Source organism: Drosophila santomea, chromosome X (genome assembly GCF_016746245.2).
Source record: "Drosophila santomea strain STO CAGO 1482 chromosome X, Prin_Dsan_1.1, whole genome shotgun sequence".
In the NCBI taxonomy this organism is placed as follows: Eukaryota; Metazoa; Arthropoda; class Insecta; order Diptera; family Drosophilidae; genus Drosophila; species Drosophila santomea.
Window position 1 is genome coordinate 18,120,429 of NC_053021.2, and position 558,303 is coordinate 18,678,731.

The 558,303-nt window shown below is 42.5% G+C and overlaps 30 protein-coding genes and 2 long non-coding RNA genes across 64 annotated transcripts; 15 read left to right on the forward strand and 17 right to left on the reverse strand.

Annotated features, from left to right (window-relative positions):
- Window positions 1-14,236: 14,236 nt before the first annotated feature.
- On the reverse strand, window positions 14,237-15,307 carry LOC120456749 (protein CWC15 homolog). Its single transcript, XM_039643740.1, has 2 exons — window positions 15,060-15,307; window positions 14,237-14,989 (listed from the first exon to the last, which is right to left on the reverse strand). The coding sequence occupies exons 1-2, from the start codon at window positions 15,188-15,190 to the stop codon at window positions 14,347-14,349; spliced, it is 774 nt and encodes a 257-aa protein (XP_039499674.1). The 5' UTR covers window positions 15,191-15,307; the 3' UTR covers window positions 14,237-14,346.
- Window positions 15,308-15,395: 88 nt separating this feature from the next.
- On the forward strand, window positions 15,396-21,085 carry LOC120456748 (von Willebrand factor A domain-containing protein 8). Its single transcript, XM_039643739.1, has 7 exons — window positions 15,396-15,739; window positions 16,705-17,132; window positions 17,197-17,517; window positions 17,580-18,151; window positions 18,209-20,320; window positions 20,374-20,808; window positions 20,869-21,085. Exons 1-7 carry the CDS (start codon window positions 15,547-15,549, stop codon window positions 20,966-20,968), a joined length of 4,161 nt encoding a protein of 1,386 aa, XP_039499673.1. The 5' UTR covers window positions 15,396-15,546; the 3' UTR covers window positions 20,969-21,085.
- A 21-nt stretch (window positions 21,086-21,106) lies between these two features.
- Window positions 21,107-52,351, reverse strand: LOC120456750 (neurogenic protein mastermind). 6 transcript variants are annotated; one of them, XM_039643744.2, is made up of 11 exons: window positions 52,108-52,351; window positions 50,551-51,264; window positions 35,015-35,133; window positions 34,793-34,935; window positions 34,559-34,731; window positions 34,247-34,441; window positions 33,568-33,814; window positions 29,999-30,246; window positions 29,143-29,412; window positions 24,871-25,115; window positions 21,107-24,810 (listed from the first exon to the last, which is right to left on the reverse strand). In XM_039643744.2, the coding sequence occupies exons 2-11, from the start codon at window positions 50,640-50,642 to the stop codon at window positions 23,771-23,773; spliced, it is 2,772 nt and encodes a 923-aa protein (XP_039499678.1). In that variant the 5' UTR covers window positions 50,643-51,264; window positions 52,108-52,351; the 3' UTR covers window positions 21,107-23,770. The 6 variants fall into 6 exon arrangements, 4 of the variants coding, with proteins under 4 accessions (XP_039499678.1, XP_039499676.1, XP_039499677.1 ...); XM_039643742.2 differs by having other exon boundaries at window positions 33,499-33,814; XM_039643743.2 differs by having other exon boundaries at window positions 34,793-34,950.
- LOC120456751 lies at window positions 25,552-27,102 on the reverse strand. Its single transcript, XM_039643745.1, has one exon. The coding sequence runs from the start codon at window positions 26,796-26,798 to the stop codon at window positions 25,656-25,658; it is 1,143 nt and encodes a 380-aa protein (XP_039499679.1). The 5' UTR covers window positions 26,799-27,102; the 3' UTR covers window positions 25,552-25,655.
- Window positions 52,352-52,740: 389 nt separating the features above from the next.
- Window positions 52,741-54,713, forward strand: LOC120456466 (B-cell CLL/lymphoma 7 protein family member A). Its single transcript, XM_039643314.2, has 2 exons — window positions 52,741-53,367; window positions 53,686-54,713. The coding sequence occupies exons 1-2, from the start codon at window positions 53,022-53,024 to the stop codon at window positions 53,802-53,804; spliced, it is 465 nt and encodes a 154-aa protein (XP_039499248.1). The 5' UTR covers window positions 52,741-53,021; the 3' UTR covers window positions 53,805-54,713.
- Window positions 54,610-196,511, reverse strand: LOC120456465 (low-density lipoprotein receptor-related protein 2). 3 transcript variants are annotated; one of them, XM_039643312.1, is made up of 15 exons: window positions 196,242-196,511; window positions 167,571-168,202; window positions 78,763-78,918; window positions 78,165-78,296; window positions 70,601-70,873; window positions 70,228-70,482; window positions 67,783-70,101; window positions 62,044-67,704; window positions 61,770-61,981; window positions 61,311-61,717; window positions 59,746-61,250; window positions 59,363-59,675; window positions 57,112-59,298; window positions 56,797-57,044; window positions 54,610-56,727 (listed from the first exon to the last, which is right to left on the reverse strand). In XM_039643312.1, exons 2-15 carry the CDS (start codon window positions 167,968-167,970, stop codon window positions 56,507-56,509), a joined length of 14,289 nt encoding a protein of 4,762 aa, XP_039499246.1. In that variant the 5' UTR covers window positions 167,971-168,202; window positions 196,242-196,511; the 3' UTR covers window positions 54,610-56,506. The 3 variants fall into 3 exon arrangements, with proteins under 3 accessions (XP_039499246.1, XP_039499245.1, XP_039499247.1); XM_039643311.1 differs by having other exon boundaries at window positions 196,230-196,511; XM_039643313.2 differs by lacking the exons at window positions 167,571-168,202; window positions 196,242-196,511 and adding an exon at window positions 161,412-161,566.
- LOC120456467 lies at window positions 141,916-142,263 on the reverse strand. The gene has a single exon (XM_039643315.1). It carries the CDS (start codon window positions 142,261-142,263, stop codon window positions 141,916-141,918), a length of 348 nt encoding a protein of 115 aa, XP_039499249.1.
- LOC120455704 (ataxin-8-like) lies at window positions 175,384-182,620 on the forward strand. Its single transcript, XM_039642112.1, is given in 5 exon segments — window positions 175,384-175,467; window positions 180,449-180,502; window positions 180,581-180,618; window positions 180,673-180,762; window positions 182,515-182,620. Coding segments are annotated over 5 exon segments (372 nt in total).
- A 7,309-nt stretch (window positions 196,512-203,820) lies between the features above and the next one.
- LOC120456653 lies at window positions 203,821-246,317 on the reverse strand. The gene is made up of 3 exons (XM_039643585.2): window positions 246,185-246,317; window positions 205,701-206,202; window positions 203,821-204,156 (listed from the first exon to the last, which is right to left on the reverse strand). The coding sequence occupies exons 2-3, from the start codon at window positions 206,171-206,173 to the stop codon at window positions 203,973-203,975; spliced, it is 657 nt and encodes a 218-aa protein (XP_039499519.1). The 5' UTR covers window positions 206,174-206,202; window positions 246,185-246,317; the 3' UTR covers window positions 203,821-203,972.
- On the forward strand, window positions 207,187-208,133 carry LOC120456654. Its single transcript, XM_039643586.1, has 2 exons — window positions 207,187-207,265; window positions 207,336-208,133. The coding sequence occupies exons 1-2, from the start codon at window positions 207,197-207,199 to the stop codon at window positions 207,819-207,821; spliced, it is 555 nt and encodes a 184-aa protein (XP_039499520.1). The 5' UTR covers window positions 207,187-207,196; the 3' UTR covers window positions 207,822-208,133.
- LOC120456655 lies at window positions 229,701-230,212 on the forward strand. Its single transcript, XM_039643587.1, has 2 exons — window positions 229,701-229,923; window positions 229,987-230,212. The coding sequence occupies exons 1-2, from the start codon at window positions 229,744-229,746 to the stop codon at window positions 230,158-230,160; spliced, it is 354 nt and encodes a 117-aa protein (XP_039499521.1). The 5' UTR covers window positions 229,701-229,743; the 3' UTR covers window positions 230,161-230,212.
- Window positions 246,318-246,893: 576 nt separating the features above from the next.
- Window positions 246,894-249,473, reverse strand: LOC120456299 (translocon-associated protein subunit alpha). The gene is made up of 2 exons (XM_039643046.2): window positions 249,219-249,473; window positions 246,894-248,547 (listed from the first exon to the last, which is right to left on the reverse strand). The coding sequence occupies exons 1-2, from the start codon at window positions 249,280-249,282 to the stop codon at window positions 247,703-247,705; spliced, it is 909 nt and encodes a 302-aa protein (XP_039498980.1). The 5' UTR covers window positions 249,283-249,473; the 3' UTR covers window positions 246,894-247,702.
- A 923-nt stretch (window positions 249,474-250,396) lies between these two features.
- LOC120456665 (40S ribosomal protein S28) lies at window positions 250,397-250,983 on the forward strand. Its single transcript, XM_039643605.2, has 2 exons — window positions 250,397-250,705; window positions 250,772-250,983. Exon 1 carries the CDS (start codon window positions 250,487-250,489, stop codon window positions 250,682-250,684), a length of 198 nt encoding a protein of 65 aa, XP_039499539.1. The 5' UTR covers window positions 250,397-250,486; the 3' UTR covers window positions 250,685-250,705; window positions 250,772-250,983.
- A 525-nt stretch (window positions 250,984-251,508) lies between these two features.
- On the reverse strand, window positions 251,509-252,394 carry LOC120456664. Its single transcript, XM_039643604.2, has 3 exons — window positions 252,141-252,394; window positions 252,015-252,086; window positions 251,509-251,955 (listed from the first exon to the last, which is right to left on the reverse strand). The coding sequence occupies exons 1-3, from the start codon at window positions 252,314-252,316 to the stop codon at window positions 251,622-251,624; spliced, it is 582 nt and encodes a 193-aa protein (XP_039499538.1). The 5' UTR covers window positions 252,317-252,394; the 3' UTR covers window positions 251,509-251,621.
- A 417-nt stretch (window positions 252,395-252,811) lies between these two features.
- LOC120455705 (cubilin homolog) lies at window positions 252,812-265,409 on the reverse strand. The gene is made up of 15 exons (XM_039642113.1): window positions 265,312-265,409; window positions 264,962-265,252; window positions 264,594-264,777; window positions 263,640-264,392; window positions 262,821-263,573; window positions 262,072-262,767; window positions 260,266-262,002; window positions 260,047-260,209; window positions 259,618-259,982; window positions 258,872-259,553; window positions 256,485-258,811; window positions 255,913-256,407; window positions 254,048-255,841; window positions 253,296-253,971; window positions 252,812-253,212 (listed from the first exon to the last, which is right to left on the reverse strand). The coding sequence occupies exons 1-15, from the start codon at window positions 265,407-265,409 to the stop codon at window positions 252,917-252,919; spliced, it is 11,310 nt and encodes a 3,769-aa protein (XP_039498047.1). The 3' UTR covers window positions 252,812-252,916.
- A 216-nt stretch (window positions 265,410-265,625) lies between these two features.
- Window positions 265,626-274,849, reverse strand: LOC120455915 (lysophosphatidylcholine acyltransferase). The gene is made up of 8 exons (XM_039642425.2): window positions 274,331-274,849; window positions 268,942-269,087; window positions 268,387-268,872; window positions 268,176-268,313; window positions 267,645-267,921; window positions 267,474-267,575; window positions 267,271-267,412; window positions 265,626-267,209 (listed from the first exon to the last, which is right to left on the reverse strand). Exons 1-8 carry the CDS (start codon window positions 274,538-274,540, stop codon window positions 267,103-267,105), a joined length of 1,608 nt encoding a protein of 535 aa, XP_039498359.1. The 5' UTR covers window positions 274,541-274,849; the 3' UTR covers window positions 265,626-267,102.
- On the reverse strand, window positions 269,203-270,190 carry LOC120455917 (transmembrane protein 256 homolog). Its single transcript, XM_039642426.1, has one exon. It carries the CDS (start codon window positions 269,974-269,976, stop codon window positions 269,425-269,427), a length of 552 nt encoding a protein of 183 aa, XP_039498360.1. The 5' UTR covers window positions 269,977-270,190; the 3' UTR covers window positions 269,203-269,424.
- Window positions 274,850-280,916: 6,067 nt separating the features above from the next.
- Window positions 280,917-284,373, forward strand: LOC120455517 (hexokinase type 2). The gene has a single exon (XM_039641790.2). The coding sequence runs from the start codon at window positions 281,243-281,245 to the stop codon at window positions 282,881-282,883; it is 1,641 nt and encodes a 546-aa protein (XP_039497724.1). The 5' UTR covers window positions 280,917-281,242; the 3' UTR covers window positions 282,884-284,373.
- An 11,112-nt stretch (window positions 284,374-295,485) lies between these two features.
- Window positions 295,486-298,719, forward strand: LOC120455221 (ADP-ribosylation factor-binding protein GGA2). Of its 2 annotated transcripts, XM_039641191.2 has the most exons (5): window positions 295,486-295,645; window positions 295,721-295,878; window positions 296,511-297,105; window positions 297,170-298,158; window positions 298,223-298,719. In XM_039641191.2, exons 1-5 carry the CDS (start codon window positions 295,609-295,611, stop codon window positions 298,433-298,435), a joined length of 1,992 nt encoding a protein of 663 aa, XP_039497125.1. In that variant the 5' UTR covers window positions 295,486-295,608; the 3' UTR covers window positions 298,436-298,719. The 2 variants fall into 2 exon arrangements, with proteins under 2 accessions (XP_039497125.1, XP_039497126.1); XM_039641192.2 differs by lacking the exon at window positions 295,721-295,878 and having other exon boundaries at window positions 295,507-295,645.
- LOC120455223 (protein LST8 homolog) lies at window positions 298,568-300,500 on the reverse strand. Its single transcript, XM_039641195.1, has 2 exons — window positions 300,288-300,500; window positions 298,568-300,219 (listed from the first exon to the last, which is right to left on the reverse strand). Exons 1-2 carry the CDS (start codon window positions 300,399-300,401, stop codon window positions 299,392-299,394), a joined length of 942 nt encoding a protein of 313 aa, XP_039497129.1. The 5' UTR covers window positions 300,402-300,500; the 3' UTR covers window positions 298,568-299,391.
- Window positions 300,501-300,755: 255 nt separating this feature from the next.
- LOC120455222 (lysine--tRNA ligase) lies at window positions 300,756-303,292 on the reverse strand. 2 transcript variants are annotated; one of them, XM_039641194.1, is made up of 4 exons: window positions 303,136-303,292; window positions 302,041-302,707; window positions 301,028-301,975; window positions 300,756-300,956 (listed from the first exon to the last, which is right to left on the reverse strand). In XM_039641194.1, exons 1-4 carry the CDS (start codon window positions 303,165-303,167, stop codon window positions 300,867-300,869), a joined length of 1,737 nt encoding a protein of 578 aa, XP_039497128.1. In that variant the 5' UTR covers window positions 303,168-303,292; the 3' UTR covers window positions 300,756-300,866. The 2 variants fall into 2 exon arrangements, with proteins under 2 accessions (XP_039497128.1, XP_039497127.1); XM_039641193.2 differs by lacking the exon at window positions 303,136-303,292 and adding an exon at window positions 302,842-303,019.
- Window positions 303,293-303,364: 72 nt separating this feature from the next.
- On the forward strand, window positions 303,365-317,428 carry LOC120455217 (E3 ubiquitin-protein ligase HECW2). Of its 3 annotated transcripts, none has more exons than XM_039641182.1 (5): window positions 303,365-304,089; window positions 304,139-306,642; window positions 306,746-306,912; window positions 315,133-315,321; window positions 315,378-317,428. In XM_039641182.1, exons 1-5 carry the CDS (start codon window positions 303,702-303,704, stop codon window positions 316,450-316,452), a joined length of 4,323 nt encoding a protein of 1,440 aa, XP_039497116.1. In that variant the 5' UTR covers window positions 303,365-303,701; the 3' UTR covers window positions 316,453-317,428. The 3 variants fall into 3 exon arrangements, with proteins under 3 accessions (XP_039497116.1, XP_039497117.1, XP_039497118.1); XM_039641183.1 differs by having other exon boundaries at window positions 304,151-306,642; XM_039641184.2 differs by lacking the exons at window positions 303,365-304,089; window positions 304,139-306,642; window positions 306,746-306,912 and adding an exon at window positions 310,925-311,218.
- A 3,394-nt stretch (window positions 317,429-320,822) lies between these two features.
- Window positions 320,823-351,712, reverse strand: LOC120455219 (tyrosine-protein phosphatase non-receptor type 9). Of its 4 annotated transcripts, none has more exons than XM_039641186.2 (8): window positions 351,642-351,712; window positions 336,253-336,669; window positions 335,948-336,178; window positions 322,296-323,209; window positions 322,066-322,226; window positions 321,772-322,001; window positions 321,495-321,702; window positions 320,823-321,433 (listed from the first exon to the last, which is right to left on the reverse strand). In XM_039641186.2, exons 1-8 carry the CDS (start codon window positions 351,696-351,698, stop codon window positions 321,207-321,209), a joined length of 2,445 nt encoding a protein of 814 aa, XP_039497120.1. In that variant the 5' UTR covers window positions 351,699-351,712; the 3' UTR covers window positions 320,823-321,206. The 4 variants fall into 4 exon arrangements, with proteins under 4 accessions (XP_039497120.1, XP_039497119.1, XP_039497121.1 ...); XM_039641185.2 differs by lacking the exon at window positions 351,642-351,712 and adding an exon at window positions 343,357-343,629; XM_039641187.2 differs by lacking the exon at window positions 351,642-351,712 and adding an exon at window positions 338,256-338,460.
- Window positions 351,713-351,932: 220 nt separating this feature from the next.
- LOC120455220 (nose resistant to fluoxetine protein 6) lies at window positions 351,933-355,572 on the reverse strand. Its single transcript, XM_039641190.2, has 6 exons — window positions 355,168-355,572; window positions 353,861-354,263; window positions 353,721-353,794; window positions 353,123-353,652; window positions 352,396-353,052; window positions 351,933-352,329 (listed from the first exon to the last, which is right to left on the reverse strand). Exons 1-6 carry the CDS (start codon window positions 355,451-355,453, stop codon window positions 352,060-352,062), a joined length of 2,220 nt encoding a protein of 739 aa, XP_039497124.1. The 5' UTR covers window positions 355,454-355,572; the 3' UTR covers window positions 351,933-352,059.
- Window positions 355,573-358,464: 2,892 nt separating this feature from the next.
- LOC120456059 (histone acetyltransferase p300) lies at window positions 358,465-376,244 on the reverse strand. 4 transcript variants are annotated; one of them, XM_039642645.2, is made up of 13 exons: window positions 376,103-376,244; window positions 375,173-375,760; window positions 374,698-375,066; window positions 370,505-374,608; window positions 370,125-370,414; window positions 369,889-370,046; window positions 368,085-368,165; window positions 366,716-367,664; window positions 366,321-366,551; window positions 366,018-366,248; window positions 365,513-365,916; window positions 363,879-365,397; window positions 358,465-363,650 (listed from the first exon to the last, which is right to left on the reverse strand). In XM_039642645.2, exons 1-13 carry the CDS (start codon window positions 376,155-376,157, stop codon window positions 362,754-362,756), a joined length of 9,876 nt encoding a protein of 3,291 aa, XP_039498579.1. In that variant the 5' UTR covers window positions 376,158-376,244; the 3' UTR covers window positions 358,465-362,753. The 4 variants fall into 4 exon arrangements, with proteins under 4 accessions (XP_039498579.1, XP_039498577.1, XP_039498578.1 ...); XM_039642643.2 differs by having other exon boundaries at window positions 368,085-368,195; XM_039642644.1 differs by having other exon boundaries at window positions 370,505-374,626.
- Window positions 376,245-376,615: 371 nt separating this feature from the next.
- Window positions 376,616-380,933, reverse strand: LOC120456061 (AT-rich binding protein-like). Of its 3 annotated transcripts, none has more exons than XM_039642648.2 (2): window positions 380,813-380,933; window positions 376,616-377,908 (listed from the first exon to the last, which is right to left on the reverse strand). In XM_039642648.2, exon 2 carries the CDS (start codon window positions 377,399-377,401, stop codon window positions 376,616-376,618), a length of 786 nt encoding a protein of 261 aa, XP_039498582.1. In that variant the 5' UTR covers window positions 377,402-377,908; window positions 380,813-380,933. The 3 variants fall into 3 exon arrangements, with proteins under 3 accessions (XP_039498582.1, XP_039498580.1, XP_039498583.1); XM_039642646.2 differs by lacking the exon at window positions 380,813-380,933 and adding an exon at window positions 379,292-379,469; XM_039642649.2 differs by lacking the exon at window positions 380,813-380,933 and adding an exon at window positions 379,339-379,460.
- A 935-nt stretch (window positions 380,934-381,868) lies between these two features.
- On the forward strand, window positions 381,869-383,254 carry LOC120456929. 4 transcript variants are annotated; one of them, XR_005616885.1, is made up of 4 exons: window positions 381,869-382,392; window positions 382,462-382,614; window positions 382,666-382,790; window positions 382,838-383,254. It is a non-coding gene; the product is annotated as an uncharacterized LOC120456929 (long non-coding RNA). The 4 variants fall into 4 exon arrangements; XR_005616888.1 differs by having other exon boundaries at window positions 382,671-382,790; XR_005616886.1 differs by having other exon boundaries at window positions 382,462-382,601.
- A 1,452-nt stretch (window positions 383,255-384,706) lies between these two features.
- On the forward strand, window positions 384,707-386,178 carry LOC120456927. Of its 4 annotated transcripts, none has more exons than XR_005616884.2 (4): window positions 384,707-385,145; window positions 385,216-385,368; window positions 385,425-385,544; window positions 385,592-386,178. It is a non-coding gene; the product is annotated as an uncharacterized LOC120456927 (long non-coding RNA). The 4 variants fall into 4 exon arrangements; XR_005616883.2 differs by having other exon boundaries at window positions 384,708-385,145; window positions 385,216-385,355; XR_005616881.2 differs by having other exon boundaries at window positions 384,711-385,145; window positions 385,420-385,544.
- A 5,663-nt stretch (window positions 386,179-391,841) lies between these two features.
- LOC120456926 (transcription factor btd) lies at window positions 391,842-395,103 on the forward strand. 2 transcript variants are annotated; one of them, XM_039644065.1, is made up of 2 exons: window positions 391,842-393,086; window positions 393,680-395,103. In XM_039644065.1, the coding sequence occupies exons 1-2, from the start codon at window positions 392,338-392,340 to the stop codon at window positions 394,890-394,892; spliced, it is 1,962 nt and encodes a 653-aa protein (XP_039499999.1). In that variant the 5' UTR covers window positions 391,842-392,337; the 3' UTR covers window positions 394,893-395,103. The 2 variants fall into 2 exon arrangements, with proteins under 2 accessions (XP_039499999.1, XP_039500000.1); XM_039644066.1 differs by having other exon boundaries at window positions 393,683-395,103.
- Window positions 395,104-428,226: 33,123 nt separating this feature from the next.
- On the forward strand, window positions 428,227-457,185 carry LOC120456613 (transcription factor Sp9). Of its 3 annotated transcripts, XM_039643529.1 has the most exons (4): window positions 428,422-428,481; window positions 428,902-429,324; window positions 453,734-454,059; window positions 454,476-457,185. In XM_039643529.1, exons 2-4 carry the CDS (start codon window positions 429,211-429,213, stop codon window positions 456,196-456,198), a joined length of 2,163 nt encoding a protein of 720 aa, XP_039499463.1. In that variant the 5' UTR covers window positions 428,422-428,481; window positions 428,902-429,210; the 3' UTR covers window positions 456,199-457,185. The 3 variants fall into 3 exon arrangements, with proteins under 3 accessions (XP_039499462.1, XP_039499465.1, XP_039499463.1); XM_039643528.1 differs by having other exon boundaries at window positions 428,227-429,324; XM_039643531.1 differs by having other exon boundaries at window positions 428,227-429,324; window positions 454,491-457,185.
- Window positions 457,186-482,401: 25,216 nt separating this feature from the next.
- LOC120455735 (obg-like ATPase 1) lies at window positions 482,402-485,622 on the forward strand. Of its 5 annotated transcripts, none has more exons than XM_039642151.1 (6): window positions 482,402-482,491; window positions 482,559-482,603; window positions 482,732-482,922; window positions 483,940-484,000; window positions 484,207-484,588; window positions 484,845-485,622. In XM_039642151.1, exons 3-6 carry the CDS (start codon window positions 482,742-482,744, stop codon window positions 485,412-485,414), a joined length of 1,194 nt encoding a protein of 397 aa, XP_039498085.1. In that variant the 5' UTR covers window positions 482,402-482,491; window positions 482,559-482,603; window positions 482,732-482,741; the 3' UTR covers window positions 485,415-485,622. The 5 variants fall into 5 exon arrangements, with proteins under 5 accessions (XP_039498085.1, XP_039498086.1, XP_039498087.1 ...); XM_039642152.1 differs by having other exon boundaries at window positions 482,420-482,501; XM_039642153.1 differs by having other exon boundaries at window positions 482,427-482,491; window positions 482,559-482,623.
- Window positions 485,623-499,929: 14,307 nt separating this feature from the next.
- LOC120455834 (carbonic anhydrase-related protein 10) lies at window positions 499,930-546,968 on the forward strand. The gene is made up of 9 exons (XM_039642303.1): window positions 499,930-500,270; window positions 508,633-509,025; window positions 529,313-529,363; window positions 533,189-533,325; window positions 533,458-533,670; window positions 542,219-542,314; window positions 542,468-542,689; window positions 546,109-546,292; window positions 546,402-546,968. Exons 2-9 carry the CDS (start codon window positions 508,968-508,970, stop codon window positions 546,422-546,424), a joined length of 984 nt encoding a protein of 327 aa, XP_039498237.1. The 5' UTR covers window positions 499,930-500,270; window positions 508,633-508,967; the 3' UTR covers window positions 546,425-546,968.
- Window positions 546,969-558,303: the final 11,335 nt, after the last annotated feature.

The following is a 558,303-nucleotide window of genomic DNA, read 5'->3' on the forward strand; positions in this document are numbered from 1 at the left end:
AAAGATTCGCAACAATTGCGAAAAAATCATGAATTTTTAAGTGCGAAGCCCTAAAAATGCGCGTGTAAATAATAAATTCAAAATTATTGCCAAACAGAACCACAAAGTGTGCACAGGCCAACGTCGCCCGTTGCCATCTGGTGCCCCGGGAAGATCTCCAATCTGCAATCTCCGATCTGCGATCTGCGACAGCTCTAGTTCCATTTTCATTTTCGCTTTTCATTTTTCATTTTTTCACCTCTTCTGCGGTTGCTCCATGGCATATACATAAATACTTACATACATACATACTTAAAGTGGAGAAGCCCCCGAAACCCCGCTTCAAACTGGGCTTACTGGGTGCCGCCATTGTTGCCGTCGGCTGGAGCTGGCAAATCAAGACGGGGCAGTCAAGTGTTAAATTGCAAAAGACATTTCCATTGTCGGCAATTGCGAAACGAGCGAAACCCTAGACAACAGACCCGAGCCGAGCTGGATTCCACCGATAATCCATACCCTATAGCCCATCCACTGCAAATAATCGATCCACTGAACTGATCTACAATAATTATTACATGGAAACAAGGGCCTTATAGATAGGCACTTCTGTAGGAAGCTTTTTTATTACAACGAAATATCTACAAACCTTGAATAAACATCGGATGTGATATTCCATACCATAGCATACTTTCAAAGGCAATTTTAAAGAATCTTAAATTACCTAAGGTACTTACGGTTTCAGTGTAGAAGCCAGATCCAGGCAAGCGTTAAAGACATCCTCCGCAGCACCGCCTGATTGGTAGTACCCCCTTTCCAGATCCTGAAGCTTCTCCGGGCAGAAGCCCGACACACGTCTCATCTTCGGAAGACCCCTGCTCCGCAAAACCCTCGACTATGTGGCTGCAGCTTTAGTAAGTGATCCACTCGCAGATCTTGCGGTGGCCCAGAACAAAGGCAACCAGAAGGCGAGGCTAGTAACTTTGTCAGCAGTTTATGATGGGCGACTTGAATTACCAGTGCGTTGAGGAGGAAGCTGAAGCTGAAGCCCGATCCGATCCATGAGCTAATTAACTCCGGGTTTCAGCATCAAAACATCCAGCAGATGTAACTACCGTGTGTGGATGTGGATGTGGATGTGTATGGATGTATGGATGCGAATCTTGGGTGGTCCTGTCCAGCGCTTCGAGGACGGAAAGTGAAGCCTGCTCATGAATGGATGCGCTTATGAATCGAGCTGGGTTACAGAATGGCAAGGTGAGCTAAAGATAGACCACGTTGTGGCTGAAGAATGTTGACCCAGTTATAGAAAGAATAACCACTTGAATTTCATGGAAATTATTTATCACTGCTATGATATCATCAGCCAAATTTCTTTAATTTAAGCTCATTTAACCTTTACATTACGAAATCCACTCAAATGTGAATCATCTATATGAGCATTACACATGAAGATTTGATAAAATCAATGGGAGCTTACGTACACCGTATGAGAATCGCCGAGGAAGGCGGTACCTTTGAGCATCGCTCAGTCTCTCCCTCTTTCTCTAACTCTCTCCCACTCACTCACCCTCTTTCTCTCACTCTCTAGCTGCTTCCCACTCTCGATGTGACTTCATTAGCTTTGAGTTGACCAAAAAATAAAATGCAATAACGGTGAATGAAAGTAGCAACTAAATGGCGGTCCCCTTCCCCTCTCTCCCCCCGCCACCACCATCACTGCCCTGAATTTTAAGCTCAAATAATTACACAAAAAATACAAGTGCGATTGCCATCTCGCTCTGACACGCGTTAAGCTAGACTAACGGCATACATATGTATGTACATATGTAAATGTAAGCGTAACGGTAACTGTGCTACTTTCAATGCGAATTTCACTGCACTGCACAACCGGTTGAAATTAAGTATATTTCGTTGTTTGTTTTTGGGGTGCGTGTTTTCCACAAATAAACCAAAATGAATTCCGCAACAACAAAACGAAACGAAGCAGAACGCACAGCAACAAGAACAACAGCAACAACGAGAAAACGAGCTGTTAAGCGCCACCCACAAGTATGCGCAAAACACACAAAAATCAAAGGAAAAAAAACTCGAATGAACTCGGACAAAAAAGAGGAAAAGACAAGAGAAAAGCAAGCACAAACAAAAAAAAAACAATAAGCAAGTAACCACCCACAAAAAAGAGAGCGAGTTGCGGTAGCAAAGAAAAGAGAAACGTGGAGCTAAGAGAAACAAAATGCGAAGAGAGTCACTTCTTCATTTCATGTGCTTCATAAACAATATTTATGCATTTGTAAACCAGTATTAGGGATTTATTTGAATATTGAAAGGATCTTGATTTAGAAGTACTTAATAATACTACATGTAAATGGGGACTTTTGGCACCAACTCTTTTTCAATCAACTCTTTTTTACACATTGAGCGCCTCTCTTTTAGCCGCTTAACTTTATCGTCAGCTTAACTGGGAAAAAAGGCCCGAAGTGAATCATTCGATCTTTGGGTTTTTGGCCGTTGACAAGTGCGTTACTATATGCTCATTTGAATGGCTATTAAGCCGGTGACCCTGGCTTATCATAAAAATATACAACCTAAGCTAAGATATGTGTTAGCCCAGTTAGTATCTATTGAATGCTCTGTTAGCCAACTTCCGATTTGGATTTTACCCAGACGCCGAAGGGATTTTCCCAACGACGACACGCTGACGTAGCCGGCACACGCCGCGTATGAGTAATGTATGTAAATTTGGATCGAGGGTCCACAAGCCAAATACGCAGATATACTTGTATATATCTAGATCGTTAGAGCGTCGCAGAGGCGGGGCGGTGTGCGGTGTGCGGGGGCGGGGGCGGGGGCGGGGCCAATGGGGCATCATTAAGTTGTCGAAGTTGGCGGCACGCACGCCACACGCTGTTGCATTTGGCCAAAACGTAGATTTTTTGCACGGCCAGCGCTAAATTGTGGAAGACACCTGGCCAACGGCCTAAGTAAATCGCTAAATCCCAGGAGTACACTGCGAAAAAATGCTATTCATTAGAGTAGGAGCACCAAACATTCATCAACTACAAGTGGATTATGTTCGAAATGGTACACTTTCATTCCGAATGTCTGCATGCCAGAAGCACAGCCAATCTTGCGAGTATTATTCAGTGCAAGAACGCCAGTGTAAGTTCTCTCAGTGTAGCCCCACATTGAGCTGCAGCTTCGATTTCGTATGTAAATTTGGTGCTTTGCCTAATTTGCCTTGTTCGACTTTTTGCCGGGCAGCAAATGAAATTAGTTGCGCTGGCCGGGCAAACAAACACATAAAAAAATGTGGGGGGAAAAAGGGAAAACAGCATAGAGGAGTTTGGGAGGCGGTGGCGAGGGGAGGGGCGGGGGGCGTGGCCGGGCGGTGGGCGGGGCGGGACGACTAATGTGTTGGCATGTGTCAGACGCGCGTCAAACGCAGCGACAGGGCGCAAAAAGCGGGCACAGGATGAGGTCAAATGAGCTGGGCTCATTTGGATTTTGGATTTTGGATTTTGGCCAACGCACAACGCACTCAGTCACCTGCAGCATCCCCAACTGGGCTGAAATACAGTGAAATACAGTGGCTTAATTAAATTGGAATTGAGTAACAAATACCTCTAATTATGTCAACTGGAGTGCGTAGCATTTTGATATGGATTTCTTTTCCAGATGTTTTCCAATTTGTAATAGTCTAAAGTTTCTCGGAACTTGGTGACTATCTAATCTGTATAATGTATTAAAATAGTCCAATCGATGAGTAAATAACTTGCCAATAGATGATGAATCCCAGAAGCCAATCTGCTGGCCAAGATGAATACGACCTTCGGACGAATGAATCAATTCCAGCAACGCTGGCTCATAACAGCGGCAGCATAATGCGAATACCCACTTGATTCATGGCTTATTCACGAACAGTTCAAAAGCTTCGATTGTGCAGATCTATTTTTAGGTGGGTATACAAACAATCAGCATGATGCTACAATATCTTTATGGTTTTTGTACTCTTATGATCTAGAAATGAATCTTTTTCACAGGTCTACTTTGTCATATATGAAAACTTGTCACTCCAAAGTTTAATTTCATTTACAAGAGCATAGAATTAGACAAATTTTCCTATACTTTTTATTCTCAGTGAGCATGTTTCTCATCCTTTTATTATTTCACATACTTTTAAATAAGTTTTAACACCAGTAAAATTATTGACCTTCTACCTTAATTTTCCCAGAAGCGGTTTCCCAGTTGGTTGCTAAGTGTACTCACTTCCTTTTGCTTTCAGTGCACGCGTTGCACGCATTCTTGTGAAGGTCATGAGGTGGGCGTGTGTGGCAGTGGGCGTGGACGTGGGCAAAAGTGCGGTGGCTTCTGCATCTGTTGTTGTTATTGTTGCTGCTGCTGTCAACCGCCAGGAACTTTCGATGATGCGTCGATGATGCCAGTCCCATGGAGGGCACTGTGTGGACAGGGGTCAGAGGTCAGGAGTTAGGGGTCAGGAGGGTTGCAGGTTGCTTTGGGGGTATTACTGGGATACCGATACCTGTGAACTTGATTAGCGGTTTTCGGGCGCTGCCACTGCCACAGCCGCCACATATATTCCCCCAAAAAAGCCGCGTCGAGTGATTAGCGATTGCTAGTTGCTGCTGCTGCTGCTGCTGTTGCTGCCACATCATTATAGCTACTTTATTAGCCTTTTGATTATTTTAGCGCCAATTTGTTGTGCCCGTTGCTTTCGCCACCGTTTCAATTGGCCCAAATGCCCAGGAGGTATTCGTATGCCGAGCGGCTAACTTGGCAGGTTGTCAATCTGGCTAATCACTGACAGTTTTCCTCTTTTCCTGTTGAAGTTCCTTTATTTATTCCATTTTCTGTAATCATAAGGCAAGTTTAAGTTTATTCACTAAAAAACAAATGAATATGAGTACTGATATATACAATTAGCGCATAAAATCGGAAAGCATTTAGTTAGCGCCAACTAATGGGTATTCCCCATTTCATTTGTTTTCAATTGCCAAATGGCATAATTCTACTTTTTTTTTCTTCTTTTTTTCTGCTGTTTTTGGCGCCCAACCACATTTGCTTTGATGTTGTTGTTGATTGTTGTTGTTGTTGTTTGTTGGGGTTTCGAAACCGCTTATTAAATATACGCAATGCAAATAAAATAATAGCCAACTGGGCGCAAAAAGCACTGCGAGGGGATAAACAAATTTATTTGTTGGCTAATTGAAAAATGAAAATGACTTTTCCCCTTTTCCCTCTGCGTGTGTGTGAGTGTGTGTGTGTCCCTGTGTGTGTGTGCAGCGGTGAAAGTGGCTGCATGTGTGGTTGTGAGGGTGTTGGGAAAATTGGGGGCTTAAACAGATTTGGTCAAGACAAATTCACAGATCAGCCAGCTAAATGCTTTGAATATTGTGACCAAAGCTGGCTATTGCTACATTAAATTCAATAAATAAATATTAACTTTTTCTCAGCATTTCATTTAGACGCCCTTTTCGCTAAATTACAACCAAAGAACGATCTTTTGGTGAGCTCAAGTATCAGTCTGAATCTGCTGCACGTTTGGGTAAAACCCGGGCGTAAACAATTTATTTTTGCGCCAAGCTCATTTGTTTATATGGCGCAATCGGGGAATATAAACAAAAAGGCGGTCAACGAACACTCAATGCTCTACAATTATGTTTAATAAAATAATATTATAAAACAAACATTCAAGTCATATTACATAAAAGTGGAGTGGAGGCTATTGCCTTAAAAACGATTTAAATTTTGTTATAAAACATATTAAAAAATATAGATATATGCTTAAGAAGAAGCTACATCAAACGCTTCATTAACATTAATATATGCTATATGCGTGATTCATGGTATTGTGAATACATTTCGTTTAATCATCGCATAAAACGATGATGGAGTAAATATTTTTAAATTCTTATGATATTACATAGTGCAAACTTCCATTATTTTAAATGCAAATGTGCCAGAAAGGTGCACACAATTTACTTAATTACTTAAGTCATTAAACCCTTTTTTGACCATAAATTGTTAGCAAAATAAAGTTGGTATACAACTTTTTCGGAATAAAGGTGTGTAAAGAGTGTAACAACTTTTCTGTAGAGATATTCAAGTAGCCCAAGTTTTTGCAGACAATCAATAGCGATAATAGCCACTCGTTTCCCCCTGAATTCGAATTCGAATCCGATGAGCGAGTGAATCATCCAAGTCGACTCAAACGCGGTGACGATGGATGACAAGACAGTCGACTGTCCAGCCAAGTGGTCGGTGCCCAGGCCTATAACTACGAATATATATATATATATATTCACGATCCGGCGATCTGAGCCCGTGCACGTAATCCACGGAGATCCATCCACGAACTTAGCGCCCATTCACAAAGCCCCAAATCCCCATTTGTATGCACGGCTTGCTGCGTTGGGTAGTAAAGTCCAAAGAAAAGGCCGGCAACAAAGTTGGCCAAAAGAGTGGTGGTGCACTGAGAAAAAATAAGTGATGAGCGCTTTGTTAACAAACCAATTTATAAAAATATATAGTAAATGATTATAGAAATAGGATAACATTAAATGTATTTCATGTAACTAAGAAATTGTATTATTTGTATTTCATGTAACTTAGAAATTGTATTATTTGTATTTCATGTAACTTAGAAATTGTATCATTTGTATTTCATGTAACTTAGAAAGTGTATCATTTGTTTGGAGGGCGTAGCGCACATGTAGCTGCGCATTTCTCGCAGTGCAGCAACATTGCAAATTAACAATTAACGCAGGATATTTGGTGCAACCGCAGGTTGGCCAGTTGCAATCGCCGGGTTAGCCGCGAAGGAGCCAAATAGAGATTGCCAATTTGGCGGCCTCTCACCTCGCGATTTTGGCCCATTCACGGGCATAAATCAAAGCCAACAAACCGGTTCCGGTTGCTTTCGTTTCATTTCGATTCGTTTCGATTCGTTTCGATTCGTTTCGGGCCAAGAACATCTGACGATCGGATTGCAAGTCGCAAGACGAGAGAGAGTTCTCTGTAGAGGTAGGTTAGTTCTGGAGCTGCCTGATATACCCGCCTGATATACCCCATATACTGCTACTATACATTTAGTATATAGATATATATACATACATATAGCTGAAATCTGTCACTGCCAGATGCGCGTGCCACATTGAGTCATCTGAATAAGTTCGAATAATTTCGAATCGGGGCTTTTTGCTCAACTGCCGAGGTGGTGGGAAAAAAGCAACTACAACGCGTGGCGGCTGAGAAGAGCATTTGATTCTGGGGTATTGCTACTGCAAAAATACCCCATAATTGGGAATTTAAGCGAGTTGCATAAGATTAGCAGTTACCCATTACCCATTAACTATTTGCATTTTGTAACTCAAGTGGTTCATTGAAGCTAATAAATCCAATCGGAGTCGCCACGGCGTATGAGTGATATAATAATTAAATATTAAATATTATAAATATTAATTATTTATATATCGCTGGCCATATAGAATGTGAAATATTTACTGGTGTTTTCACAATTTCGACCCGGCTTCGCCCTTTTGGGTCAGAATTCCCACTGTTAGCCCGGCTTTTACCGGCTCGCACATTCGTGGAAGCGTGCGAATTCCTTGAATTCAGGCCGTAAGTGTTCTATTAATACCCCAAAAGAGCAGTTGGGTGCGGAAAAGGGATTGGGAAACGGGATTGGGAATGGGAATAGGATTGGGAATGGGATTGGAACTGGCATTGGCCGAAGGGCATTTTTCAATTTGAAAAGTGAGCCCCAAAACCGCAAGGTGCCTAACTACCTCTATTTATTGGCTCACATAATAGATGCAAAATGCAAAAGGGTCCACTGTCCTTCCACGGGCTCCTCCATTGATGCACTGAAAAAAATTAAATATATAAACAAGTGCTAGAAAGAGTGAAATAGTGTACTAGAAATAGTGAAATATATTGTTATGCTACTGTGTAGTTAAAAGTTGATAAGTAGTAGTAAGCAATAACTTGCTACTTTCCAGTTAATGCAAACACTTTAACTTTTGTGTATTCCACTTTTAATTGAGTTTTTCTCCCAGTGGAGTGCAATCCTGTCCTGACTTTTGCTCTCCTGCCCTCGGACTTCTTACGCCAATTGGCAGGCCCAAGTGTGGCCCCCATTTGGAAATGCAAAAAGGCACCGGATGCACCGATGCAGTTGCACTTGCACCCATCGCAATGGCGACCCCCCTGCAACCCCACCACCCAACTCGCCTCACTCACTTGCAACTCCGTTTAGGTGTGCAGACAACGAAACCTACAATTTGATTATCGCAATGAGAAGTGCAGCACTTGGCAACGACAACGGTTCACTTGGGTCCGGGAATCCGGGTGGCCGAGCATCCGGGGTCTGAGTGCTGAGGTCCTTGTCCCAAGGAGTTGGGGCATCCTGCAACCAGGAGCACCAGGAGCACCAGGAGCACCCTTCCGAGTCGCGTTCGCATTTTGTCAACATGTGTAGCTGTCTGTTTTAATGGTCAATTTCTCACTCTAAATGGCTGCTGCTGCCGGCCGAAGGAAGGCCAGTTTTTGAAAAAGGAGCACGAGTTCCTGGTCCTTCTGGCTGTGAAAAATCCACAAGGCACAGAGGCCCAATATTACACTCTATTGCAAGGCAAAGATTAGATATTTATACCCTTTCCCTGTTTACCCTTTCTTAAATTACTATTAAAGTTAGTTAATTATTGGAGTAAGGTAAATGCAATGGGATAAGCCATCAGTAGTACATATGCCTATTAAGCTAATAAGTATCCTTTTCTTGTTTAATTTGTTATAGGTACATCTATTGTTTGAAGTGTATGTAGTAGTCGTTGTTAGAAACTCAGCTCCATAGGCCTCTGCAATTTTTTCTTGGGCCCCCTTTTCCGTCCGGAAGATGCGACTGGAACGCATTTTGCGGCTGGGCCATAGGTTCCTCTGGATCTGCATCTGCATCTGAGTTCGAATCGAAATCTCTGGTTCCATCTCCGCTCCATCTCCTGCTCCATCTCCTGCTCCATCTCCTGCTCCATCTCCTGCTCCACCAACGACACCCCAACCACCGACTCCAATTGGGGAACACATCTCATCTCCATCTCCTGGCGACGCAAAGAGGAACCCGGAGGAGGATGCCCACAGCATTTGGTGACTTTTGCCGTTGGCCGGAAGTGTTACCCAGGCAAAGGAAGTAGTTAACCGACCGAAAGTGGGCGTGGTGGATGGTGGGACAGCAGCGCCACTGACCAGGGCATCCAGCGTGGAATCTCCATGCGCTCCATCTTCTAATGGCAGCAAATCATTTACAGATGTCGCAACATTTTGCATAAAAATTTTCCTGTCACAGACACAGGACACACAAATAGTCCGGCCGTTAGAAGCTGCTGCACCACCTGGTGGAAAAGCAGCTAAAAGCTGCTGGAAAGTGTGGGAAATGCACCACCCAGCCAGTCAACCAGCTAGCCAGCCAACCAGCCACCCACCATTAGTGACCTTAAACGCTTTTCCAAGCAGGAAATGCATTTTCATTTAGCAGCGGAAGTAGCTGCAAATGAGCTTTTAGTTTTTCCTCACCTTTGCGTTCTCGTGCGTCCGCATTTCCGGTCCATCGTCCACCTGATTCACCTGACTCACCTGGTTCGCCTGGTTCGCCTGGTCCACATCCTCCCACTGCATCCACAGCCTCAACCACCTGTTGCTGGATCTGCTCAAGCATTAGCATTAGCGGCCAGTCAATGGCCCATCGATGTCCTCTATGTCCTGGATGTCCTTTATGTCCTGGTTGTCCTGGTTTTTCGCTGCGAGTTGGGGTTTGAGTTGCGCTCTGGTTTCCGTCCAGCGCCTCCCTCCCTGCGGAAATATGCGTCTGCCACACGTCCGCCAAATGACGACATGTGTGCACTCAAAAAAAATTATAGGTAGTTTGAGGAATTTTGACTACAATAATGCAAATAATGGTCCAAATATGGAATGTGAGCTCGTTATTGAATTTCCAATCGAACTGCATTGAAAAATGGAAACTCAATTTTTTTGCAATTTTTATGCAAATTTTGATGATATACAGAATAAAAAATTTTGATAAAAAATTAATTTTACAAAGTATCTCAAAAAGTCTTAGTATTGGTAATTAGGAGTTAAAAACAGTAATTCTTACAGCTCTATGACCATTTTTAGCCAAGTTATGTTAAAGTTTCCATTTCTTGGTACCCTTTTTTGGCAAGTGCACCCACACAAAACCAGCAAAAATTAGTTTTTAATCTCGTTAGCTCAGAACTTGGAATAAGTTTGCTCTGCATTTCCAACGCCGGCCAAAAACCCTGATCGTTTCTCAGATCGAGGCGACCGCACTGTTGCATTTCCCTATTTCCCCGTTGAGGTTGGGGTCACCACTCCGGGTCACCACACAAGATTCGCAGGTTTTGCGGGCCAAGGAAATGGTATTCACATGGGTGAAGACCATGTATAGATGAATATTTGCATAATGATATTTCATGATAATTTGCATAATGAATATTTCAATAAAATGTTGCTTAAAGTAGTACTGTTTTCATTGTCATCTCATTTCTTTGCATAAAGACATCAACTGATTGGCTCTTTTGATCCTGGACTCCTTTCTACCCCTAAGCCCAACAAAAAGTCCTTTTCGGGCAGACGCGATTTACAAATGGCCATGGCGAGTAAATATGTCAAGTGCAGGCGGTCAGCCAGAAAATTCCAACAACAACAAAAATAAACAAAAAAGGTATGTGAATAAGAGCACACACTCACAGTCACACACTCACACTCACACTGACACTCAGGGAAAGGCCACAAAAATGCGTTGGCCTTTTCGGTGCCTGCATTTCCGGTTGCACTCAGTGGCCAACGGTTGCAGTGTAAATTGGTCAACTAAATTATGCAGCATCAGTTGCAGTTTGCCGTCGGCTGTATCTCATACCCGGATTATCCTGGGCATCATCCAGGTCCCAGGACAACCCGGCGACACCAGGAGCAACAGCTGAGTCAAATTTGCATTCCATAAAATTTTAAAGCTAAATAAAGTGTCGCCACCTCGGGTCGTGTTGCTGCATGCTGCATGTTGTTGCTGCTGCATGTTGCATGTTGCAAGTGCAAGCCATGTTGCTGCTGTCTGCAATGGAAATTGAATCGAATACTTTTGTGGAGTTAGGATGGCAATTTGGTTATTGAGAGGAAACCCTTTGAGCTTAAAGCTAATGTATTGCCATCCTGGAAAAGTCAAGTGTTTAGAAGGCTAAAAATTTAAGAATCAGAAGTTGTAGCAATTTATTTATTTATTTAAATGTTATTAATTCTAATGCTAAATTACAGCAATTATTTCAAATACATACAACCGTTTTCTTGTTTAATACATTTTTACTTAGTCAAAATAGTAAGGAGATATGTGTAATAATTTCCGATTCAAAAGCATAAACTGTTAGTTATTTATTTATATTTTAAACTCTAATAACATAAACCCAATTGAAATGCAATGTTTATCTGCCCAACGAGATTGTTCAATCGAATTGCACTTTCAATAATTTTTCGGGGTCAAATGGGCGGATGGCCGCCTTTCGGTGTTGGCCATATTCTCGCCGGCCAGAAACATATGTTCGCGGTCTTTATTTGGTGGTCAACCGGTTCAGTGCCCCACCCCTTAACCCATTGATGCCCCCTTAACCCACGGTTTTAAGCCCAGCTATTTGTCACTTGCAACCGCGACGGCCATTTCCGTCGGCCAGTCGCCATATTTATGCAGTTGGTCGCTGGTTTGCATGTAGTTACTCGCGTTTTTTTCGCTTTTTTTGGGCTCTTTTCAAGTTTATGCAGTTGCGAAATTGCTGACAATTGATAGGCCATGGCAGTGGCAGTGGCAATGGCACTGGACGTGGATGTGGATGTGGCAGTGGACGTGGAAGTGGCAGTGCCAGTGGACCAGTGCCAGAGGACCAGGCTCCTCCAGTCTTGACTTGCCCCTCGTTCGGTGGCCACAATTTAGCGCGCGGCGACTACCGAAAAGCAGCAGCAACAGCCAAGCACACTGAGCCAAACAGGTGTATACTTGGGGGTTTAGAAATATTTTATTCCTTTAGTCAAATGTACCTTACATGTAAAAAACGAATCATATTTAATATGAAAGTTGTGTGTTAAATGTTCGTAGCTTACAAATTCAACAAGCAAGGATTACATATTTTTATGGGTATTAAAAAGAGGTGCTATGAACCTAATAAACTGATTGAACTAATAAACTAAACAATGAAATATTTATTTATGACATATTTTTTTCTCCCTGTGCATTTGGCAGCTTGAATGCAGATTGGCTACGAACTCTTTCACTCACTCTCTCTCTCTCTCTCTCGCTCTCTCTCTCTCTCTTTCTGCTGATGAATGCACAAATAATGGGGATGCATAATGCCAAACAGGAAATAAATTATGCTCATTCGGAATCGGAGAATCGGGGAATCGGGCAGTCGGGGATTCGGCATTCAGTTGCAGTGCCTCCACTGCCACTAAACACCGTAGGAGGCAGGCAACCTGCAACCAGAAACTTGCAACCTGCAAACTGCAAACTGCGAACTGAAAACTCCAGACAGCGGACTTCAGACGGAATCAGAGAGTCTGAATCAAAATCAAAATCAGAAGCAGAAGCAGGCAGCGTAATGGCAACAATCATCATGATTACCATTAGCGGCATCATCATTCCGATACTGCTAATCATCATTGTCAATCATAAGCCAGAGCACTAGTCAGCAAAGTTAAGTTTATGCCCCCCAGAAGTAACAGCATGTTTTCACAACTCATGAATATTGAATATTCAAAATATCATATTATATATTATATTATATATTATATTATATATTCATCGTATATCATATACGGCAATCATTTAAAAATTAACATATTATTATAACCAAGTTGTTTAACTCGCAATAAATGTAAATAAATAAATCATTAAAATTGCTTTAATTGTAATTGTAAAAATGTTAGTAATTGTAATTTATTTGATTAATAATTGTTTGTTAACAATTGTAATTTATTCGTTTAAGTTTTTTTTCTTTCTTACTCATAAATACCCCTTCTTTTGTGCATACCCTGTTGTTCGAGACCTTGCTGACTAGTGTAGCAGGCTAATTTTGTTTGATTTTGATTCTGATCGAATTAGCGTAAAATTGAGCGTTCGTCAACTTTTGGGAGCGGGGTCGCGACCAGTCGCTGATCCCTGCCAGCTGCAGAGGGGGGCACCATCATCCATATGGTAGTCGGATTCAGTTTCAGATACTGATGCAGATTCTGATTCGGAGTCATTGACAAGTCGGAGTTCAGATCCTCAGATCCTCAGATGGCGCAGGCCGCGTGCGGGGCATTAAAGAGGCGTGGAAGTCAAGACCCTCCGGATGATTTGCATTCGCAATGGCTTCTGCTGCACTGCAAACAATTGCGACCTAGATTTTGAGTTTTTAGAAATAAACGTAGTACGATACAGATTTGTAGAGGCATTCTTCTGAAGATTCAAGAAAATTAAAGGCTTAAAATCTTAATTGAAATCATAGAATGTTGCATCTGCCTTTAAATTTCGATTTAATGTTTTATACCATTGCACAGTATTTTGAGCAGTGTAGCTCGGCGTAATTGACCAAGTTATTCTGCGCTTGCTTGGCCCGGCTCCTTGGGGCAAATTGATTTTGCTTCGTGCCTCATCAGCAGCGACAATTGCCCTTGCGATGATCGCCATGATGATTGGGCTTCCTGGGCTTCTTGGGCTTTTCTTCGTGCGCTCACGTAGCAGCTTCCCCTCGCTCCCCGCTCTCCTGACCCTCCGCCTGACCCCCCTTGACATCCTGGCCCGCCGCCTCTGGTGGCTGCTGCTGTTGTCCCTCGAACGGCTACCGATGTTTTTTGCGGTTTCACACTTTGGTTAGGGTTCCTGCCCTTCGCACTCACACTCGCACTTGGACTTGGACTTGGACTCGCGGTCAGCCGCCAGTCATTGGGTCACAGCCCGCAGGAAGATGGCCCAAAGTAGCCATTCGCCAAATAAAGTCGACCTCAATTGCAACGCATTGCCAAGCAATACAAATTATGAGCCGCTGCTCAAAAAACATAAAAACTTGAAAAGCAAAGGCTTTACAATATGTTCAGATTGCTTCTCTAAATACTACGTACAAAATCAGGCATTACTTAGCCTAGAAAGATGGTCTATGAACACTACTTCATCACAATCTAAGGATAAACACACCGAAAAACAGAGTTGGCTTACGAAATGCGAATTTTAATGAAGAGTTTGGGGGGCGGAAGGCCCAAGAAAGTTGACAATTGGTTTACTTAAACTAATACAAAAAAAGCGAGTCCTATATGCGGCTACTTAATATACTTGTCCATGAACTTTTTGTGAAAATCGGAGCGCAGGGCATCGTTGACGAAGTGCGTCTTCTTGTCGGGCGCAGATCTGGCGCAGTTCTTGAACACCACATCATCGTCCCAGCGGCGCTTGATCTTCAGATCGCCGCCCAATCCGGACGCACGTCCCGCTGCCGAGGCGGCGGTGCCGGGCTCATAGTTGATCAGCGGATTGCCGGAGAGGATGTTCTCCATGCGAATGCGTTCGTCCTCCTGCTTCTTCTCCGACTCGCGACGCGCCGTCTCCTGCAGGCGCTCCTGCTTGATCTTCTGCAGCTCGGCCAGCAGGGCGGCATCATCGTCATCCGAATCGCTGTCCGAATCGGAGCTATCGTTGTCCAGCGGCTCATCGGCGTCCAAATTAGCGGCCTGCTGCTGCGCCTGCAACGCTTGCTGCTGCACTGCGTCCGGTTTGGCCCGCTTCGCGGCACTGCTGCCTCCGCCGGCGTTGTTCGCCTCAATGGCCTTGCGCACAATGGAGGGCAGCGCCTTGCCCGACGACGAGTTGGCTCCGGATCCAGAACGGGCCTCCCGTTCGCGCTCCTCCAGCTCCTTGCGGAAGTCACGGTTGCGGATCTCCTCGCTGGTGCCCTGGCCCGTCTCCCTGCGGGCAACACACGTACGAATTAGACGGGGAATTTAATAAATTACAAATAATTACTTGTATTTCTTACCTGTATTTCAGTTTCGTGTGGCCTGGCAAATCGCGACTGGAGTACTGCTTGCTGAGGGCACTCAGATCCTTTTCGCCGCGACCGGAGCCACCGCGGGCGGGATCGAAGGTCGGACGCGCTGCTGTGGTCATTTTTAACTAGCTAGCTCTACGTTTAGTTGTTTAAATTTAATGCAAATGTAATGAATTCTTCAATTGCGTGCTTCGTTTGATGTATCAACAATGCCACCACGCGGGCTACGGCCACACTGTCCGATAGGCCTTTTCGATACACGCTTAGTGTGGACACCAACCCCGATATGCCTACATGGGCACCACTGGCACAACAGCTGTTCGCCCATGGGCAGCACTGTTCCGGTAAACACGCGCGGAACACCGCCGTTTTATCCCACTAAATACGCAGAAAATCCAAACTCTTTGCGGCGAATTGCCGCGATTTGCAGTTTGTTTTAGCCAGCCCCCCTTCAACCCAAACGCCAGCGACGGCCATGCTGGCCAATCTGCGCTCCTGCAGCGGCCACCTGTTGCATCACAGCCTCCGAAATGCCAGAATTCCACGACGAAGCTGGGCGAGCACGACGGCTGGAAAGGATCAGCCGGTGGAGGACAGCCTGACCATTGGCGATGTAAGCGTGCGGCTGCGCAAGCCCAAGCATCCGCAACTGGTGCCGCAGCAATACGGTGAGCATGGGGATGCCGGGCAGTGGGTATCCCAGATCTCTGGCCAGTGCAAAGGTCAACATGAAGATCTTGGCCTTGCAGAGCCATTTCGTCATCATATCATGTCGTTATATCATCTTTTAGAAGCAGATACATCCGTAACTATAATGTAGTTAAGAAAGATCCTTTATTGTGGATCAGAGTGGGCAATGATTCAAACGTTTTGTAAAACATAAAGGCTGAACTTTATAACTTGAACTCAACAAAGTCGAAAACTTTAGGAACTAGATGTCCAAGATGAAGGCACTGCACAAAACGAAGCAGCAGGAGAGGCTGAGTAATGGACATGGCAAGTACACGGACCTTTGCGACGAGGCCAAGTTCTTCAAGATGTCGAAACGTTCGCATAATTTCGTGTGCCACTTCTACGACAAAGATAGTGAAGAATGCAAGATTGTGGACAAGCAGCTGGGCATCCTGGCGGCCAAGCATTTGGAGGCCAAGTTCTGCAAGATGGAGGGCGCGAACGCTCCTTTCCTCATCTGCAGACTGCGCATGAAGCAGTTGCCGTCGATTCTGCTGGTGAAGGACAGAAAGGTCAAGGATGTCATCGTCGGATTCGAGGAGCTGGGCCCCGACAAGCTGGAGTCGCGCATCGCTTCCACGGGCATCATCCAGTCCGGGATAAAGGCGAAGAAAACGCCGAAGGAAAAGAATGGAAAGTCCATGGCCAACAAATAAAAGCCCACGGTTTCGATGAACCACTGATCTGGATGAATTCCTATGTGAAAACAAGCCACACATATTATCATTATATATCTTATACGTGGCTAAATCGCCGGCCGCTCCATCATTATTTTTTGTGATAAATTATATGTACCGGAGTTATATATACACATAAGTTATAAGTTAATAAACTCTGTATTTGGAGCATATATTTATGTTTGAAAGCAACCTTTAATACTCTTTTCGTTTCGATTCCATAGTGAAATACGCCGAGGATGGCACCCTTCAGCTGTCGCAATCGGCACTGCACCACCTGCGCTGGATGCTGCAGAAGGATGCACTGCGTCAGGACATGTTCCTGCTGGGACAACCGGGTCCCCTGCGCCGCCAGCTGGCCATGCAGTTCCTGGAGCTGACGCAGCGCGAGGTGGAGTACGTGGCCCTGAGCAGGGACACCACTGAGAGCGACCTGAAGCAGCGCCGTGAGATCCACGACCGGGCGGCCATCTTCCACGATCAGGGTGCCGTGCGAGCGGCGCTCAATGGTCGAGTGCTGGTCCTCGATGGAGTGGAGCACGCGGAACGCAATGTGCTGCCCATACTCAACAATCTGCTGGAGAATCGCGAGATGCACCTGGAGAGCGGCAAGTTCCTGATGTCGCCGGAGCGTTACGACAAGCTCCTAGAGGTATGTTACCTGTGTGCCATGTTCCTAGTCTCCTGATCCCTGCTAATCGCTACTCATTATTCAGAAACACTCGCGGGAGCAGCTGGACGAATGGGGTCTGCTACGCGTATCGGAGCAATTCCGGGTGGTGGCCTTGGGTCTGCCCACCCACAAGTACAAGGGCACCCCACTGGATCCGCCGCTGCGCTCCCGCTTCCAGTCCCGCAATGTGACCACATATTCCTACGGCGAGCTGTACGAGGAACTGCAGCAGGAGGCGCCCTCTGTGCCCGGCGAGCAGCTAAAGCAGCTGCTCACATTCGCGTTGACCCTGCAGCAGGCGGATCCTGCGCTCCAACTGCCCGACTTTCCCATCCACAACCTGGCATTGGGTGTCAAGATGCTGGTAGGTGAAACTCTGCTCTTACCTTTCCGCATAAAATGCTCAAATGTTTTGTGCTCCTGCAGAAGGCCAATCCCTCGCTGAGCCTGCACGATGTCATCAGTCGCATTTATCCATATCAAGCCATGCTGAAGCCCGACCAGAAGAAGCGCGTCGAGGAGCTACTCAAGAAGCTGGATATCCAACTGGTGCCCAGTCCAAGCATTAAGAAAATCGAAAGTCAGTCCCAGGAAGACTCCCAGATCCACATAAAACTGGGCGCACTTCAGCTTAATCTGCCTGGCGGACAGACTCCTCCGGCTGCTACCAACTTTGTGGATTTGCCGCATCAGAGGCAGGCACTCGCCAGTCTGCTGCAAGCCTACGCTGTGGGGGATGTGTGTCTCGTTGGTGAGAAGGGTGTCGGCAAGCTGACCCTGACCCAGGAGCTGCTCCGCCTCCTGCAGCAAACCTCAGAGCCCATGATGCTGTACGAGGACATGACCAGCAGGGATATCGTCCAGCAGCGTATCACGAGTCCCCAAGGAGACACCGTGTGGAGGGATTCACCGCTGGTGCGAGCTGCCAAATCGGGATCCGTGGCGGTTCTCAATGGACTGCATCGCCTGCACAAGAGCACGGCCAGCGTTTTGCAGCGGTGAGTTCGACATATCTCCATTAATGTGATGTATTATATAGAATACTTCTTATCCAGCCTCATCCACGATCGTGAACTGCAGCTGTGTGATGGCACCACTCTACTGGGAGCAAATCGCTACCAGGCACTGCTCCAGCAGGGATTCTCGAAGGAGGAGCTGGGTAAACTCGGTTTCCTACCCATGCATGAGTCCTTCCGCGTGGTGGCCTTGGCGGAGCCTCCGCGTCTTGGCGGCGGCCAACCCAGCTGGCTGACACCCGAGCTGCTCAGTCTGTTCCTCTACCAGGAACTGCGTCCCTTGCGCCAGAGCGAAGAGGACGAACTGCTGGGGCAGCTGTGTGGCGGAGATCTCCCTGCGGGCATGGAGCCACTGCTGAAATTGGCCCAACTGCTGAGATCCTCACAGGAGCCGCTGCTCCAGGGACTGGCGGGCACCCTCTCCACCCGGCAACTGCTGAAATTGGCCCGCCGTTTGGCAGCCTATCCGGAGAGTGAGCTCAGCGATGTGCACGAAATGCTGCAGAACACCTTCCTGGCCAGATTTATGCCGGCCCTGTCACGGGGTGCCTTGGAACAGGCCATCCAACAGGTGGGCATCAGGCCGCGTGGGAGTAAGGCGACAAACAAAGCAAATCAAATAGCTGTGGAGGATAACTCGCTGCGGATCGGCTCCACACGCTGGCCACTGGGCAATCCTACGCAGGCGCAGCTATCCAAGGTGCCACACACCTTGTTCTACGAGATGCCGCAGCATGTGCAGCTGCTGGAGCGTCTGCTGCAGGACTACCTCATCGGCGAGCACCTCCTCTTGGTTGGCAACCAGGGAGTGGGCAAGAATAAGCTGGTGGACCGCCTGCTGGAACTGATGCAGCGTCCTCGAGAGTACATCCAACTGCATCGCGACACCACGGTGCACAGTCTGACGCTCCAGGCGACGCTGAAGGATGGCCAGGTGTCGTACGAGGACAGCGCCCTGGTCCAAGCTGTACGCACTGGTCATGTTCTTGTCGTGGACGAGGCGGATAAGGCGCCAGTGAATGTCACCTGCATACTGCGAACTCTGGTGGAGAGTGGCGAGATGGTGCTGGCCGATGGACGAAGGATTGTGCCACCGGGAGAGGGTGGAAGGGTGCCCAACTCGATTGAAACCCATCCCGATTTCCGGCTAATAGTCCTGGCCAATCGTCCGGGCTTCCCGTTCCTGGGCAACGACTTCTTTGCCGCCCTGGGCGATGTATTCAGTTGCCACGCCATCAGCAATCCCGATCCGGATTCCGAGATCTTCCTGCTGCAACAGTATGGACCGAAGGTGCCCATCAAAACGCTACGCACCCTGGTTAATGCGTTCGGTGAACTGCGAACTCTCGCGGACGAGGGAATGCTCAACTATCCGTACTCCACACGCGAAGTGGTGAGCATTGTGAAGCATCTGGAACGCTATCCGGAGGAGAACATGTCCGAGGTGGTGGGCAATGTGCTTGACTTCGATCGCTATCAACCGGAGGCACTGCAGCAGGTCACCCAAGTGCTGGCCAAGCACGGCATCGAGTCCTACGCCGAGGAAGAGATCCAGGCCATACGCAAGCAGAAGATCCTGCAGGCATCTGTGAATCGGCACAGCGGACTGGGCGTCTCCGGTCCAAAGTTCGGCAAGTTGGATCCCAAGAACGAACCGCATGTCGGCGGCAACACGTGGGCTGGTGGCAGTGGTGGGCGTGACACCGCCGGACTGGGTGGCAAGGGTGGCCCGTTCCGGCTGGACAAGGGCCACAAGGTCCATCAGCTGAGCGACGAGGAGAAGGCCGATGTGCCCGAGGAGATCAAGCGGGCAGCCCGCGAAATGAATCGCAAGGCGTTCGAGGAAAAGCTCAAGGAGATCAAGATGTCCGCCCACGACCACCAGCTGTATGCCCAGTTCAGCGAACCCAATCGCAAGCAGGTGCAGCAACTGAAGGCCGTCCTGGAGGCCATGCAAACGAAGAGCAAGGAGCGCCAGTGGCAGAAGTACCAAACCCACGGCGATCTGGATGACACGCGGCTGGTGGAGGGCATCACCGGCGAGAAGAACATCTATAGGCGACGGGCGGAGGCCAATCCCTGGGCTGATCATGTCCAGGAGAAGCCCAATCGACTCAAGCTGGTCGTGGATGTATCGGGTTCGATGTACAGGTAAGTTTGATAGCGTTATCCTTATGCTGCCCACTTAAATGCACATCTTGCAGGTTTAATGGCTACGATGGACGGCTGGACCGTCAGCTGGAGGCCGTGGTCATGGTGATGGAGGCCTTTGAGGGCTTTGAGAAGAAGATCGTCTACGACATCATCGGCCACAGCGGCGAGGGCTGGGAGATTCCGTTCGTGACCGCCGGCAGTCCGCCGAAGAACGACAAGGAGCGATTCGAGGCCATCCGGATGATGCACGCCCACTCGCAGTTCTGCTGGTCCGGCGACTCCACGGTGAAGGCGGCGCGCGAAGCCTGTTCCACGCTGGGTGCGGAGCAGGACTACGACAACGCCATCGTCGTGGTCCTCAGCGATGCCAATCTGCAGCGCTACGGCATCGCTCCCAAGGATCTGGCTGTGGCCCTCAAGCGGGGCGAGCCGAAGGTCAAGGGCTATGCCATCTTCATTGGCAGTCTGGCCGAGGAGGCGGATGAGTACGTATGACGCGGACTGTACTTAAACTTTACTATATCTGCACTTTTCATCACTTTCAGAATCAATGCTGAAATGCCGGCTGGTCAGAGCTTTGTGTGCATGGACCTCACCAAGCTACCTCACATCCTGCAGCAGATCTTCACCTCGTCGCTGCTCTAGTGCAATTTCTAGGATTACGTTTATGTTGAACACAGTGTTGATAATTCCAATTAATTAATTAGTTAAGCCTAAATTGAGTCTAAAATAAATCTATATTTTTGTCAAACAGAAAGTAAACATCGATTTGGTTTTGCATTTTTATTTGTATTGTTTATTAATTGCCTTGCTGTTTATGCTTGCTATTTGATTACTTGTCATATAATTTACAAATTACTTAAGTATTCAATACAAAAAAAAAAAAAACAATTTAGAACTCGAGGATTTCGCTGGCAGGGATTACTCGCATTCTGACGGGGATTACAGGGGTGGTGGTATACAAAAAAAAAACAAGTCGTGGTTTACATTAATTAAATTTGGTATAAAAATCTAAAACAATTTCATTCCCTTCTCATTCACATTACATTTTACATTACACATTTGTTTTTTTTTTTTGTTTTAATGATTTTTCTTCTCTTTTTTTATGTTTGTATATGCATTTCGGTATTTATATTAAATATTGTTGCAAATTCATGAATTAATGTGATAGCAAAAAAACGCTTAAATATACGTGTGTATAATATATACTCTTGATCCGTTAAATAAGGTGTGCGAAATTCGTGACGGGAACAGCCATATATGTATATATATATATATATATATATGTATAAGGTAGCCACCAAAAATTCTTGCAACTGGAAGTGTTCATATTCGATTAATTGAAGTTTTAATTAAAAAACGGAAGGAACTGCCCGCTCCAGACACTTATGTCGCGCACCTTACTGCATAGTCTATACAAGTTATGATCCTTGCACAATTCTCATGATCTATGTGGCCAGGGAAGAGGGTCGGATTCGGATTGGGGATTGATCGCCTTACACATGTATAATTCTCTCTCTCTCGTTCGCGATCGATCGCGCGAGTGTAGTGTATATATAGCTAACTTTCTTACAGATATTATCGCTTGAAATTTGCCATTTGCATTTTAATGAGGAGTAAAACAATCGAGCTGAAACATGCCATCGAATTGATCCAAGAACACACAAACACACACTTGAAAAGGGGGGGCAACGGGGATTGGTAGTATAAAAGCTAAGTTCACTTAAAAACATAACAACAAAGTTGGGCCTATAAAGGCAAGTTGGTAGTCTCGAACCGAAGAATTCTCATGCGTTGTTACACTTATGTACAGGAAAATTAAAACTGATTCAAAGTGGACGACATTCAAGTTGCACGATCATTAAATCGCGGCTCCAGATTAGGGCTCTCTTACGAATTCTAAGTAAATGAGGGCACCAAAAAAAAAACATTAAATCTCGTCTGGGAGTGTTTGACGACCCGAGTACAGTGCGTTTCGGAGCTGTAGGCGCAGCGGTGTGATGGTGCGAATGCCATTTCGTTCTAATCATGGTCCTGAGTACGAAACTATGTGGGTTGCTGAACCCAAAGAATGACTTCGAATGAAACCTTAGGCTGCTGAATGAATAGTTATTACAACAAGCACATATAGCCTCGTAACGCACTGTACTGGGCGACGACATAACCTTTCGCTTCACTGGACTGCGGAATGGAGAGGAGGGAGGTGTAGTTCTTACAAAACGGGTTTCTATTTACAGATTATGATAAATTAGGAGATGCTCCCTCCGTACAACCCGTAGCATAGACATATGACATATGACCGTCCGGATCCTGGAGTTCGTTGAACGGACACTCGCTTAGTTCGCCAACGCATTATATAATCTCTGGATACCTAGCACAAATCGGTTCCTCCTCCGTCTCCCTCCACATTCTTCACCTATGTACACAAATGACAAAGTTATCTGCACCTGGGCACCTGACGTAGCATATCCTATATACAATATATGGCATAAATAGATATAAATTTATAAAGACTAATGTTAAACACACACATTACAGACGCACAGACGCACAAACTGGCACACGCACACAAACACGTACAAATTTTGGCGATTTTCATGTTGATTGCAAAAGGTTTCCATATATGTGTGTACTATATGTATAATAGATATAGCAGATCGGCAGGGCGAATACAGTGCGTGGCATTAGCTTGGGGAATTTCCTGCACCCATGAAACGCACTGTATCTGTATCCACATGCTCGTGTTTAATTTATCTCATATTCTCATTTCCATCTCCATCTCCACTCTATTTTCTCATTTTCGATCATATATAGAAAGCATTAAACGTATAAATAACTCCTTTCGATATCCGATCGATCGTGCAATAAAAAATTAAAATTAAAATCATAATAACAAAGCGTAAAAATTACATAATAAAATGACTTAAAATTTAGCAATAGCTACAACAGCAGTGCAACTTATATACACACACATCTGGTGTAAATAGCTCTCGTTTCGTTATAGATACACCCTTACATGCTCATCGTTCAAATCATTCGGTAAAAAAGACGGGATAGTTCCCTTTCCTAAAAGAAGGTTGAAAATTTGCGTTTGTTCTGGTTCTGGTTCTGGTTCTGAATCTGGTTGTGGTTGTGGTTCTGGATGTTCTGGTGCGGATGTTGGTGATGCTGCGGCTGATGCTGATGCGGCTGCTGCTGCTGCTGCTGCTGCTGGTGATGATGATGGTGGTGCTGATGACTATTGGTTCCTACTCCATTGCTTATCGGTTTGAGGGGCAAGACAGGAACACAGGCATAGGCAGCCGGCTCCAGTTGGGCATTGTAAAACTGCCCCTGTGGCTGCGGACCGGCGATGGCAACTGGAGCAACTGCAGCAGCTGGAGCAGCGGCTGCTGTCCCCGGCGCTTGGCTGGCGGGTGGCATCAGGAGCACGGGCACCACCACGGGTTATACGGAGATCTCGTAGTTCATGTCGTAGATGCTGGCCCTATCCGGAGTGCCCGAATTGGTGGCGTTGCCCTGCATTAGGTGACCGGCAGCTCCGCCGCCGCCCGCCTGTTGATTGTTTCCCACCGACCCGCTGCCGGGAATTCCGCCGTTCTGCTGCTGTTCCATTGACTGCATCTCCATGGAGTCCGCCATCTCTAGCGCTCGCACAAAGCTCATGGGCCGCGTTGGCGTCTGCTTTCGCTTGATTTGTGGCGAGGGCTGCGTCTGCAGATTGCCACCGCCCTGATTTCCCAGCGGATTGGGCGGAAATACGGCCACTCCGCCGCGCAATGCTGGCTGATAGCCACCGCCACCAGTGGCGGGATTACTGGCGGTCACGCTGGCTAAACTACCACTGCTGCCGGCTGCTCCGGCCGCTCCTCCGCCACCGTAGCGCAGTATATAGCTCTGGCCAGCGCCGGACACCTGTGGCATGGTGGTGGGACTCGTCGGATTGGAGCGATGATATGAGGCTGCTGCCGCAGCCGCCGCTGCCTGCTGTTGTTGCTGCTGCTGCTGCTGCTGCTGGATGGTGTAGTCCTGGAGTCGCGAGTGCGTCATGATCAGCGGATGTGCTCCTCCGCCCGCCGTCATGTACTGGGCATGCGGCATCACACCGACGGCGGCTCCGCTGCTGGACAGCGTGCCCGTACTGCTGCCAATCCCGCTGCTGACCACCTGTTGTGCCTGCTGCTGTTGTTGCTGCTGCTGCTGCTGCTGTCCGGCGTTGCTAGTGAATCCCGGCGACGTGTCCTTCCACATGTAAACGCCGCGCTGCGGACTGCCGGCCAGCTCTCGTATATTATCCACCGTATTATTGGACCGTGCGTAGGACAATTCACCGCCGGCAACGCCTCCGCCGGCACCCTGGCGCACCAGTTCGCCCTCGGAGAGGAAGCGCCTCTGTGGACTGCCGCCGTACGCCGCCTGCGCCAGAGCGGCGTGTTGCGGATGCGCCGCATGTACCGCCGCCTGCTGCTGCTGCTGCTGCTGCAGAGCTGTGGAGGGAAAAGGAGAGTTGCATAAGGACTTCACATGCCGCTCTAAGTAGCACTCACCTTGCTGCTGCTGTTGGTGCTGCATGAGGACACGCTGTTGCTGCAGGAGCAGTTGCTGCTGCTGCTGCTGGATGCTGGGCGCCTGCGGATGTTGCGGCGGCAGGCCGCTGGTGTACTCGTAATAGGCCGCTGCTGCAGCCGCCGCAGCAGCCTGCTGTTGCTGCTGCTGCTGCTGCGCCACCGCCTGTGCGTTCAGTCCGATGAAATCGGGGCGTCTCGGTTGCGTGGGCGTGCCCGGGTTAGATCTGTTGGGGAAACACGAGGTACGAAAATGAGTCAAGGACTGGCTAAGTAGGACTGGTTTGCAGCAATCTTAGTAGTAGTAAAGCATGCTGAGAGCGCAAGCACAAAAGCTGCTGCAGAGTTAACGTCTGGATGTTAAAACTGAACTTCTCGGTTAACTGACGGTTAGAAAAACGATAGCAAATCGATGAGCGAGGTACAGATATATACTGGATGTGCTGATCCGATCTGATGTGGGTGATGTAATGGCCCTAAACAGGGGTTAAAACAACAGCTTGGGGTTAAGGTCGTTTAGTAACAGAGAAGGACAGTTATTGGCACACGAAACATGTTTGCTGACTGTTCCAGGTTCCAGTTAATTCAATATGCTTTTTAGTGGCCCAAAAACCCAAATGGCGTGTAAGTAACCACTGTTTTAATAAATGTAATTTGTTGTACCACTATTGTGCTTTAATTAAGAAGCCACGCGCACATTGCAAATGACTATGTTAACACTAGTGCATTGGATAAGCGATGAATCCTCGGCGGACCGGTGACTAGAGTTATCGCATCGCTTGATGATGGCGTCCACGAATTTCTGCACTGCCTCCGCCACCGCCACCGGCCAGTCCCATGGTGATGGTGCCCAGGAGGCCACTGTTTGCCACACGCTGGACAAACACAACCACTGTGCGCGGCACATCCGATCGCACCACCTGCACCACCAGGTGCAGCAGATTGACCACACAGTAGAGCAGGCCGCAGATGAGGATCAGCGGCGCCATGACTAGTTTGGTCTGCACTGAGTACCGGGTGGTGTCCTCCAAGTCGAAGAACTCCCACAGATTGGCGTTGCCCAGAAAGCGCTTTCGCAGCCCGATCGCCCGGTTCTTCAGCCAACTGAAGTACCAGCACAGGAAGAAGAGGACGTGGGAGGCCACGCAGCCGAGTACCAATCCGGTCAGTGTGATGTAGTCCATCTTGGAGGACGCTCCATTGCCGGTGGACGATTGCAGCAGTCCGCTTCCGTAGGCCTTCAGCAGGGTCTGGGCCAACATCCAGCTCTGCTGGGAGGTCAGTTCACACTGATCCGTGGCGGATGTCCTGCTCTCCTGTAATTCCATTGAATGCGGCCTGCCACGATGCTTCTTCTCCCGCCTGAGGGCTTCTCGATCCTGCATAGGTTCTGGAGCATCCCTACGCTCCAGCTTCTTGTCAAGCCCTTTGACTTGGATGGCAAACTGGGAGGATGACCTTTTCGCTGTGGGTTTCATTGTGGGAAAGCCCAACTCGCTCCTCCGGGGCAAGCGCAAGCCGCCGTTCATCAGCGAGGCTCTGTCACCCAAACTGACATGCTTGGGCAAGACACCCTTTCGATCCGGCCGCATTGCACCACCATCGCCGCCGGCTGACTCGACGATAGATTTGGCATTCATCGAGTGGCTGGAGCCACCGGTCTGCTTGCGCTCCTGGGAGCCACCAACTCCTCCACCTGCCCGGAGCCTCGAGAGCTGCACCTGCGGCGTGGCCGTGGGCGCGGGTGGCGGTAATGGTAGCAGCCCATTCATCTCGTACCGCAGGCCATTGAAACTGAATTGGCGGCGAGATCGCAACTGTGGTGCGGTGGCCACCGAAATGGGCATCGTCTTGTCCAGCAGATTCAGAGATTTTCGATGCTTAGAGTCCGAGTCCTGTGCCTTGTTCATGGTAGCCTGGCTACGTAGTCTTCTATCAACACTAGAAATTTATAGATGGCTCTCGATTCCTCTAGGCGTTTTGGTATCTTCCCAAATTTCCTCAGACTTCCCAGATTTCTATGAATTTCTCTCGATTTATAGTTGATTCGAGCGCTCCTGAGTTGATCTTACGAACTTGGAACGTGGAGGAACAAAATTAGAGAGCCGAATGCCGAAAAAGTAGAAAAGGTATACTACAAATTTTCTGGAATTTGCTCCAATATCGAATGTGTTTCAGAGAGCTAGATTCCGAGTAGATTCCGTCCTAAGTGTACAATACCTTGTGTATATAGCTTATCATTGACAACTTCGAATTCAAAGGTCACTTGGATCCTATCGATTAAATATGCCTCTCTATCGGATTATGAATTGTAAGTTGAAGACAGATCAGAAAATTAGTTAAGAGTTAATCCAAAACAGAGAGTAGACCATAGACCGCAGAAGAAGAAATCCATAATTTAAGCTAAAGAAAGTACTTTAGACAAAGACCACAATTGAGAAATGAGAAAATGTCGAAGAATGTAGTCATGTGGAATAGGAACACCTGAACCGAGGGTTAAATGCGAATGTGAGGGGGTGAGAGAGGGTTAAAGGCGGACGCAAAACGAAAACGGCAACCAAAATGAACGGAAACGGAAACGAAAGTATGAAAGCGAAAACGGAACGGAAACGAAACAAAACGAAACGAAAGAAGAAAGTAAAACTCACCTCGCGCGGCAGAAAGAAAGTAGAAGTAGGTGCTTAGTAGAAGTACGAGTAGGTCTACGGATAACGATTCAGATTCAGATTCAGATCGGATCGGTTTACAGGGTGCACTTGCAGAGTGGTTCGCGAGTGGTTCGAGTGGTTCAAGTGGTTGCCTGTGGATCAGTGGTTCGGGTGAAGGTGGAAAGAAGAGCGAAGAACGTGCGGAAGGAAGAAACGACGACGACAAAGTGTGTGGTTTATCTCAGATGAATCTCAGATGTGCAAAACGGTTCGGAACGGTTCGGTTTTTGGTTCAGTTTCCGGTTCAGTTAACTTTTATCTTGTTCCCCTCTGTATTTCGATATCATTTGATCCTTTTTCGGGCTTAACTTACAGACTTCTTTGCTTATTTAGTATTTAGTAGTTTATTTTTTTGTATATTTATTTTCTCTTTTTTTGTATTAAACTTATAAGGTAATCGTATTTTTTATTTTTGTTTCTTGGGTTCTTTCGGTTGTTTCTTGTTGGACTTCTTTGTTTTGGTTTTTATTTTTGCTTTAAGCTAAGCCTAGGAATTAGTACTGTTCTCAGAATTTGAGTATTGACTACATCGACCAAATCAATAGATCACGCGAAAAAAGGAAAAGAAAAAGTGGGAAAAAATAATTAATTAGTTCATAAGATGGAAGTAAAAAGGAGCCGGCTGCGAAATGAGTGGTAAAACAACCAAATTGATGAGCGGTACGCAAAGGTGCAACAGATATAAATATATAGATATAGATAGATAGACGGGGTGTACTCGTGTATGGAACTGGGGTTATTGACCCACAGGGCATCTCTTTCTTTTTCGCCCTCTATAGCCATCCCTTTTTATTCTACTTATCAAGTGTGCGAAGGGGAAGGCGACAGAGTGAAGTATCCTAGTTCACAGATATTAATTCCAGCGAATATCTATATAACTACACATACATACATACATATATAGCTTTAAATTTCGTAATAAGTTCTTTGGATTCACACGCCTACAAGGAAACTATAGTGGGCGGCAAACTTATAAAGCAAATAAACAAACTAACGGTGAAGCTAAAGCTTGAGGTGTCGGCTTATCAAAAGCGTTGAAACTAAACACCCACTAACACTAACACTAACACACACACCTACATGAAAACTTGCTCACACACACACACACACACGAATCGCTTAACCCTTTAAGATAAACAAAAATATTTAAAAACTAATACTAATTTAGAATAATTCAAAGCTTTGACCATCTATAATATGTTTTTAAATATATTATTGAACATTTTGAAGCAGGAAAAAATTAAAATGTATTCTAATCTTTTGGCGATAAATCAATCAATTAAATTAATTAATTAAACTAGTATTATGGAAAACAACGAATCTTTTAACTTTTTGAATTTCCAACTGAGCTTGAGCATTTAACGGCCATTTGGCTGAGCAGGGGTTAAGCTGTAAAAGCAGCAACAACAACAAGAGCGAAAACAACAACTACGACAACAACAACAGCGGGGGGCGGGGGTTCAACTCGGTGGTGGGGGTGGTTGGGGATTCGGGGGGGACCGTGAAAACATATGGCGCATAATTGGATCTGGAGGCGCACACTCACCTTCGCACTGGACTCGCCATCACGAGGGGCGTGGCCACGCCCAGCGGCTTGATCCGCTGCTGCATTGTGGGCGTGGCCGTGGTCGTCGCGCTGCGTTGATTTTGTGCTGCCACCGCCGCCGCCGCCGCTGCAGCCGCCAGCGCCTGTTGTTGTTGCTGCTGCTGTTGCTGTTGCTGCTGCGGTCCATTCACGCCGATGGCGACGCCATAGCCAACGGGATGGTCCGGCGACAGGGCGTCGCTCGTGTAGCCCCGCTGCGGATCCAGACCCCTGCGGATACATACGATACATGGGAGAGTAAGTGGTCAGCATCCTTGGCTAATGGCTTTAAACATCTTGAAAGCACTATGTTAGGGCAACTCAAAAGGAGAGGGATGCAATCCAATCTTGCAACTAACCTAGAGGCTATAACCTATGGCCTATATAGAGCCTATAAATAATTGCCAGCATATAATGCTGCACAACGAGTCGTATACGCAACATATTTAAGGGGTATATTTAGAGCATATGCATATTTCGTAAATGTTGGGCAGGGGGGGAAAGTAACTAGCCCGATAGGAAGTGCAATAACAACAAAATGCACTTCATTATGAATCTGTATTAAAACATTAAACATTAAATACTTCATTACGAAGCTGTATAGATATTAAACATAAAATACTTCATTACGAAGCTATATAGATATTAAACATTATAATAAGTGGACGTTTAAATAAGTACAAGTTCACATAAGTATGAGTTCAAATGGCGACTCTTCTAGCTGCTGTCTAATAGAAGTAAGGCCAAGTCTAGCATCTTTTCTTGCAGTGCAACCTGTGGCTAATGGGGCTAAGACTACTATGGCTAATTAGCTCACCTGGGCCTCGCGTGCGGACTGTGACGCGGATGGTAGAGACGCATGTGGCGCGGCGAATCCCCGCCGCCGCCGCCTCCTCCGCCGCCCGTGGAAACGCTGCCGTTCAGACCGCCGGCGTCGCTCACCTGCGGCAGATAGAAGCTGCTGGAGTTGTGCCGCTGCAGCGGAGGCGTCGGCTCGCAGTCCTGGCTCTGGGAGGCGGGCGGCGGCTCCAGGTCGGTGTCGGAGCACTCACGTCCGGGCGAAAGCTGCGATGTCGTAGATCAGAGGATTAGTTATTGGACCATAGAAAGGCATTGGCGAACAGGCGAAAAAGAGATGAGATCGACACAGACTTAGGCCTACATTTAGTTGCGATCATTTCCAAAATAACACAAAAAAAAAAATAAAATTAATATATATTTATGTATAAATGAAAACACTGAACAGTGGAAAGTAGAGAAAAACTGGACTGGTTAAAGTTTCATTTTCACACATTTCAATTGGGTTTCGCTTAAGAAAAGTTCAACGAACTGTAGGATTTCAACACGCATAAGTAACATTTACTAAAAACGCACACGAAACTGTGTTCCATTGGGAATGATTCTTTTAAAGAGTATTATTTAATTCGAAATAGTAATAAATCCTGTGAAAATGAAAACCGTAACGAATAACAAACGAAATGAAGGAACATGAAATGAATCGAAACAAGGGAACTGAGGGAGATTCTTATTTGATTTTTTTTTTTTTTGGGTGGGGAAAGGGGGATCGTGGACAGTGGGGTGAGGTGGGTGGTGTGCCTCCTCCTTCTGGCCCCTCGCCCCCTGCTGTAATTAATTGTAGTTGAACGCAAACTGTGGCCTAAGTGGAAAGGAAAGCCCAACGTGGAAATACTTTCCGCAGCATAATTAACTTCACAAACAGGAGTCGGCGGGAAAAAAGTGTGGAAAAGTGGAAAAGTCAGAGAAGAAAGAGGGGAAAACTCGAAAAAGCACTGCGTAACGACTTAAATTCTCCAAAACGAAAGAGAAACGCAAAGAAAGTTTCTTATTCTAATGAAAATCGACAAGTTGGAGTTTCAGTTTAAAGATTATTATTATTCTGATAATTAAAACGGATTTAAAATAAATAAATGCTTACTGAATGCCAAATTTATCTGTGCAAAAATACTAATAAATTATTTTATAATTATTTATAAATTGTGGATCAGACAGGTGGAGAGAAAGGGAAAACTGGACAGATCCAATAGATTCAATAAAGTGAAAAATAGTACGGAGTATGGGTGGAAATGAAACATTTGTTGAGAAAAACCAGAGAGAAATTAACATAATAATGGGACAATAAATTAAAATCAATGATTTTCCAGGGCAATTCAAATATCAATCGGTAAATAATGGATTCGTAAAAAAAGAATTCAATTTTTTGGTGAGTTTTTAATATCGTTTTTAAAAGTCTTTTACCTTTCTCGGTGCTTGCAGTAAGTGTAGTTTTTGGTTTTGTTTTCTTTTTTTCATTAGCATTTGCTGGTTTATTTGGAGATGCGACCAATTCTTTTCGATATAAGTATGTATGCTATATACTTCTATATATATATACTGATATAACGACAGCTCTGGGCGGCATATACAAACGGAAATCGAAGGGGTTAAGGTGCCCAGTAAAAGTGAAAAACGAGTCAACTAAATAGCAATAATAGTGGGAAATGCAGCAGGAAATGCAAATGATGGCGGAAAATTCATAGGGAAATTCAAATTCAGCAACTCAAAATGCCAACTAAAGGAAATTCCAACCGCATGCATGCAAAAGTGGGGTTAATGCGGAGATAATTCCAGAAAACGGGAGGGTGGAAAAACTTAGGTGGGGAAAACTAGGAGAAAAGTGACACACACACACACTTACACACACAACCCGCTCCGGTGAGTCCGAAGTCTGTGATTTTAAATTGAAAATTATTAAACCCTCCACTTTTCTCAGTTGATTGTATTTCGAGAACTTAATCTGCAACCAAGTTATTTTTAATTGGTTTTTGTTCAGTTTGCAGAGTTCCCAAAAGGGACGTGAAAAGTTGATATTCTTCTTTTGATATTTTATTTGGTTTTGCAATTATTGTTTATTGTTTAAAATAGGCTTTAAATCATGCGGACCGACTTGGACAAAGTTCTAATATTAAAATAATACAAATTATTATAAACAAAAAGAAAAACTTGATTGGGCTTTTGAAAAGCTTTTTTCAAAGGTGTTCACATTTATTTATGGGCACACAATTATGTACAGTGACACAGCTACATTTTCCCCTGCTTCGCGAGTGTCCGTCTGCCGGAGCTTTCACTGTATTTTTTATGAGATGTCAAGGACAGTGGAAGGCAATTACAATGGGAGGGGTGGCGAAAGGGGGGAAAATGGAAAAGTTTTGAGTGGGTGAGCGTTGCTTTCTCTAAATGGTTGTGCATCATTTGGTTTGCTTGTCCTTCAATTAAACGGGCGTGGCACTAACTAACTAACTTACTAACATCCCGTTTTGTTGTTTCTTTTTTTGTTGTCTTTTGCCAGGAAAAGCAGGAAAATAATAATAGTAAATGCAACCGGAGAAGAAGAAGGTGAAGAAGTTGAAGCGGCAGCCAAAAAAGTTTTGCAGTGCAGAGGAAAGATTGAAGGATGTGTGCTGAGGAGCAGCAGCTGGGAAAAGCGGAAAAACTTTTATTCGCCCACGCAGAGAATCGGATGAAAACAACAAGAACAACAACACAAAGATACTCCACAGATTTCTCCGCAATATAAAGCTCTCTACATACATATATATACAAATACATATACATATATGTAGATGGGATATATGTTTATATTTATATCGATTTTGTAGTTAATTAGTCAAAGCATTAAGCGGGTGAAGGGGGCGCTTTTGGGGTGTGGGCGGGGCTAGGGGTTATTATGGGATTACAGCAAATGATAAATCAACGAAATGAGCAAAGGAAAAAAGTCGAAACAGAAACAGAACCAAAAACCAAAGGAACCAAAAAGTAAGAGGTCAAGAAAGAGGCAAATGGAAATGGAAAATTGTTTACATTGAAGCGAGATGGGAAATGAAAACAAAATCAAAAAACTATACATAAACATAAACAAACAACGGTTAACGGTTACAATTACAGTTAAGTAAACACAAATTACGATTACAACAACATGAACTAAGCCAAACAACAATAACAACAACAACAACAACAGGTGGATTCAGCAATCGCTCAAGGAAAATAAACATTAGTTGGAAACTAGCATAGGTAAGCAAGTAAACCCTTGCACAATAAATGAAAAATTATCACTATTATTTTGTAGACATTATATTACGTTTAAAAATGTATTTTTTTTAGAAACAAGTTGAGCAGAGGGATTGCTGTATTGCCACCTGAGGCGCACTATTAGATACAATAGTTATAGGATACATAGATATATGGAATAGGAATCTGAGTTTCGCATAGCAACTGCTTCGCTTTTCTCGGTGATATTGCAAAATCTTGTTGTTTACCCACCTTACTGTAAAGCGTTGTGCTGCCCGACCGTTGATTATAACCATTGCCCTCGGCCATATAAGTCTTTACCTGTATTCCCCGCTTCTCGCGACTCGCATCGTAGAAGGAGCGTGGTGAGTACTGCACCGCAGTGCCGCGCATACCGCCCCCGCCGCCCGCTCCACCGACGCCGCCACCGGACACCGCGGCGGTACCATTGCCGCCGGCCCCGCCCCCGCCGCCCGTCTGCTGGCCGCTCCTGTCGTTGCAAATGGTGCTGATCGCCTGGTTCTGCACCTGAGATCGCCGCGAGGCGTACTTCTTCGGGTTGAGCAGGCTGCAAAGATGAAGGATATGCAAGTTCGATCAATAAAACATAGAAATATACATAGAAATAAATATAAGTTAAGGGCGGCCACATAGAAAAGTATTATGAAACCCCAATAGAGTAGTAACCCACTCTTTATATTCCAAAAGCTTTTTAATATCCACATATTACATACTATTTACTCTTTGATATTCTAGGAGTCCATACCCCCAGGTGCAACGAAATGTCAAGATAATTGGCTATTAAGCGCAAAGGCTCGCAATCTACTGTACTATCATTTCAATTTGGGTCGAATTGCCTCCCCCCCCGGGGGCCATGTAATTTGAAGTCCATAATTGGCAGTTCAATTTGGTTATTTATTATTGTAATTTCCGCACGCCCCCGAGCGGTAGAAGTGCTACAGTGGGGCCTGCCTGTGAGGGTCACCTCAGGTAAACTCACCTGGGATACTGAGGTCCGAACTGTGTGTAGCAGCAGTTGTGCCAGCAGCCGCGCGAGAACGGATTGTAGCCGCCCTTGAACTTTCCGGTCACCTGCTCGTTGGTTGTCCGACCCCGCGACACCAGGACCATGTGGAAGCCGGTCAGTCCGAAGATGGGGATGGCCAGTATGGTCACCAGGCCCATCAGGATAATGCTATATACGGAGAAGAGAGGGTTAAGGCAAACCAAGGGGGGATTTTGAACTTCAATTAAGTATGAGTGCTGGGGATATAAATGTTATAAAGAGTGTTGTGTTTTGGCAAAAGGATACGCTACGATGGGCGCCGTGTCCTTGATGTTGGGCATGATCTTCAGCACGTAGACCAGGCACAGCGAGAAGATGCTCAGCATGTGAATGGACAGCGAAACGAGGAAGAAGAAAAAGAATCTGTAGTTCCGCCTGCCGATGCAGTTGTTCACCCACGGACAGTGATGATCAAAGGTCTAAAAACGAAGATGGATTCAGTTAAGTTACAACTTTAAAGTTACTAATATACTAACTCACCTCTATGCAGTGATTGCAAACGGAGCAGTGGGAACAGCGCGGCGGACGATAGAACTTACAGGTGACGCACCACTTCATCTTGACGGTGATCCCATTGATCTCCGCATTCTTGTAGAGCGGGGCGCGCAGCTCCTCCTCGCAGTCTTCGTCGGGCGAGGCTAGAATGCAGTCAAGTTTAGGCCGTGACGACTGGCTTTGTCCCCTGCTCAGCACGCTACATACCTTTGGGGATGATGCCCGGGTCCATGAACGTGGCCAGCGTGAAGTTGGCCAGCACGAAGAATGTGATCACGCCCTGGTAGGCCAGCACCCATGGATGGCTCTTCACGTAGTACTGGCAGCTGCAAAAATCGAATGGCAAAGGGTGGTTTATTAGTATATACTTCAATTTACAAGTAAAACATTGTACAGCTTATATTTCCCTTAAAGTTACGAGCCAATCATTAATAATTCACCATCTTTAAGAGCCTTTGAGCCTAACTGCACTTTTGAGACTCGTTGCTAATCCTTATCTGGACTGTCCAGTGGGTCGGTTAGTGCGCTCGTCTAGTTTCAACCCTAATTAAATCCGCTTACCAAACTGGTTTACAAGGAATGCATGCACACATGCAGCTGGCTGGCCAAAAGTGGATCGAAATCACTCGGTTGCCGCACAGGCATTCCATTCATAACGATACTGCCCCATATCCGGGATTAATGCCACAACCCAAGAACTCTGGTGGCAAATTTGATGGCTTTGCAATCGCCCATTTGCGGGGGCGGTGGCAGCTTACCATTCCGTAAAGTAGGCCAAAATTCGTTGGAAAACCCAGGCCAGCCACATTGTTGACCACTAAGCAAGTGGTGAACGCCAGCCAGGTGCTTTGATGCCCCAGGAGGCCAGGCATCAGCAGTATAGCATTATAGCATTATAGCAGGAGAACCATGGAGCACCAGGAATCCAGCAATCCAGAGGGCCGAGAGAGCCGGAGGCCATCCAACGGTTATCCAACGTAGCCTGCCACGTTGTGTCGCCGCAATCACTTTGGAGTCTACTGAACCGGAACTGTTTGCTGGCTGAAACCCCAAACTGGACCGACTTTCCCTGTTCTTACGTGTATATGCCACCCCAAAGAACTCGACCCGCATCGGAATTAAAATGAACCGAACCCAAACGGAATGTGAGCTGAACCTTAACCCGTTTTTGACCCTGTTTGGCGCACAGAGAACAAGGAATTTGTAATTTAAAACAAGAGAGAACCCTCTACGCATTCGATGGAAAGCAATATGATTATGAACTATTATATTTTATAACCTGAATTTCCTGTACTTTAAATGTGCTCATATATATTCAGATGACGTTTTTCCAGCGTTTTAACTTACGCAATAAAAATCTGTTATTGTTTACCCGTTCTCCTTTGCGAATGCCACAGTTTTTGACGCAGGTGCTCCAGGGGTTAAGTCAACCGCAGAGCCATGAATGTTGCAAAGTTGCAAGGGCGATACACACGTGTCCTTTAGCCCATTTCCATTTCCGTCTGTCCTCGCACCTCCCCCCCCCCCCCCAAACTTCCCACCCATCCCCCTGCAGCCTTTTCCCGCCCCGCCCTTCCATTCCCTTCCCTTCCCTCCACTCCACGACCTCTGCTCTGATGCATTTGCAATGATGTGCGCAACTTTCTGGCGGTGGTTTCGGTTTACGAGCTCCGTGTAACGGGTTACTTAAGGTGAATGTATTACTTTCTTCCGGCATTTCTCACTGCATTACGGTGCTCTTCGCCTTCCGGCTCTCTTTTACCGGATTGCCGTTGAATTCTAATGGATAAACTTATCCCTAATGCAGCCATCATCATCACTCTCCGGCTCATCATCAATCTGCACATCGCATTCAACCCTCTGCAATTCTGTAGTGCAATTGATGATACAGTTGGCCCTCTGGTTATTATCGTACTAAGAATATATTTTAGATATTTATTTAAGATTATTTAGAACTTCGAGGGATGGCAGTTCGACTGTCATTTGTAGGGACTTTTCACTTCTATTGCCATTATCATCATCTGTACTTTCTTCTGCCTTTTCCGGATGCCTTCAACTTCATCATCGTCGGCAGTCCTTCGCTGCATTATAATTGGCAGAATGACCTCAGACTGTCAGTTATCCGTTTCCATTTCCATTTTCTTTGCTTTTTATTTTGCTGCCAGTTAGTTTCGCACCGGCTCTCTGGACACTTTTCCCCCGAAGTCGAAAGGATTTTCTTTTTTTTTTTTGTGCAGCAGAAGAAAACCAGTCCAGATTTTCTATTTTTCGCTCACGGCGATTGCTTAGAAATGTTCACACCTCACTATCTATCAAGTTGTATCTGTATTTGTATCCGTATCTGAATGTGAAACTGAATCTGTATCTGTATCTGCATATGTATCTGTCTCTGTATATGTATCTGTATCTGCATCTGTATCTGTGTGTTAGACGCTGCTTCTGGTTTTGATTTATTTCGGCATTCTTATCGCATTTATTCCAACGCCTTACAGTTGTAACAAAACAAAGAGCTCTATCTCATCCACTGGCATTTGCATACAATTTTTAGAATGCAAATAAAACCGGAACGTAGAGACTCTCAGCACGTGCCAGGGATTTATGTTAATCGCTCAGAGACGTAGAACGTAGGCAAAAAATAGGAGGTTGAAAATGGTGAAAAAGTGGGTCCTAGAAGATGGAGAAACGTCGAGAATCGCTGGGGTAATTAATTAAACCGATGTTATTATGAGCTGCAAGCCACACTTTGTTAATTTATTCCTCGCTTATGCAGTTTAAGGCATTTCTCCCACACTTTCTATTAAATTCTCCCGTCAGAAGCAAGATTTCCATCATGAATTTCTATCGGCAAAATGCTGCTTTAAGTTTTCTGGGAAAACGCAAAGTTTGCTTTTACACTTAATCTCTATGTCTGTTGGACAAATACGACACTTTCTGCACAGATTTCAATTATTTATGTCTACACAAATCGAACAAAGGAAAATTAGATATATTTATTTATTTTCACCATGGCATAAAGATTGCAGCTGTCCAAACAAAACTTGAATTGCATGACTCCCATTAAGGCGTCGAGCTATAAACACCAAAATGGAACTATCAATTGGCCAATTTTAATGATCGCACGGCATAGCAGCCACTGTTTATATACGCTTTATATATGTACATATATATGTGCAGGAATCTGAATCTAATCGACTCGCATCGAATATCAAAATGACAGCTCACCTTCCACCTGCTAACAGCCCATCTCAAATGCATATAGAAAATCCACTTAGCAACGTGATTGTATTAAATAATTAAGGGCGGTGCCGAATTGGCGGTTTAGTGGAAAATATAGAAAATCAATAAATGGCTAGTAAGTCGATAAATGTTTCGATACAAGTAATTAACATTCAAGCTGAGCAGCAGCACATATCCAGTAGAGAATCATATGCAAACAAATATTTCGAGTCCCAAACAGCCAGCAATCTGTTATCTTCGAGCTGATGCCCGATTCCAAGTCAGGTGTATAGCTATATAACCCACAGATACACACATACAGAAGTAGGTATAGGTATATTACACTTGTTTGCTTTACTTTTCAATTTAGCAAAAATGTTTGCCAAGTCTCTGGAGGCAAATCTGTTTACATTTATGCAAAGTCAGGCCAGAAAAATGGGGCGGTGGGCAGTGGGCGGGGCAGCAAGCAGAGCGTGGAAAGAGTTGGCCCAGAAATGACAAAAAAAAAATATAAAAAGGAATGGAATAAAGTACGGCAGGGAAAGACAGGCTCAAGGATTTGCCGCCTTCTTATGACAAATAATTCATTTCAATTTCCTGAAAGGAGGGGGCGCGCCAAGGGAACAACTATGTGGAAACCGAGCAACAACTGGGGCAAACTAGCAAATCAAATTAGTGACAGCAACGCCACAAGGACAATAGGCACACACACACATATGTACATATATAGTATACTCGTATATATGTATATACGCAGGCAGGATGTGGTTGATTTCAATTAATGTTTTGCGCCATCAAATTGAAACAAATTGCCTAGGAAAACAAATAAACAGCGCTGCGCATTGATTGAAATGTAATTTCAGTGAGGCGCTTGCCTTTCCAGGGTGGCACTCATTGTGGGGTTTATTAAGTGGTTGGAGCTTAACTCGAAGGAAAATGGAAACTTTAACGAAGGTCCTTGTGCCTTATTACTTAAGCGGTATATCGTCTTATTGCCCAGCAATTCGCGTCCTTTTCAATCGACATACCCCGGTGTGATGGCGTCCCTATCAATTTCAATTTCCAATTCCCGACTAAATTCCAGCAGAGTTGAGATATTTTACTCCCTGCTCTGTCTCAACCTCCACTGTCTTGCATCACAGTGGCATTGTCAAGGTGAAGGCAACCCAGTGGGTGGTTGGTGGACACCATTCACCATTCACCACCCACCACCAACTGCCCACTAAAGAAACAGAGACTGCCAACAACTTTTACTTGGAGTATTTTTCAAGAGCATTTCCGGTGCAGAGGGGTTTCGCTAAATCCGGTATGTTTTATGGTAAATTCTAGCGGCCAGGAGAGCTAAGGTCCAGGGGTCCGGGAATATTTCACGGAGACACTTGCAGGAAATTGAATTCCTATGTTAAGCGCTTGCCACAAAGACAGACGACTGGGTAGCAGCGCAGTGGGGCGAGGATATTGGTAGCCCAATGGCAAAACTGTCACATTCAGGCGAAATGCGCCAAGATTACGGAGGGATGGGTATGGAAATGGAAATGGGAAGCACCCTGCTCCATTTTCAACGTGTCATAACGATGGAAAGTCAATTACCACAAGGGAAACTCAACTGAAACTGGCGGAGGTCAACCATGAACAAACCGCAAAAGCGATTCCAATCGTCAATTAATTGACTCGACATATTGGCACCTTCACATGCAAAAAAAAAAAACCTATATATTTGAGCCAAAGGAACTGCGATTTATCAAGGATGTGAGTCCTCAAGGAATCATTAATTAGAGATTATTTTACAAGACAAGTATTTGATTAAAAATCAGTAAAATGAAGTGAGGATGAATCATTACCTACATTATTACCTTCATTATCCATCAAATCGCTTACTCATTTAGCCTGCATTTACTAAAACCGCACTCTTATGAAAGCTTGTCAATACAGCCATACGCCAGCGAAACGCACTGTACGGTGTAAGGCAGCTTGGCTGATTGTTAGTAGCCCGAAAGAAGAGTAATAAAAATAAAAAGAATAAAAATCAGGCGACGAAATGGTTAAAATGGGAAAGAGCGCGAGACAATTTCGCATTCGATGGCAGCTGCATTAATTAAAAACTCAAAAAATGGCACTGCTTTTTATGCGTCAAGCTAGTGCACTGTGCAACAGGTTCTAAGTTTAGTATGTGATCATACTTCCTATGATTTATGATCTTCGAAGTTTGCACATTTACAACTAGCACTTGACTTGATCCACAAGCAAAGAAACGGCACTTCATGTATGCCACATTCTTCTTTGTGAGATGACAAAAACTGCATGTTTTGTAGCTCAGTGTTGGGCAATGATGACGAAAACTGGCGAATCGTCGCTGCTGTCGTCACATTAACCCCTCTGCGCCCAAGTCATACTCTACTTTCCGCTCTTCTGTCGCCGCTCGCAGGGTATAAAAATATCCTACTATCGCCAAAGCGAGCAAAATAAACGACGGCCGAGCATTAGTCACCATCATCAACAGTCGAGTGCGAAGACCGAACTACAAAAAACAAAAAAAAAACAAAAAAGTAGGGAAGAGTAAAAGACAAACAAAAATGTATTGGATTCGACTATGGACAGCCGTCGCCTCGACTTTGCTTCTGACTTATCTATGGGGCCTCTTTTTTCACCCGCTGTTTATTTTTTTTTTTCGTTTTTTTTAGTTTTTATTATTGCACATGTGGCCGACTGGCCGTCCCATTCGCATAGTTACAGTGAGGGTCAACATCATGGTAACTTACGCGCTTAGAAGTCCGTTCTTCAATCTTGAAATCTTGAAAACATCATATATATGAAATCTTAATCACATCACATATAGAACACTTATATTCTTAGGCTAAGACGATTAAAGCAGCTTTTCAAAGTTGAAAGTTCTATGTGAAATGAAATGTATTAAACCATTTCAAGGTGCGAGCATATATTTATATTTGAGACAACATGCTTTTCCAGACCTTGCCCTAGGTCTTTTGCGTTTGGCGGAAGTCAGCTGAGGTGCTAAGGTCTCGCCCCGCGCTGTAGTTGGCCTCCAAACGGAGGTTCTCCGAGGCGACCCGATAAAAGGTGCCAACCGATAAGGGGGCTGCAGTGGGTTAAGGGGGGCGGGGCGGACATCATTATGAGGACCATGATTCGTTATTTCGTTTTTGTTTTCGCCGCACCAAGAAAAAAAAAACCCCAGGGAGAAAGAAGAGGTGTGAAGAAGGTTAAACGGCCCGGCTTTTATCAGTTACCAAACACACCTGCCGCCCCTTCGCTTTCCGCTTTGCTAGCCGTATCAATTTCTAGTGATTTCCATTTTCTGCAAAATTAGCAATAATAGTATCCAATTGCCTTTAACTGGGAAATTGACCATTTGCCTGCGGTGATAACAAAGACTTTTCAATGACGATAGCATTCACACCAAGATAATTGTTACGAAAATACCTGATTTGCAGGTGTTTTCCGGTGGCTTCAACTGCAAGTGAAACACAAGTGTTTCACACATAATTGTGCGTTACTGATAAATTAGTTGGGTATAGAATCATTGGTTCGTAATGCACATTCGTTGTCAGCCAGAATAAACATTTAATTAAACCGTGTAAACTCCCTTTTGTGCAATGCAATTACATTGCAATTATTTCGACCACAATTTAGCTAATTTCCAAACGGCATTTCCACTAAAGCCACAAATATTCGAGTTGATAATCCAAATATACCAATATGTTGTCATTCAAAATGTAATTTATTGTCACCTTTTTGGTTCACCCCTGGGGCACATTTCGGGCCACTCTAAGCAGTCGGGCATCATTTAGCCACAGGTAAAAATAAAAATGTGCCAGTTTATTCGGTTTTTGCTTCTTTTAGCCGCCTTCAAACGCAATTATTGGGCAATCTTCAAGGAAAAATGAGAGTGTGGAGCGACAGGTGGGGAGGGGGGGCGTAGTGGATGGTGTCGGAAAATTGACACGGGGGTGGTGGTGGTGGTGGTGGGGTGGAAAATCCAACCACACAGCACAAAAGCGCCAACGAAATGTAATAACAAGTTGGCGCAACTTTTTGGACTAGCGCAAGTTTTTCCCCTAGAAAAAAAGATAGAAGAAGCAAAAACGATGGGTGGCATAAGAGGGGAGGGCAGGGAAAGGGGGAGGAGAGGGTTTCTAGTTACCAGGAGATTGGGGCCAATGCGGGATAAGCAGGCAAAGTAAGGGAGACAGCTCCCATCTCCCATATTCCATTTTTTTTTAATAGCTGTCTATGGCAAGTCCTTCAGTTTGTCATGCGCCCTGTCAAAAAAAATTTATGTAACTAAGGCCAAAGGGCGGGGGAAGCCAAAAAAAATTGATTTTCCTGGTGGGCAAACCAAAAAAAAACTGTGGCAAAGTGTCGTTTTTGGGCTGGAATTGGTTTGGAAAATGTTGAAAATACCCACAAGTTTTGCGAAGGTCAAGAAACTTTGGTTTTCGGCCCATGGAAAAATGTGAAACAAATTCATTTGGACATATAGACACGCATATATCCAAAGTTGGTATGGGGTCTTCTATAACCCAATTTCCTAAGTTTTTTGTTTATTTTCATTGACAGTACGTGTGCGTTTGTTGCGCAAACCAACGCTTGAAATAAATGTATTATGGAAAGAACAAAAGAATTTGAGTTCTTTAATTGGCTTTGCCAAACTGAGTGAGTCAGGTTGATTAATTTCGAAATCTTTTGATGATTAACCTCTACAGCTTGTGAAATATTTTCTAAACCAGTTTCAAGTATGTTTTGAAACTGAAACTTCTATAAACGCACTCCATACGCTGATAAAATCGCCGGATATCCACAGAGTTTGCCTATTTCTAAAACTCGATTCTCTAAAACGAAACTGAATATTCCGCATACAAAAGCGAAATTCAAATCTTTAATCTGGTTTTCATTTCGTATATATAATTTGGATTTATTTTACTTTTGCTCTCTGTTTTTGTTTTGGAATTTTGTGCGTATTTATGAGGGGCCGAATGAAATTAAATTTGGATGGATGGCCTCTGGGGCGTATGCGTAATATGTTTGAGTGCATACGTATACGTGATATGTCCGTGTAGCGAGTGGCAAACAAATTTTATGCGTTTGTTTGCCAACTAAAAATACACTTGGCCCTTTCGATGCCGACAGTTTCACTTTGTTTTTCCCCCTGATTTCCATGTTGACATTTTCCCATTTCCAACTTTTCATTTTAATTTTCAGCTCTTCTATAATCATCACTCGCTCTGCCAAAACTTTCTTAAACTTTGCGTGAAAATGTGCCTAATTAAAAATGGAAATTAATATTTAAAAAAAAAGGGAAGAAAAGAGAGCTGAGGATTGATAGATAAAGAGCATGAATCGGAGCGGAAATAGGCATTCAACAGGAAATTATTGGACCGAAAACAAATAAAAAAACTTGTCAACGTGATAGCCACTTAATCCGCTCAATAAACAGTTGAATGATAAAAAAAATTAACGCTTTTTCTGACTGGCCATGGGCAAAATTGACTCAAAGTTAATGGGAAATGTACGCAAAAATCATGGAAAACGTCACAGAAAAACGGCAAAAGGCAAATAAGACTCAAAATGCCCAGCGTCATTGACATTGGCCAACAAAGGGTTAAGAGCAGGCATAATTGCAAATGAGTAATGGTTAAAAGCAGCGTTGACAATTGAGTTTCATCGATTTCTTTTCATAAGAAAGCGCCGAAGAAAGAGAGGTCTACTACCGCGTAGAAAGAGATGAGGAATTGCAGCTACCTTTTCTTGGGCCCTTTAAAGCTACACTGCAAAACAATCAGCAGAGGTTTGTTGTCTATCACACAGAATTTAACTCATATAAAAGTCTGGGAATATACATAATAGCAATACATAACTTTCTCTGCATTTTCGAATAATTTCCAAAACTTTGTGGCATGTGCTCTTGTGCAGGTGTGTAGATTAAAGCATTTTGCCGGCTCAAGTTGAGGGTGGGATATGGCCAAGAACAACAACAATGGTGGCTATAACGAAATGGCACAACAACAAGAACAACAACCATTCCTAGCAGCATTCAAATGACACCCACACATGTTCAAATCCAGGGGCGTAGTCATTTCATTTCTTCAAGTAAAGTGTGGTAGTTATCAACTGATTTATATATGCAATCCATGTATATTTACTTATATTTAGCTAGAAATTCTACTTTATACTTAGACTCCTACAAAATATTTGTGCATTACTCATGTTCTTTTTAAACTTAACTATTTTTGAACATTTTGCTTTGCTTTTCTGATATATGCATGCATTTTCGAGTGCCCCCTTTTGAGGCAAAGCAAAGTACGCCGCTGCTTATAGCCATAGTTTGCAGGCGGTGTAAAAAATGGAAAACAGGAAGAGGGCGGTGGATGGTGTATGGTGCTTCAAGGAGGCGTGGCAATGGCAGTCGGCTCAGCTCACCTCGCTGAATTTGCTTTTCCTTCTAGTTTTTCGCTGGCAGCTTCTTCTTGGCCGTTAGCTGTTTTTTTTTTTATACGTTTCTTGTTGTATTTTTTTGTTGTGTGATACTGGCATTTGTTTGTGCTTAGTTTTGCTTTTTCCCTACAGTACATAGTACATTTCTTGCTTTTTTTGCACATTGCTTTTTATGGCAATGGTCGGCGGATATTATCAACGGCAGCAGAACTGCAAATGCTTTTGTTATTATTGTTATTATTTATCAGGGCGGCGACGGCGTCAGAAATTTATTTTCATTAACAAGTCGGACAGACGAAAAATAAATAAAATCCAAAGCCATAACAAAAAGTAACTCGAGTCAGGCAGACAAAGGAAAACTGAGCAAAAGACTAGTAAAAAACGAGCATAAATCCAGCCATGTGTGGGAAAAAGTTCCAGGAACTCGAGTTGTTTTTCGCCTTTTATTTGTCATTAGTTTTCATCAAACTTCTGTCGCTGTGAAGCAGAAATTTATAATTAATCCAATGCCAGTACGTAAGTTAAATGTTGAGCAGGTTTGCAGAAATCTCTGAAATATTTACAATAATTTAATTTATGGAAGAGAATTCCTGGTCAATTTATCGGATTGGCCAGTGGAATGCCCATAATAATTTTATTTGAAGTGGCAAAATACCTGCACAAATTTACTCGCAAAAGTGTTAAACCAACTATTTTAATGTGTTAAATCTTTACGCACAAGTTTGTGCCGCAAAAACGACTAAGCTACACAAATTTCATTAAGCACAATATTTCGCTTTTACTAGAACAACGCATTAAATGCAACTAGTAACTGGCTGGTAATTGCATAACGTTCGGCACAAATATGTCAAAGGTAAACACATTATCCCACCAAAGTGATTATAAACCCGAAGCCTCCTACATAAATATGTATATGTATAGTATATGCGTTTGAACAGCAAGGTTATTGAATATATGTTGTGGTAGCAGTAGTTCTAGGGTATAACATATATTGTCGATGTTGTGGGCATCTGCGAAGGTTGAATCACAAAATGTGTGAGCGTACACGGTGAGAAAAGAGGGAGATCCGGTTTTGTAATGATTAATCATTATATTGATAACATAACCAATGTAATTTAAAACTTATTCAAGTATTTTGATTTCATTTCGAATAAATTCAGGAGTAAATGCCACATAACTCAAACTCGAGTGACATTTTCTCCCAGTGCAGTAGCTGTAGTAATGTGGGCCTGTGTGGACGCTATTCAGCTGCAGCACACCTGCAATCAAGTTGGTATTTACGTATAATTTATATCGCGTGGCTGCCACAAATTCGATTCAATTAGAAAACGCTCATGGAAAATGCTGAAAAGCCATCAAACATGCGGGCGTACGGGGGGTGGGGAAAATCAAAGGAGCCAAGGCCGCTGTTTCAGCATCAAAGCCAAAAAGAGTGGGCGGCATCCACGGCGTGGGCGTGGCTGGCTCGGGTCACGACCTGCGTGCAATGACAGACACACCCACCCACAAACACACAAACACACACACGTTTACACACCCACGTGCGTAAGTGGCAGGTGGAAATGGTTTTTGTTCATGTAACTTGATTAACATGAAATTAAACGATCAACGGAAAAAGCATTTGCCAGGATTTCCAGTGAACTGCGTTGTGCCACCTGCTGTCGCATAATTTTCCAATCACTTAAATAATATTTACCAAAAAATGACAGAAATAGCATTTACATGTACAAAAGATTGACGAGTTAGAGAATATGATCACTTTTTCAGTATATTTCTGCGCCAGCTTTGCTCATCACAAGTGTCGCCTAATTGCGAGTGAAAAGAAAAACTTTGTTTATTATAATTAGTGGACAAATACACACAAAACGCCGAAATGAGGGGTGGTTGGGTGTTTTCCATCAAAAAGCCACAAGGAAAAGCAAAAGCAACACCAAATGAATATCTCAAGTGGATTCGAGTGAAAAAATAGAGGCAAACTGGGGAAAACGGCCCAAATACACTGCCAGACAAAGGAGATCATTTCGTTTCCAATATTCATATGCTATTAATTTTTGTAGAATTTTCCAGATTTATCTAAAGCTAAGGCGTAACCTCTAAGTGCTTTGCGTTTATGCCTTTTAGTTTAGGGTGGCTAATTGCTGGTCGCTCAGTGTAAGTGACAGTAATAAGCAATAAGTAAAATGAATGAAGAAAATCAAACCCGGGGAGACCGCTGGGAAAAAGTCGAGGAAAATGTGTGCGACCGGGCAGCGTTGCTCTACAAGTAAGTAAACTTGGGGCAAAAAATAGAAATAAATAAATGTAGTCCTTGAAATGCTTTTAGCACAAATTACAAACAACATTTAATTGGGTCGAGTGTGGCGTGGCTTGGTTGATTTTCCTAGGCGCTCAACGAAGCTTAACTTTACTGACCGAAAGCGGTTACTTTGGTAGCCTTCTCATCTTTTTTGCTCTCCCTTCCCCGTATATTTGATTAAAATATACATATTCTGCGAAAGACTAAACCGGGTTTATCTCTTCGCCAACCGTTTTTTCAACCCCTTTTTCGCTTCCACTACCACTACCACTTTTCTCGCTTTTCCGCCACCTGCAAATTTTCTTTTGATCAAAGTTGTCAGAGCAACAAAACGGAAATTTAATTACTTGAAAATTGTGTAATTGAAGTCACTTTCCCTGGGCAAACCCAGGCAACCCCCTCCCCCTCCCTCCCTCGCTGCGCGCTTTTTTTCCAGCCATTTTCCTATAATTATCTAGCTTCTACTTTATCACTTATCTTCGGGCATCGCAAAATCTCTGGCTTCCAACTAAAAGCAGTGAAGTTTGAGTTAAAGTTAGTTTCTTCTTCGATTCGTTATGGTTATTACTCTGCACTTAAAATAGTTAACTATTCTATAAGTAGATTTGCTGGGTAATTAAAAAGATTCGTGGTGAAGTGCTGGTTTAAAAAGGGATTTTCTAGAAATGAAAATAGCTGACTTATTGGAGCAGAAAAAATCTAGATTTTTGCCACAAGGAAGTGTTGTTTTAAAAATGCCAGAAATCGTATTGTTCTGTGTGTGAAACGGGTGGATTAGGTGGGTGGCATTGGGGCTGAGTGTTATGGAGAGCATTGGGGCTTGAAAACTTAACGACAAAACAAAAACAATAGCAAAAACAATAACAAACGCAAATGCAAACGCAAACAGAAAAAGCGAAACAGCGAGGAATAATCATCACTCTGAGTGGCGCGGCTTCTAGAATTTCAATGAGGCGGTGGGATGTGGGCGGTGGGCGGTTGTGGGTGGCAGTGGGCGTGGTGCTGGCCATGGGGTTTGCGTGGGCGGCTAAAACTATTGTCCAAGCTGTTGTTGTGACGCATTTGTGTTGCCGTAGTTTTTATCGTTGTTGCTTCCCTTTAATTTGTACTTTTTGTTGTTGCCATGTAGCAACAGTTTTGGTCTTGTTGTTTTTTTTTTTTGTTTTCCGCCCTGCCGTGTTTTACTTAATTTTCTTTTTTTTATTTCCCCGATTCGGTTTGTTTTGTCAAGCGTAGTTTTTCTGTTCTTTTTGTTTTTGTAGTAAAAGTAACAAAGGCAACCTGTGGCATTGAGTGGGAAATCCAAAAGCAAAAAAAAACTGTATACAACATATATAGAAAAAGAAGCGAAAAGGGAAAAACTAGCCATAATGAAATATATTCCGTAATTGGACTTTTGCCAAACGGACCCGAACCTCCTTATCCGAAATTCCTACACCACACCCCATATCAGATGACGTCGCCGGCTAATCAAACAAGCGTTGAAAACTATGGCAGCGGTACACTGGCGAAAATGATGGGACATCATTGCACTAGAAGTTCAACTGACTAGGAGTTACACTTTAAAAGCGCCTAAACTTATCTTCTAAATTTGTAAATACTTATTTAGCATTTAATACTATTTTTACTTAAATGCTTTTCTTTACTTTCCAGTACTACATCGCCTTGCAGTGCAGTTCTCTCAGTGTACTGAAGCTGGTCTAAGCTGGTTTTTGAGCCTAGGCGATATTTAATACGCCAGCCGCGTGCCCAAAACTCCAGATAACAACAAAGCACAAAGGGAAGGCATAATTAAATAAACAAATTCCCAACGCAGGCAGCCATGGACGAGGGGGGAGTGGAGGGTAGAAGGAAAGAAGGGATGAAGGGGAGGGGCGGCAAACAAAGTGCAGAACTCAAGTGTCGCCGCAAGAGTCAAGTGAAAATGTGAAAATGGAAAAGTGCGGGCTGCGAAGAGCGGGGCGTGGCTCCTCGCTGCTCTCCTGTGACTGCGAATTACTCAGCTGGCTAAAACAAAGAGCCAGTCAGTGGCAGCAGCATAGATAACTGTAACAAAGGAAAAGCCGAAAAAGGCAGCAACAAGAACAAAGGTGGCGGAAAAGTGCACAGAAACAAAACGATACCATCTACGCAATCATAACAGAATGATGTATTAATATTTAATGACTCATTAAATTAAGCATAAATGTTTGAAAAGCAGCCATATGCCCACCGAAAACCAAGTGTTTCTTTATAATGAGTAAACAAAGCAATTTCTCTCAGTGTGCTGAAAAAGAGGGAAGGACCTAAAAACAAAGTAGGTGACGATGAAGAAGAACCAAACGGTCCTCAGGTGATGTTTGAAAAACGGTTTCCATTTGATGGAAAACGGGAAAATGCCAAGCACTGCAATTGCAACTGCAATTGACCACGAGAGTTCGTCATTAGGAAAAGCAAGAGGGAAAACTAGGGAAAACCTTTGGAAAGCTGTGTGCTTAAACGGGGAACAAGCTGTCGACACTGGGGAGGCATTCGGCATTCGGCATTCGGGGCTCTCAAACGGACTGCTTAATTGCTATTTTGGTTTCGTTTCATGTGCTAATTGTGCACATGCTATGCAAATTTGTTGCTCCCTTGGCCTTCTCGTCGCCTCCCAAAAAAAATAATAAAAACGAAAAAAAATGAAAAAAAAATGAGACAAGCTTAAGTGTTTACACCATGCGGAAGTATCACGATGTGGCTGGCTGCGAAATAACTCAATTTTGAAGCGTTGAATAATTTGGAATGTGCTCAGATAAAGCCGCAAATTAGTTGCAAAAAGAGCCAATCTTATGTGTTTTCTTTGAAAAGTTTAATGAGCTCAGTTTCCGTTTAAGTTGGTAGGTTTTCCATGCAAATGATTCTAGATGGCTCCTGGCTAAAACTTAAATATGCATTCAATATATTGAACCTACATATATTAGTTTTTTGCTTATTTTTCAGGTTTTCATTTAATTATCAAAACCTATTCATTGCATAAATGGAAAATCTGTCAGTCTGTTTTTTGATCCATTTTCCCCCCGGCATTTGGAAAACTGAAATTCTTTTTAAAACCGCACAGAGCCAACTGCAAATTGAGTGGTAAAAAGGGGGGCGGAATGCCAGCGGTGGGGAGTTGGGGCGGTAAAATAGCGACTGAGAGATGACTAAGACAAGGAAAATTGGGGTGGTGGGGGTTGGTAAAGTGGGAAAATGGGAAAATGGAAAAATGGGGCCAGACTGGATAACAACGAGCTGCTGTCCCACATATAATAATGCATTACGGCCCGTCGTTATAATCCACGAAAATGCGAGCAAAATAAATAAAGTGCCAGCAACAAAACTGCAAACTACAAAGAAAACAAAGTGGGTGGGGCCAAGATGGGTGGTGGGTGGAAAACTGGCTGGCAGACGAAGGCCGAAGGGTCGTCTTGTACTACGCTGCTCCCCGCGGGAGGGGGGAAAAGTGCGCGTGTGTGGCTACAGTAAATATCGCCTTAGGCACATTCAATATTCATGGACTTCTCGCGAAGCCAGCGCCAACTACCATATATTTAGTGGCATAGTACCACTTGCAGATCGCAGATTGCTCTACTTTTGTGACAATGGAAATGCTTTCACTGAGCGCCACATTTTCTCGAAACTCAAAGGTATTTGCCCTTTTTAAGGATATGTAGTAATATCATTTGGATGAAACTGTTGAATGTTGCTTTGCCATTCAAGATTATAATATTAACTAATAGTATTATATCATTTGGTTGGGGTAATGAAGTGTACTTACGGATAGAAGAAGAAGAGAAATGTGGTCAGAAGCAGCACAATCCAGGCGAAAGTCGCAGGAATGTAGCGCGTTTTCACATCGCATTTGGGCATTTTCCTATTTTCCTATTTGTTGTTTCAGTTGTTGATGTTGCAGTCTCTCTGTATTGCTGATGTGTTTTTGTTGTTGTTGCTGGCCAATGTTGCTGCTCTTGCTCTTGTTGTTGTTGTTGTTGTTGTTGTTGTTGTTGTTGCAATGTCGTTGACCGTTTTCTTTTTTTCTTGGCAATGAAATGCGTTTTGTTGTTTTTGTTGTGGTTGCTGCCGCTGATGAGTTTGCCGTTTGGTTGCAATTGCAGTTGTTGTGGTTGACGTTGATGTTGTTGTATTTGTTGTTGTCGCTTGATGACGTTTCTTGGCTTGGCTTTCTCTCTATCTATCTCACTCGCTCTCTCTCTCTGTGTTGTTTTATTTTGTTTCTTTTTTTATGTTGTTTTAAGGGGCCTTTTGGTAAGAGGGGGTTGGCGGGGGACGAGGGGCAGAGAGAGAGGGGGCGGGAAACAAGCGAGACGGCGAGACGAAGCGGCGACGCGTGAAACGGGATCGACGACGTCGACGGCGTCAGAGGCAGCGACGCCGGCAGCGCGGCTTTCAGATTCGCGGGAAACGGAAAATCGGGAAAAATCGGGGAAAATTCAGCTTCGACTTTTCAAAGTTCTGGCTTTTGAAGCGGCTGCTGTTTTAGGGAAATTGTAAAAAGAAATTTGTAAATGAATCGGATTAGGTACACTTAAGAAAAATGTTCACTTTACTTTCACTTTAAAAAAAACCACATTAAAATGACACACTACACTCACATTTCATACATTCGCTATCATTCGCTATTTTGTTTATTTTTGAATCCCAAAAATCTCACTACTGGAGGAAATTTATCAATTCAATATAAATGCATAAACTTCTAAAATAAAATATAAAGTCTTGAATATCATATTGCTTTGCACTTAAATAAAATTACAGTGAACGTTTAACTTATCAAATGACAACATAGAATGAAATAAAAGCACACAAGCATAAATTCCTTAAACTTGAATTACGAAATACTCAAATCATTTATATCGCCCGTTTCCCTTGTTTACTTTAGTTTAAATTCCTGCCATTTGAGTTGTTTACTTTATTTTAAATTTTTATAATTTATTCCAATTTGTTTGCGTTTCTCTCTCTCTCCCTTTTTCTCTTTCGGGCGAGGGAGCGATTCTTGTCTTGCGTCTGCATTAGTGTTTTATTAGTGTTAGTGTCGGTGTTAGCTTACGCACACATTTCTGATATCAATTATCCAGTGGGAAAATTCAAGAAAAAAAAAAAGATCGTTGGCTTTCTCCTGATTTCCGTACAATTTTCAATATCGTGTGCGTTTGTCGTTTTGCCTTTTTCGTCTTTCCCCACTTTTTTTTTCGTTCTCTTTTCCACCGCTGCTTCTTCTTCTCTTCCTCGGCCTCCTATTGCCCTCTCACTCGCCCTCCTTGCTCTTCACATATACCAACACACACTTGCACGCACACACATACATTCGCACACGCACGTTGTTGCTGCAACGTTTTTTTTTTTGTTTTTTATTTCGGCGTCGCCTGCAATTTCATCTTAATTATTGCTCTCGCTCGCACGCACTGCGAGTATTAATTCGCGAAAATAACTTCACTTTTCCCGGCTTTGTGCGATTTTTCATTCCATTCTAATGGGCGGCGAGCGTTCGGTTCGGATTACGAAAAAATAAATAAAAAAATAAGCGGAGCGTACGCATAATTTCGTCGGTCGGTGGAAAAACATCGAAAAAACATCGAGCCATCGATGGGGCATTGCAGCATCGGAATATCGATACGTCGATGATTTAATATCGGCAACTCGATATGTATTGAATATCGATGTTTCCCCCATCGCTTACACATTGGTAATCGAAAATATACTAGATTATACCACATAGAAATATTGGCGTTGCCAGAAAGAAAAAACTTAACGGATTTGGTAATTAAAATACAAACGTGTTTGTAAAAAGGGTAAAACTATCCTTAACTTTAAATAGCTTGAAAATTTTGCAGCTCAAAGAACAATCATTACATTTATAAATTACAAACGATTTTATAAGTTGGCGCATTTTGGGCCATATCTGTAGCCAATGGTCACACTGCAGACGGTCGATACCCCTCAAACATTCGATAACCTCAGTTGAAAATCACGCCTGCAATCGATTGTTTATTTTTTTTGTATTAAAAAATATATTTGCGAATTGCCAAAAAAAAACTGAACTCTCCACTGGTCAACTAGTCCAGCACCACTGAAATCACGACACACAACTCGCCTAGAAAGCCAGAAGACTAGAGCTCTATTCTAAAACAGGCAGAAGTCGCAGAAAACACATAGCGGCTTTTCGCGAGACGCCGACTGAGGAAAAGCGAGGAAAGCAGGAAAAGCCAGACCAGGCGCCATTTAGCCACAGACATGTCGCGCAGCGTGCGGGCGGAGACACGCAGCCGGGCGAAGGATGACATCAAGCGGGTGATGCAGGCGGTGGACAAGGTGCGCCACTGGGAGAAGAAGTGGGTGACCATCAGCGACACCACCATGAAGATCTACAAATGGGTGCCCATCGCCTCCGCCAGCGAGAAGAAGGCCAAGCTGGAGTCCTCGCCGGGATCGGCAGCTGTCCGGCGACCACCAACCGGCTCCGGTGCGACGCCCGTCGGCGGCAGCAAGAGCGATAAGGAGAACTCTCAGAAGGGCACGCCCACGCCGCCGCAAATCACTCCCAGCTATCAGGGACTCACCGCCGAGGACTCCAACACCTGTAAGGATATACAATTTTGATCGCTCTGTGCTGGTTCTATAAAAACTATTAGTAGTAGTAGGGTTTCTATGTCAGAATTTAGTCATTCCTTTCTGCTCTGCCAAGCACTTTGCTTTAGGCGTCAAAAAGTCTGAGGATATAGTATATAGGTGGTAGGACCTTTAGGAGTGCCTTCTGTCTCATATATTTGCGGAGCTGCATCACGCGTTCACATCAACGATATTGTTTAGATTTGTTTATACCTATGCTCAGCTGAATTTATCCATTAAAAAAACATGTTTACTCTGTCTTATTCATGCGATCCTTATCCATACCCAGGTTTCTCCGTCGTGTCCGACAGCCAGGGCGCCGACTTCGTGTCGAGTATGCCCTTCTCCGAGGATTCGAACTCGCAGGGCAGCGATGGACCCGTCAAGCGATTAAAGACGAGCGACTAGCCAAACATTCGCAGCCACAGCGTCTACAGCAGCAGCAGCAACTAACTAAGAGCCCTAATTAAGTTAGGTTAGCACCGAAAGCACCGACAGCACCAGAGATGGATTGTGCATGATGACGACGAGAGTATCTGCCTCAGCCCAAGACTTAAGCAATTCTCCTACACTAGCAGTTTATGGCTGTCAGGTGTTCCCGCCGCAAGCCTCATTTATTCATCATCAAAGCGGGAGTAGCTGATGGTCGATAGGTCCATAGCATTAAGCTCAAATGTAAACATTTATTTATTAGAAGAGAATGCGAATCGATTTGAGTACGAACCTAGAATGGATATATAATTTTGTAATAGCTGCTTTAAGATAACAAACAGCCAGTCTGAATGTTGTAAATCGTGTAAAGTTTTTTGACTTTCAATTTCTTAACGTTTTGACAACAAATAGGAAATAAATAATCGTACTAACATAAGGCCACATTTTTTGTTCCCCATAAAACTGACTCGAAAACGATTAATGTAACTCGTCCATCAGTAGATTTATACCATTTCGCTTGTAAACGTTTTTCTACGCATTCAGTGAATGCAACAGACTTCAAATCGAAGCGTTTAAAAGCGAATATTGGTGGCTTCTAGTTTGTGAATGAATTGATCAAAGGAAAGTCAAACTGAAAACGAATATGAACCCTTGATAGATGCACAAAGATTAAGCGAAATTGAAAACCCAACCAGTAAACCTCTTTATGCTACACTTACCAATTAAAATGTGACATTAACTTTAACTGCCAGCAGGGCGCGAAAAATATGTTCGCTGAACGTTTTACATTTTTTATGATTTTTCTTTATTGAATGTTTTAGTTTTCATCATCTTACAATTTTCCCCCCGTATGTATAATAATAAAAAAAAGGTTTATTCTTTCAACAAATAGTTTTTCATTTCATTCGTAGTTTTACTCTTATTATGTTCTGGTTTTTCTTTTTCGTTATCCATTATGTATGTAGCTTGACATTAAATATACAATTAACTTCACATATAGCGTTGTATATGGCCCGATTGGCGTATACAGCTTTAGTTTCTCTCATCTTTCACTAAAATTTATGCTAAAAACACGCTTAAATGAAGGGAAGCACAGATTTTGCACAGATTTTGCACAGAGAACGAAAATGAAAAAAAATGCACACACATTACGACTTTCGAAGAGAAAGATAAATCATAAATCATAAATCATAATACAATTCATAAATCGATGATATAATTAAAAAATAAAATATATTTATATATTTATATATGGTGTGTAAAAAACACGCGCGACAAGTTTCAACTGCACACACAAAACGAAAAAAAACGAAAATAGAGAAAAAAATAGAAAAGCAGATTGGATTGCGCGAGAAGCAAAAACAAAGGTGGAAAATAAAGGAAAAGCTTCGCTTTTCTTTGTTGCACAGTGTGGGCGGGGGAGGGGGAGGGGATTGCACGTATCTCTTTTGTTTTTGGAATGTATTGCGAATTGGAAATCTGGAAAAGCCCCTGGTAGTCTGGATTATTAGCACTTTCCTGCGTCCTGTCTGTGTGTGTTTGAATAAATAATTAAATTATAATTATAATTATAATTAATAGATATACATATGTGTGTTGGGGAATGGGGAATGCATGTTTTCTATCCTGGATTTAGCACAAAAGTGTTAGCTCTTTCGCTCGATACATTTAGGTTCACACATACATACACATATATACATATATATATATTTATATATATATATATAAATTGTTGTATATTTTTTAGCTCGCTTTTTTTTGTTTGTTATTTTTTAGAAAAATATATAGAAATCCTAGCTGGGAATCGTCCCCTAATTGCCTTGTGTATACATATAGATATTTTGTTTTCCGATTTACATACATATATAGTTAATATTGTCATTTAGCTTTCAAAAAAATATACTTCTTGCCATTTATCGTTTTTGCTTTTTGCTTGCTTTTTACAATCCACCTGTTTGCGCAAAAGTATCTCGATTAGCAAAAAAAACATTAGTTTCGCACAAAATAAAAAAAAAATACAGTGGGCTACAAAAATTGGCTTTACAAAAGTTGCTGTGTTTGCTCTCTTAGTGTTTTTTTTTTTGTGTACATTTATAGTTTTGTTTTTTTAGTAATTATTTAATAATAATTGCAACAGTTTTTGTTTTTAGTTGGTTTCTCTTGTGGGGGGTTGCATATGTTTATCAATTTTTGGATATGTTTGCTTATTGGCGTCCCCAGTCCCAAAGGACCTGCTCCTCCTCCTTATCCTCCTACTACTCCTCCATCTTCTTCTCCATGTCGTGTTGCTCCTCTCTGTGGGTGGTGTGTGGTTTCTGTTGGGGTCACGGCTAGACCTTGGTGGTGACCTTGCCAGCGGTGGCTACCTGCCAGGATTTGTGATGTTTACTACTAGAGCGTCCCTGTCCCTGCTGCTGATGTTGCTGCTGTTGCGGCTGCTGTTGCTGCTGTTGCGGCGGCTGTGCCTGATGCTGCTGCTGATGTGGCAGCTGCAAGTGATGTTGCGGCTGCTTTTGATGTTGCTCCCTCCTCTGCTTGACCAGTATGTGTTATGTCTGCAGCGGATAGCTGTTCTCGGGATGTTGCTGCTGCTGCTGTTGCTGCTGCTGCCGGCGCTGCTGGCGGCAAGTGGCTATCGCAACTGCCGCCGCAACGACAGCCGATTGACGGGCTTGATATCAGCACTCGGACTTATCCTCCTCCACCAGGAACTGCGTATCCTTGCCGGTGTCCGCCGAAGGATCCAGCTCCCTGGTGCGCAGCTGCAGCTGCGGCGACGCCTTGTGCGTAATGCTGCTGGGCGCGATGATCGCCGAGGCGGGCTCCGTGAACGAGCCGCCCGCATGGTGGCCCATGGACTTGCCCTTGGCCGACGGCTCGCCGGGCACATCATAGATGCCTGTTGGCGAGAAAGCGATATCTGGATTAGCTACTATCCGTGCTTGTGCTCGGTTAGGCAATGACTCACCCGAACCGTTGCCCATGCCCGGATCGGCGGTGGTGCCCGATTGCACGGCATCGTACATCGGATTGGCAAAGTCGCGCGCCTTGTTCGCGTTCACCGTCTGCAGATTGTAACCCTCGATGGGCGCCACATCGCCGGCTCCCGGCGCAGAGGCACCTGGGAAGCCGCTCTCGTTGAACTCCACATTCGATCCGTGGCGGAAGGTAACGCTCTGCGACGAGGTCATCGCCGGCATGCGAGCCAGTTTGCCACTGCGAATATGTAATTAGAAATTAGTATATCAGAATGATGATATTCAGGAGTTCCTTAGGTACTTACAATGGTCGCTTGCGGATGACGTACCAGGCGCCGGCGGCGGCCATCATCACCAGCAGGATGACCATGATGGGCACCACGACGGCGGTGACATTGGCGCCACCATGGCCAAAGGCGCCCGTGGTGCTCGTCTCGCAGTGCTCGCCACGGAACTCGGCGAGGCACTCGCACACCAGCTCACCCTGGGCGTCCTCCTTGCAGAGTCCACCATTCTGGCACGGGCAGATACGCGGAGCCGGACGCGGATGCTCGGCGGCAGCATTGCAGATGACCTCGGCGGTGCTGCGGTGCGAGGGCGGCGGTCCAGAGGCGTCTGGGCAGGCACAGCTATGGCCGCCCGGCACCAGCAGGCAGAGGTGGGAGCAGGTGGAGTTCTCGCACGGATTGGGCAGCGAAGTGTTGTACCGCTTGTCGTGGTACACCTTCAGGCCGGACGGATTGACAAGATTGCGATGCAGCACCACCTGCACTCCGCGCCCGAACTTATCCTGGCGCACCAGCTCACCCGTATCCCGGGTCATCCAGAACATGTTCGACTCGAAGAGATCGAGGGACACCGGATGCCTCAGTTGGTCGCCCCTCACAATCGCCTTTCGGCGTGAGCCGTCGGCTCTCATCGATTCAATGGCATTCAGCTTGGTGTCCACCCAGTATATGATATGATCCTGCGAGTAATCGATTGTCAGGCCGGCGGGATGTCGTATCTGCTCGGTGATCAGGGGACGCCGCTTGGAGCCATCCATCCAGGATACCTCGATCTTGGGCGCTGATCCCGCATCCGACCAGTATATTCTACCCAGCTGCGGATTCACAGCAATCGAGGTGGGTACCTCCAGTCCAGCATTCACGATAGAGCGACGATAGCGACCATCGGTCTTGGCAACCATGACACGTCCACGCGGCTTGGAGCCCGTCCTGTCCATTTCGGTCCAGTAGAGATTCGAGGCCAGCCAGTCGACAGCCACAGCCGTGGGTTTCGAGCCGCCCTTCATGTTCAGATCCTGGGCGAAACCGATCTTGGCCCTGCCATCGATCGCATTGACCATGTAGGATCGCTTGATGGTCTTGTCGTAGCTATCCGCCCAGAAGATGATCTGCTGCTGTGCATCGTAGTCCAGTGCCTCGATCCTCTTCTCCGCCGCTATCACATCGAACTCCTCGCGCTTCTGCAGATCCAGACCTCTGATCTCCTGGCCATTGGCAAACACGAGGATGACATCCTCCTTCTCCGCTCGGCACACGCCACTGGCGCCGTCCGTCAGATGGAATCCCTCGCGGCAACTGCACGAGTAGGTGCCATTCAGATTGTGACACTGGTGGGAGCACGTGTGCTGTCGCGTCAGGCATTCGTCCACATCGGCGCACTTCTTCTTGTTGTCGACGGCTATGATGTAGCCGGGATAGCAGGTGCAGATGTAACCGCCATCCGTGAGATTGTGGCAATGGTGCTGGCATCCGCCGCGATTCGCTTCGGAGCAGCTGCTCGTGTGGTGGCAACCCAGCTCATCACTGGCATCGCCGCAATCGTCGGAGAAATCACACACCTGGGAACGTTCGATGCAGTGCTTGTTGGCACACTGGTATTGGGTGTAGAGGTCGCAGGGTTTCTGTTTGCTGGCACAGAGGGTCATGTTGTTCTCATCGCTGCCATCGCCGCAGTTGTCCACACCATCGCAGATCTGATAGCGGGCCACGCAGCGGTGATTGGAGCACTGGAATCGCCGCAGGGTGTCGCAGTTGAAGTCACTGCAAACGCTGGGATCCTCATCGCTGCCATCGCCGCAGTCGTCGGTGCCGTCGCACAGGTCGGACAGCGAGACGCACAGGTTGTTGTTGCACTGGAAACGCGATTCCGGACAATAGCGTCCGCCGGGGAATCTGGGCGGGCAGCCCACCTCATCGGACATGTCGCGGCAATCGCGATCCCCATCGCACCGGAAGTAGGAGGCAATGCAGTGACCGGAAGCGCACTGGAAGGTGCCATTCTTGCACTGGTAGCCCTCGCAGTGCATCTCATCGGAGTTGTCACCACAGTCGTCCTCGTGGTCACACTGCCAGCGGGATGAGATGCACTTGCCATTGCCGCAGCGGAACTCCGACTCGGAGCACTCCCGGTAGCGACCCTTGCACACCGCCTCATTCTCGTCACTGGCATCGCCACAATCGTCTGCGAAGTCGCACATCCATTGCCTGGAAAGATTAGATTAGCATCTGGCATTGGGCTGCGGCTGCAAGGATCATTTGGGTTACTCACTTGGGTATGCATCGGTTGTTGCCGCACTTGAAGTCCGTTTCCGGATTGCACTTGGGACAGTTCTCGGGCAGCTCATCGCTGTTGTCGCGACAATCGTCCTTGCCATCGCAGAACAGCCACTTCGGAATGCAGCGGTAGTTGGACTGGCCAGGACACCGCTGCCAGCCGGTGGTGCAGTTCCTCTGGCGGCACATGTACGCCGGTTCATCGGAGTCGTCGCCGCAATCATTGTCGAAATCGCACATCCACAGCTGCGGAATGCAGCGGCCATTCTTGCAGGAGAACTCGGTTTTCGGGTCACAGGTGCGTTTGACTGAAATTGCAAGTATACACCGTTAAAAATAACACCTAGATATTGAATTAGGGTTACAATTGATACGTACAGCACACGGCTGGATCCTCATCGCTGCCATCCTTGCAGTCGGCATCTCCGTCGCAGCGCCAGCTATCCAGGATGCATCTGCCGCTGGACTTGCACTTGAAATCGGACAGTGGACAGGGTAGATCGCAGTTTTGCTCATCGCTGCGATCGCCGCAGTCATCCACACCATCGCAAATGGTCGCCGATGGTGTGCAGTTGGTGTTCTTGCACTGGAACGTGCCGGCGCGACAGTGTCGTGGAGCACAGGTCGCTGGCTCATCGGAGCCATCCTTGCAGTCCTTCTCGCCATCGCACTTCCAGAACCAGGGTATGCACTTCTCATCCCGTCCGCCACACAAATGCTGCCCGGCCGTGCAGTTGGCCACGCAAGTCTTCATGTCCCTGGCCAAATAGAACTGATTGGGACAGGCGCACTTGAAGATCGGCGCACCCTCCTCGATGTATCCCTCGATGTTCAGATAGGTGGACTCCGGCGGCGGTGCAATCAGGCAGAGATGTGAGCAACCGCCATTGTTGGTGCCACAAGGATTGGTGTACGGCAGCTGTCGCAGCGGATGATTGATGTGCAGGTCGTAGGGACGATGGGTGGTATTGCGCAGCACCGTATAGTTGGCGCCATGGAACTTGTTGGCCCTCACGATCGCCTTCAGGTTCCAGTCGCTCCAGTAGATGTAGTCGTCGAAGAGGCTCAGTGCGAACACATGAGGCACCTTGCTACCGGAGAGCACCGTATGGCGATGTCTGCCCTCCAAGTCAGCATATGCAATGTAGTCCAAATGGGCGTCGGCCCAGTAAATGCGATCGGTGAAGTAGTCAATGGAGAGGGCATTCGGCCAGGCGATGCCATCGTTCCAGTTCAGGATTCTCGAGAAGTTCGAGCCATCCATGCCCATTTTGGCAATGTAGGCCTGCAGATGCCAGGAGGTGAAGTACAGATACCCGATGCCAGGATGCACGACAATGGCGCGCGGATCGACGACTCCGCTTCGCAGGGTCTTGCGCTTGGTTCCATCCAATTCGGAGACATCCAGATTCTTGGAGTGCCTGTCCAGCCAGTACAGTTTGCGACCCACCCAATCGATGGCGATGCCCTCCAGGCCATGGGAATCGTGCCTGATGACAGCCTCTCTCTCCGGCGGCATCTCATCATCCGCCTCGCCGTACTTCGCCCTGAAGATCGTCTTGGCCGTGACATCGCAGAAGTACATGTACTCCTCGCGTATATCAAAGTCAAGGGCCACCACATTCATCAGATCCTGGTGCATGAGATTGTACTGATGGCCATCCACCGACATATTGCGCACGTAGTACTTGTTGGTGAAGATCAGCCACGGCGGGATCCTGTCCTTGCGCTTGCACGTGTGCTCATCGTTCTGCCTCTCGTAGTAGGTCTCGTCGCACTTGCAGTAGAATCCACCCGGCGTATTGGAGCAGTGCTGGGAGCAGGCTCCCGGCTGCTCCAGGCACTCGTCCACATCCGCGCAGGCTTTGCCATCGGCCAGAAGTCTGTGGAATAAATCAAGTATGTCATATGTATATCGAAATACCATCGAAATCAAATCTCACTTGTAGCCCTCGTTGCAGTCGCAGTAGTAGCCCGTCAGCGTGTCCACGCACTTGTGGCCACACTGGTTGATCTCCACCTTGGCGCACTCGTTCACGTTGCAGTGGGCGGGTTCGTCGGACTCGTCGGCACAATCGGGATACTTGTTGCACACCAGACTGTAGTCGATGCACTGGCCATTCGTGCAGGCGAACTGACCCTGCGGACAGGTGATGTTCTCCTTGGTGCAGCCCACCTCGTCCGAGTGATCACCGCAGTCGTCCTCGCCATCGCACCTGGACTGATTGCGGATGCACTTGAAGTTCTGGCAGGTGAACTCCTGCGCCGAACAGGTCTTGTACTTGGAGTTGCAGAACTTGCCCTCATCGGTGCCATCGCCGCAATCGTTGTCATGGTCGCAGATCCATCCCTGCAACACATTTATTAATATTTATTGATGGATTCAGGTGTTTTTGACTCACCTTGTTGATGCAACGTCCATTGCCGCAGGTGAACATGTCCTCGCCACACGGCTGCTGGGTGGCACAGTTGTGCAGAGTGGTATTCTCATCGGCGCCATCCACGCAATCCGGATCACCATCGCAGATCCACTTCTTGGGAATGCACTGGGCACGCTGCCAGGACTTGTTCTCCACACAGGTGAACTCCGTTTCCTCATCACATTTGCGGTCATCTGAGAAAGTCAATTGATGTGTAAGATTTGTTTTTTGGATTGGTTATAGCCAAGATACTCACTGCACTGGTGCCGATTGTCCTCATCACTGTTGTCCAGACAATCGTTGTCGCCATCGCAGATGTAGATCCTCGGTATGCAGTTGCCATTGTCGCAGGTGAACAGATCGCCAAAGCAGGTGCGTCCCTCGGACTTGCAGTAATCTGGTGGCTCATCGGCTCCATCACCGCAGTCATCGTCACCATCACAGTACCAGGTGGCTGGGATGCAGCGGTGGTTGGGACAGCGGAAGCTGTTCGTCGGACAAGTGCGTTGGCCACAATGCAGGGGATCCTCGTCGGAGTTGTCGCCACAGTCGTTGTCGCCATCGCACAGCCAGTAGGGTTCCACGCAGATGTTGGTCTTCTCGCACTTGAGATGATTCGCCGGACAAGTGGTGTTCATGGGACACCGTTCGTGCGTCTCATCCGATGTGGCATTATCCTTGCAGTCATTGACACCATTGCACACCTGAGCCTGTGGAATACACCGTCCGTTGGCGCAAGTGAACTCACCATCCACGCAAGGTGGATAGGTGCAGCCGAGCTCATCGGAACCATCCTTGCAGTCGTTCTCGTGATCACACTTCCAGGACTTGAAGATGCAGCGTCCGTTGTTGCAGCGGAACTCGTTGGGCGAGCAGGAGTGGTAGGCACAGTAGTTGGGATCCTCGTCGGAGTTGTCGCCACAGTCGTCGTCGCCATCGCAGGACCACATCCTCGAGATGCATCTGCCGTTCTTGCAGTAAAACTTGCTGGCCTCACACGTATTATTACGCGGTGCACACATCCTGCCCTCGTTCACCACCTTGGTGCTATCGTCGCACTTGCACTCGGCCTTGCCATTTGGAGCAGGATGACAGCTCTGGGCACAGCCGCCGTTGTTGATCCTGCACGGATTCACATTGCACTTCTGGCGATCGGAGCTGTAGATGCGAATGTCTCGCGGCGAATCCTCCAGTCGCTTCACCATCTCCACCATGTTGGCTCCCGTGTGCTTCTCGGCCCGGTAGACACCTCTCAGCTGGAGATCCGTCCAGTAGATGTAGTTCCGGAACACGGTTATGGCGAAGGGATAAATGGTGGCCGCCACCAGGAGCTCTCTGTTCTGACCATCCAGATCGGATCTCTCGATCTTCTCCCTTACCGCATCCGTCCAGTACAAGCGTCTCTCATCGTAATCGATGGCCAAACCGCTGGGCTGCGAGAGATCCTTATCGACAATGGCTCGCTTCAGAGAACCCGCCATGGTGGTGCGGAAGATCTTGCCGGAGGTGCCGAACCTGCCCCAGTCCGTGAAGAATAGGGTGCCGTTGCAGGGATCGAGGACAATGGCTCGCGGTCTTTCGACGCGGGCAATCATCACCAGTTCGCTGCCATCCAGGTTCATGGCATAGATCGAGTTGTTCGAGCTGTCTGTCCAGTAGATCTTCTGCTGGGTCCAATCGTAGGCAATGCCCTCGGGATTGATGCCCTTGTTCAGGACGACGGTGATGTCATCGTGTCCCGGCTTATTCGCCTTGGTGTACGCTATCTTTGCCCATGGACGGATTTGTGTGTACAGCATTCGGTTGTGGGCAAAGTCAAAGTCCAGACCAACGACATTGGTGAGATTCGTTAGCGGAGTGAAGGGCACTTCCGTGGAATGGGGATCGAGATTGACAGCACGTATCTCAGTTCTTGTGGCAAAGACCAGGTACTCATTGACCACCTCGCACTTTCGTTCATCGGCGCTCAGCTTGCCAGTGGCACATTCGCAACGGAAATTCCGGCCAGAGGTGCCAGAGGTGGCTCCACCTTCCGGTGGGAAACTGAAGCACAACTGATCGCAGCCACCATTTCCCAAATGGGCACAGGGATTTGTATCGTCCTGCGGCTGATTGTTGATGTTGTATATGGCAATGTCCCTAAGCTTCTCCAGGTTCGTTCTCACGCTAGTGGCAGTTTCATTGGCACTATGCTTGGAGGCCTTGAAGACGGTCATCAGGTTCCTGTCCACCCAGTAGACATCGTTCAGATAGACAGCGATGCCCATGGGATTGGGCAGATCTCTGCGGATTACCTTGCGATTGGCGCCATTGTAGGAGATCTTCTGAATCGTGTCCAGTTTCGAGTCCACCCAGTAGATGTCATGCGTCTGCATATCAATGGTGAGATCGCGCGGCAACGAGATGCCCGATGTGACCAGTGGTGTCCACTTGCTGCCGTCCAGGAGGGCTTTGCCAATTCTAGGATGCTGGCCATAGTCGATCCAGTAGAGCAACCTCTTGATGGGATTCACGGCCAGTTCGCGTGGCGCATCTGTGGTTGTCTTCACCAACACCTTCCTATTGCTACCATCCAGCCAGCAAACCTCCACATAATTCTCATGCGGATACACATTGGTGAAGTACATATTGCCGGCCACCCAATCGATGGTCAAACCTCTGATGCCATTGCTACCGATGCCATCCTTGACCACATGCTGCAGATCGGTGCCATTGGGCCGCGACCTGAAGATGCCGTTCCAGTAGCCACGATTGTATTCCGCCCAGTAGATCCATTGCTCCCGGTACATCACGTCCACGTGGAGAATGTGGTGACCCGGTCCGCTCACCGGTACCATGGCCTCGGAGCTGTCGGTCAAGCTGTAGCCCCTGATCATGTCCAGTTGCGAGACGACGGCAAAGATCTTGTAGGCGACGCAATTGATCTCGTTCTCCTTCTTGTAGCCAATGCCGCAGGCACAGGTTCTGGTTGCACCAGGTCCGGGTATGCAGAGGTGCTTGCAGCCACCGTTGTTCGTCTGGCAGGGATGTTGCATCAGGGCGCGCTTCTTGTAGATCATCATGGACCGCAGATCGGACTCGTTGTCCACAATGGTCTTGGGATTATCCCCATGCGGCAGATCGATCCTAACAATGCGCTCGTACAGCGGATCCAGATAATACAGCCTGTGGTCCAGGATGCCCAAGCTCCTGGGCTTCGCCATCGGATGCGAGTCCTTCATTGCGATCAGTGTGTGATCGTCACCATTGTAGTCCATGGAACCAATGACGGCGGGATTACTGGCACTGTAGTAGAGCATCTTCTTCTCCGTGTCGACGGCCAACGATTCGGGATGGGCAAACTCCTGGAAGACCACAATGGCGTTCTGGCCATTCATATCGACTCTGCCAATTTTGATGGGCACTTCCAGAACACCTTCATCGATCCAAAAGAGCTTGCCGTCGGTGGGATCTAGTACAATTTGCTTGGGCCGCGACACGGAGTTCGGATATCCATCGTTGGCCAGGATTATGGTGCGATACTTCTGCTTGCCATCCACACGCACGGCCTCAATGTTGCTGGCCACCCGGTTGCCAATGTAAAGGTTTCTGCCCAGCCAATCGAATGCAATGGTATAGGGTGCTCCCACAATTCCGTTTTCGATGCCCAGGAAGAGGGTCTTATTGCCACCGCCATAGGGCGTGGTATAGATGGTGCAGTTCTCATCATCATCCTCTCTGCCCTGCACCCAGTAGAGTGTCTCTCCCTTGCGATCGAAGTCCAAGCCCGTGCTGCTTTCGATACCAATAACTGGGGCCAGGGCACCGGCTCTCGCATCGCCACCATTCAGAGGAAGATCCACGATTTGCGTACCCTTGACGACCATGAGGAAGGGATTCTCCTCCTCGATGCAGCGACCTTCGCTGAGGAGCTTGAAGCCCGGCTTGCACTTGCAGGAGTAACCCTCCTGGGCACTGGGACTCAGCAGACACAGGTGCTGACAGCGGGATCCGGCACAGGGATTGGGAGTCATGGGCTGCAGGGAAGCGTGATGGACGTGGATGGACAACGGTTGACTTATCAGGTGCGACACGACCGTTTGATTCTTGCCACGGAACTTGTTGGCGGACAACACGCGATTCAATTGTCGGTCGGTCCAGTAGAGCGTATCCTCGAACAGGGACAAGGAGTGCGGATGCAGCAGGTAGTGACTGCTGGCCAGGACTTGCTGTCTTCCGGTGCCGTTGTAGTAGCAGAAATCGATAAAGTCAAGCTTGGAGTCGGCAAAGTAAACCCTCTTGGTTGCAATGTCCAAAGTCAAGCCATTGGGCCAATAGATCTTGGTGTTGATGATGGTCTTTCGCATTGTGCCATCCATGCCAATCCTCTCCACTCTTGGGTTCTCACCCCAGTCGGTCCAGAAGATCCATCTTGCTCCGGGACTGGGATCGATGCACATGCCCCTGGGTTGGGTGATGTTTTCCCTGACCAAAACCAGGCGATTGGAACCGTTCTCCGCGGACACTTCGATGGTGTTCAGCTTGCTGTCCAGCCAGTAGAGATTCTGGGCAATCCAATCGTAGGCGAGACCCTCGACCAAGTCGAGACCCGTGTTGATGATTTCCTGTGGCTCCATGCCGCGATCTAAACGGGAGATCTTCTTCAGCTTCATGTCACTCCAGAAGATGGTGCCGGTGTGCATATTGGACGCAGTGGCCACCACATTCTCCACAATGATGGGCACCCGCTCGAGTCCCTGTTCCTTCAGATCCGCCACGAGTATGGAGTGGCGATTGGAGATGATCAGGAAGGCGGCGGTGTGGTTGACAGCCTTGCACGTGTGCTTATTGGACTCGAGGATGTAGCCATCGGTGCAGGAGCAGAAGTAGGAGCCCTTGGTGTTGGTACATTGCTGGGAGCAGAGGCCAGGAGGATCGCACTCGTTGCTATCTATGCAGGTGTAGCCATCTTCGCCTATCTCCGATCCCGGTGGACATACACACAACGCTCCGTTGGGCGTCTTCTGGCAGAAGCTGGAGCACTGACCCGCCTGATGTTCACACTCGGCCAAGTCGCAGCCCTCACCCTCATCCGAGCCATTGGGACAATCGGGAGTGTCATCGCATACAGATGTGATGTTCACGCACCTCTCGGAAACGCCAGGACATTGCCACTGGCCATGGGGACACTTGAATGGTGGTGGGACACAGGCGTGCTCAGCACCCTCATCCGAGTTATCGCCACAATCGTCCTTGCCATCGCAAATGTACGCCTTGAACACACAGTTGGTGTTGTTGCACTTGAAGAAGTTCTGGGCACAGGTGATCTGGCCACAATCCTGCTCATCGGAATGATCCGAGCAATCGTTGGAGCCATCACAGTGCCAGGCAATGGGTATACAGAAGCCAGTGGACTTGCAGCGGAAGTGCTTCTCCAGGTTACACTGATTCGGTCCCATCGAAGGACAGCCCACTTCATCGGAGCCATCATTACAGTCCGGTATGCCATCACATTTGTACGACTCCTCCACACATTGCCTCAGATCTGCGCACTTGAATTGATTCGCCAGACAGGATATGGGTGGACAATCCTTCTCGTCCTGCTTGTCAAAGCAATCATCGTCGCCGTCGCAAACCCAACTCTTGGGTATGCAGTGACCCGTTCTGGGGCACGTGAACTGGAAGTAGGCGCAGGTCTTTTCGGCACAGAAGTCACCCTCGTCGGTGCCATCGCCACAATCGTTCTCGCTGTCGCACTTCCACATATTGGGAATGCAGCGTCCATTGGCACAGGCGAACTGGGAGGTTCCGCAGGTCACATTGCCGCACTCCTGCTCATCGGAATTGTCGCCACAGTCGTTCTCCTGGTCGCAGCGGAAGTTCTGCGGAATACAGCGACCCGATCGGCACTGGAACTCGTTGGATCCACAAGTGGGTTCTTTTTATTGCAAAAAGAGAAGAAATAAAAACAGGGGGATTAGTATTATTGCTGTCTACTGAGAATACTAGTACTTACTTGTGCAGTTCTGCTCCTCATCGCTGTTATCCAGACAGTCATCATCGCCATCGCAGACCCAGGACCTGGGTATACACCGCTGATTGTTGCAGGTGAAGTCCCAGGAGTTCGGACAGGGTTGCACTGGCGGCTCGGCACTGGGATCGGGAATGCAGCTCACCTGGTCGTCGGCCAATCGTTCGCCATAGGGACACGAGCAGCGGGACTGCAGGCGACCGAACGAAGGGGAGGATGTGGTCACCCCATCAGTGCCATTCGATGCTCCGATGGGAACAGCGAAACAGATCTTCTGGCAGCCACCATTGTTCCTGTGGCAAGGTTGCGTATCCGCGATTCGCTGCACCTCATGACTGTATACCTTAACGCCGTAGAGTCGGTTGGTTTGTGGTTCCCGGACCATCATCTCCTCCTGCTCGCCCGTGAGCTTGTGCAACCGGATGATGGCATCTAGGCGCCAGTCCGTGATGTACATCCAGTCGTTGTGTATGACAATGGAGAAGGGATGTCGCACCAGGCGGGAGTTCACCGTCTTAATGTCCGTGCCATCCAGGTTGGCATGCTGCACGTGATCCAAGAGAGCATCGCACCAGTAGACTCGATCCTCCTTGAAGTCGATGGACAGTCCATTTGGCCAGCCGAGGGTTACGTTTTTGAACACCAGCAGACCGCTGCCATCGGTGTTCGCTCTGGTGATGTTGGCAGGACGATCCCATTCGGAGAAGAAGATGAAACCACGATTGGGATGGACCACAATGGCCCTGGGACGTTTCAGGTTCTTCAGCAGCGTTCTGCGGTGTGTGACATTGCGGGTGGAGAGGACGTTCAAGGTGCCCTTGCGCGAATCGATGTAGTACAGATTCTTGGAGGCCCAATCGACGGCCAGTCCCTCGACGCCTTCATTCTGGGAGGCCAAAACGATCTCCCTGCCAGTTCCATTGCGGTGCACCCTGTAGATCACGTCCTGCAGCACATCCGAGTAGTAGATGAACTCATCGCGTGCATCGAAATCGAGACCGACGAAACGTGCCCGCCTGGAAACCACCGGCATGATGGCATCACTGAATCCTTCGATGACCGGTTCCAGCACCTTGCCCTTGATGAATCTCTGCTGCGAGTACATGAGGAACTCGCTGACCGGTTTGCACAGTTTCAGATCCGTTTCCAGTTGATAGCCCGTGGAGCAGGCACATCGGAATCCCAGGCCAGTGGGCGCTCCCTTCACGGCGGTCACAATGCACATGTGATTGCAGCCACCGTTGTTGTTGCCACACGGATTCGATACCCTGGGCTGGCTGAGCGCATGGACAGCAATGATGCCCTTCGGCTCCCTGATGTCCTTGGCCTTGTACGTTACCTGAATGGAGGTGGGTCCCTCGAACTTGTCCACCGACATGATGCCCTGCTTGGTGGCATCCGTCCAGTAGATACGATTCTCGAAGAGTGCCAAACGCGACGGACTCGGTACCTGTTGACCCCTGAGCACCATCACCCGATGAGCGCCCTCATAGTCCACGGATTCGATGTAGTCCAGCAGGGAGTCGCACCAGAAGACACGCTTGCCGATAATGTCCACCGTCACACCGCTGGCCTTGTACGCCGCCTCCGAGACAATCGACCTGGCATGTGTGCCATCCATGTGGGCACGCAGCACCTGACCGCCATCCGCCACGAACATCAGACCGGCGGTGGGATCCAGCGCCAGATCGGCGGGTGATGTGAGATTGGAGCCAAGAACAACTGCATGCCATTGACCACTCAGCTCGAACACATCGATCTTCTGACCCACCAGATCGGCCACATATATCTTATCGCCCACCCAGTCGACGGCCAAGGCGACGGGCGCCCAGGTGCCGGGTAGCGTTTGATCAAAGGGCGAAACAGCCTTGTTCTGCGCATCCAGGGGCAGCGATTGCACCTTCCGCGTCTTGATGTCCGACCAGTACAGCGTGTTGCGGGCATAGTGGAAGGTCACACCCGCCGCTGACGTGGCATTGGCCAATACCTTGGGCTCAGTGCCATGGGGCAGCATGCGCATGATGGCGCGATCGTGGGCGAATATCAGTTGCAAGTTCTTCGCATCCGGGGCAATGCACTTGGAGTCATTGATCAGCGTGTAGCCCTGGGCGCACTGGCACGTGTACGAGCCCATGGTGTTGGTGCACAGCTGGTCGCAGTGACCCCACTCGGCGCACTCGTCCAGGTCCACACAGGTGCGGTTGTCCGGCGCCAGCGACTGGCCCGGCTTACAGTAGCAAACGCCGCCCGTCAGCGAGGGTCCGCACTTGAACTCACAGCTCAGCGCGGGACACGAGGCCATCGCTGATCGAGATGGGTGGAAAAAAAAAAAGGATGGTCAGGTGATACAGATATGGTTACGCTTGGGAAAAGAGTTCAATCTTTTGCAAGAGTGCTGTGGCAGCACTTGTAGACTACTTGGATACTCACAGCAGTTGGTCTCCTCGTCGGTGCCATCCTCGCAGTCCCGATTGCCGTCGCACAGTTGCGACTTCAGGATGCACTTGGGTGTGCCGCTGGCGCCGCCACGTGGACAGAGATGCTTGTTGTCCGGACAGGCGATGGCCGTGCAGTTGGCCTCGTCGCTCTTGTCGGCGCAGTCGTGGTAGCCATCGCAGTGGAAGTTGTACGGTATGCACAGTGCGTTCGTGCAACGGAACTGGGCGTGGTGGCAGGGCGGGAAGTCTAAAATAAACACGAAATATAATTAGGCACTCTATATGCCAATAATGCTTGCGCTAACTATTCTTTAGATATTAAAGTATCTTGGTTTTCTATCTACGAGTATAAGTAGTCCACTTACTGCAACCCTGCTCGTCCGAGTTGTCGCCACAGTCGTCGCGGTGGTTGCACTTCAGAGCGGCATCGATGCACTTGAGTCCGTTGGCGCAGCGGAACTGGTCGAGGCGACAGGCGACGCCGCTGCAGCCGACCTCGTCCCGCCCGGTGCGGCAGTCCAGGTAGCCGTCGCAGCGCTTCTCCTTGGGCACACAGGGGCCGGTGAGGCGGGCGCCCTCCGCGGGCGCTCCTGTGGGCGTGTTGCAGAAGAGGTCCGTGTGCTGGCACTTGCGGTACGCTAAATAGGTTCAATAACAAATTACAAAGTAAAATTAATTTACCATATATGGAGTCATAGAAGTTTTAAATACAATAAATTACAAAGTAAAATTAATTTATCATATATGGAGTCATAGAAGTTTTAAATACAATAAATTACAAAGTAAAATTAATTTATCATATATGGAGTCATAGAAGTTTTAAATACAATAAATTACAAAGTAAAATTCATTTATCAAATATGGAGTCATAGAAGTGTTAAATATCTGCTGGAATATTTGCTCAAGTTTCGATGGTACATTTTATACTGCTACCCATTACTACTTAAGTAATATAATTGATATAGAAATTTTCAAGATACTCGCTGACCTGCTGTTACAGCCAAGTCAGCCAAGTAAACCCCCGACATAATAATCTGTACATGACTGCACTCAATTATGGCTCATTTCGGGCCCCCCTCTATTGTGATTAATTGCATTTGCATTGAGTGTGCGACTCCGGGACCGATCCATAGAAGTTTTGGAACGGAGCGGCCTCAATGGCTCAGTGGGGTGTCCCTGGGCTGTTGACCCATTGTCCCAGACAGAAGTCGGTTCTCCTCGGCTCATCAGCCATCTGGTATTTCAATGGGTGTTGGTGGTCCTTAAAAATGTCAGGCCAAAACTATTTGTGCTGCCAAAGACATTAAATTTTGATGCCAGACATTCGGGGAGGGGAGCGAAGTGCGGGCTTTCGGGGTTTTGGGGCCTCTGCTTGGGCACGCATGGCGTATACATAATGCATGTTCGCTGTACCAGTGTCGGGCGTGATTGTCTGTCCGCTCGACTCAGCCGTCCATCTGTCCGTTCGTCCGTTTGTCCGTCCGTTTATCTGTCCGTCCCTTGGCTTGTCCGCCCGTCCATCTGGCCCGGATTGTGCACTTGAGTTGTGTGTGTCGGCAGGCAAAAGTGCTATAAATTATCGAGTAGTTGGTTGCAGAGTCCTCCTCCCGAAAGCCACACACAAAAAAGGAATGCTCGCCAGAGGGAAAATACTCGAGAATACCCAGCACTTTCATACACTTGCACTTCAAAATGCACAAATAATGTGCAAATATAATTATTACGTGGTATTACGCATAATTATGCATAACATGTGCAATTATCTGCATTAAACTGTATAGTTTCATATTTATTTCGCTTCAATACCCATTCTTCTTTTTGGCGAAATAGCTGAGTAACCAATACCCTCTATGTGCATATACAGGGTATCGGTAGGAAGCGGAGGGCGTGTGTCTGTCAAGGGTTCCGTTAACAAGAAAGAGGTAGCAGGCAGAGTCGTGCATTTGAATGACTAAATTAGAGCAACTGCTGGTGAATCGGGGCTTTAATATGATATATGTGCCTTTGACGGCGACATATGTCCGTGGACATTAGGGTGAACTAGTGACATGTCGAAAATATAAAACACTAGACACATACACATAGCCATATACTTAGTTAGACGTATACCTTTAAGAAGTTGTATTTAAGAATAGTTAATATTATATAGCATTAAATAAAGTCTAATTAAAATGAAAACAAGCCATTGCCAAGTACAATAAAGTTTCTAGTTTACACTTCCCCCGCCAGCAGTATCCACTGTAATTGTATCTGGATTCCGCCCTAATCCTGGCCAGCGTTGCGGATGCCCCGTTGATCTATGCCAGTGCTCCCAGCATCTCTGGACATCATAAACTTGGCAACGAGTATTTTATGCATGTCTCCCGCTTCTTAAGCCGCATTCCCCATCATGGCTCATGGCTCCTGGCTCCTGGCTCATGGCTCATGGCCCATCCCCTCCACTCCAAGCTCATTCCCAATCCCCTCAATTAACTCCCGGAACATTTGCGTGGAACTGGGCGCCACCGGAGGAGCCACCGGCAGGACGGGAGCATCCCCGACGGGAGCATCCGAGTGTGGCAGGGCAAACTTAATTAGTGCAAGTTAAACAAGCCAAGTTGTATAAATATTCCCCGACAGCGCAAAACTTTCTCCAAGCAAAACAATGGAATGCGTATCCTGCGCTGCGTCTGTGTGTAAGTGCCCCTGTGTCTGTGTGTGTCCTGTATGTGTGTGTCTCTATGTGTGTAAGTGTGAGTGCAGGTACGAGCAGGGCAGAAAAATTATATACCTATATAAAACAAACATTTAACAGGTGTGTGTGTGCGCAACTAAGTTGACTTTAAATATTTAAATCGCAACTATGGATTTTCGCCATCAATCAAATTGAGCATTTCCAAATGATTAAAATTAAAGTCTATGAAAATAACACATTTTTAACAATTTGAGATGGTTCATAAAACCAGTTACTGAATTACGAAAAAATTGCAAATATTAAGTATACGCCTCGTTAAAACGTCTATATTTTGCCTTGATTGATTGCCTTATGTATTTTACATGAATAATGCTGCACTTTAATTTTTGTTGTGTAACTATATATATTTTGCTGGCTCCCTGCTTTTTCTATTGACAAAGTGGAGCAGCGGAAGCAAAACTTTGTGCAACTCCAACCCCTGTGATCATAAAAATGTGTCACGCACTCGGGGCAGCCCCACTCCCCCCCATTCCCCCCTTCTGTTAGCTATTTTTGCCCGACTTTCTGGCATTTATATGTTTCAGTTAATACAATTTGTGGGCGTGACCGGGCGAAATGATTTACGCCACGCAATTTGTTGCAAATTCGTTAGCTGCACTTTTGCACCATTAAAGCCAAATCATAATGACAAACGGGGGTAAGTTGTGCAATCTTGCAATGCAATCAAAATGCAAGCCAAAAAAGTTTTATTTTGTAAAAGTTATTTGTACAGTTCAACGATATTTTATGGTGATTTTTCTTAATTTTTTACCCACTTAATTTGTTGGTTTTTTTGCTTTTTTTTGGAACTTTCTTCCGTTTTGGCTGCAAAACTTTTGGCCCTAGAACTTAACCAAAAATCATGTTTTTTTTTCTCGCATTTACTACCAACAAATCCAGCCACTGCAGCCTCTCGCTTATTTATTTCCTTCTTGTAAGCCAAACACTTTCTAATTGGGTTCTCTGGTTCTTTCGCTCGCTGTTTTCTCAGCATTAACTTTTATTGCAAGCCAAGACTTTTATGCGTGTACTAAGGCCAAGAGCGTACTAAGGTCCTTGCGGGGCGGGGTGGTGGGGTGTTGGCTGCCAAGGGGGTGTGTAATTACGCGCGACAAGTGCCACGCCTCCAGCCCCCAACTACCGCCCCTCAGTCGCGTCACGTTTAGCTGCAGTCAAATAAACGTCAGCTGCAATCGTCGCCACTCAGAGAAAGTTGGAGAAAAGGGAGAAAAGCGCGGGAGAAGGGGTGGAGAAGGCGAGGAGAAGCGGTGGAGAAGGGGAGGAGAAGGGGTGGAGAAGGGGAGGAAAAGGGGTAGAAAAAGGGCGGAGAAATGGGGGCTGATGACACTTTATGAGACAGTTAACAGTGCTGAAAACTTGGCTTTTCCACCGCCAAAATTGTATAACCATAGAGGTCAGCTTGAGGACACTTTCTGAATGAAAAAACAAACAGCGTCAAAAAACTGCAAAATACATTATGAAATTCTGCTAAATTTACTATAAATCTGTAAAGTCATGCTTTATTCCCTATTTAATAAATCATTTTAAGCGCATTAAAGCTTAGTAAGTAAATGAATTACAATAAGTACGCAAGCTTCCATCAGTTTTGCAATTCAATAGATGTTTGGCAGTTAACTTGAAGCTCCCATAATTTGTACTATTTTCAGAGTATAATAAATAATTTCTATTTACCCTTTACTTCTAGATAGAATAACAACTTGATTTAGCTTTTTATTTGCTTCATTGGCAGACGCCATCACTTTATGGGCACTTTGCTGAAATGGAGGTGACTATAACCCCAAAGTTCTGCGGACAGGTGGTAAAGGGGTGTTTGGTTTTCCCTGAAGCTGGGGAAAACTCGAAGGCTTCTGGTAATGACAATTTAAGCTCTTCGCTCCTCCAGGTTTTACGCACTTTTTTACGCAGCAATATCTGCCTCATTAGACGCTGCCTGCAATTAAAAGCGAAATGCGAAATGCGTAATGTGGAAAGTGGGAGTGCCACAGCCTCTAGCCTCAAGTATTTATGCTTCAGTTTCAGCTTGTTGACTTGCGACCGCAACGCCGGCGAAACGGAAGTGAAAATAATCGGCCGGAAGTGGGCGTAAGTTGGCAAAAGTGGGCATGGTGGGTCGTCTGGTAGACAAGGTAACTTTGCAGCAGATGTCTGCTGTTTGTTCTCGCAGTTAGAGGTGCTCTTATGTACACAAGTCGTAAATTATAATTACACACGGCAAAAATGCAGCCCATGTCGATAAACTAGAAGTGGTACTTTATCATTTGAATATAAATTAATTAATTTCTTATTTAATATCGTTTTAAAAACGTGTTGTGACACTGAAGTAAAGTCAACAACTGCTGTGAATATACAGACTTGGCACGTCTGTTGACATAATTAAAGTGGAAATTTAAAGTCTAATGCGCAGGCAAACAATCCGTTTTGGGTGTCAACCACATCCCTTGATTTTAATTGCACACATCTGGAGATGAAGATCTATATATCCTAAATATATGTATAACATTTTCATTGCTATGACATCGCTGAGACCCAGATATCCCTGTGTCCCTGCTTGTGTTTGTGTGGACTATCTACATGGCCAAGACCCCATCTTTCCGCATCCTTATGCTCATACTCATCCCCATTCTCATCCCGATCCACATCCACATCCACATCCACATCCATCTCCCTGCTCGCACAACACCTGAAGTAATTAAATAGTTGAAATAAGCCCGCTCTAATATTTATATGCCATAAATTAAACAAACAAAGACGAGCAAAGGCAAACAAACACAGATACACACACACACACACACACCCACCAACTTGCTAGTTGAAGGAGGAGGGGGGCGTGGCCCATGGGCGTCGGGAAAAGGGAAAGCGGAAAAGGGAAAAGCGGAAAAGGGAAAAAGGGGGGCGCTACTATCATCCAGACTGAAGAAGACGACGCGTTGACACGTACGCAAAATAAATTTGTTAAGAACGCAATAAGAGTGAACATTTTGTCGCCATTTAAGCGCGATAAATTATTGTGCAACAAAGTGCGACAAGGACAGCAGCATGGGCCGGGAAAAGAGACAGCACTCGTATTACGGCAACGTCTTATTAAATTAAAATGAAATTTAAACTTGATCCTGTGCCGGCACAACTTTCTGCGCCAGCAAGAAGCGACTACCAATTGAGCTTCTCTACTTTTCGGCATCAGAGTTGTAAATAGTAACTATAAACTAGCTAAAAATATTAATTATATATTTTATCATCGATATCGGATAGAATTAAGGAATTCATTTCAGCCATATAATTTTATATAGTGAAGCATCAAAAAACATATTGTTTAAAATCTAACTGGTTAAATAGTTGCATAGCCAACTGGATCACAGCCATTTTGAGCGGACAAATTGGCCTTCTAGCTTGGCTTAGGTGTGCGAGCGAGGCGGCATGCGGCGGTGCGAGAGAGATGGCGTACACAGGAAAAAGTTGTGAGGGCGTTTGTCTAGCCGTTTTCCACTTTCCCTTCCCCTCCCCGCGCTTTTCCCGAAGCGGGAGTCGTCAAAGCTGCCAGCTGAAGTTGCACAAAAGGATGGCGGAAAAGCGGAAAAGAGGAAAAGCGGGACACTTGGAAATTGGTCGCCACAAAGATATTTAAATATTTGTTTGCCTGTCGGTGTGGCTCAGTGTGTGTGTGTGTGTGTGTGTGTGTGTGTGTGTGTATTTGTGTGTTGGTGTGTGCGGGTGCATAAATCTTAAATAACAAGCAATAAATGCTCTACAAGTCTTGGGCACTTTTCGGCGATTTGCATGGACATGCTGCCATCCCACTCTATCCACTATCACCCCTCTCTATTCTCCGTCTCCGTCTCTACCACTGTCTCTGTCTCGCAGGACATGACTCCCTTTCTATGGATTCTCACTCGGCAAACTTTTAATCAAAATGTGCGGCTCAAAGTCTGCTGGCTGAATGCACTTGAACTTTATGCCAAAAGAAAAGTCAGGGTAAAATCTACAATCCAGAGTGGCGGGAAAGAGAGGGCCCGATGAGTCGGCGAAAGAGATGGCTATCCGCCATACAAAGTCCAACCGAGCGAAAGCTGTTGAAAATGCATTAAATTCTTTGCTCGACGACCAGACAACAGACTTTCAAGCCGGAGATGTTGAGGTGCTGAGAAAGTGGGCTACGGCTACTGATGGGTTCGTGGATTACTCAAGTGCTCGGCGATATAAATATTATCCCAAATGCCAAATGCCAAGATTTATTGGTGTCTAGGCAAAAAGTCGAGTGCAATATGTTATTGGGAAAGATGTCTGCCCCCGAAATATTTATTTATGAAAACCTATTTAAACTCTATCCAATTAGTTAACTGCGTACATTTTGAGCCTTTAAGATTCGAGTTTACCTCGAGAATAAATTATTGAAATGACTTCGTGGCATTCGACTTCATTTGGAATACACACTTGGTACTTGGTCCCAGTGGAGTTTTGAGTTTTATTTTTGGGGATTGCTTACTTTTCATCGCATTTGCCCCCAAAAACCAAACTAACTTCCAACTTCCAACGAACTTCATTTGCGATTCCATCCATGAACCTCTCAACAGAAACAACTTTGGCCGGCCATCATCAATTCCACTAGCTAAAGGGTTAACCTTTCACCCTTAACCCCCCTTGGCCCACAAACAAGATTTATGGCCTTACATCAAATTGATCCATTTCTGTTCGCCTCGACTTTTCCTCGCTAATTTGCGGCCTTTACCTTGGGGATTTTATAGATATTTCTCTCTTACCATATGTATGTATATAGAAGTTGGTATATATTTATACAATATATATATGTATGTATGGATTTATGTTTGTAAATATTTTGCGTAGACTTGCACGCTTGTGTAATTTAGTTGGGAAAACAAGAACTGCGGTCTTCGGTTACATCCCAGTGTTCAAAATTTGCATAAATAAAATTGGCATAATAAAATGTAAACATTTTGCTAAGCAAATTGTTATAGCACCACCCTTTTCTTGAAAGGATTCCTCTTAGGGACTTAGGATGAGGATGAGGATGAGGATGAGAGCTCCTAGCCAATATTTGTGAAGTCAACAAATTTACATTGCAAGTGAGAAAAGGCACGAAACCCATCGAATTGAATGGGGCTTTTCCACTTCCTGCTATTATTTAAATATATTCTACATTTGCATATATATGTATATATATATATATAAGTTATACTCACTGCACTGAGCCTCATCCGATTTATCCTCGCAATCCTCGATCATATCGCAGCGATAATGCGGAGGGATGCAGTAGGTCTTGTTGAACGTGTACTGCCCGCAATTCAGCTGCGGCGTTTCGCATTCCGGTGGAGCTGTGAAATTGGATTTAAAAATATTAAAAAAATATTACAAAATATATAAATAATAATATTTTAAAGTAAACTAAGCTTAAGTTTGTTAGCAAGTGTTAAGAAGTTGAGCTCAAAGGCTGACAGTTTCTGTTTAAAGTGCAGCGTGTTGCAAAGACTTATCTTGGCTTAAATTAAAAAGTATAGCTTGAGTGCATTTGCATTGAGTGCTCTCTACACATCAATCAGATCTTCAGTGAGCACGCGTTCAAATTAATTAATTCCGGAAATGCCAGCGCATAAAAGCTGGTTGGAAATTCGTTGGATTGAAGCATTTATCGAATCGCCACCGCAGAGCACTTGAATAATTCCTTGGTTTCGCACGGCCCACTTAATTACTGTCTATAATGTCATATATATATTTTAAATTTGATAACTTCCCCCTTCTCCCCCTCCACACTCTACATGTCAGCATGTTATTGGTACTTACGGCAGGACTGCATCTCATCCTCGCCATCGTCGCAGTCCTTTTGGTAATTGCAGACCCAGTGGTGCGAGATGCACTTGCCGTTGTTGCACCGGAACGAGTCCGTTGGACACTCCGCGTTGATGCCACTGCTGCCACCTGTGCTGGCCAAGCTGCCACCTGGAAATAGGGAAAGGAAGGAGGAAAATGCCGGTGAAAGCGGAAAATCAGTGAGGGCTCTTCTTGTCGCACTAATTGGCATGTGACTGCCGCTTTGTCGCTCGTCTTATCCGCAAGTCGTTGCGAAACTTTGCTAATAACCAATGCGGTGCCAATAAACAACTGCCAACTGGCCAATTAGCACTTGAAAACAATAATGCCACAAATTAGTTAAATGCTACAACGAGCTAGCATTTAGTTCTTACAATTTATGGTACACAAAATAATTTCCTTACTTAAGAAAACATGTCTTTAAAAAGTGTACAAATGTGAATGCTTGCCATATTTAAGTTGTTTTTTTTTTTTGTAATCCCATACTTATTTGAATTACAAATGCTTTCCTACTAATTAACAAGCTGAGAATGCACTTTTTTCGAGTGTTCCAAAATAAAAAAGAAGGGAGCTGGGCAAAAGGCAAAGGGAATTCTGGCTGCCGACAACAAAAGACTGTCATAAAATGGCAGCTGCAAGGATGCGCCTCAACTTTTGTGGCTGCCAAAGCCGCCGCGGCTAATGGCCTTGTCATACACACACACACACACACACTGGCACACGAGCACTAACACACACTTGCCAGCACAAGCACACACACACACACACACACACATGGAGGAAAAGTGCAGGAAAACTGGGAGGAAAAACTGCAACAGCAGAGGCCAAGGAAAACGGAGCAGGCAAGTCAGAACGCGACCGGAAATGCTTAGCTGGGATTTCTTCTCGACGGGGAAAATGGAGAAGGGAGCTGGGAGCTGGAAAACTGTGTGGAAAATGGCTAGAAAATGGGTGGTAAAATGGCGCATGGGGTCGACTGTTCAGTTTTTGGGGCCAGGGCGCTGACAATGTCATTTGTTTCCGGCTACGTGCACTCTGCACGTGCCCGACTTTTTGCGGCCAACTGAGAGAAAGTGGAGAACGGCGGCGTAAAGTTGCTCCACTGTTGCCCCCTCTTTTTGCGCGCTCTTTTTTCTCCCGGTGCACCTGCTACAACTGCAACTGCAACTTCCAATTCCGCATCGTCGTCGATGGTAGTTGAAACCGAACTTCAATTAAGCCCGATGCGAAGTGAAGTTAACCGAATTGGCGCAAACTAAAGCCAAGAATTGAAACTGAATGGAGTGTGGAGTGCAGAGCTGCAGAGTGGGAAATGCACAAGGAAGCTGTCAAATAACAATAGAAATCGAATAAAGAAAAAGGCTTTCAGGATAATGGGGAATCTAAAATAATTTCCAACTTTCGCCGAAGCTCTAGCACGGATTAAACCTGTAACCTGTAAACCAAATTCGATTTTACTTGCAGCCCTTAAAAAAAAGCGTAATTGTAATATATATTTTGACGATTTCATTTTCAGTTTTCTTGTGAAACATTTTCAATTAATGTGCCACAAACACGTTAGCCACTCAAACCACTGATGTTGCAAACCAAAGCGACGAAAACTCCGCCCACCTTTTGAAATGAACCCGAAAAGTTCATGTCTAATTATGCATCTAATTAGTGAGTGCATTCTCCGTTTGGCAATTCATGCCGAAATTATTTTTGCCGCTTCCGTGCCGCTTCCATAATAAGAGCCAAACCGCAGACGACAACCAGAGAGTTGAGCCCCCCTTTTTGCCCGCAGCCTCTGCTTTTTCCACCGCCATGTCATGCAATTCATTGCGAATTTAAGTACGCATGCCTTGCCACAGAATGAAAACGGAGTCATGTTTTATCACAGCGGATAATTCACATGCCCCTCCCCACCCCTCTCATAATTGTGCAAGCGAAATCCTTTCATTCATGCAATGTGTGGCACAAATAATGTTAATAGTCGAGCACATGCCCAGCAAAAGATTAGATCGACTGCAAAGTAATTGGGGAAAGAAGTTTACTCGATTTTAATTAGTAACATTTGCCTTTCTTAAATTGTGCTTTCCTCTAGTTAGCCTCCAGTTTTCCCAGCTTATTGCACCACTGTCCAAGGACTCGGCCCGCATCTGTGCTTAGAAACTTTTCCTACTTCGTTTGTTTGCCACTTTGTTGTGGAAGAAGCCGCTTGGAATAGTTTTTTGGCTGGCAGCGAAACTATTTTGGTGTCCAAGGTCCGAAAAAACGAGTGGCAACTGCCTTGCCTTTGATGTGCCCGCACCAAAGTTGTCCACGACTGGCGGATAATGACACCGGGGGAAAGTGTGGGGGGGGGGGGGATCCTTCCGGATATTCCGCCCCTCGATTTCCGCTGGCTGATCCGAGCCCCAAATCCAACTCCAACTCCAACTCTGGAATTTCCTGTCCTCGCAGCAACCGCGACAGCATCAAAATGCACGTTATTAAGTATTATGTTGCTGTTGCTGCTTCTATTTGTTTTTATTGTTATGGGCCATGTTATGGCCATGTCCTGCTCCACCTCCTCCTCCTCCTCCTCCTTGTCACCCGTCCCCGTCCCCGTGCCCTTCTCCCGATCCAATTTTCCTGCCCCAGCAGCATCAACGGTTTTAAGAGCTTACAAAATATTTTGTAATTTTGTCACGTCTCAACTTTGGCGACGTCACTTAAAATTACATTTAACAAAAAACAAAAAAATAGAAATGAAAATGAAAAGAACAAAACAAATAAAAAACAAAAAACAAAAGGGAACGGCCAGGAAATGATGTTTGCCTGCGATTTTCCCTTGCAGTTACTTTCCTGCGGGGTAAATCACAAATAGATGAACGTCGGAATAGATGGATGGATGGTTTGGTTAAGGCATTTCCCACGCGTCCCAAAAAAAATGTTAAATAGGAAATGGAAAAGGGAAAACACAGTTTAAAGTATGTCGAAAATCAAAGGGTTAATATACGGAAAATAATAATAACAAAAGACATTAACTCAACTTAAAGGCAACCAGCTTTCAGTTTTTAATCTCACAGAGAAGAGAATCTGAAATTGCACGATAAGTTGCTTATACGAGTATGGCAAGTGTTTTTCCTAAGCAATTTTTATTGAACTTTGAGTGGCTTAACACCGGTTTGTAATCTTCTTACTTCTTCTAATCTTCTTCGGACAGGAGAAAGCAATTGTGTTGCTCAATGAAAGGGGTTCATTTGCCCTGACAAAGTGTTCCTCTGCAGCCCATTTTCAATTTCCACACATCCCCAAAATCCAGCTTAGCACCAAACATCCAGTTTTAAAGTGAGTGTGGCACTACTACTCCTGCTCAGATTTCCTAAGGCTTGTGTTACTGCATTTCGCAAAAAATACTCGTAAGCATAAATCAATGTTTAGGTTGTGACAGAACAAAGAGGATTTGGGCCAAATCAAAATGGAAACACATACTTCCATTCTGAGTATGTCATGAATAGATAGTTCACAATTTTTCCGCGCCCTCTCACCCCATAAAATAGCCGATTTTACACGGAGAAATAGAAGTCTGCATTTATAACATGAATAAAGTATTAAGAACCTTTTTCTAACCATAAATTCAAGTGAGATATTCTCAAATACATATTTTTTTTTATTCCCCCAGTTAAAATGATCGATTTCGCTGGATGCATTCAGTGCCCATGACCATGGCTTTAGTGGGTTAAAACGGAGATGTTTCCAGACTGATGCCACCAAAAAGTGCATGCCGCATTTGGAAGCAGCCCTTTTGCCAGCCTTGCCATACATTTATTACCACGAATTTCCATTACTCACTTAAAGAGGGGGAAAATCGTTGGGGGGCGCTGGATCGGGGTATTATGGGGGCGTGGCCGCAAATATGGCAGTCAGACAAACGCGTTATGGGAACTGCCGAGCAGAGCTTTCCCGACTCTCTCGAAGATTCATCAATGAATTTATCAGTTTTTATAGGCAATTTATTATTTATTGATGGCTGTGCCACTGGCTAAAAGAGAACCCCTGGGAATGGAATGCCTGCTGGTGCAGAGGGGGCAGGGTGAGGGGCAGTGGGGGCGTTATGGATATGGATACTACACAGTTACCCAGTATATTCATCTCCAGTCGCACACAGCCGCAAAAACATAGCATACATTTGAGGGCCAGACAATAACTGGCAACAGCTTTTCAAACTCCAAACGATTCTTTCTCTCTCCCCTTTTTTTTTTTTTGGCACTCTTTTTCCCTTTTTTTTTGAGGGGAATTTGAGGGGGGAGGGGGCTTTTTGAATAATGGCTGGGGCATGTTGTAGGGGTTTAAGCCAGTTTGGTCATGTGGAGAGTGCATTTGGCAGTCATAAGGGAAGCGAAGCCAAAAAAAGCAGACGATTCCAAAGAGAATAATATATTTGTAGGAGATAAAATGAACTACCGACCTTTGAAATGCCCTTTAAAAATGATATAACAATTAACTAAAATAGAGCAGCGAATATATACCATAAACAATTGGGTGATATAGGTTTTATGACTTTTGTGAAATTCCGAAATCTAAATAGCATTGATTGCTAGTATACAAGGAACATCAGTTTGGAGTGCGCATTTTCCGCTTTAGCTAATATGCCGAGATGAGGCAACCGGAAAGGAAAACTCCAAAGAGCCGCAACATTCAGCCGGAAAATGGAAAAGGGCAAATGTAATGCGAAAGCGATGAAGCCGCGTCATAATGTCCGGCAAATTGTTGCGGGCATTTCGCATCGCATTGAGGCACGTCTCAGTTTACAGTGTTTGCCTTTGATTTCCCATTCAGGGTTTTAAAATTCCATCGCAGGGCGCACTCATTCAATCCAGAGGTGGTAGCTTTCAGTGGATCGATTGCGATATTTAACGAATATTTATTCATGCTAATGTCTCGCATAAGTAAATGTTAGCTCAATTAATGGTGCCTAAATTACATCTCAAATGATTGGTTTCTTCAACTATTCTCGGTTAGAGAATGCACTTAACTATTCAACGCAATGCAATTTTTATACATTTTTCAGACTGATGTCGCACCTGCTCGAGAGATATTAAAACCACCCACAGATTATCCCACCAGATTATCCCAAGTTGGCGCCCAACCAAATGTATCAGTATCGATGACCGCAGCCGCTTAACCCACTGTTGACCAGTAATGTGATTTCGTACGTGATTCGAAACGACAGCATGTGGATAAGCGAGGAGGCGGGAGGGCGTGGCAGGCTGTGATTAATTTGTAATTTTATTTCAATAATTAATAGCGCTGCAAAATGCGCACATAAAATGCATATTCCGGCATTAATTTATAAATAAATTCGTGACACTAAATCACATGACAAATTTTCCAGTATTAAATGTGATAAATTTGCAAATGCAACAGCGAAGTGGTAAACATAAACATAAAAATCAAAATAAATTTCAATGCATGTTTGTTGCACAAAAAATGAGCAAGTAAACGAATCAGCTTAATAATAATTTATATCCGTTTGAGGATCCGCGCAAATGGAAATAAATTAAATATTTATGCAACATAACCTGGCCAGCAAACAAAGGCCAAGGAGCAAAAGAAATTAAATAAATACAAATATGTACAAATACAAAAAGGCAAATAAATATTGCATTAAAAGTGCAAAACTGGAGGACAAGAACACACAAACAACGGAAAACGTGAAAATGGCAAAATGGGGCAGCAACCAAATGCAACTTGGCCAAACAAAATACAACAAACAGAGTGAAAGGCAAAAAAAAAAAAACAAAAAAATAAAATAAAATAAAATATGTGGGGGGAGGGGTGGTTTCAGCAGAGATGCCGTTAATTATGCCACCAAAGTGAGATCCTTTTTTTAACGAGTAAATTATTATACGCTGTCATGCAAATAGTTGCAATAAAAAAGGCAAAAACTCAGACACACAGGCGCCAGAGCATGGCCATAAAAGAAAAGGGCGTGCAGTTCGGTTGGGGGGGACGGACGAGGGGCAGGAGGGGCAGCTGGCATAATTGCATGCTCGCAGCCATCCCCCCACCCCCATCCCCCACCACAACACCATCGCCCACCCAAAAATCACACAGAAGAAAAAGAAAAAGCGTTTTCAAAGGGAATAACTCAGCAGATTGAAATTCTGAGTGGCCAAAAGTTGTTTACTTGAGTTTTAGGAGGTACTATGATTATATCAATTGAGATTTGCATTTAGGGAAGAAGTCGTAATACATTTTTATGTAAGGAGAAGATTAAAAAGACTCCACCCACAGGATCTATCTTTTAGAACCATGTCGTAATAAATATGCTTAGTATTAGTTGTCAATAAATATTTAAAAATATAAAACATGTATCATCGAATATAATTAAAAATTGTCAACGTTATGTCTAATGCAATAGTATTACTATGTCCTATTCCTTAAACATATAATTGTTTAGGCTGCCTGAAGGTAGCAGTACAATAATTTAATTCTACATGTATCCAAACTTTTTAATAAAAAAAAAAGATTTATAAGGTTTAGTGATTTAAAGCGGGGTAGGGCGTATAATTTTTAATTCTAATAGAAACTGCAGCTATTACTATTAATATAGTAAATTATATTTATATACTTTTTGTGCAATATTTTTTCCAGTGCACGCGACGCCCTGTCCTGGGACTCATTTGTATGCACACAGGCGGCCTATTATTTTTGGCGCTGACGTGGGCGACGACGTCAATGTCGACCCGCAGCGGCTGTGAAGGGTTAATGCGACCGCGGCAACAAGCCAATGGATGGATCCCGTGGATACTGCACCTCCCACCCTTACCACCTCCCCAACTGCCCACTTCTCCACCTGCGCACCTCTCCCCACCCCGCAGCACGCTCCCATGACGTGTGGCCCACCGATGCGGACGATGACGTTGACGTCGACGTCACAAACGCCAGGCAAAGTAAGCAGCGAGCGGTCGGCGAGGGGGAATTGAAAAGTTTCCACTCAATATGGCAATGCATAATTATTGATAAGCTTAATACGGAATTTATATGGAGAATATTTCAAATGCTTTGTATACTAAAGCAGCATGTTAAATAAATCAATCTAGATGTACATGTGTAGTTCATAACTTCATAAGCACCCCTCGCATCTGCAACTTCCAACTGCAGGTCAAAAACACAAACACACACACACACATGCACACACGAAAAGACGCAGACACACGCAATTTATATTTGATGACCTTACGCACATTCAATGAGCAAAACAAGAGCGAAAAGCACTTCAAAGGACTCTACTTGCAGGCGGGATTCGGCAGGATTCAGCAGGATTCTGGATGCAGCGCACCGTTTCCGGGAACACGACCAGTGGCGCACATATTAATAATAATCTCCGCGATCCGAAAAGCTGGCATAATTAATGGCATACAAACAAGCAGTACATAAATTTTGGAACCCTTAAAGCTGCAGGACAATGCAAGGACATTTAAATATGAAGCTGCACTTGCAGTTGCCATGGCAATGGGAATGCATAGTAAATCATGACCTACACTACTTAATATTTATATTAATATTCATTAATTGCAATAATAAGATCAACTTTAATACGTTTCGCATGTTAAATGGTGAAAGCAAAATAATTCCCAGTTCAAAATTGATTCATAGAATCTCTCTAACAATGGCGGCCTAATTTGCTTGTCAATTGTGATAATAAAGGGGAGAAGAAGAAAAGCCCATGGAGGCGGAAAAGTGGGCGGGAAAAGTCGGGTGAACGATATGTACGTGACATTGCAGCCAATCCGGGAAACTGGAAAACTGGGAAACTGAGAAACTAAGAGAAGTGACTCCATAAACACGTTGTGCAACCAAAAACACCAATAACCAAAGCGAGAAAAAACAACAAGCAAATTTAAACTCTGGCATAAACTGATAGGCAGTGCTCAGTGGAGGTGCTCACCTGGCTACTAAATAGCCAGAGCTAGGCCATCAAAGTGGCTATTATATATATTAAACAAAAATACAATTGTATATCTGCTCTGTATATTTTATGCATATTTTTGGTATGTGTTATTGTTTCACTTAATTAAATAATAACATTCTCGTTTAGCTTTTTTTTTTTTTTGCTGCAGCTGGCATCTCTGAGAGGAAGAAAAAGTGCATGTGGAAGAAGGGGAATTCGCGCTATGTGACACACGGGAGAAATTAATGCCTGCCAAAATGCGCGGCAGCCTGCTTTCTTTTTGCATGCCATCTCTTTCAGCGCCGCTCTACCTGTCTCTGTCTACGGCTCGGCACGTTCCCCAAACAAATAGAGCGAGAGGCTGGATGGGTGGAAAAGAGACAGGCAGTGGGAATAACGTGCTAACAGCAAAACAGCCAAGCAGCCAAACAAAAATGAAAAAAATCAAAGAAAACTTAGCTACTGAGATTTTCATGCAAACAAAAACAGGACAAAAAAAAAACAGAACTTTGCCACAACTTTAATGTGCGACGGAGAACAGAGAAAATGAACTGAGAGAGATGGCAGTACTAAGGTTGTCGTCTCATTCTTGAGTTGTTAAACTTTTAAACGTGTTTTCCGATGCGATTCATTAAATGAGGATAAGCTTTAGTGCTCCGGCGCTATGGGGCGTATACGTAATTTTTAGGGAATTTTCATTTCAAACTATCTGACCAGAGATTTGGATCTTATTTGAATAGTTTAAGCATATGTGTATTAAAAATTATCTCCTTTTCCCACTGCATATATTTCAGGCTAATATAATAGTCGAATGTAAGAGCATTCTTTAACACCAGCTGGTTTTGTACCCCTGACTGAGCTTTAAAATTGACACAAAAGGATTTTTCCACGCTCGGGTTTTCTTGCTTTTCTTCCTTTTTTCGTTTTCGTTTTCGTGTCGTTGTGGGGCTTTATTATGGCTTTCTTTCGCTTTGCCATCCACTGGCTGGCTGCCTTGTTGTTAGTGAAAATCCTTTTGTCCTGGCCCAAAGGACAATGGCATTGACTCGAATCGCAGCTGAATGCAACCTGGCATACAAAAATACAAAATGCAGAGGAGTTCGAGGAAATGCTGGAGTAACTTTAAGTGGCCATAAGCACGCCGCTCTGATCTTGATGTGGATAATGCTTAATGACCTTGAAAATAAGGGTCTGTTGTCATGTAATGGAGAACAAAAGTAATTGCAAATTGAGGGATTCTCTTTATGTGGCGAGGCAAATAAGGAAGGTCGAGGAACATAAAAAAAGAAAATCGAATTTCATGTGCTCTCCAAAGGGTCGTTATAATTTAAAAAGTTCGTTTAATCGCTTTTTAGATTCAATAAGAGCTTGTACTGTTTTTATAACATTAAAGGTACGCAAGAACCTCTTTACTTTGGATAATTTCTATACAACTGACTTTTTTTTTTTTTAATTTTCTCTCCCCCTTTTTCCGTTTTCCCGCTTTCCCGCTTTTCAACTGGCCATTTCCCTGCTGTGCAACATTTGTGTCGCATTAATTTGAATTTGAAGCGCGTTCAAAATGAAATCACGCGCACTGCGAACCAGAGGGCACGAAAAGTGGGCTGGCCGTCGGGGGGTTAAGAGGTTACAGTGGCGATGGGTTCAAGGGGTCAAGGGGTCAGCGGGTTAGGGGGCACTCGGTGTGACCAGCCCTGATGTTGTTTATGGTGGCAGGCGGCGCGAAATTAGCATTAGGCCAAACGATGCCAAACAATTTCGCCGGCGTTTTGTGCCGCACCCCCTCCCCCTCGCCGATGAAAAAAAACAATGGATAGTGGGGCCAGGGGTTAAGGGTTTCCCGAATCGCGTTGCATGCCAGCATTATTGGAAAATGCAATTCGGCTTTTAATTGCCAACGATTGATGGTCTAAAGGGAAAACTTTAAACTTTAAAGGAGAAAAACCCCCATACGGCATGGGTGTGGGTGGAAAACAGTGGTTAAGTGGGGGTGTCCCTCGGGTGTCGTTGGTCAATCGCAGCCAAATGTGAATGCGTTAACCCTTCACTACTTTGCCCATTACCTCTTTTAACCCGTCCGAGGTCCTTAGCCCCCCAGTCCTCAGTCCTCAGCTCTCCCAGTTCCCCAACGCCTTTCGCTGTTAATAATCGATGACTGCAGCAGTGTCGAAGGGCTAAGGCAGGGGGGAAGGGGGGGGTGGTGTCCGGGAAAGGGGGTCAACAATTGCCGGCAAGTGTCGCTGGCCGCACAGTCGTGGCCAGTGATTTAGGGTCAGCAGCGCACGACCAATGTTGGATTGCATTCGGCCACAAAACACCAATCTCCGAAACAAAAGTAGTTACACTTGGAGAAAGAATGTGACCTAAATAATACATATCTGCACACTAATTCGATTTGTGAATGTTTTTTTAAAGGTCTAAAATAGTACCATAGGCATGCAGCCTTTTAAAGCATACTTTTAGGCGGCCCTTATGAAATGTAGCGTATACGCCACGTTGCACGGAAACTTGAAGGAGAGTTACAAGGGGAATGGGGGATAGGGGTTGAATGCATAGCTGGTGGCTTTATGTGGGTGGCGGCAACTTGGCTTAGTAGTGCGGAAATATTAAATGCGCCACTTTGCCGCACCATGCATTATTTTTCACTTCCGCTAGTGGAAATGGCCGCCGATCAGTCATCGAGCTTTTGTCCTGCCCACCTGCCAAATGGCTGGCGAAGAGCCCACTCCTTCAAAGTCCTGTGACATAATGCTAAGCATTAATCGCGATGGAATGAGTGGTTTTGTGGTTGTGAGAAACTACAAGGAAACCTTTAAATTTGCATTTTAAGAAATTCGAAATCTGTAACCTATTAAGCATATTTCTCTATGCTAGAAATGGTTTTTGTGATATGTTGGCAGTTCACCTGACAGTCTTCTGATGGCTTTTGCAATGCCAATTGAATGGGATGTACTTTTAGTGCTTGAATTGTGTTTACCTGCAAAGAGAATAAACAAAATATATAAAATTATTAAGAATCTCAGCAATCTAATAATTAAAATGCATTAAAAACAGCCCAGTTGAGAACCCTTTATAGCTCAATATTTGTTTTTTATTTGCCATGAAATCTTTATGATAATGCCGCACCCTTGGTATGCAAATGGGAAAACCCAGCTTTTGGAGCTGGGAAAACCCTATGGCAACTCTTGGACGAATGTCAATTGCAGGCGATCCAAATAAACAAACGAGAATTAAATGGAAATAAAATGAAATGGCTCGCAGTGATGGTGGGTGAGGTGGAAAAAAGAATGCCTTAATTAAAAGCATATTATTCCCATGAATATTTTGTTGAGACCCCCGAAAACTGAAAACTGAAAACTGAAAACAGAAAACTGTAAGCTTAAAACCAACAGCAACAAACAGCAACATACCAAGAGAGAGAGAGAGAGAGAGTGAGGGGGAGAGGGGGGAAAAAGGATTTACAATCCTTTGGCCATTGTTTTCGGTTATGGCCATTGTGTTGCTCTGCTCTGCCGGTTGCAGATTTTGCCATCATAAAATATTCAAAACATTTAAGAAATTTTCTGTGACAATGGCAATCTCCTTCCCTTTAATCCTGGCCCATACCGACTAATCAAAAAAAGAGGATATAAAAGCTGAAAATAATAACAAAATTCCACTTAAATTGCGCTTTTAGTTTTCCACACACATACACATACACACACACACACACAGCCACTATTTCTTCTTCTTCTTGCTGGTTTTCCATCTTGATGCAGCGCCATCTTGTGGCCATTTGTAAAATGTCCCAAAACGAAACGAAATGAAAACGAAAATAAAATTGAAGGGCCAAGAAAAGCCGACAGCGGGGCAGGAAAAATGAATTGAATTATTTGATTGCCGGAGAAATGCTTCTTAAAATATTAATTGGAATATTTAAATGCAGAAAAGCGAAAAGAGGAAGCCCCGGACTTTCTCAAGTGCCGAAATGCTCTGGTCGAAAAGCGTTTTCAGTATGGCTTTTTCATTTGATAATTGATTGGAATAGTTAGTTGGAATCGTCATCGCTTTACCAAGTAAATATATTGAAAAGATGTAGCATGCATACAATACACAAATGTTTTTGGCTTGAAACTGGATAAATTTTATTGAAATGAATTGGCATGTAGCAAATGTCAATAATTTTTCTGCAAGTGATATTTTAATAAGCTATTGTACTTTTTGGTAATCAAATATTTCTTTAAATAAATGTTTTTCATCATTGATTTTCATTTGTTTACTCCACTGCAGTGTATTGATATTTACTGAGTTGTACAAACAAAATGCAAATGAACAAAGGAGTAAGAAAAGCAAAAGCATATAGCATTTTATTTTTTTTTTTTGAATTTTTCTGTATCCTTATCTATAAATATGCAAGACACACACACGAGCACAAGGGGAAAGTGGAAAGTGGAAAATCGGGAAAAGGGCTGGCGATTGCCCCGAGGCAGTTCATAAACTTTCGAGTAAATTGCAAACTTATGCACTTCGTCCGTCGCCTTTTACCCGAGTTTGTTTGCATGCAAATCGAGAGCGGTTTACCTTTACCTTTACCGTTGCCATTACCCTTACCCTTACCCTTACCCTTGCATTTTCCCGCTAACCGCTAAACGCTTTCCCTCCCAAATTTTCAGCCAAGTTTACTGACTAGCAGCCACTTTTCATGTGTCGCTCCGTTTGTCATGCAATGCTCCAGGCGTCTCCTTAGCCGCATTTCTCTATTTTCACTATTTTTACTATTTTTACTATTTCCTTTATTTTCACTATTTGCACTAGCTTTGGTATTTTCCCCAACTTTCCCACTCAACTATAGTCCAATGACAACCACCCTTTGTTGGCCATATACTATACTCGTATATATATGCTATATATGTCCCACGATTCGCATTTCCCCCTCTTATTTGACTGCATTTCAATGCATAACATCATAATATGGCAAACGATTCTATCTGAACACATGGGCAAAACTAAATGGAAACATTAGTTGGGGGAGGGGTTGGGGGTGTGGGAAATGCGCCCTGTTTTCCCAGGACTACTTTTGGGGTGCCCAAGGGGGGAGTGGAGTGGGCGATGGCCCCGTGCAATAAAAGTTAAGTTCCATTTGTGGCTTACTGCAGAATGCAGAATGCAATAACCAAACTCAAACTCGAGCCGACATTTTTATGCATATTTATGGCACGGTCATAATAGCACCAACAACAACAGCAACAACAACAACAACAACAACAGTACTCACAGCAGTAATGGTAAGTGGGTTAAGGTATGACAGTGCACCTCGTGGGTTAAGGCACTATGCTAAACGCTCTCTATATGTGATCGTAATCACTATGTAAAAGAAAACAGCTTCGTTTTGCGATTAAATCAGCTGGTTATGGAACCAAATAATATCCTATGTATATGATACTTAGTTAACATACTACCATATTATTTAAAATAGTATTTATATTTAACCAAAAGATCTTGGGCATTTTCCTCAGTGTACCCAATAATGGCTAGTGCGTTGCAACGGAATACTCTTAAATTTCACTGCCCAGTTCATGATAATGTCCCGATTTCTCCTGTTCTTGTTTTGCCTCAAACAAAACAATTTTTATTTTAAATGCAAAACTGAGGAAGAAAATCAGAGAGATGGGGAGAGAGGAGGGGAGGGGGAGCAAAAAGGGGCGGGAGACAGTGAAGTGGGTGTGGGCGGCAGAATTGAAGACAAAACAAGAGCAAAATGGAGCAAAGAGATCCTTGACACAGAATGCAATGAAAGTCGCGATTGTTGCTATTGCTGCTGGGGAATGAGTGGAGAAAGGCGAGGAGAAAGGCGTGGAGAAAGAAGGTGTGTGGGGGCGTGGCAGGGGTGGAAGGCAGCGGCGCGGGTCTGGAAACTTTCAGTTCGTGCTCTTTGCCTCTCGTTGCTTTCTAGTGTGAAGTGGAGGAAGTGAGCGACGGCAAATGAGTTTCTTGTTCCACACCCTGCACCTGTGGGCATTCAAGGGTATGCCCGGTTCGTCGCGGCAGGTACAGTAATTTAATTAAATAAATATAAAGCAAGCAACAACAGCTACGCAGGGTATTTCTGCTCTAAAAGTGCAAAAATAACAGTTTTAAACTGCTAAAAACCAATGCAAAAAATGTGAAAGAATGTAAGTAGCCAAATTTAGATCCAAATCGATTTAGAATTCAATTACGAGCTCAACGAGATATAACATTTCATTGTGGAGACTATTATTTCAAAGTATATTAACTAGAATCTCGTTTCTTCACGTTTTAACAAATGTCTGTGCTGCATTTTAATCAGCTCCCTTCCAATACGAGCATGTAAAGAACAGGTATTACGAGGTGCTTTCAAGTCTCGAGTTCTTGATTCTGTTGCAGTTGTTGTGGCAGTTGTTGTTGCAGTTGTTGTTGCAGTTGTTGTTGCAGTTGTTGTTGCAGTTGTTGGCATATGATGTCACACGCCAAACTACACGAGCAACAAAAACAGGAACACGGAGCTGCTGGCCAAGTTAATAGCAAGCGAACGCATTAAGCAGGAGCCGGGGGGTAAAAATTGAATTCAATTTTCTTGCATGGGAATGATGGGAAAGCGGCGGCAAAAATGTGAGAGGGGGGTGCGGGGGTGGGGCGTTTGGAAATTGCTTTTGCTGTTGTTGCTGCGCTATTAAATAGTGTTGGAAATAATACATTTCTGACACCCAACTCCGGATCGAGCTAAGGCAAAAGGCTTTTCAGGTCGCTAGGGGGGATTTTCCAGGGGGATTTTTCCTAGGTGGATTTTCCATACCACTCAAAACACCTGCCCCCCCTTTTCAGTTTGTCGAGGACCGGATGTCAGCGCATTTAGGGCGGTATTTATAAGACACGCCCCCTCCACGAAAGGGGAATGGAGCTGTATGGAAAAGCGCTAAAGAATTTAAAAATATTTCAAATAGTTTGATGCCTTGCAGCACTTTACATCCTCAGCGACAGCAAGCTAATTGGTTTATTTCATAAATTTAGAAAGCACCAACTTAGTTTCTTTAAAGACATTTAGTCCATTGCAAAATAAACTATATTAATGAATAAATTAAAATTAAACTCAGTTTCATTAAAGACACTTAGTCTATTGCAAAATAAACTATATTAATGAATAAATTAAAATTAAATTAAGTTCAGGAAGAATACATTAGTTGTACATTAGTTAGTTGCAAAATGCCCCTAATCCAGTGGCTCGTGTGACTCCGCCCACTCCGCCCACTCCGCCGGAACCCGAAAGCCAATTAACAGTCCGTGCCGTGACTATAAGTGCATGTTATGTTTTTGCCGCCTTCCGGTGTCTCCCACTCCACTCCACCACCCCCCACTCTTTTTTTTGGTTCATTGTAAGTGCAAAGTTTGCATTGTAAAAAATAATTGAAAATTCGCACAGGCCAAATGTGTGTGTGTGTGTGTGTGTGTGTGTATGTGCGTGTTGTGAAATTTCATTTAGCTTGAACCTTCATTTCATTTGTGCTCGCATTTGTCGGGAATTTTTAAGCGAGACTCTGGCCCTTTCACTTCGCCCGACTTTCCGCGAAAACCCCTCATCAAATGCCATATTAGAGGTGTGTGTGGGCAACGCTTGTGCACTCGTAAGCCCCCAGCTTTCTGGCCGCCCCTTTCTGCTGTGGGCGTGGCAACTGTTGTAAGGAGTCCAAGTGCAAACGCTTTGTTTTGCTGGCCGAGATTGTAGCGCGCTTTTGAAATATTTATGCATGCAAATTCAACCGAAAAGCACGGAAAACGAAAGCAACAAAATGAAATGAAAGCAAAAATGGCACAAAAACATCGTACAAGTGAGATAAAGACTACTGGAATATATGCAAAAGTTGGCGGAATTTCAAGATATCGCACGCTAATTTAAATTAAAGTGCTTCAGTAAAGAAAGAACTGAATAAAATTTAAGAAACTCTGAAGTTACAGTTTATAAAGAATAAAATATCACTCATACGCAGTGTTGGTTATATGTTTTAAACCCATTTAAATTGAATTAAATTAAAAGAAACTCACAAATAATCACATTTCATTGGAATAAATTAGAAATGTAAACAATTTAGGCCAATAAAATTTCAGATTTTCCAGCCAGCTAAATGCAAACAGTTTACCTGACGCTAAGTAACTGTCTCGTTTCATTTTCTTTTCGGCAAATGGCATACTCATTCGACTAATTTGCCATCAAAAGAACACACACACATACATATATAGATGGTTATAGCCGCAAAACACACATACACACACACACAAATACACGCCCACATAAATGGTTGTCCAACTCTGGTTCAATTTGGTTTTTGGGGGGGTTTTCAGGCAGCTTTCAACAAATCTTGCCAATCAATGGCTACGTGAGTGCCAATTACACACGCACACACAGAAACACCAGAACAGAGATACTCACACCTATGCACAGTAAGCACACTCACACACACACACGCCCACACAAACGCCTGCATTTAAATGTGTGCGTACTTAGATAGACAGAGTGACTAAGCATCTATCTGCATCTCCGTTGGATGATGATGGTAGTTGTGATTAGGCATTAGAGGTCCACACACTTACACTCCACCCACACACACACACACGCACACACACAGTGGCACACAGAATCCAATACACCGTAGGACACATAAATAAATTATGGAAATTAAACATGAAATTGTACAAAACCTCGACACGAATGCGACAGGCAAAAGGATCAGGCTGCCAAGCGAGGTTTGCGCCAGTGTGTGTAACGACACTGACAGAAATGAATAACAATAATAATAATAATAAACAAGAGGTCAGCTGCATGCCCACAAATGTATGCTATGATTTTTGAACCACCTCTTTTGGATTAGTCATTTTACAACGGCTGCTTCTTTTTGTTGGTTATAGCTACACATTCTTGTTTATGATAGTGTACAACAATATGAAGACCAACTTTTCGCTCAGTGGAGCGGCTTAAGGTGCTGTCTTTTGGAGAGCCTCTGATAAGGTTTGCAAATTGACGGAAGCAACACATTTGCAGCAAAGACAGCGGCACGGCGGATGGGCGGATGGGCGGATGGGGTGCTCTTGCGGAAGCTAAGGAAAATGCATGCAAAGCAGCTGCTTTTTCAGTCCGCCCCCCCCTCCCACAACTCCCCCCTAAGCACCCACTCATCTTCCATCTGCGCCCTATTCTGCCAGGGTCTTTTCTGAACTCAATCTCCTGGCAACTGCCAACAACTTTGTCAATGTGGCAGCACATCTGTGACCAGGAAAAGGCACAGGGCGTCTGTGGTGGTGGTGGGCGCAAGGGCGCAAGGGGACAGAGGGGGGAGGCGGTGTTTGGGAATAGGGGCGCTTGGGAAATTCCTCTTCCACTTTACCTGTGTCTGCTCTGAGTTTTGTCAACGTGTTGACAGCTATGATGATGATGATGATGATGATGATGGCGATGCTGATGATGTGTCCCTGCCTGCTGGAGATTCAAACAGCCCCTCCTGGTCAGCCCCTCCCCCCACGATCCCCTCCCTCTGCCACCACCCTTCGCTCTTCCACGCAGCATGTTAACAATGCACGACAAAAGCGCATTAGAGGCATATGTGTGCCTGTCTGTTGCCTAAGTAAGTAAGTAAGTGTGTGTGTGTGTGAGTGTGTGTGGTTGTGTGCGTGTGCGGGTGAGTGTAAATGTGCTTGAGGGGGGGGGGGGTGCGTGTATCTATGTGTTTGTGGCTGCCCACTGCTGGGGGTCACCAAACCGCCCAGCGCCGTGCCCCTTTTCGCCGCCCCCGAACTTCCGCCCACAGTTGTGGGCGTGGCCCGCTTGGTTGGCTGCATTCAGCATGTCGCAACGATTTGTTGCAAATTGTCACACACACATGGCTGGGGGGTGGGGAGGGAAGGGGTGGGGGGGGGGGTTTGGGGTATTGCCACCTCGGCTCTGTTGTTGCATTTAATTACGCGTGTCTGCGCGCCAAAGTTTACTTTGTCTCGCCATCACACACACAGAGAAAGCGAAAGAGACGGCCATAGGCGGTGCGACAGAGATGGCTCTGCAATGCACGTGCAACGTGCGGCCTGAAGTGTGTCTGTTTGACTTTATTAAACATGCCCCGACTGCACTGCCAGAAATACTGTGCCCCATGCAAAAGCCAAAGAAGTTCTCAGCTATTATTTTCATGTGGAATAAATGCTAAATTAAATGATATATGTTTATGGAATTTTCTGCGAGTGCACTCGGCTGGGATGCAATGTCCTGGCTCTAACCAAAGGCGAGTTCCACGCGCCGCCAGGAGCAGTGCCTTTGAGTGACAGCCTAGATTGGGCCTCGTCCTGTCCGGGGCACGTGCAATTGAATGAAATTGCCGGCACAACGGGCTCAGTGGTGCAAGGGTGCAAGGGTGCAAGGGTGCGGGTGGAGGGGGGGGGGGGAATGCTCGGCATTACTGCAACAATGCTGCTGGATGATGGTTAATGTGTTGCAAATCAAAATTAAACAAGACAGACGCAAGCGAGCGAGCGACCTGCCCAAATGGTGTGCAGTTAATTTAAAATGTCAGATTAATTAAATGCAAATAAATGTCAATCGTGGCCAGCCGGTGCCGAGTTGGTCAATTACAACCGGTAGCCCCCTTAACCCTTAACCCGCCCTGCCCATCTTAACCCACTGACAGTTGTAAATTAAATTTGGGGCGCGTGTTAAATGGGCCGTGAAATGTGTCAAAAAAGGCACCGTATGATGAATGCCGCTTTTGTCAGTTTGTCAGTTTATCAGTTCATTTTGCAATTAACGCGGCTCAATCCATCTCTATCTATCCATCTGCACATCTTGCTTCCCCTTTCGGGCATTCCTCATTAGAGTTGAAAGTATATTTTTGTTGCATAACTCAAGGCGTCGCAGCCGAAGCACTGAAATATGCAAAGCGTTTTGCATACTTTAAACAGCTTTCATACGCTTTTTTATTATTGCACATTGCCCCCCGGCGGGCTGTGGAAAACGGAAAAACGGAGGGAAAAACCTCAATTTACGACATATTTTTATCGAAATTATCGGCATAGATAAAGTCCTTGCCTCTCCTGGCAATAAATAATAATTTGCCGCATAAAATCTCATTTTGTGTAAACATTTTCGGGAAAAATACAAAAAAAAAAAAAACTACATAGCGAAAGTGTTTGGCATGCCAAGCGGAATGCCCCCAAGGGGGGCGGCAAGGTGAGGGGTGAGGTGGGCGTGCGGCAATGTCCCTGGAAAAGCGGAGGAAAACGCTTCAAAACAGGCCCCAAGCTGCAAAAAGTTTTCGGTTCACCTCAAAGAAGCCACAGGCAAGCGAAATACGCAACGAATGCGGGATTACCCTGCAATTTATTCCACCTTTGTTCATCATTTATTTAAAGCATTTTTGCATTATATATTTGTTTATTTACAAATTCCATTTTTTTTCTGATCGTTCGAACCTCCGTTTCAAATTTGCCCACTATTTTTTCGATAGAAGTATTATTTTGTGGCAAAGTAAAAGTATTTTTTTCGCCATCCAAACGAGGGTTCACTGTAGCCCATGGACATGGATATGGGGTATGCTGTGAGTTATGTCGAAACCAAAAACATTGGGCACACAAAAAAGGGACGGGGCAAATCTTTGGCCACAAAAAATAGGTCGGAAAACTGCTGGAATGCCAAGTGAAGGCAATGCCAAAGCCGAAACCAGAGTTGGGAATACTTTTAGGCGTTTGCAAAAACTGCACAACATCCATCAGAGGGGGGAGCAAAGGGGGGTTGGTAAGGAAAGCCTCCCCCCAAAAAATTTCAGCTCCCCTTGCGCGGCGTGGAAATGGGAATGTCGCGGTCTGGCGAAGTGGTCAAAAGTTGTTCGTTGGGATGCGTCATAAAAGCGGTGCACCCCTTTAACCCTTGCCCGCAAAAGGAAAGGAAAATTTTAAAATAAAAACACGAGCTCCAAGAGGGGGGAAATGGTGGGGGGGGGGGGGTGCTCCTGGATTTATGGTCATGTGGATTGCTTAAAACGCCCAACACTGACCATGGCCATCAAGTGGAGACGACTGTGCGACCAACAAAAATATGTTGTGAAATATTTTACAATTTTTTATTGCACCCCTTCCAACGAACAGCCGGCGGCCTAGGGTATTCGCCGGGTATGATCCGTTCGCATATGGCTTATGCAATAGTTGTTGCGCTTGAGTAAGCAAAAAGTTGCAATTTACACTATTTTTATGTGGCAAACATGGTAACATACATTCCATTTTTCAGGTAATAAAATATGAAGTCTTCTTCGTTTACAAAAAAAATTATGTAAATTAATCTATGTTTTCATAGGTCTGAAGTTGTTAACAATCAAACAAACGATTAAACACTTAAATTAATGGTAAGTCTGGGTATTTCACTATCGTTTCTCAGCTCGTTGCTACATGGCAATTTAAAGTTCTTTTTTATAAAGTTAATGGCCGTTTCCTGTGCTATTTTTTCCGATGCAGGGATATTTTCGTGTCTTCTCCCCGTGGAGCTTGTGTGTGTGTGTGTGTGTAATTTTTATGCAGCAACGCGCCAGTTTTAATAGCAAAGGGGCCAGGGATCGAGGGTCAGGGGTCAGGGGTCAAAGGGCGGAGAAAGGGCTGTGAAATGATTCGTTTTGGCCACTCGGGGCAATTGAAATGAATGTTTGCCGTGTTAAAGGCTGTGATTTCGCCTTGTTTTTCCATTTTTGAAGCGAACTTACCCCCCACTCTTCGCCACCCAAAACCAACCGCCCCTCCTTTAAGCCCCCCTCCCCCCCTCCCAGCGAAGAGGGAATCAGAGAGTTTCGTAATTAACAGAAACGAGGGTAAAGGGGGGTAAAAGGGGGCGGTGTTGGCTGGTTTTGGTTCGTAAGCCTGACAAATGGCTTATTTAGGCGAAAGGCAAGGATATTTTCCCAGGCACTCCACTATTTCCACCTGTACCAATTTCCTCGCTCGCCCGCTTTTACGCCGGCCATCAAAAATCCCAAATCTCCCGGAAAATGGAAGGCCCGAAAGTTTCCTAATCAAGTTGGTTCAATGAACCACGTGCGATTCATAAAATAAAAACGGCAAATAAACCGCGACGTCGGCGCTGCTGCATGGAGCCAAAAATTGAAATAAACATAAGTACACACAAAGCCCAGGGTGAAAAAGGGGTAGACATACAGTGGACTTTGAGCCACAAAAGCCCCCCCCCCCCCAAAAACCATAAATTCAATTGGAAAATTTACTGTCAAGGGAGCGGCAGGCAAAAGGATGTCGGGGGAGTCCTGTTGATGAACACAAAATGGTTCGTTCCACGCTCGACGCTTGTCAATAATGTCAATCTATCGGTGTTATTGCTGCTGCTGTTGCAACGTCGCTGCGGGTCATAAAAAATTTGACATTTCAAATGCGACACTAACAACGCCAGCAGCAGCCACAAAAACACTAAATAAAAATTGATACAGTCACAAAACACAAGTTACATTTGATAAAAATACCAGCGACATCAATAACAAAATCGTGTAAAAACGTGGAATTTTGAAAGTGTTTTAGAGCGCAAAAAGGTCATACAAAAATAGCTATTTTAGTATAGGATAGGATATTTAGGTTAGTTCAAAATATAAACTAATAAATTCTTTTGTAGGTAAAATATTATTTGAAATAATTTTTATTTTACAGAATGTTTTGAATTTGGGTGTTCGATAATGCAAATATCTTCTTAATTTTGTACAGCAGTAAACGAAATCGAAAATATTTTAATTCCTTTTAGCTGGATTCTCAATATTTTATTTTCCCCTTTTTTTGGCTTAAAGCTTAAGCCCTTTTGGACGAATGGGATTTAAACTAGTGTCGACTGTTCGTCTGCCGACGAGCATAAAATGTCCCCAAAATGTTGCTCAATAAATTTTTTTGAAAAAAAGAGCGCTTACCATTGTGTCCCGTTACTCATATTGCTGCGTTTCCCATTTTTTGTGTTTTTTTTTCTTTTTTTGGTACCCAAAATTTACTGCACAGACTTCAAACTGGCCAACTGTCAGCTATAAAAGCTTCCACTTTGCTGCCTTTGTTGCTGTTGTTGCTGTTGTTATTGTTGTTGCTTTGCAGCAGTGGTCATCAGAGGGGGGAGCGGGGAAGGGGGGAAGAGGGGGGCGTTGATTGAGGGGGTGAATGTTTTAGCATGTTCTCCAAAGGGGGAAACGAAGAGATGTTGAATGGTTTGTCTAAATCGAACTTTGTTTTCGGGAGGGTCAACTTTTATTTGTGTATCTCTTTTTTTTTTTTTGTTGCTCCTGGAAACACAGATTTGGGACAAACATATGTATATGTATTGTTTTTGGTGTGTGCTTTAAGTTGCCATTTAGTAGTTTTTTGTTGAGGGGCTTAATTTCCATAACATTTTGCTTGCAAGGAAAGTGGAGATAAAAAATTAATAAAAATACAATTCAAGGTGCGAATGGCGAACAAAAGGTTCTTTTGTGTGCGTCGCTCCTTTTCGTCCTTTCTCCGTTTCCGCTGCTCTCCTTCTCCGCCACTCTCTCCTCTGCTCTGTTTTTTCTGTCTGTCTGTGTGTGCGTCTGTGTCTGTGTGTGTTTCTGTGTCTGTGTGTGCGTCTGTGTCTGTGTGTGTTTCTGTGTCTGTGTGTGCGTCTGTGTCTGTGTGTGCAATAACAATCCGACAGTTGACATGAGCGTGACATTGCATGGTAGCATCAACGCCATCATCACATGCAATCAACGGAAGGGCCGAGCAAGGGCAGGGGCAGGGGTGTGGGAGGGGGCGGTGGCGGGTGCGGGGGAGTTGGGGCCTAGGGGGCGGGGCCACATGGCCAATGTCAGAAAGAGTCCTCGCTCGAGCGGCTTACAAAAGAGCCCAAAAAACAAAAAAGCGAAGAATGCAAGTGCAAGCAGTTAAGACAGCTACAAGAACGAATCATTTAAATGACGTAGGCAAAAGAACTTTAAATATGTGGTGATACTATAAACAGATGGAATACTTTTACTAGTAAATTGTATCTATACAATATTTCAAATAAAGTTAGAATTATATAAAGAGTGAAATGCTTAAAATGTGGCTTTCCTATTAAGAGATTTTATGGTAAAATGTGTTTTTTTGTTTAAATAAATTTTTGAATTTATTATGAATTTTACTGTTTGAATAGAATCATAACAACCCGTTCATTACAGGGTATTTTGAAACATCGAAAATGCCCGAAGCAACAAGAAGCAAACTGAATTTTCCACAAAAGGACACGAGCCGAAACAGTAAACACTTTTCCTTGGGCTTAGGTCCAGGTATCCTTCTCTCTCTCCCTCTCTTCCTCTCTCCCTCTCTCTCTCTCTTTCTTTCATGCTCTCCCTCTCTTTCTGTCTCTGCTATTTCACTTTATATCCCCACTTAACCCCCGCTTCTCATCATCATATGGCGGCCCACTTTTCCGGCCATTTCGACTGGCAGTTGTCATTACTCATACGCACCGTGGTACTCCAAGTGGCAGCACGGCGGCAACAATAACAAATCGCTTTAACAGGCTCGAAAATTGTTTTTCGCCACCTACGGCTCCTTGATAATTCCTCTTTACTCCAGCGGGAAAATGTCCCGAGAGGTTCGAACAATTTGCAACTTTTCGTCTGACTGCTAAATTTATTTTATGGTAAATCTTATTACTCAATATATATCAAACTTGGAAGTAGAGGAGTTTCTATTTAATTTTAAATATTTTCAAATAATTTATTTAAAAACGAGTACTTAACACGAATTATATTTTCCTATGATTCACCTTTGTGAATGAAGCAATTATGGTCAAGGAGAACGTTTTCCTGCCTGAGAACTCCGACCGTTTGGTAAGCTTTTATGTTTTCATGTCAATGGGACACATCCTTGTATCCTGTCGCCTGCGATTTCCGCTAGTTTTCTTGCGATGGCCAGCCAAAAGACTGGCAGCTGGGAAAATTGAAGGAGGAAAACTTCAGTGGCATTTTTTTTTTTTGTTCGTTTATTGTTCCTGCTCTGACATTCTCTCTGTGTGTGTGAAGGAACGAGTCGTTCAGGCGAAATCAAAAGGCGAATGAATTGAACCGTTTGAAAAGCGATGTGGAAAGTGGTGAAAAACAAGTGGAAAAACTAGCAATTGACCGGCACCGAAGCGGCACTGGAGCGCCACTGGAGCGGCGGTGGAAAAGCCTTTTCCACTCCCCAGCGACATTTGTTGCCATTACGTCTAAATTGGCTGCCAGGATTTTCTCGTCCTCGATTCGAGTGGTAAACGCTCTGTTATTGTTATTGCCCTCTATCTGCAGCTCTGTCGCTGTCGCTGTCTCTGTCTATTTGTATTTGTATTTGTATATCTGTATCTGTATCTATCACAGTAGCAGTATATCTGTATCTGTATCTTTAACTGTATATCTGTATCTGTTTTCGCCCTTGTTCTTGAAAATGGCATAGAAAAAAAAAAAAAACGGCTGGCAAAAAAATCAACAAACGACGTGAGAATAAATTGACAATTTCATCAATTTGTCGTGTCGACGTGTTTACCACTTCAGCTTTTATCAAACGTTAGGAACTTATAGCCAAGCGCATGCTACTATATGCTATTATCTGCAACCTGCTGTCTCACTCCTAAGCCATGTAGCTATCTCTTTCCGGGGGGGTAACTTTAAACATTTGAAGAGCTTAAAGAATGCGCAATATTTTAGACTGGCTTATGTAGTGCAAGAGTAGATAATAATCACTTAAAATTTGAATTAAATTCGAGGTGGATTATCAGTTTAGCTTTACTAAATAAATCGATAGCAACAATTTAACTCAGCTTTTAATATTTTTGTGTTCATGTGTTGTGGGGTAAACAGCCAGCAAATTGCCAACGGATTCCATGACTCCAACTTGACCATGTCGGATTTCCTTTTGTGCTGCGAGTCTCGGTCTCGACTGCTGATTGTCCTTAAGCCAGCGCCCCAAACATTGTCAGCAACAAGTCAAGTGCTCGTCAATCACAATAGTTGGCAGCACTATCATCCCCCCCGGCGCCCATGTAAGCCACACCATCTCCTTTGGCGACGCCCTTCCACCAGCGACGTTCATGCCAATTAAAGGCAAACATCAGGTAAGCCTCTTGCCAAGAGCCATCGAAATTAACCCTACGCGTACAAGATGAGACAGCACAAAGGGTTAACGAATGACAGTGGTGGCGCAAAAATCAGGCAATTAGCTTAAGGAAAATCCATAGCTTGTGAATTCCTACGTGCAGTTAGATCGATAAAAATACATTAAAGCCTCACGAGATTACATTATAACAGCTCTACCATCTATTTTATAACCTTTCTAATTTACTTTCGGTATTTAATGATCAAATCTTCATTAGGCGCTTCAGCGATTTGGCTAAATGAAAAGTGCAGCTAAAACTACCTATCTAGCCAGCCATTCTCGCTGGTTTATGGTTTTAATTTTCCCCATCGTGTCACGCCATCATCTCGAACAACAACAACAAGGATAGCTACAACAGTGAAGTCAACAACAACAACAACAACAACAACAACAACAACAACAACAACAACAACAACAACAACAACCACAACAACAACAACTACGATAGGCAACAACAAAGGAGGTCAAAATGCGGCAACGGATTCTGATGGCCAAAAAACAAAGTTGGTGGAAAAAGTGTGCCGGAAGGAAACCGCTGAGTTTTCCGTTGTCCCCATAAAATGTTATACATCCTGAACTGGGACGCTGCATATTTAGCCGATGTATTCGGCTATCTCTATCTGGGCATCGCATTCGCTCTCTCTATCCCTTTCTCTTTCTGTCGAGATCTCGCCATCTCTTTCGCTTCTTCCGTTTTGCGGTGTGCGTGAGTTTGGCGAGTTTAAACGCAGTTTTTATGGTCCTACTTCCGCTTTGTTTTATTCATTCGCGCACAATTTGCGCTACATTATTGTTTTTATTACTCGGCCGCACATATACATATATAAACTCACACGTTTTGTATATTTAATGTTCAGTCGATTTAGCAATAGGGGCACAGGGTTTAACCAAAAAAATAAAACACTTCAGCAACTTTTCTAATGGCACTTGTGCACCTATAATCAATTACATTTGTTGTATATTATTTTAAAACTTATTTAATTGAATATACATATATAATAAGGAAATACATAAAATGAAAAATTTCTATGAAGCAAGCGAAACGCGTTGGTTCCCCCTCGAGTAAAAACGAGTGAATTCAATTACGGCAAAATTTAATTAATAAAAAAAAGCCAACTTGGGTGACTTGAAGAAGAAAAACACCTGCCACGCCCCTTGTGCGTTTCCGTTTTGTGTTGGCATTTTTGGCAAAGTTCCATTACGTTGAGTGTCAATTAAGTAATCGCTAAATTGAAATCTCATCGGAAGTGATTTTGTGCGCTTCGCTGGCATTTTTGGCTTTGCCCTCATAATGGGCCACGTTCTCGGGGGCGGTGATCGGTGGGCGTGGCAGGGGCTAAAGTGGAAGTCGAAGAGGAAGAGGAACTGTACGAGCTGCATTCCAACAAACTTCCGTTTCCGTTTCACACACCTCAACCAACACACACACACACACACACACACACACACACAGACACACACACACACATACACACATACACACACAAGGATGACAATTCAATTTGGCGACGTCAGCGTCTGTGAAGGAACTTGGTTTTTTTAACCGCCTCCTGGCAGGATTTTCCAGCAGCAGCGCTCCTCCTCATTTTCCAGCATTTTTCCCATTTTACCCATTTTCCCCTTGTCCACGAGCTCTTGCCTTTTCTGCTCTTACCAATCGCTTCCTATAAACGGCAAATACTTTGTTATAGACAACCCCTCCCACCCCCACCCCCACATACCGATTTTCCCCTATTTTGTGTTTTCCCCTCCACGTCAAATCCTTAATCCCCATTCTTTTACAGGCTGAAACGAGCAAATTACCAACTTTGGCGGAAATTAAGTGGCAGACGGGCAAAAAAAAAAATCACAAAAAAAAAATGAATGAATGGCAAAGAGGCGGGAATAGAATGGAGATTGCAGATTGAATGGGCGAGCAGGGAGCTGAAATTGACAGCACTCGGGAAACCGATCACTAAAAGTTGGAAGGGAAAACGTCAGGAGTTTAAGGGATTAAGAAGCGAAAGCCAACTCAATACAGCACAATTGCTTGTACTTTTAATGCAAACATAAATGCTGCAAGGGGGATTCGCAATTTAAAATTTAAGATTACACATAAACAACACGGCTTAGAAATGTGGAAAGAATAAGGTAGATTCTCAGTTCATACATTAATAAAGTTATGCAGTGCAAAATGGATAGATAATGAAATAGAAGACGATCTGCAGTCAAACGAAATCGCAGTGAAACCATAACCCCCAGCGAACCCAAAACCGAAAGTTTAACACCCAAAAGAACCTCGAGCATTTGAGCACTGGAACACTAAAACACTAAAACATCCGCAGTCAGTCAGATAGTCAAGTGAATTTAAATTTCCACACGAATGCGGCGATGCTCGCAGCGCCGGCGAAAGAGATGGCTGCTGGCGAATAGAAAGAGACGGCGCGAATGCAGCTGGCATGCGTTGATTACAGAAACCAAAGCATCGCTGCCAATGCAGCTCGAAAGTAGGCAATGGAAAAATTGCAGTGATGAGGCATTAAAAGTAATGTATATACATATATAAATATAATCAAAAAATATGCATATATATTATAACAAAATATTTATACTTGTTGAAAAATATTATTTCATATTAATTTATTATTTTCTATTTTTACTTTTCTATTAATTTATGTTTTTAATTGTCTAAATCCATACAATGTGTGAACATATTAAAAACTTAAATAAGCTGATTTGTTGGCTTTTCTGTGCGCATTAGTTTGTGCCATTGTGTGTGTGCAAACTAAAAACTTTCACTGCTTTCTTTTTCCTAGCTTAATTATTGTTCCGACTTAGATACTCTTTCCAAGTAGAAATTATAGAAAGTTTACCAAGTGTAAAAAAAACGCTTTTAGTATAAGTTTTTTTTTCTGCTATGCTTATATCTAAAACGACACTTCTGACGAAAGTTTCGCAGCGCAACATTATAAGCAACAATTTTGTTTTTTTTTTTCGAGAGGGTATTTCTGGCATTGATACTCGTGGCGAATTTCCCCCGATAGTTTTTAAGCCGTTCTCCTTTGTGGGCAGCTCCTTGCACTTGCAACTTTTTAGGCACGCCCACAGCTCAGGCAAGCACTTAATTTAACAATTTCCCTTTGTTGGCCACGCCCCCTGGCCCCTCTGCAGCCCCTAGCACACACACACACACACACACACACACACTCGCACGCACACCTGCCTAGCAGGAGAATTGGTTGGTGAGTTTTTGTTCTTACTCGTATTTTTCAACTCTTCAAGGCTTATGCTTTTAGGTTCGGAGTGCACTTTGGCCTGGCAGCTGGCAGCTCTTCACCGCTCTCCCCGCCCTCACCGCTTTTCTCACCTCAACGACCTTCGCCCCCACTACCTTTCCCTTTCCCACTCATTTGTGCCCCCTAATTCCGCCCCCACCTCCTTCTGGAGATGCTGACAAACGCCTTTCATAGGGAAACTGCTGCTGCTGCTGCTGCCTCTGTTGTTGTGGAACTTTTTTGCACCATTAAGGCAAGCAGTTCGTCTCAAGGGCCATTCCAGTCGGGAAAACTTTGCCCCAAAGGCAAGGCATTTGGCCAAGTCTGCGGCGGTTCGCTCATAAATTTTAATAATATTTGACTTTACAGATAGGAGGCGGGGGTGGGGGTTTCATAAAATTAATGAAATTGTTTAATCGCTTTCGGTAACAGGCAAATCGTTGCCAGCGGCAACTTTCAATAAAATACTAATTAAAAGTATATTTAATGGGTGGATTGGACCGTTTAGCTGGAACCGCAATTAAATGCGAAAATATCCGTTCAAAATTGGTATGAATAGGGAGCGCCATCACTTGGCTAAATAAGCAGGCAACAATATAATAAAGTTGCGCATAATAACATGAAAATTATCATAAAAACATGGGCGCTGGGGAAAAGGTGGCAAAAACTGCTGGCAACGCAGCAGCAGCAGCAGCAACCACAGCAAGGACAACAGCAGCAGCAGCAGCAGACGCAGCAACAACAGCAGCAGCAGCCGCAACACAAAAGCAACACAGAGCACAGCAGCAACATCAGTTAACTGCGGCAACAGTGGCAACAATAACAGCAGCACAAAAAGGTTGCAACAGCAGCAGCATCAGCGGCAGCAACACCACTTCCCTCTTTGTGTGGCAGCAACATCAGCAGCAACAGCGGCAAGCTGCAGCAGCAACATCACAGCAGCAGGCGATGCAACTCGCTACAACAAGTGCAACAATAACAAGAGGCTTTTTGTCATTCCAGCCCACACGTTGAGTCACGTCAGGTATGAGGCATGCCACGCCCCCACCGCCCCCACTGGGGAGGCAACAGAAATATGGCAACAATAATGCGTATACGCCACGTGGCCCAAAAAGTAGAAAATAAAGAAATGGCAACGATGGCAACGATGGCGGCTGCGGCGGAAAAAACAGGCCAAAAGGAATGGCCGGGAAATTGCCAACGGTGGCTGCAGTTTCATGACTCGCCGGCTTTATGATTGTTTTTTATTTTCATATTTTCATATTTAAATATTTCTTTTAATTGATTACCAAGCAGCATGCAGAAGCAGGCACAAAGTGTACAAAAGCAGTGGGTATAATATAATAAGTAAGGAAAATATGTAAGCCTTTTCAGTAAATATGAATTTCAATTTATATATTAACGCCGCCAAAGGCGTGGTACGAGTATAAATGCTTGTCAATAGGGAATTAAGGCAAAAATTAAGAACATAAAGAACATTAAGAACTTTAAAGAGATTGGTTAGAAGAAGAACTATGAAACTATTTAATAGAAAAATATATTTATGGAAATTAAATATGATGCTTTTATATAGACACTTCGGTTCACTGTGTTTCTGAAATAAGCTGGCCATGTGTGCTTTATCAATTCCCTCAACACCTGTGCATTTTTCAGGCTTAAAAACCTGCGCTGATTCATGACGAAAATGCTTGGCTAACACTACTCAATGGCCGGCAATTGCGATTCCGTCAAAGGGAAATGCACAGAGCCCGTGGAATCGTATCGAATTCGAGGGCGGCGTCAGGAAAAAAAAGAAAAACCTTCTTTTTGGATCCGTAAACGAACCGCACGGCAGATCATCGGCAGTAAATGCGTGCAGCAAACCGCAGTTTCAGCTGCCCAGCTGCAGTTACTGGCAGTTGGGGTCGTTGGTAACCAGGAACCAGTAACCAGTTGCCAGTAGCCAGTTGCCAGTCACCAGTATTTATGGCCGCAAATATTGATTCTTTTGGCCCGCTTCGCGTTTGCTTAAAGGGACCTCTCGCCGGCCGACTTTCCCATTGGCTTAAGAGCGCATTTTTTATTCCTTCGTTAAATATAATTAAGTTGGTTTTTTCGCTCGGTATCAGCAGTTTTAAAGTGCCCCGTAACTTTCAGACGTAGCGGCTTAAAAGAAAAGAGTAATGTTTAACGTGGGGGCACACGCGGCGTATGCGTAATGTGGCCAAGAATGAGTTGCGAAATGAGTTGGGGTAATTTTGTGGCATAACTTGAGTGCTTAACGTGGGTACAGTGGAGTTTACTGAGTGGCAATTATGTTAAATACTTAATATGTATTTAAAATGAAAACCTAAGGAGATGTGTGAGTTTTTTGTAACTACTATTTAAATGCATTTACTACTCCGTTTAGTTTAAGCTGTTGCAAATGCTTTTAATAGCGCACTTAAAGGCTAGGGGATATGGCTAACCAATTTATTAAGCCAGTAAAATTTATGTTTGGGTTACTGGCTCCATTGGGACTCATTTCGGTTGACTGTAGTCAGCTTGAATTGACTGTTCTCTGGGGAAATGGATCTGCTTTCTCTCTCGTTCTCTGTGTTTCTCCCCATTTCTCCCCATTTCTCCACACTTCTCCCCATTTTTTTTTTTTGGTGACCACAACTCAATAAAGCCGGCAATCAGTGCATCACAGGCAACTGCATCAAAGTTAAAATCCCACATGCACTTTGGGCCAAAAGCCCGAAGGATTCGCTTGCCATCTATGCGAAATCCCTGCTACGCTCTTCTATTCTCTCCTCTCCTCCCCTCGTCTCTTCTTCTCTTCTCTCCTCTCCTCTCCTCGTCTCCTCTCCTCCATTCTTCCATTCCATTTTCCATTTTTTCTTGTTTTTTTTTTCGGTTAGCACTAGAGAAACTTTCAAGTGGCGGAAATGCGTTTAACACGTAGCCCATCGCGTAACAAGTGTCACGGTGGTTTCTTGTCTCTTTCTGCCTCCTCCATTTGTATCTCTGTCTCAGGTGCACCGCATTGTGGCATTTGAAGGACTTTTATTTGCCCAGGAAGAGGAAAAACGGGGAAAACGCGGAAAGGCGAAAGAAAACTTTCTGTCAGGTGAAAGATGTTGAAAGAGAGCGAGAGTTGCAGACGTGTTTTATTTTTGCTTTTTTGGTCTACACGGTCGAAAAGTATTACCACCTTAATTTGGCAAATTCATTTTACAATATATATATATATGGAAATTTAAATGCAATTTTGTCTGACATGCAATGTAGTAGATCACAACCGATTTTATAACACCAATCAATTTATGCAGTTAATGACTGTAGAATAAATAGTGGCCATACTGTAAGAAACTTTTGTGAAGACAATTAATTGATCAATAGTTTAATATATTATGCATGAGTATTTGTACTGCTGACTTGGAGAACCAAAAAGCTTCCCTGTGCTTCCAAAGGCAATCGAATTTGACACTTACACGCTGTCCTTAACCCATGCCCTGCGTTTAACCCATTGCAGCTGTTCAGGCCCTGCGGCTGGCAGAGCTTAACCCCCCGGCTGTGCAGTGGGCTTTTTCATGCTCTCAATCAGGACATGTGTGCACCGTGGGATATGGGTCACCACCTTCACTGCAAGCATAGTACTGCTGCACCAGCAGTACCAGTACCATTGCCAGGATATCAGGATATAAGGATATCAGGCCATCAGTACATCAGTACATCAGTACCAATACCACGACCACCATTGCCGCAGAGCCACCGACTGTTTGATGAGGTGGAACCTTTGCTATTGACACACGCCCACTCCCCTGCCCACACCAACCGCCGCCCACAATCCCTTTGACTGAGCACTTGAGGAGGTCCTTCCTCCAGCTCCTTCGCACTTACTCCCTTTTCTTTTTTTGTGCCACATGCAAAACGGGGTGCAAAAAAAAAAATGGATGGGCACAACAAGGCCGAGATAAAGGGCAATGAAACAAGAACAGGCTAAAGAAAAAGTAGAACCAAATCGAAGAAGTTGATGCGCTCTTAGCTGGAAGATGGAAGCGGGTTGCTGGGGGGGCAACAAAAATGGCAAACACTAGTACCATCAAGTTGAAAAGTGCAAGAACAAATTTGATGGCAAATATTGGCCATAGGAAAATGGGAAATATATTAGAAACTACGCTGCTCTCTTCATTGTTTAATCCACTGCAAAGGTACGAGTATTTGCCTTTAAATGTTATGTGATTTCTCTAATACAGTCTAAAGTTAGTTTGTTTAACTATTTGATATTATGCTGCTTATTCTATACATGCATAATCACTTCAATTATGATTTTTCTTCGTGCATACATGTGGCATGCATCGCTTGGAGGCATCCATTGCCTGCACCCTTTTGACCAGCAATTTTCAACATGTCCACAATGGATGCGCCCGGACTTGGTCACTTTGTCTTAAAATAAAACCAGCCGCTTCCTGCTCGCAAAACGCATCACACATCACGGACACCCGCCGCCGGACGGATGACATATTTCTAATCCTTTTCAATGTCTCTGCTGTTTGAACAGAAAACAAAGACCCCAGCGTCCGCTCATATACCATACTATATATATATATATATATATATGTATATATATATGGTATATGTGCTATAGCTAGCTGTATGCTCCATCTAGCATTATCCCTCATTTCTTTGCCGGGGGGCTTGGGGTTAGTTTGCTTTTGGCTCTGGCCAACTTTTACTCACAAGTGAAAAAGCCCCGGCGAGTGTTGAATGCGTTGAATGCGGGGTTCGCCTGGCTTGGGCTGCAAAATGCAGGGAATGTGCTGGTGGAAAAGGGGAAAATGGTGGAAAAGGGGAATATGCGAAATTGGGGAACGGCAGGCGGGAGTTTTCAATCTGGGCGTGACAGTTTCCTCAGTCGATTGTGCCGGAGACAAGAACGTATCTCAAATATTTGCTGCCAATATTTACCTGCAATGGGAGTGGGAGTGGGAGAGAGAGAGAGAGAGAGACAGAGAGAGAGAGAGAGAGAGAGAGGGAGAAAAGCGGGAAAGCATTTAGTGGAAAGTGTTGAGAGCGGGAGGCAAGTGCTTAAAATTATATTACGCATACGCAGTGCGTGTTGCACATGCAGCGCATTAAATCCTTAAATTCTGCCCTGTATTTCGCTCTTTATCTCCTTTCACCCCCTTCAACACCGAAACCGAAACCGCCCCCGCCCCCGCCCCCTTCCCCCTTATTTTTCACTCACAGCCTTAAATTAAAAATTGCCTGGCAGCTGTTGCCAAATGATGGCGAGGCGCGACACGCCGCCTGCCACGCCCCCTTTTCGGCGAAAGGCTAAAGCGCTGGAAATTCAATCGAGAGCGGAGAAAGCCGCAGGCGGAGCAGGTGCGTCCTTATCGACGTTGACGCCTCCCCGCCCCTCCCCTCCCCTTACCTCTCCCCAGCACCTAGCGTTCCCTCCAGGTTTTTTGAGGCATCGCACTCGGCTTCGCCATCACGTGCTAGTGAATTCGCACAGTGGCACAAACTAGTTGCGTGTTTCCTGCTGCAAATAAGTTCTATTTACTGGACTCAATTTAAGTTGAATCACTTCGAAGCGAATTACTTCAAAGAACACAAATATTTACTTGGCAGATTTGCTCAGTAGCCTCCCCATTTCCGGTTTAAATTAGCTTTCGGCCCACTGTGCGATACTATCAATGAGAGGGCTGATGATGCGGGGGCTGTCGCGGGCTAAGGGCCAAGGGCAGGTGAGAGGGGGGTGGAAGGCAGAAGTTGGAAGGCAGAAGGTAGCGAAGCACATTCCAAAATTCGTTTTGCTGAAAAAATATCAATTCGAGTTCATCGTAAAACGTTTTTACCTCGCGAACGTGAACCAAAAAAGCGTTTGCCCACCCCTTTGATTCCGCCCACCGACTTACGCAACATTTTAAATGAATATTTAGGGAAGCTGTCTTTCAACATGCTGGCCACAATTTTCATCGAGTTGGATATTTTTCTACAAGTTTTCCGCTTTTCTGCGGATTTTGTCAACTTTTCAATAGGTTCTTTATAGGTTGGCAAAGCAATTATTAATTGGTAGGTATATTGAAATTGTTTTTAAGGACGGAATGATTCCTTAATTCAGTTCCTAAAAACACAAATTTTTACTCCATCTGTAATAATTGCATTTCGGATTCGGTCGGATATTGAAATTGAATGCCTGACAAAAGTAATTATAATGCGCGGCATCTTGGTCGATCTCGATTCGAAGGCTTCTCAACTCTGGCGTGCTGATTAAATCCGCTTTGAGTTTAATTGTTGTTGTCCTCCAGCGGCGTCGGCGGTTTAAATTGCAATTCATTGTTTGCTCATCGGCTTTCCTTACACAACAATGCCCTTCTTTTTTTTATTTTTTTTTTATTTTCTTGTTTGGCGAGATGGAAGGGAAATGGCAATGGAAATGCTATATCCATCGCCGCACTTTCCAGCGCTCCACTTTTCCACTTGGCAGCCACTTCACTTCGGTTTGACCAACTGGCGGAAGTTGGTTTTGTGGGTGACGGTTTCCTTGAGGCTTAATTAAAATTTATGCCAATCTTGAAGGATACAACATGGCACCCAACCCATTTCCGGCGATGCATTTCAATCCGCGAAGATGGGCAACCCGAACGCGAATGTGAGCCAATTAAAATGGCACAATAAATGGAGTAAAGTATATGTATATATAAAAATCACTCCGATTTTCCACTGGCGGTCCATCATCAATGCAAGTATATATATATATATATATATATATAATTTATTTATATAACTTTGGCTGACTTTGGAGACCAAGACATTTCCGCCCGTTGACGACGTTGCCAGCTCTCAGTTTTCTCTGTTTAATAAAGCGTATTATGCTAACACACACACACGCCCCCTTTTCCGTCCGCCACGCCCCCTTTTTGGATGCACACAAATCGAGCGCAAGGGAATACAAAATACAAAATAATGGGCACCAGAGAAGGGAAATGCAAAATAGTAGAACAAAAGTGTTGTAAAAATAGAGAAAAAAAATGCACAAAAAAGAGGTATAAAATATAAACCCAGCTGAAGGGAAAATCAGGCAAGGAAAATCGGAAAAACCAAAAAAAAACAAGCAAAAGTGTCAACCATAGCTTACGCTAAATCTGCTCAGTACTAAACAAAATAAAAACAACAAAAAAAAAATTGAAAAAAAAACCGTGGGCTTTGAATATTACGCGTTGATTATGAGCAAACTTTTTGCTTGCTCCATTTGCGTGGGTGGAAAAGCGTAGAACGATTACAGGATTTATGGTATTTATTCCAGAGCCAGAAAAGTAATCACTTTGGCCACAAGAACTTGAGAACGCAATTTGAGAAGCAATGGAAAGACACCCACTATATATATTTTCCGTTGTGATATCCCTGAAGTGTATCATACTTTCACATTACGATGCTTGTCTCTGCTTCACCTGCATAATTCCCAGCTTACTGCTGATCTGATCCGATAAGGGGAAAATGCATTTCTTTATTAAATTAAATTTGTTGTTTTGCCCAGAACATTGAAGATGCAGATATAAGTATCTCGTTGTGATTATGCTCTTAGGGCGACAGACAAAACCATATTTTGCATATGATGTTGCTGTTGCTGTTGCTGCTGATGTGGCAGACGTTGTTGCCGTGATGTTGTCGCAGTGCAGCAAGGGAGACGCAGCAGGATGACAACAAAAAATGGCAACAATAAGGACAACGAACAGCGAACAACGAACAACGAAGCTGGAATGCTGCAGGCAACAATAAAAGAGCAGCCAAGGATGCTGGATGGGTATATAACATTATCAATAGCGCTCATCACACGGAAAACTTGGGGTTATGGCGGGGATATGGCGGGGGTATGGCGGGGATATGGCGGGAATATGGCGGGGATGTGGTGGGGATATAGGGGCTACATTGCCACATACTCATCTGCAGCACAGCGACAAAGAAATGTAAAGGAAATTCTACTTTGTTGCCCGGCTACGTTTTCCACTCGAGCGCATTATTATTATTTCCCTGCTCACTGCTGCCTTACTGCCTTTTTTGCACTGCAGTCTGGGCATGATGAAGAGCCATCGCTATATCGCCGCCATATCTGTATCTTTGTATCTGTAGCGTACCTATATAGCTCCATATAGCCATGCACAACTCCATAATGACGTGGATGCTCCCTTTTTTGTTGTCATCGCTGAAGCATTTTTCGATTTTACCCCCCTGCTTTTTTTGTTTAGTTATTTCTGTGGCTTGACTATTTTTTTTGATACCCTACCCTAAGTTTGGAATACTTTAATTATTTGGTAAAATACTCCGTAGGTTCCCAATTTGAGCATTAATTTTTGCAATTACATTTTAATTATTTACTGCAGCAAATAGAAAGCTACAGCTTCCATAATTGCTGTGGTTTATTCTGAAAACTGGTTTTTATAAACACAAAGATACCCATAGAAAATTCTTGTGGCTAAAACTTGCCTTACATGTAAAATTTGGTTGTTACTTTCGGTTTGGGGTGAAGATAGTTTACATGTTTTTTTGGCGAAAGGGCGGCAAATGCAATTTGATGTGTGTAAGCCTGTAAAAAGTGAATCTGACTGAGAGCCGCTCGACGCCGAGTACTCCAAATTCGAATGTGAAAAGCAGGATATCCCCCCGGGGGGAAATGGGAAAACGGAGGGTGTTACCCCTATTTCCAATGCCCCTTTCCCAACTTCCTGCAGGACCAAAATATGCTTGCTTATCTGTGTGTGTGAGTGTGTGGCAGAAATGAAAATGCCAGTTTAATAATGCTTTGGCAACAAAGCATTTGCAGATTGCTTTCCCAGTCCCGCTCGATTTTCCCAGCACTCACCAATCCTCCCCCCTCCTCCCCGTCCCACCTTGCGCTTGCTTTTCCACCGACGAACGGAGCGGCATTAGAATTGTTGCTGTTGCTGTTGCTGTTGCAGCTGCATTTTGCATGCCACAAAATTATGCAGCGGGTGGGAAACTGCAAGGGGAAGGTGAATGAGAAGGGGAATGGGAAGGGGATGCAGACATCCCTGGTACAGTTTCTGTGGCGATTCCCTTTTTATTTTTTTTTTGTGTTTTGTGTTTTTCCTATTTCTGCTCCTGTTGTGTGCCAAAATGGGGCATTCCTTCCTCGATTGATGGATTCGGATTCGGATTCGGATTCAGATTCAGATACAGAGGTCGAGGCGGCCAAATCGAACTGGAACTGAACCGGAACACTGAACCACTGAAGCGCAAGAGTTGAGTGATGATCGAGAATTGTGGGCCATGCAATGGTCATTTGACTCGGCTTCCTATCAACTATCAACCACTTAGAAAAATGAGGAAAATCAGATGGATCGCAGAGTATATTGCAAAATACTCAAGAGATATAACAGATTTGTATACATTGTGCACCTTATAGCTCTATGTCATACATGTTATTTCCCCTGTGAGTTAAGAAATAAAATAATTAACGACAAAAACCGCTGAAACAAAGACATCCACTGAAAAACGAACCACTGAACCGAACCACTTTAAATTGAACCGTCTGGGCAAATGGGAAATGGAAAATGGAAAAATGGCAAAAAGAAGTCCCTTGTTAATTTGAGTCACATGCGAAGAAATATTGATTATTCGGCCAAGAGCGGTGGAGAAATGGGTGAGCCGAACCACTGAACCGAACCGTTTTGCCAACATTTTGCCAACATTTTGCCAGCCATAGTTTGCATACCTGCATTGTCTGCCCGCCAGAGACACAAAACAACGCAAAAGATGAGGAAAAAGACGGGCCGGGCGAAAAAAAAAAAATGGCAGGAGAAAAAGAAATGAAAATGAAAAACAAGAGGGAAATTCAAATTGTGACACAAATTTCCCATGGATGCTGCCGCTTTCAATGCCATTTTCCTTTCGTTCTATCCTGTTTGTTACATTTTCCTATTTGATCGCCGCTCGCTTTGCGTTCCACTTTGCAAATCAATTAAGTCTAGTTTCCGCCTAAAGTATGCCAAACGCCTACGAAAAAAAACAAAAAAAAAAAAAACGAAACCAAAAAATTGAAAAAACGTAGGAGGAGGCCAAAAAATGGCAAAGTTTTGCATGTGAAGTGCACTTTCCCCGCTTTTCCGCCACATTGTTTTGCCAGCATGTAAACGTAAATGTCACACAAAAAAAGGGGGCAAAATGAATGAAGGAAGGAAGGAAGGAAGAAAGAGAGGGGGGGGAGGAAGGAAGGAAGACAGGTAAGAAAACACCAGGTGAAAACGAAAGAAACCGAAATAGCAGCAGGTGGGGAAGGAGCAGGTGTTTTATGGCACATGCAAAACTTTAAAGTCCAAGGAAAAAGTCGACAAAACGAGAAGAACTCTTATATGTGTCGTCCTTCATGTTGCACGTTCAGTTTCTCCCCAACTGCAAAACAGAAAGCCCTTCAGCAAAAACGAAACAAAAAACAAAAACAAAAAACAAAAAACAGAAAACAAAAAAGAGACACACAGAACTGAGCAAACTTGTGTATTAAATATATTTTGTAAAATTGTTTTGTGGCCGAGCTGGGAAAATGCGAGCAAACCTCTGCAAGTTCTGCAGCCCGCAGAGGCTTAGAGTTTGCAAGGAAGTTTGGAGCGGTGGATTTGGGCAAGAGGACACCTGCAAGTGGGTTGTCAGGGGTTTTCTGTTTATGGGCGAAATTCGACTGTGTGACCACAAAAACAATTATCCCTGGAATAACAATAGAATACTGCAAACAAATCTATCACCCATCTTATGTTCCACACATATGTATATTTTTTCTATTAATGCTGCACTTTCTAGTAACTAATACTATTACTTTTAGAAAACGAGGCAACTATTTTTTCCCCCTTGCTTACTTTACTTTTCTAGCACTTCTAGTAAACTTCACAAAAGCCCTTGCAGAATATTCAATATTTTCCTGGGCGCCCTTCGTAGTATTTTAGTGTATTTTCCCAGCTGTTGCAGTGCCTCTTTATTTTCACAACGCTTCCGTAGTATTTTCTCCCGAATTTTTGCTGTTGTTTAATTTACAGTTTTTAGTGAATTTCCATCTAACTCACCCGAAACAAAACGAAACGACAACGAAACGAAACGCTACCAGAAAATCTTCCCTTTGCTTCTGTTGTTTCTTGTTGTGCAAAAATGCATTTACGTGCGTTATTTACTTATGCAATTCGAGAGAGTTTAACAAAAAAGAAGACGGAGTTAGAAAAGTGGAAGGGGGTGGCAAAAGGGGTTAAGAATATATACAGACAGACAGACAGAGAGACTACCTACCTACCATACGTATGTATGTGCATGTTGTACAAAGGCAGGAAAACAAAACAAAACTCTAATAAATTGCTTGGCAATGCTAAACGGGATGGCCAAGCTCCTAACCAGGCTCTAACCGAGTTAAAGGCCAGGACTACGGCCAGGACTTCTCTGTCTTTTCCCCTGTCCAATGTCGCCATCTCTTTTTAGCCGCCAGTGCTTTAGCTCCGTCCCTTTCGCTAACAAGCACCGAGTGCAAATGAAAGTTTTGCATTTTTCAGCAGGCCAAAAGAGCCAAACAACCCAAAGAGCAGTTTTACCATAGCCATTCTGAATGTGCGGGGTTAAGGTTTGTGCTTGGCTGGCATGGGTTAAGCCACTATCTCAGTGCTCATATGCCAGAAACGGAAGTGCAAGGAAATGAGGCTTAAACCGCACACACACACACCCACACACTCACACACACACACCCCCACACACTCACGGCCACAGGCAAGGGAATCACCCGGCGGACAATTGAAATGCGAGATGGGAATGGGATTGGTAGTAGGATTGGAATTGGGAGCAGGATTGGCATAGAAACAACCAGCACCAGGATGATGGGACTCAGTGCGTCCGTTCGCCACTGGTGAAGTACTCCAACTAGAGATGATAACAAAGGTGTGACTAAATTGATATTGCAACTGAGGCCACTGGTGAAGTACTCCAACTAGAGATGATAACAAAGGTGTGACTAAATTGATATTGCAACTGAGGCGAAGTAAAGGTAACAAGAACCGAGTGTTAGGACAATTACAGATGCTGAGTTGCCTAACTGAAACAATTGGTTGACGTAAATATAGAATTTTTGCCAAAAAGCCTTTTTTCTAAAGTTCCACCATAAAGGAATCCGTTTTTTTGGCCAACACAGCTCAAACATTGGTCCAAATATGGAATGTCGTGCCTAGTTGAGCTCGTGTTAACATTTCCAGTCAAACTGTGTTCAAAACTTAATTTTTTTAAATTTTTTTTGCAAGTTTTGACCCCTTACAAAAAATCGAAAATCGTCACAAAAAATAATTTTCTAATTTATTGAAATTATGTTATGGGGCTTTATCATGGACTTGGTCCATCTCTAATGGCCAACTGAAAATACCGCAAAATTATGCGGTAGCTTGGAGCTTAGATCCCCACCCACCGCACATCCTAATGCTCCATTGTCATTGTTAGTCCCGAAAAAAGCGAAACTGAAACGAAAATGTTGGCCAAAAATGTAAGATATTTCCGTGCTACATCATTTGTAACATTTTAGCATGCGCCATTGTAATTATCCAAATTCGGAATAATTACCAAACATTTTTCCACGTCGTCAGCATCAAATTGGGGGAGAAAAAAAACAAGATGGGAAAATGGGGCGGAAAAACGCGAAGGGAGCAGATGAGTTAGTGGCTTGCCAACTGAGATTTTGGCAGCATATTGCGAATGAGTTAAGTGTTTGCTGGGGGAAATCGGGAAATGGGGAAATGGGGAAGGCAAGCGTGAGTTGGCAGCCCAGGGAGTTGGTAATAGAAAAGAAAACAAAAAGGGGCAAAAAGGCGGCCACAAATCAGACAAATTTATCAACTCAAACTGCTGAATAACAGGGAATGGCCACAGCTGTCCAAAAGGGTTAGGGCATGGGAAAAACGGGAACTGTGAAAAGGCACAGAAAGTGAATTGAGATGTAGAAGGATGTGGATCGAGCGATCGAAAAGCCATTAGAAATGTTAGCGCAGCCACAGTGTCTTTAGTGGTATTAAATCATTTGAAACAAACATTTTTAAGCACAACTATTTGTGCAACTTGCCCCGTGTGTCCTTACCACACTTTCCACTGTAGTTCTAGCTGCAGGTTCCCATAAATTTAAATACATCTACTTCATTTCACGAATCATAAGTTTTAATTACATTTTTTTCGCCAGCATTTTATTCCAGCTGGGCTTTTGTTTGGGCTTGTTTACCATTTCCCTGCTCCCTGTGGTTCAGTTCTTTTTTCCCCAAAACAAGTTTTCTATTTGATTTTTCTTTATATTTTTTATTTTTCTTTCTATTTTCCTGGCACTTGCACTTGCCATGAGATCTTCGCGCACACCAAAACTAATATTACGCATACGCCATGGCAACCGCGCAGGGGGCGGCATGCAAATGCATTTTGAGAGCATTTCAAGTTGACTACAAGGAAATTACACTTTGCGCGCGGGAAAAACTTTCGCTGCTCCTCGAGCATTTAAAATTGGTTGAGGGAAAATTCTGCTTTTGCCTTGTACCTGAACGACCGTTTTCACGCTAAAGCGCTTTCACAAAAGTTCTTCAAAACTCAATTCGCACTCGCTTTTCCCCCGCGCTCTTCTGGCAACAGACCTTGAAGGTGTTTTTCCTCATCTTTTTTATTTATATTTCCCTGTTCGTTTCATTCGCTGCCAAATTCTAACGGCTGAAACGGAAAAAAGTTTGGCAAAAAAGCCAAAGGCATTTAACAAGGGTCTTTTTGAACTACTTGAACTTCCCTTGCAGCATCAATCGCATATCCGTTCATGTATTGTGGGCATATAGCGTAAATGTTTTGCGCCCTTTTAATGATGCTGCCAAAAAACGTATGCAAAACATATATACAAAAATAGTTTGCACAAAAATGTGGAATGTAACGTCTTAAAGTCTTACGAATTAGCGGTGTCCCAGTCCCATTTTTAGATATCTAATATTTATGCTCACTCAGCACTGTGTTTTGTTGCAAAAAGGTGTGTGATATTTATTTACCTGCAAAGAAACGAAAAGAAATCCCATTTATTTTATTATTTTAATTTAATTTAATGTATTTATAATATTAATTTAATTTAACCTATACATTACACCAAGAAAATCTATAAATATGTCATGTTTTTTTTTTAGTTTTACCCACTTAAAAATCGCTAAGTGAGGAAACTACGAAATAGTAGATCATCAAAGGAAAAATCACTTGCTTTGGGAAAACATGCTATCAATAAAAGCGCCAGAGAACCAGCCAAAATCCACAGAATCATTCGCAACTAATCAAAAGCGAGGGCAAAAGCCTTTCAACTCACCGCCCACACTGCCAGAAATGGGGGGTCAGTCAGCGCTGCACCAGCAAACTCCCTTTCCATTTTTTTTTTTTTTTTTGCCAGACTTGTTCCTATTAAGATGTTGTAATTGTGGCCAAAATCGCTGCCAAGAATATTCCAGAATTGGCAGCAGACCGACGAGGGGATGGCGTTGTGGTGAAATAGGGGGCTGAAGGGGGCGTGAGGGGGGACGGCCAACATGCGGCCAAGTGGTGAGCCAAAAGCATGTTAGCCAAGTCACGCGGGGGTCTATATCTATATGCACATATGTATATGGTCTACTCCCAGCCAATCTGCGTGCCTTTGTGAGCATTTTGCCATTTGCCAAGATGCAATTCGAGGGGGCGGAGGAGAGGAAAGGATTTCACTCCATTTCCCTCGATTTTCCACAGCCCTTTCTTCCTCCCAGCACCCCCCTATTTGCCTTTTGCTGACCCGCCGCAGGCGTGCGAACATTGCAAACATTTTGGGCCTTTGCAATTGCCAAGAAACTAACACAATAAAAAATATAACAAAAAGTATGAGAAAAACTAGGCACAAGTAAAAAGAAAGCTGCAAGCTTTGACATTTTCTGAGTTTTTCATATCTAAATAAAATAATATTCTAACTGCCTTAAACTTGAGTAAATTATAGCTCATATTTGCTCATATAGCTCATATTTGAGCATTATAAATATATAATTAATTTTTATCAATACTTTATAATTATTTTTACGACAGCATAATTTATCCCCATGTTTTTGATGTTATCGTTGGACTTATTAATTCGTAAATAATTGTGCAAATAATTTTATTTTCCACTGAATCAAAAATGGCGAGTTCCATGGCATACTCCTCATTAAATGTTTATTTAAGCTTTTAAGCTGTTTTGAAGCATGCTTATTTATCTGTTTATCGTACATTAAATGCACTTAAAGACTTTCGAGTGGATTGGTGTACTTTTCCCATGCCAATTATATATCTTCGCTTGGGATAGCCGAGAGATACTTCTCGTTTCTTGGGAGATGGGAATGTGGCAGGTGGGAGACCTGCCTTCCTCAATGGGCGCTGATGCGTTAAAGTGTTGCCCTCCCCCCCCCCCCGCGCTGAACTCAACTCTCTAGCCCCTTAACCCCTGACCACCTAATCCTTAACCCTTGGATGCTGCTATCAAAGGAAATGTGCTTTCGCAACGTTTGCATATTTTTCAATATGAAAATATCCTCCGATGCATCTCATGGGGCAACTCTGAGAATGTCTGCCAGAGTCAAAGCCTGTGTGTGCGCCTGTGACCAAATCAGTTTATTTTTGGCTTACAAGCTTAAGCCAGAGCTCCATTTTCCAATGGCTCTGGCTTATCTCGTTGGCCACTTTCCCGCCAAAGAGACTTTTCTAAAGCAGAAAGTCGTTTTCAGTCAAATTCAAAGGATCACAGACACACACCACTAAGCCACATATGGCCCCAAAATAAGTAAACATTGAGAAATAGTTTTCACTTTAGTCATATAGAAGAAAATTGTCATAAAACTGTGTTAAACATTTTCTAAGAAATATAAAATAATAATATATATCGTGTCGATTTACATCTAATGTTTTTCATACTACATATTTCAACTCCCCCTCCGTTGACCTAAGTTAGTGCTTTGGGTTAGGGAAAATACCATTAAATAATTGTCACAACTGTTTGTGTGTGTGCTTTTTAAGCCACTCATAAACCAGAGTTGCCCTGGTCATGTACCAAACACAAATTTTTAATTACAAGCAAATCTGTTGACTCCATTTTGCAACCAAAACACATAAAATGTTGGCAACAACTTTATTATTGTCATAAATAAGCGGGGGGGAGGTGGTGTGTGGGTGCTACCAGGGTTGTCAGGGTTGCCAGGGGTGGCGAGATAAAACACTGCGGATATTGGACCACGTAATGCGATAAGAATTATATTTATAGGCGAAGCAAGTGCATTTAATAATGATATTTTTCGCCAACGAGCTGCAAAAAGTGTCGGCAATAAAACTGCATTGGTGCAGAAGAGGGGTGGCAGGGGTTACAGGAAAGGGTTGCCAGGCTAAATTATGATGCAGTAAAGTGTCTTTCGCCCACACCTGGTGTTTTGCCACTCCTGCCGGGCTTTTGCATGTTTTTAATGTTTATTGCCCTAGCGCCACCTGATTAAGTTATTATAATTATATTGCCCAACCACCTCTTGATCCGTTTTTTGTACACAGAATCCCCCCCTCCATAATTGGATTCCATTAATGGAGTGCATTCACTGCTGGATAATATTTGCAAAAATTAATCGTTTGCAGAGAAATGAAAAATGTTTGTTGCAACACAAAGAAAAAATGCGGAAAATGCGAAAAATTACTGTTTCTGCATGTAACGAAACTTCATCAAACTGGCTCCTTTGTTAAATCCTGATGGAATTCCATATGAAGTTTGCAATAAAACGAGAGGTAACCCCATTTCCGTCGACTACAGATTAGGTTAGCGAAAAGTGCAAGATACGGCAGATTTGCGGAAGTCAAGCAATTTATTAGCCAATTATCATAGTTGTCATTCAGAATTAAATTATTTGTAGCCTGCAGCAAATTGAGTTCAGCTTATCGAACGCTGTTATTATATCTTGTGGCAACGCTGAAGCGCCTTAAATTTACCTTTATGTCAGCCTCAACTGTGCAACATAATGGAATGCAGCCCTAACGAGTAGGGTTGCCAAACTTCACCACGAAGCAGCCGAATTTGGGTGTGCGGTATTCTTATTTCGCTTTTGTTCTTGTCGCCGGGTGCTATATTTAAGCAATTTACTTTGCCATTGAGTGGCGGTGTGTGAATGATATGCAACGCAAACAATGCACAAACACACACACCTCGCCCTCTCACGCACACTCACACACATGCACACACACGCACATGGGCTGTGCGAGGGGGAGAGAGGGGAGAGCTCTGAAATTTATGCTGTAAGCGCCGCATGCAAATAATGTTAATTTAAATGCGAGTATCATCGTCAGTGGCAGCAGCAGCAACAGCAACAGCAGCAGCAGCAACAGCAACAGCAGCAACAGCAACAGCAGCAACCTGCAACAGCATACAGCATACTAACACACTCGCAGCAACACACACATACACAAGCACGCATGGCACACCACATACATATGTATGTACATATACGTATGAGTTGACAGTCAACAGAGGCAACATCGAATTCCCAACGGCCAGGCGAAGTTTGCTGTGGTTGCTCGGCCTACAAATGGATCCCGGATCCTATGTAATTTTCCCAGGATTGTAGATTCCTGGCCAGAGTTTGCACAGGATTCCAGGTTGCCGATTCCACCTGCCAGGTGCTGACCCAAAACGTTGAAACGTTGACTGATATTTAATGAGAGCATTATTTTTTCATGCCCATGCACATCGATTGCAAGTCTATCGGTAAGGAATGTAATCGAATTTAAAATATATTTTCCAGGGTATTACATATTTCTCTATAGATCGCTATGAAAACTACTCATATTTTTTGCGCTACTTCAGCTTGCGGCATAGATTTTGTAGTGCCTGTTGTTGAATGTGTTTTTTGCTCGTTTATTTTAAAGTGCTTTAACCAAACGCCAGCAAACACAGACACACACACACAAACAAACAAAGGATCGAGGGGATAGGACATAAATATATTCACGGATATATGTATGCCTGGTATTTTATATATAGTAGACAGGCAGTGTACATATACATACATTGTATATCCCTCGACAGACAAATTTAAAGCGCAATTAAGTTTTGCGGCCTAGACGAGACAGAAGTCAGTGTTCAGTGTTCAGTAATAAAGTGAAGCGGCCATTTCCCGGTAACAGGTCAAAGGTGAGCGACGAAGAGGGAAAGCCGGGAAAGCTGGGAAAGCCTGGTAAATGGAAATGGAATATGGCACAGGTGTGGCCGCACACGGCATACCGCCATCTCTGTTACGCCGCCGTGTGTGTGTCATACATAATGTGGCACTATTGCTCTTTACTGTCTTCCGTGTCGTGGAATCCTGGCGATTAAGCCGATAATGATGATGCTGATAACGCCGATAATGACGTTGATAACGACGACGTTGCTGGAACAAGGCCAACCTCTCCACCACCCACCCACCCATTATTAATGCTACGTTATAATGCCGCCCCAAATGTCCGCTGTCCATCTTTTGGCGCCGCGTGATAAGAGCCCAACGACCCAACATCCAAGGGTAAGCACAAAAATAACTTTCAAAATGTTTGCTTATATTTAAAACGATTAAATCACAAGCCTCTTCTGCTACGTTATGACACAACTGAATTCAGCACATAAGCATGCAAAATCAATACACACGAGTATTACATATGTATATAAATGTAAGAAACGGAAATTTAATTAGTAGGCACAGAGCAATCAATCTCGGCTAATCTGGCAAATCATCTTTCTTGGCCAGAACCAAAAGGCAACAAGGCAGCAAAGGAAGCGAGCGGGGGAATCAGAAAATGTCTGTAAGCCGAGCTAAGCTCAAATGAAAATGAAAATGAAAATGCGGGAAAAGAATGTTCGGCGAGGGGGAGGGGGAGGGGGACAGAGGTGCAGGCACATGAAAAATTAATTATCTGTCAGTCAAGTGCGAGATCTCGATGATGGAGTGGTCGAAAAAAGTAACACGACTCTGATGTGGCCCAGGAATTTGTCACCCAACTTCGAGTGCGAGATTAACAGATGTAATTAGGACTTTTATTTCCAATCCAGCGTTTCAATTAATCACAGCGCATCGATATATACTTGGATATCAATATGTATATATATATGTATCGATATGTACTTGGATATCAATATGTATATATGTATGTATCGATATGTACTTGGATATCAATATGTATATATGTACCATATATGTATATTTTCATTTTGGCATCAGCTTCAATATGGTTAACAAACGTGTGGCTCCTCATGTTGCAACTAGTGTAGTCATTTGTATTATTATGTTATTATCTTTGCAATTTAATTTTGTTCTTCTACCTCTGCATTTGTATTGTGTTTTTATCAACTGCTGCTGCTGTCATCGATGCCTCAGCAGTGCATATCTCTGTTCTGATTGGTCGATTTGGCTTGGCTGCCATGAAATTCCCCAAATTTATCCAGCTATTTGTGCATCAAGTCAGGTGCAAAATATCTGCAAAAATCTTTGAAATTGTCAAATAAACGAACACACACACACACACACACACCATTGTTATGTGCGAAAGACAGACATATTTTCGTTGACCACACAAGTAGGCAACTCACAAAAATCTTAACAGCCTTCTGCAAATTCAAGTGTGTGTATGTGTGTGTGTATGCCTGTGTGTATTTGTTTGTTTGCATGTGTACTTTATGCATTTGTTACTTGTCATGTTCCTGGCAAGTGTTGGCCATTTCGGAATAATTGTTGGTGTTGCCCTCGTCCCACTTGGCTTGGCGGTCTGCGGTGGTCGGTGGATGGGTGTTTTGGTGTTTTAGTGGGTGCTTTTCGGTTCTAGGCCCAGGACGAAGGACCAAGGACCAAGGACCAAGGCCCAAAAGCCAAAACCGAAGCGGGGCTGAGCCTGGTCGTTTGGTTTTGCTAGTCAAATTACCAAAAATAGCAAATGGGAATCGGGCGGGACAAGAACATGAAGGCAGGCGGTGGCAACAGCAGCCGTAGCAGCAGCAGCAGCAACAGCAACAGCAACAGCAACAGCAACAACAGCATCAGCAGTAACAACACCAGCAACATGACAGGCAATTCTCCGTCTCCTTCTGGCCTCGCCACCCGTCTCTTTCGCTCACTGCGCTATGTGGCTAATTACTTTCGAAAGTCAAGTTATTAGCGTGATTACAAAGGCATTGCACATGAGCCAGGACAACAGCAAAAGCAGCAAAAGGAGCAACAGCAGCAGCAGCAACAGCAACAGCAGCAGCAGCAGCAGCAACAGCAACAGCAACAGCAACAGCAGCAACAGCAGCAACACGCAACAACGAGGAACGGAAGCCAAAGAAAGAACAACAAGAAGTAGGAGAAGATACACAGAGACAGCAAAGGCAGGGAGAATCCAAAGAGGGCAAGAAACAGTGGTGCACGATTAAAAAACAACAAAAAATAAATACAAAACAAGTTAATACCGCTAAAGCCAAAAGCTTTAGTTTACACAGTAATTGCCAGGACTTGAACACTTACGATATAATAAATATTTTTCAAATATTTAAAGTTGACACGGCAGGTTGGCAGTTGGCAATAAGCAGGACCACTGTGCAATGTCCTTGCAAGGCTGCGGCAATAGCAACATCAACAAGGCGGCTGCCTTACATGAAAATTAGCCAAGCGTTGCCAATTGGGGCGTTGGATTGGGTGGTTTTTGGGTGGGTGGTGCACCGTGGGTCGGGCGAAGGGCAAGTGGTGCTGTTGGTGCTGGTGGTGCGCCCATGTGGTTGGCGTGGCAATTTTCGTGGAGGCTGTGCGGCGCACATAATAATGCAAATAATCATAAAAAGGCTAGAGGATGTGGGCTGCGCGCTGAGCACGAATTATTTTTGGGGCCTGCCAGAAGGATGGTAAGGATGGTAAGGATGCTAGGGATGGTAAGGATGGTAAGGATGGCAAGGCAGTGTAATTGCCGCCGGGCAGCGCTAATGTTGCATGTTGCTGGCGTAATTGTTGCAGTTAAATGCCGCCAGCAATCAGAACCGCCATCGCCATCAGCAGCAACAGCTCTCCCGACTTGATTTTCAAATTTCACTGCTCATAGTTTTGCCCTTTTTTATTTCGAATTTGAAATTTCCCTTACATTTGCATTTCTTTTTTGTTTGCAAGCGAGTGTGTGTGTGTGTGTGTGCTGGTTACATTTTAATTAGCGTGGAAATTAATTGCCACCAATTAAGGGAAATTTCAAATGGACAAATTGATAATTACAGGGAATCACAGAGAGAACGAGAAGGAAAACGAGTATTTGAATTGTTCAAGCGTAACTTCAATGTGCCTAAAATAAATGCATGCAAAATGGAGAAATAAAAAGAATTTAAAACAAAAAATTCTGCATAATATATTGATGCACTTTTTCAGTTTCCAATTTTAAAGGGTTATGTGTCAAGGATTTTCATTGATTTGAAACATCTAAATTGGAGAAAAGAGCTTTTATCGAAATCAGTTTTTATTAACAATATTGTATGTGCGCAATGTTTTTCCATAGTTAAAAGCAAGCCAATTTGCCTTCTTCACTTAGCCAATCGCTTTAATTAGCTAAGTTGAATAGGAGAGTTGAGGTTTTTTCTGTTTATTCGTATTTTACTCAACTTTATTGCAATCTATTTTATTTGGCTACATGTTTATTGTTCTTGTAATTAAATTAACACATTGTGCTTGTTAACAAACAACTTTCGTGCTTTGGTGCGTGTCCCGTAAGGGATTCCGTGTGGATCAGGGACTGAAGGACTGAAAGCCATGGAGAAAGTTTTTCCCAGTAGCCCGGGGACTCGGCCCACTGGTCAACTCCTCCATGTCCTGGCTTCCCCTTGTTACCACCACACATAGTTGTGTGTACTGGAGGCAAGTGCAAGTCAATCAGGCAACATAATGAACTAATTGAAATAATTGCCAGGCTGCATAGTTAAAATACATAAACAAAGTGGGTAAACAAAGACAAGCAGGAACAAGTAACCGTTCCCCGCCAAAAGGGACCCTCTTCACAGATACCCTGGAAAGTGGTGTCCTTCGAAACCGTTTTCAAGATCAAAGAGCTTTCTATACATTTATATGTATAAAAACATTTATTTCCAAACTAAATACTTTTGCTTAAATGAAATATAAATAGCTTAAAAATTGTATAAATTTTTCTAGTAAAGCTGATCGGGAATATACCATAAAATATGCGTTGCAGCAAGATAAAATCCTGTTTTAAGGGTATTCCTAATTTCCATAGCATACTTTCCTGCGCTGCTAAGCTGGGGAAGCAGACAAACAACAACTTGGAAATTCATTTCATTTAAACGCTTTCCTTGGCCAAACTAACTGCAGAGAGAGAGGGCAACAGAGTGAGCGACAGGGATAGAAACACTTAATGGACGCTTGCCTTCGCAAACTTCTTTTCACCGAGCACAAAAGTGGGTGGGGGGAGGGAAAGTGGGGCGCTATTTTTTTGGAGGAGCAAGGCTTAGAGCTAAAGGTGACTGGTGGAAAGAAAAAAGAGGCTGGAGGTCGGTGATCGGGGACGGGGTCGGGGGCGCTTAGGCTAAGGAGCCGTTGACGCCGGCCGCATTGCCGCTCAAGCAGAAAACGTTTCCAACAAAAAAATAACTTTTCCCAACGCCAAACGCCGCCCCCTTCGAAAAAAGGAAGTGCAGGAAAAGGGGGAGTGCACGAGGGCACCCAAAACTTTTCACAGCAATCTAACCGTTTATGCACTTGAAAACTCCCGTTCACCTATGCACAGTGGGCACTCGTTGAAGTGAATAAAATGGGAGCAAATAAGAGAGAGCAGTTAAGAAGAGACAGTGCAGAGTAGAAGCATTGGACGCAAACTAATTTAAACAGCACCTCTAAAAAATGCAGAAATAAAAAAAAATACACATTATAATACATATTATTATATATTTGAAATCCATGCTATTATTATATATATTATACATACAATATTATTATACATTAAATTGCATTTTTTTAAGCTCTACTGTGCAAAAGCGATGTTCGAAAAGATACATTAAGCGCAGATTGGACCTTAATCCACAGTCACTACTCAGTAATGCAAACATGTTGTGTTTTACATAAGGGATCTCTTTTATTTTTCTTGCGATGTGCTGATCAAGGCAATAGCTTTAAAACACCTAAAATCTCAATAGGTGCAGCCAAGTCAGCACTCACTGTGCCAAACCAACAGGAGGGGGCATGAGTTGGGGGCATAGGTCATGGGGGGGTCAAAGCGTTTGGGGCACTCAACCGTCAATACGTGATAAAAGTTTTGCTGCTGCTGCCGTTTCCGTTTCAGACAAAAACGGGGAAAAAAACAAAAAAAAAAGAAAAACACACACACACAGAAACGAAAGCTGAAATCCAGTAAAAATGCACTAAAATATTTGAAATGTGCGTGCAGGGAAAACCCCTTCAAATTTGAAAGGAGCGAGCTTCTGCCCATAGAAACTTGTTAAAAGGTAATTGATACAAAATGACGTTGAAATTGAAGTTGAGTTCGAGTCCTGCCACATATGTCCATCGTCCCTCTCCCTCAGACAGCCGCGCACAGCCCGCAGGCCATCTCTTTTCACTGGTCAGTCGAGCAAAAGTTTCATTTGCGAGAATTGTACGTCCGCAGCAATTTTCTATTTAGCCAAAGAAATTGCCACAAAACCATTTAAAGTTATCGATAATAGACAAATAGTTGGGGAAACCGAGGCATTGCTGGAATCAGGCTAGAAAAATATATATATATATACCTATGTTACATATATCCATCTATTCGATATGTTGGCAAAGTCAAACTTAAAGCGGGCCATGCAATGGAAAAACAAATGAGAGAAGCAAACCCAGAAGTTTTCTATCCGCCCCCCCAAAAAAAATTGGAAAAAAATAGAAAAGCCCACGAAAGGAATAAGAATAGATGGTCACAAAAAAAAAAAAAAAAGTGGAGGAAAATTGGGAAAGCAAGGGCGCAGCAGACAGTTTTGCTAATAAACAGAACTCGAAGAGAGGAGAAATTTTCATAGCAAATTGGTTTGTGCTGCGATTGCGATTGGTTTGGATTTGAATTGGAAAGAAAATAACTAAATCAAAATGCAAAACCATTCAACGAATTTTTACGAAAAACTTCGTCAAAGTTTTTGAGCAAGTTAAAAGGATGATCTGTAAGAAACTAACGTTTGCTTATACTATTTGTAAAGTCGTCAAAGAACATACATTTTTATTTTGATTGATTATTAGGAATGATAATATAATAATGTATATGATATGATGATAGTGTGAATCTATATAATATTCTTTTCGGTGCATTGCCGCTCAGGTATACAAAAGACGGACTAGAGGAGAAAAAAGAAAATGCCCCTCTGCTCAGAGAAGCGGAAATCCTTTTCATGCCAATTTTTTCGGAAGCGGCCATATTTGTGGTAGATAATCGGTTTGTGTCTCCCTCGCTAGCCACCATACCCATCTCTTTCGCAACGCCGCAGGCTGTCTCTTTCGCTGCTGACGCGGCAGCTGTTGGCCGCGTTGTTGTTGCTGTTGTTGTTTGTTGAAATCGCTTGCTTGAGTGAACTTTGACCGCAGTCGCGTCGCAAATGAGCGAAAAGCTTGAGCCAAGTGCGTCCACATTTCTGCTGATGTATGGCGAATATTTTGCGATGGCTCAGCAAATCCCTCACTCAAATCGACCTCATTGAACTGAAGCCTAGGCAAATATGCGAATCAACGTTCTTTTTTGCGTAGGCTTTTAATCGAATTAATTGCCAGAGGCGGACGAGATTTCCTTACGAACAGATGAGTCCTTTGTGGAGTCTTCAAGTTTATGAAATTGAAATAGCTGTTGAATGATTTTCATTATTTCTTGGGATTTCATCCGAAGGAATGCGTCGTAAAAGCGAAGGAAGTCAGGCGTCCACTTGACCTTTTCCGGCATTCAAATGCCCATCAATCAATTCATTAATGTAATTCCATCACTTGAATTAAAGGAAGAAAGTGGATAGCAAAAGCTTGCCCAAAAGTAGGCATGGAAAAGTTGACAAGCACTCCAAGAAAAAACTCAAAACAAATATGGAAGAAATACAAGGTCTTTGAATATAGCTTGCAAGTGCATTCAAAGATTAGAATTTATACAAATAATAAATACCATCATATTTAATGCTTTTGATCATTTAGAAGATATACAAATTTTACTGCCCGCTCGGGCAAACTTTTGCTAAATGTGCAACAAACTTCCGAAGAATGTTTTCACAAAACTATTCGCCAAAGTCTAGCCAAAGCCTCAGGCGCATTCCACATACGCCCCGTGAGCCCGGTAAAAGGCGGGGGCGTAAAGGAAAGCCACACAGGTGCACAGCCACATGGAAAGTAAATTGCATTTTATATTTTAATTCGCACATTTATGGTTTGGCATGCAAAAGAGTTGGAGAAGAGCAGCGCCAAAACAAAAGTTGGCATAGGTGAAAAAAAAAGCGAGAGAAAAAGAAGAAGGCAACGGAGAGCCCAAACGAGTCCTGACTGCAAATCCTTGAAAGCATCTCTGCTCCTGAAGCGCACACAAGCCGGGCAAAAAAGGTGAAATTATTATAGAAATAATATGCACTTTATGTGCCACACAGTGAGAGAGAGAGCCACAGGTCGACGGAGTCCAGAACACCAGCTTTTAAACTCCATTTCAATTCAGCCCCCGATCCCCGCTCGTAAAGCAAAAAACCCCTAAGCGAGGCGAGAGCCAAAGCCAAGGGCGTCGCAGGACCAAAAAGGATATGTAAATGTGTATGTGTGTTGCTGCAGCGTGTGCTCAGCATATTGTGCAGTACTTCTGAACATGTTCGTTGCGGCGGCCCAAGCAGACACTTCCATCCTTTCTTGCGGTCTAGTTGGCAGTATGACCGAAAAGCCATGAATTAATATGTGATGAATTTAAATATTTAGCATAGAGTGATTGCACAAAAATAATGCCCAAAAAAGAATAACAATAACGAAAAATTCATTTAGAAATTAACAAAATATTAAAATACGATTACCACGTTACAAAAATGATTAAATTATGTTAGGCTGTATGTCTTAAATATTTTTTATAAAATTAAATAGTACATTTAAAAGACGGCATAGGTGGTACCAAATATAAACGTTTGCCTTTTATGTGCCCTTGGTCACATCACTTCCCCCGTCTGGTCACACTGGCTGCGCTTCTTTCCCTCTCGCTCTCGTTGCGAGGCGAGAAACCAGTTGGACGTGGCTTAACTTTAACAGTTATTTGTTTTTGCTGCCACTGCAAGTAAATTTGCATGTGGAACGGTCAGTCGTCAGCTGTACAATGCCGAGTTCCGCCCCCTTTTCACCCTCCCACAACCGCCCACTTCCCAAATCGGCCCACTCGACGAAAAAGCCAGAACAGCTGACAGTCCTTGTGTGAAAAATGTAATTTCAACGTTATCCTGACGTAATGCCAACGTTATCTGCTTGCACACGCCTCTCAATGCAGCAGAAAGAGGGGAGGGGCGCGAAAGAGATGGCAAGCGGATCGGTAGAAAGAGACGGAGCACAGGTTATGCATATGTTGTTGCTGCTTTGCTTGCTACTTTTCCCAATGTGTGTGCAGTTTGCACAGAAAAAAATGTTATCAATTGCTCGTAAAACATGCACTCTCTTTTTTGTGGCAATTCCTTTCATTTTTAAATCGCATTATTTACACTCTTACCCCTTTGCAATTCCATGGTTAAATGTATATAATTTAATACTCGCTGCATCTGAAATATTGCCTAATAATATAATACCATATTTTTAAGCTGCAATTATTTATTTGAGAATGATTAATGATTATTTAAGTCATGGTTTTTTTTTTTTTGATAATCGAGAAGTCAATTTACAACTTTACACCTTATTGATTATTTAATTGCATGGCTATACAAATGATGTTTTCATCACTTAGTATATAGTATAATCCATGCAATGGCACAGCTTTTAAGCTCGAATTAAAAAATTAATTAAATTCAAGCCATCATATTGCCACATTTCATAAAATCGTTGAACCATTATATATTTTTTAACATGCCCTTTAATTATTTTTGTTTTTTCTTTCTTCAGTGCACTTTGGCCATTCACTTTAGCAGTTAACTCTGTCACACTCCTCACACTCTCTCTCTCTCTCTTTCTGTTTGCGTTTGGCCATCTCAGTCAGAAGGTTGGCAACAAATTTTGGTTTATATTTATTGCATAAATTTTGATGGTCATAAAATGGAATTTGCCATAGACAAAATTGTTTTGAATTTTAATTTACTTGTCAGAGGGGACTAGAACAACAATAGCAGCTGTTGGCTGGCAGGTGCAAAGCAAAAGGCAATGTAATAATAACCGAAATGGATTTCGGACCTGTCACACAGCGAAGCGCCCCAAAGTAGGCAACGATTTTCGCACAGTCCGCAAATCCCCTTTTCGTATCCTCTTAGTCCTGGTCATTATTAATTGGCAATTGTGTTAATGCAACAAATGAATCCGGGTCCACCGGATGACGAACAGCCCGGCCCTAATCTTCTACTGCCAAAGCTCCTTCGAAGGGCTGATGGGGGGTTGGGGGAGTGGCCGGTCTGTAGAAATTGCACTTTGATTTCAGTCCAAATACGTAGATAGCAAATGGGAAATGGCAAATGGGAAATGCGAAATGGCAAAGACAAAGCAACTGAAAGGACCAGACAAAAGGCAGGAAGAAGTCCTCGGGAGCGAAAATACTTGGGAAATCTTTTCGTTAGGTAAAAGTTTAAGGGCAAATCACATTTGCACAAGTAAATATAAATATGCAATGAATTCGAGCAATTACGACAAATTGGCAGGAAGACAAAGGCGGAACAAAAATCCAGCCTAAGGAGAAGCACAATTTTTTCTCCATCAAAAGGCTCAAGTTTCCGGTAAACAAAGGAAATCAACTAAGATTTCAATTAGGGAACATATTACACGTCATCAAAATGATAGGTAAAACTCACTGTAATCATTTATTCCTCCCAAAAGTGTGACCTAATGTACTGAACAATAAGACATAACATTTATTTACCAACTTTGATGAATTGCCCAAACCCTTTTCGAATGCGCAAGAGATCAATTTCAGTTGGGTCAACAGAGTCCCCATATTTCTCGACTTACTCAATTTTCGGTCAATTCAATTTGCAGTTCATTTATATGTTTCGTCTTGGACAGCTAAGTGTTCGTCATCCTCAAAGCGAAATGAATTTGATCAAAGTCCCTCAGCCCTTTTTCTTCCGCTAGTGCGCACTCTTTCGCACGCCATCGTGCCCTCTCTTTCGCCTGCTTGGGGTCCTTCGCAAACGCCTAGTGCTAATGTCAAAGTAAGTCAACCGCTTTTGTTGACTCCTCTTTGACTTCCAGTCGCCGTCTTCACTGTTGGCGCTAAGCAAATTTCGCACTCGCCTGTGCACTTCGAAAAAGGAAAGTGCTTACGAATCAGAAAAAAGTAGTGCACTTTAAAAATGGCATAGAAAAAATACTAATTTTCGGTGCAATAAAAAAAAACTATATTCATTATACAAAAATGTTTTTCCATTAAGTCACAGTTGGACTAAATTTCCTTTAAACCTCGCAAGTTTTTGTGAAAGTGAGCAAGTATTGCCTTTCCCTCATTTTTGGCTTAATTAAAATTTTCCGCGCAGAAGTGCAAAAGGGAGAATCGTTAGTAAAAGAACAAAAAATAGGGGGAATGGAGCACTAACTTGTGTTCGATTACACTGGCGAGCAGGATTTTCGGTCGATTTGTTCGCTAACCATATCGAATGACTCGCTCGAAGTCGCAAAATATGCAAATGGTTTTAACTTACCAATCAAAGCAGATAAGCTCACACAAATACACAGCCATATGTAGTATTTGTGTTCTTAATTGGAAATAGTTTGATTCGTTATGTTAAGATTTTTTACCTGCAACGAAAGGGGAGAGAGAACATTTGTATGAATATTTGGTTTAATTAATGCATGAATATCAAAGTAATTAAGGCTTATGTGTTTTGTGAGCAAATGGTGATTGTTAATGGAATTCTCTTGCAAGTAATTCCAACCATTTCTAAGCAATAATGTGTAATTTGCGTACGATTTTTCGAGTCTAGGGAATTAAATCGATTTTGTCCGTCCCTCCTTTTCCATAAACCTAATTAGTTTTCTCACAGAGCACCCGGAACAATGAGAATCCAAGTGTAATCTTCGATTTTCGTGCTCACAGCACCGGTGGGAACTGGAGACACTGGACAATGAGAGATCGAAGAAAAATAAGTGAAATTGAGAACGGACTGTGCAAATTGTCATAGAATTTATTCCTCAACGTTTATGTTTCACTGTTGCTCTGTCATGGCCAGGGAAATGTGCACAAACTGTGTGGTCGGTCACAGGGGCGACTGCCTACCATTGACAGTAAGGCCCAAGTTTAAGTGACAATGAACAAAGGAAATGGCAAGCTTATAAAATATAGTTTCATTCAGTTGGTTGTCTTTAAAGCTGGGAAACTGGGGAAAAGCTTACTTCATTTGTATTAATATAACAGAGGTGCGTCAACCTCTGTAGGCGTGTGCCCACTGTACCCACATGGACATTTGTCTGCGACTGAAAAGGCGCGCTTCGCTGCACTTGAAATGAAGTTGTCTGTGTGCCGATGCGTCTGGCTGTCAGTGTGTGTGTGTGTGTGTGTGTGCGCGCGTGTCCTTTGTGCAATGTCTTCGTGTCCTTTCCGCCCCGTCTGTGTCTGTGTATCTGTGTGTCGGTGTGTCAGCGTGTGCCTGTGTGAGTGCTCTGAGCTGTATTAAATATTTTTCTGCTTGCATTCAAAGCAATTGCGAACTGCTTTTCATTTGCAGTCACCGTGCGTGTGCATCTGTGTGCGTCTGCAACTAATCTCATAAATCCCAAAGGTAAATATACACAAACAAGGAAAAACGCTTAAAAAGAATTGCTCGAAACTTCTCCACTCGTCGTCTATGTGTGTCACATATATCTATGCATGCCTGTGTACATATCGGCCGAAAAGAAAAGGAGAGGTGAAGTGGAGTGGAGTGGGGGTTTTGGCTCCACTGTCACTCTATATAAATAAATGCACCTCTATTTAGATGTACACATTTTTATTTACTTGCCTGCGCCGAGAGGGAATGCATTTTATTTCCATTTAATTTGCGGTCCACAGAACCGTGCAACTAAATGTTTTTGACTTCGGACACATCCTTGATACTCGAGACGAAAGGATAACAAGAAGAACACACACACACACACACACACACACACACACATGGAAATGGGACGACAACTATCTCGGTGGAATTCACAGCACAGTTCACACAAAATGTAGTTCATTCACACAGAAATCTATATTAATGCTTAATATCAGAAGCAAATATTCAGCTGGCAAATTCCACCGAGACATTGACTATTCAAATCGATTGAGCTCCTTTTTTTCTACTTCAGTGCAAATAATCGAATAATTTTCGACTTCGGTTTGGGGAATTGCAAAATGTATACATATTGGGAAAAAGGAGGCAGCCGAAAGGCATTTTCTCTGGCCAAAACTATCGGGTGAATTGCAAATGCTTAAGGTTAACAAAAAAGTGAGCTAAGCTCTTTTATCAGATGAGAGCGAAATATGCATTAGGCATCCATATTTTTAAGTACCGAGAAAATTGTCTCACTTCCTGAGAGTAAAAGAGCTATTCAAACAAACAATTAAACCTTTTACTTTTAAAGAGGTACAAATTTAAGAAAACTCTATAGATTTCATTACATGTAGAGAAAAGGCATAACAATCAGGTGAATTTAACCCCTTATTTTTCAATTCCATTTTATTTTTCTACTCCATTTGTTGTGCAAGCCATTCTCGATTGAACCGCATTGAGGGAAAACGTGGTGGTCCCTGAGTTTGGGCAACAACGCATCGAGTTCGACAATGTCAACACCTTTTTATACCCTGCCCCCTGTCAGCCCCTTAACACCACCCTTACACCCCCACATAGACATACACGCACACACACACACACAGCCCTTTGAGTGTTGTGTGTGCGACTTATTTGCTGAGTGACACACAAATTCGTTTCGGCGACAAACGCCTCGACTTTAACTGGCCCCAAAGTTATTGGGCTTGTGGGTGATGGGGTGGTGGGGTGTGCTGGGTGCATTTGGGTTTCCCAAGGATGTTTGAGTTGTTAAGCTGCTTTGGGACCCACAACACCACACCCCCCCCTCCCATGTGCTGGAAAGTGGTCAAGAGCGTTGTCCATTCAGTGTTCACTTTGTTGTCCTCGTTTTATCCGCTTCTTTTGCCGTTCCTTCGTGCTCGTCCTGTCATGTTTTCCGTGTGTATTTTCCTGCAATTTTTATGCGATACTAAATTTGGTGTGTGTGTGTGTGTGTGTGTGTGTATGTGTGTGTGTGTGTGTGTGTGTTTTGCGGAAAAGCGAATCTGCAATGTGCAGCGTCATTTGATGCTCGAATACATTTTCCTTTCTCTTTTTCTTCCCTATCGCTGGTGCAAAGAAATGCGATTGCGGGATTTTGTCGAAAACAGCAAGCGATCTCAAGTGTCCTGGCACGTTAAAGTTATGCTCCTTGACTCTATTATGTTATTAAGGTATTATGGCACTTGGTTGGGGCATTTCAGATAAAAGCTAACAAGTTACAAATAAACGAGTAACACATTTCAATAGATTTATTTCCAACAACACTTTTAATGAAGCTTCGCTGCATAATTATATTTTCAATTAGATAAAATCACCTTTTGGTGAACATTGTGGTACCTTTGACCCTTTCTGATCTTTTCTATCTCTGCTTTTTCTTTTACAATTTTTTTTTTGCAGATTTCTATTTAGATTCCTGGGTGTTTTACTTCCTTTTTGCCCTTTAAGTTATTTGATACACATGCAAAAGGTTTCTCTGCCCTCTCACTCACTCGCACACATCATAAATATGCTCGCCCAAAAGTGCCGTTTTGTCACTCTACCATCTCTCACCATCTCGCTTCCACGCCACATCCATCTCGCTCCCACTTGCTGCGGTTGCTGTTGTTGGCCTTGCATAGAAATTACTTTTACTGGGGAAATGGGATTTTCGTTGTTATTCTTGTTGCAACACTGCGGCGATTATGCGACGCCAAAGCAATTTTTGGCCAGAGGGAGAGGGGGAAATTACGAAAGAAAGAGAGGGATAATAGGAGCAGAGCTTTCAATCTTATGCGGAATCATGCTGAGGCGCAGCGAAGATTATTCTGACTTAATTATAACCAACAAATTAGAATAAAATTGAAATAACAAAAAATCATTAATTAATTTTTTTTTTTTAATATCTTAAAAATGTTATCTTATGGAATCAAATGAGTGATATATTTTTTAATGCTTGTGAAAGAATTCGATTATTTATTGTTTAATTTCCTTTCCCATTGGATTTAATTTGATTTTTTTTTTTTGGCCATTTGTATTTGCAATGCCTCCGCACAAAAGTTGCACATGCAGCAGACGTTGCGTATGCGTGATGTCAGCAATGATTAATTAATGAAACAAACAAACGAGTGCGTAAGCGAGATGGCTGCACAGATAATGAGCGGGACAGCTATTGAGCATAATCATTAAGAGTGAAACAATTAATTGCTCAAAAAATTACGACAAAAAGGCATTAAAATTTGATTTTCATTTCGTATTCACGCATCGCTTAGTTGTAAATCCATTTGGTACAGTGGAAACCAATTAGGAATGAAGCCCTTTATTTTGGTGGAAAATAACAAATACTACTTTTATCTTGGGTAATCGAAACTAATTAGTGAAACCCAAGGAAAACTACAAATTTTGCCAACGTTTTTTTTCTGTTCTGTTGCCCTGATTGCTGGCCACAAATTGAATAATTGCATGAGTTACACACACAACAGGCAAAAAAATAGGGAAAACTCAACCAAAAGCTTGTTAAATTTCCCACGCTTCTTGAAAGAAGAAAACAACAAAACAAAAAAACCCAAGGAAAACTGCGACAGAAAATAAAAAAAAGAAAACTGAGGGGAGGAGACTGCACACACTCAAACAAAATCATGATAATTGAATCAAATTGCATGTCAACAGTGGATTAGCAAAGCGAGAGAGTGGAAGGAAAATTATATAAAAATTGCATTGAAATGATTATTTGAGAAAGTAGCAGAGAAATTGCACCGCAGAAGCCGCAACTTGTCCTTGTTCCCACGCACACACTCTACATGGACTTATGTGTAAAATATATATATACATATATTTGTATATAAGATATATAAAACAGAATTATTTGAGGCTGAAAAAATAAACAACAGACAAATGAGGAGACGAAGAATGAAACTCTGGGCAGAAAAGCCCCTAGAGAAAGGAGGAAAATTGTGGAGAAAGAGGCACAAAGAAGAAGGGTCGTTGGCAACATGGGTTAAAGTGCTTCGTTCTCCCAGCAAAAAATTTGCTGATGGAGTGGGTTAACCCATATCCTGATGAGGCACCCATCGGTTACTCTTCCTCTCTCTCTCTATTAAAAACAATGAACTGCAAATTGTGCGCAAATTACATAAAAAAGTAAACAAAAAAATATGGCCAGAGTGGGGCAACAAATAAAGAATAAATAAACAAGCAAACAGAAGGGCGACCAAGTAAAACCAAATAAAATGTGGCAAGGCAACGGAAATTCACTGAAAGAGCAGCTCAGAATGATTCAGCGAAAAGCAGTATATTCCACGTAAAGCACCACACGGCGTATGCTTGATATGTGAAAGTATAATGCGAAATTAATGATAAAAAGGAGAGCTTAACAAGAAGCATAAAAATATATTTCGAAAAGACAAAGGCATCGTGATATTGCATCATTTGATTATTGAGCTAAAGAAATGGTAATTGAAAGATAAGCTACCCATTTTATGCAAGCCAGCCGCAGATTACGTATACGCCGCGATGAGCAACAGTCCTGGCCACTTGGGTTCTAGCTGGCATTCACAGTGAAATTATAAAATTATGAGTAAGATAGCTAAGATAATACTAATAATACGAAATACTAAATAATACTAAATACTCAAAAATACTAAACACTATATAAAACAAATACTAAATAATACTAAATACTAAATAATACCAAGTACTAAATACTAAATAATACCAAAATATAGGTGCCCTCCTCTGCGCTTCTCAAAAGTCCTACATAAGCAAACAACTTTTTCGATGTTTTTTTTTTAAATACTAATTGTGAGTGAGTGGTTCAGTGATTTTATGTGGCAGCAGAGGATATCAATAATGTGCCTTCGACTTATCTCTGACGTGGAACGAGCTTGAGGAAAGGGGTGAGTAAATGGAGAGGGACGCTTAACTTTCTGGCTTTTGGCTGCGGCTACTGTGGCTGCTGCTCCTACTGCTGATGCAGCAAGACCTTTAAAATTTAATCGATTTGAGTTGTGCAGAACGAACAGCCACTTGTTACAAAGAAACCGCTTCTTGAGACATTAAACAAATATTGAAACATAAATTTCAATTTGTGTTATTTTCATAGTTTTTCCTTTCGCACAGCGATGTTTGTTTATTACTTGGGCATATCAATTTTGCCGGTGAAAGATTAAATAAACACAAATGTGAGTCAGAACACACGGGGGGGGGGGGGGGTTGGGTGAAATGGGTAGGTGAAAGGGGGTACATATATGGGATCCGGATCTGGAAAAGCACTTCGTCCCTCGGAAAAAGTGCATTGGCATATTAAGCGTCTGTCTGCAGGGCACAAACTCCAACTCAAACAGAAACTGAAACAGAAACAGAAAGCAGCAAAACTAAAAAACAGAAAACAGAAACAGACAAACGTGTGCACATTTCATGTTATTTCATTTTATTTTTACGATTTTCATGTCTGAAAGTTTTCTTTCAATGTTTCTGTGTGTGGCAACAACGACAACAACAACAACAACGGCAAGAGGCAAAAGTTTCAATTTCTGCAATTGTTGAATTTTTGCACGCACAAGAAATAAAGATGAACGAACACACCCATGCGGGGTTACCTCTCGGCACATGCAACGATAATGTGAATGACCAGGGACCGGAGACCAGAGACTCCAGGAGACCGAAGACCGAAGACCGAAGACCACCGACTGGAGACCCAATAGCTGGCATATTGACAATGGGACTCCAGACAAAAGCGCCAGGTTGCAGAAAATTGCACAGACTTTCCGCATGCTGGGTCAAATTGACTTAAATAAAGGGGATATGATGTGGAAGGTATGCCAAAAGCAGAAAACGTATATAAGAAATTAAAATCAGTTACATAGAAGCTTGTATCTTAGCTCACAATTCAATTACTTGCTAATTAATTGAAAGGGGTGTTGTTTAAACGATTCAAATTGCACACAAAAACAAAATAAATAAAACAACAAAAAACGACTTACAAGTGCCTGAGCAAATTGAATAATTAAATAAAAATCTAAAAATATGTAAGCAAACACAGACCACCGGTTTTTTGCCATTTACACCGCCGCAAATGGACCTTGAACCACTGTGCTCGGTCGGACGGTCATAACCGGGCTCAATGCGAGCCAGTTGCATTTTCCATTGGCCATTGGCCGTTGGCCGCTGGATTCAGTACGTGCTGAAAATGAGCAAAAGTCTCAATTCGAGTGCCTAATTAAATCAACATCAGCATCCACCGACTCATTGCCCCACCTTCCACCTCCCAGCCCCACCCACAACCCACTTTATAAGGTCGACTGCAACTGCGATCCAAGCGGACGATCGAACATTCGATCTCGTTTCAAATTCAATTATTTCAATGAGCCAAAGTGTCAAATACTGAGTATTTCCCAAAAAAGCGAAATTCAATTGATTGTCGAGGATCGTACGAGATGTACAAAAAAACATCCGTCTGAATGTATCATAAATGATAATTAAATGCAAAGGGTGAGTAACCAGCTCACTTGGTTTTGCAAAGCCCACAGGGCGTATACTTGATTTTATGACAAATGATTAAAATTAGTAAATTGCCATATTGTCCTAGCAAAAACGAATTGGTATACCCGTTACTCGTTTGTAAAACTAATTATAATCGAAAAAAATGTTATCTAGTGCATTAAGGATTATAAAAAAAAGTGGGTTTTAATTGATTTAATTTTAAAAAATGACGCATTTTTCTCAGTTTTCCAGTTGAATTTTGCTCGGTTTTCCGTGACACAGTTTTCCTCGAATTCATTATCACTTTTCCAACTGGTTTGCAGCAAACACACCTCTCTATCCGTCTATCTCTCGTATTTTTCCCCTTTCTTTCTGCGTATCAATTATGAGTCTCTGACTTGGTTTAGCTTAAAAGACAGGCAGGCGAACCAAAAATAGGAGAGTTGAATAAAAAAAAAGCGATAATAACCCGACAATTTCCGCTGTTTGGCTGTGGAAAAACAAGTTTTTCTTGACTTTGACTGTGACTCCTTGGGCTGGTTTTTGGTTTTGGTTTTAGCTTTTCTTTTAAGGCGATTCGGTTATTAACGAACGGAAAACCCGAACCGCCCCCTTCCTGTGCGATTTGCATAACCTGCTGGCCGGCTCTTCTATTTCTATCTATCTATTCCCATATATATATTTTGTATTGGTATTGGTATTGCTATTGCTATTGGCATTTCTATTTGTTTAACCCCTCGAAGAAATGGACAAATCAATTTGCTTGACAACCGCACAGCACCCACTCACACGAAATCGAATTGAGTGTTGATTTATTGGCCATGATCTGATTTTGAACAAACAAGAAAACCCATTTAGCGACATGTCCAGAAATAAATAAACATACGACTGCAAACGGAGAGCATAAGAGCGAACGAGCGAGCGAGATGGCGTGACCGGCGTGCGAGCAAGAGGGGGGGAGCATGTCAAATGGTGCACATAAATCTAATTGAATTAGCGTACGAAAATCAAATCAGAAAGCCAAAAGCCAAAAGCAAAAAGCAAAAAGCACCACAAAAAATTGACACTTTAAATCGAAAGAAGAGTGCGGGCAAGTGTGAAAAGCCCAAAGTTGAATGGCCGCCGATCGTTGACTCCTTTGAGCCACATATGTACATACATACATATGAACATACATACACACATATGCATAGTGTGTGCAATATTGGTCAAATTATTTTATCAACGACTTTGATAAATTCGATGAGAGACGACAAAGATGAATGATTTTGCAGCGCAAAGGATGCCAAAAAATGGGTCAACGCATTCATGAAATTCTCTATTTGTATATGTTATGTATAGATTTTAAATAGAAGCACTTTTTAAAAATATTAGATATATATACAAGCAATCTAGCTTTGACTTTAGTAAATTTTTAGCAACTGGCATCGAGTAGTTCCACCAAAAAATGTCAGTCTTAACATTTTTGGTAAAAGCAACTAGCAATTAAATCGACATTGTAGTGAGCATGACTTTGAATTTTCGGTGGAAGGCAACTCAATTTAAAGTCAATTAAACTGTTCAATTGCTCATAAAACATTTGACTGCACAAACGGTGGGCCACAAAAGTCACTCGAGCGGATAAAAACGCACTGTGCAAGTGGAAGAAGAAGAAGAAGTAGAAACGGAGGTGCCAAGTGGAGACCGCAACCCGTACTTTTACGAGGGGCCCTGAATTATTTAGCAATTTACCGGATGAAAGCCGAGGAATCAGAGTTGCAGAGTTGCAGAGCACCCAATCCCCTCCCAACCCTCGCAATACCCCGTAATACACCGCAATTCACCGCAATACCCCGCAAAACCCCGCAAAGTGTCACATTAACACTGCTTAGCAAGCAGTCGAACACGTGTCTGACAAGAGAATCTTCTTCAACTATCCATCAAAATGTGCCCCAAACTCCAGAAGCCCCCAAAAAAAGAGCCCCATACATGTGGCATGTGTATATATACTATATATGTATGTACGCATGTAGATATATACCATTCTCTTCGCATCAGTCACGCTTCGTGCCGTCTCTTACCCTCCGCCCGCCTGCTGTCTCTTTCCCCCGCGCGCTGCGTAGACAAATGCTAATAGCATGGCAAATTTAATTTTCACACTCACTTTGTGCGTGTGTGCCTGCGTTTGTTTGACTGTATGTGTGTGTGTGTGCCTGTGTGTGTGAGGAGAGATTTTGGATATGCTTCTTCTTGGCACTGCGGCTTTAATTGAATTTGTTGCATTTTTTACTTTGCTGTTTTATTAGTTACAATTTTGGCGCTCAATTATGCGAACGTTAATTCCATTTGCCAAAGCTACAGCAGCTATTCGGTATCAGGAAAAATAGAACCAAAATTAAAAAAATAGAAAGAAACACAAATTTATTAAAATTCTATAAATCGAATTATTTTGGAAAAAAAATAATTGGTAAGCACTGAGTTGTCCGTAATGCAATGAGTGCCAAAGAATTTGCGAGCTTTGTGCTGGCATTTCATGGCATTAACATAAATGTTATGCATAAATATTAAGTGCGAATTTACTTTGGAACATGTTTGTTGTATTGAATGCCACCCGTATCCGTGTCTACCTATGTTTTATGTTTTCTAAATTTTGTTGATGTTTCTTTGCTTGTTGTTTCTATCCACTGGATTTTGTTTTTGTTTGGCGCGAGTTTTTGCGTTTGCTGTAAGCGCCATTTAAGCCGACGGCAGCTGTCAGTCGCCCCCTCTCTTTCCCGCCCTCGCCAGCCGTCTCTCTCTATCTGCAGGGGTATGTGTTTGGTTTTATCTATTTTGCAATGCATGCATGGGTGTACGCGTGTGTGTGTGTTTTTGGGTGTTTGTGTGTATGGGTGTGTGTTTTTGGGTGTTTGTGTGTAGTGGTGCTTTTAATCGGTGGACGGGAGGAACAGGGAAATAAAAAATGGTGTAGCAGCAGCAAACTAACGTTGCATATTGTCTAGTGAATATTCCCTTTGTGCATCCCCCGCCGCCCCTCTCGTTTTCCGCCCCTGAAAAGGTCCTGTTTCCGCTTTAATAAAGTTAGTTAGTTAGGATTTGGGCTTTTGGCATTCTGGAATATGTATGTAAAATCGAAACCGGAAAGCCGTTCTATATGTTTTAATCACTTACTAAAATTCAAACCAAATTCACAGCTATTGCAGCTGCCAAAATGTGATTTTGATTATTACATTGAATACCCAGCCAAGCTAAACAGCCTTATCAGCGATGTATGACGTGGTTCCAGTGCCTTGGTTACTCTAGTCTAATTATGATTTATTTCTACATTGGGCAGCATTGCAAATTGAATGTGTCATATACATATCACGCATACGACTAGTTGGTTGAACCGCCAAATCACTCAGAACTGTCAGCGGTTGTTTTGGTTTTGAAGTTCAAATTTGTGACTTGTCGGCTAAATAATAATTTGCCCACCCATTTCTGTTACACATTCGGCACCCATATAAATGTATGTACATTTTGACAAAAACAATAGTACAAGTAGCTCGTTCTTTTTATTCGGAAATAAACAACTCACATCTGCACAAGAATAAGAATCTAAGAATAGGATATTCCACAACCTTAAGGAATTAAAAACTTCAATAAATTTATCTGCGAATTGGAATTGAATTGAATTGAATTGCCGGCAGCTTTGTGTCAAGATTAAATATCTTTGCCCTTTTCCAAATCCTCCACTTGTTGTCTGTCCCTTTTTCGCCTGGCTTAGGTTTTTGTTTTTCCGGTTTTTCCACAACCAACATTTTCTCAATGTTGTTTTGCTGGCTTGTTTTCCTGCTATTTTTGCTGGGCGGTCAACCTGACATGTGAGCCACGGGCACGAATACAAATGCTTAAATTGTGGTATATTTGGTAGCTGCAGGCTTTAATGCACAAAACCAGAGTTACAAGACAAGGATGGTTGCATGATGCGGGATGTAGGGGGGGGTATGAGTTTTCCATTTTCCCCCTGTTTAGTAGTGTGTGAAAAATGCGCGCCACAGCCAAACAAATTAACAACAACACTTGGAAAACGTAAAAGAAGAAGGAATAAAATCCCCACAACACTCAACTCACACACACAAACACACACACACGAAATAAACAAAATAAAAAATGGTTAGAAATTGGAACAATGACCGCCAAGTGCTCGTAACTCTCTGTCTCCCTCCCACCGCTAGCGCTCTCTCTTTCTTTACCACATTGTTTCGGTTCATTCATACATTTTTGTAATTTTTTTTCGTATTAACGTTTGTTTGCCCGTTTTCGTCTGCCACTTTTTTTTGGGCTAGACATTTAAAGACTTAAATTTTTACGGCTTTGATTACAGACATATTTTTATCGGTCACACCAAGTTAATTAAATATATTGAAAGTATTTAAATATGACTTGCGAGATTTTTAGCGATATATGTAGAATTTTATACCGATTTTATAGTTTTTAGAAATATGATTTATTTAGCATTCATAAGATATTCAGCTGCGATGCCAAAGATCGCATTACATCAATTATATTATATTTCATACAATTACAAGCATCGAAATACTTTATTCAATTTTTGAAAAGCATTGTATTAAGTACAATATATTATATGTAGCTACCAATGCATTAAATATTTTTGATTATATTAATTAACAAATTTACACATTTACAGATGTGTGGGTTTTATGTTTCAATTACCAAGATATGTTTTCCAATTAACTAACAAAATGAAAACGTTATTCACTGAGTATTGATATTAATAATTAAATACACTGCATATTGAATTCGATTACATGTGTGTAATGATTTGACCTGTCGCAATATGATGTGAAATTCAATAGGAAATTCGCCAAAAATGTATTATAGAGTGTTTTAGTTGGCAATTTAATAAAATAAAAAAAGACAAATGTTTAGGTCTTCGTTTTCCTTGCAGGCATTCCAATTTGCATGCTAATTTGATTGATTTCACACACAGGACGCAGAAAACTTCTGTTGATTAGCTTTGTTTGCCTGCGGATTTGTTTATGTTTATTTCAACTCCCTGTGGATATTACTATCTCGAATGCGAAATACTCGGTAAATTATCCGCCGGCTGTGTTTGCTCAATTTGAGCATATTTAAATATAATTTGATTTGCCAGTTAAATGGAAAATGATTTATTAAATGTGCGTGCGTGTGCATTGTTTTTTTTTTTATTTTCATTTTACCCAGTGTCTCGTTTACCTTTTGCTTATTATTGTTGTAGTTTAATTAAAATGTTTATTGTATTTATTTGTTGCATGTTTTCACTAAAATTGCGGCAAATTATGGTAGGAAAAAATTGTAAGCCAGCAAAGACAGAAAGGAAAATTAATACAGCAATCATGTTCAATTTTTATCCACTGAGATTTAAATAGGTTAAGTTTCGCAATCAAACTCTATCGACTTTCGAGATACTCTTCAATAGCAGAGTGTAGATTTTCTTAATATTTATTTTGTGATCAAGCTGCTTTCTTACCCCAATGAAAAAATTTGTTTTTTATTAAAGGAAAAAAAACATAATGATGAAATGAGTTGCTTTACAGGATCCCCACTGTATGGCAATAAGTAGAAATGCACTTAATTCCCCTTTCCCCCTTGAAAAAGTCGCCATTTGAAATTGGTTTTTGCATGCTGTTGTGCACACGTCTGTAAATCTGGTCAGCTGCGTTTCGCCCCCCCAACTTGATTTACTATACATCCGACCATATGTATATGGTCATACATACATATATATACATATATATGTACACATTATTAACTGAAACTGAACTCTCAAACCCCCGAGTCACTCGTAACGCTGAACAATTTGGATTTTGCGGTTGCCCGGGTTGATTGTTCGTTAATTGGTTTCAATGCCTTGCAACCACACTGGGCCTCCGTTTTCCATCGCTTCGTCTCGTTTCGTTGGGGTTTCGGCAACATCCTGCCATCCGCCATTTTTTCAAGCATCCATCAGCCACCATACGCCCACTTGCCCCGCCCACTTTAGCGGGCGGAAAAGGGGCAGAGGGCGAATTTATTGCACTTGAACTACACTCCAAGTCGAGCAGAAAAATTGGCGCCGTAGGTCAACTTGAAAAGTTCCTTTTCGCCGTTTTGAAATTGGATCATTTTACATTTGAATGGGTTTTATGCGCTTTAAAATCCAAATAAGTCAAGTATTTAAATTATAAACAAACCAACTAAATATATAATAATTTTCGAATTATATTTAGGGAACTATTTTATTAAATTGCTGCTATCTCAGTCAAGTTGTCTCACTCGTTTTACTCTTTCTTGCTATAATTAATAAATTTTCCCGTTCTTGTGGTCTAAGCTAAACATTCGTGCATTAATTATTTTAAGCTGTTTATCAAAGTTTTTTAAGAAAATGGTTTAAGATGGAAAGACATTGAATGCCACAGAATGAGGTGGCATATAAAATGGCCAAGATTATTATTGTTATTATTGCACATTGCGCTGGTGCATTGCGACTCGTTGACATTGTCCAATTGAGCTCGATGAATTTGTTAATTGCGTTGATTATTGGCATTTATTATTAAAAATAATTCACAGTATTTGCCATTGTTGTTAATTTTATAATTATTATTTGCTGCTCTACAGTGGCCTTTCAGTGGGGTAAATATTTGTGTGCCAAACATAGAAATACAAGAGCCGCAACAACGTTTGGCTACATGAAATTGCAATTAAAAGCAGAAGCCCGAAAGGCATTTTATGCATAAAATAATCCGGCACGGTGGGGTTAAAGGGTTTCCAAAACAAATTCTTATTGCTTATATTAATACATGAAAATTCGTGGATTTTGCGGTTTATGTTTTTGCTGTTGAAAAATGCTGCAATCCTCCGAGATTTTCAGTTTCGATCAGCTAATTAGCACATTTGCTCCACTGTTAATAAATGGAATTTAAAGAGCTTAACGTTTAAAAAACAATTAGGAATTCATGTAAATAATTACATTTCCTGTTGAACGTTCTTTTCAGTGCTTTAAGAGTGGAAATAGTAAATCATTAAAAATGCAATGAATGTTTATGAATTATTGGGAAACGGGAAAAACAAATTGAGAATACTTTTTGAGAATGTTCTTAAAGTAGCAACGAACACTGCATTATTTGGTTGAAAAAAGTATTGAAATATATTCTCAGCGGTACTCATATCCAGGCAAAGAAACAGACACAAGAATTTTAAAGGACTTAATGGAATTACAACCGACAAGATCTCACTTTTTTCGACTATTTTTTGTCCTCTGGGAATTCTTGCCATCCCAAAAACTTCCAATTTCCGAAACTAAGCAAATAGACGACCGTAAAGTCAATGAATGAGCAGCTGCCGTTGCCATTGCCCATATGTGGCTGTCTCTTTCGCTCCCCAGTGTAGCCGTCTCTTTCGCCATCTGCATGTGGTCGCCTTAGGTCATTGATACGTAAACGAAAAGCATGAGAAAATTGACAAATAGGCGACACTCAAATATTTGCACTCGAAAAACCCACACACTCTGGTTACCGACGAAAGAGAGGGGGAGCATACACGCGAGAGAGATAGCAATATCGAAACGCTGAACTTTATTCAACGCTTCACCATCTTATCTTATTATCTTATCCGATCATTTGCATATAATATTTACTTTATTTCGAAAAAGCGTACAGATTATTTTCTTTGTCGGCAAATAAAAAATAATTTTTTTTCATATTTAATGAGCATTTAATTCGAGTACTTCATTATTTGAAAAACAATGAGCATGGTGAAATCAGCATAACCATAAAAGAGAACAAAATCCCGAAATTGTTTTATGGCCGGCGAAAATGTTTAGTTATGGCAAATTAATTCGTTTCCGAATGGATAAGTAGTGCACATGACTAAATCAGCGCGATTTTCGCATGATAAATGGACTTTTCCAGCGTGCCAATTAAAGTTGAAAGAGAGTTTTTTTTAATAGCATTTTTAGCTAATCGATCGCTGCAGATCATTAGTATTTAAATCTTTACAAGTTTTGCATCTCATTAATTACTGCTTAATGGCTTAAATTAAGTTTTTAATAAAGAATTTTGGTGTTAGCAAAGCAACAATGTATTAAAGCTCTTAAAAATGCTATTTCAGTTATTTTTAAAGTCCATCATTTAGACAAAGTGACATTTAAGTACAGCACTTAAATTTCGCTTTCAGAAAAGTACTTTATTAATGCCATAAATCCGCCGACATCTATAAACCCGTCTTGCCATTGTTACTCAATCAAATTTCCATTAGGAAAGCCAGGCTAATAGAGTTTCGCCTGTCTGGCGCTCTCTCTTTCTATCTTTTTGCAGTCATCTCTATCTACAGTCTGGCACTGGGACATCTTTGATTTTAATTGCATTTCCATTTCCATTTTGCCCCCTATATTCAATCGCCACTGACATTCGACTTCGATACTCGATACTCGATACTCGATACTCGACATTCGTAATTCAATTGTCCAATTGTCCGCCCCCTCCCCCCCTTTCCACACCCCCTCACCCCAACCCCACGGTGGTAAGACTGAAAGAGACGGGAAGTTGTCGAAAATGTTGATTCAATTATTCAAGGTGACGACGCATCTCAAATAATTGAGTTTCGCTTTTTTCAATCGGCTTTTTCTAGTTCCTTTATTTTGTGCCATTTTACAATTTGATTACGTCAGTCGGCGACTGAGCCCCCTTCGAGAGAAAAAAAAAAAACCACCCACCGTCCATGGCGACATTGTCAACTTTGATTGACATTCAACTTCGACTGACAATTGACCGTCAACAATAAATTGTTGCATGCAAATTGTCGTCAAATCAACAAAATCGGCATGAAAATGGCACAGAGAAATGGCAAAATTAAAATTGCAAAAACAAGAAAATTAAGTGACAGCGAGAAAAAAAAAAGAAAATAGTTTTAATGAATATTACGGCGCTGCATGATAAAACATTCCCACTTATTATTTGCGGTTGGTCGATGATGGTGAACGGGTGAGGGGGGAGGGAGTAGTTGCCTATTGATTATAATGGCTTTCGAAACAATAAAAATATTTCCATTTTAGCGGTGGCAAAGTTCAGATGAAAATGTGCATAATTCCATGTAAAAAAAATTGATGAAAGTATGGCTACACAATGTATGGTTAAAAACTTTTCGAAACTGTTCTAGCATTCTTAAAAGAAAAAAGATAACGCGATAAAGTTCTCTAACTTCTTTCAAAACTAATTAAATAATTTTGTAAGTCCTCTGGAATTTCCATATTTACTGTCTCTATTACCATCTATTTTCCACATCTTGCTCTCCACAACAACGCCATCGCACTAGTTAAGTGTAGCAATTTGTGAATTAATAAACTTTGATTAGAATGTTTGTGGACAAATACCCAAACAAATGCCGAAAACACACACAGAAAGGAACAACACAAAATTTGGGGTACCATAAATAGAGCAAAACAGTGACAATAGCAACAGCAACAACAACAACAAAATCAGCAACAACAACCACAACAACAAAAGCAGCGGCAACGGCAACAATAAAAACCAAAACAACTGCATCGACCAGCAACAAATAGCAACGATAATGTCAATTATTATTAACACGAAAAGCGCACGCACTCGATCCACAACCGCCACAGAGCCACGCCCCCATTTTCCCACCGCTCCGGCGTCCGTCTTTTTCGGCCATGCATGAACAATTTTCGTGGTCAATGGCGTCGAACAGACCACCGCCCACCGCCCCCCGCCCATCACCGCGCAGTCCACAGCCCCACCCACTTCCTCTTGACCACAGGCACGGATGACAACTACAGTGGAGATTCGATGGCTGGGATAACGAACTAAGCTCATAAATATTATGGGTTAGCTGGATAACTATGGAATATTAATAAATATAAATTATATTGATGAGTAGCGCTTGATTTGAAATGAAGCAAAAAAAAATATGTAAATTCTATTCCACTTAAAATGTATTCACTGTTGTATAAAAATGCGGGCGTTGGGGTGGCTATGCCAGCGATAGAATCGGCTACAGTTGGTGACCGGCACCGGACAACAAGTACACACACACACACACACAACTGTGGCACACAACAACAACAACTGGCAACAAACACAACAACTGGCCACAAATCAAAAAAAATTTGTAAAATTCTCTTTTCAGGCGGGGGGAGGGGGTTTGGAGGCGAGAGGGATTTTGCGTTTTAGAATACCCACACGTTTTCCCCACTTATTGCCCCCCTTTAATTTTGTATTTTTGTGCTGTTTAAATAGCCGAAAATTGCCAGCATTTAAATGCAGCCCAGATTGCCACGCCCTTAATTAGGCGGCTTATATAATTTTGGAAAAAGCAGGGCCAGCAGCATCAGCCATCCAAACCGAAAAATAGTTCGTTAGCGTGTTTTTGTGTGCCCCATTTAGTGCGACTGACTTTTGGCTAATTAATAGGCGCGTGTTGCCAACAATATGCGAAATCTACGTGGCCAGCATGGTTTTTAACCAACTGTCTAAAAGCCCACAAAAACTTTCGTCACCACCCTCCCGCAAGCCCATGGAAAACTTTTTCGGCACAGATTCGGAGATTTGAGTTTTGATTTAGCACAGGTTAAATAGTTTGGCAGCACGGCAATTTGATGCCTTATAATAAATATTCGAAATACATATATACGAAATGGTTACATTCACTCAAGAACTCAACTGCTAGAATGAAGCTGTCGACGAGTCGGCGAGTCAGCGAGTGCTTTTGATAATTTATTAACCAAATGGCAAATGGAAAAATAGAAAACATTTTAATTGAATGTAAGAGAAATAAATTGAATCCGCCTTAAACAAAACCCTCATCGCAGCGAGGGCCTCAATCAAATTAAAGATTTATGATCCCCAAGCAAAAGAAGAAAAAAAACCTATGTATGTGCTAAAAAAAACACAAAAAAAATACAGAATCTAGACAAGACAATGAATATCAATTAGGGGTGGTGGCGGGTGGGGGGGTGAGCAGGGGGTTAAAGCGGGGTCGGGGGTTATTTGGACCCCCAGCTTGATTAGATCAGCGGGCGGACAAAGGAAAAATGGAAAAGTAAAATGAATAAATGTTTTCAGTTGCTTCTAATTGACGTGAATTAATAAGCAGTCGCCATCTAATGTCACTGAAAGTCACATTCACAAACGACCCCAAAAAGGTCACAGGTCACACAGATATCTCCGTCAATGTCAAAGAGCAATCGAGCTCGCTCGACTTCCTTATCAACACTCAAGGAGCAAGTGAAATCATCATTTAAGATTTAAGCAGCCGCCTTACATTTGATTTAAATTCCGTGGCATTTTTTAAAGTATTTTTTAATTTGTTTCTTCTTTTGTTGGCCCGCTTCTTTTTTTTTTTTTTTGTTTGTACTTTCTACTTATACTTTTTATTCTGGCATTTATTTTTTTTTACATCTGCGGGCGGCCGGAGTCATTAAGTCAGCTTTGTTCCGCCTCAATGCCCGACCGCCCCCTATTTTCCCAACGCCCCACCTCCCCAAAAATGTGAGGGAAATGGAATCAAAACAAAGGCAAACAACAACCACACTGGAAACAGTGAACAAAAATTAAATAGAAAACAAAAAATGTGACAGCAATTAAAGCCGGAGTTTTCGCTTTGAGATGAGAGCAAAAAAAAATACAAAAACGAAGTGGGTGACATTCTCAATTGCAAATGAGACACAATCAGATGTGGCGGCTGCCCAAATAAACACAGGAAAATGCGGAAAAGTCAAATTAGATATAATACTCGACTTAAAAATAGCCCTGCAGTGAAAAATATTTGATCCTTAATAAAGCAAACTTAGCAAAGTAATGAAATGTATTGAAATAGTAATTAATTAAATGAGAATAGAATTATTTAAAGTATGTAGTAAAGATATTCAGATTTTATCCGATTGAAACACGTTTTCCAGGCAGCTTTCAAGTTCCCATACAATTTTATAAAGCAAAAGGCATAAATCGCTACTTGGCATTATCATTTCATTAATCGCCCCACCAATTTTCACCGCCAGTTTCATTTGGGCAGTACTTAAGCATAAAAAATTAAGCAAAATAAATGGGGAAAGGCGAAATAAAACAGAAGGCGAAGAGAAGCTCATAATTGCACGCTAAACGCCATTTGAGTGGACATTTTTGTGAAAAACAACTCCAGCAACAAAGTCAAAAGGAAGTGCCATGGCTTGAAAAAAGCCCAGCAAAAAAATGTAGGTGGCTGGATGGGTTGCTTGGTTGGAAAAAGGATGGAAAACTCGGACGTGAAGCTTACAGCATAGAATCTTAATGAGTGGGCGGCAGATGGCAAGTGCAGCGCCACCAAACGAACCCAAATCCCGGACTAAAAAAAAAGTGGGAAAGCCATCTGGAATTTCCGCCCGGCTGGGTTCGAAGTTGTGATACCCTAAAATTCAATCTTTAATCGATGCGCTTGATTTGGGTAATTACTTAAATGTTGTCAATAGTCATTCTACTTACAAAAACTATTTATATATGCTTACTTTCATGGTGTAAGATCGGAATGGTTTTGAAAAAAGTCATTACCTGCAAAGAAGAGAAGAATACGATACGTTTAAATAAATAACTGGTTAATTCTAATATTAATGTATATTTATTAAATTAAATACAAGCAACCTTTTGCAGCACTATCCTATTTCTGAGCTACCTGTAAATGCATTAACATTTTTGCCAACCATTACTGATAATTTAAAAAAACACCTTGCATACCCGACTTTAATATTTAATTTATAGTCCCCTTTTGTCGCGCAGAAATACAAGCTTTGTTTAAATGAAATGTAATATTATATTTAATTGGCTCCCACACTCGCTGCCGTTTTACTGGTCATAATTGTTATACCCTCTTTGTTCTTGGATGGCCCAAAGGTAACTGGAGCAGCTGTAGCAAACAGGGGGCGTGCCATTGATGGGGGCGTTGTGTGGGGGTTTGGGGGCTGTGGGGCTGTGGGGATGTGGGGGTGGCAGGTGATTAACGGTGGGTTTCGCGTGTTTTCACGGCAAGGAAAAGCTACCAACGATGGCGAAGGCAGAGGCAAAAGTATAAAAGTGAAGGCAAAGGTGATGGCGACTGCATCGGATGGAATGTGAAGCCAAGTTAATTTATAAACACTGAAGATACTTAAGGGACTACAGCGACAGGGCGAGGGGTAGTCATCCTCCATGCAATGGCCAGGAGGAGCAGGAGGAGTTGAAATCCCGGCCAGAGGATGAAGTTGCAATAGAAGCGTGGGGAATAAGTGCCAGATGAAGTGCAAGATGATATCCCGAAGTCACCTTGACTGGGCTATCAGTGTGTAATCAATCATTGAAGTGGCTTCCCCGGAAAAGGGGGATTTCAATCCAAAGTCTCGCAAGTAATTAAAAACTTTTCTGGCGTCACAAAAACGGGGTGGCGGGGAGGTGTTGGAAAAAACTACAGAGTTTAGCAATTTGTCCGGCAAAAAAAGGAAGGGGGGGCAAATTTACAAGAAAAATGGGATTTTTAATGGGGCTCTCATAGATTCACCTAATAGATTTCAATAGCAGAACATTTATGCACAAAAGTGCTGGGCAATTGTGCAATAGACTTCCCACAGGGGCTTTGGCATTTTGCAATTGGCATTTTGCATTTTCCATTTTGCATTTGGCAGCCGAATCTGTAATTGAGCAACTCCGAGGCTGGGCTCTCCACATGGCGGAGAAGGTCTTTGCGGAGTTGGTCAAGAGCTTTGGCCTTAGTATATACCATCTACCATAACATACAGCTAGTTTTCTGCAACAAAACCGGCGTGCCACAGAGATTCCATCTCCTCATCCATCCATCCAGTGTTCGTATGTGTGCGCCTTTGGAATCTGTGAATGAAGCTGGCTAATGGTTATGGCCAGGCTTTAACGGAGCAACTGGTTCTCCCATCATCATTATCATCTCTTGGCTTTTGCACACTTCTTTTTTTTTTGTCGTCCGCCATTGAATGTCGACTACACTGAGATCAGCGGATTTTAGTGGCTGCATTCAAGTGAGATTCAGTACAAATACTTCCTAAAGCTTTTGGTATTACAAGTTTGTATAGAGTGTAATCACCTCCCTTTAAAGGTTACTTTAATGGTTTTTCCATTTTTTTTATGTTTTTTCTTGCAGTGCACACACCTTGACTAACTAAACTGCACTCAGTGTAAATGTGTCACATGTCGGGCAAGAGAGGAAACGACTGGAGCTACTCGAAATTTGCATTGCTAAGTTGTGCCCTCTTTTACTATTCCTTTTTTGTGTGTGTTTTCAGGTTTTGCCGGAAGGCGAAAATGCCGCCGCTAGATGTCGCCACTCCACTTCACTCCACTCGCATCCTCTCTCTTTCGCTGCATAGCATGCCGTCTCCCTTTCGCATTGCGTGTGCCGACTGAGTGTTGACTTTTATGGTCATTGACTTGTCCGCTCCTGTGACTGCAACAAACAAATATTGCTGGCATGCCACAACACCTCAGTGCCACGCCCACCTACTCCCGCCCCCCGTTTTGTTTTTTTTAGTAGCTAATCAAGCGATTGCAGTGGGGCACAGCACTAATTCAATACAGCAACAGAGAGTCCCTTCATTGCATTTATAAGGGCACTTTGGAAGAAAAGCTTTTAGGAAAACATGGACAAAAAACATGAAAATCCTCTGACGAATCATTGGTGTCCTGTGATATTCTAAAAAGCGTATGGAAAACCAAAACTTTAAGCAAGTTTTCATAGGGAGTTCCTCCTTAAATTCTAAATAATATGTATTAAACAATATCTAATTGTAATTGTGCTTTCCACCTTCTTGCATTCAAACTTTGTAGTTATTTGTAATTCTTTGAAAATTTACAAAAATATGCAAAAATTAACCCATACATGAATTTTGCCTTATCCGTCATAAAAGAGTTAAAAACAGTTATTCTTTTAGTTTTATGACCATTTTAAGTTATGTTGGAAAAGTCGCTCTAACGGCTGGCATTTTAATTTTTAAGTAACCACCATTCGACTCGTATGCAAATTTAAATTGCGTCCAGCTATTTGGCGTTTTTTATGCTTTTGCACTTCGTGGGATCTCATTTTTTTTTATTTTTTATTTTTGGCGCTGGCACCGCTAAGAGCATTAAGAGGCGCAGAGGGGCGTGGCCGATCCGTTTCGGAGGAGATGCAAAAATAACGTTAAATGTATAAATTCTCGCATTTATTTCAGCGCCTCGACGATGCAAATTCGTTTATGCAACCCGAATAAAAAACAAGAATAAAAATAAAAATAAGAATATAATGGTCGCAGCCGAGAGGGGAGATGCGAAAAAGTAATCATAAAAAATCACGGCCCAAAATGGTTTTTCCTCTCGACCAAAAAGTACACGGGTACTGATGCCTATGGATTGGCATGCTTTTTTTTTGCGCTTTTCACCCAGAAAATTGTGCCATTCAATTAATTTTGCTGCTGTTTGGCATACAGTGCGTTTCGCAACAGTGCGTTACCGAAAAAAATGCAAAAAGTTTTGAAAGCTGTCAAACTGCATTTGAAAAGTGATGGAACAAAGGTACATACATTTAATAAACAAACATCAAGGAAGCCTTATTATATTACGTGACATTTTAGCCATTTCAAAATAGCTTACTTGACACCTTGACACTTTTGAAACGTCTCTTATTTTAAAATAACAAGCATGCATATATAGTTGATCCGTTAAATTGATTGCGACATAAAATAAGGGGTACAAATATATAAAATCAAAAACTATACAAAAGGAAATCCACAGGTGTTTCCATAGCCGACTGTCGCTAATCAATTTTCCATTTGCGCCCAATTAATAGTTGGAAAACTGCACGGCCAACTCTTCATCAGTCCCTAAAATGATCACACAAAAAATTTGGTGAGGAAAAACCGGTATATTTTGGCAAATTAAATTCGCTCCATTTTGGGCACAGGACCCAATTTAATGGTTAATTAAAAAATAATAATAAACAACGAAAGCCCGGAGTCTGAAAATCGATTTAATCCCCCATACTTTTGCCCCAAAGGCTTTCCCCCGAACTATTTGCTCAGCGCCCAACGCCAATAAACGTAAAAAATATATAAAAAATATATATATGTATATTGTAAATACTGTGCAGGAACATGAAAGGGAATATTTTAAAACTTTATATTGTTTGGGGATATGGCGGAATATCAAAGCAAAGGGTCGCGAGTGCTGGCTTAACCGGGTTGCTATCAATTAAAAAGAAAATAAGTGTTGAAAACATACTAAAGGATTGAATGTATTTAATAAAATAATTAAATTCTATTTCAGTGGCTTTTAATCCAATTATAATACAAACGTATAAGATCAGCACGTGTCAATCAATTGAAGCTTAAAGAAGTTGCACACGTAATTATCTATTTTTCATAATATCACATTAAAAGTCACTGTCAAACTCCCTTAATATCCAACCGACTTTTCAATATGTTTATCGATTATGGCGAAAACTTTCCAATTGAAAAATGTCCATCAAAACACCAATCAAAACCTCATTATTGACATTGATGGTGGCTTACTATCGTTAGCCTGTTGTTGTCTGTAAATTTGTGTTTTTTTTTTTTTTTTGGTGGTTGGTGGTGGGGGTGTTGTTCATATGGCCCCATTCATCCCCCTGCGCGCCCTTTGCCACTCCCATTTTTGTATCATCATTGTTGGTTACATAAATTCGCGTTGTTGTTGCTGTTCTTACCGCTCGCTGTGTGTAATTAATTATTCAAAAACAATTAACTTTGCCAGCCGGCACACCTATGCACACACACATGCCAGCACACACCGAGGGCAGGCATTAGAAAGCACAGTTAGAATGCATAAAATATGCGACTTTTGGCAGTGTGTGCCCGCGCGTGTGTGTGTGTGTGTGTGAGAGCAGTAAAGGTATGCATGTGGCCATATTGTTTGCATATAGACAGAGTCATCCCCGCACCGGAGAAAGTTTAACTAAAAGTGCCAAAAATTTGTTTTAATTTCAATTAAAATAGTTCGCAGCTATACAAGCCTGTTGTTCTTCAACTATAACTACTGCGATAAAAAAATATTTAAATAATTTATGTACATTATTGCAAATAAAGCAAGGTCAAAGTCGGAAAAAATAATGATGTATTTAAAAACCTCCTTATGTATTTACAATAATAAGTAATACAATATCACTGTAAGGGATGTTCCTAAACAACCCATAATTGAAATCCTATTTAAAGTTCACAGTGCTTCCTCAAACCTGAAGGCAAACCGGATTGCGTAATAATCGAGTATAAATATATTAATATATAATTTCGAGCAGAACATTTAAGGCTTTTATCCCGAGTTGCCCGACTTCACTGTTTGATTAGTCAACTCATTTATTTATTTATTAAACATGTTTCGTTATTGTGCTCGTCTGGCTTTCGCTTTTGTGGTCGTCGATGGAGACTGTAATGCGATTCCAAGTATTTATTTATTATTACAACGTTTTGCGAATGGATTCGTTCCGTTGAAATATGTATGTGCATATGCATGTACACATGAATAAGCATACATACGTATACAATGCGCACACAGACATGAATCGACTTGAAGTCGAGGACGATTTGCTTGTCAATTAGAAGGGAATTACTGCGACCAACAAATGCGGAAAAATGATTGGAAAATTGATGGAAAAAATGTTTAAAATTGCATGGCCAATGGCCATGTGGTTGATATCCGGTGTTGCCAAAAACGTTAATACCCACGTGTTTTGGCTTCTTTTCCCCTTTGCATCTGCCATAATTGAAATGTTATCGATCCGAATGCAGTATTTATTTAAATTAAATGCAGTGAAACTACAAAATTCAAAATCGTTTGCAGGTGTTTCACCAAATGACAAAATAGTATACAAAAAAAAAATATTAACAAAACCAACAGACTGCTGCGCAAAAAATAAAAAATAAAAATTAAAGAAAAATTTTCCATTTAGATGCGCTGCACACACACTCGTAAATGTGGAAAAAACCAGGCCAGGCCAAAAGCAAACCGAAAATATTTCGTAAAGAATTTATGAGCCGCACACAAATTAAGTGAACTTTGTGCAACAATTTGGAAAAATCCCACTCGCCTCTAAAAGCCGAAACAAATAAACTAATAAATAGGTAACTTAATCTCTGGCCAAATTGAAAAGGAGAATTTAAAACGAGTTTTCATTTTACGCCGTCGGTTCACCGGAATTTTCATTTCATTCACTTTGACTAGGGCTTAATTGGTTGGGATACGAATGCTTTGCAATTAAAGTCTCAAATGAATCGTTGAAAATGCTGAGAAAATGAATCGTAAAGCGTTCGGGGGAATAAACTGTTGGCCAAAAGTACGTAAATTGGCTAAAAACTAACTTGAAACGGTTGGTAAAATAAAGAATAGAAAAAATACGTATCTATGTACATACATACATATGTACATATTTGTGTACATACCTGAAGGAATACTGTTGATAACTTATCTTAACCTTCATTGTTAACCGTAGTTTTTCACTTTCTTATCCTTTTGTTCTCACTTCCGTATACCGATTCGAAATGCTTGTTTATTCTTGAATAAGTTTGATATGAAAAAACCCGTTTACTTTGTTGTTTCAATTCCCTATCAATAAATCGGCATCATAGCATTATACTTGTTAATAAGCGCATCCAAATGCCTCTGCAACTAAATTGCACAACGATGAGTTTGTGCTTGCAAGTTATCTACTTTTGATCTGCGCATTCTTATACTTCTTCTGTGTGGATTATCTAACAGGGTGCACCTGTTGTGCGTCACTCATAAACTATAAAATTATATCAAGATTTTACTTATATTAACGTGCTTTGTTTTAATAAAGCTTTAGTACTGTTCACAGGCAGTGACAACACTGCGTATGAGTAATTTAATACGCAATGTTGCCGCTGCGGAAATATTTTACTTCCATATAAATTGAAGTAGCTTTTATAATAAATAATATTACTTTAATTTGTACGAATTCTGCCAAATTGCAATCCTTTGGTCCACTCTAATCCCGCTTTACTCTCCTTCAGTTTCCACCTCCTCCGCACCCGTTCTCTGTCTCTCTCTCTCTTTCTCTCTCTGGTTTTCTGTGAAGACAGTGCACATGCACTGAGAGCACCGATTGTGTGTGTTTGCCTGTGTGTTTTGCTGTCTGTCTGTCCGTTGTTGTAATTGTTGTTGCTGTCATTGTTGCCCTTGTTGTTGCTGGCGTTGTTGGTGTTGTTGTTGAAACGGTGATCGCCGGTGCCTGGTACCGAATGCTGCACGTGAGTGGAAGAGAGATGCAGCGAGGCGGGGCGCGACTGAGAGGCAAGATGAAAATAAATAAATGAAAGAAAGAAATACACAGCAAAAGGCAACAACAAAACGGCGAGCAATAAAGAAATCCACAACAAAAACAACAAAGACAATGAGAGTGAGTGAAGAGCAAAAACAACAATAAAATGTACAAAAAAAATTGTTTATAGCTGAAAAATACCTCTTGTGGGAAAGAGGCGGCAAACCGAAGGCGGGGGAGGGGGCAGACACAATAAAATTAAAGTAAAGAGAATAACAAAAACCAAAAAGCAAAAAGCGACCGGCTGACCTATGATGTTATTACCGGCGATCATCTCCTTCTCTCTCTCTCTCTCTCCCTTTTTCTCACTTTGCGAAGGGAGAGGAAAGAGGAAGAGGTATGCAACAAGCACACAAAATCGTGATGAAAAAATAAAACTGGATAAATAAACCCAAGTGATTTCCACTTGTGAACTTAAAATGAAATTTATTTTCGAAAATATTTTTAAATCAAACGATTCAAGCTGCGAACTTAAAATTGATAATAGAAATAATTATGAGAATTGCACACAATACCAACTACATAGCAACTGCAGTTAAATAACTGTAAATATAAAAGACTGAGATTTCCAAAGACATAAAATGTATATTTGCCACAATATTTCTGTTGACTACTTGGCAACCCTGGTTGCCGCAGCAACAATTAGAGCCGGCCGGCTAGCCAGACAACAAAAAGTAAAAAAGTGCAAAAATAAAAGAAAAACAAGGCAGTCAAGCGTGAGGCAGCGACTGCGAATGCAACTGCAACTGCAACGGAGATTGCAGTTTGAACTGGTTTTCACCTGAGCTTGTCAATTCGGCGGAAAGAGGGCCGAAAGAAGAGGGTAGCGAAAAGCCGCTAGATTTGCCTAGAAACCGACTGTGGGCCTGGGATTTCAGATCGCCTTGGCAACCGAGATCGCTGGAGGCCGGAATCTACACCAGCGAGCATATTTATTGGCATTGGCATGCAATTTAAATGGCCCCGCGACAGTTGCGCATTGAACATTTGCCAAATGCTTGGGCGAAAGTTGACAGTCGCGGTCAGCATAATAGGTGAGGTAATGCACTAAATTCCAGGCTCTATTAATGCAAATTTTCACATTTTTGCTGCATCATACATATATTAAATAATGATAGCTATATTTTCAAAGAAATCTCTATTTAACTATGTATGTGTTATGTTTTTATCACTTTAAATTGCTATGACCTTTTTCGATATCCTTTCTCGCAGTGTAAGCCTGGTGGCAAAGTTTGCCAAGAGCCTTTTGTGTTGGTCAAAGTATTAGCAAAGTTATTTGCCCGCAACGGGCCAAGCGACCGCAACAGCAGCAGCGTCAGGCGGCAGAAGCAACTGCAGCAGCAGCAGCAGCAGCAACATCAGCAGCAGCAGCAAAAACAAAAGGCAACTGCAACACACACTGCAATTAACTTTGCGGTCAACAGCCACCCACTGGCCAACTGCCTTTGTGTGTGCGTGTGCACGGTGTGTCAGTGTGTTGGTGAGTGTAAAGAAGAAGCTGATGCTGCGGTTGCCGCTGATGTTGCTCGTGTTGTTGTTGCCACTGCAGCTGATGTTGCTGCCGTCGCCTGTGATTAAAGGCCAAATGACAACAGCAACAAGCGGCCAAAAACATGCTGCAGCTGCGAGTTTCAAGGATAAGCGAATGGTAAATGCTCTAGATGAAGGATTTTGTGATGATTTTTAGTCTTAGCTTTATGCGCAATTAAACAGAAAAATCTGCTCAATTACAATGTTTCAAAAATTATGAAATATATTTCAAGTTGATGCAACAAAATCAAAGTTCACACTCTTAGCCAGCGCAACTCATAGGGTATGAACTTTGTCAACTGCATTGCCTTCTGCTTGCAACGCGTTGCATTGCATTTCATTGCATTGAAATGGGTGTCACTCTGTAACTAGCACATTCGCGATAATGATAATGCATAATCATAATGCTGATGATGGCAATGGTGATGAGGATGAGGATGGGGCTGATCATGGCGCTGATTACGATGATTATGATGATGGGGCAAGCGACTCCTTCAAAATGCGGCATTCTCTCGCTGGCTCATCATCAACAGCAGCAGCAACAGCGGCGTCATATTGAAACTGGAATTTGAATCCGGTTGTCGGCTGTTATGAGGCTCCCTTCTTTTGCAAAGACCCCCCACTTGCAACTGCCTCTTCTGGCTGGCTGGCTGGCTGGCTGGCTGGTTGGCAAACGTTGTTTGTGCCATGTTTATTAAATGCCATTAAAGCCATTTCTTCAGCCTTTGGCTTTTGCTCTTTGAATGCAACTACTGCAGGCGATTTTTAGGGGCATCTTCGGGGGACACGGAAGTGTGCGTCACACTGTGGGAGAGTTGCATTGTCAGCAAGCAGTGCTGCTCAAATGTCAAAAGGTACATCAGCAACAAGAACGACACGAGCAACAACATCAGCAGCAGCAGCAACTGCAACAGCAACTGTAGCAGCAACTGCAGCAGCAACTGCAACAGCAGCGCAATCAGCAAATTGCATTAAATGACTTTGTATTGCAATTGTTGGCTCTGCCAGTGATATATCTTTGATGTATACCAACCATACATATAAGTTTGGATATATAGCGAAAGAATGAGCGAATCGCAGCTTTATCGCAGAGGAAGGCACAAATTGAGAAAAGTGAAAGAAGCGAGAAAGGGTTCGTCATATCCGCCATATAAATTCAACTTGGACATTAAACCATTCAAATATTCCTCAGAAAATATAAAAAACTATATATAAATACATAAAGTTTATAGGGAAAACTACCGAATATTGCCTAAAAATCCAACTATTTTTTAGAATCATTTAAAATGATTTAAGGCTGCTGCGCTGACCAAGTCATATGAATATTTAAACGCTTATGCCACAATAATCGATTTGGTTAGCAGCAAATCATAAAGCATAGAACTGACAACTGGCTGACAGGCGGCTGAAAGCGGCGAATAATGTTTGGTTTCTTTTAAACGGATTATCTTGTGAATTGTTTGACATTTGCTTAATTCCCGTGGATTTATGCGTTTTACGCTCCCAAAGTAACATCACAGTTAGGCTTAAAATAGCGCTTGCTTGGACATTTATCAGCGTTATCACACCCCCAAGTCCACCGCACCGCACCATCAACATTCACAACTCATTTTCCAGCTCGTTTTTCATTTGCTTTAATGAGCAATTTGATCGCTTGTCTTGACATTTACTGTTTACACATTTCTCTTCCTTCTCTTCTTGTAGTAGTTTGCCCATGAAAGTCCATTCCCCCATTCCCACCCCCCTTTCCCTTTCCCTTTCCCATTCCCGTTTCCAATCCCATTCCAGAACAGCCTGCATCAAGGGCAGAAAATCTGAAAATCTGTGGCGCACATTAAAACGTTTCACTTAATTAAAATCAACGGCAACACAGGAACACAGCAACAAAAACGACTGCAAAATGACCGCCCCCATATATAAAGTATCCATCCCCCCCCCCCCTTCATAAATATATATATGTACAGATATATAAACATATACATATATACAGGCGCTAATAGTGCGATGTGAGTTCGTGTGAGAGCGTTGAAAAAACACGAAGAAAAAAGTAAATGTAAGAATATAAGAATCCAGAGCAGTGGCAAAGACGTGGCTCGAGAGCTTCCAGCATTTTTTCTACTTTGTGTGACTAACGACTTGAAATTGCGCTTATTAAGACTTCCTGATTCATAATTTCTGGCAGCGCTCTAGCAACAACAACGGCAATAACGACTATAGACAAGTGCTTGTTGTAAACGTAGCAACGAATGGGGAATACCCCGTACTTGACTATAAGTAATTAACATTTATTAGGCATTTTATACGACCAACGATCTGAGTTTTTGCAAAGGGCTAATGCATTTTGATATTTACAGCGACAGCTGTGAAAACATTGTAAAGCTTTATAGATTTAAACAAATATTCGTAGAAAGGGTCAATAAAAATGTTAATAAATTATCTGAATGCCGTGACCTGTAACCCGTTTTGTATAAATTGTTGCAAAATAATCATTATCCAGCTAAATCTATTCGGATGAAATATTAGTAATTTTCTTAAAGCCTAGAGAGGCCATAACATTCGACACTCGATTTATGTTATTGTTATTCAAAAACATAAATTCTCAGTAAAATCTAAGCTGTAGAATTCGTCACTGGATTTGCCAACTAACCGGAACTTAAATAACGAATTCGCTGGGGCGATACATACCCTGTAATTTATCCGCACAAATCAGTAAGCTAAAGACACCGACTTGGCGCACTTTTGCGCACATCAACTGGCCGCCAAGAATTTGCGGGGAATGCGGTGGGGAATATGCTTTTGCTTTTGCTCTCACTCTCGACTTATTTTTCTTCTTTTTTTTTTGTTTTCGTTGCCTCATTTTTTACTTAAACTCTCACTTTTTCTTGCTGTTGTGTGGCTTTTGTTTTCGGTGTGTAACGATTGTTGTAATTTTTCTTAATTTTTTGTTTCGCGCCGCCCAGCGGAATCTTTTTGGTTTGGACTCTGATTTCTTTCGATTGTCTTCCCGGGGGTTTCCAACCCCCCTCCCCCCAACACCCGCCTTGTGGCATTCATAATTTTCGTTTTGGGAAATCGAGGGGTATGGGTGTGTGTGTGTGGGATGAAATGTTGGTCATGCTGCGGGCAAGATTTTAAAGTGACACGAGCAGTTACCGCCACACACGCGCAAACACAAACACACACACACACTCGAGCACACACACGCTAACACACTGGCACACACACTCAAAACAGACCGCTTTGTGCATTAATTTGCTGGTGTGAAGTGCTAATCAATATATGGAGGCAGCAGCACATTAAGGAAATGCAATTTCCACAGGCCGCGGCGGTTTGGGGGCGGAAAAAGTCACAAAGTCCCCCTAATTTATAAGTCAAACATGCCGGAAAATTCCAGGAGTAGGAATGCATTCGGCACTCAAAGCATGGGGATCAATGACATAAATTTCATGGGCTGCGCCTAAGGATGGGTTTGATAATATAAATTAAAGCCACGTGACGAAATTGAGCATTTATGCATAAATAAATAGCGGTACAGAAAACCCAATTTAAGTAACAACTGAGTTGAACTTAAAATGGGCATAAATATATGTATATTGATTTTTACAGTCCTTGAAGTAAGGTTAATGCTTAGATTAAGATAATGAGATAATGCTGATTTTAATGATTGCCATCTTTTGAATGAGTTGTTTGATTTTTAAGGCACTACAACAAAATTGAGAGCTAGACTCACCTGGGGATCCGTGGCGGTTGCGCGGTCCTTCGGTGCGCACGGCGAGCAGGGTTTCCAGGTTGCTGATGGCCACGAGGGCCAGTAGCAGCAGCGCCAGGGTTGTCAACTGGCCGCGATGCTGGCGGTGCTGCTGTGGTTGGTGGTGCGGCTGCTGCAGCCTGCGATCGATGCCGCTGCTGCTGTGCTGCTGTGGATGGCGGTCGCCGATGGGCGTGGCTGCTGTTGGGGCCGATGATGGGGCGACACCGGTGACAGTGGGCAGCGGATCGGCAGCCTCGGCGGGGTCAGACGGGGTCAGCAGGGTTGTCGCTGACGGTGGCCGCCAGCGAGAACGCATTCTGGCCTTGCTGGGCGGCTTGCGACCAAATCCGAATCCAATGCCCACGGGCGTCGGATTCATTTTTGGTTCGTCGTCGGGCGCTTCGCCTTTTCTCCTTTTCTCGCTTGGTTGGTGATTTAAATTTGGGTTTTTTTTTTTTGTTTTTTTTGGTTCCTTTCGGTTTTTTGGTGACCCTTCTCTCTGGTGACCTCTTCGCTGGCCGCCGCACTTCTGTCTTTTTAGGGTTGCCCTCTGGCTCCTCGGGCTATGTTGCTTTTCACTTTTTTTTGGATATTTATTTTTGTTTGGTGGGCTGCTTTAATGAAATAAGCGGAAAATTAACGCGTTTAATATTTCTAATTTATTATTAGGCGGCACTTGGGAGAGCAATTAATTACATTTAACTCCCCTCCTTTGCCTCTTTTGTTGGCCCGCTCGTCTTATTCCGTTTGCTCTTTTGCCTGCTAAACTTTTTTGCTTATTAAAGATAATTGCTGGCTGTCTCGCTCGCACTCTAGCCTCCTCTCGCTCTCGCTCGCTAGCGTTTTGCCCTATCTTTTTAACACTTTTTACAATAATTGAAAAACTTTTTTCGGCTGCTTTATGTGAACTTTTGCCTTCGGCGTCTTTAAACTTTTCTCCTTTTCCCCGCGATTTTCTTTTTCGTATTTATTTTTATACAATTTTTTTTCGGTTTTTTTTCGTTTTTTCTCGTTTTTTTGTCGATTGTTGTACTTCAGACACTTGAAAAATAAAAATTAATATTGTGTGAGGGAGACGGAGATGTTGTTGCTGGCTCTTTCGTTTGATAAGGAAATTGCATATCCCTTGCAGTTTTTCACTGAGCTCTCTCTTTTTTTTGCACTGCAATCCTGCAACGAGAAAATGGTGAGAGAAAAGTTAGCAAAATGTTTTTCCAGACTATTTTCCAATTATTTAGTGCAGTGATATTAGTTTGTAAGAAAATTGTTAATCAAGAATTTGCTATAGCAATATGCTTGCAAATTCTCTGGCAAATCAATAATAAATAGTTTTAAGTAAATAATGTGGGATTTTAAGTATTCTGATTTCCTTATTATACTTTCTTTTAAAATCAACTTCTTTTGCAGTAATTTCTCTACCTTCGATTATTTTTAACAACAATTTGAAGACTCCGACTTGGCATCAAGTGGCATTACCGCATCGAAAGTGAAAGAGGAAGCAAATAGAACATTGAGCAGATTACAGTAAATTAAAGCACAAATGAATTGCTTGACGAAGCGAAAGCGGAGAAAAATATGATGGAGCGCGATACAGGGAGAGAAAAAAGTGTGTTGGAAAAAAGTAAAGTATTATAAATACTAAAAAAAAAATGAGCAACAATCACACACAATAGCTGGCTGAGATCATAATATGGGCGGGTGCGGCTTAGTTTCGGTTTCGGGGAGTTGGGAGATCGGAGATCGGAGATGACGGCACACACAAGTGGAAAATCACGCACATCGTCTCACGTCTCAGAAAACCGAAAGCAGGGGGTGGTGGGTGGTGTGCGGTGGCCCGTTTGGCGGTTGGCAGACACAATAACAATAAGTGGGTGGTGGGCGGTGGGCGGAGGTCGGAGGGTGGTGTATAGCGTCTGGTGGGTGGCTCATGCGGTTAGGTCAGAGCGAGGAGTAGGCCCCACGATGCCAACGAGTCAACAAAAGAAATAGCTAATGTGAGCAAATAAAAATGGCACAAAAAAATACACACACACACACACATACACACACAGATGCCCTGGCAGTATTAGACAATTGAAATTGAAAATCAGTGAAACCTGTTTTCACACACAAAAGCTCACGCACGCCAAGCTTAGGCGCACAAAATTGCAAAAAAAAAAACGAAAAAAACAGAGAAGGAAAAACCAAAAAGAAACAAAATTGTTGAAAAAAAGCGAAATGAGAAAATGGCACAGAGAAAATGGGAAAACAAAAGAGGAAAATCCAATGCAAAAAGACAAAGCGCAAAAGTTGGGGTCAAAGATGAAATGCACTCGAACAGCAGAAAAGCAAAGGGAAGAAAAAAACATTATATAAATTGTCAACTCCGGGGAAATTTAATAAGGCGGAAAAATATTTACGTACATAAAAGTATTTTTAAATGAGTTAAATTGGTTATGCATTTTAACTACAGTCTATTGGCATGTGGCGACTTCCCATATCTAAACTGCATTTTTAACTCTATTTTTTGTTTTTCGAAACCGTTCATTTTCGTGAAAATCTAGCAAAGCAAGAAATGAAGTATGAACATTTCTATTTCCAATTTAAGCCAAGGGCTCTATTGAAAAATCACTTGCACATCGCCTTCTGCTTGCTGCAAGTCAATGGAAAATGCATGGAAAATTTTTCAGAGAAAATCCAACATTGCCGATGGCCGCTGGGTGGTTGGGTGGTTGGCCTATCATCGACATCAGTATCAGTATCAGTATTTAGCCCATGGCCCATCGTCATCTGCGACATTTCGCTGCGCAAATGAAAAGTTACGCGAATCAGCAGCAGTCGCAGCCGCAGGGAGCGTTGTGTGTTGATGGAAGGTGGGCCACATTGATGGAGTGGAGGGGGGTGGCATTGGGTGTTTTTTTTTTGGTTTTGTGGTCTTTTTTTTTTTTGCTTTTTGGCCAGGCCGTGCACACCTGTCCGTTTTCATTACGCGGCGGCAGTCAAGAAATTGCCAAAGCCATTTTCGAAAATGGCCGCAGAAGCGAGGGGAGTTGGAAAATGAGAAAAGCAGGTTGGTGGGTGTGGGGTGGGGGGTGGTGGTAATGCGTACTACTAGGACATCGTCATAACTTGAAATTGAAATGGGCAGGGGGCAGGAAGCAGGGGAAAGAGGAAAGAGGAATCTGTGCCTAACGATCCAATCACGCGACCATCTCTAAGCCCAGAAACCCCCCAGAAAATCATTTCGGATCTGGATTTATTGCACTCTACCCTCCGCTTAGGAACCAAAATCCCGCTAATGTTCGCGCTGAAAAGCTCTCAGGAAAAATCAAAAAAACAAAAAAAATGGAAAAGGCAGGAGGAAAATGGAAAGGCAAAGGATGGGTGGGCATAAGATATCCAAAGACAGCACCGCAAAATGTTTTGAGCCAATTGGCCACACGCGGTTTTGGGGCATCAGGTGCGCATTATGTCAGGAATGTGAAATATGATAAGAAATACCGAGAAAAAAAAAATATGAAAATGAAAACACAATATAAATATAAATAAAAATTTACAACAATCGCAAAGGAGAGGCCACGCAGACAAGCCAATAATAAATATAAATAATGCCATAAAATATACTCCTAAGTAGAGAAAAGTGGCCAACAACAAGGAAATCCCAATTGAAATATTTACATTTTTTGTTACATTAACGAAAATCATTTATATTAGGGTTGGTGGTTGGGAAAAAAAGTGGAAAATAAATGACAAATTGAGGAAGACTCGAGTGGAAAATGGAAAAGCGTTTCGCAATGGAAATTGAACGAAGTAAAATGAATAAATACCTTGGGTTACTTAAAAAGTAATCAAAAATGCGCAGAAATTTACAATTTCTCAATGAAAAATTTCAATGTCTCTTTATTATTTAATTTTAATCACTATTGAAAAGTAATAAACTGGCATTGTGAAATTAAATATTTCGTTTCGTGGTATAAATATGAAATATCTCCTATTAAAGATATCTTCTCTTTGAATAACTTTATACGCAAAAATATTATTGCACCTGGCCAGATAACCAATTAAACTTGAATAATGCACATGAATAATATTTCAAACACTCCCCACGATTTTTTATTTTTTTTATAAAGCGTTAGCTTTAATTTCCCAGCGCTCAGAGGCAACGCATTTTCCTTCTCCTTTGTATGCCGCACATAAATTGAAATACATATTCAATTGGAAAAAAGTCCGACCAATTTCCCATTCCCCAAAATTGCTCGCTTTTTTTTCTCGTTTTCTTTGACCTCCTGCCATTGTCAACTAAATGTTGATGGAGGTTGTTGGTACGTCACAAGACTCTGCTCCTCACCCCCCGATCTCGTCGAGCTTTGAGTTTTCCTCCGGCTCGACAGCAACTAGTCAGCAAATTTCCACCGCCCCCATTTCCCCATCTCCACTTTTTTTTTTTTTGCCACCCGGTTCTCACCTTGATTCATCATTGTTTCGTGTGTTCTGGCTTTGATATGCTTTCATTGCGAGATTTTGCGATTTGCGATTTGCGAATGGTGGAAAAACAGGGGACCATGTATGAAAAGAGGGTTTTTCTTATTTCTTTTTAGTTGGTTCTGCTTTTGACAAATCGGGGGTAAAAATTCAATGGGTGTCCAACGTTTTTGCATGCACCGATAAGAGATAAAAAGGTGTCAGCGTTGAAGTTGAAAGACATTCTGAATGTGGAGAAAAAATTAGCCAAGAAATTCGTAAAAAATGTATTAAAAGCAAAACATGTGTTGTATAATTTATAAATTTCTCTTTTGGCATAAATAAGAAGATAATTACATTATGAAACAATAAAAACAACAATAAAAAATTTGCTTATGCATGCATATTACTTATGCAACTTAAAAACCCACTCAGCAATTGTTCTCTGTGTAAAAAAAACGTGTAATGTGACTATGCGGCGCCGCATTTTACTTAAATCAGCCCCCTTTTTTTCGCCCCCTTTGCGATCTTCTTTACCTGGTCTTCTTTTAAGCCAGATATTTTGTTTTCTTTTTTTTTTCGCAAGCTCCAAGAAGTTCTTCTTTGTGACGACTTTTGCTGTTTCATTCCTTGGCTTTTCCTCATTCTTTCGTCTTCAGTCTTATGCTTTGTGTCTCTCTGGGTTTCTAGTATTTGGGTTAAATATCCGAGTGAAAACTGTGTTAATGGGTGAAGTTTATATATTTATATATGTATATATGTAACTGCATTTAGCCATTTGTATGTTATTGGCTAGCAATTTTTCTAGCTGCGTTTGCAGTTGGTCAAAGGTTTTTGGTCAACGCGGCAGAAAACGAGCGGAAGAGTCAATCCAAAAAGCTTATGAATATCAATTTTTTAACAAATTTAAAACTTTGAAAAAAAATCAATAAAGCGAAAAAACTGATTTGATAAAGTGGGAAACCTAATATTATATATCATTGCTATCTACGTCCAAGTAAACATTGAATAAAATACTTTACTGGGATAAAGAACATCGGAAGAGCCATTTGCCTGCAGTAAAGTATTTTTGCTGATAACATTAAGGTAATTCGCCTTGAAGGGATAAAGGGAACGAGCCCGAAATAAATCTAATTCCTTGGCTCCATTCGCACACAGTGCTGCATAAAAGTTATGCAACGGCAACATAAATCAATTGCCCTCGTCATTTTCATTTATTTATTACGTTGTTTTTTCGTTGGCCATTCAAGGTGAGGTTCCAAAAGGGCATGGTGGGGGGGTGTGTGGAGGGGGTTTCCTCTTGCCACTACCCTCGCTTAACCCCAGTTAGCCCCCCCCTCTTAACCCCTTCACTTGTACTGCCACATCGCCTCACCTGCACAACAACGACACTGGTAAATATTTTTATTGTATTTCCTTGGTGTTTGGACTGAGCTCTTTTTCCAGGCTACCCCCATCCCCACCCCCTCCCGATCCCAATTCCGATCCCTTTGCCGCTGCTTTACGGCTTCGATTTCAATTTTCGGGCCCAAGGGCAGATTGGCAATGAAGGCAAAAGGAAAAACGCAGTGACGAAGGGGAACTGCCAACAGCCAGCCGAAAAATCCCTTTTGCCACTTTTGGACATGGCCATTTTTCGCTTGCCACACACACACACAAGCAGTTTTATATCCAACTGATATTTATATGGTTCCCTACACGCTGCAGGGTATGTATAATCCTAAATGTTAAATAATAAATATTTACAAATATTTCTAAGTAATTTTGAAACATATTAAACATCTCTTTAAATATTAGAAACACTCGTAATATGTGATTTTTTAAAAAGGACTTTTACTTAACTGTTGGTTAAGAGTACCTTAGTGGCCCATAGTATACTTGCTATTTTGGCGTCTGTCTGTTTCCGGGTGTTTTACTTTCTTTTCGGTTGTACAAACACCAAAAAATTCTTCGAATAGACTCTGCATTTAACTTGCCTTTGAGCTCTGGCAAACGAAAAGCGAAAAATTCGTAACAGAAATCGAAGATTTCCTCTGTTCTTTTTTTTCCTTTCATTGGCTGGGGGTGGTGGGGGGGCAGGGGGGAGTTGGTTGGAGGTGGTGGAAAGCCTTTGGGGGCTTTTCGGCACGATTATCCCTTTTCTGTGCACTCAATTTGTTGGTGGAAATACTGGAGTGGGGAATCCGCTGAGGTGCTTATGCCCTTTGAACTTTTGCACGCCGACTGACTGGCTGACTGACTGACTGAATGAATGAATGAATGACTGACTCACTGACTGACTGACTGATCGACTGACTGACTGACTGACTGACTCACTGACTGACTGACTGACTGACTGACTGACGGACTGACTGACTGACTGACTGACTCACTGACTGACTGACTGACTGACTGACTGACGGACTGACTGACTGACTGACGGATTGACGGAATGAGTGAGTGAGTGAGTGAGTGAGTGACGGCACATCGCTGGTGTCTGGCATTAAATGGCTTTCCAGCCTTAAGCTATAGAGTTTCGCTTTTGCTTTCACACGGCATCGGTATCGAACCCTATGCTATATAAGCCCTCGTATATCCCCACATATGTGATGTCTCGCCATAAATTCAAACCAAACGAATAATAGATCCGATGCCCTCGAGGGCCGTATGGAGAGAGTCCGAGTTCGAGTTTGAGTCCAGCGAACCACATCGAAAACTGTAATTCGAGCCCCACTATCCACAATTCAAAACCCATAGCCATTAATCACAATCAGCAATCGGTTAAAGGAGCCAAATCATGCCAAACAACGACCAGATTAGTGCCAATAATAATAATAATGGGAATAATAGCTCAACTGTCATTTAAAGATTTATCTAACCACCCAACAAAGAAAACAAGAACAACAAAAAAAACACAGAATGACTTACAAATAGCGGATAGTGGGTGTGGGTGGGATAGTTTTATTCCATTTTCCGTTCGGTCTTATTTTCCAAAAACTGAAGCGGAAATTTACGCACCAACTAGCATAATTAATGTCCAAATGGAATGGCAAAATGACAAAAAGATTTTTAGGGATGACGGAGTGGGTGATTTACAGTGAGAAAAATGATTTTATATACCGACTATGCATTAGGAACAGCATATAAATTATAAGATTTAATAAATGAAACACACTTTTAATATTTATATATTATTTAATTAAAATTCGAGATAAATCTAAATGAAATACGTTTCGCCGATAGTAAGCTATCTGTAAGCTGTACAACTAACCACCCAACATTTTCGCCAAGTGCAGCCCTATTTTGGCGCTAGACAAAGGTCAATTTCGACCTCTCCAATTTTCTACATTTTTTTTTAAAGGAAGTTGCATTGATGCGGGCCTCCAGAGTCGACGACGATACTAATGGAAAATTGAGGGAGCGACAGAGGGACGACGAACTGCATCCGGAAAAATTAGTGAGCGGAAAATGGGAAAAAAATCAGCAGCGCTCAAAGTGAAAGCCATTGCCATATAGCCTCCGACAAAGCCAAAACCAAAGCCGAAGCTGAAGCTGAAGCCAATAGATAGGCACACAGAAAGCCCAACTGCAGTCGAGAGTGATGGAATGAAATGGACTTGACTTGACTTGGAAGCGAGATGACTTGACTTGACAGCCGGCGCCCATCTGAAGTGTCGAATGTTGTTGTGCATTTTCCTGATTTTCACCAGATTTTTTCGAGCCGTTTGTTGTTCTTGGGATTTGTAGAGGTGCGACACAGGCGACACACCCTACAAAAAAAAAGTTCCAATGAAGATAGACAGTAGTCAAGGCGGAAATATGCTACAGTGGAGTCTGCAAAAAAAGAAAAATCGAGGAAAAAGGTGGAAAAAAAAGAGGCAATGGAAAAGCCAAGCCAAAATGGGGAGGAGCAGTTACAGTTCCAGCCAGCTGCGCCCAATTTCAATTTCAACTTCTCCGCCGCTTCCCACTCGCTGGCAAAATAACAATTTTCAATAATAAAAATGTTGCAGAAAAGCGAACCAAAAAAAAATCAAAAGAAAAATCGGTAGCAAGGGGGAGCCAACTGATTGAATCGGGGGAATTTTCAAGGAGGAGAGATGACGATCTAATGCCCAGCTGACCATGAATGGCATCTAAAGTCAAGTCAAACTCTAAACAAAAAACAGCAATCCGAAAAGCTGAGGCAAGAAACTCTACTGAAGATGTGAGTTTATATCTGTTTGATTTATCTGGTTTATTGAAACTATCATACACAAATCAAAATATCAATCTAAGTATTAACTATTTATGAGTCAATGAATAAGTATTATAACTTTTCATCCACCCAAATTATTGTATTCATTTAATGTATGTACATAAAGTCAAGTAAGATAAACATTTAGAGATTTCTAACTATAATTGAATTTATAATTTAGTAAGGAAATTAAACGATTATCTTGGCAACCACTAAAATTAATGCACCGATAATATTTATTGAATTGCATCTTATAAATCATAAAACTGATATCACATTTCTATACCAGCAAACATGTGTTTCCTTGCCTATTTCAAAATAAAACATCAGTTGTTATTGTGGGAGAGAGATTTCGAGTATGTTGTTCCGATACCACTTAATGAATTGTCGGCAATAAATCACAATTGAAAGAGCCACTTTAGCGAAAGTATCTCACTTCATAGATCTTTAATAATTCATATAAAATGTTTCACTTAGCATACAAAATCTCCGATTTCCCAACAATCCACACATGTTCTGAAATTAATTTTAAAACTAGAATTTGAAATCACATTTTAAGAGTTTTCGCCCATTGTTTGCTCGATTTTGTGTGGCAACATTGAACTTGAATGGCTTTTGTGTGGCCCGATATCGAATATATGTACATACATATAGACAACGCACATATAAAGCCAGAATTCTGGATTTTATGCTTTTACAACCAAATCCAATCAAAATTTTTGTTGGCCAACACAATAAATGAACAACGTTCAGAGAGGGAGGTGGGGCGGAAATAACCGATATAAAGAAAATCAAATCAAATCCATTAGAATGCCATGTAAACGATTTGAAAAATGCGTGCAAATGCAATTAGATTGTTGCACTTTTATGCTGCCAATTGTTATTCCTGCCAAACTAATGCGATTTGATGGTCGCACATTTTCGAAGGCAACTGCCACGCCCCCAAATAAATATGGGCTGGGCCATCCATAAGCCCCATGTTGTTTGTGAAATCCGCAAAACAATTAATCACGGCTTGGCGCTTCTCGGCACAAAACAAGTGAAGTAAAAACATAAAAAAAAAGAAGACAGTGAAAACAATTTGCCCTCCACATGTTTCATTGAAATATATACCCAGATGTTCAACCTCAGACTCAGCACAAATGTGTGTAAATTATTTCCACCCGATATCGGTATACTCTGTACGCAGTTCGGTTATTCAATACCTTTGATTACACTTATGCGGAATAAAAAAAAACAAGACTTGCTATCAGTTTCTTGAATTTGGTCATAAATATCTTAGAACGAAACGCATGCTATCGCATTGAAGTGAAAGATTTCAGCAGAGCGTGCTAAATATATAATTTTTTGTTCTGCTGAGCCAGCAATAAATATATATAAATAAACAATAAATACAGTTTATCGATTACGGTTTGCAAAAATTAGGCTGCATATTCAAAGGCCTTGCATTATCTGGTTAGAGAAAATTACCTTACTTCAATGGCAGTGCAATTCATGGGCCAAGAGCAAACATGAAATGGAGGCAATAAAAGCAATTTATTTAATCGTCACATGATCGCAGAACATTTTTGTTTGTTTACGCTTGCATTTGTATTTCTTGCTATTTTTTTGTACATTTTAGTTTGGTTTTTATTTCGATTCTACCTGTCGGTTGGCTTTGCATATTTACTTACTCATTCATCTCAATGCATTCACCATGTACATATGTATGTATGTACGAGTATGTATCGAAATAATGTATATAAAGAAGAGGACCATGCAATAAAAATCATCATTCGCAAATGACCAAAAACCGAAATAAACATGAACATATTGGTGTTAATTTTATAATTTCCAGTCACGTTCGGTTGTTTGCTTTGTCTTTTGCACATTGTGCGACTTCCAATGGCCCCAAAAAGTGGAGAAAAGACGAGAAGAAGGGATGTGGAAGGGGGGGCTGGCTGGGGGTTGGGGAGTGGCTCGTTTCCGATGGGAATTGATATAATTAGCCCCCGAGCTTAACCCATTTTGGCGGACTCTTAAGGAAAGCAAAACGCAGCTGGCAGCAGTCGCATCAAAATCACGCGAGTCTTAGGAGAAATTATACACCAATTTAGGGCAAATTCAAAAGGCTGCAAAATTAAGATTTCTTATTAAAAACGGCTGTATTAAAAGTTACCAAACTTGGGATATATCTTTATTAAATAAATTTAATGAGACATAACAAAATGCATCTTTAATTGTGTTAAATATATTTTTTGCACCTATATTTCGTGAGTGTCACAACTTCAAAAACGTTTCAGTTAAAAGCCATGTCCGCTATGAACTATTGAACTTTTCGATTTGAGTGCATGTCCCCAACAAATTTCAAATTACATTGCCTGAGTGCTAAACACCCCTTAACCCCTCTTTTACCGTCAATTTTGAGGGGCTAGTTTGGGCTCACACATGCAAACATGATGATTTTCTGCGAAATGCAAAAGGGGAAGCCATAGAAAATAATTGCAGGCCAACTGCATCGATAATTATTTTAATAGATCACCCTCGAACGCTTACTGTTTTTGTTTCTATTTTGATTTTCCTACCTGTTGCCCAGTTAGCCGGCCTTTTTTTCAGTTTTTTTCAGTTTTTTTTTCCCCCCTTGCGGGCTAATTTGAGGTTTCGGTTTACATACGCTGGCGCACTTCGTAATTTTCAACTATTTTCCGTTTCCATTATTTTCCCTGGCCAAACACACACACACACACACACTCACGCGCAGAGCTTAGAAAATCCCTGTAACCGCACAACAACCAAATAAATACAAAAAAAAAAAAGAAAAAAATACACAAAGAGAAAAACCAACACAGTGCCAAGGAGACGGAGACGGAGAAGGCGAACGCGAAGACGACAAAAGGGTCATTCACATTGCGGTGTGCGTGGCCCCCCATTTGAGGCAGGGCCAAAAGGAGGGGGTGGGGTTTTGGCCGGTTTGTGGGTAGTACCAACTAGTAGGTACGGCTGCAGGGGGTCTTTTTGGAGGAGGGGGGTGGTGTACAATGTACCACAGTAGCGGATATATCGGGCTGGCTTCAAAGCAACAGGCGAGTATCTGTAGTATCTGTGTATCTGTATCTGTAGTATCTGTGTATCTGTATCTGTGTCCACGTTTGTTTTCAACGATATCTTTTGAATACATTAGCGACTCTGGCGGAAAAAATACAGAGACAAACCGAAAGCAAACGGTGCTGAAAAATAGGTAACAACAAAACACAAGCAACTATTTCTTCTTGTTTTTTTTTTTTTTTTTTTTTGTTAAGTTGTTGTTCAAGCCAAACATGTGCAAAAAGATGCGATGTTCGATGGCCGGCATAAATAGCGAATTGTGTAATGAAAGCTCGTCAAGCAAATCACTTCAGATATGCAGATACGCGCAAAGACATGAGATACTTCAAGAGAATATCGGGTGGAAAGTCTATTTCTTATTTATAAATTATAAAAAATATATATATTTGTTGAATATCACATATGTATGTATGTAAATATGTGTATCTACACAGAAGCCTAGTTTTATTTAATAGCCACACAATAACCATAGTAATTTAATCCCCAGCTTCGTGTCTATTTTGTTCTTATTCCTTCCTTTTTTGGCTCGTTTTTTTTTTGGGGGGGAATTCGTAATTGTGCCCAGCGTATCTAAGTATCTAAGTATCTGGGTATCTAAGTATCTGGGTATCTGCCGCCTGGCACTCATGTATCCGTGCGGTCGACGCTTTCTTTTTTCGGACAGTTTAATGAACACAGGAAACGGAAATCGTTTTGTAAGTGTCTGTGTGTTCGTCTGTCTGCCAAATGCGTTAGAAAGAGATAGAAAATGCGAGAGGAAAAGAGTAAGAGCGATATGGGCAGTGGCCAAATGCGAACATTATACATAATTCACGTCTCAAAAAATTTCAAACATATCTGTTTTATGCGAAAAGTTGTGTCTGGAATGCCAGACAAAAAAAAAAAGGCAAGTATTTTCCGTTTGATTTTCCACATGCTGCGCTTTAGTTGTTCATTAATTAATTGCATTGGATTTTGTGGCCCCAAAAGCATATGCAAAAAAAAAAGTTTTAAACTATTTGAAACATTAAAAAAGTTTTGGGCTTGCCAGGCACTTAATTCTATATATTTTCCTCTATTTTTTTTTTTGCCAGACCGCGAGCGTTTACCACGCATACTAACTGACTATTAATGCGAGCAACAGCAGCAGTTGCAGCAGCAGCATTAGCAGCAACAGAAGGAGCTGCAGCAAGTGGCCCGGCGGCAACACAAAAAGTTTCAACTCCATATGGAGGAGAAAGAAGCTGCCACATCGTAGTAGCAGCAACAGCAGCAGCATCAGTGCAAACAGCAGCGGCAACAGCAGCAGCAAAACGCAATTAGCAGTAGTTACAACGCCAGCAACACTTACAACAGCAACAGGCAGCAGCAACAGCAGCAACAGCATTTGCAACAGCATTTGCAACAGCATCTGCAACAGCATCTGCAACAGCATTTGCAACAGCAGCAACATGACTGGCATCAGCAACATACATATGTGCACAAGAGCAACATCAACAGCTGGAGATGAAAGCGGCAAGAGCAATCCAATTTATAAAATCGTAAAACTATGCCCAACAAGTGGAAAATAAAGGAAATCCTGCAGTTATAAAGTTCGTAAAGCTATAAAAGAAAGGGGCAAAACTTGTTGCAATTTGAAGAGGCTGTTTTTGTAGTTTTTTTTTTTTTGGTAGAGGTGCCACTCGAAATCAAATTAGGAAACAAATGTTAAGAGAAACGTTGCAAAGAAGAGAAGCTAATATTTTCTTGATCCCCTATTTTAGTTACCTTAATTGCGTTTTAGGAAAAAAACATTTGCAGAAACGAGGAAAAAGCGGCAATATGATGAAAACCAAAGCAAAACCGAAACGTAAACCGGCAACCAAAAAAAAAAAAAAAACAGGGCCAAATTTAAAATGTTTGCCTTCAGGCCATAAACAAGAAACAATTGTTTTTTAGCAAATGAAGAGAGAGAGTTAAAAATGAGGGGAAATATACCACTTAAAAAAAAATCGTTTTCCTTATTAGTAAATAACACTTTCGAAATTTTTTAAATATAACTGTCATCGAAACAAAATAAATAGTAAGTGCTTTAAAAATATTTCAAACTTGGTAATGGATATTAGATTATAGTTAATTAATTGCTTTAATATGATGAAAAAATTTATAATAATATTTTAAAAAAGCTTAAATTCAAAATTCGACAAAAACTTGTTTAGCTATTGCTTATATTTTTGCTCAGTGTCGTGGCTCGCCACTAACTCCTCTATCTTCTTCCCTTTCTTCACTTTTTGTTGTTGCTATAATTTAGCTACCTACGTTTGTTGTTGATGAGGATGTTGCCAGCAACAACAACAACAACAACAACCATAACAACAACAACAGCATTATAAACAACAAGAAAACGAAGGGAGAGTTACGTTGACGGGCTCCCAAGCCCATTAAAACTGAACGTAAACCAAAAAATTAGGTTGCCACCAGACACACACACACATACACACTGGGATGCTCAAACACACACACACAGATACTCTAAAACACACACATATACTCTGAAACACACACATATAACCTGAAACACACACTCAGATACGCAAACACACACATACATGGCAAACTTTGACTCACTTGAAAATTTTTGGATGCCAGACGAAGGAGAGCGGCCACCGAACAATAACGGGAGATCGGGGCAGCAGGATGAGAAGAGGATGAGGAGGAGGAGGAGGAGGAGGATGTGGAGTTGTGGGTGCAAGTAGCTAGGGATACTACAGCAGGCACCAAAGTACAGGGTTCGAGTGCGGGACCCGCACCTTTTTTGCCATAGCCAAAAATAATGAGCATACAAAATTTATGAAACACATGCACACCACTAACGCCACTGAGGCAAGTTGAATGCGGAGTCGTACGGGGGGGAGGGGGATGTACGCAGATATGACAAGAGCTACGACGAATACGAATGCAGGGCAAACAATTGGGCACAGATTTATAATATTATAATAATATTCAACAAACAAGAATAATAATAATTATTTATAAGAACATTGGTACAAGGAATCATTTCAGTAAACACCTTTAATAATAATAATACTTGGGAGGAGAGTTGGAGAGTTTTTGTGGGGAACCTTTAAGCTGCCGATTTCGCGCAGTGCATCTTTGAGGCATCGCACATGGCCTGGCATTTGAAGCGTTTCTAGTTTTCGGTTTCGGCCAGATACAATTGCAGATGCAGCAGCAACAGCAGCAACAACAGCAGCAGCAGCAGCAGAGGAAGATGCTACCCGTAATAAGGATGATGACTGCGATGATGATGGTAGAGAGCCCCCTAGTTTAACATCCCCCCTCCCACTCCATCCCGCCGCCTGTCCATCACTGTCCAAACTGCAAACGCGTATTCATAATGAGACTCCAATCTGACGGTTGTTATAGCCTCACCCCCTCTCCCCCTCACCCCCCCTGTGAAAACCCGACACTGCGCCCATGTGTATGTGCGCCATACAATGCTCAGATAAATTGCTAGAAGTAGCTACTAATTTGCAGTTAGTCGTTTCGCAACAACAACAGAGACAAAATAGCACAAAACGGAGTAGTTGTTGCCGGGTGCAAAAACCAGCAGAAGACGAAGGAAAAGCGGCAGAGAAAATGATGTTTTCCAGGGATGTTTTAAGAAGGGGGGATTCGGTGGGGGTTTTTTCTCGTTCTGAAGAGCACAATAAAGTAGAGTTTTCAGGCATTGCAATGCCAGCATTTGCTGATCCATGCCGTGCGCTTTGACTGCATCTAATGACACTAATAAAGTTGCCCACTGATGATAATCTGTCTCTGGCACTCCACTCTGCACTCCACTCTGGCCACCGCCTCCTTATCCCCACCAGGACATCCAAGAACAGTGGCAGTGCCAGTGGCAGAGGCAAAGGCGTTTGAGGAGGCAAAAACAGCAGGATATGACCATAAAAGATATCCAAGCAACGGGCGAAATAAGCTCGAATAATACACAAGACTCGCGTTAAAATAACGCGACTGCGTGATGCCCTTAACATAATTCAGTTAATAATTTTTTGTAAATAAGCTCAAGTAAATGGAATTTTAATGTGTGCACATCATGTGATTATACAAATAACAAGTCAGCAGTAGGAAAAATCATACGTTGATTCGTACATTTTTTTTTTTAGCATTTTATTAAACAATAATTCAAATAAAAATTGACTTTTAAAATGAGCACAGAAATCAATGGAATCGTATACTTTTTTTTACAGACTAATCGCACTTGCTCCCAGAGAACCCTTCAATAAATCCCGCATAATACTCAAGGGAACTCAAAACCTGCAAATTGATTGATCCCCAGATATGCAAAAATAAGCTCTACCTAGCACTCTACAAATAACTGGAGGGGTTGGGGGGGATTTTGGTAAAAGGAAAACTTGGGGATACAACAAAGTTAAGCTGCTTGCAGCACTCAATTCGAAGCAGCTTTTTGCCCCAATGCAAGTCGGGCCAATAAATCTGCACACCTTATCGCAGGTGACTCCGTTGTCTGCCACACCCGATCAAATATATATATATATATATATATACTCTATAAATATATATATATATAAAGAGTGGGGTTCGTCGTCTTCGCGTTTTGTTTGGCTGAATTTTCGGGGGGTTGGCGCAGAACAATTTCAAGGTGCACTGACTGTAACAAATATCTTCATTTAACTTCCTTCTTGGGCTTTATTTTTTTTGTTATATTTCTTTTTTTTTTGTTATTTTGGTAGGTTTCTCGTTTGGAGGGGAACATCTGGAGGTCCTGCAGCTGCTCGAGGTCCTCGGGCCAGCCACCGTTATTTACATTTTATGGCACACAAATTTTTTAGCTCAACGGCCAACTGAAGCTGATGGCTAATTTAAGTTTGCTTTATTCTCTGGCCCCGACTTTCTTGTTTAGGCAAATATTTATGATCGACTTTTATTTGGCACTCGGGGCAAGGTCGCAGTCGCCTCGCTTCTCGTTTTCAGTTTGCTGCTTACAGGCTTCCAGTTACCAGTTACCAGTTACCAGCTAGCAGTTTGCAGCTTTTGAGCTTCTTCGCTTTCTGGCTTTTGACATTTTTGTTGGGTTTTTCGGGGCGATTTTTCGGGGGTTTTTCGCCCCAGCAAGTTTGCCAAAGTTCATTGTGGTTAGTTGGCTCTTCGCTCCACGCCTCCATGTTGTTGCACACACAAATTTGTTGCCATTGTTGCTGCACTCTGGTATCAGTTGTGATTATGTCTATAAGTTTGCCCAGTACAACTTTGAGTACCTATCAGCGGCAGAAAATGCTGGGTATTCTCAGCTCCAAACGGTCTAAAGATGTGGCTAATGAGTGTGTTGCTATTTTAGCCTTTTTAAGTTCGCGTTAGGTTAAATGTTTGGGCTAAATGCAAATTTTAGCATAGAAACCCAGTATATTCTACTTGAAAGTGTAGTTACTTATGAAATTATCTTATGACAAATACTTTGAAAACAATACAAATATCTTTTGGTTTGCCAAAGTAAATATTTGCACAAAAAAACATAAACTAAAATCAATTTTCATTTAATCACGTTCAGACTATTTAATCTCAGAACGTGCCAGTTGCTAGAAAAGAACTTGCAAAACAAATTATGTCTAAGTAGCAGGTAAATAATATTCGATTATTTTCATCCATCATTTATACATTTATTATATATATATATTAGTTTTAATGGCAAGGGCATTTGCAGGGACCCGAAAAGCATTGCGAACGGTGAAACTTTTAGTTGACCAACTTTTTTGGGTACGACATTTCTGTCCCACTCTGTTTTGGCATGTTACTTTCTGCTTTTCGGTACTTTTAATTTGTGTGTAAACCGATGCAAACCAATATTTGAACTTTACCCATGGCTCTGAGCCGAAAGTGAACAAAAAAGCTAAACTGAACCGAACCGAACCGAACGCAAATGTCAGCTCATTCATTAACTTGCGCAAAGGTTTCGAAGTCTCGTCTTCCCTTCTGGATACCATTATTCCATCGGACAGTAATTCAAATCCAAATGGCAAGCCACCATAGTTCAGATTGTGTCCCTCATACTTACTCCCCCTCCTTCTCAACCAAAAAAACACGTACACGTTGTACTATATAACGTGGCGTCCGACCGGAAAATATATTCGATTACAAGCCCCATAAAGTTTGTGACATCGAAAATGTGCTAACAAGGCAAGGGGTTCTAATTAAAAACGGTGGATAGGGGTTAAAGTTGCATCGATAGATCCGATAACAGGTGGCAATGCAACTGTGGCTTTGCGATTTAAAAAAGTTTCGATTGCATAAACTTTCGTTGGAAAATTTGGCCCAAAAAAAAATACGAGTTGCTGGCAGATTCAAATTGAACTCGTTGGTTTAGAGATATATATTGGCCATACAATTGCCAATTGGTTTTTGTTTTAGACTACAATTTTCATTGAAGTTATTAACTAACCATTTTCATTGAGTTCAAGTTAGCCAATCAGTTGATTGACAGATGTCATTAAGCCACAAACAATGCCATTGAGCTATTGAAAAACTAATGATAGCCTATTGGTATTAAAAGCAATCTGGCCAATAAGACTGTAGATCTAAACCGAGTCCATTGATTGATTAAGCTGGCTTGAAAACTGCTACTGAAAACTGCCATTCTCAGCTACCAAAACGCATTAGTCATCTTTTGAAAACTCACAGCCTCTGATAATGATATCATTATTGACTTTGCTAGCAAAAAAAAAAAAAAAATAGAAAACAATACAATCTATTGATTTCTGGGAAGATCTCGAATTTGACACATCAAAGACTCACAATTTCTTTTCTTTATTTTCACATTGGTGCTGGTGGGATAGCAAAAAAAAAAAAAAAAAAATTATACCCGAATTATCATTTCCATTAGAAGTATTTGGCCCAACTTCGCGGGCCGCCAACAATTAAAGCCACGGCGAAATGAAATAAAATTAGCATAAGCCATTCACATGACTGGCTTCGAAGCCGCTTGTCTTTTTTTTTTTATTATAGTAAACTTTTTTTTTCTGCTGGCGAATAAGAAATAAGAATAACAACAAGCGTCAAAGCCACGTATCCACTACAGATGCTCAACAACTTTAGCAACATTTCAAGATTTCTAATTTTTATTTGCCTCGCCGCAGTTGTTGGTGCTGTTTCTAATTAAGTTTGCCGTAGTGCTTGGATTTTTTCTCTGAACTTTTTTTATATCTATTTTTTTTTCCTCTTTTTTTTTTTTTGTCAGAAGCCTCGAGACCTGTTTTTATGGAACCTGGGCACCCCCCGCAAAATGACCAAATGGAGGGCAAAGAGGGAAAAACTGGAATAATTCTGGGCTCGGGGGAATTTCTACTTAAGCATCTATATCTATAGATCTATACATACATATACATAGGTATACGAGTATATGCGGTTCGATTGTATAAACATTATTTACAAATTGTGGCTTTAAATAATTAGCAAATAAATTATCGGCATAGTATAGAGTATTCCACGAAAACAATCTGACGGATACTTCACGTGAGTATCTGAACATCATCACCCCGAGTGCAGTTGTTAATTAATAAAAAACTTAATTATCTGCCGCCCCTTGAGAAGGTATATTATTCAAACGGAACTGGCTTTTAGTAGCAAATAAATTATCATTGACTGGGGTCACACGAATTGGTCGTCCAGAGTGTTGAACATTTAGTAACTATGTTCATTGTCAATAATATTTGCTTCACAATACTTATTTTTAAAATAAAAGTTTGGCCAGCATTCGTCTGATTTATAGCCTTTTTTCCGGCATTTCAGGGTCAACAGTAATAAGTCGGTAGAATATCAGACAACATTGCTGTGCACAAAAAATACAAACATTTAAGCATAAATCAAATTTTGGTTGCAAAATAAAATGTTGCCCAAGTTCGAGGTCAGAGGATTGAAAGCAAATAGCTCGTACCTTTCAATTATGAATGTTTCAAATTAATCTGGGTAATCTTTTGGGTACGTCCTCGTAATTATTTTTCACTACCGAAACCAAACAAAACAAAGGGGGGCTTTCTCAAAAATTATCTCCGGTATCAGTCTCAGTCTCAGTCTCAGTCTCAGTCTGCTTGAAAATGTCGCTCACGTTTCGGCAATTTGTTTTCAAATTTCTCTTGCTTATTTATTTTCCCCCAAAAAAAAAAAAGTAAAAGAGGAAAAAAAAACTCCAAACCGAATGGAACTCTCCTGTTCCTTGGAAAAACAAACAAGGGCTCTGTTTAATTTCGGTGCGACCAAACGCTTGGGTTATGATCTCATCGAATTCAAGGCCTAAGCAAAAACCGCAAGATAAATAAATAAAAAATAAGACACGAAACATATCGCCGATAATTGCAATACACAGAAATCAGCACGTTCACGTAAACTGAAATTTTAAGCGATGTGCTGTGCTCTGCCGTTGATTAACCGATGGAAATCAGCGGAATCAACGGAATCAACGGAAGCGGAAAGCGGCCCCAAACTTGATTAGCATTTTTGGGCCCGAATCAACGCAGACTTGCAGCTGCGACAGTGCTGCAATTGTAACTGCAATTAAAATGCAATTGTTCAAGAGCGATTTGACGCACCCGTACTAAACAAAAAAAAATTTCCCAGCCCAATCGAGTTTGTATTGGTTTGAATCGGTGCATTTCTATGCCCAATGAAGGCTTAATTTTTTTTTTGTTTTTAGATCTGTAATACACTTGAAAGAAATGCAAAAGCGAATTTAGGAATCATTATGAAAGTCAAATCATAATGAGCAACTCTCTCCAACTAAATTACACAGTATTCATCAATTCCCCGCTAACAATGTCAATATCTAATTAAATCAATTTAATTAAGCCATTTAATCACAGTATTATCGTACTGCCATGCCAATTAATAATCGGATTTCTCTAGGTGCATTTAGCCAATGCAAACAGGACTAAAAAAAAAAAAAAGACAGACTTTCATGCAGATTACCTGCGCCTGCCCACCTGTCAATGGCATTTGCATATGGATTTGGGACTTGTGAGCGGCAGCCCCTCAATCGGCAGCCCCCCGCACCCCCAAAAACACCCCGATATCCTTCGGTTATCCCGAATAGTTCCACATATGTTGGTTGGCATTGCAATTTGTCAACATGACAAATACCAAAAAACTGCAGTCGAGTTGAGTTCCGGACGGACAAAAGGACAGGTGGGATAGCATGGGCGCTGAATGGGGCGGAAATGTGGAGGGGGGGGGGGGGGGGGGGTAAAAGTGGGGATCCAAAAGAGACAGGCAGGCATCAAGTAGCGGCATCGTCTGATTGGCGAACGTTTGCTAAATGTATGCATGAAAAATGCATTAGAGGCGCCCCAGAAACAGAAGAGCAGCACCAAAATGCGAGGGATCAGGGGTCGGCAATCGGGAATCGGGAATCGGGCGAAATCGCTGTATTGAGGGTATCCGGCTCGTAGGACCACATACAACAAGTAGCTAGCTCGCAACGCAACTTTACTTTACAAAGCTACCCATTACTTGAGATATTGTATTTAGAAGGCAAATTCCTTGCACTAGCTTTACAACACATGTTGCAAATGCCTAACAAATTCATCAACTTCCTTAGATTTTAAAAATAGTACAATACTAAAATATGAAATGACATAATTTAATTGAGTTCCCAGACAATGAAATCTTACCGATATGCCACCCCTATCACTTTCTACAGGGTAATAGCCGAGTTTATGGTGCACAGACGACATCCTAATGATGACATGCCACACGGAACAACAAGAGGAGACGATGATGATGCTCCTGGTGCTGGTGATGGTGCTGTTGCTGCTGCTGGTGCTGCAGCTCCTTCTGCTTCTTCCACTGCAGCAGCATTTCAATTGCCATCAGGGTTTGGAAATGCATTAGAATTGAGCAGGCTGAAAAGGCTGAGCCTCCTTCGAAGCTTGAAGGCTGCTGCAGGTACTTCCCGGCAGCTTTTCCGGTTTTCCCCAAAAAGGGGCCGTGACTCCTGCCATGTGAAGTGAGCGAGAAACAATTGAGTAAGTAGGTCTGTTATGGAGACCCATTCCATATATGTATGTATTTACATGTATGTATGTGTGTAGGATAAGGAAGGCAGAGGGCAGAGAATGTGCTGACTTTGTGTAAGTCTTCCAGAACATAGTAATTATCCATTGTGTCAAATTAATTGCATCCCCTGATCATTAATAATATTCAAAAAATTTTGCTTTTCACCACCATACCAAATGTTTCTTGGTTTCATATTAAACATCTCCTTTCAAAGTTTGCTCGTTGAATATTATGGCCACGTCCCTTGTTAAAAAGTCGTTCGGTTCTCCTTCATCTTTCTCTTAATCTCTTCCACCTCGCACACATCTCCTCTCCAGATCTGAATTTTCCCGAGACTCCGAAAAGTTCTAAGTTAAATTTAGCCAGGCATTCATCAGTCTCCAGCCTCCCTGCACTGAGAAAATAATGTCGAACCTCACAGGCAGCACCTCATTGATTTCCACTGTCGTAAAGAATTATTGGTTATACACCAAACTAAATTTTAACTATAGAAATAAACTACGGATTGTAGATTTATAGATTTATATACATTTGTTAAAGATGCATTATAATTTAAGAATTTACCCCCTTTTTGACGCTGTGTACCCCGCCGACGTATCTTTTGTGCTTTGTTTGGGTTTTTGTGATAAGCGGGACCCGCTGAGCTTCGTAAACTGCCGCAAATTTAAACGAGATAAATGCTGCCTAATTGCACACAGAAATGAAACTAAATACGGCGGGCAGTGGGCGGTGGTAGGAATTTTCTGGCCGAAAATCGCCGTGTGGGTGGCGAGTTTTCAAGCGGGTGGGGCATCAAATTATAAATGAAAGTTCTCAAACAATTTAATCAGCGGCAGCAAACAACAAAAACATTTCACACACACAGGCACATACACGCACAGTGCGAACGAGAGGGAAGTTATCAAAGGAGGACAGCAAGATGCTGGCTCCCCCCTCCCCACAAAAAAATGCTGTAAGATCTGGTTCTAAATGCATTGCCATCAGAAAGGGACGGCGAAACAAGCAAAGGCAATGATACAGAACGAAGGGGGGGAAAATCAGTAAGTTCCTGGCGACGTCAAAGGGTCGGAAAACCCGGAGGGGGTGTGCCAAAGTGAAAAGCGCAGCAAATGCAGTCCAACAACAAGCTAGTTGATGAGCGTAATGGGAATCCCACTGAAGTTACGAGAAGAAAAAAAAAACTCACCAAGAAGACACACCACAAATTAGAGGGAGCCTTTGAGCAGGTAACTAAGAATACCTTTATATAAAATGTTAAATATTTTAAAGGATTTAAAGGACACGTATATTAAGTGGATTAAAAACCACTTATCACTTATGATATATATATATATATTTATATATTTTGTTGTACAAAAAGATTTACTTATTAGTACTCATGTTCTTTATTAAGCCTCGTCCAGTGCCATGTGGAAAAATCAAGTTGGATAGCAATAAAAAGAGTTTTTCTCAAGGAACACAGTGCTTATATATTCGGTAGCTCTGGAAAATGCTGCATACCAAAATTGGCTAATTGAATACGTACAGAGACCGAGTTACAGATGGTACAGAAAGTACCAGAGAGTGCCAGTTAGTGCCGATGGAGGGGTTGGGGAGGGGGTGGTCGTGTGTGGGGGTGGGGGAGGATGGTACAACTTAATTTACCGCTCGACCGGCAAGAGACAGCTTCTTCGTTTTTTGGTTCACATGTCTTCGTTTGCCTAAAAAATTTCAAACTATTTTCCTTGGTGGTTTTCCACATTTTTGTGTGTGTGCAACGTAACACGTTTTCCAATTAAAATTACAAGAAAATTGTTTTTCTTTTTCTGTTTTTCTGGTTGTTATTGTTTTTGCTTACCTGTCACTGGCAAAAAGAAGAGCGTAATCCAGAGAGCGCGAGAGAGAGAGACGACAAGCGTGAGCGAGAGAGCAGCAGCGTGTGAGAGAGAGCAAAAATCCTTGTGCTGGCACTTTTCTTTTAATTTTTCTTAATAGATCCTTTGTTGTTGCTTTCGTGTTGTTGTTGTTGGTGGCAGGCCAAAGCAACAGGTAAAATAGAGAAAATATGGGAAAAACGGAACCAAAACAGAAACGGTGAAAACGAAACAGGCATAAGGGCAAACACAAAAACAGTATTAAAGAAAACAAAACACAAACTTTGACAGCACTTAAAAAAAAAATCGTTTTCGTTTCTAATTTTCTCTTTGCTGAACGCGCGCCATTTTTCTTCTTTCCTTTATTTTCGAGAAGATTTTTTTAAATTGACTCTTTTGTAATTATTTAAATTAAACTGTTGTTGTTTCTTAATTTTTGTTGGCAAGAGCCGCGGTTTTCGAACTGCGACGGCGCGCCTTTGGAAACCAACTGAAAAAAAACACAGAAATCGGAGAGCGAGAGAGGATGAGAGAAAGAGAGAGAGAGAGAGCGGCGACGTCAGCGCGAGACACGTATGTCGTTTAAGTCTTTCGTTTTGGTCGTTCTTGTTCTTGCCGCTGCTGCGTTGGCGCAAGCGAGTAAGCGAGAGAGAGAGAGAGCGAGAGAGAGCCGAATTTCAGGTGTGGCAACCGGCAAAATCACAAAAAAAAATCTTATTTTATCCAAGTACACATGAGACAGAGCGAGCGATGGAACGACACGGGGCGAAACATCATTATGACCTGTCCGCAACTTAATGAGAACGGAGTTTTCCATGTAAAGACTACTTGTTTCTGGATTTTGCATATCGGCTTTCGGCCTATATAGCTTAGAGCTATACTACGTATGCAAGGCTTGAATTCTTGAAGTTGAGCCTAAGAATAGAACTCTAACAATCGACATTGGAATAACTAATTAGGAGGATTCAAAATGCCTTTTGACTATTCAAAATGTAAACGTAGTCACAGTATCGTTTGGATAGTAAAAAATATTTAAACATATAACTGACAAATTGTTGTATTTTTGGCGTATACATATGTATATAAATTTATTTAACTTTATAGTGGAAACTATCGTTAATTTTTGAGGTAACACGTGTCTCACAATATATGATTTAAAATATTATAATAAAAAGGTTAACGAGATTAAAAAACTATTTATATTATTACAAGACTTTAAGGCGCACATTCAGCATATATGTATGTATCTTTTAATAACCCCACTATGGAAACTGGAAGTATTTGGATAATACCAATAAAGTTTATCTCGAAAAAGATCTCTTGTGGTTTGTAGTAGATTCGTGGTAGATTTGTTATAGATTTGTAATAGTTTTAGGCGCATGGCATGGATCGGATTCTTGGCTCTGTTTCTTCTCTCCCTATCTCTCTCTCTCTCTCTCTCTCTCTCTCGCTCTGTGTTGAAAATCGGGTCGCTGCTTAGTTATTCCGCACAGGTGTGAGTGTGGCTGTGGGTGTGTGCGTGATACCTGTTTGTCCGCACACGAACACACACACACGCACACACACACAAGCTCACACGAGCAGAAGAAACAGTCATCATCATCGTCTAAGCCAAGTTGCCTCTTTTCACCTTTCCTTTGGCCAACCAATTCCGCTCTCTCGCTCTCCCACTCGCCCCTCTCTTTCTGGCCCGCCTCCTGCAGGTGGGTGTGTGAGGGAGAGGGCTAATGTCGCAAGTAGCCGAGATTCGATTCCTCTTCTTCTTCTTCTTCTTCACCGCTGCCTTTTGAGCTCGCTTCCTAATCCATTAACATTTCTCCATCCATCCCTCCCTCTCCCTCTCCCTCTCTTTCTATCTCACTCTCCTACTCTCTTTCTCACTCTGTCTTTTTAGCCCTGTCTTCTTCTTCTTCGTCGTCTTCTATGGGTTCGGGTAATGCTTCTTCTATCTCCACCATTAAATGATGACGACGCACTCGCAAGAGAAGAAAAACCCAATAAAAAAAACAAAAAAAAATAAATAAATCTGACTTCAAAGATTTTATTAAAATTCAATCAATCAATCGCATAAATGACAGTTCGATCTTCGCAATGATGAATGGCTGGTTTCGGATCTGAAATCTTTGCCTTATCACCCACACTCTCATAAACATTTATCTATTTAAATATGCCATCGTTCAAATATAAATTTTTATTATTTTACCAAAATATGTACAAACATATGTACAGACGTAAAAACGATTTTGTATCATTGTAGAAACCTTTATAAATAAATATTCACATAAATAACTATATTTATGATTCATGATTTGAAATGAAATTAAAACACGTTTTAGCAAAATGAAATCATCTTTAGTTAAGATCATACAGTGTGTATATATAATTCTAGAGAAGATCTGATTAAAACGTCAGTGATAAAAGCGTTTTTCCAGACGCCAAAATTCCATCAAAATTGATGACCAATGGTTGGTGACAGATATTTTCTTTGTGCGCCGTTGGCCATATAAATAATGTGTGTATTTTTTCGTATTTTTTGTTGTTTTTTTTTTATTTTGCCACGCTCAACGATCAGCAGCGACAACAATTTAGACAAGAGAGAACGCTATAGTCGAGTTCCCCGACTATCTGATACCCGTTACTCAGCTAGTGGAAGGGAGAAGGAGAGTCTTAAACACAATTTTTGGCGGTTTGTAGGCGTTATAGTGGGCGTGGCAGAAAGTTTTTTGACAAATCAGTAGAAATTTACAAGACCAATATAAAAATGAAAAAATATCAAAACATTTTTCAAAAGTGTGGGCGTAGCAGCTTTGGGCGGTTTGAGGGCGTTAGAGTGGGCGTGGCAAAAAGTTTTTTGGCAAATCGATAGAAATTTACAAGACTAATACAAAAATGAAAAAATTTCAAAACATTTTTCAAAAGTGTGGGCGTGGCAGTTTTGGGCGGTTTGTGAGCGTTAGAGTGGGCGTGGCAACATGAATCGACAAACTTGCGCTGCTTCTATGTCTCTGGAGTCTGTATGCTTAATCTCAACTTTCTAGCTTTTGTAGTTCCTGAGATCTCGACGTTCATACGGACGGACAGACGGACAGACGGACAGACGGACAGACGGACAGACGGACGGACAGACGGACATGGCCAGATCGACTCGGCTATTGATCCTGATCAAAAATATATATACTTTATATGGTCGGAAACGCTTCCTTCTGCCTGTTACATACTTTTCAACGAATCTAGTATACCCTTTTACTCTACGAGTAACGGGTATAAAAATTAGTTGCACACTCAACGAAACTCGTTCCATTGGCTTTCTAACCGGCAATGAGGCAAGCAACTCAGCGGTACAGTTAGCGGGGCGGCCAAAGGGGGGCTTTATTTTCAGGAGGGGGTTTTCACGGGGGCTTACAAAGGGGGGTGTGGCAAGGGGTGGCGAGTGGGCCAACTCTCCCATTACATCTGCATATGTGGCATGCAATTGGATCTGCCTGGCATATTCCAGATTGCCATTCAATGCGAGTTGTGCGGAGTAAGCGAAAAGCGAGGAAAGAAATCGAGAGCCGACATGGAGAATTCTCGAGCGGGGTAACCAGTTCAAAATGGGAGCTAGCGGTGGCCTCCAGTTTTGCTGCAGAGCTAGCATATGCCATCTAGATGATAACTGGCGTGGGATATCTTCGAAATCTCTGGATGTCTCACAATCATATGTATGACTAATCAAACTACTCGAACTAAACACATTTAATCGGTAAAATGCCAGAAAATTTGTCATACCAGCTGCTAACTTTTTAACTGTTTAACTGCCAAGATATGGCAATTTTTAAGCATTTTTGGTTATACTTAATATTTAACTAAAGCCACACATTTATTGAAATCCGTAAAAATTACGGTTTACTTTTAATAAAAGTTTTTCAATAAAGCTATCATGCGTGCTTGAACTTGAATTGAATTGAATCATCCTGCCCTGCCACTGCCGATTTCGTCAATTGTCAATTGTTTTCGCTGCCAATTTTTTGTTGAATTCATTTTGTAATGCATTTTCACTGGCCAATTTGCTCGCCTGGACTTTTCCAAGCCAGTCAAATTTGCACTCGAAGTGGAAAACTTTCGACTGTGTGTGTGTGAGTGTTTCGGTCGCTTGTTGTGGCAAATATATAAATTTGTGAAATTGTCAGTGCCACAAGCAGAGATGATTTACCGCCCCGGGGGCTATGCCAGCGACTCATTTATCAAGCAAAAAAAAAAACAACAAAATATAAAGAAACCAAGAAACCCGAAAATGAAGAGAGTTCTAAGTTGCGACTGGGAAACTTTCACCGGGTGTCGTTTCAGCACGGTGGGGGCAACAAAGGGGGGGGTGGTGGTGTTGCCTTTTTTTTTTTTTTTTTGAACTCGCACTTGAGAATCTCGGCCGGGGAATGGGAAGTCGTAGCAAATCATTTTTTGTGTGTTTTTTTTGTGGGGTGGCGGTAGGGGGCGGTAGGTAGGTCTGAAAGTCTCGAGGTTTTATCCTGGCCAAGCAGAGTAATACCGAGTAATAAACAAATACGGTTTGCTGCTGTTTTGTTTACATTCGCAGTGGCAGTGTTTGGAGCCCTCCGCCGACCGACCGACCAACCGACGTCTTTTGGCCAGGGGTCTTTTGGTCTCTTGGCCAGACTGGTTTTTCTCCGGGCCAAAAAAGGAAGTTGCTCGTAAAGTGGCGAAAGCCGCCAACTGACCCAACAACAAAGTGTGCAAAATACAACAACAAAAAATTGCAAGAAGAAAAATCGTTAAATAAAATAATAAAAGCGCTTTCTTTCTTTCTGTCTGCCCCTTTTGTTTTTTGTTTGTGTGTGTGTGTTTTTTTTTTGTTTTCAAATATTTTTTGCGTTTCTTGCGATTCCAACTATTTTCCATTTTTTTTCTATTTGAATATTTAGCGATTGCGATTTTGCACTGATTGGTTTTTAATTTTTTTTTTTTTTATTTTTCGGTTTTTGTTGGTGGCACAGCAAAAAAAAACAAAAAGATCGAAATATTTACCGCCGCACTCACTCGAAAAAAAAACAAACTCGAAACACTCAATTGGAATTTAATCGGCTGGTTGGCCTTTCTTTCATTCAGTTTGCTGTCGGCTGCGATTCCGTGATACTGTGATTCTGCGATATTCTTGTCACTCTGTCTCTGGCTGCCCACACGCTGGACGTATCTGTGGGCCTGGGATTCGAATTCGGATTCGGGTTCGGATCAGAGTCACTATCGCACTGTCACTACAGTTGCTGTTTGGTTACTTATTAGCCGCGCTGGCTGACCGTTCACGACGACGCTCCGCGAGCGACTGACCAGCGGATGCCAGCGCCAGCCCCAATCGCCATTCACCCAAACGAAGACATCGAACCATCGAACCATCGAACCTTCGAACCATCGAACATGTTGCGTTGCAGTCGCAACTGCAGGCAGAGCGACTGCCACCAGAGGCGCCGAATTGAATTGGTTGGAATTTGATTCTGATCAAGGAACTCTTTAACATGAACACATAACATAACATAACATTAACATAAACATTGTAAACATTTTCTGCATATCTACAACTAACATATAAACCAATTACCAAAGCCAATTATAAACCAATATAGACAATTACCAAACTTAACTTCAAACAAGTCAAACGAAGATTTGTGTTATACCAAGTATATGTATATTACTTACAACTAAAAACTAAAACATAGAAAGTAATACTACTACCAAGTAATGCTGGTCCTATTAAGAACTCCTTAGTTTCTTAGTGTATTTTTCAGGCTCTTTGTTTTCCAATAAGTTCTGATACTTATTCAACTAATAGACAGTAACACTACATGCTCTTTGTTCTACTATTAAGTTCTGATATTATTCATATACGGCGCAGTTCTTAATAGGCCCCCCTCTACGCCTGTGACAACGCTACACCATGCCAAAGTCATAGACATGTTCCAGCGTGCAACATGTTGCATGTTGTGTTTTCATTCGAACAATTGTTGCTGCCACAGTGCGTGGCGTTGGCGTTGGTGGTTCTAATTGACAGTTTTCCAGAACAACTTGTTGAGTTTTATTGTTGTCTTAATGGGGTGCTTATCTGCATCTGCCCCGCCATCTACATAACGCCACACCAACCCCCACCCCCACCCCGCCTCAAAAGCACATTTGCTTGCCTCGCGGATTCGGATTATTGGAGGACAATTCCCCGCCTCTCTCTCACTCTTTGGGCAAATTGACGATTTGAATATTTACATAAACGATTCTGATTACAATTGAATTTATTATTTAGAGCAGCTACTTAAGCCGCTAAGTCGTTGGGTACATATGATCACAAGTACATACGTGTGCACATACTCGTATATATGTATGTATGTATGAGTTTTCATTTGTCGGCTGTCGCTTGACAAATGATACCTTTTTTCATGGGACTCGTGTTTGTTTTGCCTTCTGAAGGCACTAACAATCACAATCTGCGGCACGCCGAGAATATTGAGTAAACGTAAACAATTGCTGCTTGCCACGTGCAACATGCTCGATGTTGGCAGCGAACGCGGTTCGAGTTGCAGGCCCCTTCAACAGGTTGCCAGGATGCTCTAGACAAAAATATGTAAGCTCTAACAAGTCCAATAAAAATTAACTCAATACTCAGCTGAAAATAAACGCACTTGTTCCTAAGTACATGGCTTATGTGAAACGGAACGTAAATTAATCCCTGGGCGGAAGAATCTCAGAGAAGCTCTTAAATATTTTACCACAATAAATCGTTAAGCTGTAATAACCCAACCCAAAACTATTCGAAGGGCCCCCATTTTCCGTGGAAAATCGCTGTAATTGCCGGCAAGTCAGTCATCAAATGAACAGCTGTTTCGCCTCTTAAAAACTTTTCCCCGCCTGCTGGCGTTCCGCATTCTTGGAACGGCGGGGGGTGCAATTGGACAATTTGAGGTTTTCGAATGGGAAAAGCTGTTTCGCCTATCAGGTGGCCAAGTTGTTAGATATATGCATTTCCAATCCAGTCCTATCCATTTCGGAGACATCACCAAACGTTACGAACTATAGGGAAATTCTCTACTGCGTCTCAATCAATTGAATAGAGGAGCAAATGAATTTGAAAACATTTTCGCCAAGAAAAACAATTGGCAATACCAAAACACCGAAATAGCGAAATGGGGAAATGTCGAAGTGCACTTTTCATGCATAAAAGCAAAGCGTGCAGTTCTTACATTTATTTACCCACAGATTCACGCGCGTTTTAAGACCAGGGTCATTGGCGAAAGCGTGACCCGCCCGAAAATAATCTAAATAAATTTATTAACCATCCACAGTTTAACCAGACGTTGAGCATGTTCTCCAGTGGCAGTGCGCCAAGGTCGCACACTTGATCGCAATTTAGCTCGATTTGTCTGCTCATAAATGACTGTCTTACACAAATGATATGCGAAGTTATTAACTTAGGCCAAAAGATATTTATCGCAAAGAAAAACTGAATTTGTAATGGATTGAAAGTCTTTGAAAAGCGTTTTTAAATATCCAAAAATTATATTCATACTTTTTATTGTAAACAATGCCCAACAAATTATTATAAAAACCCGTTCATAAGTTATTTATTGAATAATCAACAACCACGTAGATATTAACTATACCTACTAATCGTGTAGTTCATCTCCAAATTGGTTTAACTATTGTTCCGGATATGTAACTGGATGCAACGGATATTAAATGATATAAGGCAAATTATTTGGGTGAGCCAAGTGCATGCGGGTAATTGGAAAAGTTTGACGGGTTAACACGACACAAGTGGGTTAACTGATGTTTTGATGTTTTTTTGTCAAGCAATTTTCCACGTAACCCATGGGAATTGGTCTATGAACGTAAAAAATAACCTTTATTTAGCACAAAAAAACGAAAATCCATTTTAAATAAAAGCTTAAACGACCAAACAGCTTTTAGCCAGAATTTAACTCGAATATTTTGGTTCAAGCCAAAATAAACGTTAGATAAAAGCTTTTACCACTTTGGAAAGCTAACTCTTTTAAGCTTTAAGCTTCTGTAGAAAGCTACGTTGCTGTGACTTGGGTAAATGTCAGTTAAAAGCTGCTGTAAAGACACGAAAGCTTTTCGAAAAAATGTTACACCAATGTTAATGTAAGGAAATCGTTTTCTTTATTTAATTTTTGTATTCTTAAGTCTACTGTAAGTAATCATTTTAATTTGTAATTTTAAGTTCTGTTGTGGATTCCATTCTGCGTTTCCTCCGTCTTTGCATTCTTACTTTTGTTTTTTGTTTTTACTTTTGCATTAGTTTAGTAATAATATTCATTATAAGATACGAGTAATCTCAAACACAATAGAGACAGATACAGAGCGACACACACATTTTAATTATTTTATTATTGCTAAGACACAAGAAATAACGATTTTCAAACAAAATGCTAACAAAAAAAATTTGAAAGAGTGCCAGCCCGGTTCATGTTGTTAGTTATGACTTGGTTTTTCTCTTCCAAAAATTCTTTTTTGTGGTAGGTGTGTGTTTTGAATAAAAGGCTTGCTACTCGCAATTATTTATTTGGCGGCGGGTACAATAGATTTACAGATGGATTTTTGTGAGATTTTGGAAAACTTATTTCGCTTAATAATTTTCCTCGAACTTCGGTAATGGCTGACACAACTTTGCTTACATTTATCTCCGATTTTTTTGGCAAACATAATGGCGAACTACGAGTACGACTAGTATTATATTCATCTCAGCTTCACCTACAAATTATATGTATAGAATATAATCTGCAATATATAGGTATATATCTGTATATATTATATTTAGTATATTTAATATTTAAAACTCTTTGTAACATTTAATAAAGTTAAACATTGATTGCTCTTGCGTTGTGACAATAAGTTACTACATAATCATATAATCAATCTGTCAGTATGTATACATATAGCTCATTTCTATAAATATATCCTTTACATCCTTGGTTTCCCATCATCATTTTTTGCCAGCATCGGCCAAATTTTCCATCAATTTTCCATCGTGTTGATTATCCTCGACTATGTTTAATAATAAAAAAATTCTCTAGTTTTGTTTTACACGTCTTTTGTTTTCTTTTCCTTCGTCGTCCAGCGACATTTTCTCAGGTCAAATTAAAGGAAAGGGACATTTTTGTCGTGGGGGGTTTCATTAATTCTCCTCTTATTTCATCTTCAATATTGGGGATTTTCTTTCATTTTCCTGGAGTGCTAAGAAGGCGCAAACTCGTTTCCGGTTCGAACAAGGGAGCACAGACAGTAAATTAAATATTCGAGTGTTTTGTTATGTACATTCTAAATATATTTATGAAAGACGACATACCCTATGTCTATAAGAAACAACAACATCGAGACTTATATAAAAGAAAATTCCATCGACTTGAAAATGCGGCGATCTCTTCAATTTATATTTCTTTCTCTAGTGCCACGGGTGCCAAAATAATTAATATAATAAATATATATTAAATGAAATGTATCTTTTAAGAAAAAAATAAGACAAAGCAGACGCTTTCAAGGAAATTCCCATACAGCCACATTTGAAAAACCAATTATTTATAATGAATATAAAGAAAAGCACAAATTTTTTTGATAATTTAAATGAAAATTATTGGGAAAGCTTTCAGATTCACAGATTTTGCAAATATTTGATTTAAGCGAATTGCTTTTCGTTACCGCACACAAAACTGAAATAAAATTGAAGAAATTCCCAAATTCTCAAGTTTCTCGTCGTGTATGTAGTATGTAGTATTATTATTATTAATTGGGGCTTCGGATTTCGGGTCTGGCTACTCGAACTAAAGGCTGGCTGACCTGCTGGGCTGGGCAAGCAGCAAGCCCAGTTCAAAAATAGTTGATACTTCACTTCGTTTTATTGCTGGTTTAGCGATAAATCGTTTTGCTCTTAGCCTAGGTTTTATTTGCATATTCATTTCTATTTTTATTTTTATTTTCATTTTCATATTTTTTCGTTTTTCCACTAACGTTTAATGTTGGATTTTGGCTTGATTTTGTTCATTATTAGGTACTTGGTATATTTGTCAACTCTCTTCAATTATGATTGCACTTGTTGATTGCATCAATCAGGATTAAATGGTAAACTGGTAAATGGTAAATGGTAAATGGAAAAACGAGCTAGTTCGAAAAGCACCTGAGGATTTCCACTTTCTAATTGCATTGGATACTGTTCTATAGTTAAATAGTCTGTGGGATTGTACAAGTATATTAGTATATTTTCATATTGGTGGTTTTCTTTCATGCGGTGGTTCACGAATCTACACAACATTCACAAAATGAGAAGTAACTAGGTCCTAAGTAAATAGTTATTTTTAAGTCGCTTTTTTCAATTTTCTTCTTCGTTTTTCGGTAGTTATTCACTAATATATCAATTCCTGAATATACAATATATTGATTTAATTTCATGTTTTTTTGTTTATTAACTGATTACATTGAGTTGCATGTTTGCGTTAAATCGATTGATAATGGAACCTGTGGAGAGAATGCAAAACATATAATATTTTAGATCTTAATATCTTGGGTGATTTAAAAAACAAAACTGTAAAATTATAATTACACATCAAAAGTTCTAACTGTGAGTTACGAGTTCCTCAGTTTATCTTGTTCTAATAAAATCTGTTTTCACTGCCAAATAGCAATCGTAGAATCTGGGCACCAACTTAATTGCAGATATAAATCGTTTATAATTTACGGTCATCGTTCAGAAACTGTGCTCACTCCGCTGAAAGGACACTCGGCAATTTCCGACCATTAAGTTTGCCCTACATGATTATAATCATGGTTAGCTTAGCGAGGACAAACCGATGTTTGCCCCTCACATTTTGCAAACCAAATGGCCACCGGCAGTTGGCAGTTGGCAGTTGGCAGTTGGCAATGGCAATTGCATTTTGATTTTCTATAATTAGTTTTGCCGGGGCGCCGAGCAAGTGCTCTGGATGGAATGCAAACTAGCACGCGTTTCAATTAAGCAATGCCCACATTAAATTAGCCTTATTCAGCGAAGTGGAGAGTGGGCGTGGCACCGATTGGTAGGTGAATCTGGGGGATCCGGGGGATTTGGACAAGCCATTAAAAACACGAGGCAGATGATCCTTGGGCCATAGCATTGGCATTGGCAGTGGCATTGTCATTGGCATTGGTGCAGTTGTTGCTGCGAAATATTACACAATATTACACATACGCCACGTTGGTCGCAGCAGCAAGATGCTGGGTTCAGGGTTCTGTGGCCATAGCCTTGCCGCGTCCTTGGCCCCCATTTCTCCGCACCACCACCCCCCACCCGCATTTTAGTGTCCTTGAGGCCAAGCTGCACATTTTATTATGTGCGTGTGCTGTGTGTGTGTGAGTTTATGTTTAGCTGCCCGGCAGTGGGATTATTAAAAATGCACACAGCCCATTGACAAATGTCAAAAATAAAATGCTACAAATACGAAAAGTAAAAAGAAAGGAAACATATAACTGGGGGAAACTAAAATTTTACCAGAACTTAGGCTTCACTCGAGCACTTTGTGCGGCCGCAATTAAAGGACCTCTTTTCACACGGGTTCTAAATAATTTGTGTCGCAAATTATAGAAAATTTTTGGTTTAAACTATGGCACACTTTTTCAGCTAAGCGACTTAAGTTCATATGTAACTGAAAAAAAAAATACATATACATACAATCAAAAGTGAAATAAAATACCACTTACTTTGGGTAATTGTTCCTTTGTTTGACCACTTGGGAATTATAATTATTTCGAGGAAGGGTTTCGAGTGTTGCGCTATCTTTGGTTTCCTTTGTCCTTCGTCCTTAACACTCCAATTAAATATTATTTGCAATTATCCTTGCATCGGGTAGGTGTCCATTTTGAAGTCGTAATCGTGGGCGATGGGCGTTGGGCGTTGGCCGTCGGGGGCGTGGCACGTGGCACAGGTGTTAACCAAAATTGCTGGCAATCAAAATGGTCACGATGCGTTTTTCTCAGTTTGCTTCTCACCGCCTCTTTGGTGCTTTTGCTTTTGTGTTCGTTTTGCTTTATTTGTCCGCCTTTTGCTCGCTTTCCACCCACTCTTTTCATCTTAAATTGGTCTCGCCATCTCGCTCTTTGTTTAACTGCAGTTTTTCATTTTCGAAGTTTTACATTTTCCTTTTTTTTTTCTTTGTATGTGCTTTTCCTTTTTATTTTCAGCTTCCACCTACCATTCTTTGCAATTGTCCGTGCGATTTCTTTTTTTTCTCCATTTTTTGTTGTTTCGTGCGGTTTTTGTGGTTTGCGTTTGTTTGCTTTATGCGGCAGCCGCGAAAAGCAATTTCCCGGTGGAAAATCGGGCGTGAGGGTTTGTTTTTTTTTTTTGGTTTTTGAACGGGGGAAAGCACTAAATGTTAATAAAGGTCCAGTTGCAGTTCGAGTTGGCGGAGTTTCTAGGCGTTCGATTGTTTGTATTGCCCAGTGTCCAACCCAATGCATCTGTCCATCTGTCGAAGAAATCCCATCCAGCCATCCATGCATCCATTCATCCATCTATCCATGCATCTATGCTTCCATCCATCTATCCATGCATCTATGCTTCCATCCATCCATCCATGCATCCATCCATCCATCCATCCATCCATCCATCCATCCATCCATCCATCCATCCATCCAGCCAACCATCCATTCATCCATCCATGCATCCACCATTCTCTACGTTCGTCGTGCATCCATTTTTCGTCCTTTCCCCCCCAGCTGTCCTGCGTGTCCTTCAGCCGCTTATGTCTGCACGGGCACATTGCTATCGGCCTCCTGCAGAACGGGCGCTGTCCAAACGCCGCTGCCGCTTCGCGTCTTCCGCTGCTGCACGATCCCGTCCATGATGTCCAGCTGCAAGTTGTGCACGCTGCCGCGGTGATCGGTCAACGGCGGTCCGGCGATGACGCTGCCACGGCGACTGCCACTGCAAGAAATAAATGGCCATAAGGAATTAAATATTAAATTGATATTAATATAAAATATTTAAAATATTATTAAGTATTTATAAAAATGATAGTGATATTTGATTTAGTTTTATTAAAGCGATCGTGTTATATATTATTAACCTTGTGTTATATTGACTTGCTTAAAACATCTTTTGTTTCTTGTATTACTAGGTATTTATCTCCATTTCCCCTTTTTTCATTTCTTTTGTGGTCTCATCCTAATTTACCTGTTTGTGCAGGTGTAGGTGTAGGTGTAGGTGTAGGTGTATGTGTGTAGATGTGACAGCAAGCATAACCAGTAACAATTTGGCATTTTAGCTGTGGCTATTACAGTTTTTATTTTACTGCCATGGCTATTTCCACATCCACAGCCATGTGAACCGATAGTAAGTGGTTGATGGGTCTGCGGTTATCACTTTGGCATAAATTATACGCCCCGTTGCCGTTTACCCCACCACACCCCACACCGTTTAGAAATTCCCCGCCTGCGGGCGCTCATCTACAGCCGCCAACTTGGGATCGTAAAGTGCGTTGGTCGTTTAATGGACACGCGACTGGGGGGCAGATGTGTGGAGCAGGCTGGAGTTGGCTGGAGATGGGTGGAATGCAATTTAAATGCCCACCACACAACTTGGACAAAGTCAGGGCCACAAAGTCAGGGATTTTTAGCCAGCGAAATCGGACACAAGCTGCTCTAGCTAATAACAAATATGGGAAATTGAAATTCTCAAATAAAATCTATTTTCGAAAAGGTGTTCAAATAAATAAATATATAAATATATTATTTGTTAATTTATAACGTTAATTGGAGTGTAATAAAATCAAGAAATTCTATCGTTAAACTTCTACAGTATATCTTATCTGCCACAATTATCCAGCAAATAAATTCGCTGCCGAATGAGGCCCCAAAAAGTAGGCTACAAACTTTTCGAAATGCCTAAGATTTTAATGCATCAACCGCATTGATTGCTCTACTCATTATTTTGCCTCGTCATACGGCAATGGTCGACCAACCGACAGTTTATGACAATCTCATTATGCCCTGTGGCTATTCCACGAACTGGCCACGCCCACTTCCTGCAGCCGACCGCCCGCCCCCCTCGCCCATTAGGGTATCAAAATGTTGCTGTCACAGCAGAAAAGCTTGGAAACAGCCGGCGGCGCAATTCAATTAGGCCCGGTACACAGAGTCGCAGATAGCAAAAGGGCAAGAGCTATCCCGAAATGCACAGTGAGAAATATTATTAGTACTTGTGAATAATACGACAGAGCCTCACACTTTAAATCCCTCTTTTCCAGTGCCTTCAAGTTGAGCTCCAATTGTATTTGAATCGTACAAAAAATGCAACACTTTCTAACTTTTTTCTCAAGTGCACTGATTAACAAAGGTCCTGCGGTTGCGTGTCCTGCTGCGCCAAACCTCCGCACTTCCGCTGGCTAATGGCAAATAGCTAATGGCGAATGGCGAATGGCGAATGGCGAATGGCGAATGGCAAATCGTACGTTGCGAGTGCGTTCTCACCTGAAGGATACGCCGGAAATGGACTCGCGGCGATTGCGTCCGAATAGCGTTGGGGGCACCGCCGATATGGTAACCACCGAGTGCCTGCGTCCGCCGGCCGTGGGATTGGCCTTCTGCGAGAGCGTGGCCAGGAACTCAACCTCCTTGGGACTGAGACCGCCAGTCTCGCCGCCCACCTCCGACAATCGTCGCACCTGGCTGGCGGTGATGCCCTCGGTGATTTGGAGCGATGGCAGCGAATGCTTGCGCCGCTGCTGCATGTCGGGAAAGGGGCAGAGCAGGTAGGGATTCACCGGCGAGTCCGGTTCGGAGTCATCGCTGTTGGAGCGACGTGTGCCAGCCGCAGTGGGATCACAGCCGCCGGCGGCGCCCTCCAAATCATCGCCATCCTCGGCGGTGTGCGACTCCTCCACCACGATCAGCGGCTCCTGGGTGCTCAGGTTGAAGACGGGCGTGAACGAGGAGCGACGCATTCTGGCTGTCTGGATGTACTCTGTTTACTCTGCAATGGTCCAAAAAATGAAATAAATGTTAATAGAAATTTTTACATAATAACTATAAACAAAAATGTATCAATCAAAATGAAGAAACTCCACGTAGCACTGTCATTTATAAACTTTATAGTAGTTTTCAAACTTTTCTTTTTTGAACCAGTAACCTAACTATGCAACATACAAATTTTAAACTAAAAACATCAATTTTTTTAATAATATTTCCAAGATTTCCCCTTTTAGCTCGACTACTTTTGCAAGTGCAGCTTAAAAGCAAAGAAGTGCTGTTGACACTTTGCGGTCACTGTGCGCACAGGCGGCAACTTTCCAACAATCAAATTCGATTAGCAAAAATTTAAATCAACTGCAAAAGTTTGCCACAGCTGAGCTTGATTTTTGCGGCGCCAACTTTTGTTTACTTTGATTGTTGAATTGTCCACGAAGGCGATGGAAATGTGGCATGGAAATGGAAATCGAAATGGAAATGGAAATGTAAATGGCTCCCAAAGACATTAAGAATGGCAAATAATGAAAACATTGAAAGTGTCAGCTAGCGAATCATCGAATCAATTTGTCACACCATAAAGCTGAAATGGATTATTGAAATATTCATGTTACGGCCCGTAGTTATGAATTGTGGTTTTGCATATTAATACATGCAGTATTACAATAATAAGCGACACATGCAGATGATCGGTTAAAAAGAGCATCAGTTTTCGTTCTGTTCTGTTTCCCTTTAAAAAAAATAATCTCCTTTGGTGTTTCGCTTTTAATTAAAAAAATACTCGTACATGCATTTAACAGCGTTTTCACATTGATTAATCTGTGCGCGACACGGGTGTAATGTTTAAATAATTGCCATTTCGATTGAGAGAAATGATAAAAATGTGTTAAGGCTTATTCTTTTGCTGGGCGGAAACCGGTTACGAATTAGTCACAGCGCATTCATATAAATATAAATTGAGTTAGAATAGGAATTTTGGGAGCAGAGGGAAGCAAGCAAACATGCTGCCAATACTTATCATACTTTCGATGTGCTGCAATTTGTTAAGTGGTGGTCTCGCCTTAAGCAGAGTGAGCATGTTTCACTTGTTTAGATTCGGTTATTCGACTATTTACGGAAAACCATACATATATTAAATAGCACACGTGGACATATCGCATCAGATCGACCAGAATGTCAACCAGCAATGAAACGGTGGCCGGCGGTGAAACTCATCTGGAACGCGAGGGTCGCGGCGAATACACAATGAGTGGCTACTTGTACTTCAATGTGGATCTTCCCGAGGAGTTTGAGGTTGAGGTTAGTATCTATCGCAGCAACGATGGTGGCGCCACCTACAAGATCGAGCCCTATTCCGTGCCGCGTACAGGACTCTACACGGCGATGAACACCTTTTACAAGGACATTATCATGTCATCCGCAGCAAAGTGTTCGAATTTTCCGCAATTTAAGGACAAACTCGAACATGTGACTGCGCAGAAATTCACGTACAACAAGTGCATTTTGAGCGTCGATGGATTTCCCACCTATGTGTCCGATGGCATTTACAAATTCGAAATTAAGTCCTACGGTTTGGTGGAGCTCGTTTTCGAGGCTCTCGTCGAAGTGTCGCAGAAAACATTCTGAAAATCTTCGGCATAGTTTTTAGACTCGGTTGTTAATGCATTATAATCCGCATAATCACTTATGTATTTTCTGTTATTTCCACCAATATTTTATAAATTGTAACGGCGTATCAAGCAATTGAGATAAACTATTTACTCAGCTGCATAAATGGTGTATTGGCAGAAGCCTATTAAAATCAGCCCATAAAAGTGGCTTAACATTAATGGACACCGTGCCGCCGATTGCGCGCAAAACCGCCATTAAGAATCTGCAATTTTGTGGCACAATAGGCACTTGACAGTACAATCCCTATTGGTAATTGGAGTACACTGTAGCAGGCGAATAAATTAAAAAAAAAAAAAAATGTGACATTGTTACCTTGTATTTTTACCGCAAATCCGAGAACCTATACATTGTTCAACTTTATTCCCCCGTTTGCGCTTTAATTAGCCTTTATAATTGCGTTGCAGTGACGCCAAGCGTACCGGAAATTGCGGGGGCGTCAGGACAAAGCGAATATATATATATCCCCCAAGGGGGCGTGTCCGGTGGGTGTGCCAAATCCCACAGCGCAACGAAATTACAAAAAAAAAAAAAAAAGAAAACTTGCCAAAACGAAAATGTCTCAATTAATTGAATTGAATCCATAATGGAGGCTGTGAGGAGAAGCGAGAGCAGCAACAATAATACAAAATGTATATACCTATATAAGTAAAACCCTTTCTAGGTCGCAAAACAATGGGTGCCAAGCAAAAGCGAAACGAAACGCAAAAAACAAAAAAACAATGAAATAAATACCTTTCGGCTTCAGGACATTGCGCATACGCCACGTGGCCCAAAAGCCGATGCGCAATGTGCCGAAAATGTAAATGAAATTGTTATTAAGCATTGGGACCATCAGCAGCACAAAAGGGAAAGGAATCCGATTCGTGTGTAGGCAACAAGACGCCGGCTTAATTCGAGGACTCAAGGGCCAGAGATGAGTCCTTGCGAGAGCCTGACAAGTCCTCCTGTTTGGAAGCTAAAAAATTGCCCGATTTCTTTATCGCAGGATTCATGGTGCTGACATTACTTTAAAGCTTTGCTTATTTATCAAGCTAGATAGGAACAAATACTGACATAGGTATTGAAAGTATATGGTATAGAAAAAAATAAAATAAAAGCTTAAACATTTAGCTTTTCCTTGCTCTTCAAATTGCTGTTTTCAATATCAAACATATATACTAAAAACTATTTTACAGAGAGATTTTTAGCATCTTCAATTCTGTGATTCCGCTGACTTCACTGATTTTACTGACTTTACTGACTTCACTGGCGCCAACGAGCTGCCAATTGCCAGAAAAACAAGGAAAACGGGAAAAACACCCTGGCACGTGTGAGTCTCACTTTGGCCAATGCCAAAAATGCCAATAATGAGCGTCTATTAATAGCGAAGAACGACGACGATTTGCAGCGTTGTGATTCGATTTCGATTTCGATGCCGATTTCCAATCGAGTTCTGGCATAACCTTTGACCCCACTTCCCTGCTAAGCAGCAAGTAATTAGCAAAAGAGCCAACTCACACACGTACGCCTTTAAGCCTGATAAACAACGCCAATAAACGAACACACACATACACACACACATACGCAATACAAACAATACAAACGAAAAAAAAAACCGAAAGCCGAAAACCGAAAGATACCTCATTTAAATTTCTCTTTTTGGCGCGCTCGCAATGAAAATGAAAATTGACAGCCATCGCTCAGTGCGTCTCTCTCTAGTGCAATATAGCCGTCTCTATCGCTCCCTCTCTCTCTCTCTCGAGCAGAACAACGGATATTGGTTGTTAGGGGTTAAGGCGCAGAGGCTGCCGAAAAATGCAAATCGCTTTTTATTTCGCCCCAGCTAAGTACTCATCGTGCGAGCTGACAGACAGACTGATGAAAATCGGGGCGGGAAATTCGAGTGCGGAAAAGTTTGGCGGAAATGGGTGAAAAGTTCTGCTGACTACGGCAACTACAATGGAGCGGAAGGCAAGGCAATCGAGTGGCTCAATTATGATATATACACCCCCTCACGATTTGTAGTCCCTTTTCGAATTGATTGAAGGCAGCAAGGTCACAACACGGCTTTTTTGGGGTGGTGCGGAGCGGGGGGGGGCTGGCTTGTTCAGGAACTTTAATGCGATTAGGAAAGTTACGGACTGGCATTCCATTACTGCCCTGAAATGGCACTAATTAAGGGAATGAGAGTCGGCTTATAAATAATTAAATATTATCCATGCATTGGGATTATGTTGATGGTTAGTGACGTGTGGGCATTTCATATTGTACATTTTTTTGAACAACTAATAATTGATAATAAATAATAATATACTAATCACAATTACATGTGGGCTGTCAGTTATTAATTTTGTAGTATAATATAATAAGCAGCAGTATTCAAACTTCAAGGCAGAAAAAGAGTGTAATGTAAATTGATTTAAATAAATCAAATCAAATTTAATTGGTTTGCTTCGAGCGTCGCCCTTCCTTCGGGAGCACAGAAAAAATAATTTAAATAACGGATTTATTATGTATTTAAATAGCATTAAAAATACGCACAAAGCACAACAAACTGTGGCTTCAATGAAAAACCAAACAAAAAAAAACAAAAAAAAAGCGGAATACAAAGAGCAATTCCAGTGCGAATTCCCCGCGAGGCCGCCAACATTTTTGCGTGGCGAGTTTTCGATTCGGTATTTCTGGGCTTTATTTTTGGGTGCTGAGTGGGGAGCAGTACTATGGGGAGCAGTACTATGGGGAGCAGTACTATGGGGAGCAGTCGGTTTGAGCAGCACTCAAACATTTAAATTTGATTTATCGACGGAAAGCGGCAGCCAGCAGCATCGCACTGAAAACGCAATCAACTTCAACATGGTTTAATTAGAACTGAACCGAACAAAACCCAAATCGTGACCCTTGAATGGGAAAACCACGTGGAGCCAGAACCGAAAAGATAGGTGATACAATCAGACACGAACACCCAAATCAGAGCCCAATCCCCGAGCGATTTTCCATCGCCTCCCTTATTTTTACACTTTCAGCCAGATTGGAAGACAATTTTATTTATAACTTGGCTAAGAATAGCCATATACAAGGGAATAACTAGGGAAAAGCATCTAATAACCAATGCTTTATTTCCAAAGTAAAATTAATGTTTTCAGTGCATCAGCCCTCGAAATGTGGTCTATATTTACATCTACTCCTGTTCAAGCCAGTCTGTATTTATATTTAAATTTATTTTTATTACATTTAAGAGGATTTTCAATTGACCAGCGACAAAACCAAAAAAAAGAAATTTCTTTGACAAATATTTACGAATTGCGGGATTAGAAAACCACTGAAAGTGACGGATTTATATTAAATGTTATTTTTAAATGTTACGTTAAAATTACAATGTGGGAAAACAATCAACTTTCTATAGTTGTTTTTTAGTAATTATGCCTAAAATGCTGCCAACAAAGGCCTGCTTTTCATTTATATTTTTTCCAAAATGCTCAAATGATGGCAGCAATTATTATGCAAAATTAATTCAATAGCAAAAAGGTTATCTAAAAAATAAATTGCACTTGCTGAAGCGTGCAGATATTGTCATTTAAGTTCACATTCGAAATGTATAATGCAGGTATGTATATGTTTGCTTTTTAAAAACAGAACAAATATTACTTGGCTATTAGATTGGCTAATTGTTCTGTGTTAGTTGGCCTGATCAATGGCATGAGATAATTGTAGCTGTTAGCCAATGTTATCAGAGATCTTGATAAAAATATCTAGTACCCTTCATAAATATATTTGTATTTAATTTCAGCAAAGCCCAAACCATAAATTGGCATTTTTACACAGTTTAAGATAAATGGGCGCTAGTCTTTGCCTCCACCAAAATAAATAAATGGCCAAGTGTGTCAACAAGAAAAATGTTTAGCTGCTGGCAAAATTACAACAGTAAATCGTAAATTGAATGACAAGACTTGAGTTCCATGGCCAAAGGTCTGAAGGTCACCAAACCCGAATCACAGGTGCCAATAATTTATTTTCAATTTATGATGATTGACTTGTTGCGCTGGAATATTCCTAGAAGTTCCCTAAACGCCAGCTACGGGTAAACTGATATTTTTCCCAAGTGCTACTCTTCTTGGGAAATGATAAATTGAGCTCTTCAAATTTCATATCTTCATCTAACGCCGACCCAAAACAATTTGCTGACCTAACCATGGGGAGCCAGTGGGTTGGGAGTCGGGAAATTCCATGGCAGTGACATTGGACCTGCGTCCGGGAAAAGTGGGGAAAAGTGGGAAAAGCGGAAGTGGCAACTCCATAAGACGTTTTTCCCATTTTCCGCCCTTTGTCCTGCTAATAAATGGCGGCGCAATGATTTTGCGTGATTGTCGGCACGTGATGGCGGTGCAAATGACTCCCAAAGTGTGTGGAAATCATAAATGCGGAATGAAAATTTCCAGTCAACGTCAAAAGCTTTTCCGTCATATTTTTATTTCGGGGCCCAAAGATTTTTTTTATTTATTTTATTTTTTTCGTATATGAATGAGGAGCAAATGTGCTCGTGTCGACTTTTATTGATTTCAATTGCAGGCGGCAACAAAATGTCCAATGCTTTCCAAATATGAAGTCAGTCCACTAAACGTAAAAGTAAAGGAAAAACTGACACAGACACGTTAATACCCCGTAAGTAAAGTATGAATTTGCACCAGGAAATAAACTTGCATAGTTAGGCAAGAAAACTGACAGTGCCACAACATTTAAGCAAATATACAAGTGCGAATTAAAATATCAATACTTATTATTACATCCACATAATTTCTCCTTATGTATAAGCCATTTTCAATGCTAGTTAGTTGCTAACAACTTTAGCAGTATTTTGTAAACTGACAGTGCCACAACATTTAAGCTGTACATTTGCTTAAAATATCTATACTTATTATTACATCCACATACTTTCTCATTATGTATTAGTAATTTTAAATGCCAGTTAGTTGCTAACAACTTAAGCAGTTTTTGTATAAAAAACCCAGAAACTGAATCACTCCAAGCGGCCGACATCAATTTGATACCCATCAGCACGGAAGCATTTGGCAGCATTGAGGGAAGCCCGGTGCCCTGGCTCCCAACCGGAAGTGCAGGACTGTAAAAGGGTCAAAATGGGATAACGGACCGACTTCCGGTCGCTTGGGGCGGCGGAGGGCGGAGAGAGAACAGAAGCTCAGAAGCTTCTGGCGGCCATGATTGAACCGCACCCAAACCGAATGACAAAGTCGACGGGTCGACGGGTTTGGGACTGAGTATTTAATCACGGATTAGTCGGAAAGTTTTGTGTGCCTCCGCAGGACTCTTGTAATGAGTTGTGAGCCCAGGACTCTCGAGGCTTTACAACGAACTTGACAGGAGGCAAAGACAACAAACAAAACAAGTTTTTGAGTGCCGAAAGTTTTTCGTTTATCTCGGGCTCGTTTTTGCCCAAATGCCTGCAGTTGGTTTGCCGCCTTCAATTATTGTGCCGAAAATTGGAAAACTGCAGTGAGTGACAGCATACAGACTTCTTCATCCACAACTATTTCCCATTAATTTCAATTACTCTGTTAGAAAATGGAAATTTAATTGGGTTTTTCTGTCGGTTATTTAGTTTCAAGAACGAAATTAAGAACGAAATTTTTTTTAGAATTAAAAATATAAGCATTTTGTTTAAATTGATCCTTTGAAGGATTTAATGCTTTTTTTTTTGTTCATCTGGTTCATTATAATATAAATTATTTTCATGCGTTATGCATCTCGTTTTCATTTCCATTTTGCTTTCCATTTCATTTCACTGGATTTCGGGTTTCGGGGCTTTTCCTCTTTTCTTTATTTTTATGGCCCATAGTCAATTTACAATTTGGCTTTGACATTGTCCTCATTTGAGTAAATCAAATGGTTGTCGTAAATGTCTGGCATCTTTTTCTTCGTTGTTATTGGGGCCCCATATAAATCCTATTTTGTTTATCTTAATTCACCCGAAAGACGAGTTCGTCTTCTCATCGCTCGCAAATCGATAAAGTTGTGCTTTATTTGAATTTTCCATTAATTCCAGCTCATCAAAACAACTTCTGCCCGGGGTTTTCCCGCAACGTTATCGATTTTTTTTTCCCGACGTTGTGTTGCCCGCGGGAGATTAATCCCAAACCAGAATCTATATGTGTGTATATATAGCCGTGTATATTGATATGCTCAAAGTGAATATTAATTTCAATTCGAATTGAAAAATTCAATTGAAAGTGCGCGGTGGCGAAGTGCAAAGAAAGGGCGGCATTGGAGGTGGAAAAGTGTTTACTCGGAGTCTCCTTTTATTTTGAGTGACTTTCAAGAGCCTTCCAATTCCATTTCAATCGTTTTTTCATCACCATTTTTTTTTTTTTATTATTTTTTTTTTTGCTGTGTCCTGCTTAGCACATTTTAATTTTGGCCGACACCCGACGAGCACCTTTTGAAAAACAGGAAATTGCTCAAATTGAATTCTCTGATTTCCCTCCACTTCCCACTTCCCATCGTCCTTTTCGGAGATTTTCCGCCTGCATCCTGTGGCACACTCAAGTGCATTTTAATGGATTTTTAGTTTTCGGTAGTGAAATTCGTACATTTGTGCATATATACATTTATAAATGAAAATGTCTGCATGCAAATGGGTGGCAAAACTCAACGTCTTGAAACTAAATGCTTCTCTGACGAGATTTTCTGTTGCTGAGTCTCTATTTTTTAAAAGAAAAGTTTATAAACACGTTTTACTTGTTTTATTAATATTATAATACGATTATACTCTTTCCAGAAATAGAAATTCCTTTAGGAAAATAAATTCTACAAGAGACCCAATGAACCCAATGAAATCCCAGCACTGGCAATTCAAGAAACAAGATTTCAAAATCCCACATTACATTTAAATATAGAGCGTTATCCTACAAAGCCCTGAACACATGTGCTGCCCATGTGGAGGCCGTTTTATTGAAAAACATCAACGCGGCGTATACTTAATGTCCAATTGGTCTCGGCACCCAAATAAGTCGACTATATTTTCATGACTCGGCGCAGGCAGTGCGGCCCTTTCTTATAAGCTTCCCTCCAACCCCTTTATTATACGCCTCTGCTTAAGCCTTTGAAATATCCACAGGCGGTGTGTGGAGGGGGGCAAAGATTTTCCCCAGAATCTGTTGCTGGCGCTGCTGCAACGACACATCGTTATCCCTAATGCCTGATGGCTTGAATAAAAGCTTAATAAATATTGCCAGCGCCCAAGTTTCGTGACGAGGACATCGCTTGCTCTTAGCTGTTTTTGTTGTCCTCGTCCGTCGATAACCCAAAAAAAAAAATGTACCCAGAAACCAAACCTTAAAACAACCTACTCTAAAAAAAAATACAAAAAAATGTGTATAAAAGTTAACACCCAAAGAACATGCTCGTATATAAACAAATCTGTGAAGAACTTTAAGAAGTAATTATTCAATTTGGCTCGTCCTTTTAGGATATCGAAATACCTTTTAGTAGGGTATCGAAAATTCAAGCTGCCTACCAGGTTGTCATGCGAGTGTATGTGTGCTAGAATGTGTATGTATTTTTGTCATTTGTCTTAAAGCCACAAAAAGGGAGAAAGAGATATCCTTAGACTTTGTCTACTGTTTTTCGGTGCGTACAAAAAAAAAATTGTAAGATGGCTGCGTGAATAACGATGAGGGAGACTGATGGCAGTTGTTGACTTTTAAAGCTTTTCTTTCCGTTTTCCAAAAGCTCAGAGCTGACGCGAAATTTGCACTTAAGTCTAAACAATTTATAAACTTTGGTGTTTTTCTTAAAATGTTCAAAAGAGATACTATTTGGCAGCAAGCAATCATAGGGATTTTATAAGTGCTACGTTAATACAAAGAGATTCTATAAGTTTTATTTTAATACAAATTGATTTTATAAGTTTTATTTGAATACAAAGAGATTTTATAAGTTTTATTTTAATACAAAGAGATTTTAAAAGTTTTATTTTAACGAAACAAATTTTCATTTTACATAAATGCTTGTATTTATTGCTCATAAAGTATTCTAATTTTATATATTCACCAAGATTTCCATAATTTCTTGTACGTACTGAAAAAATAGTAGTTATTCTTCGGCTGCACCATGAATTTCTCCCATGCAAACCAGTGAAGCACATTTATACAGAAATTCGATAATTGCCGCTTTATGAAGCCATAAATTAGATAAGCACATTAAGGGTAAATGGGTGGTGTGTGTGTGTGTGTGGGGGGGGAAAACGCCCGCACACATGCACACAAAATACTGGAGAATTTTTCCATGGGCATGGGGATGAAGTCAGGATAAAGTTTTCACGACGCTTCAAAGGCGAACAGCAAAACCTGCTAATTGCTTGGAAAATGGAAATATGCTAAAAGGATAATTTATGCACGAAAATTGTATAATGCCCGCTAATTAATTTCCTCAGTTGGTGAGTCGAATCAAAGATTCCAATTCGTATTCAAATCGAAATAAATAATAGCTCGAACTTTTGCGGTGACAATATTTTGTGTGTCAATTTCTATATGCAAATCGAGTGGCAAAACAATTGGAAAACTTTGTCTAAGACGACAATGCAAAAAAAAAGAAGCACATTTATCAAAACGGCGCGGGCGCTTGAAAAATCAGGGGGGGGAACGAAAGAAAAGCATACCAAAAGGAAAAGCGGACGCGGAAAAATCAACAAGAATATAAATATGCAAATGAAAAGGCAACGCAGATGTTCAATCAACAGTTGACTGCCGTTCTCCATGGACTCGCCGCAAAAGCAAACATACACCCATGGCCAAGCGACTATAGCCCACCAATGAAATTGCAATGAAATTGCAATGAAATTGAATTGCGCACAGCTGATGGTCACTGCAAACAATTATTTAAAATTTATTAAAACAAATAATAAGCTACAATCAAAATTATCAAGCAGATTCATCGAACTATTTTCCTTTAATCCACACAAATGTGGCATTAACTAATTTCAGTAGTTCTGGTATAGAAGTTTTACTATAAGTATATCCACTCGCACTGATTTTCTTAATTTCAACATTTACAACTTTTCACTGTTTATCTTTTTTTTTCAGCTTACATTTTCCTGTCCCCGGGCGGCGAATAAGAAAAAGCCGAGAAAGGTAAAAGTGAAAAACTTTCTATCGCGTAGCATTCCACTCGGTTTGTTATATGACGTACCTGCGCTGCTTTTCCACAATTTCCACTTTTCAGCCTGCTGGGCAATCGGTTTATGCTGTTGACAGTTCAATTTTCCCAACAACCAAACCAAAAATACGCAAAACTTTACACAAATAATGTGGAACTTTATATATGGAAAGCCGAAATAGAAATTGGGAACAGCCACCTTTCAAATGGACACATTTTTGGCAAACAGTTGAAGAAACCCGGAAAATGCTAAACAAATCTAAACTTCTCGCCACGCTACAGGGTATCTGTTAGTCGAGGAGCTCGACAGCTGCGAACGCGGTAAGTTTTGAAAACATAAATATATATGTTAAAGCCCAGCAACTTAAATGAGAATTTGAAATAATTTATATACATAATCAAAGTGATCATTGTGCTCCGAACATTTTAGCCACTTCTCGGAAATCGCATGAGGCAATTAATTAAATCCTTAAACAACAGGAGGTCCCATGGAAAATCAATCTCCACAGCTCCACAACTACGGCGCACCAGCCTTAAAATTACAAGATAATGTTTTTCCATTATAATTGAAGTTTGTAATTGCTGCGAGGAGTTTTCGCTGGGCGGAAAACTTGGCGACACAAGTTGTCAAGGCAATCAACTTTATTGCCCCGCAGCGCACATGTGACGCTGTCCCTTTCACTCCGCCCGCCTACAGGAGTTTATGTTATTGTAGTTAAGTAATACTCATGTATGTGTGTGTGTGTGTGTTTGTGTTTTTCGCGACATTTCACAGCTTCATGGCGTTTTTTTCATTAAATTTAGTTCAGAGTTTTACACGCTGGGGAGCGGGGCAAAAACTGTTGCCACATTAAAATGCACATAAAAATCATTAACCCAAAGACGCCTGACAACGAGCAAGAGCAGCCAGCCAGCCAGGCAGCCAGCCAGGCAGCCAGCCAGGCAATTGTGTTAATGGTCCGCCCACTTTGCCAGCCCGCCCCCTTTTTCCGGCGCTTTTCCTTGTGTTTATTTCGGCATTACAGTAAACTCAATAATTTTGCCTTCTTAATGTACAGCTCTCCTTTGTCTGCCCATCAACAGGTAGGAGTTGTCAGTGCCGCCACGCCTGAGACACTGAAAAAAATATCCAAGACGAACCGTATAGCTATTGAATCTTAGTTAATATTTACCTAATACATTTACTTAATAAGTTTACAGAAAATGGTACGACAAATTCTCAAAGTCAATCCCAAAATAATGTAGCACACCACTTGCACTCGTAATTTGGCTCACTGCGTAAGTGTGAGATTTCCGCTCAGTGTATTGCAATGCAGCTTTTTGGGGCGCCCTTCACGTGAAATTACAGTTATTTGGGCTCTCTGGGCTTGCTCCTGTTTATATGTATGTATGTGTGTGAAGGAGAGTGAAGAAAATCAGAAAAAGGTTAATTTGCAATTATGTTTTATGTGTTTGCTGAGTCCTTTGTGCGCTTATGTATATGTGTGTGTGTGTGTGTGAGTGTGCATGAAAACACTTGAGGCCAGGTGTCCATTTTGGGTTTTACCTGTCCGATTTGAACCCCCCGCCCTCCCCCCACTTCTCCGCCTGCCTTTTATTTCGCCAGTTTCTGCTTTGATAATTTCTAAAGCATACTTTTTGGGGCAGAAAGTGAAAGCCAGTGAGAGAGAAAGTGAATGCGAAAGTGAAAGTGAAGGCTAGCGGAATGAGCGGAATGAGTCGATGGGGAAAAACAAAACTCAGAACTTGGCGTCTGTTGTCTGCAATAAAATAAATTTCATTTAATATTATAGTTGTTGCTACTGTTGTACTCCGCTGCTTATTGTTCTTCTTTATGTTGTATCTCAATTGTTGTTTAGACATTTTGAAATCATAAAAGAGAAGCAGTTGGCGCACAGAAAAACTTTCAAATGGCTCTCATATACCCTAAAAACAGAAAGTATTGCAATACGGCCATTTGCTTTAAAAGAACAAGAAAGATTTAAAAATTTCACATTATTTCAGATTATTAGTAAGCAGAAGATAAATTACATATTTTATAGGAACATTATATTTTCCCGTTTTTCCATGGTGAGTGTATAAATTTATGTGATATTGACTCAAGAACTTTATCTGTCTGCACCGCATCTTGTTTTTCCCCGTCTCAATTGTTTATCTTCTGGGATGAACATCTTCTGCCCCGGACCCCCGTACATTCCATCACGTATCCTTTTGACTTTGAGACGTTTTCTGGCAATGAAATAAGTTGCGTGTCCTGCGCGGATGACATTTGTTTTAGTGTGGCCCACGAAATGAATTTGACAAGCGTTAATTAAGTTGCCTCCCGGCCATTGAGTCTGTCCATAAACCACAACGATATCAGCAGCAGAAACCAAAATATGTACCTTGCGACTAAAAAATATTGCAAATAATTAATTAAATGTTTCATAAAACTAAAGACAATAAATAAGCTAACGAATAATACTAAATATTAAATAATACTAAAAAATACTAAACACAAAATAATAAAAATTCTAAGTAATAATAAATACTAAATAATACTAAGTACTAAATACTAAATAATACCAAAAAATATGCGCCCTTCTCTGCGCTTCTCAAAAGTCCTACGTAAGCAAACAACTTTTTGTTAGTTTTTTTTTAAAATACTAAATGTGAGTAAGTGGTGCAGTGATTTTATGTGGTAGCAGAGGATATCGAAAATGTGATTTCGACCTACTGGAGGAAGTGCCTGAGCTAGCTATTTATTTTCCAGGAGCTACAACCAGCTATTATCTCTGACGTGGAAAAAGAGGAGAGCTTGAGGAAAGGGGTGAGTACCTGGGGAAAAATGGAGAGGGACGCTTAACTTTCTTTTATCATTTTAAAAAGAAAAATTATACATTTATAAAGTTAAATATGGGAAGCAAATATTAAAAATTTTAACTAAGCACATAATATATAAAAAAGAAATGTCTATTTCGTGTTGTTTAAATTTCTGTAAAAAGAATGCATAAATCTACAGATTTTGGGCATAATATATTTCGTTTTTCAGTAATTATGTTACCACATACACTCGGGTGTTTACGAGACATAAATGAGTGTTTTTGGCACTCATCCCTTTTTGGGCACTTGCCTTTTTCTGCCTGTTTGCCTTCTCTGTTCTTCGTTACGAGTGGCGAATGTGATCGGCACCCGACACTGAAATTTGTTGAGTGTGATTAGGGTGGCATAAAATGCCTTTCTTGCAGTTCTCTGGTATATATATCATAAATTGGTGTTCTATGTTGTAACTTTCCATCCCTGTGGGAAAATTTTGAATATTTGATTTCATAATGCGGCTGCAGACTGTCGAGGGGATTTTGGCCAAGGTTGGAAATCAATTTGACGCAGCTGCCGCCAAAGGGAGTTGCTGGGCGGTATATGCAAATGAAATGAGCAAAAAGGCAAGTAAGCCCTTTTTTAATTGCACATACGCCGAAAACCAAAGGGACAAGAGAGAGTGCTTTCTTCAAAATAACAACAGCAAACAAAAAAAAAAACACAAAAAAGGTATCTAGGGGACCGTAAAAAACCGCAATCCTTTGGCCCCAAAAATACAAAATTCAAAAACATTTTATGATGCCACCACACACACACTTACAAACACACACAATGGGGCATTTAAAACGTATTTAAAATGCAACTTTAAAGACGCCCCAAAGTATGCAAAGCACTGGTAAATAACATAAAATACGAAATACGACTGCGGCCGCACAAAGTATTTCCCATAAAAAGCGTCGAAAAAGAAAAGCCAGTGAAAACTCAACCACAAAAGGCGGCCAGGATATAATCGCACCATCCAAAACCACCGTTCCCCCTCATCAGCACACACACGCATACCCACTCACACACACACACACACACACACACAACACACACACATCAATGTCTGTCTGGTTTACAGGGACCCTCGAATGCAAATTAGCTTCCTTCGCGCGCGCTGAAAAAACCCTTTGCCATATATGCAAATGTGCCGCAAACTGGCTTACATTTCACATTGCTCATACGCACCGGAGGCCGCCATGAGAACTAAGCCACAACAAGGACGACAAACTACAAAAAACACAGAAAAACTCACACAAAAAGAAGACCAAAATAAAACTGCAAAATGTAGACATCCAAGGGGACGAAGGGGACGAATAATGAGTGTTTTTACTAATTCATGTGTAAAAATCAGGTCGAAATAAAACAGTTTGAATATAAAACGGAAAGTGTGCGATGCGAAAAGTTTTATACGAGCACCAAAGGGATATGTGAACAGTGATATATGGGAAACTTTTCTGCCGACGTGCGGAAAATGGGAACGACATTAAAAGCTAGCAGAGAGTCGGTTGGATAAGCCATTGACCATATCAAAGGGACGAAATTTACAAATAAATATTCTTTAACAGACAAAGCTTTGAGAATAACTTTATTTTTCTCAAGAATTTATCTATAACCTTTGAAAAACCATTTAATGGTATAACTAACACAAGACAGGATTCGAGAATGTTTTCCGACTTTGTTAGCATTTTATTCTAATTACAAGCCAAAAAGCCGATCAATAAGAGGAGATACCCTTCGTTAGCAGCGAGAGAAAACTACAAAATGCTCTGCTCGATTTATGTTGAAATCGGAACCCATAAAGACACGCCCAATTAGCCTTTTAAAGTTTTGCGCCATAAAGCAAATAATAAATCCCATAAAAATGGCAAAAAGGCGAAAAACTTTGACAGAAGAGAGCAGAGAAGAAATAAAAATAAAAAGTGAACGATGAGTGCTTTAAAGCAGGAAGATGGTAGCAAAACTGGTAGATAAAGTTCAGCGCTGAGAAGCGGCAACCAATTAGGCCAAAACAACACAGAACTCACCCTCCAAAAATTTCCCCCAAAGGCAGATTTTGGCTTGCTAACCGAACGGAAGGATACAGCATCCAAAAATCTCCCTTTTTTGGGATGGGTGGTAACCCACCGCCCACCACAGCCCACATTTCCCAGTGAAGTTTATGCATATTAAACAGTTATCCAAGCGGAATGGAAAAGCTGCCGGGAAATCTGACTGGGAAACGAAGGTAAAAGGACTGGGGGAAAAGTGGGCGAGTGTGGATGAGAGTGTGTAACAGGAAATGAGAGCCATGTGAGCGGAAATTCCACATTACAAATTATGCAAATCACATGCGCTTTGATTATTTCACATTTTATTTTCATTTCTCTTAACCTTCGACCTTAACTAACCTGTTCGCTTTTGGCCATCATTTAGTCGGCGAAATTCAATTTGAATTGTTTATCGCTTTGTGGCAAGTTTGTGGGCGTTGCCCGCACAAGTTGTATATATTTTATACAACACAGCACTTAGAACGCTAATAGACGTCGAATAAATCACAAGTTGTACAATACAGAAATATATAATTTTGACAATTTTAAGGCAGGTAATAAAATATACGACTTAAAGGGCCCTCCTAAAATAAAATCAGGAATACTCGTATATGGTTTTTAAAGCCATTCAGTTCATTAAACGCCCAAATACCTTGACTAAAAATACACACGAAGCGGCGGCAAATGAAATGAAACGAAACGACAGGCCGCATTTAATTCCGTCGTATTCGAAAACTCTTCATTTTGAAATCGGAACGTGCCTCTTCTGACATTGGTTTCGATTTACATTTGGTTTCATGTTGCCCTTTTTTATGGCCAAGATTTAGATTCATTCTTTTGTCGTAAAATGCGTGAGCTTCTCTCTCATTTTATTGAACCCAATTTTTGGCTGCTTTTGGTTGCTTTTGGTTTGCTATACGTATGGCAACGGATACATGTGCGTATCCGACGGATACAAAATTGGCCTTGGCTGATTTTTGGAAAACATATTTGGCCATTTTTCATTATGGCATCTGCGGCTTTTTTCGACAATATTTTCGCATAATTTATTAGAATATTTATGAGCATTCACATGTTGTACTGAAAAATTCCTGCCATCGAATATTTTCTTTGTCGATTGTCGTTCATGAATTTTTTCCGCATCGAATAGCAAATATCATTTACATGCTCTGAGCTCATTTTTGTTTTCACATATTTTTCCATAAATTGCGTATACGCAAACGGGGCCAAGGTCAAGGACAAGGATCCATCTACTCATCTCGAAGGTCTTACTCTTCTCTGCATTAGCTTTTTTATTTTGTTGTTGTATATGAAAATCGGAGTGGGGATTTCTCAAGGGTCGATTGGGCCTTGAATAAATCCATAGGCTTATAATCCCACGAGGATTTGGCCCCGATTTCTGGAGCATATCGAATGGAGCGTGGAGGTTAAAAGCTTTTCGAAAGTTAATATCATGTTGAATATATCAAAATATATATATGCCATTTAATATGCTTATAAATATATGCCATTTAATATGCTTATAAATATCTGCTGCTTATATGTGTTTGCGGTAGTTCTTAAGGTCTTTAATAAACGAAATGGTAACTTCTAACTGACTGCGTTACCGTTTCCTTCGCCCATTAGTCAAATTATCCCTGCGGCTAATTGCTTAGTAAATTTAAGGTGAAGTCGAATAAAATGAACAGCTTAAAAGGTTGAAACCCTATCCCACACCTGTGAGTTTTCCAGTTAACCGGCCATTTAATCATCTTCAATTGTCGCCCCTGATGCGATTAGCACAAGTTCTTTGGTCGTCAAAATGGTTGGCAGTGACATTCAGCAAAACTGGATGGGTTGTCAGGTTTTTTGTTGCTTAAGCGATTTTCACTGTCCCCAAAAAGGGGGGCACCGGAAGGGGGGAAGGGGGTGGTTGTTGAAAAACCAAACGAGTGAAAATTCACTGGGAAAAGTGCAACAACTGCGTTGACAGCATACCGAAGCCGAGATTTGCAGCAGAGACTGCTCTGCCAGTTCTTGTTTTCATCGTTACTTTTCTTTTTGCCTCCTTCTCTCGCACTTTTCCGAGTTTTCCTGCCTCCTCCCCTGCCGCCTCTCCTGGCGCAACTGTCATATTAAATACTTTTTCGAAATTGCAATTTAACTTTTATAGTAAGACAGGGAGCGACAGAAGGCGCTGCATAAAAAGCCCTGCGAAAAACAAACAGCAGACGCAGAAAGGGAAGTGCTCCACCAGCAACTTAAAGTTAGTAATCGTAAGTGATGAACCAAACTAATGAACATTTAAGCAAATATTTTTAAACAGCAATTTATAAATATTCATATAGTATATTCCATATCTACATAATGGTAAGACACGAATCTAATAAACTTGTATGTACATGCTGTCATAAATTTTCTTTAAATACAAATGTAGTTCGTAGCCAGAGCACACTGTAAGTCCAGCAACTTTTCTCCTGAGCAAACAAATAGTTCAGCAAGCCTTGGAGTGAACAAATCTACTGGCAAATGGCGTTCGAAGCATTCGCAGCTTATCAATGGCGAACTGGGAACGGAGAAAGGGGAGAAGAGACTGGAGAAAAGAAAAGCCGGGAGAATGGGAGCAAAAGGAAAGAAAGGATATGTGGAGCGGATTGCTCTAACAATATAAAAAATAACTCAACAGTTGGCAGCAGTTGGCAAGCGGATGTGTGGCATGTGTGCGATGCGATAGTTTATTGAAAAGTTTTCCTCCCACCCACACTCGCACTATTTACTTTTCCAACCTACCTCCCCCCCCCCCCTTTCACCACCCGCTTTTGGCCAGGCTAAAATTAAAACTTTCCCCATCGAAAAGTGGGCGAAAGAAGCGAAAGGATTGTGTCGCAAAATAGTTTTCATTTTTCGTTTTACACTCCGCTGGATTTCCACCCGCTGAAGAAAGTTAATACACACAAATACTCTTGGAAACGTGGTAAGGAGAAAACAAATTACTTAAGGAGAAATGGCAAACAACAAATTGTACAGCATTAAAAATAGATGACATAGCCAGCTAACAATGCTGTTTCTGGCTGGAAAATCTAACGCTGAAACTGAGGAAATTTAATATGGGAAATTCAGTGGCACTCAAAGGAAACCAATTGAGGCAACTTTGCAGTAGAATTCAACGGAAAATCAACTTCCCAGCGGAAATTCGAAGGAACTAGGGGAAATTAAGTGAGAAAATAGAAACGAAACTATTAAGAAATGAGAGATATTCTTGGGTAATCGTCTATCGAAATTGTTTGCTTACCGCAAAGGCAAAATAATGAATTTAAATGCATAGATTAGTTTGTAAATTTTTAAATAAGCAAGTAAATTGCGCTTGATTATTGTGGAAAAACTTAAATAAATGTTAATGCTCCACAGCGTCAAAAGCGGCAGCATCATAGACCGTTTCGTCCTGCTGAGCGAGATATAATGAGTTTTTTAATAAAAACCGACGCCGTATAGCTGAATATAATGCCCGGGTGACGTTGCCCACCCGCCAGGACCTCCTACTCTCACCTCTCACATCCATCAGTGCTCAGCGCTCTCCATTCAAAATTCAAATATACGGCGTCACCTTTCATTTGAAAATACGGCAACAAGGGTAACTGCAAAATATGGGAGGACGGTAAGAAAGTGGCACAATAGCCGGGCAAAAGCAAAAAAATAACACAACAAAAATGTGAACGAAAGAAAAAGGTTTGCACAACTCAGAGTAATTGAAGCGAAACTTCTAGAATGCTCGCTATACAAGCTAATGTACAGAAAATTATCACAAAATGTTTCTAATACAGAAAAAAAAGTCTAGAATTATGCAATAAAATATATTAAACGTACAGAAGTAAAACAGTCTCTTATCGACAGCCTTTTTAGCATCAGCATAGCATCCTTAGCACTACTTTCTTGTCGCGAACTGTACGTAGTACGTACTTATTCGAAGTTATCTGTATAGAAATATGCTTATATATACGAGTATATTCTGCGTTATTGCGTAGCTGACCGTGCCAGTTACCTGGGCATTTGTTGACCTTTTTCTGAATTTTAAACGCCATTCGCCCCAGGTGCGAATGTCGTGACTTGAATTCCCGGCCTTTTCTTGCCACACAGCCAAACTTTTTCTCAGTTTTTTTTTCGCTTTCTGGTCATTTCTTTTATTTGCCTTCTGATGCGGTTAAGGCCACCAAAAAAGAAACCGAGCAAGGTCAATAGCCGCTAGGCCAGGAAACCAAAAAAAAAATAATAAGAATACAACGAAAATAATGGCGAAGGTAGGAAATTACTTGACGAATCGTGGAGAAATTTACATTTTATTTATTGATTAAATTTACCTGAACAATCAGCCAGCTGAATTTATTACAATATCTCACTGCGACTTTAGTTCAATTCAGCGACTTAAAAGCTTAATTAAACGCCATTTGGTTGTAAAATATTGCATGTGTGAGTAATTTATATTCAGAATATGACCCTTAGCCATACAAATAATTAATTTAAAAAACTCTTTTCACATTGCCTCTGTGTTCATAACGATTAATTAAACGGGGGCACAGTAATGTGAAAACTATATTTGCATTAAATAATGCACAGCAATTGGGAATGATAAATATTTATTATAGTTCAATATAATTAAGAAAATGTGTTAGCACTAATAAATGTAAGGCAAATATAAGGTACTTTTAAATCACTTACAATAAATCAGCGCTAAACAGAGATTTGGAAGTTGTTGCATGGTATCCTTACCTAAAAAATAAATACAAAATAATGTCATTGTTTAGATTAATATTCATATATAAGTATCAGCCTTAATTTATTTATGTAATACACAACAAAATGGTGCCCTTAACCTAGAGACTAATTAATTAGAATTGGCTATTCTTAAACTGATTTCCTCCTGAAATGATTAATAAAACATTGGCGTATAAATTACGCAGTTTCCTGTAAAATAACCATGCATAAAACATGGTCCATCAATTGGAAGTGTATTGCAATACGGGTCATGTAAATGCCGATAAGGACCACTCACTTCCTCTTCCTGCGACCGGAAGTGAGCGAGAAAGGCGAAAAGGAAAAAGGAATGGCAGCCAGGATAAGCAGGTCTAAGGTCGCCTAAGTTTCGGCCTTCGAGTTTCCTGCCTTTGATGTCGCCCAAAATGCTTGGAAATGCATATTAAATGCGTGGACTTAGTGGCCGCGCTTCATTCGACTGCTCGACAATTAGCTAATAGGATGGTGAGTATCAACTTTTGTAGCCCTGAGAAATGAGCCGAATAATGGGAAAAATAATTATCAAGTATACGCAGTACAATCCTTCGCAACAGTTACAAATTGGAAAAAACAATTGTGACAGCTGCAAATAATTTTAGATGAAATGTGCTGCTACTTTTTCGCTGCGCCTTTTTTTCTCTTTCCTCTTAATGTTCGCTTTGAAAGAAATTGTTGTTATGCTTCCTTAATTTTCAACTTCAAAGTTTCCATTTCGCATTTTTATATGCACACGTTAAGAGTCAAAAGTGAATGGGTATCAAGAGTTACCTAGCACTGCTGTTGCTATAGCAATTTATTAAAGCAGCAATACCTAAGTTACCTTGAAAAGCTTACATTTTTCCCTACATCTTACTGAAATTTTGTATACAACGTTTAAGCATGGTATTACTTCGTACTTTTCAGTCGCTTGTAATGGGTATCTCAAGGTTCATACGCTTGTATCTTCCGTTTCGCAAGAGGTTGAGCAAGCAGTTGCAGCTGGCTGGCACTGAATGGATGAACAATAACGTAACAAGACTTTAGCAAGTTGCGTTAAGCAAATTAGAAAGGAAATTCGCTCTCGCACACACACATACTTGCACACTCACACACATGCACGCGCATTTCCCGAGTTTTCCAGCTGGGTATGAGGAGTGTGGGGCGGTAGGCGTGGCCGGATAACGGAGGCTGGCAAGGATGAAGTTTTGTTTTTTTGGGAGCCGTGTCGGTTGCTCTGGCTATTTCATTCTTGAAGTGCGCACTTCACTCGAGTAATTTGCCACGACACGCGCACTCACCCACAGCCACACACACACAATCACACACGCACGCATACTAACGCACGCACGCACAGCTGGCAGCCATTTCGACACACACACACACACGCAAACACACGCACATGTGCTGACATTTAGATTGAAAAACGAGCCAAAAAGCAAAGGCAACATATAATCGAAAAATGCTTCGCCAAGGGGAAATGATACAAAGCAATGTTTCCATGTACCTGCCGCCAGGGGCGTTACAGGTGTGTATTTGCCCAGTTGCGGGCAAGTTAATAGTACCACGCTCAAAAAAAGTGTTACAGGAAGGTAAGCATAAATAATTAAATTTGTTGATGAATATAAACAATATTATTAAATACTAATATTACATGTTATTAAATTCTAATGATACATGTTATTAAGTTCTAATGATACATGTTATTAAATTCTAATGATACACGTTATTAAATACAAATATGTCAAGTTATTAAATACTAATTTTGCAAGTTATTAAATACTAATTTTGCAAGTTATTAAATACTAATATTACATGTTATTAATACATACTAATATTACATGTTATTACTACATATTAATATTACATGTTATTACTACATATTAATATTACATGTTATTACTACATACTTATATTACATGTTATTACTACATACTAATATTACATGTTATTACTACATACTAATATTACATGTTATTACTACATACTAATATTACATGTTATTACTACATACTAATATTACATGTTATTACTACATACTAATATTACATGTTATTACTACATACTAATATTACATGTTATTACTACATACTAATATTACATGTTATTACTACATACTAATATTACATGTTATTACTACATACTAATATTACATATACATTTTAGCCTTTCTTTAAACAACGTAACCATAAATATGCTAGTCACATGATGCAACATTAAATATTATTAATAATTGATTATATATTTTCTTAACATAAATGCTTATGGCTGTACTATTTCGTTGACCCCCGCTGTACACCTGTGCGTGTGGCAAGTGAAGTGAAGTGAAGTGAAGCGTATGCTAAATTTTTATTGAAGTGCATACAAACAAACATGCCCGTCGGCAGCTCGCTCAGCCGCAGGGAAAACTGTTGACACTGCCCCCTTAGACTTTTCCCACCTTCTTCCCTCCTTTTCCACTCTACCCCCCTACCCCTGCTGCGCCCATTACCGCCCATCCCCCTTGCCCAAGGTCGAAGCTTGTCACTGGTAATTTTCCTGTGCAACAACAACAACAGCGGTAGCAGATAAAGAAGAAGTGGCAGCTAAAGTAGATAAAGCCGCTGGAGTCGAAGATACCTTAAATACAATTTAAAACCGAACGCGAGAAACGCACTGAAAAAAAAGCGTGATCAAACACACTTAAAAAATAAGACACTACAGACTATTGACAAAGAAAATGTCACATATGTATTTAGCTTTCACAATAACAATCATTGAATAACGATTAAATTAAAATTGAGTTGTGACCTTAAGTTTATCAAAAAACATATAAAAATAGCAAACAATTTTTAAATACCAAAATTTTCGATTAAAATCCGTTTTGATTATCAACAGCCGACCAGGTGGGTGAAATGAAAAAGCGAGTAACGCGCTATTGAATGAAAATCGGAATGAACAGCTTTGGCAGAGATAATGAGACTTAACTGATTAAGATGTTGAACGTAATAGCATTTTTTAATTAAGTAAGTACTTGTAGATATCAAGCTTTGCAATAAAAACTGTGAACTAATTGTTTTCCAAATCAGTTGAAAGTGTTCTGTCATAGCGAAATAGCAATCAATATCAAAATAACAATGAAATATCCGACAATTATTTTATTTGCCCTCGCCGCATTCGTTTTGCCAACTTTTGCCGCAAATGACTACCTTTGGGGCGAAGTTGGTGACAACGATTACAAACTGGCCAAGGATACCGTTTCGAAGGCGTTTTTCGTTGGACTTGTGCAGACCAAGAAATACGTTTTCAAGCAGTCGGTTAGTCACTTATACGCAACTTCCAAATAAAATTAAATTTTATAATCATGTTCTATTTAACAGGACAACCTAAATGCGCTGACCATTACGGCAATTAAGGTAACCGACAAAAAGAAGAGCCATGGAGCAACTGCTGTGCTGGTCAGCGGAGGTCCTGGATCCAAAGGAGCGACTATTAAGTTCACCTCCGAACGAGGTTACGGCATCAAGGATACCGTGGAAATATGGGGCCGTTAAATAACCTTCATAATATAACTCGCTACATAAATAACGCAATGCAACACCAAAATTCCAATGTGTGTTTTACTTTTTGTTTGGTGCAAGTGACATGAAAGTGCTCATATTTGTTTTTCGATATGTTTCATCTTTGTGGCAGTGTTAAGCCTATTTGCTATAAATCGCCGAAAGAATATTGTATTTTTTCTCAGTGCTCACGAGGTTACATTGATTTTGACACGGGCGCAGAAAGCAAAAACCAGCAAATCAAACACACCAACAGAGATAACAATGAAAGCGATTAAATGTACATATAGCAAAAGTGAGTTGCAGTTGAAACACTCTTTGTCAGGCAGTACGTAATGAAAGTTTATACTTTTCAAAAACTGCACTTGCAAAAACACAAAATTATCAGTTTTTTGGTAAAAAATTTTAAAATAATGGAATTTCATTGAGCTCGTAATTAAATTCCCAATGAAACTGTGTTCAAAGGTGGTAGGTCTATGTTTTTCACATTTTTTGCAATTTAAGATGATGTTACACCTTAGAAAAACTTCTAAAAATTTAAAAATAATTTTAAAATATGTGATCGTTAGCATTGGTAATTAGCAGCTTGAAAAGGTTTTATTTTTATTTATATGGCCATTTTTATACAAGTTATGATGAAAATTCACTTCGTAAATTTAACATTTTTGGCAAAAGAAGTTTTTCCAAATTTTCGTCATTAAACTTTGTTTTTTTTTTTGCCACAACTTTAAAATGAAATATCTATTTATTAAGCTCTATGTCCACAAATAGAATGGTTGTGATAAAAATTGGGCAATATTGAATTTATAATATTCCGTCCGCAAATTCAAATTATTTATTGCATTTTGTCACATTAGTTAAAAAATATTTAGTGTACCTGAAGGGGATTTTTGTTTGAGGGATGCTGAATGGCGGTGGGTGGTTTTTGGTTGCCTCTTAGTGGGTGGTATTTCCCCGCCTCCCCGCCGCCACTTTCATATTCCACTTCCACTGATGACGACGATGGCAACGACACAAAAGTTCAGTTCAAACACTCAATCATTTTTACACCCGACTATGCACACACACACACACACACATACAAAGAGGCGCACACTCGAACACCAGCAAGGATTTGTTGTGTGCACACACACTTGGACTTGTTGACAGCACGCATACACACATACAGACATACACACACAGGTGCAACGTAGCGTATTTGGCTATAAATAAATGTTCAATATTTTCCGTTCTCGCCACAGGAAAAAAGGAAATTATTCAATGGGAGGAGTAGACATTTTGAATTTTCTATCACAATTTGTTCAGCACCTTTTTTTTTTTTGCTTTTGTACCTGTCGCACGATAACTGAATTGCAATTGAATTTAATTATTTTTAGCGCAAACACGTTGGTGGTATACGAAATAGAAATAAAAAAAAAGAAGAAAAGATGTTGGTAAAGCTCACAAAATCCTGTGGGGGAAATTTAAAATGTTGCTGAGCTGCGCAGCAAAGCGGAAATTTTGTGTAAGCCGTGTGTATACCCAAAAAAAAAAAAAGGAATGTATATATATATACATAAATGTATATATATAAAAGCAACTCAATCAATGTGCTCCAACGACTCAATTTCAAACTTAGGTGTGTCAACACTTTCGGAAAAAAAGCGAGTCGGGCAATCGCAGCGGTGCGAGCGAGAGGGCAGCTGTTTGCTTTATTTATTATTAAATATAAATAATGAAAAATCAATAGAAATTTATTTATACATATTCATCAATATGTATACGAATTGCGCCCAGCCGAGGACATGGCCAACAAACTGAACAACATCCCAACAGACACAAGCCCAATACAGCAGACGACAAAAAATTGCACTAAATATAACACGTAACTTTATTTTTTTTTGCAATTTTATAAATGGCAAAAGCTTTGAAGTAGTTTTATGCCCCACTTTTTATGTAGAGCACTTTTAATTACGATTCAATAATTCATTTAGCTTGCACATTTGCCAGACTACAAATTTAAAAAACATTTTAATATAGGAAAAATGATTACTTGAAAAATCTACTGGTAAATGAATTCCTAGATATTTCGATGCCTAAATAATAATTGAAACAATATGACATATTAATTGAAATACCTAAAAGAGCTATTCTTGTGCCCGCCATCGTACCGACAGGCCAAAGTTCATGAGACAGGGCAAAGGGGTCAGCAGCCACAGGCGCAGGGGCTTCTGTTCTGAGTGAGGGAATTAACTTTAGGATAAATTTGTCATGTTGTCGAACCAAAAAGGGGGAAAAAAAACAAAAAAACAAAACAAAAAAAAATCAGGAAAGATGGAGAGCCAGAAAAAGAAAAAGCGAGGTAAAAACATCGAAGGATAACTCAATTATTTATGATGTATGCATGTGCATGTAGCTGGCTCTAAACGGATTAAAGGTTTCGGCCCAGAGGTGTTACACTTGTGACTTTTGTACTTACACGTACTTATTGTGTCCAAAGTTATTTTAGCCGACAATTTCTTGCTCCTCAGCGCTGCAACAAATCATACTTGAAGATGCACTTAATTGTAATCCATATCTCAGTTTACTCAACAGCCTTTAGATTCAATATTTTTGTTCCAAGAGATACATTTTATTAGCAAAGATTGTATGTATAACAATTTACTACCTTTCCCGCTTAAACAATATTTATAATTTTAATATCAAAATGTAATGCTCTTTGAGTCTGTAATACTTAACAAAAAAGTTGCAATATTGTTGCCCCCAACAGAGTTGTAATTTAATCACTTTCCCCACCACAATCACTGCAATCCAATCACCTTAATCAATTTGTAATAACTACCATTGCAAACCGGTAGATAACCAAAGAAAGAAACAAAGCCAACGAACTAGTGCAAAAATCCCAAACCGATATGCCACAATAATTGAATTCCCAGGGCTCTGGCTGAGATATATCTTTTAAGTTGATTACTCGAGAAGTTCCATTGGGGCGTTTACAGCTTAAATGCCAGATGGATAAAGGAAATCTCTGCAAATTGCTACACTTTTCACCCTTTGCCTCACTCTTACTCAAGCGCAACATGCCCTTAACTTTCAACACTGAAGTGGCAATAAAGTAATAGTTGGCAACGTTTTATTTAAATTAATTGCATGAAATTAGAATTTTATTGCCAATCGCCTGGGCGTTTAACCGGATGATTCTGTACGGGCTTTTATATGCTCATTGTGCTTCTTCAATTCGCATCCGCATTCGAATTTACATCCGCATTCACATCCGCATTCGCACTCTAATTGAATGAATACGCAATTGAATTTTCATTGCATTATTCATAGCGATTTTTCGGTGGTAGCCGGCATTATTGCAGTCAATTGAATTTGCAAATTGCCAATTATAATTACAGCAAACGGCAACCAAAATGAAAACAAAACGTGGTGGAAAGCTTGGTCGACAGGGGAAAATTGTCATTTCAATTAACCGTCGGTCTTTCGAACGTGGACACAATGCAATTTGTATAGATAAACTTGCTAAGTAAATAAAGGCAAATTACTGCGAGTCGATTAAAAAAATAATAAAAGCTGTGCGCCAAAATGTTTGCGTATTTTATTGCATTTATTGCATGAGAAAATAAATAATGAGTACCTTTTAGTTAGCTGCAATTATTAATTAACTGCTAATATCTCAATTAGTTTTCCATTCGGCTTACTTTCAATAATTAGTTGTCTCCCATGCCACGCCCACCGACCCCAAACTGAAAATTAAATGGAGTTGTGTGTGTACATAACCATGCTATCCAACTATCCATACTCCAAGTTGTCGCCATCCATCCACACGCATTGGACATCTGGCCATCCATACATATTCCCACAATTAAAATGCATTTTCAACTGTCAATTGTCCGCTGCTCGGAAATGTATGCTACAGAAATGCACAATTATCCAAGTTAATTGACATATGCCAGAGCGAGTGCTCAGTTATTGTTATCGAACCTTTTATGGTGACTGTACATAGTCGCAAAATTGAATTTGAAACTTGACCACAAAATCAATTTGATTACTTCAAATTACTTAACCAACTTTGGGTTTTAGAGTCAAAAATGTATGGGAGAAAGTCTTTTGTAATTAGAGTAATATTTGCATTCAATGGTTGAGCTTTCAATGAAATTATTTATCCCAAACTTCAACTTTTTTTTCTTTCAGCGCATTTGTGGTTATTGATGACTGCATCGCCAAAATATTGAAATTTTACCAATGATAAACACAATGACGCTGCTGAAGATGATGACAATGATCTGTCGCCACTCAAATGCAAAGTGTTTATTTTTGGGGTATTTGGTTGGACTGAAGGTTGGCCTATTTTATATGGGGATGAGGTTTTCGGATTTTGGGGTTTTTTTTTGGGGTCTTGGACAGACTGTTTGCCTCTTTGTGGCTTCATATTTCGTTGCATTTCGGTTAGTTACGCAATCAAAATGACTGACAGCTAAATATGCATATTCAATTAGAGAGCAAGGCGAGTTAAACGAAAAAGGCAAGCAGAGGCGGGGTTGTGAAAAAGGGGAGGAGCCTCTGGCGGTTAAGGCTTTCACCCATACACTTGCACAAGCACACACTGACACACACACAAAAACACAGTCAGAAAATTCACTGAGCATTTCGCCTTGAGATTCCTCAAATTGAAGAGAGGCAGACGGAATTGCAGTCACAGTTCGGTGGTTTCTTTGATGCTGCATTTCACGGCTTAAATCAGAGTAGCCACAAAGTATGTAAGACAATAAAACTATTGTTTGGATTATAATGGTTATTTTCTGCTGCTTGAGCATTTAACTTTCGGCATTTGAGGTGAATCAAACGTAAGAAAATGCCAGCACTTGCACAGCAAATAGATTGAAACGCAATAACTATACAATAATTCTATCATTTTTCAGAGCTACTATATGCTACTATCCCGTAGATATCGTAATTGCTGGCCAAAGAGGTGCGTCAAGTTGATCATTTCATCTGTAACTTTCTCCCTGCCCACTTCGGCACTCTTCCATCCACTGAAGAGGAAGAGTCCTGCCAAGGAGGCGGACAAGTGCCGTCGAGAGGAAGGGGAACTCGAACAAAGAGCAAGGAGGCACCTGCAAAAAGCTTGAAGGGCGCACACTTTTTGACACTTGTGGCACACGACTCACGGTGCAGCTGGGCAGGTCAGAGGGCACAGCGAGGCCGAAGTGGAAAATCCAGCTCAATAGCAACTACCCAGTGAGCAGTAATTGCATTATTTTTATGCCAGCACTCTTGAGGAAATTTGTTTTAAAAAGAAAACTTAACAGGTTTGCAGCATTAATAATTAGGGTATTAAGCTTCATTAGGCCTTTAATCTGCATATATTGATGAAACGTTTATCTTATAATTATAATTTGTATTTTGTTTTTTTTTTTAAATATTAAATATTTATATTTGAATACTTGTTTCAATTAATTTAATAGTTAACAGCGAAGGCAACTAAATAAATGGGTATACAAATGTCCAGACTGTTTGGATCTGCTTCTTTCACCAGTTGGCACGCGTGTGTGTGTGTGTGTGTTTGAGCACGTTGAAAACGTTGGATAAAATAGAAGAAGCAATTCCTGAAATAGAAACATCCACCAAGCCGCCGAGTGCAGCCCTTAACCCTTGGCTGGCCAAATGGGTCATTAATTGACAGCCAGCGGATGCGGGGTGGGGTAACTGCTTCCCTGTGCGAATCTTCATAACCACTGAGTGGCTGCTCGCAGTCATGGGTTAAGGAAGGATACGGGCCACCCATATCCAGCCGGCCATATCCTTCAGCACTCGTCACCTGTCAGACTGCTCCCGTATTTCGTTGTTTTCCGTGCTTGTCAGCAAACCGAAGTTCCGAGCTGACCACTTACTCCTGGGGGCCATGTGCGCTTTATGGCCTCGCATGCACACACCGCGCCCATAAATACTCCAGATGTGCGGGTCCCCAACGTCCTGGCCATCATCACCATCATCATCGTCATCATCCCCCATCGGCATCGTCATTGCTCCTAAGCTGAATCTTTATTTCATTTCATTTTCAGCGCAATTTTTGTGCCGAGTCTGCGAATAATAGAAATCATAATGGAAACGCCAGCGGACAGGAAACGGAAACGGAAACGGGACCTCGCCAACGCGGCCATCATAAGTGTGTGTATTCGTGCGCATCTGAATTATATATAATCGCCTGAGAATTGCAACAAAGTTACCACGACAGCTGGGAATGTGAAAAAAAGGACTATATAAAATAAGAAACATATAAAATGTTCACCACATTACTATTTGTTTCCACGTCGTATTAAAATAAGATAAGCCGCATTGTTTCATATGAGCAAGTTTTAAAGCCTTAGTTTTGTGACCACAACCAAGTTGGCCAACACAAACACACACACTGTAGAGTGTTTTGCCTGCATTGAAGATGCAGTGAAAATATTGTTGCTCGACTCCAACTTTGTGCATGCCAGTTTCCTGGCTGCATTTCACTTTGCCTACCTGGAAAATTCTCCCTCTTTTTATTTGGTCTTTTTTTTTTGGGGCTTCATCGTTGCATGCCCCCGCCCCTATGACCTCAATTTTTTTTGGCCTGAATGAGCTATATGCAGTCCATAAATCATGCGAACAGACCGCAGATGCTTCCACAAGGCACTCAATATATGTTGCCAATTTTCAGCTGCCCTCCTGTGGTGTAATGATCCCAGGGGCAATAAAATAGGAGTGCTGGTCCACCTGGGGGAGCAACTGAGAAGTGAGTCTGCTTCTACTATCGGCGATAGTTATAAATTCTTAAGCCATAAAAAAAGAATAATGCACAAACTTTCGAGCCATTAAACCTGAAAGTTACAATTTTTGCCATTATAAATGATTTCTTTAATCATTTGTAGGAAAGTCAGTGACTATAACACCATTTTTTTTTAGGGAAAGATTCCCTTTCTATGAAAAGTTTCTATCCAATTTTTTAATTTTCCGAGTTAACTAAGTAGCGCTAAGCTGTGCATAATACAATTTAAAACTAGTTTCTTTCAATTCCTTATTTCCGCCCCTCTCAAAAGTTTGTTAACGAAAAAAAAAGAAGGGAAACGGAAGCCTAGTCATGAAATTCGTTTAGCTAGCAGGCAGTGGAGAAAGTGGACAATGGGATTCAGCGGATGTTAAAGGAGCAAAAGGACGATGGAGGGATTTGGGTAACAGCAATAGACTGACGGCAGCCCGAGAGATTTTCAATGAACAAAAGCGAACTGCAAATTTTTGGACCAGTAACGCAGGACATTTGCGCCTTTTCCTCTACACTTTAACCCAAAGAAAGTTGCCTTCTCTTTAGAAACTTTGATTCATTTTAAAATTCAAATAAATTTTGTCTTAAACTTTATAAAGGAATATGTAAAATTATGGGAATAAAGGCAATTAAAATAAATAAAATTCTAGTAAATATATATTGTTGTTAAATAATACAGCAGATACCCGCTACTCCTGATACATTTAATGTACACGCGGCGTATGCTTGATATGTGGTACATACGAGTACTAGCAGTAAGCATCAAGTATACGCCGCATTGGCCCGCCGAGAGTTAAGCATTGTGCAATTCCCCCCCGCCCATGGAACTTGCTTTACCCACCAGGGAAGAGGGAAAGTAGGAGAAGCAAAACGTGGGTGGCTCAACAGCAGAACTAGGGCCAATCAATGCGCCTGCCATAAGTATGCAATGTTCAATGAAAGTTTCGAACAAACAAGTTGCAAGTTGATATTTGATATTTGCAGAGCCTTGATTGTGGGTGGAACAAGGCAGCCCCCCAGGGGCTGCAGGGGGTTAAAATCAATTTAGACCATTGTTTGTGAATGCGGATGCAAAAAAAAAAAAAAGACGAAGAAAGAGAGAGAGCCAAAATGAATGAAAGGAAAACAAACGTACTGAACATGAATTGTAATAAGCTGATTATCTGCTGCACGCATAACAAAGGATGATAAAATAAAATCAACTTGAAACTGACAACCGAATAATTTCATTTTATTTTTTTCCAACTTTTCTCTCTGTCTAACGCTTTAGCACCCGCCCATTGTTTTCGGCAGCCAAACAGTGCAATTAAAAAATCACAATCGCATACAAGTTGATTCCATTGAGCGATGTGTCATGCAACCGGCTTAACGAGTTCAAAAAAAAAAAAAGGGAAAAATGGAAGGAAAAACTAGTTGCTGGTGCGGACTTTCGAGGTCACAAATGATCAAGGTTCCATCTGGGAGCGCACTAAAAAGTCCTTTAATAAAGCACACTGAAAGAAAGAAAGCCGAAGACATTTTAAAAAACACCATTGATCATTGAAAATAAAAATAAAAACCATTGGGCAGCTAATTCTTCAAAATAATTCCAAAAGCACTGCCATTTTCGTGAATTAATGTGATGAAAAGACAGGGAACATCGCATGGGCATTAATTAAATAAAAAATTCGAAGCGCTCAAGCTAAGCAACCTTTGAACTTAATTGCACTTCAACTGAAGATGAAGTGGTAGCACAGTACTTGTTTACACTCACTTGAGCTTTAAGGCTAAAATGGGCTAATAAACACCTAATAAAAGGCAAATAATACAAAAAAGTGTATTTAATACGGCAAAAACCAGGTAATGAAACTGAACACTTGAATTTTAATTAAAATTATAACCATTTAACACTGTAATTATACGGGCGTAGATAATAATGTTTCAATTGACAAATAAACAGGGCGAGTATACATATATGTATGTAGATAAAAGTATTCAATTTAACGTAGAAATAAGCCCCAACTGCGATTATTTCCATAACCATTTTTCTTCATTACTTTTTGCTAGTTTGTTGCCCAAAAAAGTACACGATGCGGGTCTAGTTATTGCCTTTTTTGCTGCCACATCAAGCGTAAAATAATTGGCCAGCCACACAAGGACTCTCTGCCACACCCACACACACTAAATACACACGAACACACACACACATGGTGTAATTAAAAAAGGTCAGGCGAACACAAAGGAGAAAAAAAGGGAGAAAAAAGGAAAATACAGTGCGTCAAATTAGGCCCAAACTCCGCCCATTTTTCACGACCTCTTCGCCGGCTAATTGGTGTCCTTGCAGACAGACCAATGTTTGAAGTTAAGCAAATAACTGCGGGCTGACCCTAAACGTTTTCACACATACGCATATTCAGACAAAAAAAAAACCAAAAAAAAGAAAAACAGCATTTGCAAATGAAAACTAATGGCCACTTAAAGCCCATAAAGGAATCTGACCAAAATCGGATGTGCGGTAAATGGGGAAACTCGGGAGGATAAGCATGGCAAGTCGGAGATTTTCACACAAATCGTACTCCAGCACGGCTACAAATCAAGTGTGGCCCCCAAAAATGTAGGCATAAATCAAGTTTTAGGTTTTCCATCAAGGAGAAAGCCCAATGTAAATGTTACTGTAATGAGGTAGCCCAAAAAAAGTTGCCTACAAATGGATTGCATTTCCTGCAGCTACTCGTTTTCCTTCAACTAATCGAATTAACTTCGGCGCCCCCATTCTCCATTGGGGCAAATAGCCATTGCAATTGGTTAGTATATAGATCATTTGATACCGTGTACTAGTCTGATCACAATTTGTTTACAGACGTCCGAGTCTTTTAAGCCAAACTATTTATCTTTGGATGTTCATTTACTTAAGCTTAACATATAAGAATTGTACCAGTTGAAATTATATGCTATATATTTTAATTGTATGCTATTTTAAATCTGGTTTACTATAAGTACTTAAGCTCTACGTTACGGCTGAAAAATGGGCCTTATACTGCCCGTTTACCGCACAATTACGGGGTATCAAAAGCGGAACCAAATTGTGCACTTGGCAGTAGAAGTCGGGTAAATAGCATAAACGAATCAGCTAAAAAAAATGTTCAAGGAGCTGTGCTCAACGGATGCACTTATGTAGCTCAGTCCACTTGAACATTGATTCCCTCTCTCCCTCTCTCTCTCTCTGTCTCTGTCTTCTAGCCCCCTCTCTTTCGTACCACCGCTGGCAAAGGGCACTTCGGCAAGTGGCGCCATCTCTTTCTCGCCCATCCTCGTTCTCTTTTTTCGCTTAACGATTGAGAGAAAACGCTCACTTTGCTGTCCGGAATTTTTTTTTTTTTGTAAATATTTTATTACCCGTCCGGCTGTTGCTTTCCCGCTTTTCCCACTTTTCCCCCTCGGGCTATTTTTATTTTTATTTTTATTTTGGGAGAAAAGTGTTTAATTGATGCTGCGCTGCTCTCTGTGTGCAATCCTCATGAAAAATGCACAGGACTCGCCCAGAAATTCCCTTTGAACATTGCAACTCTCACTATCCACAGCTCAGTTTCCAGTAAAAGTACCAGAGATTAGAGCGAGTAAAATGATTAAAGTGAGGGGCCAAGCTCAATTTAGAAAACAGTAACAAACAAACCAAATTACATTAAAAAATACTGCGGCGAAACAAGCAAAAAAGCAAACGAAAGTGGGGAGAACTAACTTACATATTTTCTATTTAATGCAGCTCATTTTCAAGAAACCTAGAGCTTATATAAAACTTCATATGCAGTTTGAAAGAATACTCTGCATACTCTTGATAACCTGTATAGGTTGTTTACTAGATTGGGTACTTAAAAGCCAAACCTGAAAGCAGCTTAAACGGCAATTACCAAAGTCAAAATCAAGTTAACAATCTGTCAAGTTGACGACTTAGTTTCATGTCGTATTGCGGACGTGATTGCGATTCGATGTGACAGCGGTGAAAAGAGGTGTAGAGAGTGTGGAAACTCTGGCAAATACAAGCCGCATTCGATGCAAATGAACGGACATGAATAAGTGAGTGAACTATTTGCCATCCTGTCAACACTCACACACTCAACCATGCAGATGAGCTAGACTCACACAGATACTGCCATTTTTCCCGCCATTCAGGGATATATCTCATCTGCATCAAGTGCGTTACGCAACAACAAAGTACGGCGACGAAAAAAAAAGTGTAAGAAAAACAACAAAAACAAAAATATGCAGAAAATATACAACAACAACAACACAACAACAACAAATCCTGCAAAGTGTCTGTAAACATTTATTTCAAAAATTTATGAATATTGTCGGCGCTCAGCAAAAGCAGCAGTGACAAACGAAAATTCCTTATGGCCCCCGCCTCTCTTCGCCATTCAGCTTTCAAATTGTTCAAGCAATGGCATTGTTTACCCGCTTTTCTCTGTGTGTACGTGTATGTATGTGTGTGTGTGTGTGTGTGTGTGTGTGAGTTATTGTTCCGAGACAAGATATTTTACTGCTTTGTTATGAAATTCAACAGGATATATCCAGACCCTGACGTAGATACATACATATTTATATATATGTACATATAGCATAGTTAAAGGGCTCTTTAAGTACTTATTCTAGAGCACTTTTAATTTGTATACCCGTTACTCGTAGGAAACGTAGAAGCGTTTGCGACCATATAAAGTATATATATTCTTGATCAGGATCAATAGCCGAGTCGATCTGGCCATGTCCGTCTGTCCGTCCGTCTGTCCGTCCGTCTGTCCGTCCGTCTGTCCGTCCGTCTGTCTGTCCGTATGAACGTCGAGATCTCAGGAACTACAAAAGCTAGAAAGTTGAGATTAAGCATACAGACTCCCAAGACATAGAAGCAGCGCAAGTTTATCAATTCATGTTGCCACGCCCACTCTAACGCCCACAAACCGCCCAAAGCTGCCAAGCCCACACTTTTGAAAAATGTTGTAATAATTTTTCATTTTTGTATTGGTCTTGTAAATTTCTATCGATTTGCAAAAAAACTTTTTGCCACGCCCACTCTAACGCCCACAAACCGGCAAAAACTGTCAGTGTTGAAAACTCTCTCCCGCACTTCCACTAGCTGAGTAACGGGTATCAGATAGTCGGGGAACTCGACTATAGCGTTCTCTTTTGTTTTTTTTTGAAAATCGAAAAAGTATGGATAGACATAGTTAGCTATGTTTATTAGCAGCACAAAACAGTCTTTATTTTAGCTGTGCGGCCATTTTTGGCCAAGTTATGACGAAAAAGGCCACGCACGAAAAATTGGTCAAATTTTTTTTTTCGAAAATCGGAAAAGTAGCCGATATTTATGGTAGTATTTAAATAAACAGAATTAGTGTCTGAATATTATTGCCTATTTACTAACACCTAAATAGTCACCGAATGTTATGATCTTTTGGGTTCATCCTTATTAACAACTATAAAGCTAACATCTTAGTGGTTCTTTGGGTTTCAAGTAATTTGTATAATAATTTGAAGCTCATATTCACTTAGAGATTAAGATCAAACCTGAGAACTCGGAAAGAAGCCAGTCCAATTTGTTGAAAATGTCAAAAGCAGTTTTGTACTTGAATGGCTTGGCTTTCCTTTCGGTTGCTTAACACCTAATTGTTGTTTTGAACTATTCCAGTCCAGTTGTACGTGCTCGTATCATTAGAGGTTTTTCTGCTTTTCCGCTGACGAGAAATCCGAAATAGTTTAGTCGGGAAATAGTTTCCCTTTCGTTATTCTTTGCCACTCCTTTCCACACACACACACCCCTCCCCCCCCCCCCCCCTCCCGCTTGCCGCCCCCTTTATCCTTTATCCTTTTTCTTGTTGCGTAGCGCATTACAAATGACAGCCGCCTGTCACACACACATGTGCACCGAGGGGGTGGGGGGAAAATAACCAACACAGACATGTACATATATGTATGTGTGCAGAAGGAAAGCCACACGGACAGGCACACGTGTAGAATGCCATACCATACATACACGGCCATTAGTGTTGTGTTGTTGTCGTTATCATGCACAAAAAAGTTGTCGTCTCTGCTTAACTTTACGCTGCCTTACTCCACTTTGCGTGTAGGTCTTCTGGCAAAGCCCCCTTAACGCCCCCTTAACACCCCCTTAACTTTAACCCTACAATGCCGTCTCCCCGTTTGTCACACTGAAAAGTACATAAAACAGTGTCATTGTTAAATTGCCAGCTAAGTTGGCGGGAATCTTAGTTTGTATCAACTATAATACAAAATCCTTTAAGATTTTAATTGGATATGCTCAGCTTCTTAAGCATCAAAGACATCTTAATGTATGGAAATTATTATAAAATCAAATAGTTTTCATAGTAAAGAGTTTTCTAACTTTACATATATGTTGTAAAAAAGAAACAAGAAGACTCTTGTCTAATTTAAGACATTAACAATCAAGTTAAAGCTTTGGTGTTTTTCACTTGGCGTTTATTCCAAATGCTATGCGTTGTCACTTTCGAAAATAGTTTTTCACTGTGCCTGACAAGTGTTGTCCAGAAATTTTCGGCAGGAGAAACTTTGGTTGGTCTGCCAAGTGAATTACAAGCTGAGTCCTTAACCCTCAGCTCGCCCCCTGTTTTTCCAGCATTTCCTCGCTTCCCATTTCCCATTTGCTTGTTAGTACTTATTTAATTATCATTTTTCATTCTTGTTTCGGGTGTGGAAAATGTTGTCATCGCACATGCTTGTGTCTGCCAGTATTGGTGTTATCGGGGTCATAGGTGAAAATGGGGGATTAAGTGGTACAGTTTCGTTTGCGATTATTTTTTTGAAAATCTTTTGTATTCGCCCGTCCAGTGTGCAAATGCAATTATAATTTCATATTTCAATTCGACTACAGTGCGGTACATTACGTTAAAATCCGGGCTTTACGATTTGACCGTTGGTGATGGGGAAAGTTGAAAGTAAATAATCAAATTATGTTTGCATACTTTGATGATTGTTTTAATATTCTTTGTGAATTTTCAAATGCACTGTAATTTACTTTTTTTTGCGACTTTTGGCCACTTTTTTTCCCCGATTTTCTTTTGGTGCTTTCGAATTTCCTTGTTGCCTCTTCATTTTTTTTCACTTTCATTTTTCGAGTTGTCTGTTGCTTGTGATTTTCTATTTATTTTTCTTTTGATTTAATTCAATCGATTTTTCTGTTTTTAATTTCATAGCTAATTTTAGCGCACTCACTTTTTGGCACTCTCCTTTTTAACTTTTGCTTGCTATTTGCTAAATAATAAATACTCTTTTTACTATGCAAAAATCAAAACTTTTACAGTGACTATTTATTAACCTTTGTTTGTTTGTTTTTTAGCTTTGTTGTTCCACAGAGTACTGGGTAAATAAACTTAGGAAAACAATACAATGCCAACTACAATCAATTTTTGAACCAGGACACACCTTTCTGGGGGGCTTACCCCGCTCGATATTTCCCATATCCTTGAGACTCGGCGAACATTTTAATGAGATTTTCGAATTCCAAAGAAATTCAAAACGTAGCTCATTCAACTTGTATTATGTGTGTGTGTGTGTGTATAGGTGAGGCACACTTTCCGTCTTTCTGCAAGTGTGTGCGTATTTGTATTTGTATTTGTGGCAACAGGCAACAAGCCAAGTTAATTAGCAAAAAGGCAGATAGCGTCACACAAAAAAGGAGCAACCAACTAAGGCCATCTTAAGGTCTGATTGAGCAGCGAGTGAAAGTGGGTGAAAGTGGCTGAAGGGGGAGAGGGAGGGGGAGTGGGTGAAAGGGGTTAACTGGAATGAAGGCCAACAAAAATGGGAGGTGGCTGAATTCTGCGGGGACCTCCGCTTAAGTGCGGGTTTTTGATGTCGGCGCAAATTGCAAAGAAAATGATTTATTATCTGCAAAAGGCAATTAAGTAAAATTGCTTGAAAATTATTTACACCCCCAACCCGATAGAGAAAAAGCCAAACAGAAGCAAAACCAAAATAAACGCAAATGACAGCAAATCTTTTGGACAAAGAGGTTACACCAAATGGTAAAACTAGGTTCGTATAGTCGCCCACAAGTAATAATATTATAAATTATAAAATAGGCAAAAAATATATAATATAAACACAACTAAATAATCGGCGAACAAAGTTTATGGGGCAAAACTATTTCACATTCGTTAAAAAGTTAACAAAAGTTTTGCAAAGCACGATAATTCCCCAAAAACAAAAACCAAATATAAATTGCCACACATGTAACCATAAAAAAGTTGATATTAGTTAAAGTTTGAGACACTTTACCCTTCGGCAGTAATATACATATATATTTTTGACCAGATTCCCGACGACTTTAAAATGTCTTTGCCATTCAAATTGTTACTCCTGCGTAGTGGGTAAACTCACCTGTCCGCTGGTTTCCCCCAATTCCTGCGCTCATCCAACATGATTTATAAGTCGAATTAGAAGGAGCCACACGACGGGCATGGAACAAGAGTGAATTAATTACGAATTCAAGCCCGAAGAGGTAATTAATTCACTTCATTTTCTTCCCCTGCAAAGTTGGCTGAAAACCAAACCAAACCAAACCAAACTCAACTCAACTCAACTCGATTCAAGTCAACCATTTTGTTGACAGACAAACAAATGCTGGGCCAAATAAGCAAACATGTGCACATAGGCACCTGCCAGGACATTCATGAATTCATTGCTTACATTACGCCAGGGATATTTCAAATATTTCTTTTAAGATTTTACCCAAAGTCGTAATTGCTTAGAAATTTAGCTGCAGCTGAAGCACCAATGTGCCACCAGCAGTGCTTCGTAAATTGGAAAAGTATGTACGACATTTCGCAAGGACTTTTGGGTAATTTAATCAATGCTATTAATTCGTCACTTTTACGATTACTGCTCTAATAAAACAGTTCATTTAGAATCTATTTTCCCTAATGCAATTCATTAAAGGGTTTTGACAGGTTGTTTTCCTTTGTTAACTACCGTTTCATAAGTGGCGTTTCAAGTTGTTAATTTTTTAAGTAACTATAAGCATAAACTTTCGTTTAAAATTACCCCAAAGTTTCGGTTTCGTTTTAGATAATAGTTTTGGAGTCCGAAAATTTGAAAACCCATTTTCCATCTGCCCGTTTGTTTGTGGCAAACATAGCCCCAATTTTGGACCTACAAGTGGGTCTCCCGGTCGGAATTTGAGTCCTTCTCAAAACGCAACTGACCATATTTACATTTGTCAAGCACTTCACTCACCTTTGACTGCGATGTGTTCTCTGTGTCTCAAGCTTCCTTCGCTGAATCCTCCTCCGATTTGGAACGCAAATGGGAATTAAATATTTGCCACACACACACTTTTCACTTCGGCTCGGTCGTTTATATTTGATTTGAAAAATGGTATTCAGAACACTATATATAAATATATATATATGTGTATATATACATATATACTCAATTTCTTAGCTTAGCACAAAAACCAAAAAAAAATGTGTGTTCAACACTTTCGAATATCTTTCGAAAACCGGGCAAAAGCAGTAACTGCGTGACTGTAAACTGTGAACTGTGACCAGTGATCAGTGACCAGTGAGCAGTGAGCAGTGAGCAGTGACTTGCTGTGACTGTGATGTGAGTATGCTGAATTCAAAGGCTGAGGCTGAGAACCGAACCGCACGAGAGTCTGTTGACGAATGACTTACAATGGGCGATGCAAATTCTTAACAGCGGCAGGACAACAAGTTGCCATGGGCTTAACAGCGCTGCTAACGGGTCTGTGGAGTGGGCGAATTTTAACAGCGGTGAAAGCTCTTCTAAAATGTAAGTTTAGCCGATGCAGTTTTATGGTAACTTAGCATGGTCGCCAACAGATGGCGCCGCACAAAAGTTTATGCAACTATAATACTTTTAATAAACTATTAAATTTACAAATATTTTTCCAGTTTACCCAACATGAATAAAAACAATGCAGTTTTCTTTTTTTTTATTTTATTTTTATGTTTTTTTTTTCATTTTATTTTGTTGTAAGAAAATTTCTCATTATTCATCGGTCGACTTCCTGCGACTTCTCTAGCTAAAAAAAACTCACTTCAACATCTTTCGGTTCAAACAGAAAAAGAATGACACAGTCCAAATCGGAATGAGGATGTGGGAGGGGGGAAAACGAAAAATAAACAATAAGCAATCAATCGCTTTGTAATAGTAGGACTAATTTAAACGTATCGTACAATTGGAAGGCTTTCATGTCTTACAACTCAATCGATCGGTCTAAGCTTACATTTTCGTTCGATATTCCATTTTTAGTTGGACGACTCAACGAATCATTCTCTAAGCTGCTCCTTCTCTTTTCTATAATGTGTCTTCAACAAACGAAGACAATTTCACAAAAGGAATTTCTTTAGGTTTCATTCTTTGTTGGTTTGTTTTCATTTGTTTTGTTGTTGTTGTTGTGTTTGGAGTATGTGCAGTTTTGGGCATTTCAAAGTTCAAATTTCTAAAACAAATCTGTGGAAACGTTGGTTCGGCATTCGTTTAAAGACTAACAATCTCGATAGACGAAAAAAAAATTATGATAGTATGATCTTTAGAAGAAATGATCGAACATGATTGTACATAACTAATTAATTACGAAACTTTATGCTCTGCTCCCTACAGGATGAAAATGGCGGGAGGGGCGGGGGGACTTGCTGTTGCTGCTCCATCGGCAGGCAGCCGATGTTGTGGCTACCGCTCTCGTTGTTGTTGTTGTTGAGATATGTGCAGTCTTGAGCGGATTTGAACTTAATCATCGCCAGCGGAACGCTTGACCTTGCGCTGCTTGGGACTCTGCTGGCTAACGGGCTTGGGACTGGCCGGCTTGGTGGGCTTGGGCGAGGTCTTGGGCGTCTTGGACTTGGGCGGCGACTTCTGCAGCGCCCGCAGCGTCTCCTGTGGCACCCAATCGTAGTCGATGGTGCTATCGTTGGCGGTACCGGTTTCGATCACCTTCTTGGCAGCGGCACGCTTCCTCTTGCCAGAGCTGCCGAGCAGATACTGCTGTCCGATGACCAGAAGCAGGACCACAATGCCGGCCAGCAGGACGTACAGGAAGAAGGTCTCGCCATCCAGACCCTCATCGACCTCCGAAATCAGAACGGTCTCATTGAACACAGCCTCGTTGTACTGAATGCCATTGGCATCGCGATAAGCCAGTGCAATGTTCAGTCCAAAGGGACGGCCGGCAAACTGATCCGAGGGCAGGAAGGTGTACGATACGGTCGACTCGAAGCCGGGCTTTACCTCACGGTTATAGGCCACCGCCGAGAAGTTCTGGATGAAGTAGTTGAAGTCCATGGGATAGCGGAAGGAGGCCTCCACCGTCTCGATAACGAATTCCTCGGCTCCCTTGTTGGTGAATCCAATCAGGAACTCGACGGGCTTGCCGCCGGGCAGATCCAGCTGCTGGCCAGGTGTGTACAGTGGCTTCGTGAAGAGCAGATAGGTGTCCGCATTCGGCGAACTGCTGCTGCCCGTGTCATTGTCCTCGTCCGCTTCCGCATCCTCGCCAGTCACGGCGCCCTCCTCGCCTTCCACGTCCACCAGGTCGTCCTCCACGGCCTCGGCGGCATAGGCTCCAAACTTGTTGGCTGTAAATTAAAGAAAAAACATTAATGTTATTGTGAGTGCTGGAGAATTGAAGACAAGTACACGGAACTACATGCTCATTATCTCTGAAATAAATCAGAGATATGATATATTGATGATATGATATGTGTTTGAAGCCTTAATAATAAACACCAATATTTATTACAATTGTAATTGGGTCATTTAGCTTGCAGGGCTATATGCCATTGGGTACTTTGACTTGATATACAGTGCACTACACCTGTCTCCAAACCTGGGATATAGTCAGCCGATCAATGTGAAACTTGGATATATACCGAGAATCGGTATATCCTTAAAAAAAAAAAAACACCATTTTGCTGAGTTTAAAGCCTTGATCTTGGAGGCAAAACGAATTAATAGCCAACCCAGACAAGCCAACTCACGAGTCAGAGCGAGAAGGCGATATGCGGTTCATGCCAACTCAACAGTTTTGACCGTATGATGAAAATTTTGGCCACTAAAGATGAATGAAAATCGCCGAATTACGATGATAGCATACGATATGCACTGATTGGCAAGCGAATAAAGCATAATACACGTAGCAAATGTGTCGGCAGAATGCCACGTATACGGATGGGAAGCACCCCCGCCCACCGAGCGATTGTTATTTATCGGCGAAGATTCATAATGGTTCGTATGGGGCTCTACTTACGCGCCGAGAAGGTGCAGATGACGATGGGCAGGACCATCAGCATTAGGAACATCAGATGCTTCATCTTGTTCGCTTCTTTTCTTCAATGTCTTCGAGGGGCTCCCAAATGCAATCGAATGCGCGGCGCACACACGGAAATTCGGCTGGGAAATCGGCTGAGGGGAAAAAAACGCACGCACACACAACCTTCGCGATCGAGTGAAAATGAAAAAGTGACGAGCGGCGGTGGTAAAGCGGCGAAAACAGAAGCCGATGGGGCACGAAGTGGACACGAAGCGGAGACACGACTTTCACTGTCAAATGTCTACGTGGTGCCACGTCTAGGGTTGCCAGGGCGTCTGATTCGGTGGGTCAAATACGCTGTTTTCCACTTCCTCACTTACTCACGGCGAGTCATTTTCCTAGGCATCAATTAAACATACATTAAATAATTGTTAGAAACATTTACTCATAGCCAAAATAGCTAATATAATTGCATATTGTTTTATTTGGTTGACATTTAAGTTGACCGACAACTCTGGCGGGACAAGCAGTGCTGAAAAACGCCGCAACTGTCATTTATCGTGTTTTTATAATCCTAATATCTAAATAACAATAAACAGGCAAACCTTATATTATATGCAAATTTAAGTTAAGCAAAATATTTATTTTTTTATAGTAAAGACCATTTCATGACTGAGGTAAACGTACTAAAAACATTTTACAGCACTTTTTGCCACTCGTTACAGTACTGCCAACTTGCCTGATTACACCTTTTAATCTGGCTATTTTTCAGCTAGAATATATATTCTTGCAATAACAGTAATATAACAGAATATTTCAAAACAACATTTAATGGCAAAATTTAAAATTTAAAAATAAATAATAAAAAATAAAGAATTTTCTTTTGCTTCTGTATGTGGCCAAAACTTAGCTAATCGTAGCTACAATTTCAAAGCCGCTTTAAATATTAGTTCGCTTCGTGGTACAACGACTTAAGAATAATAAATTTTTAATAAGATTATTTTTTTAGCTTAACTACCATTGGCATATGGACAGTAATATCCAAATTTTCGAGCAGTAAATAATTTAGTTGGCTATTTTATAGCCACACACAATCGATAGTGAGCGACGCCGTTAATCGCACCTATCGATTGGCCTGCGCAGCGCAGCCAACTTCACGTCGCCGTGCCGATAACCGCTCAACTTCCTTTTTGCTTGCGGCTGTCAATTGAAGCGCAACTTGCACGTGAATTCTCTGCGAATTTTAGCAATTTTAGCGATCTAACATGGACAAACCAGTTGTGTGGGCACGCGTCATGAAGGTTCTGGGCCGCACCGGCTCCCAGGGTCAGTGTACTCAGGTGAAGGTTGAGTTCCTGGGCGAGCAGAACCGCCAGATCATCCGCAACGTGAAGGGACCAGTTCGCGAGGGCGACATCCTGACCCTTTTGGAATCCGAACGTGAAGCCAGGAGGCTGCGCTAATTGGCGACCAAACTCGAGACGGTAAGTTCGCCTGCAATGTTCGCCACAGTAAACACTCCTTCTAACTCGCCTTTTATTATTCCCCAGATCTTTTTACACACACGCAGCAACTGTTTTTCGCACGCGGCTTGTTTTTTCGTGGGGAAGAAGAAGCGAATGCCAAGAAATTCGCGCGAGGCTGCTGCATATTCGTTATAAACAAATGAAAATACACACCTAATTCGCCAGAAAATCAGCCAAAATGTGTTTTAAATAAATCTCGAGAGCATTGGACCGCCTTTGTACGAAAAGAAAACCAATCAAGCCCTGTGTTTTGGTTTCATTATTTTTTTGTTTTTGTGTTTTTTTTGAGTGCCCAGTGAAAATTGCCAATGGAATGTGGTCTCCAGCGACTTCCTTTAACTATCTGTACTTGCATTTAGCAGAAATCTTTGCTTCCCCGGAAATCAACAGAAATTCACACAGCCGAAATGCTAATAAAGTGGATGGTTCCTAAATGGTTAAAAACACATGGAAAGCTCTATTACCATTGTGTTTCGTTGATTTCCTCATAAACGCAGTTTTCGGTTAAACTGGATGCCAAAAGGTTCTGGAAACCTTAACATCTCGAAGAAATGTTTTATTTCTTCGTCCTCTATGAGATATTTCACAGAGAACCATTAACATTTTACAAAGAGTAAAAGCAATAAAATGGCAATTGTTTTGTATAAAGGAATACCGATATTATTTAGTATTTCTTATGCAAAAAATTGTTTAAATATTGGAACGGCCGAAGCTGCACTGAAAATATACATACGTATTTACAATAAAAGGCAACAGCTCAGTTAGTTTATATACAATATTTTATAGGAAATTATGGTTTAGAACCACTGAGATGCACATTTCTATATTCTTTCAGCATTCAGCCTGAATAGCAAAGGAAAATTTGCTTTTCCCACTACAAAGTCAGCGGAAAACTGGACAGCCTTTCGATTTTGGCCAATCCGAGGGTAATACGTGCTTCTGCAGGCTCCGGCAGGTGAAGGTCGGATTTGAAGGCCTCCAAAGAGGATTCGGGTGCGGAGAACTTGGGTTGCAGCTGGCTAAGATGTAGCTGTAGATATTTGACCTGATTCTGAAGCAGTTTCAGCGATTCCTCAAGGAAATTCCTGAATTCGGTCAATGTCGCAGGTGTTTTGGTTTGGTTTTGCTCGTGATTCAGATGCAGGCACTCAATCTCGAAGTCTGTTACTTGGGCGGATATCTGCACTAGCTCGTAAACCAGCTTCGATCTATGAAATGGACAGCAACGCAAATCAGAGGAGTTTCTGGCTAGGATTAGGCCACTTACATGCTGTCCTGCAGGATTCGGTAAACATCCTGGCACACCGAAAGTAGCGCAACTGTGGCAGCTTGGTTGGAACTGCAACAAAATTGCAATTTAGCATTGTTTTATTTCATCAATTTAAGTGTTTACCCCTTGACCAGTCGATATCGTTGGCCCAACTCCCACAACCGATTCGCTTCATTCGACAATTCAGGCGTCGTCGCAGATTTCAGGCTTAAGTAACTCCTTATGGTGGTGGCCAAATGCTTCAGCTGCTGCTCCAAACTGGTATTGTATTGCTCCAGGCGATCCGCTGGCAGTATCATCGCAAAATTTTAGCCAAATTAAAGTAAATATGGTAAGTTGTTAGATTCTGCGACTGTCATCGATAACGCGAGTGCTATCGGCACATGGTGGAGCTGGCGATCACCTCCAGAACGATATATATCGCAAAAAGGTTCTATTTCTGATATTTTGCCCAAAAAAATCTTTTTATGCCAAATCGTTATAAATAATAAGCAAAATATGGAATGTTATACCTTTGAAAACTCGTAATGAAATTTCCAATCGATTGGTATTAAAATTTCACCACTTTCAGTTTTTGGCAATTTTTGCAGATTTTGATGAAACCGAAATTCACAATTTTGGTCATAAAATAATCCGTTCTTTTACCACAACTTTTAAAATAGTTATCTGAATATATAATGACATATATCGTTGTGCTCGTAATAAAATATCCAATCAAACTGTGTTCAAAAGAAACAATTTTTTTTTTGACATTTCCCTATTTTTGCCAAAATGCTTTTGGCCAAAACATTTAAATAATAGACCAAAAACGGATTTTTTTATTTTTTAATGAGGACTAAAAAGGTTTTATTTAGATGTATTTATTGCAATAAAAATGAGTTAATTGTTGGATTTGGATTTCAAGCTTTTGGATACCAATTGTGTACGAAGAAGTCACGCGGATAATCGCCGTTCAACAAGTACCTGGGTACTCGAAAGTCGGAATAGACCCCGGCAAAGCGGATCACCCAACCGACACCATCGTAGTTGACCGTCTTGTGGAAGCGGACGAGCAATTCGCTGCTTTGGCTCTTGTAGTACCCTGGTCTGTCCTCGCCACAGAAGCGTCTCATTTCGCGCTGTTTTCCGGCTGCGGACTTCTCCAGGATCTGCAGGTAATCCGTGTGACAGGTAGTCTTCGAGCCCAGATTGAAGACTAAACAAAAGATGATTCAAAACAAAAGTTACATAATTAAAATTAATTAAGGTCCAGATCGTTGAGAATAAGTACCAACTCACCTTTGAATATGAGGAATACAACATTGTTACTGGGCACCCGGATGAGCCACTGGCAGTTGGAGTTATTGCGCACATTGGTCGGATAGAAGGGATTGGAGAAGATGCCCTCGGTGTTGTAGAACTGACCACCGCAACCAGGACCCTTCTCCACCGGGCTGGCCAAATAGGTGAGATCCAGCGAGGTCAGAAACGAGCCGGTCTTTATCTGCAGCCGCAGTTCATCCGCATTGCTGAACAGGCTCTTGCCCGTGTCCACAAAGGAGCAGACGCGCTGCAATGTGCGATTCGTCCTGTCGAACACCTCCAAATTCTCCACTTCGCAATCGAAGCTGCCGAATATCACCTCGTAGTAGTACAAACTCAAGGTGTGATTGGGTGGCGCACGTATAAAGATGCTGCAATCGGATGACTGTGATATATGCACTCGACCCTGCAGGCCATCGTAGTGGCGCTCTCCGTTGGAGCTGAGAGCGACCTGCAATTGGAATCCGCCATGCTGCTCCAATCCCTTGGACCGGAACTTCAGATACAGCTCGTTGGACTGGCCATAATAGATGTCCGGCTTGACATTGCCGCAGTACACGTGCTCCATGGCAAAGCCGTAACCGTCCTGCCTGGAAGTCTGGCCATTGAAAACCAGGTCCGAGCTCAATCCCTGCTCCAACAGCGGTACATCCTGGATGGGGGAAAAACGATGCGATAAATTCACAGATACACACAAAAAAAAAAAAATTAAGACTATTTCAATTCACCTCACTATTGTAGATTTTCAAAAAGTCCTCCACACAGCTGCCGTTCTTATTCGGTGCGTGGAGATCGAAATTGATGAACTGCACCCGCAGCAGGGAATCACCCTTGATTTTCCAGAAGCAGGACACACCATTGGCGTAATTGCCACCCGGCGTCCGTGTCGGAGAATTAATGGTGACCTCCTTGATGCCGTCCGCGCTCAACGTAATCTGTGAACTGCCGCATAGCCGGGGCACAGCATTGATGGTCACCTGGAAACCCGTATCCGTCACCTTCTCATCGGTGACGAAGCGCATGTAAAGCGTATGCCTGGTGCTTCTCAGCGTGGGCGGCTGGTTTTGGCCACAGAAACGCCCAATGATATCGGCAAAGGTACCGCCACCATCGCGCAACTCCACATAATCACTGCCGCATCCGTTCGAATCTTGCACATGGAAGTTGCTGAACTCCACGCTGATCTGCTGATCGGGATTCACTTGGAATATGATGTGGCAGTCCAAGTTGTTTTGGTAACCGCCAGCATTGTTGTACTTGCTATAGACATAACGCGACGATCCGTTCAGCGAGATCGTCTCATCGCAATTGGGCATCATGCGCACCAGGGCACGGAATCCATTCGAGGGAATCCACTCATTGGAGAAGCTGTGTATGATGCCGCGCTCTTGTGGAATACTGATCAGTGGCAGATCCTCGGTAAAGCGACCGCAGAAGCGACCCCATCTGTAGCGTGGATCCGGCGTGGAGCCGGAGAAGACCTCGACGCCATCGTAGGCACAATTCATGTTCGCCTCAAAATCGATGGAAACGAACTTAATGCTGAATTTGTGACCCGCCGGTGCGGTTAGATTCCAATAGCAATTACTGAGCGGCGGCAGTTTGTTATCCGTATGCTGTACGGGTGATTCGACTATTGATGTTTGCGTGATAATTCCACCGCACAGACGGCTGGTATAGCGGAATGTGAATCCCTTGCCGGAGTGACTGTCATCCGTACGGAATAGTAGATTAATGTACTCCTTGCCCCGGTACTCGTGATTATGCTTCACGCCGCAGAGAACGCTGCGTTGCGGTTCCTTGTCCTTATCCTTGGTGGTCACCGTCAGATTGTCGAAGAGGCAAATGGATATGGGCGCCTGTTCCAGATCGAAGTTAACAAAGCTGACAAGGACACCGTCCATCGAGGAACTCCTGGGCACTATTGTCCAGTTGCATTGCAAATGCTTCTCATAGCCAACCGGATAGCCCGGACTGGAGAGCACCTGTTCATCGCTGTCGGCGTACAGCAGACCACCGCAATTCCTTTCGAACTTGACCAGGAAACCATCGGCCACCGTATCGCCATCGGAGCGGAAGATTAGCCGGAGGTACTGCGTCGTGGTGTTTATCATCTCCGGCGGATCACGTCCGCAAATCCTCTGCAGATCGGTCCAATTGCCAGTGTTTTCGACGCGCTGCTGAACGAGCAGGTAATCCTTGGTGCAACCAGGACTGTCCTCGATGTAAAAGCGCCCATGGAACGTTAGACCAATGTGGTAGCCCGTCGTCGCCTCCACCTCCCAGATGCACTCCACATTGTTCTTGTACTGCTCCGCAAAGTCAATGGCCCTGTAGGGATACACCAACTTGCCACCGCATCCAGAACCATACTTGACGGACACATTGAAGATGGCATTGGGCGAGTAGCTATCGGAGTGGTACTCCAGGAAGAGGCCTCGCTCCACCACCATGGGCACAGCAGTGGCCTGATTGCAATACTGTCCCAGCAAAGGTGAGTTCTGATCGGGTCCATTGTACACCTAAATCCAATGCAATGTATGTATATATAAGCATGTACAATATCATGTCCAAGAAAGTTACGGAAACTTACCTTAAGATAGTGATGCAGGCACGGGGATTGCGGAGGTTGTATGGCCAGGATCGGTGCTGGCAGATTGACACCATATACCGACACCTCCAGCTGAATGTCCTGGGGCAGCACTTCGTCCTCGCCACTGGCATCCGTATAGGGTCCAATGGCCCAGGCACAGTCAATGGGACGCAGCAGCGACTCCATTCCCGATGGCTGATGCAGCGTTATATTATCGCCCGGTTCCAAGTCAACGACTCCGCCGCAGGCCTGCATGCTGTAGCCCAGCACCAGGTTGCTTAGTCCGTTGCGGCTGGATGCCGAGATGACCATTTGAATGTTGAATGGCACCCGGATGGCGGGCAGGGGCTTGCCGGGAACGGGTGCCTGGTATTCGCAGAGAATGCGCTGCATCAGTCGCTCGTTCTGCTCCAAGCGGTAAAACTTCAGCGGCGATAGCATGGCGCAGAGATGTGTATTCCCCATCATCACAGAACTGGTGTTGTACTCCTTCACCTATAAAAATGCGATCAGAATTCATTTGTTCATCGGTAAAATGAACAGTTCATTTGCATTTACGTTCATTGACCCACCTGAATCAGCACGGTGCTATTGATCATCGGTTCGATTGTGTAGCTGCAGTAAACCGGATTGCTGTTATTGAACCGCTGCAACTGAACCTCCTTTTCCACATTTAGTCCCAACGAGACGCGCTGGCAGCTACTGGAGCCATAGGCACTGAATCGCAGCTTGATACCATGAATCTGAACGATGGGCAGTAGGAAGGCATCGATGCCCATGGTGTTGTCAGAGGAGAGCACCTCCGCCGGTGGATTCCTGCTGTAGCGTCCCACGATGGACTGCATCAGGAAATCGTTCGCCACGGTCAGACGACCACGGAAACCAATTCTGGTTCTGTTGTTCTCCACCGTGCCCATGTTAAAGTCGAGTATCTCCAGGCGCACCCTCCTGCCCTTGGGCACCTGCACGTGCCACACACAGTGCATGGGATGGGGCACGCCCATGGGATAGCCGGGTGTTTGGAGAACGCCCAACGACGCGTAGATGGTCTCGCCGCATCGCGAGCCCAGCGTCGTGTACTTGAAACGGAAGCCCTGACTCTCCGCCGGTATGCCATCGAGGAATCGGTATCGGAATACGATCTTGTTCGTTTCACTCATCAGATGCTTCGGTTCATCACCGCAGAGTATCATTGTGTCCACGATCTTCTCCTCACCGTTCAACCCAAAGGCATCCATCTCCTCGAGCAACAAGTGATTCCGCTGCGAGCAGCTACCGTTCACCAGTGCGGGTATCTGCATGTGTTCACCCATCAGATCGATGGTGTTGCCCACCTCCAGTTCGATGGTGTACACACACTCCTGCAGCCGATTGCCATCCTCGTGTATCATGAGGAGTTCCCTTGACGGCGATGATATAACTCCCTCCGGACTCTGGAACGAGCCACCGCATCGGGCGACACTCACACTGGCATTGAAGCCCATGTGGGGCTCCGAGACATCCGTGAAGTAGCGTATCCTCAGCTGATTACCGCTGGAGTAGATCGTATCCGGCTTACGTTTGCCGCAATAACGACCGATTTCCGTTTTCAGCTCCGTACTGCCGTCATTGACCAAAACATATTCCCGTTCGCATTCCTTGGTCGCTTCGGTGGCGTCCAGCAGATCGAAGGCACCCTGAAAATGCAGCATGATGCGGTGTTCTGGTGGTGCTTCCACGATCCAAATGCACTCGGAATGCGGATGTGGAAGATTCGGGTAATATGGTGAGCTGATTAACTGCATCTCGCCGGAGGCGGACAATCGAATGCGACCGGAGGTGGTGTAGCGCAGCTCCTCGAAACGGAAGGAGACCAGGAAGCGGGGTGGACTCGCAAAGTGGAACTTTATGTAGGCCTTATTGGAGGTGGTGTTCAGGACCTCGTGTGCGACATCCTCACAGTACTTGCCGCGGCCCAGGAAGGGTGAATCTTCATCGTTTCCATTGCGTAGTAACAGATAATTCCGGCAATCACTCGTTCCACTAGCGGCATTGTTCAGCAATTGAAAGTCGGGGAAATCGATCTTGATCCTTCGCCCCTGGCGCACTTTAAGCGTCCACACACAATCCTGATTTGGTCGCGGACTGAACTTCAGTATCTCCGTAATGTTGACCAGACCATTGGAGGCAGTGATCTCCGAGCCGCAGGCCGTGCGCACAATGCCATTGAATCCCGTTTTATTCACACTGGCATCCGTCACGAATTCCACATTGAGATACGGCGTTCCGTGAAAGATGCGCTCACTCGGCTCCGTGGGCAGGGTGCATAGCGTTCTCAGCTTCGACCAGTTCTGCAGATCGTTACTACTCTGGATTCTAACATAGTCAGCAATGCATTCGTCGCTAAACATCTCCAGATCGATTTGGCTCAGTGTGAGAACGGCATGCATGGCCACATTCGAGGGCACCAAAGTCCAGGAGCAATGTAGATTCTTCTCGTAGCCATTGGGATAGCCTGGCGAATGGAATCCAATGACCGACCGATCGATGGTAATCAACTGGTTGCCACACTGGCGTGTCCGCTCCTCCGCCGTGCGATTCGAGCGCAGGGCCTCCTTGGATAAGCGATTCCAGTTGAGCTGGAAGGGACCACGGTTGGCCATGAAGTAGAGCACATTCGTGCTGGAGATGATGGGTTCGTTGACGCTGGTCACTTGGATGCGAGCACCAATATCCGAATAGCCGTCGTAGAAACGCAAATGCGGTTGATCCAGATCGCTAAGATATTGCAGGGATACCTCCACCACGTACTCCTTGTCCACGGTAATCCGCCAGCTGTACGGCTCCGCACCCTGGTACTTGCTCGGAAAGTGCGGCGACTGAATGGTGCCATCCGTGCCATTGATCTCGTTGTGGTGCTCTATATGGAGGGCATAACAATTAATTCAAAATCCCAAAAAGGGGGCACTCATACACTCACCGTAGTTATAGGAGGCCATGAATCCCTCGCCCACATTGTCGTCATCGCTCTTGAACTTCATCCAGATTGTACCGCGCGAGTGAATGACACCGGGCACCTCATTGCCACAATAAACGCCAATCAGTGGACCCCTCTCCGACTCTTCTCGCACCTCCAGATAATCCCGATTGCAGCCATCCGACTTCTCCAAGTCCATCGACTCCAGTGTGAGACTTATGGAATTACCCATGCTGGCTTCCAGCAGCCACAGGCACTCAATGTTTGGCGGATACGAGGCGGGATAATAGGGTGAACTGAATTTGCCCGAGAGTGCGGTGTAAACGCTGCCACACGACGTGTCCATCATCATGTAGTGTCCCTCGAACTCCTCCACCAGCTGGAGCGGCACACTGACGGTCAGTGCCTGGCCATTGGAGATCAAGGCCGGCGGATGCGAGCGACAGAACTTGAGACGTGGTGTACCCACCGGCTCCGTACCCTCGTAGATCTTGACGCCCACATCGAGGCAATCGCCTTCGGTGGGATACTGCTGGTCGGCATCATCGCGCAGCTTCACATGGGTGGGCGTGAAGATGATGCGCTTGTTGGCCTCTTGGGCTTGGAATACCCACAAACAGGTCTCGTTTTGCGCCGCCTGCCGCGACATTTGGATGTAATCAAACACGGATTCATCGACGTTTATCTGGGAGAATAGAATGGAATATAGAATTCATAAATTTATTGTTAGAGGAGCGGAGGAGTAATACCATTTGGCCACAGGACTCGTGGAAATGCAGCCGGAAGCCCTTGCGCGAGACCGAATCATCGCTGACGAATCGCACCACAGCCATATTGGATGAGGAAGACAGCAGTGTGCTACTGTCCTCCTCGTCGCCGCAGACCTTGAACAACCTCTGACCCTCCGTCTCGTCCTCCGCCAGATCGTACGCCTCCAGATAGTCCCAGTTGCAGCCATAGCCTGACTCCAGCTCCAGGTCGGACATCTCGAAAACGATCTGGTGATGCGGTGAGACCTCCACCTGCCACTCGCACTGACTGTGCGCCGGATAATTGAGCGGATAATTGGGCGATTCGATCATTCCGTTTCGCGCCGTCAGTTTGCCACCACAAGCTGTGGATGTTAAAGTTATATTTCGATTGTAACAAGTGCATAATACTATTGTATCAATACTCACTTGCTTTCACAGTTCTGTAGGTGGCCATGAAGCCACCACCGTTGTGCGAATCGTCGGAGATGAAACGCACGTGCATCCTGTGACCAGAGCTGGTGATCACCAGTTTGGGCGTGGAGCCGCAATGTCGCTCGTGTGCTTCCACCGAATCTCTATGGTTGGACACCTGGAAACATTGGTTAAGTATCTCAACTGGTGATGAAGCCAAGCCCATCATCTTACCGTTAGCGCATCCTTGGTGCAATTGGGACTCTCCTCGAGATTCAGGCCATCGATCGTCAGTTCGACGGAGCTATTTTGCTCGACGGTGATCAGCCAGTAGCACTCCAGATGGTTGGGATACATTTTCGGATAGTTGGGCGATTGGAAGGAGCCCTCCGCGCCGCGCAGCTCCTCCATGCAGCCATCGATGCGATAGTCCAGCTGAAAGTTCACATTGCTGGCATTGTGGACGACGGTCACCAACTCGCCACTAATGTTCACCGCTTGCGGGCTGACTATCTCCTGGACATTCCGTCCATCGATAATGTACAAGCCGCCGGGTATGTTGGCGGTGGGCATATGCTGCTCGTGCCGCTCCAAATGGGAGATTTCGACGAGTACGCGATTGCCCTTGGGCGCACGTATGGTCCAGCTGCAGTTGATGGGTATTGTCTCCCAGAATGGTTCCATGTAGTTCAGACTCTCAATGGTGCCCGTGGTGGCCGTCAGGTTGCGTATACAATTCGCCTTGTAAGATAATCGAAAACCGCGATATGTGTTGGAAACATCGGTGTCGAAGACAATGGTGCCTTCATTATTATCCAGCTGGATGATCGGATTGGTCAGATCATCGTACAAGCAGAGTACTTTGTCGGCACTCTGGTTGGGCAGCCTAATGCCCGAGTAGATCTTCACGCTGTCGTAGTAGCAATTGCTCAAAGCCTCCACTTCCATGTCCTCGACAATTATCGAAATACCCGATCCGGGATGCACGTAAATCCGCCACTCGCAGTGCGCCAGATTGGGATACGGATTCGGGTATCGGGGCGACGTGATGACTCCCGTATTCGCACGCAACCGTCCGCCGCATCCGAAGGCAAAGGCACGCCAGCGTAGCCGGAATCCACGACCATTGATCGCCGTATCCGTGTGCAGGATCAGTCTCATCTCGTGACTAAATGCTGGTATCCGTGTGGGTATATTCCGGCCACAGAAGGTACCGATTAGCGGGGAATCTTTGCCGCCTCCATTCCTTACCTCCAGATAATCGGCTGAACAGTTCGGCGATAGCTCCAGGTCAAAGTTCTCCAGCTGAATCTCCAGCTGGAGATCAATCGAGCCGGTCAAGTGCCAATCGCAATCCAAGCCGGCTGAGTAGTTGGCCGGATAGTCCGGTGAGGTTAGCTCACCGCTGGACGCATGGATGTGACCGCCGCACTGGGCGCGTTCCTCGAACGTGTAGCTCAAGTCAAAGCCACCATCCGAATCGCTGTAGTCCGACACAAACTTGATGACCAGCTGACGCGAGTGGCTGAGCAAATCCTCCGGCACTTTATAGCCGCAGTATCTGGCCATCGGTTTGCTCTTCTCGTCGCCCAACTGGGCACCCAGGCTATCATAGATCTCCAAATAGTCATAGCTGCAGTCCATCGAGCTCTCCAAACGGAAGCTGTTCCAGTGCAGCCGGATGGCCTTGTTCGCCGGCGCCATTATCACCCAGTAACAGGTGGCTTCACTGGCATAGATGTCCCCATCCACCGGCAGCCGGATGTGATCGCCGGAACGGGTGTGCACTCCACCGCACCCATCGCTGCCGCTGGGCAGCGATCGATACTCGAACTTGAAGCCACGTCCCATGCTGTCCGCATCCGTGGCCAGGTGGAACTGCAGGTAGTTGGTATGGCTGACGAGCTCCTCCGGCGGCTGATTCTTGCCGCAATAGGGTCCCAGGATCTGGCGGTTTAGTCCATCGTTGATCTGTGTCGGAAAAGCGATGCGGAGGTAATGGTAAGTATATGGTAACTATGTGCCTTGTTTGGGACTCACTCTCAAGTTGGTGGTCAGGCAGCCATCGTTGTCGTCTTCGTCGGTCTCGCCACTGGTCAACTGAAAGTCGATCCTCTTCAGACTGATCACCGTGTTGGTGGCCGTATTAATGGTATAGGTGCAGACACGATCCGATCTGGTTAGATTGGGATAACCAGGTGAGGTAATGATGCCCTGGTCACTGTCCAGTTTATAATCGCAGGCCATCCGATAGTTCAACTGGAAGCTGCCGGCACGGGCATAGAACTTAATCTTCAGCCGATTGAATTGCGATGTGAAGGCAGGTGGATTCAAACGCGCTTCATCCGAACCGCATATCTTCTCCTGCAGAATGCTATTGCCCTCGTCCGTGATGTCCAGCACCTCTAGGCAGTCCAGCGAATCCAGCTCCAGACTCACAAACTGTATGGCAATCTGCTCTCCCACGGCCAAAAGGATTTCGTACTCGCAGGAGACACCACCTGGTTCCGAATTGGCTGTGGATGATTCAGAAATGCTACCCTGCTTGGCGGAGTAGACACCACCGCAGCCGGGCACACGCTCCTCTACGGAATAGTGCAGCTGGAAGCCAGTATCGCTGCCCTCGGCATCCGAGTGGAAGTAGATCTCCGCCAGGTGGGTGGGCAAGAGCAGCGGTGCTGGCGTTCCGGTGGTGCAGTATTTGGCCAGCTCACGTCCGGAAATCGTGTCCCTGATCTGAATGATGCATGGTAACTAAAGAAACCTTATCAAATTGCAGCAAAACTCACCAGGACGTAATCGAAATTGCAATTCTCGTGCAGTTCCAGCTGCAAACTGAAGAAGGTCAGCTTGATGCGTTTGGTGGTGGGCGCCACCAGTTGCCACCGGCAGTCCCGATTCTTTGGATAATTTCCGGGTGATCCCGGCGAGGCGAGTGTGCCATGTGTGTCGAAATTTAAACGACCACCGCACTGCGGCCGTATGGAGTTCCAGGTGAGATCGAATCCCTCTTTGGCCGTCGAGTTGTCGGATCGGAACCACAGATAGAGTTGATTGCCAGAGGATACGATATTGCCGCCATGTGGTAAATGGCTACCACAATAGCGTCCAATTATCTGCGCAGCCGCCGAACGGCCATCGTTGATCTGCAGCCAATCGTAGCGACATTCCGTGGAGTCCTCCACATCAAAGCTCTGGAATGTGACATTCACCACCAGCGATTCGTTGGTGCGAATCACCCAAGCGCACTGGGCATTATGCTCATATCCAGTGCCACTCGGCGGATACTGAAGCCTGCCACTTGGGGCACTCAGCATGCCGTTGCAACTGCTGAAGCGGGTGTCGCAAAGTCGCCCTCGGTAGCCCGGCAGACACTGGCAGACGAAGAGATCGCCACTGGTGGTGGGACGACAGCGACCACCGTTCTTGCAGGGCTGTCGATCGCAAGGACTCGGCAATGGCTCACAGATGGGCGGGCGGAAGCCACTGGGACACAGGCAGGTGAAGTTTGAGGGTCCGGCATCCAGGCAAATGCCATCATTCTAAACGGGGATTTCAAAATGTGGATTATAAATGCTTAAAGAAGAAACCCTTTGAGCGCAACTCACCAGGCAGGGATTTCCCAAGCAATTCGTGGTCGTGCCATTGACACAGCCATTCGGACCGTATCCCGATCCCACCATGCCCATTGGACATCTGCAGGATGTGGTGGCGGAGATCAAAAAGCAGCTGGCCATCGGATAGCAGGGATTGTTGCCCGCCGGACATGACCTTGGCGTCTGTCCAGTTTGGATGTCGTAATCCTGGGGGCTTCGCTCGCACTTGCGCCCATCACCGGTCCAACCGATGGGACACTCGCCGCAGTGATACGATCCATAGGTATTTATGCAATCCACCTTGGGACTGAGACTGCAGCCACCGTTGTTCGTCTGGCATTCGTCCAAGTCACGGCAACTGACACCATTTCCCGTCAAGCCGGCGGGACAGGGAGCACAGGTGAAGCTGCCCGGCAGATTGATGCAGTTCGTGGAGCAGGGCTTGTGGCCAGCCGAATCGCTGCACTCGTCCACATCCTCGCCACAAATGGGCGTCAGGCCATTGGTCTTCCAGCCCTGCTCACAAATACAACGATAGCCGGCATCGTCCGCACTTGGCACACACGAACCATGGCCACACAGCTCCCAGGCACTGGACTGCGAGCAATCCGCCTTGCGCTGGGTGCAGTGCATCCCATGCCAACCCGGCTGACAAAGGCAACTGTACGTGCCGAACTGATTCTGGCACTGTCCGCCATTCTGGCAGCCCAGATCGGTGCCCTCGTACAGTGCGCACTCATTGACGTCCAACTCGCACTTGGTGCCCTGCATTTGAAAGAAGGTCATTTGGTCATTGCTCATATGCTAAAGAATTCGCGTTCCTCTATGACAATATAAGGTTATTTGCAGTTCAGTAATCTATCACTCCCTGCTACAGAATACTCGTATGTGCTGTTACCACCTGAGACGCCCACTAATACGCCCCTTTTTCAGTGGACTATCATGAGGATTCGTGTGTATACCCACCTCGAATGCCGAGCGACATTGGCAGCGGAATCCGGTGTAGGTGTTGTAGCAGGTGCCTCCATTCACGCACGGTCCACTTGCACAGCTGTTCACCTCCAACTGGGTCTTAATCCGATCCACCTGGTTCTCCACCACTCTAACTCGCGACTGTAGTCGCCGTATCAGAGCCATCGATCCGCGGGTCCTGTTCCAAACGAAAAAGTAAACCACTTGCGTCTTACGAGAAATGTACATAGTTGTTCTGCTTTTTGACCCATGCGATGTAGCATACATGAGGATAAGCACATTAAGGTGCATCCCAATTTTCGATGATCAAACAAACTGTACTTCCAGAGATCGAATAGGCTCATATCCCTTGTAATGCTCACCTGTTTAGCTGCAGTCGCAGCATTGCATTCAAACCATTGGCTCCAAAGGCTCGCCTATTAAAATCAGCCAGCTGTTCCGCCAGCTCTCGCGTGCCCACGAAATCATCGCCGGTGTTCCACTCATCCTTGCCACCGGTTCGCTTTTTGGAGCCATTGGTGGCCAGCAAGAGTTCCATAACATCCAACTCCTCGTTGATGGTGAGTCGCGAGTTTCCGCTCAGTCGAAAGCTAATATTGCGATTTGCTCCCGATTCAATTATCAAATTGCCATCTTTACTTATAATTTTCGGCCTAAAAGCAGTTGATATTAGTGGAATGCACCACCACATTAAACGTTTACGTGTCCTTACGAGTTGACAAAACCATCAGCATAAGGCCAAGTATCTGCGATGATCGTTAAGACTGCCCAGCACAACAGGAGTCTGCTCCTCGCAGCTCCTCCTCTCATTTTGTCACTTTCAAAGAGCAATGCCACTGAACATTAGAAACACCAGAAAGACTAGAAAAAAAATAGGATCCGTTCCGCTGGAATATCGCAGTGCAACTGTGCTGCTCCCGGCGATCTTTACGTTCCAGATCAACTCACAATGGAGCGGGGGCGTTTTCGGGAAAACGCCCATTAAACCCGTTCGAAAACCATCATCAAATTGATAAGCAGACTTCATTTAAAATCGTACACACATATATATATATCTATATATTTTGTTTTTTCTTTTTTTTTTTTGAGCAGATTTCTCGGCCGATTTGGATTTGCTCAGGGTGCTGGCTTAGGACGCTAATAATATCTATTACAATAGCACATAAATTAGATCGTTTAGCTTAGGGTTAGTTTTAGTTTCTTTCAAAATGTAAAAACTACAGAGGAGTTCTCCTGTTCGCCCTCTCGAAAGCACAATCGTTTCGAAAGAGCCGTTTTCCTATTGCAGATATTCTTTACAATTACGCAATTACAGGTGCTTCTTAGTGGTTGTGTGTGTGTGTGTGTTTTCATTTTTAAGTTTATAACATGTATAGAACAGACTGTGTATGAGGTTGGGGTGTGCCCAAGATGCTTGACTTAAGTACAGGCTGTGCTCTGCATAGATCTCTGCTCTCCAAAGTGCCAGGTGCTGGTCTGAAGTGTAGTTAAGTTGGCCGTGTGGGTTACAAAATGCACAAGAAATGTTTAATAACCAAATGGCATAGCATTCGCTCTGAGGAACTATAGATCTGAGGGTTTCACATAAAACAGATCGGAGATCCTTAAATTCAAATTCAGCATTATGAAATTATGCAAAAGAGTTTAACACAAACCAAGAAGTTATTCAAAGTATTACAACCGTGCAATTATCCAATTATATAGTCTAGGAAATATACAATCGATTTGTTAAAGTATTTTAAGCAAGTCTCGTATAAAAGATCGTGCATTCAATTTAGTTGAGTTTAGTCCATTTTAGAAAGCATTTACATGGGTTGTTGTGACATTGTTCTTTATCTTTTCTAAATGAGGCTGGTTTTACAATAGTTTTCCTTCGCGTGGTGGTGGGTGGTTCAGTTTTACTTGGTTAGTGGTGTTTATGATCGATTTCGATCGCAGTTCCGTTGTTCTGTTTGGTCTTGGTGGTGTTTAGTGAGTGGGATCGAAGGAGAGCTTCGTTGGCTGGGTCTGCTGTTATGTCTTATACCTATGGATAGCCATACAATTCTTTGTGGTTTCTCTTTTTGGCCGTGGATATAGGAAATATTCAAGGGCTTGATGGTTGCTTTGCCTGCCTCTACATAAGATACATACTTGTTTATATATCCTCTAAGTTTTTAGTTGTGTATATATAACGTAGGTGTGTATAATAAGAATCACAAAGATGAAATGACTTGCGTTAAGAGTCCGAGTATAAATAATAACAAAGCTGGGCGCAATCAGATCCGGATCTCTGTGCTGTGAGCATTTGTACACAAGAAACTATGGTAATAATAATAAAAATTATATTAATTACAATATATGGGTGCCGGGGACACGCGTTACACGATAAATAAATATTAAAAATATACACTCGACGGTTGAACATTCTGCTTAGGTTGGGTATTTCTCTTGGTTACAACTCCGCGTCTTCCTCCAGCTTGAATCAATTTCCTGTGAAACAGCAAAAACGTGCTCCAGATCTTCAATTCTCGGGCGTTGTAACTGCCTTCGGTCGCCGTATGTGCTCCGATTTGTGATAGAGAAACTTATAGCTCGATTTCTGCTTCTCCGTAAGCTCCGCAAAGGAATCTGTTATTTCATTTAGATCGATTAGAACATACGGATTTTAGCCAAGTGATGAAATACTCACCGAAGGAGATGTAGCCCAGGTTGTCGGTATCCAGAGCATAGAAGAGCGCCTGGGCCTTTTGTTCATTCAGTTTGCCGCCAGCGTGTCTCATCAATCGCACAAAACTTTCCCTGTCGATTTGCTGACTGGATTCGCTGTAGATCTATTGAATAAAAAATAAATCAGTTCAAATAAATGCAACATAAATATATATATTATATTACGTGGATAAGGGCACGCAGGAAGGTCAAAAGATCGGAATTCTTCAATTTGCAGAAGAGGGAACAAAGCAGGAAGCTCTTCAAACTCACTGTGCCCGCACGACGCTAAAACGAGTGAAATAGACAATAGCAATTAGAAAGAGACAGCGCAAGGGAGCTAGATCAAATGCTTACGTGATCCAGCAGGGCAAACAGCTTGTGCAGATTGGTGTTCTTGAGATCCACCTGGAGCAGCTCGCCAAACGTGATGATGTCCAACCTATCCGTGTTGGACAGACGGAGGAAGTTCTTGCACAGTTCCGCATCGCGTTGGCTCGCGATCAGGCCCAGTTTCTCGATGGTGCGCTCGATCTCCACGATGTCGCCGGGGAAGGGAATCTTCATGTCGCGGGCTCGGCTCATCACAATCACATCCTCAAACGAATAATCCGAGGTGGGCACACCCAAGGCCCTAGAAAAATTTGCATACTTATTAGTACAATCTCGCTATCTGAAAACCAATTAAGTCCCTTTTTAACGTTATTTTAAGCAACGACATTTGTTTACCTCTCAATCGAACTAAATGCTTTGATATAGAGTATAAACTGGTAAATGAATGCTATAAATAGGAAATGGGCTAAGGAAATGGCCCATTTCATTTGTACAAATTATGTTTTTGGCAAAATTTCCATTTCCGACCATTCAATGGGCTATTGCCCCACTTACTTGGCCATCACCTCGCGCACATTGTTGGCATACAGATTGGCATCGGCCACCTCGTCCTCCGATGGCGTATACACGGGCAGATATTCGATCTCGCAGCGGTTATAGAACTGCGTCATCGTCAGCCAGAGAAGGCGTAATCTAAATTAAGCAGCGAATTCAAATTGAATTTATATTTGACTTGCAATCCAGTTGAATCCCATGGGTTACTCACACTCCAGGTCCGTCCCAGGTCCAGGTGAAGGTGTCATATTTATTCGGATACTTGAGAAGCACCGGCTGGACGGGCACGCCCGGATAGAATGCGCCCGGTTTGAACTTAATCAGTGCCGTGCGATTGGTGCAGGTGCCCTCGGCAAAGATGACCACCTGTGGCCAGTCGTCTGTGGAGCGTGCGCGGTCGACAATGTCACGGATGGTGTTCTGGCGCGAATTGGGATCCTCGCGCTGCACATAGATGGGCTGCGCATAGTTGATGATCTTTCCGAGCAGCGGAATGTCCGCCGTCTCCCGCTTGGCCACTATCGAGGGCGGGCCACTGGCCACGACCAGGATGGAGTCCACGTAGGAGGAGTGCGGTGCCACCACCAGAATGGGTGCCTCTTTCGCTGTCGCCGCTCGACCCTTCATGGTCACATAGTGAAACGATCCAAAGGTGTACACCATGCGCATCCCACGGGCCGTCATGCATTGCATTTGTCTGAAAAGAATCGATGATGATTAGCCAATGGTTTTTTGAAATGATGACATGAATGACATTTTTACTCACTTCCGCCAGCCGGTGAGGGGTTTCGCCTTGAGATCATCCAGGGTCATTCCATAGAGGCCAATGCAGGCGAACATCCACGCGGAGATCAGGGACAGGACGCAGCCCACCACGCGGATGGGCAGGAGCAGCACTGTCAGCACATAGATCTGGAACATAAGCATACATTATATGGGGATTCAAAGAAGTCGTTAGGCGCTTTGAGGCTATAATTTGCATATTAGAAACATAATATCAGAAATATTAAATTAAAAAAGTAAACGGTTTTTAGATGGCACTTTCGTATTGTTTATTTGATTTGCATTGGGCAGAACAGATCATAGCAATATAGATCTTAAAAGTGTCTTCCATCGGCGGCAAAGGCCTGCTTAGACTTCACTTTTAGGACTGACTATATTGACTATATACTACTGCCAGCTAAGTAAGTGGAATGGGATCCATTTGGACAAGGTATGCACAAGCAGTGATCGGTTATTCTGTAATCCTCTACAGCACCAACGAGAGCCAGGCGGCCATCAGGCAGAATCCTCCCATGGTGGCATACGGCTGCATCCATTTCTCACCCGTCAGGGCGCGATAGTACATGGAACCGCTGAAGGCGAGGGTGCCGGTGATCATTAGGGTGCCGGTGAGGAAGGGATAGTGGGCCAGGGGCATGGCCATCAGGGCGAAGGAGTGCAGGAAGTGGATGCGATTGGCCACATCGGCGAATGCCTGCGAGTCCAGTTGCTCCCTGATGCCATCGATGTCCCGCAGCACATACTTGCAGTAGGCACTCATAAAGATGGCCGATGCGCCGCCAATCCCCGCCAGCCGCACAAAATGGTAATGCCATCCGGCGAAGCAATACAGTGAGCTATGCGAACGCATATACGATTGCGCCGCCGATGGATGCAGTGCCAGGATGGAATCCTTCACTGGCCAAGGTTGCCAAGGTTCCAGGCCGATGATCTCCAAGAAGGCTTTCGCCGACGCGATGACCATCTGACTGACTGGATTGCCCAGGATGAGATAGTCCAGCGTTTCGGCCATCGACATTGTGTAATTGCCTTGCCAAACTCTTGCCACAATAATTTTGACGCACTGCCAAAAGTGTACATATATGTGTATGCGTACAGTAGAACTCCTATATGGGGGATTCACTTTATTACGCTAGTGCTGCAAAAACATCGTTGTCAAGTGCAATCGATTTGAAATGATTTTCAGTTGAAAACATCGATAGTGTAGACTATTCATTTCGGTGACATTTGAAACAAAGAACTAACATATGTATATGTACATCTCAGGAGATTAAAGGATTTAGTATTATATTACTAGCCCTAATCATTTTGGGGTATATTCGCACTTGATTAGAGTGCGGCATGGCAAATAAGGCCCAATGATAATCACGTATCGCTTATAGAATAGAATGGAAATCACATGGCGAATTGTGCCCATTCATTTATGCAAGCAGTCGCCTATTAATATAGACCCCACAAATCAATGGATCGGCAAACAGTATGCCCCATGTTTACATTCGCCAACTGCCAATTGCCAATTGCCAGGCGTTAATCGCTGGTAGTATCTTGATATATGGCTGACTTATCAGTCGAGTGGAGGCCCGCCGTTTAACGCACTGAACTTTGCCTGTCGATCCGGCCCTCTTGATAACAATCGCTTCCAAGGAATCGCATGGAAATAGCCCGGAAGAGCACACAATGTCTGAAGCGGGTTTTATTAGTAATATGGTATTGGAACTCTCGGGGATTATCGCCCAATTTCCACATTATGCTATGGAATCAGTGTCGAATTTGTGCTTTTCAGCATTCCAAAGATTCGCATTTTAATCTCTATTTATGAAAACAAAGCTAATGAGATGTATATAAAACAAGTGAGAACGCTATAGTCGAGTTCCCCGACTATCTGATACCCGTTACTCAGCTAGTGGAAGTGCGGGAGAGAGTTTTCAACTCTGACCGTTTTTGGCGGTTTGTGGGCCGCACAGCTAAAATAAAGACTGTTGTGTGCTGCTAATAAACATAGCTAACTATGTCTTTCCATACTTTTTCGATTTTCGAAAAAAAAAATTTGACCAATTTTTCGTGCGGGGGCGGGGTTTTCCCCTGCGGGGTAAGGAGTTTGGGGCCTTTTTCGTCATAACTTGGCCAAAAATGGCCGCACAGCTAAAATAAAGACTGTTTTGTGCTGCTAATAAACATAGCTAACTATGTCTATCCATACTTTTTAGATTTTCGAAAAAAAAAAATTTCTCCTTTTTGGCGGTTTGTGGGCGTGGCAACGTGAATCGACAAACTTGCTCTGCTTCTATGTCTTGGGAGTCTGTATGCTTAATCTCAACTTTCTAGCTCTCTTAGTTCCTGAGATCTCGACGTTCATACGGACAGACAGACGGACGGACGGACATGGCCAGATCGACTCCACTATTGATCCTGATCAAGAATATATATACTTTATATGGTCGGAAACGCTTCCTTTTGCCTGTTACATACTGTTGAACGAATCTAGTATAGCCTTTTACTCTACGAGTAACGGGTATAAATACAGCTAAATAGGATTTATGTTTAACCAAAAATGCTCTAAACAAATCTTAGGTATTTAAAAGTAAAGTTTTGCTAGTCGGTAGCTAAAATCAAAAGAGTAACTTCTCAAATACCCATTAAAAATCCAATTAATCGAATGCCTGCCAGCATTTAGCCAAATGAACTGCAGGCCAACTTGATGGGAAGTAACAACAATGTCAGGGCCATTTTAAAGTGCCTTGAACTTTGGTCGAAAGCGAAATGAAAGCGAAACGGGTTTTTGTTTTCTGCACGCAATGGAATCCCCCCAAAAGCCCCCGATTTCAGCCAACTCTCGAGCTTTATATACATATATATTTATTTATTATTTTAGTGGGTCAATGGCTCAACAAATGCATCGCTTCCACTTCCCCAATTGATCTCAGACCTGGCCGTATTATTCTATACTAAGTGTGCTATGACTACGCCCCGCTGCAGTTATCAAGTTATCAATGTTGTTGCTGGGTTTGCAACAAAAATCATTTTATTATTCAAGACTTTTAAACTTGACTCAGCGATAGCGCCATGTGGGTGCGTCACTGAGATCGTTTATATAGTATTTGTTTACATCGCGTGATTCTTATATACATATGTATATGTAGGTTTATGGGATTTGATGCAGTAAGAGTTCTACTTTAAAACTAGTTATAGAATATCCCTTGTCAAATAACCTATAAAAATGAAATTGTTAATCATTCTCAGAATAAGAAATCCCTTTAAATCCCAAGCAATAGCTACAAGTCATTGGAAACACGCCATATTCGCTATTTTTCGTGAATCAGCCGAACAATAAATCATAAATACAATGTGTGTATGTTGGCTTTTAATTACATCTATAGGTGTCAAAATGATACGGAAAACGATACATCACTTTCATTCTTGGTATAGAGTGTTACTTCAATGTTTAAATACTAATATGGTGTCATTTAAATATGATATATGGTATTACACATAGTTTAAAGTTGGGCAGTTTCATAGCATTTTCTACCTATTATTTCTTTTATATAACTTTATTTTTCTGTGTGCAACGATTAACCGAAATTATACCAATTCCTGGGCAATCTGCGCTGATCCGTAAACAAGTGGAAACACTTGTATTTGCTTTTGTTTATTATTGTATTATTGCCACACGGAGCAATTAGTGCCAAGTACAAATGGCGAGGTATACCGAAATATAGAAAATATAGGAAATTGTGGAAAGGGGTACGGAAATACTATAGGATACTTAAAGTGCCAAATTCACCCATTAGCCCACGTGTGAGAAACTCGAACCGCTTCGCTGGTTAGGGGGCTCTTTAAAGGCAGTAAAACACCTGACGTTGCAATGGAAGTTAGTGATAAAGTGTCGGGTTCAGCTGGTGGGGTGATATTCTGCTTCTGAGGAATTCAGGGTGGTAAATATAGGTATGGAACTGGAAACTTGAGCCTGACGGCATAACAAATATAATTAGCAAGAATGAGCAGACATTTTGTACGAACATTCTATTTTTGAGTTTCGCAAAGGAAATTAAACAAGCTTACTAATAGTATTGACTGCTGCGGATTCATTTCTATTAATAAATGTTACAAATTGCAATTGACACGGTAAATTGCGGTGCTTATGTGAGAAAATCTGCTACAAAAACAAATTTTTTTATTAAGTTCCCGCATTCGCGCATTTTTATAGTCCACTTTTTTTTCGTATCTGAAAGATAATATTTTTGGGATGATAAAATCATGGGGTCAATGGCATCTGCAAACGTCGTCAAAACGTGCATTGTATGTACTTTTGTTTACCCCTGGCTTTATAAATATCAAGATATATGCAGACTTAAGCCAGTTATTTAGATCAGTGTATATATAGGGTATATTTGATTTGCGCTTTACGGTCTCGTTTATATCTTTATCTTTAGTGGCTGGTCGGTTTGTCAAATGTGTTGTATCTTTAATAGTGCCATGCCAATGTACGCTTTGAAATTATTCGGTTCTTATAGAGCCCCTATATCTATTTATCCCAATATACTCTGCCATCTCTTTCGAACACCCACCAAAAATGGCCAAAGAAAACGGGAATAAAGCGGAACTGGGCACCCATTGACTTTGCGAGTTCGAGCGAGATGGATGAATTTCAGTCAATACCAATAACAACAACGGCAAAAACTATGTATAACAACAATAACGGCACACGAGCCAAAAGAACCGGCGTCGCAGCAGCATTAGCAATAGCAATACCAACAAAATGCACAACAACAAGCCCCCTAGTTGTTGGCCTACCAACAACAAAGAGAACAAGAAAATCATACGATTCTCGCTGCCGCTGGCAGAAAAAAAGAATACGCTGACGTAGGCAGAGCCGTCGACAGAGACAGATAAAAAAAAATCAGATGGACGAAGCGGTAAAAACGAAGCAAAGAGTATGACAAAAACAATGCAAGCAAGAACAAGAACATTGACCAAATGTAACGGCAAATGCATGTCAAGTGCAATGCGGATGAGAGAGATGGGCGAAAGAAAGTTCTTCGGCTCTCTCCACATCTCTTCCGCTCTCTCTCTCTCTCTGTCTCTCACTTTCCAGTGAAGATCGCCAGGGGCGGATGTAAAGATGATGGCAAAGGGATGGTATTTAATCATAAATTAAAATGGAGCTTAAGGGGGATACTGCTTATTAATATGCTATAAGGGGTATGGGGCATATTTTTGAAAAAGAGCTCAGATCCCCCCTTTGAATGCGCGCCTGAAGAGATCGCACATGTGCCCGATTTGCATGAATGGAAGAGGGAGATGGCTAGAGGGAAGTGTGAGAAACAGGGGCGTGGGATAAGAAGAATGGAATAGGAATAAACTAGGGGACTCACCTTGGCCACCTCAATGTGACTGTCGATTTCGATGCGATGGACAAACGGATTGATGTAGTTGTACCCCTTGGATGCCCACGTATCCTCCTCGGAGTCCCGTTTGGTCAGGCTGGCGGCCACTCCCACATCAGCGACATCGCCCACACCGCCCACCACCCCCGCCGGCGGCACTTCCTCGCCGCCCGTTGGCTTAATTGTCGACGTTGTCATTGCCCCCAACACACTCCTTTTTCGTCTTCTTATATTCACTTCTTTCGCTCACTTTTTGCTATCACACCACGCACTCCCGCACAGCGGTTTAAAAAAAATATGCAAAAAATAAATAAATAATAACAACAATGGGTGTTATCTCCTCACTGGCCACGACTTCACTGGCGTTTCAAGCGTTGCCTTTCGCGTTTTTCGCCCTCCACTTTTGATTGGCAATTTTTGTATTTTTATGCCGCAAACTCAGATCGCATAGTATAGTTATTGGATTCGTTAGCGAGCAACACAACAACAAATACGTTTTGCAAACTCTTTGCTGCGCAGTTTCGCAACACTTTCGCCGCAGCGTTGTGCAGCACTGCGTGCTCAGGCGATAGATACTGGAAAAATACCGTAGGAAATACGCACTTATATTCCTGACGATCCGGCAACCTACATTGCGTGTTAGTAATGACAAAACGTTCGTTACTTTTAAATATAAAGGCTTTGTTAAGTAGCAATAAAAATCCCATACGTTATATATAAAATTATTCATGTTAACGTTTAGCACTTAGCTGTCACTATTTAGCATTTAAATTGTCCGCAGTTCTGGCAACGCTGCCAAAATAAGCGCGCCTAAGACTTCGGATTCAAAAACATAGTTTTTCTTTGAGCGTACAAACTTTTGGCCGTTTGACCGTTTCACGTGCTTTGTGAACAGCAGACACAGCATCGCGCCATCGATTAGGTTTATGGCACGGGTCGGTCTAGTCCTAATCTAAATCGCTGGCAGCAGACCAACAGTTCATGGCCCAGTCATCTCATGTGTCTGAAACGTGTTTAGTTTCGTCCCAACAAGCAAATATCAAAAACCTTTACGATCTTAATCGAAAACGTTTCCAAGGCAAGACACCCAGTTAGCTGGCGAATATACATATGTACAGATGTCTAGTCCGTATGTATGTGAGTACATTTGTGGCTTTATCAGCGGTTGAGAAACGTCAACCAATCCAACCAGTTTTATTCCGTTGCGTCGGATGGTTAGTTTTTCGAGATAAAACGTGTTTTCCGTTTCGCTGCTGCGATGATCACCTGCAATCTTATGTTTTCGTTTTCTTTTTTTTCTCTCCTTTTCGAAGGCGGCGGGGCGGCATTAACTGTTATACGGCGGTGACCTTGACGAAGTTTATTCGCCGCCCTTTACCCCGTGACCTTGCCCAACCCGACTCCATTCTGCACGAAAGCGAAAGGAGTTCCTGATTAGGGGAATTCACACATACTTTAGTATCTTTATGGTGTTACTACTTCTGGTTGACCAAGCCCCCCCTTTTTCGCCCCCCCACCCACCACCGCATAATCAGCCAACCGCTTCGAAGGCCAAAAGCGCGATTTTTAATGACTGCCACCGGCTGCGCTCATTAATGGAATTCTATATTTTTAGATATTGCGATTATTATTCATCCAAATTGCTCAACCATGTATGGACTTAAATAGTACATATGTATGTATATACATATATTCACTAACATTTCCGATATCCATGAGGCACGTTTATAAACGAAACTAATTCAGAATCTGAAACTAAGGATACTTGATGTGTTTTTGTGACCTTGTTTTGCTATTTTTAACACAAATCCAATGATTTGGATTGTATTTCTTTAAGTTTTTATATTTCATGTTTTGATATCATTTCGTTGTTATTTATTTTACGGTTTTGTGTTTGCTCACATCTGGCGATTATTTGCTTTGCTTATTTTTATTATATTTTATATCTATTCCGAAAACGAAAGTGTTATTATAATAAAAATAGTTCGCTAGTGATACTTTTTACTATTTTTACTATTCTAAGTGCTCGTGCTTTTTATCCCTTAGAATTTATTTGTTAAATTCATTTGACTGTAACGTTTCACATGTGCGTTTATTTCTATATATTTAATTATTTTGTTGTGCTTTTCTGTGTGGCGGTTTTAAACATTTTTATGGGTTTTTTGTCGCTAAATTCGTTTTTATCTATTTGTCCGCCTAATGTGTGTGTGTGTGTGTGTGTGTGTGTATATATGTGTCTTATTCGACGTTTTTCTGTCAAATGAATTTTCCGGCTTTTGTCCAAGCGTCACGTGAAGTTATTTACAGTTGCCAAAAACGTATTATAATTAATGACTTTTGTTTATAACACGAAGGCCGGCGATTTTCACAAATTTTCCACGCGGTTTCATTGCCTTCTGCATTGACCCCATCAAGTGCGAGCGAGATGGCATAGCCAGAGTGAGAGTAAGAGAGTGAGAGTGAGATGGCATGAGTGGGGGCGACGTCATCATCATTGACGTCACAGCCAAAATACAAATGAAAAGCTAATATCATACGATAAAATGTTGTAAAAAATCGATAATTTTGTATATACAACACAGAAGCGACGGGCAAGCGCACATGGGCAAACCCCCAAATACAATCACAGAAATGCCCACACACACATATACTCACACACACACGGAGAGAGCGTTCAGTGTGTGTGTGTCATGGGGCGAGCCCCCAAAACTGGATTCCCGAAAGTGTACTACAAGCGAAAGAAGACAACGTAAGTGGTACACACATGTGTATAACAGTTGAAGGTGACACCGGAGACTCTGGCGATTGGACACGTATAACAGTTCTGTAATCCCAACTTTGGCTGACGAAATCGGTGGAATTCAAGGCGTGGTTGAGCCCCTTATGCCACAAAAAAAAGAAAAAAAAAAACAAATAAAAACCCACCTGGAACCAGTTGATTTTTTGAACTCATCTGGTTCTGTTGACAAAGGGATTTTACTTCAAAGAACCTGTTATGAAATTCATAAGCTATGTAAATGGAATTTCCCTGGGGCAATTTTGTCCAATAGCTCAGCGTCAAAAATGTCCATCTCCTTCGAATTTATCAAGGGGTGATAAGGTGGGCAAATATCATGCATAAGAAATTTTATAATTTCATCAGCATTATTCACTGCCAATAATTTGTATATATCTACATAAATTATTTGTTACAACTTATACTTATCAGACACAAATCACTGCCAGTTCAAATATATACAACTTATGATTTTTCTGGCTAATCAGCCCGACATTTCAGGATGTATTTCTGCCATTACAAAAGTCTAGAAGATCTTTTCATAATCTTGGCGATAATGAACTGACTCATAGGTACCATATACAATGTATATACATATATGTATATAGTATATTATAGTTGCCTTATAGCTGGCTGTGCTATTCTAGTTGAACCAACGCAATGACACGCCCCTTCTTGGGACCCCCTCTTAAGTGACTTGGCCCCCTTTTCTGCCTCTTTAAACTGATCCCCCGCCACCTCTTGTTCACCCCCCTCGTTGGCACTCAAGCAAAGCAATTTCCGTAACTGCAGATAAGAAAAAGAAACAACTACGAGAACCACTCCTTGTCTCGTTTGCCATTACAATCTATTAGACTGTATACATATGTATGTACATTTGTATATATGTACCTACAAGTGTATCTTTAAACCGACAAATATGAATTTCGCACACTGTTTGCAAGGGCCTCATCAATTTATTGCACTAACACTACTACAAATAAATATTATAAATAAAATATCACTTCAAATGCAGAAGTATATGCGATTATTAAATGCATATTTGTATGAAAATGAATAGTTGTAATATGGTTAAAAAATAACCTATGATAATTCCTTTGCTTATCAAATTTTTGTTTGTTGTGTCCTTTGGATACTTAAAGATCTTTAAGAGTATCAGCCACTTCGTTTTTATATACTTGCACATGTGTGTGGTATCAATTTTTTATTTATTGACGTCTGTTGGTTCCCGAGTAACGGAACGTGTAAGCGAGCCAGATAAACAATTAATAAATTCTGTCGCACCAGCTAAAACACCCACACACACACACACGCACGTAGACACACCTACGCACACATACATGCGTACAAAAGAGACGGGGGAGCGTCTCGTTAAAAAAAAAAACTTTTCGTCAAAAGTCACTGAGGTTTTAATGCACTTTGCACTTTGCGATTTTTTGATCTTATTTTTGGAGCTTTATTGCGCCGAACTGGCGTAAACAACTAATGGATTTTGTTATTGTGGCGAAATAATTTAGCAAGACACGTGCAGCAGCAGGTGTGGGAGGGAGATGGCGAAAGGCGGATGGAGCTGTAGTTGTAGTTGCTTAAAGCTAGACGTCATCGCACTCTCGCCCTCTTCCTCTCCATGTCCCTAACTTTTGGCGGGGGGCGTGTGAGTGAATGGAATAGGAGCACAGCTAGGGCCAAGAAATTAGCAACACCGTGCGAGGTAGTGGTTATACGGGTTTAGTTCCAGAAGCCTGCGCTGAATGCACAACATTATTATTATACTCTGTTATCTCTTTTTATTTTAGTTTTATGTTTCCCCAAATTATTCCAAATGTTGATTTTTCGTTTCAAAGCTTTCTTTAAAACTGAATGACAGCTGACTTTCAGGTGCTAATTTCTGGCTCCTAACTGTTGGTGTCTGGTCTTGTATAACAGTTATGAGGCCACATGCCAGCACACACGTTTGCAGACATGCCCTCTCACCTACATTCCTACAAATATATGGATACATATATGTATGTACCTACATAAGTTCGTTTGTCTGTATGTGCACATGCACTCTCACTTGTAGCTGAAAACACGTTAGTTGTTGTTGCTGCAATGACGGACGAGCCTCTTTGGAAAAATGCTGGAAAACAAAATAATGATCACAAGACATAAACAACATTGCAAAACTGCAGCACCAAATGGAAATTGCACATGAAATCTAGCTGCAAAAATATGAAACAACAAAATTCCATTGAATGGAGAGCCAGAAAGAGCGAAAGAGAGGAGAGTGAGAGAGAGAGGGAGCGGAACTTCAAACTGGGCGGCACGTACACACACAAAAGGGGGCTGGGCGGGGAGACGAGCCCCACGGACCCTGAACAAAAATACATACGTATGCAAAAAAAAATATATATTTAAGGATGTTGACGCGAATTCTTGAGAATTCCAAGAAGCGGTAAAAACGGGTAAGGCGAATGTGGTGGGGGCGTTGGCGAGGGGTATGTGGCTGCCAACAGCTACGCAAACTTACTCTCCCATTTTTCTGGGTAAACCTTGGTCTTTCTCAACTGGCACTGTTATACTAATACCGATGCAGAGTGCGAGAGAGAGAGATCGCTGGGAGTGGGTAGACGGGTGTGAGGTGCGCGAGGGCGAACAGGGGGTTCAAGGAACGAAGCCAACACGCAGGCAGCAACAAAAAATCCAATTGGCGACTATTAAGTGCGCTATCATCATTAAATGGTTATAGCAAATATTTCTCTGATAAAAAAAGAAATGGCTGCCTACTTATTGGCGACTTGCATTGGCAAATATAATATAAGTATAAGTCTTTCTCATGTCCATCATCATTAAACAATTTACTATGCAAAATAAAATAAACAATATTTTTAGCTTGAGGTTAATGCGAAGTAATATTTGGCTCAATGGGCCTAGGTGGCGTATGAGTAATACACGTATACTGAATATTTCGGGAATGTAAAAAAATGTTGCTTTTCTACCAACTTGCTTGCAAACTAAAATAAAATGAGTATAGAATTATTCTTTATTATTAAAAAAAAATGTGCAGAAAAAAGGTATATGTGTGCCAAAGAAATTCCATTGCACCCCACAGTTTGTAGGGTGTCAATATCAGCCAAATTGCTGACGACGACAAAATGCGGCTCTCTCATAAGCGGAAGCAAAAAGAGAGAGCGTCGCCGCCAGGCCCTTGTAGTTGTAGTTGTTCTTCCGCGTGTATGGCATGATAAGAACGAGATATTTGTTAAACATGTTAACTAGTTAGCTAACAAAGCAACTATTGTTAAATTATTTTTAACATCAAATAATGCAAAATCAATCTATACTTAAACAAAAACCTCTATACTTAAAAACTTAAATATATTGACTATTTTTAAATGAAAATATAATAAATATATACTACAAATTAAGTTAACAATTTGTAAGGTTAATAAGTGCCTGATCACGATAATGCGTACGCGACGCATAACTGCTGCCGCTTAAACGCGCGCTTGACTCATTCATCGCCGCTCTTGCGCTCCCGCTCTCTACCAATCTCGCCCCCTCTCCCACTCGCACCCTATCAATATGCCATTTGTAGACCCCTCATCGTCGCACCATATACGCGCCATATCTCCAACCATGCCGCCCCAAAACCGATTTTCAGTTTTTGACCTTCAAGGTTCCTTCACGGCGCGTCCGCAAGCGAACGCGAGCGAGAGTGTTCAAACGCGAGAGAGAGAGCGCCTCGCAGTCGCGGTCGGCGCCAGCAGCGCGGCAGCAGCGGCAGCGAAAAGTGAGCAGCAATCGGCGAGTGAATTTAATTTCGTAAAAAACGTTCCGAGCGTTTGGACGCGTGCAGCGGACGAAAATAAAACACGGCGAGAGCGAGAATCGTGTGTGTGGACACTCAAAGACTCAACTGAAAAACCAACTCGAAACGGTTGCACTGCAAATGCCAAAGTAGTAAGGCCCAAAGTAAACGCGTGTGTGCATATAGAATACGAAAATTGTAAACGATTTTTTTTTGCCGTGTGAGTGCAAGCGCATACGATCGAAGAAAAACAAGCCAGAGCAGAAAAAAAAGAACCGAAAACCGAAAAAAGGTAGAGGGGAAAGAAAACAAGAAGAAAAACACCAAAATAATAATGGATCGGGAGCTGAACGGGGCGATGAAGAGCGTGTCCATAAATAGCGCCCAACTGAATGGTCACAATAACGGTGGCGGGCTAGATGAAACGGACCGTGTGGGCGTGGCACAGGGGGCGGCACTGAGTGCAACAGAGAAAATAACAACAACGACGGCGGCCGCTGCAGCGGCGGCAGCTACAAAATCAGCGACAGCGGCCACATATGCAACCACAGCGACAGCCACAACCACAAAACTTACAACTCACAGCCCGCAGCAAATTGCACTCTTATCCGCTGCAGAGAAAAGTAAGATGGTGCACGAGTTATGTCAGCAGCTGCTTCTAACGGACGAACAGGTGCAGGAGCTGTGCTACCGCATCCTGCACGAGCTGCGACGCGGCCTGGCCAAGGATACGCATCCGAAGGCGAATGTCAAGTGCTTCGTAACGTATGTGCAGGATCTGCCCAATGGCAATGAGCGTGGCAAGTTCCTGGCCTTGGATCTGGGTGGCACCAACTTCCGTGTGCTGCTCATCCATCTGCAGGAGAACAACGATTTCCAAATGGAGTCCCGCATCTATGCCATACCGCAGCACATTATGATTGGTTCGGGTACCCAGCTCTTCGATCACATCGCCGAGTGTCTGTCCAACTTTATGGCCGAGCACAATGTGTACAAGGAGCGTTTGCCACTCGGTTTCACCTTCTCGTTCCCGCTACGCCAGCTGGGTCTGACCAAGGGCCTGCTGGAGACATGGACCAAGGGCTTCAATTGTGCCGGTGTCGTCAACGAGGATGTTGTCCAGCTTCTAAAGGATGCCATTGCCCGACGTGGCGATGTGCAGATCGATGTGTGCGCCATTCTGAATGACACCACTGGCACGCTGATGAGCTGCGCCTGGAAGAATCACAACTGCAAGATCGGTCTGATTGTCGGCACCGGTGCCAATGCCTGCTATATGGAGCGGGTGGAGGAGGCCGAGCTCTTCGCCGCCGAAGATCCGCGCAAGAAGCATGTCCTGATCAACACGGAATGGGGTGCATTCGGTGACAATGGCGCCCTGGACTTTGTGCGCACCGAATTCGATCGGGACATCGATGTGCACAGCATCAATCCGGGCAAGCAGACGTTCGAGAAGATGATATCCGGCATGTATATGGGCGAGCTGGTGCGTCTGGTGCTGGTGAAGATGACCCAGGCGGGCATACTGTTCAATGGACAGGATTCCGAAGTGCTGAACACCCGCGGTCTGTTCTTTACCAAGTATGTGAGCGAAATCGAAGCGGACGAGCCGGGTAACTTCACCAATTGCCGCCTGGTGCTGGAGGAGCTCGGCCTGACCAATGCCACCGATGGGGACTGCGCCAATGTGCGGTACATCTGCGAGTGCGTCTCGAAACGGGCTGCCCACCTGGTGTCCGCCGGCATTGCCACGCTGATCAACAAAATGGACGAGCCAACGGTGACGGTGGGCGTCGATGGCAGTGTGTACCGCTTCCATCCCAAGTTCCATAACCTGATGGTCGAGAAGATCTCGCAGCTGATCAAGCCGGGCATCACCTTCGATCTGATGCTGTCCGAGGACGGTTCCGGTCGTGGAGCGGCCCTGGTGGCGGCCGTCGCCTGTCGCGAGGACATACTCAATGGCAAGAAGTAGAGCTGGAGCAGTAGGAGCTGGAGCAGAAACCATGAAGGAGGATCCGCTGGAGCAGTCCTAAGAGATACAGCAACACACCCACACAACCAACAAACAAACTGCAGAGCAAATGAGAAACACCTAGTAAACGGCCACGGTGGCGTATGCGTAATAATTACAGCAGAGCCACGCTAACCCACAAAAGCCCTATAGCCAAAATATATGAAAAACAAAAAAAACGAAGCTGCCACGACGAAATGTTATCGAAAAGCCCACGAAAAAACCTCTATATGCATATGTAGGGCATTTGCGAGTTGGCGCGACTTGGCTTTAGTATTTTAATTAGGCAAAAAAAACCAGGTTTTTAACTAAAAACACAAGCGTAACAGAAAACCTCCACTTAGAGACAGAAGATCTGTGGCATTCTATCTCTTTCTTTCCTAGTTAAAGAAAAATAACAAAAAAAAGAAAAAACACAACAACTAAACACTAAACACTATGCTTAATGATTATGGATCGATTTTCGATTTTTGTTGAAAATTTGTTATGCTATTATATATATATATATTTTACAAGAAAACATAATATACACACACTAAAAAACATAATGTATATGTTTGCGTATATATAGTACAATTTGTGAAACGAATTTCTGTTCGATTTCGATTGAGACAACAAATTTTTTTTTTGGTAATTCCCTGCCTAAAAAAGCCCCTGAAAACCCTGAAAGCCCCAAAAAAGAAAAAAACGGAGATACTTAAGAGCAAGTGAGAGAAGAAACTGTTATACTACTGTGCTACAAGCATTCTAGCATATCCTCCAGGACAACGGAAAGAGAAACTGTAAAATCGCACATTGTTAAAGCAAAAACGAAAAGCAACAAAAAACAAGCCGCTAAAGAAGAGACAGACACAGAGGGATAGAAGGAAGAGAGGAAGAGAGATTGAGAGGGAGAGAGAGAGAGAGAGGAATACTAGGTAATGCTACTGTGTCCTTTCTGTAATTGTAAATGTTTATATAGAACCTATTACGAAGCGTTATATGATAATACTGCATACATATATATTTACATATATATATATATAAATATAAATATGATATATTTAGCCACTATATTACTGATTTTTTTTTTTTGTAATGTATTGCTTGTCTTTGTTTAGTGAATTTGTTTGTTGTTAACACTTAAGCAGGTAAACTCTAAACAAAAATAAACTGTTTTTTTTTCCTTTTGATATAGAAACGCACTTTGTGAGCTATTATTTATGTAATTGTACATTTGACCTAGTTTAGTGTTTAGTTCTTATCTTAGTTTCTAAATGTCGTCGAAGAAGCCAGCAATACAACCAATATATCCCCCCACCCCACACACCCCCCTAAAAAACAAACCCAACCCACGGAGCCCTTAATTATATTTAATTATTGTCTACGAACAACAAAACGAAGAGAATGCGAGAAGCAGAAGGCAACTATGCGAAATGGAAAGCAAATAAAATTTGTTCTTAATTCATACACACGTAATTGTTACTTATTTCCCCCCCACCAATTCATTGGTTTTCCAAGCTGATTTGATATTTTCCAGATTGATTTCATCTGTTTTCCACATGATTATCTGTATCATTTCACCATTTTTGCAGCTGCTGGCCGGCATGCTCAGGCAACTAAAAAAAACTTAAACAATTCACAATCGCAGGCAAAACGAAGTAAACATTTTTTTTGGTCTAATACTAAGCGATGGATGAGCCTAACCTAAGAGATATGTTATAAAGATTGTGGGTGGAGCGAACCAGTGTTTCTATTTTTCAAGAAAAAGCTAAACAAAGAAATAAGAAAAATGTAATATAAAGTTAGCCCATGTTAAAAAAGTGAAAACTAATTAAAAGCTCTCGTTATCAAAAGGCGATTCAAACACACAAATTACTAAGAACTACAAACACAAATCGAAGGCTTGGCGATGGAGATGAGATGAATTTAGTAAATGATATAAACAAATGGAATGTTTGGCGACAGTGAAGCGAAAATAAAAGCGATTGAAGCAAACAACCAGAGAAGAAAATCAAAACGTGAAACGTGTTCTTTTGGGTCGAAACTAACGGTACCTGTTTATTTAAAACTTTATTCTTGTTTTATTGCCATTGTTGCTGCAGACCAAAATTATACATCATCAAAGGCAATAACAATCAGTCAGCACTTAGCTAGCTCAATTTTGTTATTTATATTACGCGAATACCCTACGCCAAATGCGGGCACTTGGATTTTGGCAGCTGTTTTGCGTCGAACTAAAAAATAGGGAATTCTTCTTGTTTTATTTAGCTTTTAAAGTTATGGGATATTTTTGCATAGAGAGAAAATTTTTTTTATATTTATTGCAAAATAATGCATTTTATCATTTTTGGATATTTTGCTGGCAATTACTAAAGATGCACTTAACATTCCCGAGCTAAAAATAGTGCATATGGCGTATCCCCGTTCCCATTAGAGGGTATTTCCAGCGTCGCAATCAGCCGCTGCACTTGAGACTTACGTACTTCGGTTTCGCCGCTTTTGTAGTCCATTTTAAATTGAATCATTTGCAGTCGGTTTTTCGTTTGACGCATTTGAATTACAAGTGCCGCGATCCAAAGCAGACAAAAGGCATGATTGAGCCATTGATCGCCCCAAAAGGGGAGGGCTGGATTACGGGGGCGGGGCCGGGCGGAGCGGTACGACTGATGAGACGGCGGTTAAGCAAGCGTTCGATAAACACCAAAGTCGCTTCACAAAAGCTGATTGATTCGCTGTAGGGGGGGGAAAAAAAAAAGTGTTTATTTTTTTATTTGCTATTATAAAACCTCAACAGAGCTCGAGTTCCGCGAAAGTTGTTTATAGAATTTGAAACGAAAACGATTCTCGTGAAACTGCGAGTGAGAAAACGAGAAGGCGATACGCTGCAATCTCAGCCAAGTGGAGATCACGTTTTACTGCGGCACAAACCCAATTTAAATATCTTGAATGCAAATTTCCACTTTTAAATGCTGAAAGCAATTTCAGCTCGTCGTCCGCGTTGGGAATCCCAATTTGGAGATACCCTTTGGGTATTAACCCGAACAAAAGTGTCATGATTACACAAAGAAAATACATATATATTTTTACCACAATTTCCATTTGAAACATATTGTTGAATCACATGCAACAAATGAATTAGTAACGATATATTGCATACTTTTAAGCACCTTCTTGGTGATGATTGCAACCTTCTTTTTCAGCATTCAAAACAGAATTTGAATAATGATATGGTTACTCAAAATGGATTCTGTTAATATTTATTGTTACACCTTTTTGAGGGGAACAGCTATTAAGTATACAGTCGTTAATCTTAGTCGAGGAAAAACTCATTTCCGATCCCTTTTATTTATAGCTTTTCAGTTACGAGTGCACTTGAAATCGCATTGCAGTCACCTTAACCCGCCCCAAACAGTATTGCAACCTCACTTGGCCCCACTTAACACCTTATGCCCTTGATTGTGGCATTTCCAGCCCCTGAAAGCCACCCAGCTACTCTTATCTGCCGCCACTTGCGGCTTATCAGCAGCTCACGCCCTCTCTATGCAATCGCAGTGCATCATCAGTGATAAGGTTGTCACTCTTCTGGAAACGCCGATTGACGACATGCCCACCTCAGCGGTATTATTCGTTTTTGTTTCACGTTGTTGTGATTTTCAGCAAAAGAAGTGCAGAAACTTCTCGCGTACAACGCTGCGTATGCGCAATTTGATATCTCGAAGGCAATCGTTTGTTTAAGTTAGTACTTCGTGGCCTTAAATTCCCATTCTACTCTGTTTCATGCAAAGTTTTTGGCTAACGTTGCGTATGCGCAATTTCTATTGCTTTCTATTGCTTTTCGTCCATTCAGTTTCCTTTATTCAAGTGCTTAATGTACCTTTTCAGATCTTTCACCCCGAAAATCTTTTCCTCCCAAAGAAAGTCCTATAGCACAGAAGTTCAATAATTTATCAAAACATCGCGTATACGTCACCGAGCCCCCGAATCAGGTGGGCGTTGACCACGCCCCAGCGCAAAGTAGCAGCCGAGTCCTACGTCAGTTGAGAATGATTTATCATTGGGCGATTGGCGAGACAACAAAATTCTTTTCAACATTTCTTTTTTAAGAGCTCTGACAGCTTTTTGTTGTTGCCTCGCATATTCGCGTTAATTTCGCGGCAATTTTAGAAAATATGCTTAGTATTTTCGGTGTGCCAGGCACTTTATGTATGTATACATATACATATGTATTGAGCATATTTTGTTGATAAAATACATAGTTTCAGTGCGGCGTGAGCTAGAGCATCGAAAACCAAATACGCAATAATCAAAAGAAATAGAAAAACGTTGCTGAAATTGGCGGCTTGCAAATTTGCTCACTTAATCTGTAACGATCGCTGGCTCTTTCGCACACTCGCTGCACCGTTCCCACCTTTTTTTTTTGTTTTGTATTGTGGTTATGCAAATGCTAAAAAGCATTTCAAACGACAGCAAAATGCAATTTTCGAAAGTGTGAAATGGAAATGCAAAAGCGAATGGCGAATGGCGAAAAACAAAGGCAACAATCATGTGAGTGTCAAACAACAACAATTGCGTCTCGCGTCTATGTAAACATATTCAATATTGTATTCGCAGTGTTCTACGTTTGATTTTTTCTTTTATGAAATTCTTTTTTTTTTTACAATTTACAGGAGAGCACAGTGCGTTTGTTAAGTTTTGTGGCCCGATTGCAGTCAGTGATTTAAAACATATTTAATTATATATTATGTTATAGGTATGTATATAATGACTTTAAAGCAGTGTGACCTTGCTTCTGTGTTTAAATAACGACATCATATGCGTACCATGGTCACACTTTTAAACCAATTCTATAAGTACTTAATGAGTAAACGAAAGTTCGTTGATTTTGATTAATTCGAGTGCTGCGCAAATATTTATCCCATATTTGCCTTCGTTCGTGATTTGTGAATGAAGCTTTCACTTGCGGATATCGAATGTAAACTGAAACCAGTTCAGCCACATGCAATTCACCTATAATCATAGTAGCAACATCAACTGACAGGAAAGCGCACTGCAATGGGAAAGTTAGCAGGGTGAAAAGGGGTGGTCAGTTTTCCCGGAAAACTAATTACCCACTTGGCAATTTAAAGCTATGGAAATCCGATCGGCATCAATTACATAAATGCAACATGAAAAAGAGATAAACTGAAGACAATCAGTTTCATTTCTGGTTTGACATCCTTTGACATTCTCTGGCTATATCTCTGATATCAAATCTTATCGTTTTTCATCGTGATAAAACCTTTGATTCCGCACTCGGTAGCTTTGACTAGACAATTGCGATATTTTACAATTGTCCCGATATCAAATAATAGCTTGAAAAGTCACTGAAAAGTCAAGACAATGTTTTAAGTTTATATTTGCACCTCTATCTTATAAGCTATCAATATAATAAGATATATAATTCAAACTTTGGAGCCCAGTGTACAAAAAGTACTGCACTTATCCAGCAATAAAAAGATAACTTATACAACTTTTCAAGTAAATTCACCATTGGGTTCGACATTCAAAGACCAACAACACAATCATAAATAATCCATGGATGGTTGCCGTCATTTCCTTTGGCGATCTTGTTTTATTGCCGTTGTATTCAGCGGATAATTGGGGTTATTAGTTTATAACTCTTTTGTTTTCCGCGCCATGAAAATTATTTGGTTTGCCTAATTGTCGAGGTTTTTTTTTGTTTTTGCTTTTGTTTTTAGCTGCTGAATACTTTTGAGTGCCGGTGTCTGCGATGATCGGTGTTCGTGTGCCTTGCTGGGAACTTTAGACAATTAATTTGCGGACAATTTGCTTTAATTACATTTCAATTTAACTGAAAATACAACTAATTGTCACTAAACAAAAAGGTCAGAAAAAAGTGAGTAATTAAAACAACAAGGAAAGTACAACAACAACATAAAAAAGGCAGCGTCAATAAGATGAACTTAATTGAGTGATATAATACGGGTAATTAAGATAAAGATTACATGGGAAAGCAGATTATTAATCACAGGATTGTCACACAGTCATTTTGAATGCACTTAAAAGCCGTAAAATAACCGAGCGACAACTTTTAATAATAATAAATCCAGATTATTTTAAGAAACTTGCACAACAGAACCCCACCAACCTTTAACAAAAAACAGGCAATTATCATAAACTATAATAAAAGTCATTTGAGCTAATCTACAAAAAACAATTGGTCTACCTGTGCGCTTTTAGAAATTGTCTCACATATACTCGTATTTCTACTCTATCCTCAAGTTAACTGAACTCAAACTCGCCGTAGGCCAAACCATAAATATGTAATGGAAAATCTTCAGTTGTGCCATGGAATTGATAGTGCAAAAAAGGGTTTTTATTGTTTACAATAATGCTGGGAATGCTGGGAACTTGTCTTGGGATTCGTAATTAGAACAGCTGACCGCATCCGGATTTCAAGGGCTCTACGGCGGTCAAGAATACAGAATGTAACGTCGTAGTGGCCAAGGTCAGAAGCGGTACAGTTGCCTCCGGCGAGACCTTACGATGGTCAGGGCCACTCAGTGGATGATGATGTAAGTGAATAATGATTGAATGAAAGTGCGACGACTCGCTACGTCTCTAATCGCTAAACGAGCCCAAATGCAAACCAATTGAGCGATTCTCTCGGCGGAACGAACCGCCAGAAACTGACTTCTGGAGGGTAGTACGCCTATAGATGCGGGTAGTACGGGTACTAGGGGTACTAGGGGTACTAGGGGTACTTTGGTACTACGTATATTCTCGTCTCAATTAATGGAGAACCGTCTGTTCTGTTGAGGAACTTGCTGGGCATACAAATTTATTTGATCCAGACACTTGAGTCAATTGCCAGACGGAGAAGCACGAGACTTTGGTTAGCAGTTCTCTCGAATTTGTTTGTTCAGCGAAATGATCTATTAATGAAAGGAATTGATGATGTGGCAAATTGAAAGGCATAGTTGAAAAGGCGCAGATGATTGAAGCGAAAATAATGCTCGAACTTGTATTTATATAATCGCTGCTTAAGTTGTTCGACAATGATGAATAAGAATTATGATGAGATGACATGATTAAGATTTAGCTGTTGTGCCCTTAACCTATTATTATGACTAGAATAGGAGGTTCGGCAAACTGTGTTTTTGAAAACCATGGACTATGACGCTTAAATGGCCAATGGAGTATCGATTATTAACATAAATTGTTGTTTATGGCAGAGGGGGAATTCGAAGCCAATAAATCGCTATTCTGTGGGATCGATCGTGTGCGAAATGTGGGTGGTTGATTGGACGTGTGGGGGGTATAAATTAAACACCTTTCTGGGGCGCTATAAACAATAACAACAGAATTGAGAGCTGGCAAAAAACAAATCGGTGCAAAAACAAAAACAAAAAGCACACACAAATAACACTAACAATAGCGGCAAACGTAAACAACAACTGGCCAATTTGAGTGCAAATGGAACACACACAGGTCGGCTGATAACCGCAGAGAATGTCAGTGAGACAACATGGAATAGATCACGTTTCTGCATTTCTCGGGCATTTATGCGGGCCAAGCAAGCACCCTACACTCCGAATCCGAACCGGTCGCCAACGTCCACTTCCCCTCCCGAAAGCCAATACCCTGGAAATGGCCTGTGGTTTCGAAACTTACGCGGATCGTATATCTATACTTCTTGGAACACCCAGTGATAAGGTCCAGGAATATAGTCACATATATAAGGCAAATACCTTTTCCCTGAACAAGGTGCAATTTGTAGAGTAAACTATTGCATTGAAAATCGTAGGGTTCTGTAACATGGTTGCAAAGCGCCACCTATGGGATGCATGCGCAAGCGGCTTTGCACTTTGTAGCTTCTATCTACCCCCACTTATTACCTTTTGAACTCTCAATCAGAAAGCTAAAACCGCTGACAAGTTATGATATGAAAGCTTGCGATTTCGCCGAGTTAGCTATTCTATCCCATTATTATGGTATTATTAATTGCCCGTTTGCGCAATGACTTCGATTGCAGGTGACTAAGCAGACGACTGTGACCCATGCTGGCACTTTGAACCGAACTACACCCCCTAGATTGGTTCATTCATTCATTTGCCAACAAAACACGGTGCACTTGGTCCCAGTCATTTAGCAACTATTCAGCCAGGGCCGTACATATGTACATACATACATACATACATACATACTATGATAATTACCTGAAAAATGTACGGGTATGTTAGCAAACGAAAACAAACAAAACGAATGCAATTTGATCTCGAACTGGATCTTGTTGTCTTCCGCTATTCAATTGCCGTAAAACGCAATTCAAATGCGATTGCATAAGAATCGGATGGAAATCGAGAGATGTATTGGGATTATATTGACTGGGTAAGGAATATTCTGGCATGCGAATTTAATTGGCTATACCATATATACATGTTTTGTATGTGTACTGCAGCGTTATGATAGGAATTGAGTTTTTCCCCGCGTATAATATGATTTATATATTAAATAATAGCAGGTCAAGTGGCACAGCAATCTGCGGATTTAGTCAAATATTAGCAAATATATGTGGTAAACACAAGCGAATTTTTCGTTATTTGTTTACGATTATAAACAATAAACATATTTATGATCGGTCATATGGAATAAAACCGCACAAAACTCGACAATGGAATTTGTGCGAATTTTTTCCTATCCGGCACTGGATGAAAGTGGGCATTTAGAGGGACTGAACCACTAGGTGGTCCCATGTCAAGCACATTGGCAGTGTAATTAGAATCGTTTGCCGAACCTCAAATTGATAAGCCCACACACATCAAATAAACACCCCAATGGCAATGGATCCAAGAGGAGGAGCGAATACTCTTGATCGATATCGTTCGGGAGGTTAATGGAAGGTTAAAGCTATGATTACGTTGGTAGCATCATTATATTATAACTGCATAACTGAAGCAATGTACATACCACTATGAAACTTGGCAACTACGTTAATAAAACTATAAATAAGTCACGGAAATCTGATTAAACTTAAGAGCGTTTCCCCCTTGTGAGAACCCAAGTTCCAAAAGTAACCAGTTATAAATACGCAGTAATCGTTGCTCCCCAAGTGGAAGATATATTTTTCCAAGTTTTATATAGATTGCGAGGCAAAAGATCATTAATGTTAGTTTTGTTCATGCCCCCACTTGACTGATAAGCGAATTCAAATGGTAATGCTTTGCTCAACAAGTTTCTGCGCCGTATGCCTTATGTTTGGACCCGAATGAATGGACATCTAGAGTTTATTTTTATTGATTGGCGCTGTAGAAAATCGGTCCCTTTGATTAATAGCGAAAATTTACTATGTACTTCGCGTGCGACTAAAGTCTTAACCATAATGGCATTTTATTGAACGAGTTAGTTGACTCATATATTATATGATTACGTTTTAGATGGGGTTGATTCATACGAAAACTTGACTTGTAACTGATGATGATGAAATAGTGCGCACCATCTTAAGATAATCCTCTTTTTGCCAGTTACTCGTAAAGTAAATGGGTATGCTCGATTCGTTGAATAGTATGCTACGTGTCAAAATACAATACACTTGATTAGGGTAGCCATGTCTGTCCGGATTTCTGTCCGTCCGTATGATATTGTGATACTACTATCGGATATAAGACACTGTCGCAACTCCAGTTGCTACGTAATAGGTTTTCCCAAAAAAAACTTTGTATTTATCTACCCTTCTCGAAACATTGTGGTGCTGAAAGATCAAGCTGTTCGATAAAGTCAGTTCACCTCAATCGACGTGATTCCCGATCGAGTCCGATAGACGAAAGTAAAAGTGCAAAAGCCAGTTCGGCGATAATACGCCCCCAGAGCCCCAAAGTTGATAAGCATGATGTTATATGGAACCAAATGTAGTAAATTTCCCCTATTGTCAAGCAGTAATTAATTCATGTTTGCTATTTTATTCTCTGTAGTACTATCTCATTCGTTATATATAAATCTGTTTTTTTTTTTTTTTTTTTTGTTGGCAGTGTGTGGATTTACTATTTTGGGCCCGGAATTGATAAAACCAAAGTTTCAGGGAGGGGGGTCTTATGTGCGATTGATTGGCTCCGAAATTATTGGCATTCTGCCTGTGAAGTACCTCCATCGCATATTCCTTCACGGAACTCTTATCAATTTGCAAAATACATACATATACAACAAATAGAAACCGAGGTATAGAAAAATCGGCGCCACTGCATTAATCAATCGTTTGTCAAGAACTTTCCCTATCGAAAGGAATGCGATTGTTTTTTTTGCCCCCACTATCCGATAAGATCTACGTTCCAGACTCCGGATGTGGCAGTATTTTACGGGCCTCCAGTGCAAAAAGAAATGCGATTGGCGTTCGATAGTAGCGAGATAATACCGCTAACCTTCGGATCTTGAACACCCTGGTGGGGTTATAATGCGTTATTCTGGGGATCGCATTCCTAAGGTTCGACCAAAGTTAGCAGTTAAAGCGTTTTTTATTGATCACCCAAACGATAACTAAAGTCATACGATGCAGTGATAGCTTCATTCATATGACATCAGCGGTTAAATGCATCGTATCGGGTATTTATTTGCCAACGGTAACGGTAAGCCATATAAAAAACTCTCTCCCTAACGGTAAACGTAAGATGGTATCGGGTAATAATTTGTTTGGCTACAACAACGGTAAAAAAACTATCGCTAACGGGTTTTGGTTTGACAGCGATAACGGTAGACGCCAGCTGTTTTTGCGTGCGTGGAAAAGTTTGGCCGCTTCGCCGTCGATAGCAATCAATATCAATAATGGCACCTAACAAAGGGCCAGGCGACAGATACGCGGAGATACGCAGTTTTACTGCGACTGGTTATTCTTTTGGCTCGTTAATGGCTAATCAATGGAAGTTGTTCAAATATGCAATCAGCGGACATAACCTCAAAGGGCAAGCTCAAACACGCCCACGCGACAAAGTACACAGAGAGTGAGAGAGAGAGAATGACAGGGAAGCGTCAAAGAAAGAGGGGAAGAGATTAGCGGAGAGAGTGTGGGAGAAATGGGCAAAATGGTAGGACAAAAAGTGTGTCAGTGGGCATACACACACACACACACACACACACACACAGACACACATAGCCGCGCCGAATCCTCTCGCAACAACAAATTGCGTGGGAGTGGCAACGGAACAAGTTGATAGAATGAAAAACCGGGAGCGATTGTGTAATCTAGAAAATAGTATAGGGTCCAGTCCACTACGTATAACCCATGAGCATATGTACATATGTACATACTCATATGCATATGCCCGCGTATGGTAATCAAGGCGAACTTATCAAAGTCAGCGCCACGAAATTGCTACAAGGCACACGCCGTAATTGTTTTTGTTGCTCGCTGGTCTTCTAGACCTTTGTGTGCGTTTGAGTTTTGCCCTTGAGTTTGTCCTTTTTGAGCAGAAGCGGCGGCGTCGACAGAGGCTTTTGTTATATGCAGCGGCGGCGCATGTAAACTGGTTTTGGTATAACAGTTTGGCCGGAGTGCCGGACTCTGCCAGAGCGAAATGAGATTAAGAGAGAGCGCGCGAGAGAGCGGGCCCACACCGACGCACCAACACACATGCGCAGGCCGGCGACGAGCCTCCTACGCGAGTGTGTGTGTGTGTGAGTGCTGCACGTGTTGCCGAACACAGAAAACACGATAAAAAAAACAAAGAAAGAACGCAATAGTCGGCTGCCACGACCTTGAGATACCCGCCACACCAGATATGTTGCCTAGCTTAAGGCGTGCGATTATCGAATAATGTTTAATATATATTTTCAACCTAACTTCCGCATGTTAATTGGAAAATATAGTGTGGCAATAGCCAGTTATTCGAAGTGCTGCCGTGAAAATATATTGTAGCACACTTTCTAGCACATAAAATACACTTAACTGCATTATTTTAGTAACTTTTTAGCACCATTGAATGCACTTCCATTCGAGCTGTCGAGTATACCTGCCACCGCACCTCGACTAATGGGTATGAAGCCACCATGACCCCACCACCACGTGAACCGTTTGGGGCACCAATTCCAGTTCCCCGTCGAGATGATGATGCAAGTGCTTCTAATTATAGCCAGCCAATTTCGTACGCCTGCGCGATGTCCTGGCGAAAGGTTAACTTAAGGTGAAATGGCCACAGGTTGCTGCCCACGCACACACAGACAGCCCACGTGTTTGCATGTACTTACATAAGATGGTCATGCATATGTAATGGTGCTGAACTGAATGAAATAAAATAGGGTCACTAATCAGGTGTACGGGGTTACAAAAACTAAAATACTGTGCACTTTTATATAAGTTGGGAAGTTGTCCGATTATTGTGTTAAGTATATATCATTTTTACAAACATTTGCATTCGCATTGCTTATGTTGTCAATAAGCTGACTTTTTAAATTTAACGGCTAGCCTATGAAAACGAAGTGGCAACGTCGTTTGCTCTTACAAAACAATAGTGGCATCACTTGTTAGTATTTTTTTGCAGGATGCTTGGCATTTTTAGCCACAAGGCGGCTAGCCGCACTGGCCGGCGATAAAATACCGAATGCAAAGCTCGCCAAACTATCGATAGTGTCGGTGGAGCGACAACAACAATATGTCTGATGTTCGAAATCAACGCAAATATTGTTTATCCCCCAGTTAATAAAATACAGGCCGCACAATGACAACCGACGAGAGCATAATGGAGGAGATGCTGGGTGAGTCAAGTTGACATTCCGGCCACCGGAACTTGCATAATCTAGCGCATTTTTCCGGCATCTCGGCCAACGCAGAGAGAGCAACAAATCCGGCACAGAAAATCGACGAACTGGGCGTGCAAATGTTCTGCATTGTGGTCAAAAGTAACGCCCAATTGGTCCACAAGGCGCAGGAGATGATTGTGGCCAAGGTGCGCTCCACAAACGTGACGGAAGCAACGCGTGCAATTTCGGTAAATGACTACATTTTGCACTTTTCACCCCATTTGCTCACAGCTACCCCTCCCCCCACCCACAACCACCTAACGGTAAAGGGATAAACCGCACGCACACACACACCGCTGCACAGTGGGCCGTAAAGTTGACGAAAAGCGCACAAATACGAACAACCACACACACACACACGCACTTTTGTGGCTGCGCTCGAATTAGCAACAAAAATGTTCTTATCTATTGTTAACAATTGCTATCGAAATGCGTTCGTATGGCCAACTGGTTGCAAAAACAGCTAAAACAACATGCAACAGTTAGCGGTATTTGCATCCTTAGAAGCCCTCAACTTCCAATATGTAAATTAACTAGCTTTATTGCCCATTTGCTTAATATTATTATTGTTTTTGTTGTAGTTTTTACCGTGCACTTGTCAGCTTTCTTTATCTCTTATCTTTGGTTTGTCACGACTTTTCTTGTTTTATTTTCCGAGTAAAAATCAGGCTCTGATTATCAATGTTTTGACCAAACATAAATACATATATACTTGTACTTTTCTTCTTCACTTAAATAAGCAAAAAATGACATCCCTATACTAGGGAAATCTCATTAAAACATGCGTAGTTCAACAATAAAACCCATTTATCTGTTTCAGCTGCTGGAAGAGTGCATGACGCAGTGCGGCGACGACTTCCAGGACGAGGCGTCAAAATTCCGCTTCCTCAACGAACTGATACGCCTGGTGTCGAAGAAGTACAAGGGCGCCGAGACGCCGCACGAGGTGAAGCAGCGGATCATGGAGTGCCTCCTTCTGTGGACAACGGAGTTCCCGCAGCGCCAGAAGATTCGCGATGCCTACGACATGCTGCGCAAGGAGGGGGACATCGAGCACAGCGTCACGGAGGCGGCGGTGGCCAAACGGGAGAGTGTCCTGGGCACCATTGACGAGGCCATGTTCGCCAAGCTGATCAAGAGCAATAATCCCGAGAACTTCAAGCGGGCCAATCTTCTGCTGCAGTATCGGATGGCGCAGGAGGCGCGTCGCAACGATCTGCTGGCCCAGCATCGTTTGGTGCTTTGCGAGGTGCAGGAGACGATGCAGTTGCTCAATCAGATGCTGGACACCTACGATCCCTCCAACGAGGACGTCAACGAAACGCTGCACGAGCTGTACAAGAGCTGCAAGAAGCACAAGCCCATCTTCCAGCATCTGCCACAGCTGCTGGACGACTCGGATGCGCAGCTCGTAGGTGGGTGTGGTTTATCATAAATGGTTCTCCATTCAGCTCTTTATATAACTCCCTCCATTCGCAGCTGACACTCTGGATGCCAATGGCGCTCTACTAGCCACCATGCAGCGCTACAAGCATCTGGTGCCTTCGCCCACAAATATTACCGCTCCTGCCGTGCCCACGAGTGCTCTAACATCCGCTAGCTCTGCGAAGCCCGCGTCCAGCTTGGCCACAGCGACCAGCACTAGCTCCAACAACGCCCAGTTGCTGAACGAACTGCTTGGGGATCTGCTGATCAGTGGAAGCAACGAAGCAGCCACTTCAGCCACCGCAAGTCAACCGAATACCGCCAGCAGTAGTTCCGATACCGCGGCCACCGCGTCGAATCCGCTGGCCGATTTAAGTGACATCTTTAGCAGCGCTCTGGCCGAAAGCGACGCGAAGCAGAACCAACCATTCCAGAATGCCACCATTCTGCTGGAGCCGCAGGTCATTAGTCAGGGAACCGCAAACGAGGCTCTGGCAAATGGCAACGAAGGCAGCGCTAGCAAAGTGCCGGAAACAATCAGAAAGATGCCGCAAATCGATATGCTCAGCGAGGAGCTATTCCAGCAGATCCTGCCCACCCAGGATCGGATGCCCAGCTTTAAGCGGGATCCCGAGAAGATCACGCTTAACGACTTAGCTCGCGAACGAATGCATGTAAAGGCGCCAGAGGAGCAACCGACTGCTAATGATCCAGCTTCCGCATCTTCTTCTGCTCCTGCTCCTGCTGATGCCATAGACGATGTTCCTTTACTCAGCGATGATGTGGAAAAGAAGGATGAAGCCGTGGTGGCTCCAGTGACAGTTGTACCGCCGGCCAAGCCGCTAAGCGAGATCAACGTGGAACTGGACAACATACAGGCCACCGGAGAGCAGCGCATCGTTCTCGACGACGACGACATGCAGCTCAGTCTGAACTTCACCAGCGATCGGCCCGGCCATCGTGTGTCGGTGATTGTGATATCGGCTCAGAACAAGAGTCGCCAGCCAGTGCACGACTTTCAGTTTGAGGCCAGCGTGAAGAAGGTGAGCGAGTCAGCTGTCGAATATCGAATGGTCAAGACTAACAAGCTTTCCTTTTATTTTGCAGCCATGCAAGGTGCGCCTGCTGCCGCCGACGGACAGCCAGATGCCGCCCCACAAGCCCTTCCGCCCGGCCACGCCCATCAACCAGGTGATGCTACTCCTGAATCCGACGGGCAAGGCCGTGGACGTGACCTGCATCGTGGGCTACAAGCTGGGCGACGATCCGGATCCCATCAAGGAATCGATTGTGGCCAAAGGCATCGACTATGTGGACTAGAATAACCCGGCAAACAGCATTTCCCGCTCCCGTCCACGGAAAGCCCATCTGGAAATTGAAAAGGGGGGCAAACCAAATAAAAAACAGTCAATTTTTCCACATCTATGTTGTGCACCCGTATCTAAAAGAAACTTTTTGTTTTCAATTTATGTATTGTATGTATATTTACGCCCGTAAGATTTTTATTCAAATTGCATTTTGCATACAAACGATTTAGTCGTAATATAATTATGTATCAAAGGTTTATAAATTATGAAAAAGTCGCTACAAAAGCCAAGCGCTCATTTTCAGAGGTATTCTCATTACTCTGTTGAATTGTGGGTGTTGTTTTTATTTTGTTGATGCTTCAGTTCTGGTTGCTGTGTTGCCTATACGGAGTCATCGCTACTATCCCTACTTGCTACTGCCCTCAAAAAATGCCAAATTACTTGTTCCTTGCGGATTGTCTCGCTGGGTTGGCGGTTTGTGTGGGACGACCGATCTCCAGTGTTCGTTGTAAGTCTGAAATACTTGCTGATTTTACTGTGTTAAGATAGCAACAGCATTGCTGGCAGTTTTTCAAATATAACTCTTGACACTATGAATTACATTTTCATTTATCCAATTGGAAACGTAAACTAAACAAAAACTTTGAGCTTAACGAAGGGTAGAAACTAAAATCCCTGATGCTTAATAAATATTTGAATTGGTGGCTATTCACTTTAGTATTTAAATGCCATTAATTGTGTGTGGATTTTATCCAGCTAATTATTAGAATGACTGAATTATTGGGACCTTGGTAGATCAATCATTCAGCAGCTGTACAGCTGTTTGGGAAACCCACAGGAAAATCAGCCAAAACGCCGCCCAACGGGAGACAATCAACTTAGCAGGAAACTGTCGATGCTGACGCGTTGGTCACAAAGCTTACGATTTGCCTAGATTCTAGCGGCGGCTAGCAACTACTACAACTACTACTATTTGCCCACGATCTCGTCCTTGAAGGACAGGGCAGTGATGGCCTTGGTGTGACCGGTATAGTCCCTGATGGGACTCTTCGTTTGCAGCTTCCACAGCCGTGCAATGCCGTCGGATGAGGCGGTGAACAGCCACTTGGAATCGGCACTAAAAGCGGCATCCCACACCCAGTAGTTCTCGATGCACAGCTCGCGCCATTTGGTGAAGTCGTCCGTCTTCCAAATGCCCACCGTACCATCGCCTGAGGTCGTTAGCAGGAGCCTGGAATCCGGGCTAAATTTGCAGCGCAGTATGTAGCGAGAGTGTGCCGGAATTTTCTTGGTCGGCCGCAGCGTGCTCATCTTCTGATCCTGACTGGTCAGTGACCAGATGTAGCAGTTGCCCTTGTTATTGGCCGCCGCCAGGTATCTGCCATCCGGCGAGATGGCCACATCCTGAATGGATGCATCCACCTCAGGCACGATGCGTTCGTGTCGCTCCGACTTGACGTCCCACAGAAAGACGCTGCCATTCTGCGAGCCCATGGCGATTTCCACCTGATTGGGATGCAAACAGGCGGCATTTACCGGCGCCTCACAATCGAAGACGCGGGAGCAGTGGGGCGGTGCGGCGATCATGTCCCAGATCCTAACGTGATGATCCTCGCCGGCGGTGAACATCCAGTTGCCGTCCTCCTGGAAGCCCAGTCGCGTCACATTCTTCTGCACGCCATCGAAATTGATCACCGGTGCGGTGCAGTTGGACTCCAGGTCGTACAGCCGGATGCACTGGTATCCGCACGCCGCCAGACGCGTCTTATCCGGAGTCCTGTCCAGCGCATTCACTTGCTGCAAGATACATAAGCTATGTTGATTGACCGGCCATTAACAACATGCACAATTAAGGGTAATCCCACCGAAGTCTCCACGAATCTCATCGTCTTTATGCAGTTGCCCGTGTGCGCCTGCCACACCTTTATTGTGTGGTCATAGCCGCCGGTGGCCAGGATCAGCTGCTGTTGGTCCCCCATCCTGTGTTCACGGATTAATTGACAATTTCCGCTTTTTTCTCCGGCTATGTTTTCATTTGGCCGAACCTATCGGTCCATGGGTCCTCGATAGCCGCTTATCGCGCTTATCGATAAGTTGCGCGGTGTTGGTAAGCGCGAAAGTATTCCTATTGGAACACAACAAAAAACATAAAAACGCTTTCAAAAAACAATGTTTTCTAAAAAGTTTGCTTATCAGTCTCAAATTTACACCATAATTTTTAGTTTACATGAAGATATCTTCTACACATAATGTTTCTCTTTAAAAAACATATTGTTTTTCCAAATCACGTAGATAACCAGAAATCGACCACGCAAAATAACACATGCTTCGGATATTGGAAAAAAATGTTTATTGGTTGAATAACTTAGCATCTGGGACTAGTCCGGAACCAGCGTAACGTACAGGGATTGGGGTTGAGTGGAGTGAGCGATGGTGGTGGCCATCTACTGCTGGGCGGCAGCGGCGGCGGGAGCAGTTTCCGCTGCCATGCGGTTGGCATCCTCCGGTTTCATGGCGGGGAACAGCAGAACCTCCTAAAAATAAACGAAGGCAGATTGAGCAAATGATTTGAATAACTTCACTTAATGCCAAGCCGCAGACCCACCTTGATGTTGTTGGAGTCCGTGAGGAACATGGCCAGGCGATCGATGCCCATGCCGAAACCGCCAGTGGGCGGCAGTCCGTACTCAAGGGACGTGCAGAAGTTCTCGTCGACCAGCTGGGCCTCGTCATCTCCGGCCGCCTTATCGCTGGCCTGCTGCTCGAAACGCTCGCGCTGCACAACCGGATCGTTCAACTCGGTGTAGGCGTTGCAGATCTCTTTCTTGGCCACGAACAGCTCGAAACGCTCCGTCAGGCCGGGAATACTGCGATGGTATTTGGCCAGCGGCGACATGATCTGCGGATGCTCGCAGATGAACGTCGGATTCACGCAAAACTCCTCAATGAACTCGCCGACGAGCTTGTCCAGCAAGCGGGCGGTGGTGCGCGGAGCGGGGCACTCGACCTGGTGCTTGGCGCACAACTGGGACAGGAACTGATTTGTCTCCGGCGAATTGAAGGTATCGGCCGCCGGGAACTTCACCTGCAGCTTCTCCTCCAGCGTTTTGATCATGGATACGCGCTTGAATGGCGGCGTAAAGTCCAGTTCTTGCTCAGGTCCCTCGGGACCCTCCGGATGATAGGTGATCTTGTAGGAGCCACGGATCGCCTTCACCATTCCCGAGACCAACTGCTCGGTGATGTCCATAATGTCGGCGTAGTCGGCATACGCCATGTAGAACTCGCACGTGGTGAATTCGGGATTGTGGGTGAGGTCGATGCCCTCGTTACGGAACTGCCGTCCGATCTCGTACACGCGATCGAGTCCACCTACCACCAGCATCTTGTGGTACAGCTCGGGTGCAATGCGCATGAACAGGTCCATCTTTAGGTCATTGTGATGCGTCACAAAGGGCTTGGCAGTGGCACCACCGGCTATCATGTTCATCATGGGCGTCTCGATCTCCAGGAAACCCAGACGATCCAGGAACTGGCGAACGTACGATATGATCTGCGAAATAAGGGGAGTAGTACGTGGTAAGTGTTTCAGCCTCAACTGCTGAAATCATTTCATACCTTGGCACGGATCTGGAAGTTCTCGCGCACTTTGTTGTTGAGAATGAGATCGAGGTAGCGCTGGCGATAGCGCGTCTCCTTGTCCTTCAAGCCGAAATGCAGATGGGGCAGCATGTGTAGACACGGCGACAGCAGCTTGATCTCGCTGGGCATCACGGACAGTTCACCCTTCTTGGTCTTGCCGGGATGTCCGATCACGCCGATGATGTCGCCACGTCGCAGCTTGGCGGTATCGGTCTCGAAATCCGCCTCCGACTTGTAAGACTTGGCGCTGGCCATCACCTGCACCTTGACACCCTCGCCGCGCAGATCGTAGAAGATGAGCTTGGCGCCCGACTCGCGGATGGCATGCACACGGCCAGCCACACTCAGTTTCACATTCTCCAGCGTCTCGCCCTCCTTCAAGCTAGTCTCATACTTGGCAATGAAGTCCTCCAGCGAGCTGCTCACATGGAACTTGTGTGGATAGGGATCCGTTTCGGGCGTACGCTTCAGCTCCTGGACGGCAGCGGAGCGCAGCTTAAAGTACTCATTGGGCGAGATCTCCTCCTCCTCGGCGGCGCTGCTCTTCTTCTTGCCAGCAGCTCCTTCGGGAGCCGGTGCAGCGGCCGCCTTTTCGGCCTTCTCCTTGGCCTTTTGCTCGGCCTTCAGGCGACGCTTTAGCTCACTGCGAATGAAGAGGAACGTTTGGGTATTAGCAGGCAATGGAGGTACTACCACAAGGCTGTTATAACCACGGATTATATACGAATATCCATGCAGTTGTGACAGCCTGGCCAACGGTGCGTATGAGTAACCCACAGTTTGGTCTGCTTGCTTGGCTGCAATTGCGATGCGCTCACGTGGAAACCGGCGGCCAGTGGCCGAATTCCGACGTATCTGCATCGAGGCCACGCCCCCTGCACGGTTCTTAGGGCGCAGCGAGCGAACATTGTTATTTTAAGCAGCGTATTTCATCAGCGAGCGGCACACATGCAACATAAATAATGCGAACTGGAACGTTGCCGCTTCGCCCTAACCTCAAATGGGCAGCTACGTTGGCCGGACTGAAACGTTTGTGGCAAATGGACGCGCTCTGGAGCCGGTTGCACTTACTTCTTGGACAGTTCTCCACTTGCAGCGGCCATGCTGATGCGGTTACGTTGTTCGCTGGTTAATCCGGGGATCTCAGAAGCGGCGGAAACCCAAACGAAATGCGAATGCGAAAGCGCCACAAAAGTAAAAAGTACACGGCCAGCGCTGCCAGATGCGCTCAAAACGTTGCATTCGCTTTGCCGCACCAGGTGGTAACACTGGCGCGTGGGCTTTGTTACGCCATTGCCATTTGGTCACACTGCACTAGCCCCGAAATATTTTATTTAGCTTTGCAATCCTTAAATTAACAATTGATCAACTAAAGCCAGCGCCACGGCCTCGCGGGCAGTGAGCACAGCACAGCACGGCCCAAATCTGGACTCATGGCTGGAGGACGCGAAATGCTCCGGTCGGAAGGCAGCAAACATCAGAACGCCAAAGTAGAGCAACTGCAGCTGTAACTGTAACTGTTAACCCTGGACTGGGCGCGGGGGCGGGGTGGCAGTGGTGGTAGTGGACCACGAAGAGGAAGAGGAGAAGTGCTGGGGAAGAGGAAGAGCACATCTTGAGAACCGGAGGCAAACGAAATGGAGCCACCAGCTGCACCGGTTCCCCTACAGCCACTGGCAACATCTGCCGCATGCCTGGCGGACAGGAATCCAGTGGATCCCATTGCCGTCAGGCTGCAGCAGGAGGAGCAGGAAGAGGAAGATGACGAGGAGGAGGAGGAGGAGGACGATGATGATCCCAAAGAGGAGGAAGCCTTCTACGAGGCGCGCAACGGCAACGAAAGTGACGAGCTGGAACAGGCCTTCCAGAGTGCCCTCACCCTGACCAACGATGTCCAGGTGAGTGTCAGCGAAGTGGTGGAACAGGAACCGCCCTTGGCATCTGGAAATCAGGACGTCGCAGAGGAGGTGGAGCAGCAGCAGCAGCAGCTGGGGGCCTGCGCACTGGCCCAGCCCAGCGATGCCTGTAAGTTACTTGAGTCTAACAAGCGAGTACATCCACTCATCCTTCCCAGCTTCCCTTACAGCTTCGAAAGAAGAAAAGCCTGCAGGCTCAAAGGAGCACAGGGAACCGCGCCACCAGACCCTGCTGTCCACCAAATCTTGCGAGACACCGGCCAACAATGCCACGCTCTCACCGACCAACTCCTACAACGGCAGCATTGGCAGTGATGGCGGCAGCAGCGTGGGCGGTGGTGCGCGTCGCAAGTCCTGGACACTGTCGCCCCAAAGCGGTGGCTCCACGCCCCTAAGCGGAGCCAAGAAGAAGACCAAGGCGGGCGCGACGATCACAACGCTGTCCAATGCTAATGGAGATGGATTTAATCTGTGGGTGGCACGCGAATGTTTCGAAACAGTGCCTGCTGAAATGGTGGATACTCTGAGCATGGCTGAAGTGGACGAGGATGTGGATGAGGAGGAGGACGAGGAGGCGGCTGCCGTGGAGAGTCTTCTGGGAGCCGCTGCTGCTCTCCAGGCCAGTGCCCATGTGCAGCGCCGTCAGCAGCAACAGAAGCAACAGCAGCAGCAACATCATCATCAGCATCTTCGACAGCCCTCGCCACCACAACATCGCCCGCTGGAACGCTCTTGGCCGCCGCGAGCTGTTGGTCGGGATCTGAAGCTTCAGGGCGATGTCTTTCAGTTCGACATCCTGGACACGGATGAGCGACTGACCGAGGAAATGGCCCAGGGCAGTGGAAGTTCAAATAATTCACCCCTGGCCACGCCGCCAGTGCGATTTAAGCCGCTGCTGAAGAAGAAGATCGGACCCGATAGCTACATCAACACGATTAGCACACAAAAGGTGCCGGTCCACCAGAGCTATGAGTTCCCCACCTTTCCGAGTTCCTCGGCCGTTGGATCCTCGTCTTCGTCGCCAAATAGTTTGCAATTTCCGTATCTGCGCCAGCACCGTCCGCTCACCCGTGCCCTCTCCAATGGCAAGGCAAGTTCATCGGAGGAACAAGCGTCCCCGCGCCTTCTGCTTTCACCAAAGCGGCCGAGAAGTCCTCCGTCGGGCTGCTCCACGCGCAGTGCCTCTCCCTTGGATCTCAGCCTGAGTCCAGAGCAGCACTCGCCCACCAGAGGCAGAGGAGTGGGCGGAGCTCTGCTGGATGTGGTGCCGCCTGGAACTCCAACATTCCATGGCCAGCGACCGCAGCAGCGGCTGCTCAAACGCGTAGGCGGTGGTGCCGGAGCTGGTACTGCGGCTGGAGCAACCGGATCGCCTTTGGTATGTCCACCAACGCCCACTCACCATGCCCGGCGGCATGCCCGCCTCCAAGCCGTCACTGCCAACTCCAGCCTCGCCATCGGAGGAGCAATCCCAACGGATCCCCCATCCGCTTCTAGTCAATTGGATTACATCTACATGCAAGATGGTGGCCAAGAGCAGGGTCAGGAGCAGCCAGACGAGGTGGTGCACATAAGCAGCACCCGCCTGCCCTCCATTCCAGAACGCAGTGCAGCCGCAGCAGCGGCGGCGGCGGCGGCGGCAGCTGGCGCAGCTCTCATGGAACCAGGATCGGGTACGGTATCCGGGTCAAGTGGAGCTGGAGCCGCGGGAGAGCCACCACTGCCGCCCGCATGGGAGGCGCGAATGGACAGCCACGGACGCATCTTTTACATCGATCACACAACGCGAACAACCTCCTGGCAACGACCGGGAGCGGCGCCAAGTGGAGGACCAGCCGGCAGAGAGCAACACCATCGCCAGCAGCTGGATAGGCGGTATCAAAGCATCCGACGCACCATTACCAATGAGAGCAGAGCTGCGCAGCTCTACAATCTGCCAGCCTCTGCCAATAGTAATGCCAATTCCACTGCTCCAGTCGCTCCTCCACCCGCCACGGCTATACATCCCGCCATCCTGATGCTCTGCCGCCCGGATTTCTACTCCCTGCTGCACACCAACGAAGCTGCACTGGCCATCTATAATCGCAATGCCGCACTGAAGCACATGGTTATGCGCATTCGACGCGATCCGCAGTGCTTCCAGCGGTATCAGTACAACAAGGATCTGGTGGCGCTGGTTAACACATTCGCCCAGATGAGCAGGGAACTGCCCTCGTCCTGGGAGACCAAGCTGGATCAATCGGGCAAGCAGTTCTTCATTGACCACCAGCACCGTCGCACCTCGTTCATGGATCCTCGCCTACCCGTCGAGTGTCCTCGAGTGGTGCGTCATCGCCAGCAGCATCCGCAGCAGCAACAGTCAGGTGTGGGCTACTACTACCCAGATCTGGTGGATGGCAACTGCTTGTCCGCCACCAGTGGGCATATTAATGCCAGTCCGGCATCCTCGGTGTCCGGTGTGCCGCCCTTGCCTCCGCCAAGACCCTCATCGTCGTCCTCCTCCTCCAGAAGTAGCCATGGACATGGTCACAACTGCACCACAACGGCGGCCATCTCCTGTGCCCTCAACGCGGACCGTTCGGCGTACGGTGCCGCTGGAATGGCCGGTGCTGGAGCCACTGCAGCCGGGTACGAGGATGTGCCCATCGCCTACAACGAAAAGGTGCGTTTTGTCCGTATTCAAATGTAAAAGGCGGTTACCAACGTCCCAAATCTGTCGATTGTAGTCTCTAGAAAATCCATTGATTCCACATCTTTGTTTCCAGGTCATTGCCTTCCTGCGCCAGCCGAACATCCTGGAGATCCTGCGAGAGCGCCAGGGTCAGCACACCATGTCCCGCCAGCTGCGTGAGAAAATCAATATCCTGCGGGTGGAGGGTGTTCCCGCACTCGAGAGATTGGGCCATGACCTACAACTGACCATTTTGCTGAGGTGAGCAAGACGATTTCAAATCATATAGCTTAACATGTTACTTAACAAGAATATGGTTCGCATCCGGAGACTATAGATTATGTATATGTATAGATTGTGCCAACAGCCAGACAGACAGACAGACAGGTGGAAAGCCCTCGGAACTGGCGTGGTGCTAATGAACCCACTGCCATAAAGTCCCGCTCACATGACGCACCGGTGGCCGTCAGCCAATGGCTCCACCTGCACTTGACGAAGGTCCCACGGCCAGGCCGAATCCACCTGGCCTGAAATTGCATTGCTGCGTCATATTTTCTTGGCTCGAATGGAGTGTTAATGTTTTGTGTTTTGGCTTCGGCTTCGGCTTTGATTTGTTGATTTGTAGCTTGGTTCTGTTGGCTTCAATCGATTTTGGCGGCGGTCCTGCATGAGTGCGCCGCATATGAGTGCCGCCAGTGGGTTTAATTGTTTTTGAAAACCGTGTCGAAGGTCGCTGGCCAATTTTCCAAAACCAAACGCCAAACGCGTGCAACAAAGCAAACGAACTAAGCCACCTACCCGCGGCAAGGCTAGCACTTTAACATCGTCTTGGCTTCTAATCTCATTGCTTATTGTCTAATTGAGCGTGTTTCTTCCAACACACAAGACTATAAACATATATAGATATGTATGTACATTTACCACAAATATTGAGGAACTGCAGCCCGCCAATTGCCCGGCATCCAATCCACATGCACATTGCGCTGACCTTAATCTTAATCCCAATCTCGGCGGCAGCAAAATGGAAATCGTAGTCGAGAGATTAAGTTGCTGGCGCTCAAGCTCCAAAACTGTCGATTACTCCATGCTGGCCATGCTGGCCACCAACAATTCTGATTCCCATTGCGATTGAGCCATTTAATTGCATTTCAATTAGCCAAATTGTCGCGCTTCATTGGAAAACGAGTCGTGGGAGTTTTTAGTATGAATTTGGACTTTTGCGAGGGCAACTTCTATGCACATCTGGTTAATAAAGTCCTGATAATCATGTAAATGCTAAAGAATCCTGCGGCACTTTGGCACGAGCTTGGCATCTCGGGCTTAAAAGGTTCAATAGCTTCAATTATGAACTTTTGTGAAGATCAGGGTCAGCAGTCCCTTTAGTAAAAAGTCGTAGCTTAGCTAACCACAATTTGATTTTTTATGAGTGCCCTACAATTAATCCGCTTGAAACAAGGAAGTGCACTTATAGTACTTTAAAATGTATTTAAATATGTTTCTACCCCATTAATTAGTTAAACACGTTTGCAAAAACGAAACTAGTGAGCTTATTAGTTAGTTAATTTAAAGCATATTGTATTGTTAGTTAATTTAAAGCATATTGTATTGCAACGAGTGACACTAAATGATCTTGTTTGCGAAAGTATTTACACAACTTAAAGCAACCTCTCGGAAATCGGGGAAACACACGTGTGTGTAGCAACCTATGAATGCACCACTCCGCTTGCCAGCGGACTGAGATCAGATCCGCAGCCTCAGACAATCTGCACTTGGCCATTAGTCATCCGTCCTCCAAGTGGCGATGAGGCAACACCACCCGCTTTTCCACCTCCCACTTTTCCAAGTCGCTGGGCAATTAATATGGCTCACTAAGAGTCAACAAATACACGCGTTAAGTTATCTACAGATTTCGCCAGTTGGTTAAATGGTTTTGGCGTTGAACTATAAATAGCTGAATGGCTTAAAAGAATCCATATTTATATATAGGGTATATATTTATTGAGCGATCTTGGGGCCACGCCTCCTTTTCGCCGGCAGGCCAACGCCCCAAAGGCTCGGCAGCAGCTGCCCCATAAATTCCGCACCCGCCCCACTAATCCGCTAATGCCCCTCGCCCCGGGTCGCAATTTAACCCAATTCCAAATCAAGCATAATTTATTGCATATATGTGTATATAGCAACTCCAATTCGAATTTCGAGTCCCGTCCAATCGATCGTCTTTAGGGTTTTTCTTTTGTTTTTTTTTTTTTGCTTTAAAGCGGGGGTGTGGCAGTGTCGTCATCTTCATCAGCTAGTTCTATTATCATTATCATTATCAGCGTTGAACTTCGTCGCCGTCGGCGAGGCATTGACAAGTTTGCAGTTGGCCTTTCAGTTGCTCTTCCTAGGGGTACATCTAGTTTTCTTAGCGAAATAGATGGATGTTATCAAGGATTTCACACCAAAGAAATAGTTTTAGTTAAAGTTAAAGAAAGTTAAAGTAGATGTGCTTTGGTGAAGTAGGTCAAGAACTGCTTCATCTTATATACAAATAATAGTATTAAAATTATAAATATGAACTATTTGAATATAGAAAGGGTATTGGAATGTGCGTATACCATTGGCAAAGCAGGAAGTTGGCGCTGGAGTTGGGTTAACTGCTGTTTGCCGTTCAAATTTGACCCGTAGAAGGGAACATTCGCTTTTTTTTCCCCAGTTGTTCGCCGCTTGTTTACAGTTCATTGGGCTTTTGGGGGGCGGCTGTGCTGCGCATGCGTGCAGTGCGATTGGGACATGGGATCATCGAGGCATTGAGGCATTGGAGCATTGTAGCATTGTAGCATTGGAGCATTGTAGCATTGGAGCATTGAGGCAGTGGATACATGGATACATTGGGGCAGGCAGTCATGGAGACACACTCAAACAGTGGCCGGCGTCTGTTTGCGGTTTGTAGTGGCTTCCGTTTTGGGGCGTGCTAAATGCAGGGCGTGGCAGTTCGAAATCTTCACAAGTACGCTTGTAGTTTCGGTTGGAAACGGAGTGTGGCAGTGGCTGGGGAAGTGGTAGTGGAAGTGGAAGTGGGAGTGGTTGTCGCGGTGGAGTGATGAGCGGACAATTATAACCATGACCAACGCCACACACTCACCCATCCACATGCCATGGATTGCGATGGGCATTGGGAATGGGAATGGGTATGTGAATGGGAATACGAATGGGCATGGGTATTGGGATGGCGATGGGGATGGGGCTGTCGTCGATCGTTTGAAGTGCACTCCTCGTGGGGGTGACTCAATCGCAATCGCAAACCCAAAGCCGAACCCGAACCCGAATCCGAACCCGAATCCGAAATCGTAGTCATGCCGGCAACAGCTGACTGGCGGTACAGTGGAGCCAAGCTTTAGGGATTTTAAATAAATTCTAATATAATAATAATGATGTTATAATTATTAAGAACATCCAAATACTTACTTTGTTAAGTATTTTTAAGAAGCATTATATTTCTAAACTAGAAAGTTGAATTAGAAATTCTCTTTAGATGCTCCGCCTTATTAGAAGCTTAAAATGCCAAAAGAAATAAGGAAATATTCCTTATAAGTTGTAAATAATTTCTGTCCACTTTTGAGCAACCCCCTGATCTGCAACCCCCCGATTCCTGACACCCCAATTCGTGACCACTGTGCCGTCGTTGCCGCTTGGAGTTCGTCGGCGGATTCTGCTGGCTCTTTTCATTTGGAGCATTTGAAGCATTTGAAGCATTTGAAGCGGCGCTGCACTGCACCAAAAGCAAAAGCCAAAAACCAAAAGCCAAAAACCAAATACCAAAAAAAAGAGCAGCAAACAGAACTCCAGCGGTACGAGGCGATACGAAAAGAGCCGATCGAAAACAAAAAGCAGCGAGTAATTAAATAATTTCCTTAGCCGCTTAAATTGAATCGAAACGAAATGAAATTCATATTTATCGGCTGGGCGGCCAGACAAACGCCAGCATTCTGCATTCGTCGGTCATTGGGGTAGCATGCTACATGCTACTTGCTATAAGCTACTTGCTACTAGCTACTTGCTACTTGCTATTAGCTATAATCCATTAAAGAATCCGCGAAGATATATTCTTTATTGTGCATAACAACTTTATATTTGTGATATACGTTTTTCGGTGACTTTAGTTTTGTTTATCGGCGACTCCGCCGGCTTCGTTCCGTTCGTTTGGACGCCGCTGCCGCTTCTACCGCTTCTGCCGCTTCTGCCGCCTCTACCGCTTCTGCCGCCTCCGTTGCGACTTCGTTCCGTTCGTCGGATAGTGAGCTTCTATCACCAGAAGCATTTCAACAGCCGGAGCGTGAGCACACATTCTACCGTTTCCACTGTTTCTGTGTCTGTGTGTTTTTGTTTTTTTTTTCGTTTGAACCGCTTGATAACCGATACTACCCGATACGCAACCGTTTCGCGCCTTCTTTTTAACGTCTCGACCAGCGGAATATCCTAACGGCACGCAGTGTTCTCAGTGATGGTTAACTATTTGGTGCTCAAGGCTTTGGGCGCACAACAAAATGGGCTTTCTATCGAAGGCTGCCTACATCGTGTGGGCCGTGTAAGTAGATCAATTGCTAATCGAACCAATTGCCTTCTGGTAAATCCCCCTTTTGGCAAGGGCTAAGTTACCACCTTGCACTCGTTTAGTCATCGTCTGGGTGTGAAGTACCCTGCAAGTTTTAGGTACTTTTTCTTAGTTGAGTTTTGAAAAAACAATGCAAGGAATGCCAAAAATATGTTCTTCATATGAGCAGCATAAATATGTTTTCCTAAAATATTTGATGGGTTATCGGTAAGCAAGAGAAGAAATAGATGGAAAATTAACAGGATGAAGGATATCAGTAAAGTTCATCACGATTTGTAGCTAGAAGACTAGCAGTTACTATATCTTATTCATATTTATTAGTTAGCCACCCTGTTCACCATATTTCTTACACTTAAATGGGTATTTGAAATGGGAGTGATTTAAGCACATCACCCAACTGATGAATGACTGAACTAAAGTATTATTTGCTATTTCGCCACATTCGATATCTTGTTTTTGAGTCATCCAAGAAGTGTTTACTCATCTATTGCCCAGTCTCCCGTTTCCCATGCACTTCCCAGCACAAAAAAGCGCTACAAAAATGCAGCGCATGCAAAACGAGATCACATCCTGTCCATCCGATTCTGTTGCATCCGATTCTGTTTACCATTCCGCGCCGCCGACTGGTCACTTTTCTATCCGCGGCAAAGATCTCCGGTTCCATGCGACGGCTCCCATTCCATTCCCACGTTACAGCATTACGATCTGTATGGCACTCCGGTTGCCTTTGGTTGCAGGAATGCTGCGGAATGCCAAGTAAACAGTTCGCACAAATAATTATGAGTAATTTATGATGCCTCTATTATTCCCAGTGTCCAATTGCAGATGTTATGTGCTCCATGTGAGACCCAAAACCAATACCAAAACCGAAACCTCAAGGATATGCTGCGCTCCACTCAAGTGGTTTGTTTATATATTGAACAATTACTTGGATCAGTTGGGCACTTGGTTTATAGCTTATCTGGCATAGAATTTACAAACTTGCGCGTTGATCAATCGCCAAGTGGCGGAGTGTTGTAATTTTAATTATTTTCGGATTAGATTTCGAATGTGCCGAACTTTTATTACTTACTCGCCTCTTAAATCTGAATTTCAAATACATATCAAATACTAACTTTGTGGTCTAACTCTTTAGTCTGAAATTGAAACCATGCAACCCCGAAAACTTAACCATAATCAAAAACACACACGAAAAAAAACGCCAAATGGGTTAAGGCTCCATTATCGCCAGCGGTCTTATCAGCTTATCGTGTTATCGGTGGCACCCCCTTCCTGCTGCTCCCCAAATGCACCAGGTGCTGCAGTTTGGGCACGAAATGTGCTGGGACTCCAAATCAGTTGGCCGTTTGCTTCAGTTCGACTGGGAATCGATATACGCCGAAGTATTCGTTTGTGATTTCGGTGATATTCATATATATTCATTTTTTTTGTCGGTGTTTTGACTGTTTTTGTGGATTTAGTGTGCTGCTAATTGAGAATCCATTTCGGATTTACAACCCAGCAAATGGGTCTCTTTTCCAAGTTCGTCTACACCTTCCACATGTGGGAGAAGTACGTGAGTCGCCACAGATTCTGCATTCTTGCCGATCTTTATAATAATATTAATGTTTATATGTTCGCTACTACTGAGACGCCAGCGACCAGCATAAAAGCACTTCCCTTTCATATCATATTTCATATGAGCGACGCGGCGGCGGCAATTTCGAATATTTAGCGAATAATTTGTGAAGTTGTCGCCTGGCATAATGTGATAATGTGGGTGAAGTGGGAGTGGTGCAGCATTCGTAAATTGGGTATTAAATATGCAGCGGGCAAGTCTACTGCCTGATAATAGAGTGGAAAGTGAAGTGGGAGCTGTAGTTTATATACATATAATATATATGTTTGGAGAGCTTCTTCCCGCATAAAGCGAATTATTTTTGCAGACGTCGGACGATTTTCAAACGAACAACCCATAAAATGGTTTTAATTCGGAGCGAGCATAACTAAATAGAAATCCACAACTGACTTAAGATTTAGTTTTGGGCTATGATATAGCTAGCAAAAGAACCTCAAAGAAAAGGAGCTTTTCTTTAGATAATGACTTATGACTTTATCAAAGGCAATCCCCCTCAGCATTTCCGCACTTTTGTGGACTTTCTTTGGAGGCCAAGTCATTGACCGGCTGTCCGGTTGCGATTGCATCAAGTGTTGATAAATATTACTACGTACCAGCCACGCCCCCTAGACCACAACGCCCCCGCATATACATATATATTATATATGTATCTCAGTGTCCACACACAATGGCGTTATACCATGCATATTATGTGTGTGTGATTCTTTGTTTGGGTGAGAAGTGGGTGTCACCATACAAGCATTTGTATTTGCGTCGAAATTTGAAAATGTTATTTTAATTTGCGTTAATAGCAGCTTCCTGTTGTTCCAATAATTTTGCAAGAATTTCAATCAATTTGTGTGTAATTTGACACGGCATGTGTACCAGTACAGTACAACCCCAATTAATTGATCCGTTTCCACTTCCAAAACGCCAAATTGCCAAACTGACAAACTGCCAAAATGTATTGCTAATGAGCGCAGAAAAATGGGGTAGCTTCAATTGGGGAATTAGTCACTTCCGAGCGGGCGATAATTGCAGCCAAAACTGTTGTCACTTTTTACTATCCGCTCGATCCCAGGCAATCTAAACCGATCCGATCCCCTGAAAATATATAAATATAGATAGATAGATATATATATTTATATATAGCGACTAGCCGCAAGTGCGGTTGACCGCCATAATTTGCGTTATTAATTGGCCAATTTTCAATTTCAAGTTGAAGGCCGGCGGAGCAAAAGCAAAAGGCGCAACCAAATAGCAATTTAAATTATGGATTAACTACTTAGAATCGGAATAGTTCATATTCGATTGGGCTAAACGAACTAATAAACTAAAAATCATAAAAAAAAAAATCAAAAAAAAAAAGGGGAAGGAAAAGTTTGTTCTGACTTTTGGGCGAAGGTCGCCTTTGACCTAATCGATTGCATTGATTGAAAATCGAGCGATTCTTCCGCCTGGCGGTGAGAAAACTTTGACGGTCTTTTTTTTTTTGTAGACTTGTAGACGGGCGTGGGCGTGGCCATGCAGGGGCGGAAGAAAGAATCGCTCGCGCTTCAACAATGTATGCAATGTACGCATATTAATGCCCATGACAAATCACTTGCCCTGCTGACCTCTTCATCTTCTCATCTGTGGTCTGATTTCATCATTTCATCAGCGCTGAATTCAATGCAAATGGGTCGACACCAGCATCGCAATCTATATCTACATATGTGTCGTCGAGTGACGTATCAGCCAGCTGCAATCGCATGATTTTTAGCCTGAACAAGTGTTTATAGTTGCATATGCTAAGTTGCAAATGTTGTCATCATTTTGGAGATCAATTAGTTCTTGAATTTTAATTGATTGTAATTTAATAGTTTTCTTCATTGAGTTGTTGAAAATTTGGTACGCCAATATCGAAAACTTAAAGTTGTTAGTTGAGAATTTATGATTGCAAATTCAGCGAGAGATATTTTTTCAAATATTCTAATGTTCCAAGATTTTCTCCCAGTTATCGCTTATAGTCAAGTGCCAAGTGCAAAGCGCATTTATCTCCCTAATCCGCTATCAACGCACATTCCATATGCGGATTGGCGTCCTTTCCGGGCTGTCGGATGTGCTGGTGCTCTGCCGCGTGGGCCAATCAATTGCCGGATTAGCCATGAGCCATCAATAGCACCGCCAGTGGCCAATGAAGCGAAAGTGACGCCACCGATAGCCGTAGATTTATGACCAATACCCGAGGAGTTTAATCGCTTTGTGCGACGAGTACAACTAATTTGACTTTCTATCTTTTTTTACACAGCCTGTTCGAGCAGGAGATCATGAGCTATGTTCCTATTGAAGAGCGCAGTCCGCAGGGATCACCGGTGCCGAGCTCCCGGATGCCACAGCGGGCGCCGCCACCATTCCGCCGGGATTTCGAGGCCAAGCTGCGCAGTTTCTACCGCAAACTGGAGTCCAAGGGCTATGGACAGGGACCTCACAAGCTTAAGTAAGTAACGCATTACAAACTTACTAACTTGGCTAAGCAATACCATCATTTTGTAGACTGCACATCCGTCGCAGCCATTTGCTGGAGGACGCCTTCCGGCGCATCATGTCCGCGAACAAGAAGGACCTGCAACGCGGCCGTCTCGCCGTGCTGTGGGACACGGAGGAGGGCCTGGACTACGGCGGACCCTCTCGCGAGTTCTTCTTCCTGCTCTCCCGCGAGCTGTTCAATCCGTACTACGGACTGTTCGAGTACTCCGCCAACGACACGTACACGGTGCAGGTGTCGCCGCTGTCGGCGTTCGTGGACAACTGCCACGATTGGTTCCGCTTTAGCGGACGTGTTTTGGGTTTGGCGCTGGTCCATCAGTATCTACTGGACGCTTTCTTTACGCGACCCTTTTACAAGGCGCTGCTGCGTCTGCCTGTGGCGCTCAGTGACTTGGAGTCGCTGGACAATGAGTTCCATCAGTCGCTGCAGTGGATACGCGACAATGACATCGGCACCGGCGTGGATCTCGGCCTAACGTTCTGCGTCACAGAGGAGCTGCTGGGCCGTGTGGTGGAGCGGGAATTGAAGCCGGGCGGCAAGAACATCATCGTCAACGAGAAGAACAAAAAGGAGTACTTGGAGCGCATGATTAAGTGGCGTTTGGAGCGCGGCGTTCAGGAGCAAACTGAATCGCTGGTGCGCGGCTTTTACGAGGTGGTCGATTCGCGGCTCGTTTCCGTCTTCGATGCACGGGAATTAGAGCTGGTTATTGCCGGCACGGCGGAAATCGACACAAACGATTGGCGCCTGAACACGGAGTATCGTTCCGGCTACCACGATAACCACCAGGTGATCGTGTGGTTCTGGCAGGTCATCGAGCGCTTTAGCAACGAGCAGCGCCTGCGTCTCCTTCAGTTCGTGACTGGCACCTCGAGCATTCCGTACGAAGGCTTCTCCGCACTGCGCGGTTCGACTGGACCACGGCGCTTCTGCATCGAGAAGTGGGGCAAGCCCAACGCACTGCCCCGTGCCCACACCTGCTTCAATCGGCTGGACTTGCCGCCCTATCCAACGCCCGAGCTGCTGTACGAGAAGCTGCTGCTGGCCGTCGAGGAGACGAACACGTTCGGCATCGAGTAGGCACGTGATATTGCACCTCAGCCTCACTTTGTTGCACCCACACAGACACACACACACACACAAAAACAAACACACCCCGAAACGCTTTATTTCGATTTTAGAAGTTTTTATAACTTGCCTAAGTCTAGAAATTCGCGGGCTTTGCAGAAATCCTAGGGTTTTGAATGCCACTAGTTGGAGTCTTTAAAGAATAACAATGAAGTCTTTGTAAAACCAATAGTTTTGAAGTTACATTCCCTTTTTTTGAAGTCTAAACATTAATTGAAACTATTATTTAGTTTCAGATTATAATTCTTAAAATTATAACTTGTTACGAATAGATTTAGGTAAACGAAACTTGATGCATAATTCGTAATCTTAGATATTTCTAGGCGCCTACATACTATTCAAATCTACTGGGATTTCTGCAACACTCAGGATTGTACTGTAGTTATTTATATACGTAGGTTTACCCGTCCCCCCAAAAAGAACAAAATTGAAAAGAAAAGCAAAGAAAAGCCTAGCCATAGACAGACTTGCTACTTTAGGCATGGCATCCCACTAGTTCGTAGACAATTTGCCTTCGCCTTCGTTTGCCGTTCATTGAATGGAAGTTACCTCAAGAGCAAAACGGCTTGCCAGCGCCGCCAGTCATTAGTTCTAAGATCTACACGACCCCGGATAGCTTCTAAGCCTTAGTATCCTTCGCTTGACTCTGCCTGATTTACACTCGAAACGATGCCAACTGCCTCTAGAGAAATTTACGACGCGTAAGCGCTGCTCCAGATTTAGATCCAGTTTCAGATCCAGATGCAGTTCAGCAGTTCCCAAAGAAAGAGAGCAGAGCAACTCTACGCCAATACTTAACTAGCTTATAATGTTGTCTTAGCCTAAACTCGAATTCAAACTCAAATTTGAACACTCCCTAGATGTGTGCATTCCAGATAAGCGTATTGTGGATGTCAGTTATTATAACATATATAGATATATATATATATATATTTACCCCTCTCCTTTTACCCAAAAACTATGTAAATTATTTTTGAATTTACAATCCTCTTAACAACCAACCGGCCGTGTAGAAGCTTCCGTGTGCATCCTCGCCAGCCACTTGACCAAATCTCTGGCCAGGACAGGCTGCACATGGCAGCTCCGATCGGGTTTATATATATACAAAACTTGGCTGCTGTTTTGCCAACGATTACGAATTGGTCCAGTGCGTTGCTTCGGCTTTATTGGTTCTTTCGGCGCATATAATTAACGATAATATGAATTATATTTAACGAAAACATACAACAAATTCCAAACGTAGCTAAATAATTGAATACCAAAAGCAAGAGCAAAAAAACAAAAACGAAAAAACAAAAAACAAATTTTTATGATTAGTATTTATCGAATGCGAGAACGAAACGAAAATATAACTAAATGGTGATTTGTTTACATGTATTTTTGGCATTAGTTAATACGGAAAGCAACGGAGATGGAGAGAGACAGAGCTAAAGGCAGTGAAAGAGACAGAGAAAGAAGAGAATGTAACGCTTTTTGAACTACTTATTGATAATTGAAGATTGTTTTAATGAACTATTAATGTGCGTGTATTTATGAACAAATTAACTATAATTATAACTAAATAAATGTGAGCCTTTTACTTCAAAAGCAAAACTTTGATCGTGTCAATTATTCATAAAATGCAGACTCAACGATACCACTTTGTGGGGAATTTGGGTATTTGATCCTGGAAAAAAATGATAATCACCACAAACAAACCCTTCTAAATGAAACCAAGAGTATTCCGTTTTCTATATATATTTTATCCACAATTTTCATTTGTTACTTATTATTTGCTTTTTTAACTGCAAAATGCATTTCGCTTTTACATCAAGTTGTATTTTGGTTTCTTGCTTCTTTTTTTCTGAAATGATAACACATATGTATATGTCCTTAAATATTATGCGACCATTTCTCTAGGCTAAGATTTCCATGTTTCGGGTGTGGATCGTGGATCTTGGACTGGTTTGCCGGACGCGCGTCCTGCCGCGTGTATGTACAGTGTCTCCCTGTGGGTTTTCAGCTGGATTGGGGCAGATAGGTGTATTAAGTGGAGGCTAGTGGTCTTCCGGTTGGTTAGTGGTGGTAGCTTATCCAAGTGCGACAAATGCGAGTATTCAATATGCGGGGAGTAGCTGCTGCTAGTGGATAGATTTAGTCAAGAGTTGGTTAAGGGTGGGCTGGATCGATCGATCGATCGATCGATCGATCGATCGGATCGATTATCTGGTGAATGGTTGTTTGTTTTTGGTTTTTTCTCCTTTTTTTTTTCATTGTTTTGATTTTTTGGTGCATGTTGTGCGCTGCAAAGCTTTCTGAAAGCAATCGTGACACATGCAACATTTTGCGTACTCGTACTAAGTAATTTGCTTTACACTTCGTTTGAACGGAAAACAAAGGCTTGTGACTCTAGCTAATTTTACATTACACTTGAAGAAATTTTGCTAATTTTCATACATGTGTTATTTTATAGATATATATATATATATATTTGGTTTTTTTTTAAATAAATTCTTTCCTTCACTGCAAGCCTGGAGACTACAAAAAATATTTATAGTTATCATCGCGGCTTTACTTTGCGTCTTCTCAATTTGGTTTTGGATTATATGCAGTTTGATCCGAGTGTCAAGCATTATAAAAATAGAGCATCCATCGATCTGATCTGGGAGGTGAGTACTATTCATCATGCAATCTGGTAAGGTTTTTAGTTTTTAGTTTTTATGATATTTTGGTTTTTTGTTTCTTGTTCTTTGTTTCGCTAGGAAAAGGCCATTGAAAGAATTGAAAATGGTTCTGTTCTGTTCTGTTAGGTTCTGCGATTAAATATTATTGGAGTGTATGACTTCAGTGGTCTGACTGGCTGTGCGAGGAGAATCTGTGGCTCCAATTTCGACTTGCATCTTCCATTCTCGGGGTTTGATCACAGCTTTTACAATTCTAATGATATACATATGTACGTGTGAGTGGTAGATTGTGTATGGGTTGTGTGTGTTTGGAGCACAGTGCGGTCAACTTTTGTATTCGCACCGAAAATACTATATACGAGTATGTATCTAGTAGGTATATATACATGCATATAAACATGATGAGACAAAAAAAAACGTACATATTTATCTTATTTTTGTTTGCAGATGTGTTGCAGTATATGCACCTAATTTCTTTTTATATGTAAATATTTATAATACTTTCGCAAAGATGCACGAAGAAAATGCATTCTGACCGACATTACATACACATAATTACACTTAAGAGTTCGTTAATTTCTTTTGTTTTTATATTTGTTTTAATTTTCAGTTTACTTCTGCTCGAGAAAGCTGCCATTCTTGACTTGATTCATAATTTAATATAGATCATCTTGTTATTTTAAAAAAGTAATACAAAATATGTTTGGTTTTCCTTCATTTATTTTCATTACGATTATTATTCCGTTTTAGATTCGCTTGGCATATATATATATATATGAAAAATGTAGGTAAGAAGGCATGTTAGATATATGTTTCTTATTCATTTTTCTTTAATACTCGCTTTCTGCGCTTTTAACTATTTACGTTTAGTTGGTAAAATAATTTTTAGTAAAATTCACTACGACTCTCTGCACGACACACTTAATTACGCTCTATATATAAATATTCGTAAAGAATTAGAAAAAAAAAATATGTAAAAACAAAACAAAAATTACACATTTAACAGCTTAGGGAGCGAAGAGAGCTTTATGGGGTGGGGGTTTTCGGGCATCAGAATCGGTCACATCCGGAGGAGATGCGGCCAGATGAGGCTGGGCTGGCGAAGATGTATCTCTCTTCCTTCCTTTTGGGCTATTTTTCGTATGCAACAACATTGAACAGTGCTTAAATGTGATTTCTTCTGGTATTTTTGTATAATCGTTATACGTATTCCATAATCCTATATGCGGTACGTAGATCTAGGCATATGCTATAAATTTTATGTAACTAGTTGGCTGCTGTGCCGCTGATGCTGCCGCTCCTGTTGCTCCTCCAGCTTCAGCTGCATAGTTGCTTTTAGGAAATTCGCAGCCCGCTGCACCTTGATTACTTGGTTAAGATGGGGGGAAAATGCACAAAAATTTGTCCGCTTCTCGGGTCCGCCTACGATATCGACTGTTCGCCGGACGGTTTGTTTGGTTTTGCTCGCCTGGAGTGGCCTCCAGTCCCGTTTATCCTTGTCCTTTTCCTCGTCCTTATCCTTATCCTCATCCTTTATGCCTTCGTTGTACTCCGTACTTTATCGGACTCTAGTTAACTTTGTCATGGTTAAACACTCTTCGCTGTTAATTTCGGTTTTTGCTTTTGTTTAGCCTTTTGTTTGTTTGCTAATGCCGCTGGTTTTGTTTTTGTTTCTTTATTTTTAGCTATTTGTTTTTCATTTACTTTAAATTTAATTTAAATAATGTTTATATATAGATGTTTTTGCTATACAACTATAGCTTGGTATGTAATAATATTTAAAAAAAAAATAATAGATTAACGTAAATTGTTTACTCTACTCTCTACAATTTCATCTCTTTCCCTCGTCCGTGTCTCGGAATTTATCTGTGCTTCCCATCGTTTCTCTCGTATCATATATATCATATTATATCATATCAGGACGAACATCTAGTCGAAGAAAGTTACAACTCCAATTTGCAATGGTAAAACATAAAATTATTCTGTATACAAGTTGTTTCCCCGTCCGCTTTCCGGTCCAAAGACTATGTTGGTGGTGGTAGCCTACTCCGAGTCCGGTTCACGTTCATCGAAGCCAGCCAAATCCACCGTCTGCAGCATTCCACGCGAATATGCGTATTCGATGAGTGCCAGGTGACAGAACACATACTGATCGGGCATCTGAATGGAGTAGGCTCGCTGCGATCGTATCTTCTCAACGGTGCCGCGTATGTCCGCCGTGCCCACGTCCTCCAGGCGCGATATGCAAATGTCCAGGGTGATGAATGTACCTGCGTGAAGAAGTTCGGTCAGTAAATCTGACGGCGATTGTCTACAATGTCAACGACTCACCTGTGCGTCCAATGCCTGCACTGCAGTGCACCACAATGGGCGGTCCACGTGGATGACCCGCCCAGGTGTCGCCCAGTCCTTGGACGAGCTGCGCCTGCTTCTCACGCACCTTCTGCAGGAAGTTCAGCATGGCCATGGCCGAGCTGGGCACACCATAGTCCGGCCAGCTGGTGAACTGCCAATGTGAGACATTGCGAACTTCGTCAGTCTGTTGGCGAAATGACACAGTGATTAGATTATAATATACGCTATTGTTGCCTTATTTAGAGAGCTTCACCTTTATGTTTCTCAATTCTAACGAGGCAACCATATAGTCCTCGTTGCACTCAACGCTAATTGTTCGCACATGGTAGTCGCCAAACTCTAAGGAACTTTCTTCAGTCGGCTCCCAGTACTGGCCGCATTTCACGCGTCCGCGCTCCATCACGCGCGTCGTCATCACTATAACTAAACAATGTTGCTCCCAGATCATGCGCCAAAAGTCCTGGGATGTCTTTGGTAATGGACCTGCAAAAGTAAACTCCATTAGCTTACAGTTCAAACATATGATTAAGTGTATGCCATCGCTCACCTTGAGTTGAAATATAGGCATTCTTTTGTTTGTAGCCATCGACGAAATTCGCATTTATATAATCCGACGGCTCGTCGCCGTCTTCGTTTGCCAGCACCACTCGACTGTGATCGTAGCAGAGGACGTCTGTGTAGCGATTCTTGGTCAGATTGGCACGCATTCTGCAAGGATGTGGAAAAATAAATTAGCTGAGATCTGGAATTAAGATTTAAGATTGCATTGATTCTTACCTCGCATGCAGGAAAGTGCCCTCGGGCGCCCTATTCCGAATGTCCGCGTACTCCTTAATCAGGCCATGGCGTCCGCGCTGCTTCACCATCTGGACGATCTGATCAATGGGCTTGGGATCGCCCTCCTGGCCGGCGAGACTATCATCGTCACTGAAGCCGGACGAGGCGCTGCTGGGCGGATTCTCTGACCAGAACTCGCCGCCTCCATTGGTGGTGGTGGTGCCAGCAGCTGCTCCGGCTGCTCCAGCAGCTGTGGTGGCGTTCGTGATGGTACTATTGTTGTCCGCGGTACCACTCGTGTTGAGCTTGAGGGGATTAGCCGCCGTGACTGCACTGCTGCTGGTGCTACTGCTGTTGCTCGCCGCCTGTCGGTGGCTTGGACTCAGTCCGTTGATTGTGATATTTTCGTTGGGTTCCGTCGCCGTCGCCGTCGCCGCCGTTGCTGCTGCAGTTACTCCGCCAGCTGTCGAGCCAGCTGGACCGACACCATTGCTGACTGTCACCACGGTGGTATTATTATCGCCCAACTGGTGGACGGCGCTGATTATCGTGGCTGCCGTTGTCGCGGCCTCCGTTTCCGTGCCATTGGTGGACACAATCGCTGATCCAGCTGCTGAACCGGATCCGGATCCACCGCCCACACCCACGATATTGGCCAGCAGCTCGTCCTCACGATTCGTCATCGATTGGCGGCAGCTGAGCAACCATGTGGCGTGATCGACCTCCAGCGTGCCACCCAAGTGAATGGGCAGCGCCTTGCGCGGCACGTGCAGCGCCAACTGAGGCACCGATACAGTGAACACTCGCTCGCGCAGCTTCTCGCGCACAAACAGACGCAGGATCTTGAAGGGTGCCTTGAACCACAGTGGTGCCGTCACAATCAGGACCTTCTTCAGACGCGCCGGATAGCCGCCCTGCAAGGATCAAACAATGGTTCTGTGATTAGTGCTAGGTTCGTAAAGGTGAAGTTACATTTTCTCTAGATAATGCTTTTCTAGTTAGAACTTCTTGTGTATTCAAATGTGTATTTAATACTACAGTTTCCTAACAATCTGCTTACAAAATCTCATTAAATCGCTATCCTTTGATCAATTACTAGTGCATCTCTCAATGGCCATGGTTCTCAGTATATTTTTAATTAGCAGCGCCATTTCTTATTGACTTCATTTACTAATTGACACACGAAAGGCATGATTAAAAGTAAGATTAATGTACATTGAACTGTGAGCAGCTAATTAGAGAAGCATGCAGCAATTTTCCAGGAAGTTTTCAAAGATATACAATGTACATGTACGTTTGATGGAAAACTCATCGTATTTCATTTTACGTGGAATCAATTTGTGGCAGTTGACATTTGTGCTTAATGTTCAGTTTCGACCCTTGCACTTTTCCCCAGAACTGCGCAGCTTAGATTTTGCATTTGGTATAGCAATGGGTAGATGGGTGGAAATGTCCACGCGTAGCTGTAGCCAGTTTCCAGGGAAACCTTTGTGCAATAAAGCAAGTTGTGGTTCCGGCTAAAAACTTTGCATTTACTAATTAACACGCAACGCAATGAAATGCTTTGGTTTCAGCTCCCCATCGTCAGTTCCTTTGAAAAACATGAAGATAACAACTATTCACTGAACTTTCAATTACAGACATTTCCATCTATCGGATGATCCAAAATGAGTTGTAAACAGAAATGAATAACACTTTGACTGGTGTTCTGAAAACTCTTACAGATACTGAGCTTATGAAGAAATGGAAGTAATTTAAAATAGAAAATGGCGATTTGATGCTTTTTGGCTTATAAGTTTCATGATCTGACAAAAAATCTTAAGTGACTACAAATATTTTAGGCGTATTCAATATGCATATAAATAGTTGACATTACGTTCAATTATAAGTTCATATTTTTGGCTAACTACTGCAGCTTTGATTCAGTTGAAAGACCGCCAGGTTAAGTGGCTAAAAGAAAACTGCGTCAACAGTACAACGGTTCGGTGAACAAGAAGGAAAAGTGGGTGGTGGTGGTGATGGGGGCAAAAGCACCGGCAACCTTCACCCAGTTGGGAAAATGTTGAGAAAATTTCATTGCGGCATTTTTCGTCGATGGCACATTGAGATACAGCAAAAACAACAAGTGGAAAACTTGGCTTCACTCACAGGTGAAATGTGATTTTGCAGCGCAAGAGCGAGAAAGTTGAATATGAGACAGAGATAGAGATGAAAGAGAGAGATAAAAGAGAGAAAGGGGTTGTGGGTGGTGTTTCCTCGTTCTTTCAAGCTATATTTGCTTTTCGGAGTATGTACACACACGTATATATATCATCCATGCCATCATTATTTAGTTTATTGGCCTCAAAAGCAGTGCAGCAAGCAGATTAAGGTCAGCAAGCACAGTGGGCAAAAAAAAAATACGTGCATACATACATATGTATACATGTGCACACACATATATCCAACAGAAATGCGGTACACCCAACCAATAACAACAACAACAACGACAGCAAATGCACTTTAATTAAACGCACAATCACAACCAATATGGGCACACACACACACACTCACACACACGCAGTGACACACAGAGACACACATCCATGCGATTTTGTGGAAAATTTAATTAAAAGTTCTTTCAGCAGTTTACCTAAAAAAATATTGTCTTTTCTCCATCGTTTCCCCGCATTTCCCCCCCCCCATTGTTTCGCTTTGTGCATCTGCTGTTGGCTCAATAAATTCCGTTTAAAGCCCTAATTGCCAACATATTCAATTATACTGGCTTATACTGTTCCGTCCCCGTTTCGTGGACTCCTTTCTCTTCTCCTACGACTGCAGATTGCATCATCAAATCGTACACAATAACACATACTCGTACATACCTACGCATACATACAGCACATACATAAGAAGCTGAGCTCCTTGAGCACTGCAGTTGTGAAAGTGAGTGAAAAAATTGCGATTTAATTGACTGCGTATCGGACATCCTGCAAAACATCCCATGCAAAATTCCGTAAGAAATAGGATTTCCTTTCATCTACCGTTTCTCCCTCTCAATTTTCACCTCCATCTTCACTCCTCGAACTCTGGAACTCTTGAACCCCTTTTTCTGCCGCTTTTCATGCTTTTGTTTTGCCTTTAGGTTTGTTTCCGTGTGCACTTTCACTTTGATCCCAGCACACACCCAAACATACACATACACACACACACACATCTGAGACTATGGATGCTGAAAAGTATGCAATATTGTTTTAAATTCTCTTCAAAACGAATTTGAATGCATAATAACCATTTATTCTGCAGTCATTTTCTTTGACTCCTGTTGGAATAATGCCGCATAAATGCTTTTTCCTCATATTTCGATAGACCGTTAAAATTTCCTAATTAAGTACTTGCCGTTATAATCACCATGTCTTACTTTTCAGGATCAGGTGGCAGTCTGTGATATTATCCCATGCCCTTCAGCGGTGCAATTTGCATACTGAATACCCGCAATAAATCCCATAAATAATCTACAAAGCACAGGTATAATTAATGAAAATAATCCCACGCTTCTAGGTGAATCAATAATAATAATAAAAACTTAGGATAAACTTGCCTTTGCTTAGGCAATGATGAGCTACTACTTAAAATGACTTAGCAAATAGTTACTCAAAAGTAAGCAACTATATTTATTACTATTTAGCTTACATTGCTTTCCTACTTTTTCTTTGGGAGTCCAGCAGGAGAAAGTAGTTCCCATGTCCTCAAGTTGTCCAATTTGCATATCAGCAGCACTCAATAGAGGCAATAAATAATCGACTTTTCCCTCCTAATTTGGTCGTTTCCCCCCGTAACTTGGCCAATAATAAATAAGCCAAGGTGCGTGCCTTCAGGAAGTTTGAATGGGGTTAACAAAAAGTAATAAAGAAATATTGTATAACATTTCATTTCATATTTTTTCTTCTCGCATGTGAAACTTAGGGGTGCTTATGAGTCATAATTGGCGACTTGATTGTTTTCATTTGTTGTATCGCATCGTGTAATGTTATACTGAAATATATACTGAAACCAAAGCGAAGAACGCACAAAAATCGAACTTGTCGCCCGGCATTTCAGGGTCACAAGCCCAGCTGTTCACCCCGCGCCCTACTCCCCGCGTTCTCCCCACCATTTTCTGGTTGTTCCCACATCCAATTAGAATCCAATTGGGGGGCTGGCGGCGCTGAGATAGCAGGCAATCCAATAATAACAATCACAATGTTCAGCCAGCCACCCCACCATTCATGCACACATTTAATTGACAAACACGGCACACGGAAAATACAAAAAAAGATATAAACAAAAAAAATAGAGAAAAAATATTGGAATGGTAGGTAGCACCATGTACATACTGCTGCTGCTGCTGTTCTTGGCCAGATTATTTGCCTTGAGGGCCAAGAAGTCTGCGCAAAAGTTGAGCGAAACTTGGGACAAACTTGAAGCATCCACCTTCGCAACTCCGCGCTCACTCTCTCCCCCTTCAATTCCATTCCGCTCCGCCTCCGCCTTCCCGTCGCCATGCCACGCCCCCGGCGGCTAGGGGAGGCAAGCCGAGGAGGAGGCACTAACAACACAGTAGGAATTTTCCTGATGGGACTCAAGTGGGCAACTTAACGTGCCTTGGCATGCGTTTTACTCCCGATTCATCCCGACTGTGTTGTCTACAGTGTCTACTGTGTCCTTATGCCTCCCACTTCCCTGAATGAAAACTCGTTACATGTCCGCAGAAGTGTGTGGGATGCCGGCAAAATTGTATATTGTTATATGAAGTTTATTCCGGGCTAAAGCTAAAATTAGCAGCACTGAGATGCACAGAAAGAAATAAATAGTAGCATAGAACGTAGTACAGTGCAGTTATCTAAACTTCAAAAGAAAGGAAAGTTACTTTTCAACACTATAACTTATGCACTTCATGCAATAGAACTTTCCAACACTGTTTGAGTAACGTTGAGAAAATCTATTTTCAGAAAATTGACTTCAGTGTATAAAAGCTCAGCTCGAGTGGCAAAATCCACTTTCAGTCTGTACGCAGAATTATGAAACTAAGCTGGCTTCTAGGAATTTGACGCAGGAATTCAAATTTAATTTAATTACAAATTTCATTATGATCAACGTGCAATCCAATCAAAGAGTTACTGTGTGGCTAATAAGCAATCAGTTATTATTTCTTTCACAAAAACCACCCAATTAAGTAAAATCCGTTGAATTCTGCGATCGGAAGACGATTTACACGTGGTCACGCCTTTGGAAATTCCCGAAATGGCGTATGGCACATTTTCCATTGAATCCATGAGATGACATTTAATTGCAATCTATACAAATGTCAAGGGGGACTCACTCACAAGGAAGCCAATTAGGCAGGAACTTCTGCGGAATCGACGCCACTAAAGTTCAAAATGTTATCAAGTATACGCCACGCGGTACCAACAAATAGAATAGTAAAGACAACGGGAATGTTTGCCTATTCACTGCCTATTTCATTTCTCAGCCATATTCCACATATTCAAAGGGGGGCGAGAAACAATAAATAAATATGTGAAATTAGCCATGGCCAAAATTGGTAATGCGTTTTAAGCTTGTTCCCGTCTTTGGGCATGAAACGAATTTGTCGTCGGCGTTGGCCAAAAAAGGCGAAAGCGGCACGCACAGCAAACAAACCGATAAAACAGCAGGCAAAGAGACGCAAGCGAAGGGAAGAAGAGGCTTAAAGACAAATAAATAAGCGAACGTGGGGCCAAAAGATCATGGGAAATGGCCATCGATAAGTTATGATTAATCAGCATTATTCAATTATCTAATTGAAGAATAAAATTCGTATATATTTTGAAAAACATACAACAAAAAACAAACTAAATATAGAGATTCTTTGTTCACAGTAAATTACGTGCGGCTATTTATGGATTTTCCATCACAAAGTACAGCTCAAAAATAAAAACCAGCCAAGCCAGAAATGTTTGCAATGAAAAGGTTTTCAAGTAGAAAGAAAGGTACAAAATGACAATGTGTCAGGGGCAAAAAAAGCTTAAGCCGTACACAAAATAAATAATAAATATTATTCGGCTGCAGGTGGAACAGTCGCTGAAGAGAAGTCGAAGATATCCGCAAGGGGAATCAATATTTGATGGCTTAGCCTGAGCCTGAGCCATGCTAATTGGAGAGCTCTTCATGCTGATTGACTGACGGCACTAACACACACACACACTTGTGGGAGATCCCAACCGAATCGAGGCTTATTTGCCCGGAATCGGAATGATATAAGGCCGCAAGCCAATCAATTGAAAATACCTTCGAGACACGAAGTAAATACTTAAAACATTTGTCATACTAAGGTCGAAGGGTCGCAATCGATAAATGTGCTATTTATCATAAAGTATGCAAGCAGTCCAGTTTGTCATTCATCAAAGAAATCATTTGCCTTCAAAACAGGTGTCGAATATTAATGTTAGTTGGATGTGGATGCAAATCGATTACTAAGATCGATATTTTCGATTTCTACTTTCTAATTAAATAGCTCATAACTACAATTAGGGCTTTATATATACACTATACTAAAGATAACTCTGATTCCAGTGGAAAGTTGAAATCCTAATCCATAAATGTTCCAAATTCTGATACCTCTGATAACTGTTCTAATGTTCTGATACGCACTGTAACTGGGTCTCTTTCTCTGGCACATACAAAAATGACATGGACATACCCCACACACACACACATACATACATAGTAGACATCGGGGGATATAAATCAAAAGGTAAGAAGTAAAAAGTGGCAGCACAAAAAAAAATGTCTACGCGCCGTGGAACGAACGCCAACAGCTGTGTTTGATTGCCTCCACTTGTTCCTCCTCATTCCTCGTACTTCTCCTAGTTCTACCGCTTTAGCCCCTGTATTATTGGCATATTTGCCATTGTTGTTGTTCTTCTTGTTGTTGTTGTTGATTTTTGCCAAGCTATGACAGCCGCAGCAGCTTTTGTTGCGCCAATGAAAACAGGCGGAGAGGACAGGTAAGCGCAAAGAAAACAAAAGTCGCATATCACCTGCCATTGATGGTCGTCCAAAGAACCCCAAAGATACAGTATCTGCATAAGGCAGCTTGCTTCGGAAAGCCGGTGGTTAGAAAAAGTGTCTTGGGTATCTTGAGATTGCTTGTCAGTGCAAACAACTTGAAAGTGGCACAAGTTGTATCAATATCGTTTGTTAATAAGCAGTTAAGTTATCAATATAATTTCTATGAACTGGCTAAGCGATTAAATTGATTGCCAATCAACATAAGTTCTGTATAACAACTGGCTAAATGTCTACGTTTAATGGGTGAAAATTGAGAACTCTTTTGAGCTAGTTTCGATTAGAGTTTTTGTTAATTTCTAAACTATAAATACATCTTGGATTTCATGCTGGATTTGCCTATTGAATTTTCATGGCCTCGGAAAAGGAAGTATCCCCTGTCAACAGTATTTTCGCACCCAGCCGGGTGCCAACCCAATTAGCTGACCTACTTTGGCACAACGACCCCTACACTCTCCAAAGCATTTGGCATTAGCTAATTGAATGCCACCACAAGGGCTCAGTCCGCGAGATTTTGGGCCGCTTGCTGATTAATCACGATGGAGTAGCTGTGATTTACCTACATAAGCACCGCGATCAACTTTAAACGTGATTCACTGCGAAAGCGCAGGCTAATGAATCATAAGCAAAATTCAAATTAAAATCAAATGTTTGTTGTCTACAAATAGCCAGAGAAACAAAAAATAGATTTCCTTGAAAACAAAAGACAGCGAAAACAGCAAATAGAAATGTTTTTTGGCGAGGTCTTTACAAATCATTCAGCGGGCGACTCTCTGTCCATATAAGCGACAAGTACATACATATATTTATATATATATATATATATATATATATAAATATATCATTGTACATATACATATCTGTCCATATCGCCAGTACAATATATGTATATATATATGCATATTTGTATATACAGCTCGGCTGTATCTGTATCTATATAATCATATACCTGAGTCGCGCGTTGGCGTTGTTATGGATTGTTGTTGATTGCCGCGTTGCTGCTATTGTTGTTGTTGCCGCCACCGCCGCTGTCTAATTATTCAGATTTTTATTGTAATATATAGTTTGGTTCGCACAATTAAATGCTAATTGCGTGCACTTTCAATTGAACAATTTTACATAACTTTTTTGCTTGCGTTGCTATATCTTTTCGTGTTGATTCTCGCCGATTTGCCACATTACACAATGGGATGGATGCACATCCTCTCTTTATCTTTCTATTTTTTTTTTTTTTTGTGGGTTAAACGGCAGACACACGGGGGTTGGGTTGGGTTTGTTGGGGTTTCAACAGGGGAAAAAACAAAACAAAAATACGCATTTGAGATCGGGTTCTATATTCTTATTAAGCCTGGAATTTCAGTTGTTAATTCCGTAGTCCATTTTTGCCTAATACTTTTTGATATTTTTGTGTATTTTTTCCACCGGTTGCAATCCGCGAATTTGTTGCTGCAAAGTGCGTGTGAAACATTCAACAAACTAAAGCTGATTTCAGATACACACATACACACACAAACTCACACTCACGCACCGAGAGTTTTCCACTTTTCTTTGCACTTGGAAAAAAAAAAAATCAAACACAAGAATGTTTAAGCACTTTAGCAGAAGGATTTCCGATTAAGCAACAATTTGGAAAGCATTTCGCTGGCTTTCTTGCGTTCGTTCAGTTTTTCAATATTTCGATTTTCCTACGCCTCTGAGTTGTCTCTTCTTGGCCGCTGCGTTTCATTGGATTTTCTCGCTTTTCTTTATGTCGTTTGTTTGTTGCGCGTCGCCGTGGAAAGCTGAACTACGTCTGACTGCTGCGGCTGCTTTATTTTATTTTTTTCGTTTCGTTTTGCTTTTTTTCCTGCTATTTTTTTCTCGTTCGCTATTTTGCGGCTGCGTTCTCGGCGCACGCGCTCTCTTCTTTTTGCCACCACCATCGGACAGCGCTCGCCCTCTCTCTCTGGCAGCCCTGGTGGACGCCAGGGGGTTGTTGGGAGAGCAAGGGACGAGGGAGAAAGGAAGCGCGAGAGCGAAGGTGAGAGCCAGAGTGGCGCTAAGGGTGGCTTTTTGCGAGTGCAAGGTTGCATGCGATGCAGCTGTCGATTGCTCGCGTGTGGGTGGCTCAAGTGGTTGAAGTTGGCAAACAGGGTTGCCAGCCCCGCTTAGAAAGCAGGACAATCAGAGCCTCAGGCTACTTAAAAATATTAAATTCATTAACAGAACTAATACCAAAAATTGCTGAACAGACTTGCCAACTAAGAAAAGAAACAAATTATAGAGATATTATGAAAACATTCAGTTCTGAGTTTGTATAAATGACTTAATCGTTTCAGCTGGAAATTGCCAAATAAAGTGTTTAAATAGTCATCAAGTCATTGAACAAAATACGTTTCACTTCATATGGAGAGGTGCTTCAAGTCACAACAAAAAAAAAACACACAAAAGTGACCTGTGCATTATGACTGTGCCTTCGGAATTCTCCAACGTTCGTTTGTAGATTAAGTAAGTTCTCTTTGGACGCGTTACCCGACTAAGTAGAAGGAAATAGCTACCATAAATCAACCAAAAATACTAATTGCTTAGATAAGATAAGTTCTTCAAGTATTCTAGCCACACTACGGCTTTTTTTTGTTAAAAAAAGGTTGTTTTCTTTATAAACAGTCCAAAAATATGAATTACGCAATGCTGTCAGTTAATTTGTTTAAAATCCAACTTCCCACGTTTAACAGTCGAGTTGTGTGACTACTGTATTTACAGAGTACTGTAACTGTTGGTATTTAAAAAATAAACAAAACTAACACGCCACTAATTTTCACAAAAACTATATAATTTTTTTGCGAATTTCTGTTTGGATTTTCCGGAACCACTCTTGTAATGCGGAAATAGAGTAATCCACGTTCCGAGGGCGTATAATTCTCTAGTTTCTGGTGTATAAATTTGCATTTAGACGCTCGAATCTGGTCTAAACATTTGCGTCAATGTCGAACGGCTGTGGCAACAAAAAGCACGTTGTAAAAATAACACAAAACAGCAGCTAGCCAGTCAGCCAGCGGAGTGGCCAACAATAACAATAGCGTTAACATATCGACGGCGTCATCGTATTTAAGCCAACTGAGCAGCAATGAATGAACTGCGCGCCGAATATTCTTACGAACGATGCGATCTATAAATACGACCAAATTATCCCGCCGTCAATCACTGTGTGATCAAGTGTTTGTGGGCCAAGTGCAGCAGCAGCCAGTAACATATTGCGGGGCCACAAAAATATTACGAAAAAAAAACACCGAATTAATGACTTATCCAGGTGTACGCACATTTTAACCGCTCTTTTCCGTTAGATTTGCTTTGGGATATAGGGTGTGCTTACGGATACAATCTATAACGTTCGACTAGAACACGCCAACTGAATTAGTTAATCAAGCAAAAGCGTAAGATAGCCACCAGCGACACAGCGAAAAAGAGCGCGCTTTAAAGCTTTGCTCTCTCCGTGCTCTCTCTCACCCACCAGGTTTATGCCATAAATTTCTTGAATTATTGAATACTAACATTTTGCATTTGTCATATTCACTTGTTTGTTCAAATCCAAATCAAAGTAGGTTGATGTATATCCCACGTTTACAAATAAATTCATTTTTTTCATATTTTGTAGCCGATTTCATAAACAGTGCTACGCATAAACACCGTCTCTCTCTCTCTCACTTCTACACTCTCTGCGTAAAAGTGAGAGTGAAAACGCGTGGGCACATTCCACTCTCTGCATAAGTGTCGGTGTGTGTGTGTGTGTGTGTGTGTGTGCTACGATCGCTTCCATCTTCACATTGCGACAACGCTGCGTATGCGTGATGGCCCCAAAAATATTGCGCATACGCGCCTTGGTACAAGCCAGAGTTGCCACGCTCTTCCTCGTTTCTTTCCATCCCCATGACGTCACGGTCATCGGGCTTACCGCCAACGCAATTTATCTGCGGCCCGCTCTCTCTTAAGCCAAAAAATAAAATAACGACAAAAAAAGACTTTGACACGCGTCAAAGAGAACGCTTATTGGACATTCTCATTCTCCCGCACTTCCTCTTCCTCTTCCTCACCCCTCTACCTATTCAACCATCTCCCTCTGACCAGTGGCGTTCCATTTGCGAGGGAAGAGCTCGCCCACGCCGAATCGGTTTCATTGTTAACTTTATTTTGTGCGTTTTGATTTTCGTAGCAGAATGGAATTCATATACATATATAGATGGGTATGTATTTAAACACTTAGGTACACATAAATAGCAACACAATAGCACAATTTTAAAATTAATTATTGCATTTAGCGTGGGTGGTAACCCTACAACAGATAAAGTGTTTTTTGTAAAAGTTAACAGTGCCTGCTTTTTTCTTCCTTTCTAATTATTTTACTATAACGAAATTCGAATGCAAATATTATGAGATAATATTAGATATCCAATAACGATTGACATTTGTCTAACGCAGTCTGTACATCTGAGTGGGCAGATTATGTATACAAATATAGGTAGGTAGATAAACACCAATGTAAATGTTTATTCACACATACACATATACCTGAAGAGGCTTTTTGGCAAATTGAGCGAAATATGTAGAGAGACTCCAATGTCCGCGGACTTTCAATGCCGGCCGGCGATTTCTCTGGACCCTCATAGCACTTACATACATATGTATGTATATATACTTTCGTACGAGGTACGATCTCTGTTAACTGTACATAGTCAGTAGGACGACAAGTAGAACGCAATTTCCAGACAAACATCAAAACAGCAAAGAGCACAAAAATGTGGGACTCGAGCAAACGGAACGCAAATGAAATGGAAAACAAGGCAGCGCGACAGCAATGGCAGCCACAAAAAAAAATAAAAATAAAATACAAAAAATAAGAAAAACTGGGATGATGAAGCTACCTGTTGTTGTTTTTGGGTTTGCCAGTTGTTGTCTTATTTCTTTAAAGCAAATAGTGGAAAAGGGGCTGGTGACACAGTGGGCTGTTCCCAATCAAAACTACGTCTTACTCTGTGTGACTTCGCCAGCAGTAGTTGTTTTTCATCTGCTCGCGTGGGCAGACGAAAGCTTCCGCCCACGCGCGGCATGCTGCGATTTCCACGCCCACCCGCAGGACCACCGCCCACCAGCAACCACTCATCTCCACCTTGTGCGTGTGTGTGTGTATGGGGGTGTGTGTACTTAGAGTGGGGTTTCTAGGTATTTTTTTGTTTAAGCTCTGATTGTGTGCACTCAACTACTTCCACCAACAAGGATTTCCGAGTCAGGTACAACAGTAATATTTTATGCGAGTTCATGTAGAAAACAATGCGAATAACTAACTTTTATGGGCGGAAAAGCGGAATAATAGAGAACGCCACAACAGCACTCAAAGGGCCTACAGTTAATAGTTTTCAAAGCAATTTTAAAACAACAAATTTCCCATAGAAAGGGTCGTTCGTTTTTATTCTTACACCATCTAGAAATTGGCAGTACGCTATGGAAGAATAGGAAATATATTTAAGCTGATTTTAACTTCCAAATTATCTTGTAAGCTCTTTTTGCTATAAAACAAAGACAATTTAGAAGCCAACCAACAACAACCCAAAAAAGCGAGATAAATTAAGAACTTGCCCAATACCGACTCCATGGATCCCTCCCACTTCCTTTCAATCAACGTGAACCACAAAGTAAATATGAAAAAAAAAAGAAGAAATACATTTGACGCATGACATGAAAAGCCAACGAAACGAGACAGAAATTTTCAGCTTGAAGACATTTTTCCGCCATTCCGTTGATAGAGAATCCACAGGCCACTTGGCACAGAAACCACGGATAGTTGGATGCGCGTATACTGATTCACAGATACGATAAAAAAACAGCAAAAAAAAAACATATATGCGCATATGGCACATGAAAAAACGCACACAGCAAATGGGAAATATCTTTTGCATTAATAGAGGCATGTTTAATATTTTAATTTCAGAGGCCGCCGTGTGCCACGCTTCGTGCCTTTGTGGGGCAAGCTGGGATTGGGTTGCGTTGACTTTTGACTTGCCACGAGCCGGAAGTGCGGCACAATGGGGCAAAACTGCAGGGGGGCAGGCGCTGTGATGACAGACGAGCCACCTGGAAATGTGTCGGATTCGTCATCATGTATGTTTAAGAACATGTTTAAAAGTTTTTCTGTTTAAATGGTTATGTTAATGACTCAACTCTCAAACGACAAGTACATGAAACTAGTTTTGCATGATTGCACGAAATTCGAGAGCATCTTCTACAATAAATCAGATAACTAAAACAAGAAGTTTAACATGAACATGTAATCATTGATATTTTGTAAAATCTTACTTTCTGCTAGCATTTAGCAACCATTGGAAGATCCTAAAAGTATATCTTTTCCCAAACCATATTTTATAACCTTAAGCTTAGAAACTTTACAACTTATCTCAATTAAAAACGACATGTGCAGTTGAAAACTAAGTAGAGATTTGTTCATCTAAGCTCTATGTTTCATAAAGATTCACTTGCTATATGGTTTCCTGATCCCTTTAGCGATTAAGCGATAGCTGCCCGAAAGTATGCCACGCTGGCCGATCGAAACTCACCTTGAGCAGTGTGAGAATCTTCTGGGAGAGGTCGTAGTCAAAGTTGGAATACTTGGAGCCGCTCATGTCGTAGATAAAAACGAGACCGGCGCGCTGCGTCTCCGAATCCTGGAGCGCACTGTCCAGCTGATAGACGATGCCCTGCAGCGTGGTTGTGTGCGAAACGCTCAGCGGACTGTGTCGATTGGCTGTGAATAGGGCGATGGCAGCGCCACTGGAAGTGCGTGCGGGCTGAAATCAGAAACGGAAATTGGTTATCAACGCATTCCTGGTGTAGATGCGGAAATACATATGTAACCACTCACCAGGATTGTGAACTTGCCGGTCTGCAACTCGGAGCGCAAGGGCTCCACATCCGGATCAATGTTATAGAGATACTCCTTTAGGCGGATCTGTTCATGCTGTTCGTACAGCGAGACCGCTCGCGGTATATCGAATTTACGGGCGTACAGAAACTTGACGGCTGTCGTATGCGAGATGTGGCGTCTCACAGGCGTTGCGCCCCCACCACCTCCGCCTCCGCCACCGCCTCCTCCTCCTGCACCTGCCCCTCCTCCTGGCGCCGGTAATTGCACCTGCAGCTGCTGCAACTGTGGCGGCACTACTGCTATTAAGTTCTGCGTGCTGCTGGCAGAGGAGGAGGAAGCTGACGGGGATGTGGCTGTCGTCGTGCTGCAGTTAGCACCCAGATTGTTGCAGAGATCAATGAATTGTTTCACAGCCTGAAAGCAAAAATATGCATATTAATATGACTGCCTTTATCTGGTAAATTGTTTATGAACCCTAAATCAATGTTATCAAAATACATTTCTAGTTAATTCATTAAGTTGCGTAGTAATTACGATCTGTAGTAAATTATTTTTCTGAGAAAAAAACGAGTATACTATAAATATTTTTGTGTATGTTCCACGAAAAATAAAATAAAATTTTCAGAATGTAAATCCGAGGGAAATTCCACAATTTGAGTATTTTCATTCATATTTTTAAATAAGCGGTGTTTTCAGAAACAAGTTTTATATATAAAATATGGTTATCAATGTGTATTGTAGGAGCAGCAAAAGATCTTTAAAGAGTGATTCAATTCCATTACATTGTGAATTTATGAGGACAAGTACAGTATGAATCGCATGAATCCAGTATCTTTGTCAATATCTTGGAGATCTGAAAAGATAGCCTCATTAAACGCATCTGCAGTGAGAGAACGGGTTAAACTGCGATGGGACCTCCATCATAAGCAAGTGAATTTACGACAATTGGTTAAATTACGGAACTAGTTCGGCCACTCTGACACACATTAAGTGGTCAACTGGTTTCCGCTTTGCCATTGCTTTGATTTGATTCATGGGCATTGGATTGGACTGCCCAACGGCTTGCAGATCAATAAAACCGCCGACTTTATGATCAGCGGAACTAGTTCAGAGCCCGCAGATCGTAAATTTGTGCAGTTTATGGAGTGATGCAAACTCTGTGTTCTCACGACTTCGTGATGCTGTGCAATTAAACACGGTGATCATCTTTCATTTCGAGCTAATGGCTCACGCCTATGATCACATCATTGCCTATAAGGCTGCCGTATTATCGTATATGTACATATATAGTGTACTATGTATATAGTATGCACATTGTGCAATGCCAATGCACTGTGGCCCACCTTATCTGCCTCGAAATGGGGCGAGATTAAGTGTGTAAATGGGAAATATCAACAAATGTGCCACCTTTTGGCTTTTCCGCTTTCAGTCGACTAATCTTCTCCGTCTGGCCATTTCCGTATATATACATCATTGTTATTATATCTTTGGGTGATAATAATATACATATGTACTTTGTACATATGTACTTCTGGTGAAAAGTGCAAGTTTCATTCATTTCTTAATGGGTCAATCGTCATTCTGGTTGGTTCTTTTGACCCCGTTTCCTATCAAGGTTAATGCAATACGATTCGCGCCACCAAAGTGTCGGTTCAACGAAATTAAAACATTATAAGCTTGTGGGAATTGCTCAATTAAAGCAATTCGTCATTATTGGGGAACCAATTGAGGCTTCATTTCTTTATCTGACTCTCTCGTTATTGAATTCCCAATGTTTATTCTGCGCCGGTTCTTTTTCGCTTACGCTTAACAACAGGTGCGTATTTCATCAACTGGAAATTGATTCCCAATTCTAGCGATTTTCCGCACCAACTAATTAGACAATCCATATGCCAGACACGAGCATATACATATATGTATTTATCTATATATACATTACAAAACGTAGAACAGAACTGAATGGAACCGCTTGGAGCCCATTGAAACGGATCGTAACCCACCTGTTCGCGATTGCGACGTCGTTGATACAGATGCACCATGGTCTGTCTTTAAAGTTCACAACTCAAGTCACCGATAGATCATTCGCACTAACAAGACACCTGAACAAAAATTAGGATATATCCTTGGGGCAGGGAAATATGTATGTAGATATGGATGGGGTCTCTTCTAATCGATCTTCACTATTGGCCACTATTTGCACTTCCCTTTTCGCGACACGCCGCGTCCGAAGTTTCTTGGGTACTAAAAACTGCAAACAGTCGCGACCACTTGGCTTCGATCGTCGGGCAGAGCGGAAAACAGCGCTGTCGGCGTCGTCATCGTCATCGACTGGACTGACTGATAGTAGATACACCGGGAGAAACGCAGGTCTTCCGTTAAGAACCAACCAGTTTTACGTGAGACATTTACTAAAGTCATTACCGATTCCGTTTTAAAATAGAATCGCATGATCGTTGCATGATGCTTACAATTTGCTAAGAGGATTATCACATTTAAAGATGACTTATAGAGATTTTCGCCAAGTGCAACGCCGCTGCGCTGCTGCGGTTAACGAACTGCAGGGGCAGAGAACACGTTGAGCGTTTTCTCGGAAGCGGAGACGCGGGCGGCGCCAGCGGAGGCATACCAACAATTTGAGTTATGCGGGAGTCGCCGGCGGAGGCGGAGAAGGAGACGAAGACGGAGACGGAGACGGAACCGAAGCCACCATATGTCACCCTTCGACCGGTGCACAGTGGGCCAGATCGGCGATAACATCGATGTTTGATTAGTGCTGCGCCAAGCGATAAGTTATCTAGCAAATTGTGTTCGTGAGAACTCGAGCTTTTTATCTGCGAGCAGAGTTCGCAGAAGTTCCCATTCAATGAAACGAAGCCTATCAATTAGCATGAATTACCCTAGCAGCTCACGTTCTCGTGCGAATTGTCATAAATTAATTAGTATTTTTTGCATCACAAAAAAAAGTGCATGTTCACGACAAATATTGAAAAATAGTCATTCATTTTTGCAAGCTTTTTTTTACGAGAAAAGTTAAGGCGTATATTGAAATGATGTTTCTGTAGAAAATGTTTTATGGCCAAAGATAATGGATAGCTTATGTCATTATCACTCCCAAGTTTTTCTCGTATTTCCGTTTATGGCATGTGATTTGTTCCACAGTGCGGGTCCAGGGATTCCTTTGAAACGGATTCGGATGATGTCGACCCAAAAGAGAGGTGAGCGATGGCATGCGTCATCGTATTTATGATCCTCACCTCTTTCCCAGCGATCACGTTTGTTTATCTCGCGTCTTTCTACGAATACATTATCGCAACGGAGTCTGGAACAGCGACTTAATGGTCATGACATAAGACATTCATTTGTTTCGAGGAAAGTGACTAAATAAATCCATTCAGGAGTCGAAATTCAAGTCCTTTTATCCGTAATTGGACTATTTACATTGCAAAGCCCATTTTCCATACGAAAAAAAACAAAACACACACACACATGCTGAGTGGAACTGGATACGCGGTGTTTGTTTATGATGTGTCATCCGTCGTTTGTGGGTTTGTTGTTTACTTGCAGTTGGTAGCTGGTAGCTGGCCTAGGCCAACAGGTCACCAAGTCGTGTCTAATTTTGGATACCCGCTAATGGCCCCGCGGGCGCTACTTTCACTTTTGGCACGCGGGGATCACGGGGGCGGAGCGGAGTGGAGTGGGACGGGGCGGGGCGTTGCCGGGCCGTTGGTCCGGACTGGAAATCAAAAAGGTTTATCGGAGAGAGTCGCCCGAATGCCCCGGATTTGTGACTAAGTTCAATGGAATGGGTCAGCGAAAGGGTGTACATAGTATATGTGATGGGTATGCTGCTGATGTATCATTTCCATGAAAATATCTCAATCAATCAAGTGAGATATGTTTACAGCAGATCATTAGTTTGGTTTGTTCTCGTGAAGTTTTTAACATGAAAATGATTAATTAGTACTCAATGTTGTCCAAAATAAACATTTTGTAAAACTTTTTAATGGTTGTTATTATGAAAGGCTAAAGAGAAGATTCAAGAATAGCTTCTTAAAAAATCGCCTGAAGAGTTAGCATAAACAAAAGATTGTTGTTTCAATTAGCCTGATGCTAAAGAAAGAAATCTAGAAAGCAGCTTGTGAAGACGGAAGCTCGGCAGTTCGCTCACTTCCGGTTTCGGTGCACAGTTCGAGTGTAAGTTCTGGTTATGGTTATGATTACAGTCAACGTAAATCTCTTGGCCAGAGCCAGTTAATAGAGCAACAAGCAAGCAACTAAGCAACCAGCCAACAACCAACAGCGACCAGTCTTCTTAACTGTTTGCATGCAAAGTAAAAGCGACAGACCTGGCAAAACTGTTCCAATCCGTTTCGTTCGGATCGTTCGGTTAGTTCGGTTCTACCTGGAAACTGTAAAACCGCTTGGGGCCATGGCTAAATCGGTGTCTCCGATCTCTGGAGAAGACTCTTCTGTTAACGGACTCTGAGCATGGAAGCCGCTTGCTGGTTGCTGGTTGTTGGTTGCTGGTTGTTCGTTGTTCTGAAAATCAAGCCAACGATCAGCGATTGGAAAACTCTCAGTCAGCCAGATAGTTAGCTAGATTCGCTTGGGGGAAAAACTAAAAACCATAGACCTAACACCATGCAGATTGGGTGGAGAAACTGCCAACATCGAACAGCAGCCATATCGATATGGCTGATCAACATAGTAGTTACCGCGCACAGATCACTCATCATCATTTATGATTTCATTGCTGACTAATCTGGTCGTGAACAATTGCTCTGCAGTAAATGGAGCATTAAATCAGAATATATACATATATATATACACGCTTAATTGCACTTGGTCAGTGAGTTGACAACAGTTGGTCGGTCACTTGGAAAAGGTGAAACACAGCTTTAGAATCAATATAATGCATTTTCCTGGCGAACCCTCATAAAGTAAATAATTGGGATGTTAAATGGCTACATTAATCCCTAATAGAGATTGCATAAAGTGCAGTTTAAACAAAAAAAACCCATCTTTATGACACCAACCCCTTTCGCTTTGTTATGATTTTCCATTTTATCCATTGTAACCATTCAGCGGAGCTCGGATATTAACCCCCATTGAGTGAATGCACCAGAGCCTCCCACAGGATCATCAAACGAGGCTTTCGCCATTATTTACGACTTCGTTCCGCCTCCTTTCGACGATTTCCTTTCACAGGATGCAGGATATTGCTGACAGATTGTTGTCTGAGAATATTGCACAGTTTCCAGCAGGAAACGACGCACAACGAAGGGGTTTTTTTTCGCAGGAGGGGCTACTTCCTTTCACACTTTCGCAATTGATTCGAAATGCTCTGCTAAAGCGCATTTACTATGCTTCCGCTGAATGCGCAGTCGCAAATTGGTTTGCGGGGAGTGATATGGTGGGATTTATGGGATGAGAAGCGGAGCGGCAAAGACCTGACCCCATGGCGGATGGTGGTAACTTGGAGATGGACAAAAGACCGCTCAGTTCATACGTTGCCGCTACAGTATAACTTCTCTAAGGCGAACCACTTCACTAGTAGTACTAGTCGATATAAATTAAGCTTGAAAGGAAATATTATGGTATTATTTACATTTTATTACAGATAAAAAAATTCCAATTTTAGGATTCATTAAATCAGAGACTTTATTCAAGAACAAATACTATGCTTTTCAAACGGTTTATCTTCATTGTCTATCCTAATAGCCCCCCTCTTCAGCTAGGCCCCCCTTCGTCACGACCATTTGCATATGAACAAATGCTTTTAGAAAGAAATCCAAAGAAGCGGCGAAATTTCATTTGCATGCGAATTGATGTCGGGTCTCCCGTTCGCCTCATGTTTCTTGGGTTTCTTGTGCGATGAGATGTGTTACATATGGGTTCGAGTCCGAGTTCCAAACGGAACTTGGCCAATAGCAAAAGAAATGCGAGGCGAAAAACAAAAGAAACCAGCTGTTGGATTACGAGGCTAAAAAAGCTAATGGAACATGATTTCATACTACCAAAACCAACAGCTGCTATAAATTTTCGAAACTATCTGTAAGCATATTTCCTGGGAAGAAGCAGATAAGTAATTGGAATGTTTAAGTGCTAAATACGGAAAAATCTGAGTGTAGGTGTTTTGTAATAACAACAAAATCCATAATGTTTTCAATGAGTAAGCCAACTCTGATTGAAATGAATGGTTAAATCGATAAAATATAGTATTCAAAGGGTGATAGATAGGTATAAATATCTTTCTAACTTAATGGCTAGTAAAAAAAAAAAAGACCATTAGCAATATCAAAATTCCAAAGATCTAACTCTCTTGTTTCCCGGTATTATGCAGTTTAATACTCGATTTTGGCCGCACTGAAGTGTAAGACTTTTATTTAACACCAGATCAGATAAGATAGGTATGTACTTGGTATAACTGAAATGGATCCATTCTTTCTCTCTTAAGACAAATACAGCATCTGAGATAAGTGAGTGAGTGTGTTCATCTCGCGTTTCCCGGTAATTCTCAGGTGAAAAGAAACCAACTTCGCAGAAGTCTTTGTTCGATGCTAATGAACTAGAGAAGAACAGCAGAAGAACAATCTTGAAGCTTGAGAGAGCGCAACAAGTTGAAAAGGAACAGAAGGAGTTGAAAAGGCAAACAAAACTATCTATAAATAGCGCAGGAAAAGAAAAAAAGATACAAGTAAAGAGAGTTATCACACAGGAAGAAAAGATATTAGCAAGCAGAAAAAAAAACTTAATCAAGTACCTTTTATGTGCATTTAACTTGACAAAAAACCATTGCTATGTGAAGAATTTTCTATTTATTTTAATTTAGCTATACAATATTAGTAAGTTATTATGTAAGACTGGGTTTGTAATTTAATGAAATCTAGTGGAACCCAATATCATAGGTTAAAAAGACTAAGCTCGTTCATTCTTTCTATCATATTTTTTTTCGGTGTTCTAAAGAGAGAACCAAGCAAGAAGAGAGCATCCTGAGGTGAGAGAAAAGCAAAGCAAAGCTTAGAAAGTAAAAATCAAAGTCATATGTAAGAATGAGATGGATGTGCGCACACGCACACAAGCAAACACACTGACACACACCTTGCCAATGCACAGGAAGAGACGCCGATGACAGCCGCTATCCTGCTCGCTCCTGCTGCTACTATTGTTGTTTCTATCCTCCTGTCTGTCCTTATTCCATTGCGTTTGCTGCATTTTACGGCATTTTTCACACACCCACACTCTGGAACAAACACTATATTGCACACACAAAAACACACGCACAAAAACAAATAAATAAACAATAATAATTTAATTCCACATCACAGCGAAAAAACGCGAGCGCACGAGGCGGATGAGACGAGATGAACGCGCGTCGACTGACAACAAACAATGAACAGTGAACGCCGAGACAGCGAGAAACGCAGCCAGCAGCCTCTGTCGGCGTCGGCAGAGCTGCTGCGCATGCGCAGAAGAGAAAGAGGAGCGCACAGTGGGTCAGACCACGTAATCTAGTTTTTTGAATACCAGTTGTTTACCATTTATCCAATACCACAATTAAGCATAGAATTTACAATTAATTTAAATGTAAGTTATTAACAATAAAACTACTTTATATACATATATATCAATACAATCATTTTGCAGACCCACAAAACGTATTCCATCTGAAACGCCACTTTGCCCACTGTGCTGCGAAGAGAGGCTGAGCGAGTGGAGCTGCGCAGTCCGCCCCATTACAAGGTGTTGTTGCTGTTGTTGCCGCTGCCACTGACACAGTTCAATGTCAGCCGGCGGAAGAGCGAGAGAGAAAGAGAGGGAGAGAGGAGAAAACGGGAGCCCATGTTAAGATTAAAAGGATGCCCATTAACAGTGATCACGATCTGTTAATCGCCAGCAAGTACAGTAGAATAGGCCAAAACCAAACCTCTTGTAACTATAACTTTTTTCATTAAAAGTCTGATTAAAAAATATGGGTTTTAATAACTTATAAATTCTGCGAGTTCTTTCTTTTTGTTGAATGTCACCGTAGTCAATGTAATCATGTCGTCTTCCGCAGCGAGGTCCCACTGCATTCTAACAGAAGTGCGCAGCGAGCTCAGTTGGGAGCCGTCATGGAAATGGGGGGGTGCAAAAAATGTGAGGAAAATAACTAAATCAAGCTTAAATCTTAATGCCCAAAGGCACGGCTCGCTGAGCGGCTTTTGTGCTTAATTTAATTTATTTTCTTTGCCGCTGCTCATGACTTCTTATGAAAGTGTTAAGAAATTTCGCCAGTTTCGAGTGTCGCTGGAAAAAATTTCACTTGCTTCACGTACGACTTACATGCATACATATGTATTTACGGTGTATATATGTACATAGTATGTGCATATGCGAGTGCGTATTGTTTTCTACCATTTGCGCATGATTATTGTTATTATTTTTCATTATTATTACGCTTTCTTGTGTTTGCGCGCGCCTGTCTCTCGATTATTTAAACAAAACGCTCGCTTAACTCTGTCTCTGTACCGCCAAGCGCCCCCCCCTTCCCCTTTCTACCACCAAGGGGCGTGACATTGAGACAAGACAAAAGCCTCAAGCATCACGCTTCGCTGTTGTTGTGTTGTTGTTGTTGTTATAATAATATTATAATTATTATAACTAGTATTGTTGTGGCCGCTGTAGAGCAGATAACTTTCTTTTCAATGCGTTTTTATACACAAATCCGCATCGAAAAGAAATCACCGCAGCTTAAACACACATATGTTAATATCGATGAATCGATCTGATTGCTACAGTGGGACTTTAGTAAGGGCAACGGCACAGCTGTTAATATTGCCTTGAATGGTAGAGCTACTAAATTAATGTACTAAATTTTTTAACTACCTTACTACAGTGTTCTACACAATAATATATACAATTTTCTCTAGATTGGTCTATTTAGCGAATTGCGACTGTGTTTGGCGCCCTCAAAACGAGTTTGATCCACAAATTAGCCACTGCTGTTGACCTCATTCCTCATAGAAAGTGATCACAAATGGGATTAGGGGCATTATCATTTTCCCCTCCCCCATTATACATATCTATACGATTGCGCAATGGAGCGAGATTCGGAACCCCCGAAAAACAACGAAAAAAAAAACTGTTAACTGCCTTCGATGATGCGAAATATTTTTCCAGTGGAACGTGACTAAGCTGAGCAATTGAAAGCATTTCTCATTCTCCATTTCTCCGGCTAAAGACTTCTTATGTCATGCCCCCAACTTAAAATTGCTTTATTACGAAGTTGGTAATTTAAATTCAAGATGTACATACATATGTCCAAAGAAAGTGCTTGCAAGATTCGCGGTACTTTGATATTACTTTGATACGTTGCTTTCATTCAACTGCATAAAACGCCATTAGGAATTGGAGATCATTTTAGATGATAGTTCTAAAAGAGCTCTCAATTATACTAATGTCAAATCTTTATTAGTAAGTCTAGAATTCTAAAGCAGAATAAATAAACTGTAAGTGCATTTGGCAGCCCTGTGAGATTTTATATCAGTACCCCCTCCACTTCAGATTGAGTCCACAATTAAGTCTGCCAATATATCCAGTACATTCCCCTCTCCTGTACATTTCTTTTTATGCTTTTGGCACAACCGATGGGCAAAATGCCAAGGGAGCATAACAGCCTTAGAAATGCAAACGGGCAAACGGGCAAACAAAACAAATGAAATGTTGCCTTTTTAATTATCAGAAATGGCTAAAAACTTCTAAACAGGAGAGCCAGCCAAATGTGGGAGAAACGAACAGCAAACAAGTTTTTGGAGCCCTATGTAGGCCAAACAAATGAAAAGCCCCCGACCTCCACATTTGGCGCTCTATACCTCACCATACATACATACATACCTCCCCCAAAAACTCATTTCTTTTGCACAATGTAAATCGGTCAAACCAATCAAAAGCGAAAAAAGAGCAACAATGCCCCCTAAGAGTTCTTTCAACTTGGTTTCTGCGTTTTCTTCTAGCTTTTACACGTGGAAAAAATGTAGACATATGGTTATTGGTAAGAGATATACCATCTGATATTATGATCCATCGTTCAATAACTAACTCTAACTTAAATAATCATTGCTGTGCAGTCGTGCAGTCATGTGTTTCACTGAATAAATGTATGAACCTTTAAAATTACTTTAGCAAGTTAGTAATATCCGCTTCTTTTTCTCGGTGTACCTTTGATTTTTGTTGGAAATGGTTAAAAGCCCGCGGCATTCGAAAGTGTTGAGGATGGGATCAAGACAAGTTGGGAGTCAAGAGATGAGAGATGCGAGATGAAAAATGAAAAATGAAAGATACGGACGAGATGGGGACACATGTCATTGTCAGGCCGTGGTCCAAATGCAATTGAGAATATATCGCAATGAAGACTTGAGCACGACACAAAGCGTTGATAGGAGGATGTGAAGGGGGGGTGGTAGTGAAGAACAGCGGAAATGGAGACTCAGACAATGGGAGCCATCGCATTAGAAACTATATATTTGTGTAAGGAACCAACAGCAGGCAAAAGTAAAGCGAAGCGAGGCCAAAAACTTTGCTGGTAATTGTGCAAAAGAAAGCCAAAGAACTGAGAAGAGCCTATGACATAAAGAAAAAGCCAAAAAAAAAAACTCAAATACACCACAGTAAGTTCTCGATAAATCCAATTCAGCCTGGTTGATCGCTTTAACAATGTGAACATTTCTAAATATACACCTCTTTTAAAAAATGTCATATATCGTAAATGTGATTTAGAAAATCAAAATTATCTTTATTAAAAATTTTTTTCCAATATCTTTCCTTACACATTTCCCTTCCAGCTAGGCTGCATTATCTAATTGTTACTGTACTCGCAAAGAAATCTGTGCGAAAGCAACAACACAGGCCAAATCCACGCCAGCATCTGAAGCTCAGAGGAGGAGCATGAGCATCATCAGCGCCAGATTGGGATTCGGATCCAGAATCAGAATCAGAATAAACTAGCAACGGAGGCGGAGAGCTGCGCCTCCGGTCTCTGAGAGCCACTCACCCGGTCGGTCACATGCGAGTGTGCGAGTCGGAGGGAGTTCAACAACCTGCATGATTGGCATGGTGGCATGGGAGGCATGGGAGGCATGGCATGGATGGAGAACAACAACAAACGAAACACAATGCCCTAGCTGCACACCAAGTTCTACTCCTCCATTGCCCACAGAGAAGCAGCACTGGCAATCGCAATAGTCCAATTATCCATAAGTAAATGGAAAATCGTAATAAACCTCGGACTCCTGGAATCCGGCCACGATTAAAATGGCCCTACTCAGATAGCCAGACTGCATTCATTGACCCACTTTGGTGGCAAACACACATCCCCGGAGATGAGGAGCAATTGGTTGGCAAACAATCGAAGGGTTAACAATGCCGGAGGCTCCGAGATTAATGGTCAATTCCAGAGTTCTAGGGGGTGAATAGGATGCACATTCCGGATAAGCTGCATTTAGTAGTTATAGAATTTTGAAATAATTATCTTGGTTCTAAAAGGAGGCATCATTCCATAAATTCAAGACTTGTCTTACATACACACTAAGCTCAGCGAACTATATTTACACAATTATTTAGTATAACAGACAAGGAGGTACCACAAACTATTCAAAACAATTCGTTCCACTTGCATCCATCCGAGTATCAATGAAATATTCTCGAACAATCAGATTCTTGCCTATATGTTTATATATGTATGTATATACCATAAATATCCGCAGGCAAGTGTACTGTAATAATCGCGCAGAAATTGCGCAATTGAATTTTCCATATGCAAACGGTTTCCATTTCCAGCATTTGAGTTGAAAAGCGCAAAAATTTGCAGAGTTACGAAGTACATATTTCGTTTGGCCAAGCGGATTATGTTGTGTGGCGTCTTTATAACAAAAAACTTGTACTTTCTGAGATAGTTGTTTGAGTATTTAGTGCTATTTAATTAAAGTTCTATAGTAATAGTATTCAGTGTGGAGTGTACACCTTTTTTTAGTTTTTTTGTGCATTTGTTGTTCTGTCTTTGCTCTCCCCTTTATATTTTATTTTTCGCCAGCTTGTTTATTTTGGGAATATTATTTTTGCTAGGTGCTCGGGGCTCACAGAAAATGGGAGGGAAGAAAGAGCAGCAGACAACCCCCCAAACCAAGAAAAAAACACCGTTCCAGTTTCGATTTCGGTCCGGGCGGCTGCTCCACTTTGGCTGGATTGTGGGCTTGGTTCTGGGCTATGGACTATGGCACTATGGCACTATGGCACTATGGGCTATGATAAGAGAAAGAGCACTGGGATTGGGAATGGTAATGGGAATGGGAACTACTACTGGGCCTGACCCATTTCCAGCAAGCGAGCGAGCGAGCGAGCACACATGGGCCCAGTTGCACAACGTTTTAGTGTTTATTTTCCATTTTATTTATATTCTCCGCTTTTTCGCTTTTAATGAAAGTTATTGTGGCCGCTATCTGTGGCACAGCCCTTGCGGCTTAATCAACGCAAATGAGGAAGCCCAGTCAAATCAAGAACAGGCATAGCAACAGGCTGCCGCCACTTCATCCTCATCCCCCAACCCCAACCTCATCCTCAGCCACATCAACATCCACATCCACATCCCCATCTACATCATCATCCTTTGGCTGTGGCTACCCTGCCCTGGGTTATTGTACTTTGGGCTGGGCTGGGTTCAAAATACCGGCACAAGGATGCCATAATAAATCCAGGACAACCGAAAAGGGCAAAATGATGATGATGTTGGCAGGAAAGGAAGGAAGCCCAGTTGCGGCGGGTATGAAAAGGACGAGCAGTCAACTGCAATGGGACACAAATATTTCATAACTTTGTAAGCGCTCGCAGCGCAGAGGTAGAGCTGAAAAAAAAAAATTCCACACAGGGTTCGTTCAAATTCGTTTTGGGGATTGCATTCCAAAAGGGTGAAACTAAAACGCCTAAAGAATCAGAAGATAATTATTAAGGGGGAGCATAGCATGAAACATTTTGTGCTTTTTAGTTATGATAGAAATAATACATTTATTTTAAAGGGAACTCCCTTGCCCTTTTGTATTTCAGATCATTTATAAAGTCGTTCAAGCCTTATGCAACAATATATATTCCACATTGAGCATACCAACTGGAGACCCCTTCTCAAGAGAAGAGCACAGCGCCACTGGCGAATTTACTGCACAAATAAATTTATTTGTGCACATGGAATCCAATGGAGGACCAGAAACCAGAGAGTCGGCTGAAGTGTTGTCATTGTTGTTGCCCGACTGTCTGCCCTTTTTATGAGCAATTTGATTTATGCATCGAACAGACAGACAGACAGACTGACGGCGAGTTGGGGGTGGTGGCATCCACAACAGTTGGCAAGTACATATGCAACATTGGGAACGCAACAATTTGTAGTTAGTAATGTCAATTCAAGTGAAATCAATTGTGCGCACACGAAATATGTGCAAATTGCGGGCAAAAGAAAATAGTGGAAGAAAGCGGCCTCCCACTCAAAGCCATCAATGGATGCCAGCAGGAGCTGTCGTTTTCAGGATGTTCCATCGATCGCATTCCGAGGCATGGGAATTCATCATTTCGCTTCCATTGAAGCCAATATTATTTGAACTATGTACATATATAAATTACTTTAATTAGGATGTGAAGTTCGCTTAGTAGTGTTCCTAACTTTCAATAGAACCCACAGAGATTTCCCAAAAAACTGATTAATTATACATAAATAATTAGAGCACTGTGTGAAACCGTTTTGAAAACGATAGTTAAGTAATTTAAATGGTCGAAGGTTTCAAAACCATTTGTACATATTATAGTCTATAAGTGATTTCCAATCCGAAGCCAGATCGCGTGATATGGATGGCAAATCAGAAAATAAACCACAAATTGACCTTCTCTCTTTTTTCCCACCTCATCACTACCACGTGCAACAAAAACAACAACAAGAACAACGATCAATTTGCATGAATGAAAATTTCGCGTTAAAGCAGTTTTGAAGACCCGAAATAAGAATTCCAAGGAAATACGAATTTACGATGCTGGTGGATGGGGAAATCTTGAGAAGAAAATAAATAAATTATCGGGAAAGCACATAAACAACACTACTTCCGATTGGCGTAGAGAAAATACAAAGGGAAAACTGGCGACTTCAAAAGAATTTCGTTATAGAAATTATTGAACCAGAATTGCGAACAAATTTCGAGGAAAATTTTAGCCAATTCGAAATCCGTTTTAAGCTATGAAAGAAGTAGTTGAATGAATTGTACAAACTAATTGGAAAAAAATGTTTCTATATAAGATAAATATACATAGATAAATATGTATATTAAAAGCATAATCCGGTTGGAGTTTATGAAAATAACAAATTAAATAACAACTAGTTATTATTATTTTAGGGGAGTTAAGATTTGTAATATCATGTGAAATATTTGGAAACATTATCAAGCGCCTTTTAAATAGGAATTTGAAATCCCAATTAAACGAATATAATTACTTGATCTCTCAGTCGCTCCGCTCTTCTTCTCGCTTCTCCCCCTTCGTCTCTCTCGCACCCGTTAAGTGATTAAGCAAACAATGGCAGTACAATCGTGCGCTAGTGTGTGTGTGTGTGACAGCGGTATTGGGAGCAAAGATTTGTGCAATGCAAAATCGGCCGGCTTAAAAAAAATCAAATAAAATACTGCTATTTTAACGAAGGGAAAGCGTTTTTCCAGCTCTCGTTTCTCAGTTTTTTTGTTTTCCTACTTTTCTTGCAACTAAACCGGTTTTTGACCCTTTTGCAAGAGCAACAGTAACAACAACAACAATAACTGCACTCCGGAAATCACTTTCCCTAATGAAGCGAACCCACATACACACACACACACATACGCCCAAACAGGCACTCTTGTTGTTGTTGCAGTGATAAGAGAGCTGCAACGGAATGTGCGAGCGGGAAGGAGACGGAGCGATTAGCAGAGGGGCGGGGGCGGCACGTGTTAACCGATATAAACACGCACAAACACACACTTGCAGTGCACAAACATAGATGCATGCAAACATTGCAATTGCGGAACAAACGCACAAATACCGCCACACAAAAAGTTTGCCCAACAGCACACACACACAAACAGGTAAGCTCGCATAGCGACACACACAAACACACTGGCATACGAATACAGGTTGAAAACACGCACGCAAAATTTCGGTAAACGTTTCGTTAAGCCTTTCTGTTATTAAGGTTTTCCCGTTGCAAGTCCTGTTTTGCTTAACCCATGACGATCACTAATTCGCACTGGCGAGTGGGCGTGGCGTGCCAGTGGGCGGCAAGGCGGCACAGTGACGCGAATAAACAATATTTATTTGTTTGTTTGGTTTATTTTGGGAACGGAACTTACGAATTCTTGTTGTTCTGCCTCCATTTTTACCGTAGAGCTAGTGATGTGAATAAACATGGATGCATCGGGCATCGATGTTTTTCGGGTATCGATACCTTTCGATATACCGCTACGCTATCGATGTTAAGCGATTCATCGAGTTACTATCTAGGTGGCGCATTGGTTTCACATGCCAATGTTCCCCTTTCGGCCGCATTGGCGCTTTTTCTAACAGCTATGTGTAGCGTAACAGTTAAGTCCACTGTTAATATCGCTGTTAAGTCCACTGTTACTATCTCTTAAATAACTTAACATATGAAATTGGGTATAAATACATGAATCGTTTAGTTGTTGAAAATTTTTTTAATAAATTAAACTAACTACACACAAAAAATTGGTTTGCATGGTGAAAAAAAAAATCGTATTGAGGCTGCCGAATCTAGGCCTTGGATGGATTCTCTTCGTTGGTGGGAACGGGCGCTATTTCCGTCTTGGTCTCCTCGACGGGCTTGACTTCCGGTTCCGGTTCGGCGGGAGCAGAAGTGGCCGCCACCGGGGCAGCCTTGGCCAGCTCACCGGGAGTTGGCTTCTTGGGCGCCGGCTTGCCGAAAATGGCCTTCTCGATGCCCAAAATGGGTGCCTCGAAGGCCAAAGTGGCGAAGATCGAGGCGGTAAGGGTGATGCCAAAGTCGTGCCACCAGCGAAGGATCTGAAATGGAAAATTCCAGAGTTTAAATCACCCCAATCGCGTGGCAAGATCAATATCAATATATACCGCATCGTAGTTGGAGAAGTGGGTGTCCGTCTGCAGACGAGCGGCGTTGACCAGCTGGACAATGCGATGAATGACGTACATGCAGTAGCACAGTCGACTGAAGCCCGTGAAGAAGCCCCAGGAGAGGAAGTCATTGACCAGGCCACCATGACCATTGTAGCACGCCCAAACGATCCAGCCGATGGACAGAGCCCACGACGTTCGGCTCAGGGGCTCAAAGAAGGCGCCTTCGATCAGTGGCGAGTCGGGCGTATCGGGCAGGATGCGCCAGTAGGGTCCCCACATGCAGGCCAACATCGTTCCAAAGGCCACAAACCAGCCGGTCAGAACCAGGGGCTTGGACATCGGTATCTGGCGTCCACGATTGCGCGTAAACAGGAAGTAGCCAAAGATCACGCCAATCAACCAAGTGGGAATCCGAGTGTGGGTTGGATAGTAGGTCAATCGTTGTCGCAGATCCACTTGATCGTCCTGCACGCGGAATAGCGTAAAGTCATTCAACATAAAGGTGGCAAAGGTGCCGCCCAGGCACAAGATCAGTACGATGACGATGGGCACCAGGGCCTTCTTGCCCCATTTCCACAGCGGAATGAGGAACAGTGGCGACAGGAAGTACAGCTGCGTGTCCACGGCCAAATACCACGATTGTGAGATGCACTAAGTAGATGAGAAATTGGAAATTCGGCTTAGAAGGATCAACAACTTGTGCTAGGAGCCACACACTTACAATGCTGTAGGGGAAGGCATAGTTCTGGACGTAGATCAGCGTTGCCCACCAGGTGTCGGCACATCGCTTATCCTGGGTGCCCAGCTTGAACCACATGGGACCGGCGCCCGAGTACTTGTACAGCGACATAATGTACAGAACGACGACGGCCACCACCGGCGTGAGACGGATGTAGCGATGGAAGTACATCATTGGGATGTTCAACTTGCCCTTGGTGCGCTCCATTTCACGGAAGGCGCCCCAGCACATCAGCAGTCCGGACATGAAGAAGAACGTGTCCACGCAGAGCGAACCATTCTGGACCAACATCGAATAGGGTGTCTGCACCCAGGTGTAGAACTTGTTCTTGTTAATGTGCGGCAGATCGTAGAAGGTCATGTAGCCGTGGCCAAAGACCACCCACATCATGCTGAAGCAACGCAGTCCATTCAGGCAGTGTATCACATTCGGATTGTTCACCTTCTTCACGGTGAAAATCTTGGGTGCATTGGTCAGCACGGAAAATGCAACCAGCAGTGGCTTTTTGGGCGCTATATACAAAACATTCCATCATTAGATTATATTTTGGTAGTACTCGTATGGATAACCTCGAACTCACCTCCTTTGCGGGTCTGAATATAATCGTAGACACTGCTCGCCACCATGAAGAAGATGATCAGCGAGAAGAAAATGCTGTGTGCAACATGGAATTATTAATTGGATTGCTATCAAAACACTCATGAAAGCACTCATACTCACATGGCGAAAATATCAATGCCGCGCAGCTCGATGGGTGCATCGTATTTGCAGCGCGCTTCCGTTACCATTGCAAAGTTCGAATCACTCACATCCTGGCCATAAAAGTGGTTGATGGCGTACTTGAGCAACTCATCGGTCTTGGATGCACTGCACGTCTTGGGTATGCAGATGCCCAGCTCGAAGATTTCCGGATCGGTTTGCTTGTAGCTAATACGATTGAACTCTTCGCCGCGTTTCTTAACCGATTGATAGAACGTGGTTATGTTCAAGCTAGCCAGGCAGTACTGTCCACGGATCTCTGTGGTGTGCGTACTGCTGGCTGCCACACACTCCTCGTACTGACCCATGCTGATCGTGTGGCCCCAGAAGAGACCCATGGGCAAACGACCCCATGTGTCGGGAACTGCAAGAATGTATATAGTATTGTGTAAATATATAGAAATGGTAAAGGTCTCAAGGTGTTAGGTGTGTTAATAGTGTGTCATCTAATATACAAGACCATCGAATTGAAGTAGCCACTTTGAAGTATTCAAGTACCGCATTAGCTTGAAGAAGTGCCGAAGTACAATCCAAAATGAAACCACTCCTCCTCAGAGATAACAACTTTTGAAGAGCTACAGATTTTGGACTCCCCACCTGCGGGTTTTCTGCTTGGGGATTTGCAGCAACGATAAGCCTAGTAGATTAAAATGGGGCCCGATATGATACGGATTTGATAGTGCACTTTACTATGCCGCCTTGATATACGAGTGTCGTAAATTGCACTCCACTTATGAATGGAATTGTGAAATGCCAGCTGAGATGAGATAACGCCCATAAAGACGCAATCAAATTTCACAGGTTATTTATAAAATAATATGGAAAAATATATAGAAAAAGGTATGAACCAAAAGATGAAGTGGCCGGATCAGTCTCGTTCTTAATCTCCTAATCATGTTAATAAATTAGAACAAGAGTTCCCCATGCAAAGCAACTTATCATGTGGGAAATTTCGCAGTCACTCCACAGATCTTATCGCAGGCAATTCAGGCAGCGAAATTGAATCGACAGAAATTGATTTGCAATTAAATTTATGGCCCACATAAAAGTGAAATCAAGGCTAAATTGGATTTATGAATAGTGAGGATTGGGACTTACTGTAACAAAAGTTAACGATTTATGAATAAATCGGATCAGAGTAATCTGAATTGAAAAAATCACTTTCTTAGTCGGTATTCACCCAAGTGAATGAATACTTCCTAGTAACTATAGTTGAACACTTAAAAAAAAAAAAGAAGGTAGTGTGTACTACTACCAGCTATGCTTACATTCCAGAGCCCACTCCTCCAAGTTGTTGATGGAATCCCGAATGAGGTTGATGTCCCGATCGCAGAGGTCATCGTCGTATGCGCGATCCTCGTAAGTCTGAACCGCCTGGTTGCTCGTCCTATTGGCGAGTGCGGCGCGCTGGGAGGCCAAGGTGAAGAACTGGTGGGCAAAGCTGCTGGCCAGCGGTGTGGAGTGACCGGTGAGCAGGTAATTGGACGATGCATCCTGGGCACCGACAGTCGCGATCAGCAGCGCGACTGCCAGGACACCGAAAAGCTCCTTCATAATCCTGCTGGCGTGGATCCTCAATGGATGTGGCAACTATTGACTAGTGTGGGATCTTGGGATATGGAGAACGCGTCGCGGCCACCTGAGGTGGGTTCGTTTTACTGAGTGGGCGATCGCAAAGATCGCCTGCCTTTTATAGGCTAGTTATTTCATATTTCTTTGGGTTTTCGTTTGGGTTCCGTTCCGTTCCGTTTTGGGAGCGAGTGGAGTGGAGTGGGCACTTGAGTGGGCAGCGCTAGGGCAGCGATGACCAAGCAACGCCCGCCCCTGGAGTCTATAAATATTGGCAGCTACTGGTCTTGGCTACCTTACCCCGCGATAAGGGGTAACCTCTCCTCTAGCCTCCTCTACTTCTAATCAAATGGCTTGCATTGCCCACTTTATCGCCGCGTGTGTCTTATCTGGCCCAATCCCCCAATCCTATCCAGCCAATCCAGCCCACCATACCCACTTGGTTACCTCATACTACTATGTGCGAACTGGATTCTCCAAAAACGGATTCCGTGATCGCAGTCCGCCGTCTGCCGTCCATAAATCCATGTCAAAGACAAATAAAAATAAAGAAAAGAAGTAGTAGTAGTCGCAGTGCTGTGGTCAAGATTGCAGACAGTTCATCAGGGCACTATCAGAGGAACAAAAGTTAGATTCGGTTTAATTAAATTACCAAAAAGCCCCGAGGACTTTGGTCCCACGAGCAGCACACCTGAACAGACAATTATACGATCATTTCGATTTCGGTAGGTATAGAAAGTCAAGGTCGATTTGGAATCCGATTTCGGGTTCCCAAAGAACACTATAGATAGAGGAATGACTTTTTCTAAGATAAAAAGTCTTTATTAAGTCGAATAAATAAATGTAATATAAGTATTTTGGCAACAGGTTAAAATGATCGGTAAAATCGATAAGCAATTAAATAAGATAAGAAACGCCTAGCGTTACAGAAATTCGGGAAAGTAATTATATATTATAAATATTTCCCAGAAAGCCCAACCCAAAATTGGTCTAAACACTTCCCCGAATTTGAATAATCGCAATCGAGGCACATTTCAAGGAGGTAAACAAAACAAAAAAAAAAAGGAGCATAATCAGCCTTATTTCATTTACCATATCAGGCAATCGTATCTGCGATCCGAGAGGCCACTTGCCCATGTCCATTGATATCGAGTGGTGGCATTCGCTTGGATTGGATGACACTCACTTCAGATGGAGTGCGGAACCATCGATGGGGAAGCCATCTTTGTGGAGGTGAAACACTGATTGCCGGGTGAGTACTTCTCACACCACCCAATCTTATACGAATCTTATCTGCCACTAGATCTTCACTAGATTTACTAAAGCAGGTGGCTTGCTCTCGTAATTTACCATCACAGGAAATCATTGTATAGCGAGCGTAGCAAAAGTGTTTCCACCTGCTAGGAATCCAAATCTCGGTGAACTTGGGCATCCATAAATTAGTCGATAAGCTCGTCTGGATGGCAAAATCATGAGAGGTTAACTGGCCGTTTGAAAATGAATGTGAATGATGAATGAGAATGTGAATGAATCACTGGATTCGGTTGCCGGGGTAAAATCAGTTTTCATTTCCCCCATAAAGATTACAAATTCTTACACTATATTTTTAACCTATCAAATAAATAAACGAATCGTTTATCGAACAATCGAATAAAAATCAGCGCATATAGTCTGTTGCAATATAATCTAAGGCGGCTAGGACTCAAATGAAATTGTAGCAAAGAACATGGTAAGTTTTACCTATCTGTTAGCCTTGATATGGACTTTGCGACCCCCCACTGAAGGCCTTTCGCACTACTCAGTCGCCTAGGGTGGACCTTCTTTTTGCCTAGGCTCAACACCTGTGAAATCCAAGTGCTTGGCTGCAATCTAAATCAGAGAATTAGATTATCTTTGATTAGCTTTTCTTGGGCTAACAATTCCGCCGTACTCACTTTAGTGCTGACATAAGACTCGGGTCCACCTTAGATGGAGCTATCAGAGAGCTAATTCTATGCGATTCCATACGATGCGATGCGATCAGCACACATATGTATATCCCTCGGACTTAGCACGTCAATTGGCCGGCACTTGAAACTGTTTTCGAAACATTATTTATAGATCTTCCATGTGACGATGGCACGGGTTGATAATAACGGATAATTCCCTAAACCACACCATATATATATATATTTATGTACATACTTATTTGTGGAGGAGGAGCGGTACGGACTTTGCACCCAAACAGCCGTGGTTCTCCCGATTTCCGCCTGGCGATATAACAGCTATGTGCCAGTTCAATGAGAATCGCAACTTGAGGGGCCATAAATCCTTCTACGAACGTGAATCATATCGACCCAATAATAATTCAAGGTTACTCCGCTCGTAACTCTCCATTTTGAATGCCCTATCATCAACCACGATTCCAATGCCAATGGGTTATATTTAAATTTGTGGAAAATGTGCATAGTACGAGTATATGGGCCATTATCGAGCATTATTTTTGGACAGTGATCGGCAACAATAATCAACGATGATTAGTTAAAAGTGAAGGACTCTTTTGTGGTTAAAACAATCATCAATAAAATAAAAAGCACAAATGTATGTAAAAGTATTAGGTTTCGAATATTCTATTTAGATATTCAGAAATCTGCATTTCCCGCCATAAAAAAAGCCACCTCACTGGTCATTCATTTTAATTTCATAATTTTTATTTAAATTAATTTATTTTACACTTTCAAGCAAAGTATTTAGTTAATTACAATGTTGTTGGTTTCTTTTATTTTGTTGTTTTTGTTTGCTTTGTTTTGTTTCGCTTGGTTTGCTGTGATTTTGGATCAATACGACAAAAACAGTGGGGAAATAAAGTAGGAAATAGAGATTGGTAGAAAACAATAATAATATTAATAATTATAATCATCGTAATAATAGTAAAAAAAATATTTATATATTTATGTTTAATCATACACTCATGCAATCAATGTGTATGCGTGTGTGGGTGTGTGTATGTATGTGTGTGTTTTCTTTTTGTGGGAACTTGAGTGATGGGTGGTGGGGGGTGTGGGGGGAGGTGGTCATTAAATTAATGAAATCTGATAGAAAAGTCAAAGTCATCTTATCAGCTTAACTTTCGCACTATTTTACAAGTAGGTATTATGTCATAACGGTTTATCATTATCATTTATCATTATCATTATCATTTATCGTTATCGTAATCATTAGCATAAACATTATCGTACTCATTATTAATATTAGTTATTAGTATCAATCGTTTTCTTTCGTTTTTGCTTTACCATTTCTTCTCTCTTCTCTTGATTTTGTTTTTCTTCTTGTTGTTGTTGTTGTTGTTGTGGTTGTTGTGTTAGAACTAGTTTTTACTAAGGCTTGGTTTACTTTACACTTGACTTATCTATCCTTCGCATCCTTTTTTGTTTTTTGTTTTCGTATTTGTTATTCATTTTCTTTTTCCCCCTCTCGAGTTCATGTTTTTTTTTTGTGTGTTTTCTGGGTTTTTGTTATAAGAAATTACATTTTTGTATGCATAATAATAAACGCGCTTAGCAAAGTGCTTCGTCTTCGGTTAACGTTTTCATGTTCTCGTTTTTCTTTTCTGCAGTTCCGTTGCTGCATTAAGAATAAATGTTTATTTATAATTTACAATTCTCGGCTTAACTTTATTATATATATATATATATGTATATATATCTCCCGTTCTCGTGTGATCGATCGTACCTATGTATGTATACAAATGTGTATATAGCGCTGGCTTTAGACTAAGACTTAAAATCTAGGTATCATCCGGTTAATGCGTTTTGTGTTGCTTCTAAGTTTTCTGATTTTCTGGCTTCCGGCTTTCTTTTCTTCCGCTTTCTTCTTCATTATCATCATCATCATCATATATAATTGTAATCACAAATAGTTTTGGAATATGCTCTCTCTCTTTCTCTCTTTCGTTCGCTGTTTCCGTCGCTCTCACACACACAAAACGGTTAAAAAACGATAATTGATGTGTCTTTGCCACTCGCACTCGCACACACACTCTCTCGCTCGCTCTCTTTCACACCCATAACTTTGTTCATTGCTGTTGACTGTGTGAGGTTGTTAAAAAAAAAAAAACAAAAACAATTCGCAGAAAAAAGACGGCAAGCAGCTCTTTCTTTCTCTCTCTCGCTCTATCATCTTCCTTCTTATTTTTGGTTACTATCGTGGGCTTAATTAATAATTAAACGCTGCGCCCGCAAAACCGATAACTTATTTTCCGTTATACCGTTTTTTGTGATTTATAGTTTTTGCACCAGCACGCCGGCGTCTGCGTTTTGAAGGCAGCGTCTTGTTATCGCAACATTACCGATCAACGATTGTCGATAATCAATTACCGATCATTGTTCCATACGTTAAAAGTACAAAGGCATTCGGCGGCAGAGCCCAGTGACTTGAGTATGTTTTCGTTTCTATATAATAATATATATTTTAAGTTGCTTTATTTTTAAGTGTTTGTTTTTTGGTGTCTGTTTAATAATTTTTGTTTTTTTTTCTTTTCTTTTGTTTGTTTTGTTTTTTGATTGTGTGCAGCGCAGCGTGGGTTTCGCATTCTCCTCGTCCTTTTTTATTATTTTTTATCGGATTTTTTTATCGTTGGCAGGCGCAGCTTTTTTAGTTGGTTTTCCCATTTTTTGTTTTTGTCTTTCGCTTAGCTAAGGAAACTCTGCGCGTTTCGTTTAAAAACACTAACTAAAAGTATATATCCCGATATATATATATATATATGTATTTATATGCCATATGTGTGTGTGTGTGTGTTAGTCGCGGTGTCGATCGATCCTAATATAAACGATATAACCGATTGTTTCGATATATGAATGCGCGGCTTACGAACTACGCATTGGATATTACCAACTTTCGCGTACGAGTGACCTACTACACCTATCAGTAAGTAATCGGTAAATATATATATTATATATATTATTATTAATATATATGTATATCTTTATATTGTGTTTACTTGTATTCGTATGTTTTTGTGTGTGTGTGTGTGTTTGTGTGTGTGTTGGGTATTTACAGTTATGTTAGTTACTTGCTGATGTCGCAATTGAAGGCATTTTTATGCGCAGTGAATAAGTATCCTAGTATCTAAAATTTACAAAATCCCCTCATCATCTCTACTCATCTACTTATCTACTGTCTCGCTCTCTCGCTGTCTCTTTCTATTTCTGTTTCTTGGGCGGCGGCAACTGGTAGAATGAAAACAGTTTGAAAACGAAAACAATAGCTTTCACATATCATCTTAGATATACGAAAATAAAAGAAGAAATCAATGATAGTTAGACATGATATATCCGATTAATGAAATAAACCCAGTTGAAAACTACTGACTACGTCTAATAAATAGTGATAAACCTAACTCGCGTTTTAGCCTAAAAGTCTATAGCCTAGATGGTTTTTTTTTTTTTTGTTTGTTTTAAATTGTTTCGTTTTATTTTAGCGTTAATAAATAGCAATCAATCCTGCGTACCCCGTTAAATATCCTGCTTCCTGCTTTTGAGACAAATGGGGTTCCTGGCGGCGCTCCCCTATATATCCTTTATATATTCTTTTCGCTATCACAAAATCAAATACTAAGTAAAACGTCAAGTTATGTACAAGAAGATCGAAAATTAAATGGTTGTAATAATCGAAGAATTAGGAACGCGCACATACACACTCGCACTCACTCACGCACACGCACACACACTCACACACTTACACACACACACACACATGGGGGGGGGGCGTGGTCCTTAGGCTAAAATCGTTCTTAAACAATTATAAACAATCAATCGTGAACAATTTGTTAGAAATTACAACACTAATTTGTTGTCGTCCTACGTATGCATATATGTTGTAAATGTTACGTTCCTAAATTAGTTCAAGTGCCCTAAAACTGTTTTCAAAGCATTTTGGCTATTGCTATTTTGTTGCTCTTGTTTATCATCATCATCATCATCATCATCATTATCATCATCATACCCCTTTCGTATCGCTAACCCGTCCATCCTACTCCTACCCCTACTCCTCTGCTCATCTGTTTGGTGTTTCGTTTGCTACTGTCCTGATTCCAGATTCCTGATTCTCCTAATTGCGTTCTCCTTCTCTTCCTCGAACTCCTCGTTTTGGATTTGAATTTCGATTTTGGCGCTCACGATGGTTTTCAATTTCAATTACAATTTCGAGTTCGAGTTCGATTTAGATTTAGATTCAGTTTCAGATACTTATTCCGTTCGATCTGTGTATAAAAATATGTATTTACTCTATATGCGTGTTCCCAATTTGAAGCTCCTATAAGGAGCAATTAATCAACTGCCGATCGCCAACAGGCACATGTTCACTATAGGCTATATATTTCTTGTGCGGATGCGGATGCAGATGCGAATGGTCGGGTGAATTGAGTCGCGTCGTTGTTATTGTGGTTGTGGTTGTGGTTATGGTTGTGGTTGTGGTTGTCGTCTTCGTCGTCGGTCAACTGGCTTACAACACTACAAGGGTACAAAAAACTTATTTCAACTTTACAACATGCTTTCTGGTCTGTTTCACAATCCTGACAAACTTGCAACAGATTGCTATTCGTTGGCGTTTCTAGTGGCGGAGTCACAAAATAAATAATATTACTTTACTAAACATTTCACATGTGAGTAAGGAAAGCTATTTAGCAGCTTTCGCTCAACGTTTTGAACGCTGTCACATCGAGATGTCGTCTATCCTGTAACTCCTTCTAATCCCGATCTCTATGCTTTTTTCTTTTTCTATATCTGTTTTAAGTGGAAACGAAGGAATTGCATTCATTAATACATGGTGTGTGTGTGTTTGTAGGGGCATATGAAATATATGATATATATATTTGCTAAATCGCGGACATAAAATGGAAATCGAATCATAATGCTTTGTTCAAATTTTGTCCTAGACTTAAATAATAGGGGATTGTGTTAGTGATTGTAATGGTGGGTCATCTTAATCTATAGTACAAATTAGGTGTGATAGTTATTGGTTTAATTATAACACTATACAAATAGGGGTGCCGTGGTTTTCGAAAAAAAAAAAAGAAATAGATTTAGTTAGTAATAGTTGTTAATTAGTTTAACACACACTGGTGATCCCTGCTGGCTGATAATGATGTTGGTCGTCGTCGTAGTCGTCCTCTCTGCGGCTACTGGGCATCCATTTTCAGTCTAGCCCTCTGCCACGGCGGCTACCAACCATTGTAGCTGTTGGTGGTGCTGGTGCTAATGCTGCTACTGCTGCCGCTGCCGCTGCCGCTGCTGCTGTTGCTGCACTAGAGTCTCTCCACAAACTTGGTCAGCTGGTCGGAGGCGTCGGGCAGGGCTCCACCGGCGTTGCCCACGCCCACGTTGCCGACGTTAACGCCAACGCCGACACCGACTCCGACGCCCACGCCCACATCCTGCGGCACTCCTGGCAGCGGCGACTGATGATGCATGCCATGATTGTGCATACCATCATGCGGTGGTCCCTGCGGCGCCGGCGAATGGCTGCTCATCACATGGTGCGGCGAGGGCTGTGCCCTTGGCGAGGCGGATGGAGCAGCACGTGGCGACGGCGCCGAACGTGGCGATGGCGTTGGCTGCGGCGAGCGAATTGGCGGCGACGAACGGGCCGATTGCATCAGCTGCTGTTGCAGAGAGTGCGGCGTTGGTGGACCCATCACCTGGGCATTGGGTCCGCCCACCACCGCCGACGGATTCTGGGCATTCGCATTCGGCATGGACACCTGCATCATTTGCTGCTGCTGCAGCGGCTGTTGTTGCTGCTGCTGCTGTTGCTGCTGCATGCCCGGCGGCATGCCCACGCCCATCTGCTGTTGCTGTTGGCCGGGTCCTGGCTTCACACCGACGCCCACGCCGACGCCCACCTGTCCCTGCTGCTGTTGCAGCATATTGGAGGCGGCCGCCGCATTCGCCATCGAGTACTGATCGCCACCGGGCACCGAACCAGCTCCACCGGGCACTCCGCCCACACCGACAACGCCTCCGGCACCGCCAGCACCGCCCGCATTGAAGTTGCCCGCACCACCGCCGCCACCGGGGAACTGTTGCTGGCCGGGACCGGGTCCCGCTCCGCCCATGTGCGGACCACGCTGGCGCTGCGGATACGGTGGCGGGTACTGGCCCATCTGCATGTAACGCATCTTGTTCCAGTTCTGGTTGGGCACCTGTGTCGAGGGTGGAATGTTTTCTCAGTATAAAAGCGGGAAATCATAGGACTAACTTTATCAATGTTAGGGGTTTTTAACTTTTGTTCAAGTAAAAATGAAAATAAAATAACTAAAATAGATTCTCGGCCATATCATTTAGGATTAAAACTTATATAGAGTTTCAAATAAAAAGGCTTTCTGCAGAGACTACTGTTTTTGGAGATGGCCATTGTTCTGGGCACTTACCATTCCTCCTTGGGCGGAAACTCCGGGCGACATGTTGGGCGGAAGGCTCTGCAGCATGCCCAAGGCATTGGGCATGTTGGGCATGCGCGTGGGCAGTCCTGAGCCTGGTCCGCCGGGTCCAACTTGTTGCTGCTGCTGCTGCATGAGATTGACCTGCTGCTGTTGCTGCTGCTGGTTGGGATTCATCTGCTGTGGACCGCCACCGCCCTGCTGCTGGTTCATCATGTGCTGCATCTGCTGTTGCTGCATCACCTGTTGCTGCTGCTGCTGCTGCTGCTGTTGTTGTTGTTGCTGCTGCTGCTGCTGTTGAGGATTCTGCGGTCCGTTGCCCGCCTGCTGCTGCTGTTGCTGCTGCAAGGCTCCACCACCGGGGCCAGGTGCTCCTCCGCCCGCCGCCGCATTGATTTGCGACTGATGGCTCTGCTGGCGCTGCTTGATGATCGCCGCCATGATCTGCGGATTCTGTTTCAGTATGGTGAGGATGTGCTGGTTGCTCTCGTTGGTGGGATTGTTCTTGATCTTCTGCATGATCTGGGCGAGTTGTTGGTTATTTAGACCGCCCCCAGTCGCACCTCCACCTCCACCACCTGCTCCGGGGGTTGGACGCACACCGCCAACAGTTCCGGCCATTGGCGGTGCTCCCATGCCCATTCCCATGCCTCCATGCTGTCCGCCGACTGGCATTTGGCCACCACCCAGTTGATTGGGTCCGCCCAGTCCGCCCATCATCTGTTGCTGCGGCGGTATCAGATTCGTTTGCATCATCTGGTTGGGCTGGCGCATGCCGCCGGTGTTGTTGGCATAGCGCGCTTGCGGATTACCTCCGCCGGGATTGCCACCACCGCCGCCGGCTCCGCCACCGCCCCACTGATCCATGGACATCAGGTGATTCATTCCGGAGCCGGGTATCGGGCCACCTGGTGTATTGCCACCGCCACCGGAATTCAGTTGATTGACACCCACACCGCCAACGCCTCCGACGCCAACGCCACCGACACCACCAACTCCAACGCCCATGCCACCGAGTTGATTGACAACATTTTGGTTGGGTCCTGCGCCTCCCATTGGTCGATTCATCACAGGCGGCGCCATGGGTACACCCTTGCCGAAGCCACCGCCATGCGAAACCTGCTGACGCGCTGCCTCCTCCTGGACCTGCTTCACCACTTGTAGGACATTTGGTGACGGCGAGTGACCGCCACCTGGTTTCATGCCTATGCCCGATTGATGCGGATGTGGTGAGGTCATTCCACCCATACCACCGGCGCCAGCTCCTCCTGAAACGGGCGATGGTACTGCCACGGTAGATGGCGACATGCCACCCGCTCCTGGCGGCAGTATACCAGCCTGGCCGGGTATCACCTGTTGGCTAACTGCCACACCGGACATGCCCACCACGGGCACTCCGCCAGAGACGACGGTCGGACCGCTTACTGCAGGTGGGCCTTGCAGAGCCGTTGGCGCCGATGTGCGCGACATGAGCGCCACGCGACGACGCAGCAACTGCTGCTGCTGGAATCTGCGAAAGAGAGTGAAAGAGAGAGAGAGTGTTTAATTGGTATATGTGATAAATTGAAAGCAGCCGAAATCAAATCAAGCTATGCCTTCAAATCTACAAATCGATGCAAACTTACTTCTGCTGAGACTGCTGCTGCTTGAGCTTGTGCTTGATGTTGGGACAGAACGGCACGGGACACTTCTGCTCCTGACAGTGCCTGGCATGGTAGCAACAGAGGGCGATGAGCTGCTTGCAAATGGGGCAACCACCGTTGGCGTTGGTCTTGCGCTTGCAGTTCTTCGTGTGCTGGACGACGCGCTTCATCTTCTGGCACGATGGCAGGCGGCAGTTGGCATCGCGACACTGGCAGGCGTGCACCAGCGATTGGATGCAACGCTGGATGGACTGCTTGCGGGCCTCCTGCGGATTGGCCTGCTTGTGATCCGCCAGCGCAGAGCCGTCGTCGATGTCGAAGCCGAGCTTCTCCATCTTGTGCTGATGGCCAACCTTCTCCTTGCACACGATACACAGATCAAAGTCCTGCGGATTGATGAAAAACAACGTCAAATTAAATCATGTTGCAGATTTCGTTTAAAAGCAATAAATATGTGCAATAAGTGCAATACAAAGTCAATACTCACATCACAAACAGTGCAGTGGTAGCGCGTCTCCACAGCCGTCTTGCAGTGATTGCAGGTGTAAACGAACTTGTCCTGACCCTGGTTATGCAGCTCATACAACATGGACAGTGTGGAGAACTGTGCGCGCCGCAGCGACGAGAACTCAAAGTGCTTGTCGCGGGCGAGGGTCAGGAAGGCATCGCGTCCGTCCATCAGATCGCATGTGAGCAGCGGATCGGGATCTTGGATGGGCTGTAATATGCAACAGACACGTTAAATCAAGTTTCCCCAACATTCCCGGAAAGGTTAGCCAAGCACACTTACCGCTAAACTAGCTGCGGACTGCGCCGAATGCAGACGGATGACGAAGAAGACCTCCTTGTGCTTCTCCATGGTCGCATATATCTTGGCGGAGAGATCGTTGCCCGATTGATGTTCATTGGACTTTTTGCTGTTCTTACGCTGCGCCGCTTTCGATTTGTTCGACTTCTTGGCCTTCTTTTGGCCCTTCTTTTTGCCATCGCCGCTGACCTCGTTCTCCTCGATGGAGAAAAGCTGCAGGAGTTCAGAAGAGCTAACGTTAGATTTTCTTAAAAACACAGCTTGGTTATTTACTGTACAAAACTATACAAATCGAATTAGCAGGCAATTTGCATAGTTATACGAAACACGCAAACCAATTGTAATAATAGGCAAATTATTCTCGTTAAACAACTTACATTTGCCGCAGCTGCTGCTTCCGCGGCCTCGGCCTGCTTGCGCTTCTCCTCCTCCTCCTGGTCCAGTTCCTTGATGCTCTCCTCCAGCACATTGGGCCAGAAGTCGCCCTCAAAGTAGGGCAATTCTGCGGCGGAGCCCAGTTTGTCCTCCATCGCCTGCTTGAGGATATCCTTGTAGTCCTGTATGATGCGCTCGATCATGCCCTTGTCAAGCATCTTCTTGTACCACTCCTGCAGGCGTTTGGGCTTGGGAATCTTCTGGTCCGTGGGATGGCAGTGGAAGATGTAGTCATCGCCCTCGGATGGCGGACAGGCCCAGATGTGGGCCATTGTGTAGCCCAGCTGTTTCACGTAGTCCATGTAGCCGAGCAGGATTTCGTGATATACCGCTGTACGGTACTGTCTTGGCCGGAAGAAATGAACGGAATCCAAATAGGCAATGTACACACGACGCGTATTCGGCGCCGGGCACTCGGATCCATACTCCTGGACGTGCATGCCAAAGAAGCACACATCGATGCCGTCCACCTCTTCGAAGGCGAAGAGTGCTTTGGCCCGATAAGGAAACTCGTTCATCATCTCATTCTGCTCGACGAATCGTCGCCGCATCCCGGGCTTCACCTCCACACACTTGTCCGATGAGCTGACCACACGTATGTGCACCTCGCCGGCACCAGCCTCCTTCTTCTTGAGGAAGTTGTTCACCCGCGTCTCTATGTACACGCCCAGCTTGGTGGTGGGCAGGCGTTTCGCATTGAACTTGTTCTCCTTCCGCTTTGAGTTCTTCTTCTTCAGGCAGTTGTCGCACACAAAGCCACCGGGCCAAATGGAGTCCAGCCAGAGGACGCAGATCTGGTGCTGTTTGCGTCCGCACTCCTGGCAATCGACAAACGGCTCCAGCTCGAGGTGATCGTTCTTCATCTCCTTGAACTGGTCCTTTTTGATTTGGCTGGATGGAGGGAAACACATAAGGGTTTTGCATTATTTCGATTCTTATTCATCTTATTCATATATTGAAACCCCAGCTATATCAGCTACAAAAAAGGCAATCAATGGAACCAGGTTTGAATGTCTACCGAGAACTATTCCGATACTCAAAGTACCGCTTTCTTTATAGTATCGTTATTTATCATTATGGAATCATTATTTATTATCAAGAACTCATATAATATGATGGTTTGGTTAAGTATGGAATAATTTACAAAGTAAATAATATGTTTTAGGAACTTGTTTGTATTGCCCAGCCTAAGATTGAATTTAGCCATACTATGATCTTGTAATATTATCTGTTGTATCAATTACAATCCCTATACCTGCTTCATATAAATATCCTAACTTAAGATGGTATATTCATGGGGTTTATACTCACGTTTGCGATTGCAGTGGATCGTCGCCCAGTGTGACCGTATCGCCCTGGATGTCGTTAAAGCACTTTTGGCAGTAGGTGTATCTATTTGAGGCGACACCGTATTCCTTTAGACTGTTGATTTTTGTTCAATTGTTCGATTGCGTTTGTTTTTATTTTGTTTTTTTTTTTTGTTTTGTTTACGATTTTAGTTAATTTATGGACGAATTTTGAAGATGGCAGCCAAAAAGGGAACACAACAACACAGGCGTGTGTACAGGTGTATGGGTGTACAGGTGTTCGGATGTACGGATGTACAGGTGTGCGTGCAAGCGAGATGGTTATATGCATTTAGTCAATTGCGAGAGTGTGTAAGTGTGGTGGTTTAATTTTTTTTTGTTTTTCCATATTTTGTTGTTGTTTTCACACACACGCATATCAGCACACACACACAGAGAGATATACAATTTGATAAAGACACGGAATAATACAGTTATGAGGTGACACAGATTAACAGGTATTATTATTATTATTATTATTATTATTGTTTTGGTTTTTTGTTGCAGTTGTCGCCAGGGAGAAAAGAAATCAAAATAAACGAAAAGAGAAAGAAAGGAAGAGAAACAAAAAGAGTGATTCGGTTTGGATTAGAATTTTTGTCACATTAATACAACATTTAAGGGGTACAATCAATATCAATATAGGGCCTCTAATATCCCACGAGTATTGCGATCATTACATTTGACAAATTCGGATATATTCTAAGCACTTTTACTATGCAAGATCTGTTTTACTAAGTTTAACTAACCATTTTATATATGTACATAGAAAGTCAAAATATTTAAGGATTCTTAATGTATCTATTATTATTTTACTTTTATAATATTGGATCTCTCTCGAATTCTTAGCATTTTGACATTAAAACAGATCTTGCATTTCGTGGGATATTGAATCTATCAATCTATTCATGATCTTATACGGTATTAGATACCCTGTTTTGGTTTCGTTTTGCTTGGTTCCGACTATTCAAAATATGTGGAATGTTAAACCTTAAATCGCATTGCGAAGGATTGAATCCAGAAAATTCAATGGCCATGTTGGAGATCAGGAAATGCACCAAGCAGCAGCAAAAGCGGCGATTTCAAAGGATAACTAGGGCATGTGAGTGTTGGTTTTGGTTACATATCTACATAGATAGAATGTCCTTGTGCAGTGTGATTTTACGTATTTTTTTTTGATTTTATGTACACAGCCACATTTTTAATAAATCACAGACACAGAAAACACAGCGGAAAAAGGAAGGGAAAAGGAGCATATAGGATCAAGGATCAAAAAGCCATTAAATTAGTGCACAATACGGACTTTTTATTCGTTAAAAAATACTGAGAGCAGTCATCGAACATTGATATAGGATCGGTAAAAGAGAGCAAGCGGTTTATAACTAAATCACAGGACCTGTTCTGGCTTTAAAAATTTATACACAATTTCTATAGAGCCTAAATATTTATATATATATATGTATATTGTTGTTTTGAATTTTGTGTGAAAAAGTGCGTTCAATAGCACATTTGCAAACCGAAACAGGCCTCTGATTTTCAATATTTCGAAGAACTCGCTGAATTGGAACATTCAAAAACGAGCAAGCGGTTTAACTAAATTACATTTCACATCAAACAGAGAAACAGAAACGAAACGAAACTAAACGGAGCCAAGCAAAGATCCTCGACTGGCGAGAAGGTGTGGATCACGAAATGGAGGATCATCGGATCGGATCGAATTGAATTGAATCAAATCAGATCCAAGCAGATCGAATCAGATCAACACATACCTGTTCTGGTAGCTGTAGTACTTCGCATCCCGCGGAATTGTGCACAGCTGCTTGCCGTAGCAGCAGAGCACCTGTGGATTGAATGTGTACTTCCTGCCGCAGCAATAGCCCAGCGCCTGCATCACAGGATCGATCTCCGCCTCAAAGACTTCGGAAAGCTAAAGGATGGAAAGATTCACCATAAACATTCGATTCATTTGGGGATTCCGATTCATGTGTAATGCCAGCGATCCTACCTTTGTGCAATAGCGATAGACCCGCGATGTTTTGCGATTATACAGCCAGGCATTGTCGAACATCAGCCAAACGTCGTCCACATACTCCCAGGGATCACTGTACTTGCCATTCTGTATGTTGGTGCGTATGGTGCCCAGGTCCATGGGCTTCTTCACGATCTCAAAGTAATCGGGTATGCCCAGCGCCTGGGGATCAACTGGGTAGCGAAAGGGCACGGACTCGGGCTCCTGCCTGTAGAGCTTCTCCAGCGTCGGCAGCAAAGCGGTGCGCAACTCTTCGGGATTGAATTCTGCACATAAAAATAAGCGAATATTAAAATATAATAAAGTTCCACGGCCTGCGAACTCCTGTCACTAGCAAAAAAAAACTTTGTACTTACGGCATTTCTTTTTCTTATCGCCCGCATTGGGTGCCAGCGGTTCGGGTACGAGTGGTTTCGTATCCGTCTTGGGTTTTATGTCCAAAGCACCGCCTGCCGATCCACCGTCGTGCGCACCATTGATGTTATCCTTGCCGCCGCCAACACCACCGCCGCCGCCACCTTCACCATGATGCTCACCGGCTATCGATCCACCAGCCTCGTCCACATCCATGGCCTCCGTTTTGATCTTCACCTCGCCATCGAGTCCCTCCTCCGTCTTGATCTCCATTTTGATCATGCTGGTGCCGTCGTTGTTCACATTCTTGCCCTTGCCACCGCCCGTCGAGCAATCCATTTGCGAGCTATCGTTATTGCCGCCACAGCTGTCATCCATAAACTCCTTCTTGATATCATCATCTTGCTTAATCGAGTCCAGCTTGCCCTTGGAGGCCATACCGCCGGCATTTCCACTTCCACCACTGCCATTCGTATTCTCGCCGGACGGCGATGGTGTCTCATCGTCGTTGTCTCGCGCCGCAGCCTCCAGGGCAGCCATCTGGGAGGAGAGACTGCTGGAGCTGCTCATCATGCGACTGCTCGAAGACGTCGATGTGGTGGTCGTCGCTCCCGTTCCGCCTCCTGCCGTTCCTCCAGACATGAGGAGCAGTGGATTGCTAGCGGGCGTTGTGGATGATCCGCCTCCCGCACCGCCAGCACCACCACCACCGCCGCTGCTGGTGGCCATCGTGGCCGATGTAGGAGTCGATACCGAGCTTAGTGGTGTACCCGAGCCCGCCGAGGAAGATGATGACGTGGAACTTGCACCCGCTGCAGTGGCTCCACTGCTGCTATTGCTGCCACTGCCACTACTCGCACACGTGGCTGCTGCTGATGCGGGAGTACTGCTCGCCGCCAATCCGGAGGCACTTGTCGCCGGCACTGGGGAGGCGGGTATATATGGAGGCGTACCCGGCCGATTGCTCAGAGGCTGTTGCATTAGACTGCTCACCGAGGGCGGGTTGTTGTTAGCACTACTACTATTATTATTGTTGGAGGGCGTGCCAATCGACGGGCCATTGGACAGGAAGCCGGGCGATGGGCTCGGAGCGGAAACCGTCACATTGGAGGCAGATCCTCCCGTTAACGGCGCTCCAGCTCCCGCATTCAGAGCTTCCAGACTCGTGGGCGTGGGCGGCATATTGTTCAGCACACTGCCGGGCTTCTGTTGTTGCTGTTGCTGACCTTGCTGCTGTTGCTGTTGCTGCTGTTGCTGCTGCTGTTGCTGCATTGGTGAGCTAAAGCTGTTGCTAGTCGCCTGCTGCTGCTGCTGCTGTTGTTGTTGTAGAGGTGTGGCATTGTTGAATGGCGACTGCGGCAACAACATTCCCTGCTGCTGCACCTGCTGTTGCTGTTGCTGCTGCTGGTGAATGTGTCGCTGCTTCATCATCTCGCTCAGCTGAGGATTGGCACCAGTGCCGCCGTTCGCATTGATGAACTGCTGCTGCTGTTGCTGTCCCGGCACCGGACTGGTGAGCACATTGGTCGTCTGGTAAGGCGAGAGCGCGGGATTGACCACCATGCCACCGGGACTGGGTCCTGGTGGGCCGACCAGCATTTTGCCGGCACCAGAACCGGGCGGTTGTTGCTGCTGTTGTTGCGGGAACTGCATGCGCTGTTGTTGCTGCAGGGCGAGCATGTTGCCACCGGGCGAATGACTGCGCATGGTCACCATGTTGTTGGTGACACCCACGCCGACGCCCAGGCCTGCTGCCGTCTGCTGGCCCAGTATTCCAGGTGGTCCTTGTGGGCGCAGCTGCTGCGGAGGCATCACACCGCCCATTGGACTGATGCTGGGATGGATACAGCTCTGCAGCGGCTGTTGACCCTGCTGCTGCTGCTGCTGTTGTTGTTGCTGCTGCTGCTGGGGCAAGACTACACCGCCCGCTCCACCAGCTGCACTGCCTGCGCCGCCAGCCGCTCCTCCAGCCACTGGATTCGCAACGCCCTGCTGCTGCATCAGCATTTGTTGGTGCTGCTCCTTACGCTTCAGTCGCTTCTCCTCCAGCTCCTTTTGGATCTTGTAGATCTTCTCGGCCAGCAGGTGATAGTACTCCGATCTGGACTTGGCCATTTCGTACATGTCCTTCTCGACCTTTTCCGCGTAGGAAACAAGATTATGCATCCGCTTGTCCTGCATGGTCGTGGGATCCGAGGTGGGGAAGATGGCCTGCACCAGTTTGTGGACGAGGTGGTTGCGCAGATCGGCGGTCACCGATTCCCGCCAGTCTTTCTCGTTGTCGCCCGGTGGTCCGGAGTTTCCGCCATTGCCACCGCCGGCACCTCCTGCTCCACCGCCTGCATTCTGGTTGGGATTGCCTGCATTACCACTGCCCGTGGTATCGGCTGGCATCAGTACACTGGAACCAGCTGCCACTTGACCACCACTCGCACCGGCGCCCGCTGCCGCTCCGCCCGCTCCAACGCCATGGCTCTGCGGATGCACCTGGGCCACCTTCAGCTGCTGCTTGTCATTGGCTCCCACGGCTCCGCCGGCTGCCGCACCACCGAAATTGGCATTGCCAAAGGCGACGTTAACAGAGAGTGGTGTTGGAATGTTGCCACCCAGCTGGGCGGAATTGGGTTGCTGCTGTTGTTGTTGCTGCTGCTGCTGTTGTTGTTGTTGCTGCTCGACCATGGTGGCGAGGCCACCGCGTCGTCGATTTTGGCCCTGTTGCTGCTGCTGCTGCTGTTGGAGCATCTGCTGCTGTTGTTGGTGCAGGCTGTTAACATCGTTGGGCAGTACATTGGGACCACTTGGGCCGCCGGGACCACCTGGTCCCAGAACCCTGACGGCCGGCTGAGCGCCTTGCATGCGAATCACAGGAGGCAAACCCTGCTGCTGCTGCTGCATACCACCAGCTGGCACGGGCGATAGTCCAACTTGGCCCATGCCATCGAATCGACGGAGTTCCTGTTGCTGAACCTGCTGCTGGTGCACCTGCTGTTGCTGCTGCTGCTGCTGTTGGGTCAATTGTTGCACCATGTCCGCAGGCGTTTTTGGCGCACCCGGTGCACCTCCCGCTCCCTGCTGCTGGGGTAGAACTATGGCAGTGTTCTGACCACCTCCTGGTGCAACCTGTTGTCCTTGCTTGCCATCCACCACCAGACCCGTCAGATTGGGCTGCTGGTTTTGCTGCTGCTGCTGCTGCTGCTGTTGTTGCTGCTGCTGCTGCTGTTGCTGCTGAAGATTACCGCCTGCTCCAGCCGCTCCACCAGCCGCTCCGCCGCCACCTGGAGGCGCACCTCCAATTCCAGGCGGCCCGCCTCCTGGCGGCACATTAGCATTTTGAAAAACCGAATGATTCTGCCGGAAGGGATAGCAAATCACGCAGCCACTGTTCGTGCACGTCTTGTAATGCAACAGGATTTGGCGCGAGGAGGCACAATGCTGCATGGTGCAGTCCTTGCTCTGTTTGCAAGTGCCCATGTGGGCCAGCACTGATTTCATCGCCTTGCAGTAATTGACGTTGCACACCTCCCTGTTCGGATTCAGGTTCTCCCTGCGATTGCACTTGTGTGCATGGAGGAGCAGCATCAGTTGCTGCTGGATCTGTCGCTTACGGTCGTCGGGCACATCGCGATTGGCGCCACCAGGTCCGCTAGCTTGTACGGCTCCACCTGCTCCGCCGCCTGCCCCTGTCGGCACGCCAGCAACGGTTCCTGCATTGGCCACAACGCCTGCGCCTCCGAGTCCAACTCCCTGTTGCTGCTGCTGCGAGGTGCCTGGCTGCTGTTGCTGCTGCTGTCCGGGATGACCGAGCAGCTGGTTGGGTTGCGGAGGACGCGGGCCCATGGCTCCGGTTTGCTGTTGCGCCAGCATCTGTTGCTGCTGAGGATTACCGCTGACCAGCTGCCCCGCGGGCACTGAACCATCGCCACCGAGTGTGGACATGGGCACCACTGTGCCAACGGGTCGATTGCCCTGCGGCATACCCGGTACGACGCCGCCTCTTTGGGCCATCTGCTGGGCGAGGAGTTGTTGCTGCTGTTGCTGCTGAGGATTGTTGCCACCGCCTGGACCACCATACTGACCCACTCCGTACGGCAGACTGTTGAGTTGAGCTGCAAACGGACGAAAACCTTACATTAGCCATCGATTATTCAATTCCATGATGGGAATCCATCCATTAGATCTGCAACTAGAAACTCACTCATTTGCATGTTGGGATTCTGCATGCGTGGACCGCCGCCACCAGGTCCATTTCCAGGCCCACCAGCTCCTCCAGCGGCACCCATGAGATGCGGGCCACGTAGCATATGCTGTTGCCCCACCATTCGTCCCATCATCGGGCCGTTCTGCATATGCATGCCTTGGTTTGTGGTAACGGCACCACCGCCGCCAGCTCCAACGCCTCCAGCTCCTGATCCAGGTCCTCCTGGTACCGAAACGGCATTGATCATCCCACCGCCGCCGCCGCCAGGCTGCTGCTTGAGATGATTGACCATGCCGCCCATGCCGCCGCCAACGCTGTTGGTCAGCACCATGTTTCCCAGATTTCCCTGCGCAATGGTGTTCATGCCTGCGGAAGATGCAACAAAGATGGTGTTTACAAATGACTGTTCCTATATACACATCCATCTCCTTGCAGTTTGGATAACCAATTGCAAGTGGGAATGACCACTCACCTGGTATGGCGTTCATGCCATTGTTGCCATTATTCGATATTGACATGGGCATTGAGTTGACCATACCCATCTGAGTGCCCACCACCTGCTGCATGCCACCCTGGTTGGGTGACTGTAGATTGGGCGACTTGCTGCCCAGCTGCTGCATCCCGGGCACCACCATGGCGCCCTTCTGGCCCTGCTGCTGCTGCTGGAGTAGGTGCTGCAGCTGCTGGTGGTGCTGCATTTGACTGATTCTGTTGCCCGCTCCGGAGCCGTTGCCACTGCCGTCGTCGCCGCCCGTTCCGGATCCGTTGCCGCCGCCGGCTCCGTTCATCTGGGAAGGCACAACGCCGACGCCGACAACACCGCCGACGGCCACATTGACTCCAACACCGACTCCGCCAGTGCCAGAGCCGGGTCCTTGGGCTGCCGGTTTGTTGGGTCCGCCACCGGGATTTGGGCCGGATGTGGAATTTGTGGTCACACCGGAGGCGCCGCCACCTCCATTGCCACCGCCTGCTCCGCCGGTCAGCTGATCCGACCAGCCGCTGTTCGAGGACACCAGCTCATCGGGCAGGTTCTCCTCCAGAAAGTAGGAGATGTCCGCTGGAGGAAGACAATACCATATGGTTTTTAGCAAGGGTTGCACAAATGAATCATTAAAGGAAAAATGAGGGATAGAATCATTGGATAGAAATTGTGAAATAATTGGCAAAAGTTTGTATCTTAAATTAAATACAATTTATTCTTTAAAAGGCACTCATTTAGTATTGTTTAGGCTAATCCTTAAAATCAAACATTACTTTATAAAAGACTTTACAAAAAAAAAAAAAATTCAAATGCCGGCATGCAAAAATGTCAATTTGTACTATAAAATTTTGCCATGTCATAAAAAAAAAAAATCAAAATGGAAATGGAAAAATGGAATCTTCTGGTTTCGGTACTCACTTGGATCCATTTTAACCCGCTTTTGGGGCGGTTCGTCTAAGTGATCGGCCATCATATAGAGTTAGTTGGATTCTTCCGTTGCGGACGCACGCGAATCCAAGCGAAAAAAAAAAAAACAAGAACGAAGATGGAAAAACGTTCGGGAAATCGGAGGAAATCCTCTGTGTTTCTACGCCGAGCTCTATTGTTTCTGCGTTGATGAACTTTTTTCTGCTTTTCCTTTCTGTATATTTTTTCTTGTTATTTTTTATGATTTTTTTTTTTAGTTAACTCCCTAATGAACCGACAATGTTGAAGTTCGATTGTGTTCTGATTTTTCGTTTTGAAACTTGTCACAATGCCTGTGCTGCTTCTTCTTTTCAAATCTTTTGTCGCCTGTCACTTTTGACAGTTGTTGCACAGGTTGTTTGTTTGTTTAAGTGTTTAGTGTTTTTAAGTTGTAGATTTCTTGATTAGTTTGGACACTTTGCAACACACGCACGCACGCACAATACACAACACACAAAGAGGCACTCAAAAGGCGTGGCTGGCGAGGATTGGGATTTGGTTTTGGTAATGTTGGTGTTTTGGGATCTGGTAATCGATGATGGTGGCGATGCTTGCTGTTAATGATGATATTATCGCTGCTGCTCCGCTTTTTATCGCTAAGGATGTGGCTTTTGTTGTTGTTGTTATTGTTGTTGTTCTTATTGTTTTAGATAATTCCTTTGCTAATTGCCGCTGCAACGACAGCAACAACGTAGCCGGCGCTATCGTCACCGCAACGTCAACGAATGGAGCTGACCACCACCACGTCGTCGGTCCTGTGCCGGCTGCTGCTCCTGCTGCTGCTCCGGCTGCTCCCACACCCACTTCCACTTCCACTCCCACTCCTTCGCCTTTTCCTTCTCCTTCTGCCGCTTCCGCTGATCCTGGAGGATCGCGCAGCCACCACCGCCTTCTCGTTGCGGCGCCGTTGAGATCGTTGTCGTTGTCGCCGCCACTGGCGCTTTGGCCAGCAGACAACTCCTCCACCGCCTGGTGTTCCTCCTCCTCCTGCTGCTGCTTCTGCTCCTGCTTCTGTTGATACTTGTACTTATCCTGCGCCCGCTTGACCAGTACCTCCTCTTCTTCTTCTTCGACGACGACGACTTCTGCCCTGCGCTTTCTTAGCTGCAATTTGTTGTTGTTGCTGCTGCTGCTACTGATGCCGCTGCTGCTGCCGCTGTCGTTGTTGTTGTGGTTACTGCTGCTGCTGCCGTCGTTGTTCTTGTTGTTGCAATTGTTGTTTGTCGAACAGCAGCAGACACACGCGTGCATTTTGTGTTGTTGGGCCCCAAAAACACCAAAAGTTGACCTTGGCTGGGCGGCTCTTGTTATTGTTTGTTTGCTTGTTTGTTTGTTTGTTGTTGCCTGCCTGCCTCCACTGAGCGAAAAAGAACGGTTGTTGGGTTTGGCTCTCTTCTCTTTCTCTTCCTTTTCTTTCCGCCTTGCTTTTTCCGCTATCTTACATCTTTTACGTGATTTGTTTTTGGCGGCTTTTTGTTACACATAGATATAAATATATAGATATTTTGACCATATATTTATATATGCTTGTGTTAAATTTTTACTGCACTTGATTCGGTTTTCGTTTACAATTAATAAGGAAATAAAAAGCAATTCACATTGTTGGCTGTTGTTGTTGGGTTTGTTGTGTTTCGTTTTGTTTTTGTTGCTGGCGCTTCTGCTTCGGCTGCTGCTGCTGTTGTTTTTGTCGATGCTGATGTTGATGTTGTTGCTGCTGCTGCTACTGCCGACGTTTGCCGCTCTAACATTGCACATTAACTGTAAACGCACAAGAAGAATAATACGCAGCCTATTAGATTATGTTGAATGAACGAACACACACCGCACACAAATCGAAAGCAATATTTATTTATTTTCTTCTTTCTTATTTTTTTGTTGTATTTTAGCCGCGCGCGAGTGGCCTGTGAAACCGAGGGGAAAAGGGAATCGAAACGAAACTAAAATGCGACGAGACGTGCCGAAAACAGGGGCGAAAAGGGAACAGAACAACGAGAACGGGAACCGAGAATTCTCTCGGTCTCGCTGTACTCTTCTGTGCGCCGCTTGACGACCACTCGCTCTCTCTCTCTCTTGTATGTTCTTTTCTCGCGATTTTATTCGCCAATACTACCAGCGCTGTACTCGCTATTTTGCTCGCAGACGTGTGGACGTGTGTGTTGGCCTCTCGCTCTTTTGGCGCACACTACGAAAATGAAAATAATAAATTTCGTTTTGCCGCCAGTCCACCGAAAAAATATGGATAACAAGTGCCGTCGTTGGCAAAATTATACTTTGAAAAATGCTTCAAACTTGTATGACAAATACATTTTTGAAAAAAAAAATTACACCTTTTAAGGTAGAAAAGGCAGAACACTGATAAAAAAAAAAAATCAATCGAAGTCTTAGCCAGTTACGGCTGTGGTCTACAGTCCAATTTATAAATTAAATGGCCGAAAAAGTGGCCGTATTTTGGTTTTGCTTCCGCATTCGAGCGGCCATCATATGAAATTCAATTTGTTGGGGCGGCGAGTGGCGAGTGGGGTGCGAGCGGGATGACACTAGAGTGCAGTGGGGCTGGCTGACAAAAGCTTTCACACACGCACGCACACACATTTGGGGTTTGGGGCGCGCGTACAGAATTCTCACAGCGACGCCAGCGACGTTTTCACCACACAGTTACACACACACACACATTGAAAACAGCGAGTTCGTGCAAGAGCGAGCACGAGTCCGAGAGAGAGAAAGCGTGCGATAGTATTAGTGCCGAGCGGCATTAGTGTGCAATATACACACGACGGTAAGCGGCAACGAGTGCGAGGAGCATTGGAAAAAGAAAGAAAAACAGACGACAGAAATATATTCCATTTTTTTTCTGTGTTCGCTCGTCGTTTTCGTTTCGTTTTCTTCTTCACGTCGTTTCAAAGTTTCTATTGCAGAAATTTTTTGTGTTGTCTCCGCCAGAGCGTTTTTCATTTTTCCCGGCCCGCACAAAAATCGCAAAAATAATTGGCGAAAATACGAAATTCAAGAAAATGCCGTAGAAAATTTGAAAAAATTTCCGGCCAGATTCTGGCCGGTTTTTTTATTTTTTCACTATCACCGATTGCCACGCACTAAATTTCTAAATATTCTTTGCAATTTTGCCGAATTTCGGTTTTATACCATATATTTTTCACATTTTCCGGCGATTTTAGAAAAATCCCACAAACTTTTTCGCAACACTAAAACAAAAAAATTTCAGTCCGCTTGTGTTAATCGTTCTCCGAGCCAAAAATGTTTTTGCTTCAGTGTGACCGCGGCTAGCCGTTCAAATACACCACCGAGCTCGGAAATACACTAAAATTGACTGTTTGCCACAACACGCGAGTGGGCTCTCGTCGCTCTCGCGTGCTGTTGGGACGCTGTTATCGCACTGTTACGGCTCAAAATCCATATAAATGCCTCTGCTAGAAGACTGTTGGCGCCGTAACATCTGTTAGCCGCTCTCCGAGCTCTGTTTCGCTCTAGCCTCTCGCTCTCTGCGTCGGCGAGTCCGCTCACGCCACGCGCTCTCTGAGAGCCGATACACACACACGCGCACACATATGGCGCGCCAGATAACAAAGCAGCGAGTCCAGAGATGACCACATGATGACGGTGACACATTCGCCGTTACTTTTATGCGGTCACTTGAAATTGCGCACAAAGAGATTTTGCATGAACTGCTTTGGTTGGACTGCAATATTATGATATTATAGTTCTTTTCAGCGTTTTTGAAACCAAAATGGTCAATAAAAATCGTTTCTGTTTGAATTTAATATATCATTGTAATATATCAGTGTATTAGAATAAGATACATAATAAAATTTCATTTCGTGCAATAGCTTGGAATTGTTTGTTTAAATAATTATTTGTAAGCATTGATTTTTAAAACGTTTCTCTATTGTAACCATTTAGTTAAGTAAGATCTTTTTTAAAAAGCAAGATCTACGGAGAATCACGCAAGTAAACAAATCATTGGCTTTGCGCATCTCTGGTGGGTGCAGTGCGAGCGTGTTTTCCGTTCGCTCTTGCCGCGAGAGACAAAGAGAGCGTGAGAGAGAGGGGCAAGCCGAAAAATCAGCCGCCGAAGGATAACACTATCGTCGTCCTTGTCCGACGAACCGGTGGCCATGCAAACAACGCACAGAACAAATTAAATTTCAAATTGTTCAATAAATGTCCCACTTGCTTTTAATTTTTCCCCCTTTTTTGCTACCGGAATTTTCGATTTTCGTTTTAGGGCGCTCTTCCGTTTACTTTTTGAGCACTTTTTCGATTTTCGCGCGCTGTCGAAAGCCAGCGTATTTATTTACAATTTTTTTTTGTTAGCGGCCGCCGTTGTTTGTTGCACATACACAGCGCACACACATAAGCTTCCACTCTGGCACACTCATGCACACACACCGACACGTTGTCACCGAAATGAACGGGATGGCAATACGGCTGGCTGGCGGTCGGTACGTAGGTGCGAGTGAGATGCCGCGATCGAGACTCGAACGAGTCGGGTCAGCGAGTGATACCGATTCTCTTTCTTTTGCGATTGGGAATCATGCCCGACTTTTTACACTAGATGCGCTGGCTCTGGTTATTTAATTATGCTATTTTCCTTGGTATATCGGCAATTGGCCGCATTAAATTTGACGCAAAATAAGCCACACAAACCGATAGTTCCGATCCAACGTCACTGGCTGCGCCTCGCGTGCACAATTTGCGCCAATTTTTCCCCCTTTTTCTCGTCTTTTTTTTCAGCCCAGCACCGCTCGTCTCTTCCTCTTCTTCGCGCTAGCATTCGTATGCGGCGCAGTGCTGTCAAAGTGGCCACTGTGTAGCTAAAAAGCGTAATTAGTCATTATCTAGCTATCTTCTCGGATATTATTGTCATTTGCCTTTCAGCTACTACATTTATATGGATATGAATGTTCGATAATAGCAGTGCAGAAATATCCCATTGCTACTTACAATAGAGTTTTATTTAATTGCACAATTAAAACTTGAATTCCAATATACGTACTATTTGTACTTAAAAGAAAGCATATGTTTGAGGAAAAGAAGTAGGCCATTGGTTAAACTGCATGGTTTAAGAGGTTCAATTTATTGTTCTATTTATTGGGTGAAATGTATAATGCGTTTTTGTTGCCAATACGAAAATAATCATAGTTATAGAAGAATAGTTATAGTTATAGATTATAGAAATAGCTATATTTATAGAAGTGCATGTGCAATCAATAGAAATTATCCCACATTAAGGTGGCTTAGAAAGTCTAATTAGTGTATTAACTGAGATATTCCAATGAAGGTAGTAAAGTAATACGATACTACACTTTTCTCTATTGAGACAATACTTTTCAAAAATTATTTAACATATATTTTTTTGTTTATATAATTTTGATTGTTTACTGTTTTTTTCGGTGTAGTTGCCTATGCATACTTTTTAGTAGAAATGGCGTCACCTAGGTAAACAAAAGAGAAACTGTTGCACCATTAGTGCCGCATTGGTGTTCATAAAAGTAGAATAATACGGTGCGTGTCCTGGCTACGTTAAGATGGTAAATACGCCAGTTTGGTGAGTGTATTTGCTATTTACTACTGCACCGTGAAATAATATTTTTAATTAAATGTAAGTCAAGTTATACCAATAAAAGAGTTGTTTAAGCAAGTAGGCATTGAACAAAATTTCCATCACCAGAAACTTCTCATTCAAGCAAACCCTCAGTCTTATTTCCACCTACGAAACCCACACAACTCCGGAAATATATATCAATATTCAATAATATTGAATATTAGTTCGCTTTTGAAATAATTTGAAACAGTAGTAAATTGTAAACAAAACTTTTGGAACTCTCACAAAGACATGGAAAACGAAGAACCAGAAAGTTATAAAACCCTGAGAAACCGCACAGTTTACTATACTGAGCCGAAGAGAAGGAGGCGAAACAGCAGACCAAGGGAGCCAGTTGAAGTCCATGAGGATCCCCAAATCGGTGAAGGTCCCCAAATCGATGAAGGTCCCCAAATCAATGAAGGTCCCCAAATCGATGAAGGTCCCCAAATCGATGAAGATCCCCAAATCGCTGAAGGTCCCCAAATCAATGAAGGTCCCCAAATCAATGAAGGTCCCCAAATCAATGAAGATCCCCAAATCGCTGAAGTTCCCCAAATCGATGGAGATCCATTCCAAGTCGGCGATGGAAGGCCCGAAGCCGAAGCGAATAATCAAGGACGCTCGAGAATTAGAAATATATGTGAGAATAACACAATATATATATTTTGCCGCTGTAAACATTGATGATTACCTTTAATGCCTCGAAAAGACGGTTCCTGCGTAATATGCTAGAGGCCCATCTCTCTAAATCGGGGGAAATCATTGTGGAAAATAGTGTAGATAGTGAGACAGAGGAATCCGAACCCAAGTCAGTGGAGATATAGTAGTCGAAAATAGTGCGATGCCAAGGTGATGTACATATGTAAGTAGTGCATAGGATTGAAACTAAACTTGATGTCTTCCTTTTTTGCAGTGAAGTAGTTCCATTTATGATGCAATTGAAACAAACGCACAACCCCAAAAACAAGTTAATATTTCTCATTCCAAAGCAGAAGTTCATACGATGATTTCTATATATTTTATATAATGTTCATTTTGGTAAGCAACTGCGCCTCGTTTACAGCATATTAAATAAATATTTGTAGTTTACACGGGCACAGGTCGAAAGTGCCTTTGAACCTGTGTGTGCCACCGACTGAAACAAAAAGCCACGATGTCGGCACAAAGGAGCAGCGGCCAGTTCTAAGGACTCTCAATCTGGAAGCGAACCAATCAGTTGTCCTTTGTGCGCTGGCACCTTTGTCGCCTGGACACCCCATTTATGCATTTATTCATTTTTTATGTTTATCTCCTCCTTTGCTCCTCTGCTTCCCTTTGGCCCGCCTGTTTTCCTGTTCGCCATGCACTGTGAGAAAAGTGAGGGATATACGCAATACCATTTCAAGTTCTATGCTTTCAAGTTTCCGCAAACTTGAACCGAGTTTGTCCCATTTTCGTGTTTTGTGCATTTTACAAATTTCACCGTTCTTATTTGATTAAAATTAACAAATATGTCGCAAAAATGTTTTTTCTTCAGTGTAATCGAGCTCGGAAATGCACTAAAATTGACAGTTTGCCACAACACGCGACTTGGCTCTCGTCGCTCTTCAATACATTCAAAATATTCAAATATAAGTACTTTTATACGCTGTTTTGTAAAAGAATGCATATGTTTGAGAAAGAAAAGTAAACCATTGGTTAATTTAGTTGGTTCAAGGGGTTTCAGGGGTGTAAAATGTACAATGCGTTAGATTGCATACTTATTATACCCGTTACCCGTAGAATAAAAGGGTATACTAGATTCGTTTGAAAGTATGTAACAGGCAGAAGGAAGCGTTTCCGTATAATGGAAGCGTTTCCTTATAATGTATATATATTCCTGATCAGAAGAATGACGACGAAGGAGCAACGACGCGCATCCGCAGACGAGGATTGCAGGAGTCCCTACTGTCGAAGTGGTTTTGAATAAATGCTATTCTCATCAGAAATTCTGTCTTCTCTTTGGTCGGGCAATCACACAAACCATAAATTTGGTGGGACGAACAAACAAACTCTTCGTTTGCAATTTGTAGCGAGCAGAAACTAAGAAATCAGTTCGTTACAGGACTTCAAAAAGTAACTGATTTATTCCAATAAGTGTAGTAAAAGGGTAAGCCCTCTGTCCAATACAAATGGCGACACCTAGGTAAAGAAAAGAGAAACTGTTGCACCTTTAGTTCCACAACATTCCGCTAGATGGTGTTTACAAAAGTAGAATATTATGGTGGGTGTCCTGTCTACTTTAGGATGGTAAATTCGCTATTTGGGTGAGTGTATTTGCTACTATTTGCTTACTACTGCACAGAGAAAAAATATGTAAAATTAAATCCAAGGCAGGTTAAATCAATAAACAAGAGCGAACGCTATAGTCGAGTTCCCCGACTATCTGATACCCGTTACTCAGCTAGTGAAAGTGCGAAGGAGGTCTTCAACACTGACAGTTTTTGGCGGTTTGTGGGCGTTAGAGTGGGCGTGGCAAAAAGTTTTTTGGCACATCGATAGAAATTTACAAGACTAATACAAAAATGAAAAAATATCAAAACATTTTTCAAAAGTGTGGGCGTGGCAGCTTTGGGCGGTTTGTGGGCGTTAGAGTGGGCGTGGCAACATGAATCGACAAACTTGCGCTGCTTCTATGTCTCTGGAGTCTGTATGCTTAATCTCAACTTTCTAGCTTTTGTAGTTCCTGAGATCTCGACGTTCATACGGACGGACAGACGGACTGATAGACGGACGGACAGACGGACATGGCCAAATCGACTCGACTATTGATCCTGATCAAGAATATATATACTTTATATGGTCGGAAACGCTTCCTTCTGCCTGTTACATACTTTTCAACGAATCTAGTATACCGGGTATAACGGGTATAAAAACGTTTTCGAAGCAAGTAGGCGTTAAATAAAATTTCAATCACCGAAGACTTTTCATGCGAGCAAAACCCTCACTTCTATTTCCACCCAAGCACGATACACAACACCGAAAATACATGAACATATATCAATATTCAATATTATTGAATAATAGTTCCCTTTAGAAAAAATTTCAAACAGAAGTCAATTGTAAAAATTGTATTGTAACAACTGGAACTCTAGTAACTTCACACAGTAAACGCAATACCCAAATCAAAAGAAACTAAAATACAAATGGAAAACGAAGAACGCGAAGTTTACAAAGTCCTGCGAAGCCGCACAGTTTACTATACTGAGCCGAAGAGAAGGAGGCGAAACCGCAGACCAGTTGAAGTCCATGAAGATCCCCAAAGCGATGAAGATCCCCAAAGCGATGAAGATGCCTCAAGATCCCTCCAAGTCTGCGATAATAGTCCCAAAACTGAAGTGACAAATCAAGGACGCTCGAGAGCTAGATTTAGATGTGAGAATAACACAATAGATATTTCGCCGCTGCAAACATTAAAGATTATTACCTTTAATGCCTCGAAAAGTCGGTTCCTGCGTAATATGCTAGAGGCCCATCTCTCTAAATCGGGGGAAATCATTGTGGAAAATAGTGTAGATAGTGAGACAGAGGAATCCGAACCCAAGTCAGTGGAGATATAGTAGTCGAAAATAGTGCGATGCCAAGGTGATGTACATATGTAAGTAGTGCATAGGATTGAAACTAAACTTGATGTCTTCCTTTTTTGCAGTGAAGTAGTTCCATTTATGATGCAATTGAAACAAACGCACAACCCCAAAAACAAGTTAATATTTCTCATTCCAAAGCAGAAGTTCATACGATGATTTCTATATATTTTATATAATGTTCATTTTGGTAAGCAACTGCGCCTCGTTTACAGCATATTAAATAAATATTTGTAGTTTACACGGGCACAGGTCGAAAGTGCCTTTGAACCTGTGTGTGCCACCGACTGAAACAAAAAGCCACGATGTCGGCACAAAGGAGCTGCGGCAGGTTCTAAGGACTCAAAGGAACAGCGAACTCTCAATTTGGAATCGAACCAATTAGTTGTCCTTTGTGCGCTGGCACCTTTGTCGCCTGGATTTCGCAAACAGCAACGTTTATGATTTCCATTTTCCCATGGCCCAGTGACCCATTTGCCATGGCTTTTCCCCAGATTGCCACTGTTTTACGGTGGCCAAGGCGGCGAGTCCTGTTACGGAGTCGAGGATCCTTTTTTCTTTTTGCAGTTGTGAGCCGTGGAAGGAGCGCAGCGGGGCGTGCGGTGCAAAGATCAGAGGAGCGGCCCGCCGCGGGGCGCCCTCAACTGATGATCGTTTCGACACCCCATTTATGCGGCGTTCTCTTTTCTTGTTTTGCTCCTCTGCTTCCCTTTGGCCCGCTCCTGTTCGCCATGCACTGGGAGAAAAGCAATGGATATGCGCCATGTCTTATTTGTGTATTTCGTCGTTCTTATGTGATTAAAATTGTTAATTGTCACGCACAACAAATCGTTTAGCATTAATGTTGTTAGCTTAATAACAAATATGTGTATCTTCTTTAAACAGTTTCCTTTTCCCAGATACTTGCTAAGGTAATTTGCTAATTTACTTTTTTCAACATTAATTTGTTGACTTTTTTCAACTTTAGTTGGTTGACTTTTTAAACTTTAATTTGTAGACTTTTTTCAACTTTAATTTGTTACTTTTTTTCAACTTTAATTTGTTGACATTATTCAACTTTAGTTTTTTGAATTTTTTCAACTTTAATTTGTTACTTTTTTCAACTTTAATTTGTTACTTTCTTCAACTTTAATTTGTTGACTTTTTTCAACTTTAATTTGTAGACTTTTTTCAACTTTAATTTGTTCTCTATATATTTTGTAGATATTTTTTTTTTCGAGTGTTGCAACAAGTGCCTCGAGCTCAGATATCTGGAGATTCTTTCGGTTCGGCCAAGTGATTTCCCGGGAAGTGTTAGGATCCCCTTGTTTCGGCACTCTTTCGTGCGCCCCCTCCCCCCTCTCTTTCTGCCCCTATTTAGGGGCTGTAAATTGAGGCTGTTGACATTTTTAGTGCAAAACGGTCTCCGAGGAGTTCTCTAATATCTTGTTCGCGGTTCTAACCCCTCTGCGACACACGCTTCATAAAGGAACACACACAAAAAAACGCGGCCGAGTAGAAAAGGAACACACACTCGCACACACACACACACTCATATAGGCAGGGTAATATTTATTATTGAAATTAAAATTTATTGTTCGATGCTATTGTTTTTCTCTTGTGTGTGTTTTTTGCATCGTTGCCGCTTGATTAGAGAATTCAGTGGAAGTCCAGGGATCTGAGATCCCGAGAGATGGCTACAAGTGCGCCCCGTAAAGGTCAAAGGGGGCGTGGCACGACCTTGCGATGTGGCCTGAGTATTGCGCAATCTGTCGTCAAACAGATATACATATGTATGTATAGGTATATATCGGGAGAAGGGTAAAGAAAATCGGGGGGCGTTACGTGGATCTGCTCAGATGAATTCCTTCACCATCTGTTGCATCTTGTGGATAATGCCAGCAAAACTATGTATATACTCGATATGAAACGGATTGTTAATCAAACATTTTTCTATAATTTGTTATTAGAGAAATCAATCTATTTGGAAGACTAAAGATTAGAGCCCAGTTTAACTTTGGCCAAAGTCAGCGATTGTGCAGAAGTCAAAGATACATAGTAGTTAGCGATAGGTAGAGGTTCAGATACAAGAAGAGATATACAAAGTCAATTGGCGAAAAAACCCCGGAGATTAATCTAATCTGCGACGAAGAACGGGCCGAAGACGCTAGAGAGCCCAAAATATTTGCAGACAGTGAAAGGATTTAGATGCGAAAATCCCCATAAATCCAATTAACACAAATCTGCATAACGGGTTAAGGTTTACGCCAAAGGATTACGAGGCCCATGCCGAGCAGCCAACCAATTCAATTGAATACTTTTCGCTAGCACTACCTGACTACATATGTAAATATATATATATATATAGATGTACATATATATAGATGGATATATCTGTCCTCTCTTTCGGATTACCGCAGACGATCCCTTGACTTTTCCTGCTAAGCGATCGTAAAACGTGGATTATGCATTTATGGCACCCCGCGGCAGCGTCGAAACCACCCAGCCACCCACCGCCCATCGCCAAACCTAAGAAGCAACCCACAGGACCTTTGGTCAAAGGGTGCGGTTTAATCCGAGACCACCAAAAACCGCTGGGATAGCCATATAGCTGCACTGCGAGAAAGTAACAGTGCGTTCGCAATGCCTAGAAAGGCAAATGCCGCAAGAAATATAACTACTTATTATTATATTTTCAATATAATGCAAATTATGCAAAATTTGGGAATTTGAATAAATCTATTAACTAATAATTTCCCAATTATGTTAAAAGTATTAACTATTAACTACCCAATTATGTTAAAAGTATTAACTATTAACTACCCAATTATGTTAGAAGTATTAACTATTAACTTCCGAATTATGTTAAAAGTTTTAACTATTAAATACTCAATTATGTTAAAAGTATTTACTATTAAATATTACTATTAAATACTCAATTATGTTAAAAGTATTTACTATTAACTAGACAATTATGTTAAAAGTTTTAACTATTAACTACGTAATTTTGTTCACAGTATGCAATGACCATGCTTTCTTATACGAAAGAAGTACGAATGATAAGAAGCGAAAGTCAAGCTGGTTTCTCTCAGTGCAGCCAGACAGCCAAGAGATGTCGCATTAATCCGCCAAAGGACTGCGATCGGGATCAGGAATCAATAATTACGATTCAGGCGTAACCGAGTCGGGGGCTAGGTAGCAAAACAAAACGGGGTAATCCGGACTTCGGGATTAGTGGCGATCCAGCGAGAAATCCCGCGGATGAGGAGCTTTGATGCGGCGAAGTCAAAACTTTTCCAGCTTAAGCCCAGCTTAGTTCCTCATCTCTATGGATAGAGTATTGATCTCTACCTGACATCGCTGATCTGCAGATCTGCTGATCCCACGCCTTGTTTGGTGGGCTCGTCGCGGCTAATCAATTGATTATCGCAACGGATCGGTTTTTGGGAATAGATCGCGATGCTTGAGATCGCTTAGCTGTAGTCACTTCCTCAAAATAGATTAGCCATCAATTTGCACAATATTTTGAGAGATTTACCAAACATGCCGGCGACTTGCAGATCACTGCTTCCGTTTTAGTGGCGACTAAGTAAGGGGTATGCGTTAAATGCATATATCACTAAGAGGGTTTTTTTTTGGAAATTCGATAAGTGGTAAAATTTTATTTTATTCCTAGATATTACCCAACATAAAGCTTGGTTATTTCTAATACTCAGATAATATCTAACCTAAAGCTTGGTTATTCTTAATTCCCAGATAATACCTTACATAAAGCTTGATTATTTTTAATTCCCAGATAATAACTAGCATACAGCTTGGTTATTATAAACTTCTAGATAATACCTAACATACAGCTTGATTATTTTTAATTCCTTAATAATAGCTTAATTATTTTTAATTCCCAGATAATATCTAACTAAAAGCATGGCTATTACTGATTCCTAAATAATACCCAACATACAGCTTGGTTATTTTTCCAATATTTTAATTTGTTTTCCAGAAGTCTGTGCTCCATTACTTTACATCACAGCCCTATGTGGCCCATAAAAACCATTGCGCTTTTCCAACTTCACTTGACCTAGTGGTGCAAAAATGTGGGCGTGCCGCTGGGTGGGCGTCGAGTCGATAGGAATAGGGATAGGGATAGTGGGAACTTTCCTTGCTGTTGGTTGCTGCCGTCTTTTTGCTAATTGATTATGCGGCGACGTTGTGGCCCAAGGACAAGAGCCAGAACAAGAGCAAGGACAAGGACTCGAGGAGCCAGGAGCCAGGAGCCAGAAGGCCCAAGCGGATGGCTCCTGCAAAGGAGACTAGTTCGGTGATGGAAACGGAGAGGGTGGGCCAGCAAGGGGAGGAACTGGGCTGGGTAGGGCAGACGGTCTTCGAGTCTAGTTGACTTCAGCATTGTCATAAATCTTCGGTAGCCAAAAGGGCCAGAGGAGCCACAAGGTAGGATGAAGGATGAAGGAGGGGGGACTGCCAGCACGAGACAGGCTCCTCGTTTGCCCTGCTTGCCTCGATATAATTGTATCTTCCGTTTCATTACATGTTGCCCAGAAGTCCCAGCCGCATACCCTGCAAGGCCCAAGTGGGGCATATGCGATTGGTATGTATTTTGAAGTAATTTCTTAATCTTCCCAATATTTGCATTAATTTATAATTTATATTTAATATCAATCTTTAATGCTAATCTTTAATTTAATGCTATACCAAATTTCATATTTATTTGAAGAAATTTAGAGTAACTATTATCGTAACAATCTCTTGAACATAGAAGCAATATGTGAAATTCCGTAATACTAGAAATGCAACGACATTTAGTCATAATTAAACTAAATACAAAATGTAATATCAGTAGCATCCTCTGTAGAACTCATAAACACCTATATAATGTTTTCCAACTTAACAAGGGGTAACTTAAGGGTCGAGATGCATTTCCGTTAGCTCGTTTCGTTTTGGGAGTCATCATTATCTTTTCACAGCAGCAGCAAATCGTAAAATTTGTGGCTCAGACCCACGTTGCGTATGCGTAATAAAAAAGACGCCGCATAATAAAAAGGGAGCGAAAACAACAACAACAACAGCAATTGTGATTAATATGCGGCACACAAACATATGTACACTCACACACACACACAAGCGCACACACAAAATCGGGCGCAGGCCATGCGAGAGCGAGAGAGCGAAGGAGAGAGCTGCTGTCTCTTTTGTGGTGGTGTTTGGTCAACGCCCCTTTAAATACAGTTATTTCATTGGGCCGCGACCACAAATTTATTAGTTTTTATTGTTATTGTATTGATATTTGAAGCATGCCCGCTCCCTCCTCTTCCACCATCGTTTCGCTTTTATTTTCTTTTATCATTGGGATCCTCTGGAGCAAAATGAAAAATTAAACGCCATTAAGCTGAAATTTTAATTTAATTAAAGTGATGAGCCATACTTTTCTCCGTCTGCTTACTTTCATCGAAACAAATTGAAGGTCTGAACTGAATTGGGTAAGGGTATAATGGGAATTTAAGCAGATATTCGTGCTTTTAATGACGGTACTTCAAATGTGTAAAATGTCGAGTAATTTATGGGCATTCAAAATCGCTGGGAAATATAAAAATACTTATGTTCCCTACTAAATAAACGTTATAGAAGGAATTTGAAAGTTTACAATTGAAAACAAAATTTGTATTTCGGAAATATCTGTAGGTTAATAAAAATTTTCTTAAATATTTGCCAATATAATTATTTAGAATTCTAAAGGATAACTGACATTTAATTATTCGATACAACATAGTTTTATGGGGCTATGAATGGGTTAAGAATGGGTTAAATGCTTAACCAACTAAATAATAAAATATTTCAAATATTTCACTTTACTACAAAAAGTAATAATGTAAAATATTCGTACAAATGCATAATAAATGATTTGCATTAAAGATAAGCCAACGTTTTTGGCTTAAAGTTTAGATTTGACCAACAATAACAACAAGCAGGAGCAATATGAGCACTAGCTGGAACAACAACAACAACAACAACAGCAGCAGCAGTAGAAACAACAACAAAACGCATGCTCACCCAATTGCTTTGACACACAAACCCACACATAGAAATTAAAACAAAACGCCTGCGGTAGCAGCGCCAGAAACAACAACAATGCCCAGCAACGTGGAGAGAGAGAACCATGTCGCAAACAGAGCGACAGAGAGAGAGCGAGCACTGGAGAGTGGCTGCTGCTGCCGGGAGTGACACATCCGCCGCACACGTGCAAGCGAGATAAAGCGAGTTGCCCCGAAGGCACACCGTTGCGGCCAAAAACAACCACCATAATGGTGCCGAGAGCGAGAGAGAGCGAGAGCTGACTGTGGGCGCTCAGTGGCGATAGACAAGTGCGAGAACGTGATAGCACGAGCAGCAGCAGCGCTGCCGCTGCCCTCTGCCCGCGCCTCTGCCCGCAGCCAAGCGATTCGTTTTGTACGTTGTTAGACTCTCTCGCCGCGTTTTGGAATTCAGTCGACAATCGACGATAATTACCGGTGGTTGTATCACATCACATCACGCGCAGCAGCAGCAGCAGCAGCACTACGAACGAAAGAAGAAGAAGAAGAGCCAGCCGCAGTGGCAGCAGAGAAACTCGCTCGTTTTCGAATCTATATATTTATATATATATATATATGCATATATAGAGGGATATATATATGTGGACGCAGCATTGGCGAATTTTCGGCCGCCTTTAATTTGTTTGTGTTTTTTCCGTGTTCTCCTCCGCGTGCTCGCAATTACGTGCGCGGCAGCAAAAGACTATAATTATAAAACTAAAGTGAAAAGCGTGCCATAATTACACGAGCGAATATCAATAAGTGCAAGAGCAATGTGCGAAAATTGCTAACGAACGCAGTAGCAACCAGAAGCAACAAAACGCAGCAGCAGCAGCAACAGCAGCAACAGCAGCAGTTGGATCACAAAAACAACAAATAATAAACAGCGCAACATCCAACATCGCTAACGTTTTCAAAATGATCGATGCGGCGTGCAATTACTTGAATCCCTATGCGCATCAACAGCATCAGGCGCAGCAGCAGCAACAGCAACAGCAGCAGCAGCAGCACGCGCAACAGCAGCAACATCATCTGCACATGCAGCAGGCGCAACATCATTTGCACTTGTCGCATCAGCAGGCGCAACAGCAGCACATGCAACACTTGACCCAGCAGCAACAGCAGCAGCAGCAGCAACAACAGCAGCAGCAACAACAGCAACAGCAGCAACAACAGCAGCAACAGCCGCAACAGCAGCAACATGACTTCCTCAGCGCCGCCGCCCTGCTGTCCGCCCCCCCATCCCTCTCCGGCTCGAGTTCCGGCTCCAGTTCGGGCAGCTCTCCGCTGTACGGAAAGCCGCCAATGAAGCTGGAACTGCCGTATCCACAGGCCTCCTCCACGGGCACCGCATCGCCCAACTCCAGCATCCAATCGGCGCCATCATCGGCCTCCGTATCGCCCAGCATCTTCCCATCGCCCGCCCAGTCATTCGCCTCCATTTCGGCCAGTCCATCCACGCCCACCACCACCCTGGCGCCACCCACAGCGGCGGGTGCGGGTGCCCTAGCGGGATCACCCACATCCTCGTCCCCATCCTCGTCAGCGGCATCAGCAGCAGCGGCGGCCGCAGCAGCAGCAGCTGCAGCAGCGGACCTTGGGGCAGCGGCGGTCGCCAGTGCCGCCTACGGCTGGAATACCGCCTACTCCGGATTGGGGCCACCAAGGTAAATATCTATACAATTGAGATGGGGATCTATCAAATGCTAGGCAGCTCAAATGCTGTAGATATTCCACTTAGAGATAGAATTTTATAATTCGAATCTTTGAAAAGTCTTCTAATAGAATAACTACAGACTATAAAGACATATATCTTTCTCAAATTACACAGTTTAGTACATAGGAATTCATTAATCCCATTAATATTCGATTGAAAATGGATTATCATATAAATAATCTCGAATAGTGCATCATAAATTCATAAAGTAACAGCTTCATTATAGTACAATTTAATTAAATACAGTTGATGTATATTTTTCATACAAGTTAGCATGCAGATTGGTCAACTTTGTTACCACCTTATAACGTAACACGATCTTGCGATCAAATTAGGGGTTTTGCGCTTGTAATGATAGCAATAAAATGCTGATTAAACCATTTCCAGCTGCTAATTGCAGTTAGATGAAAATCTTTGTGCAAAATAAACAGCACAATGGTTATAATTAGATACAAATAGCATAGCACATTCATTGAATTATTATTGAATCATTTAAACACTGAATTAACCAATGCTCTATCTTTAATTCTTTTCGCCACCTAGAAGTCAGTTCCCATATGCACAGTACGCCTCCGATTACTATGGCAATGCGGTGGGCATGTCCTCCTCGGCCGCATGGTTCTCGCATCAGGAGCGCCTCTATCAGCCATGGAGTTCACAGAGTTATCCGGGCTTCAATTTCGATGACATCGCCTTCCAAACGCAATTGCAACGCCGCTCCGTACGCTGCACGTGCCCCAATTGCACCAACGAGATGAGCGGCCTGCCACCGATTGTCGGTCCCGATGAGCGCGGACGCAAGCAGCACATCTGCCACATTCCGGGCTGCGAGCGGCTGTATGGTAAGGCGTCGCACCTGAAGACCCACCTGCGTTGGCACACCGGCGAACGGCCATTCCTGTGCCTCACGTGCGGCAAGCGTTTCTCCCGCTCGGATGAACTGCAGCGGCATGGACGTACGCACACCAATTACCGCCCGTATGCCTGCCCCATTTGCTCGAAGAAATTCTCGCGCAGCGATCACCTCAGCAAGCACAAGAAGACCCATTTCAAGGACAAGAAGAGCAAGAAGGCACTGGCCGCCGAGGCCAAGGAGCAGGCGGCGGCGGCGATAAAGCTGGAGAAGAAGGAGAAAAAGATGGGAAAACCATTAACGCCGCCCGTGGAATTCAAGCAGGAGCAGCCGGATACGACACCGCTGGTCAACTATGCGCCCTATGCGAATCTCTACCAGCATGCGACATCAGCGGGCTCATCGAGTGTGAATCCACCACCGCCACCGCCGCCACTCTTCCAGCAGCAGATGATGACGACGACAACGGCGGCGGCGGAGCAGCCGTGGAGCAGCAGCAGCAGCGGCAGCAGCAGCCGTGCCATACAACCAGCCACTACCTCAGCCAGTTCATCCACATCCTCCAGTGCCAGTTCGCCAGCGGCAGCGGTCGTTTCCGCCACCGGTACGGCATCCTCACCAGCCGCATCCGCCACGGCGCTGGCCCAGCATCATTATGCTGCACTGGCCATGCAAAGTGAGTCGCAGCTGGCGGCGGAGTATGGGCTAACCATGAGCGGATTGGCCAGCGGCGCTAGCCAGGATTCCAGCTCCAGTTGCCACATGAAGTCCGAGTATGCGGCCAGTTATCCGGCTGATTTTGGTGCGGGCACAGCCAGTTACGGCTATCCGCATCCGCATTCGCATCCGCACCATCATCACAATGCGTGGGCAGCGGCCTATCATCCGCATGCCACCGCCTAGGATGCCCCTAATCCTGCCCAGATTGTTACAGTTGAAAGTCGATGAATATGATGATGAAATGAAACAAATGCCATAATGTCCCAAAACCCAGAAAGGCAACAAAGCAAGCGTAGAACGAAAATCTAGTGTGTTTTTTTTCAGTGTTTATTGTTGATATAAAAATCTAATGTGAAAATCGAACAAAAAAATTTGAATCCACAAAATACTGCATAAGGCATTAAATAATATTATATAAATATATATACATATATATATATATATATATATTAACTATACATGTAGAGACTAGAACTTGAATTTTTTTTATTTTTTTTCTCCCAATCTAGTTAAGGCATTTTTTTTTGCATGTCTGTACATACATACATATATATAGCGTTCTTTTTAAGCCATACCATATATGAGAGAATGAGAGAAACCATCTAGTTGTGTACCATAATAATTGTTAATTGTCTTTAAGATAAATTATATACAACAACAAAAAGCAAAAAAAAAATCCAACAAGGCGACAAAAATCCCCACACTGAAATCCTAACAATAAAAAAAAAACGAACAAAATTATATCGGAAAACAAAGCGAATCCAGTTTTTATTATTCCCTCTGACCCTCTGATCCCATCGCACCCTTGTTTTTGGGTTCATGGTTCGGTTATATTTTTTTCCTCAGGGTTGTTTGATCTCCTTCATGGGGTTGCTTTCTTGCATATGTATAAATCGAGGGATCCAGGAAGCTTGCCGACTTCCGGCGAACTTGATCTGCACTTGGGTGCTGATCTTTGGCGGCATTTGGATAAGAATGGAAACCTTTTCCATAGCAATCAGTATAGATGTCTGCTATGTTTTCATCAATGTCGGCCATCGCTTTAAAACCGTACAAACATTGTTAGCTTGGGAGATCTAGTTCTGCTATAGATTGCTTTTCCTAAAAAATGGCATACGTATGAGAAGTTTGTATAAATCCTTTAATACAATGATTTATTTAGTCAAAGTACGCCTACTTACTGAATATCATAACAATCGTTCGAGATTTAATAGTATTATAGTACTAATAATCAGCGCAATTCTAGTTTTTCTCATACACAGTAGTCTACCATTTAGAGATATCTTAAAGATTCCAGATCTCCGATCCTTTACCCAGCTGCGAAATTAATTTAATCTCATTTCCCGCAACTTCCCCTCTCCCCCTTCCCCCCTGCAGTTCAACTGGGAATCATAACTCAGAAGGGGCACATATTCAATCTATAGGCAACCAATGAGAGTCAATTTAGCTCCAGCGACTATCCCACTTTGGCCAGCCCAAAATGAATTGCCCAACACAGAGTTTATAATTAAACGGGAAACATTTTGTCCCAGCAGCAAATCAAAAAAAAAAAGGGGGGGAAAAAATAATAATAAAAAAACTACAATGATGGCGTGAAGATTGGCAATCGAATCTCGCCGCCGCCGCAGAGAGAGAGAGATGAGATCGATCCAATCCGATGCGATCCGCCGCCAAGCGATGCAGATAGCGATGCAGATCGATTGCGGCCAATATAAAATATTGATTTATGCTGCCCAGCCCGGGCATCAATCAATTTTCAAGTTGAGTGAGCGCCAAGCCCCCGAACGTGCCACGCCTCCTTAAGCCCCCCACCCCTTGGACTCCAGCAAAGCCATCACCATCTTTGGATGCCCCATGCACTAGAGCACGAAGCGGTTGACAACCTCGCTTGCCTTCGGATTGGTAGAGCCGTAGAAGTATAAAAGCCCAACCAAAACCAAAAATGGGGAAAGAAACTTTTCTATGTGGATGGAGGCGGAGAAGGAGGAGGAGGAGCTGGAGGAGGAGGAGGGTGTGATGGGGCAGCCCGACAACTTCACACGCACGTTAATCATACGCCGCGTTGGCCGCGTTAAGACCCCAAACGCCGAACGCCAAACGCCAAACCTCAAGCACCCAGAAACCCTTTTTGCCCCACCCTCAACCACCACCTTGATTTTTTGTTTTCGGGGCGCTCCACTAAATGGCAAACAAAATCTGATTGATTTATAACTGAAGTCTGCGGTCAGCCAGGGAAAATAAAACATAACCGAAAAAGGGAAAAGTCCAGAAAATAACGAATAAAAAAACAAAGAAATGAAGAGTACAACAAGAAATACAAAATATAAAATCTCGCAGCTTAATGATGATAAATGATGATGTTATGATTTGTTAATTTTTCTTCGCGTCTCTTCGTTTCTGTTGTTTTTTTTTTATACTTTTTTTTTATTTTCCCCCCACCCCCATCGCACACGGATATTTTTTTTTGTTTTATTGCGTAGAGGAGTTAACCCGAACATGAGGTATACGTCTTTTCTGTTTTGCTCGGTTTAATGGCTCGAAAAGTGCTCTCGACCAACTCGTCGTGTGAAAGTGTAATTTTAAGTATGGGTTACAGATCTGCTGGAAATGTTTGTTTGATCGTTGCCTATTTAGGTGATTTAGCCTTATAGATTTCTCCTTCAACTCTATTGCTAAAAATATTGTTTCTTTTTCTATACAACTCAAGCAAAATTGCAAGAACTTAAATCTAAACATCAAAGTATTCCCCTGTTGCTCAAAGCTAATCCAGTAAGGATATGATATATATTTCTTATACACAATGCTATGTTAAACCATAATAAAATAATCTATAAAATTTCATAGCAATCCTTCGAGATTTGATAGTTCTTAAAGAGCCTTGCAATGGGCTAAGACGCCAACTGTTTGCTCAAGAACCTGTTAGAAAACACAAATTAAACAAATTATGAAATCACATGCCGCAATGAAGTCATAACCCGATATTGCGACATGACTAACCACTTAAAAGAGCGACTGAAAATTAGATCAGCCAGCAGCCGAGAAGTTCCCAGAATTTGTGGCTAGCTGACACCACACCTATGGCCACTTAAAGAGATACTATACTATACTATACTATACAAGTATATAAGAAGTACGGCTGGCAAAGCGAAAGTGTTGTCACACATACTCGACTCGAGTTAACTGGGACTTCTGGGCACGCTCCTCAACAAGGATCTCAGATTCTCAAGTGGCGCTGTCGTAGTTTTTTTTTTTTTTTTTGGGGTAACCAGATATCGTTCTAATTTTAATCGGGGCTATAAATAATAGCGGGCTGCTTTGAGCACTTGACTCGCCATGGTTTGCTTGACATTTCCACAGAATCGTTGTTTTGATGTTCGGCGCTCGCAGGATCGCAGAAGCGATTCGTGTGCTCCTTGTCCTTCGTCCTTCGAGAGTACAGCAAATTGAGTTGAGATTATCTCGCTGCCTGCGCTAAGCAAGCGTGTCTAAAAAAGAAAAAAAAGAAAAGGTCCTGCGACCGAGATGATCGAACATGACTTAACTAGAAAATGTTTTATGTTTCATCGGCACTTGGTATTTATTAGTTTTTACTTTTCACTTTTCACATTTTCCCCTATTATTCTCTCTGTTTTTTTCGGTTATTTTTTTCCTGTGGGGAGGGGCGTTGGCGGTGGGCGTGTTTGACATGGTCATCGGTGATTATAAATTTCGGTTGTGTCCTGCGGTCGAAATGTGTGTGTGTGTGTGTGTGTGTGTGGGTTCTGCAACCTTTTGTCTTCTGGTCCAAGATCGTTTTGTTGCGGCATATGGCCTGGTATTTTGGCTGGATGCGGGTGCAGATCTCGGCAGGAGTAGAAATACAAATTTGTAAGATGACATGTGTTTAAAGGATAATCGCGCAACAAGATCGCAATGCCGATTGCCAAAAGGCCCCTAGATAAACAGCTCAGCGATGGCTTGCCTTCAGCTGGGTATTACAATATAGATATGGATGTCTTCATTTATGGCACCTATTATGAGCGCCGATCGAGCAGAAGAATTAGTTTCTTACCATTGCTTTAAATTAACGCAATTAAAATGTCTTACAAATGCTGGCAACTTAAAATGTAGTAAATTTCGAGACAGGTAAAATGCCCAAGTGTCCACCACATTTGACTATCAAATGTTTACCCATAAAGAACCAATCGATGAACTGCCAACAAAGGAGTCCTTTGTCGATTGCGGCACGTGACCCAATCACTGTCGCTCACATCAGAGCGTGTCAATCGTTAAGGACATGTGAAGGATTGGGGATTCGCCTGGGATACGATACGATTCAATTCCAATTCATTCCATTCCATACGATACGATTCGATTCGATTCGATTCGACCAGTAAAGTGGCCAAAAGGGATAAGGACCTCATCGCCGGCCATCGAAGGACAACTCAATCGGGCCAGCGGCATCTGCGGCATACAAATTAAAATATTTATGTGTGTGCATTAGGCGAGGGCAAACATTAAGGACACAACAACAACAGGAACAACAACAACTGGTGTGTGGTGGCAGGAGCCAATGGAAAAAGTGCGACATATGTGCAGTCAATAAATTTTCCACTTTTCATGCTGACAGCACAGAAAGAAAAAAAAAAAACAAGGAAAACGGGGACAGGGGCGCTCGAGGACCGCTAATGGCTCCACAATGACCAGGCGCATTTAATTCACATAGGCACAAAAAAAACACAACAACAAACAAAAAAAAAAAATTAAATAAAGGACTCCAAGTGCAAAAGGACTCGAGTAAATTGCTCCTTTTCTGCTGCATTTAATTTGATTTTATTGTTCGCGCTTCGCCTATTTGTTTGTGTCAAAGAATGTTTCTTTCGATTTGCTGCGGTTTATCGATATATGCGCCACGCCCACTGCCCCACACTACACACCGCCCCCATTTCCGCCCACACATACACACACACGCAAGCTAATACGCGTGTGTGTTTTGTTTTCCGTTTCCTGGTGCGCATAGAAAACAAAATAAAGGAAAAGTGGAAAATCTATTAAAATGCATTTAAATGTCTGCACCGTGTAGCGCCCCCCAGCCCAACCTGCCACGCCCACGCTTGAACCAAAAAGGGGAGTTCTATATATACACACACACACACACACACATACACGCATATTTGTATGTGTATGAATGCCGCATTATGACCACGAAAAAGCGTTGCGAATTGATTAAGTTTTTCCCATTTCCCATTTCCCATTTCCCTCTTTACCGAATTTCCCCTTTGGAGGGCATAAATCGATTTGCTGCGCCTGCTTTTCGGTGTGATTTCCGTTTATACAGGGTATCAAAAGCAGCAGAGAAATGGGCGTTCTTAGCCGGATAACTATTAAATGGACTTTTGATTTTGTTATTGAGTAACTTTGGCTTGTATTTAATAATCCTAATAATAAAGAGCTTGAACTTTAGAAGAAATGTGTTATAATATATATTGTAAATCTTTATATATTGTAAATCAACTATTTGCTATAAAAAGATTTAGAAACTTATGAAATACAATATGCAGTTTTTGCAGTAATATTTCACGTGTTTCTTTATATAACTTGCCACGTTGTAGTATTTTCTTTTCCTCGTTCAGACTTGTGGGCCTGGCTCTGACGTGTGTGCCAACAATTACGAATATATGGTATCCCAACTCCCCTTGGCACCTCCTGGATACCAGATACGGTTGACATGTGTGGGACAGTTCCAAGTTAACGTCGCTCCCCCCGGTTTGAGTGAGTGTTTTTGCAATTATTATAAATCAAGATTTTGATTTATGCCATGTAACAAACTTCAGCAACGACTGCGAACTATTCGAGATTATTTACGACCGCAAAACACTTACAAAGTGTGTGGCCCATGAAGTCCGGTTCGGTTTTGTTCTGTGGCCTGGGATATGGAACTCAGAGGTACCAGAGGTTCACCTCAGTTCTCCTATACCGACCTAACAACAATGTGTGAAAAAGTAAATAAAAACACCAAACGCCGATACCGAACAATGGTTTTCAAGTGGGCAATTTCTATTATTTATAGCACACAATAAACAAGGTCTGTACATAACTACAGAAATTCGCTCAACCCGGTTTCGCAAAATATTCCGTATTTACTTTATTAGCTTGTCTAATAACTTAACTAATTAACGAGATGGAGCAAAACTTAAATAAAAAAAACTCCCTTTTGGTAATTAAAACCCTTTCTGCGTTTTACTTTACTTTCACATGAATATTGGCACAAGTTTTGGCAAGGATATTTAAATGTATTTACTGAAAGCTCTCTAGTTGCATAAACTATTGTATATTTTGTTCATTTTATGGGCTATTAGACAAATGCTTGTTACGCGCATATTGCAAAATGTAAACTTTCACCGTATTGAAATTATTATCCACTTTATTGCCCTTTACTTCCAACTAATGAACCCAATGATGAGCTCATGCAATAATGTTCCCCCCATTTAAAACTGAAAACACAAATCTTGGGCTTGGGTTTTTCCACCCCAACATACCAACATACATATGTATATTGTATATTGTGTATTGTATGTACATATGTATCTGGCCCTCGAAGTACTTATGCTACCCATCCCAGGTTTCTGTTTGCCACTCGAAATCGACACTTGAACAACCGGCTACAACGACCACAAAGAGCTGACTGAGTAAACAATACAAAAAAAAAAATATAAATTTGCATAAACTTTTTTATATGCGCTTGCCGCAACAAAAAAGCTAAAAAAAAAAGTATCCAGAGGCAGTGGAAAACATGGCCAGCGGAAACGGAAATGGAAATGGATGCCGCGCGGTCAGTTGTAGTAGTAGAGTGTTCGATAAGCTCGGGAAGCGGCAATCAGGATTCAGAAATCAGGAATCGGGCATCGAGCATCGGACAACCAGGATTCCGTACATGGCGCCAATAGCCGGGTCCGGCTGTCCAATAGTCCAACAACAATGGGCAAAAGAGAGAGACCGCTACGCGAAGGCATAAATCACGGACAAACGGACAGACAGGCGGACAAACATTCCCGTTGAAGCAGCGTGTTTGCATTTTTTATGAACTTGTCGAACAGCAACACAATCATGTACTCCGATATACATAAAAAATGCATAAAAATGGGAATCGCAGCGCCAAACAATTGGCAAACAATGGGGAAATCGGATAAGGACCAGTATACATCATCGAGCTTCGCCGCTTCGCTGGTCCCGCAGAGTTTTCCAACTTTCCGATTACTTTTGCCAGAGCCGAATGGCGCCAATTAATTGAGTTAGCAACAGAAATTGTTTGCTAATAATATAATTGTCAAAAACAGACTTAACAGATTTACCGAGATGAATAAGAATACTGTGCATATATCTGTATTATAATAATAATGACGAAATATAATTATGGGTCTGGAAAGTCGTAGGAAACCAATTTGGCAAACGAATTGATCCCTGAAAGAGCATACGAACTTCGTATGATAATGTCCTTTATGAAGTCGCTACTCCTTAGTCCTTTTCCCCTCATTGAGCAGGACGTTTCATGTGTCAAGCTTGGGCTTCCTGTACGGCGACACCTCCCCCCCCCCCGATGCAATGAATAAATATTGTAAATGTTGTATGCGATTTCAGCGGTTCGGTTCGGTTTGTTTCGGATCGAATGGGATCGCATTTATCATCTTGCCGGAGCGGAAAAATTAAATGCAAACTGAGAGGATAAATAGCGTTGAATATGAGAGACTTATGCGGCAGCGGATATCCTTCACACATCCTGTGCGCAATGCCGTATGTCGCATTGTGCCATGTATCGCACTTGCGGCATACAGATACATTTGATGCGATTGCTATTGCGATTACGATTGCATTTGCAATCTGGCATCGGTTTTTGCCATTGATTAGCCCCGCCAAACGAACCAAAACGAACGATCGGATTTCGCAGCATCGAAATTCTGCGACACCTGACGGGAAGTGTTCTTGGTTTCGGTTTTCCCAGGTACTTCACAGCAAAAAAAAAACAAAAAAAAACCCTTAGTTTAGGGATCCACTCCCTTTCCTTTTCTCGTTTCGTACTTTTTGTTGTTGCTTTGTTATTTTGTTATATTTCATATCAATTGACATGGCAGCAAAAGAAGTCTTAGCCCAGCTGCCCGAACGTCTGCCACATATAACTCGCATATGAAATGCCATTTTATGCTTTATGTGGCCTGTTAACTGTAGTCTATAATTATCGAGCAGCAGCAGCAACAGCAACAGCAGAAGCAGCAGCAACAGCAACAGTCGAGGCACAAAAATGTAGGAAAAGAAAATATTAAGTTGAAATATTTCATGCCCCCGGGCTGATTACTTGGACCCGGGCCGCGTGTGTAATGGCAACTGATTTATCGCATTTGAAATATTTTTAGCATTGCTCTTGCCCCCATTCGTAAGACAACGCAGCTTAACTTCTTAACTTCTGTGTCCGGCATTAGTCAGAGCCCGAGAATTATAACCGACATGTGAAAAAGGGTTCCCACTCCGACTTCCAACTCTTTTCGACTCTTCGACTCTTTGGCTCTTCGGTTCTTGGGTTCTCATGTGTCTTCTGCTGCTGGACTGCTGTTTGGACATTGAAATGTGAGCAGGCCATGGGCCAAGCAAAAAAAAATCAAGAAATAATATTAAGAGACAATCCCTCAAAACAGTGTTGGTGAATGTTACACCAAAATATGTTCAAGTAATTACACTTAATTTAAAAAAATGCCAGCATTGCCAGCATGCCAGCCTAAACAGTGTTCGTAAATGCCCCATCATTTCTTTATACTAATCCAGTGTTGGCTAGGGATATTTAAAGCGTTTAATCTACGGGTATTTGCATATACACCTTTCTATGTGAAGTAAACGATTGCTTAAACAGTGTTTGTAAATGGCCCATCATTCCTTTATATTGATGACGACCAACTAGTGTTGGCTAGGGATATTTAAAGCGTTTAATCTACGAGTATTTGCATATACGCCTTTCTACCTGAAGTAAACGACTTCATCTGGTGCCCATTCTTATGCCCAAATTAACCATCTGAACTGGTCCCTCGTCCTCGAAATAATCTTGTGAAATGCCTGAATGGCTTGGCTGACTCAGCAGACTCCTTTCGACTTGGCTTGACTGACGATGGCGCAATATGCCTTTAATCAAGCCGCCGAAGACAAAGTAATTTCAATTTTCGAATTATTTCCACCAAAGCTAAAAGCTGAATGCCGAATACTGAAAAGCTAAAGGCCCGATGCTAATGTGGTGGGTGGCATTTTGCACTGGGCAACTTTTGGGTTGGTTTTTGGGCGGGTGATTGCGACAAAGTCAGAGAGCACAGCGCGCGTGTATTTAAATTAGGCGCACATAATAAAGCCAATGAGTGATTTAGTTGAATTGCCAGCAATTGAATAAATTTTCCAATTGCCTGCATTCTCGCATTAGCATTAGAGAGTGGGAGAAGGCGAGTGCGAATCCTTTGCTCTGGCCCCCAGCCATTGGCATCCTTTTTTGCTCACGCACATCCTGGAACACAAAACGCAAAATCAGTCGAACGTCTGTGCATTCAAATGAATGGACGCCGTCGCCCGGCAATTTCGTGAACCCTTTTTTGGTCCTGCGATGGGTTATTTGAGTTTGTCAACTCTTTGAAGTCCTGTACCATCCACCTCCCCTTTCCCCCTTTCCCCATTTCCCCCTTTATTTTTATAATCCTGCCTCCGCACACAAAATGACTGTTTGTTGCGTTTCATGCGTTGACACCCATTTTTCAACTCACTTGACACACACACGCTCCATCGTGGATTCAAAGGGATCCCACAGATACTGGCAATATGTTGGAAAGATAGATACAAGAGGTCGCATGCATAACTAATACTTTTCAATAGTTGCTAAAGTTCTACGGAAGTAGTGGTGCCCCAGCTTAAGTTTGATGTACAGGAAAGTCCTTGTTGTTCTTTCAAATTTGAAAAGTTGGTCAGGCTAACTAGGTTTCATTTAAAATATGGATGTCTGGCAAGTAATATAGTATGGTAGGGTATATCCAATTCGTTTTCCTTGAGCAACGAAAGCGAAAACTGAGACTTTACCGCCCACATCTTGGCCAAGTGCGTAAGCAGGCAGTTAATTTAAAAAAAGGGTTGCTCAGTTGCTTATACACTGTGCCATGTTTTTTTGTTTTTTTTTTTTAACTCATTCTGTTCTTCCCACTGATTTGCGGTGAACATTTTTTTTTGGGATAGCTGTTGCCAAAATATACAAGACATTTGGGGGAGGGATCGACCCTGAAAAGTGGGTGTTTTATTGAAAGTGGCGCGCATGAGTGCCAAAGGGCCACAAAAGGCCTATCAAAGCGAGCTGAACTTAGAGCTCAGTTGAGCGATGCCAGCCAACCGAGAGTCCAGGTCCCCTTATTTCAACTCAGACCCCTCGATTCCTCAACTTTGCGACTTCGTGGATATTCCGGGGCTGGATTCTGTATTCTGGATTTTGTATTCTGGATTCTTGGGCGGTTCAGGCGGAGGCGACACGCCCAGGCGGTTTTTATTTCTTAGAATTAAGTAGCTGCGGCCAGGAGGCCCTTGTTCATTTGCCAGCCAGACTGGATTGTGTGCCACTTTGCAGGGGTTCACTGTAGACCACATGCGAATTTTCGAGACCATTCTGTAAGCCACTTTAAATGATAGTTTAGAAATCCTACTACTACTGCTTGCATATCAATTGTTGATAATATTATTAAGATCGCAGGGTTTATTAAGTTCTCTGTTCTTCACCGAACAAATCCATGGCGACCTTGATGGCAGCCCGGAAAATTTCTTGGGAACATGTCCCGAACGATGACGTCATCGCCGATCTTTAAAGAGATTGTGGCTTTTGCTACTTTTAACTTGACATCAATCAACAGGCGCGGCCAGCGGGCTTCTGTTAAAGACGCACTCAAAATGCTTTTAAGTTTCGCGCATCAAAAGTGCTGATGTAAAGATGACCGGACAGAAAACGGTGGGATTTCTCCAAGAAATCTTCGCTGTTATTGCGGCTGTTAATTTGATTTCAAAAGCCGCCGACGCCGTCGATACATGAATAGGCAAATTACGTACAGGTGCAGTGCGGCGCAGTGCGGTGCAGCAGCCAGCGATCCAGCAAACCATCGGGTTTAAGCCATTGAGCCACCGAAGCGGCGCACCATCGAACCACTGAAGTGCAACACCCACCGGAGATCTCTCAGATTGCAGGCAGCCGTCGCTTTCTTCGTGCGGCTTAATTGAATGTCAGATGGTGGTGCCACCATAGGAAGCCGCCACTTTGCGCTGCATGCGTGACACGAAGGGCGGCCAATGTATCGATCTGCTCTCGTAATGGCTCCCACGTTGGGCGCCAAATGTTTTGTGTGTCGCTTATGAAAGTTAGCGGACAGCAGCTAAGTGTATAGGAACAATAGTTTTAACAAGTTTTAAAGTTTAATGATCAATCTAGAACATACTGTGTCCAAAATGGCTTGGATTTTCTTAGAAATCAATCATTTACGGCACCCTCACGACCTTGTCACGTGCACATCTCTAGGTCTGACTACTGTGCCAGCTGCTGGATAGCCAAAAAAAAAAAAAAACCAAAGCCACAGAGTCGAACAACCGAGTAAAATACAGCAACAATAACAACAAAAAAAAAAAACTCTCTCTGGGCGTTGGGGCGTGCGCATTGATTGAATGCTCAATTGAGCGCATGAACCGGCGATCATTTTGTACAGCGCCCTCCCCCAGCACCGCCCCCTCCGCCCACCGAGCACTCAGCGATTTGAGCTTGATGCTTTGATTGATGGGTGTCAGCAAATTGGATGAGTCGTAGATTACGACGAACCGATGAGGCCGCTGGGCTTCTTCGCATTTTAAATGCAATTTGTCGAGCGTTTGCGCCGCTTTATGCCTTGTAAATGCACCACGACCAGATGATAATAACGGACCAGCGAGTGGGAGCCAAACCAAAAGATTCAAACCCAAAAGAGATTCTGGGAGAAAGGAGGTCTTCGGATCACTGGCGGAAACTGGAGCAGTGCCTATACATTTTGGAAACTTTTGCCATTGTAATTACACGCACTATAATCATTTTTGGAATCATCCTAATATCATAACTTGAACAAATTAAGTGACGATTATAGAAATTTGAAAGTGCGAAGATCTTCTATCACTAAATCGTTTCTTCTTCTGTGTGATAACTTTGCGGCCACACCTCGGCAAAGTTGTAGCCATGTTTTCTGATGCAGTTGCACGTTGCTGTTTTGTTTTTTATATTTCTGTTTTTATTTTATTTTTGCCTTTTTTTTAATATTTTTTTTTTGTTCAGGCTCCTCACAGGCGCTGGGCACATACCAAAGACCTCAAGTCATTTTAAACATGGGCCCGATAAAAATCTAATAAAGTGCGCCGGCAACAGAGAAAGACGGCGAGTGGCGAACGAAAGAGAGAGAAGGCACAAGCAATTTCTGGAAATTATTTTTTAATAATTTTTCTCTTGCGTTTTTTTTTTTTTGTTTTTGTTTTTCTCCTCCAGCTCTTGCTGCGTTGTAAAATATTTTTTCTTGATTTCTTGATTTTGCGAGTGCTGTGCACGTTGTGTATGTGGTGTGTATGCGGGGTGTGTGTGTGTGTTTGCGGCACACTTTGCACTATCGAATTGTGTGGATCTCGACGAAGTCGCGACGTCTCCTCCAAAAGAGCTGAAAGAGGGGCTCCATTGCAGCCCTGACACTTGCAGGTGTGCCAGCCAACTAGAAAGATCAACAACTGGCCAGGTGAGGCAATGCGCTACGCGCCGGCAAAAATTAATTTCATGTTCGAAAGAATTTTTAATTAACTTACATGGCGTATGAGTAATATTAAATCATTGCCTAGCATGGCCAAGAAATGAGGAGCGGTGCCGTACGACCCAAACACTGTGCAGGATGTATACAACTTCAGAGCTTATCAGCGAAAAAAAAGTTGCACAAAGAACAAGGAACTTGGAGCTAATAAAATTTGTATAGAAACATAATTCTAAGGGACAATGTGCCGCCGCCAAAAGCCAGACAACTAATTAACTCGGCTGTTGACTTGACACTCTATTTCCTCGGAAAATTGCTAAAAAGCAGCTTGATTATCCATACCAGGCGCATATATGTAAGTGGAAAGTTGAAAGCAATAATCAGGCAAAAAGGGCAACAAAAATCAGAAAAGGAGCTGGGCTTTATATATGGGGATGGTGGTGCACCGAATATGTTTTCCAGCCCGGTCACGTGTCCTGCGTAGATAGCTTTACAGCCTCCCAGGAGGCAAACAATTTGCGCTCGTTACGCGGTTGAAATTGCTTTCAACTTTAACTGCCACATCCACTTCCATTCACCCCCCCAGCGAGGATATTTTAAAGTTCCCCAGCAGTCGATGAAACCACCCGGAACCAATCCGCATCCCCATCCATTGGATTCACATCCACATCCGCATCCATCCGCCGCCTCTGTCTTTACTTATGTGTTTTGTCATTAGTTTCATTTTATAATTTATTAACGTCAACATTGTTGCTGCTGTGCTGGCTCCCTTTTCCTTCCCTTTTTGCTTAACAATTTTTTTCGTTTTAGCTAAATCAGGCTGAAACTGTTTTTGAGAAGCGTACATGATGGCAGAGTAGCGATCTCATTAGATATCAGGGGGTTGGCCATATAAACTCGTATATCCATACCATTCACGACTTTTGGGCTTTAAATGACCAACGAAGCGGATGCACTTTAATTTGACAACAATTGTGTAAATTGCCTCGTCATGCTGTTTGTCCTTTGACTTGGTTTTCTTGCTCTGGTTTTCTGTTTTTAAAATTCCCCCTTCCCCCACCCCACAACGCATTGCCACCCACACAACTGACACTAATGTGTCAAAGGTCACGTGGCATTCGTTTGCGACATTTGTAGATTTATCTTTCAGCTCAGCTCAGCTCTCATCGAAAGTGTGAGATGAGACTGGAGTGCATGGGTGGTACTGGGTGGTACTGGGTGGCACTGGGTGGTCACATGGGTGGTTACTGGGTGGTTACTGGGTGGTTACATGGGTGGTTACTGGGTGGCTACTGGGTGTTCCTAGGGGTGTGGTCGCAGCCAGTGCAACCCAAGGACAATTGAACTCGAAACCCACTGGCGCCCGGCGTTAATGATTGAAAACGGAGTCCGAGGAAGAGTCAGTAATCCGAACTAGCACTGCGGATCAAAAAGTCCTCGCCAGAACTTTATCCTTTAACGAGCTAATTTTTCTCCAGAAATTACATACTTGGCTGGCTTCCACTCACTTACAGTCAGGAAAATAAAGGGTTTCGTTTAGCAATGCCAAAATAAAGCAGTGACATCTTAAACTTTAGTTCATGTACATAAGATATATCTTTAAATGTCGGGTTTTCTGATTTTTTCTCATAAAATAATCCGTTTTATGTTCACAAATTGCAAAATAATTGTTTGGATGTGGAATGCCATACTCGTTAATTAAACTGTGTTCAAAAGTTAGATTTCAATTTTTTTTTTTTAATTTTTTGCAAATTTTTGTTGAAAAAAAAAAAAAAATAGGCAAAAAAGTTTTTTTTTTTAATTATTAGAAAAGTTTAAGAGATTTTAAGTTGGCACAATTAGCTATACAAAACTCTTTTCCTTTTGTCTGTGCGACTCTTTAAAGCCAAGTTATGATCAGGTTAAGATCCACACTGTGTTCAAAATACTGAAAGTATTTTGCTTACAGGATTCACCCTTTTCCAATTCAGTCATTTCTTTTCTTTTACCACTCCATTATCCAGGCCTTGGCTAGTTTAATTTACCATCCACACCTTGTTAATACGAAATTAATGACTGCATTAGATAAATTACATTCCAGCTTTGCTTCGCTTGCCCTGTTTGCTGTTCAATTATTGAGTGAAAGAACTTGGGGTCAAAGTTGGAATGGCAAGGTGCCATCGATGGCTATCGAAGTCCTCACAGTCCTGACAGTCCTGATAGTCCTGGCTAATGACAATACCTCGCTATCGTTGGCTGTTCCACGGCCTTGTTATTGTAATTAGCCAAGGGTTCCAAAGGTACGGAAAGGAAAAGCCCACCCATCGCGGCTCTCGGGGTTGGATGGAACATTAAAATATGATTAACTTTGCGGTTCGTGCCATTGTCGTGTCTATTTAATTAGAACTCCACTCAGGCTTTCTTTCGCGACCTCCTGTTCCACATATATATACATATATATATATAGCCAGTATATATAGCGTATCCTGTGCTAACTAATGACACTTGTGGGCTGACAAAAGGCGCTAATCTAAGTTTTACGTGTTCGGCGTTTACGCTTTTTGTACTCAGAAAATAGGCGGAAGAAAATTGTGCACGGTATGCACATGGGGAGTTTCGGATTCTACGACAATTTGTAATGGTATATGAATGGGAAAATTCGATGTGAAATATCTAAAACTGATTTTTTTGTAGTTTAAATCATGTGCTCATTTAGTTGCTTTATTTTTAGAAGTACCTAATTATCATAAAAAGTTAGTTAAGATGAATTTATTTCAACATGAGCAATCCTAAAATGAACCCCTTCTGCAATGAACCACTTCTGAAATGAACACCTTTCGCAATGAACACCTTCTGAAATGAACACCTTCTGAAATGAGCACCTTCTGCAATGAATCCCTTCTGGAAAGAACCCCTTCTGCAATGAACACCTTCTGCAATGAATCCCTTCTGGAAAGAACCCCTTCTGCAATGAACACCTTCTGCAATGAACCCCTTCTGGAAAGAACCCCTTCTGCATTGAACTGTCCATCTGCAGGGTATTACCCCATCGATATCCCTGCTTCTCTACATTTTCCCTGCAACCTACGAACTTCTATCTAGACAATCTAATCATAATTATGTGATTTCTTTGCCACTCCATGCCACCACAATGCCCAAGAAAGTGTTCCTTTTGTACTGTAATTCTTATTGAAATGAGCCCCCTTTGGCTCTGAAAAAATACTCAACTCAAGAGATCCCCGATGTGGCCGCTTGGCTGCATTTTGTTAAAAGGTGACAATTAATTTGTCAATAATGGAAATTGTCACCCGGGGGTTGGGAAGCAGAAACACCGCGATAGTAAGGGGTCCACTTGACTACTTTATATGTATATATAGGTATATATATATATTTATTTATTTTACCAGGTGCGGGGGCTTTCGTGCTCGTGCCTCGTTTCTGCTGAACTAACTGACTGACTGAGTGTATGTCCATTGTAGTTAAGCTAATGATATATGGCCTAGTTGACGCTCGAGCCGACCGACCGCCTAGGTAATTTTAATTATTTTGTCATTTGTATAAATTAAAGTATATATGCGTTCGGGCGCCATGCTTTTCTGCGATGGCCGCCAAGGGGTTAAGCCGAACCGGGCTTATTGATTAATGATTATTGTGGCCTCTGGCCAACATCGAACCCCTTTTTTCGCTTTCCGTGACAACTCAATCAAAATGGTTCCGTTTGCCTCTCGTGAATTTTTCCTAAATTTACATTTTATCGAAGCCTTTAATTATGGGAAATTCGTTTGTATAGTTGTATATTTTTTGAACCAAAAGAAAAGTGGTTTTGGCCTCTAAGTGGATCCCCTTGACGTATGCTTAATAATAGTCCCATATACATTGTATGTACATATATTGGTAAATCAAATATTTTCTACGTGCATTCTCGTGGGGTATTTTCGATCATAAATAATTTGTCAAATGGGAAATCGAAAACGTTTTGAAAGGGGTTACAAATCTATACACCAAAATTTGATTGTTTGATTAAAGGGGTGTGAGTAATGCGTTTTTGTGAACTATGGGAACTTTTTAATAAAATCAAAAATTGGTTATTTACCGTTTGAATTTCGTGGTGCTTCCTGGCATACTAATATTTCATACAAACTCATTAAGATCTGGAGCTCTTCTTTTCTTTTTTTTTTTCTTTTTTTGTTTTTGTAGCCGACAAGACCCACGCATTGGATTAAAGTTTGGCTAATGAGAAATTTATATATATTTTTTGTGTTCGGCGGCCGAACGAAGAATTCCCAGGAATCTTTCACAGGCGCAAGTCTTGGCTCAAAAAAAAGGAATCTGCCAAGAATCGAAGCAAAACGCAAAGGGCCAAGAAGATGGGGAAAATACAACAAAAATGGCGATAGAAATCGTGATACAATCACGTCTAGACTTTTACGAGTTGCGCCTACAAAACCAAAAAAAATAAAAAATGAAGAAAAAAAAAAGAATTATAAAAAGAAAACATTGGGGAAACAAGAACTGCAGCCTGTCCGGACTTTTAGTTGGCAGGTCAAACGGGCAACGTCAAAAACGTTGCGACGCGCCCAAGAACGCCACAAAACCAAAACCGAAAAAAAAAAACAGCAAAAAACAACCACAACAAGAACAACAACTACTTTTGGCCATGGACTTGAGTTTTGTGGCCCAAAGTCTTGAGTTGGATTTGAAAACTTAGAAACTTGCGCCGGCAGCTGTAGATGCCAAAATCCAGGGGAAAAAATAAATAAAGAGCACACAGGCAGTGGCAGTGCCCATCAGAAATGGAAAGGGGGGGGGCCCCAAAAAGGAGGGTGGGGGGTGCTGCTCTGGCATTGGGGGGCGGGGCTGTTTAGAGAGTCCAGAGATGAAGGCAAATGGCAGGCAACGTCTGCGGCTAATTACAGGCTGCCAGTGGCAACAACAACGCACAAGGCACAGGAACAACGACAGCAACAACCAAAGAAATGATATATTTAAGTTGCTGCTGCTTTATTTGCATTTGTCCCAAGTGCAAAATAATAGGGGGGTGATAAAAAAGGGGAGGGGGTGCATTTAAAATTCATTAAAAACTAAAACAGACGCTCACAAATGCCCTAGAATAGAAAAATGCCTAATAACAGTATTTAGTATATTCTTTATTTCATTTAATCTGCATGCAAGCAAAATCTGATTGAATGAAGTAATTAAATTCAAATGCTGTTCGATTGAATAACAAAAGTTCCCACACAATAGCTTTTCCGCTAGTTCCTTGAATTAGAATTTGAGTTGAAGCCAAAAGGAAGCGTCAGAAGCTCTGAAATCCTTGCCCATTTCACCAACCCTCGTCAAATGGGCAAATTTGTTCATTTCCCACACAATTCAGGGACTTGAAAACAAAAGTGAAATATGTTATGCGATATATTGATTGAGTTTTTGGTTTTTGGTTTGCTGGTTGGTTGGTTTGCTGCCTCTTTCACCTTCGTCTAAAAGGGGGAAAACATTTCATCCTTTCGCGCATTTTAATCACGCTTAATGATTTCTGGACCCTGTGAGCCTTTCTCGGCCCTTCGTCATCATCATCATCATCATCGTCAGCATTTTGGCCTCCGATCAATTTTGTTATTTTTGTATTTCGGTACGTAGGTGGTTAACACACACTAACATACACACACACACACACTCGTTTCGTTACAGTTTCCAATCCTCATGCTCTCCTTTGACTTTGTAGTTTGCCGCATTTTTGAATTGGTTTTTTTTTTTTCTGTTCGGCTCTCAAAATAGTGATTTTTTCTCTGCCTTTTTTATTTTCAATTTTTTATTTTTTTTTTCCGGCCAGGTCTTTTGTCTGTCGACTGACTTTTCGAGCCCAGCTTCAACCTCAACTTCAACTTCAACTTCGACACTTTAACGGCTTGTGCGGCTCTTTGTTTGGTTAATTATGCGCCGGGACAAAGTGGCGCCAACATCTTCGATTCCCTTGGCTCAATGGCCCAAAACTGAGTATCGAATGCATCGGTGGCACGAAAAATGGGTTTTATTAATTTCCTTCGGGCTTCATTAATCGATTTTCACTCTCGCCCGAACGGAGGCCGCAACCAAAATCAATTATAATTAAATCTAGACCATAGTTGCCCGCAACATTTTCACACGACGTCTGTAAAGCAAGCCGCATTTATAGTAGTTTATTTGGCCAAAAGCTGTGTGGTTATTATGTAGTTTGAATTTCTAAGTGGTTATTATGTACCTTGAATTTCTAAATGGTTACTATGTACTTTGAATTTCTAAATGGTTACTATGTACTTTGAATTGCTAAATGGTTACTATGTACTTCAAATTTCTAAATGGTCATTATGTACTTTGAATTTCTAAGTGGTTATTATGTACCTTGAATTTGTAAATGCTTACTATGTACTTTGAAATTCTAAGTGGTTATTATGTACCTTGAATTTCTAAATGCTTACTATGTACTTTGAAATTCTAAATGGGAGAGATTATCTAAATATAGATACAGTTACGTAGATATAGATACGTATTGATATATATTTCAGTCACAAAAATTGCAAGGATTTGTATGTGCAAATTTGACCAGGATTTCATCAGGAATCATTACCCTATACTCTTCTTATCCTTAATACTTTTTTTATATTCCACTTTCAGCACGAAAGCCTGACTTATGATGTCTGTCAGGGGATGCTCGGGTATCCAACCCCCGAAGAGTGCAGAACTTTTCCCACGAAGAAGCCGGCGAAGACAGTCTTCCGACGCTGGAAGACTTGCATTAGAAGAATTGCACCTGTGGGCAAAGACTGAGAGGAAGACAAAGACAGATCATCATTTGCTCCGCTTTTTTTGGACTCCTGACATGGGCTACAAAAATATCCTTGGCACAACGAGCACTGCCCAGTGATATATATGGTTCTGAAAATTCCGAGTATTTTTTGGAGCAACAGCCAATGCCAAAGTGCAGCCCCTTTTTATATTTAATACTTGCCCCTTTTCTGTAGTTTATTTCTTTTTTTGTTGTTCTTTGTATTTTTTGTGTCTTTTCCCCATTTCTACTTTTTTTTGGTATTGCTTTTCATAAGACGCATAATTATGGGTTAGCGGGCAGAAGTAGGAGAAACAGAACGAAGAAACGGACAACGAAACGAAGAAATCATTTATATGAAAGATGAGCAAAGTGAAGTTGCAAAAGGATCTGGAGCGAGCAGAGAAGTTTCAAGTTAATGTTGCTTGCGCTGTGGACGAGGAAGGAGACACCGATGATGAATGATTTGTAGACAGTTTCAGCAGGCCAACTCAAAACTTGAGTCCTGGCTCCCGGCTCCTGGCTCCTGGCTGAGTCCTTGAGACCGCAGGACAAACAGGTGTCAAAAAGGGCCAAGGTTGCACAACATTTATTAGATTTTCCCTGGGCTATTTATTTTTATTTCGGTTTCTCTAGGTGGGCGTACGCCCAAAATTGGAGCAAGCAAGCCCTGCCCGAAGTTCAATTAATTTCATTACAAAATTGTTGCAGCAACAGCAGCAACAGCAGCAGCAGCAGCAGCAAATTGCAGTTAGCCCTGGTCAATTTGTCATAGCAATTGTTGCCATGCATGTGTGTTCGTCCTTCATGGTCCTTTTGGTACTTCTGCTCCTGCTCCTTCTGCTCCTGATTCGCCTGCTCCTGCTCCTTTTTTCCGTTTTTTTGCCTCTAAAGGCTAATTAAACGCAGCAGGGCATCGGGTGATAAATGGATTCGGTGCTATGAATGAACTGACCTGCCGACTGCCGCGCCACTTGACTGTGTAATTAGTGCAATTGCTGAATGAATTTGCTCGTGTTTCGGCATACACGGCTCCTCTTTCAGCCATTTCAGTGCAGTTCATGTTATTTTTCCCTTTTTTGTTTTTTTTTTTTTTTTCATTTTGCTCGTGCAATTCCAGGAACTGCAACCGAATTTCGAACGACTAATGAGCTGCCCATTTCGGCCACCTTCAAAGCCTGGCCAACTGGTCAAATGGTCAACTGGTCACCTGCAGTTCGCAGCTCTATGATCCATTTTCGATTCCGATTTCAGGCGGCAGCTGCCCAATTTTGGCAAACGTTCAAATGGCAGCTAATGATGTCAATTCGAGCACCCTAATTATGCTGGAAAACCTGATCATGAAATCCAACAGTTTTGGGCATTTCGAATTGGAATGTTTCTGCTTTAAATGAAAAATATAAGTACAAGCAAAAATAGTGTATTTTTTTGGCTGATATGAATGATATATGGCTGATATATGTACTTATTGTGGCTCATCTAATCACCATACCAACCACTCATAATAGATATCAAATACCTTAATCGACTTTACACACGCTTGCGAGCTAAAAAAGATTTGTTTTGCTTTACTAGCAAGAAAGAGAAATTATTATCACGATCCATTTTGGCCGCTTTTCAGCTCTTACTGAACAATTTAATTAGTTTTGCGCCATTAAAATGCATTAAAAAAATGTTTATCGCGTGGTTAAACAAACTCCTTTTCTCAACGAGATTTCGCCGCGATTTTTTGTGTGGGCTGCCTTTAAACGGTGGGGGAAATCTAGGAGGGCCGCCATGATCTTGTTAACCCTTAATCGGGTATTGGGGTCAGCAAATGTCCATTCGAAATTCGATGAAAGAATAATATGTTTTATGTAATTGTAAGAATAAGAATAAGTGCAGATCAGTTGAATATACTGAGTAGGAAGTATATAACTCTATATTAGTTACTCTTAGTTACTGGGTTCTTAAGAGGGAAAAAATATCTTTTTTTGAAAAGATAAAATATACAATTAAATTTTCTGAAGTATGTGCTTCTTTTTGGTCACCTTTCTGCTTTATAATATTCAAAATGGCATAAAAACTTGTCGCAGCCAACTGCGGGTTAACAATAAGGGTTAAGCTTTGGCAAGTGCAAATCTCAACTGTTTCTTTTACATTTTTTTTCCCTTAGGTGCCCGCGAAGAGGAGGAGGTGGTGCCTCCATGACAACGTTGGCGTTGAAGGCGCAGAACCAAACCGAAAGCAAAAGCCAAAGCCAAAAACAAAACTGAAAAAAAAGGAAAAAAACCGAAAAACCTCAAAACCAGACAGAAAATAATTCACAAATTATGCGAATAAAATTTTTAATAATTCTCATGGCAACGTTAAATAAATGAGCGCAGAAAGCGAGCGAATGCTTGAAGTTCAAGCTTGGAGCTTTGCAGTTTGCAGTTTTGCAGTTTTGCAGTTTGCTGTTTGCAGTTGGCAGTTTGCAGTTTTGGAGCTGGAGAATGCCTCCTTGAGGTCTGGTCTGCCCCATGTCTGCCAAAGAGGAGCGGGGTTTGGGGGGATACTTGCAACTTGGCCACTCGGGGACGTAAAAGAAAAAGTGGGTTGGCACAAAATCTTCAACGCGTCGGTATCTTCGGTACCCGTGGGCCATGCCATCTCATCCACGGAGTGCTGGAAACTCTCTGGAACTCGAAAAAAAAATCCAAAACTCTGAAACTCTGTAGCACTGAAGCACTGGCGCTGCCATAACAAAAGTCAAAGTCGTCAAGTCGTCGAGGTTAAAGATGCAGATGCCTGGAATCGAGGATTGCGGATTGCGGATTGAGGCAGGTGAGACCACCACCGCCTCCCTGCATCTTTTAACCCCTTTTGCCTCGCTTTTTGGCCATTTGGACATTGGATAATGCCGTCGTCTTTCGGTTTTTTTTTTCGAGAGCGTTGCGAAAATGTTTCGGCTTTTACATTCTTTTTTTTTTTTTCTTTCCCCCGTTTGCCATGGCTTCTTTTCTTTAGCATATTTCCCCCTTAAAATTATTATTATTTTTTTTTTTGTTTTCTGTCGGCATTTTTCGTTTTGAAGTTTTCTGCTGCTTTTTGTATATATATTTTTTGTGTTTTTTTTTTTGTTTTTGGCTTATATTTGACTTCCGCAGCATCACGAAAATTTAGCATGGCCAATGGGGTGGAGGCCAGGCCGCTTTTGACATGGAAATTTCACTCGGCCAAGCTTTGAATTTCACAGCCCAAAAAGAAAATAAAAAGGGGAAAAAATTGGAGAGGTGCAAAAGTGAAAAAGAGCAAAAGCATTATCACACACAAAAAAAAAAAAATAAGTCAAAAATATAATTCATTCATTCGTTAATGGTTCTGTATTGGATTTTTCTCGCTTTGTGAGCTCTTTTCTGCGCTTAACTGGGCCAGCGACACGCCCACTTTTCGCTATATATATGTACATATATATGTTAAGTATAATTGCTATTGGCTAATGAGTAAGCGGCAAACTTGGCCAAATTGAAAGCCGGCCTAAAACTTCATTGAACATCTTACAGATACAGAGATACGCGATAATTGGATCATGCTAAACTAAAAAAGCATGTAACTAATTTGAACAAGTGGCGTTTACAACCAAATAGTTTAAAAGTTTCGTTGAACTGGCAGACAAAAATATAATAAATATGTCATATAAATTTATTAATTTTCATGCCAGAAATTTGTGACAATTTTACAGCAATTTATTTGTTTTCAATATATTTTATATTGCTTGTTAATTTAAAGAGTTTTGTTTAGATATATAAATTAGATATAAATATCTTAATATACTGTATACAAATTATTATTTTTTTTTTTCATTTTCTTGGTATTATTTTTTATCGCCATGTGTATGTCTCAGCCCCATCGACATGCAAATTAATCAGTGGGTTGGCTCATTCGGCTCGTTCGTTTGGGCCAATTAATTAGTCGGACGCTAATGAAAATCAATTTGCGCAACACTCCGCAGCAGGTGATTAGCTGGTGGGGTGGGAAAATGGGTGTTTCTAGTGTTGCTGGCATGCGATCGCTGCGATCGCTTTTTGGCTGTCAATCAATGGATTTTGGTATTCGGTTTTTAGCTTTTTTTTTTTCAGATTTTTGGTTAACGCTGTTCAAACCATGTATCGTTTTTCCATTTTCATTTCGGCTTTCTGTGTGTGTGTGTGTGCCGAGCTGTTTGTCAAACTTTTAGCCGGCAGCTGTCACAACACAGGGCAGCATCTTTCCTCATTCCGTTTAATTGGCTGCTGTGACATTTTTATGAGCTGACAAAACGAGGTAGATCCGTGCTCTTCCCCTTTCTCCTTCCCCTTTCTCCTTTCTTCTTCCTCTTTTGATTTTTGTTTTGTTTTCTTTTTTTTTTCTTGTCAGGCTTAGTTTGCTGACAGCGCAATAAAAACTAATTGAGTGGCAGTCAAAGGCAGCGCTAAAAACCCCACAAAACACCCACAACCCACCACCCACCGCCCAACCCCTTTGCTGTTGTTGTTGCTGTTGTTGGTCTTGCCTGTTTGTTTATTGCACATTGGCGGTTGTGTTGCTATTCCCTGGGTACACCACCCACCACCCCAAGTGCTGTTGTTGTTGTGGTTGTTGTCACAACGGCAAAGGCCACGCCTTTTTTGCGTTAATTTCAATCGAGGCGGCTGGTGGGAGAAGCAGGGCGAAAACTCTTCTTCCTAGCAGCCAACTGCAAGGCGCCCCCCTTTTTTCCCATTTTCCCATTTCCCATTTTCCATTTAACATTTACCATTTACCATTCACCATTTCCACTTTTCCCATTTTTATTTTGTCATTGTCATCAGCAAACGCTCCTTGTTGTTTCGTTGCTTGATTTCTTTATTTGACTTTTTATTTCCCCCCCTTTTTTTTTTTATTTGTTTGTTCTTTCGGTTTATTTTTATGTTCTTGTTTCCTCTCGTTTTTATTGAAACTTCATTAAATGTTTCCCTTTGTTGTTGCCATAAAAAATCAAAAAAAGGAGAAACAAAAAATGAGGAAGAAAAGCAAAGCGGGTGGGCGCTGCCACGCCCCATTTGGATTCTACCAGGATAAACAGAGCTCAGCAAGTGCTCAACACGGCGTATGCGTAATCTTTGTAATGAATTTCCGCTGATAAAATGCGGAATTTAGGCAAAGTGCTAGGAGGAAAACTTAACTGCATGCCTTTCGCCTAAACGGCCAAGCACATAAAGAGTTTCGTGGAAAAAACGTTAACTAGTTTTTTTCTAATGGGCGATTAAAATGAACTTAAAACTTTTTATGCGCGACTTAGAAGTGTGCAGGCAAAAACACAAAACGAGCGAATGAATTACGTAAAAATTTCTCTTTTATTGCAGTAGAGCCCAAAAACCATTGGCTAATTTTTGCTTGCCATTTTTTGTTTTGTTTTGTTTTTTTTTCTTCGTTTTTCTTTTGGCTTTTTGCGCATTTTAGCATTTTAATGCCGCTGCCAGATCGTATGACAAGATAATGCCCAAGATATATGCGCCTTGTCAGGCCCACAAGCACATATATACATATAAATATACATACACTGCACGGGCAAAAATAAGGGAAAAAAAATGTGAAGAGAGAAAAAATATGAAATGAAAAGGCGCAAAGGAAAATGGAAGGAAGCAGAGGCCAAAATGAAAAATAAAATTTATTAATTCACAATAATAAATTGTTTTGTGTCTCTCGCTTTTCGATTTGTATCGAACGATAATTACAGGTTGTGCTGTAAGAAGAAAAATATGTTTCTTCTCGCATCCCTCCCCCCGCAACTCCCTAGTTATACAAATACATACGTATATATACATGTGTATATATGTTTTTTATGGCCTGGTCCCGGACTTTTGCCGACTTTTTTTTTGTGTAATTAATTGTGTGGACGCGCCAAAACCAAAAGGAAAAAACTAAAAAAAAAAACAGATGGAAAATAAAACGAAGAACTAAAGTCAATGGGAAACCAAATGAGAAATAAAAACAGAAACAGAAATTACTGCAGCCGAACTAAAAGAGGGACAAACGGGTTTGACCACAGCAATTTCCATTAGTTTTCCCTGACACTTGCAGCTACTGTTGGCTTAAATGTCTTCAAAAACAAATGTACCTACGTACGTATGCAAGTGATAGTCGACGTTTAAATTTGAATTTTGCATTCGAGTTGTAATTGCAAAAATGGAAAAAAAATGGGAAAAAATGGGAAAAATGGATAAAGGGGAAAATGTGAAAATGGCACGCTGGCTAAAACACCAAATTACGCGCTTAATTTCCAACTTAATCAACTGAAATCGAATGCATTTTATTAACGATCTGCTCTACATCATGCAACCCTATAATTAACAGCAATTATGCAATTAAATGCGAGTTGCGAATTGACGGCGACAAATCTGCTAAACTCGATGGCGCCATCGATAAAGGAGTTGGCCAAAGAGCCAAGTGTCAAAAAAGGATGGCCATGTGGTATGTATGTATGTACATATGTGGCATGCATGTATGTGGCATCATCGGTAGCATCATCCCCATCATCCGCAGCATTTAGTCTAATTATGATAATTTCACACGTAAAACGCCCTGAGCCTGCAATCGATCAATTATACGGCCAACAGCCAACAGCCAACAGCGCCGGCAGTTGATTTAAACAATTTGCAAATTCGACATTTCGTCAACATGCTGCTGAACATCTCATCAAAACAATATAAAAATAATAAATAACAATAATTAAGTGCAATGAAGCAGCATCAAGCAGCAGCAACAGCAACAGCAACAGCAGCAGCAATCAGGCGTCGTCAGTTGGCACGCAGCTTTTTTTTTGCACCATGGGTTTTTCGTATGGGTTTCCTTTGGGTTTGGGTTTTGGTTTGGGTTCTTCTGAAGTTCTTCTGGGCTTCCTCTGTGGTTCTTCTGGGCTTCCTCTGAGGTGTTCCTCCGTGGTTCCTTCGCCGTTTCCTGGGTCGCCGCATGTTGGCACCCTCTTCAGCATAAACACAGGTTTTGGGCTTCAGCATTTGGGGGCATGCAGCATCGTTCCAGGAGGCATCGCTGCCATCGGTGGCATCAACGTTCGGCCGGAGAGCTTAAGCAACACCCTCAACACCAAAAGGAGTGTGTGTAATCAAGGTAGGTAGTCATTATATGGTAAGTTGCGTCTTACCCTGGAATTTATGTATAGCATTGTACAATATGCTGGCGTTGATTGTGCATTTCTCCCCGTCCAACGAATTGCTGCTGCTTTTTGGGAGATTTCACTTTGATAGCTCTATTAAATCGCCCGCAAATTAAATCTCATCTTAGACAATCGTTTACGTTTGGAAAGATCACTAAGCATGCAGTTATGTTTGATTAACAGTTTATTCGCTGATCTGGGCAATCTTACAGATACATTTTGTGCAGATATTTTGATTTTGGTTTGACATCTGTTAATATTTGACGAGTCTAATGTTTATTTAAATTTTTTGTCTGGCTTTTAACCTTTTTTGGGATTATAAAAAGTGCTTTATTAGGCTTATAAAAAGTGCTTTATTAGGTTTATAAATAGTGCTTTATTAGACTTATAAATAGTGCTTTATTAGGCTTATAAAAAGTGCTCCAGATTCAAGCTGATGTTTCTTAAAAAATCTGAAATTTCAAAGCTCGCAGCTGCCACAAGTTGCCAAGCTATTTAAATATATTTAAGCCAATATAGAAATTGTACCAATTTCATACCGATCTATGTGGCACATCATCGCGAGCACTTTTGGCACATCTCACTTAACGTTACAGCCAAATTGGCCCGCAACTTCAACGAAGTGGCCAAGAGTCGCCCGAGGCAGCCCCGTCTTTTGGCTAAGACAACTCATCAACACCGAAACGTTGCAGATCAAGATCGATTGGCCAGGAGATTCGACATGATCATGGTTTTCAAGACCACGGAGAGCCTGCACTTTGCAGGATGCGTGCGGCTTAATTTACTGAATAATTATTGTTATTAAATGGGTTGGGCCACGCAGAAAACCGAAAACAGTGTGTTCTGTTTTTTGTTTTTTTGTTTTTTTTTCTGCTGTTTTCCTTTTGGGGTGATGAGTGATATCAATAAATTTGCTGATTGATTTGCCTGCCAACCCCGATCGATTCACGAACGAAAGGTATTATCTTCGCTTCCTTCCGCTGCCTGTGGTTTTCGGTATTTATTTTTTTTTCCGTTTTCTTTTCTTTTCATTTTTTTTTTTTGTTTTTTAACTTGGACACTTAACGGCTACCGTGTGGCAGGATAAGAAGCTTTGGCAGCGCCTAGCGTGCTTTTTCCTGTCGCCGCGGGGCTTCGAACTAAAATATAGGATACATGGGGATGGGGCGGGGGGTGGCAACGAGGGATGTACCAGTGGGTTTACCAGTGGGGCCCTTAAAAAAAAAAATGGGGAAGGGTGTGGGGTTTACCGGGTAGAATAGTGGTTCAGTGTCTGCTGCTGCTGCTGCTGCTGCTGTTGCTTTTTGTTGTCTGGAACGCAGCTCGGACGTCTACGACCCACTTCAAAGTGATTTACGATTCTGGGCCACGCCCTCGCCTAGCAATTTAGAGGAACGAACTTGGACTCCTCAAACTCCTCAAACCTCTTCCTTCCAATTCTACACCAACTCCCTCCTCAATGTCCTCGTGCTCTTGGCTGCTTTCGTTGTTTTGACGCATAACTTGTACTTTTACTCAAGCACCAGAGAGACAAACGGCAACAACCACAACTTGAACCGCGTTGCCAACAACATTTACATTCGCATTCATGAGCCCAGGGGTTTGGGTGCCCCACGCCCCACGCCCCATGCCACATGCCCCACCATCCTTTGCCACACCACTTTGGATTTGTCTGAATCGCATTTTGATATCCGTAAAATAGCCTCGAGTAGTTTTAGTCGCTGCATTCGGGGGTTACTTTTATTTTATGCCCGCCATACGTTCGCAATGAATACCAATTCATTTGGCCAGAAAGTCAACCACCAAATAAATAGTCGTCGAATAGAGCGACTCACTACTCACTACTCACTAATGGTGTAATTTTACAAAGAGTTTTTCTATTAAAAGATCAAATTAGAAGGGTGGAAATGGCAGTGATTGCAAATGCATTGTTAGTAATCGTTTTAAAAGCCTTTCAAACCATAAATGATTTAAAAACTTCAACTTTATGCTCGATGACTCAACCTTAATAAATTTAAATAAATATGCCTTCATTCTAAGCACATAAATCAGACAATTTGGATCAGTTTTTTGTTTGGCAATTTGGCAATTGCCACCTAATTTATACCCACTGTATTATATCATCGGCAATACGCTAATCAGTTTGAGCGATTTTTAATTGAGATACATGATGAACGGCCGCAGTGAGTTGAGTGAAACTTAAAACTAAAATCATCATCGTCTGGATGATCGTCATCATTTCGAATGCTCCTGTCGTCGCCTGTCACTTGTGGGTGTTGCAAACAATTTAATTAAAAAGCGCAATAAAAGCAAGCGAAAATAGCTAACGAACATTATTGCTCCCTGTCCGCAACTGAGTGCAATTAAAAATTTAATTTTTAATTAAATGCATAAAACTCGCGAAGACTACTACAACGATGATGATGATAATGATGATGGTGGTGGTGGGGATGATGATTTCGAGGGCCATTCAGGCAACGCGGGGGCGTGGCAGGCAGAACTTTAGCGAAATTGCAAAATGGTTTAATTAAGCGAAGCAGAAAGCTGAAAGTCTCGAATGGCTGACAATAAGAGTGTCATTATAATTGTTGACAGGCACAATGAAGGAAAGTGCAAATCATCGCCAGGACCTCGTCGTCCTCGTCGAGGACCTCGCCCGCAAAATGGGCCACGCCCCAAATGAAGTTGGAAAATTGCCGAGGGAGTTAGGAACACGGAGGAGAACTACGAGTATAACGCCGTCGATTTCGAGCAGTGCGTGCACTGAATTAATGAAATCGTAAATAAAGTCGTGCTCGAAGCCAAATGGGAATGCCAACGAACAGGGAAAGGCCAACTGAATAAAGGGGAAAAACGCACAAGAAAGCTAAAAAGGATTCCACGAAATGTGCTAAGTAGTACTAAGTAAAATTTGGCTATTCTACGAAACATGGTCAAAAAGCTAAAAGAGTAACTGCTTTAAGCAGTTAATTACCAATGCTAAAGAACCCTAAATGTTTTCATTTTGTATACATTTTTTTTTATAATATTATGATTATTGTATGACGAAAATTCCGCATTTCGTAAAATTGTATATTTACGATGGGAATTTTCGTCATAAATTTGCTAAAATTGGTCACAAATATGAAGAATTAAACGTTTATATAGCCAATAACCTGTGGTAACGATCCCTTTCACTTTTTGGTGAAGTAAGTAAACAAAATTTTTTGTCCATTTTTTGCATTTTTCGTAGGATCATAAAAAGTGCAAAAAATTCCAACTTTTGAGCGCAATTTAATTGGAAATTTAATTACGAGCTCAAGGAAATATGGCATTTCATATTCAGACAATTAATTATACCCGTTACTCGTAGAGTAAAAGGGTATACTAGATTCGTTGAAAAGTATGTAACAGGCAGAAGGAAGCGTTTCCGACCATATAAAGTATATATATTTTTGATCAGGATCAATAGCCGAGTCGATCTGGCCATGTCCGTCTGTCCGTCCGTCTGTCCGTCTGTCCGTCTGTCCGTCTGTCCGTCTGTCCGTCCGTATGAACGTCGAGATCTCAGGAACTACAAAAGCTAGAAAGTTGAGATTAAGCATACAGACTCCAGAGACATAGAAGCAGCGCAAGTTTGTCGATTCATGTTGCCACGCCCACTCTAACGCTCACAAACCGCCCAAAACTGCCACGCCCACACTTTTGAAAAATGTTTTGAAATTTTTTCATTTTTGTATTAGTCTTGTAAATTTCTATCGATTTGCCAAAAAACTTTTTGCCACGCCCACTCTAACGCCCTCAAACCGCCCAAAGCTGCTACGCCCACACTTTTGAAAAATGTTTTGATATTTTTTCATTTTTATATTGGTCTTGTAAATTTCTACTGATTTGTCAAAAAACTTTCTGCCACGCCCACTATAACGCCTACAAACCGCCAAAAATTGTGTTTAAGACTCTCCTTCTCCCTTCCACTAGCTGAGTAACGGGTATCAGATAGTCGGGGAACTCGACTATAGCGTTCTCTCTTGTTTTAAAGTTGTGCTTATGACCGAAATACTACTGCTATCCATCATTACTTTTTAAAGGATTTAGGGAAATTAATTCTTGGATCAACTTTTACATTTTTTGTGAGGAAAAACATCATCAAAATTTGCAAAAAAAAAAAATGAAATTTGCACTATTGAATTCAATTTGATTGGAAATTTAATTACGAGATTAGGAAGGTATGACAAAAAACTAAATATTTTGTTAGTGAAAAATCAGAAAAATGACTTTCGGCACTGTTTCCCTTTGCAAATGTATCGTATCGACTTGATGTGAGGCAATCGGAGCCACTCAAAAAAGGCAACAATGCCGAGAGGTAACCACCCACCCAAATGAAAAGTGGGAGGCGGGAAAATGCGTGACAGACCACCCTGGGCGGCGGAAAAGAGACAGGTAGAGTGTCGGTGAGACAGAGAGATGCAGTGCAGAAAGCTGATTCGCCGTACAGCTCTTAGCGAAGGAGATGAATGCCCACAGTTTTCCACGGCAGGGGGGGGGGGGGTTCGTGAAACGGGGATGCCATCGTGCAATCAGTCAGCGTTATCAGTTTGCCCAGCTGATGAGGTCCAACCGCAACTCCATGGCCATGGGAAGTCAGGAAGTGGCTTGGCCTTGCCTGCAACTTTGGGCACACCCCTTGCAACCACCCACTACACCCACCCACCCACACACCCACCCACCGCCCCCCCCTTAATGTGTTGCATTGCAGTTGCAGCACGGTCGTGATTTGAAGTTGGGAAACTCTGCAGTCGTCACTGCAAGAAACCAGAATTGGCCAACTGAAGTGGAAGCCCTAGTTTACTAAAAGCACTGAAAAGTTCAAAATAAAATGTTAAGAAAATGTGCATGAATTGCATTTTATGTTAACGAAAGATTTTAGTTATTTCAACTATTTAAAATCATATTATTTGTAATTATATATAAAATTCAAACTAATATTGCATTAGCAAGTTATTAATTCCATTGCATTTCGATTTCTTTGTGTAACAAAATCTATGCAATTTTTTTTTCCAATTTTCCCGCTGTGCAGAGAATTTCCCGCGGCCAGGCGACTTGTGCTCGGCACACTTCCATTTCCACATCCACTTCCCCATCTCCACTGCCACTCCATCCACCTCCTCCATCATCCACCTCCAGTCCGTAGATGTTGTTGGACTTTTCAGCTTTTCACAGGGGCTGGCGTTTTTCGGCTGCCTGGGCGTTTTGTTTGCATAGCACGGCCAGAGGGGTGGGGTGAGGGGCGGCGATGAGAGGCGGGGCGGTACGGGGGGTGTGGTTCAATTAGCCCGCTTCTCAGCTGCAGCCCTAAAATGCAACAGCTCGACCGGCAGCTTCCAGCTGTGGGAGGCCCAACTGGCACGGGTCAATCTGGATTTGGTACCAAAATATCACCATTGAAGGGGATCTCATTTTATTTTTTGATTATAAGTACATAAGTTCATTTTAAGGTATTGTTTAAGTTTTACCTAAATGTGCGATGACATCTCAATAATACCTTATACATTATAAATAATACAGAATTTTGATATATTTACATAAAAGTACATAAATCTAATTGTGAAACCCCTTTCTGCTGCCTTAGCTAAGCTGAAAAGTGACAAGTATTTTACATGATTTTCTAGCTTTCCTAACTATTTATGTATATTTTACCATATTTTCCGATCCTAAGCGTTGAGATTAAACCACACCTGGATATATTTGGCTCCAACTAAGACCATTTAATGGCGCCCCTTCCGATGTTAGTCTACTTTCGGGGGCAAAGCTGTTGCAATGCAAGTTTCGCTTGGTCTTTACCAAATAACTGACCAAATTTTCATTCCTCTAATTCGTTTGTTTTCGTGCTAAAAACACGACTACTAATTTCCCGAGAAAAAACTCCCTTTCGCTGAAGCCGCGATAGAAACGAAACAGTCGGAATGGAAAAACAATTTGTCATTTTGCGTGGATTTTCATTTCTATGCCATACATTTATTTCGTACACCCTTTTCTTTTTCTTTCTTCCTCTTGTTTTGATTTTTCCATGATTTTTCCATGATTTTTCCGCTAGCCAGTTCGGGGAAAACAACATTGGCGAACATTTAATTGAACGCAATACTAGCAGTTGGCCTGTGTGCATTCAGTTTTCAGTTTCTGAGTTTTTGGAGTTTTCAGTTTTTCATTTCACGCAGAGGCACGCGATGAAAGAGAGAGCCGCAGGACTGGCGAAAGAGACGGCACGAGGGGCACGTGTCCGTGCGCACAGCCATCTCGCTCGCACAGCGGCCATCGCTCTAATTATAGGTTATACCCGTTGCGAACTGCCATTGGCCAATGCGTTCACATATAGGAGGGGGCCGAGCTCCGGGAACTGGTTTTACCCAAAAGCAGCCGGGGTTTTTTCCTCCGTTTTTATGAATGAAACTGGAAGGGAAAGGCGCACACACCACCGGCACACGCATACAAATGCATATATGTACATATACCTTTACCCGTGGCACCCATTCGCACCACCAAAGAGTGATGTGTGTGTGTGTGTGTGAGTTTTAGTTGATTTTGTTTTTTTGTTGGATTGTCTGTACGACCATCTCGCTTACACTGCTGGCTGTGTTGGCGCCCTCACCCCCCTGCCCGGCACGTTGATAATGTGGCGGTTGGAGTGAATTTACGACTGGGTGCTGTCTCGCTCGCACCGCTGCCGCTGCGACGCCGACGGAGGCAGCGACTGTGGCAGCATTGGTGGCAGCGGCGACATTTAGACAAGCTTTTTGTTCGCGTGAAACAGTTGCAAGCCTTTGAACGATCAGCGACGACGGCGTTACTTTTGGCGCGGATACAGCAGCGACACTTTTTTTTCGTTGGCAGGCGCCTCCTGTCGCCAAAGCAAACAAACAAATAAACAAATCAAGCAATAAACATACAAACAAACCAACAAAGAAACATACGAAATAAATAAACAATAAACCAACAAGCAAACAAGCAAACAAACAAACAAACAAACATAAACAAGTCAACAAGCAGCCAAGCTAAACAAAACAACTGTGTGCATTTTTGGTTCGAGTTTCCTTTGATTTCCATCGCTTACATTTCTTTTTTTGCCTGTGTTCCTTAGAAAAAAAAAAACGTCTATAAAGAATAAAAAGATATACCCATATATAAATATAGCACAAAACCCCAGTGACAATAAGAGCAGTCAAACATTGCAACTCTCAGCAGCAAACATCAGCAGACATCAGCCGACGGCCGAGTGAAGAAAAGTGCAACGCCGACGGACTCGAGAAAAGATACAGATACCCAGATACAGATACATGTACGGATTATACATATCTGGGCTATTAGCTGGGCCATAATCCTCTCTAGCGATTTAGCCCACTTTGCTTTTTTTCTGAGTGCGTGTGTGCTTGTGCTGTGCTGTGCTGTGCTTGCCAATCCATTTGTCCATGTCCTTTACATCTTCTTCCCTTACTCTCCAAGATCAGTGAGCCTGGCCTGCAACAATAGCCGCAACAAAGCAACAAAAAAAAAGAAAAAAAGAAAAGTAGTTGAGTTGAAAAACAAAACATAAAAAAAAAAAAAACAACCGAACCTTAAACCCAAGTGGCCGCAAAACAAAGCAGAAGCAAAACAGACAGCATCATTGTGCGCCTCAAATTGACATCAGCAGCAGCCGCAGCAGCCGCAGCAGCAACGACAACTGCAACTGCCACTGCCACTGCAGCAGCAGCAGAAACATCCGCAGCAGCAGCAGCAGGAGCCGCAGCAGCAGCAACATCCACTGCAACCATGCTAACGGACATGACACCGACCGCCGGTCAGCTCTACGGATCCCAGATACCGACCATGGGCATGAACATCACCAACATCGCCACACACTTGCAGAAGCCACAAGTTAATCCGGTAAGTCGAAATCTGAAATCAGAAATCCTAAATCAGATATCCGTAGATCCTAAGTCCGTAGATCCCAAAACCGCACATCGAGATATGTATCTAGAAGATAGGTCACTTCAGATGCGATTTGGGCTAATCGTCCTTATCGAAGTGCATCTCTTTCAACACTGGGCTTCAATTATGCACACTTACCGTCACTTTACACACAATTGCCATCCATCGAATGGTAAATTATCCACATCTTAGCCCGAAAGTAGTAGATTCTATTGGATAGATACAATTACAGGGTGTAGAGCTACAAATGTAGCTATCTGGATAAGAAATGATACAATTATGATTACCTTCACTTTGGATACAATTGCAATCAATCTGATAAAAACTTTATGATTACTGCCACTTTAGATACAATTGCAATCAATGTGATACAAACTTAACGATCTATTCTGAAAATGATTATTTGTAACATATTAAAATTTGTGTCTTAAGTTACCAACTATTTTACAAAAGCTAGTCCATTGCGCACCCAAAAAAAAAGAACATATACTAAGAGCCATGTTTCACACCCACTATTTGCCTCGCCAAACATTTCATAGATATCGCTGCAGAATTTAGCCCGAAGTATTTCATAGATACATATGTGAGCTCACTGCAGACAAGTGACTGGCAGGCATTTGCCGACTTAGTCATGATTTGATGAGAATGCCTCCCACTCAAATGCCAGACACTCGTGCACTTCGGCACAAATCATTCGCGCGCAGAAAAGTCAAGTTGTTAAACGGAAAGTAGTTTCGCCAGCCAAGTATCTCACAGATGCAACGGCCAAATCCTTACCAAGTGTCGCGTATAAATTACATGTATGTATTGTAATCGGACAATTCAGCCACTTACACGGCATTAGCATTGACAATGCACGGCCATAAACAAACAATGACAACAGACGCCGCGGATTCCAAAGTGTATTCCGTTACGGATACGAAAATTCGCATCCGAGAGATTCACAGTAGCGCACACCTTTTGTCAGTCGCTCAGCTGGAATCCCTTTTTTGTGAGGAGGCGATGATTGGAACTCATCGGGTGTGTTTGGTGGTATCTAATGCCGTGGAAACGGGATACAAATCGATTGGACGCGGCTTGTTCAGCCCCGGATTTTTCACTGTTTTCTGTGTGCCAACGGATTTCATGGTATGGGCCGCAGATACATAGCTGCAGATACAGATACAGATACTATTGATAGGCTGAGCTACTGAGGCTACCAGGTAGGCGCCGTTTGCCGTTTGCCGTTTCTCGTTTCCCGTTTCTCGGTCTGAAAATCAATTATTCAGGCTCACTTGAGGTGTGAAGCTAACGATGGAATCATTCCCTGGGTCTACTTAAAATCGTTTTTTTTTTTTGGGGGTTTTGGCAAATCTGTAGAGATCGTATTTCCACGCTGACTTTTTGACTCGTATCGCTTATCGCACGGCGGAAGCAAACACTTAAAGGCTAAAACGCATCAGACCGGCGTTCATAATGATCTTCTGGCCCCGATCCGAAATTCGCTCATCAATCTCGTCCGGCCTTTGATCTGGCCCGCACTGAAAACTGAACTGAAAAACTAAAACAGATTTCCGCTAATGATCGTTTTGTACAGCTCCTCCGGGCTTGTGCTCTCGATTTCGGATTCAATTCGGATTTCAGTTAGCTGATTATGCAAGCCCATCGTGTTGGCCCACATCATATACATACATATGGCTTCAAAAGCCTGTAATTCACAGCAAAAGGTCAGCGGCTAGATCAATTGGCTAAAAATGTTTTCTAAATTTCCCCCTATGATTTGGCTGCCAAATTAAAATTATAAACACTGGATGTCAATGGCAGAGATCATTAAAAGCATAATCAGTATGCAACGTATATAAAGAAGAACAGAAAGAAACTTATATTTGACAGGATCTGCCAAACAATTGTGTATTTCCGAATAATTGAAATTTATTTAATTTTTTGAAATAAACGTATTTTAGATTTATCACCAATGTTCTGAAGGATTAGCTTGAATCGCATGACACTTTTAATAGAGTCAGCCACGCCAAATAGGCGCAATGTGATTGTGGCAATGGCAATCTGCTGCCCCTGGCCTGCCTGCCTGCCCCGCCCCCTTTTTCCACGTTTATTTTTATTTTTTTTTTTAAACCAAAGTGCAGACGCCACGCAATTGCGTGTGCCCATAAAAAATGTATTTGCCAAGAACCGCAGAACGAAACGAAACGAGCTGGCTCCTATAAACTGGCCTGGTCTTTCAGTCTTTGGGTCTTTTGGTCTCGTTCTCCAACGGATCTGCATATTGATGGAGCAGCGAGGAACGAGAAACGTTTATTAAAATTAATACCACATCAATCATTTAACAAACGCGCCTGTCGGCCAAGTTCAAAGCGACGGCTGCGACTAGACCAAAAAGCAAAAAAAAAAAGGCAGCATATAAAAATAAAGAAAAATGAAAAAAAAAACATATGACTACGACTTTGGGGCCTGCTTAAGAAAGTTACACATGCGCATTGGTTTTAATTAAAAGCGTTTAAAGACATCATGGCCAAGAAATATCAAGAGAAAAAAAAAAACTGAACAGCAGGCGCAGAAGAAAGATGATAAATTGCCGAGACAAACTGAAATGAGCATTTGTGGCCGGGAAACAAAAAGGGAGAGACAACCGTGTGGCTAGCAGATCACAGAAAAGCTCCAGCTCCAGCTCAGCTCAGCTCCACTGAAGGGATTATAATCGTACATAATATTGAAAGCCGCTGTTAAATTATTGAAAATCATGCAACGATCCGCGGCGTTCCGTTCCGTTCCGTTTTTCCCATGAACAGCAGCCTCATTTGTTCAGTGTGTTCAGTGTTCAGTGTTCAGTGTTCAGTGTGCGGCGTCGTCGGCATAATCAGCATAACAAAAGGAATTAAGCAATAAAATATTAATGAAAATACACTGAGGTAGAAGATCGCCGCGTCATTGACTAATTTGTTTGTGGCTGTTGGTTCTGTTGCTTCTCCGGCCTCTTTCTCCACTCCGTTAAGAAGGCGCCAGAGATCTTGAAAGGCATGGGAGTGGCCAGCGGTAGCCGTGACAGGCGCCCCATAGATCGTACACCTGGAGAAATTTCACCAGCTCAAAGCGAAAAATATATCCATTCATGGTACTTTAGGAGCTAGATTAGGATTAGAGTTTAGCCAAAAGTTAACCATTTCACTGAAGATATCATTGGTTTTCAAACTGATAGTTACCAACACGCTTTTTCGGCCAGTGCACTTACCTCCTTCTGGCTGCTCGACATATTTACTTAATATGATTTGGCTTAATGAATGCGCCTTGGCCTTTGTGTCTGCCCCTCTGCCACATTGTGGCCATTCTTTTCCTCTCATTTCTAGTCGGAGCATTTTTCACCTTTGACAAAGGCTGAGCCCGTCGCAATTAACTTGCGTCATTTGGAAAATTAGTTGGCATGATGCTGCAAAAAAACGTGGAGGGAATCCAGAGGGGAACCGGCAAGGGAGCGGGAGGGGGGGTCGGGGAGTGCGAGCGGCACAAGGTCGCTGCCGCTTCAAAAGCGCCGCTTGAAAAGCCTTTTTCAATTTGGTTTTTGGTTTTTCCTTTTTACCCCGACATTTTTCCTTTTTATTTTTCAATTACACAGACCACGCACCAAAAATGCATATATGCGTTTGCATATCTCACATTCTGACTTGCAGTTTAAAACATGGCCATAATGAAATACTATGGTGAGAACACGCTGCGTATACGCAATGCTCGAAGCGACAAGCGCTAAAATTTGCATGCCAAAATGAGAAAAACTGGAACAGACCCTGACCGAAATTTGCGATCAGCAATTGCTTGCAAAATAATTCAATAGTAACAACAATATGCAGCTACATATATATTTGAATGAACTCAAGTGTCAGGTGACAAAATTTGATCGACCATTACTGACTCCTAGTTTAAATGCATTTAAAAGTATATATGCATATATATATGTTGTAGCTGTTTGTAACCCTTCTAGAGTAAAGTTTACACGCCCCTCAGGGCTCAGGCCTGGATAATTGAGATTACAACACGTGTTAACTGCCAGTCAAGTACCGCTCCCCCTTTTCATAATAAACAATTTAAATGCCAAATAGAATTTATGCTAATTCGCTGCTCTCTCGAAATGAGTATGTTTAAAAAATGCTAATACTAATTGAATTTATATATATATACTATATATATATAAGTACTCATGAATAGATATAAATGACTACCCCTTTCTCTTAGCATTCCAATGGGTTCGGTTTGGTTTGGTTTGGTTCGGTTCTGTTCGTTTCGTTTCTAATGAATATGAATATGAATTTGAATACCCAGGGGGCCCCCAGGGAGTGATTGACTGGACTGGACTGAGCTGAGCTGAACTGCTGGACTGATGGACTGAGTGACTGACTGACTGGCTGACAGAATGACTGACTACCGGGCCAAGTGCATATTAGATGGCCCGGCAATTACCTGCAACAGCGCCAGCAACAACAGCAATCACTCAATGCTGAATGGTCTGAATGCGCTTCTAATGAGTTGAGTGGCGGCGGGGGAGGAGTGTGTGTGTGTGTCTGTGTGTGTGTGTTCGCTTTACACCTTACACTCTCTGAACATTCCCAGGTGAGATGAGGCTACCTATCCCTATGCCCCATGCTCATGCTCCAATAGCACCCTCGTGTCGGGGTGTCTTCGTACTATTATTCACTACTAATTTGAACTGACATCGAATACACTGCAGGTGACAACCGCTGACAATCGGTAGGAACTTTTCGGTAGGGATACGCCCACTACAACCCTCGGTTATATTCACATTTATCAGAATGGTTTAACTTCAGTCGTGGCGGCTTTTGTTTGTAATTAAACGGAGTACTGTCAATTAATGATGTACTTGTAATGCGGATGTATGATAATCATTTTAATTTCATTAGACAAAGTTGCATTTGCCATTGGCGCCCGAACAGGCGCCTTTGCCTCATTATTATACCCGTTACTCGTAGAGTAAAAGGGTATACTAGATTCGTTGAAAAGTATGTAACAGGCAGAAGGAAGCGTTTCCGACCATATAAAGTATATATATTCTTGATCAGGATCAATAGCCGAGTCGATTTGGCCATGTCCGTCTGTCCGTCCGTCTGTCTGTCCGTCTGTCCGTCTGTCCGTCTGTCCGTCTGTCCGTCTGTCCGTCTGTCCGTATGAACGTCGAGATCTCAGGAACTACAAAAGCTAGAAAGTTGACATTAAGCATACAGACTCCAGGGACATAGACGCAGCGCAAGTTTGTCGAATCATGCTGCCACGCCCACTCTAACGCCCACAAACCGCCCAAAACTGCCACGCCCACACTTTTGAAAAATGTTTTGATATTTTTTCATTTTTGTATTGGTGTTGTAAATTTCTATCGATTTGTCAAAAAAAATTTTGCCACGCCCACTCTAACGCCCACAAACCGCCCAAAGCTGCCACACCCACACTTTTGAAAAATGTTTTGAAATTTTTTCATTTTTGTATTAGTCTTGTAAATTTTTATCGATTTGCAAAAAAACTTTTTGCCACGCCCACTCTAACGCCCACAAACCGCCCAAAGCTGCCACGCCCACACTTTTGAAAAATGTTTTGATATTTTTTCATTTTTATATTGGTCTTGTAAATTTCTATCGATTTGCCAAAAAACTTTCTGCCACGCCCACTATAACGCCTACAAACCGCCAAAAATTGTGTTTAAGACTCTCCTTCTCCCTTCCATTAGCTGAGTAACGGGTATCAGATAGTCGGGGAACTCGACTATAGCGTTCTCTCTTGTTTTTTGCTAGGAATGTTGGTAAAGCTAGGTATTTTCATAAGTAAAGAGGATTTTCTTTAAGCTTAGTTCCTATTGGCGATATTTGGCATGATCGCAGCACACAATTTTCATCTGCTTTTCGCTGGCCAAGTGTAAAATCGACGATTGCACACAGGCGGCCGACAATAAGTTGTTATAAATTTTGTTGACACGAAGTCAAAGCGTTTGAGCAGCGTTGATTTGAATGCAAGTTCATGAGTTAATCAATTTTAATGCCTGGCACACCGGGCACACCAGGCAACAAGTTTGGGACCCGATCACGTCGTCTACACATCGATCGCCGCCAGATACTTACTACCACACCATAGTATAGTATAGTACCCCCATTCTCTTCCCACCCCCGGGCAGCAATCGCTACTCTCCTTAAGCAATCAATCGATGGAGCCGCAGCCTCGCCTCGAAAACAGCATCGAATTGTTTGATCGTGTTGTAAATTTCTGCTCGTACCCAAGTATTTTCCAACTTGGTGACGGCGATGGCCGACTCCGGAGTCGAGGCTCGCAAAACTGGCCTTATACGGACCTCAGCTCAGAGTCGGGGCAAGACATTATTTATTTATATGTATTTTTTATAAAGCCTTGTATAACTTGATAACAAAAAAGAAAAACAGAAAAAAAAAACAGAAAAAATCGAAAACAGCAACGAGCAACGGCGGCTGAGCCGAGCCACAAGATTGGGTTACGTTTAAAAGTTTTGTGCGCTTGCAGAATGAAATGATTTATGGTCTGAATTACAGATAATTGTGATAATCATACCGAAAAGGTTCGGGCGCAGTTCGCATTCGCAGATATTTCTCGCTCTCGTCCCTTGCTATTTTGGCTTTTTGCTCTTTTTTTTTTTTTTTTGGCCTGGAATCGATACAGAAATCGGGACTGCACAAGGGTTAAGGGAGCGGTTGAAGTGGCAGCCATATAAGTTGGAGGGATGCGTGTCTAAAATGCATAAAAGATTTCATTTCGGCCAGCCAAATGGTAGAGGCATTTATGAAATGCTGATCTGTGTGACTCTCGAAATATTTAAAAAAAAAATGTTCAATCTCATTTCGCCAAAAAAGTATTTCATTTAATTTTATAACTGCAAATTTCCTTTAGTATGTTTTCTTTAGAAACAAATTTGCTCTGCAACTTAGCTTATATCTATATTTTTCCATAATATATCTACCCATAACAATCTCCATCTTGTTACTTCACATGCGTGTTGTCTAGGACCTTTTTGACTTGTTCACCTTGTGTACACATGAGTTCCTTTTCAGCTGAGTATCACTTAGTCTAATTCCCCCACGACTATGCATTCTGCATAACAAAGATTTTTGCTAATTTCTCAACAAAAACCGAGGAAAAAGGCAGAAGAAAAGAACGAGGACAATGAAAGGAGACCAATGCGGAGATAATTCCGACACACACGGAATTATAGAGAAAGAAAGGCGCTGAGCGCTCTGCTCAGATTTGTCAGGAGATTTTCGGCTCAGGGGCAACTTAACAAGGCACAACAATGTGTGGCCGATGATGATTATGATGATGACGATGACGGTGACGGTGACGGTGATGTATGCCACATATATCTATATATGTATCTGGTGGTATGCAGTTTGTTTTCGTTACGGCTATTTAGTGCTTTGGCCTGCTCAAGCGCCTCGGTTTTTGGTTTATTTGCTTAGGCGGCTTAGGACTGAAATGCCACAGTGGATTTATCCTACCCATTCCTCATAACACAAAAACCAAAAAAAAAAAAAAAAATAAGAAGACAAAAATCCTCTGTGTTTGCTGTGCATTTCACAACTTTTTATGTGGTCATATTTCTTGCAAGTGCTGAAGTGTGCCTGACTGACATCCCAAGTTGGGATGTTTGGGATATTTTCTTGTCTTTTTTTTTTTTTTCTTTGTGTTTTTGGTTGGGCTAAGTTGGGTGGGGGGCCCTTCGAATGACAGGAAACGAGCGCCGAGCCGTAAAACGCTTCAACTCCTCGGCATGTTTAATTGCCGTTAGTTTTTACACTCGCCAAGCGAATATCTCATCGGATGTCAAAGGCAGCCCACTAAAACTCAGCTCATTTTGCCGCTTTCGCCTGATTTATGTTGTAGGTGGTGATTTACGAGAAGGGTAAGGGTTTTTGCGTTAGCATCTCTCCGATATCCAATTGAATTAAACCAGATACTTCACGATCTAGTCTTGCTTGTCCGCAAGTGTCCGTTATGCAGAGAATGTGTCCTTAACTCAATTATAATGACTCTACTTTATGACTCTACTTTATGTCTCTACTTCATTATATTTCAAGTTCGAGTTCAGATGGTTTTTAGCAATTATAGACACGTAACACTTAAATAACTTCATTTAATCCCTGAAAAATGCTGTTAAATTGGGTATATCATATGAAAGTCAAGTGTGTGGTGTTTTGCGGACCCTTGATCTTTCCTTTGATAGCTCCCACTCTTTGTGTCGTCTGTCTGTCAACACTGGTCCCAAAGGAAAATCTCAGCCGCAGCGAAAGAGAGCCAGCTGTAAATATTGTGTTAAACATTAAATGAAGTCGTTAAAATCGTTTAATGATGCACTCGTTAGTCAGTCGCGTTGACAAGTGAGGTGGCCTTTTTTGCACTCGGGGAGCTCGGTTGACGACGACTCCACCCACTTTTTGGCTGCTTGGCAATCTGGCGCATCAAAATCACGGGCCATGACTGCAGTCGGCTTGTTGTCAAAAGGAATTGAAAGGATGTTTGATGGCATGCTAAATTGACAAATGCATGCAAAACACTTTTCGGCTGCCGCATTTGCGCATACCGCCTCATTATTCATAGCTAGTAAAAGTCGCATGTTGCTGCCGCTTCTGTTGCTGTTGCTGCTGCTGCTGCTGCTGCTGCTGTTGCTGTTGCGTGTAAGTTGCCATGCAATTGGCAAATGCTTCAATCCGTCTTAATACTCAAAGTTCTCGGCGGCAATTAGCAATAAGGCGGTGGGGGCAAAAGCCTTTTCTAGTCCTTTTCTTCGCATTTTCCAATATTTACATTGCCCGAATTGTATGTCCCTATGTTGTTGCAACAAGTGCTGCTGCTGCTGCAGCTGCTCAAAGTCAAACTGTTTTGGGGGTCTAGTCATAAGGTCAAACTGTGCGCATTATCAACGCTGAAGGGCGAAAAAAATCTGCAATAACTTCGGCACTCGAAAAAAATACCAATTCATTTGGCAAGTTGCAAGCGCTGCTTAAGTTTGGTGAATAAAAATGCTATAAAAATGTGAATTAAAGCTATCAATAAAACATATTTGAAATACTATACACTTCTGTAATAACATATTTCAGAAACTTATCAAATGCCTCATTTGAGGTCGTTTTTTTTCTGAGTGTCGCGCAGCAACATTATGCTTAAGCGCTGCAAGCGGTTCGTGCTTAAAAGCGCGCGACACACACACATATTACGGGGAAACAATGTTGCTGTTGTTAGGCCCGCCAGCAACATGCAACATGAGTTGCTTTTGTTGCTGCTGTTGTTGTTGCCGCATTTTGTTGGCCGCTGCGCTGCCTGCTTAAGATGTATCTGCTGTGATTACCACCAGGCGAGCGTGTACTTAAGCATTTTATATGCTTTTTTTATGCCATCTTGTCCTTGTGCAACATCGCGGTTTGCGGGCTGCAAGTTGCAAGTTGCAAGTTTCGCTTCAGTCTCTGGAGTCCAAGTCCGAAATTGGGTTTATAACTTTGCGCCGAGGCGCGCGTTGAAATGGCGTTGATGATGTTCATGTTTCATGTTTGTGGCTTGATGAAGCGCAACGATTATCCCCACCAGCAACAACAACAGCAACTGCAACAGCAACAACAACAACAACAACTGCAACGGCAACAGCAACACGGGCTGTAAAAATATGCCACAAATTGATTGATTTGCCACGGCACGAAGCTGAGCCAAAGACGTTTGGCCACGTTGCAAACTCGTTTCAGTTTCAATTTCATTTTTAAAGGCATTTTTACCCACTCGCATTATTTCGCCTCGCGTTTTTATTTTATTTTTTATTTATTATTTTTACTTGTATTATTTTGTTATTTTTTTTTATTTTTGTTGTGCGTCAGCGAAAAGTGGGCGTTCTTGTTGCGCTGGCGTGCCAAAAACTATCTGAACATGGCGACAAAATATGCAAAGCAAGCAACCAAAAAGCAAGTCAAAAGCAAAGCGCAAATGCAAATGCAAATGTAAATGGAAAAGCGGCGAAATGCAATTGAAACGCAACGAAAATTGTGCAACGCCTACTGCAACTCGGATGCAGCTCAAGTATTTATTTTTACATTTTTTCGCTTCGATTTTATTTTTATTGCGGAACTGCCACACAACAATTTCCCAATTGAAATGTGTACGCGAAAATTGTTGCCGCTTGACAAATAAGTTGCATGCAAATAGCAACAGCAGCCACAGCAGCAAAACTGCAAGAAAATTCAGCAGCAGCAGCAACAGCAATTGCCACTGCAACATCAACGGCAGCAGCAATTTGTATGCAATGAATTAAATTCCAGTGCACACAATTTTCTCAATGGCAAAATGCTTGCAGCGCGGTTTTCCATTGATGAAAATCACCAGGCTCACCTTTGACCATCTGGGTTGTTTGTCAAGTTGTCTTGACAGCAGCAGCAACAGAATCAGCAGCAACTGCAACAGCAACTAGAAGCTGCCGCAGCAACATTGGTTGCAAGTGGATGGCAAAGCCCACGAACTTGGCCAATTAAATGCAACTAAATGTATTATATGTAACTGGAATCTCAGCTTAACTTTTTTGATATTAATATATATACTTAATCCATTCAAAGTGGTCATCTACTAAGCTATTTAGCCAGTTTGGTGAGTCATATACCATAGAAAGTACTTTTAAGTATTTATGTGGGACTTTTCCCCAGTTCTTGTTCGTAATTTGCCCACTGTGCCCTGTTAACTTGACAAATTTGTGTGGAGGCAGTCGCTTGTCCAACAAATGCAATTAGTTAAATGAATTTTGAGCCAAGTCTCGGTTACGGTTCGGCCATCGAAAGCGTTTATCAACATCAAATTGAAAACTCAAAATCCAGTCGAGAGTTTTTCCCACATTCGTCAGCCCAGGGAGATTGGATGGACTGGATGGATGGATGGATGAGGGAAAAGTGTGGAAAATGTCTGAGGGGGAAAGCCGAACTGAGAAAATGGCCCCGAGGGCCAGCAAGTCAAACGCCAGACTCCGGTTGTCTGGCTGAAAATTGTGGGTAATTTTCGGGGTTACCTTCGCCCGGTTAACATTAGCGTGTGTGCAGGTTGTAATTTTCTACTTTGCGCCTGAAAAACGAAACGAAACGAAACGAAACAAAACGAAACGAAAGGGAGGGGAGGGGAAAATCGAGGGAAAATCGTTTGAGGAAAACCTTTCAAGGGTCGATCGTTATGTTATATCTATGGATTTCCATGGGGGACTTGTTAACTGCTCATAAAGGCCACCAAAATCGAGATCGAAAAATAAAGAGCGCCATAATGCACATACTTTGATACGTGTAGTGCTATCATTTCCTAATAATATAATAAGCTCTACGATACGATCACTTGGTGTTTGTTGCGTTTTGTTAATTAGCCATTTAATGCCCAATAAAACCAGGCGGCAGCAAAAGCAAAAGCAATAGCAATAACAATAACAATGGCAGAGGCAAAGGCCATTAGCCAGAATCCGATTCAAAATCAGAGTCACAACACGATTTCTGATTTATTGAGTCATTAAATAATAATCATAATTTTCTTGTTTAGCAGCCACTATAAAAAGCCATAAACACCAAGTGGAAAAAAAAAGCGTTGCCAAGTCGTCGATCCTCATATTTTATGTGACTAGATAAAACAAGAGAAAAAACAGAAAATGCGAAATGTTTGTAAACATTATTTAAATAACTTTGGGCAATTTGATTGATTATGCGGATGATTTTTATAATTTTACTTTACTGCCTCAGCGGCAGCTTAACACCTTTCTGCTTCCCCACAAATGTCTAGTTTACACTTAGTAGCTAGGGGTTAAGACTAAATTCATATGCCCAGTATGCCTTCCAGTCAAATCAATTTATCAAAAAGAATATACACATGTTCAATGTTAGTCCGCAAAGCTGGTTACATCTTCAGCTGCCCAGATTATGAAATTAAAATTTATAAAGACACTAATCGATGGAGATAGACTGGCGGAGTGGAGGAGAACAAACCACTAGTTCGAGACTAGCCATCATTAATCAAAGTCAGCCCCATGGCGTTTTTGGTAATCTTCGTCTGGACGTATCGTCGCTTTTGAATGTCCACCACTGTCAACCGTAGATGAAAACCAAAAAAAAAAAAAAAAACAAAAAAATAAAATACAAAATAAACTGCCGACGCCGAATAAAGAAATCAATAAGTCAAATTGCCAGCTACGGACATGGGCATTTTCATTATTTATTATTAAACGAATTGGTGCAACCTTAACTGCCAAAGCAATTGGCTACCGGTCTTCTGTCTTCTGTCTCCCATCTCTCGTCTCCAGTTTTTTTTCAGTTTTTTTCAGTTTTTTCATTTGTTCAGTATTCAGTTTTTAGCATTCAGATCTGCGATCTCCGGCCATCTTCGACTCCTTCGAGTGCCATTCGAAATGAAATGAATATGCAAAAGAGTTGAGCCGTGCTGCGAGAATAAATAAATATAAAATCAGGGGGAACGGCAACTGCTTCTGCTGCTGCTGTGGCCAAATACAAAAACCGGCAGCATTTTGGAGCTGCTGCCCAGACAGCTGGACAAGCCCTCTTCACAGCGGGATGGCGGATGCGGCCACATGGATATGGATGTGGGTATGGGTATGGGTATGGGTATGGGTTATGGGTATGGGCTATGGGATATGGAGGAGGTTGGTCAGGAGGAGGGTCAGGGGGCCAGTCCAAACCAGGCCCCATTCGCTCTTATTTAGCTAATTTAAATGAGCTGCAAACAAGCGGCCTTAAAACAGTGACCGCAATGCGAATAGCGGATACTCTACAAGGTTTCTGAATGAAAGTTTTTATATAAGATGTACAAAAAATTGGATATCTACATATAATTATAACACTTTTTGATTGCATTTATTTCATATTTATGTGCAGTTAACCGAAAGAGTATTAGAGTGTCAGCACGCAAGCAAAGCGAAAAGCTGGAAGCGATTTTATGGGATGTGTCTTGCAATTTATCAAACATTTTGGGTAGGCGGCGGCAGCAACAACAAATTGATTTGCATAACCAATTATAAACACATTCCGTAGGAGTTGGACCCTCCAACCACTCCATCTCAACCCATCCCATCCCATCCCATACAGATTCAGATTCAGAGCCACAACCTTTCGACTCCTTGTTCTTGTGGATTTCGCCTCTGTTGCTGTCCAAGTCTTTTGTTTAACACAAATTGTCGCACTTTAGCAGCCGAACAAAGGCCACAATGGAGCTACGAAATTGGGGATATCTATCTATGTGGTTGGTTAAATAGGCGGATGTGCAATATAGTTACTAATAGATTTATTTGCCATTGACACGAACCGCATTTTTGTCTATTTATTTAGCCATTGTTATTTAGCTGTTGCTTATTTGCTTGGCTAAACTGACCAGAACAGACCAAACGCAGATAATGCCATCGCCTGTCCCACTTAAATATCACCCGATCGCTCATATTTAGCTATATAGCATATATATATATGTGTATACTTAAATAGTGGGAATTGGAGCTGTAAAACAAATCTGATTGCACATTGTACAACCATTAAACGAGTCACGTCAACTGGAGTCTTGACCAAATGGCTTTCCACATGACAAAGGTGCATTAAGTTTTTTTGTTATTACTAAGTTTTGTTTTTACCACATTTGCGAAAAAAAAATCAACTTCCATATCAAATGCCATGTTAGCACTCAAAGAAAATATAGTTTCATTAATTAATTGAGTTCCTCAATCGTTTAGTAGCACAGAAATCGATTGTAGTAACTGGAACAGGGAACTTCTATCAATTTGCATAGCATAGAATAACAGAGAAGTGTGGTATTTGGTGTAGCCCATCACTTATTAAACACTCGTCACTTTTAATTAAAAGTCGCCGCCTGTTCCACAGAGCTGTTGGCCAAGTCCTGCCTGACTATTTGCTCAGGTTGTGTGCACCATGTACGAGTATACATATATCCCCCCATTCACCATCCATAAAGTTTTCCAAGGGGGGGGAGGGGGCTGCAGCTGCATGCCACTGCAATTTGCAATTACCACAAACACGCGGCGCAGAAAACCAGCGGCAGCTACATTGCATGGCAAAAGTTTTGCAATTAGAACACTTTTCGCGTGGTTTTAATGATAACACATGGGTGTGCTGGGGAGGGGGCTGTGTCAAAAAGGGGGTTTATCCACTGCATAGGCGTAGGGGGCGTGGCAGGAAACTAGCTTTTAAGTGTGTCTGCACACAGAAAATGCGCGAAAATTTCGAGTGAAAACCACTCGATGGTAGTAGTAGTATTTTCTTCTTTTATTTTTATTTTTTTTTCAGCTCCTGTTGTTTTAGGCCTACTGCTATATTCTTGGCATAGTTTCGGAATCAAGTGGAACTGCATTGTTGGCCCGAAGACAGCGAAGGCAGCTTTCTGGCATTGTCTTGGCATTGTTTTGTGTGGTCAAGTGCTGCGAAAGGACAATGCAGATCGCCGTGTCTTGTTTTTACAAGAACTCTCTCATTAGAGCGCAGATTTAGAGCAAATGTCCTTTGTTTCAATCGAAAAGAACTGAAGAGAGAGAGGAAGAAAAGAAGAGTTTTGTATTTGGCCTAAGTGTTGTGTGTTGTGTTTTCTTTTGCCTTAAATCAGGCGCTCTGTGCTGGCATTAAAGGATTTGCAGGATCAACTGCTGGATTTCAGTCAGCTCACTAGCGCTCGCTGCCTATCTCGCTCACTCTCTGTTGCTCGCTCGCTCTCTCTCTCTTTCTGACATCCTGCGGCGATAATCGCTGCTGGCAGGATCACAGGACCACAGGATCAACGTTGCTCTCCCCGTTTCCCGTAGACCGCTAATTTGTTACAAAAATTGCACATTTCGTTGTTCGCGCCATGGGGTCGAGAATCCGTGTCAGTCGGTCGGTACCTTTTCCCATCAGCATCCCCTCTTTTCATTTTCATTTTCATTTTTTTTGGCCCATCCATCACCGCCATTTGGCAGTTGCCTCCTCTTTTGCGCCCTCTCTTTCGCTCTTTTCTCTCCCTCTCCCTCTCTCTCTCTCTCTGTCTTTCATTCATTCACTGGCGGCCTTGCCCTTTGACCTTCGTCTCCTACTGCGCCATTTCGAGCATTTAGCGGCACTTAGTCCATCAACCCATCTCCCTTAATCCACCCCTCTAAAGTATCTATCTCCGTCTCTCTTAGTGTGCGAGTGAGAGGCAGTCAGGGACATAAAAGTACAGTCATCGCAAAAAAAGTAATAATAAAGTGGAAATATGCAAAGAATAATTCAAAATTAAATGGGCAATAAGAAAAAACGTTATGCAATATATTGCGAGGCGAGGGAGACAGTCTCGAATCAATTGTCTCGCCATAAATATCAATATCAATATCAAGTTGGCTTTCAATCAAACTCATTATGCTAATGAAGACACACAGCTGCACACGCCTACACACAGATACTCCGACACACAGATACTCCGACACACAGATACTCCGACACACAGATACAGATACAAATACAAACGATCGGTGGATGGATGACTAAGTGAGTGAGTGAATCGATACCGACTTGTGATCAACGCAACGCAACGACTTGACTTGACTCTCGGACCAACTTGCTCTGGGGCTGCTTAACCATCCAGTCATCCAACCATCCATCCATCCAACCATCCATCCATCCATCCACCCAGCCATCCATCCACCCAGCCATCCATCGAACTAACCGAATAACCAAGCAGTCCCCTGGTGGGTACAACATCATCATCGCGATGATGATCGCCAATGCCTGACCATCGACATGAACATCGACAGCTTGCGGCGACGTTTAAATTTGTTCATACTATAAACAAAATGAGCTGAAGATTCTATCTGTTCGTGTAAATATTTGTTAAAATTAAGCTTTCAACTGAAAAGTTTCAAAAATTGTAATTTTCGTATCTTTTAGCGATCTTTTTTTCTTTTTTTCTTTTTATTTTGGGACCTTGGATCCCCTGGTCCATCCACTTTGCTGTCAGCCATGATCCATGATCCATGATCCACATGGATATACTATATAGTATATAGCTACACTGCTGATTGATGCCATAGATCGGCGATAGTTATTGCTGACAACGATTAGTCTAATAGTTGGTAATTTGATTTGATTTTAGCGATTACCCTACGAGTGATCATTAGAGATCAGATGCCATAACTTGGGAGCAGATTGTATCGCCATTGTTGGGCTCGCTAATTTGTCAGTTTGATTGCGGTGATCACTGATTTCACATCAGGTGGCTGTGTGATAAAATTAAATATGTTTGATTGCGATTAAGTGGTGACAAGCAATCAGCGATAGTGTCATTACACATTGTATTTTACCAACAGAAAATGCAGTTTTCCGAATCAACTTAAGAGTATCTTGGATTCGGCTAGGCCTGGTTTATTAATCGGCTTAGAAACAAATTTTGTTTGCATTTTTAATGTGTTTTTTTTTTTTGCCTGTTGTGCTTAAATATGCTGCTGCTTTTGTGGCCTGTGGCAAATGTTTTGTCTTCATTTCGTGGTGTGTTTTTTAAGTTTTTCTGTTATTTTGTGTTGCCTTCTTGTTTTTTTTTGTTTTTTGCAAATTAGCCCGCAGACATGGCCAGACATGCAAACCTTATGGGGGCTCTCAATAAAAAAAAAATAAGAGAACAAAAAAAAATAATAAAAAAAAAACGAACTGCAGGAACAACACCTTAGCCAAGCTGCACACATAATTCAATTAATTTGATTTAATTGCCGCAATGAAAGCGGCGCATAAATTGCATAAATTACCCACGAACTGAGCAACTGAGCAATTGCAGCGGCAATTAAACGACCACATAAAAAGTACCCATATTCAGCAAAAATATTCTCGATGCATTGCTGCACTTTTTTTTTACGATGCCATAGAGCAACAACGCCGAATGGCGGATTAAACGCGGATTTATGTTCCTAAATATGCTATCCAATTGGCAGCTCCACCCCAAATTTTAGTGCCCCTTCTAAAGAACAGAAAACAAAAAATTTTAACAAAAACTCCACTGTTTTTTGTGCGCAAAAAGGGGTTCAAATGTGAGCTTACCGCAATTTTGGCAAATATATGTTTTATTGTTGCTTTTTGCCGGCTAATGACGTTGCAAATTTGTGGCCAATGTTGTTGCTGTTGCCTGTCAGCGTTTATGTTGTTTGTAGTAACCCCCATGCATACCCCACCCCCCCTCGATCCATCATCCCCCCAAATGTGCTGAAAGTTGTGAGTTTTATGAAGTTTTAAGCAGGCTCTAAGTGTAATGCGAGCTGAACACGTCAACAGGGGAAGTGCTGCGGTGCGGGGCGTTGAGGAAATGTGTGAAGGAGTCAAGGATGTGGTGGCTTAATGTCGAAAAAAGGAGAACTAAGAGGGGGCGGGGGTTCAGTTCAAGGCAAGAGGCCAAGGAATGGCAGCAGTGAATTTAATACGCGAATTCAGTTGGGTTTTATAAGCAAGCCAAACAAAATGCTCAACGATAATCAACAGAAATAAAGAATTGGTAGTGTCAATTATTTTAAACGAGATATTACAACTTTTAAGCTGTATTACTCAACAGAAATTGTTATAAATTTTCACACTCGTTGCTGTTATGACTTCTATTTCACACCCTGCTCCCGCTGTTAACCCCTTTTTCTTTCTGGCCAACTTGCCAAGCAATCCTTGGAAATTGAATGCATAATCAACCCCAATTAGTGGAACAAAGTCTGGAGCCTGAACTTAAACACCCAAACAGGCCAAAGCACTCAGCAAAAGTTCGGGTTCAAATTAATTGCAATCCGAGGCACATTAAATGTGACCCGTTTATACAAAGGGGGTGGCCAAAATTTTGGGGGGGGGGGGGGGGGCTCCCTAAGTCGAGAATGTCATGTGGCTCTAATGAGCGGTCAGTTAATCATGATATTTCAGAAGAGCAGGGGAAAGGTGGGGGGTTTTTTTTGGGGAGGCGTGACACTGAGTCCTTGAGAGCGCCAAGGGTTGCAAAAGTGGGTTTGCTTTTGTAGGGGGGAGGGAGGGAGGGTGATAACAAACACCAGAGCCAAATGAACAGCAAAGTGGAGGAACATCGAATTAAAGCATTTCCTAAATTAAAATCTTATAAGCAATTGTCTTCTCCTCTCTCTTTTCTTTCCACTAAACCTGTCTCTTTCGCTCGGCCTCTACCCATCTCTTGCCGTCTCTTTCGCCCTCACTCTTATTGCCGCACATTAAAGACACTTTAATGCACTTCATCAATTTGGGTTATGACTGCACTGCGCCTTCAGACGAATCTCTCAGTTCGTAATTATCGGGCCAACCCAAAAATCAATGCTCACATCGACTGGCATATACCCTATATGATTACCAGTGCCTCGCTGCTTTCAAATACTTAATTAAAAGTAAGTGCTAATGGTGATTTTATCTAAGGTGCTATGCTGTATTACCATTATTAAAGCACATTATAGAGTAACATCATAGAGTATTTATAGATCACTTAGGCCTGAAAGCACCTTCGTTCTCCACTTTACTTTTGGTTTTTTACTTTTTGTTTTCTGAAATTTCTCAAAAAAATAATAAATAATAAAAACCAAAAAAAAAAAAAAAAAGCAGCAACGAGGCAGCAGAGATAAGGATGAAACAGAAACGCACAAGCGAAGAAGGATGAAAAAATAATAATAAAAATTATGATGAAAAAGTCTGGAGCTTTGGAAACTCCATTAATTTTTACCCGGCTACTTCTGCACCGCCGTTTTTGGAGCGTCATTGTTAATGAGTTTTCGTGTATGGCTTACTTATGGGTCTCTGGTTTTAGGACCAGCTTCAGGTTCAGGTCCAAGTCCAGCTCCAGGTCCAGGCGTAGTCCAGATCCTCAAGTGAGAGGACCAGAGGACCAGAGGACCATCTCGACCATCAGAACATCATAAGACCAGTTCCAAGGAACTCCCAACCGATGAAGACAAAGTTGACCGATGCTACTTGGGGGCCAGGCGTTTTTTTAATAAACTTCTGGGACAGAAGCGACTTGGTTCCCACGCTGCTTTTAATTTGCGAGACTCTTTCGCTCGCCTTCAGAATCAGAATCAAAGCCATTAGTTTACACTTTACATGCTAATGGAAGGAAGACGGTCTGGCTATATATATATATATATATATATATATATGTATATATATCTGGTCTGGTTTGGTCTGCCATCCTTTTGGATTTTAAAGAAGTCGAAATGCCTCGAGCTGTGCGCGTTGTGGCTTCTGAATGGCGAAGTTCTCTGCCGCCGAAAATAAAATCAAAACCAATGAACTTTTTTTAATTGCCTATGAAAATGGTATCTGCCTCGTTGCTCCTTGCGATTCTTCAGTCGATTCTCCAGCGTATTCGGTAGCTTCATTCTCTTCACTTCGGCGTAGGCCTTTTGCAATTTAAAAGTATCTTTTATATTCGCGTTGCGCCGTTTTATGTTTTTTCTTTCTCTTTTCTTCGTCGCATTTCTTGTTTTATTTGCATTTTGGCGCCGGAGTTTTGCAGTTTTTGGTTTTTTTTCTTATTTTAGCTGAAGTTAAATTTTCGGTTTTTGTTTTTTTTTGCTGATGAGGAGTGCGTTTTGTTGCCTTTCACACACTGTGCCACAAAGTTTGGGGATTAGCCGTTCCGACGGATTAGCTTGAGATTGATTCCCGTTGATGGATGGCGATAATTGTCGGCGTCGATAGTTGATTTTTTTAGGAGTCTGCTCTTTTATGGCGGAGAAAACTCATCAGCAATGTAAATGGCAGCGATAATTGGAAAAGACTGAATATCCATTTGCCGCCTGCGTGTTTGTTATACGAAAAGTGTGTAATAATATTCAAAATTTAATGGGCACTTTTTGATGGACTCTTACGTTTTAACTGCCAGCTTTTCCCGCCAGCCGCACAGATCATTCAAATGCCATTTACCATTTGAAGGATATGTATTGAGCCATGTTGTAATAGATATTAAGGCTCAACGAAGAGATTTTGTTTAAAACATGGTGTAATAAATACTTATCTTGGGATTAATCAACAAATAGCTGTGGAAATATAATTACATCTATCCTAGTAATTAACAAATATCACAGTAAAATCCTAGTAATTAACAAATACCACAGCAAAATCCTAGTTATTAACAAATATCACAGCAAAATCCTAGTTATTAACAAATATCACAGCAAAATCCTAGAAATGAAAAAATATCTCAGTAAAATCCTAGTAATTAATAAATATCACAGGAAAGTCCTAGTTATTAACAAATACCACAGTAAAATCCTAGTAATTAACAAATATCAATGTTAAATCCTAGTAATAAACAAATATCACAGTAAAATCCTAGTAATTAACAACTATCACAGTAAAATCCTAGTAATTAACAAATATCTCAGTAAAATCCTAGCTATTAACAAACATCAAAATAAAATGCGAAGCTGCATTACAAGTAAACTTAAGAGAGCAACGATTGCAAAAGGCGTTTAGTTGTAAGATCAACACTTTCACCTGCAACTACAGCACCAAATTAGGAATGCAGATCAAGGACACATACATATATATATAGAATCACCTTGATCCACCGACTCCAAATCGAATCGGATCACAATAGTTAACAATTTGTTTGGCACTCTGGCACCCTGGCACCCTAGGGGGCGCCACTTGGCGCCAGTCGGCGTACCTTCTTCGATTCGAGAACCCATCGATCCCAGCGGCAAATTAGCCACTGCAACGCCCCACCCATGAGGCATTGAGACTATATACACATATATACACATATATATATGCGGCATACAATGCAAACCGATGAATAATGAATTGGTCTTTGGAGTGGACTTCAAACGGGCAGCGACGTCGACCACAACGAATTTAGATTTTTCACATTTTTATTGTTGTTTGCCGACACGGCGATGCAACAGAGTGCATTTCCCTCTCTCTCTCTCTTTCTCTCTCTCTCCTTCGCTGTCTCTGTCTCTACATTTCTCTGATTCTCCGATTCAGCCCATTTTTCCCTGGCTCATTGTAAATCATTAGCGACGGCACCTGCTGTGAAAATTATGACACCGCCTCCGATTGATGTGCCCAACTTGTTGCCGCCGAAAGAGATGGTGCGATATTCTCGAGAGGGAGAGGGCCATAGCGGGTGGAAGTGAGATGGGAGATAGGAGTCGGGGTCGGGGTCGGGGTCGGGAGCTGAGGTAGATAAAAGGTGAGGAACCTGCAGCGCCATTTGCTGATAGCGCCCGCTGTGAATTCAAACAGGGGGAATCTGTATTTGTATATCTGCATCTGTATCCGAATTCGAATCCGTAAACTGGGAACTTGGTAACTGAGAACTGGGAACTGTTTCCCCTCTTCCCTTTCCCCTCTCCCCTGGCGGGGACATCACCTGCTGCGTTGACCAATTTTGTTTAGCTCGCGCCTTTTGAAGATAGCCCTTTTTAATTGGCCGAGATTCCGATTCCCGATTCCGTTTTCACCTTCGGGAAATGACATTCGACTGTTTTAATTAGGCCAACTGCAAGGCCTCCTAAGGTGGCCAAGAAAAAATGCACGGAGCAGGTTTTAAGTAATAATGAAGAAAGGAGTCAAGGCAAGTTTTCAATTAATGAAGCTATAATGAGTTACTGTGCAGCAAGTATTAAGAGCCATGAAGATAGGATTTAGTGCAGCAAGTATTAAGAGCCATGAAGATAGGATTTAGTAGGATTATTTTATCAAGACTTTATCAGTGAATTAAAGCATTTCATGCTAAGATTATTATATAGTCGTAAGACTATATTATATCCCCCCAACACATAATCTCTAGATCATAAAATTTTTTCAGCCACTTGCATCAAAAGTCTGATCGATTAATCAAATCGAGTTGCATTTTAATTTGCCCCAGTCTCTCCTGACTGACTAGCTGACCAACTGACTAACTAACTAACTGACTTGCCTGCCCCGATATCATTTTGTATAATTTATCCAACACACACACACTCGCTTACACATACACACACTGGCACAACAGCCATTACTCATACGCGCAGTTGCACGACGTTGAAATTGCTCCAATTAAGTGTGTGCTTTTTTTGGCCTGACTTCGTTTGGGTTTTTCCGTTTTTTGTTTTTCTTTTTATTTTGTTCGACTAAGGGGCCAAAGTAGTTCGGTGGCTGGATATCCAGATATCCAGAAGATCCAGGAGAACCAGGAACCTCACGATTCGAATGGGTGATGTCATTAGGCTGCCAAAGCACCTGTCCGATGCGGGAGATGAGCGGACTTGCAATTGAAAAAGCGGCAGCGACATAAACGTGCCACAAAGCAGATCCACAGAAAGTCAGGAAATGCAATATATGTACATACATACATATATAGGTATACATATGTATATGTATGGTTAGGTGGGCGGTAGTAAGGGGGATTCCCCAGATTCGCCAGCGTCGTTGCCTTTCCTCTCAATTTCTGGAGTGGCCAATTACTGGCCAAAATAGCAGCTTCCGCGGAGGCTCTCTGATCCCGATCTCCGGCTGATTGCTGGTTGCCACAGCAATCCACTGAGCCACCATAAAAACCACTGCACCACTGCACCATTGCACCACCGCACCACTGCACCCACCCAACCCCCTGCACACGAAAATCGGCAACGAAAACGGTAAAAGCTCGAAACTAGGCAACTGTAAATCGGCCGACTCGAGTCAGTAAACTATTAACTTAATTTTTTTGGACAACTCGACGAGGCCACGACTACTGGGCAATGGCCACAATGCACTCAAACAAATAATTGGTTGCAAAAGAGGAGAAAAAAAGGCGCAAAGCTGTAGACTTTAATTACCGTACCTATAGTACTTCTTAAAGTTTCTCATATGCAGTTTGATTATAAGATATTACTTAAATATATTCCAGCCTTCTAAAACCGATTGTTAGCATAACCCAACCCGTTTTGCAAATATTAAAGCCAATAATAAACAAGAACAAGTTGCACTTTGTGCAAGGTGGAAATTCAAATTCAAATTCAAATAGACTCATTTCCCTGGTAATCGATGGATGGCCGATTAATTTTGGATCAGTGTATAATATGTGCAAATATATTGTGGCGCTTGATTGAACAACTTTTACCGTATTGCCAAAGTTGTTCAACTTGTTGTTGACAATTCTGGCTGTTGTTTTTGTTTTTGCTTTTATTATGGTTATTGTTATTGTTATTGTTGCCGTCGTGGTTGTTGTGCCAAGTTGTTATCCAGCAGCAACAACTCAAGCAGCTGGCAGGCATGAAATGTGTTTGACGAGGATCCAATCCGCAGAGACCACAGATTGGGAGAATCCTTCTCTAGAGAAATCCTTCGACCTTCGTCAATCAGGCAGCAATTTTCGAGTGAGAAACGGAGTAAAAACAAGTGCCGCATTCGCCGCTAGACAAAAAGCGGAATTGAAAATTAGTTTTGGCCAAGGACTTAGCCCCGGAATCGAGCCGACTTTTAATGACTTCCTCCCAAAAACGCAGCTCTCGATTATAAATGTCTGTGGGAGAAAAGGCATTTACTGTATAGTCGAATGGGTCATACTCTAGAAAAAATAGGAGTATATTAAAAATGTTATTTAATAAATGAAAATAAAGTTGTTTCTCTTGAAAGACTATAAGATAGGCGTTTGAAAAATCAAGTAACTAAAGTTCTTGAATACAAATTAATAAGACATTTTACAATGTGGTTTAATATACTTTGTTGCACAACCAATTCAATACATCGTCTTAACTTTTTTGGTAATTGTCAAATATTTGTTATATATTTTTTTTAATATTTGTTAGCAGTCGTCTCAACTCTTTGCTGCCGAAAAAGAGTATCTCCAGAACGCCAGGGACCATAAAATCGCGGCTCATTCGCAGCGCTAAAAGGGAATTTCAGTTTTGATTTACGTGGCGAATTAATTTTGTGGGTTGCTGTTGCTCTTGCTGTTGGCTTCTTGGCCCTCTCGGCCTGCCCTTTTGGCCCTCTTGCAGCAGCAGCAGACAGACAGACATTAGAAACCGTTGGCCAAACCAAACAAAACAAAAGAAAACCAAAAGCAAAAGCAAAATCGGGCAGGAAGCGAAATTGAGCTCGACTAATTCGCATTTAAGTAATTTGCAAATTCGCGCGAACGGCAGTTAATTAAGAAATGCAAGCATTCCCATGGGAAATGTTTAACAAAAATGTGTGCGGTTGAGTTCGAAGTGATATAAAGTGCATATAAGAAATGGGAAACATGTTTATATATTTACTATGTTTAGAAATACAAATTTTGATTTTAACTAGTTGTTGATATTAATCCAAATGTTAATGCCTTTTTTTAGCAAACTAGTTATTGGTATTAAAACATATTGTAATGTCTAGCTCATAATTCTTTTGTATCCTTACAGGATCATCCCAGCTTGAGGGGAACTCCGCTGGCCATGCTGGCCGCCCAGTGCAACAAGCTCTCCAACAAATCCCCGCCCCCGCTGGCCGACGCCGCTGTGGGCAAGGGCTTCCATCCGTGGAAGAAGAGTCCCAACTCGCCGGCAGCCGGTTCCAGTGGCTCCTCCGGCGGAGGAGGCGGCGGCGGTGGCGGCGGCAGCAGCGCTGGCCAGCACTCGCCCTGCGCCATCTCAGCGGCCAGTTCGTCCAGCTCCAGCGGCTCGAGTGGTGGCCAGTCCTCCAGGAGCCTCTCCTCCAGCGCCAGCACCATGGTGAACATCACAGCTAGGTAAGCAGACAGGCGGCGCACAGCGATCCAGCAGGGATTCCCCCAGTGGACGGTGGGTGGATGGGGCATTCTGGAGGTTAGGTTTGCCTAGAGTTTACTGTGCATTAAGCACTAAATTGCTATTAAATATTAAATAAAATATATTTTATAAAAGGGACATTTCATGGAAAAGAAAACAGATTATCAGAATAAAATATACGTGTTTATTAAATGCAGATAATTCCAAGATAGTAAATAGTAGTAGTAGATAGATCCGTATAAAAGCAGTATATTTTGTAGAGGACATAACTTTCATAGACTACCATCCACCCACCACCTGACCACCCCTTTTGAGTGGTAAGGGGGGGGAATCCCCTGGAGCGCTGTGCGCGGACAGCCGCAGCAGCTGGCCCTATACGACTCGCGAGTAATTTCAGCATCTATCCTTACAGTCGCCCCCTGGCCTCCTCCTGCGCGGCGGTGGGCGGGGGCTCCACCGGCTCCTCCTCCTCCGCCACCGGATCACAATCATCCTCAACGGCATCTGCGGTGGCAGCTGCCTATGGCGGTGATTTGTACTTTCCAAACACCTCCACATCGAACATGGACAACCATCATATGCACCAGGGTCTGCTGGGTAAAGTGGAGGCCGGTGCGGCTGCCTTTGGCGGTGTCTACTCCCGTCATCCGTACGATTGGCCCTTCAATGCGGTCACCCACAAGGAGGCGGCCAGCGTGAATTCCGGCTGGTGGGACATGCACAGTGCCGCCGGTTCGTGGCTGGATATGGGTGGTGCGGGCATGCACTCCACCATGGCCAACTATGCGAGCGAGAACTATAGCTCCGCATTGAGTCATTCGCTGTTGGGATCGGGACAGCATTTGCTCCAGGACACCTACAAGAGCATGTTGCCCGGCCAGGGTGTGGGCGTTGGTGTGGGCGTGGGCGTGGGCATGGGCGGCTTCTCACTGCCGCACAGTTCACCATCGGCGGCGGCAGCAGCGGCGGCGACAGCGGCAGCGGCAGCGGGCGGCTCACCACAGGGTGGCACATCATCGACACCATCACCCAGATCCCAGAGGCGTTATGCCGGACGGGCCACCTGCGATTGTCCCAACTGCCAGGAGGCGGAACGCTTGGGGCCCGCTGGCGTTCATCTGCGCAAGAAGAACATCCATTCGTGCCACATACCCGGCTGCGGCAAGGTGTATGGCAAGACATCGCATCTGAAGGCTCACCTGCGGTGGCACACCGGCGAGCGTCCCTTTGTGTGCAACTGGCTGTTCTGCGGCAAGCGTTTCACACGCTCCGACGAGCTGCAACGGCATTTGAGGACGCACACCGGCGAGAAGCGCTTTGCATGCCCCGTGTGCAACAAGCGCTTTATGCGCAGCGACCATTTGGCCAAGCACGTGAAGACGCACAATGGCACGGCCAATCACCAGGCCAATGGCCATAATGGTGGGCTGAAGAAGGGCTCCTCGGAGTCGTGTAGCGACTCGGAGGAGGCCGCCAACCAGTCGGGCGAGTCCAACGGGCTGGGCGGCGTGGGCAGTGGCCAACAGACGGGCGGGGCCGGTGGCGGCGGGGGTGGCGCCAGTTCTGGATCAGTTGGTGCTGGTACGTTAGCGGTATCGGGATCGGTGACCACCGGAGCGGGATCTGGATCCGGTACGGGGGGTAGCTCCAATTCCAATTCCAATTCCGGTGGCTCAAGCGGTTCCGTTAGCGGTTCCGTATCCGGTTCTGGCAGCCATCCCGGCACCCCGACCTCGCTGCACGCGCACAGCGCCAATGGCACGTCCAGCAGCCTGCTGGGCGGCGGTCTGCACCTGGCCACGCCGCACCAGATGGTCGCCGCGGGCGGTTCGCCGGTGATGCTCCACCAGCAGCAGCAGCATCAGCAGCAACAGCAGCAGCAGCAGCAGCATCAACAGCAGCAGCAGCAGCAGCAGCAACATCAACAGCAGCAGCATCAGCAGCAACAACACCACCAGCAACAGCAGCAGCAGCATCATCATCAGCAATTTGGCCAGCAGCAGCATCCACATGCCCATCACCTGCACCACCATGCCCACCACTCGCACCACCTGGCCACCGGTGGCTCACCCGGTCTGGATCCCAGCTCCCTTGTGGATATCAAGCCACCAATGGTTTGAGGATCGCTGGGACCCTTCCTGTTCACCAACTAAAGCAGCGCAAGGGTTCCACACCATGAATACCACGTACTACGTATATATGTAGTATATATATAGTACATAGCATATACAAAAGCGATATCATTTTGATTTGAAGCTCTATCTTGCGGTTGTACATATAGCCAGCAGATGTCTGTAAATATATATTTGAAAAGAAACGCCCGCTCTATGTGTCTATCGCGCTAATCCCAGCACTAAACTAAAACTGAAAGTAAAATATTACAAAATATATATATATATATATAAATATAAATATATGAATATAAATATATTGCTTATAGCCTATTTGTAGAATAAGCCATTTTCTAGACTATCTAGTTATCACAGTGAGAGAAAAAAAAAAAGGAGAGCGATTTTTTTTTATTTTTTTTTAACTAGCCCTATGGATATGTAATTTTTTTTTAATAGGTACTAAGCATTATATACGACATTAACCAAGAGACAAGCTTCGAGCACCACAAAAACAAAAAAAAAACCTTTAAAAACGAGATAAGAACCATTATGCAATTCTAAACGAAGACACCTAAAACAAAAAAAATATATATATATATATTGATATAAAATATATATGTATATGGATATTGAACGGGGGGAACATCATAAATATATTTCTAGTCCAATTATGAAGTGTGAGCGAACCAAAATTGTAAAGAGAAAACAAAAATCAAGAATGCAGGGGGGGAAATTGAAACTCTAGCCCTTGTAAATTAGCATATGTCCCTCATTTATTTTTGCTAACCCCATCGAACGAGGATATCTTAGACGCTAGTGCTTTAATCGATCCCAACTAAAACTAAAACTAAACTAAACTAAACGAAAAAAAAAATGATGGAAGAAAAGAAGCAGAAGAGAAAACCCAAGCTAAACCTTAACTAAATGTGTTTTGTTGTTTTATTTGAACTAGGCTTAGAGCAGATACTTAGATACTTAGCACCACACACACACACACACACACACACACACACACACACACAAAAATGAAGCACGGATGCAAAATGCAAAATGCAAATTGGATTTGGCCAGTCCAGCGAAACGTGGGCCGCATCAGCAATTTATCATCTTCGATTACTTTTTTTTGTCTATGTAAATTAATTATTTAAAATACGAATAAACTATTTAAATTTCATTCAAAATAAATGTACAACAAAACGCTGCGATTCCGATTTTATTTGTCAAAAATAAAAAGGGGAATGGGAAAAGTGGGTGGGCTGGGAAAGTATCTGTGTGGATTTGGATGGGCAGAATCAATTTGGTAAATCAATCTTTGTATCTGCGAATAAGCGTAAAATATGTTTATCTGATTGAGGGTGGTTTATACTCGGATTTGATTTTGTTTTTCTTTTTTTTTTTGGTTGGGGATGCTGCCGAACTGCTGGACTTCCTGTACTCCAAAATCTCCTCATGCCGTTTCATCTGGTCGTTAACGACATTTAACGCTCTCAATCGAGAATGGAAGGTTGTGCGAAGGGGGCTAAAAGGTCGACCCTGGGTTCCCTTCATGTCCTGGTTGTCCTGGTTGCCCTGATGTCCTGATATCCTGATGTGTGTGGGTGATTTAAATTTTATTACCGTGGCTAAAAGGCACCCTCGCACTCCGGTGGAACAGATTCTTCTCACCCGTCAAGTGGGTGCAGATTGTTTCTAACGTTCCGATCAACAACCCCCTTTTATCATTCAGAAGTGGATTAAGCTGCGCAGTTATTTTACCCGCTGGTGTTTTGACATCCCCTCGGTGGGGGTGTGGTCGCCCGGGGGCCAAAAACAATTTGCCAGGGCAATGAATTCAAGATTCAAATGAATAACGTTCTGCCCGCGATGGGCAAACTGGGCGATGAGTGCTCTCCACATTACGGAGAATTAATGGAAAGCCCTCTTGCTGCTGCTCACTTAAAGCCATGAAAAATTATGGTTTGCACTTACAGATGCGGCTAAAGCCATTGGAAAAGATAAAATAAGTATTTGCACATTTATATTTACTACCTAAATATAAAGAAAATGAGTATTTGTACATTTATATTTACTACCTAAATATAAAAAAAATGAGTATTTGTACATTTATATTTACTACCTAAATGAATTTTAACTGGGCATTCGAAATCAAGCATATTGCTAAACAAACAAACTTTGAAGATGTTTTAAACAAATATCTAAGTTTAGTGATTGCTGTCATTTATCTGTGAAAATGCTATCCAATAATGTGCTCAAATTTGTTAAAAAAGGTTTGGTATTCGTGGCATAAATCATACGCAACGTTTGGTAAGTGTTCCTCGAAGGAATCTCAAGTGCGGTGAATTGAAATGAGGCAACTCTCTCTCTCATTTCGAAATCCTTGACTTCTGTTTTCTGGGTATTGTGTGTCACATGGTAGCCGCATCCTGCTGGGCAACTCATCCCCATGCTCACCCACTACCAATGTGCAGGATTCGGATTTCAAAAGAGTGCCAGAGCAAGTTGTAAATTAAAATAATGAAAAATACAAACACAAAAGGAGGGGGCATGTGAAAAAAGAGATAGCTAGCAGAGACATAAAACAAAGGAAAGGACATGCGTTTGGCATCGCCTTGCAAAGGACATGGTCTGTATCTATATACATATCTGTATATCTGTATAGTGGCAGAGGAGCCGAAAAGACCAAGGTAGTCCTGCAGTTGAGTGGGGCCAAAGGATTGGCGACGATGATAAACGAGCGACACTGTGGCGCTGACAAAATCATTAGCAGCCAACTTTAATTAAAATATGATTTTCACACATTTGAGCGGAGTTAGGCGCCAGAAACGAGATCCTCATCAGTTCCACACCCATTCCCATTCCCATACCCATTTCCATTCTGATTCCCACTCCCATTGCCAGTTCCAGAGCCCATGTATCCAATCCCCAAAACTCCAAAAACTCCAAGACGGTGTCAACGCCGAGATGTTTCAGGCATCCCAGGAATCTTTTAATGGTTGCCACGCCCCCCGACTGCCCCCGTTCACAAATCTTGTTCACACATTGTTTTCATTAAGCAAAAAAATGAACCGCGCACAGAAAATATTTGCATACCCTGTAGGCAATAATCGATAAAATGGGGTATGACGGGCGCTCCTTATAAAAAATAACTTTAGATACTTTAGTAACCTATTTTCAATAGGTGATGTTGTTTTCTATAATAAAGATTTAATTAAATAAATATTTACAAATGGCTTTTAATTAAAGGAAATAAAGATGTGTAATTATAGAGCTAAAATCCCATTGAAATAAATATTACACGGCATTAGAAGAGTCGGTAGAGCTCAACTTAATCTTTTTAAATCTTTAGTCGTCGCCTGAATGGAGACTCCGTGATTTGGAGTTGCTGAAGTTGTTTGGAGCATCGCCGTTGTCATCTTGTTTCGACATCTGTTTGCATTTGACACGATTATTTATGTTTATCGCGCGTTAAATGCGCCCTATTATCAGCATAATAATCGTAATTAAAAGCCAACTAATTTATGGCAGTGATTTATGCAGCGCTCTCGTCTCGGATTCCACGCATTCCCTATTTCCCTCTGAGTTCCTTTTTTTGACTCCTCCCCGCATTTCCTTCCATCTGCCCCTCCTCCAGCCCCACACTTCTCGATTTGACTTCTCAATTTTGGTGCGGCACTGCGCAATTCGGTTATATCCCGCTGGGCCAGGATAACCAGGACCAAGAGCAATAAGGATACCCGCTGGGTGTTTTAATCTCATTAACTGTCGACGCGATTGCGACGCTCTTTCCCTTCGTCTATATCCATATCCATATCCATATCCCTATATATACATATCGACTTTTTGTGGCCTCTGATTACAAAATGTTGCGTTGTTGTGGCCGCAATAACATTCAAGCAAATGGCATTTGTTATCCTGCGGTTACCATTTTCCACGGTGTGAGTTGTCACTGTATCATTGCCTGGAAAATTAATGAATTTATATGGATATCTTGTTCTGCAGCTGGATTGCATGGTATAAGGCTAAGCATATTATATTATAGTAAATATATCAATGTGTCTTTTTGAGTGAGAGATTCACACTGGCTTGATGCTACTGAAACTGTCATTTTCAAGGGATTTGAAGTGCTTGAAATAGAGAGCTGCAAAATGGATAGATATATAGTATAACAAAACTTCTCGACCTTTAAGGTGTGCTCGCAAAGGCTTCTCCCATTCATTTGCAGTCATTACGAATTCCCCGCAGGTTTCCCAGCAAATGGCCTCAATTGTTGCCTTTTTAGCCACTAATTGCTCAATTAGTCGCTTGGCCCAGCCACATGACATAGCCATAGCCACAGCCTGAACCTCCCCTCAGTACAGTCCGCCCCCTTTTTGAACCCCTTCACCCCCTTCACCCCCTTTACCCCTTTCAAACCCACTCTCCTCACCACCCAATCCACTCATATAGCAATTATTTAATGTACTCGAGAAGTGTACCTATCTGTTCGACGGAAAGTTCTGCTTCTGTTGTTTGCCAGAGATACACGAATATGCCGCACAGTATTCAATATATATATACATGTATGTGGTATATATCTGTATATGGTTACTTATCTGGCATGGCACTCCCCTAGCTCCTAATAAGTTCGTTAACAACTCTTCGAATGGTAATATTTAATTTCGACTGCGTCTCCAATTGACGAACCTATCATTTGGCTATCATACGACTGCGTGCGTTTGAGCGGAAGTTTCGAAAGGGTTGAGTTCCCACTACTGTCAGTCGCACTTGGCGGGTTTTTGGCTGAGAAAGTGCCAGTACAGTGAGGATTGGCTTATGGCGACTGAACAGAATGCTACATATTCAAAGATGGGGTTCATCAAAATTCGCATGTACCTAAACTATATTAAGCAGATACAATTTCTGCTATAACAATCAGAGTATTCCATATTTTTTATACTTTAGATGATTTACTTTATATTTACTTTATAGTTTGGATATCGCGTTTGTGTGTAAATAATTGAGCGCGTATTTTCGAAACTCCAAATGCCATTTAATTGTGGCACGCAATCGCGGAAAGGATATTAGGCAAGGATCCTGCCTGCTAGCTGCGCCTCCATCGATGGCAGATAGTTGCATTTAATTACGTCAGATTGGATCTGCTCCGGTTCATTGCAGCCAACTGGCAGGAAGGAGGAGGACGAGGGGAGCCCAAAGACACGCAAGGCCAGAGGACAAAGGACAAAAGGAACCGGCACCCAAAAAAAGTCCCAAAAAGGATATACAAAGAGTTGAGAAAGAGCTGGGAGTTCCTTAACCTCGGCGGAGGACACTTGCCGGCCCAGCGTCAAGTATCCTTAGACAATTACCTTGGCCCGAAGATGATTATCTGCTAGAGTTAAATTCGATACCGTCTATTAGCCTCGTTATTATCCTTGCTCTGCACCCGAGCGAGTGTCTCCTGTCTGGTCCTGTCCTGTCCTGTCCTTTGCTTCCTTTTCTTTTTCTTTTTTTGGTTCCTTGCTCCTCGCCATTTGAAGTCGTATCGTGTGTCAGAGCGAATCTTCATTCACATAGTTAGGTTGTGTATGTAGCATGTTGTTTGTAGTATGTATGTTGTATGTGTAATCGTTTGGGTGCAGGAGCAGCAGTACCTGTCCTGATCCTGGCCGGGATCTCCTGGAGCTCCCACGCTGCAATAATATAGTTTCCATTGATGAAACGGGAGACGACGCGCTGGGAGATGGGAATGCGAATATAAAAAAGGAGCACAGGAAGTGCGAGAGTGTCGAGCTATTTTGTCGGCTTATCATCCATCATCCGCACATTAGATGATGATTCCCAATGCCATTCCCTGCTAATATAAGTCTTCGGTTTCACAAAAAAAAAAAAAAATATATAGAAAATACAAAAAATAAAAAGGTTGTTGGCAACATGTGTTTTTGGACATGTTTTTATCAGATTTCCCCGCGCACAACTTGTCCGAATTCTCACAATTAGCCCCGTTTCCATATTACACTCTTATTTTTCCCATATCGAGGCACGCCCACTTGTCAACATTGCATTCGTGAAAACCCAAAAGAAATTAGTACTCTAAGCCGACAAAAAAAAAAAATGAAAAAATGTGGAAAAACGGATCAGAAATTCCACATGTCCACAGCTGGCAGTTGAAAATATCCGTGCTTTATAATTAATATTTTTCAAATGAAAGGTATTACAATTAGTTTCGTTTGGTTTTTTCTCTAGTTTTCTGGATATCTCATTGCAGTCCTTTTGTGTTTTTTTCTCCGTTGCTTTACGTGTGATGTGTCCTCATGAATATTTTGCGGTTTGACGCTGCTGTCGTGTAGCTTGTTAAGACCAACAACAATTATGGTAAAACATTCAAGAAAAGTTGGTAACAAAAACCGAAAAAGTAAATGCGGCTAACGAGCGATGTAAACAAATTCAAAGTCTTGACCATCGGTTACCCTACACTTTGATACCCTAACGAATATTGAGAGTATTTATATGTTTTTGTAGCAAAGTTGCGAGTGTGGAAATGCTTTGCTCAAATATTAGTTAAAAAGCTATTTAAAAGTAAGTATATGATTTACATAAGATCTAATTCCTATCTATGACTTCCTTTCTGCTAACTAATTGTCCGCCAATTGTTTATCAAAAATATTACCAGCACATAAATACGAATACCCCACGTAAAGAAGAGTGTCCTGGGAAATTTTAAATCGTATCGCACATGCCTTTCGCACCAACGCCGCAGGACATTCTCAATTATTCAGCAGGATTCGATGGCCACAACGAGGTGCCACAATAAAAAAAAAAAAAACAAAAATACTATACATATGCATTTATAAAAAATGTGCCACATTAATAATTATTTTTCAGTTTCCTTTATGTGGAAATTATAGAGCTGCAAAAGTTTTTCGATGCCGCTTCACCTCCTCCACGCGTCCACTTTTCAGCTCCTCGTCAACTGTATGCTCCTTGTTGCTCCTTTGAGTTGGGAAACCTGGCCAGTTGTCCGATTCCCAATCGCAGTCCCTGTAATTCAAGCGATGTGCATGTGTTTTGTGTGGTGTATACAGATGTGTGGGTTCCACTACCGATGCACTGCATCGCGTGTCGATCCTCGCCTGCAGTCATCGGCTCTGCTTACGTAAATAGAATTGTGCAACAAATTGCCGACCGGTGAAAAGCCCTTGGAAAAGTCCAATCCGCCCACCTGGTCACCTGATTTCAGTTGCTGGTCGTGTTATTAAAGTTGAAAGAAATCGCACAATTTGGAAAATCAGCCCAAATTAGCTAATTGCGGCATATGAATAAGCTGAAATCAGTACATTTTAACGGAATTTTAAGAACTAACAACAGTTTTTTAAGAGATTTTGAGAATTATTTAAAAATTACCTCACTTAAACACTTACTTAAATATCTTTTATTTCTGTACATTCTGATTTCACTCCGCTACAAAATAATTTAAATGATTACAAGATAGTCTATCTAAACCCCAAATTCTACTTGAAATTTTTTAACCATTACCATTTCAAAATTAATAGCCCCTGACTTCCTTCCAGTTTCCTTTCTGAAAATTCTGAAAAAACTTCCCCATTCTCCGCACTCCGCAATCCTAATGAAAATCATTTGTCGTTGGCCGTTCAAGCAGAATAATTTGCGCCGGAAATCTGTGCGCTGACTGTCAACTATTTTTGTGTGGTGCCAGCGAGCAGCTAATTTAAAGAAAAGTTCAAAATACCAGAACGATGGACCGAGTTGAGACTGCGGTAATTGAATTTTGCCAGTCACACAGAGGACAATGTGAGCCGCAGGGGCAAAAAGAACCCCGTGGCATTTACGCAATTTGACATAATCCATTTAGCATTAATCATCAGAATCAGAAATCTGGCGGGTAAGGGAATGAAATAATGAAACTACACCTGGACAACAGTTGACCAGTGTCCTGGGTGCTCAGAAAGGACTATTCACAACCCATTCTCCACGTTCTAAGCTCCCTGGCTGGCCATTCTAAATCGACGACTCATGTCGTTGGCATTCTGGTCGACCACTCGCCTCCGAGACAAGTGGCTATTAAGTTTAATGATTTAATTAGAAAATGATCGGCAATTGTCGTTTTGTGTGCACTGGCGGTAGTTAAAGCGAATTCGATTTGTTTCCATTTCATTCCATTCCATTCGATTCGATTCGATTCAAATCGATTCGTATCGACTTGCCTTGCAATTTGCCAAAGGCCGCCGCACAAATGTCCCCGCATGCAAGTTACTTGGTATCTAACTATCCCACAATGGCCAACAACTAACTATCCACACATGCACAGCGCTGCTGAAAATGATAATTGTGGAAAATTCTAACAAATACATACAAGTATATATATATATTTAAAAGTCATTTTAAAGAGACAGAAAGGCGCAGAAGAAGTGCCTGTTATTCATTCCTGGGCTTTTGTTAAACAGTTGTGCTTGTTAAGAATAGTTTTTAAGCCTTATAAGAAATAATCTGTGCATTTTTAAACTGTTTATTACTTATCAAATATTTAACGTCTTAATATGCTAAATTTTATGTTAACTTAAAAATCGTGAAATGTATAACCCTATATTTATATCTCTGTTGTAATTAAAATCGCAACTTTGTTTGCATTTCATTGAACTTGCAATTTGGTATATTAATTGTTGACAAAATGCCTAGTTTTTCCAATTGATTGTTGCAACTTGAGGCAAAGTTTGTTTAGCCTTTTGTTCGACCTGACCGCTCTTATTTCCCAGATTCCCTCAAAGGAGCCGCCTGTGGCCAGTAAGTTTTCAGTGTAATAGAGACTTCCAGGAAGTAGTTACCGGTGGGCAAAGCAGACAAAAAAAAAGTAAAGAAAGATAAGAAATATTAAAAAGGACATACAGATTCCTATGCTGGCCGCACAATAGACACGGCCATAAATGGCCAGGCAAAAAGTGAGAGGCAAGAGGGGAAAATAATAAAAAGTTACAACAAGGACACAAATAGCAGACAAACTGGCACACAGAAGTCAAAGTCCTTTATGAAGGACTGCGGACTCGATTGTGTTTGCCCAAGTAATTGATACGCTCAATCGTCGAGGGGACAGACAATAACACGCATAAATGTCAACTTTACGCAACTGACAATGAGAGTCCGCAGTTCAGAGTTCGGCACCCGTAGTCCTGTATCCTGAATCCTGAATCCTGAATCCTGTGTCCTGAATCCCTGCATCCTGGATCCCTGTCTCCCGAGTCCAGCGACACAATGGCTGTGCGGTCGGCGTCGAGGACAACGCAGCATGCGACACAATTTATCAATTAAAGGAAAATTCCAAAATCCGAATTACCAAAACTCCGTTTTGCAGTTGTTGTGCTCGAGGCCTTCTAATTACGCGACATGCGCTGACAAATTTTCACAGTGACAAATCACGGCCAGAGGGGGGGGGGGGGGGGGGGGGGGGGGGGTCGAAAACCCTCTGCCCATTTGTGCATTTCCCATTTTCCAATTGTGCATTTCCCATTTTCCGCACACACAATTGCCGATGGCACAGAGAGAGAGAGAGGGGCTCGTAAATCCCCATAAACGATGATAATGGCTGTCAGTTTTCGGTCGCCTGGCATTTGTCTGATCGATCGAATCGATCGGCCAGATTGCATTTGGCATGATGCTGCATCCCTCGAGTTGCGATCCTTTGCTGCTGCTGCTGCTGCTGCTTCTGCTACTTCCTCATCTCCATTCCATTCCCCTACCCCACCGCCCTGGCTAACCGCAGAAGTGTCCTGGCCAAAAGGATCGGTGGCAAACAAAGGAGCATGCACAGCATGTGGTCCCCACATATGCATGCATTCAATGTCCTTCGCTCGCTGTAGTAAAACTATAAAAGCAAACAAAACAATTTAACCAAAAACCGGGGGGTTATTTATATATATATGTATGTATATGTATATGCAGAAAAAGGATATAAATACAAATGCTTAAATTGAAAATCGCGCCTGATGTGTTTGTGCGTTAATTTCGTTGTGTTTTGTCAAACTTTTTAATTGCTTAACGAACTTTCAGCACAATTGGCATTTATCCACGTTTTCAATCGACTTCCCATGAATAAACCGACGCATTATGTACACTTGACTGATTCCGGACATTCCCCTTTCTATAAATTTTATTTTATTTTTATTTTTTGCATAATTCATAATTCGATTTTGTTTTGGCATGCAAAGCGAATCGCCTGAGTGGCCCAAAACTTTGGCAACATTATGCATAATTAACAAATTATAATTGCAAGCATAGGATAATATTTATTATTTGCTACTAACATGAAGTGAGCTTAGTTAAAGCTTGGATAAATTATATATATATATATTATTTTAAAAATATTTATTCATGAAGCATAATTAGAATAATCAAGTAGTGAATTTCAATTATTTCTGGCTATTTTGTTTAATATTCCAAGTTCAAGGACTGTTAGGCCTATGTTTTTTGATTACAGGTTTAGTTAAACCCTTAAATATATACGACCAGTGCAGGTTTGTATTACTTTTTGTGGGATTTGTTTACAACATATAATTTGTGCAAACATCGCGAATAAAAAAAAGAACCATAACAAATCGAATAACAAAAGAAATACGAAAAAAATTAAACGTTTGTGCGCAAAATGTTCGACAAAACGCTGACCAAAGTGGGCGTGCCACGGCCCCCTGATTATATTATAGCCATAGCGCAACAACAAAAAAAAAAAAAAAAAAAAAAATAATAATAAACAGACAACAATGAGCGAAATTAAATAAACATTGCTCGTCTCCTATGTGATTATGGCTAATAAACGAAACGTACAAAAAACGACAAAAAATTGAATACAAAAATTATAATGGAAAATGTGAAAAATGCGAATGGGAATGAGTGGCTTTTTTTCAGATATAGTATATTATAACCAACCATATGACAATGACTGACTGGAGATACAAATGGGGAACAAAAATAGAAGAAAAAACTGTCAACGGAACGAGTGCCACGCCCCCAGACCGCCTCCTCCTGTAATTACGCGGTTAAAGTTAATAATCAGTTTATATATCTATCTATCTATATATTTCGTTTTGTTTCCCTCGCTTTTTTTTTCTTTCTTTCATGTGAAGCAAGAGTCCCATGGATGGATGATACGCATAGTTGGAGACCGTGTGCGAAAGAGATGGCCTGGCCGCGGGAGCGAGCGAGAGGGCAGATGGCTTAACCCTCCGCTGGCCAACCAACGATTGTTTGTTGTGGCAAACAACGACCGCCGATTGGCTTCACTTAGCTCGGCTTCTTTTTCTTGGCCCACCAATCTGTTTGGCCATCTGCCTCCCCATTTGCCATCTATTTTTTTAGACCAGTTTTTTTTGTTTTGTTTTCTTTTTATTGTAAACTATTTTTTGTATATTTTTTTTTTAGTTTGTTCCCCCATTTTTTGCCATGCTTGATGGACCTTGGTAATCGCCCTTGCGGTCAACGGAGAAGTCAAAGACGGCTGTATCTCAGGGTTCGCGTGTACTTTTCTAACTGCCATTTAACTGCAAATTGAAAAACGCATTTCGAGTGCGGTACGAAAAACTAGTAAAGTAGTAGTAGTATCTATAATCAACCATAAGCCATATGCGTGCAATCGAAGAAAACGTCAACGGGCAGACGAGCGCATTTTCATTCTCATCTCGTTGTCACGCACCTGGCAACCCTTTTTCTACCTTTTTTTTTACTGTGTTTTTACCATTTAATATATTATTGTGCTATTTGTCTACTTTTAATGCGGCGAGACGCACGCACTTTGATGTGCAACGTGCCACTTGCTGTGGCAAGTTGCCACCGTGTAATTGCGATAAGTACAGGCCAGGTCGAAACCATTGGCCACAAAACTTGGCCCAAATGCCGCAGTCAGTCAATCGATTCAAGGGGATGCTCCATTTTTCCCAGATGGCCTCAGTCTGTCTCTCTGGATTCTATTTATCAGGCAGCTATATATAAATAATATAGGTTATATATTTAAAGTGTTTATAAAAAAAAGAGAAAATATATCTAAGGTTATCTTTAAATGCACTTTACTTTTTATACGAACCTTAAAACTAATTTATACATACAGATTTAGAAACTACATACATATATGCTTAGTTTAATGTGCGATATTATTTATTTAATAATTTAAGAAGGTTTTCAATATATTGCGATAAGTATAAATTTGTTATTATTCGTGTACACAATATGTTGTGTTATATATTGAACAAGTTGTAAAGAGGTTTTATGCAAATAATTACAAATCAATTGTTGGCATATTTAAGAGCTCTTAGAAACAGCATTACAACACCCCTTTTGGTCCTCCCCCACTTTTCTGCGTACCCAACTAGCAACCATTTAATGTTAATACCCAAATGCCATCGTAAGCCAATTCGTAAAAGATTTCCGGCGAATCCCCCAATAATCCTTCATATTAGGCTGTCATAACTGCGACCCACCCACAATGGAAACTCCGCCCCAGGACGAATTGCTGTTAAAGGATCTGATCCGCATTAGCAGCAAATGCGGAAGAGATTGTCAAATGGGTTTACTGTTTTCTAGTAAAATTTTTAAGTGTATCAGCGCCCACACAATTATGCAGCCAACTGGCCACGCCCCCGCAAGCGAGGGCCAAAATGGGCGGAACGGGAGTGCAGCCTTATGATTTTATTCCATTCCGTATCCATATGTATTCATGCACAAAAAGGATTACGAGGACGAGAACGAGGACAACGCGCAGCTGATTAGGTCGACACGTTCCATGGAACGCTGGTGCGTACTTCAGTTCGTGTGATGTTGTGTGGGTACACTGAAATAAATGTGGTATACACTAAAGTAAATCCTCGCATAAGTGCATCAAATGAAAGTCCTTTTGGGATACCCATAAACTAATCATTAAACCAGTTTCAAATGCTTGTAAAACCTTCAATATCCAAATATTTATTTTAACTCTTAGATTTATTATTTTAAAACATTGAACAGCAATTTTATCTATTTTAATTATTTTACAACATGAAACAGTACTTTTAACTATTGTAATTATTTTATAACATTGAACAGCAATTTTATCAATAGTAATTATTTTATAATTTTATAATTATTTTATTTTATAAAAGCAAACAATAGATCACTATTTGAATTATTTTATAGCAATAAAAAGCAATTTTATTCATTGTAGTTATTTTATAACATTGAACAGCAATTTTATCTGTTGTAATTATTTTTTAACATTGCAAAGCAACTTCACTATTTTAATAAAATATATAAGTCTGTAATTTTATCCTTTTTAAAGCCGGATTTGAATAATCTATACTTTTATTTGCCACCTAAGTTGCTTGCAAAATTCTGTAAAATAAATACAAAGAGCGCGATGCTTGTGCTAAAATTTTCTTGCTGTGCAGCCAGAGGACCGGGCCATTAACAGGACCTGGCCAAAGGACAAAGGACATGCCCGATGCTGGGCAGCGAGATGCAGAGAGTCGAACAGGAGGCGGCGGCGGAGGCGGGACGGGCGTGCCAATTGTGCGACGAGCGACAAACGCGAGCGAGCTCCTTTAAAATGCAGCAGCAGCAGCAGTAGGAAAAGAGAGGAAGAGGGGCGAGGAGCGGGGCGATGACGAGGTGCAAAACCCCGGATCCTGCCACGCCCCCAAAGAGCTGTAGTAGCCCGGCCAGGACCTTCGACAGCCGGCCCATTTCTGGCGCGGGTTTTTATTATTATTATTTTTTTTTTGCTTTTGCTCTTGCTTTTATTTTGCTTGCATTTTTTTTTTTTCATTCGTTTTTGTTGTTTTTGCATCCTGTGAAAAGGGAGGTGGGGAGCAGCGATTCATTTGACGGGCGGGCGTGACACGCCCACTCGGCACATGGGCATCGGTCGCGGAGGTAGCGTGGGGGGGAGGGGAGGGGGTAGGGGGTAGTGCAAGGACACGCTGCCTGTCACATGTCAAAGCGGAAGTGTGCGAAAACCCAAGGCAAATAATACACTGCTGCAATCTGGATTTAGGGTGAGCCAATTTCCAATTGCAGATTGCCTAAGTGCAGCGATTTTACGCACTTCAATGGCTAAAACAAATGAGAATTTCATTATTTTTGAGGCAAACAGGAAGTACTTTTAGTTAGAAATCTTCCAAGGAACTTTAGCAGGTAAATTTATTAAGGAAACAAATGAAGTTCGACATGTTTTCTGCAGGCAAATACTTATAAGAATATATATGTCAGCAATCGCATTTTATGTTTTAAAATGCATTCTTCGTTTTCCAGCATATTTTAAAATTACTTAGTGATTAATCTGTTCAACTAATTAATGAATTTCGGAAATACATTTCTCCTTGTGTAAAATCTGGCACTAGCTCTTGAATTCTATTACGCTGTCTGTGATTTGTCGTAATTACGCAGGACTTTCGACGCAGGACTCGCCGCCTCGTCTTGTGCGTGTGTGTGTGTGTGTGTGTGAGTAGTGCACCCTTTTCGGGCATTGAATTCCGCACTAATATAATTATAGAGCCCGGCCGGAAGCGCTTTCACAGCACCCAAAAAATCAGAGCCCAGGGTGCCGCGATGGATGTTATGTGCCATCCAGGAACTTGCTGCTGTTGGTGCTGCGTCTCGAGTGTCCTGGCGAGCGGAAGCCATGTGCTTGCGACTCGCTGATTCACCGATTTCCTGATGGATGGATGGCCATGTGCCCATGTGCGCAGGAGCCGCACCAATCGCTCCTCGCACCAATCTGAATAGCGAATCTGGGTGCGCTGGATCGACATCGACGCTCGACTATATAATTATCGCCAACAATGCGCGCGAGTATCGTTTTTCAAGCATCCTGTCCCGAGAATGCCATGTCCTCGGTGTCTACTATGTCCTTGCTGCAGCTGCCTGGAATAAAACAGTTGCCAGTTGGCGAATAATTTGATTTCAAAAAAAAACATTGAAAATTATTATCGACTGCCTCGCCGCTCTTTCACTCTCTCTGTCAACCAGCCAGCAAAATGAAAAGCGTAATTTTCGCGCGCTGTTTGAGTAATTGAAAGATTGATTACCCCGGAGGATGGAGGAGGGGAGGGGAGGGGCGGGCAAAGAGCACGTGCTAGGACCTCTCAGGTCGTCAGGAGGTCCTTCAGCGTAATTCCCTCAACTCAAGCTGTGTGCAAATAGCTGAATGATTGATCTAATGGCGCTGTCATAATTGAAAAGGTCCCTAGAAATACGCAGAAAATATTTCCAAAGATTAAACGTGTGAATAGACTTTGCTGAGTAGCTTCTAATGCAGAAATTACTTATAATATTAGGAGGAAAATTAATTCGTTATCGAATCAAAGTTGAGCTTCATGATAACAACTATTCAGTGAGCAATGAAATGAAAGTTCAAGTTGCAATTCACACCATTTAAAATGCAAAATGTGTAAAGCCACGCAGTTAAGCTAAAATTGAGTTGCAACTTTCCTCTGTGATTTTCCCCAAATCTCTGGTCCAAATCTAACGTCTCTATTTGCCATTTTTTTCCAGCTGGCGCAAAGAAAAAAACCGAAACAAAACCTAAACAGAAACAGAAAAAGAAAAAAAAGGGAAACTTGCAGTTGGCAATTACTTGGCCTAAACCAAGTAATGATAAATAATTAAGGCAAAACAGCGCCAGATTAATATGCATTTATTCACACTTTGGCGGGGGAGCCAGCGAAACAAAGCCACTAAATGTATCTGGCATCTGTTTTGGCCCAGTTGAATTGCTGGATTGTCGGATAGCCAGATAGCCGGATTGCCGGATTGGCGGATTGTGGATGGTGCTGCTCGGGCACGAACAATGCCAAATCGAGATGGAAAATTGCGAGTATCACTGCAATGCAGTAGCAACTGTAGCCGCACAAACAACCACAACCACAACCAGTTGCTGGCTAAGTAACAATTTCCACGAATGCCAGAGAACTTAATAATACAACGAAATCCATTTAATAAGCAACTGCAACTGCAAATGGCAACGCTGCTGCCGTAGCAAACTGCAACAACAAGTGCACAGCCAGCAATCAGTGGCACTCATAAAAAGGGGGTTAATAAAGGGGGGGGGCTTATACCCCCAACACCCCCCTTTTTCAGGGCGGTGAAAGGGGGGTGCTGCTGCGAAACCGAAGTCCAAGTCCAAGTCGAAGCCGAGGCCATTCCAATGTGCGATGATCGCTTCCTGTCGATAAGATGCGCCTAATAACAATGCTTCGATGGCCCCAAGTCTGGAAACTGGCCAACTCCGATTCACTGCCTCCGATCCCAGTGCCTGCGGCCCAAAAAAAAGAAGGAAAAAAAATGAAAAAAAAACAACAGCTTGATGACCAAGAGTGCAATGCTTGTAATCACGCTCAACGGCAGCAAACAAAATTCCGCAAATTATCATAAAAAATTACAATAACAACGGCAGCAGTTTGATGCCCAGTTCCAGTTTCTGACTTGATCGGTAATCGGGAATCGGGCAGAGACAAAAAGCCACAAAGGCCACAAGATCTGGAATTGGCCAGGACGAAGCTTCAGATACCCTGTAATATGACAGGCTCGCAATAAAGATAAACAGATAAATTATTTGGCAAAATTGATGCCACAAATGGAACTGATAGGCAAGAATGCTAATTGAGTAGGATCTTTAGCTTTAAATGTTTCAAAGTAGCTTCTTCAAATCCCACAGGATAATCATTTAAATATGTTTATGTTTATAAAATCATTAATTATGAAACAGAAAATATAATGCAAATCATTATTAGCTTACAATCGTAATTAAATAATATTGTAAACGAATAATGATGAGTGAGTAACACCACTTATGTTCGCCACCTAACTCGCTAGTATTTGTTTTATATATTATTTTTGGAATGTTCTGATTTCACACCTTATCAACAAGGTTCCTCTCCTATAGAGTCGCCTTTATAATTGGCCGATCCACGTGCATTTGGTACCCAACGGCAGCAATGGCTGCTGCTTAAAGTGTAACAGCAGAAGTCAATCATCTTGGTGGAGCATCCAACGAGTTTTCCCCCTCACCCCCTCCTGCTATCTAACCAGTTTTCATTTTTTCCTTTTTTACCCCAGCGAACCTGAGGATCGGGTGTGGCTGGAAATAAAAATGAGAGAAAAAAAATAAAGGGGGCTTGAGTTTGCATGCCAGCAGCAAATAAAACGCAGCACACACGCACAAAATGGTAAACAACAGCGGCTTTTGACGGCCATTGCTTTTGGCCACAATGGCGCGGCATTTGCAGGGGCTGCGCTGAAGGGGGACGTGGGGGGGGGGCGGTATTTCAGTTTTTAGCCAAACCACTGACTGCAGTAACTTTGGCAACGTTGCTGGCTTCCTTTGGCTTGCGTGCCAAGTGGCAATCAGTCACGTTGGAAGGCGTTGTCCGCGTGTTGCTGCTGTTGCTGTTGCTGTTGCTGCTGCGGTTGCTGCATGTTGCTAGTTGCTGGTGTGCATGTTGCTGGTTGCTGGTTGCTGGTTGCTGCTTGTTGGTTGCTGTGAATGTTGCTGGTTGTGCGGATGTGTGTGCGCCAGCGGGGCCGGTTTTTTTTTTTCAGTTTCTTTCAATCCAATCGCGAAAGGCCGCCGCTTCAGCCAGCCATCTCATTCTAGCCCGCGATTTTGCGATTCCGCGATTGTTGCCATTTTGCTGGCCGGCACAAAATGCGTCATTTCGAGCGAAAAGAAAGCTGCTAAAACGTAATCATACAACACACACCACACACACAACAGCAAACAAAAAAAAAATAATAATAATAAGCTCAATTACGAATGCGCTGGCTTTTCGTTCTCTGCAATTTCCCGCGAGGCACTGGGCATTATTAACTTACCTGCGAAATGGCCCGCTAACCGTTAGTTCGCTCTTATCCCGGCTATATCGATTCGGGCCAATATTAAGTCGATTCCATCGATTTCATTGACTCGCCACGCCACACCAAGCCACGCAGGTGCCAATCGCGTCTTACGTGACGGAATTCGCTTTATTCCATTGGGTGTGTGCGGGGGATTTTTAGATCTGGCAGATACAATATTTCAGGCGGCTGATTGAGTGCCAATCGAACGAATGTATAAGCTGCTACTGAGTTGGGTTTACGTAACGCACTAATTTCAATTTTCCAATTTGTTGCGTCAGCGGGTTTATTCCAGAGCTTCCAAAGTGATTGACAAGTATTTTCCCAAGTAACGCCCTCTGAAATCACTGCACTTACTTTTATGCGTTTTAGCCCAAAAATAATCACTATTTTGACCAAAACAGTTCAAGTTGCACTGCAAATTAAGATGGTTAAGTCTCGTTGAGCTCGTCATTAAATTCCCAATCGAACTGTGTTCATAAGTTGGAAATGAATTTTTTTTGTTATTTTTTGCAATTTTTAATGATGTTACTACCCCTTACGAAAAATGCAAAACTCGACCCAAAAATCAATTTCCAAAATTCCGTCAAAATAGAAATAGGGATGGCTAGATTTTGCAATTAGCTTCTTAAAACAGTTATCCTTTCATCTATATGACAATTTTAAGCCAAGTTATGATACCACATTTCCATAATTTTATTTTAGTTTTTGCCAAAAGATGTTAATACGTATTTTTGTCATAAAATAATCGTTTTTTGTGCGCAACTTAAAAAATATAGAATGCCATATATCATTAAGTTCGTCATTAAATTTCCAATAAAACTGTGCTTAAAATGGAAATTCATTTGTTTTACTTTTTTGCACATTTTTATGATGTTAGTTTTTGTCATTTAATAATCGGTTTTTTGTTCACAACTCAAAAAATAATGGTCTGAATATGGAATGCCATATCTCGTTGAGGCCATCATTAAATTTACACTATACCTTTGTTTACAAATGGAAATTCTTTTTTTTTCAAATGTTTTTGCTTATTTTTATTATGTTAGCCCTTACCAAAAATGCGAAAATTGACCCAAAAATTAATTTTTGTAAATCCGTTGAAAATTTATAGGGATGGTTAGATTTGGTAATTAGCTTAACAAAACAGTTAATTTGTATAATTTCGGTCACAAAGTATTCAGTTTCTTTGGTCACAACTTCAAAAATAATTTTCTAGACATGGAATTCTATATTTCGTTGATCTTGTAATTAAATTCTCATTCAAAATGTGCTAAAAAATGGAAATTCTTTTTTTTTTTTAACATTTGGATTAATTAGCTGTCCAAAAAAATCATTCTCACATCTGTTTAAGCATTTTTAGCTTATGAAAGTTTTTATGTTTAGTCTTTAAGGGTAATCATCAAGCTATTTTCCACTTGCGACCGATTTATTTTGAACGCCTCTCCTGGGTGCTCAATGTACAGATACAGATACAGATACAGATACAGATACAGATACAGATACAGATACAGATACAGATACAGATACAGATACAGATACAGATACAGATACAGATACAGATACAGATACAGATACAGATACAGATACAGATACAGATACAGATACAGATACAGATACAGATGCAGATGCAGATACAGATACCCAATCTGTCTATCGGATCCACGTGGTTCCGCTGGACAATTGAATCCGATGACGTGGCCCAGTTGGCGGCGGAAACGCGGCGGAAAGTCGCAGAAATTGCTACGGGCAGCTGGCGCTTTCCGCTCAGCCATTTTCCTATTTCCCCTGTCCATTTCCCCAGCCCACTGCCCATTTCCCATTTTTTCCATTTACCATTTACCATCACTCGCTCGTTGGCCATTCGTCCTATTCCGAATGGATTCGCTTGGGCCCGTCAATTAAAAGGTGTGGAAAATGTGAAGTTCACATGCAAAACAACAATTTAAATGACCAAGGCGCCTCCCCAGAACCCCCTGGCTTCCCCCCTGGGAATACCCCCCCTCCCCCTGCAATATGGAAATCCAGATATGGAAGTATGTTTTATTTTCCTCACGTACTTTTTGTTTTCTGTAATTTTTCTCCTCGCTCTCTATAATTGGAGCAGTTCATTAATGATCATGTAATATACAAAACGTATGCGGGAATGGTCAGGGGCGGCGGAAAATGGGTAGGGTGGAGGAGGGGTTTTCCAGCTGGCGACAGGAAATGCAACAGCACGAAGGCAGTAACGAGGAAAAGTCAGAAGGCAGGAAAATTGCATGCGATTTGCAAATTGTTTGACGATTAAGAAAGAGACGGCGAATCTTTTGGGGCAAATCGAAAGCAAAAAATGCCACAAATGCACAAAAGGAAAGCCAATGGAAATTACAATTTAAATGAAGTGAAGGAAATGCCCACCCGCAACCCCCCACCCATTCAACTGACCCATCAAACCAAAATGGCGCGCGTGTTTTCCCAGAAAGTAATTAATGCGGGCAGCACAAACATCGCGCTTTTGCCAGGTATCCGAAGCGTGAAATACCCTGCAAATGTATTATTCTAAGGACTGCAACTGTTGGTTTAAGAGAAAGTAATATAAAAGTACTGCTTAAGTGTTTTTTTGCACTGAAAAATAATTATTTTTTTTAAATTTAAAAGAAAGTACTTAAAAGACTTAGGAATACCTTTGAATCTTACCATTAAAATTCATTTTTTATTCAATTGCAAAACGTATACAATTTGATTAAATGATTAAGCATTGTTTAAAATTAGGTAGTCCCCAAGTAGCAAATTATTTTGTTGGATCTTAAAAAAAAGGAATACACCCTTGGAGTACCCTGTAATTTTTTTGGAGGGGGGCTGCTGCTCCTTTTGAGTGGAATTTTTGTTTCTTTGCGTTTGGCGCTCATTAAAGTGGAGCTACCGGTTTTCGGTCTCGCTCTATTCGCGACTGTCCGTCTCTGTCTCTCTCTCTCTCTCTCTCTCTCTAGCTCGCACATGCCGCGAAGCCAGTTTACATGGCCAGTTGGACTTGGCAACTCCACCCGCCCCCTGCCCCTTTGCAACCCACTTTTGGCCAATTCGTTGGCCATTTTAATGGCCGCCGACCGAACGTCGCCGTTTCTTCTACTTCTTTTCTTCTTCTTCTTGGCCATTTGGGGTGTTCAGCCAACTGCAATTATTTCGTTTTTTCTGCCGGCCTTTTTTTTCCAAGTGTGTTGTTGCTTTTCTTTTAGCGCAATAATTTGCCTCTCTGTGCATTAAATGGATTTAATGAATGCGGTCCTATTAACTTTTTTCCTCCGTATTTTTTTTTTCCTGCTAAAACTTGCTGCTGCTTCTTCAAGTTGCTGATGTTGCTGCTGCTGCTGCTGTTGTTGCTATTATTAATAATAATTGGGCAAGTCGTCGTCGTCGTCCGTCGCCGTCGTCATCTGAATTTCAAATTCAACTTCAACTTAATTTTTATTGCCTCTTTTTTTTTGCACAACAAAAACTACACCGAATGCAATGCGTTCGCTGAAAAATTGTTGTGGAGCAGGGGATTTCCCCGAGACAGGTTCAGGCTGCCAAAGTAATTGCTGTTGCAAAAATGGCCGTTCCAAATGGAAATTATGCGCCATTTGCCCCCAGGAGATAAGGCGGGTTTCTCAGAGTGTAGTTGCCTCTGCAGATTCCCCAGATTCCGCAGATCAACTTGAATCTCTTTATAAACCAGTTGAACTTTACTTATCTGCAAGACAAACGAAAAATTGGTGCTATAAAATCATTCTTAAGCGGTAGATACACTCATCATTTAAATGAATAAAAAATGTTTTATTTAATTAAATATTAACTAGAATAATAACTAGAATAATAATTAGAATAATACCTACAATAATAATTAGAATATTAACTAGAATAATAACTAGAATAATAATTAGAATAATAACTACAATAATAACTAGAATAATAATTAGAATATTAACTAGAATAATAACTAGAATAATAACTAGAATAATAATTAGAATAACAACTTAAATAAAAACTAGAAAAATAACTAGAATAATAACTAGAATAATAACTAGAATGATAACTAGAATAATAACTAGAATAATAACTGGAATAATAATTTATATAAAAACTAGAAAAATAACTAGAATAATAACTAGAATAATGACTAAAATAATAACTATAATAATAACTAGAATCATAACTAGAATAATAACTATAATAACAATTTATATAAAAACTAGAAAAATAACTAGAATAATAACTAGAATAATAACTAGAATAATAATTAGAATAACAACTTAAATAAAAACTAGAAAAATAACTAGAATAATAACTAGAATAATAACTAGAATAATAATTAGAATAATAACTTTAATAAAAACTAGAATAATAACTAGAAATAGCAATGCCCTGAAAAGGTTTAAATGGAATATAACATTTCCTTTCATTTTGAAATAACTCCAATGCCGTAAATCCAAAAACACTTTTAATTTAGTAACCATGAAAACCATGTTCAATATCCAAAAGCCATTTTCTTACTCGATTCGTTCACAGATTTTCCATCTTGTTCTTGCGCCGCGAAATTTGCCCAAGGGCAAACGTTTTCTTGAGCTTATCTTCGGATATTTGCGAATCAATGGCAATTGATTTCCACTCCTTTCGAGCCAATGATCGCTTTTTGAAGCCGGAAAATGCCATTCAGATGGCAGCTGCCGGAAAAATGGAAGGAAAAGGAGGAGAAACGATAACTTAGGGCCAAGCACGCTCCACTATTACCCCGACTACGACTACGACTTCGATTCGATTCGATTAGTGTCCTGCGGTGATAATCGCTTAATACAACAACGGGCAAATGACCTAAACACTGGGACATCAGGAGGGGCACTCAGAGGAGCCCAAGAGCTCAGGAGGCCAAAAACAACAAAAAAGAAAGAAAGGCAGGAATGCTGAATGTTGAATGCTGGATGCTGGATGGAGGATGCTGGATGGTGGTGCACCTATGTGTTTATAATTCGGTTATCCGGCGGAGGTGGTGCAAAGTAAATCAAATATTAAGGGTGGCTTTCGCTTACCATATCCATTGGGTTCGTCGTCGTCATATAAATATATATTTCTATTTTTTATTTCTGCCTTCGCGCATTGTTGTTTTCCCAGCTCATGATTATTATTGCGTTTATTACGATTTCCATTTTCGGACCGTGTGGCTGGGGGCGTGGCCGGGTTAACGCCCAGTTTATATATTTCATATGCACGGAATAAAAAAAAAAAATATTTTTTGTGCGTTCCGGTGTCAGGCTTTTTCTATAACAATGACACACGATCGACCCTCTTTGCGGCACCTTTTCCACTTCCTCTAATTCATACCCCAAATTTATACCCCATCCTTTGAATTCTATGCCTCAGATCCTCATGCAGATCCTTGTCTTAGTTGGCATGCATGCATTTTCCCTCCGTTGCTTTTCTTATTTTCTTATATTCGTATTTTCCGTAATAATTCATAATTTCTTTCGGTGGCCTGCAACATGTAATTTGGCAGCTGATGCATTGATGGCACATCGTTATACGAGTAAGTCTTGCAGCAGTTGCAATTTGCATGACGGTCGCGGTTATTAGGGAGGATGCACTTGACGATGCCTCCGATGTGGATGTGGTTGTGGATGTGGATATGGATACCCCCAGATAGTTGAGATCGTTATGCAAATGGTCTGGATAAAATAAAAGTGCTGATCTGGGAGAATGAAACAAGGAGAATGGGGGAGGATCAAAGAAGCAATCCGATGCCGAATGTCGAGGCTTAGCACATCTAAGCTATCACATTTATTAAGTTTAATCGGAGAACGTATTAAAAAAATAAACAAATTATGAATAAATAATAATAATGCAAAAGCTTTGGTCCCAAAAAAAGGTAATAAAATCAAATCCAGTGTCGTTTAATTGTGTTTTATTACTTAATAAAGATAAAGTTTACCTTGTACTTCAGGATATTTCATAATATGTTTGTTTCGGGTTTGTCTATATTAAAATGTTATATTTTCTCCCTTTCCACGCAATAGAACTCCTCCCACTTTGCCCACCAAATGCCGCTTAAAGATCAGTCGAGTTCGCTTCCTAAGTCTTTTGTTTGCTTCTGAAAATTTTCCAAGCCAGAACAATTTGAATACGTAGCACGTTATAATTAAAGGCAATAAAAAAAACCAACCGCCAAATGGTTATGAATATGAATGCCTAGCTGTGGTTGCTTGCTGTATACGTTTTTGCCACTTTTCCAGTTGTTGTTTTTTTGTTGTTTTTTTTCTGTTACCACTTTTTTTTAATTGGAGCAACAAGCTGGAAACGAATGAGCTCGGCTCATTGAAACACGCTGCCGATGTGTTTTGTATGCATTCAGTTCATTTCTGTTTGGTGGAGTTCGGTTTCCACCTGCCCCCGTGGCCACGCCCCCAATCCCTTGGCCCCCTTCTTTCACATTTTTTTTTCTGTATTTTTTTGTGGCCACGCCCCGCGCGTAATGTGGGTGCGAATGGGAGTGGAAATCGAGATGCGTGGTGGCTCGTTGAGCTAATTCCGCGGGAACCGCAATTATCCAGTCATATATATACAAATTTATGGGACCTCACTACGTGCCCCAAACCTCTTTCTCTCGGTGGCGACCTTATGCGGGCACCATTTTCTACGCGACTCCAATAATTAAGTGCAATAAAAGGCAATTAAAAGTCAGCTTAATTAACCCAAACAACAAACAATATGCAAAACACGCCGGCTTAGCGTTAAATAATCATGTAGGAAATTGAATAACTTTTGGGCGCAGCGCAGAGTCCTTGGAATTGTGTTGAAAGTGGTATATTTAATAAGGAATTTCTGGGAAATGAAATTTTTTTGCTAATTTTTAAAATATTTGTTTTTTTATAGGTATTCTTAATCGTTTAATTTGCGCTTGTAAACTTATTTAATAAAAATATAATATTACAAGTAGATGTTTGTTGAAAAATAGGGATATGTATTATATTGTTGCCTTACTGATATTTCAATAAGCATAGCAAGCCAATGAGTTAGTTTTCGACTTCTGTAAAGGCTTAGAATGCAGTTTGTTTGTCAGAGCATGAAACCACAAAACCGATCGAAAAACTTTCAATCGTCAGCAGGCGTGGACCGCAAGGATCTCTCCTGCTGCGGTTTGGTGGACAAACATTACAAAGGTATTACATGCTCCAGTGGACAAAGAAAAAATAAAATAAATAAGAGAAAAATAAATGAAAAACAGTTGTCCAGGGTCAGTTGCAAATGGATTTTTAAACGGTCGGACAACCGCAAAGAGGTGCCTTGAATAAAGAAACTGTTCGAGGAGGGCAAGACAGCGTGAAATTATAAGTAAGTTTTCTAGCACGCACATGATATTCCCAATATCATAACGAAAGGTGGACCGATCACGCATAACGGCTCTTTTAATTAGGGCCATAAACGCGGAGACCAGCGAATCAATCAAAGCGCATCGACCAACGATCCAAATCGATTGCCAGCAATCGCGAAAGATCAACAAACCTGATATCCAAGCCACCCTTTTTCCCCTTCCGTGATTTTTTCGTTTTTATTTTTTTTTCTTCGTTTTTCTCCCCATCGAGCGGATTGCGTTTCAGTTGGCCATAAAGCCAGAGAATCGATCCGCCGATCGGTTCGCTAATTATGCGAAATTATTGATTATTGCGGGCTTTTCACTAAACCGCCAAATTGCGTGTACGTGCGTCGGCCCGACGACCTTGACAGGTAACTCGATCGCTTTTACCTGAAAACACTGGCCAGAAAAAGGCGTTGGCAAGAGGTAAATGTGTATATAGACAAAATTAAACCATCAAATTGATCGAATTGTGGAAATACTTGGCAGCGTTATTGCATAGTTAACAATAAAATATTGTACAAAATAGATAGAAAACGTGCAGCAATATTTTAATCACAATATATTAGACTGTTGTGTAATTGAAAGCATATAATTATAAAGCAATAAAATAATATAGGTGCTATAAATAGCATGGTAAATATAAAGTAATAAAATAATATAGGTGCTATAAATAGCATGGTAAATATAAAGTAATAAAATAATATAGGTGATATAAATAGCATGGTAATTTGAAAGTAATAAAATAATATAGTTGCTATAAATAAGATTCATTTATTAACCAATTCATTTTAAGATAAGCAAAACGTATGCCCACAAAATGATAATTATGTAGTAGGACTTTAAACCTGTTGAAAAATGCTGAAATTCCAGTACGTTAATAACATAGCCCTCGAGCGAAATTCAAATTACGCGCCCTGCCCGCTGGCGCCCCCTACCGCCTGCGGGGCCAAGCAGAGCCGCCCATTTACTCCGCCCGGCGGCGCTAGCCAGCATGCAACCCTGCGCGCGGCGACAGCTGACTGCGCTCTATCCATCTCGCTCGCTCTCTTTCCTTCCACGCCGTCAGCCGCAAAAACAGCGGACGCCTAAATATTCGTAAATATTTGTAAATAAAAGCGGCTCAATTACAATTGACACTAACTAAATTAAACTTTGTCCACAGCTGCAGCTGAGTTCAGCGGATAGCGTGCACGCGACTAGTGAAAAGGTGCGTTAGCAGCCGGCAAAGTGAGGTTATGTTCGGCGGCATATAAATAGTTGCCACCTAAATGCATATATATTTATACATTTATCTGATTAATTGGATTAAACTAACGATTTGCAATATCACCGCAGATTAACGAAGATGCCGCCCAAGAAGCACGATGAGCCGGAGCGCAAGCCACTGATTGGAAGAATCGGAACGAACCTGAGAATTGGCATCGTTGGCGTTCCCAACGTGGGCAAGTCCACCTTTTTCAACGTTCTCACCCAGAGTGCCGCCCCCGCGGAGAACTTCCCCTTCTGCACCATCAAGCCGAATGAGAATAAGTATTCCCCAACATTTATATATATATATATATATATATATATATACATTTATCTATATATGTATATATCTCTGGCCAATTATCAGGCGAAGCTGCAGGCGGTGGCAATTTCCTCGATCATTGTAATCATCTCGTGGAATATAATTTTTATGCCGGCGATGCAGCGATGGCCTCCAGGAGCAACCGCCGCCGCTTCTAATTCCAAATTGCTCTCTCGACTGGACCTTCTAAAATAGCCACAGTGGAGCCTCGCTAGCTAGATATCAGTGAGATATCTCAGGGAATCGCAGACTATATGTGTTAGGAACTCAGATGTAGACAATCAACAGGCTATGGTCATTATACCTTCTGTATATTATGCAGTTTTCCATATAAATAGTCTCAAACCAGAGATAGTTCCAATTGTGAAGCTTGGAAACTTCAATAAGCTGTAATCTCAGCAAACATCGTGCTGTATCTTACAGATTATGTCTGTATCTTATAGATTATCCTTTCTATGTACCATATACAGTGTGCTCTCATGTTTCCATTCGTTTTGGACTATAGAATACAGAATAGGATAGCTGCATCCTTGCAACATCTTGCATTTGAGATTACGAATAAGTTAAGAAACCTTTGTTTATTAATTTAAGGCAACCATGTTCCACTGTTCTTCGGTTTGTGGGCGTGTCGCGGCCTTAGCAATTTTATCAGATCCAGTTCCCAATATGCAAATTGCCTCCGCCTTCGGTTCGCTTCGGTTTCATTTTCTGGGCTTTTTATTTGTGAGCGACTTCATTTTGGTTTCGCTGCCCCTTTTGCGGATGGCGCAAAATTATAGAAAATTGCCATGATTGGCCGCCGATGCTGCCGGGCTGCCTGCCAAGCCAGTCAGTCAATCGTTTTTGGTTTTGGTTTTTGTTTTCATATTTTTGTATCTCTTTGCAACCAGCCAAGTCAAACCGACTAACATGCGTCTCACCTCTTATTTTCATGTGCTGCTGCTCCTGCTGATGCCTCTTGCCTTACCCACACGTCGTGTTCCGGTGCCCGATGAGCGCTTCGATTACCTGGTGGAGTACCACAAGCCGGCCAGGTGAGTTGGAGTCTGCGAATGCCTTCCATTTTAGTTTGCCAACGCTTGTTAATGACATGTACTTACATCATAAGACGCACTTAACACACATAACAAGTTTCGGTTTTCGGGACTTGTTAATTGCATTCTTTGCTTGCCCATTGCCTGTTACGTTCAATAGAAATGCTAATAGATATTCACAAATAAACAAAAATGTACGAAACTAGTGTGGTGCCTGCATATTTAAACGTCGTGGACATTGCTGGCCTGGTGAAGGGAGCCGCCGAGGGTCAGGGACTTGGAAACGACTTCCTCTCGCACATCAGCGCCTGCGATGCCATTTTCCATTTGTGCCGCGCCTTCGAGGATCCGGATGTGACCCACGTGGAGGGCGAGGTGGATCCAGTGCGCGATCTGGAGATCATCTCCGAGGAGCTGCGCCTCAAGGACGAGGAGAATCTGCTCAAGAACTTGGACAAACTGGAGAAGGTGGTGGCTCGTGGCGGCGACAAGAAGCTAAAGCCCGAATACGATTCGATGCTGAAGATCAAGGACATCCTCATCGATCAGAAGCGTCATCTGCGCTTCGAGGACTGGAATGCCCATGATGTGAGTATGAAAAACATCCATTGCTCTCTTTAAAAACAACACCATATCCATTAAATATTGTGTCATTTTGTTAATTGAGTATGCATTCATATTCATTATGGCTCGAGTGCATACATCATTTCCATAATTTGTCATTATTATCGTTCTAATTTGTTTAACAACAAAATGGATGGAATCGATGGATTTTTTGTGACCTTGTGATTTTCCGATTTTCCCTCCCGCTCTTATTAACGCTGCCACTACTTTGCTCTTTCAGATTGAGGCTTTGAACAAGTATCTGTTCCTGACCTCCAAGCCGGTCATCTACCTGGTGAACCTCTCTGACAAGGACTTTATCCGCAAGAAGAACAAGTGGCTGCCGAAGATCAAGGAGTGGATCGACAAGAACGATCCCGGTGCACTGCTCATTCCCTTCTCCGGCGCCTTCGAGCATCAGCTGAGCGAAAAGGACGAGCTGGAGCGCAAGGCCTACGAGACGGAGACCAAGTGCAAGAGCATGTTGGAGAAGATCGTTGTGACGGGCTACAAGGGCCTGCAGTTGGAGTACTTCTTCACCGCCGGACCGGATGAAGTGAAGGCATGGACCCTTCAGAAAGGCACCAAGGCTCCCCAGGCGGCCGGTCGCATTCACACCGACTTCGAGAAGGGCTTCATTATGGCCGAGGTGATGCACTTCGAGGACTTTAAGGCGGAGGGCAGTGAGGTGAATGCCAAGGCCGCTGGCAAGTATCGCCAACAGGGACGCAACTATACCGTCGAGGACGGCGACATCATCTTCTTTAAGTTCAACGCCGGCGCTGGCCTCAAGGATGCCAAGAAGAAATGATACCATTTGGTCGTGATCATCGCCATGTCCACCGTTCTGTACATTAACTTGATCTTATACTCCCAGATGTTTCGCTTCGCCAGAGGCTAGCTCCTCATTACCAACACCCCTTACTCTCCTCACTCTCATGTTCGAGGCCTGAAAATGCATTTTGAATTTCCTTTTTTTTGTACGCTATGTAAACACGCTTATGACACACACACTCTCAGTCGTTGTTGTTTCTTATGGCAGCAGGCGGGTTTCCTTAAACAGCATTTGAATCCAAAGGGATACTTGTATTTTGTATACTAATGGATACTTCTGGACTATATGGTTATTTGTCAAGGGATTAAGATTTTGACACATACAAGTAATAAAATCAGCATGGAGTGTTGGTATTGTTTTGCCATCCTTTTGGTCCTGGCTAGCAATAAACAATAAGCATTGACACATCCCTGCTTGTCAGGCATTGGCATGCTGGTAAGCGAAGTCTCGGATTTCTATTGCTACGCTGCGGTAAAAGTTTTTAATCATGCTGGCAAAGTTGCTGCTGGAAACACCTGTGCAAACCTCTTGTTGCCACCAGAGCCACCAGGAAAAGCGGCCAAGTGCAAGGAGCGGAGCACTCAAAGGAGGAGGGGATGTGCGGTGGTTGCTCTGTGCAAATGCAGCTGCATGCAGTGCACCACCACAAAGGATCGGGTGGTTGAGGTGGCTGGTTGGCTGTTTGGCTGGTTGGCTGCCTCGCTGGTTCCACTGACTCTGGTCGCAGCGGCAACTTGCTAAGCACATAATTTGGTTTACCACATTGCCAAACATGCGCCGCCAGAAACACGCACATCCCCATCCCCATTCCCCCCCAAAAATCCCAATCCCAAACCCTTTTTTGGTTTTGGTTTTGGGCTCTGCGTTCTGGGCTTTGTTAATCTTTGCCGAAAGAAACTTTTCTTGTGCACCGTGTGACGATTTCGAAATGCAAAAGTCTGCAATTAAAGTAAGTTTTTAAAGTCAAGGTTCGAAAATGTTCTATAAATCGTTGGATTGTATTTCAAGTGTAGGAGGTATGCCTCAAAATATTTTATTACCATCTTATAAAGGCAGTGAAAGCCTTTATTTTTTTATCGAAATTCGTTAAGAAACTCATTCAGAAATGTACAAATAAATGTATTCCCGAGCTATTCCTTGCAAATAAACAGTGCAGTATAATTAACAAATATATTTCATGCTTTTCAGCGCCTTTTAATGGAATATATATTTAATGAAATAGTACATAAATATCTAATTTATTTGCTATTATTTTACACTCAGCTCCACTGTGCGCCGCTGCATTGCATCCTTGTGTGTTGGCAAAAGTTTTTTGCGTGAGCTCGACAACTTTTCGTATGAAATGTGCAAAATTACACACTTTCCCGGTCCAAGAAACGAGCCGACAAAAATATTTTGAATGTTTTATTAGCTCAAAAAGCGGGCCAGAAAAGTGGGCGTGGCAGTTGAAATGGAGAAATCCAATTGCACTGGCTGTGTAGTTAATTAAAGTGTAATGTCCAGCCCCACCAACGACGACCTCCAAACGGAGGACTTTCAGGCGGAAGAGGAGCAGAAGGAGGAGGAGGAGGAGGAGGAGGAGGAGCATGGGGTGTCCACGCTGACAAGGCCCATCAGAGGAGCGTGAAATATGGCCACTTTGGAGTCCGGCCAAATGGCCCGTTTGCCGTGGAGCCGCTCTGTCCTCGACGTTCGTCAACAAAGGGGCCTCAAACACAAATCATTCGGAATAGAACAATTCGCAAAAATGACGGATCTGCAGGTGAGCGAATTGCGAAATACCCTATATGGACGGATACAAATTGAAATCTTTGATGGATCTTACTTGCGCCTAAAAGTGTGCAGCATTATATTCTTAAGTTGCATGTGACAAGGATTCACTGCAATTAACGAGTTTCTTTCTTTTAGACAGTTTATGCTTAACGCAGACTGCGAGTAGTTATGTTTCAACATTCATGTAATAGAAGAATCACCCGATCCTGTCAGGATAACGCTAACAAAGCCAACTAGTCGCAGTCGTGCACTCAATTCAGAAATTCATTCAATTCAATTGAAAAATGGCGCTTGAATATTTGACGCATGCTAAATGGGTGGGCGTTAGAGCGTTTTGAGGGGGTGGTGGGCGTGGCACGCCGTCAGCATCAACTGTCACTTGCAGGGCATCGTGGGGCAGCAAAGCGTTAAAAATGACTGTCATAAATTAATGAGCGACGAATCCGGAGTGACGCATCGAAATTGAATTGAATATATTTTTCGCTGAATTGGCGTTCATTATTCATTTACAGCTGTCTCTAGACATTCGCCGATCTATATATGTATCTATCTATGTATTATGTATATACATATGTATCTATTCCGACAATCTTTAATTGCTTGTAAAAAGTGCATTGCACCGTAAGCTGCAACACCCACTTTTAAGCCAAGCCCGTCGTCTCAATTTCAATCCCAATCTGGCCATAAACGTGACAATAATATAAATCAGCAGATTGCGCCGCACTCACTCACTCACTCACTTACTCGATGGGCTCCACCGGCATGGGGAGTGCGGAATGTGGAATGCGGAATCCGGAACCTTATCGTCATAATCACGTATCCGCATCCCCCTTATTATCATCATTATCATGGGCAGAACCCATCATCATTGTTCCTGTCGTCTACGCCGGCATTTAACTTAATGCCCACATGCGGCGACAGCGTAAAACGATTTGAGTCCCCGGGATTAGATTCCCAGCTGCAGCAACAGGAGTTCCCAGTGGGTGTGGGTGTGGATGTGGGTAGGTCAACCCAGATGGGTTGGGAGGGGGGTTTAGAGTGGCGAAGTGAGGTCAGGGGTCAGGCGCTCAGTGGCGCTGCAACCAAGGTAAAACGTGCCGTTCATGGAAATAAAGCGTGTAATTGTTTTGGCAGCCGCCGAAACGTTTTAACAGCTAATTAAGAAGCCATCCGACACAGGAAAACGGTTAGAGAAAGTAGAAAAAGCTGCTGGTTTCGAGAAAAAGTTGGAACCATGGCAGCCATATCAAAATTGTAAACTGCAGACTAGGAAAAACTTGACTGACTTTATGTGATTTTATAACAACAACTTAATATTCGCATTCTCATAACTAAGAACTTGCCACATAAAAGTCATGCTATTTTTTATTCAAGAATTTCGATTTTAAATGGTACTTCAATGATCATAAACACTTACAGGTATGATACATTTAATAAATGATCCGATGGTTTTAAAGATGTCACGATTTTAGTTCGCTGTGCACTTGAAGGCGGCACTGCAAGCAATGCAATTTCATCAACACCTTCTCTGGAGTAATTAAATTCGCTGGGCGGAAGTTGGTATCCGATGCTCCCGATGCTCGACTTTGCCTTTGACACTAATAAGCGGGAGATCATTTCGCGGTTTGCGAGTATTTTCGTTGTCCTCCTGGGAACCGAATTCTGAAATCAGAACGCTAAAATCCGTGAGTCAAAAGCTGAAAGTCGAGAGTCAGCGCTGAAAAACAATACATTAAGCGACTTTCCATCTCCCAGCTCCCAGTGCAAACAGACTTGCACACACACACACACATACGCACACACACACACATGCACGGGGAGAGGCGCTCACGTATGGCACCGGAAAATGTGTTCATTTCCGGTGTCAGTGTCAGAAGCAACAATGGGGCAGCATCTCGCCAACTTTTGCCCGCCGTGACTTTGATGAAAAATCGCGAAGCTGACGCTGCCAGTCGACCTACGAAACGTGTGTGTGTGTGTCCTTGGCGATGACAGCGTGACACGATGTGCAATAGGGTCAGCCGATACTCAATGTTTGTACTTTGATGTTGGTTGGAGTAATGAACGACAATTAATAGTTAAGCAATGTCTTAAATAATTGAATTCATGTGCATTTTCTCTACTAGAAACAATGTTACTTACTTTACATAGCCCCAAAATAGATATTTCTGTGCCACTTTGAGTTTAGTTTAACAATACGCCTTCCCTGATGAGTTACAATAGTTTGGCATCTCTAGGACTTGCACACACACACACACACACAGAGACACACCCACACACACTCGACTCCCCTATGTGCGATGCACTTCATTCAGGCGAAAAGAGAAGAGACATCATAATAATGTGGCCCATGTGGAAAACAAAGCAAACAAGCAAACAAAACCCAACCAACAAGTGAGCAGACAAAAAGAGCCTGGCGAATGCCAAAAAGTAGGCAACACATCCTGTTTCACACACACACAACCCATGAACACACACACACAGCCAAACGAAAGAGAGCTGCCCAAATGCAGCATATATTTTTAATTTCCTCTTATACATATGCAACCTATAGAATAAAAGGATAGGTGGGGACCAGTCCAGTACGGCAACCGCAATCTATACTTACGAACCGCTCTAAGTCCATATGCACATATCATACATATGATGTGTAAGTTTGTTTGTGGGTTAGGAACCCATAATTAAAAGCAGCACAGGTACCGAGAAATGGGAATGATGGCAACAATGCGATTTGGCCTAGAGCGAAGTAAGTCGATAACTTATAAAGGGTGCATGTTAAAGGTTACATTACAGGTATGAAAAGCAGTACGTAGCAGAGAACTGCAAGAGTGACATTACTGAAAAACGAAATATATTATGCCCAAAATCTGTAGATTTATGCATTCTTTTTACAGAAATTTAACCAACATGAAATAGACATTCCTTTTTTATATATTATATTATTTGCTTTGTTAAAACTTTTTAATATTTGCTTTCCATATTTAATTTTATAAATGTATAATTTTTATTTTTACTCAGGTACTCACCCCTTTCCTCAAGCTCTCCTCTCTTCCACGTCATAGATATTAGCTGCTTGTAGCTCCTGGAAAATAGGTAGCTCAGGCACTTTCTCCAGTAGGTCAATATCACATTATTGATATCCTCTGCTGCCACATAAAATCACTGCACCACTCACTCACATTTAGTATTTTTTTATTGAAAAACATCGAAAAAGTGGTTTGCTTATGTAGGACTTTTGAGAAGCGCAGAGGAGGGCACTAATATTTTGGTATTATTTAGTATTAAGTATTTAGTATTATTTAGTATTAAGTATTATTTAGTATTAAGTATTTAGTATTATTTAGTATTAAGTATTATTTAGTATTTGTATTATTTTGTGTTTAGTATTTTTTAGTATTTAGTATTATTCCTTATTTCCTTTTAATGTAACGTATTATTTTCAGCTATCTTATTTATAATTTTATAATTTTACTTTGAATGCCAGCTAGAGCAATAGAAACAGAATAGTGTTAATTAAGTATAAATATTATTTATATATTATATTATATTTCTCTGGTACGTAGCTTATTTTCATGATATAAAGCACTACTAATTTAAACAGTACATCAATCTAGAACTCAGCAGTATAATAATTTTTAACTATCGTACTTATTGCTTAAGTATAAATACGTAAAATAAGTTTTAACTGACTCAAGCATTCGATGGGCTATTTAAATGTTTTTAATTCCAACTTTAATCCCATCATTTTCGCCTGCTTTCCTCCTGCTTGCCGCTTTAATTCGCTTTCCTCGACTTTCGATTGCATTTACCGCGAGTGTCGTCGGGCGATCTGAGGCATGACTAATAAGGAGCCAAGTGGGGGCTTTTCATGCTTGACTGGGCCATCGATGTGGATTCTGCTCGGCCACGCCCCCAACTTGTGTCCTGCACTGCCCCGCCCTGCTCGGCCCCGCTCCAGATCCGCCCACCGTTTGGGCCGTTTCGCTTTGTCGAAACACACATGTGTGTGTTTGTGTGTGTGTGTGGCTGTAAAGTTATTTATGGCCAACTCCCTTGGCTTCCATATGCCTGATTTATGGCTGTTATTGAAAAATTCGTAGTGCAGCTTTTAATTATGAGGCGAGGTGCAAACAGAAAATGGCGAAATATTACAACAAAATATAAATAAAGAGCGTAAAAATAAACAACATACATATGTACATATATATAGAGTATAGTGCAGAGTGAATAGTGCTGACTGCAAATCCCCTGGCAAACAAATAAAATTGGATAGTGGGCAAAACTGAACCAGAAATTATGTGACTCCAGAGGCAATACTGCAAACAAAAAAAAATGAGAACTTCGAGTGTCAGGACTGCAAAATTAGTGTTCATTTCATTTGACTTAATATATATTTTGTACAATTTTTTTCATCGCTTCTCAGCGATCCAGCAGAATGTTACTCGTGTGGCGCCGTATGCGTTTTAATTTGCCGGAAATGAAGCGGGCATAAAAAAGCTACCTCACCCAAAAAAAAAGGGAAAAAATAAAAAGAAACGCTGAGAAAAGAAGCAAGGGAGCAAAGGAGCTGGGCGACAAAACGAGTTACATGGCAAAACACGCGCCATTGCACAAAAGAGGGTAGCAGGGGGCGGTGGGCGGTGGGTGGCGAATTTCCCAAGGACGGGGGGCAGGTGCCGTGTGACATGCATGGCGCAAGTGTTTTAACACAATTTAATATGGCCCGACGATGACGACAGGGACAACGGGAGATGACACTGTGCGGAAAAGCGAGGGGAAAGCGGCGGGAAAAGCGGTGGGGAAAGCGGCGGGGCAACAAGGAAGGGCGAACGGAGACAACTTTTCCCAGCGATGACATGCACCAGAGCCAGATAATGTGAGCGCCCGACGAGGCCCAAGACGAAAACAACGCCCAAACCAAAAACCAGCTCAAAAAAAGCACTGGAAAAAATGAGTCTATATATCTTAGGAATGTTTTCAACCATTAAAAAAAGAGTAGCGTTGCTCCACTGTCAGATACCCATTACTCAGCTAACATTCATCCTTCTTTTTGGCATATCGATAGAAATTGTTTAAAATAATAATAAAATAATAAAAAAAAAATTTTTTTTAAATTAAAGACATTTAAAAGTGTGGTGTAAAAATATGATGCTTTCTATAACTGAAATTTTGAGCACCATAGGTAAAGTAATTATGTTTCTATGTTTCTAAAAGTTTCTTCTATTTGCACCTTTTATAATTTCCACATTTAAATAGTAATTTAATTTATGCTTCTCAAAATTGTAATGCAAGCTGTATTTTCTCTAATACATGCTGTTGATTTCTCGCAGTGCAACCAATTCAGCGCCCAGCAAACGAGCACGTTGTTGTTGGTAATGTGCATGGGTGGCTCCAGGGGCTGCGGGGGCTGCGAAAGGGGGGTCGCACACCCATGCAACGTTATTAAATCATAAAGCGCCAGCTGCCACCGCCGTCTGATGTTCGTCTCCATATTAGGGTTCCTCGAAAAGAACAAATAACAATCATATGCTTATAGAGGGGGTGCTTGAAATGAACACCGAGTAGGATTTGTTAGAAACTAAAAATACCATATAGGTTTGAAATGAATTGTATCAGATCTTGTATCACATTGTATCACATCTTGGTAATAAAAGAAGTACCAGTTTTTCCGAGTGTTCAGCAGTACGAGATCGGAAAATACTGATAGCACATTGAACAGAAAAGAAACTCTATGCCATGGAACAATAAAATATATTATATATTATATTATATATTAAAAAACAAAGCATACACATTATTTTTCTTAATCATCTCTTCCGTGGTATATTGTTGAAAAGCTTGTGTGGAGAATGTATTGAGTATGGTAAACAGTCGTAGTCTCTCTACATTCATCTAGCAATATGCACGCATTGAGTCTGGTTTTCTTTGTAATTTTCTTGGAACGGATGGCGAGTCAACCCACAAGATCCATAGAGACCCACAATTCGCCTGGTCAAGTATCATTCATTGCATTGGGAAACCAAGCCAGGATATGGGAGGGACATGTTAAAAGTGCTCCTCGAAGAACTACACCGAAACCCAAAATCATCGAACCCGATGAACAAAACAAGGATGGAGTAAAAGTGCAGAGTGCAGATTTCTCAGCTGATAAAGTAAAGTTGATATAGTTCAGCAAATAAAGTAAGCTCAATAATTTGTGATCCTCGTTTTGGTGACACGATTTTATTTTATTTTTACCACGATTATTCTACTGTGGAGTCTGTTCCCATAACCACAAGGTCTGGAAGTGGTGACCGCATATTGTTAACATTTATTCAATGAATTATCTACCATTGATAACAAAGGCGGAAAACAAGGCAGATAACATATATTGCGCGATCCGGCTCGAAGGACCAAAGCCGATGGTGTCGCCTTGTTGGAAGCTTTCTGGAAGTAGCCAAGATCAGAGGAGCATTTTTAGAGGAGTGTAGAAAGGAGTGGGCTCACGGGGCACCAAGATTTATACACCAATTTGCCAAGTTGTATTGTAAAACTAATAAATTGTCGCCGCTAACTTGAATAATGTGTGAGAAGGACTCTCGTTTTATATATGTGTGTGTGTAGCTGTGTTTGTGTGTGCGGGAAAAGTGTCTGTGTGGGGTAAAGTATCTGTGTGGGGAAAAGTATCTGTGTGGGAAAAGTATCTGCGTCTGCCGTTTCAGAGGCGGCACAATTATTATCCTACTCGGTTGGCTGGCTTTCCTGGCAGCCAAAAGAGCGGGCCGTGGCATAACTTTTAAATAAACTTTCATAATTTTGCATACTTGAGATAACAAATTGCATGTTGCAAGTCGTTTCCGCCTTGCCATATCCCTTTCTCTCTTCTCTCCTTGTCTCTCTCTCTCTTGCCCTGCCGCATCGCATTGCATCGCGTCGTCTCTTTCACTTTCTGGGCTGTGTACATTTGTTGTTTGGCTCGCAACTTGTAAACTTTAAATTAGATTGTTTCTTTCCTCAACGTTTTCATTGCAGTGTCCCCACTGTGACTGCGACTTGTGTCTCGCAGCTCGACTGACCTTTGATCTCCGATAAGACAGTCTGCCATCTATTCAATTGTAAGGTTTTTAGCCTTTTTACAACCAGTTTTTAGTTAGCCATATAGCACTATTTATCAGGTATTTCAATTTGTTTATTATGTTTTCAATTGGAATGGGAAATTTGTTTGCCTAATATCATAATATACTATTAGGTTATCCTTGATTCCAATTTAATTTCCATACCTTTAATCGCTGGGACACTTGATGTGTGTGCAATTGCTGGTGTGCGGTTGAAGTGTACTTAAATTCAGCAGATTGCAATTTAAACAGCAGCCGATTATATTAATTGCATTGCATTGCATTGCTGCCAAAAACAGAAAACAGAAGGCGGAAGCACACGAAAGGGGCGGGGCGGGGTCAAAGCAATTAGCAAACGGTGGGTGGTCCATTAGTTACACTACACGCCCGCCTTGAGGCCAGACAAAAAGGCAATTAACAAAGATTTTGTGGCCAATAGTTGTCAACAGATTGTTTAATTTGTGCCAAGTGCGGCGGCAGCAGTATCAGCTTTACAAAGCACTCCAGTCCAGCCAGCCCACTGACCAAAAGACCAAAAGACCAAATGGCCAAATGACCAAATGACCAACTAACCAAACACATGCTGCGACACAGAGAATATAATGTCATATTTAACGCAGGTCCTGCGCTCCTTGCACTGGTGTCCCTATGCACTACAAAATATTACCACATATATTCATGTTTTCCAGCAGCTTCGTTTCAACAGAGATGGAGGCAACAAAATTAAAGAAAAAATGAGAAAATATATTAGAAAATGCTTAAATACTATGGACTATGATTGGAATATGTTGTTAGGGGCGTGGATATTGCGGAATTGAGTAAATTGACCCTCGTGGGTTACTCAATGGGAGTTTTGTTGTTCTTTGGAGGCGCCGATCTCCCCCCCTGGTGATATAGAGCTCCACATCGCTGCACTTGGCAAAGTTTTTGGGGCCAGAAAACCGCAGCAAAAGTGGCCCAAGCCTCGAACCTTGAAGCCTCTTCTCTGTTCATTTTCCATATTTTCCCTGCAACACACATACATACATATATGCATATGCATAGAGAGAGAGAGAGAGAGAGCGGGGGGGCTGGGAACTTCAAGTGTCAAGTCGGAGACATGCATAAGTGTATAGATATATATAGTTGGATAGATATGGACAAAGACTGTGAAGTTCGTCGCTGTTCTGTTTCAGTTTCTGTTTCAGTTTCGGTTTCGGGCCGAGCATATGTCTTAATTTTTGACCGAACTTTGCTAAAAACCCCTCGCCCCTTCCACATTTTGTGCTGCTGTTGTTGTTGCTGCTGTTGGTGTTTGAAATAAACTTTAATGAGTTTTCTGCTTTTCAGCCACAAAAACCACTTAACCGGCACATATGCAAGCAGAGGGCTGGAAAAACGGGAACAAGGGGCGTGTTGGCCATCAGCAGACGAAGCTGCCAGGGATGCTGCACAAACTTTAGCCGACTCTCAACATTTTTGGCTAGCCAAGTTAACACTGCACACACATATGCACACACATTTGGTGCCTTAAATGTATTATGCACATACATATATATGTACATATTTATATATATTTATATATATATATATATAGGCAATGACCAGCGGCTGGCAAAAGAACAAAAAAAAAAGTGGCGACTAAAAATTTGAGCGCATGTAAATTTTTGTGGTGCAGGAAAAACTGGGGCAGTAAAAAAGAGGAGGGGAAAAAAAGAAAAGAAAAGAAAAGAAAAGAAAATGAATGTGGCATAAGGCTGCTGGTGTCTAACCGACATTTATGGCAAGCGAATTTCCCGCTTAGTGCTAACCAATCAACTGTGGCAAGTCCAGTTCCATTTTCTGGGCCAGCAGCTCCGGATCCACTTGCTCCGATCCCGAACCCTACATATACTCATCCATGAATAACCCCAAACCAACCCAATCCCTAACCCAATCCAATCTCGACCTGTCGATTCTGCTGGCTCTTCGTAAATGTAATTTTTGTCGTATGAGTAATGCATATACTTGTAGGCCACTTTTTTATCACTTCCTTTCGTTTTTTTTTTGTTCCTTGTCTCTGTTAGCCAGGATTCAAATGTCACTTGGCTAATAAAGCGGTCATTCACTGGGGCGGAAAAACCGTGAAGGAACGAAAAGGGCGAAAGGGGCGAAAGGGGCTTCCCCGGAAGAAGGCGTTGCTGGTCGGCATTGTCAAAGTTTTATGAGCGGTCAAGCTCGCGCATTTCAAGCGTCATTCGCTTAATTACATTTGCCGCACATTCACTGCGGCTAGCCGAATACCCTGTACAAATTGTTTAGGAGTATAAGGGTGAGCCAAATATTTTTGGAGATTTTTTAGCGTATGTGAATACCCTTTCTTAGGTTTTCGTTTTAATATTTTTAATATAATCTTTTTTATATACATATAATAAAGTTTATATATAATTAGTATAATTTTTTTAATATTTAAATATGTACTTAAATTTTAGCTTGCATTTTCCGCCGTACAGGGTATTACTGAGCTCTATGTGGCACCCCCAAAATCAAATGCAATTTTTCGCTACCCAGTTTCATAACTCCCTCAATATGTGGCTGTGTGGCTCCGAAAGTCGCCGCATGGCAGACCATGTACAGACATCTGTCGGTTGGTTGGTCATTTTCCAAGCCCCACTGGCTTGGCTATCCACTCTTCTTTTTTTTTTTCAGTGCTGTGGCCCTGCAATTACTTTGTGGCCAAAGCCAAAAACTAAATGTGAACGCGACGCAGCTGCCGTTAGCATAAAGTAATCAAAAAAGTTTTGCTTTATTGTGGGGCAGCCCACTCATCATCATCAGCATCATCATCGTAGAAGCTGCAGAAATGCCATAGCTTTCTACATTCGCTTCATCTCTATGTAGCTATTTCGACATGTATTTTTGTGGCTGCTTTTATTAATTTTCTTCTTTTTTTTGTTTGTTTTTTTCTTTGCCACGGCACGGAAAAGTGCAACCTTGAGCGAACTTAATGCGGCACGGGAATGCAATAAAAAATTGATAAGTTTTGCTCACCGATATGTGGGGTTTGTCTTAGTTTTCCACTTGGCTGCTAAACTTAATTGTACGCTGACTGGCAGCGAGGAGGAAAATAGAAAAGCGGTACGGTAGATAAAGAGGGGGAGATGTACATACATATGGAGTGCCGAGGCACTTTCGTATTATTCGCACGTAATTCGATGAAATTTTAATAATCCAGCTACGAAGGTAATAAAGAACTTTTGGACATGTGGGGCTGAAGGCCGTTTCCTGTCTCACGTGTGCCACTTGCCAGGGTAGCCGTGGTATGCTGGCCCAGTGAGGCAGTTTGTATATGTAATTTTGTTGTATGTTTTATTATATTCGAATCTATCTAATTAAACATATAAATATATATAAAACGTCGTTTATCTCTTACTTTGCTGTAATCACTGATTCATTTCTTACTTTGTATTCATCAATTTAACACTACAGGGTACTTTCACTTTCGCACCATTTCTTCGTGGGGCCCAACACCTGCACCACTTTCAACCACTGAACCACCCAACTATTCACCACCCATTGCCCCACTATTGAAACAACTTGATTGGGCTTTTGACTTGATTTCGCATTGATTGCAATTGCAATTTTAGCTTTTGGCCGGGCAGAAAGGGGCGCGGGAAATTAATTAAAATTACTTACCGACTGGCAAACATTTTACTTGATTTCTCTATTATTGGGCGCCAATTAATTTGCTTTAATTTTCGTGCCAAACAAAACACGAGCAATGCTAAAAATTTAATTAAAATTGCGCAAACAAACAAACATTCGATGGCCAGCTAGTTAGACCAGTTCAGTTCAGTTCACTTTAGTTCTGTTCGGTTCGTTTTGGTCCAGTTTTTGGTTAAGCTCAGTTGAGTTCGGTTTATGTAGCACTTTGTACGGTGGGAATGGAGGGGGGGGAGGGGGAAGTTCTTCAGAACTCATCCTACGCCACAGAGAACAAGTGGAGTGCAAACACATGACGCATACGCCGTGGCGGCCCAAAAAAGCGAATTTCACTTGTGGCAAATGGCAGCAAACTAAATTGCTCAAAAGAGCCAACAGGGGCACACGAACAAACACTCACACACACGCACACACACACACACACACACACACACAGACGCACATAGAGTGTGGCAAGTTAAAAGCGTTTCTGGCCAAGACTGGCCAGAATCTCGGCGCTCGGCAGTCGGCACACCACTCGACACCTCCCCAAACCGTCCACTTACTTGGTCTTATTAAAAGTTGCTGGCATTCTTGTGTTTACCTAGCACAAATGTCAAATCAGATGGAAAAATGCGCACCGAATGCAGGCAGAACGGAAGCCGAGACTCAGAACTCTAGACTCTGGACTCAGAACTCAGGACTCAGGAGTCTAAGCCTGGGCAGCAGGACTTTGGACTGAGGCTGCATCTGCCAGATACTTTTGCATTTTCCGGATACGGAAGGAGCTGCGAAAAAATGTTCAAACAAGTCTTAAACTGTCGTGGTGTGAGTTTAATGGGGCTCAGATTTTATGTAAAAGTGTAGAGGTATGATTTTGTTGCATTAACAATGCAAATGTATTTACATTATACTTTAGTTACGAAATGGTGGTTTTTAGTGCTCAAAATATTCATAACAAAATAACATCTATTAAACAAAACATTCATAACAAAATAACATCTATTAAACAAAACATTCATAACAAAAAACCATTTATTAAACAAAACATTCATAACAAAATAACATCTATTAAACAAAACATTCATAACAAAATAACATCTATTAAACAAAACATTCATAACAAAATAACATCTATTAAACAAAACATTCATAACAAAATAACATCTATTAAACAAAACATTCATAACAAAGTAACATTTATTTAACATTTTTAAACTAAGCAATTTTCCTTTAACAAAAAGTAGCTTTATCTATATTTTTGCAATGCTTAATTTGGCATTAAATAAGTCACCGAGTACGTTGTTGAACGTATTTCGAATTTAACGATATTTGCCGAAAGCCACTTCTGGTGAATCCTTAGAATTTAATCCTCTGTTTTGAAACTCGCTTTTCGGCTGCCAGTCAATAAAATCAGCTCTTCAATGGCACTTGCCAACATTCCATTTCCGTCTAACGACGCTGCGATTCAACGAACTCCTGGATTGAACTCCTGCCGTAACCCCATCCTTCGTCCTTTTCTGTTGGTCCTTTTTTCCATGGCAGCAGCCACGTGTTTCCAGTGCCGCCTGGAATGTAAACACAAAACGTAAACAAACTCTCTTCAACGCCGGCTAACTGAAATCCACCACGAGGTGGATGAGCACTCGTACTTTCGTCTCGGCTGGCAAATCGTTTACATTCGGCTCGAGTCCTTTCGGGCATTCGGCTGGCCGTCGGCCAGGAAATTAAGGAAGGGGCGCAGGCGCCGATGGCCAGTTTTGTAAACAGGAAGCGATAGCAAGGGCCGCCGGACTGTTCCACAGCCAACGGCAGTCCTGAAGGATCCGATTGCCAGCCGAAGGACCCTTCGGCTGCCACCGTGGCCATCGGAGCCGAGGGCCGCCTGCCAAGTGATGGCAAGGATTCGACTTTGTTGTGGCGTCTTCTTCAGCCGCGCAACAGTTTTGTTTGAAGCGTCAACACGTGCGGTAGTCACTCGTCCTTGGTCCTGCTACCCGAATTTTGTCAAAACTTTTGTGAAAGGACTCGCTGACTTTCGCGTAGCGCGGAAAAAATACACTTATTGCAAAGTGCAGTCAGCAATCGAAGCGAAGCGAAACGAATCGAATTGAATAAAGTCTCAAGTGCTGCCTGAGAAAACACAAACAAAAGTAGGGAAAAATCAAAACTACCAATTCAAGCGATTTATTCATGATTTTTGTTGTTTTTGTTGCGTGCCGGCATTAAAACAAAATAGAAAGTAAATACAGTATAAGCCAAAGGAAAAGGGCAAGTCGGTCGGCTGAATTAATCAAATTAAAAGGTAAAGCCAATGAAATTCCTCGACCAACTAATGAGAGGGCCCACAAAAACACAAACTCATGCACACACACAAACACACACAGAAAAAGCGGGGGCTTGTGTCAAAAACAAATTGCAACCGCAACCGAATCAAAGCGAACCCAAAAAGGCACCGAATCAACGTAATTTGTGCTCATTATAATCAAGCAGGCAAAACAAACTCACATGCGTTTGCAGCGTTGCCTGGTAATTTTCATTAGCCAACTTAACGCCCACTTTTCAGCTCCCGTAACATACATATATATATATATAAATACATACATATATATGTATGTACATATGTAGTCTATAGCGATTTTGCCAATGGCAGGAAATCGAAGACAAAGCCAAACGTTTGTTGACTAATCGTTTCTCGATTGCATTTTAAATGGGAAACTTCGAGTGGCCGGAAACGGATGTGCAGCTTCACCCCACAAACTCCGCCATTTTCTCAGCTCGAGAAAACTAGAATTCAAATCCAAGATTTCCGCTGCCCAGAGTGTTTGTTTGATGTGAAGTGAATGTTTGAAGTGTTTCCTTTCCTCTGTGCTGGCATGTCAACTATTTATGCAGATTTTGTTGGTTTAATAAACTTTAATAATAAAACCAACACGTGATTTAAAAATGATTAGAATTAAAAGAAAATTCGATTTATTTGCAGTACTACTTGCACATGGCTCATAATTTTTAATAAATGCGTATTATAAGAAATGTTAGCTTAATCTTGAAGATTATTTCAAAAAGTGTAATAAATTCAGTAAATTTAGTTTCAATTTATTACATATACAGCTTATCATTTAATAACATAATCGCTTATAATCGCAGTTACTACTTAAGAGTCGTGTTTATTTGCCATTTCAATTCGATTAGCCGAAATCAGACAACTGCATCTTGATAAGCGCCCCACACTTGAGGCTTAATTTAATTATTATAAAATATAAATGAGTGCTTTAATTACGAGTGATTATGATAAGCGGCAGGGTCGCAACTTCCGATAATGACCATCGTAATGGTTTTATTGACGCGGATTAGTTGGCTCGCCGCCATTGTAATCAATGAAAAGCGGCGGGGATGGAGTGCTCTTCATGCGAATATTTATGGCAAATATATTCCATCAAATTTTCATCAATCAAATGGCCAATTTTTGAACAAACAACCGTTTCGTTTTCCTCACACACGCACACACACAGATACGAGGAGCAATTTTGGTACCGGAGCAAAACAAAAAGAAGCAACAAAAAATTTGCACAAATATTTGCCAACAATTTCGCCGAACAGCGTCGCCATCAACATCATCAGTCTGCCGACAATAAAATCAAGCTGGCAATTTATTTTGGGATTTTTTCCATGTTTTCCATGACGCTCACACTCCGAATATAGCCAAACGAAATCAAAACGAAATTAATAAAAAGAATTTTCATAACAATTTTGCCGCGCTACATTCGCATGTAGAACTCACTGCACGGCTTCCTACTTTCCACTTTCCCCTTTCTACTTTCCACTTTCTACTTTCTACTACCATCATCCCACCGTCGAAATGGAGCTATTGTCTGTCGCTGGAGTTGCCAATCAAGTTGCATTCACCAGGAGCAAACGAATCCTGCATCGACACAGGCTTAGAGTCCTTTGTACTCACTGAGCTCCTCGGCACAACAGCACTTGGCTGCCATTTATTTCAGAGTTTATTTGTAGTTTTTCGAGAAAGTTAATGGCTGTGAGATGTCCGTTTTCATAGGATTTACATTTTGCGGTCAAACTCTGAATTTTGCCAGCAAATATGCCTTAGACAATTTCATTGGCTTTCTGTGTGAATTATTTTGTCAATTTGGGGTCAAGTGAAGGTTTACCTTTTTGCATTTGATTTATAAACGAAATTATTCAATTCAACCTAATAACCTTTTTATTAATTAGAATACAATTTTGTTAACCTAATTGAAATGCGTGTAAATAGAAAATATTGGAAAGCGTGTATGAAATTGATCCATTGAAATTATGAAATTATTTGATATATTATTAATGAAATAAACTTTATAATTATCAATACAATATATTCGCCGTTTTTCACTAAGCTAAAGCATTATTTGTATTTATTGCGCTTTTTTTTGTGTTTACATAGAGATTTAATGTTTATAAAAGAAATATTTTTGTAGGAATGGTGCTTGATTGAAAATTTCAACTAAAATTGTCATTTAACAAATTAAATTCTGCAGCCGCAGGAGGGATCAAATTTATTTGAACAACTGGCAACTGGAGTGCTTTCGATTTGGAATTTCGACCTGCTGTGATAATTTCGAGCTGTATTACAAATGTACTTCCAACGCAAAATGGTAAAATGGTAAAATGGCTAAATGCCACCCTTTTGTTCGCTCTTTTTGGCCATTTGCGTGTTCATGACGCAACGTTTGCGGTTGTTTATGTTTTTGAGGTCGCATATCGTGGTTGGCCAATTGTTATGCGCATTTCGTTTAATTGCACACACTCACATACACCCACTCACACACACACACAGACGGGCACTGGAGGGTTTTGTGGTGACATCCTCGTCGTCATCGTTATTTCGTCCGTTTAGGTGTTAATATTTCAATTAGCAGTCGTTTAGGTTTACGTATCGCCAGGAATTTCCCGTAATGCTTCACGCAACTGTTACGCCAAAAAAGCTCGTAACGCACACGCCATGTGCGATATGGGTGTATATTTATTTCCTTTTTTTATATTTACTCTCAGAATATTTAGCTTAGTTTTACAACTGATTTCTGTTGCGGGCAGGCAGTTAAGGTTGCCGCATTTTATAGTAGTACATCATCTGGGCGATCTGTGGCCAAGTGCTAAATCCAGCGTAAAATGGCCCAAAAAGTAAGTTGAAGCGAAGCCAACAAACTAGTTGGCTCAACTTGGCCGGAAAGCGAAGTTCTAAGGCTGCCGTCGGAAAATGTAATTAGTTGCGAAAAATCCTGGGAAAAACTGTAGGAGTAAAGGGTTCAGTTTTAAAAGTTTAACTGCAGATTTGCTGCGAAATTTCTCTTACAAATTATACTCTCGTAACCATACAAATTCAATGAAAATACTCTTCGAAAATAATTAAATCTCTAAATTATTTGCGAAGCAAGCACATAAATATTTATGTAAATAATCTCCAAAAACAATAGGTATTATCGTAATTAATCCCCAAGCAAGTATTCACAAAACTATCCAAGAAACAAGGCACTTCAATATAATAGTTTGCTTTTGGGCTCAGCAAAAAATCGAAAAAAAAAAGAAATGAACAATTTATTTGCCATATAGCATTGTAATCTCACTTTGCAACTAATAGTACGATCTCTTGAGGCCGTTCTTGCGGACAATGGTCTTCTGGTCGACTTATTTGCAAATAAATTGATTCCAAACTGAAATAATTGCGTGCGGTGCGGGCGAACAAATAAATGAAATGAAATGAATGAAATGAAATGCAATGGAATTATTTGATCCCTCAAGGAAATCGGCATGCATAGCCAGTGTAATGCATATATATTTATACAACTATATATATGTATATCAAATATATTTATATATATATATAGTAGATTTTAAAACATTTGCTTATCATTTTTATTATGAGTTGTAGGCGGCGGGGACAGAAAAACTTTTCAATAATGAATATGCAACAGTAAATGGCCAGCGAGAGGTGGTTTCACAGTGTTGTGTGTGTGTGTTGTGTGTGTGTTGTGTGTGTTGTGTGTGTGTGTGTGTTGTGTGTGTGTGTGTGTTTTTTGAACATTTTAATATGCATGGCAGGGCCCGACACATTGTGAAAATGAAAAGAACAAAAGCTGGCGGTGTGGCGGCGGCAGGGGTTGGATTTTCCACTGGGTTTGTGGGCAAGTGGGGATCGGAAAAACCCAAGAGTGGGCAGTGGGGGGGAAAGAAAAATCGCCGGCGGCAAACGAAATAAATTTGTCAGCCATTGCAATATTCTTCTTCGCGGGCCGCAAATGAAACTGGAATGGGATGGTTTGCTATGGAATGGAATGGTATGGAATGGCTGTGTGGACCTGGTCAATAAATAAATATGCAAAAGTAAAATATATACATATATATATATATTTATATGGATATACGTATAAATGCAGCGACTGCAGGCGGATGAAAATGAAAATGCAACGCATACAAGGCTGAAATTGTGCATGAAAAATATGAAAAGACATTTTCGGTTAACGTAACGCCCCGCACCGCCCCTCTCCACCTACCCCACCCCCCGCAAATGCCCAGCATCCTGCACCGCCAATTTTTGCCAACCTTTTGCCAAGCTGACAATAAATGTCATTTAGTTGCGGGGAAAAATGGTTCTGGAGATTCTGCAGCTGCTCAGCTGCCCAGCTGCATGGCAATGCCAATAAAATTTATTTAAAGCAAATTAAGGATCCAATGGCCTGCGAATGATTTGTGTCCTCCCCGTTTGGAGTTCGAAGGACCTGCGTCCTGCGTCCTGCGGCTAATCGGACACATGCAGATATCCCTGGGGATTAAGTTTCATTTACAAGTTAAGCCCAATTGTCAGTAATCCGAAATTAAATGTTTTCAATAATTCAGGGCTTTCATCGTGGCGTCTGCTGTTTGCCCAATCATTTGAGGCCAAGAAGAATGTCAAATTCACATCGTTTTTATTGTCACATATATATATATATATATATATATAGATATATAATATAGCTCTGTTAAAATAATATATTCGTACATATGCGGCGTGGACTTAAAGCCCCAAAAAGAGCGATACATTTAAGTCGGCAACTTCGGAAAACATCTCAATTATTTATGGAATAAATGCAGCTCGATTGTGCTTTAATTCTGGGGGATTTTAAATTCGTTTCTCTGGCATAAAAGCAACTTATTAAAATTCAAATAAAATGTGTAAACTGTGCGACAAATGCCTGAAATGCTAGATAAGTCTGCATTCAAATTGCATAATCTGTTGCCATTGTTGTCTTCGTCTTCGTGTGTCTTCGAGTTTCTTTTTTGTTGCACAAAAAGTTAATTGAGAAGTGCAGTTTAATTTTTGGCCTACTCGTTTTTGGTGTGCCAAATCGTACAGCAATAGTTGGCCAAATGAATTTCACTTATCGTAAGAGCCGCATCAAATGGAATGCAGAGTGTTTTGTTTTGTTTTGTTTTGTTTTGTTTTATTTTGTGTTGTGTTGTGTTGGTGAAAAATGGACAATCTGACAAACTAGTTTCAACGCAAAGTTGTTCAATAAAGACCTTTAGTTTTAATTTGTTTTCGTTGCACTTTATGAATTTCGATCGTTGTCCATTTTTATTTTATTTTTAATATGTACGCACAACGAAAACATTTTTATTTATTTGCCATACATAACAAATTTACAAAATTGGTTTCTGAAAATATTTGTTTTCCACTTGATTCCTTGATTCGTTTGATGCGATATTTTCTGTAATTATTTTCGATTATTTAAAGGTAGCATTATTATTGAATAAATAGTGTGCAGGTGTTAGAGACAGGATATCTTTATAATTCAATATGGGTGTATTATTTTGCCAAACTTTTGAGTGATTTATTTAACTCTCGTTATTAAAATTGAAATTATTGAATTATTTAATTTCGGACAATGGCTTCATTAGCTTCGACCTTTGATTAACTTGGTGCCCCTACGCAAACTTCGCACAGCTGGGGTAAATTTCAATTACGTCCGTGACATGACGTAAATTAAGGCAGAAACGTCTAAGGGCCCGGTCAAAACCGGGGCGGGGAGCGTAGAGCGGGGGGGTGTAACGCTTGATTTGCTCTGACATAAGTGGAGGTCCTGTTTGGAGTTGTTGGACTGGCTGGTCGCCTTATTGTTACGCCTACAACGAAGCCATGCCGGCATTCCTGGCATTCAACATTCGCCATTTGCTGCTCGAGGTTTTTCCAGCCATGTCTATGTGGTCTTTTGCCTCTTTATGTGTGTTGTGTGGCTCTGCCTCTCAATGTATGTTTGTGTATGTGTGTGTGTGTGTGAGAGTGTGTGTGTTGGCCAACAGCGACGAGTGCATGTTAAGTGCCTTATTATCCTGTTTATGTAACCGTGCAGTTTTGTCCGGGCGAAAGAGCGGTCACATGTCCCGCTGCCGTTTTCCCGCTGCCGTTGTCCCGTTTTCCCGTTTTCCCGTTGTTTTCCATTTTCATGTTTTATTCAGGCCTAGTTTACAAATTGTCGCAACGGCTCTGTGGAACGTGGCTAGCACGAAATGAATATTTTGAATACAAATAACTTAAAGGCGGACATTTAGAATGGCACAGGCACTACGAACTCGGACTCCAAATGGCTCAATTCGCCAAACAAAATGAAAAAAAAAAAAACAAAAAAAAAACGAGTACAAAGAGTACTTGTTGCCCATGTTTTTTCCGCCGTCCAAAAGTGGACTTTTCGAGTAAATAATTCCGATGCCAGAATAGTTTCAAGTTCACTTTCGACTCTATCATGGAGCAACTTCAAGCCGACCGAATTTTGAGGTTTCCGAAAATGTTTCTACTTCTGCCGGCAGTCTGAGCTTAATTAAAGTGCCTGCTTATTACACTTGCAGGAAGCTGCACAAGTTAAGCACATGTTAATAAAACTAACCGACATTTTCAAATTTACTGCAATGCTGGGTGATGTTCCGGAATGTGGGAAAAAGTTTTTGGTTCATTCAATGGCTATGCTATATTTTCTAAAAAGTTTTTCATCATAACAGGGCTGCAAATGGTGTTACAGCATTTTAAATGCCAACTTTAAACAGTTAATTACCAATGCTAAACATATCATCACTTTTTGAAGGATTTAGGGAAATTCATTTTTGGATCAAATTTTATATATGTATAGTATTTTGTAATTTTACATCATCAAAATTGTCAAAAAATTTGCCAACAAATAGAATTACCATTTCTGAACACAGTTCCATAGAGAATTGAAATACGAAGTCAGCGATATATGGCACTTAATATTCAAACAATTATGGTTAAAGTTACGGGCAAAAAACTGAACATTTTTGAATGAAAAATCAGGAAAATAAATTTTCATTATTTCTTAATAGTTTTTCACTGTTCAGATAGCCTAAGAGAACCACTGTTTTGATGCGTCTATATTTAAATAGTTTAATATTAATATCCATGATGTTTTTCTTTCGTTTGCTATGAATATAAAATCAGATTGCAATCTGAAGAAGTTCTTTTGTTGTTACGCGAGCTCTTTGGGAAATCGCAGTTTGTTATACGGAAATCCTGAATCGCTGATCGATTGCAGTCCTCACCTTTTCCCATTTCGATTAGCAGGTGCTGTAAAGTTTTTACCCCTAACCAAGTTTCTAGGGGCAGCGTACTTTGCCATACTTTTCCGTACTTTTCCGTAATTTTCCGTACTTTCCACCGCCCAGCCGTGTGTATTTATCATGATTTAGATCCGTACGCTGAGGAACTTCGAAGTTCGCAGCTAGGAGTTCGGAGTTCTGAGTTGCGATACTATGACCATTGGCATTTCTATCTCACTCACTCGCTCATTTATTCGATGGTGCTCTCTCTTTCAAGCACTTTAGTGCAGGCTAATTACAAAAAGTGAAAACACAATTCATTTTGCTTGTGGTTTATGCGATTTCCTTGCTGCCACCATCCATCGGCCACCGGCCACGCCCACTATTCCGCATTTTTCCGCCCGTCGTCGCCGCCTTGCAGGGCTATAAAAATGTTTATGGCTGACGTTTGCTGGCATAAAAATGCGAAGTTGTCGGAGGCTACCACTGCTGCCACTGCTGCCACTGCTACCGTTGCGAATGCGATTACTTGACGACCAGAAAGGTCACTCAGCCGTGGCCATTGAAGCCATTGTTGTTCTGCTTGTTGTTTGCCGTGTCCTTGCTGCCACACCACCCACCATCTATCACCCCACTTACTCATGCGTGTGTGTGTGTGTGTGTGAGTCGTGTATTTACGGCATTGTGTTTGTTAATAACATTTGCAGCGAGTGCATTCCATCTCTGACGTAATGCCCCCGAAGGACTAGACCCCGCACCTCGCATCCTGCGCCATTTAATGGCCAATACAAGTCCTGCCGCATACCCTGCACCAAAAAAGTTGATAGTTGTGATGAAAGGCGAAATTATTTCAATTAAAACATACAACTATATGTTTAAGCTCGTAAGTAAATAAAACAAAGCAATGAGTACATCGTCTATTTGCATATTGCATGTATTTTTAAATAAGGCCCCTTACAGGGTACTCGCTGAGTCCCGACACCACTCGAAACTGCACGTGGCCATGTTGTTCTAATTAATTTAAGTTCCTACCCGCAATCTAGGCACCGTTCACTCATTTTCCATCGCTCTTCTGGTTTTCTTTGCAGTACTTGGCCGTGCAATTACGCAGAATGCCGTTTGCCTTTTAAGTTGCATATTGTTCGGCGATCGAAGGAGCAGTGGGCGCCGTGCACTGCAGACTGAAGCAGAGCGGATTGCACTGGACTGGACTGGAGTGAAGTGGAGTAGAGAAGCGGAAAAGCGCGGAAAAGCGGAAAAACGAACGTTAAGCAGGCGAGGCAAGGCGAAGCAAGGTGCGGTGCGGCGAGGTGAGGTGAGGTGGAGAAGAAGTGCCACTGACAGTGGCAGTAAGTTACGGGCCAAGTTTCGCCGGAGTCGCCTTGTCGCTGGCGCAACTGGCATAACTCAGTGCTGATGAAATATGGAGCTGCTGCAGGCCCTCTGCTGTACGCTGCTCCTGCTTTTGGCCCGGATGCAAGGTGAGTCCAACACTCCTCAGTTTTCACCCCTCACCCCTCACTTCTCAGTTCTCAGTCTTCAGCCTCGTAGTTGCTGCGTGACATGTACCCTGCCATTTGGTTAATATTTGCCCGCTGTCAGCGCATCCGCTTTGATCTAGTCAAAAATTGAATAATTCGTACCCATTCCAAACATTCTACCATCCATCCACCTGCCATCTACCATCCACCATCATGCCATCATGCCATCCGCCCAGCTGCCACGCCCCTTTGGGGTCAGTGTCAACCGTGTCAACGATATGCGATATGCAAATTTTCCACATCAACCTGACACGAGCTTGCATAACTTGCAACACAGCAAGTTGGGAAAACAACAAGTAGAACATCGGCATGAGCAGCAGCAATAACAACATTAATGCACTCGAAGAAAATAGTGCTAAAATTGAATCATACACCTTACACAGGGCTTATGTGTAAAAGTATGATTTTAAAGAAATATTTTCCCGATCATAGAAGTTGTAGGATTATAAAGTAATGCTGTTTTATATTTTGCAGCATTATAAAATAATGCTTTTTTATATTTCATTTATCTAAAAGTACGTTACATGATTTGTTATTATTGTTTGTAGCGTTGTCCTGGGTCCACACATTTTTCTGCAGTGCATCAACTTGCAGTCACGTCCTCCGATAAGCTTCCTGTGCATTTGAGGCTAGTTTCTGTGGTCTGGGAGTGCCGCCGCCTGCTGTCTTATCAATGCCACAGATCTGTCATCGTAAATTTAACATTAATTGCGAAGCGGTTGCCCAAAACCCTCAGTGCCTCAGTGGCTCAGTACCTCAGTCCCCTTTGGCACAGATAATGAGCAACAGAATAAATAAATAAATTGCGGCTAAGATTCGGAGAAGCCAGCCCAGCTCCCAAATTACCAGAAGCGGATGCAAGTGGCCCAAAAAGTTTGCACATTAATCGAGGCTACTTAGGCCAAGTTGCAAGAGGAAATCAGTGGGCATCTTCATTTGCATTTGGAAACTCAAATCGATAGATGCAAATGCGTAAAAGTTTTAACCGCGTCGCGAACCAAAAAAGAATCACGTTTTAAATTTGATCAAATTTGAAATCAAATGAATGGCTGTTGGTCTGTAGAAATAGTAAAAATGCCAATTAGGCTTTGGCCAAATCATAAATTAAAGTGAGCAGAAAAATTATAAAACTCCTCAGGAAAAAGATATATATTCAGACAGCTTGGTGATTTCTCAGCCAAATTTAGTATAAATATAGCTCTCTGTCTGCTGAAAAGGTGATTTAGAACTTGAACCATTGGCTATGACCTACAGACTCCCAACCGACACTCATAAAAGTTGCAGCTGCTAAATATTTACTTCCAGAGGCCGCCATAACTATGAGCCGACTTTAAGGCCCATACATACATACATACATATGTACATACATATATACAATTGCATATATACAATACAACTGTATAGGTGCGCTGCATTTCATACTCGTGCGATATATAGACAACTATATAGCCGTCGGCCGCACGAAAATTCAGCACGTTGAAAAAGCATAGAGCCAAAAAAAAAAAACTATATACTACTATAAGTATATATATGTATATATATGGGAAAAACGAAAATATCACGAAGATGAGGAAGACGAAAAAAATGCAAAAAACAGGAGGGAAAAAGAAATGTTCATGCAATAAATTCACGTTGAAATTTTGCAATAGTTGCGTCTGCGAGTTGCAGCAGTAAACGCTCGAGGAGAAGAGCAAGAGCGGCAGCAGCGTCGGCTTGTGGAAATAAAAAGGGGGTGGGGGTGGCGAGAGCCCCTTAAGCCCAGCCAGCCCCCTAAAAAATAAAACCCCCCCCCCCCCTCCACAGCCCCCCGAACAAGGAAACCATCCGACTTTGAGTTGAGTGGTTCCTGCTGCTGCTTAATTTTGCAGCACCTCCTGTGCTTAAGTAAACTTTTCCATCCTTGCGGGTGAAAGGCGGGGGGGGTGGGGCTGTTGCAGGTGGCCAAAAGGGGGCGGTGGGTGGTGGGTTGATGGGTGGATGGGTGGATGGGCGCACTCGGCTGGCCAGCGATAAGCAGGCCGCTCTCTGCACAATTTTTGTTTGCCCCATTCGATTAAACTAAACATAAATTTCATGGACGATAAATCAGCCGTGAGCGTTGGGACAGTTGCACCTGCAGCTTGCAACCTGCCGCTGGCCCTTCCCCGCATCCCGCTCCCCGCTCCACCGCTCCTTGCAAAAGGTTGGTAGCTTAACCCATGATCTCACCTCCTCACCTCCCCTGGCACGTGTGGGAAATCAAAAGAGTGCAGCCAGACGGGCAGCAAGAGATGGAATCTCCAGCAGTTGGAGGAGAGCGTCTCCACAAGGCTTAATAAATTAATTCGCTCTCAGCGCGATGCATCTAAATAATACCCCTTTTATTGGGCATTACACTAAACTGCAGCCCCTTTTAGCGACGTCCCTGCTGATTTGCCGCGAAAATCAAATGGCGAACGCGAAATTGAAGGAACAATTTCTAAAATGATTTTTGCCTGGGTCGCAGCTGCCGCTGTCGGTTCGTGTCGGAAATAAACAAAATTCCAAAGTGGCAAGCAACTGCCAGCCAAAAGTTGAATGCCCCCAACAGTGCGTTACGGCAGTGTAAGGCGCTGCTTAGGATTTTGCAATCGAAATAATCAAATTATTATTTCGACCGTCATTTGTAATTTTATTATTTTTATACTAGAGCATACCCATAGTATAAGTTTTTAAGTCAAATCTTAAATCTTACTATTACTATTTTAATAACATTTAATTTATTCATTTCAAAGTCCAAGTGCCAGCTCTGTTTGTCGAACTTCTATATTTTTAAGAAGCGCACTTCATCTGCTAGCAGTTTTTAAGTGGCTATCGAGCCTTTCTTAACCCCAAAGTGCTTTGGTATTGCCTAAAAGGTTATGACTCAATGCCGCCCTTGCTTCCTATAACTTATTGCCGCTTGACTATAAATATAAGCAACACAAAATAGTTGCTTCTTTTAGTGCAGCTTACCTGCTCTTTTTTTGTTTGGCTTATTCTGCAGTCCTATAAATTTTTGCACATTTTTGGGAGTCTGGCTCACCAGTCGGCTACGTAATGTGGCACGTAGCAAGCAGGGGAATGGATCTTCGGTCATTCGGAGGGGGGGAGAAATGGGGGTAGGCTTTAAAGTTTGTTAGCTGCTGTGCAATGGCTACAATAAGAACAACAACAGCAACAGCATTGCTACCACTGTCTGTGTGTTTGATTCTCTGTGTGTGAGTGTGTGTGTGTGTTAATGCTAAATTAAGTTGCTGCACGTCGAAACATATACGCTGTTCTCAGCGTACATGTGTGCGTGTGTGTCTGAGAGAGGTTGGTTTCTCGGAAAATGGGAAAATCGGTGGGTGGCTGTGGGGCTTGTATGCTCGACCGCCGGCAGGCTGTAATCCCAAAAACATTAAACTGGCCGCGTCAGGACATTGATTTTCGCTTTTGCCCAATATTTAGCCAGCTCTGCTCCTTATCTGTGCATGGTAAGCTCCTCCGCCACATACTATATACATATATCTACTATATATACATAGGTATATATACGGCCTTATGTATGTGTGTGCTGTATGTGTGGGAATGGTGCTGCTTCTTTTTCATCTCCATTCTGCTTTTGTGCAAATGAAAATTCAATTTGAAATGGAAATTATACTTTTTCTTCACTTATTTTCGCATTGTTATACTTGTTGTTGCTTGTTTGTTATTCTCTCCCAGCCAGTGGTTCCTGTTTTTTGGCCTTACTTCGGATTTTCCTGATTTTTTAGTGTGTGTGTGTGGGTGTGTGTGTTGCATTTGAAAATCGTTTTGATTTGCTGTTTGCGAGTGTTCGTGTGTGTGCTGAGCAGACTTCAAAATAGCAGATGGAAATATGATTGCGAAATGTTGTACACGGTGGGAAACGTTATGAAAACTATCTCTAAAAACATTATAGTTATTGTTGCTTATTATTTATGCAATTTATGTAACATACTTCCGTGGGCTTCGTATACGCAATATTACGTAGCCGCCGTGTTGACAACTAAAAACAATATTTACATGTCTTGTTTGTTTTTAGATTGGAATTGGCTTGAAATGTTTTATAGCGACTTTTTACGCACATAAATTAATCGGCATAAGTCACATTTAATTACACAAATTACGTATATGCACTGATTGCATATATGAAATATTTTCTCGTTGTGTGCATTGCTATTTCGTGGGCTTTATCTTTCAACTTTTTTTTTCTGTAAGTGCTGTAGGAGTTCCAAACAATTTTCTCGTTGTGGCAATTCAATTGCTGCTCAAACAATGTCCAGATATTTCTCTTCACTTTTGAAATTGTTTATTTATTAAGTTAATCAGGGGGAGCTGCGACGGGGATGGGGAGGGGGTGAATGTGGTGGTGCTGGTTGAGTGGGTGGTTGGTGACCTCTCATGCATGGCCAATAATCCTCGAATGGAGACATAAAACAATGGCCGACGAGCATAACATAATTTCCAGCACTTAACCATGGCCAACTGCTGAACTGTTGAACCTCGTCGCCATCCCCTTTGCCACCCCCTTTGCCACCATTTGGTGACAACCGGCCACCCCCTCGCACCAACCCACCTCCCCCCCTTTGTCGTCTCATCCGGTTTTTGGCCTCGGTCGAAGTCCAAGCGGGTCATGCATTTTTCCGCTTCGCTTGTTTTCAAACTGATTTCAATCTGTTTCTGCTGTCTTTCGATCTTCCTTCCTTCCGACTTTTCCGACTCCGCCACGCCCCGCACCGCCCCCGCGGGACCACACCCCCTCTTTTTGCCGTTTTTTTCTCCTTTTGTTTCATTGTTGCCGAAAAGTCGTTGTTTTTCTGCTTCTGTTGTTACTGTCGCTTGGCCTGTCGGTCATCATCATCAGCCTCATCGTTGGCATTTTGCTTCCAATTTGTGGCCAGAATTGAAAGAGAAAACAACCCTTCAAGACGAACCCCTGGCCCCTCTCCTCTGACCTCTGACCTCTCACCCCTTCCACTTCGAGGTCCACAAATCGCTAAAGTTGCCACGCCTTGCGCGCTAATGAAAAGCAACTGCCAGTTGTTGTCCACGGATGGCATTTCGCTTTTTTGTTTTCGAGCTATTGAAACATCAATGTAGAGTTGGCTAAGAATAATTCATTGTAGCCATTGTATACGGTCAATTTTAGATACTGACTGTTAGCAGAATTCTTCCCAACCTTCTAGTTACTTGATCTATAAATCTAAATTTACATAATTTAATAAATATGATCAAGAATATCATTCTATAAACCACGATCCCCTCACGCACTTAGCACATTAGTTATGTGAGCATATTTCCAGCAAGGGCATTTTTGTGGACGGACTTTTCTTGAATGGAGTTTTGCTCATTCCTTTGCTTTCTTCATCATTTGGCATTTTTTTTTTTTTTTATTCGGCTTGAACAATGAAAATTAGCAGGAGAAATAATCAAGTGCAGTTTTAATTTGCACAATGCCCCAGCTCTCTGTAGCTTTTCCCACTCTTCCCCCTTGGGCTTTTCTCCGCCATTTCGCCGGGACCTTCACTCCCCTTTTCCCCAGTTTTTCCTATAGTTTTTCCCATTTCCCCGCGGAACCAGCGTCATCTTCTCGTGCCGAAACAAAGGCATCGCAGAGACAAAGAACCGCCAGGACGCTTCTTTCTTTCTCTTCTTGGCGCTTTTATTTCCGACTAATTCTTTTTTTTTTACTTATTTTTTAACCCCACACTGCCCCGGAATTTTCGCAGGGTTTTTTTTTTTTTTTTTGTTATTTTGCTGTCTTTCTGTTTTGGGTCCAGTGCGGTCACAAATAATTGGCCCGATGCCGCTTTGACGTTTAAATTTTATTGAATGGCAGCTGCAATTGGCAGTTGGCAGTTGGCAGTTTGCTGGCCGAGAGTTTCCAGTTGAGTTCTAAGCTCGCTTAATTGTTCCCAATGGCTGGAACAATGGCATGGCAACAATGGCTGTGAGGCGGTGCGGGGGCGTGGCTCTGAAGCCTGCATAATTCTTTTACGCCTCATCGATGGCAGAGGAGGGGAGGGGAGGGTGCAGAGTGTGCAGAGGAATGAAAGAGCACTGAAAAACTTGGCTAATAAATGATCCCGGCCAGACATAATAATTTTCCCAACTCCTGCACTTGTGTGTGTGTGTGTATGTGTGAGCTATGCCATGTATGGGACACACACACACACACACACACATGAGCATTATTCACGCCTCATTTGGCCTTTGCCTTGGGCTTCGTGGCTAATTTGCCTTTAAAAGTGCGACAGCATTTTACGCTTAATTTGGCATTGATAACATTTCGCCCAAGACACCTGTTGTATGCGTGTGTGTGTCTTTGTCGATTTGTGTGGGTTTTTAGGCATTACTACGTGTGTGTGAGTGGGTATGTGTGTGACCCTAAAAGCGGCCTACACATTTTTCAACTCACAGTCAAGCTCACAAAAGCACTTCAGCTGAAAAAAAAAAAAAAACAGCAGCAGCAACAATCATAACAATAATCATAACAAAATGTGAGAGACAGTCTGAAGTGGCTCCCCTGTACAGTAACCCCTCGTCGTTTAACGACCCTAAACAACACCGTCGTAATAGAACAGTGGAACGAAGCCAATGGGGTTCACCATTTAAATTGGTGGTCTAATATTAGTGTATTCTAGTAAGAGTATCTAATTACTATATAGTATGCATTTAATATTTAATCATAATTATAATTAGGTCATTTTGTATGTGAAGGATTTTTGAGTATATATTTATATTTAAATATATATTACCAAGCTGTTTGCCCCACTGTGCATAGAACAAGGAATCTGGCATGCTGACATTGATACCTCGCCAGTGCGTGCTGCTAAAATTTTATGATGTGGGCCAGGCGCACTTACCGCCCTGGATTTTCCACTCCCCCCCCCTTTCCCCTCGCGAAGCTTTCCCACGGGAAATGGGAATGGGCCGCACAGGTGGCGGCAAATTGATGCTGTTATTGTCAACGGGCGAGGTCGTCTCCTTGGTCCTTCGTCCTTACTCCTTAGTCCTTAGAGGGAGGAAAAGTGCCAAAACGCCAAACGCTGTCAACTGTCATTTGGGGGCCTCCCTTATCGACGTCCCTTATGGAATTTCGGAATTTCCACCATACACCCACATTTCCACATTTCCACTGTGTCATGTCAGGCGGCCATAATCATCGACATTCATACATAATGGACTCATTGATATTCGCTGGCAACAACAAAAGGTCAAGTGGCTTTGCCCCGCCCACACTTCGCCCCTACTCCAGCTCCAACTCCAACTCCAACTCTAACCGCCGCCCAAACTGCGACTTTATTGTTGTTCTCTCTCGTTGGGGTCATAACGGTAATTGCCAACAAAACGAGTGATTAACCTGACAATACGCTCGCACGCACACATGGCGGTCCATCTGCAGCAACATCGGCCACGCCCCCCGCCCGTTGGCCTTTTGACCTTGCCCATGGGCAGCGCGCCCTTCTCCGTTTTCCCCACCCAAATGCACTTGCATCCCATGTGTGTGTGTGCGAGTGTGCGAGTGTGTGTGTGTGTGGGGGAATGTATGACTTTGACACGGCACAGTGGCACAATGGCACACAAAGGGAGCGGTGGCGGGTGGGGAAAAGCTATGCAGAGCGGGAAAGCTGGAGAGTGAAAAAGTCGTGGCAGGTCAAACACGAGTGCCAAGCGAAGCCAAGTCAAGTCAAGTAAAAGGGGACAAATTTCAGCGCATGTGGCTGACTGGTCATGGAGTCAGCATTTAAACTGACCATTAAATAAGGCTGCCAGCCATAAAAATTTCGCAACAAAGCGAGCTGGAAAAACCGCAGACTAACCGGAAAAATTAGTGCTACAAGCCAGGGGACATTAAAGTAAAGTATAAATTACATTTTACTATCAAGTGTGTGTGTGCGATGAATTGGTACTTTACCAACATTTTTTACGATACATTATCTGAGCAAAACATTAAGTTTAAATTTCGCTCAAAATGTGGGCGAAATTCCTAGGAGAATACCAACTCAAAAAAAATTCAAATTTAATACCATTTATTGTGGATGTGAAAAATGCATGCACTCATGTTTGCTGCAGCTGCATTTGAATTTGGTATTTATGCTATTTTAACTTAAACTTATTGCTCACTGCTGGCAGTGTTGCTGGCCAATTACGATTTGTTAGGGCCATCATTTATGAAACATTATGCTGCATTATTAACCGATTCAATTATTAAGTGAGCAGTGCGCTGTACTGCCCAAATGGCCATCAGCCGGGCCATTAATTATTCGTGGTGTGTGGAAATAAAAACGATTTGCCCCTTAATTGCCGTCTGAGTTTCACTCGCTTTTCCTCACCTGTCGACGCTTTTCCCCCCTGCTTTTCCACTGCTTTTCCTGCGCTCCATTTCAAATGTCCGTGAGGCGGGCAAGCAAATCACTCAAAGGGGATCAGCAGAGGCTCGCTTTGATTTCCAGAGCCAACAAATTATTGAGCAGACAGCCGGAGGGATGGGCGGAAAAGCTTGGAAGATCTGAAAAAAAAGGGGCAAGAAAAATCAGGGGTAAGGCGACTGACTAAGATTGGCAGGCGATTGAAAGAAGTCGGAAAAAACACAAAAAACAGTAAAAGTACACACACACAAGTAAAACAAAGTTTGCACTTTCTCGCTGTGGGTTTTCCAGATTGGCCGAAAATGTGTTGAAGAAAATTCGGCAGAAAACTATTTCTAAAATATTTAAAGCGGTTAAGGGTTCAGGTTTTCTTGGCCAGCTTGCCAAATTGGGTAAACAAGCAGATTTTCGACCAAATTTGTTGCAGCTTTTATTAGCAGTTCTATTTTGCCCTTTTTATGTTTTCTCACAATTCTATGCAAAGGATTTTTAAAAAGAGCGCTTAGATTTCTCTACATTTATTTTTTTCTATAAACTAAACTAATTAAGTTCTGGATTACTTTTGCAATTCTAGGCAAGGTGATATCTTAGTATTTTCCAAGAACCCTTGCCCTGAAAAGTTTGCATTTCTATATTTTTCATAGGTTGTAAAACCATCTTATCAAAGGCTTATCGTTGTGTGCATCCGCATTTTCCATTGGATTCTTTGAATTTAATTTTCTCCGGTGGGCGAGCATAAACGAAACCAAAATGCAAATGAAATTCGTTTATTTCATTTGGGCTACCTAATTCTGTAGCCGTTTGACAAAAAAAAACGAACAAAACCAAGCACAACACACAGTTGCAGGTGCAGTGGCATGCGTGACGAGAGAGCAGGAGTCAAAGTTTTCCTCATTTTCCAGCCCCTCAGACGAACGTGCAACTTTGTGGCTTTTCAACGCCTTGGACCTCTAAATCTGCCGCCCGTTTTCCCATTTTCTGTGTGTGTGTATGTGTGTGTGTGTGTGTCTTTGAAGCAGTTAGAGGCTAAATTAAAATTACAACTTTTCGACTGCACGTTGACGATGTTGCTGCTTTGCGTGTGCCCCCAAAAAAGACAGAAGAAAATGAATGAAAAAAGAAGGAAAATGAAAGAAAGCTGGCGAAAGGCTGCCTAATAAAATTGGCCCAAGTACGTTTTGTAAAAATGCCAAAAATTTGCTTGAGAAAATTTCCAACTTCCGGCACGAACGAAGTCGAGATGTTATAGTATTTGTAGAAGTTTCCGTGTTTGTTTGATGAGATTCGCATGCAAAACATGTGTAAAATTGAAGCATCGACTGACCAACAAGAACTAAAAAAACAAAAAGGGTTGGGTATTTTTTCTCCCAGCTTTTCCTTTTGGCTTTTCCTTCGGCCGAGTGTGGACGTGCCAACGTCATCGTCATTGGCCACTTTGGTCAAGTCTTTTTAGTGTTTTTATTTTTTTTTTCCCCCCGATTTTTTGCCTCCTGGCCAAGATATGCTTGGCTGGTCAAATTTAATAGCAATGCGATTTGATTTCCAAGTGTCTTCAGTGCCTCTGATTCTTGGATGCTGAATCCGATTGCGAAGGCGATTCTGCTGTAAATGCACATAAAAAGTGATGACAAGACAGTCCCCAAATAAATAGAAATTAAAAGCTAAGAAATCCCCTGAACTCAAATTTGGACACTGTAGATAGCAATCATATTTTACAATTATTTTTAAATATTTCATATAGCCTTCGAGAAACCTTACTTTTACCTCAAATTTAAAACACATATTTAATTCCCACAACGTGGGAGCCAAAACTTGCAGCAACTCGTTGGTTATTTATACAGATCCCAAACCCTCTTTGTGCAAAATAACTAAGCCACAAGGTCGTGGCTTTGGCCAACACACAATCACACGCCGATGGAATGGCAAGCAAAAAATTGGCATAATTCCCTTTGGCTCGGCAACAAATCAAGAGTGTTCAAGGTGCTGTGGCCACATTAGCGCCACCTGTATGCGCTTAGATGAACTAGCAGCAGACGCTTTCCTTTTCTTCTTTCTTCCGGAAAATGCGAAATGTAATTTTCAGTGGGCTGGCTGAAAAATCAGCAGACATCGATTTCTTGGGCAGCAAACCAAACGAAGTGAAACTGAAACGAAAATAAATGCCAATGGCTCATTTATCATGGCCAACACATGTACACACAAACACACGCACACACACACACACACACACACACACAAGGGCAAATGCACACATATACAGTTGCCCCTTTAGGCCCTTGAAAATGGTAGCATACTTTGCAGCGTTTGCCGCAGGAAAAAACCTCGGAGAAAAATGTGCCGCGCGGCTAATGAAGAATGTGTGTTCTTCGACGACGCTGCGGGAAACTTTGCACCACCCACCCGACACCACCCACTGAACCACCGACACCACCCAACCACAAAAGACCACCCTTAACCCCTTTGCCGCCCTAAACCATTTAAGCACCCCGTCCCTGGCGTAATGATGATTTCGAATGAATTGCAAATGTTTGGCCAACAGTTTGTGGGTCTCCCGTTGGGAGATATTCAAGGTCCCCCTTTTTCATTCATTCCACACCCGCTGTTTATTCACATTCGGTTTTATTTTTGGTTTCTGGGTGTGAGGGATGAAAGTTAACTGCATTATGAGTGGCCCCTCAAGGTGAAAGGAAAATCCGATTGCAGTGCAAAGTGAAAATTCATTCGGAAAACATTAGCTTAAATCGAAGCGTTGGCATGTGGGTGCCTGTGTGTGAAATGTAATTTGAATACCCACACAGCAAGTGAATAATAATTTGAGTTAACCTAAAACTTGGAAAATATCATATTTTCTAATGAAATTAATATATACTTTTCACCAAAACTGTAATGTTCGACATCTAAGAGCGAAATTATGAGCTCATTTCAAATCTTGCGGATTTTCTTTGCCTTTGTGAACACTCACTTGCAAGGCGACTCTAAAGCATAGAAATGAATACACCCAGCTTGGATCCTTCAGCGGTCGAGCCCTCGAGAGTCCTTCTTCAATCTGCTTCAGTGTCTGAACCAGAGTTGAGGATAATAAAGGATAAGTACTGGTTGAGAAGATGTCCTGGAATGCTTGTTTTGCTGGGTCCGTAACATAGTTGCTTCGATCAGCATATTATGTATTTAAATGCCTTAGTTATTAGGCTCAACTAATGTATTTAAAGGTTGTAGAAGGGTGAGCCAAAATTAATTTGAGTTCCTGACATATTCAAAAAACGTGCATTTTTTTTAGCGTCATATTGTTTTTCAATTATTTTTGCAATCCATACTTACGAATTTGCTTACCCTGTAAAAATTTGAAGCCGCAACACGCTCACTGCCCATTTTAAATGGCAACAGCCGAAAAGTGAACAGCAATTGGCAGCAGCCACCAATTCAGGAGAGCCTTCACAAAATGGACACAGAAGTGCTGTGAAGGGGTTTGGGGAGGGTGTGGGTGTGGAGAAGCTGGTGGAGAAAGCAGAAGAGCAGCTAGTGAAAGTAGCAATTGGGGGCAACAATGGAGAGTGGGGAGTGCTTGAAGTTTGTGCACCCAGTTCCACTTAGACTAATTAACTGCGCCGTCACTTGGCTGCTGCTCTGCTGCCCTCCGTGTCCGTCCGTTCCGCTGTCCGCTTGTCCGTTCGTTTTTCTGTCCGTCCGTCGGAGTTTCCGGCTATCAAAAGTGCACCAGGGCAAAAATGTTGCAAAAATTCTGGTTGAGCCCAGCGCTCAGTTTCTGTTCCTGAGAATTTAGTAAGCAAAGGCGTGATTTAATACATAAATTATTAATGTTATTTAATTAAGTATTATTGTTTAAATAAAAAAAAAACTTGATTTTTTGAAGAGTTCTATAATATTAGTATTATTATCGCAGCTAGTATAGGTTAAATAAAAATATAACTACTTGTATAACTACAAAAATACTTTTATATTAATGCAAATAATTTTCTTGTAAGCTTTCCTTTTTGTCCGCCGAAATGAGAGCAATGAAACTAGAGGCTCTTCGCTAGGGTTAGCTGCTACTTTCTCCTGCTACTTTCTCCCCCCATAGATTTCGCCCGGCTGCTGCTGTGGTTATCCGGTCACTCAGCGGTGCAGCTGCAAGTGAAGCCGGAGACAGTCGAGTAACATCATTAAAAGTCCGGGAAAGTGGGGACGTTGGGAAAATGACACCAGAAATGAGCCCGCTTAACTTTTCACTGCTTGCTCTTTTGCTGGCCATTTGGCCATTTGGCACTGGCAATTTGAGTGCCTTTCCCACCTACCACTAGTTGGGGACTGCAACGTTTTTGGGGAGTAACTGCTATATCCACAGATTCGGGGCACATCTATGGATGCAGGCGCCCCCAAGTATGCAGCACAACATTTTTAGGCAGGCAGGTAGGCAGCAGCAGCAGTAGCAGCAGCAAAAGCTTCATTTTCCAGGGGATTTTCATTGTCCTTTTCCCCGTGTGGTTGTGTCTGTGTAGTTGTGTAGCTGTGTAGCTGTGTAACCCAAATGAGTAGAATGTGTAAAAGGCAACTTGACAATAATGAGTGCACCAGCAGAGTAACAGCAGCAGCAGCAGAAGCAGCAACAAACTCTTGCCGAAGTTTAAGTGCAAGAAAGGTGGGCAAAATGAGGAGGTCCTGCGGCGGCAGGATGCCAAGTTACTGCTCTCGGAAGCAAACAAGCAATGTCAGTCAGTTGTTCGGCTATTTTTGGGCACTGCGAAAATTTAGTCCGTAATTTAGGTGCTTTGAAAATGAAAAACAATTAAACATAAAACATTGAATATGCAGAAGGAAACACTTCCAAAAGCAGCTAAATATTTAATATTATTTTTTGTTTTATTTTCATTATTATCCGTATATTGAGAGTTATCTTTTCACCTCTGTTTGCCTACGAACATTTTCCTCTGTAACCAAAGGCAACAAATCAGTGTCAGTGGAAAATTTACGCTTAAGCCTGACAGTCTCGCCTTCCTTTTCTCTTTTTCTGTTTCTCTCTCTTTCTTGCTAGTGGTGAAAGCAAAACTTTTGCTAATAGTTAAGTGCAACCTTTTTTTGGCTATTCATTTTCCCTAAGCTCTTTTCCTCGTCTGAGGTGCGTTTTCGTTGGCCGCTGTTATATTTTCTGTTTGTTCTGTTTTTTTTTTACGGACGTTTGTTTTGTTTATTTGTGGGCTTAGCGAATGAGAAACTCTGGCGGAGAAGAGATCCCCAAGAGGCTAAGCCTCACCACCTGTTGCCAAATGCATGTCCCATTCCTACCGATTTCTCGCAGTTTCCCACGCAACTACAACTTTCTTCCATCAACACACACACACAAACACATACACACACCCATATGCAGAGTTACCCTCGGAAAAGCCAAGCTCACAAAAAATGCAAAGCCAAAGTGACTGTGGTTCCACTCTGCAATACTGCTTCACCCTTGGAAAACTGAGCGGAAAATGGGACTGGAAAAGTGAGGTGAAACGGGGTACGGTTACAAATGCACGTAACAGCTGAGTGCACGAAAGGCTCAGCCCAGCACGATTTATCTGAGTCGATTCCGCTTTTGATACCCTGTTTTTGAGTATCTAAAAAGACGTATAAAAAACTGCATTTAATAAAAATTATATAACGTAATCATAAAACTTATCATACAAAGGAATTTTAACTTTTTTTAATATATGTCTATAGTATATTAAAGCTATTCATTTCCTTAAATTGCTTTTACATTTATTTCTGTTGTAAAAGAACATTCTTATTTTCTTTAATTCTGGCAAATACTTTACAAATGGCATTAGATATTTTGATTTCTCTTTAAGGGTATTTCCCAAGTCGTTCATTTGAAAGCAAACATTTTTTGGCCAAAGTTCCTTTCGTGTTCGGTTATTGTTACTATTGCCGTTGTCTTCGCTGGTGACTTTTTGACTTGCTGGCGCGCCTATTGGCAGTTTGAGTAGTGACAAAAGCAAAAAGAGGCAGCAAAAGTGGCGAAAACAACGGGTAACGAAATGAGCTCACAAAGTTTTCGCTTTTTTTCGTCTAGTTTTCTGTCTTTTTTTTGTTTTTTGACAGGTGTTTTGCGTGCCATTTGTTTTCGACACACACACACATTCAAAAGGTGCAAGTGTCACTTGGAAGCGGAAAAAAAGACAAAACAGACATTTCATGAAGCCCAGGAAAAGATACAAAAAAAGGAGATGAATTCTGATTTGTTTTCTTTGGTGCGGATGCGTTTTCTCATCCAAGCGTTTGTTCTAGTTTCTACAAATTTTCCAAAAAAAAGGAATTCAACGGCTTGACACAATGTTTTTAAGCATGCTGAAGTTTATTATGTAAATTTAATTGTAAAGCTTGTAAAGAAAACAGTTGAAGACTATTTGAAAGGCGCAATGTTTAAATGAATCATTTTCGCTCCCCTTTCCACAATTTCTTGAAGCAATTAAGCTAGTTCTTTACCATGGAAAAACGGCCGCTATAGCGTCCGATTGATGTTTGATTATGGCCGCACCCCTCATACACCACATACCAACCCAAAGGCTCCAACACCCCAACACCCCAACACCCCAACACCCCACCACCCCAACGAAAATCCACCCCTCGCATTGTGCAAATGCACTTAAAGCGCGAATGGAAATCGACAAAGCAAAAAACAGACGAACAACGTTGACTGGCCGCATAAAATTTTAGTACTGTGTACGTAATTGAAATGGCATTTACCATTAGCCTGGCGAAGGGCAATGGGAGTGGTAGCCGAGGAGGGGGGGTCAAAGGTTACGGGGGCGTAGCAAGGCGTGGCAGCGGACAGGATATGGACAAACGGACGCGAGCACACGGACACACACAAAAGCTAAAAACCCAGTCGACAAAACTTAATAAAAATCAAAGAACTAGGTGTGGCTCTGTTACGCGAGGCCAACATGGGTGGTGGGCTGTGTGTCCAAAAGGGGTGTTAAGTGAGTGGCGGGGGTGGTGGTGGCGGCAAATGGAAATGGTTACTTGAGCTACCCAACAAGGCAAGCCGAACCAAAGTGAACGGAACTAAAAAATGAAATCGTAGCGATAGAAATTAAAAGCCAAAGCTGGACACAAAAACAGAGGCGTGTAAGCTCGCTTGTGGGAGGGGCATAAAAAGTGGGTGGGGCTGGGTGGTCGCCTGACGAGCGAACGACATTGATTGAAAGCTTTCACTTGCTTGCGCTTTTAAAAACGGAACCACCATGTTCCATGTTCCTTCAGATCTCTCACTCTCTCTCTCTCACCCATTTTTCACCATATCCTTCGATTTTTTGCTCCTGATTTCAGTGAACACGCCTTGGGCTATTTGCATATTACTATTCTACTCCTGTCCTCCTCTTTACCTTGGTTCATAAAAATCAAATGAATTAGAAGCGGTGGGCGGGGTAGCAAAGTGTGCGGATGTCAGTACATTTGGTACAATCAATTAAAATACAAATGAACTATTCCTTTTAAATATTCAAAGAAATTAATACAAATACCTGAATCGTTACATCTTGATCTGCATTATGTATCAATTTACTTTTGTAACTTACAAAATTACACAAATTGTTTTAAAAAGTTAACAGTGCGTATACGTGATATCTTTATAATTGTTTTCGGCAACGGTACGTATACTTAACATATTGCGGAGCATATAAAATAGTTCCCTAGAACAAATTAGCACTTTCGTAAATTATTCACACGTATCACAGCCCCACGTAAACATGTGGGTAATTTACAAAAATCTCGCCGCCTTGTACATGTTCATTATGGCACTCGTCATTTAATTCCATTTTGTTAGCATATCCTTTTTGGTCCAATCTGTTGTGTTGACACTTGTTTTTTGGGCTGTTCTGTGGTTCGGCGGGAAATTTGCATATGTCTCAAAAACTGGGAGTGCTACATATATTATGATAGTGATAGATATAATCAAGTTGGGCAAACATCAACAAAATATTAAGTTACCCGCGGCCAGAGTTTTGCACGCTGATGTCCCGATGTCTCGATGTCTGATGTCCTGATATGCTCGTGTCCCTCACACATGCCGTGCATACATACTTATATCCTTTCGCTTACAACTACAACAATGACAAATGTGCTTCTGCTCCTGACAACAACAATAGCAACAAGAACAACAGAAACAACAAAAACAATCAGCTAAAATGGCAAAAAGGCAAAAAAGCCGCGACAGCGTGACTAAAATGCGCACGTCAATCCTTTTCCCTCCCATATTTTTTCCTCCACACTCCCCTCACCCATTACCACACCCCTTTGTCCTTTTACCATTTTTGTTGTTATTGTTTAACATTTTGTTGTTCTTGTTGTTGTTGTTGTTGTTGATTTGGGCGCGCCAGAAGTCGGCTATGTTTACGTGCTTTTTAAATAGACAAGCGACTACGACGACAGCAAACAAATAGAAAATAGCTCAAAAAAAAAGAAAAGCAAGCGGGTCCCACGAAAAGCGAACACAAAGCAAAGAAAACAGATGGAAAAAATGGAGCCGGAAAATAGGGATATATTACATGCATCGAAGTTCTTAAAACTCTTTAAAGCGACCGACAATTTACAAGCAAAAAAAAAAGACGTAATGGTTTTTAGGAAGCACTTAAGACAAATTATAGCATCTAAACTTACAAACCATATACAAATTTCAATCAAAATTAGTTGGAAATTAAAGGTTTTCCATCATTTAGAGCTGAGTTCTCATTAATAAGTTCTCATTAATAAGAGGCCATTACAAAGGCTATGGCTTTTCTAGCCAGACTTTAAGTACCAAAAAAAAATGCCACATGGATTGGTAATACATTGATTATAAAAGTAATACATTTGAAAATACAACTATTTAGGTTGAGGTATTTATCACCTAAATTCCAACTGTCTAGAGTTCCAGTAGAAGCAGCAGTGAATTCTGCTGACGGGAAAGTCAAACCATTTTGAGCGAAACTAAAGTGTTGCCATTAATTTCCAGCAGGAAACCCAATACAAAACACAAAGTACGAAGTACGAAGTACGAAGCTGAAATTGAAATTGAAAACGTCGCAAAGGAAGCCCAAGGAGATGGCTGCTGACAATTAGCACGCATTGGCCATAACAATAAACGGCAAACAACAATTAGCAGCAACTATTTTCGCTTATTGGCCCTAAACTAGACGAGGTCCTGCTGTTCGGTGCGGGGGAAAATGACAAGGGGGGTGACCCAGACGGGCCAGCAGACAGAAAGTTGTCAACGGCAACAGAAATGATAAGAAAATTTCATTTGTAATTAATACTAAAAGGCGCGACGGCGAAAACGGGGAGAGCAAATTTTAGGCGGGGCGGAAAATAGCAGGCAGCCACAAAAGCGACAACCACAAGCCGACAAACGAGCGTTGAGGGGGGGATGGCGGGGGCGTTCAGACGACAATGCTGCCATGACATTGCCTGCACTGAGAGAATAGTGCGAACTAAAATAAATGTAACTTTAATTGATGTCTAGAAGTTACTGAAAACAGTAAGGTGATTAGTTAAAGAAAATTAAACACATCCGACATAAAAAGTTTAAGTAAAGCTAAGAATATTATAGTCTGCAATAATTTGAGCTTTTTAAACTAAAGACTTTTTCTTGCTGTGCATCCTGAACTGGCGACTTTTTGGTCTGCTCTCTCGCTTTGTCACTCGCTGTTGCTTTGTGCAGCCATAAAAATTTGTTCAACATTTTGTTGCCTTTTATGATTGCGAATGCGAGACGTAGGAGGAATGGCAGAAGGCCAAGAAGAAGCCAACACAAGGATCAGGTGTAAAAGGGGGCGGGGGGAGTGGCAGCGTGCAGCCAGGTGAAAATTTATAAATAGAATTCAATGAACAAACAAAAACCGACGAAGGGCAGGAGAACTAGCAAATTGAATAGAAATTATTTGAGATGTTTTCTCTTATTTTTTTGTGTACATTTGAGAGAATTAAAAAAAAACATCTAGAGCTTAATGGGATATTCGAGATAAGGTGATTAAATAAACTTAGCTCTGGCGGTGCTTATAATCATGTAAAATCACTTAAATAATATTTTTTATTATTATTATTTTGATTATTTATATTAAGGTGATCTACATTGTAGCTGTGCAGTTTAATAGTTTCCTATGCTGCAATCAAATGAAATAAATCCTCAAGTGCACTGCAAAACTTTTAAATGGGACAAGGGAATTCCATGAATCGCAGCGAGCAACATTCAGTCAAAGCCACAAATTGTCGACAGCGGGTTAACACGCCCCCCTCCCCATTTTCCTTGAACCCCTACAGCTGCCAAAGGGTTAAGAGCTGAGTGTGGGCGACTGCAATGACGCTGAGCATTTAGAAATCCATTAATTTCAATCATTGCCCATGACTTTGCATTATTATTATTATTATTGTTATTACTCTCGTTGATGTTGCTCTTGTCGTTGCCTTTTACTTTTTACTTTTCGCCTTTCCCTCGTCACAAATTTACAAGGTTTTTTTTTTTTAGTCTCGACTTTTTGCGCTTTTTATCAAGTATTTCAAAGGGGTGAAACAAAAAGCAGAGAAGTCTGGGTTGTTGTGACCCAGAGTTTGGTTTGGCGAAATAGTTAAATAGTTAATTATAGAAAGAAAATTCGCTGGAAAGTTTAGATGTTAGTTCATATTTTTGCCATGATATATATATAGATATATTATTGAGAATTTTGTCCTTTAATTTGTAAGAATCAGTTTTTACGATAACATTGCCCCAGAGATTCCCCAGTAAATATACCCTAGTTTACCTAATAACACACTCTGCAAACCTTCACAAGAATATCTGGAGAGGAACTTGAGTTCGTTGAGGTTTTGCGCCGTGTCTGAGGAACTCTTTGCCGGAAACTACAGTGCATTTCGCACTGCACTTTGTGGGGAAGCCCCAAGGGTGGGGGGTGCGGTGATCAGGGCGCTGGTAACGCGTTTTAATGACTCAACATTTCTTGACTTTGATTCGAGTCGCGGAAGGAAAGAATGAGTGCAGGTTGCTGGTCGAAAAGAGGGGTTGGTTGCTTCTGGCCAAAAGGCATTGGCCCGCTTTTTTGTCGGCTGTCAAAATAACAAAGTGCTTCAGCTGCATTCCCCTCGCCACGCCAGTGAAAAATGTGAGGTAGAGCAAAAAAATAAAACAAAAAAGGGCCAAAAGGCAAAAAGTGTCGATGAATGTTAAAGTTAACAAGTGACGGAAGTGAATTTACGGGGCGAGCAAAAAGAGCAAAGCAGCCGCCAAACAAAAACGAGCCAACGAACCGGCGAACAAAAAAGCGAAAACCAACTCGAACACGAAAAAATTAAAAGGCAAGTAAGCAAAAATCATTTTCACAAAGTGCAGGACACGAAGGACCTGCCAAAAAAAGCTCAGGACCAAACTGTTGATGCTCTATCATTATTACAGCCAAACTGCAGTAAAAACAACAAAATAAGATTTTATTAATCTTAAATGTAATTATCAATAAAATAATTAATTAAATAATCCATTGATCCGTTATAATGGCATGAACTAAAATTATATAAGCGAAATGTGGATAATGATGGAGGTAAAAAATCAATGAATTTATACAGGGTATAAGGTAAAATTGCAAATACAGGAAAAAATCTATTTGAAAGTTGGCCGTATACGAGACATTTAAATGTGAAATCCCCTGAAATCTTTGTGACATTTTCACTGCTTGCATTTAAGCACATGAATGTGCGCTTTCCCAACCGAAAAACATTATAAGGTATTAAAGCTCGGCATATATATTGACCCAATCAGATCTTTGACATTTTCGCGGCTTATATTCCATCTACCCAAAAATCGAAATCTGATATCTGATGCACTTTCCCTCTTCGATGCCGTCTCTTTGCAGTTCTGCTCGCCGTCAGCTGGGAGGATTGGTGGACATACGATGGCATCTCAGGTAAGCTTTTCCGCCTGATCCGGCCCCGCCCACTTTTCAACGCCTCCGCTTAAGTTTCATAAATACCAACAACAAAGTAAATTTTAATCAAAGCTCAACAATAACCACGGACGGAAGCGGAAAGTAAAATTTCAGCCAACGAGCAGCACGCGTCGCTCCAGCAACAAAGTTGGTTGGGCCGGGGGAAGGGGGTTGGTGGAAAATTCAGTGGAGTGAGGGGTTTATTTTTCACCTGCTCGAGGGTCGCGGAAAAGCCAGGGCGATTGCCATTTGTTGTTGCTGTTGCTGCTGGTGTAAAACGATTTTCTCAGCGACTGAAGCTGCACGCGTGAAATGCATGGAAAAAGTGCCAAAGGAAAATGGCTCGGGAGGATGGGATGGGTTGGGAAAACGAGAAACGGAAAACGGGAAATGGGAAATGGGTGGGAAAAGGGCAGAGACGAAGCCGATTTGCAGCTGTCAAATGGAAAGGCAGACAAAGTATTCAAAGAACCCTGGCGGAGAAAGAGAGTGAACTTTTCTATTTTTTTTTTTTTTTCCAAGCACCATTGTCTGGCGTTGAAACGTGATAAGCAGGCGCACAGACGAGGAAAGAGAGGGAGTTAGTAGTGAGCGAAAGAGAGGGCAATATCCACAGCAGAAGGAGTTGGGAAATGGGAGCTGCGAAATGGAAAACAGTTCGCCATGTGTCACTAGTGGCGGCGAAATCGGGGCAAAGGTCCATGGAGATTATGTCCAGACAGGACGGCAGACAGCCGATAAGCGTTGCTCCGTCTCACTCACTCCCTCACTCTCTCACTCCCAGTCACGCCCACCGTCTCTGGCGCCCTTGCTGCATTCCGCCTTCGGTGGCAGCATCTTTCTTAATCTTATTAGAGACACAACGGCGACGCCATTTGCACAAGACAAATGCATAAATAAGTTCAAGTGCTTTGAATTTTGAATTGAATTCGGCGAGCGGGGAAAAAAAATAAATGGAGAGCGCAAGTGCAAGATAGATCGCACAAAAATCAAACTTAAAGTCGAAGAAAACCGAGCAGGAGAAAAAAGAAATGCTGAATTTTAAAACTAGAAGAATGAAATATCATGTACCTGCCTTTAAAGATGCATTTTAAATATTTTGCATAGACTATGGCCTAAGTCGATCTGTATTAAACATCAAATACGTAATGATTTCTCGCCGTGTAAGAGCTTGAAAGCAGGGGTATCTTGTAACACGTGTTGTCAACAAATTGCAACCGAAATCCGAGGCGAACTTTGTGTCTCTTTTGGCATAAATAAATTTACATAAGCATTGCATGCATGTCGGCTGAAGGACTTCAAATCCCTCGTCAGGGGAGCACCACTGAGTGTGGCTCAATGGGCTTGGGTTTGGGTAAGAGGAGCCATGGAATTGGCAAAAGGTTGCCCCGAAAAGACGGCTTAGCCTCAGCTGCAGTTGCAGCTGCAACGTGCCACTTGTTTAACGTGATTTGCACTCCCAACGAGCCAAATAAAGGCGGCCAAACGGAATGAAACGAAGCGTGCTTCATGCCACAGCCTTTTGCTTCTGCCACCGCCCCCACCCCCTCAAAAACCCAACCACCATCGAGCTATTTGGCTTGAAGAAATAAGTGGAAAAAAACCCCACCACCTGCACTGCTAGAAAAGCAACCACCAACCCCCCCAGTGGGGCAACAGATCCCGGATCCAGTCAGCCAAGCCACTAATGTTGTTAATGGCTGCTAAAATCGTTTGGCAATTGCCTTATTGACTCGACTCCAGACCGCAATTTAATAGACTCGAGACTGCAACATCCTTCGCGGCGTTATCTACAGTCTTCAACTTGTATCCTGCGATTTTACTTATCCTTCTCAGCGCAATGCTCTGGTGATGAGCACGTGACACGAGTGCAAAGTCCTTAATTTCTCATTGTTTTAGTGGAGGTGATAGTGCATAGACATACAACTATTTTCGGACGAAAATACTGACATTTTACCGAAAAATGTATATATTGGAAAGCTTACAATAGAAACTTCATAATATTAAAACCATTGTTAAATCTATAAATAATTAAATTAAAAGCTTGTGCTTATAATTTAGCTACACCCATGAAAATGTTAGTTCTGCAACTAAGTGAAATTGTTCCGCTGTAATTTCAACTTATCTCTTTAAGCGAATCGGAAAAAAAGGAAAACTATAAGATCGCCACGCTCTAGAGAGTTAATTGCCTAACCCATTTAACGTCCGTTGCATCTCCAGTTTTTCATCAGGTTACGTCTTCCACTCGTGGGATTATTATTTTCGCCCCGTTCCTCATCCTTTATTTTCATCCGCTCTTATTTTTCTCCCTTCGCTTTTCTTTTTGGCTAATGCGATGGCGTCGTTGAGGTCAACAATCGCTTAAACGCGAGTACGTGGCATATCTATGATTGAAGCTCCTGATTGCGGCCTCGCAGCGAACGTGTTGATTCCCATGGAATCCCTCTTTTCACGCCACCCCTGCCATCCAGCCAGTTAGCCAGACGTACGTACTACGTGTCGTATACGCAATGCGACTGCAGGCGAAGCATTTTTATGGATACGTCAGAGAATGGAGAGAATGCAAGAGCCCAGGAGGGGAGGAGGAGGAGCAGCAGGAGCAGGAGGTGTGGTGGGGGAAAACTTTCGGAATGTGTGCCATAAATGGGATTACAAGTGGCTGGAACGGAACGGACTCGAATGGAACGGACTCCTAGAAGAGATTTTAATAATTGGCTGATCCTTGAGCAAGCAAGCAAAAAACATGGGAAATAAAAGGATAAGCGTGGAATATAAATAAAAACCATAAACTCAATTAAGGCGCTGCTGCAGTAGCTTCACGGTATCAAATAAAATGAAACACCTGGCAGTAGGTGATATTTAACAACATAGATTAACACTTGTTACTTGTTGTTCAAGTGAAATACCAAAGAAACAGTAAAATGCATAAGAGAACATCAAATAACTAGAATTTAGAATTTGCTAGAGTTTAGAACCACAGACTTCGACTTCGACTTCGACTCGATTCGTTTCGTTTTGTTTCGAGGAAGATTTACGTATTCACATTTACAGCCAGAACTGAAAATGAAACACTTTCAATTGCTGAAAATACAAGGACCATAGATTATATCAACTCAACTCAACAATAGCAACAAACTGACTTGCCCTGTGTGCTGGGCAATAAAAAAGCTGGCCTATTGTTTTTTCGGATTCAGCTCGGCTTGATTTCATATTGCCATAAATTAAGCTGCCAGATAAAGTTGGTCAAAGCCCGGAGCAAGTGAGATAGCAGCACACGGGCGAGAGAGACGCCAGATAAAGCTGCAATTTTACTGTTACAGTGGGTGGGGTGGTGGGGGGTTATAAAAATGGGGCTGTGATTGGGGGGGTGTAGGAAAACTAAGTAAACCGCACGAAATTAAACAAGTCAGGGGGACTTTTTGGGGAGCAGGGCTAGCTGGCTTAGTTGTGTGGCCAGAATCAAACAGACGCAGAACCAACAATAAAAAAAAAAAGGAAATAAATGAACAAAAACCAAAACAGACGCAGAGGCCAACACCTATGCAGATGCAGACAAATATTGTAATGGCCTCTGGCCCCCATGACTTTTTGCCACCCAACCCCATTTTGCCATTATGCAATTTGTGGCAGGTTTTTGCAGCACAGCCCACAATTGTGGTCGGCAAGGCAACTTTGGAAGCAGTTTGAGGCGCACTGGGTTCATAAATCTCCTTGCCACCACCAACCACCAGCAGCAGCCATTTTTGGGGCATGAATCGATTGGAGGGACACTGTCCAATAAAGCATACTCACTCTTCGTTTTAGGACCTGCCTTTTGGGGCCTCATCAATCCGGAGTGGTCGCTGTGCAACAAGGGTCGTCGCCAGTCGCCGGTCAATCTGGAGCCCCAACGCCTGCTATTTGATCCCAACTTGAGGCCCATGCACATAGACAAGCACAGGGTGAGTTCTAAATGTACTCTGGGGCACAGAGAATGTTCACTTTTAGGAATATATATGTATACTAAGTAGCTAAAAATATATAATAATATAATACTTTTTATAAACTTTATTTATATTAACTTCCTTCTGCAGATATCCGGACTGATCACTAATACGGGTCACAGCGTCATCTTCACGGCCGGCAATGATACGGTGGCCAACTACGACGGCATGCAGACGCCGGTGAACATCTCGGGCGGACCGCTGTCGTACCGCTACCGCTTCCATGAGATCCACATGCACTACGGCCTGAACGACCAATTTGGATCGGAGCACAGCGTCGAGGGCTACACGTTCCCGGCGGAGGTGAGTTATATACTACTGTACTATACTATATCCATAGCCATGCTGCCTACTTTCCACTGGTGTCACTCTCAATTTCCGGCGCCAGGGTGAGGCCTAAATTTGGCATGGGACACTTTGACACTTGCTGGGACTCAAGGCGTCCCATGGATTCTATTTCGGTTCTTTTGCCTGTCAACAGATTTCCCTCTTTAACAATTCAATTGTGTCTGTTTCTGCTGCTGCTTCTGCTGCTGCCTCTTGTCTTCCCTCGAAAAAGGCAATGGAATGCCAGGGAGTTGGGGATGTTGGGGAGTTTTTCAACTTTTCCTGCGTCATTTCATTGCCAGGCTGGCGCCACTGGCTGTAAACTTGTTAGCCCGCCCGCTCAAATATTTACACAGATAAACGAGCGGAAGTGTATTTGATCAGCATTTAATGCAGCAAATGTCGATTTGTCGCTGACAAAAAAACAAAAAAAAAATCTCACAAAAAAAAAGAACATAAGAGTGGGAGGTATAAAATAAATAACAAAGTCAAAGAAGCCAAGAACTCGGCGTCTTTGTCTGCCGTTCACGACGTTATCATCAACGCGGTTCAACATGTTGGAAACTCGCCCCACTTGTCTGCCGCTCTGATTTGAAGCGCCAGCCTCACGCTTTTCACCGCTTTTTCCCGCGAACGCGTCATTCACACTTTTGCAATACGGAATTTCCATCAAATCAACTTAGCTTAGCTCAGGTTACCTATTTGTTTAACAAGAAATGTGGCTTGATTTTGCAGCGTATAAATATTTTTTAAGTAATATTATATAATCGTCAAGCACACACATTTAAGATGTGGCAAAGAATCAGAAATATTTGAAAGTCAAGGAGAGTGAATGATTTGCATAAGCGCGTTTCGCCTGGCTTTTCACAGCCTGCCGCTGATGGCTGATGATTTTGTATTGTTTTATTTGTACATTGTTTTCGGCAAGCAGGCGGGACATATTTATGTGTCATGTGGCAGGCGTTGTTGCGACTCGCAGACACCTTGTCTGTGTTTTGAGCACCCCCTCCTCCCTCAGATCCTTTTCCCACACACTTTTCCCCCAACTCCATGCATTTTCCGGAATATACACATGCGTGCGTTCGCCCTTCTTGTTTTGCTGTTTGTCAAATATGATTTAACCTCTCGGCGACCGTGTTTTGTTGTTTTGTTCATTTTGATGTCAAGTTCACACACAGGCTTGCTTCACTTGATTTGCGAGCACGTTATTAAAAATATGTAAATACCCGCGACATTCAACAAAGGATTTCTATTTGCCACCGCCGTCGTCTTCACTCGCTTCTTAGCTGGTTATTTATGGCCCCAGATTTATAACTGAGTGTTGTCCCATTGACTCAATGACTCAATGACTTGTGGAGTATGTGGGCGGAATCCGTAATCTCTGACAAATTTCACTGCCCAGATGTTCATTAATTAAAACACATTTCTTCTGGTGGAGCAGCTGGACCAGCTGTTGCTGTTACAAATTGGTTATTGTCTATGGTTAATGAACCCATAACTTTTATTTGACCTCCGAGTGGGGGAAGAATAACTACATTGTGCGATTTATTTGCCCAACCACTTTGTTTACTGTCGTAATAGCTTGATTCAATTTACAACTAGCTATGATATCAGTGGCTTACACTTACACCACTTCAAATTAAGAAACAGTACTTACATGTGCTAAAATCTAATGTTAGGATATTAAGCAAAAAGTCCATTGAGTTACTAATCGCTATAATTTGTAAATATTAGCTCGTCGCGAAATCACGAACGCTTCTTGGCGCTTTTTTAAGAACCTCTCTGCTGGCAAAGAGTCCTTCGCTTCCTTCTGATCCTTGGCCACTTGACTTGACTTGACTTGACTTGAGTTGAGTTGAGTGGAGTTGGGTTGAGTCGGGTTGCGTTGCGATTTCCTGAGTGATGTGCGACACAGTTTTCATTTTCATTTTTGCAGTTCCATTCCCATTTCCATTTGCCGTTTCTCAGTCGTGCGGCGCTTTTGTCTGCTTTATCGCTCGATTTTCCCACAGATTTTCCCTTTCGCTGCGAGGCAATCAAAAAAGCGAGCCGCAGCTGCCACAACAAACTGCAGTCCGTCGACTGCAGACGACAAACGAATAACGTTATAAATCTGTTGCATGTCAGCAGTTGGTAACAACCTTTAACCCCCCTCACGGCCGACTTTTGACTTCTGACTTTTGACTTCTGACTTCGACTACCAACTGTCAACGAGTACCAATGTCAGTGTAAATTAATTTGAATTTCGCCCCCGGGATGGAAGTCGTTCCACTTTCGCTATTGACACAGCACGCCCTGCATTTCGCCTAAATTACTTCGCCTGCCAAGGAATCGCAGACTCCAATTTCCCCGCCTCGGGATCCTGGGAATTCGACAACTCGACAATTTGACAATTCGCCGCTCAACGGCCCACAAATTGTTCTCTCGTATAAACAATCGGGTGATTAAAACGCAGTCTGCCAGTCTGCCAGCTTGATTTAAGCCCAAAGTGACAAACAATTGCCAAACTGAAATGTTAGCTTCAAATGGAGACGATGCGAAGCCACTTGAAAGTATTTTTAAAAGACAGAAAAAGAAATCTTAAAATAAACTATCAATAAGGATGGCTGCCTTCAGTGGAAAATCAAGAATTTAAACTATGGTATAAATATTTACTTTAAATAAATATTTACTATTAATAGCTATTTTAGTTTAATACGTTTTTTGATGCAGTCCAAAATTGCGCCCAAAAATACACTCTCGAATATTGTGGGCACCATTTGGCAAAGTGGCTCAATTAAATCAGTTTACCAGTGCCCAGATTCCAGTTCCCAGTGCCCAGTTCCCAGTTCTCCGGAAGCCGACAGTCTCCGGCCAATGCAAGGTATTTTCCGGCCGTAACGAAAGCCGCCCTAATGGGCCCCGCCTCGGAATTTGATCTGCCTTAATGAATTCGTAATTGGCAATTTTAATTAATCCCCATGAAATCCGCACAAGATTGCAGCCGTGTCTTGGATTTCGGTAGCCCGTTGTCATTGGATGCCAGTGGCGTACACCTGAAGGGTGTGCCAAAACGATGGTGGTGATTGGGTGATGCGGGGGGATAGGAGGATAGGAGGGGGTGTAGTTTTCCGACGGTGGGTGGGGATTTCCCGAAAGTGGGCACCAGATATGCGATATTTCTATTTGCAATGCACAGTTGCCTGGTTTTGATTTGTTTTGCGCCGCGGTAATTTAGCACTTGTCTTGTGGCTAAAATTTAATCACCAGGGGGTTTTCGGGTTTTTGGTGGGTGGGGCGGTTCTGATTTAGCGATGGTCGCGTGAGGCCAGCAAATTTGTAGCCAAAAACTATCGGCGTGTAGATAATTTGGTTTCGTGATTTGGCATCAAATTTTTACTGCACTCTGCGGACGATTTGCTGCCATCCGGCGGCAGTCACGTGCTCATCGGCGGCAGGCGAACTGATCTAATGGATTGTGATGCGTTCCCCCATTAACCCACTGTGGTCGGTCGGCTTGAAGCGCCAGCCCTCTTAACCCCTCACTGACCCCCCACTGACTGCGGTTGCGAAACCACGGGCAACACAACCCAAACGACCAACAACCGGCAATGGCTTAACCATTAATTTACGCGCTAACCATGAAGTACTTAAATATACAAATGTATCTGTATCTGTTTCTGTATCTGCATCTGTAGCTCTATCTGTGTGCCTGAGTGACTGAGCACGAACGAACGCCAAAATATTTGCTGCTAATGAGGTCGTGCTGTAATTTTAGCAGTCTACCAAACTCCCCCAGTCCAACCCCGGAAAATGTCGTAGTACAAGCCCTTTTTGGAAAATCCGTTTAAAGGATAACCAAGTCGGCGAGCAGGCAGCGATTAAAGCACGTTTTTTGCCACCTTTTAAAACACGCTACTACATAAGTCGTTAATGGGGGACTGAGTGGATTTTCAGCGGGCGGGTAATGAGTTCGGTGAAGTTCTTGATTGGATTATGATGCCGGGTAAGTCAGGTGCCCAGACGGCGCTTAAAGCGGCTGGCTAAGAGGACTTGGCTAACTCGACTATAAGTTACTTATAAGGCGGTGGATTAAAGCTCGATTATGGTAAAAATTCTGTGTTTTGCATAGGCTTTTCACCCAAAGCATGGCTAAGAACAGCAAAAAGAATGATGGATTTTGGCAGTTCATGCCGAAAGCTATAACTTTTTAAAGGATTTGGGAAAATTAAAAGAATAAAATGTAAAAGAATCTACTAGATGTGTTAGTACATTACTCGTGTGTTTTGAAATTAGCATGGCTTTTCCACAGCCATCTTTTCCGGCCATCTCAAGTACTCCTGTTATCCTGCAGGACCACCTTTGCACTCTCAGCATTTCCATTTGGTCGCGCTTTCAGCGCCAGCAAATCGCGTTGGCCGGCTCATTTCCATGTTTTCCAGTTGCTCTTCTTTATCTTTCGCCCTAGTGCAGGGCATAATTAGCCGAAAGTGCTACAAGTGCATCGGTAAAGTGCCACAGGAAGGGGTTTTTCCGAGACAACCATGACAAACTGCGGCCAGAAAATGGAGCAATGTTGGTCCGGAAAATCGTCTCCTTCCTCGATTCTCCTCTGTTTTTTGGCCGTTGCTGTGCGTGTTTGACAATGTCCCCAGTGCGTTGTTAAGCTAATTTGCTTCATTTGTCTAGAAAACTGACACAGAGCAAAAGGGAGGTGGTGGAGGTGGGTGGTGGGTGGTGGGTGCTGGCTGACCATACATAGGCGGTAAAGTGTTGACATGAGGCCATGTTCTCGGCCTAAACCACCAAGCTTCTGCTTCTGCCTCTGCCTCTGCTGCTGCCTTCTGTTGGCCATGGCTAATATTATCGTGCCCGGTCAGTGCAGAACGAAAGCCAAGTCAAGCGGCTGAAGGGCCAAGAATGTTGCTCCATCTCGTCCTGAGTCCTTCCATCTCCATCTCCATCTCCACCCCACCCCCAGCCCAACCAATAAGCCCACTGCTACCTCTGCTAGGGAAAATATTTATGCACAGTGGGCGTTGAATGAAAAGCATTGGTATTTTTATATAAAGGTTATGACTACGATTATTATTGAAAGTGCAACTAGATATCTCTGAACTAGGAATGGTTAATGATAAGAGCTATTTGCATATATCGAGTGCCAGTTGCACATAAACTGGCCCCACTGTGCAGCCCAGCTTATTGACTGCGGATGTGGCTGGGCGATGGGGTTTATGAGGCAGAAGGACCCACTGTGCTGGCCGGGCAAAGTTTCAGCAGCTGGCGTCGCGCCGGTCGCTTTGACTCCTGCTCCTGCTTCTGCTGTTGGGTGTGGAGTGGGCAGGGGTTACAGCAAGGACTACAGGACGACACAGGACTACGGACTACGGACTGAGGACTGAGGACTAGGCCTGAGTCTGGGGCTCTTCGCTCTGTGGAATCCATGCAGTGAAAACATGTGTAATTGATCTGATTAAGTTGCCTTTGCCTCTGCGTGTGGGCATTCGTGTATGTGTGTGTGTGTGAGTGTTTGTGTGTGTGTGCTTGTATGTATGCATGTGCTGGCCAAGAAATATGCCAGAGGAGCTGGCTTTGTTCAAACAAATACTAGAGGGAGAGGGGGGGCATCCAACCCCAACACCGCTTAGGCTTTTGGCTCTTTGCGTTTTGGCCGGCTTGTTGTCCGGCTATTTGCTGGTACTTACACTATTTGCTCTGGTTGTTGTTGTTCTTGTTCTTGTTGTTGTTGTTGTTATTGCCCATTTTTGTTGGCTGGCTGTCTTTATCCGCATGTATCGCATTTGTTGTTGCTGCCCGCGCAGACACACAACACACACACTGCTCGTATTTATTTGCTTTGCCACAGGCTTTGACTGTTTAATGAAACGGAAATATAACATTTTAGTTTGCGGTCAAATATTGTATAATATTCCCTCAGCCCCCCCACTAAGCACACAGCACTGAGCAAGGCGAAGAAGATGGGGTAATTCATTGCCTTTATGATTCAATTTCATAGATATTAAGCCGAAGGTGTGAAGGCATTGGAAATTGAGCCGACTGTGAGGGTCGAGATTTACGCATTACGAAATGCGATTTATTTGTTTTGCGAAGGAAGATTTTAATGTGATTTAAAGACTATTTATTAAACAGAAGATTTAATTGGGTCGACTGTGTGGGGGTGACCGGCCAGACTTAATCGATTTACAGATTACATTTTATTCAATTAACTAATCGGATTTGACGACCGATTAAGGGAGGACAAAAGTCAACAGGTTCTTTAAATGCAGCTTTAAACAATTCAAAATCAAATATACTGCGAAATTGATGTGATTGTTATGTGACTGCATTTCTCACAAATATATTATTAAATACTAGTTTGTTCTAACGTGGCTCCGCTTAAATCGTCTGCAGCAACTTTTGTAGTTTGGCAACTAGTTTTTCATGTTAAATTTTTAATTGCCAACCGAAAGTGCGCCATCTGGCGTTCAAGTGGCAAAGCTGCTTGGTTGTTTGGTTTTCTCATGCAGTTAACGCCCAGGATCTGCCCATATTTTGGGTGTCTGCCTTTTTTGTGTGAATGAGTACAGCTTCTGCTCGGACTGTGGCCACTTCTCAAGCTGAAAATGAGGAGGCGGCGTTGCTATTGGAACTTTCCCATCTTCAGTTTGCCATGGTCTCGTCAAATTTTCATTTGCTGCAGCTCTACCAAATACACTTAAGTATATGAACATTCATGCAGGGACAGTGCGTTTCGCAAGTGACGTGCGTCTTTGGTGATTTCTGTACCAACAAATATTTGCCAAAAATAAAACGGATATATAAGTATACTCGTGGCATAATATGTGCATAGTGTAGCCATATTAATATATAGCACTTTGAAAGTGAATGTTTACTTGCGAAACGCACTGTTTTTGCAGTCGAGTTCTCTTCGTTTTGATAGAAACTTCAGTTCTATTTGCATTAGTTGCCATTTTGTACCACCCCAATGCCGCCCAGTTTCCGCTGCTCCAGCAATTGCAACTTCACCAAACACACTCGGGAAATGAAACTTTGGGAAATTTTAATTTAATTTAATTTTTATTTGCCCGGCTGGGCACACATTAAAATTGCAGCATGTAGTTTTTTAATATTTAAATGCACGCCTCGTCGCCCACCGTCGCCCTTCAATTCGTCCTGTTTCTCTTCCTGTTCCCCTTCTCTTCTCCCTGCTCCTCCTTTCAGCCATTCTCTTTTCGGTCCTTGCAATTCCCAGGGAGCGGGAAGAGTTGAAACTCAGGGCACAGGGCATGTGGGGAGTCCTGTGGGGAGGGGGTAGGGGTAGGGGTAAAGTTCAACTGGCAGGACTACTACTATTAACTGGCCAGCGCCTATGGCCACGCCCACTGGCCATCAGTGTGTGTGCCCTCTGCTATTATTATTATTATTTTCACTATTGTCTGCAGCATTTCCTTCCGCTCGGTGCGTCTGGTCTGGTCAGCCAGCCAGCTCATGCACTCACACCTATGCCATTTACCAACACACACACACACACACACCAACACACACACATGCAGGCCGAGAAACAAATATATCCCAGACCAAAATCCCTTCGAAAATCCATGTATACATGTTACACAAGCGCAAAAAAAATCGCTCGAGGTGCAAACTCAAAGAAATTTTCAGTGCGAAAGATGGCGGAAGTTTGATTAATAAATTAAAAAAAATTATACATCTTATTTAGGCAAAATTTTACTGAAACGGAAGAAGTCTCAGAAATTTAAAATATATTTTAGGTGTCTAAAAGTTTCCAGTTGTTAATTATTAAAAAAAACTTTCGATGTTTGAAAGTTTTTAATCGCTAGTAATTTTTGCAAATTTAGTATTCATTGGGCAACACTCGCTTTAACCATTTGCTTAGGATTCATTTTGTGGTGTCGACTCCTGCTTACCCCTTACTACTTTCTACTCTCTACTTCCCCTCTCCTTTCTCCCCACCCCTTCCCTTGGGTTCTTCTGCATCTGTAGGCGTTTTGTTGCCGACATGAAAGCAAAGTGCAAATGCACGTGTGTGTTTGATGGTGTGTGGCAGGGAATAATCTTGGCCCTTTTGGTGTCTTGGCTGAAAGCAAAATATTTGCCGTTTTTGTTGCTTGATCTTCTCTCCAAACTATAAATGTTTGTGTGTGTGTGTGCGTGTGTGTGTGCTTTTGCCCACGTGTTCCAAAGTGTTTGTGTTTGTATTTGTGTGCATTTTGTTGATAGTTGGGATTATTTTGGGGCAATTTATGCGAAACAAGGCGAAAGCTTACGTTGACCCGAGCCACGCCCCCTTGTTGTGTGTTGGCTGTCACCGCCTCTGTATGCATTTGCGCTTAAATTGAGCAACAATAAAGTTTTGGCCACACAGCACACAGCACACAAGGCATAAAGAAATGTGCGACAGAAATCCAAGCATCCAAAAAAGAAAGTTTTGTGAAAGGGTTTCTCTAGCTCTTAACCATATCTCATGCATACATATATCTTACCTTGCTGACTCTTCATTTCTTCGCTTCCTCTGTGCTTGCAGATACAAATATTCGGCTACAATTCCCAGCTGTATGCAAATTTCTCAGATGCCCTCAATCGCGCCCAGGGCATCGTGGGCGTCTCCATTCTGCTGCAGGTGAGTCATGCCCCAAGGTGCTCCAAAATTACGAGCGATGGGCCATAGCAATACATAAGATATGGATCCATTTGGATAATGTATCTACATTTTATTTATTAATTGTTTGAGTGGGTTATGTGAGTGATCCTTGGAATATCTTGTATTCATTAGCTTGGAGATCTCTCGAATGCGGAGCTGCGCATGCTCACCGATCAGCTGGAGCGCATTCGCTATGGCGGCGATGAGGCCTTCGTGAAGCGCCTCTCCATCCGCGGATTGCTACCGGACACGGATCACTACATGACCTACGATGGATCCACAACGGCACCTGCCTGCCACGAAACAGTCACCTGGGTGGTGCTGAACAAGCCCATCTACATCACAAAGCAACAGGTATGTTCTAGATATAATAAGATAATATAATATATATAATATATAATAGATATGTTGGCAATGTGAAATCCCCTCAAAGAACATTACTTTCGTAAGCTTTCCGCTCTTCGTTGTTTAACAATACAATACCCATATAAAACTGACTCTAGTTGGCGACAATTCCCAGCGCAAAGTGAAGAAGTCAACAGAATACTTTTTTTCCAAACGAATTCATCAAGTTCCTCTGTTCGCTCTACTTTTACCTTTTTCTTTTTTTTTTACCTGGACAATCTCCGTCCGCCCCCAAAAATAGAAAAGAACAAAAAAACAAGAGAGAACGCTATAGTCGAGTTCCCCGACTATCTGATACCCGTTACTCAGCTAGTGGAAGGGAGAAGGAGAGTCTTAAACACAGTTTTTGGCGGTTTGTAGGCGTTATAGTGGGCGTGGCAGAAAGTTTTTTGGCAAATCGGTAGAAATTTACAAGACTAATACAAAAATGAAAAAATATCAAAACATTTTTCAAAAGTGTGGGCGTAGCAGCTTTGGGCGGTTTGTGGGCGTTATAGTGGGCGTGGCAGAAAGTTTTTTGGCAAATCGATAGAAATTTAGAAGACTAATACAAAAATGAAAAAATATCAAAACATTTTTCAAAAGTGTGGGCGTGGCAGCTTTGGGCGGTTTGTGGGCGTTAGAGTGGGCGTGGCACACAAATTTCTGGGATACCGATAGAAATGGGCAAAACAAATAGAGAAATTAAAAAATATCACAACATTTTTCAAAACTGTGGGCGTCGTAGCTCTGGGCGGTTTGTGGGCGTTAGAGTGGGCGTGGCAAAAACATTTTTGGCACACCGATAGAAATTTACAAGACTAATACAAAAATGAAAAAATATCAAAACCTTTTTCAAAAGTGTGGGCGTGGCAGTTTTGGGCGGTTTGTGGGCGTTAGAGTGGGCGTGGCAACATGAATCGACAAACTTGCGCTGCGTCTATGTCCCTGGAGTCTGTATACTTAATCTCAACTTTCTAGCTTTTGTAGTTCCTGAGATCTCGACGTTCATACGGACAGACGGACAGACGGACAGACGGACAGACAGACGGACGGACAGACGGACATGGCCAGATCGACTCGGCTACTGATCCTGATCAAGAATATATATACTTTATATGGTCGGAAACGCTTCCTTCTGCCTGTTACATACTTTTCAACGAATCTAGTATACCCTTTTACTCTACGAGTAACGGGTATAAAAAAACATTTTGAGCGATGAGCACCTTAATGTTTGTTAATTAGTATACAGTGCTCCGATGTCCGCTGGTCCCCGGCTTCTTCTGTTTTATTAGCTAATTTCATTTAAGTTTTAAATTGAGTTGCTGCTGCTGCTGCTGCTGCTGCTGGTGCTTCCGCTGCTGGAGGAGCAACAAAGTGGATAGCGTCCATAACTCAAAGGAATGGCGACCAGCGAAAACACACACACATTCAGTGGAAAAGAGAGGGAGAAAAAATGTAACACAAATGTTTATTAAGTGCAGCGCTGTAATAAAGACGCCAGCGGTGGGCGGTGGGTGGTGGTGGGTGGTGGGTGGTGTGTGGGTGGTTGCTGGTTGGTGGGGGTTAAGTGGTTTTCAGGAGCGGTTGAAAGGTGGCCAGCGGCATACGTGTAAACAATGTAAACAGGGCGAGCAAGAAAGGGAAAGAGACAAAGAGAGAAAGAGATGGAGAGAGAGAGAGAGACACCAACACTCACGAGCACACATGCACACATGCACATGCGACTGCAGCAGGCAGACTCATAAAAACTTCAACAAGCTCAATGGCACCCATGGGCACATGATTACAACTTGTGGCAGCCATGGAGCACTCCGGTCCACCAGTCTCCCAGCAACGTAATTTACTGGCTGCACCGCACACTCACCATCTCGCACACTAACACACACACTCGCCAACTCGCACGCGAAGAAAGAGACGGCAGTGGAGAGGCAGAAAGAGAGAGCAGAAGACAGCACCTTGCTGGCAAAACATAATTTACCAAATTAAAGTAACACCGGTGTGGAGAGGGGCGAGGGGGGGGAGGGAAGCTGAAAGCACAGGAAGCTGCGCGACATGAGCTGAAATTGCAATTAACCCATTAACGTGCGCGCTCTGTCACAGCCGGAAAGGAAAAAAGATAGCGTCCAATGGGTTAAGCCGAGTCACAGATCGCTGAAAAGTCGCAGTCAAGAGTTGTTAATAATACTAATTATTCTAGGATTTGAGAGAAAGTGATGAAGCTTAAGGAACCAAAGTTATATACGATATTCCATCCGTGTTGGTTATATAAATCATTTCGTTTTTTCCATTTAACATACTTGGTTTTAATATCTCTTTTAAATTTCCGGCTTAGACTGCCTTGTGTTTTTGGCAAAAATGTCATGCTTATAGGAGCTCTGCTTCGTTTTAAAACCACAATACAATCCAACCGGAAACGGGCTTTAATCCTTGAGTGCCATTTAGTGTTGCATACTTTCGGGACATCACACACACACAGGCAGACGTACAAGCACACATACACGCGCATACACGTATACCCAACTTAATTCACACTTGAACGGGCACTGTGGGGGAGGAGGGACCCCTTAACCCTCGACAGCCCCCGCTCTCCTCAATCAATATCAACCCGGCCACGTTGTCGTGAAAAGCGATTTTGACGGAAGTCAATTGATAAACAGATTGAGTAGATTAAGTGTTATTGACTCGTTGTCGTTGTCGTGGTTGTTGTTGTTGTTGTTATTGTTGTTGCTGCTCCTGTCCTCTCACCGATGCTGTTCTCTCTTCCTCTGTAAGTGTGTGTGTGTGTGTGTGTGTTTGTGTGGGGGTCCTTAGTGTTTCCTCTTTTTTGAGTTTTTTGTTCAGCGAGCGCTTATTTTTAGGATTAGCAATTTGTGTCAAGCTTGATTTTTTGCCAAAGTGCGGATCGATGATGTTGTGTGTGCGCAAAAGTTTATAATTATGCACGTTAAACGCTCGACAGACGGGCTCAAATCGGTTGAATGGTTAGGATGGTTTGGATGGGGGCTCACTGGCTTATCTCCATCGGCTGTTTGGCTTATTGTCGAGCCATTGTTGATCTACTTCCGTGTCTCGATGGTGCTGAAGGCACTACAGAAATGATGTTTCCCCTTAAGCGAAATCATTCAATCATTTTTCCATGCTAAACTTTAAGTCATTGCAATGTTTGCATCGCAGCTAAGCGGGCTCCAAATGTTACTTTTCAAATGATTTCAAATGATACGCACTGTTGGCCCTAATTATTATTTTGCAACCGTTTTAAGCCGCTTACAATGGTTCAGTTAGTTACTTATGCACTAATGCCGTACGGCTTGGAAACTAAAATTGATATTCATCTGCAAAGTAATTGATGTAGCCATGCTAATGTGATTTAATTTATTTGCTTACAGTTGCACGCACTGCGCCGCCTGATGCAGGGCAGCCCCGACCACCCGAAAGCGCCCCTGGGCAACAATTATCGGCCGCCCCAGCCGCTCCTGCACCGGCCCATCCGCACCAATATTGATTTCAAGACGACGAAGTCGAACGGCAAGGCCGCCTGCCCCACCATGTACCGCGAGGTCTACTACAAAGGTATTTTTTTTCAAGTATAAAGATCCTTTTTCGCTTTACTGTTTTTTAAAATATTTTAATAATTCACCTGTCAATTCTTAATCCTTTATTTGCACCATTTCCTTTGCAGCGACCAGTTGGAAACAGAACTAGAAGTCAGTGACGTGATGGCGTAACGTAACGTATCGTAAGCGTAAGCGTATGACGTAAGTAGCGAGCGGCGTGCAACAGGAGCTTCCACTAAACATACATATAGACAAGGCGATGCCGAGGCAAACTACACGGAACGGAAGGATTCAAATGGAAGAGGGCAGAGGGCAGGGGCAAAGGAATGGGGTTAAGGATCACAAAGGAATCAGTGCAGCAGCAGCGGCCAAAAAAATTGGCGATTGGAATTACACACATCTATATATATAAATAGGCAAAGGAATAATATGGATAGCGATTACGAATTACGATAATTAGCATTAAATGTGCATTTTTTTGTCTCCCCCAAAACGTAAATCAATCAAACCTTGATTGCAGTCAGAGGTAACTTTTTTTTGTGTGTGCATAGCGTAAGAACAATAACGATAAAGGAAGAAAAAAAACAAAACAGCGATGACTAGTAATCATAATTACCGACATAACCATTAACGTAATCCACAAAACCAAATACTATTGTATATTTTATGTTAGGCCCGACAACGTGAAAAGATCAAAATAATATATATATATATACAGCATACAGAATACAGAATACAGAATGCGATTATCGATAGTTGGCAAAGTGTTATGGCAGGCATTATGCAAAACCCACCCAAAGAATAAACCCTAAATCCAAACCCAAACCATTGGATATATGAAAACAGTCTGTTTATGTCACCTAAATGTGTATACAGCGATCTTTGTGTGTGTGCGTGCTTGTGTGTGTGTTTGTGGACATTAGGTAATAACATTAACAATAATCAAGTGTTAATCTTTATGAGAGAGACAAAGTACATCAATGTGAAAAAAAATGCCAAAATACTATTAATTTTCATTGCAAGCGTTGCACAGTCAGATATTTGCATACATTGCGGTTGATATTTAAAATTGTAATCCTATACTTTAATTACGTCACATATTTTTGGTTTTTGAAAAATATAATTATTTACCTTTTGCCTATTTTTTTACATTTAATTGATGCTTCTGCTGATTATTTGAGTGTCTAAAATAAAATTTGTTTTTCAATTTGATCAGCAAAACGTGACGAACTACTAATATATTGGCCAAATTGATGGGCTTAAAAAAGTCCACGGCGGCAATGCAGAGATCCATTGAGGAGTTCAAATACTGGCACATTTAATTGCAATTTTAAAATTATGATTTTGGTGCACTTTTAATACGTAATCCCGAAGTGGAGGCTCCATCAACGTTGCAGTGTCGCCACAAACGCGTGCATTTTGCATTTTAAATGCACTTGACCGCAGAGCATTCACTGTTCCGCCAGTTTCCCAGCTTCCCAGTTCCCCAGTTCCCCCCACCGGCTTGTGTAACCGGGGACCTTATCGAACCAACTCACCCGGCATCCTGCATCATCCTCGAGCACCCAGATGCCATCCAGCACCACCATGAACCACCCTGAACCACCCAGCACCATCCGAAAACCACCCGGGAATGTCGGGCTGTCGCTTATCGAACGGCAAATGCAACATGAAACCACAAAATCTGTTGCGGTTATTTAAAATCACGTTTAAATGCGAAAGTGCTGGCTGTCTCTCGCTTCGGTTGGGTTTTTCGGCCAGTATTAAAATCAACTTTTTAATGGCCGAAAGGAAAATGATTACGTATACGCCGCGTGGCCGGGGACATGGCCGAAAACTGGCCAAAGCTGTACAACTTTTGTGTGTGTGTGTGTTTTTTTTTTGTTGCTCTCGTATTTCTGGCCAGCTCTAAATACCCCTTTTTTGCCAAAATCACATAATAATTTGTATAAACATTTGCATTATTTGCACAAGTTGACATTTTGCAGTTTTGTTTTTGTTCGTCGGCATTCGACTGAAACTTTTTGAGCTCTTTGTTTCATTTAGTTGGTTTTCAGTTTATGCATTGTTATGTTTGTTGTTTTTATCTTTTTATTCTACTAGTATAGTATTTTGTTTTGCTTGTGCATCGAGGGATTTGCCAATGGGAAATTGTGACTTAAATTAATACATGGAAAGTGTAATTTATTCGAGTGAATCAACTGGCAGCTGCTGCCCCAAACTGATACCCTGCATTGTTTGGGCACATAGCGCGTTGGATTAAAGTTCTTGAATTGTTAACCCAATTTACAAAATTTCACCTTGTTCAAAAGACCAAAAATAGTTTTGTATAAAATATAAGCAATTTAGTTTTCAAAGTGGCAGCCAAAAGGTACAACCTTTCCTGCGATTATTCGCTCACCCCTGAATTTACACGGTATTTGCAAATAGCATTAGTTAGCCAGAGGCGTGACCTAATTAGTCTGGCCAGGGCATTACGCAGTCCATCAGTTTATTTGCAGCAAACTCAATTCCAACTTTGGCTGACTTTCAATCAATCAAATGGTTTGGTCGAGGCGGGGCAACTCCAGCCAAACTGATTTGCGGTGAGTTCCGCACGATGCAGCATAACTGCAGCACAAGTGGGCGTAGAGGCGGGGGCGTGGCTGACCACTGGAGCTGGACAGATGGGGCTAACCCGACACATTTATACATTGGCAGGAAGCGAGTGAGTGGATGCAAAGTGCAGGTGTAGCAGTATTAACTTAAATTTGCATTGCATTCTCTTAAGCCTCTTATATGAAATAGGTACTTTTGTTTATATATTTTTTGAAACTAGCTAATATTTAAAGAAATGTGTATTATTTACAGGGTATGCTCCCTGTTTCAAGCTATGATCTATCCATTTCAGTGGACACTACCATTTTATCGCCACCCCACAAATTGTGGCGGTATGATTTATATACGGGGTAGAAGTACTACTACTTTTTACAACATTTCATTTTCATGCATATGTGCATGTGCTGTATGCGATTGCAGTTGGCCGTTGGCCACTTCGACTATTGGCCATTTCGGTGATTATTTTTAATACATTGAAATTGTGGGTGGCATGGTTTGCGTTTCATGCTCAGATAAAAGACAACATCGATCATGACCAGTAGGAGGGAGAGCAAAACCATTCGGAACAGACCTGCAAATATTGCAATTTGACAAAGTGACAAATTCGCTGCCATTCATTTCTCTGTGTGTGTGTGTGTGTGTGTGTACCGACTCTGTAGTGCCCTGTAAAAATAACAAATAATTCTATTTTGTTAATTTACCAACAATTGCTCATATTTGAACACGCATATCTCGAACTAATAGGTAGTAAGTCATTAGAAAAAAAAGTAATATTTTCATGAATTTACAATTTTTCCCGTTTTTTTTTCCATTCCCAGAAAAGTTGGGCATAAAAAATGTGTAAAGTGTTGCAGTATTTTTATGAGCAGCCATCAAGCGATTGGAAATTGCAGTGTCAGCCGATTAAGGCAGCAATCCGATGAATGGGAAAGTGAGCTGGTGATGTAACAGTATTCGATGGAGAAAGATGTTTATCTATCTATAGATAGTTTCCAACCGATCAGATTTCCTTGAGGCGTAGTATCATATCTCGTTTTTGTTTTCAAAAGCTCGAAACCGAACCGGAAAACAAGGCAGATGAGCAAGGCCAAACCACTTTTGCACCACCACCAGTTATGCAAATGGCCCCAAGTACAAAAGGGGTGGTCAAAAACCAATCCCAATCGCATTCCCCAACTCAAACCAATTTAACCCATCCCCAAACACAACGAATCGCCAACCCATTTGAACCTTAAATAACACAGGCCAAAACCCCACTTCCGCACTTCCCTTTGGGGCTATCGCTGCTGTCCACACAAGACTAATTAAATTATGGAAATTAAATTGAATCGAGCATATTTGTTGTTTGCAGTTCATAAATTTGCGCTGCTAAAATGTCCGGAGCAGCTAATGTTTCGCCCCTTCGGCCGTCACGCCATGTAAATCATTTCACAATAAAACGCACATCGCAGCAGCAACATGCAGCAGCAGCAACAACAGCAGCAGCAACAACAGCAGCAACACACTTAATTATGACATCATTAATTTTTAATAATGACAATTTTGCGACAATAAATCACTTAACTAACACAAATGCGCCAGAGCAGCAATATGCATGAAATTAGTAAACTTTAAACAATGCGCGTGTGATTGCGAGTGTGTTTGTGTGTGTTGTGTGTCTGTGTGCGTGTGTGGGTGCTTGTGTGGGTGCTTGTGTGGGTGTAAGTGTCAGGATGGGGGCATCAATGGGTTAAGTTGGGCTGGATAAGCAAATAAACAGATAGACTGTCCCCATTGCCTTGTCCTGGCATTGAGTGATGCCAGCCAACAGGAGGATGTTGCCGCTGGGCGGCGATTTTGCTGCGGGGCAGTAGCAACAACAGCAGCAGCAGCAACAACTGCAGATGCAACAACAGCAGTAGCAACAACTGCAGATGCAACAGCAATTGCGAGTGCGAGTGTCGTGCATGGGATGAATTTAATTAATCTCGCTACCGTCAGTTGCACACAATTGCAATTAACTTGCAACACTCGCATAATTACAGGCGACCTCATGTTTTGCTACTTATCAGCATCAACATTGACCCAACGACAGCAACATCCAGCTGCAATCGCTGGCAATTGCGATGGCCAGTCCATGATACCCTGTACTAGTAACCGGAGCAGCTAATAACTATAGACTATTGAACAGTTCATTTAAAACATGCGAAAAGCAGAATCAGCTCGATAAGATGAACATCTTTAATATATATATTCTCTGCATAAAGTCGTAACTATTTACTTTTTAAATATAGTTTTATTTATTTACTAACCAACTCATGTCCAACAGAAATGCCTAGAAGTATGCAATGGCATTTTGTAGATGGTTTAATAGGAAATACACTTGTACTTCTTAACCTTTCAGTGATTTGAAAAGCACTTTTCCAATTGGAAAAAACGAACTTACATGCATATTTATTTTACCGATTTCTCGCAGTCGCGTATACCCGCTGTTTTTAATTCGCAAAGGGGCATAACGAGCGACAAGCTTGCCCTGACACATGGTCTACTCTCAATCTCTCTCCCTCTCTGTCTGTCTGCCTGCCTGTCTGTCCATCCATCCATGTGTGTGTGTGCGTGTGTGGGTGGGTGGCTGAGTGTGTGTGTGTCTGTCTGTGTATGGGCAGTGGTTGGCTCATTGGTCATTTGGTTGCAGCTCGGTTGGTGTTAGCGGTTGCTCGTCATCGTCATCATCAAACTGCTGCTGCTGCTGCTGCTGTTGTTGTTGCTGCCGTTCGGCGACTGATTGCAAATGTTGTTGCTGGTGCTGCTGCTGCTGTTTGTTAATGCCTGTAGAGCACAAAGCTGCTGCCTTGTGGTCAGGAGAGGCACCTGCCGCAATGCCACCACCCCATTACCAACCACCCATCCACCCACCGCATCGCCGACCGCCCGCCAATGTCACTGCAAATTAACATTTTGTAACGCGTTTCGGTTGCTGCCGTGTTTTCATTTCACACTTTGCACATTTGTCCACGTGTGTGTGTGTGTGTGTGTGTGCTTGGGTGTGTGTGTGTGTGTGTGGGTGAGACATGCATTTGACACAGGAACTGGACAAGGCAATTGCCCAGGAACCACTACCCAGCACCCACTCTGTGGCAAATTTGTTGTATTTGCGCCTGATTGCCAAATCAAATATTTGGCCTACACTGCAACAAAATGACAAGCTTAAAAATCATTGGAATTTAAGTCAAGTTTCGTATAACTTATCGGGTTAAAGCAAGATTCAGTCATCTTAAGTTATCCTTATTTTCATATATTTTTAAGTTATATTTTTAGTTAATAACAAGGCTTAGCACATATTATTTGCTGTGTACTTTAGGCCAAGGGTCAGTAAACAGAGGGTCGACGGAGAAAAGTGTACGAAGAGTTTGGCTTCCATTTCACACGTAAATAAATAATAGACTTTCGAAAGGAGCGAAGGGCCGCCCATTTTCGGATTTCAATTTGGAAAAAAAACTGTTTAATTTGCACAAACAAATTTGGTTCGAGTTGTGCTCACAATTCGCTGATTGTTGGGCAAATTTTGTTGATTTCTTGTTTGCTCATGGATTCCGAAACAAACCAGCAGCATACACACACCCACCCACACACACACTCACACATACACACACACAAGGGAGTCGGAAAAGAATTCATTTGGGTCAAGCACTCAATAACCAATGATAACCAATCGAACTAGACGATATTGTAATTGTAACTAGGCAGAAAAGCACACACATATTCGCTGTAAGATTTATGTATAATGAACAATGAAGCAACCAAAAAAAATAGTTCACTTAGCGGAGTAGTAATGTAAATTTTTTTGGAGCAGCAGAAACTCCACCGAATAATCCTATATATATTATAACATATAGCGTAATTAAACCAATACGAATATGATATATATATTCATCACATAGTGAAAACCAAACTAAATGCTTTGTATGTTTAACGAATTAAGTAGCGAAAACCAAGGCGAACACCAAGTGTGTAGTGTAAAAAAAATGACAGCAAAAATATTATAGCTAAAAGATATATATATATACATATATATAGATATGTAACTCTCAGAAATCAGCTTGCCCCATTGTTGTGTGTTGAAATCCCTCGAATATTGTGCTATATACTGACATGTGTAAAAAGATTTGCAGGCCACAAATTATATATAATTATATACATACATCCCTAATGCTATATATATATATATATATATATATATAAATATATATATGTGTATATGAGAACAACAAATATACGAGTATATATAGAAGCATTCCGTTTTTTGTCTCTGCTCGGGGGCTAATCCTTGGCCAGGGAGGAAATTACCTGTAACAGCAGAACAATTACTTATTTCCGAAAGCCTTCACCTCTCGCTTTCATCGCCTTCGTCGCTTTAACACACAACAAAAGAGCCCAAGGAGGCGCAGGATAATGGAGATCCGGGGGCGTGGCACACGCTGTCGCCTACAAAAACTAATTTCCGCCACGACCACCAAACAACAATAAACTTGCGCTGTTTTGTCGTTCCCATAAGAGGCACAAATTAAAAATGATATCGAAGGGAAATAAGCACACTTTTGGATTCTCTGGACAGGTGCTAAAAAAGAATATGAAAAATATTATAAAGTAAAGGTGAGTGAGCTAACACTTACAGCTTTTTAGGTAAGTAATATGTGAAAGGATTGCCTTAAAGTTAATCAGTAAACAATAAAACCATTCGTATTTTTGGGGCGCCCATATAATTGTTTTTGACAGCGAAAATCCGAGATTCGTATTGTGTAATCCATATCCCCGAATGAGCCCCCAAAAGCATGAAATCCCAGGACTCTGGCGTATAATCAAAAGCGATGTGCATGGGCCAAACAACATTTTATTTAATAGTTTGCTTTGGACACAAGACGGTCGGCAGGAAAATAAATAAATATAATAATAATAATAAGATGATAAAATGGATTTTCGTGTTGGCCGAGCTTATGCGTTCTGCTGCCGGACGATAAAAATCTCTTTCATTTCCCATTTGAATTTGCTGGCATATGTTTTCTCTTCCTTTTTTTTTCTCTTTTTTTCTACTGTTGGTGGGGTGGGGGGGTCCACGGGGAGGCTGTTATCAGGGTGTCTTATCAGGGCATAAAAAACGGAAGAGCGACGAGGACGAAATAAATGCCGGATATCCTGGCTCTGGCGCGCTGCTTCCTCCCGTTTCTGTTTCAGTTGTCCCTGTATATTTTTTTTGGAATTTTTTTCTGTTTTTTTTTTACTTTTCTGGAGCCTCCAGGATGCGACAGCAACAGCCGTGTTAATGGGCAGCGAGCGAATTTGTTGAACAAACGCCGCCTAAGTCCCAGAGATGCTAAGTCTTGGCTTTAATAGATTTGCCGGATTTTTTCGCAGTTCGGCCTCCGGGTTCAATGGCCATTTCGGCGGCCTATCGATTATTTCCCCGCGCTTCGGTTTCGCCCTCTAATTTGCGGCTGCCGTTTTCAATTTCACGGGCAAACATAAAAACCAAAAAAAAAAAAAAAACCAAAAAACAGGGGAGAAAACAGAAACTTTAGTGAGAGAGGGGAGTGTGGCGCTCCTCGCTTGATGATGACGTTCCCAGACAATTCACTTTTCCTCGCCTGCAATCGGATTACACATGCAAAACAAAAAGGAAGCACGCCGAGATTAAAGGAAGATCCCCTCCAGAAAAAACAAAAAAAATGCAAAAAAACAAACACAAACGAATCCTGCCCAGCTGCATTTTCAATTTCGAAACTAAAAAGCGCCACAGAATCAAATCGAAACTGGACGTCGGCCTGCGGAAAACTTTTGTGGCAGCCACACTAGTGAATGCACTTGCATCGGCTTACTTTTTGGGGGCAGGAAAACTTGGGGCAAGGATTGATGTTAGAAGTCATTTTAATAGCGTTGAAAATATATATAATTACGCCAAACTTGGATTCCTTTATGTTATTATATTACAATTATATTAATATGGTCTCGAATTGAAATTCCTAATTGCATTGCTGAATTTGCAGTATGCAAATGATATGATAATGCAAATGATATGATAATATCTCTGCGCTAATTTGCGAAATACTTTATGGTTATCGATTACAGCAGCTTGTTACCAATATTTATATAATTCGTTGCAGTTATCCTATACGAGTATGTATTAAAATGCAGCATATTTTAAATTCAAAAGGTATTGAGTACGAGAAAAAGATTGATTTCGTGCTCTGCAAAAAAAAAAAGCAAACACAAAACTAAATGAAAACCTAAACCACATATGAGCAATTTGCAATTAGGAGTGGCAACAAATTAACGTGCGCCCGATTTCGTTTTTCTTGGGTGATTAGTTTGTGGTATTTGCAATTTTACCCCGCAATCTACCACCACCTTCCACTTTCGATCAGGGCGGACATCCTTTTGGGGACCACAAAGCAAATGGACCCCAGTTTCGCTCCGCAGGGCTGTCAAGCGCGTGGCCGGCCGGCAAATTGGAAATATGAAAACGGCAAACTGGCGGAGAGAGGGGCGAGTCAACAAACCGATCGAACTCAGGTGGCAGGTGGCAGGTGGCAGGTGGCCACCAGAACCATAACGAGAACCAGGAGCAAACGCAGAATCAAAATCAAAATCACAGTCAGAGCCAAAGCCAAAGCCAAAGCCTGGCCTGGGTCGCTCCTGGCTGGCAAGCCGGATGTTAACGGCCAGCAGCTACAGTTGCAGCAGGAAGTGGCCAAAAAATCGGGTGGCGCATGCAGGGTTAATGGGGGGGGTGAGGACTCCGCCTCACCAACCAGCCAAACAAAAGAGGAAATTAAAATATGCAGACCGAAAACCGCGCGTTTTGAATTTTCGCGCGCGTTTTTTGTGCCCCGCCCCCCACCGCGTTTGCATAAATTCAGGGCGTGCAGTTTGCCGCCCACTATTTTTTGGTTGGAAAACATCAGCGGAGCGAGAGAGTCATGTATCATCAAAATATGCAAATCCCGGACACTCGGACATGCGGACATTGCGACTCGGATTTCGCATTCGGCCACGCTCGATTCGGTTACGGGTTACGGACTATGGACTATGGACTATGGACTCCGTGCTATGGGTTACGGGTTATGGGTTATGGGTGTAAGGGCTCGGCAATCCGGTACTCGGTACTCAGGAATCGCTGTTTGCTATTTCTGGGCCCTGCCCCGTGGGCACTAGTAGCAGTAAATAATGCCGACGGTTCGGTCCGCAGGAATTGTTGGCCGAAAGTCATTGCCTCGGGCTGCTGCACTGTACCCAATCCAGTTCTCCTGCTCCTCCTCCTCCTCCTCCTCCTCCTCCTCCGCCAAAAGGTCATGTTGCCGGCTAATCAGTGGCGGTGTGTCGGTCGCTGAAAGGGGGGGCAAACAGGAGGTGCTCCTTGACTTCCGTGTTGCGAATGGAAACAACTGCACATAATTCCAGTTTGTTTGGTTACATTATAATGCATTTTTAGCATGTATAGAAATCCTTTTAAACCTTACAAGCTAAATAATTTTAAATTAATTTAAATTTTAATTTTAAATAAATTGTTATATTTTAAAGTAAGTGTGTAGTCAAAGAAGCGATAAAACATAATATGCTGCACATCAAATTCCACCGCCGAACTCTCAGTTTTCGCCACACTTGAGACACTGGCATTAAATTTAACCACAAATACAATTTCCTCACGGAACCGACCACCTTGCACCCCGTCGCTATATATACACATTCATATATATATATGGAATCCAGATTCCGCCACGATTTATGCACATGTTCGGTGCTCGATGTTCCGATGTTCCAATGTAACGATGTTGCGTTGTTCGGGTTGCAGCAGCAGGGTCGTTTCGACACGGTGGGCCAGCCAAGGGTTAAGGCGGCCGACCAGGGGCATGTGGCAAAGCGATTTATGCGCTGCCAGATAGAAATCGATTGAACTATGTGGGTGGGTGGAGTGTGGATGGAGGTGGAGTGTGGCGAGTGTTTAGATTGAATGTAAACTGCACTTATGACAATGAACAAGTGACCCGCTTGCCACCCACCCACCTGGAATGCCGAAGGGCAGAAGTCGAGCACGGAAAGGTTCAGGTTCAAATCCAGCTGTGGTACAGTGGCTACTCGACGGCGGCAACGACAGACTAAGGACCCAAGGTGTTACCTTCAAACTTTTTACACAAGTCGTTCTCTGTTCAAAGTTAAACTAATGATTGAATAAATTATACATAGTAATATAAATTATTTTCATAGATTTGTGGTAGCCTAGTGTCACTGTTTCGCTTCGGAGCTTCTGCAGCTATTTTCAGGTGAGGAGCCACGCCCCCTTTTGCCTTCATGGCATTGGAGAAACAGTCCATGGCTGCAGCAATTTCTATTTCTTTTTATGATTTATGGCGCTGAAATATTAGTTTTGCTTATTTCATATAGACGAGGGGCCAGTCTCGGGTGCCACGCCCCCCGCACGCCTCCGACAGCCACTTTAACCCCTTAACCCTCCTGCGTCCCCGGGTGTTCAGGTGGCAGCAATGGCAGCAGCCACGTCTGAGTTGCATAGCTCATTTTGTGTGCGGCAGTTGAGCGTTTATTATAATCGGATGGGGAGGTGGGAAAATCAAAAGTGGGTGGTGGGTGTTAAGGAAAAGCCTGGCACATGCTGCCTGCCACCTGGAAATGGGAGAAGGCAACTCGGGTCGAGTTGCGGTTCTTCGCTCTACCTTCCCAGATAAAATTGTTTCGATCGAGCTGCGTTGCCATCTTGCAATTGATGCAAAAATCCTTCATATCTCTATATGTATGTATGTGGTTGTGTCTGTGTCTGTGTGTGTGTGTGTGTATGCATCGGATGCATCGGTGTGCTAGTGCTTGAGTTGAATGTGTTAATAAATTGCCACTTGCGGCTATTTTGCAGCCATGGCAAATTGGCTTTTATGCAATTGGCAATCGCTTGGATGCCACAAAGTATGCAAAGGCCAAAGTCACTTGTCTCCCTCAATTCACAGCCCCGTTCCACTTATTTTGGTTCAAGTGTTTGCCATAAAATTTGATTATGACCTTTGCTAGCTAACCTAACCCCCAAGCTGTATCCTGTATCCTGTATCCTGTATACGGAGTCCTCTGAACTGTCTGACACTTACTCAAACGCAAATTGACGCAGGAAATGGAGCGAAGAGGGCATAAGCAGGGCTAAGGTATTGCACCGACGGAGATGGCAACGTGACAATTGTTGTAAAATCATGTAATTTAAATAATAATTATATATTTTATACTATACAAGGTGCAAACAACGTTTTAGCTATTGATATTTATTGATAAGCAACTGGCATAAATATTAATATTAATTAAGTGACTAAAGTAACTTTACTATTAACTTACTTTCAACTATATAAAAAATTTCCCAAATCACCTGCAATATAATTTAATTTTAAGTTTATCATGCACTTA

Bases quoted from the DNA above. Each gene is read 5' to 3' on its own strand.
- LOC120456749 (XM_039643740.1), bottom strand. From the start codon at position 15,190: ATGACCACAGCAGCGCGTCCGACCTTCGATCCCGCCCGCGGTGGCTCC. The intron at 14,990-15,059 runs GTAAGAAATACA...TGTTGCCCGCAG, and splicing joins CACACGAAACTGAAATACAG to GGAGACGGGCCAGGGCACCA.
- LOC120456748 (XM_039643739.1), top strand. From the start codon at position 15,547: ATGCTGGCCAATCTGCGCTCCTGCAGCGGCCACCTGTTGCATCACAGC. The intron at 15,740-16,704 runs GTGAGCATGGGG...TCGATTCCATAG, and splicing joins ACTGGTGCCGCAGCAATACG to TGAAATACGCCGAGGATGGC. The intron at 20,321-20,373 runs GTAAGTTTGATA...CACATCTTGCAG, and splicing joins GTATCGGGTTCGATGTACAG to GTTTAATGGCTACGATGGAC.
- LOC120456751 (XM_039643745.1), bottom strand. From the start codon at position 26,798: ATGAACAAGGCACAGGACTCGGACTCTAAGCATCGAAAATCTCTGAAT.
- LOC120456750 (XM_039643741.2), bottom strand. From the start codon at position 50,642: ATGCCCAAATGCGATGTGAAAACGCGCTACATTCCTGCGACTTTCGCC. The intron at 34,732-34,792 runs GTGAGTTAGTAT...CTTCGTTTTTAG, and splicing joins TTTGCAATCACTGCATAGAG to ACCTTTGATCATCACTGTCC. The intron at 33,815-34,246 runs GTGAGTTTACCT...TCATCTTTGCAG, and splicing joins TTCGGACCTCAGTATCCCAG to CCTGCTCAACCCGAAGAAGT.
- LOC120456466 (XM_039643314.2), top strand. From the start codon at position 53,022: ATGTCGCGCAGCGTGCGGGCGGAGACACGCAGCCGGGCGAAGGATGAC. The intron at 53,368-53,685 runs GTAAGGATATAC...ATCCATACCCAG, and splicing joins CGCCGAGGACTCCAACACCT to GTTTCTCCGTCGTGTCCGAC.
- LOC120456467 (XM_039643315.1), bottom strand. From the start codon at position 142,263: ATGCGGAAAGTCTGTGCAATTTTCTGCAACCTGGCGCTTTTGTCTGGA.
- LOC120456465 (XM_039643312.1), bottom strand. From the start codon at position 167,970: ATGAATCCGACGCCCGTGGGCATTGGATTCGGATTTGGTCGCAAGCCG. The intron at 61,718-61,769 runs GTGAGTCAAAAA...AATGTGTTGCAG, and splicing joins ATGGACGTTGCATCAACAAG to GGATGGATCTGCGACCATGA. The intron at 56,728-56,796 runs GTGAGTCATTGC...TCTCGCCAACAG, and splicing joins GGGCATGGGCAACGGTTCGG to GCATCTATGATGTGCCCGGC.
- LOC120456653 (XM_039643585.2), bottom strand. From the start codon at position 206,173: ATGCGTCGCTCCTCGTTCACGCCCGTCTTCAACCTGAGCACCCAGGAG. The intron at 204,157-205,700 runs GTGAGAACGCAC...TATTTCTTGCAG, and splicing joins ATTTCCGGCGTATCCTTCAG to TGGCAGTCGCCGTGGCAGCG.
- LOC120456654 (XM_039643586.1), top strand. From the start codon at position 207,197: ATGCTGCCAATACTTATCATACTTTCGATGTGCTGCAATTTGTTAAGT. The intron at 207,266-207,335 runs GTGAGCATGTTT...TATATTAAATAG, and splicing joins GTGGTCTCGCCTTAAGCAGA to CACACGTGGACATATCGCAT.
- LOC120456655 (XM_039643587.1), top strand. From the start codon at position 229,744: ATGAAATATCCGACAATTATTTTATTTGCCCTCGCCGCATTCGTTTTG. The intron at 229,924-229,986 runs GTTAGTCACTTA...TCTATTTAACAG, and splicing joins AATACGTTTTCAAGCAGTCG to GACAACCTAAATGCGCTGAC.
- LOC120456299 (XM_039643046.2), bottom strand. From the start codon at position 249,282: ATGAAGCATCTGATGTTCCTAATGCTGATGGTCCTGCCCATCGTCATC. The intron at 248,548-249,218 runs GTAAGTAGAGCC...TTTAATTTACAG, and splicing joins CATCTGCACCTTCTCGGCGC to CCAACAAGTTTGGAGCCTAT.
- LOC120456665 (XM_039643605.2), top strand. From the start codon at position 250,487: ATGGACAAACCAGTTGTGTGGGCACGCGTCATGAAGGTTCTGGGCCGC.
- LOC120456664 (XM_039643604.2), bottom strand. From the start codon at position 252,316: ATGATACTGCCAGCGGATCGCCTGGAGCAATACAATACCAGTTTGGAG. The intron at 252,087-252,140 runs GTAAACACTTAA...ATTTTGTTGCAG, and splicing joins CGATATCGACTGGTCAAGGG to TTCCAACCAAGCTGCCACAG. The intron at 251,956-252,014 runs GTAAGTGGCCTA...TCCATTTCATAG, and splicing joins CGAATCCTGCAGGACAGCAT to ATCGAAGCTGGTTTACGAGC.
- LOC120455705 (XM_039642113.1), bottom strand. From the start codon at position 265,409: ATGAGAGGAGGAGCTGCGAGGAGCAGACTCCTGTTGTGCTGGGCAGTC. The intron at 265,253-265,311 runs GTAAGGACACGT...AACTGCTTTTAG, and splicing joins GCTGATGGTTTTGTCAACTC to GCCGAAAATTATAAGTAAAG. The intron at 255,842-255,912 runs GTAAGTTTCCGT...CATTGGATTTAG, and splicing joins GCCTGCATCACTATCTTAAG to GTGTACAATGGACCCGATCA.
- LOC120455917 (XM_039642426.1), bottom strand. From the start codon at position 269,976: ATGTCGATGGCCGAAACGCTGGACTATCTCATCCTGGGCAATCCAGTC.
- LOC120455915 (XM_039642425.2), bottom strand. From the start codon at position 274,540: ATGACAACGTCGACAATTAAGCCAACGGGCGGCGAGGAAGTGCCGCCG. The intron at 267,922-268,175 runs GTAAGTGGGGCA...AAATTTTTCTAG, and splicing joins GTGCGCGAGGTGATGGCCAA to GGCCTTGGGTGTGCCCACCT. The intron at 267,210-267,270 runs GTGAGTATTTCA...ATGAAATAACAG, and splicing joins CCTGGGCTACATCTCCTTCG to ATTCCTTTGCGGAGCTTACG.
- LOC120455517 (XM_039641790.2), top strand. From the start codon at position 281,243: ATGGATCGGGAGCTGAACGGGGCGATGAAGAGCGTGTCCATAAATAGC.
- LOC120455221 (XM_039641191.2), top strand. From the start codon at position 295,609: ATGACAACCGACGAGAGCATAATGGAGGAGATGCTGG. The intron at 295,646-295,720 runs GTGAGTCAAGTT...CGGCCAACGCAG, and splicing joins CATAATGGAGGAGATGCTGG to AGAGAGCAACAAATCCGGCA. The intron at 298,159-298,222 runs GTGAGCGAGTCA...TTTATTTTGCAG, and splicing joins TTGAGGCCAGCGTGAAGAAG to CCATGCAAGGTGCGCCTGCT.
- LOC120455223 (XM_039641195.1), bottom strand. From the start codon at position 300,401: ATGGGGGACCAACAGCAGCTGATCCTGGCCACCGGCGGCTATGACCAC. The intron at 300,220-300,287 runs GTGGGATTACCC...TGTATCTTGCAG, and splicing joins TGAGATTCGTGGAGACTTCG to CAAGTGAATGCGCTGGACAG.
- LOC120455222 (XM_039641193.2), bottom strand. From the start codon at position 302,972: ATGTTCGCTCGCTGCGCCCTAAGAACCGTGCAGGGGGCGTGGCCTCGA. The intron at 302,708-302,841 runs GTGGGTTACTCA...CTTCATTCGCAG, and splicing joins CCAAGCAAGCAGACCAAACT to TGAGCTAAAGCGTCGCCTGA. The intron at 301,976-302,040 runs GTATGAAATGAT...CTTATTTCGCAG, and splicing joins ACTTCCAGATCCGTGCCAAG to ATCATATCGTACGTTCGCCA.
- LOC120455217 (XM_039641182.1), top strand. From the start codon at position 303,702: ATGGAGCCACCAGCTGCACCGGTTCCCCTACAGCCACTGGCAACATCT. The intron at 306,643-306,745 runs GTGCGTTTTGTC...CTTTGTTTCCAG, and splicing joins CCATCGCCTACAACGAAAAG to GTCATTGCCTTCCTGCGCCA. The intron at 315,322-315,377 runs GTAAGTAACGCA...ATCATTTTGTAG, and splicing joins CAGGGACCTCACAAGCTTAA to ACTGCACATCCGTCGCAGCC.
- LOC120455219 (XM_039641185.2), bottom strand. From the start codon at position 343,470: ATGCAGCAAACGCAATGGAATAAGGACAGACAGGAGGATAGAAACAAC. The intron at 336,670-343,356 runs GTGTGTGTCAGT...TTTTGCTTTCAG, and splicing joins TCTTCCTGTGCATTGGCAAG to GCTGTGAAACAATTCATTGA. The intron at 322,227-322,295 runs GTAAGAATCAAT...ACATCCTTGCAG, and splicing joins GGCACTTTCCTGCATGCGAG to AATGCGTGCCAATCTGACCA.
- LOC120455220 (XM_039641190.2), bottom strand. From the start codon at position 355,453: ATGAAGGAGCTTTTCGGTGTCCTGGCAGTCGCGCTGCTGATCGCGACT. The intron at 353,795-353,860 runs GTGAGTATGAGT...TGTTGCACACAG, and splicing joins GGCATTGATATTTTCGCCAT to CATTTTCTTCTCGCTGATCA. The intron at 353,653-353,720 runs GTGAGTTCGAGG...TTTTGTATATAG, and splicing joins TATTCAGACCCGCAAAGGAG to CGCCCAAAAAGCCACTGCTG.
- LOC120456059 (XM_039642642.1), bottom strand. From the start codon at position 376,157: ATGATGGCCGATCACTTAGACGAACCGCCCCAAAAGCGGGTTAAAATG. The intron at 370,415-370,504 runs GTAAGTACAAAG...TTTTATGTGCAG, and splicing joins CGATAAGAAAAAGAAATGCC to AATTCAATCCCGAAGAGTTG. The intron at 365,398-365,512 runs GTAAGTTTGCAT...TCTCTTTCGCAG, and splicing joins CAGCAGCAGTCTCAGCAGAA to ATTCCAGCAGCAGCAGTTGC.
- LOC120456061 (XM_039642648.2), bottom strand. From the start codon at position 377,401: ATGCACGCGTGTGTCTGCTGCTGTTCGACAAACAACAATTGCAACAAC.
- LOC120456926 (XM_039644065.1), top strand. From the start codon at position 392,338: ATGATCGATGCGGCGTGCAATTACTTGAATCCCTATGCGCATCAACAG. The intron at 393,087-393,679 runs GTAAATATCTAT...TTCGCCACCTAG, and splicing joins TCCGGATTGGGGCCACCAAG to AAGTCAGTTCCCATATGCAC.
- LOC120456613 (XM_039643528.1), top strand. From the start codon at position 429,211: ATGCTAACGGACATGACACCGACCGCCGGTCAGCTCTACGGATCCCAG. The intron at 429,325-453,733 runs GTAAGTCGAAAT...GTATCCTTACAG, and splicing joins AGAAGCCACAAGTTAATCCG to GATCATCCCAGCTTGAGGGG. The intron at 454,060-454,475 runs GTAAGCAGACAG...GAGTAATTTCAG, and splicing joins ATGGTGAACATCACAGCTAG to CATCTATCCTTACAGTCGCC.
- LOC120455735 (XM_039642151.1), top strand. From the start codon at position 482,742: ATGCCGCCCAAGAAGCACGATGAGCCGGAGCGCAAGCCACTGATTGGA. The intron at 482,923-483,939 runs ATAAGTATTCCC...CCTTACCCACAC, and splicing joins CACCATCAAGCCGAATGAGA to GTCGTGTTCCGGTGCCCGAT. The intron at 484,589-484,844 runs GTGAGTATGAAA...TTGCTCTTTCAG, and splicing joins AGGACTGGAATGCCCATGAT to ATTGAGGCTTTGAACAAGTA.
- LOC120455834 (XM_039642303.1), top strand. From the start codon at position 508,968: ATGGAGCTGCTGCAGGCCCTCTGCTGTACGCTGCTCCTGCTTTTGGCC. The intron at 533,326-533,457 runs GTGAGTTCTAAA...TTCCTTCTGCAG, and splicing joins TGCACATAGACAAGCACAGG to ATATCCGGACTGATCACTAA. The intron at 533,671-542,218 runs GTGAGTTATATA...CTGTGCTTGCAG, and splicing joins GCTACACGTTCCCGGCGGAG to ATACAAATATTCGGCTACAA.